The 576,716-nt window shown below is 40.9% G+C and overlaps 6 protein-coding genes, 3 long non-coding RNA genes, 1 other non-coding gene and 2 pseudogenes across 23 annotated transcripts; 4 read left to right on the top strand and 8 right to left on the bottom strand.

Moving 5' to 3' along the window:
- Positions 1–52,099: 52,099 nt before the first annotated feature.
- Positions 52,100–88,837, bottom strand: LOC112678810 (uncharacterized). 2 transcript variants are annotated; one of them, XR_007404924.1, is made up of 3 exons: positions 88,606–88,837; positions 75,518–75,670; positions 52,100–52,465 (listed from the first exon to the last, which is right to left on the bottom strand). It is a non-coding gene; the product is annotated as an uncharacterized LOC112678810 (long non-coding RNA). The 2 variants fall into 2 exon arrangements; XR_007404925.1 differs by lacking the exon at positions 88,606–88,837 and adding an exon at positions 76,153–76,566.
- A 14,540-nt stretch (positions 88,838–103,377) lies between these two features.
- LOC125752138 (uncharacterized) lies at positions 103,378–144,413 on the bottom strand. Of its 2 annotated transcripts, XR_007404923.1 has the most exons (3): positions 144,086–144,413; positions 116,666–116,845; positions 103,378–103,802 (listed from the first exon to the last, which is right to left on the bottom strand). It is a non-coding gene; the product is annotated as an uncharacterized LOC125752138 (long non-coding RNA). The 2 variants fall into 2 exon arrangements; XR_007404922.1 differs by lacking the exons at positions 116,666–116,845; positions 144,086–144,413 and adding an exon at positions 106,167–106,292.
- On the top strand, positions 104,949–109,640 carry LOC112678812 (protocadherin-8). 3 transcript variants are annotated; one of them, XR_007404921.1, is made up of 4 exons: positions 104,949–107,502; positions 107,643–107,793; positions 107,985–108,192; positions 108,674–108,813. XR_007404921.1 is itself a non-coding variant. In XM_025478136.3 (3 exons), exons 1-3 carry the CDS (start codon positions 105,157–105,159, stop codon positions 109,045–109,047), a joined length of 2,928 nt encoding a protein of 975 aa, XP_025333921.3. In that variant the 5' UTR covers positions 104,949–105,156; the 3' UTR covers positions 109,048–109,640. The 3 variants fall into 3 exon arrangements, 2 of the variants coding, with proteins under 2 accessions (XP_025333921.3, XP_025333920.3); XM_025478136.3 differs by lacking the exon at positions 107,643–107,793 and having other exon boundaries at positions 108,674–109,640; XM_025478135.3 differs by having other exon boundaries at positions 104,949–107,793; positions 108,674–109,640.
- A 54,845-nt stretch (positions 144,414–199,258) lies between the features above and the next one.
- On the top strand, positions 199,259–224,984 carry CNMD (chondromodulin). Of its 2 annotated transcripts, none has more exons than XM_025478138.3 (7): positions 199,259–199,436; positions 200,087–200,227; positions 205,193–205,333; positions 211,883–211,996; positions 217,052–217,205; positions 220,854–221,020; positions 224,445–224,984. In XM_025478138.3, exons 1-7 carry the CDS (start codon positions 199,365–199,367, stop codon positions 224,655–224,657), a joined length of 1,002 nt encoding a protein of 333 aa, XP_025333923.1. In that variant the 5' UTR covers positions 199,259–199,364; the 3' UTR covers positions 224,658–224,984. The 2 variants fall into 2 exon arrangements, with proteins under 2 accessions (XP_025333923.1, XP_025333922.1); XM_025478137.3 differs by having other exon boundaries at positions 199,262–199,436; positions 224,442–224,984.
- A 2,479-nt stretch (positions 224,985–227,463) lies between these two features.
- On the bottom strand, positions 227,464–288,736 carry SUGT1 (SGT1 homolog, MIS12 kinetochore complex assembly cochaperone). Of its 2 annotated transcripts, XM_025478139.3 has the most exons (14): positions 288,501–288,736; positions 288,344–288,383; positions 288,199–288,256; positions 279,066–279,156; positions 278,337–278,406; positions 277,394–277,464; positions 274,319–274,372; positions 273,827–273,843; positions 271,462–271,496; positions 269,748–269,844; positions 268,870–268,977; positions 259,418–259,508; positions 255,900–256,081; positions 227,464–248,105 (listed from the first exon to the last, which is right to left on the bottom strand). In XM_025478139.3, the coding sequence occupies exons 2-14, from the start codon at positions 288,379–288,381 to the stop codon at positions 248,004–248,006; spliced, it is 1,014 nt and encodes a 337-aa protein (XP_025333924.1). In that variant the 5' UTR covers positions 288,382–288,383; positions 288,501–288,736; the 3' UTR covers positions 227,464–248,003. The 2 variants fall into 2 exon arrangements, with proteins under 2 accessions (XP_025333924.1, XP_035560245.1); XM_035704352.2 differs by lacking the exons at positions 288,199–288,256; positions 288,344–288,383; positions 288,501–288,736 and adding exons at positions 283,769–283,890; positions 286,197–286,254.
- A 61-nt stretch (positions 288,737–288,797) lies between these two features.
- Positions 288,798–314,863, top strand: LOC112678819 (uncharacterized). 2 transcript variants are annotated; one of them, XR_003147896.3, is made up of 5 exons: positions 288,798–290,061; positions 290,198–290,296; positions 290,855–290,907; positions 302,940–303,101; positions 314,600–314,863. It is a non-coding gene; the product is annotated as an uncharacterized LOC112678819 (long non-coding RNA). The 2 variants fall into 2 exon arrangements; XR_003147895.3 differs by having other exon boundaries at positions 288,798–290,110.
- Positions 298,891–405,152, bottom strand: ELF1 (E74 like ETS transcription factor 1). Of its 6 annotated transcripts, none has more exons than XM_025478142.3 (9): positions 404,997–405,152; positions 346,802–347,105; positions 324,355–324,535; positions 316,097–316,204; positions 314,585–314,752; positions 309,748–309,831; positions 308,848–309,040; positions 307,083–307,532; positions 298,891–300,955 (listed from the first exon to the last, which is right to left on the bottom strand). In XM_025478142.3, exons 2-9 carry the CDS (start codon positions 346,871–346,873, stop codon positions 300,352–300,354), a joined length of 1,860 nt encoding a protein of 619 aa, XP_025333927.1. In that variant the 5' UTR covers positions 346,874–347,105; positions 404,997–405,152; the 3' UTR covers positions 298,891–300,351. The 6 variants fall into 6 exon arrangements, with proteins under 6 accessions (XP_025333927.1, XP_035560242.1, XP_025333926.1 ...); XM_035704349.2 differs by lacking the exon at positions 404,997–405,152 and adding an exon at positions 377,704–377,877 and having other exon boundaries at positions 314,585–314,680; XM_025478141.3 differs by lacking the exon at positions 404,997–405,152 and adding an exon at positions 377,704–377,876.
- On the bottom strand, positions 338,754–340,698 carry LOC112678817 (keratin, type I cytoskeletal 18-like; annotated as a pseudogene).
- Positions 404,895–404,966, bottom strand: TRNAE-UUC (transfer RNA glutamic acid (anticodon UUC)). Its single transcript has one exon. It is a non-coding gene; the product is annotated as a tRNA-Glu (tRNA).
- Positions 405,153–405,684: 532 nt separating the features above from the next.
- Positions 405,685–465,523, top strand: WBP4 (WW domain binding protein 4). Its single transcript, XM_025478145.3, has 10 exons — positions 405,685–405,887; positions 406,956–407,028; positions 409,356–409,418; positions 409,504–409,627; positions 412,749–412,916; positions 416,959–417,005; positions 417,482–417,557; positions 419,468–419,661; positions 428,181–428,338; positions 465,164–465,523. Coding segments are annotated over exons 1-10 (1,116 nt in total). The 5' UTR covers positions 405,685–405,885; the 3' UTR covers positions 465,375–465,523.
- On the bottom strand, positions 436,523–436,626 carry LOC112678955 (U4 spliceosomal RNA; annotated as a pseudogene).
- A 23,628-nt stretch (positions 465,524–489,151) lies between the features above and the next one.
- LOC112678820 (kelch repeat and BTB domain-containing protein 6) lies at positions 489,152–504,481 on the bottom strand. Of its 2 annotated transcripts, XM_049099341.1 has the most exons (2): positions 502,042–504,481; positions 489,152–493,737 (listed from the first exon to the last, which is right to left on the bottom strand). In XM_049099341.1, the coding sequence occupies exons 1-2, from the start codon at positions 503,951–503,953 to the stop codon at positions 493,694–493,696; spliced, it is 1,956 nt and encodes a 651-aa protein (XP_048955298.1). In that variant the 5' UTR covers positions 503,954–504,481; the 3' UTR covers positions 489,152–493,693. The 2 variants fall into 2 exon arrangements, with proteins under 2 accessions (XP_048955298.1, XP_025333931.3); XM_025478146.3 differs by lacking the exon at positions 489,152–493,737 and having other exon boundaries at positions 499,510–504,468.
- Between the last annotated feature and the right edge of the window lie 72,235 nt (positions 504,482–576,716).

Raw genomic sequence — 576,716 nt, 5'->3', positions numbered from 1 at the left:
GAAAGTGTTTGCCCTGGCCTCCCAGGGGGGCTCCACTGATCCTAGTACCTCATTCCCCTCGTGTGCCTTGGCTGAGCCCCAAGGTCTTATCTGGCTCTCCTCCCCTGCCCCACACCCGCCTGCCTGCCAGTTCCTTCCAACTTTCCATACCAACTGAAGGAGAAAGAAGCAGGATGGAGGGAGGAAGGAACAGGAGAGGCCACACATGCCCTGTGGGTCAGGCAGGGCTGGATATGCTCTGAGGGCTTGCAGGGGCTTTCGGAGAAAGCTGGGAACGGGCGCCAGCTAGACTGCCACCGCTCCTTGAGGCTGCACTAATATTATTGCTGCCTGTAATTAAAATACAGTCCTGCTATAAAAAGAACTTTTCATTTAAAGGTTTGATAGAGATGCATTAAAGATCCCTATACATGAATGAATTCATAATGGCCAAATGACATATTTATGCCATGTACTTAGTTATGCCTTAGCTAACTCCATGATTCTAATTTATTTGCTGGTAAAACACCATCCCTGCTGATGTGCTCTGCTGAGTATACTTCTGTCAAATACCTATTCAATAAACAAACAACATGACATATAAATAACAAAACCATTGTGAGGAGTAGCTATGGATTTCACCTTCCCAGTGACAAACCCTGAGCTGCCGGTGCTTGCCCTACCACTTGCTCTGTGGGAGCATCTCCTAGAGAGACAGCAGGCCTCTCCCTTCTCCCATCAATCTCCTAGCAATCTAACTTAACCATTAGGCCACAGTTTTCACTTTTAGGTGACTTTGTGGATCCCTATACCTGACTTCCTTCAGGTTCAAGGACTCCAAGGACGCACTCACCAGTACCACCACTGAACTGCCTGCAAGATTTCCTCATGTTTCTGACCCTACACACCACTGGCAGGCATCTTATCAGTTCTAAACACCTACCAGCAGAGCTAGTGACCATAGCTACTGCTACTGTTCACTGAACACTTACCATGGGTCAGGGGTTTAGGATACCTCACTTCCATGCCTTGGATAAGGCTTTAAATATCAATGACTCTCCTGTGTTGATTAGACAATAGACCATTAAAAAACTAGAATATCTTACCCAAAGTTATGCAGCAGGGTGGTGGCACAAGCAGGACTTGGAACTCAGGTCTGTCTCTAAAGCCCAGTCCCTTTACAATGCATTATGCGTTCCCTAAGAGTAATGCTCAATGGAGAAGGAGGAGGAGGTGGAGGAGGATGAGAAGAAGATTTTATAGAGACTTTCCTGTGTTCTGTGAACCTTTTAAGTGCTTTATGTATGATTACTCACCTAATTAATGAGGTAGGGCTATTATCCCGATACTACAGATGAGATATAGGCAGAGAGCATGAGTAATTTTCTAGCTGAGTCACACAGCTGGTTAATGGTGGTATCAGGATTTGAACCCATGCAGTCTGCTCCAGAGCCTGTACTTTGGATCAAATTTTGCCTACCCTGAAGGCTACTAATCAGACCATGAGTAGGCCTCTCTTGGGAATCCAGTGGCTTCTTCCAGAACTAAGAATTGGGGCCCAGGAGGGGAGTGGAGAGAGCAGAGAGACATGCCCATAGACCTTTGGGAAAGCATGCCCTAGATTTGTGGAAAGAGTAGTCCTGGAAACTTCTTGCAGTTTCTTCTCCCTACTCACTAGCTCTTCTCCACATAATCTCTTGCTTCTTAACCTTTTCTTTTTCCTACTACCTGGTATTGGGCCAGATTTCATAGGTTAAAGGCTCGGTCCTCTGCCCTTACATCAGACACCAGCTAAAGTTCAAGGAGCCACAGGCTAGCCTCACTTCTGACCCACTGGCTACAAAGTCAGGGATTCCTACAACAGGTTCAAATTTTGCTGGAATAACTCATAGAACTCAGGAAAGGGCTGATTATAGTTTTATTATAGCAAAAAGATACAAATCAGAAACAATCAAAGGGAAGGACCTATAGTGTGAGGTCTGAAAGAATCCTAAACACAAAGCTTCCATCCTCCTCAGGGAGTCCCATCTACGTGTGGCAATATGAAAAGAGTATCGCAAACCCAGAAGTTCACCCAAGCTTAGGTATCCAGAGTTTTTATTGGTGCTTCACCATGTAGGCACTGATTAAGTGAATCATTGGCCACTTGACTGAACTCAATCTCCAGTCATTTTTGTCTTCCCAGAGGTTGGGCTGATATCACTGGCCCAGAGCTCCCACCCTCTGATCATAGGGTTGGTCTTGCTGGCATAGTCAGCCCACCACCTGAGTGACCTCATTATCAAAAACCATTAGGTGCGGTTGACAGGGCCCACCATGAGTAACTAAGTAACACTCCTATCACTTGGGAAACTCCAACAGTTTAGACACTACCTCCCAGGAATCAGGTAGAGAGCCAGCCGAATTCTTTATTTCACACCTATAATGCAGACTTGAGGCAATGAACACCTTTCTACAAATCATGTGATCACATGCTGATAACAACAAAACGAGAAGCCAACATAGATTCAATTTAATGATTACTAAAAAGTCAATCCAACTTTTTAGGTTATCTTAACAAAATGAAAAGGCTCATACAGCAATCCAATCAGTTTCTCAGATATTAACTATCAGATGACTGATCCTAATGTGCTTTGATCGAGTTATTTAGAGCACATACACTTTGTTGGGGTGTGAACCCTGGAGAGACTCTGAAAGACTCTAACCATTAATCTTTGCCAGCAGAATCTTCCCAACTTCTCTGGGGAGGAAATGAGATGATAAAGGAGTTGGAAAGAATATGTAAGGTCAAGTAGTCCAATACCCTCATTTTACAGTTGAAGAAAATGAGGACAAATGTCTCAGGGAGTCTAGCCAGCAAACAAATTGTATGATGCTGGGCAGTTCCTCTCCATTTGAGATTTATTCCTCAGAGTTTCCTCTACAGCTCCCATCCTTGAAAAAGCCGATATTCCTCAGAGAGGGAACATATTAAGAAAGGGCAACAAATCAGGCCACCTCTTTGAGCCTCCACTCCCCAATCTTTAAACAGAGGGGACTGACTGGGGGCCCCTTGACTCAGACACACCCACCTTAAGGCAGACAGGGAACATAACTGATTTAAGTAGGCAGTTAGGAAATAATAGACAGTGGTGGGGCTGGGAAGAACTGGAAAGAGGAAAACCTTCACATTTGAGTTTAAGAAATACACCAACGCTTTTGGCACAGGATCTATATAGTCTCTGACCCGGATGACCTCCCCAGGTTCCTCCTGGCTTTCTGATTCTATTATTCCATGTTTTCCTTCGCACAGTGTTTGCCAGATTTATTTCCTTTATGGTAGTCAGTTACGCCCTGAGCATCAAGTAAATGGGGTCAGGGGAGAAGGAAGGGAAAGTTTTAAACTGGAGGAGAGAGGCCCAACTGAGTAGCTATAGAAACATGAGTTGCCCAACAGGAGCAAAGAGGACAGGGAGAGAGGAGAGGAAGACACTGTCTCTAAATTTCACAGTTGGCCCTAGGTCATCCTAAGTGAATCTCCTACACAAAAATAAGGCCGCTATGGGAGAGGCTCGCATGCATGATGGGAATGGCAGCCCTGGAACTATGCAGTGTACAGCCTGCACAATAGTATGCAGCAGCCCCCAGTGGCCTGACCCTTAAATAAAAGTTCTGGAGACCTCCAGACCCCAGAAGAAATGCTCAGCTTCTCTCAGGCCTGATGCAACGATTAACCCAGTTTTCCTGCTTCCCAAACCACTAACTTTTCTTTCTGCTAAACCTCTCTGCCCTACAGGCATTTTGATACGTGGGCTATTTTAGCAAGAAAAGGTTCAAGAGAAAACGAAGGCTCACTGCCTTACACACACACACACACACACACACACTCTCACACGCGCGCACACATACACCCCTGAGCAAGCTTAGCATTGAGGATGAAAGCCAATGTTCCTCCTGAGTAGTTCTCTTTCCCCCTTCCTAAGGTGTCTGGCCCTGGGTATTCTGAGTAGAGAGGCATAGGCAGGAACTGCCCCCTCCTTGAACCCTCCTCAGGTCCCATTTGCATAAATTCCAGTCTCTTGGCCCAGCTTCTGTCCCTTCTCCAAGATCTGCCACCATCCCCGGGAACACTGCGTCCTCAGCAACCTGCTCTGAGGCCCTCCAGCACTGATGGTTTCTCTCCAGAGCAAGGAGAGCTGAGCCTGGGAGGAAAGCAACCTTGCAAGGAGTCGCACCTTCCTCCCTCTGAGAGGGAGCAGGGCTTCTCCCTCCGCAGCTGCCAACACTCCTAATGTTATTGTGCGCGGGAGGCCCCCAAGACAGCTCCAGCAGGAGTGAATTAATAATTGCTGGCAACAGAGCTCCTGCAGCAACCGGCTCCGCCCCCTCGGGGACTGTTTGCCCTTCTTCAGAGAGTCCTCCACAACTGCTTTGCAAACTTACTTCTGTGCAAACAAAAAGCTTGGAAGTTCTGTGTATTCTTAAGAGTCCCCTCATTTTTAGAAAAGCTCAGGGCTGCGTGTCGGAACATGGGCATTCTTGGCTAGCTTAGCCACCGACTGGGAGTTTAACCTTGAGCAGGTCAGAGTCTTTCTGCATCTTGCTTCTTTATGGGTACATGTCTGGGTCGAACAATCCAAGATGTTACAAGCATGACCCTTCACCATGTCCAGATCCATCTTCTGTCGCCGAAATTTCAGCCATCCCCCTGCATCTGGGATCGGTGGCTGGGTCATCACCCCTGGGTTCCTGCAGGCTGCACTACAGCAGCTCCTTCACAGCCAAGCTGACCTGGAGACACACGAACCAACCAACCAACAGCCCCATCTCCACTCTCCCCTCCCTCTCCTTCTTATTTGTCTAGAGCCACAGGGCCTTCGTCTCTATATCCCCCTGGTCACTTCTCTTTGAGGCATATTTGAACTCATGCCAAGCTCTTGCTCCTTTCAGGGCCTTAAGCAAGAAAAAGATCTTGGTGGCCACCCATCTAGTGCCATAAATAATTCAAAATAAATCTGCATTTTGGAAAGCAGCCAACATATATGCTGAAATTCTAATGGCTTTTTTTTTTTCCAAAAGTTTCTGATCACACATGTTTAAAACAATTCATCAAAGTTTTGTTTCTCTTGATCCATCTCACGAAGCCTGTCTGTTGGGTGGTGTCCCATGACCTCATTTGATGAAAGCATGCCTGAGAAGCTTTCTTCTTTGGCCCGCTTGCACCACCGCTTGGACCAAATGCGGACACCTGACCAGCCAAGCCAATCAGAATTTTGACAGAGAAAAAGCCTGAAGTAAAAGACCAAAACCACTACAGGCCAACAGAGCTAGGAGCTTGAGCCATAAGGTCGAGGTCAGAGCACTTGAGGTGGTAATGACAGCCAAGCACAAGCCAAGTTACAAAGGCTTGCGGAGGAAGCCAAGCTAAAGAGCAGATGTGCAGACAAGAGACCATGTGGCTCTGGAAAGAATGGCCGTCAGTGCTGACAGCCTGTGGGTTCCTAATTCTGGAAATTCAGCCACAGTTCCTACTATCAAATGTCCTGAGATTCTCCTGAATACTGACAATTAATCCCCCTCTTGCTAATCTCGCTCCCCAAAGTTTGGCCCCTGAACAGCAGCAACAGCACCTTCTGGAAATTTTTAGAAATGCAGACTCTCTTGCCCAACCCTGAGCTACTATATCTGAGCTACTATATTTGAATATGCATTTGAAAGAGATCCTGGGTGATTCAGTGATTTGTGTACACAGAAGGGCTGCCCTGGTGGGAGTTTTTCTTCCTGTTAAGACACCCTGCTCCCTCTGCGGTCCCCCTTTCCCAGCCAGACCAGGGGCCCCACCCAGAGTCCCTGCTACCCAGCCCCCTGTAGAACCTCTGAGCCCTAGCACCTCCCCTGCCACCCAGCCTGGCACCTGGGCCCTGACACCTGACAAATCCAGCAAGCAGTAAATTAATCATTGCTAGCAATGAAGGCCCTGCAGCCAACCAGCTCCTCCTCTGGGGCGGACAATCTGCCCTTCCTCACAGAGCCTGCCACAGCTGTCTGCCTGCCTGACTCCCTGGTGTTGCCTACTGCTTGCCGCCCCATTTCCAAGTTCCATGCTGCAAGAGAATCTCCAGATACAACCCAGGCGGTGCATCTGGACTGCCCTTGGCTTGCTTGACAACAGCTTTTGTCCCCAGGCCAGTTTCCCCAGCCCCTGTGCCAAAATGTCCCCCTCCTTATCAATCCATAGATCTTGAGACCTGACTGCCAGTGGCCTGCCCCAGTGACAGCTGCAGGAGCAGAGACCTCAGCAAGTAAGGTCTGCAGGCCCCTGACTGGTACCTGAGAAACAGACTCTAAGCTCCAACTTCTCTACCAATATTGATGGGTTCCAAGATTGAGTGTGTAAGGCTCTAGACTGACATGAATCCTCCTATGTGCAGGGGCAGAGGAATACCATGACACAAAGTCATGCCCACATTGGGTAGGCATGAGACAAAATGTTTGGGTAGACCACGGAAGGCCAGGCTGCTCAACAGGTGGGACATGGTGCTGTCTGGGTGGTCAGCAGGGATGGAGATTCCAAAGTCTTGGTGTTCCACCTGGGATCCCTCACCTCGAACTGGCCTATAGACATATGCCCTAAGCATGGTAGGAGTCCTCCTGAAAACCACATAATCATAACTTCTTGCATCTCTTATTGCTTTTAGAGTCTAGAAAGTCTTTCTGTGCCTTTTCTCCTTGACGCCCCATGAGAGTTCAAAGTCACTTTAAAGGTGAGTTGCATGGACATGATCATTCTCCAAATGAGAAAGCAGTGCTTGCAGGGTTAAGTGGACTACCCAAGATCACACCAGTCACAGTGGAGCTCACCCTCAGAGAAAGATTCTCTAATCCTGTTCTAGTGTTCTAGTGACCCAGTCAGCCAAATTTCTTGAAATTGTTGTCTTTTCTTGTGCTGGCTCTAATTCCCACCTCTCAATCCCTTCTCAATATGTTCCATTCATCTTCTTTCATGCTGTCACAAAAATAGTTCTCAAGATTATCATGACCTCTGTTACAGGTTGGATTATATCCCCACAAAAGATGTATTCACCACCAGTGCCTATGAATGTGACCTTATCTGGAAATGGGTTTTTTGCAGATGTAATTAAGTTAAGATGAAGCCATACTGGATTAGGGTGGCCCTATCTCCCTGTGTCCTTATAAAAAGGCACACAGGGGAGAAGGCCTTGTAAAGATGGAGGCAGAGATTGAGGTGATGCATCTACAACCCAAGGAACACCAAGGACAGCTGCCACTGCCAGAAACTAGGAAAAGACAAGGGAGGATCCTCCCCCTAGAGCCTTCAGAGAGAGCCTGGCCTGGCTGATACCTTGATTTCAGACTTTTGCCTCAAGAAATGTGAAACCATCAATTTCTGTTGTTTTAAGCCACCCAGTTTGTGGTCATCTGTTGCGGCAGCCCTAGGAGATGAATACAATCTGCATGTTGTTGAATCTCAAGGACAATTTCTCATATTGTTTGACATCTCAGCCACATACCTTTGATGGCCCCGCATTTCCCACAAACAGATTCTCTCCCAGACACTGTTACCCTCATACTCTCCCAGTTTCTATCCCCTGGTCACTTTCTTCTCAGTCACATTTATAGACTTCCTTCTTCTATCTGGCTCTTGTGCATTGGAGTTCACTAGGGCTAGGTCAGTCCCAGGCCCTCTTGGTTTCTTACTCCATTCTTCCTCCCAAAGCAATTCCACCTACACCACCACTTTATTCTCCACCTATTCACCAACAATTCTGAGAATCAGAGTCCAGCTCTCCCCTTTGAGTGCAAGTTCATGTCCACCTGCCTATTTGGTTCTTTCCAAAGCCCATCACACTTAGGATGCCAAAGGTGGGACTTCTCATCTTCCCCATCCATCCAGTTGGGTCTCACAGAAACCTGAGAGTCATCCTCAGTTGTCTTCCCCCTCGTCCTTGGTCCAATTTCTTATAAACTCTTATTTTACCTCTCTGATCAGTCCTTTACCTCCATCACCACAGCCACCATGACAGTACGAACTCTTGGTATCTCTCATTGGATCAGCAGGACTGCTTCTGTTGGCTGTCCCCTGCGCTTTTTGCTTCTCACCTGCCGTTCCCCACCCAGTAGCCAGAGCAATCTCAAGACACAAATCTTACCATAACTCTGTCCTGTTTAAAATCTTCAGAATTATCCAATAGTTCTTAAGATAAAGAGCAAAATCCCTGAAAAGAACTCTAGGATCCTGAAGAGCAGCGTCCCTTACCAATTTGGAAAAATTAGTTAACTTCTCCATCTCAGTTTCTTCTTCTGTAAAATAGACACAAGAGGAGTACATATCTTGTAGGTTTATCAGAAATAGCAAATGAATTGATCATATGAAGTACTTAGTATCATGCCTGGGACATAGTAAATCTTAAGCAAAAACATCAATTAATATTATTATCAATACTGTTATTATTACACACAATCATTATCAATACTTCTAACCTTACACTGCAACATTCTTCCCCCTTGCTCTCCTTATCCAGACACACTGGCCTTCTTTCCTACCCTTGACCATGCTGTGTCTCTACCTGCCACAGGGTGTTAGCACATACTTAGCATGTACCTATTTTATCTTCTACTTCATTGCCAAGTTACCTCTTACTCAACTTGCAGATTTCATCTGAAGCGTCATGGCTTCAAGAAGGCTTCCTTGACCTTCCAGACCAGAACTAGGCTCTCCATCATTATATGTTCCCCTTTGTTATGTTTACCACTCTTGTCTTTACATTGGTATTTAAGTGACCACCTTATTAACATATGTCTCTTTGACTAAGTTGAAAGCTTTGTGAGTGCAGAGCTCATACTTAGCTTACTTAACCATTTATCCCTAGTGACTAGCACAGTGACCCACATCAATCCCAGCTGGAGGTATTTGCTGCAGGTATAAATGAACACTGGCCATCCAGCTCACTACCTCCAGCAAATCCCCTTCTTTAAGTCCCCCCTCAAGTCCATGGTGCTGAAATTGCCAAAAGGATAAACAGGAAGAACCACTCAGGTGGAGTCTTTGTGAGTGACACTACTCTGTTCCAAGCAATAGGGAAGTAAATGTTTTCTGTTCTGTTCCTTCTCTCTGGGCAACCCATTCTAGAGGCATTAAAACCATCTATCATGCTGTTTATCACAACACATCCAGATGCTCTGAGCAATAAAGCCATTCACAATACACAGTCATCCCATTTCAGGAAGATGCTCCCAGTCAAGCCTTCCCAGGGGATCTTGCAGATGAAGAGAGACACCCATCTGTCTGGGAAGGGGACTGTTGTCTGCAGAGCTGTCTTTCAGCCTGGTGGCATATGTCATGGGACTTGCCTTCAGAGCCTGCAGGTAGCAGACCCTGAAATGGAGCCTTGTCCAATCAAGCTGACAGCAAGTTCTGCATTTGTTCAGGGTATTAGAAAATGCCAAGCTCAAGTTGATTTTTGAGGAGAGCCTCCTGTTCAAAATAAAGAGGGTTTTGTGCGGGTTTCCCTTTCTGCAGCTAAATAAAATCAAACTTTGCAGAAAAAGGTTTCTTCTAAGAACAAAATCAGAATAAGAGAGAGAGAGAGACTTCAGTCTCCTGGATCAATGAGCCAAGTCTAACAAGATGAAGTTTAATAGCAATTAGTTTAAGATTTTCCACTTCGGTCCAGAAAGCCAACTGAAAAACTGAAAGCAGTATAGGATGGTAGGGATGAGCCTTGGCAGCAGCTGGTATGATAAAGATTTTAGGGGTTTTAGTTGACTCTCTGCTCAAGAGAAGTCATCAGAGTGTGATGTGGCTGCCCAAAAGGCTTAACCAGTGTTAATGGAAGGATAGGATCTAGTAAGACAGAAATGACCATCCTACTCCTTCTGTTCTGGTCACAGCACACCTGCAATACAGAGCACAGAACGTAATTTTCATAGAATACGGTCAAGCTAAACAGCATCACCAGGCAGGTAAGGAGGGGTAACTTCCAGGAAGGTCATGTACCAAAAAACAATGTGAAGATGAAGGAACCAGGACCTTTTGGCCTAGAAAGCTAGTGCCTGGAAGGGACAAGCCTAAAAGCATTCAAAAACTTCTGACAAGTGGAGAAAACATTAGTCATTCTATGCAATCCCTTGGAATTCCCTAGGGGGAATTAAAATTACTAAAGGGGGAAATATAGAGTGAAGAAGGTTTGGCTCAGTATCAAGAACATCAGTGTTGGTGTTTCTGTCTTTTTTTCTTAAATTACACAATACATGTACATTGTTGAAGAAAACTTCAAGCAACACAGATACATACATAGAGAATACAAGTTCCCTCCTTAGCTTCCTATATACCCATATTTCACTCTCCCTCCATGAGGAGCCACATGTGATTTTAGTGTATACCCTTTGACCCAGTGCAAAATGCATTTATTCATTCTCTCTCTCTCTCTCTCAGACACACACACACACACACACACACACACACAGAGAGTTTAAGTTTGGAGTCTTTCCCCATCAATGAGACCATACTTTACCCACTGGGGAAAGCTTGCAGAGCATAGAGCTATCCAGGGAGACAATGGGCTGCCTCCAGAGAGAATGAGATCCCCCTCTAGTAGAAATGTTCAGAGAATGGGCAGCTATTAATCAGGATTCTTACAGAGGGAACTTGAGCATTGGAAGATCCTTAGTTTTCACAAACTTTAGCTTGACAAAGAATCACAGAAGGTGATCTTTGAAAATTCAGATTCCCAGTCCCAAAACCAGAGAATCTGACATAGTAAGTCTCAAGGGCCATGAATCTGCATTTCCTCAAGCATCCCAGGTCACTCTAATGCAAATGGTCAATGGATCACTCATTAGAAAACACTGCACACACAGTTCGAACACTTGCCCTTAAGGTTCTTTCTGTCCTTGGCCCTCCACTTGAACTGGAGTAAATTGGAGAGTCCTTCTCCTGAGGAAACCATTTGCAGTAAGGAGACAGCTGTGATGTCCCATAACTAACTGGCTGACTACCTTTACCTGCTTTTCCCAGCTCCCCTGAGCCCAGGGCCCTGACTTTGCCACATTCTGGAAAGCTGATGGATTCCTCCAGTGGGCTCAGCATGGAGTAAACCTCTATCTTAGGAAGCAGAGTGGGGGACACACCAAATCTGTAGTCAACCACCCCCATGCGCACCCCCAGGGGCCAGTTTTGAGAAGGGCCGAGATTTTGTCCTGACCCAGGCTCCTCAAGAACAGCAGAGCAGGCTGGGGCCCAACAGAGGACAAGCTCCCCTGTAGGGCTCCATCCACCCCATGTGTTTTTGGGCTCCCCACAAGCTCTGGAGGACAGGTTGGGAAGGTGTGGAGGATTTGAACAGTCAGGATGATTGGGGGCAATAACATTATTCAGTGAGCGGGGCCACAGATATTAAACACCCTGCAACTTGAGAGAAAAAACCACACAAAGAAAAAGTGTTCCTCCACCCAAGTGCCAAAATTACTTACCCTGCCCTCCGTGCACACCACCAACTATGCCACTAGTGTCAGCATGAGCTGTACTCCTAAATTTTGTCTCCAGCTAATTACATTGACATCTACAACATCCAAAGACAATTGGATCTAGAGGATATTGGGGGAAAGAGCATGGATTTCAGCAGAAACTGAGGCAAAGTGCATGGCCACCAGCAAAGCAAGGTCCCAGGCCATCCCCAGCTAATCCAGCCCCAGACCTGAGAAATCTCTTCTCACCCAGACAAATATTTTCTGCCCACATTTCAGCTCCTAATGAGGGAACTGCCCTCCGAGCAACACAGTGACTGCTTGTTGTGGGGCTTTCTCTCCAGAGGGCTCATGCACAAAGAGACTTTTTCTCACCTCAAGGTGCTCTTGGCTGGTTGGACAGCAGTGCTATGCATAGCAGGACCACGTCCTCAAATGGTCGAGGCTATTTGCTTTGTCAACTGACAAATGTCATTTATCATTTGAGACAGAGATTGGATATTGGGGCCTCTGGCTGGTGAAAGCTGTTGAATATTTTTTTTCAGGATGGCTTAGCAGAAACTTGGCAAACTGAAATGTTTTCTCGCGCTGTGGATTTAAAGATACAGTCTTCCTCTATTGAAAAATGTCAGCCAGACTTTATGAGACGGCTAAACCCTGCAGTTCAGTTCAAAAGCATGGAGCACTTACTCATGCCATGTCTCTTCTTCTGGTGTTTACCAGTATGTCTTCTCCCTGTCCCAGTGTTTTGTAGATTGCATCCTCCTAGGAGATGGAAATCAAGCCTTTCCCTTCTGGTCCGCCCACAGCACTTAGGACAGGGTTGGGATCATCCTGCATTGAAACAGATGTGTCCACTAACTGACTATCGACTGACCACTACCAGACACACATTTGCTGTCTCCTCGTCTGTTTTACTCATTCTGTTCCACTCGTGCAAACTGTCCTCCCCACTCCTCACTTGTATCACAGGACACAATACAACACTTCCCTCAAAATGTTTTTTCTTGAGTAAATTCTGATCTTTCTCCTACTTCGTATTTCCCTGGATATAAACACAGAACAGCTGAAAAGGATGCATTTGCTTACGGGCCGTGTTATATTATCTTTTCAACTAGCCAACTAGCTTCAACTAGCAGCTACTTTCTTCAGGGTGAACATCAAATTTTCTTTTTTTTTTTTTTTCCTTTTTAGATTTATTTATTTATTTATTCATAGGGGACACAGAGGGAGAGGCAGAGATATAGGCAGAGGGAGAAGCAGGCTCCTCACAGGGAGCCCGAAGCAGGACTCGATCTCCAGATCCAGGATCTCACCCTGAGTCGAAGGCAGATGCTCAACTGCTGAGCCACCCAGACATCCCTGGACATTACATTTTCTGCTGCCTCTTTGTCCCCACTTGAAATTTTGCTAAGGTATGTCTTCCCCTAGGCTGACTTCCCCATGATCACATAGCTAACAATCAACAGTGCCAGCACTCAAACTCAGGTGTTCCAAATCCAATCATCTTCCTACATAAACAAACCCTGTTAGTGATCCATGATAATCTGAAAAAAAAGTCTGATTTTGATATTTTCTCTTATAACTAAATTCATGAGGGTCAAAAATACAACCTTAGCTACTTTGTAGACTGTTGTTCCGTTATTAATAATGCTCTGAGTGACTAATTTAGAACTTATTATTTTGAACCATGAACAACAACTGCATATATTTCACTATTGAAGAGAGCGAGTTGTGCTTCTGCCTAATTAGTATTTTAAGATTTGTTTACAACTTTTACAGTAGCAGGCTTTTCAATACTGACTCTTCCCTGGGGCTTTCCAAGTCTTTGCGCATTATGGTTACTCTACTTGCCCCTGAGGATTTTAAAGCTCTCTATGCTTTAATTCATTTCCATAATCTTCCTGGGACAGGAACACAATACAATAATAGCTAACATTTATTGAGCACTTATTGTGTGCCAGGCATTGTGCAAACCACTTTACATACATTATCTTATTTAATTTCCCCAAGAATCTATGTGGAGAATAGCGTTAATATTCCCTTTAAAGAAGAGAAAACCACGTCTCCGGGACGGTAAGTAAAATTCTCAAGGTTATCTAATGCAGTAAACTGAGAACTGAAACTCAAGGTTTGTGGGACTCCAAAGCCCTACTTTATTGAAATGACTACTACTGGAAGCTTAGGGAACTGGATTCTACAGAAGACTGCCAAAACTGTGTGACTTCGGGACATGGAGAAAAATGGCAGTGGAGCTTGAAGGTGAGCAGGCATTTGTAGCAGAGGAAAACACTCTGAGCAGACAGGAGAGCATCTTCAAGGCTTGGAGAGGCATGAAATGTAAAGGTTGGGAAACCACCTCAGGTTGACAAACCACTGAGGCTCTACAAAGATATAACCTTAGGTGGCAATGAGAGCACAATAACATCTATAGGAGACCTTCCCAAAATGTTTTCTGGGTATGCTTGGAAAGCATGCAGAAACCAAGAAGTCAAGGCAAGTCCCCAAGAATGACTGCAATGGACAAACAAAGCCCCAAGGTACCCTGGTAGCACCAGGCTTCAGACATCCCCGAAGCAAAATTGTAACCTGGTGCCTTGAGCTCCATGGGGCAGACAGACGCCAGAAAAGCAAGTCTGTGTAAGTGTCTTACCTGCTTCTGGTAATGACATATCCTCCTTTGTTTGGAGACTCTCTCTCTCCCCTCATGTATTTCTATTTGGTTGCCAATTACAGAAATCCTCCCCCTGCTTACCAGTGTGGCTAAGTGTTCCAAGGAAGGCAACCCCAGCCCCTCTGTAGGGAATCTGAATCTTCAACAAACAGGGGGCCAAGAGGTAGTAGCTATCATCCAGCAATCACATTCGGTTATCGGTCCAACTGCTGAGGCACCCAGAACAGCCCTAGCGTCTGCCCTGCCCGAGGCCTACTGGTTTAGCTACGACTCTTTGCAAGCTATGCTGAAGCCTTCCAATAAAGCATTTTTGCTTAAATTAGCTAAAGTCTGTTGCTGGCAGCCAAATAATTTTAATACTGACTGATAGAGGAAATGGGGGCCTAAGAATGTTCTGTGTGGTCTTTAGCTGGCCCCAGGCCAAACCCAAGATGACTACCATCTGGAAAGTTGTATCTAGGCAGTCTAGTAATCTGCTGGACCCCCAAGAGAACTGGCTTGGAAATACTTCTATATCCAACAAAACCTACCACAACATCTAGGACCACGTACTGTCTTCTCCAGAACATTCCATTCAACATTGGTGAAGTAGAAATGGTGACTTTCACCCTCACACACACTGGCAGTCATCACACACTACAGCATCATCACTCCCTCCCTGCCACACACCATGTAATCTATCCAAATACTACAGCCTAAAGATAAGGGGGTCAAGATATATTTTCCTGAAGGTCATCAGGATTAAAGGAAGTCATCATACATGATGCCAATCCTTACAATCCTTGCAAGGTAGATATAACTGTCACCAGTTGCCTGTGATGAAACTGTGGCATAAAGAAACATTAATCTAGGGAGTAGTTTGCACAGCTGGTAGCTGCCAAGGTCCATCTGGGCTCTTTTGCTACACGTAACAGACACATCTCTGTACCTTTGTACCTCCTCAGCCTCTCTTGTCCCCCAGATCCTCATCTTCTTGCTTCATCTCAGCCTCTGCCTTGACCAACCATTTACCTAAAGCCTGATTGGTTCTTTCACATGAGGCCACCTAGCCACATATACCATGTCAGGGATATCCAAGACTATCCCTTCACCCCTAGGCTGGATAATCTACTAGGACTCACAGGACTCCAGCATGTAGTTATACTTATGGCTATGATTTATTACAGCAAATGATACAGAGCGCAACCAGCAAAGGGAAAAGGTATGTGGAGAGAAGTTGAGGGGAGACCAGGGACAAGCTATCAAGAGACCTCTCCCAGTGGGGTCCCAAGGACTCACTCAATTCCCCTGGCAATGGGTTGTAGCAACACATGTGAAATGTTGTCTACCAGGGAGGTTCATTAGAGACTTAGTGCCTTGTGATTTTTACTGGGGACAAGCCATGGAGGTAACCTCTGCCAATATATACCAAAACCTCAGATTTGCAAAAGGAAAACAAGTGATCAGCACAAACTTGCACAAAAAGGTGTAGGCACAATGATGTGAACCCTTATGAAATCCAAGTTCCCTGATGCCAGTCAAGATCCAACCTTTCCAGCAGGCCTTTTTGCGAATAGCAGTCTCAGGCCTGCACTACATACTCTCTCCCACATAGATGTGTCTTGGATGAAATGTCATATCATAGGGTATGAACTCTGACTTCCTCAGTGGCTTTCAAGAGGGTCAGATAAAACCAACCATAAAAATAAACCATAATAAATACAGGGAAGTTCTCTCCTCATGGGCTTAACTTTGGCCAATGGAAGTAGGAGGACTGTCTGGTCTGGCCAAAGACATCTTGCAAGGCTGAACAGGTGCACCTGCTGAGCAACTGGCTATGATTATTTTGTTTGTTGTCATTGTGTGTATGCGTGCATAGTAACATATCATCTTGTGTTGCTTCCCATTCTTCCTGCCTCTTTTCTCTCTTCCCTCACTTTCCTGGGATATCACTTCCCACATAACACATTAGCACTAAAGCTTTACCCTCAAGCTCTGATTTTTAGGAAACTCTGCCTAAGACACCACACTCTGTTGGGAATATATTGCCACTAGGCCACTTTAGTTTTATCTTACTCTGGGAGGAACCACCCAAATAGGGTGAAATGGTCTGGATGCATGTCTTAAAGAAAGGTGCGCTTTTTCTCTAAAAGAAGTAGATAGCCATTCATTTATACAACAAATTACTTACCAAACACTAAAACAAGACAATGCTCTGCAGTGAGCCTGGGGAAGTAACAGTGAGTTGGTCAGGCATGACCCTTGCCCTTAAAGATCTTACAGACTTGTGGAAGAGATAATTGATTAAATAATTATAAAAACATTGTGATAAGTGCTCTGATGAAGACCAAGGTGCCACAGGAACACGTGATAGGAGACCTAACGCGGCCCAAGGAGATGAATAAGTCTCTACAAGCAAATGGTGTTTAAATGGGAGATGGGAAATGTGTAGGGATTAGCCAAGGCAAGGGCCAGGAAGAGGGGAAATATCTGGGCTAGGGACGTGAATTTAGGAGTCTTCTCCATATATAAGTAACAGGATCCAAGGGAGTGGTTAAAAGGTACAGAGAGAAGTATATCTGGCATAGATAATGCACTTAGCCATCTCCCCCTCCTCTGAACTCCCAAGAAACTTGGAACTGCCAAAGCTTCTCTAAGTCCCTAACATTTATCTGGCACCTCAACTGTGAGTTAATATTTTGCCTGCGTGAGTCTTGTACCTGCAACTAGGTTGTGGCGACCTTGAGAACGAAGGGAGCAAGAGCCCTACCTAGCTCTGGAAACAAGGTAAGTTTGAAGGTTTGGCTGTCTGAGTGCCCTATTGATTGATTAGGATCCTGGAAGGGGAGAAGATCTTGAGAATTTAGCTTTCCAAATTTCCTCATTTTGCCTATTAAAAAAAAAAGGGAAACCAGAGAGTTGAAAATGTCCTAAGATTTATCATCATCACATTTTATTGAAATCATCCAGTAATTGTTCTGCGTCTCACATTAAACTCTAGAAGCCACATGAGGGCAGGGTTAGCATCTACTTTGTTTGCTCTTGTATTCCCACAGCTTCATGTTGTGTCCCCCACAGGAAGCGCCTCAGACCTGTTTCTTGAATGAAAGAATTGATAAAATGCTAGTGGACACAGAGCCCAAGGTAGGAAGCACATCCCCAGATCCTGCCCAGTGTTCTACCCACCAGCACTGAGTCTCCCTTCTCTGTCACCTGCGGAGCCAGACCCAGCTTGGGGAGGTTGAAAATCCTCTTGTTGAAGCCCTAGGCCCAGAGGGTGCCCCCAGACACTGCTCTGAGTATCAGAAGCGTGTTGAGAAACTACTGTAGTTCAAGCACAACATCCAGCTCAGTCCAAAAGCTCCGCCAGCGCTATTGATTTGTGGGGGGTTTTGAAATGGAATGAGTGGCTGATTTTCTCCAAATGGCACATTTCATTCATGATGCATGATTGTAATCATGGCTGCCTGAAGCTTGCAGTCCCCAGCTCCGCAAAAAATAAAAAATAAAAATAAAAATAAAAGAAAAAAAAAGAGAAAAAAGAAAAAAAAAGAAAAAGAAGAAGAAATGGCTATTTTCTGGAGTGAATACACTGAAAGGGCAAGAAATCCATATTCATTTTCTTGCCTCTCGGCTGGACTCTCTATTTCGCAGGCAGGTGGAACAAAAATCTTTAAATATCATGCTGATACAGGAAATGCTCGGCAATATTTAAAGAGCTCTGCGTGCTTGCCTCGTGCCCCTCTGGTTCTCGGCAGGCAGCCCCCACGTCACCAGAGCCGCAGCTCGAGTGAGCACGGCTCCAGACCCCGGGTTCAGATTAACTGGCGTATGACCTTTACAAAGTACTGTAGTTTATAGGAATGTTGAATTTTTCAGCAGCTAGGGAGGACGGGCACTGGTGGGGAGGGAGGGATGGGAAATGACTCCGGGCTATTTAAACCTCCAAGGGGAGGAATGAACTGGGCTTCGACTTTAATTATGTCCACTACCCTCTGAGGCCCATCAGGAGACAATGGGCTGCTACCATTAATAACGATTCTCCTGCCCTCGCCCGCGATAAATAACTTTAAGAAGGTCTTCAGAATATCATTTAGGTCCTTCTCCTCCCTCCTCCAGCACTGACTTCCTTTTTCCTTGGCAGATGGCTGAGATCTCGGGGCTTCCAGTGCCTTGACCTCCTGCAGATGTTGGCCTGTAGATGAAGGGCCGCGGGGGGAAGGAGAAGAAAGGGACTGAACGTGGCGCCAGAGCAGGGCCAGCCGGGGGGGGGGGGGGGGGGGGGGGGGGGGTGGCCCGCTCACTGCTTTTCTATGATTGTCACTTACGGGCTCTGATTGACCCGCCCGTAAAGAATTGTGGCAGCGATTGTTGAGGGCTCAAAGGGAGACTGATGCAAGGAGGGCAGAGTGTTATTGAGAGCCGGGTCAAACGGGCAATGAATGGGCGATTATGGGCAGGGGCAAAGTGCCATCGTTAGGGTGCCGTGACAAACTAGACGTTGATAGATTGTCCTCTCTGAGATCCTCCACCAGGCCTTTATGGCTCCCCTAATGAGATTGTCATGCATGTCTCTTTATGTGGCTATTAAAGTCTTGTCTACATCTGCTGAAGTTTCCTGGGGAGGTGCGAGAGGGGCAATGAGGGGGAAGGCACTCCGGATTTTCCTCTCTTGTGCAGCCGGCCTCGATGCCCCGGAAAAGGCTCAGGTTTGGCCGACAGCGGCAGACAACCCTTCCGAGAGAGGCAAAGGGTGGGAAGTGGCCTTGGTTTGGACGTGGGAGAGGAAGGGTCAGCAGAAGACTTCACAAAGGCCGCTCCTGATCAAAGGGCCTGCTTGGAATGGCCAACAAAGTGCCGCTTGTCCCATCACTTCTCTCTCACCCCAGATGGCAAAATAGCATGCTCTATGATTCTCAGTCACTCAAAACCCCTGGATGTCAATGTGTGGGCGGTGACCCAACCAATTCCATTTAATGCTGCTCAACTCAGGCACGAATACTTCATTTTTTTTTTCTCTATAAGACTGGAGGAGGAAAGATGGCAAAGAAAAAGCCCTGACACCTCTATGACTCACCGCCACAGAGGCTGTGGGTTTGGGACCATTCCAGGGCCTGTGAATGTGTCGGTGGGGGCAGAGGAACACTGCACATGGATCTTGCCCACACTGCCATGCAAAGAAAAGACCTTAAGGAAAGACCTGCCCGCCAGTTCAACATAAACTCATTTCCAAAGAAGGCATGACCAAAGGCCCTGCCTGAGCCTCCCCGCCATGACTAAGCCATTTGGTGCTCCCTAGTTCAGCTCTGAGATGTGTGACATTTGCTGTTGACTTCTCAGGAACAGATCTCGACATGTACAACCGGCTCGGTTTAAAATAAAAAGCACTTGTTTTTATGATTTTTTTTTTCCTAGAACAACCACCACCAAAGAACACATTTAAATGTAACCAGAGTGACTTGGAATTGGTACTAAAACATCTCCAAAGGAGGCTCTGCAATGAATATATCAGATGTCTGGAAATAGCTCCACAAGAGATATGCAAAGGCAGCCCCCTCTGCTCTAATGAGACAATCCACAATGGGTGAATCCATTTGGACACACAATGCTTCAGTGTCTGGTTGGTTTTGGGAAAACAGGAGCCCCTTTCCCCTTTTTCAGGCCAAATGCAACACAATAGAGGAAAGCCACATGAATCTATTATGTCTTATGGGGCTTTTAGCAGGAGTATGACTGTTTAACCAGGCAGTGACACGAGAAGAATTACTATTAGACACTCCAGCTGAAAGTAGAGATTTTATTGATTCCCCACACTGGCCTGCCTTTTTATCTTTGATTGAGTGGCTTTCATGAATCCAAAAAGGTAACACTTTTGCATTGAAAGCAGCAGTAGACAATCCAGCCCAGACTGAAACCATCTGTCACTCTAAAAGAAAGATGAAGGTACTTCCCAAAGTACCACTATCTGGGCCCCTCTACCCACAGGACCATCATCCATCGTCTACCCCAGTGCAGGAGCCGTACCCCAGGGTACGGCTCCTCCAGCCCACTAAATCTTGACAGAGGGCTTCCTGAAGAGATAAGCAAAATACACCTTCATATAATTAGGACACTAATTGCACCCTGAGACAGAGTAATTATGTCCCCCTTTTTAGGAAGGCAGTTAGTTCTGCACATCCCTACTCTCCAGGTTTTTGTGATTATTTTTTATTGTTTCTGAGGTCTCGTTTGGAAAACGATTGGATTTGTCTCTCTGTTTACTAAATATCAGACATGATGTACAAACATCTTTCAATTAGGTGTTCTGTGAGGAGCCTGCTCTCCCCGTCTCTATTTTAAACGGGACTCATTTGCATTCATGGGCAAATTAGGATGCAGAAAAGCGTATAAGCAATGTGCAGGTTTACAGTTCAGTGAATATTCATAAAGTACCGATTCTCCTTGCGACCATTTCCCCGCAAATGGCCCTCCCACTATGTGCGCTGTGTTTGTCATTCAGGGATCTTTTCATTTGTTTTAAAGTGCCAGGTTCGAAGACAACACAAATGTATTCGGGCAGGCCCCGTAAAAGCCAGAGCTGAAAGGAAATGGTGTTTGTGTTTCATACCACAACAGAGCACGCTGGGAATCCTTGCAATTGACGATGCCGTCTCCCCACGCAGGTATAAGGGAAATAATCCAAAGTGACAAACGGATCAGGCCGAGGCTGGAGGAGAGACAAGCCCTTGTTCTGCAATACACAGTCGGTTCTCCAAGCTTCTGCAGGGTAGGGTCCTCGAGCACGGTGCCCTAGGACCAGGGATCTCCTTGCACGCTTCCCTGAGCCCTGCCTCCTCCAAGGTTAGGTCTACATGGATGGCATCATCTGAATAATTCTGATTTTATAAATAAAACACACTCTTGCCTTTATTGTGCTGCTCGGAATGATGTGTGAGGTAATTGCATAATTCACCTCCAAATCAAATAAGCCCCTCGGTGAAATGCACGGAATCAATAGGGAAGGAGAGAATAGGCAAAATTAAAGATAAAGGCTTTATCTGAATCATCTGTACTCTGGGAATGAGACACATTTTAAAACTGGGCTATGCTTCTAATCCCTCCAGTATCTGCACTTGGCATGTGGAGTCAGTCAAGTGGACATCAGGATTGGGGCAGGGCCCAGCCTGTGGGAGAGGGGAAAGGAGGGCCCCATATGGAGGTAGGGCCCTGATTCCTGGGAACAAAGACTGGGGGACCCCTGACCAGATCTTCCTCCTCCCATTTCCTCCCAGAAGGCGAGTGCTGAGTAAAAGTTTCCGCAAGTATGACCATGGCTTTGGAGCTGATGGCTTAGACCCTGTTCAGAAGGAGTTAAAAAATATAAGAGGAGGGACACCTGGGTGGCTCAGTGGTTGAGCACCTGCCTTTGGCTCAGGGCGTGATCCCGGGGTCCTGGGATCGAGTCCTGCATCAGGCTCCCTGGAGGGAGCCAGCTTCTCCCTCTGCCAATGTCTTTGCCTCTCTCTCTCTCTCTCTGTGTGTCTCTCCTGAATAAATAAATAAAATCTTTATATATATATATATATATGAAAAACTATAATATAAATGAAAATCAGAAAGAGAAAGAAACACAAGACCCAAGAGCACAGGGGTGGTGAGATGCCATGGAGCTTCGGCCCTGCTGCCTCTTCGTGCTCTCAGGCATTCGTAATTCTGGATAATGTAACTATGCCCAGCATTCATGATCTGAAGTCAATGACCCAGCTTCCTCCATGGGAGAAATATAAATTTATATGTTTTGTTGATCCATACTGGTCAACCAGCCAACAAGACTTGCATCTTAGAGGCAAGTGTTTGTAGGCTGCTCCCAGACTCCCAAATGCCCCACTATCAGATCCCCAAAGAGGAACCACTTGCCCCAGTGGCTTTTAGCAATAGACAAAGGCCATCTTCCTTCAGACCATGGTGTTGCACCATGAAGGCTTCCTAAACTGGCAACCCCAGGTGTGTGGAGTAGCTCCTGAGTTCCATGGTACCATGCTTAAAGTTGACAAACAATGGAAGAGAAAAAAGGAGAGTAGAACCACAGAGAGACACCCAAGCATAAGCCAACAGAGGGAAACTCCACACTCAAAATCCTCCAGACCTAAAAACAGTTGAGGACACGTGAGTAAAGATGGGGTGAAACTGAACCTCAGAGATCTCAAATGCCATCAGAGAGCAGGGATCCTAGGCTCTTGTGGAAAAAAGGGGCTCACCAACATTTTCCATCTGGCATTGTATTTTCATTCCAAACTAGTCAGGAGGAATGAGATGGGCCTGGTATAGCTGGAGGCTGTTTTGTAAAATGGGTGGGGGAGTGGGACAGGGAGAGAGATTTGCCCAATGTCAGAGAGACCTGTTCTGTGACCTCTCGTGAGCTGTAGTCCTCAACCCATATGGATTTTCCACGTCTCTTCCTCATTCTGACCTCACCCCAGCCTGGAAGCCACTCGGCCATTCTGACAATGTGATTGCTCCCCACCCCCACGCGGCCCCTGCCTTGTCCTTCTGTAGCTCTCCCGCCCAGTCCTAGAACTGTGTCCTTTCCCTGCTCTGCTCCCCTGCTGCTGAGCATGACAAGAAAAGCAAGTTCTTACCAGAGCCCATCAGAATTCAAGCAGGGGGCCTGTGTTTGTTATTCCTTCTTAAAATCCCTGAAGTGGCTGATCCAAATGTCCTGCCTCCTTCCAGTCCCCAAGCCCACTCCCAACACACTTTCTCCTTGAATGTGGCCTTGCTTCATGCTTTATCAAGAGCCCATCTGATTTTTTCTTTTTTTTTTTTTTTTGCAGAAAAATCTCTCTTTTCCTTCCCTCTGTTTCTCCATGCCTCTCCCAAGGAAGAAGTAGATTTTCTCAAAAAGCCTGTTCCTTTCCCCACCTTCCCATACCAGCCCTCACTTGCTTACTCTGCCCATCTCCCAGCTCTCCCAGCTACTCCTGCTCACCTGCAGTCAGGCTGGGTCACCTGCTTCTCTCTCAGGTCCTATTCTTATACTCCTCCTTTTCCCTCTCTTCCAAGTATATTAGAAGAGGCCCCAGTATCTCCACTGCTTCCCCACTCACTCCTCATTGGCCGCTCACCTCCTTCCTCACTTGGCTCAAGGTTCAAGAATGACCTCCCCAACCCCACAGGGAAGACCTCTCCTCTCTCCTCAGCCCCCTGGCCTCCATGCAGCATTGACTCTATTGACACCTCTTCAAAGTCCAGGGGATTTCCTGCTGTTTCACCATCCTGACTGTGCTACTGCCTCTCTGACTATCCTTCTTGGTCGCTTTTCACTGGTGTCTCTCCCCTACTTCCTAAATCTGAGAGCTCCCCAAGGTCCTGCCCTTGGTTCTCTCCTCCAGCCAGGCTCCCTGCTTCACTTCTTCACAGAAAATTCACAATCTGTCTTCACCTGTGACCAGAGCCTCAGATCCATATCTCTAGCTGCCTTGAGGATCATTCCACCTAGAGGGAGGGAGAAGAGGGAAGAAAGGTGGGATAGAAAGAAGGAAGGGAGGGAAGAAGGAAAAGAAAGGCGAGGAGAGGGGAGAGGAGAAGAGAGAATGCAAGGCAGGTGGGAGGAGGGAGAAAAGAAGAAAGGGAGGGAGGTGGTGATTGAGGGAGAGAGCATCAAGGGAAGGAGAGGGAGTATATTTGGTTCACACTGCTGCTCTCACAACCAATCACATATTTGTGGCTTGAACACTAGAGATGTGTTACTTTAAAGTTCTGCACATCAGAAGCCCAAAATGGGTCTGCAGGACTGTGTCGCTTGTGGAGGCTCTTGGGAAAGAACCCGTTTCCTTGCCTTTTCCAGCTTCTAAAGGCTGCCCGCATTCCTTGGTCCATGGCCCCTTCTTCCATCTTCAAAGCCAGCATGCGGTCTCTTCAAAGCTGTGTCCAGCCTTCCTCTTCCAAGGCCCCTCAAGATTACATTTAGGGCTCACCTGGAGAATCTACTTAATCACACCTGCAAAGTTTCTTTTGTCATATGAGATGATACAGTCACAGGATCTGGGGTTAAGAGCTGGACATTTTGGCAGGTGGGGATGTGTAATTATTATTCTGTCTACTACAGGGAAGGAAGGAAGGAAGGAGGAAAGGGAGGAGAGAGGGAAAGAAGAAGAAATTCTACCCAGACTCCAGCGCTCCTCCTCCACGGCACTTGTCCTGATTTGGGATTTTTCAACTGGCCTTTCTCTCTTCCAGCTCTGATCCCCCCAGCTGTCCCTGGCTTCTGCTCTCTTGTGGCTCTTTGGAGGAGCTAGGATGTAAGTTCCTTAAGGCAGAAACAGGCCCTTTCTCCTCAGCTTCCTCTGCAGCCACTCACAGTGCCTCCCTCGTGCAGAGCACGGGCTCAATAATATTTGTGGGACTGGATTGAATTGTTGAAAGCACAGCTTCCCTGCCTGGGCCTGCCCTTGTGGCCTCGGCTGACAGCCTGGAGATTAACTGCCTAATGAATAAAGTTGCTGAGCCTGGCCCAGCTGTGCCTTTCAGAGTGTGTTGGGCTTTGCTTTGCCAAGTGCAGATTATTGCCCCTGTCATTCGTTTCTCAAGCCCCTGAGCTGCTGAGCCGAGGCGGGCAGGACCACCTGATCGCAGCCGCAGCTGCAGAGGCAGCAGGCGAGCAGGGGCTTCGGCTCACCTGCCTTTGAGTGACGTGAAACATAATGCTTGCCTCCAAAGCTGCCAACTGCAAGGATGCAGAGGCCCAAGGCAGAGCTGTCATCACTCACCTGGACGGTTCCAGATGGCCTCTCCCCACCCCAACTCCCACCACCCATGTTTAGCCAGTGCTGGTAGTGTTTTGATAAAGATGTGGCCATGGACCCATGAAGGTTCATCTGCAGGTTTTTCTCTTTCAGGAGTCACGAATGCACATAACTTCAGGAACATTAGATCAAATGTGACGTGAACCTTCAGACAAGGAATCTCGCCCCAGCACGGAGGCCACAGGGTCTGGTTTGGGATGCCCTGGAATGCAGCCCAGAATGAGCCCCAGGGAGGAGCCCCAAGGCTGGCACTGAGGCAGCTGGCCAAGGGGACTTCCAAATTTGGATGCAGCTATCAGGAGAGCCTCACAGGCATCTGGGATGTCCTGAGAAGGCAGCCCAGTGCGGCCCCTCTGGCACAGGGCATAGTTCCCAGAACAGTCACAATCTAGGAATGAGGCCACCCCGCCCCCATTCTGCAGCAATTCTTGTCCACATCGCCTTCTGGCAGCCTCGCCCCTTGTCCCCGCAGAACATGGGACCCTGTCCCCTGGGGCTCCCTGCTTCACCCTTTCTCTTTCTCTCTGAACTGTCACCCCTTCCAAGGATATCATTCTCAGACATTGGTGAGAAACCCAAAGTGAAATGAAGAGAGAGTGAAAAGAGAAACCTGATCTGAGACCAATGAGAGTGGCAAAGCTCTTCTGAAAGCCAAAAAAAAAAAAAGCCCTCTTCTGTTGTGAATTATCCACTCATTCATTCAGCAAGTAGGCATCAAGGGTCTATGACGAGCCAAATACTGTTCTGGGTGCCGGGAAACAGCAGGATACCAAACAGACACCAATCACTGCCCCCATGGAGTAGGAAACAGAAATAAGATTTAAAAAAAAAAAAAAAAAAAAGTAAAATGGATAACATACATGACAGCACTAAGTGCAAAAAAAAAAAAAAAGGTAAACACAGAAGGTAGGTGGGAAGTGTGGAGTAAGCTCCAGCTGGATACCGTCAGGTACAGGTAAGGCCATGCTGACCAGCCTGCAAGAATGATTTCGGAACCAGTATGAGTCCATTTCACCTACCGGATCCCTGAGGTTCCCCGGTCCTGAGATTCTGCTTTTCCTCCCAATTTCATGCCCAGTTTCATGATCGCTCCACTGCAATCCTGCTGCCAGGGAGTCACTCATCTAGATTGCAGTAACCGGAACTACAATCTAGTTCATGTCACATTTGATCTAATGTTCCTGAAACAGCCTGTACTATTTGTAGAAAAGTCCTCCCACTTGGTCTGGGGATGATTCCCAAACCCAGAGAAGCCAGTGAGCAGCTGGCAACCTCCCCTCGAATAACCCACTGCAGGCCCAAAGCAAGGCAACGCTCAACGCCCGAAGATGCTCCTCAAAACCATGAGATACTGGCAGACATCCAATGTCCAGCAACAGGAGCAGGGGATACTTACATAAGCTAGACATCCACCCAAAGAACTATGAAATCACCAATTTGCAGTGTAATGGGGTTTCTCAACCTCAGCGCTGTTGACATTTGGAGCCAGATCATTCCTTGTGGTAGCGGTTGTCCTGTGCACTATAGGATGCTTGGCAACATCCCTGACCTCTACCCACTAGACGCTGGCAGCACTATCCCCCTAGTTGTGACAACCAAAAATGTCTTCAGATATGGCCAAATATCCCCTGTGGAGCAAAATCACCTCCCAGTTCAGAAACATTGCATTGTAAATATGAAAGCTATGTCAAAATATGGGGAAAACGAATAAAAAAAATGGAACAGGGTGATAATTTCCTCTTCGTGCATGAATGCATTCCTACCATCCTACAAAGGTATACAACTAATCACATTTTGTTATACAATTAATGATTTGCTTTTAAAAAATCAGAAATAAATAAGAGTGTTGCAGAAAATCTGGAGCATGCTGTCCCTATAGTAGAGAAACACACACACACACACACACACACACACACAAACACAACGCTAAAAAAGACCTCTAAATTGTACCTTCCCTATGATTATTATGACATAAAAACATGAAAATAGTTTGATTTGCTGGGGTAGCAGGATTGTGGGTAAAATTTTTTTCTGCTTCAATGTTTCAGTGTGGTTATGAAATTATATCGGAAAGTAATTACATTTTTTAAATCTCTCTCTGCAATAAGGCTCTCTCTGATGGCAACAGTGATGGAGAGCCGTGCATTTGGTGGGCATCTATGGGATTTTGTTAATGATGGTGGAATTCAGAGTGGAAAAGTCTGCCCTTGCAGCTGCAGGGTAGCTCATTCCTTCAAAAGAACAATTTGCCAGGCAGTAGGAGATGCAGAATTTCGCCTAGAGAATGAAGGAAATGATACCACTATCATTGACACATAAAAGACAAAACTCCAAACCTCTAGGTGTGAATCTAAAGGTGACTCTTCTAAAGGTAGAGCTTATGGGGACATTGGGATCCTATTTAGAAAATTATACCTCTCTCTGGACTTTCTGGGCATATTTCATGCTTGTTCCAAGGGTGCACTGCAGCTCCCACTTTATAACTGACACCTCTTTTCTTTACAGATGGCAGCTCAGTCAGCTCTGGGTTAGAACAATCAAAAGGCTTTACCAATGACTAGGGGTAAAAAAAAATGGGGGGAAAATACCAAAAATCTAGGTCATTTCTCTCACAAAAAAAGTACTTACTCCTCTTCAGTTAGCAGAGCACCAAAACCCTTACCTCCTTCCTGTCCTTAGCATGACAGCTTCCATCCTCAATATCCAGCGTGCAGGGCTCAGTCCTAGACATGGTCGTTCTTGAGTCTGGACAAAATAGAGGGCTGAGTTCTCTCTCTCCATTGTCACAGGTTAGTTCCTGACTTCAAGAATCTCTTTCCAAATTGAGAGACGTTGGGAACAATTTCACAAGACCATGCCTACCCAGAAGACGACCACCTTAATTTTGTGAGCCCCAGGAGAGTAGCCATGTCAGAAAACCACTTCATACAACCCCAGCATCACTTAAGAGAAGCTCACATGTAATAACAGAGTGTTGCTGCTCTATAGTACCTGGAAAGCAACTCTGCATTATTTCTATATTCATGGTCCATCAATTTCTATCACTTTCTCTGGTACCTTACAGATGCTCGTAACAGTCATCCAAGATAGTACCTGGCAGAGGTAATTTCCTATGGATTGACACTGAATTAGTGCAAAGAGGCTGAACAAAGCAGGGTAGTGCAAGACAAGAGTTCAGTGTGCCTGTTATGGAGACAGATAGAGATGACCCGGGTTCAAATCCCACCATTTGTCCATCTGTCAGTTATCTAACTTGGAAAAAAACTGTTTCACTTTTATATGCATCGGTTCCCTGATTTATAATTTGTGGATTGGAATGGTGATGATGATGTTGATGATGGTGATGCTAGTTATGGTGGAGATGGTAATAATGATGATAATGATGGCAATGGTGGTGATGGTGATGGCTGTGATGATGATGGTGATGATAATATGGTTATAGGGAGTAATTCAAATAAGCCATACAAAGCCCAAGCTTATAGTATGCACTCAAATTCCATCATCATTGGACAACTGCAACTTCAAAGCCAGTTCCTGCCCCTGACTTACTATGTGATCGCATCATACTCACCTGCCTTCTCTGCCCCTAGCTTCCTGGCTGGAAAATGAAGTTATTATCCTTATTGCTTTGAGTTGTCATGAAATAAATAAAACTTTATTATAAAATAATATTGTTTAGCACGGTTTAGACTCTACAGTGAGTTCATAAATTATACCAACCTAACTGTCACTACAAGGACCCCTGTTAGAAAGCCAGCAGTTTGAAAACAATAAATAATAATAATTTTTTTTAAAAAAGAAAGCCAGCAGTCTGGATCAGCAACAGTGCTCCAGTTAGACACACAAAGCTCACCCTAGCAGGAAAAAAAATGCAGAAAAGAATATAAACATTATGTTGCTTTGTCTTCTAAGTGAAAGGATCCTTCTGAAACAACAGAGTCTGAACAACCACCTTACTCAATAGAGGGTCAGTATGTTTTATTGCCATGGTTGACCATGGCCATGCCCACCCATGGTGTCACCATAACTTCACACAGCATGTACCACCCTTGTGACCAAAGGGCCTCTGTACTTTCTTTCTTTCAGAGAGGGACAAGTTCTGTGTCAGGCAGCAAATCCATATCATTACAAAAATAGGAATCACAGTAGGGTTACAATAGTTGTGGGTGAGCATCCAGCATTTCTGCCTCAGATCCTTCCATGGCTTTGGTCTTATAAACAAATCTTAAGTGGTTTTAATCTAAGCTTACCCCTTGATGCACACAAAATCTAAGGTGTGCCACTTCTGTTCCCTGATCCTCGATTCCCTTTATGGCTTTGGATGTACTAAATCCCCTCTGTATCGTGTCACATGACCCTATGAGTGAAGTCAGGTCATGCGACACCTGTCGAGCTTTAGGATGTGGAAAGAGAGGCCATAGAGAAGGTGAAGACCACACTTCAGCAACAGACTTCTCCTCTACTGTGAATAACAGCCAGAAGAATTGGCTCTGGCTTTTCCCAGGCAAATGGAAGCCCTGGATAACACGTAGGGCCAAGAGACAAGATCTCTTATGTTAAAGGTTCTATAATCACAATAATTCCATTGAGAGTTAACAGAGAATTTCCCAGTCCATCATTTCATCTGCTCCTCACAACTTTGGACCTGCCTTCTTCTCCATCAAAATATCTGTATGGATCACCTACCTGTCATCCTTGACCTTTTGCTCTGCTCTACCATTCATCTCCATGGTCACATGGCACTTTGATGCCAATGGAAACTGCTTCACCTTCAAAACCACTGATTCCAGCATCCTACAATTATCATCCAAGATGACAATTTCCTCTCCATCCAACCCACTGTTCATTGATGCCTCCAGGGTCGTTTTCAACTTCATTGTGACCTCCAGTTCATTGCGCCCTATGAGGGCCTTCCTTTCTTCACTTCCTTCCTAATCCACCCAGGAATATGGCCCATCAGGTCAGCAAGACTACAAGACTCCTTAACTCCTTTGACACGCTCTTCTCATCATTCCCAGTTTGCAAAAGCCCCAGTGTCTCTAAATGAAGCATTTTGAGTCACAGTTTAGGTAAGATAGCTCTCTGTCATGCAAGGCAGCTATGCATAGCAAGGTGGTTAGCATCCTAGCACCTGAGTACTAAGTCTCAATAGTATCCCTACTCATCACAACAACCAAAATTCCCCCACAACCCAAAGGCCCCCTGCTTCTAGTCTAGGGCCCTGGGAAATGACAACTCCCCTTCACCCCAATTTCCTGGGACACTGTGGTACAGGAAGAGATGGTTCTATGGGTAGAGGGATACACCAGACAGGATTCCACCAGAGAAACAGAAACAGTAGGAGATATATACTAAGAGACTTATTGCGAGAAATTGGCTTCCATGATTATATGGACTGGCTCGGCAAGTCTGAAATCCACAACGTAAGCTATCAAGAAAGGATAGGCAGGAACTCTCAGGCAGGAGCTGATGCTGCTGTCCACAGGCAGAATTTCTTCTTCAAAGAAACCTGAATTCTGCACCTTAAGGTCTTTCAACTGATTGAATCAGGCCCACCCAGATTATCTGAGATAAACTTTTTTACTTAAGGTAAATTGATTATTGACTTTATTTACATCTACAAAATGCCTTCATAACAACACTTAGATTAGTGTTTGATTAAATAACTGGGGACTTTAGCCTAGCCAAGTCGACACACAAAGCTGATCATCACAGGAGACCGTATACTTTGCCATCTAAAGTGGGCTACTCCTGAAAATGAAACAGAGCTATTCATGATTATGTCAGGACAAGCATAAACTGAGACAGTCACAAGCAAATTGGAACATATGGTCACATATTTATGGGATGCCTAAATCTGCCTTAAAAAGTCCTCTTGTGTCTAGACAAGGCTCAGGAAACAACCAAAGGTTTTCCCACATGGCAGGAAATGTTGAAGCCATTATATATGAGCAGGCCTGGAAGGGTCTCAAGCATGACAAGGGAAGCTGCAGAAGAAAGCAAAAGACCAAAGACCCAGGGAGATTACAGATAATTCAGACAGTACCAGCACCTATGTAGCCTCTCCCCGGTTCATGTACCTAAAGGGCTTTCAACAAAATTAGCAATGGCCTCTACATAACTAGCAGGGAGCAGCATATGGCAGTGGTCAAGGATATGGGACTCTGGAGTCGTAGTCTCTCATTCAAATTACTTACTCTGTGACTTTGGGTAAGTTATATAAGCTCTCTGTGCTTGGTTTCCTTTCCCAGAAAATGGGGATGATGAGTTACCCAGGAATGTTAACTATCACCACCATTACATCTAAAAGACACATTTCATTCTCATCCTATCTCACCTATTAGCAGCATTTGACCCTGTTAACCATACCCTCCTTTTTGAAACACTGTCATTTCCTGGCTTCCAAGAAACAATGCTATCCTGACTTTCTTCCTAACTCTCTGATCATTCCTCTAGCCACACTTTCTTCCCAAGCCATCCCACCTGCACACCTGTGAATTCAGTAACCATCTCTTGACTCTCAAACCCATATCCCCACATAAGACCTCACTTCCAAGCTTCAGACTCACACTCTCACCCATCTACTCAACACTGCTTCCTGGATGCCTCCAAAGTTCTTAAATTCAACATGTCTAAAATCGAATGTATGATCTTCTCCCCTAAAAAATACTGGCTCTCCTCCTTGGTTCTTCCATGCCCCCATCACCCATCCCATCCCACTAATAAGAAACCATGGAAGTGATCCTCTCCATCACCCACTCCATCCAATTAACCTTCCAGTTAAATCAGTTTCACCCCCTAAACGATACATGAGGGATCAAAAGCACACCAAGTCCACAGCTCTCCACTACCACTACCTAACTGAATATTGTTCCATATCCTACCTTTACTATTGTTGTGTCCTGACTGTTCTCTACACATCCACTCTGACTCCCCTCCAATTCAATCTCATTGGTGGGCCTGACCTATATATATATATATATATATATATATATATATATATATACACACACACACACACACAATATACACATACACACACTCACACACACATACACATACAATATATACACACACACTCATGCTCACAGAATTTTAAAATCTTTTATCACTTCCCATTGCTATTGGGATAGGCCCCCGAATCCTTGCTGTAGCCCCCAAAATCCCTGCCTAGTCTGGCTCCCACTTGCTTTTCCAAGCCTCCCTTCATACCACTCTCCCCTCACTCTTAACTGTGGTCACCTTGGCACTTGTTCAGTCCTGTGACTGAAGTGTACTATGCACCTCCCACCCCAGGGGCTTTGTACATGCTATGTCTTCTGTCAGGAACACACTAATCCCACTCTAAACTGTGGTACATTTCTAATCCAAGCTTAAATTTCTTTTCCTCAGGGACTCCTTCCCTAAACCATTTCCCAACTCTAACCTTTCATCTAGGTCATTTCTTTTGCTATATTCTCTCATAGAGCCATGCTCTCAGCTCTCAGGGCATGCATTCAGTTTGGAATTACATATTTATTAATGTGATAACTTGTCATGAGTAGAGAAGACATACAAATGGCCAACAGACACATAAAAGATGCTCAATATCACTAATTATCAGGGAAATGCAAGTCAAAACTACAATAAGATATCACCTGACACCTGTCAGAATGGCTAAAATCAACAACACAAGAAACAACAGGTGTTGATGAGGATGTGGAGAAAGAGGAACCCTCCTGTACCACTGGTAGGAATGAAAACTGGTGTAGTCACTTTGGAAAACAACATGGCAGTTCCTCAAAAAATTAAAAATAGAATTACCCTACAATCGAGCAATCACACTACTAGGTATTTATCCAAAGAACATATGAACACTAGGAGTAGCTCCAAGACGGCAGAGGAGTAAGGGATCCTAGCTTCATCTGGTCCCTGGAAATCAGCTAGATAGTTATCAAACCATTCTGAAAACCTGCAAAATCAACCGGAGATCTAAGAAAAGAATTGCTACAATTCTACAAATAGAAAAGTGACCATTTTTTGCAAAGTAGGAGGTGTGGAGAAGTGAATCCGAGGAAATATGTGGGAAGATTAACCCTGAGGGGAGGGAGCCTCCATCTGCCAGCACCGGAATGTGATAGAGCAATGGAGCACAAAATAAAAACCTTTAGAATTTACCTGAAAGGCGCTCAGAAGGTGAAGCAGGGTGGAATCCCAGGTAGGACAGTGTAGTCTCAGGATCCCCAAGGTCACAGAAAGGCCAGGAATGCCTGACCAACACAGAGTTCCCAGGCTTGCAATCAGAGAGCCCAGGTGCCAGCTGTCTGCTAGGTGCTGCTATAAACCATGAACTGAGGCATGGTCAGGTGACCACTATCCCAGCAGGGGCCCAGCAGGTGACAGAACCAGCAAGAACCCCACCCCGCCCCATCCTCCGCCCCCCCCCCCCCCCGCGAGGAACTGGTGCAAACCTCAGGTGTCTACAAAGTTTGGAGACTCCAAAGGGGTCACATGCTGAGATAAAAATGCTCAGTCACAGGCTGGGGGAGCACAGAGTGCAAATGGAGATCAGGGAGACAGGAGTGATTGGCTGCTTTTCTGTGTGGGCATGCTGAAGAGTAGGGGGCACGAACTTTCAGCTCCCTGGCTGGAGAGCAGGACGCCACCATCTTCATCCTCCCACCAGATGAAGCCACTTACACTGAGCCCCACCCCAGCAAAGGGTATGAACTTCCGGCCAGGAAAGACACCTGAGAATCAGTGCAACAGGTCCCTCCTGGAGAATACCAGTAGGAACTTCCCACTAATACCAAGTTTACTGATCATACGGAACTGTAATACTCCAGCTCTTGGGGGAAGAAGTATATAGTATTCGTGGGGTTTTTCTTGTTATTCTTTAGTCCTTCAGTTTTATATTTTATTATCCTTTTCAGCTATTTTCTTATCAATTATTTTTAAGGGTTTTTTATTTTCTTTAAGTAATTTGTATACATATTTCTTTTTTTAAATTTTTTTTTATTTATTTAGGATAGTCACAGAGAGAGAGAGAGAGGCAGAGACATAGGCAGAGGGAGAAGCAGGCTCCATGCACTGGGAGCCCGATGTGGGATTCGATCCCGGGTCTCCAGAATCGTGCCCTGGGCCAAAGGCAGGCACCAAACCGCTGCACCACCCAGGGATCCCCTGTATGCATATTTCATTTTTAGATTCCTCTCATTGTATTCAACTACATTTTTCTGTGTGTGTGTGTATATATATATATGTAAATATATATACACATATATATTTCTACTTCTTGTTTGATTTTACTCTCATTTTTTTCCTTTTCTTTTACTTTGGTTTCTGTTACTCTTCTCATTTGTGTACTGTATATTTTTCTGGTGTTGCTGTCGCTATATTTGTATTTTCCTTCCTTTTCATCTATTCTTTTCTGGACATAATGACAAGATGGGAGAACTAACCCCAAAAAAGAACAAAAGGCAGAACTCACAGCAAGGGATCTACTAGATATGGATATTAAGTAAAATGTTGGAACTACAATTCAAAACAATGACTATAAAGATACTAGCTGGGTTTGGAAAAAACTGCATAGAAGACACTAGAGAATCCCTTACTGGAAAATGAAAGAACTAAAATCTAATCAGGTCAAAATAAAAAAAACTATTTCTGAGATGCAATCAAAAATGGAGTCTCTAACTCTAGGATAAATGAGGCAGAAGAGAGAGTCAGTGATATAGAAGACAAAATGTCAGTAAATAAGGAAGCTGAGAAAAAGAGAGATAAACAACTACTGGATCATGAGGGGAGGACTCAAGAGATCAGCAATACTATAAAGCAAAACAATTTTAGAATAATTGGGATCCCAAATGAAGAGGAAAGAGGGTGGGCAGCAGAGCAGAAAGATTGTTCGTATAAATTACAGCTGAGAACTTCCCTAACTGGGAGAAGGAAACAGGCATTCAAGTCCAGGAGGCACAGAAAACACCCTTCAAAATCAATACAATAGGTCAACACCCAGACATATATTAGTGAAGCTTGCAAATTTCAGACATAAGGAGAAAATCCTGAAAGCAGGTCAGGACAATAAGTCCTCAACCTATAAGGGTAGAAACATAGGCTGGCAGCAGACCTGTCCACAGACATCTGGCAAGCCAGACAGAACTGACATGATATATTCAAGGTGCTAAACAAGAAAAATATTTAGCCAAGAATACTTTATCCAGCAAGGCTGTCATTCAGAATTGAAGGAGAGATAAAAAGCTTCCAGGACAAACAGAAATTAAAAGAATTTCTGATCACTAAACCATCCTTGCAAGAAATTTTAAAGAATATCTTTTAAGCAAAGACAGGGCCCTAAAGTAACAAAGACCAGGAAGGAACAGAGACAATATACAGAAACAGTGCCTTTACAGGTAATACAATAGCACTAAATTCATACCTTTCAATAATTACTCTGAATGTAAATGGACTAAATGCTCCAATCAAAAGACATAAGGTCTCAGACTGGATTTAAAAAAACAAAAACAAAAACAAAAAATAAACAAGACCCATCAATATGCTGTCTACAAGAGACTCGTTTTACACCCAAAGACACCTCCATATTGAAAGTGAGGGAGTGGAGAACCATATATCATGCTAATGGACCTCAAAAGAAAGCTAGTAGTAATACTTATATCAAACAAATTAGATTTTAAACCAAAGACTGTAAAAAGAGATGAAGAGGGATGCTATATCATACTAAAAGGGTCTATCCAACAAGAAGATCTAACCATTATAAAAATGTATGCCCCTAACTTGGGAGCAGCCAATTATATAAGCCAATTAATAAGAATTAAAGAAACATTTTATAATAAAATAATAATAGTAGAAGATCTTAACACCCCACTCACAGCAATGGATAAATCATCTAAGCAGAAGATTAATAAGGAAACAAAGGCATTGAATGACACACTGGACCAGATGGACTTCACAGATATATTTAGAGCATTTCATCCCAAAGCAACAGAATACACATTCTTCTCAAGTGTAGATGGAACATTCTCCACAACAGATCACATACTGGGTCACAAATCAGGTCTTAACTGGTTTGTGAACTCAATCACAAGAAAAAAATTGGAAGGAACACAAATACATGGAGGTTAAAGAGCATCTTACTAATGAATAAATATGTCAATGAGGAAATTAAAAAAGAATTTTAAAAATTCATGGAAGCAAATGAAATGAAAACACCACAATTCAGAACCTTTGAAATGCAGCAAAGGCAGTCCTAAGAGGGAAGTATATATGTATATATATACAAGCCTTTCTCAAGAAACAAGAAATGTCTCTCTTTTTTTAAGGCTTTATTTATTTATTCATGAGAGAGGCATAGACATAGGCAGAGGGAGAAGCAGACTTCCTTTTCCCCTAATACAGGACTTAATCCCAGGACCCTGGGACCATGACCTGAGCTGAAGGCAGACATTCAACCACTGAGCCACCCAAAAATGTCTCATTTGTGTAGTGTATATGTCTCAAATACACAACCTAACCTTACACTGAAAGGAGCTGGAGAAATGTCTCAGATACACCACCTAATCTTACACCTAAAGGAGCTGAAGAAAGAACAGAAAATAAAGCCTAAGTCCAGCAGGAGAAGAGAAATAATAAAGATTAGAGCCAAAATCAATGAAATAGAAACCAAAAGAACAGTAGAACAAATCAACCAAACAGAGAGCTTGTTCCTTGAAAGAATTAAAAAGATTGATAAAGCCCTAGCCAGACTTGTCAAAAAGAAAAGAAAGGACCCAAATAAATAAAATCATAATTGAAAGAGATCACAACCAACACTGAAAAAATACAAATAATTATAAGAATATGAGTAACTATATGCCAACAAATTATGCAATCTGGAAGAAATGGATGCATTCCTAGAGACATATAAGCTACCAAAACTGAAACAGGAAGAAATATAAAATCTGAACAGACCCATAACTAGCAAAGAAGTCAAGTCAAGAATTTCCCAACAAACAAGAGTCCAGGACTAGATGGTTTATCAGGGTAATTCTACCAACATTTAAAGAAGGATTAATACCTATTCTTCTGAAGCTGCTTCAAAAAATAGAAATAGAAAGAAAACTTCCAAACTCATTCTGTGAGGCCAGCATAACCTTGATCCCAAAACCGAACAAAGACACCACCAAAAAGGAGAACTACAGACCAATATCTCTGATGAACACAGATGCCAAAATTCTCACCAAGATATTATCCAATAGGATCCAACAGTATATTAAAAGGATTAGGGATGCCTGGGTGGCTCAGTGGTTGATTCAACCCAGGGCATGATCCTGGAGACCCAGGATCAAGTCCCACGTCAGACCCTCTGCATGGAGCCTGCTTCCCCCTCTGCCTGCCTCTCTGCCCCCGCCCCTCTCTCTTTCTCTCTCTCTCTCTTTCTCTGTGTGTGTGTGTCTCTCATGAATAAATAAACTCTTAAAAATAAATAAATAAATAAAAGTATTATTCACCACAACCAAGTGGGATTTATTCCTGGCCTCAAGGGTGGTTCAACATCCACCATTAATTAATAAAAGAAAGGACAGGAACCATATGATCCTCTCAAGTGATGCAGAAAAAGCATTTAACAAAATACAGCCCCCTTTCTTGATTAAAACTCTCTGCAGTGTAGATATAGAGAGCACATACCTCTATGTCATAAAAACCATATATGAAAAGCCCACAGCAAATATCATTCTCAGTGAGGAGAAACTGAGCTTTTCCCATAAGGTTAAGAACACAATAGGGATGTCCACAACTACCACTGTTGTTCAACATAGTACTAGAAGTCTTAGCCTCAGCAATCAGACAACAAAAAGAAATACAAGGCATCCAAGTTGGCAAAGAAGAAGTCAAGCTCTCACTCTTTGCAGATGACATGATACTTTATGTGGAAAAACCAAATACTCCATCCCAAAATTGCTAGATCTCATTCAGCAAAGTGTCAGGATATAAAATCAATATACAGAAATAGGTTGCATTTCCATACACTAACAATGAAACAAAAGAAAGAGAAATTAAGGAATCAAACCCACTTATATTTGCACCAGAAATCATAAGATACTTAGGAATAAACCTAACCAAAGAGGTAAAGTATCTTTACTCTGAAAACTATAGAACACTCTTAAAAGAAATTGAAGAAGACACAAAGAAATGGAAAAACAGGGGATCCCTGGGTGGCTCAGCGGTTTGGCACCTGCCTTCGGCCCAGGGTGTAATCCTGGAGTCCCAGGATTGAGTCCCACATCAGGTTCCCTGAATGGAGCCTGCTTCTCCCTCAGCCTGTGTCTCTGCCTCTCTCTCTCTCTCTCTCTCTCTCTCTCTCTCTCTCTCTTTCTGTGTGTGTGTGTGTCTCTCACGAATAAATAAATAAAATCTTAAAAAAAAAAAAAGAAATGGAAAAACATTCCATTCACATGGATTGGAAGAAGAAATATTCTTAAAATGTCTATGCTACCCAGAACAATCTACACATTCAGTGCAATCCCTATCAAAATACCATCAACATTTTTCACAGAGCTGGAACAAATAATCCTAAAACTTGTATGGAATCAGAAAAGACCCCAAATAGCCAGAGGAAAGCTGCAAAAGAAACCAAAGTTGTGGAATCACAATTCCAGACTTCAGACTTATTACAAAGCTGTAATCATCAAGACAGTACAATACTGGCATGAAAACAGGCACATATATCAATGAAAAAGAATAGAGAACTCAGAAATGGACCCTCAACTCTGTGGTCAACTAATCTTCAGCAAAGCAGGAAAGAACATACAATGGAAAAAAGACAGTCTCTTCAACTGTTGGAAAAATTGGACACCCACATGTAGGAGAATGAAACTGGGCCATTTTCTTACACCATACACAAAAATAAACTCAAAATGGATAAAAGATCTAAATGTGAGACAAGAATCCATCAAAATCCTAGAGGAGAACACAGGCAGGAGCCTCTTTGACCTTGGCTGCAGCAACTTCTTGCTAGACCTATCTCCAAAGACAAGGAAAACAAAAACAAAATGAACTATTTGTATTTCATCAAGATAAAAAGCTTTTACACAGCAAAGGAGACAGTAGACAAAACCAAAAGACAATCTACAGAATAGGAGAAGATATTAGCAAATATCTTATCAGATAAACTGTTAGTATAAAAGATCTATAAAGAACTTACCAAACTCAACATCTAAAAAACAAATAATTCAGTTAAGAAATGGACAGAAGACATGAACAGATATTTCTCCAAAGAAGACCAAAAAAATGGTCAACAGACATGTGAAAAAAATGCTCAACATCACTCGGCATCAGGGAAATACAAATCAAAACCACAACGAGATACCACCTCACACCAGTGAGAATGGTTAAAATTAACAAGTCAGGAAACAACAAATGTTGGCAAGGATGCAGAGAAAGGGGAACCCACTTACACTGCTGGTGGGAATGTAAGCTGGTATACCCACTCTGGAAAACAGTACAGAAGTTCCTCAAAAAGTTAAAAATAGAGGCACCTGGATGGCTCAGTCAGTTAAGCATCTTCCTTCAGCTCAAGTCATGATCCTAGGATATCCTAGGATAAAGCCCCTTATCAGGCTCCCTGCTCAGCGAAGAGCCTACTTCTCCCTCTCCCTCTGCCACTCCCCCTGCTTGTGTTCTCTCCCTCTCTCTATCAAATAAATAAGTAAAATAATTTTTAAAAAGTTATAAATAGAGCTACCCTCTGAATCAGCAATTGCATTGCTAGATATTTATCCAAAGGATACAAATATAGTGATCCAAAGGAGGCACTTGCACCCCATTGTTTATAACAGCAATGTCTACAATAGCCAAACTATGGAAAGAGCCCTTTCCTTTGGGTATCAGATATCCACTGATAGATGAATAGATAAAGAAGATGTGGTATATGCACAATGGAATATTAGCCATCAAAAAAATGAAATATTACCATTACCATTCACAACAACATGGATGGAACTGCAGGGTATTAATGCTAAGCAAAATAAGTCAATCAGAGAAGGACAATAATCATATGATTTCAGTCATTTGTGGAATTTAGGAAACATAACAGGATTATAGAAGAAAGGAGGAAAAAACAAAATAAGATGAAATCAGAGAGGAAGACAAACCATAAGACTCTTAACTATAGGGATCCCTGGGTGGCGCAGCGGTTTGGCGCCTGCCTTTGGCCCAGGGTGCGATCCTGGAGACCCGGGATCGAATCCCACGTCGGGCTCCCGGTGCATGGAGCCTGCTTCTCCCTCTGCCTGTGTCTCTGCCTCTCTCTCTCTCTGTGTGACTATCATAAATAAATAAAAATTAAAAAAAAAAAGACTCTTAACTATAGGAAACAGACTGAGGGAAGGTGTATGTGTTGGGCAGGTGGGTAACTGGGTGTTGAGAATTAAAGAGGGCACATGATATAGCAAGCATTGGGTGTTATATGCAACTAATGGTTCACTAAACTCTAATTCTGAAACTAATAATAATTATATGTTAACGAATGGAATTTAAATAAAAATTTTTAAAAGAACACAGAACGCTAATCAAAGGGATACATGCACGCCAATATTTATAGCAGCATTACCTATAATAGCCAATTTATGGAAACAGCACAAGTATCCATGGACTGATAGATAAAGATGTGATATATATATATACACTATATATATATAAACATATATATATCACAATGGAATATTAATCAGCCATCAAAAAGAATGAAATCTCGCCATTTGCAATGATATGGTTGGAGCTAGAGTATTATGCTAAGGAAAATAAGTCAGAAGAAGACAAATACCATATGATTTTACTCATGTGTAGAATTTAAGAAACAAAACAAATGATCAAAGGTGGGGGAAGAAGAGAGATAAAGAGAGAGACAAAGCAAGAATCAAACTCTTTTAACTATAGAGAACAAGCTGATGGTTACTGGGGGGGGGGGGGTGATGGGTGAAATAGGTCATAGGGATTAAGGACTGTGCTTGTTGTGATGAGCACTAGGTGATGTATGGAAGTGTTGAGTCACTATATTGTAACCTGCAATTAATATTATACTGTATGTTAACTAACTGGAATTTAAATAAAAACTTTTAAAATGTGATGACTTGTCTACCTCCCTGGACTCTAAGCTCCATGAGAGCAGGGACCACGCCTCATTTTTCATTCCTAGCACCTAGCACAGTGCATGCCATCAGCAGGTAAATAAATGGATGAATAAAAATGAATGGATGAGAAAAACATGAATGGATGAAGGAACAGCCCTGAGAAACAGGTCCCAACCACTACCATTTTAGACTCAGGAGCCTGAGCTAGATGTGGGGCCAAAGTGACTTACCAAGGATCACACACTAGTAAGTAGCAAAGCCAAGATTGGAACCTTGTTCTTCTGATGATAAATCATATAAAACCTTTGCCACCACAGAGTATTACCTTTTCTGAGAGGTTGGAGGTATATGACTAATAATGGAGAGAAAGAAATTGTGAAAAAGGTTTTTCTCTCTGAGAATAAAATTTCTAGACTTGGACATTGAATTTGTATCAATACACTCAACATAAAAGTATTTCCTTCTAAGAGGCTATAATAAAGGCTCAAAAGGATTCTTTCACTCAACAGTAATGTCTCCTTTCCTAACTTAAAAATAGCCCCTCTCCTTGGCAGGTCGGGGTCTGTTTCTCTGTAGTCCCTCAAAGCCTACCTGAGAGCAGAGCTCCTCCATTGACTTCAAAAGGAACTTTGAGCTTCCATTAGCCACAGGAAGCAGGAACACAATGAGAAATGGGTGGTGGGTCCTGGAAGGAGCATAGACTACCAAAGAGCTGTGTGGGTCGAATAGATGTTAAGCTGCCTTGGGTGCTGCCCTTGGGTGGCTTAGTCAACACTGCCTGGGCCTTTTCAGAGTAGAGAATGACATCAAAGTTATTACATGTCCCATCTAGAAGGCCTTGGGGTGATTTCCCAGCTATCATCTCCTGAAAATGGGTATGGGTGGGACTTATTTATAGAAACAGGAAGTCATCTGGAGGTATAAACAGTTATAAATGTGTAGAGAGAACAAGGGCAAGAAGTCAGGAGATGATTGTTTCAGTCGTGGTTCTACGCCAACCCTCCAAGTGGCTTTAGACAATTCTGTCGTGCACTTAGTATGTTAGTGTTCTCTTTGGTAAAGGAGTTGGGATGAATGGGCTCTAAGACTCCCACTATTATGAGATCTGCTTTCACGTAGTAGGTTAGAAATATCATTTCCTTAGGCTTCAGAGAGGGTGTTGGCATCAAAATGAATTGCCAAATTATTAAGAATTGAATTATTGCTATTGCTGATGGATGAGTTGGAAAATTTCTAAAATAACTACAGATCTTGATTCTTCACATTCGTGGAAAATGAGAAAATATGAAATATATACGTCAAACCCCATTTAGATGTCTCTTCCAATTTTCTTCCCAGAAAAAGAATTTAGAAGAATAAAGATATGGAAAACACAAAGAATCACCTTCCAGGTGGATAGACAACATGAAGAACATGGACACTGATACTGACAGGCCAGTCTTGGACTAGGAAACAACTTGCCTGTGAATAATAAGCCTCTGAGCTTTGCATCCCATTTGCTCACATTTCTGTAAGATGCTCTGCTAGATTTAAAGCTCCTTGACTTTAAGACTATGTCTTATCCCTGAAAGTGGACTGCCTTACAAATGAAGTTGGGGCTCAAAATATTTCTTATACTGTCACCAAAGTAATATTTTTTAACACAAACCTCACCATGGCACTTCTTGGCATAAAATCCCACAGTGGCCCCACACCTCTCTCAGAAATTATGTATTCTCTTTTCTTTTTCTTAAATTTTTTTAAAATTATGTATTTATTTAAAATATAATCTTTTCACCAATGTGGGGCTTGAACTTATGACCTCAAGATCAAGATTCACACATTCTTCCAACTGAGACAGCCAAGCACCCCAGTACTCATTTTACAATTTCCCTAATGAAGAGACTCGCTTGAGGAACTTGTTATTCCCCCCAAAATTACCAGACCCCTGAGTGAGAATCTCCAGAGAAAAGGCCTAGAGATCTGCTTTTGTTTATTGTTTCCTTATTTGTTTTCTTAATAAACCCTCCACTCTTCAACATGGCTCATTTAATCATCAGGAAAAACTGGATACTGCTTCCCCAGAGAAATAAGAGTAAGGATACCAATTGTAATATCATTTTGATGGCTTAAACCTGGAAACAACCAGTATCCCCATCAATAGGGAAAGAGATAAATAAAATGTACTATTCATAAAGTGGAATTCCATGCAACAGTTAAAATGAATGAACTTGATCTATCAACATGGATAGAGTTGAAAAAGTCAAGGGGAGAAAAAAGCAGGACACAGAATAATGTCTTAGAATATAATACTTCTGTGTATAAAATATGCTTTAAATGATGTGAAAGGATAAATACCAGATGAATGACTGTTGCCTTGGGAAGAGATGGAGAGAAAGTAATTAGACAAAAGATGTTGGTTCAAGGGGCTTTAAATGTATCTGTAGTATTTTATTTCTCTTTTGAAAGACTGGAAAAGAACATAGTTAAATGCTAACAGGTTTTTTTTTAAAGATTTTATTTATTTGAGAGAATGGTAATGCATGTATGTACTCTGTGAGGTAGGGGTGGGAGGTGGGAGAGGCAGAGAGAGAGGGAGAGAGAGAATCTTAAGCATGCCCAGCACAAAGGCCAATGTAGGGCTCTATCTCACAACCCCAAGAGCATGCCCTAAGCCAAAGAAATCAAGAGTCGGACGTTTAACCAACTAAGCCCCCCAGGTGCACCTAAACTCTAACAGTTTTTAATCTTGGGTGGTAGGAATATGGATATAGGTGTCTAATGAACATATTCTTTTTTTTTAAGGTTTTATTTATTTATTCATGAGAGACAGAGAGAGAGAGAGAGAGAGAGAGAGAGAGAGAGAGAGAGGCAGAGACACAGGCAGAGGAAGAAACAGGCTCCATGCAGGGAGCCTGATGTGGGACTCAATCCAGGGACTCCAGGATCACGCCCTGGGCCAAGGGCAGGTGTTCAACCACTGAGCCACCCAGGTGTCCCATGAACATATTCTTTATATATTTTTTTTCTAAAAATTCAAAATAGAGTGTGAACTCTTTAACACAAAATAAAAATGGACTGTGGTTTGACACTTGCCCTGAAACACGCCATGCCCTCTGACTGTGGACTATCAATCATACCAAAATACTTTCTCTACCCCGACACAGTAGTGTGGCCAGCTCCCAGGTGTCTGCATACAAGGTTCCCTTTGACTGTCCTGTCCCCGGGGAGCCCCAGTGGCTAGCAAGATTCTTCTTCATGCTTCAATGCCCATTTCTACTGCTACCACCCAGAGGACATGCTCTCCATCTTGTTCTGACAGAGGCAGGCCCTCCCTTTTATACTCTGGCACAGATCTTATTTGAAGGTCCAGCATCCGGCCCAGTGCACAGCATCCGATCTGCACCAAATTAAATCCTTTGGACGAATGAAGGAATGAAATGGAACATTCAACCAGTTTCCCATCAGCAAGATTCATCCATGTGGATACACACTAAATGCCAATTAAAAGAAACAAAGCTATTTCGGGGAGATGAACACCACTCTTCCTTAGTTCTTTGTGCAACAGATAAGCAAAAAGTAATAGGTAGCTGAGGTAGCCATCTTCAAACATATGAAAGGCTTTGAATGGAAAATTGAGAATAACTGCTCCATTTCCGTCAAGCCCTGAGATAATGAACTTAAATTACAACTGGAAACATGTGGATTAGATATTGAAAAGGACTTAACAAGAATGGCATTCTATGGCAGGAGAGAACCATGCCTCAATGGTTTTGGAGGTAGCCCGTCCTGGCACAACTCCCAACTCTTCCACTCGATGGCCATTGAACTTTGGGCACATTATGTCTTCTCTCAGAGCCTCAGTGTCTTCAATTCCAGGATGGACGTAATAATACCCACCTTACCTTAATACTACCTCCTAGTAGTGAACGTTCAAAGGCATAACATGTAAAGCCCCTGGCACATAGGAGTTACTCCCCCTGAATCATCATAGAACTAAAATAGGAAATCCCTCTCTCTTGCTATTTTTGAGGCTCAATCATGCAACAGTTGTTGAGTAGAAATCCTAGCTTGGAGCAGAGGATGGATTCCAGGAGCACCACAGGACCCTTTAATCTGTCCTGTCGATTGTGCTATAGAGCCCCAGGACTACCCAGGGAAAAGCATCTTAAATTCCCTTTTTGGGAGTTAGACTATCCACAACATTGAGGTCACGACTGGAGCCAGCTGATTTTTGAGGGCCAGGTTTTCAGGGATGGTGTTTTTCTTTTATCTCTTTAAAAAGACATGTCACTTATGGTCCTGATAACAGCCTAGGCTAAACTGTTTAGCATTTTCATTTTAAAAGGTGATACTTAAATTGTCTTTTTAAACTTTCATTGTAAAAGGTGATAGTTAAACTGTCTTCTTTCAGCCCTAACATCAACACCTCCCCTGCTCCCGCCCTGATAATAGGCTCTGGGATTGTGCGAGAATTGCATTTCTCCTCTCTTCTTCTCCCAGTTGGGAGCAGAAATGAAGACTTGCTCAAGACTCTGAGATTCTTTTCCATTCCAATTCAGTCAAGCTCAGCCCCTAGAAGAGATGCTGACCTGATTCTAACAGTCTTCGTTTATAATGAGATCAGTTTTTACTGTAGCCTACTCTAAGTGGAGAATCTGTTTCTTGGAAAACAAGATTAAAATTCGCCCCTAACTTGAAAAGCACATGATCCAGGATCAATAGGTCCAGCAGAGCTAGACAGAAAGACTGGATATAAATCCCACAGTGCCACCCCATCCTATTCCATCTCCCCCTGCCCTCCCCTGCTCTTCCCTTCCTTCCTCCCATCTTCCCTCACCTGTCCCTAGGGTAAGACAAAGAGGTATCTTTTCCAGAATGCCCGACAACGTGTTCCATAATAATGCAACCCTTCCCCCACAGAATCATGGCACTCTTTACACATGGCTTCTCAAGGAGCAACAGAGAAGGCACTTACTTCCTTCATAGAATGTGACAGGGTTCAATACATAATGAACAAAATGTCATAATAGCTTGATAAAGGCACTTTGTAAAACACATGGAACAAGTAATTAAAAAAAAAAACCTCTAAATGAAGATTCAATTCCAAAGGGAAGAATGCCGTTGGGTTTTTTGACAAAGCAAAATATTCCAAAATTCAATTGTTTAATAGGGCTTTCCCCGGCAGCACTGGCACATATTAATTCTCATTTCAAGGCAGCATGTTTATTTTAGTTCCAACCTACTTTCAATGGTAGGTAATTAGGGAAACTAAAAGTGCATATCTTATTGCTTAATTTAGAGTCTACCACTGTGTTTCTAGGCCTTTCTTGGGATGTGTTTTAATGATTCAGAACGATGAAAGATTTTTATTCAACTTTAACTGCTTGAGAAAGGCAGTGAATAAAAGTCAGGTTATAGATTCTGATTTTTAAAAGAAACCTCGTCCTCTTATTTTAAACCCCAGCTTTTGCACATGCAAGCGAAGTTCTTGGGTAATAAATTCCACCAGAAGCTCTCAGGGCTCCTGACATCACTGCTCCAGGCATTTCTCTGAGGTCCAGGCACTTACCACAAGATTCCCGCCAGTGTCACCAGGAAAAAATTATCTTGGGTGGCCACCGTGGAAGCCACAGGTGTCTGTGGAGTATTTTTCTACCTAAAGAGAGGTAAGAAGCCACATCAAAAACAAAAACAATTGCATAGCATCAAAACTCCCCTCTGCTGGAGTGGTATTCTCCAAGAGAAATACAGTGTCGGCCCCCATATAATGTAATTCTATATTCTCTAGTAGCCACACTTTATTAAAATAAGCAATATAGTATGATTAAACTACATCATCTTATCTTGGACGTTTGTACTTTTTGGCCAATATCTCCCCGTTTCCCCCAGTCCCCGGAAAACACCATTGAACTGTATCTGTAAGTTCAACTTCTTTTTTACAAGTCCACACATAAGCGAGACCATACAGCACCTGCCTCTCTCTGTCTTGATTATTTCACTTAGCACAATGCCCTCCGGGTCCATTCATGTTGTCACAAACGGCAACATTTCTTTCTGTTTTGTGGCTGAATAATATTCGCTTTTATGTACGTACCACATCTTCTTTGTACACATTCCTGTCCATGCACACCTAGGTTGTTTCCACATTGTAGCTACTATGAATAATACTGTAATGAACACACTAGTGCAGGTACCTCTTCAAGATACTGATTTTGTTTCCTTCAGATATATACCCTTAGCTAAAATTAAAAATTCTGTTTCTCAGTTGCACTAACCACACTTCTAGTCCTCAGTGACCCCAGGTCACTAGCTAGGCTACTATACTGGACAGTGCAACCCTAGAGATCTTTTAATCCAGGGCCATAAGGTGTAGGAATCTTGACCCAGCTGCCACCAGATCCTGAGCCCCACCAACAATGAGACCCCCCTCCTCCTCCCACCAAGTGCTCCAGGCAACTGTCGGTTCAGGTGGTTGGAAAGCCCTCCTTAAAAAGTGTGGAGCTGAAAACTGCTGCCTGTCATTTCTATCTCCAGATCCTACCTCTATTTTCCAGAAAGTCTGTCCCCTCCCTGGGGGGTGATGGGAGCAGCCCACACAGCCCCCAAAAGCCAGACAGGTCCAGCTGGGGTCTCCTGAGGTCTCCTTACTATAGACCCCAATCTGTCTGCCATAGGGCACCACGTCTATTCAAGAGGAGTCAGGCTTTTTGAGAAAGCCTTCTTTCCCACCCCTGGCCCCTTGATCACATAAAGGGGAGGGTGGACAAGAAGAGCAGTTAATAACGGCTATTCCCTGAGGCAAAGCGGCTCTGCTCTTTCCCGGCTCACGCCATAAAACGCCAGCAGCAGAAGAGTGACCCTAAATGCTGCAGGAAAAGAGTCCACATAAAACTGAGCACTTGGTACCTGGCACCGGGAGATTTTTCAGAGAAAGCACTTTTGGAGAAAAAATGAACAGAGTAGAGAAAAGCAGTTAAACTTTAATACATATATAAATATTAGTTTTGCATAAATGGGGTCATATGATTGATGCCATTATCATGAACCCTGTACCCCACCCCGTATCAGTATCAGCAGCTCCCCATTCCCACACCCCCACCCCACAACACATATTAAGAATCCAGCATGTGTCCTAGATTTTTCTCCCAACTTAGAGAATCCAGCACAGCCCTTCATATACTTTTGAGTTGGCTTGTCATGGTGTGTTTTACAAAACCAAGATCTTTTAATACACGCTTTCCTGTACCTTGCTTTTCTCACCGAGCTACCTTTCAGTTATATGGAAAAAAAGAGCCCTCCCTGTGTCTCACACTGAGCCCAGATCTTCCCCCTGCTTGGTGGAATGGCTGGTGTGCACCTCCCAGACACACACACACACACACACACATGCACACTCACACACATACATGCTCTGGGGCTCTGGGGCTGACCCAAAGTAGGACTGGCTCACCTGGCCAGTTGAGACCACAAGGATGCCCCAGACCTCAAGATAGCTGGAGGTGATTCTGCAGGTGTCAGCCTGGCTGCCTGCGCAAACTGGAGAGAAGAAGAAGAAAGTTCTCCCTCCCGCATCTCTGGCAGCCCATACCACCACCTTCAGTGCCCTCGCCTTCAGTGTTCTGTGTTGCCAACATGTACACATCTTCTTTCCACTCTCAAGTTTGGGGAGCACTTAGGAAATTGAAATGCACACCAATAACCAGAAACCCGACAGGTCTGCAGGTGTGAATGGACTTCTTTACACCAGGTGTACCAACTTGAAAGACACAATTTTGCAGTGGATGCAGGGAGGAGCACTCATCTGTCTTGGGAAGCGTTCAATAGCTGCCTTTACTCTGCTCACTTCCCCTCTCCCATCCCTGGCCCCTGCCCTAGACGCAGACAGCGACGATGCTCCCAAAAGGACCCAGATCTGTCCTCTTGCACCACTTGTTCCATGGGGTGGAGTGAGAACTGTGCTCCCCAAAATGCGTCATGTGTCAGTGCCTATAGTACCACCAGAAATCACGGGGCAATGTTTCCTTCATCCATTTTTAATTGCTGCAGATTATAATGACATTCTTTACAAAATAAATACTTAACCACCTTCCCTTAGATTTTTCAGGCCCGAGGAGGACGGAGATGTAAAGCTTTCGGTTAATAGCTTAGTTTATTCTGGTGTCATTCCTTTTATTTCCTTTCAGCTTGTTATTTATGGTTTAAATTTTTTGCACCCTGGTGCTTGGCCTGCTTTCCTCGGGAGGATAATTAAGAAAAAGAATTTAGATGTTCAGGCATTTTTTTTTTTTTTTTTTTTTTTTACCATTGGTCTGGAGACAGTAAAAGAGTATAGCAGGAAAAAAAAAAAAAAGGAAATGCGAGAGAAAGGGGCAAACAGCACTGCTGCAGTCACCACCAAAACCCCAAAATAAAACCAATGACTTCCCTAAAGGGTAGTAAGGTGTTATTCTTGGCATTTGGGATGGCACAACCTATCATTTTAACCCTCAACAGATTCTGTTAGGCAAATGGCTAAATGACAGGACTCGTGTGTGTGTGTGTGTGTGTGTGTGTGTGTGTGTGTGTGCAGACAAATTATCATGGAGCTCATCTGTGACCAAATGGTCCTGTAATTGAAATGGGAGCGAGATTCTCCAAAGTGCATGTGCCCTACAGCTGACCTGATCCCACGTCTGTGGGCCTGTGAGACCAAAAGAATCAAGAACGGAAGCCAAAATCAAAATGGAAAGTATGCTTCTCCCACCACATAAAGAAGCTGGTGTTTAATTAGACAGGGGCCATGAATCTCAGCCTTCAGAATAAAACACAGGGGCAAAAACAATAAAACTTTCTCCATGAGCGACTCCTCCTCCTCTGGAAGACAGTGATAATGAAACCGACAAATATACCTTGGAGGCCGGCTTCAAGAATCCAATCGATTTATTTAATAATTTAGGAATCACTTCCAGCCATCTCTCCCATTAAAATCTGAGGGGCCATTGTGTTCTCTGTTTCCTCGGTTCCTTGCCCTTCCCTTAGCTATGCCTCACTGGCTTTAATAAATAAGTAATACAGGGGGGTTGGGGGGCACTTATCGGGAGTGCCTCGCCTTCGCCTTCACCCTGCAGGGCTCTCTGATTCTTTTCTACCTGGGTATAAATGGAGTCGAGAACAATCTTCTCTCCCGTCAAGGCTGGGCCAGCAGGGTTGGACCTCTCGGGGTGGCCGCGGCAGCCCGGGAGCCCAGGGCGCTGCTCGAGCCCAAAGACGTGCAGAATAAATAACACGTTAAGACAAGCTCGGAGAGGCGGAGGCCGGGCTCACTCCCGAGGCACAGCGTGTGCGCGCAGGCGACTCTCCAGCTAGTAAATGGCAAGAAACCACAGCGGCTAGTAGGGGAATTCCAAGAGCATCAAAGTAAACTGTGATCATTTGTAGTTTATTGCTCAAAAGTGAGAGCTGCTGAACCCAGCCTCGGTTAGTTTCCTCGTGATGCTTTGAAGAAAACAGGGAAGAGACTGCTCCGGTATAGCAGGGCGCACAAAGCAACTGGCCTGAGCGCAGCAACCATTCCTCTTACCCTCCCCGTCGGGCAAGCATGGGTCCCCCATCCTCCACCCCTAGCCCTCCAGCCCCAGGCTCCAGGCCCCCGGCCTCTGGCCCCGGGCTTCAGTGACCCAGGGGTGCCCCGGGACGCGCGGAACCAGGGCGGCCTGGGGGGGAGGGGGCGCGGGAACCAGGGGGTCCTGGGAGGGGCGCGGGGAACCAGGGGGTCCTCAGAGGGGTGCGGGGAACCAGGGGGTCCTCAGAGGGGTGCGGGGAACAGGGGGTCCTCAGAGGGGTGCGGGGAACCAGGGGGTCCTCGGAGGGGCGCGGGAACCAGGGGATCCTGGGAGGGGCGCGGGAACCAGGGGGTCCTGGGGGGGCGCGGGGAACGTGGGCCCTGGGAGGGGCGCGGGGAACCAGGGGGTGCTGGGGGGGCGCGGGGAACCAGTGGGTCCTGGGAGGGGCGCGGGGAACCAGTGGGTCCTCGCAGGGGTGCGGGGAACCAGTGGGTCCTGGGAGGGGCGTGGGAACCAGGAGGTCCTCGCAGGGGTGTGGGGAACCAGTGGGTCCTGGGAGGGGCGCGGGAACCAGGGTGTCCTCGGAGAGGTGCGGGGAACCAGGGGGTCCTCAGAGGGGTGCGGGGAACCAATGGGTCCTGGGAGGGGCGCAGGAGCCAGTGGGCCCTCGGATGGCGAAGACCCCGATGCCTGCAGAGCCACCGGAATGGTGACTCAGAAGTGACAGCTGGCCGCTGGCATGGCTGGCTCCATCTACGACCAACATGGCTAGTCTCCAGGCCAAAACCCAAGCCATTGGCACAACCAGCATCCACTTCCCAGCCTCTGCCCAGCGCCCACAAGCCGCCTCTGAGCGCCCCTCTTCCTAGGCCAGCCACTTCTACTGTTTACAGGTCTCTCTCCAACCCTTTGCAGGCGTACTCCTGATTGGAAAGCCTGCCCCTCTACCCTCCTCCCTGTCTCCAGCTAGACTCACTCATTTTTGCCCTGGAAGACTTGGCTTAGTTAGGCAGGAACCACCAGGACCCAGAACTTCCCAGGCCACTGCCCCACGGCACTGAGAACATGCATGTCTTGCCACTGATCATCTGATAATGTAATTATTTACATTCCGTCGGGGCTGTATCCCCATACTGAACATATGCGAGCGCACACGGGTGGTGCTGAGGCAACCTGCGTCCCTACGTGTTGAGGAAAGCTGAGCTGGCTCGCGGCCAGGAGTCCTTGCCAGTCTGTGTAACTTGCACTTTCCAGATTTTTCCGCTGGGGGAAAGAGGAGGGAAGAGGGGACTGAAGTGCTTTGTCTCCCCTGGAAACCAGCATCCCAGTCTTCACCCAGCAGCCAATGCAAGGGCAATTTATCCCTGCCAGGAAAGCACGGGCAGCAAGCCACAGAGCCGCTTCTCTCCATCCACAAATTAATGATCATTCCCGGTGTTAATTCCATAAATAATTCATGAAGTCAAATATAAGGTATCTCTAAGCCCCCACCAGCCATACTGTGCGGCCTCACTCACAGGAGACATTTAAACACAAACCTGGAAGCCTCTTTGGTTTGCAGGAAGTTCTGATAAGGCTAAACGCACATTAAATTTAGCCAAATGCCCTTTATTCCATAAATATTCATTGAGCACCCTGTCTGTGCCAGGCATGGTGTGGGCTGAGGCTGAATAAAGGGCACACAGTCTCTCCAGTAAAGGACAGAGTCTCTCCCTTATGGTTGACCAGGAGAAACTCAGAAACATCACAGAGTGTTAGCACTGAACAGACAACACAGGGAGGCCGAAGAGTGTAGAGGTTGAGTCTCTGTCCTCTGGAGTCCAGCAGACCTGGCTTCTAACCCCAATTCCTGGCCAAGTGACCTGGAGCCAGTTCATCTCTCCCTAAGCCTCAGTCTCCTCATCTGTTGGGTGGGTATGATGGCAATGATAGTCTCCACCTCATAGGGTTGGCCTACAGAAAGAAAGCAAGTAATGTGAGGCATTAAAATGATTAATATTATGATATAAAACACACTCTGGGGGACGGGGGGAACCAGAGAAGGTCTTTTGGAGAAGCTGAGTCCCAAAGGATGCATGGGAGAGGGTACGGGAGATTTGGAGAAAGAGGAGCTACACAATTTCCAGAGCCCAGGGCAAAATAAAGAGGCAGGTCCCCTTCTTCAAGAAGTATTGAGACTTTCAAGACAGTGACAACAGAGCGTTAAAGCAAGCACAGGGTCGCTATAAGCAGAGATTGTCGTGCCACTACACAGCCGGTGAAGCCAACCCGAGGAGAAGGTATGTTCCCCACAATCAAGCACGAGTCACGTACTAGGACTACAGGGGTGGCGGCTCTGGCTCACTACAGCCTGAGTTTTAAGCCCCAGTATGAATGCAAGATGCTTCTGACTGAACTACATCCGCTCTGGCTGTTGCATCGAGGTTTGTGCATGTGTGTGAATGACATCACTGCACCCCTCACTCCTCTGATGCTGCCTACAAGCGAGAGAAGGCACAGGGCCACTTTTCCAGGTCCCTCACAGGCCTGGGATTCCTGAAAGAAATCACTGGGAATCCTGGGGTTTGAGATCCAGGCATCCTGGGTACCAGCCCCAGGCCTCGCTCAGGGCAAGTCACCTCCATCGCTGGTCACCAGCTCCTCATCTGTGTAGTGCAGCAAGTAGACTCATTAATCTCTAGGATTCCTTTGGATAGAATATTGGACCTTTCTGTGCAATAGCAGCAGGAGGAAGAAAATAAAAGTCTGCAAAGCCAGAGTAAAGTAATAATAATTTTAAAACAAGCTATATACCTGCTGACTTTTTAATATACCATTTCTGGTCTGGGAAAAAACTGTATTATGCAAAATAAAATGCTGTTGAAAATTCCCATAATGTTCCCATATGCATTTCATTTAGCCGGTGTGGTGTATATCATGCCATTAAGCCTCTGTGTAATAGGGGTTCTAGAGCCTAGAATCCCTGGTAACAATCCATTTGGACTGCTCGGCGTGGGGGGCACATGTTTCCTGTACATCACTGACTGGTTTTATTGCTTAGAACATTTGCACAAAGTCAAACAATTACCCCCGAGAGATGGATCATTTGCTCCTGCTTTTCCTCACCTGAAGTTGCCATCCTTTAAACTCCCTTCTTTGGATAATCTCCCTGACTCACAGCTGAAACCATCCATGGAGCCACACGCCCCCAGGAACTTAGATAGACCCCAAAAGGCAGCCAGGACCAGGGTCTTCTCCTCTGAAAACTCTTCTAAGCAATTGGACATCTTAACATTGGTTCTCAAACTGGAACGTACGTGGCAATTTCCTGGATAGCCTGTTAAACGTGATTGCTGGACACAGCTTCCAGAGCTTCTGATTCAGTAGAGCTAACAAATTCTCAGTGATGCTAATGCTGCTGGTCCCAGAACCACACTTGGAGAACCACTCTATTTGAGAGGAAACAGTAGCAAGTTCCTAGTCCACTTGTAAGATGGACAATTTCTAAGATATGATCAGATGAAAGCTCCCCTCTGTGTAATGAATGAAGGGCAAGGCAGTCAGAAATTCTCTGAGGCTGGGTTTACCCTCAAGGGGGCATCAGTGTCTCCCAACTAGGTTTCAACCTCCAAAGAGACAGGTATTCTTCTGGGGGCCATTCATTTCCGGGTATTGGGCTGGTGGGTGGGGGGCCCACGGGGAAGAAAGTGCTCACAGAAGGTGTTCAGTCTGCAATGGGAAGAGGCCCCACTCTCAGCCTCAAGTAGAGACACTCTCCCAAGGCTCTACCCTGCCCTAAATCCTGAGCAAGCAGCATCGGGATCACCTGGCTAGTTAGAAATGCACAATCTCAGGCCCCAACCCAGATCTCCTGAGCCGGATCTGTATGTTCAACGGGATTCCCAGCAATGTGTCTGCACATTATGGTTTGAGAAGCACTTCCCTAGAGAACATGGCAGTGGGGAGAAATGCCTCTGACAAAAGGGGGCAGATTTTCCAAGAGTGCAGTTCCTTCCATGTGAACTTGAGCCTGACCAGAGTCTAGCTTGGAGAGAAGGAGGTGGAAGGGAGAGGACATGCACATAGAGTAGCACTTGTCTCTATCTCCTGGTCCAGACCTAGGGAGGCCTGTGATGTGTGACATGCCGAGGCCTGACGAGGAGTTGCACACTCAAATGCCAGGAGGGTAACATGTGATCAATGCATGAATCAGGTGATGATGCCTTTGACTTACCAGCTAGAGGCTTGCAGCTTTGGAACTTGGAAAACACTGTGCTTGCCAAACAGAAGTGTTAGCCGGCTGGGCTCCATCTGCAGGCTACCAGTTTCTGATCCCTGCCCCACAGTTTTGGCTAAAATACACTGGCAACCTACTATACACCAGGCATGTTATCATTATTTCCATTCTACACTTGAGAAAACTCAGGCAAAGGCAAAGGAAGTAATTTACCCTCCTCCAATTATGCAGCTAATAAGGAGTGGAGCTGGGATTTGCATGGGGCAGTGTGGTCAGAGGGCTAGACAAGAAGGCCTCCTGTATAGAAGGCCACACCTGTGGGTAGAGAGTGGCATCTATCCTGAAGGTAGGCAGAAGCAGATTCTTTTAGAAGAAACCAGCACCTGTCAGGTGGTCTTAGGACAAACCTATCATTTATTATCCAAAATAGGATGTTTGGGAGAATAAAAAAAAATGTTAATTCTTATTAACTATGCTGCACAATAGATGTAAAGGCAGAGAGTCCAATGGAGGGCTGAGGGACTGAGGGACTCAGTCCCCCTCTGATTGGACTGAGGCTTAAACAAAGTCTCTGCCACTCTAACCAGGGAGACAATAGGAATCGAAAGTGAGGATGGGTAACCCATGCCTTGGAACCAGACCATCCAGTTGGTGGTGCTGGGATTTTTCTCAATTTCTGTCTGTTTGTTTTAAGATTTATTTATTTATTTATTTATTTATTTGAGAGAGAGAGCGAGAGCACAAGCCAGGGGACGGATAGAGGGAGAGAGAGAATTTTAAGCAGACTCCACGCTGGGTGTGGAGCCCTACGTGGGGTTCAGTCTCACGACCCTGAGATCATGACCTGAGCCACAAAACCAAGAGTCGGGCGCTTAACCAACAGAACTACCCAGGCACCCCTGCCTGTTTTTCTTTTATTACCCACAAAATCCAGTAAGGGCTTGTGAAATGCATCCCTCCTCTGGAGCCGCCTCCCCCCTAGTTAGATAAACTAAGCAAGGGGACAAAGTAGGGAGTCCAGTCCTCCCCTTCTCCCCACATGGCGACTCCTCCCACTGTTGTCAGCCTTGGAGGGTCTGGTCTTACAGAGGAAATTTTACCTAACATTACAATCTCCCCCCCCCTAAAATCTCTATAGCAAGGCCCTCATCCCGGAATCTGCCTCTAGACTCAAGCAAATAAATACCTTGATCATTTTCAAAGAGCAACCTGTGTCATTGTGCCCTCACCACAATAGGGAGAGAGGTTGTACTACCCCCATTTCATATCAGAGGCTCAGACAAGAGCAGTGAAAGCGACCAATTCTGAAATGGAAGCAATCAGACCTAATGAAAAGCAGGACTGATTGGGCTGGGTCCGTTAACTGAGAATAATTACCGGCTCCTTTTTTTTTTTTTTTTTTTTTTTAAGGAACTCCCACAGTGACCGCTGGGTGGTTCCTCTTGAGTAAATAAAATGAGTGAGGAAGGATTTTTGTTTTGTATGGAACTGGCCTGAGGCAGCAGGTCCACACAAGGGAGCAGTGCCTGGGTCGTGCCTAGCCCTGGTTCATCTTTCTTCTTTATGCAGCTGCCAGCAGATGTCCTTCCCACAGCAGCCCCAGCCATCCAGATGGCACGAGAGTCTAATTGCCATTGTTAGCACGGATGGTGCATTCCAAAAGAGGAGAGAAAATCAGCCAGGAGAGAAAATATCTCTTCTCTCTGAGGAGCCACCTACTGCCTTCGTTTAATACAGATGAGCATCCCGCTATGCCACTCTGCCATCTGTGTCTGAGGGAAAGGACTAGAAGCCCCTTCTTGCTTCGGGAACCATATGGAAGCCATTAAGAAGGATGTCCTTGCCACTCATCGGCCCAGGGCTGATGAAAAGACATTAGTCCCCCAAAACTAAAAAGTCTGACAAGACCAAGTATTGGCGAATATGTGGTGCATCAGTATCTCTCGTACGTCGCTGAGGAGCCTGCAAATCAGAACACCCCCTTTGGAGAATCTGTACACCGTCTAGTAAAGGTGAAAATATCCACTTCCTGTGACTTTTGCAATTACACTCTGAGGTATGGACCCTGTGGAAATGCACGCCTAGGCATGCTGGGATACACAGACTAGAATGTTCATGGTAGTGTCGTGCATGGTTATCACAAACTTGAAACGACCCAAATGTCCATCAGCAGTAGACTAGATGAATAAGTCACAAATCAGTGCCATTGCTATTGTTATTATACAGCAATGAAAATGAGTAAGCATAATCTTGAGAAAAAAAAAAAAGCAAAAGACAGAAGAATGCACACAGTATGATTGCATTTATATAATGTTCCAAATCATCAAAATACCAGAAACATCCAATACTACCCCCTATTGCTTTGGGATGCATTTGTGTGTAGTAAACATTAACATAAAGCAAGGAAAAGTATTACCCCACGTGAGTATAGTGTGTATAATTCTAGGGGAAGGAGGGAATTATGACACGGTGGGAAGGGTTGGGGGATTGTATGTTAGGTACTGGCAGCGTCCTATTTCTTGACCCGAGGAAGGTGGTACCCGGGTGTTTGCTTCTGTAGATGTACGCCTTGTGCATTTTTCTGTTGATATGTGATACTTCATACCCACACACAAAAGAAGTTTCAAAAAGAGAAAAGAAAGAAATCTCCCCAGGCCTGATGGCAGCTGCCCCCTACTGGCACCCAAGGAAAGTGCAAGTTGGGATGGTGTGTCTCTGGAGAGCCCAAGGAGGGGAGAAGGGATGAAAGGCACAGGAGGGGCGCAGCCTCAGGAAAGTCCTCCCGTATCCCTTTTGGAATTTTTTAGAGTTCTATTCATGAGTTGTTAACCATTTTGTTTAGCAAATCGGTTTATCCCAATGACGTCTGTGGAGGTGGCAGATGGTGATAAAGGAACCCCCACCCTCCAAATGCAGCCAGGGCCTGTTTGCTCACCCTCTGCTCTGGCATGGGCCTCAGTTCCCAGGGCTCAAAGAGTCAAAGAATGGGAAAGGGAGGGGAGGGAGCGAGGGGCAAACTGTGTGGGCAGCAGGCGGCGGGGTCTGTGGGGATGGATCGAACAGTGGCCTTTACAACAAACTGCAGCCCCAGAACTGAGCCTCGTCCTTTGCTGTGAGAGCCTTACAGACGCATGCTAATATCAAAGCCTGGGGAACCCAACCCCAGCCACTAAATAGAATCAGTGGGGCAAGAGCCAGAGGTGTCCCGGGCAGGGAAGCATGGAGAGCATGAGTTTGTATGAAAATCCAATGAAGAACTAGATGACAGTACGTATAAGAGCCAAGAGGCTAGAACTCTCTGCTCCCTGTTGTTGTCAATAGCCCCATCTGGTCCCTCCACTGCAGAAGAGTTTGCAAAGCAAGGCCTCTTCTAGGGCCTGACAGTTCCTCTGAAAAGGAAAAGCCAGAGCAGACGTTTTCAGGGGCTTAAGTCCAGAGTGGGACGGGCGGGATGAGACAGTGACAATGAGATGTAGTTCTATTCTTTAACACTGGGGAAATGGCATAATGGGCCTATTCATTAATCAGGTTAAAATGTGGTCTTCCCTCTGCGTCTAATGTTAGTGACAACCCAATTTAATAAAAAAGGAGACTTATACAAGTCCTTGGGTCTGAGCTCTAAAATGACATTTTGCAGCTTGTGCCTTTTGAAATCTGAAGATGTTTGGATTTCCAGATAATCTAACAAAGGCCTCTCCCATTTCCTGAAAGACTACATCAAGGACCTTTGAAGCTGTTTCTAATTTGTTGCCTTGAAAGGGTTGCCCCTAAGTAAGATAACGTTCCCAAGCCCAAGGTTTCAGGAAGATGTTCTGATCCAAGAACAGCTATAAGAAATAGATTAAATATAACTCTCCATTTATTCACCAGATATTTATTAAGTGCTGTCTAGATGCCAGGCCTGGGGCTGGCCACTGTGGCTAATGTTGGATGGAGCTGCTATCTGGTGGGGAAGGAGGATGACACAAGGGTCATACGATGGGATGCTGAGCACTTTGATTCAGGAAGCACGGGGCACTATGGGACCACATGAAAGGGTCTCCTACCAGGCTTTGGGTCTGGGAAGGCTGCTTAGAGAAATGCCATACAAACTGAGCAGTGGAGGGTAAACAGAAGCCAGCCAGGGAAATGGCATGGGAGAGCAGTGTTTGGGGTAGAGGGAACAGCATATGCAAAGGCCAGAAGGTAGGCAACAGATGGTGTGCTCAAGGTACAAAGCCAGAAACTGAGGAGTATAGAGAAATGAGGCCCTAGAAGCAGGAGGCACCAGGTCATCAGAGGCCTCATAGGCCATCTGAAATAGTCAGACTTTGTTCTAAGTGCATGGGGAAATCTCTGCAGGGGTGTGAGCAGATTGCTAGATTAGAAAGATTACGTTGGTGGCTGTATAGAGTGTGGATTCGAGGAAAACAAGACAAGCGTCATGGAGACAAGTTGTGAAGATGTTTCTGTTCCCAGATGTGCAAGGCTGGTAAGCTCAAGCAGGAAGTGAAGGTGGCATGGAGATATGTGAGTGGGCTCAGGGAAGAACTGACGGTTCTTGGTATACGGAAGGGGAAGAACTTAAGGCTGCTTGACTTCACTACTTCGGTGAAAGGAAATGCTTTAGAATACAAAGCATCCATATCTAATACAAGTAATCAATCATTTCCTTTTAAATGTGGTTGTGCACCTACTAGGTTAGGCCTGGACCAATGTTAGTGAACTCAGTGATGCCAATAAGATGCTCAGCAAGCATGCCAATATGGCACCATCCTAGGCTAAAAGACAGGGGCTCTGAGATCAGACTGATCTGGGTTCAAATTCTGATGCCACTTGCTCTCCCTGGGACCAGAGATGAGTTATTTAGTGTCTCTACACTCATCCTCTTATCTGTAAAGTGGGAGAACAGTGCCTGCCTTGTCGGTTTGTTGGGAAAATTAAAGTGGGTAACACCTGTAGAGTCTAGCACAGTACCAGGCACAGAAGGTTTGTCCGTGAATGCCAGCTACTGTTATCACTGGTGGTGATGGTGATGGTGGTGAACTTTTTGGTGTTGCTCCCATAGTTCTAAAGTCAATGAATCCTGTTTTAGCATAGCACGGATAAATCCCATGCAGACGTAAGAAGGTTGCTCCCTGTGGTTGCTAGGCAGGTGAAAGTCAACACTGCCATCCCAAGTGCCCAGCTGACAATGTAACACGTTTCAAAGAGACATTGATTGATCAGACCCTTACAGGCAAGAAGATACGGTGAAATGCCACCAGCATCTGTACAGATGCCTGAACATGATGGTGACAATGACATCTCTGAAATATAGATAACTTTTTCCTCTCAGTTCCCATACCCAAGAAGATACACAAATGGGTCTGAACAGCTTCACTGAGTCAGCATGAGGCTGTGCACCAATAGTAAGAAGACTGAGAACACAGCCTAGATTGCACAGAATGTTCCATGCATGGCGCTTGCAACACTCTATAGTAACACTGAGTACTGAGAGCTGCCCCAAACGCTGTTGCCTAGGCAGCAGAGCATCCAGTGATGGACTGTGGAACAAGGAAATAGGAAAACAGATCAAGAAAAGTGGCATGACCTTTGGGAGACTGAAAAGCAGAATGAGGCCAGAGCTGCATTTAGCTCCACACTAAACCAACACTTTATAGACCAGTAGTTGGGTCCGACTTTCTTCTTGGCTTCACTGTCTGCTGCTTTAATTTTTTTTTTTTTTACTTTGCCAACAACAGGTCAAAACAGATCATCCTCAAATGCTCCAACATTGAAGCAAATCAATCTGCAGCTCAGCCCTGTGGGGCTGAAAATGTATGGAAGAAGTATATAATAATAGCAATGTAGTAGAAAAATAGTTTGAGATTTTAACCAAGGTTCTCATGCTCGCAATACCCTAGTTCCCTCTACCCACCCTTCTCCCCCCAAGCAAACACTTCTGAATCCAGATCTTAGTGCCTGAGGAAAGGGATGGTGCAGCAGAAATGCTGAGAGAAAGAAAAAGTCTATTCTTGATTTGGGAGTTTCAAATTTGAAATTCATAGCTGAGATTAAGACAAAGACTTTTGCATTCCAAAATCTTAGGAGAAAGCTATTGTCCTAAGGGGCTCATACAGAAAATGTGGGCAGACAGAGGGGAACTGAAGGTACCTGACCACACCCCCAGCAAGCACTGGTGGGGAGGGAACAAAAAAGATCCCACAGTGATTCTACAGATTTCAGAGCTTTCCAGGAGAAGCCAACCCACTGGTAAGGCAGTGGCCTGGGATGGTGGGGTGGGACTTATAGGCAGCCGTGCCTGAAAGAGACATCCAAAGCTCCCAGCATGATGTGGGGGGAGAGCCAGATCTTCCATCTGTGCAAGAAAAGAGCAAAAATAACCAAGTAAAAGACAGATCTGGAAAGGCCTTGCAGGTCGGAGGAAAAAATATGGTCTCCATCTTAGCTGATAGAAGCCCAGAAGGCTGATGGGCATATAGAATGGGAAGTGGGCAAGAGATGACCATGACCAGAGACCAGATCTTCTCCCCAAGGATTCGGGTGGGCTGAGACCCTGAAATGATAGAGGTTAAAACTTCCATTATCGGGGCACCTGGGTGGTTCAGTGGTTGAGCATCTGCCTTTGATTCAGGTCATGGTCCCGGGGTCTTTGGATGGAGTCCTGCATTGGGGTTGCTGCAGGGAGCCTGCTTCTTCCTCTGCCCATGTCTCTGCCTCTCTCTCTGTGCCTCTCATGAATAAAAACATAAAATCTTAAAACAAAACAACACAAAACTTCCACTATCTGGCAATTTGAATGAAGGAAAGAAAAAAAAGTGGGAGGGAAAGGGGAGGGTAAGGAAGGAGAGGGAAGGGGAGGAAAGAGGAAGAGATGAGAAGGGAGATATTAAGCTTAGGTATAAAAAAAAAAAATTCCCAAAAATTTAATTTAAATTTTTACACACCTGATTGTGTGGCATCACTGTCATTATTAGTGGGTTAATACTACCCTTTTCTTTGTAAATCACCTACTATGTGCCAGTCACTGAGGGCGGCGCATTGTACCAGGCATTTTCTAGAAATTTCCCTACTTATTCCTCCAAATAAAGCTCTGAGGGGCCTTATTATTCTCTCACTTCTACAAATAAGATAACCAAAGCAGAGATTTGAGTATTTATCCAGAATGTCACAACTATTTAGAGTCAGATCCAGGATTTTATCCAGTTCTCTCTGGCCACTGGGGCACAATCAAGTGGCTTTTGCAGGATAAAGGGACCCGGAACAACCAGGCGCTGCAGGGGTAGGAGACGGAGGGGCAGAAATGTATTATCACACGGGGAGGCATTCCTGGCAAGGCTGTGCATCTTCCCTTCACTCACATAAATGGGCTCACTTCCCTGAGTGGCCAGCACCCGGGGGGGGGGGGGCAGCATCAGTGAAACATAGGGTCTTCCCACACCAGCAGCTAGTTTTCCATAATTTCTAGGGACCACCTGCCCATAAACATTCATACGTGCTAAGCCCATTCTGGGAGAGGTGGGTCCCGCCAGCCTCCTGATGACTTCCCATGAGTGCCCCTGGCGCGGGCACCAGCCAGGACAGACCCAACAGCAGTTCTGTGTGTCTTCAGAGATCTCACAAATCCCTGCTCAATATGCATTTAGGGATGATTTATCACTTGCTCAATGGGCTGATGGTTTCCTGTGCTCTTTGATTTCAGGCCTCTCATCCTGCCTAGTGGAACTGATGATGGCAAGGCAGCCGCGCCCTGACGGAGGAAGGGAAGCAGCTATTTCAAACTTGTGAATAAATAATCTTTTAGGTAACAGATTTGAGCTAAAAGGAGATTGTTGCCCTAAACAGAGTCAATTATATACAGTCAGGGGCTTCTGTAGTGTATGTCTTCTGCACACAATGAGGAGTATTCCAATTAGGAGGCGGTGGTTCTTACGCCAGGATATTTGAGGGCCATCTGAAGGTTGCAATTCAGACTGCGTGTATTCAATGCTTAATTGTCACTATATCTAACAGTAAATCCCTTATCTTCCAAATTAAATCCTCCCTTCTAAATCCTAAAACCAATATCTTAAATCCTTTTTATTTTTTTTTCCATTTGCTACCCCTCAAAATCCATATTATGTTGATTCTTCTTCCTCAGTAATCCCCAGAAGTGTCCCTTCCCTGCTCCCTAGTTAAACCTTGCATTCAAGTGCAAATCTCTCCCTGGAAGAACAAGCAGTCTGGCCCCTTTGGCCTGTCTCTCCCTGGTTTCCTTTTCTGCCTTTGCTTTTCTAGGAGGGCCCGCTTTACCTTCTTTCTCTAGGACTGCCAAAGGCAAGATAAGCAATTCCCAATGGTGACTCACCTTTAGAACTACTGTACCCTCTCCTGCCTGGGACTTGGAGGCACCTGCTGGTAAACAAGATACATTATCCTCCATGATACATAGAGTCCAATAATACCAGAAGCTTTTACTGAGCTCCTATTCTATGCCTCACTGGGCATGAGGCCAGGATTGATGATGGATGGTCTATAACTCTTCATGTTCATCCGCATACAAACACACACCCAGTAAGCCCAGTCAGGAAGGGGGTAGGCCTACAAGCCTCCAGAGAACCCCCTACATGCCTGCCTGAATACAGGTAGTCGGAGTTGCAACCCTCAGATGGCCCTCAAATATCCTCGTGTGAGAAAAACCACCTCCTAATTGGAATACTCGTCTTTGTGAGGAGAGGATGTGCATTACAGAAGATAATAGCAGTTTATAAATGATTCTGTTAAGGGATATAAAAATAATAAAATGCGAGCTCACATTTAATGCCTAGAATATGCGAATGTTCACAACAGCACGTAAATACTAACCCAGCTCTTGGCTCAGGAAGATAATCTTCCTCACCCTCTTTACTTCCATTTTAGCACTTATTCAGGATGAAATGTACTTGAGAGATAACTTACCCAGTTCCCCACTGGACAGTGAGTGAGTTCCTCAAAAGCAGAAACTGTTTAATTCGCTGTAGAGTCCCCAGTAGCCGGCGAAGTGCTGTGTCACCTGCCAAGAAGTATGTGCTCAACAAATACTTCTTGAACAGCTGAATAAACAAGTGGCATGCCAATAGAGCAAATGAGATGGGTGAGGAGGGTCTTCACAAAGCAGAGAAGGCCTGTGCTCTGCAAAGGTTTGCAGCTGTAAAAGTTCACCAGGCATTTGAAAAATGCCCATAACCAATGCAATGGAGCACCAGACTAGTCAGGGGCAGAGAATCAGACTGGACGGGCAGGTGGGGCCAGGTATTGAAGGGCCTCATCCTCTAAGGAGGCTGGATATAATCCTGTCAATGAGAGAGAACCTTAGTGCTCTCTCTTCCTAGAGTCCTCCAACCCCCTTAAACAATCACTCTCCTCTGACAAACATATCAACATGTGACACCATTTCATTAAGGAGAAGAGAGGGGAATGGAAATAAAAGTTCCCAAGGTTGACACTCAACAACAACAAAAAACAAACAACCCAATTTAAAAAGCGGGCAAAGGGGGATCCCTGGGTGGCGCAGCGGTTTGGCGCCTGCCTTTGGCCCAGGGCGCAATCCTGGAGACCCGGGATCGAATCCCACGTCAGGCTCCTGGTGCATGGAGCCTGCTTCTCCCTCTGCCTATGTCTCTGCCTCTCTCTCTCTCTCTCTCTGTGACTATAATTAATAAAAAATAAATAAATAAATAAAAAATAAATAAAAAGTGGGCAAAGGATTCAAACAGCCATTTTTCCAAAAAAGACGAACAAACAGCCAAGGAATGACTCAACATCACAAATCATTAGGGAATTGCGAAGCAAAATCAGAATAACACTTCACACCCATTAAGACGGCCACTATAAAAAAAAAATAATAATAATAACAAATGTTGGTAAGCATGTGAGAGATTGGAACACTTGTACATTGTTGGTGAGAATATAAAACGCTATAGCCATTGTGGAAAACGTTATGGTGGATCCTTCAATATTTCCACATAACATTAACATATGAACCAACAATTCTACGTCTATATACTCAGAAGAATTGAAAGCAGAGACATGAGCAGATATTTGAACCCCCATCCTCTTAGCAGCACTTTTTGCAATAGCAATAAGTGGCAACCTAAATTTCCATCAACAAATGTGCTATATATATACATATATATATATATATATATATATATATATATATGTACAGATACATACACACACACACACACAATAGCATATTATGTACCCTAAAGAGGGAGGAAATTCTGAGACAGGCTTTCAACATAGATGAACCTTGAAATATTATGCTAAGTGAAATAAGCCAGACATAAAAGAAAAACTATTATATGCTTCCACTTACAGGAGGTACCTACAACGGTCAAATTCATACAGACAGGATCTAGAACAGAGGCTATGAGGGGCTAGGGGAAAAAAGGAATGGGGAAGGCTTTTTGGTCTTTTTTTTTTTTTTTTTTTTTTGGTTGGTTGGTTAGGTTTTTTTAGGTAATCTCTACACACAATATGGGGCTCAAATTCACAACCCTGAGATTGAGCCATACACTCTACCAACTGAGCCTGCCAGGCACCCAAAATGAGAAGTTTTCATGGGTACAGAGATTCAGTGTGAGCTAATGAAAAAGTTCTGGAGATGGATAGTGGGTGTGGCTGCACAACAATGTTAATATATTTAAGACTACTGAAATATGCACTTAAAATGGTTAAAGTGATAAATTCTATGACATGTATATTTTGCCATCATAAGAAAATAAAAATTACAGAGTTCCTGAAGACTTGATTTTCTATGACACAGTGAATTCAAGTGACTAGGGACATCCCATGGCTTGCCAAAGTCTCTCATTTCTCCTCCAGTTGTAACACGGGTACCTGCTATTTTGGGTATTCTCTCTCTGTTATCCACTAAATCCCTTCACCCCTTGCAAACTCTTAATGAATGTGTATCTTTCCATGACACATTCTATTCATCTCTCAGCCTTGAAAGGCTTTCCCATAGCTCACCAGGCTCTGAGAGGAAAACATGGCATCTCTCACAGTTAGGTGGGCCAGGTTCCCACTAAAGTTTCTAACTAAATTATGGCATCTGCCTAAGCTGCTAAGTCTTTGACCCTGGGTGTTCGGAATACACAAAAAACTGTCTGGAGCCCATACATAAGAGGTGTGGTTTCCCTGCCTATAGATGGGCAGGGGACTGTTGTGAATCTTTTGAGCAAAGACTTCCACCAATTTGTGAGAGGAAGAAAATGTCTGTCTCTTGCCCTCAGGAAGCATCATGTCTGACCAGTCCTCTGAGAGGTTTCTAAGAATAAGAGCCAAGATGGTGGTAGGGGTAAAGCAGGAAAGCAGAGAGATACCCTCAGGGACTTTGGCACAGCGCTTCCGGTTCTTTATATGACATATAGTCAGTCATAGATAATCATTTGAAACATAAACCGTATTTCCAATAGCCATACTTTCTGTCACCCAAGGCAGATGAGAATTCTATTTTTGCTTCCTTGGGGAAGGCCTGACACAGAAGAAAATGAGAGCAATAGTTTGAGAAAAAAAAGGTTTTAGGTTTCAAAAATCTAGGACTTGAGGCAAAAACAAAAGATCCGGGATAAAATATGCTCAGTCAGAGCCAGTTTCTCCTGTTCTAGAAAGTCAGATGAGGTTTACGCCAGCTGAGGAAAGGGGAAAGAAGGACTGGAAGTTGAGCACCTCTGCATCCCTGAGGACTTTGTCCCCTGGCCCTGCACGAAACAACACATATCCCAAGAGAGCCCAGCACTCTGCCTGCTGCTAGGAGAGACCCAAAGATCTAGGAAGATCATTGAGTCCCCACAGCCTGTAGAAGACAGGAGCAACAGAAGAAACATGCCATGTGGGTGTGAAGGTAGGTCTTGGTCAGCTTTGTGAGTTTCTTTCGCTCCGAAGTAACAGGGGAGCAACATTCACCCTCGAGTATCAGGGTGGGTGGGGAGAAACAGAGAGAATCAGACTGGGAAAGGTTATAGCTGGGACTGAGTCCCCAGGAGTGATCCAGCTGGACAAATGACTGGTCACCACGTTCACCCGAGGACGTCCCATCAACTGTGTGGGGCAGATGACAACCCAGAACCAAGTGCCCCCTCCTACTTCTGTGACGTGACACAAAGCCCCTTTATCTGCCAGCCCAAATTTAGACTCAATCCCAATAAAGGGAAAAAAGACTCTCAACTAATTTAGATTAAGTTTCTATCTCTTGGTTCAATAGGGATTCAAATGAGAAAATCTACAGAGGCACCTGGGAGGCTCGGTTGGTTGAGCATCTGACTCTTACTTTCCACTCAGGTCATAATCTCAATCAGACTCCCGTTCAGCAGGGGGTCTGCCCCTCTCCCCATTCATGCTTGCTCTCTCTCTCTCTCTCTCAAATAAATAAATCTTTAAAAAGGAAGAAAAGAAAGAAAAGAAAAGAAAGAAAGAAAGAAAGAAAGAAAGAAAGAAAGAAAGAAGAAAGAAAGAAAGAAAGAAAGAAAGAAAGAAAGAAAGAAAGAAAGAAAGAAAGAAAAAAGAAAGAAAGAAAGAAAGAAAGAAAGAAAGAAAGAAAGAAAGAAAGAAAGAAAGAAAGAAAGAAAGAAAGAAAGAAAGAAAATCTGCTACTGTAGGGTAAACAAAGTAAGCCACATTTCTTAAAGAGGTGAGTTTGTGGCCTATGATATGAACCCCCCTAGATATTATTATGCATATTGCTTGTCAGTTAATAATTGGTGGAGTCACATTTTACTCAAGGGTTAAGTTTGAAAGTTGGCCTGTGAAGTGAAAACCAAGTATATTCACAACTACTCTTGAAAAATGTCTTGATTTATCCAGAAAATATAGTATTGTGCCACTATTCAATACATTCAAAGGAGCCAGCTTTTCTTCCAGGTTGGAAACAGATTGCTGGTTTGTATTTTCCAATCAAGCACCAAATATAGTACTGGCTTTTGTTTAGAAGTATAGTATGCCAAAAAAAATTACAAATAAGGTTTTTTTTTATTTTCTACTGCTAAAAGCACAAGCATGTTATATTATAATTCAATCACACAAAAGAACTAAGACTTAGGTAGGAAAGCACGGAGCTGAGACTTCCCATTGTCCTTCAGGGCATACTCTCACGAGTGGCATGGAAATAAAATTTCACCCACAGCTTAAGTTGCCATTTTCTGCTTCTCAGACAACCTAACACTGAATTCACATGAGTCCTCTCCACATATGTTTTGTGTGTCTGTCACCTTTGAGCCTGACACTTAGTGGTGGAACCTGCGTGAAACAAACCTTCTGGAAACTCTATGTCAGCTGTAACTTCACACCAACCTTAAGGCGAGACTTAGTTTTTCTTCACATTCACCAAAAGACTCATTCCAAAGCACTAGTCAGGCATGTTTTCCGGAAGGTTCTGCATGTGAATCAGAAGAAGGCTTTACATCACATAGTGCACAGCTTCATGCCAAAAATGTCCACGAGACATCCCTTCTCAGGCCTTCCTCTCCATCTTAGAGCAGCCCGGTCTCCTTTCTCCCACCACCACCACCACCCCCTCTCACATTCAGGCTTTCTGCCTCTCTGCCTACCTGCCTCCTCATCCCTGCTCTTTCCCTTCCCACATTGCATTGTCTCTCCACCTTCCATATACAGTCTTTTTTTTTTTCATATACAGTCTTTTTTTTCCTATTTCATTTTTTAACCCTTTATTTTTTTATTATTTTTTTAAATAATAAATTTATTTTTTATTGGTGTTCAATTTACCAACATACAGAATAACACCCAGTGCTCATCCTGTCAAGTGCCCCCCTCAGTGCCCGTCACCCATTCACCCCCACCCCCCACCCTCCTCCCCTTCCATCAGTCTTTATCGATTCAAATTTATAAATCCATTCAGCCGAAAGGCCCCTCCACCTACCAGAACCCACTCTCTTAAAAGGTAAAGGATTATGTAGAACCATCCTCCCCGGTTCCACGTCTGTTATGTGATGGCTTATTATGAAGACAACCTGGAATAAATTCGCCATCTCAACAACCACCATTTATTAACAAGCTGAATATGCTAAACACTTTATACGTGCTATCCCAATTCCTTCCTAACAATAACTCCAGAGTATTCTCCAATTCACAAACATAGGGACGAAGGGTCAGAGAGGTGAAAGTCATCTGTTTGGTCCCGTAGCTCAACCTAAAGTCTGTAGGTGTATTCCCACAGTACACTGCCTTCAGCCTGGGGAAGAGTAAAATGGCTTCCTTACCCAAACTTCCCTTTCATATCCGATTTGTCCATCAAATTTTGCAGTCAAATGAGGATACAACCTCACTCCCAGGATCATGGTACCCAAGAGAAGAATTGTAGCAAAGGCTGTGAGCTAGCTGACCCAACCTTATCTGTAGACTTTCCAGTTAGGGTTTAACATGTGACACAACTCTGACCAATGAGATATAAATGGAGGCTGTTGGCTTGGGCTTCTGGGAAACCTTCCCAAAAGGAACAGACTGGCTCATTCTTCCCTCTTCTTCCTGCCTGAAACCCAAATGGCATGCTTAGCGGTGCAGCAGCCATCTTGTGATCACAGAAATGATACGATGGAAAGAACTTTGACGATGTGCTTGAGATAAATTTCAGCTGTGGACTACCAACCCTGGTCTGCTTTTCATGGGAGAAAAATAAACTCATTTGCTAATAAAGCTACCAGTAAGGCTTTCTGGAACTTGTGATCTAACGCATTCCTAACTGATCCAACCAGTCTGTGAACACTTTATAGTTAATAATGGGTCTATTTCCTTCCGTAGGACACCCCTCAACAGCCCTCACTAAGCCAAGGACTGACCACTGGGCTGCCCCACTCAAACACACCTTAGGATCTTCTGGCCTCAGATTTACAACAGTCAAAACGGTCCTACCTGGGGTGCGGAGTAAAACTCATTTAGCAAATATTATATCTAAATTAATCAAAATTAGACAGGCTGTGCCCTCGTGGAGTGTATGATTAAAAGGATTAAAATAATGATACGCTCATGGGAAAGTTCTTTTCACATTTCCATAAATTTTGTTTTTAATGGCCAGCTCCCCCTGGGTAGATGGTGTCTCGCCTCGGTCCCAGGAGGGCTCCTGATGCACAATGAGTTCTGAACAGCGGAGTTAAGATCGGAAAGAGAAATTCTGCTGTGTCACTTTCAAACCACTAAATGGGTTCCCTAATGATTCTTGGCCAGCAGTTTTGAACATCTAAAAACCAAAGGAGACACCAAGTCTGCCGAAAAGAAACCAGCAGGTTGGCAGGTTAGCAGCCACTGCTCACCGCGAGTTGAGCATCAGCGATGGTGTTAATAGGAGCCACACCAGCAAGTGGTAGTGTTTGCTACTGAGAAAGGCCTTGAAGGGCACTGAAGAACCCTTGGCCTTTCTGGGCACCCCACCACCCAAACACCAGGCTGAATGTCACGGGACTTGCCGTGCCACATCGAGGCATATACGTATCAAAAATTTAGACATTAACCCCTATTTACAACATTTGTTCACAGCATACGGCCGAGAACCTTTTTAGTAAATCACTTGAGATAAGCTGTCTGGCCCCAAATGAAAGATGTTTGCCAATTTCTTGGTAGGCAGAAGAAGAGCTCTTTATCAAAAGCATATTAGCATATTTTGCCTCATTAATAACTTCACTGCAGCATTAATTTGCCTAATTATCGCATTTGGAATTCAACATGGTATCTAATTAATTCCAAACTTGAAAAACAAATCCAGAATTATAAAGCACACCGACATGCTTCTGCTTTATCATTCCCTCTTTCCTCTCTGTCCGTGTGTTCATGCAAGCGAGGGTACATGTGCCCGCACGTCTACTCAGTGGAATCATATTCTTTATTCTGTCCCATATAATAAGCATTCATTATTTTAATAAAATGTCTTCCTTTTTTTAAAAGATTTTATTTATATATTCATGAGAGACACAGAGAGAGAGGCAGAGACATAGGCAGAGGGAGAAGCAGGCTCCATGCTAGGAGCTCAATGTGGAACTCGATCCCAGGACTCCGGGATCATGACCTGAGCCAAAGGCAGATGCTCAACCACTGAGCCACCCAGGTACCCAAAAAGTCTTCTTCTAATGAGGCAATTCTCTCCTCGACCTAGCAGTTTGGGTTTCTGAGCCAATGTCAGCCCTCTTGCTCCCATTACTTTTGCTCTCTTTCAGGAATATATACTTCAGGAGCAAAAAGAGATTACAATTTTTTAGGCTTAAAGAACTGTGTCATTTTCTTTCTTTACCAGCCAGTGCCTTCAGCGCTAAGTAAACTAACGGTATTTGTCCATATTTTCTCCTCCACGCGAAGCCCTCCTAACCAATTTGCAGGAGCCCAAAGTAAACATTAGTCAACACTATCAAAAATAAAAATCAGAGCATATTGGCCGACCCTTCCTGAAAGGTTTGAGTTTTCTAAAAATAAAACTGCAGGAAACTTTGGTTCAAGGCTCAAAACAACAGCTTTAGACTCAACAATAATATCCTCTCCTTTCACCCGTGGCCTCTAACTTCTCACAAGAATATCTGATTGTAACAATAGGCCATATGCTGCCATTGTGGTGGAAAGATACAGAAAAGACTTAGATCTACATGACATTATAGGCAACACAAAATAGTTGTTTAAGTAAATGGTCTCCTCCGCTATGCTGGCATCAAGGCTATTTTTAAAGCATAGTGAAAGCTGCGGCTAAGAAGTCAGGTCAGGTCAATGTACTAGGGAAATTCAGATTTTAAAAGGTGCTGTTAACTGTCCAATGGGAAATGCAGTTCTGGCAATCTGAGATGTAAAAGTGGAGCCTGCCGTCTTCAGGTAATTCATTCTAACTCAAAGAGCAGATATTTATAGATTATGAGGCATCTCCTGCTATAGGTCAGATCCGCACCAACAACAGTCTACTTCCCTTGGCAGATAATTTCCTACACAAATGCATATTTCAAGTACTCAGAAGCTACATGCGTAGTGTTTTTGTTTCCTCTACACCATGCTTGTGACCAAGAAGAGTCCGATCCAATGGTTCATCCCATGAATAACAACAATGACTATGAAAACAATGGAATTGCTCTGTGAGTTGACTCCTTCTTTGTGGTATATCTAAGGTCAACATGTCCTTGAACCTTCTGAGACCACTTCCAATCTGTCCCAAATGAAGAGCCATAAAACCAGGCTAGCAAACTTGCACCCTGTGTGATCCTGTGTTAGGAGGACCTATTGAGGTCTCGCTGTCTTACTATCTTAGGATCAGGGGTAGATCACAAATTTTTCAGTATTAAATTAGGACGAAGACCTTGGAAAAACACGAGTCAATAACCCTTCAAGAGAAGCATTAATCCATTTCAAGTCAATCTATGAAATAACACCAGAGTCAATCCTTCCTGTCCTGGAGCTAGAAGACTGATCATCTGAATGCTGACCACTGTAGCGCCAGGGCCTGCCCTTTACCAGAGATGGGCTGACCAGGCACAGGCTCTGGCTAAATCACTAGTAAAAGGAGGGAAAATGCATTAAAGGCTCTCTCGTGCTCCTCTGAAAAAACGCATGAATCCACATCATAAAGCTGCCACGCCATCAGGAAAGATTTACTATTTATTCAGGAGACACAGAGGCCCAGAATAACAGGGGTCCAAGGTTAAATAGCACAAGCAAGGAGCTGTGTGAGCCACTGTGGCCACTCCCCGCCTCTGCGTCTTTACTCCTATAAGCCCGGGAGGCAGAGAATGGCTTTTCAAATCTCGAAAATGGTTTAAGAGAAAAAAAAACCAAAAGCATTTTTGTAAGCCTTCATGCTCAATAAAGACTGTGCAGACATAAAATCCCTCATTTAAATGGCTGCAGTTTTAATATAAAATGTATTATACAGGAAAAAGATTTTATTACCACTAAATGCTTGCTGCAATTCAACGACAGAGGAAACTGACCTTGATTCTGAATCTCCTGCCTTTTCCCCCCTTTATTCTCCTTACTGTTACTTACTGAACAGACTTCCATTATTGCCCTTCCTTTCTGGAGAAATAACAATTTTCTCTAGAAGGCAAGTAAATGCACATCGTTTTCTCAAGACAATCCAACAGCCTGTTTTGCAAAGAAATGCTAATAGAAGGATAGAGTAGAGACTTTGGAGACCCAAGAAACTCAATCTTGGAAAATAATCATGGAGACTGGCTTTCCCTGGTCATGCAGACTCAATTTGAGGGGAAAAGAGGAAATTCGAGAGGCAAGTAGAAAGGCAAAAAGAAGGTAAGGAATGAAAAAATAGCCTTTTTGGAAGTTATAAATAGGAAATCCCTAGGCATTAAAAAGAGAAGCCCCAAATCATCTCCCTCTTGGTGAAAAGAGTCACTAATAGATGTAACCAAAACATTAACTCTGACATCACTGAAGGGATGCTTCACTATATCGGTAAAGGTGCCAGAAGGTAGCAAATGACACACTCAGGTTGAGCAATCCACCTGTCCTAACCTCGGTCTAGGGTTAATTGACAAAAGCGTGGGCGGTGTTGAAGAAAGCACAGAGGATAGTGCAGGGGTTATCACCACCCCCCTAAGCTTGAACCGGCAAGGGAGGGGGCAGTTAGTCAAACCCATGAAGGGGAGCTCCATGGAGAGGGCCCCTGAGGCAGTAGCGTTGGCCTTCAGGAGAGAGCCCAACAGAGAGAAAAATGAGGAAATCAATGCCTCAATCTCATTGTTCATCCACCTGTTGTCCAGCACCTTGTCTGTGTCTCGCCTTGGCCAAAGCCACTGTGAGCCAAAGAACAAGGCCACCGCAGAAGGAGCCAAGATAGGTCCATCGGCCAGGTTGCAGGGAATATGCAGAAGGAGGAAGAGTGGGTCTCGAGGAACTCCTGGAAGACATCAGCATGTAACGGCCAAGAGTTTGAACAAACAACCAAGAAGATAGTAAAAACTGGCTCAAATCAGAATGTCATAGCAAGAATGGCAAATTCACGTAAAACTCGGATGTCGGACAGATCTAGATTCAAAACTGTCAGCAGCCACGTGACATCAAGAATCTTACACCCCGAGCCTCAGTTTCTTGCCCTGTAAAATGGGGATAATGTTGTCCCCCTACATGACGAATTGTAATAAGACCGAGGCAAGTGTTTAAAGAATATCAGTGACTACAGGTTCCTCTACCCTCCCCGCTCACCCTCATCTCCTGTCTCCAGACACTGCTCCTTGAACCTGTGTCACAACAAACGAAGAGGAAGTCTGAGTCACATGTCACTATGGGTGAAGAGGCGGGTTCCCCGCGCCCACTGAAGGGAACCGAGGACATTCGCCCTGTTCTTGGTGTCTCTGCAGCCAGAGAATGAGCCTGAGGTAGCTGAACCCAAAGCTTTGGAATATCCTCCCCCCGCATCACACACTCTCAGAGCTCTCCAGGGGCCTCCCCCCCGTGTTCCAGTGGGAGGTGCTGCAATGTCTATCACGTGGTCAGACTACCCTGGCCAGCAGATCTTCTTCATCCTTCTGGACCTTATTTTCCTTTGATTCACCTTGAATCAGAAAAATAACAGAACACTGCAAGCAAGCAGGACCCAGGTTATGCACAAACCCCTCAGAAGAACCTAATGTTAGGCTCTTTTCTTCTTCTTCTTCTTCTTTTTTTTTTTTTTTTTTTTTTTAGAACAATGCCTGTCTGCTACCTTTTGTCTCTGCATCTCATTCCTCAGGGCCATCCCTCAGCACAAAGATCGCTAGCACTCCTGTTTTCGTAAGACATGAGGAAAGAAACTTTACAGCTCTTCTGCACTAAAATGTAATAACTTTCTCCACACGGCTGCACAAAGGATTTCTCTGGGAACAAGGGACCAAGTTTCACAGTTGCATAAATATCAACTAAAGTAGAAATCCATCTTTGAGTCTGCGGGCACAGTCAACACTCCCATTTTTCAAGAGTCTCAAGGTCATTCTTCACTATGTGTTCTTTCGGCTCGGCTTTAAAGTTAAGCTAGTTTAATAATTCATGACATCATACCCATTAAAATATGAGTATTTTCTACCAAAGGAAACAGCCTTTCTTCCCCCTCTCCCCCCGCCCCCAACAGCCCCTTTCACAGTGGAAGAGGCCCAGACGAGTCCCTGCATAGGAAAGCAGTGACGCCCGCAACAGCAACTGATGAAGTTTCAGAGGGAGGCTTGCAATTTCGTCTGCCGCTGCACACAGCCAGTTTTATCATGAAAAGCCAGTGCCATATGCCAGAGGAGACAGGTTAAGCCTCTTAAATGTTCCTGACAACAATGAGCTTTCATTTGTGAAAAGTAAACATCTGCCTCATGGGGAAATAATCCACAAAACAATGGAGATGCTTATTTGTTTGTTTGATTGATTGTGACTGCAGTAGGGCCTGGGGGGTTCCAGACGCCCACCACAGGTCCAAATACAACTAATATCTTAGACATTTTAAAAAATAATTTGCAATCTTCTCCTAAAGATGCCAAAGGGGAGCCCTGGACACTCTAGACTCTTAACAGGGAGGAGTGGGTGATCTCCAAGACTCGGAAAGAGAAGATGAGAAGTGATTCGTGGGCTCTGCCCCCACTAGCTATGAATCTTGAGCCACGCATTTAACATCTCTGGGCTGTATTTTCCACATCTGTAAATGAGGGTCAAAATGAAATCTCCTCTCTCAAGTCAAAGGGTTATTTCGAGACACCAGTGATTTGTGACTTTCTAAAGTACTTTGTAAACTGTACAGCAAAACAAATGTTAAGGTGGTGGTTGGTATTAAACAGACAAATGGGACATTTGCCTCCACACTTTTAAAAGTCAATAAGCAGAAGATTTATTACCTCCATGGCAAAAGAAGTTTCCCCTTACTTGCAGATCTTCCCTGGAAGTGGTTGCAGCCCCCAGCTTATGTTCATAAGGTTGACTGTGCTGGTGAGAATGATCACTTGACTGTCACCTGGAAAAAGTTGGGCCCATCGTTCTCACTGGTGTACCTAGAAAGAAGGAAAGATGACCATTATCATCAACCAGTATGGTTAGCTAATATCCTTCTAGACTTTTTTTTTTTGGCACTTAAAAAATACATAGCCTTGTCTTAAAATGAAAAAAATGGAGATTCAGAGAAAATCCAGGTTATGGATAGGGCACAAGGACAGTATTAAAACCCAGACCCCAGGAGAGAGGAAAAGAGTGATGTCTGTCCCCTGTTGCCTTGTGTCCTTTGTGTGCCCAGACAGACATCTCACATGGCACTTGTGACTCTATCACTCTGTGTGCATGTCTTTCTTTCATTCACTGCCAGGCTGCGGATCCTTAAGGAAGGACCCGGGTCTTGATCACCTTTGAATTCCAACCACTCCTTACCATAAAACTTGGCACACGGTAGCACCTAAAAGGATTTGTTGAATGAGTGAGAAAAGGAAGTGGAAAGTAGGAAAAGAAAATGAGTGGGTTTGTTTTTCCTTTTTTCTTTTACCTTAACTTGTAGAAAAGTCTCTCTACTTCTCCCGAAACTCCTAAGGCTATGGGAACAGTCCCCTCTCTTGAGCTCAATTACAGAGGCCACAGTTAGTTGGAAGGAAGCAGGTGAGAGCAAGCAAGATTCAGGGAGGCTCCAGGCATGTACAGCTGGCCAGGGAGGCGGTGCAGGGAAAGGGGGAGTACAGAAAAATGCCTCCAGAAATTATTCCAGAAACCACTCAGGGAGATGTGTGCCAGAGTCTGACCATACCTGTCCATTATAGTCTAGGCCCGAACCACACAGAGCTTTATGAGCTAACATGAGCTGCCAGCATTGAATCCAGAGTTGGATAAGTGAGTGGCCTATATGCCACAGCCTCTGCTCAGCATGTGCCATATGACCCACATCTTCAAGCAGTTAATCAAATATACCTTGCACTTGATGACACTTCCAAAGGAACAGAATGAGTTAGCTGGAACAAATCATTTTTAAAATCATTTTTGCATAAGAGCCTGTTTTAGACATTAACAAACTGCCACTGCCTCATCCCCATTTCCCCTACCTCAAAAATGGGCAGTCTCCCCATCTTCACCCTGGGACACTCCACCTCCCAGCTTTATAACCCACTCTGTTTTGTTTTGTTTTGTTTATTTTTAATTTGAAGATGTCAAATAGATACAAAAGTAGAAAAAATGCACATAAGACACTCCCATGGACTCATAACCCAACTTCAACAATTGTCATCTATGGTCACTCTCATCTCACCTCTACCCCCACCCTTTCCCCATCTTCATCCCTGTGTTTGATTATTTTGAATCAATCCCAGACGTGATATCATTTCATCCATAAATATTTCAGTATTTACATCCAGAGATAAGAACTCCTTTTTAAAGCATTTCTGGCACCATTTTAAACCCTCGTCTTCATTCCTCATAACCAACTTATCACTAACTCAACAGTAGTTCTTTCTCCAGCATGGTATTTCCCTTTTCTTTGTTTTATTTCCTCAAATCACATCCTGACCTTAGTTCTCAGTTTAAAGATGCCTCCTATTCAGTGCTTTGACTCTTAAATTCTCCCCTCTACAAGCCACCTTTATCACTGCCCATCAACACCCTCTTATTATCCCTTGTTCAAGAACCCACAGTGGGTATTGCTGTCTCCTATAACTAATACTACACTAGTCTTCCTACCAAAACAACTTAAAAGCCAACATATGATGGAACTGTTTTCACAAATCACATACCAAATCATGAAGCAGAAGGAAAATTCACAAGTTGAGCCTCCAGCTCTTACCCAGGTAGCCATTTCCCAGCTGGGTGACAGTAAGTTGGAGACCAAGCTGAGCACGGAAGTCCTGGGAAGCTCAGTAGGCAGAGCTCAAAGTGTGGGGCAACTAGAGTGGATTCTGTGAGGTGGAACACAAACGTTGAAGCTCTATGCAGAGGGAAGAATCTGACGTGGGGATCTCTGCAAGTGCTTAGCCAAGGACTGAACTATACATGTATAGGGAGAGTTTAGACAAAGTGTACCAGAATCTGTCTATTCTGGGGTTGAGATCAGAACAGAAATACTTGAGGTTAAGCAATGTTGGGGGATGTTGTCAGCAAGAATGGAGAGAACTTGATAACACCTGTTTCCCAGGCACCCAGCTGGGACACCAGAAATACTACTCCTCAGGAGTAAGAATCATGCTCCACAGTAAAGTTTACAATAGACCTGCCCTTCCCAAGTCTAAAACCAAGCCTTGATAAGATTGCCGGAAGGAAATGTTAGAGATTGAGTCGCACAAATTAAAGTTATGCTTTGAAAAAAACATTGGAATTTTCAGATACTCCCTAAGAAAACATAAAACCAAGGCTTACACAAGGTGATCTACCATTAATCCCACTACCAATGAAAACAACAAGTGACATAGAAATATCACAAAATTCAATCTCCACGCTGATTCTTCCACAACATCCAGTATACAATCAAAATTACTAGACATGCTCACACACATACACACAATTAAAATGTAATGCATACTCCAAAAAAAAGGGGGGCAGGTGGTAGAAACAAACCCAGGGGTGTTCCATATATGCAATTTATGCGACAACAAAGCTATCATAAATATAGTTAAGGAATTAAAGGATGATATGCCAGATTTTTAAAAGAAAACATGGTGGTATATATATGCAATGGAATATTACTCAGCCATTAGAAATGACGAATACCCACCATTTGCTTCGACGTGGATGGAACTGGAGGGTATTATGCTTGGTGAAGTAAATCAATCGGAGAAGGACAAATATTATATGGTTTCATTCATTCGGGGAATATAAAAGATGGTGAAAGGAATTGGAGGGGAAGGGAGAGAAAATGAATGGGAAATATCAGAGAGGGAGACAGAACATGAGAGACTCCTAACTCTGGGAAATGAACAAGGAGCAGTGAAAGGGGAGGTGGGATGGGGGAATGGGGTGACTGGGTGACTGGCACTGAAGGGGGCACTAGACAGGATGAGCACTGGGTGTTATACTATATGTTGGCATATCGAACTCCAATAAAAAAAACATACAAAAAGAAAACATGGTATATATGCAATGGAATACTACTCAGCCATCAAAAAGAATGAAACCTTGCCATTTGCAACAATGTGGATGGAGCTAGAGTGTATTATGCCAAGCAAAATAGGTCAGTCAGAAAAGGCAAATACTGGGATGCCTGGGTGGCTCAATCAGTTAGGTGTCTGCCTTCAGTTCAGTCTTGATCCCAGGGTTTGGAATCGAGCCCCACATCCCACTCCCTCTGCCTGCCACTCCCCCTGCTTGTGCTCTCTCTCTCTCTCTCTCTCTTTCTCTGTCAAATAAATAAAATAAAATATTTTTAAAAGAAAGAAAAGGAAAATACCATGATTTTACTCATATGTGGAATTTAAGAAGCAAAACAGGTGAACATAGAGGAAGGGGAAAAAAAGAAAGAGAGGGAGGCAAACCATAATAGACTCAACTATAGAGAACAAACTGAGGGTTTATGGAGAGGAGGTGGGTGGAGGATGAGCCAAGTAGGTGATGGGTATTAAAGAGGGCACTTGTATTTTTTTTTGGCACTTGTTGTATTAAGCACTGAGTGTTGTATGTAAGTGGCAAATCACTAAATTCTACTTCTAAAACCAAAAGAAAAAATTAGATTTAAAAAAGAAAAGAAAACATGATTTTAATTAATGAAAAGATATATAATTTCATCAGAGGAAATGAAAACCATTTAAAAATGAAAACCATTTAAAAATGAAAAGTACAATAGCTGAAATGAAAAATTCACTGCACAGTCTTTGAGGGAATTGAACGTGGTAAGAGAAAACTTGATGGACTTGATAAATCAATAGAAATCACACAATCTGAAAAAAGAGAGTAAAAAATGATGGAATACAAATGAACCATGCCTCAAAGATGTAAGAGCACTATTAAGTAGTCTAACATGTATAACTAGAGTTTCTTAAGGAGAAGAAGGTGATAATGGGACAGCAAAATTATTTGAGGAAATGTCAGGAGCTGGGAGCTATCAAGTATCCAAGTAGCAGATTAAAGCAACAAGGCAAAAATGAAAGAGTTAAGCCTTTAATTACTTATTTTGATGATAAAAGCAAAAGGCTAAAACTGGAGACAACACTGACTCTCCTTCGTTTTATTTCCTCATGAAATGGCACACCAGTCATGGGTCAGATGAATCAGAGCAGGCATGGGGATTGTCTCACTGTTGAGAGAGCCCCTAACAAAAGACTCCAGCAGTTTCATGGACCATAGGGTCAGATGGAGGAGAGGATTATAAGTGGAAAAGTAGTAGGCACTGAGTTGGTGGGGGGTGGTGATGGGGAGTGTCTTCAGATTTTCTCCCTCTTTCCTTCTATAAGGAGACCTCAGCAGAGGCACCTAAAAGAGACCTCTGCCAAGGTCTCAGATAAAGAGATCTAGGAATAAAGGTTCTGAGGCTCAGAATGCAAACATGGGAAGAGCCTGACCCACCCAAGTCCTTGACTGCAATTCCCTCCAGACACTGCAATGCACTAACTGTGCACCAAGCTTGGTGTGAAGAGGGCAGCTTCCCACAGTGATATCTGCCAAGGAAACCTTTGCAATTACTTATGGCCAGGCCTGAAAAATCCCACATAGGTTTTTAACCAGAAGCTGGACTCCTCAGAACGAATAGTTGAGAATTTCATATATTTGATGTAGAATTTCAGCTTATAGAACCAAGAATCTGAGTGAACCACAAGCAGGATAAATACAAATAATGTCCCACCTAAGTACTTCATAATCAAACTACTGAAAACCAATGGTGAAGAGAAAATTTTGAAAACATCCAGAGAATCAAAGACCTTATAAACAGGGTAACAATACAAAATTATGGCTGCATTATTATTAGAGAAAAAGAATAAGGAAGAGGAGAGGAAGAAAAAGAAGAATGGAGACCAGAAGACAATGCAATCTCATCTCTAAAATATTGCAACCAAAAAAACCTATCAACTCCAAATTTTGTACCCAGCAAGACTATCCCTCAAAAACCAGTACAAAGGCACCTGGGTGACTCAGTCAGTTAAGCTTCCAACTCTTGGTTTTGGCTCAGATCATAATCTCAGGGTTGTGGGATCAAGCTCTGCATCAAGCTCTTCACTCAATGGGAAGTTTGCTTGAGAGTCTCTCATTCTGTCTCCCTCTGCTCCATGTCCCCTGCTCACACTCTCACTGTCTCTCTTTCTAAAATAAATAAATAAATCTTTAAAACAAAACAAAACAGAGTGCAGAGAGACATGTTCAGACAAAAGAACACTGAGAAAATTTGTAACAGCAGACTTACACTAACAGAAATGCCAGACGATCTTCCCTAGGCCTAGGAAATGAACCAGATAGAAGCTTGGGTCTACAAGAAAGAATGAAGAGCACCAGAATTGGCAAATACGTGGGTAAGCATGAAACACTCCTTTATTTTCTTCTCATAATTTCCTGAACAGAAAATTATTGAAAGCATAGCAGTGCTGTAAGGTGGGATTTATAGTTTATGTACAAGTAAAAGAGGTGACAAAATAGAACAAAGGTTGGGAGAGAGGCAAATGGGATAATACTGTTATAAGATTATTTAATTTAATAAGATTGTTAAATTAAAATATAAAGATTATTAAAGCACGAATCGTCAGATTTGAAACAGGAAATGAGGCCTAAAAAGTGGGAAGTGTGTAGGAGTGGGAAATGGGAAACAGTAAAATGCTGATTCCAACATCTGTAACCAGAGGGCCACCTACTAAACACTGAAGGTGTGACCTCTCTTGAGGATGTTTGGATTTTACTAATGATTCCTAAGAAGACTTGAGACCCAAAAAGACTATCTCATGATTAAATGACAGGCTATGGAATTTGAATTTCGGACTAGAAATCTCTACCACCACCTCCTCAATCACACCTACAGGTGACAGCTTGCTCGGCTGGTGTCCAAGCCTAATTCCAACTTTTAACTTACTATAACCTTCAATTTACCAGACACTCCTTTCATCATACCATCTGAAATAAGTAAGAATCTAGTTTTAAAAAAATATTCTACTGTATATTATCATGTGTTCTTTCTTTTTTTTAAGATTTTATTTATTTATTTGAAAGAGAGAGAACATAAGTGTCAGGGAGGGGACAGACAGGAAGAGGGATAAGCAGAGTACCTGCTGAGAGGGGAGCCCAATGTGGGGCTCGATCCCAGTACCCTGAGATCATGACCTGAGCCGAAGTCCTGAAACATCACATGACATGAGCCACCCAGGCGCCCCTATCATCATGTATCCTACTAGATATTATTTAAAGCTTGAATTATGTTTTATTCTAATGTGTTAAAACTATGCATATGACACAGTTTGTTCTCTTTTCATCTATTCTATATTATTGTGTCGACTGTTGCAAATCACAGCGTTTCCTACCACAGGCCTGGGAAAGCAGGCCTGTAACAGAGAACGAGCAGTGAATGCGGCAGTCCCAAGAGGCAGCAGTAAGAGGGGACACAGAGAATCTTGATTCTCAGAAACGAAGTGTAGCCTGAAGGGAATACCGACCGTTATCATGATTAATAAACATTCACTCAAAACTTGAAGCAAAAAATAAAAGAATGTGCTTATCAAACACATAGAAGCAAAGAGAAGAATGGTGGTTTCCAGGGCCCAGAGGGAGGAGGCTATGAGGACATGAGGATCAAAGGGCACAAAGTTTCAGTCACCCAAGATGAATAGATTCGGGAGACTTACTGTACAACTGAGGCCCTAGGGCAACAATACTGTATTGTACTGAAAAGTTTGCTAAAGGAAAAAATCTTAATATCCCATGCTCTTACTGCTAAAGGAAAACAACAAAACAACAGCAAACCAAAGGGGGTGCCAGGAAATCTTTGCCAGTGACAGATGATTATCATTATAGACTGTAGTGATGGTTTCATGGGTGTAAACTTATCTCCAAATAAATACATCAAGTTGTATACATTAAATATGCCGCTTTTTACATGTCAATCATACCCCAATAAAGAGATTTTTTTAAAAAAAAGAAGTAATGGTAGGAACAAAAGACAAGGAGAATTGGAGGGAAGGAAGGGAGGGAGGGAAGGAGGGAGGGAGGGAGGGAGGAATTGCCATGGCCATCCATGGCCAATGCATCAGATTTGCTCCTCTGTCCACCTGCTTCCTTTTCTCCCCATCAACTTCACGCACCTATTCTCATTCCCTTTCTCCCTCGGTTCTTTCCCTATTTCACTAGTTTCTCTGTCTTGCCATTCTCCTGGGTCCCCAAATTTATTCTCTGAGCTCTATATAAACCTTAACTCCATCCTCCTTCAGGACCAGGCATTTCTCAGAGCATATCAGGCTCATGTTTAAGACGTGACTTCCTCTATAGAGACCATCCCACCCCACACATATAAATCTGCCATTGTGAATTAAAGATCCCCATTTTAATCCTGCCATTTTATTCTATGTTCCTGACTGATTTATAATTTGGGGCTGGTGGATTCTAATAATGGTACACCCTGTGTTTGTTATTCTGGTGGACTAGAAAGCTACAAACATTTTTTTTATTTACTTACTTACTTATTTACTTATTTATTACTATTTTATCAGTATCCCACTCCACTTTGCTAGCTCTTGAATTCCCCCAGATGTCAGGACACCAATTAAAATCATTTCTGTTGGCCTGAACCTATTACCATGTCAGGCCTCAAGCTCAGACCTTGGCAAATCAGCCAGTCAGTAGAGCAAAAAAAGGTTGCTATTCTCACATTTTAAAGCTTCCTTCTGTTAATATTTCCTGGCTGGATTTTTAAATTTTTTAAAAATCATTAATTTTTTTTTTTGCTAGAGAGAATGAGATCAGTGTTGAGACATCTAACAACAGCTTTTCTTCACCCTCCTCAGGTGTCCAGGGAATTGACTGGTCAACTCTGCCTGTATCTGCTCCCTGTCTTCCACCCCCTCCTATCCCTGCCTCTGACTGCTCCTTGTTCCCCACACCAAGAAAGCCTGGGGTGGGGAGTGGGCAGGCAACTACCCTTTCTAATCTATGTTTCTTCTGATTTCTTTTCTGCATGGTGTGTATACACCCACTCCTAACTCATTTTTAGCTTTTGGTCAATAATGCCCTCCAATATTTACAGAGTGCCTTCTATGCATGATCACTGGGCAGCAGCAAATTAGAGCTTATAGTCATATGGGGGCAGACATTAAATGACCAATCATTCGGTTAATGATTTAGAGTTGTGAGAAATGTTAGACAGGCAAGATGCTAGAAGAGAATGGAAGCCATGATGCAACCCTTTTCTAGAATGTCAGTGAAGGCTTCTGTGAAGAAGTGACTTTGAGCTGAGTCAAAATTAGGGAGCAAAGTGGCTATAGGAGGAGGTACAGGGAATCTGAGAGGAGGGCCAACAGGTGGAAAGGAGCATGGCCCTTTGAGGCCCTGAAATGAGGCTCTAGGTGGCTAGGGAGTAGGGAACAAGGGGAGAGGACCACAAGATGCATGCAGTGAAGCAGGCAGGAGCTGGGTTCCATGAGGCTAGAGGGCCATATTAAGGATCTGGGGCTCATCTAGAGTCATGAAATTTCAAACACTCCCAATCATCCATACCATCAATTTCAAAGTCAGTTCTGTCACTGAAGAAAACAAATCCGCAGAAATGGAGACATTTGTCTAGTTCCTAATGCCATTGATGGTTGTAGGGAACTCTAAATCCTCCAGAGCTGCAGCTCTGAAGCTCCGCAGTACTACCCAGAAAGTTCCCAGTTATATTGTATCAAGTGAAACATCATGGTCCACCACAGTCCTGCTAAACAGGTTTAGTCCAGTCCCACCTCAGCCACGGATGAGCCTCTGCCTTCATACCAGCATGCCTCTCCATAATCCCAGACATCTAACGTACAGCATGATGACCACTGTTAATACAGTATTGATACTGGAAATTTGCTTATGGAGGTGGTTTCAGGTGCTCCCACCACACACACACACACACAAATGCTAACTCTATGAGGAGATGGTATGTTCATTAGCTTCACTGTAGTAATCATTTCTCTGGTGTATGCATATCAAATCATCATATTCTACACCTTCAAATATATAATTTTGTTTTTAGAAATTAATTTCATTTTTAAAAAGAGATCTGAGTCCTCCCCCTCCCATTTGCAGGTGCGTCCACGGCTGTTAGTGTTGTCCATTGAAGATGGGCCCATGGAGCGCTGGACAGTCTGGCCATGCAGATGAACGTGGCTCAAAATGGAACACACCCTGGGCAGCAGGCTGACAGCTGACAATGAGTGGTCCCCTCTGGGTTTCAGAGAGACCACCTCAGGCTGCTTGGCTTCTGACTAGCAACCTGCAACAGGCCACCCTGCTCAGGTGGTTTCTCAGTGTCACTTTTCCTTTTCTACTCAGTTCCAAGTCCCCTCTTCTCTCTAGCCCACAGCATCTGTGTCAGATGTGTTCCATTCACTGCCTCAGATCCACTCTCCATCCTACTCCACACAGCTCTGCAACCCATAAGTCTGACCCATGTGAACTACTTCAACAAGCTCCCTTGCTCTGCAGTTGCCAGGTGAAGTCAGCCCATGGGGAGCACCTAAAGAAGAGACAAGAGGGTCTCTTGTGTGGGTTACCATGGACTGACCTCAAACAAAGTTCATGGCTCTTCTAGGTAGACCTCTCCATGGATCTATCCTCACTGGTGCCAGCGACTGCTCCCCCTGCTGCTGTTTCAAGCCTAAGAGTGACATTGTCTCCTGGTATTGCCCTTGGACATAGATAGCAGCATCCCTTCTTGGTCTCCCTACATTCTACCCTCATCTTTGTAATTAGCACCTTTATTAAACTCCCCAAGGCACTGAATTTAAGTGTGCCATCCTCATCCTCATCATCATTATTTTTAAATTGTTATTTAATTAAAAATAATTTATTTTGTTAAAAAATGAAAAATAATTTTATTTTTTTGAGAGACAGAGAATGTGTGTGTGTATTTTTGTGTGTCTGTATGCAAGAGGGAGAGGGAAGGAGAAACAGAAGCAGAGTCTGCCCTGAGCACAGAGCCCAACATAGCGCTCCATCCCATGACCACAAGGTCAAGACCTGAGCCAAAACCAAGATTCTGATGCTCAACCAACTGAGTCACCCAGGCACCCCTCTTTTCTGATACATTTTGATTCAGATTTCCTAGTGACTGCCCTGCAAAAGCCTTCAAACAAGCTGAAGTAATTTAGCAAATGTAGAGAAAAGGGAAACACATGGACAATGCTTTGCTCATCCTCTTCCCTGACAGACCTTACCTGATCCAGCCACACTGGTCTCTTTGCTCCCTAAGCACCTCAGGCACAACCCACCTGCTCCCTCAGTCTGTAATACTCAACAACACCTGCTCCCTCAGTCTGTAATACTCTTCCCCCAGAAACCCACATGGCTCACTCCCACACCAACTTTAGATGTTTTTCTCAAATGCCACCTTTTTAATTAGACATCCCTGGCCTCCCTACCTAATATTATCCCCATCCCTGCAATCCATCTCCTTCCCTCCTTTATGCAACTTCCTGCCACTTGTCACGTTCTTATACACTCTTTAAGTATTTCTTTTGTTTACTGATCACACACACACCCTCGCATGAATGCTCCATGAAATGCTCCACAAAGCCAGGGACTCTTGTCTGTTTTGCTCATGATATCCTCAATAACCAGACCAGAATTTCACATGCTATTTGTTGAATAAGTGAAATCCCAGTTCCAGAAACAGATATGTGGAAAGGACTCCACACTGGTGACCATTTTGGTCCCAAAACTTTTGATTAGCTTCCAGGTGTCATCACTTCCTGCCAACATCCATCTGCAGCAAGTACTCATGCCTCATCCATGACTTTCTGTGAACAGAGGACATAAGCTCTGCTAGGTGCATGTCCAGTCACATTCAGTCAGGCTACATTCATGGGGAGTTGATGCGTTGCTCTTTCCTCTCTCCATTTCAGAAGCTGAATGATGCACCAGAGCAATAAAGCTTCCCTTCACCTGGGAATATAACCCCATTGATCCTGCAGTAAGATAGACACTTTGAGCAGATATATCCATTCATACTCTATTCATTTTGAAAGCTCCTACTACATGCTCGGCTTTTTGCCAGAAGCTGAGAAAGTAAAGATGAATAAAATATGGTCCTTTCCCTCCGGGTGCTCTGACACACCACACTGGACTTCTATGAGGTGAAAAGATGAAAGGCATTCTCTTCTGTAGTGCAGAATCAACCCACTAGATTTTGCCACCCCTGGACAGCGCATTAAACACATGGAGAGACCTCCCATGCCCAGGAGAGCCAGGCCTTGACTCTGAATCTACAGGCTCTGAGAAATCAGAGTCATGATCCATTCTGATATCTGAGACCCAGAGAGAGAAAGCCCAAACCTACAACTAGGACCGACAACTACTGCAAACTCCTGGAGGCAGGGACATAACCAAAATCATTACTCAGGCCCAGAAGCTATGAATAACTGCAAAGAAATATTTGTTGAGTGAGTGAGTGAGTGAGTGAGTGAGTGAGTGAGTGAATGAAGGAAAAATAGAAGAGCTTAAGGTAATAAGGGATTAAAGTCACAGGTGGGTCCACTTATTTGCATATGGCCCATCCCTCCTAAACTGCATTCCCAGGGCCCATGGATCTTCTGGATGTCCACTAAAACTGGGGTAAAGGTCAGAGCCAAAAAAGGGGTTCAATGTGGGGAGAATAGGCTCAATGGTAAAGATTAGAAACAGAGCAAATCGGTAACTTCTGCTTGGGATTAGTATTTGGGCTCTCAGGTGTCAGCTGAACATTGATTATTCATTAGATAATGCAATTGCACTCAACAAAAGGCACAGCAAGATGGTTCTAAATAGCAGAATTGGCTATTTGTTCCCTTCAGGTTTGTGTGCTCCGGGAGAAACTAAATGCCGTTCCTCAGGAATCATGGCCAGCCACAGCTTTTTAGGATAGCTATCGAATTGGACCAAATACATCATTCTTTTCACATGCTTCCCATTAAATTTCAGTAACTGTCTCTAAGAAGTTAGACTGCAAGAGCCAGAGTCAAGCATGCAGGCTCTAGGGCAGCCAAGGGGTGAGAGGCAGGTCACCAGGAAGCCTCAAGCAGTGAATTAATTCTCTGAATGCTGAGCCCTGGGTTGGGGGAGCCCGGGAGAGTGGGATCGGGTTGTAGGAAGGCACTTAGGGCCCCTCACTGGTCACCTCCCAGCTGATGTTTCTGCTGTTCAGATGGGCTGATGAATACTCTTCTTCTCCTACGTCTCAAAGTAGCACCTGGAATGTGGTTATAAAGCAATTTAGTATAGAAATACCATTTTTGCGGGCAAAGCAGATGTGAGTTACTTCTGCCATTTCTCACAAAACTTACAGGGTGTCAAAATCTCCAAACCACTCTTTAAAGCACAGTACCTGTTCTCACTCTGCTCGCATTTCCAAAGTGATGGTTGGCACGGCCTTCATGCAATCGATCCCAGGGAGCTTCTATCAACCCTTTTGCAGAGGCTCTCAGTCCTGAGCATTTCCAGAAAGAACAAGACTTTTCTTTGAATAATCTGCTAGCTGGTCTGACAAAAGCAGGTGCAGATCTTTTTTTTTTTTTTTTTTTTTTAGGTGCAGATCTTTTTAAATGCCATATGTACTCACGTGCTCTCCCAGCTTCCCTGCCTCCCCTACCCCTGGCCCCGCCCTGCCACAATTTTAAGAAGGGGTTGTTTGGATGGTTTTGTGTGTGTGTGTTTTTTTTACACAAATTTTCCCCAAGACTGCTGCGGTCAAAAGCAAGAGTTACAAGAACAATGAGAGGCGTTAATACCAGTGATTTTAACTTTAAAGTGGATTTTCAACAAAATTCGGTCTGAGCATCTGTCTAACGCATGGAGCCCCGCCGAGGCTGTTCTGGAAGAGGAAAGGGGGAAAGACCTTTACCTCTTAGGATGAGTCAGCCAAAAAAACGGCACCGTTCTGTTCCCTTTCTGCGCTCCTCTGCTCTCAGAATAATCCATGAGAGGGGATTTCTGGGTGGCTCAGCAGTTTAGGGCCTGCCTTTGGCCCAGGGCGTGATCCTGGGGTCCCGAGATTGAGTCCCACGTTGGGCTCCCTGCATGGAGCCTGCTTCTCCCTCTGCCTCTCTCTCTCTGTGTCTCTTGTGAATAAATAAATAAAATCTTAAAAAAAAAAAAAAAAAAGGAATAATCGACGAAAGGAACCAGTGGAGTATTTCTTTGTGATCTTGCCGTCACCACCAGTCTGCTCTCACGTTAGATTTTCCCATTTTGTGCCGGAATGGAAATAAAATTGCAAGGCCCTAGCTATCTCTGATACAAGCCTCGAATAGCAACTAGAGGAATGAACAGCTCCCACCTCACTCATTGCTCTTGCAGGTAGAACTCTATTACATGTAAAAGTACCCTTTGAAATTCTGATGAGCCCCAAGCCTTTGAAAGCAGAGAGTTATGCAACAGCCAAAATTCTCTTTCTGTCTGACAGCTCCCCAGCCCTTTGACTCCTGCACCCTCTGGCAGCCTCCGGTCAGCCTCCTGCCTCCACACCAGATGCCTTGGAGCACCCCAAGGTACAAACCCTCCTGATGGACGTCAGAAACCAGGGGGGCATGGGGGAGGCAAAGGGCAGAACCAACCCTGTTAGGGAAATAGGTATGTAAATTGAGAAAACAGAATGCACCCACATATACAGAACCAGAGGGACACAGCCTCCATTCATTTATTCATCCTCCAAAGATTTATTGAGCACCTGCTACATGCCAGGTGCTCAGCTGGCTGCTGAGGATATGATGGTGAGAAAAACAGAGATAACCCCTACCCCCTAGGAACTCACAGTCTGCTGGGGACACCAACCAAAGGATCCCACAAACCACAAACAGCAGCTGCTGAGGCCAGCGTGACAAAGCGAGGTCCATGGGGGCCTGTGAGTGTGTGGGGAGGTCTCCGACCAGCGAAGGCTTCCAGGGGGATTTTTGGCCTGAGATCTAGGAAATGAAGACATGAGGAAGGAAACCAGAAAGGCTTTCACGTGGAAGGGGCCTGGCCCTCAATGCAATCCAACCCACATAGACTCTAGGCGTTGATTTAGCTGTTCCACTTGGATGGAATGTCTGAACTGCACAGGGCCAGCCGGGTCTCGTCTTTCATTTCATATTTTCTGAGGAAAATATGTGCTAGCTCTTTATGAATGTCATCACATCCATTTCTGACAGCATCCCTGGCACGTCAGGGGTATTACAATCTGCCAACCTAAGTTGGAGTTGCCAACCTAAGTGGAGGATTGGCTTTGGCTTATGGTTGGGAGTTGGCAAATCTCTGGCCTCAATTGCATGTGTGTGTGTGGTGGCAGGAGTGAGAGCAGCCATCTTGGGCCATGAGGTGAAAGTATCTACTGAGGATGGCAGAGGAATAGGCTAGAAGGAGCCTGAGTCCCCCTTATCACAGAGTCACCCTGTGAACTAGAGAACTGAGTTGCAGAGAGGCTGAGCAACATTCCCAAAGCCAAGCAGAAAGTGACAGGCTGTGCCAGGGTCGAACCAGGCTCGGTGTGATTCTGAAGTCTGCACACCTCGTCGCACACCGCACCGTCTCAGATCAGGGATTGCTATGTCTGCTTCCCAGTGCGGTGACTAGACGCTCTGAAGGCTGAGATTTTCTTCTTTAGGCCTACTCAAAACCGCTCTTGTTTGAAAGTAGCTCATTCCTCCCCTCTTCCGTAAAACACAGGCAACGACTTGCCCAAAACTGGCTCATTAAACACCACACACACACACACACACACAACCTTTAAGTGCTTGAAGACAAAGCACAGACACATCCCCACTCTGCTCTCTCCTCTAGAGAAACAACCCCATGCCTTCCATAAAGCAGTAGTCTGCACCCAGAAGCAACTGCAGCATTGCTTGGAGCAGAAGAGTGGACCAGGCTCCTAGCAAGGGCTCAACATTCCAGAAGCTGTGGGGAAGGGAACATTCTTGGAGTCAGAGCCAAGTGCCAAGTCCCAAGTCCCAGGGGTTTGCCATTGCTCTTTAGGTTTCTAGCACCCTGTTGTTCTTTCCATTTGTATGAGATTCCCAGATCCTACAAACGGGCCTTTTGGATATCCCCAAAAGATTGGGCAAAGTCAGTCCCTCAGACACCAGAAAGGATTACTAAAGGGCGCCACAGGCTTTTCTTAGAGTAGTCATCCAGGGCAGTTTCCAAATGACAGACAAAATAAGAAATAAAAAATAATGTTAAAAAAACTAAAACTCAGTGCACTTGCATTTGCACCTCGTACATCTCATTAGCGTGTGTCACAGCTGGGTTGCAGTGTGTGGCACTGGCAGAGATGGCCTGCCCCCTGGAAGGGTGCATCTCGCCAACCCCAGGGCCTGCTGGTTATATGGACCACAAGTCAGTTCCATCAGCTCTCTCCACATGCCCCTCACCGCCTTGCGGAGCACACCAAAGATCCATCACGGAGTTTTATTCGTGACCTCGGGTAATCAAAATAGGTGGAAAAAATCCCAGAGGTACACAGGGTACAGGACACACTCTTAGAAAAATGCATACCTCATTCCTAGCTAGAGCTAGGCTTCCATAGTCTCCTACTCTGGTGACTTGGGCTTAACCACACATGAACGGTGTATTAGTCAGGATTAGGCTCATTTGCAACCGACAGTAGCTTAAGCAAGACAGAACTTTATTTCTCTCCCATAAATGAAATCCAGAGGGCTCACGGGGTGGCTCTGTGAAAACTGGGGACTCAGGCTCCTCCTAGCTTATCTTCCTGCTATATCCTTAGTACATAACTCCCACCTCACAGTTCACCTGAGCCACCGTATGCACATCCGAGACCCGGGAGGGGCAAACTACCACCCATAAGCCAAATCCGCTCCTCCACCTGTTTTGCCAAGTAGGCCTTATGGGAATACAGCCATCCTCATTTGTTTATGTATAGTCTACTGCTGCTTTCAAAGTTCAACAGCAGGACTGGGTGGTTGGACAGAGATCATATGGCTCACAGAGCTCAAAATACTATCTGGGGCTTTATAGAAGCAGTTTGTGAACTCTTCTTCTAGACCGAAGAAAGAAAGAAGGACAAATAAGGTCATAGCAATCCAAGCCATTTCCCCAAAATCACACAGGACATTTCTGTTTATAAGCTATTGCAGAATTTAGTCTTAAAGCTCCATCCAGCTACTAGGAAGGTTGGGGGCCTCTCCTGACCAGGGCAGAGCTGGCCCCTGCAAGGGCTTCTTGCCTCCTCTGCTTCGAGCCACTGCTGGTTTCTGCTCGACTTTACAGACAGGCTCCCCTGTGAGGCTGACCACCCAGGCCCACGTTACCACATCAGGCACATGGGAGGAATGATTAAAGACAGAGATGAGTTGAGAGACAGAGACAGAGTGGGAGAGAGTCAGAGATCCAAGTAAGAGGCCTAGAAAAAGCTTGAAGGCAGGTATAAAACTTTGCTTACAAAAGCAGGTGTGAAAAAAACTATTTTTGTTAAATTCAACTTCTTTAAATTCTGCACTAAATTCAACTCTAAAACACTATCCTGCTGAACTGGTCAGAAACTCATTGTAGTCAGCACTGGGGCTCCTCTCCCCAGATTTGAGCAAAGGTCCCAGGGGCTTCTGCAGTGATACCTCCCAATAGTGAGTCACAGTGAGTATACTGGGACACCACAGGGTCCCTTCAGGTGAGCTGAGAGACCCAGAGAGGCAGACTCCCTAGACATGCTACTCCCTCTGAGGCCTGGCCCCCTCCCCAGGGCAGAGCCACCTGCTACTCCAACCACACCCTCATTTGCACCCCCAGAAGCATGTCCCTTCTCTGCTTCCCCTCTGGCTCATGGAGCAGCTTTTATTTTCTGCCAGGTTAAGAATAAAAAATAAAAATAAATAAACTCATAATCAAGGAAATAGCAAGAGTCTGACTAGCTGTTGGAATGGGAAGTGTACGAAAAACAGTAAAACTAAAAAAAAAAAGAAAAAAAAGAGTTAGCACTTAATACTTCATAGACAGATAAATGTGACCAAGTTTAACATCTGTGTTAATATTACCAGGTTTAACATCCGTGCATCTCCTCTACCCTGTAGCCCATTTACAAGTCTCTGTGGATCCTTTAGGCCTTAACCTCAGGCTGGGTTTCCTCCTGTTGGGGGCCCGTGGAGGGGAGCATGAGGGAGTGAAATATTTGGGAAAGAGCTGGACATCTTGAGCGCCCCGGAGGCAAGTCTGCAAATAGCCTGAAATCGGCTCTGATAATAACCACACCTAAATTTAAGCCTATTCTGAAACAATCATTTCTGTTAAGATCCTTGTCAATAGAAATTGATGATTGCTAAGTGGGAAATATCCAGACACCATTGATCAACAGAACTGGATCTCGATCTGTGGAGGGTTCCTGAGTGGGACAAGCTGAGTTAATACCCAGCTCACACACAGCAGGAAAGCAGTGCCACTTGTAAAAATACTAAAATACTGCCACCCTGCTTGGTAAAAATGCACTGCTCTGAGCTCCCAGGTGCCACCTTAGCCGCTGGCCAGCAACCTCCCCAACTTCCTACAATCCAGCAATAATAGAGTCAATGCCTAATCATCCTGGATGAGAATGTTTTGAAAGGGGAGGAACATGAGCAGCAAGGAGACAGCTCCCCTCTGGGGTCACCACGCCCAGTTGTGCAGGCTGTTCACTGCATAAGTTCTCCTGACTGAGGTAGCCACATGGAACTGAATTCCATCCTGTGCTCTGCTTGCCAAGTCAACGTGCCCTGGTACAGGACTGCATCCATCCAGGAAAAAGGGAGCCTTTTTCTAATGCACACAAAGGTGCTATGTGTTCCAGCAGCAGGCTTACTTCAGAAGCTATTTTAATCATCCAGGCCCCAGTGGAAGAAACCTGATGTAGGGTAGGAGTCAGAGCCTGAAAAGTCAGAAGTCAATTTTTCCTTGCCAGTAACCAGCCAGGAGCCCTGCCAGACACTATTTAATTTATCTGAGCCTCAGTTTCTTTAAAAACGGTCATAACACTTACTTTACAGAGCTGTTGAAAAAATTAAATTAAGTGAACTGCCTGACACAACGTGTGGCAAGAATCAAGCGTTCAACACCACTAATCATTACTAGAAATACTGCTGCTATTATTCTCAGCAAAGGGCTATCTTCCAAGCCTTTGAAATACCTAAAGGGCAGGACAGGACATAAGGAGAGCCATCTGGGACATATTAAAAGGATGCGTGATAAGTAACAAACTTCCCAAGAGGTGTCCTAGGACCATGGCCCTTTCTCCTAGATGCAGAATTTAACATGTGAATGCAATTGTGATCAATGACATGTAATATGAGCTTATCTGTGAATGAACTGAAATCACCTCTGAGCTGGGTCTGGCATCAGGAGAGCTGAAGGCAGGGAAAGGGTGATGCCTTAAAGACCCTGATGAAGAAGAAAGAGTCCACGAAGGCCAGGCGCTGATGCTGCCTTGAGCAGCCCAGAGTCAAGCAGAGGTGAAAGCCAACCCTGCTTCAGGAAACTGGGATCAGTCTCCGGGCTCTCGGGGAAGAGGGGCCAAAGGTTTCCAGGAATGGAACCAGGAGCAGACAGGACGGTCTGGAAGGGGGGCATCGCATTTCTGGCATCTTGACTTTCTAGTAGTGCTGACCAAGGTGCGGCCCCCTCCTACCTTGGCTCCATGGGCCTTAGAATGTCTGTGCTGAGCCAAATCTTGGACACTGAGTCTGCCCCAACCACCTGTTCAGACTCATACTTACTAAAATTAACCAGGAGCCTCCTGTATATGTGCAGACATAGAGATCAATATCATGTCCCCGGTACAATTGAAAGAGATACTATTTCATTCATTCATTCATTCATTCATTCCAACACATATTTATTGGGGAGTGCTTTACGCCAGGCACTGAGGATAAAGCACTAAACAACCTCCTCTCTGACTCATGTCCAGCCTCCAGCCACCTCTCCCACTCCAGCTGAGAAGACGTATACCCTTCTTCCCTTTACCATGGCCCCCACCTCTGGGATTACAGGTGCTGAAAACTTTCCGTGGACTTCAGATCTAGTCCTGCTCTTGCGCTTCAGCAGTTGCTGCAAGCTGCTCTCCCTCCTTCCTTATCTCCTGCCCTCTACGCTTGTCACAAACTGGTTGGTGTCCCTTTAGTGCAAGCATGCCCATCAGCCCTAAGGCTTACTGTGCTCACTGTTTTATAGCTCCCAAAGAGCTCCTCTGCACCCTTTGTATCAAGGAACCCTTCCCTCAACTCTGAGACAGGTGAAGGTTAAGAATCATCCACTTCATTCAACAGATTTGGCTGTTGAGGATACCTGCATGGTATCTTGTGTCTCCTCAAGCTTTCTAAATTATTTATTAAAATATTACATTATTGTATGTGTTATTTATACCTTGCCAACTTCAAAAAAAGTAAATATTATATTATATTTCATCTCTAATGGGAGATATTCTAGTCTCCAAGTCTTTTGGATATTGATGGTTATAAATAGAGCCTTGGAAGTACACAGTGGCAATTATCCCTGCCCTACGTTTACTCCCAAGTCCAAGGCTTGGCCTAAAATAGCCCCCCCTCCTTCTCACAAGGAGTTTGCCGAGCCATCTGCCCCCTTCTTAAGTGAGCTCTCCAAAGCTGATCTTCTCTCCCGGGAATTTATCACTAAGTGTATCACTGTTTATCATTATCCACAATACACTGAAGTTGTGTGATGGTGTCGTGCCTTCCCCGGTGACCAAAATGTCCTAGGGAGTCCTAGTGTTTACCCCGATGCCTAGCACTGTAGACAACACACACACTGATGAACTCAATTGTCCTGGTTCAGTTCTTCCTAAATACTGTTCATGATCCCTTCTCTCTTGATTACCCTGCAAAAAAAAATTTCTTCTCCAGGCTTCCCAGATGTCAATATTCATATTCATGTTGTTCTCAGTATTTGTTTAGTTGCCCTTAGTACTTCCATCCACGTGATTATAAACTCCTAAGGGGCCCCTGGATGGTGCAGTTGGGTCTGCCTTTGGCTTGGGTCATGATCCCGGGGTCCTGGGATGGAGACCCATGTGGGGCTCCCTGCTCCTGAAGAGCCTGCTTCCCCCTCCCCTCCTCGCTTGTGCTCTCTCACTCTCTCTCAAATAAATAAATATAACTTTTTTAAAAAGTTTTTTTTTTAAACTCCTAAAAGGCAGAGAGAGAGAATTTAACTCCATTGTAAAGCAATGCATAGTTCCACACTCTGAAAGTTGCTTAGTAAAATGTTTTTGATCCTGGTAGTTGGTTGATGATGGTAAAAGTAAAAGCCATTAGGACTGTGATTAATGAAGATACTTTATGCAAGTTTTCCCCCAAGCACAAGTGAGAGGACATGTAATCCCATTACCAATACTCAATCTTTCACTCTTGGGGGATTTCCTCACTAATTAGTCTGAAGCTGTAATTTAGCCTATACTTTAAGGAATGTGTCACATGAGGACACTTCTAATTTATTTCTGACCTTCCTTGAATTTAGAGGCACATATGCCTTTGACCAGCATTTCCCCAACTGCTATTTTCCTGCTGCAAAGAAAAAAAAAGTAATAATTTATCCAAGACCTGAGAAGGGGAGGCAAGCCCAGAGCACATGCCCTGGCACTCAGCCTAAGGATTTTGTCCAGCTTTGTTCCCGCAAGCCTGCCTTCTAATGATGAAGTAGAAGGAGCTTTGCACTACATTACTAGGACTTTGAAATGGACAAAGAAATGTAAGCAGAAGTGAAGTCTGTCCTATGTGGGTGGAAACTTTTAAGAGCCAATGAGCAATTTGCTACATTCCCTCTTCCTTCGGCCAAAACAAGGAGAAAGTTCTAGATGATGGCTACTCTATCTAGGTCCCCAAGTGAGGACAGCATACAGCATGTCCCCCCAGCCTACCTGTGATGGCCACAGGCAGAGTAAGCAAGAAACACATTTGCTGTTTTAAGTTACTAAGATTTGAGGGTTGTTTGTTACTGAGGCATAACCCGGCCCATCCTGACTGACACAATTATCCTAAGTAAAGGAACTCCTATCCCAGATTTTGATAAGGTATACTTTGCTATCACCCCTGAATTTCTTCCTGGAGGCCTACCTCCACAGATGATCTCCAAGAGCAGCCTTCCTAATTCCCAGAGATTCCATGGCTCCCATATGGAAGCCATATGGAGATTCTCCCTCCAAAATAGTCTACTCACAACAGTCCACTCCTGCTAAAAGCCACTCCACTCCTCCTTTTCCAGAAGTCCAGTGAAAGCCTCCACCGAGGTTTGATGGAAAGGTGTATAATCCACCATACATCCTGTATTGTTCCCTCCTCTCAGCTCCCGGCCCTGAAGGATGCAAGGCTGGCAGGGCCCCCTGGCCACTGAGGGAACAGGAGTCACCCAGTCGCCATGTTCTGACAGCTTGTCACATTATTTTTCCCTGTGGGGGCTCTGATCCCTCCATTTAACCTTCTTCTCAGTCCCCTGAGACCATGGGCCTCTATACAAGGCTCCCCAGGCAAAGCAAAGCAAGATTGATGCCCTACAAACGGCCTGCCATGCCCGAGAGGGCTCTCCGTTCAATGCATGGAGCAGCCCATTCTTCGCCATCTCGGGTTCCCACACTGGACACCAAAGCGGGAGCTTGGAGCCAGGGCAGCAAGAATTCAACCTTTATTCATCCCTGAACACAAATGATCCACCACACTCCCCTAATCTCCTTGGCCCTCTCACCTTACCTACTCAAAATCTTTCCGAAGTGCCCAGGCCTTCCTGGAATAACATGTGATTCACGCTGCCCTTTGGACAGAGGCGCTGGAGCCAGGAGAGGATCAGAAAGTTCGGAGGGAAGATATCCATTTAAATATTGACCATGGAGCATTTCCCCCTTCTATTCCCACCCCCACCGATGTGCCTCCTTCCTCATTTGGCTCTTATTACAGCAAGTAGCACCTTGAGAACAGTAGGCTGGATTGTGCTGCTGAAGAATCATGAATTAGCATTAATACTGATTGTTATTTGCATCCACAGTTCCCTGCACTGCAGGTAAAAGTTTCCTAAGGGTTTGGGCCTAAGAGCAGGGCTTCGGGGACTTCCAGGGGGCTGTCGAGCAATCCATATAAAAATGATTTCATCTCAATTCCCTGAGTGGTTTCATAGACCAAAGCACCTCTGAAGGACAAAAAGACAACTGTAAAATTACCTGAAAATAAATGCCTCCAAAGTGTTCAGAAATAATCCAGGGTGAGGAGAATCGGGAGGCTGATAACTAATCCATCAGCTCCTTTTTTTTTTTTTTTTTTTTATCCTGCATCTAGACTTTTTTCTTCCAAGGCCGCAGCCTGTCACCGTGCAGTTTATCAGCCGTCACTCCATCTCGATTCTGGATGACATGAGATCAATGGCCTAAAACTGCTCTCAGATCTACGGAGAAATTTATAGCACCAGGCTCTGCTGTGCCCTGGCTGGGCCCGGGTCCCAGGGCTCCGAGGGTGAGCTTGCCATGCAGACTTCATTTCCATTTCAAAAGCGGATTGTGACCCACTTGGAGAAGGCGAGTTCAAGCCATCAGATCCAAAGGAAAGCCTGAGTCAGAAGTCTTCAGCACTTACAGAACAATAACTTTGAGGAAAGGGGAAAAAAAAAAAAAAGACCAACCAATGATTAAAATTCTCTTCCCCTTGAAAAGACTCTAGCTTCTTGCCTTAATTTCTTTTGAATCATGTGGGATTTATTAATAACAAAACCCCAAATTTGCAACCGCATGTTTTAGGCTCTGAAAGCAATTAATCCATCCAATTTATTTAACTACAGAACTCCTGAGCATGGTTTGAGCAGAGATTTGTGGCTCTTTGAATCCTCACTGAGGGCTCCTTTGGTTATCTACAACCTCTCTTCTTCCACCATGAACTGTGTAATTTGGTTCTAATTTTGCCTCAGAGTGCCTAGGAACCATAAGCGAGGTCCAGGAGCCCAGGCTACATCCTATATCCTATACTTTTCAAACAAAACACTCCAGGGAAATTCTTAATCGCCCCCACCATTCCTCCCTCCACACACACTAAATCCTTGGATGATAAGGGGAACATTGGCTCTCTGTCCACAACCCCAGGCTACAGGCAGCTTTGGAACACACAGCTCCTCACTGCCCTCACCTCCACCCCTGCCCCCCCTCCCCACTATTTGTCTTGAACAGATACCCAACAGAAGATATACTGTGGGGACTCTGGACCTGCTCCTGGCTGAACCCAGAGAAGCCTCAGCTTTCTGAGCAAAAAGAAAACCCTACTGTCTGCTTGAACTCTCCTTGGAACCAGACATCCAAGAGGAAGTTCCCAAGAGGACCTGCATTCTCCAGAGGATGAATCCTCTGGCTGGGCCCACAGACAGCAAGTGTCATCTCAGTGTACGCCTCTCCGACTTGAGTCTCTTGGGATTCAGCTAGACCACTAACTAGCTAGTCACTGTTCCCAAACCAGTCACTTCAGACAATTGCCCTTCACCTTCCTCCTAGAATAGAGTCTACCTGTTTAGGCTTTGTTCACTTCTCTGCCCTGCCCCTCTTTCGCCCTCTGTTTACCCTGGTGAACCTGTGATTTCAGAATGACCTCCTTCAACCCCATTGCCCAAGGATAGAACTGGAATTCCTCAACGTGGTGTATGAAGCACCAGCCTGCTCACTCTGGCTTTCTTCATCCCAAGGTCCCTCCTCCAGGCCTAGGATCTTCATGCCATTGAGCTGTTCCTTCAGGAGGGAATGCCCTTTTCATCTCCACACCTCCCTCTCTCTCTACCCCCAGATAATGTCTGCTCATCCTTCAAAATTCAGCTCAAATGTTACCTCCTGCAGGAAAATTTCCCTGAGCATCTCTACTCCTTAGCACAATTGGGCCCCCTTCCTCTGGGTTCAAGAAGGCATGCAATGCATACCGGCACCACTGTTCTTGACATGTGACGTGTGTGCAGATATTCCACCCCCCTAAAGACTGTGGGCACCCACCTGGGATGGGCTGCTGGGTAGGCCTTTATCACAGCAATCCTCACACCTGATTGTGGTGTCCTTCCTCTTCTAGTTTTCCTGCCTCAGGACTGGCAAGCAAAGTCACTGATTTCTTCTCCTTCTTTTTCTTCTACTTCTCCTTCTCCTTTCTCCTTCTCCTTCCCCTCCTTCTCCTCCTTTTCTTTTCTTTTAAATAAAGTGAGGAGAGAAGCATAGAACAGATTCTCCCTCACAGCCCTCAGAAGGACCCTGCCGACACCTTGATGTTGGACTTCCAGTCTCCAGAACTGTGAGAATATAAATTTCTGTTGTAAACCAGGCAGTTTGTGGCAGCCCTAATAGACTAAAGTTGAAGAGAAGCACAGAGTCACACACTGGCTCCGTGTAAGTCACAGAAAATCACCTGGTACCCCTGAGCATCCTAAGAGTGAAAGTCTTCTGGAATGTTCTCGCTCCCCCAGAATAGCAAGTTGCTGTCTACTAAATATTTGTCTTGTAGGTGGTTTCAGTCATGATACATGGCTTTTACGGAAATGGGTGGTGAAAAAGTCTACTGGGAACTGCTTTTTGCCATCATCTGATCTCAACCAGAGAGTAAGGTACCAAAAGATTTTGAAATGACATGAAAGCAGAAAAGTTACTTGAACTCTCACATGACCATTTTTTTCCTTCCCTTGTGAATCCATAAACCTACAACTATATCTAATTGTTTCCCGAAGAGTGGGAGGAAAAAAGGGGTAAGTAAGATAGTTGTAATGAAAGCAAAGAAGCAAAAAGGAAACAGGAGAGTTGTTGTTTTGTTTTGTTTTGTTTTGTTTTGTTTTTTGTCTTTCTGATTAAATATGTCACCTGGGAACTAAAAGGTTTAGATGACATGGCTTCTGATGTCTCTTCCTTGCGCTTTAAAAGGAAATGGTAATTAACATGAGCTCAGGGCTTCCTAAGCACCTGACACTGTATTACCTTACACAAGTCAACTTTACAAGGTATTATTATTAATAGCCCCCTTTACAGAGAGATCAAGTAATTTGCCCAGGGTCGCACAGCAATTCAATGGTCAAAGATTTGAACCCAAGCAGCATGATTCAGAGCCTGTAGCCAACAGCCAAGTTTTGTTTCTTATCAGGTGAGGGTGGAATTCCAAAGCATCCTGACACACAGAACACACACAAAAATGAGGAACCCAAGACCTGGACTTGGTCCAGGGTTTGTGAGCATCTAGTACTGGGATCAATCCAAAAATCAATGTTTAAACAACATTTACCTTCACCCCCAAACTGCCTCACTGGCTGCCTGCTGAGTTTGAATCAGGGCTATGGAGGATGCTGTTCTGTGGGTACCAAAGTTTAAAAGTCTCAATGCCAGTACTGACAGCCCAATATAACAGAGAGGGAGATGCATTTTAAAAAAATTATCAAGTTAGCATTTGGAGTGTAGAAAAGAGCTTGGCTGCATTTCTAGAGAGCAAACCCCAGCAAAACCCAGCGACTTAGGAATTCTGAGATTTCTACAAAGTATGCTTTCGTTACAAGGATGAATTGGATGCCTCTGAAGTGCTGCCTGTGTTCTCTGCTTGGAGGAGCCCTTGCTGCAAACCTCCCTGGAAGAAGGTTTATCCGATGCAGTGAGCCTGTTGAAGGGGGGCGGGGGAGGGGGAGATGGGCCCTGGGCTTATAATATTTTTTAAATAGTTAAAAGGTTAAAAAAAATAACCCTTCTCCGCACCCATCCTTAGAATTACACTTTCCAGCGAAGTCTAGTTCCCCTTCCTGATAGATATAATCCTAATTAAAAATAAATTACATGCTGTATAGAACTTTAAATGGAAAAGATAATCCTATTACGTATGAGAATATATCCTGATTCTCTTTCCCGCTAAACTGTGGGAGCTATCAGATCCGCCTGAGCCCCCCATTGTCGCCGCTTTGAAAACTTTTCCTGCAGCCCTAATCCGTCACGTGACACCCGTGTCAATCTCGGAGTCTGCACGCGAGTTTCACAAAGCAGGCATTAGGCTCGGGCCCAGAAACCCAGCTTTGCGGAGCCCGCAACATTTGCATTCCGAGAAAACGCCAGCCATTGTGGGCCTGTGTTTGTTCTCAGGATTGCAAGACAGTTGCGGGCGAAGTTGCTAAAACCTTAGAGAAAGGGGCTCCTTTGAGCCAGCCCCGGGCCTTTGGTATGATAACAAGTCGATCTGAGCTGCTTTTGTAGGGGCTGGATCAGCGCTGGGGGAGGGCGAGTCCCCCTCCCTCCCTCCCTCCCTCCCTCTCCTCCCCCCCCACCTCCCCCATCCCCACAGACCCCACCTCCCAGGACACTTTGCATCCCCCGGGAGATGCTGTAGGCGCTGATGCGCTATTTTAAATCCTATTTCCATAATCTGGAGGCCGCAGGCGGCGGGGCCGGAGCTCCTTCTGCTCGCGTGCCTTCACACCTCTGCAGCCGGCTCGGGAGGCCGTGCTCGCTGCTCTGCTCCTGCGGCTCAGCCCCGGGCTCTTTGCCGCCGCGGCCCGGGTCCCTTCGGAGCGGCCGAGTCTCCCCGCCCGGGATAGAACGCTTTGCACGGCCCACTTAGGCCGCCCCCCCCTCCACCCCTCCACCCCTCCTCCAGCTTGGCTGGCGCCCGCTCCCCCACTCCCCCACCCCAGCACGCCTTCGCGGATTTCAGGAGCGTGATGCCGCGAAGCGCTTGGAGTAGAAATATTAGGTAGTTCTGATTCTCCAGCCGAGCAAAAATAAATTTAAACAGCGCGCGGCTGGGGTCCTTTGGGGTCCAGCCCAGAACGGAGGGGCGCGGGGGCGCAGGGGGCGCAGGCTGGGCCCGGCTTCCAGCCACTTGCGCCCGTGCTCTAGCCAGCTGTCTACTCCCGGGAACAGCTGAAAGCATCCTTTTCTCTGCGACTCCGGTCCCGCTGCCCCCACCCTCCCCAGCTCGCTCCCCACGTCCTCGGCTCCGCAGCGCAGCGCCGAGCAGATCTGACCTCCCGGGGTTACAGCCGCGGCCGCGGGGAGGCCGCTGTCCGACTGCCGGGTTCTGAATCTGTCCGCGTCCGGGCTGCCCCGGGAAGGGCATAATGAGGGGGAGGCCGGGACCCTAAGAGCGCTACCGGTCACCTGCAGGCCCCAGGCCGGGGTGGGAGTGCTGCGAGGCGCGGACAGAAGACAGAAAGTTCTCTCGGCTGTGCATACCCCTGAGAAAGGTCCCTCTGCTGCAGCACAGAGAGAGCAAGCTATTAATTGGCAGCTGGGCGGGGTGGGGGGGAAAGTGGAAGAGAAGGCTGGGAATCGCGCTCCTGTAGGGGGCGTCGCCTTTCCCTAGTGCCTGCGCCGCTGCAGTACCTGGCTTCGCTGCTTTTAGCAATACCAGGGCAGCAAGGTGGAGGAGGCGGGAAAGGAACCCAGAGTCACCCACGCGCTAGGGAAGCCCCCAGCTACCCACAGCCCCGCCCTCTTCCCAATCTCAGAAGAGCTCTTATTTATTGATCGCTGGGGCTGCATTTTTCCCCCCTTTGGCAATTCCAGGGCTCCTACTTCATTCTCCCCCACCCCCGCTGCACGCCCCACCCCGCCTCCCCTGCGTGGTCTCCCTACTTCGGGGGGCGGGCGGGAAAACCTCCCGAAGGTGTTCTGAAAAGACCTCAGGACGCATTCCCTCGGGTTTGAGCAAAAGGAAAACACAGATGGATGCTGACAGTAGGACTAAAATCTGGATTCGGAAGAACGTTCCCCAAATGCAGTCTGCTTATCAAATCCATCGCCTTTTAAAAAAAAAAAATCTTCCAGTGCGTGGCTTTTGTTTTTACCTCTCCTCCGTGTGTATTTGCATAACCTGCTCCATAAAGCTCTTCAATAAGAACTCGTCTTGTCCCTGCTTGGAGCTCCAACTCCTGGGTCTTCTCGGATTCTGAGGGTGGGGGGACTACCTGTGGGGGGCCTCGCCCAGCCTGGCCGGGGGTGGGGGTGGGGCCGGGACCCGCCCAGCCCAGAGTCTGGCAATACCGAAGCTCCACACGTTTGCAGGCAGATGGTTAAGTTCCCCCAGGTTCGTGCCAGGTTTCAACGTCATGCTGTGATTTTGTTCTTCTGGAACGGGATGAGTGTTGCTTCTCGGAGCAGCCCTATTAGGACAGAAAGAAAATCCTCTAAATAAGCGGAACCAGGCATCAGGAGGGAAAGTTCTCTAAATGCACTTTAATACGAGCCGGGTATTGTGTGGAATTCAGCGCCCATCACCGTTTAGCCGGAGAGTTATGGCAGTGATTGGGGATGAATAGAGGAACATAATGGATACATGTGGCGTTTGCTCATTATATTCAAGTTAGCCCAACTCCGCTGTGGAAACTGTTCAACTTTCTCTCCCCTTAGCTTGTCACAGTGAAATAATACAGACATTGGGGCCTCCAATGGGATCGCCTGCCATGCCATTCTATTTCCACTGCTAACGAGGGCTTCATAAGCCTTTGATACAGTCTGATCTTTGAAATCTTTCCAAATCTCCTCAAGCTTATGCTAAATCCTATTTGGAACTTTTTTTTTTTTTTCCTGGCCTGCTAGCGGCCCAGGGCTTAAGAAAGCCATTTGGACAGTGACATGCATACTAACACATCGCAGAGCTCTTTTCTGAAAGGGAAGTGGCAGCCCTGATCGCCGAGGCTCACACGAGCAAATCACAATTTGGCGGACGCAATTTTGAATAGAATCAATTTCCCCTCGTCTTTGGGATTTCCTAAATCGACAAGGTACTGCCGAGCGCCTTGGGAAGCTGGGAGAGAAGGCTGTATAGGAAGACCTCACTGGGCTGAGCAAGTCGGTGGAGAAAAAGGCGAGGATCGTAAACTTCGAAGGTACAAAAGGCAAAAAAAAAAAAAAAAAAAAAAAAGTGGGCGGGGTGGGGGGTGGTCCCGAGCTACTGGGGCGAAACCCCAGCGTGTTTGCTCTCAGCTGGAAAAGTGGGCTCCGGACGGACACAATTAACAAAACCATCCACTGCTTTGACTCTGGGCGACCTGTGCCAACTCCTCTGTATTCAGGGCGTTGACAGGAAAGGAGGAAATTAAAAAAAAAGGCGAAAGGAGTTAAAGAAACAAAGAAAAGATTCCCTAATTTTCCTTTCTTGTTTTCCCCTCTAAGCCTTTCCACATTAAAGGGATTGTCAGAGGCCGGCGTAGGAGCGGCGCGAGGGCGAAGCTGCCATTGGCTGCCCGGCTCTGCCGATTTGCATATCGGCTGCTATAAAAGCGGAGGCGGCGCGCGGCGGCGCAGCTCCAGCCGCGGGAGGGAAGGGAGCGGTGCTCGGCGGGGGCGGGTCGGCGCGTCCCCGGAGCCCGCCGGGACCTCGCGCTGCAGCCCGCAGACCTCCCTCACGGGGCTCGCCGAGAGCGTGCTCCTAGGAGCCTGCGACTCACCCCGGGACCCGCGAACCAGGGAGGAATCATCGCTCAGCGCCTTGGACTAGCACTCGGGGCTGGCGGCATGGGTCCAGCGGGGCGCGGGGGCAGCCCCTGCCTTCTCCCTTTACAGCTCTTCAGCCTCTGCTGGGTGCTCTCGGTGGCCCAGAGCAAGACAGTGCGATACAGCACCTTCGAGGAGGACGCCCCCAGCACGGTCATCGGGACCCTGGCCGAGGACCTGCCTATGAAAGTGTCCGGAGACGCCAGCTTCCGCCTGATGAAGCAGTTCAACAGCTCGCTGCTCCGGGTGCGCGAGGGCGACGGGCAGCTGACCGTCGGGGACGCGGGCCTGGACCGCGAGCGGCTGTGCGGCCAAGCGCCACAGTGCGTGCTGGCCTTCGACGTGGTCAGCTTCTCCCAGGAGCAGTTCCGGCTGGTGCACGTGGAGGTGGAGGTGAGGGACATCAACGACCACGCGCCGCGCTTCCCCCGGGCCCAGATCCCCGTGGAGGTGTCGGAGGGCGCGGCCGTGGGCACGCGCATCCCCCTGGAGGTGCCGGTGGACGAGGACGTGGGGGCCAACGGACTGCAGAGCGTGCGCCTGGCCGAGCCTCACAGCCCCTTCCGCGTGGAACTGCAGACGCGCGCGGACGGCGCCCAGTGCGCGGACCTGGTGCTGCTGCAGGAGCTGGACCGCGAGAGCCAGGCCGCCTACAGCCTGGAGCTGGTGGCCCAGGACGGCGGCCGCCCGCCGCGCTCCGCCACGGCCGCCCTCAGCGTGCGGGTGCTGGACGCCAACGACCACAGCCCGGCCTTCCCGCAGGGCGCCGTGGCCGAAGTGGAGCTGGCGGAGGACGCGCCCGTGGGCTCGCTGCTGCTCGACCTGGACGCGGCGGACCCCGACGAGGGCCCCAACGGCGACGTGGTGTTCGCCTTCGGGGCCCGCACCCCGCCCGAGGCGCGCCGCCTCTTCCGCCTGGACCCGCGCTCCGGCCGCCTCACCCTGGCGGGACCCGTGGACTACGAGCGCCAGGACACCTACGAGCTGGACGTGCGCGCCCAGGACCGCGGCCCCGGGCCCCGGGCCTCCACCTGCAAGGTCATCGTGCGCATCCGCGACGTCAACGACAACGCTCCGGACATCACCATCACCCCGCTGGCCGCCCCGGGCGCACCTGCCGCCTCTCCCTTCGCCGCGGCCGCCGCCGCCGCCGCCGCCGCTCTCGGGGGTGCGGACGCGACCTCGCCCACCGGGCCCGGGACGCCGGAGGCGGGCGCCGTCTCCCTGGTGCCAGAGGGGGCGGCGCGCGAGAGCCTGGTGGCGCTGGTCAGCACCTCGGACAGGGACTCGGGCGCCAACGGGCAGGTGCGCTGCGCCCTCTACGGGCACGAGCACTTCCGGCTGCAGCCGGCCTACGCGGGCAGCTACCTGGTGGTGACCGCGGCGTCGCTGGACCGCGAGCGCATCGCCGAGTACAACCTGACGCTGGTGGCCGAGGACCGCGGCGCGCCCCCGCTACGCACCGTGCGGCCCTACACCGTGCGCGTGAGCGACGAGAACGACAACGCGCCGCTCTTCACGCGGCCAGTCTACGAGGTGTCGGTGCGTGAGAACAACCCGCCCGGCGCCTACCTGGCCACGGTGGCCGCGCGGGACCCGGACCTGGGCCGCAACGGCCAGGTCACCTACCGGCTGCTGGAGGCAGAAGTGGGCCGCGCCGGGGGCTCGGTGTCCACCTACGTGTCGGTGGACCCGGCCACCGGGGCCATCTACGCGCTGCGCAGCTTCGACTATGAGACGCTGCGCCAGCTCGACGTGCGCATCCAGGCGAGCGACGGAGGCTCCCCGCAGCTCTCCAGCAGCGCCCTGGTGCAGGTGCGGGTGCTGGACCAGAACGACCACGCACCGGTCCTGGTGCACCCGGCGCCGGCCAACGGGACCCTGGAAGTGGCGGTCCCCGGGCGCACGGCGAGGGACACGGCCGTGGCGCGCGTGCAGGCTCGGGACGCGGACGACGGTGCCAACGGGGAGCTGGCGTTCGAGCTGCTGCAGCAGGAGCCGCGAGAAGCCTTCGCCATCGGCCGCCGCACGGGGGAGATCGTGCTCACAGGCGACCTCTCGCAGGAGCCGCCGGGCCGCGCGTTCCGGGCGCTGCTGGTCGTGTCCGACGGCGGCCGCCCCCCGCTCTCCACCACCGCCACCGTCAGCTTCGTGGTGACCGCGGGCGGCGGGCGCGGGCCGGGGGCGCCCGCCAGCGCGGGGGGCCCGGAGCGATCTCGCCCGCCTGGCTCGCGGCTCGCGGCGTCGGGGCCGGCGCTGCAGTGGGACACGCCGCTGATCGTCATCATCGTGCTGGCCGGGAGCTGTACGCTGCTGCTGGCCGCCATCATCGCCATCGCCACCACCTGCAACCGCCGCAAGAAGGAGGTGCGCAAAGGGGGGGCCCGCCGGGAAGAGCGGCCCGGGGCGGCGGGCGGCGGAGCCTCGGCTCCCGGCTCCCCGGAGGAGGCTGCCCGGGGAGCCGGGCCCAGGCCCAACATGTTCGACGTGCTCACCTTCCCTGGCAGCGGCAAAGCGCCCTTTGGCAGCCCCGCGGCCGACCCGCCCCCGCCCGCGGTCGCCGCGGCCGAAGTGCCGGGCTCGGAGGGCGGCAGCGCCACCGGGGAAAGCTCCTGTCACTTCGAGGGGCAGCAGCGGCTCCGCGGCGCGCACGCCGAGGTGAGGCCTTCCTTCGGCCGGGCGCCCCCCTCCGCGCTCCGCGGACAGGCTGGGGGACGGGACTGGAGGGGCCTGGGTGTGCCTGCGCCGGAGATGCCTAACCTGTCGCACCTGTCTTGTTTGTTTCTTGTCCAACCCCCACCTCCCCTCCTCTCCCCCTCCCGCTCCGCATCCCCCATCCCTTGCTGCAGCCCTACGGCGCCTCGCCCGGCTTCGGAAAGGAGCCGGCGCCCCCTGTGGCGGTCTGGAAAGGACACTCCTTCAACACCATCTCGGGCCGGGAAGCGGAGAAGTTCAGCGGCAAAGACAGCGGTAAAGGGGACAGCGACTTCAACGACAGCGATTCCGACATCAGCGGGGACGCTCTGAAAAAGGATCTCATCAACCACATGCAGAGCGGTGAGGGCTCTTCTTTCCTGCCAAGTTCAGCTCTCCTCGTCTCCCTCCCTTGCCGCCCTCCTGTCCATCTCCGTTCCCAGCCAACACCCCCCCACCACCACCACCACCCCCCCACTTTTTCCAGTCCCCGAGATCGGCTGATTTCAAAATGCCACATCGAGGCAGCTCCACCACTTGAATAAAGAACACTCCCATCCTGTTTAGGTGCAGGCAGGGGTGATGCTCTAGCTACCTGAGGAGGACAGTTCTGCCCCTCGGGGTTTTCACTTGCTTCCGGCAAAAGGAGCTGAGCCGACTTCACCAGAAGGTGGCTGTATAGGAAGCGGTGTTTCGAATCCTGAATCCCCGCGTTCACCCTCATCCTGCTTGCTTTTCTTTTCAGCCCCGCCCTGACCCTGCCTGACGTTCTGAAGAGGGAGGCGTAGCTGTGTGCCATCTCAGTAATAATCACCAGGCTCTCTCCCTTTCTCTTTTATGCTAGGACTGTGGGCGTGTACCGCGGAGTGTAAGATCCTGGGCCACTCTGACCGCTGCTGGAGCCCGTCATGCGGAGGGCCCAACACGCATCCCCCACCTCACCCGCCAGCCCAGATGTCTACCTTCTGTAAGAGCACGTCCCTGCCTCGGGATCCTCTGCGCAGGGACAATTACTACCAGGCCCAGCTGCCCAAGACGGTGGGGCTGCAGAGCGTCTATGAGAAAGTGCTGCATAGGGACTACGACAGGACAGTCACTCTGCTCTCCCCTCCCCGTCCGGGGAGGCTCCCAGACTTGCAGGAGATCGGGGTACCCCTCTATCAGTCCCCCCCTGGCAGGTACCTGTCCCCAAAGAAGGAAGCCAATGAAAATGTGTAATCCCACGCTGCATGTGTTCACAACATATACAGGTCACTCCGAGAAGCCCCTAAGTTATTGACTGGTTTCAGTGTTGTACATATAAATATGCAAGATGTGCCTTAAAATGAAGCTGTTGGAAGCTATTTCCAATCACATTGGTACTGTTTGGTATTTGCAAACAAAAATGTAGTTAATGTAATTTTTATGAAATGTGTGCAGTATTTAATTTTTATCATGCTATTGACTTTAATTTCACTTGCAGCTTGCCATTTTCTTAGTGTTTTTAACCTGTACATTGTGTAATGTAATGTTTGTATATAATGAAATTTTGTTATATTTTTATATAATAAAAGCTAAAGTGGAAGTTATTGCCAAAGGAACTGTCTGTAAGACAAAAAAAAAAAATGTGGGAATTACTTAAAATGGAAATTTATCTTTCACCTGAAACAACCTAGTGTTTGAGAATTTTTGCCTTGCCAAGTATACCTTGTATATCTTGCGTCTGTGGTAGATTCCAAGTTCAATGTTATTTAATTACTTTTGGTTTTCTGTAAACCAAACCGTGTCACTTATAAGCACAGTAATAAAGGATTTGTCATGTGTTTGAAGAATCTGCTAATTGCTTTCCATGAAGCTGCCTACAGTTAGACATTCACAAATAATCTGAGTGCCAGAATTAAACCTTCTTTCAAGTGCTAATTCTTTGGGCATTATTAATATTCACAGCAATATTAAACTTTCAAGTATTGGAAAGCCTCATCTGAGTATTAAAAATACTTTATTTTGGAAATCATGTGCATTTCTATTTACATCAGGCACTCTATAAAAATTTTTGTTCTCATTTATTCACTCAACGGATATTTATGGAGCATCTACAAAAAGTAGAGGGAGCTGTTTGGGCTGTTCATTCACCAATCAAACGTCTGTTGAGTTTTTACTAACTGCAGTAACTCCCCTAAGAGCTGGGGTTCGAGGTTAAGGAGACATAGTCTCAAGGAGCTCTTAGCATATTAGGATGTTAATAGTAAAAATACGCTCAAATGTATGGGTGAAATGACGTACTTGGGATTTGCTTTAAAATATTCTAGGAGAAAACTCGGGGCTATATGAAGCAAGACTGATAAAATATTGATCCTTGTCAATGCTGGGTACCTGTGGAGGTAGGGGGTTAATTATACCCACCTATTTGTGTGTCTGTGTGAACTTAATGTTTGCTATGGAAGGTTTTTAAGAGACACTCAAAAGACCTATGTCTATGTCTTATACTCCATTCATTTCATTTGAAATTAAAATGATAATAATGAAGGCTAACATTTACTGAGCAAGCTTTAATATGAGCCAAGATCCTCACAAAGCCCTCCGCAGGAATTATCTCATTTAAGCCTCAAACTTCCCCCCATGAGATTTACAAATGAGAAAACTAGGGCACAGCAAGGGTAGGTAAAATGCCCAAAGTCATACAGCTAGTCAATGGCCAGAATGAGGTTCAAACCCAGATTATTCAAGTCAAGAAAATAAAATGAAGCAACAAGAAGGTTTTTGTTTTGTTTTGTTTAACTTGAAAGAAACACAGAGGTGAATAAGTCCCGATGCATTGCCTTTGCTGCCTGATTATTGTTTAGCCCTTTATATTTGTGAAGTGCCTGTGTCCCTTTATTACTAATTATAGAGTGTGAGGCACTGTAGTGAATAGAGGAGCCCTCAAAGCTGCCTGTTGAAGTCATAATTGAAACCAGTGGTGGCTCCAAGCTGAACAGCAGGGTGGGCACACACAAGTGCTTTGCCACCCACGGCCTGCACAGAGTTCAGTGGTTTCTGCAGGGAGCTGAGCTGAGCATGCGCCTGACAAGCTTGGACTCCCCAGACTTTGGGTTCTCAAAAAAAAAAAAAAAATTGTGGATATGACTAGGTTACCAGACAGCTCCAGAGCCATGATGACCAGCCCCCAGCAGAGAGACCCCTAGGGAGAATGCCCATTCTGACATCTAAATCTTTATTCTTGAGCTTGTCCCATCAAATGCAGAGTGAATAACGAAGCAAAATAAAGAATGAATAATCCCACGCTGCAGTCTAAAAGCATCCAATCTCTGAATATGTTTGCCTGCTTATGCCCTTCAAAAGTAAAATAATGTCATTGTCATTACTTTATTTTGCAGCTACAAACTATTTCATTACCCCCAAAAAATCAGTTGTCAAAACCTCTATGATGTCACTGTCATATTTTTCCCTTAGAGTAATGACCATTAGAAACCTTATTTTTGCTTGGAACTTAAAAAAAATCAGATATACAATTCAGTCCTTAAAATTGTTTAAACAAAAAAGGAAGGGAGGGATCCCTGGGTGGTGCAGCGGTTTAGCGCCTGCCTTTGGCCCAGGGCGTGATCCTGGAGACCCGGGATCAAATCCCACGTCGGGCTCCCAGTGCATGGAGCCTGCTTCTCCCTCTGCCTGTGTCTCTGCCTCTCTCTCTCTCTCTCTGTGTGTGTGACTATCATAAATAAATAAAAATTTAAAAAAAAAAAAAGGAAGGGAAGGAGAAGGAGTAGGTCTTTAAGGGCCAACAGCAGGAACTCTCGGAGAAATGGGAGTTGGATAAAAGAAGCTTTATGCTTTTTTCTAGAAATGTTGACTTTCAAGCACAGTCCTAAGAAAATGTGCTGCTTTATTAAATTAAATGAACAGAGTACTTCAGTCAATGCCTAGCCCATGGTAACACTTGCTACATTCCATCTTCCTCTTTCCTTACCTTTTTTGAAAGCCAGTCTCTACCATAACTATCAGTGCAGTCCCACCACTAAGGAAGATGACAGATTCAGGATGTCTGGCCTTGTCCTGCTACTGGTTTGCTTCCTCTACTTCTCCCACTTTCAATGTGTAATCCAGAAGCTCGAGTATACTCGAGAGTATACAAACAAGTACAGCTAAAGTAAACATCACAGGCCAGTTCACAAACCTTAGAGATCTGTGACCGTCCCACCAACACCTGGGTTTTTGGAGGTGGAGGCCAACAACCCTCGGGCACTTTGGCAGTGAGCGCTGGGACATGGGAAAGCCCTTGGGAATGTAGGAGTTCACCTTGAAGGAGAAAGCTTAAGCCAGACTTTACCTATTTCATATTTTTATATCTAGCCCCATTGACTTGAATGTCCTACACTTCCTATAATAAAATATCCATCAAAGAAACCACTTCAGAAAATTAAAATGTAAGTGGTTTCCACATCTATTGAAAAATGCATTCTGAAATAGAGTGAAAACAGGATGCATATCTTCAATACAAATATATATGCACGTGGAGAGAAAAAAATATATATAATCAGGATGAGTTCCAGGCCATAATTAGCTAACTATCTGGCTTATCTCACTTGGCACATATAAGGTTTTATCATCTAAAAATTCCATTTTCGAAAACAAGCATATTCGCTTTAGTATCGAATTCAGTAACAACAGGATAATTGGAATGCTGTAAGTTTTAAGAGCAAACTGAAGCAAGGTAATACAATGCTCGATGGGGCACTGTGCTTTCCAACAACTCAGAAGGGCTTTGAAAATGCTGTCTAGTTTTCAACAGCTATGCAATAACTCAAGAGAGCATCTATTATTCTCTTTCTTCAGAGGAAAATAATCTGCAATGGAATTCACCAACAGGTTCAAAGTCACCTAATAAGAGAACAGCAGGTAGAAAGAGACACTGGGCTGTTTTAAAAGCTATCACTTAAACCACCAGATTAAATGTGCCTTTTCCCCCCGGTGGGCCAAAGTCCTTTTAAAAAAAAAAAAAAGTATTTATTTATTCATGAGAGGCAGAGAGAGAGAGAGAGAGAGAGAGAGAGAGAGAGAGGCAGAGACACAGGCAGAGGGAAAAGCAGGCTCCATGCAGGGATCCGACATGGGACTCGATCCTGGAGACCCAGGATCGGGCCCTGGGCTGAAGGCGGCTCTCAACTGCTGAGCCACCCGGGCTGCCCGCAAAAGTCTTTACTCATTATCAGAGTACAGGATTTGCTCCCACAAAACTTGTAAAAGACATGTCAACATGTCAGAGTGAAACCCACATAGTTTAATGTGAATTAGGGAAATTCCATTTGCCTACCCACTATGGTATGCGGCTATATTGTGGGCACTTTGGGCTCAGTGTGTCCAAATGAAAATCATCCTCCTCCTTTCCCGGCCACCATTACCACCCCCCCCCAAAAAAAAACACACACAGACTACCCCCGTGGCAATTGTTTTAAACTCAATAAATAGGACTGCAGTTTATAGATGAAACCCAAAATACACTTCATTTGAAGACTCTACCCTATTTCTTTCCTCAACTCACCAAGATCTATCGATTCCGTTTTCTATATACCTTCTTCACTGTTCCCTCACTCCACTGCAGCAGATAGGATGCTCTATCCAAGTCCCCACTTTGAATCTACCTGAGCTTCAGAGGACACTTCGGGATACACTGTGATAACCTCTACTGCAAATGTCTGTCTCTGCTGCTTGGGACTTCCTGAGGGCTTGGGACCCCCAACACCAGTGGGGCCACAGAAGCTTATTCAGTCTGTGCACAGAGCTACCTGGAAGTACAGGATATATAAGATCTGTAGAGGCAACCCTCAGCCAATTAGAGATGAGTTTGGTGGCTAAACACCCCCAGCTTTCCAGTCTCTTGGAGTAACAGTTGTGTTAAAAAACAAAAAACAACAACAACAAAAAACAAACAAACAAACAAAAAAAAAACAGAAGATTGTAGGGTGAGAGAGAAGCAGACTCTCCGCTGAGCAGGGAGCCCAATGCAGGGCTCGATCCCAGAACCCCAAGACTATGACCTGAGCTGAAGGCAGACTCTTAACCAACTGAGCCACCCAGGTGCCCCTGAAGGGACAGTTTGTGGAGTTGTGTTCTCCACAGTTCCCCTGAGAGCCTCAAGTGAATCTGCCTTCATCCCTTGTTGGCATTCCTCTCTCCCTACCTCACTTTTCTCAGCCACCTGTGCTTTCTGGGATCACCTCCTGCATAAATTTCCTGCACCCAATTCCCTGCTTCAGTGCCTTCTTTTAGGGCGACTGTCCAGATCAGGATGGCAGCATAAGAACAAGAACAGAGACACCATTTTTTCATGATTACTGTGCTCTATGCACCATACCAAGCACTTTACACTCAATCCTCACAACTTTTCTAGCTAAGTCCCCAAAAAGCCATCTTGCATATGGGGAGAGGTAAGGTGACTTGCCTTAGGTCACACAGCTAATCCCAGGAGGTATTGGGATTAAAACCGACTTCTGTCTAATACAGAACAAGAAATAGCACCTTATTCAAACTTTTATTATGTCATTCCTGGGTTCCAGTACAAATGTATCTGCTCTGCCCATCTCCCTCCACTCCAGCCTCCACGCTGCTTCCGTAAAGGCCTTTTCTAAACATCTGCTCTCTTCACTCTACTGATTAATACCTGCGTGGCTTCCCATCACCTTTAGGATAAAGTTTGCCGTGCTGTCCATGGCATCCCAGGCCCTTGGTGCTCTGGTCCCTTTCCTCTCTCCCTCCCCAGACTGGGTCCCCGCTGATACCCTTCCTCCCCACCAGCTGCCCTGCTATGCACATCTGGTGCTTGCTTCAGCCACAAGGATCTACTTATGTTTCCTCACTCCATCCTGGCCTTTCTGCCACGACTGGCTTTCCATTTCCTCACCCCTCCTCTCCGCCTTCATCTTCTATGGTCCTTTCTTCTGATCCTTCAAGACTGCTCAAGAATCACTTCACCCCTTCTCCCAGCCACCAGCCAGACTGGGCATGGTGCATCTCCTGCGTGCTTCCTTAACACTTACTAAACTGAGGGCAATTGCAGCTCTGCATACCTATCTCCCCAGGTTGGCTCGGGAAATCAAGGACTGGCTGTGTCTTTCATCTCTCTATCTCCAGCACCTGGCTGGCTCATAATCAGGATTCAATAAAAAGCACTTGCTGAATGAAATGATTTACTGAGCCAAGCACAAAAGGTCATGGTTACACACCATAGCCAAGAGACTCTGCATCTACAAGTCAACATACCTCCCCACAAGGGGACTGTGCTAAATATGCCTCCAAATCAGACATGACCAACAAATTCAGCATCTCATCCACCCCAGCAGGCCTAGTGACTGCAGGAGTGCTGGAGGCCACAAAAATAGCACCAGCCATGACCATACACAAGCCTCCTTTCCTAATGAAGATCCAGTCTTCCCCATCACCCAGTATCAATGAAGCAGCATCTCTGAGACCCAACTCAGCCATTCCTAGAAGTGTGTAGGCACCATATATCTGGAGATCTGATGTGGTCTTGTTCCTTTTGGTATCTAAAGCAACATGGCCCAAACACAAACAATTGGCAAATCTACGCTTTGTTCTAGGCAAACACAGCAAACCACACAGTGGACGAAAGCATCTAGGTGTTTTCTATGCTAAATGTTGGATATTACACTCTAATTTTATTGAGACTTTTGTCTAGTTTGCTAATTTTTCTTCCTATCAGTTTTAGGAAAGGAGCTGTCAAGGAGGTGATGGTTTGCTTCTAATGAATGTCACTAGATCATCAGAGGAAGAACTGGGCTGTTGGCAGTAGTAGGTGAGTAGGTGGAGATGGAATCTCAATTTTATTCAGCAACTGACTTTCAGCCATCACTTAACCTCCTCATGATTCATTCGCTTATCAGCCAAAAGCCCTTAATCACCGGCCTCACCGAGGTCTGAGAATGAACTAATGAAGATGCTGAAATGCAGCAAGAATGCTAAGAGCTAGGTCAGCCATCCTCTCACACTAAAGGAATTCAATTTCACCATTCTGTCTCTCGAGTTCCTCCCTATGACTTTGGCGGGGCAATTTCCAGACTATATCTACATACAAAACCTAGGAAAGATCCCATTCTACAAAATTATATAGATTTTTCCAGGTACCCATATGGAACTTTAAATATATGCATAAATCCTTCAATTCCCCATGTAACTTTGGGTGATTGTTCCTGAGAAGCATAGCCTGAGATGGAGATTGTTGTGAAAATCACGTATTGAAAAAGTGCTCTCAGGAGAAGGGAAGAGAAGCCAGCATAAGTGGGTAGGAGAAGAAGGCTCTCCTGAGAAGGGAGCCATCATGAGCCTTTGACTACTCACAGCAGCTGGGAAGGAGTGTACAGGCTCCACGGGTGAGTGCATGTCTGTGGGATACCAACTCTAGTGGTGCTTCTCCAATCGGAATTACCTGGAGGGCTCGTTAAAACACAGAGTGCTGGGCCCCAATCCAGAAGCTTCTGATACAATAGGTTTGGAGTGAGGTCCTATAAACTGCATTTCTGACAAGTTCCCAGGTAATGCTACTGCTGCTGGTCTAAGAACCACCCTCTGAGAACTACTCACTGCACTGTGGAGATTAGTGCAGTGTAGAGCCAAGACATACCTTCTGTGAGTATACCAGGTTTTATCCAGGAGTATTTCGGCTGTAGAATATAACCTTTAACCAGTGTCTCCAGAATACTGAACTCTGTGATTGTCATAGGCACAAAGAGCAAACAGAAATCCTCTGAGTAGAGAGCACGTGAGGTGATGAGCATGAAGCTTGGAGCTCAAAAGGCAGGGCCCATCCCATCTACCAAGACGGCATCAGCACCATGTTACCTACCTTCATCTCTTCCTCCCCATACCTCTCCTCAGTACTCCAGGAAAGAGATGTTGGGAGAGGTTAAAGGGGGCCTGGAAAAGTCTGCTGATGGTCGTTGTATGCTGCTGGTAGATGGTTAGGCTCCCACTGGAGTGCCATGCACAGCTCTGGATGGTACATCTTGTCAGGGACCTGAAACAACTGGGACATGTCCGGAGAGGAAAGATTAGGGGATGAAGGGACTCCGTGCAGTAATGTTTCATGGGAGAGATTTGGTAAACAATTGATAACAATATATGATACTCAAAACTAAGATGGGGTACCTTAAGAGGTGGTAATTCCCTATCACTGGAATCTTTCAAGCAAAGGTATGACAATCAGCTGATGGAATAAGGGATGAAAGGATCTGGTTTGGAGGTCAAATGAGGTAGCCTTTAAGTTTCCTCCCAAGCTTACTTATTAGTTTATACAAATTCCTGGTATGCCTCATCTTCTACTCTCCAGGTATTCTTAGGGTCCTGTCCTGCTCTACCTCATTCTCAAATGGTGGAAAGTTTAGCACTCTAGTTCTTATTCCATTCAGCTTGTAAGAGCCCCTAAATTCCTTCTAGTTTTCTAAGAGCCAGAATAATTCCTGTTTTCCTGGCTGGATGCTTAGCTGATCTGGAAGACTAGGTCTATTATTTTCTCCTTTTATTGCATGAAACCCAACTCTTGTCCCTGTGAAATTGCCTTTGATTTGTTGTAGGGTATTTTTCAAGAGATTTTTAAAAATATACTGCCCACAATGACAGCCCTCTGCCACTGATCATGATGAGTGGCCCCATCTTACAGAAAGAGAAACTGAGAGCAAAAGATTATCAGAAGCAGGTATCCTCCCTGTCCTTTCATTAGCCCTGCCACCTCACCTCTCTCTCCAATGCTTATTAAATGGAGATATTTATTCAACGTAAGTCTTCAGGCTTATGTTCATTTTAAATCATTTAGGAATTGAGTTGCTGGGATTGTGTTTTGGCCAACCTCCTGCATTCACTCATCCCAGACCCATGCTCTAGAATACAAAGGGGCTGTGATTCATTTCTGCTCTTCTGCTTCACTAATCAGAGAAGCCCATTGCTCTTGCCATGCGCTGAGTGATATAACGGAAATTTCTAGTCTGAGGGTATTAGATTCAGATGCAGCTAAAAAAAAAATGTCAGGCAATCTGATTTACTGTAGCTGTGGAGATGTGGGAAGAAAAAAGAGCAAGACTGGGTTGTTTGTGCTCTCTCTTACTCCTAACTAGGACACAGCCTGCCACCAATTTGACCAAGTCATCCATGTGGGCTCACATAACTCTGGCCAGACAGGGAGGAATGGACAGGCCTGAGCAGTGCATGGAGAGCCGTTTATAAGAAGCATCATCAAAACCCCCATGAAATGTAACTAGATACACAACTAGTTTCCAGACTCCTCTGAGAAAGAGAACTGCATGTGGTTGGCATATTGGGATTAGGGAAGGGTGGGGGGTGTTGGAGATCAGCTGCTGACTGGCCTTCTAAGGAACATTTGTCCATTAATGGTGTTGCTTTTATTTTGCTGAATGGGTCAGGGAAGTTTGAAGAAAGCTGAACTGCTGGAAGGATGAGAGGATGATTATCCTCTGCCTTTTCTCACTGCTATTCTTCAAAATAAATGTGCAATGAATATTTAAAGGATATAGGCTTAGGAGACTTAAATCTTGTTTGTAATGTTTTATTTCTTTTATTTAAATAGATCTACAATGAACATGACAAAACATTAACATTTGTCAATTTCCGTTGGTTGGAGACACGAGTGTTTGTTTTGTTGTTATTGGTTTTCGGTTTGTTTTTTTTTTTTTTAACCACAACAAAAGAGTACGGCTTTGAAGGATCACTTCATTTCTTAGCATGCCCAGGGCTTCCACAGGTCTTTAACCCACAATATTATTACTATGCCACCCTCCCCCCATCCTCACTTCTTATCCCCATCTGAATGCTGCTCTGGGCAGGATAAATATCAACATGCCAGTGGTGAACATAATCACAGCCTAAAGACATGAGCATAGAGGTTTCCTGGCCAGAGAGAAGCATATAAGGGTCTGGGATACATGGGTAATGCTTCTGGCAGCCCATCTCTCCTCCAAGGGGCACCTCATTGTCAGTGACACTACTCAGCCAGTTATGTAGAGGGGCGAGAAGAACAACCCTTACAGAGTAGGGTTTATGCATTACAAGGAGCTTGGGACTAGCCCAGGATCTGTGGGGGCTCCAAGACAGCTCTGACAACAGAGCATGAGCCATCTCCTCAGTGCTGTACACAGGCACCTCTTTATAAATATTGACTTTACGATGTTCACACCCAGACTAGCATGGCCATGCTCCTGGGACTGGACGCAGTCCCTTTTTATTTTGAAGGGCCTTATACTTTCAAGCACCAAACATCGAGGAAAGAGACAAAAAAGGGGAATTCAGATTGTGGTCTTCTGGCAGACCAGAGCAGGGCCTATTCAGATTGTGGTCTTCTGGTAGACCAGAGCAGGGCCTGGCTCTCAACCTACTGGGTCTGAAAATAAAGGATTCTGGATGGGCTTGAGGTAACTCTTAGGAGGTAAAGGGTTAAAAGTTGTGATTCTCCAAGTGTGGTCATTGAACCCCTATGGATCCCCTAGAATCTTTTGGAAGGTCCACAAGGGAGTATCTATTTTCATAATAACACTAAGATGTTATTTGCCTTTTTCACTGTGTTGACATTTGCTCTGATGATGCAGTGATGGATAAAAAAGTACTGGTGACTTAGCATGAATCAAGACAGGTGTACCCAGACTACTAATCATCGTATTCCTCACACTTGCAGAAAAAAAAAATGTCCTCAAGAATGATCTTGGTGAAGCACTAATAATTATTAATTAAATTTACTCAATCATTGAGTATGTCTTTTTAATATTCTCTGTGACAAAATGGGAGGTACAAAAGAACACTTTTGCTACAAACAGAAGTACAATGGTTGTCTCCAGGAAAAGCATTAGTGTGACTGAGTCACAAGCTGAACTAGCTGCTTTTTTGTGGAATACCATTTTCACCTGAACGAATGACTGGCAGACAACTATGGTTATTCAGATTTGGGTATTTGGCAGACATCTTGGAGATGAGTAAAGTGAATCTGTCGCTTTGAGGACAGCAATGACAGTGCTTGTTCAATAATAAAATTTAAACTCTTAAGGTAAAATTAGAATTTTGGAAAGCCTATGGGCTTGACAATTATGTAATTCTTAAAGACTTTAAATGAAATTGGCAATTATATTAACAAATATGAATGTTTCAAAATATAGATGATCTGCAGAAATCAATAAGTCAATATTTTCCAAGTGATCAACGCACAATGTTAAAAAGTCACACGTGGGTGAGAGATAAATGAAAATGATTTTGGGTTCTCAATAATTCTTTTTTTTTTAATTTAATTTATTTATTCATGAGAGCCAGAGACACAGGTAGAGGGAGAAGCAGGCTTCTCACTGGGAGCCCGATGCGGGACTCAATCCCAGGACCCCAGGATCATGGCCTGAGCCAAAGGCAGATGCTCAACCACTGAGCCACTGAAGCTTAATAATTCTTAAGAATATTCTCAATAATTCTTAAGATATAAACAAAAATTAAGAATCATTAAATTAGACCATTACATGAAGATTGAGTTAAACCTGGCTTAGGAAAGCACTCAGTTATATTAATAGCCTATCCGTATTTGTTATGTTCGTGCACTGTTATAAGAATTTGTTTAATTCCTACAACACCTGTATGAGATAAGTACCATCATTAGCTTTTACAGATGAGGAAAATGAGGCACACAGAGAGGTTAAGTAACCTACCCAAAGACAGTTAATAGTTCATAGAGCAGAATCTGGGCTCCTGATCCCTATATTACACTGTCAGTACATGTTGGTGCTGATATTGGTAATGGTTGTAACTTAGATTCTATAGTTTCAAGTTACTCACTGTAAGTATTTTCCTCTCATTATCCTCAAGCCTTTTATAGGGTCTTATTTAATATTTCAAACTAGTCTCAAATATGCTATGGGATAATAAGGGACTAGAATTGAGGGATGGGACTAATGGAGAAAGCAGTACCACCTCCCATTTCTGTGGTAGAAACAATATAAATTCACATCAGTGAAGCATCAGTGGGAAAGCCCAGCAGTCCCTCCTCATGTAGAGATTTGCCCCTTTAAAGTCAATCTTAGAGGATTCATCTTGCATTTGTTAAGTAAAATGGCTCTTTCCCTGTATGTGGACCCCAGCACTCAAAGAAGTGACAATCTAATTGAAGGGATACAACAAATATGTGACATACAGCTAGAATAGATGACACTGTCTAATTAAGTGTTAAATTAATATGAGACCACAATGAACCTTTTTTAAAAAAATTCACTCCGATGATTTAGAAAATACTTTAGGGTCTACCGTGCCTCTGGGTCATAATTAAGAACAGTAATTATTGTCGTACTCCTGATGTCACAGGATTCTGAGTTAAATTCTTTCACATCTCAATTTGGCGAGCTTCTTTCCTCCACTGGCAATTCAGGATGATTCTTGGTTCTCTCCTATACCCACAATTAAGAGCTTGTTTCAGGATGAGTTCTGTTGTGTTGCCATCAGCCACTGGCCCTGCACTAAGGGACACTTTGTGCACCATGAGAATGTTGTTGAGGGTTTTCATTACAACACACAGAGCTCTTTTTATGGGCGATGCCTGTCAGGTACTGGCACCGATAGTAAACTGGGCTTCCCTGAGCTACTGGGTTGTGTTGCTTTCATGCATATCATGGATTTTGTGTCTGACCAGGTTTCCCTTTTGCTTTGATGTATCGATGTATCGATGTATAGACATTTTTTAAAGATTTATTTATTTGTTTTAGAGAGAGAGAACGAGCAGAAGGGGCAGAAAGAGCGGGAGAGAGAATCTCAAGCCAACTCTGCACTTCTCATGGAGCCCGATGCAGGGCTCGATCCCATAGCCCTGAGATCGTGACCTGAGCTAGACACTTAATGGACTGTGCCACCCCAGTGCCCCTAGATGTATAGACATTTAGAGCCAAATGTGTGGCTACCCTGTCATGGGGAGCCTTTGTTTGACCTCACTTTTATCTTTAGGTTATTTGCTTTCTTCTTTTGCACCTAATTAATTGTGATTTTGCTATCATACCTAATTAGTTATCCTTGGAAACTGCCTTAAATCCTTACAGGAATAAGGTGGGTTATAAATAACTCTTCTACTCTGCCACCAACCACCAGAATGGCCTTGAGCAAGTCTTTCATCTCTTTGGGCTTCTTATCTGGAAAACGCTCACCTCAGAGGTGACTTCCAAGCCTAACAGTTTATGATTCTTAGTTGCAGATAATGGAGAGTTAGAAATAATGGGATGTCTTAGGGCAAAGTTTACAAACTGAAATACACACTAAGGATACATTTGCTGGAGTCCTTACATGTCATCAATTGATAGATATCTGGAAATAGGCACAAAAAATGCAAAGTGGAAACACTACTGTCACAATGCTTCCCTCTTGTCCCTGAAAATATCTGTGGCAAGGATATTTTCACTACTTATTGAGCACCTACTTTGTCCAAGGCAGATGCTGGAAGCAAGAAGAGAGGATAAAAATAGATAAACTCTGGTCCCTGAATTTCAAAAGCCTAGCAAGGAAAGGAGAGAAACTCTGAGGCAAAGAACACAAGGGAGGGAGGGGTGAGAAATGCAAAGTGAAGAGCTCCTCAGGAGCTTGAGAGGGCCAGGGGGGCCAGGAGCCAAGGAGCACCCCCGTGGCTGCCCTGTGGCAGCAGTGGAAGAGGAGCCCAGAAGGAAGGAGGCAGCTCACCCTGCTGCAGGTGCCAGGGCTCTGTTCATGTGCATCCATAATAATAATAACTTCACACGTGAGTTAACTTCTCTTTCCAGGCTCTGCCAAGTTTATGTGCCAGATGGTACTTGCCTCCCACATCTGATTTACTGTAGGGCCGACCAGCTGTGCCTCAGCCCAGGGCAGGCCCACATCTGGCAGCCAGTTGGTAAAATTCTCTCCATATGACACTCCTGCCCTCATATCAGATTCCCCAGAGCAATTATCTTTCTATCTGTCAAGGTTTTTTTAATACGTTTCTCTCTTCTTGGCTTATTTCTGGGACAATTGTTGAGTATGTATCAGCAACGGATCTGCTTAAGCACCTTTGTATCAGAGAAAAGGCTCTTACCGTGATATATAAATAATGCTACCACCATATTCTGTAGTAAAAATACTCATGGATAAAGCAAAGAGGCAGACACAGCTGACTAATGCCCAAGAGCCATCCCTCCCTTTTTCCTGTGTTTGTAGGACTCCAGTTTTATTTGAGGAGTCAATAAACCAGAAAGGACCTCAATCCCCAGCCCCAAAGGATGTGAATTGATTGCTCCAAGGTGACCTCATTCTTCCTTCTAGGAATTTCATGGGGCATATGAGGGTGACCCAGGACTGGCCAATGATACACAAGTAAAAGTCTGCTGGGAGTACTTCTGGAAATAATTTTACTCTCCCTAAACAAACACACAAAACACAGTAATAATAATAATTTTATATATATAATATTACATTATATGTTATAACATATAGTATACATAATAAAGAAAGAATCCGAGAGAAATTAAAACATGTGTGTACACAAAGGCTTGTACCTCAGTGTCCATTGCAGCTTTACTCAAAATAGTCAAAACCTGAAACAGCCCAACTGTTTGCCATCAGGCAAATGGATAAGCAAATCGTGCTATACTCAAACAATGATGTTAACCAGTAATAAAAAGGAATGAACTACTAATTTCATGCCACAACATGGGTGAATCTCAAAATCATTACACAGACCAGAGTCCAGACCACATGCTCCATTTCTATGAGGATCTAGAAAAGACCAATTTAATCACTAGTGATAGAAAGCAGATCAGTGGTGGCTGAGAGTTGGTGGGAGGACTACCCAGCAAGGGGCTCAAAAGCATTTTCTGGGATAATGAAAATGTTCTGTATCTACCCATTTGTCAGAACTCATCTAGCCATAAACCCCAAATAGGCACATTTCATAATATGAAATTATATCTCAATAAACTTGAAAATGTTTCAAAGGCAGTAACGAAAAAGCCTGTACTTCCTTCCTTCCATGAACATTGCTATGTAGAAAAGTACACTTGAAGCTGAGGCAACTGTTTTGCAATCACAAGAGGATTAAACCCATAGTTCCCAAAATACGTGTGTGCCAAGGCACCCTGGAGTGCCATAGTGAATTCACAAAGGCATTATGGGGTGTAAATTTTCAAGGTAAACTTAAAAAAAAAAAAAAGAGGTTGTGGGGGTGGGGGACACAGAGGAAGAGAGAATCTCAAGCAGATTCCCCACTGAGAGCAGAGCCCAACATGAGGCTCCATCCCAAGACCCCTGATATCATGACTTGAGCCAAAATCAAGAGCTGGAAGCTTAACCAACTAAGCCACCCAGGCACCCCTTAAGGTAAAGTTTTAACAACAATGATATCCAACATCTGTAAGCATGGTGCAAACTACCAGATCAAGACAATTCAGAGTTTCAAGAGAAGATTGCACTACCTTCCTGTTGATGGCATATCTTTAATGAAACTAGGTATTAGGCAGTTGCTGTGACTTAAAAACAAGTACTATGTGAAAATCAACATGAAATGGGAATTGACAGAAGTGGTTTGAGAAGCTGTGCAGTGCCCAACTGCAGAAGCACACATCTCACTAGTATATGTAATTGCAATTATTTACCAGTAAAATAAAAATATTTTTCTTTTGGCATATGTACATTATTTTTTTAAGCAGTGACTAAGTTGTTAGGACATAAATTCTTACTAAATCATTTGGATCCAACTTCCCCATAAACAGAAATGTTGGGTTATTTCTTTCTGTCTAATGGTTCCTGGAAAAAATTTCTGAAACACAAAGAGCCTCATGAACTGAGAAAGTTTGGGAACCCCTGCAATCAATTTAAGAACAAAAAGCCAACATGCTGGGGGATAGCTGAGCAGAGAAAGAGCTAAAGTTCTCAGTATTACTGACTTGTTACCCATACATACCCCAGTCTACCTACCTCCAGACACAATAATGTGAGATGCATAGATGTCTTTATTGTCAGCAGAATCAGACCTATAAATATAGACAACAAATATGGTTGCCAGAGGGAAGGAGGTGAGGGGGAAGGACAAGATGGGTGAAGGGGAATGGGAGATACAGGCTTCCAGTTGTGGAGTGAATAAGTCACAGAAATAAAGGTACAGCATAGGGAATATAGTCAATGATATTGTAATAGTGTTGTATGGTGACAGGTGGTAGCTACACTCCTGGTGAGCACAGCATAATGTAGAAACTTGTCCAATCACTACATCATAAACCTGAAACTAATGTGTAACATTCGTGTATCAACTATACTCAAATTTAAAAATAATTTTTTAAATACACACTACTAAAAAGCTTGTAAGGAAACTAGAATACTAAGATATTGCCAATAGCATTATAAACTGGAAAAATAACGTTGGTGTTTTTAAAAATTATTACAAATTCACATTTAAAAAAAAATAAAAATAAATGTCTTCATTGCCTAAACGGTTATTGTAAGAAAAACAAGTCAAACCAAACTTAGAAAGAATAATCTACATATTCCACATGCTGACTCGTAGAAGTGACGCATATATCTTCTGAGTTCCTTTTCTATGCATTTGTATGCAAATAGTTGTAATTTGTATGTGTGTTTATAACATAAATGTAGCATTTTTATAACTCGATTTTTTCACTTATGTCTTAGAGATTTTTTGAAACTGCTGCTGTGTATTGCATTGTGTGAATGTATTACTCACTACTGATGGATATTCAGAGAATATCCCATTCTTTAAATAAGCATCACTGAGGTAAATATCTGCAAAAATGTCTCTTATGCAAGTGCCAATATTTCTGAAGCATAGATGCCTTGGATTGATGATTCAAAGGACGTACCAATTTTACATTTTGAAAGATATCAATAGGGGCGCGAGGCTGGGCTCAGTCGGTAGAGCATGTGACTCTCTTTTTTTTTTTAATTTTTATTTATTTATGATAGTCACAGAGAGAGAGAGAGAGAGAGAGAGAGGCAGAGACACAGGCAGAGGGAGAAGCAGGCTCCATGCACCGGGAGCCCGATGTGGGATTCGATCCCAGGTCTCCAGGATCGCGCCCTGGGCCAAAGGCAGGCGCCAAACCGCTGCGCCACCCAGGGATCCCAGCATGTGACTCTTAATCTTGGGGTTGTAAGTTTGAGCCTCACACTAGGCACAGAGTTTACATTAAAAATAATAATATAAAAAATAAATAAATAAATAAATACAAATAAAAATAATAATAAATAAATAAAGTAGAAAGGGGAGTTGGTATTTTTTTGAGAAAGCTATCAATAGGCTACATCAATTTATTCTTTCACCAACCATGAGTGTAGCAATTTCCCCAGGCCCTCATTAGAGAGTTAGAGTCAGTTAGAGTCAGAGTAGCTGACTTTCCAGATGATAAGGATAAGGTTAAACCCCTCTTCAGAGATGGCTCCAGGGACAGGCATGGGTCCCAGTTCCAGGCTACTGAAACACAAAGGAAACCTGCCTGAGGGAACTTCCAGAAAAGCTTCCTCCCACCTAAAAGGATCACAAAAAATAGAAGATTCTCTCTTCCTTTGAAACTTATCAGGACTGGATGTGATATCTGAAACCCCTCAACCCTTTTGCTACCATAAGAGGAACAACCTAAGGATAAATTTTGACAGAGCAAAGAGAGAAGGAACCTGAGTCCCCACTGCCATTATAAGCCACTTAATTTACCACATGTGGAGCTGGCTATACCTCTAGACTTTGGTCATTTCTGGAAACAAATCCACTCACTCTGTAAGGTGCCTTAAGTCATGTCCTTCTCTTATTTGCAGCCAAAAGCTCCCAATGTGCCATTATTGAATGGTTTCCTTTTTTTTTTTAATTCCTATCAACCTTATGAATAAAAATTGACAGGATGTTCTTATTTTAGTTTGCATTGCCCTTTTATTAATAATGTTGAGGGGCACCTGAGTGGCTCTGTCAATTAGGCTTCCGATTCTTGATTTCAGCTCAGGTCATTATCTCAAGGTCATGAGTTCAAGCACCCCGTCCCCTACCATCACCACAGTAGGCTGCACACTGAGCATGGAACCTGCTTAAGATTCTCTCTCACCCTCTGCCCCTCCCCCCCATAAAAATGTTGAGTGTAAATTGCCTATTCATATTCTTTGCTCATTTTTCTATGGAATTGTCTGTTGACTTACATTTAAAGTTCTTTATCTTGCCAGCATTTCCTGCCATAGTCAAGCTTGTTTGTTTTTTGTTTTTTTTGTTTTTTTTTCAAGATAGTCAAATCCATCAGTGTTTTCTGACTTTTTGGTCTGTGTATCTGTGACTTTTTAGAAAAGCTATTCATTTAATAAGACTTTCTCCATTTCAAGATAATTTTTTAAATTATATTTTCTTTCAACATTTTCTATTAGATTTCATTAGTTTCTTTAATGCATCATTAATTTGCTTTTGTGATGGTACAAGGCCAAAATCTATTTTCATTTTTCAAAATGAATAGGTAATATTCTCAACACCTTTTATTATTAATTAATCTATTTATTTTTAGCGGGAGAGCAGGGGAAGGGCAGAGGGAGAGGATCTTAAGCAGGCTCTTGGCTGAGTGGGAACCCCAGATAGGGCTCCATTTCACAACCTGAGTTCACCACCCCAGCCAAAATCAAGAGTAGGACTCTTAACTGACTGTACCATGCAGGCGCCCACCCCCTGGATACCTTTTAAACACTGTCTCCCCTCCAACTGAAATTCCCTCTTTATCATAGGTAGACCCATCTGCTCCTAGATCCTGTATTCTGTGTTACTAATCTGTCAGTTTTTGCACCAACACTGCACTTGTAATTATGACAGTTTGGGAACATATTCTGGATGTCTGGCAGGGTAAGCCTTTCCTCTTTTACTTCTTAAAGTGTTTCTTATTCTCATGCTTTTTTCCTCCCAAGTTAATAAGGTTTTTATTTGGATTGCACTTAACTTGTAGGTTGATTGGGGGAGAATCTGTCATCTTTTACAATGTTGAGTTATTGCACTTAGGAAGTGCATCTCCCCTTTTTATTCATGGTCTGTTTTGTTTTACAATGTTCTCAGTATCATTTCAGAAGCTCCTTTTCAGTGTCTTGCCTATTTCTTGTTTGGTTTATTATATCAATATTCTTGGTATTTTGTCGAGTTTGTTGCTACTATAAATGTGATTCAGATTTTAGCTTTTTCATTTTCTAATTGGTTATTATAGGGATTTAGAAAAGCTATTCATTTGTGTAGGTTGATTTTGTATCTGGTCACCTCATTGACCTCCCTATCGGTTCTGTTGATTTGCTTGCACTTCCTGCCTAGAAGGTCATATAAAATATTGCTCTTGATTAAATTTCATTTATTTGTCCTTGAGTCTTGGTTGTTTGGGGTTTTTTTTTATCTGATACTAATATTACTGTATTTGCCCTTTCTTTCAGCCTCTTCCTGGAAAATAGTTTCCCATTCTTTATTTTCAAATTTCATATGTGTGCACATGGTGTGTTTGGATTGTTTGTTTGATTTAGATCTAGGTTTTAAACAGAATTTTTAAAATCAGACCTTAGGGGATGCCTGGGTGCTCAGCAGTTCAGCATCTGCCTTTGGCTCAGATTGTGATCCCGGGGTCCTGGGATTCCAATCCCACATTGGGCTTCCTACGAGAAGCCTATTCTTCCTCTGCCTATGTCCTGCCTCTCTCTTTCTCTCTCTCTCTCTCTCTCTGCATCTCTCATGAATAAATAAATCTTTAAAAATTTTAAAATAAAATAAAATCAGACCTTAGAATATCTATCCATTCATTCATTCAATACATATTTACTGAGGGACTCAGCAGGGAATGATAGTTGGCAACTATTGTGGATACTTTTTGTTATGGATCAGTATTTACTTGGATTATTTATAATTTTTACTGGAAAAAAATGAAAAAAAATTTTACTGAAGATTTTGCTCAATATTATTTTCCATATTCCACCTTCCTACTTCTTGTATCGTTTTTCCTTTTTACCACAATATGTTCCTGATTAATTTTTTTCAGAGACATTTTGTGAATGGAAAACCTCCTGAATCATTACATGTCCTCATAGTAGAATGTTAGTTTGAATTAATAGAAAATTCTAGATTCAAAATTATTTTCTCCCAGGACTTGGAAGATTTTCTGCTGATCTTCAAGCACCTGTTTACTTAGTGAGAAGTCTGATGCTAGTGTTTCATTCCTTCGCAGGTGCATATTACAAAAACCCCACCTCAAACCAACTTCGTCAAAGTAGGGAATTCATCAGCTCATAACCAGGAAGCCCAGAAGTGGAGCTGACCTCAAGCATGGGTGAATCCAATGGTCTAAACAGAGTCATCAAGGTTCTTTTCTACATCTTCTGGCTCTATTTGTCTTTGTTTCTACATGTTAGGTTCATTCTTCCTACTGTGACAAGCTTCCTCTATGCAAGAAAGTAACTACACCCAGCTACAGCCAACATCCCTACAACCACATAACCCAAAAGAGAGAGACCCACTTCTGCATTAACACATGAGAAGACCCTGGAGAGGACTCTGAGTGAGCCCTTTTGAGTCTTCTACCCATCCGGAGCTATTTACACTCTTCTTGGGGCCTGGATTGGACACGGGGGCAATCCTATAATTCACAGTCCCCTCTGACTGGCATGGAGAGAAGAAAAGGCAAACAAGAAAGGCAAAACTATAACTACCATTGTCCACAATAGTAGATAAAATCTCTCCTTTTCTGGAAGCTTTTCAGATTTTCCTTTCATCCTTGGAATCTGCTCATTTCACCAGGATTTCATTTCACCACTGTTCATTTCACCAGTTGTGGGTCTTTTCTCCACAGGCTTTCAGTGAATACTTTAAAACAGACAATTCTTGTCTCTCTTTAGCACAAAGAACTATTTCCTCCATGATTCCCTTCTTTCCTTTGTCCCATGTTCTCTGACTCTGGAATTCCTATCCAGTTGGTATTTGGGGCCTTCCTGGATTGACTCTTTTTGTCCTTTAACTTTTTCCTGTATTTTTCATCTCTGTGTATTTTTGCTCTGAATTCAGATAGACTTCCTGAGCATTATCTTCCAGGTCACTAATATGGACTATTCTATTGCTCAGTCTCTGTATTGAATTTTCCGTTTCATATTTTTAACTTTTTAGAACTATTCCTTGCTGAGTGTTCCTTTTTCAGAGCAGCCTATGTTTTTATTGTTTTAATAAGCACACCTTTACTCCATTTTGTTTTGGTTTTTTTTCAAACTTCTGTTTCCTAAATTGTCCCTTTTTCCTCCAAGATCAGCACCTCTTCTTGTTAATCTCAGTACTTCTCTTTCATGCTGTTGTTTCTCCTCAAGCTTGCCCCTTCATACTGTGATCAGTGTGGATAGCTGGCAAATCTTTCTCTTGCAATTGTGTTGACTGGTTTCCCCAAAAGATAGTTCTCCTGAAAGGGTTCTTTGGGAAGGGGATATCCAAGCAGAGAAGCTAGGGGATGGGGCAGCAGGCATCTGTGGACCCCTCCCTAAGTCCCAAAGTAAAGGGGACTCTACTCTAGCAATGAAGAATTTCTGTGATTTTCCTCCTGGGAAGGTCTCCTTCTTCTCTCCCCTTTGTATCTCTTATGAAGTCTGAAAGTTCCTCAAGGCCACCCTGGTTATTTCACTCCCAGACCCTCTAATCACCCAAGAATCCTTCCCTCATACGTCATCTTCCCCTCCTCTGCTTTTTAGCCACACTTGCTGTTCAGCAAGAGGCCAGTGAGAATCCTAACTAGCCTTTCTAGTCTGAATGCAGTTCTCAATTGAGTTCCTAACAATTATCCCAGGACCCTCTTCCTGTTCCTTAACTTTGCTGAAGCCAAGCTCAGAGTTTCTTTCTTTCTTCTCTAACATTAAAGTTGTTTTCCTCTGGGTGGTTTTTGAACTATGGTTTTCTTGCCAATGTCATCCATTTGAGGAATTACTCTCAATTTCTGGTGCCACTGCATCGAGAAAATTGGAGAGGAAAAAAAGTAGCCGCCTACGTTCTGATTGACCCACTTGCATATGTGTTCCAAAGTATTCATTATACAATGTTTATATCTTGAATGCCCCAAGGAGCACTAAAAAGGAATCAGTTTTCTAGAATTTGATTTATATCCAAGGGAGATATGAACAAACTTTTTTGTTTATAATATGCAGTGTCAGATACTATGCTAGTCACTTAATATGCATTTCCTCATTCAATATACACTAATTCAAACACTAATTCTCATTAAAAAAAATTTCTGTGACTCAGAGACAAAGGCTGAGGTGAGGATGAGGGGATGGGTAATCCCATAACTTACCCAAAGTTATACAGCTAGTAAATCACAAAGACAGGCTCCAAACCCAGATCTCTCCAATCTCAGGACCCAAGAATACCAAATGTATATATAATATCTCCAAGCAAGCAAATGGCCATATTATGTTATGGTAATGTGACTCTTGTCATTTCAAATGTTGACTGAATTAAGTGAGTCCATCTTTAGGCCAATCTAATGGTCAATTAGTCACTTACTGGGAGAATTCAGCATTGGGATCCTGGGACTGTTGATAAATCAGGGAAGAGGCAGATATGCTTGGTGCAGATGTGAGCTAAGAAAAACAGTCAGCCAAGAAAAGAAAAAGTCAATCAAGTTGACAAAGGAAAGCAGAGACCCTGAGGCCCCACAGGGTAGCTGACACAGCTCCTGGTGGCTTTTCAGTTCCTGAACTCAGCTTCCTGGGAGCCCTGTTGCCATCTCTGCTCTTGTATTCTATGAGACAAATTTTCCTTTTTGCCTAAGCCAGTTTGAGCAAATTGTGACCAAATGGCTCCTAATGAAGATAAGTGTAAAACGACTGTTATTCCTCACCTCCTCTGTGTGCATGTGTGTGTACGTGTGTGTTGATGGAGGGGCTATTTAACTTCATTCCAAAGGCCTCCCAATGATCATATGGAGATGATGAAATTCTTTTTTTTTTTTAAGATTGATTGATTGATTGATTTGAGAGAGAGACAGAGAGAGCATGAGTGGGGGAGGAGCAGAAGGTTGGAGAGAGGGACAAGCAGACTCCCCACTGAACAGGGAGCTCAACTTGGGGCTTGGTTCCAGGACCCCAAGATCATGACCTGAGCCAAAGTCAGACACAACCCCCAGGCATCCTAAAAGTCTTTCTTACAATAAGGTCCTGTCATACACAAGCAATGTAAGCTCTACAGTATGATTTACGAGACACCCTAAAGGCTCTTTGCCCTCCCTCAAACCCTTCCTGCTCTTCAAACTGCACCATTACAGGTTTGTGGGTATAAACATTGTCACCCCCAAAACTAGTAGCATATCCACAACAGTGGGCTTCTTATAAGCAGAGACTGACCCCGTTCATAATGGAGTCTTTACCATACATAGGACCATAGAGGAGGAGGAGCTGGCACATATTCCTGTGGAATAAATGAATCAAGTGGAAAAACAAGGACAGAAGTGGAAGGTGAGGACACACACTCCAATGTCTTCAACTTCACCATTTTGAGCTAGGTTGGTTCCAATCACAGGTGAGCCAAAAGATGACAGTTACAAAGAATTGAAAAACCCTGAACTAGATGACAGACTACATCCGTCTCTGCAGTTTCCATTTACCTTTACAAGCATTAATGCCACCTGGCCAGATTCATTTAAACGAAGAGAAGCAGAAAGGTTTACATGTTCTAGGGGATTGAAGGGCATAGAAGGGGGAAAAAAAAAGAAAAAGAAAATTGCCAGTCAGAGCTGTCTGAATCTCTCCCTCCTGCTTTCTCTTTTTCCCCCACACTTGCTCTATTTCATAAGTTTTATTGCCATCCTGACATTATCTAAATTATGATTTGAAATTCATTCAAGCAGACTAACTCATGGTTGCGTTTGTAAAATTTGAAAAAACAAATTTAATTTCTTCCTTTGGAAAAAAAATGGCAATGTTATAAATACAACTAAGGGACTGTTCATGTGCACTCAGTGACTGGAACAAGCAGATGCATGGTTTTAATATCCATTTTCATAAGCCTGGGGGTTAGCCTCCCAACAGTACCCAACAGGATTCCATATGATCTTTTCAAAGCGCTCCACTAATGAGCTGCCATCATCTGTGCAAACAGCCCTTTGAGAAGGGGGGAGTCATAGCTGCCTCATATACAAATGAGAAGACTGAGGTCTAAGCAAGGAATGTGAGTTTTCCCAACTGCACTGCAAACCCACAGGAGGGCTCGAAGCTCTCAGTCCCTTGCACTTGATTCCCTGAGCTATGTTCCTATTTGAGATGAAACTCCCTCCTGCAATTAATTTGTGGATTCTAACATGACCATGGGGTAGAATGGGGGTAGAAATTCCGCCAGTGGAGACAGACTTAGAGCATATGTTATATAGCATCATGTGCATATACAAGTCCAAAAGAAAATTTTCACATGGCTCATGGACAAAATTTTAAGAAGAATCATGGTGGTCTCAGGAAGAGTATTCTTCCTAATAAACATGAGTGGAACACTATTCCACATGGATGTAGGGCCCAAGGAGTATTTCTGTATGCTATTCTTGGTCTCACATAGGATGTGAATCTAATTGGAACTGTTGTGATCCACATCTAGAATTTTCCAATGAACAGCCCATTGCCTAATTGGCCCCTTGAGTTAGCAAATGGTTGCTATTTTGATGACTGAGTTTTCCTATCTGTAACTACTTTTTACTCCATTCAGTTTAGCATACAGTTATTGGGCGAGGAACAATGCTGGAAATTGGACAAAGCAAGGAAGCAGAGAGGAGACAGGAAAGAAAGATAAATAATATGCAATCTGTTGCCTCCAGGAACATAAAGTCCCTTTGCATAAATAACCAAAATAGAAGGCTAATGGCATTCAATACTATGAAAGAGGTAAAGATATCAGAAGGCAGAGGAGGCAAAAATGAATGTTGTAACAGGATATCAAGGGGCAGAGGAGGGAAATTGTAAGGCTCATGGAGGAGGCATATGGGTTAGACTATGAATGAATAAAATGTCAACAGACGAAGAGCAGGAGAACATTCTAGATAATGGAAACAGCATAGCAAACACACAGGTGGAAGTAGAAGGACAAAGAGTGGGTAAGTGGGAAGTGTGAGTTGGGATCAGGTTGTAAAGGACCTTGAAGCTGGTTCTGCAGGCAGTGGGGAGCTACCAATGGTTTTCAAGTAAGTAGTCAAGAGCTCCTTGCCCGCCTGAAATATCTCAGTTACATCTCATGAAGAAATGAACTATGTTATTTAAGTCACTGTATTTGGATGCCCCTTTGTTGCAATACCTCAGTCTTTGTCTAATAAAAACACCTTCAGGGCACCTGAGTGGTGCAGTTGGTTGAGCATCAGACACTTGGTGTCTGCCCAGGTCATGACCTTGGAGTCACGAGATCAAGAGATCAAGCCTTCCATCGAGCCCCACATGGGGCTAACAGGCTCAGTGCTGCTTAAGACTCTCTCTCTCTCTGCCCCTCCCACCACTTCTAAAATAAATAAAAAATACATCTCAAAAGTAAAAAAAATAAAGCCCTCATTTTACAAATGAGATACCTGAGTGCACTGAGTTTGGAGAAGACAAGAGCCTTAAATAGCATCATGTTGCCAATCTGTGGCAGAACCAGGACCAGAAAAGAAAGTTTTCAGCCAGGGGCACCTGGGTGGCTCAGTTGATAAGCCTCCAACTCTTGATTTCAGCTTAGGTCATGATCTCAGGGTCATGAGATCAAGCCTGCAGTGGGCTCTGCACTCGATATGAAGTTCACTTAAGATTATCTCTCTCCAAAAACAAAAAACAAAAAACAAACAAACAAAAGATTATCTCTCTCCCTCTCCCTTTGCCCCTCTGCCTCATTCTCTCTCTTTCTCTCTCTCCTCCCTCTCCCCTCTCTTTCCTCTCTCTCCCTAAAATAAAAAAATATATATTAAAATTAAAAAAAGAAAAGAAAATCTCAGCTGCAATATTCACTGCCTCAAGAAATGTGAATGAAATGACAGTGATGACATTGGTAATGACGCTGATGAACATTATACGTTTTTGATAAGCTGGTCTTCAGAGGTTTTGTTTTCATAGCTCTTATTCTTTACATTTTGTCTATTTTTTAAATGTAAAGTCACACAACAGATCATCCATGTCACCACTTTAATCAATTATCTATGGACGATAACATCCCTGAAACTTAATTAGCAAAGTTGTTTCCTGGACTAACAATATCTTACAGCATAATCTAAAAGTCACCTCAGAAATACAGAACAATTCATTAAAAATCACTAATGTCTGTTGGGTTTAAAGATGCAAAGTGCTCATTTGGAGAATGAGAAACCAACGCACACTGGCTCTTGCTGTCCGAGTTTGTCACGCTCTGTGTACGTGGGATGACTCACGTTCCTGAAGCCTGAGTATAATTAACATGCTTATTCTGTGGTGCTACTTCCATTCTAACAAATTAAATGTTTAAACAGCCAGTGCAAACATTTAGATCTGAGGCAAAATTGTTTGCACTCTGCCAGTTTAGGCATTTAATTTATTATAATCCTTTCCATAATACATGACTTGAAAGTCATTTTTTTTGCACCGAAAAATATTGTTAGTATTTCAACTGACAATATTGAATCTGAGACTCTCAGAATGTGATGGGAGAACTAATTTGGACAGCAATCGAGGGCAATAAATGAGATAATAAATGAATCTTCATCTGTCCTAACTTCCCCAATTGGCCGGGTGATGACAATGACAGGTGCCAACTCTGGGCCTGACTTTTGCCCCATAAATCTCTTCTCTTGTAGAGAGATGCTACAGCAAGATGAAACAAGGATCTTGCAAGGCTCTCCAACATTTCATCTTTAAAAGCCCTTCCCTAGATCCTGAACTCTTCCTCTCTGCAGATATTTTTCCAGAATATAGAATTTTGCTGGCTCTCAACAACTTCCCCTTTCATGAGGCTAAAGAAAGAAAGTAAAAATGCTTTGGAAAGAAAAATGGTAACAGGAGCTCCATGGAAGCAATGCTGCCGGCACTGATAAAGATCTCAGGCCAGCAGCCAAAGCAGCCCTAGATAGACAGGGTCTCCAGAGCCACGACCCTCTGGGGCTGCAGATGACCACAAGGTGGCAGTGAAGGTCTTCTTCCCCCTGGCCATTTGACCCTCTCCCCTCCCACCCTCACACCAATCCCCAACCCCAGATACCCTGCCTCCTCCCCATCATCTCCCAAGGAAACAGACCAATGCACCCAGATCTAAAGAGCCAGCACTTTTACATTTCGAATAGATACCTTTCTGTTTCATTGTGAATAAAATGGAAACTGTAAAATGATTGGAAATTCCCCTTCAATGGCTCTTGCTTAAAGACAATGGAGCATTGTATTGGAACCAAGAGGAAAACATCAAATAGTGATAGACACTTGTGACACAAACTCATTAAATCTTGTTTTCTTCATCTACCGAATGAGGGATGGTCCCCTCTTATTCCTGAGGTTTCTTCCAGTGATCCTTCCAGACAGAGAGTAAAATGACTCCAACTCATCACATGAGGGAGGGGGTGGGTGTCAGGGCACATCAATCAGTGTGTTGGCTGGGTGCGAATTGACGTCACCAGAAACTAAAATCCCGAATTTATTCACTCTCTGGCTCTTCAGGCTTCCACTTCCTGCTCAGAAATCTTTCACGGTCTTTCACAAAACATTCCATATTGTTTTCACCCAGAGATTAAATTCTCTAGAATCAACCCTTGGTCAGATTTCATAATGAGGCTATAGCTACCCAATTGGGTGGTAGAAGAAGGGAGGAAATAGCTGAATTTAGCCCATTTTTTTTTTCTTTTTTAAATAGGCTCCACACCCAGCATGAAGCCCACCTGGGGACTTGAACTCAGGATCCTGAGATTAAGACATGAGCTGAGGTCAAGAGCCAGCTGCTTAACTGACTGAGCCACCCAGGTAACCCAATCTGTTACTTCTAAAAACAATCAACTCCGATTAATCCAGCTTCGTTTGTTTTTCCAAATAGTTTGTGTTGTTTAGACACACTAGGCTTTTCTCCCAAAGCCAGCTCCAGAACTTTCCATTCAAAAGAGCTCTGTGAAATGAGAAAGGATGCCTGTCCCTTCACCATGTTTACTGTTTGTGCTCTCTCTCTCTCTCTATGTCAAATAAATAAATAAAATCTTTTTTTAAAAAAAAGATAAATGACAAGAGAATTAATGGAAAAATAAAAGTCAAAATCCTTTCTCCTTAAATATTTATACTGAGACACTTTCAAATATTTTTTAAAACTTAGCCATAATAGTAACTAGCATTACTTACTATGTTATGTGCCAGGCAGTGTATGTATTGCTTCATCAATTCTCAGTACACCCTTAAAAGGAAGGAACTGACATTTTCCCCATTTTATAGATGCAATAGACACTGAGGTTTAGGGAGATGAGGTCACCTGCCCAAGGTCATGCAGCTAGAAAGCACACGTACATATTTGACTGCAAAGTCCCAGCTCTTCAAGGCAGTTCATCCAGCTCAAATTGTGTTTTTAATTTTCTCATAATCCTCAAGGATGAGCCCTCTTTCTTACTGGGATCTGGAGAATTAAATTTATTTAATATTTGTAAAATGAAACCAACTTGTTCAACTTTGCAGTGGGAAGCCCAGATGTATTATGGTAGAAAGGATTAGAAGGGTCACTTAGGGTAGCTCCTGGCCTCTGTGCCCTTCACATGAGATGGATATTGTTCTGTTCCAGATTGCCCCTGAAGGAGATTCCACACACTTGGAGTTAAGGAACCCACCTGTCTTAGTCCATTCGGACTGCTATCACACAACACCATGGGCTGCTGGCTTACAACCGGCACACATTTATTTACTTCTCACAGTTCTGGAGGCTGGGAAGTTCAAGATCATGGTGCTGGCAGATTTAGTGTCTGGTAAAGGCTCTTTTCCAGGCTGTAGATAGCCAACTCCTCTCTCTCTGTCCTCATGTGGCAGATATGGGGAAAAAGCTCTCTGGGGTCTCTTCTATATGAACAGCATGCATCCCATTCCTGAGGGCTCCACCCTCATGACTAAGGCACCTCCCAGAGGCCTCACCTCCAAACACTAACACAAACATCCAAACCGGAGCACACCGCAGTGGCCTCAGCTACCATCTAAATGCCTTCCCTCTTGTCTTAAAGTTCAATGGACACAGAGAATAGCCAATGACCGCATTTCCTTCTGATACTGAATTTGAGGACTATCAAGAAAACACACAAGTCTTACACCAGACATGATGTCAAAAGGTCCCCCAGTCGTGTCCTCTGCTTCCAGCTAGAGATTGTATAACCAAAAACAATTAATCTTCAGATCACAGAATATTAATGAAAATTACTAACATTTCTGAACACTCAGCACAGTGCAAAGGGCTTTACCTATATTAACTCATTTGGCAGTAGGGGGGACCCTGAGGTATATATAGGAGAGGTGAAGTGACTTTCTCAAAGCCATACAAATAGAAAACTAGCGAGGGCGGAATTTGAACCCACTGTGCTCAGAATTTCATTTGTGAAGTCCCTGCTCTCTCTCCCTAGGCTGGGCTGATGCGGGAAGACCAGGGAGGCACCTGGATTGGCAGACTAGTGGGCAAAGCCTTAAAATGGCAGACAGCGCAGTTCCCTGGGAAAACCAGTAGTGTTTCTTTAGGTGAGTCCCCACCCCACCTGACTGGGCTTAGTTTCCTCATTTTCAAAATTCCTTAAGGGCCCTTTTAAAACCCTGAAATCCTAGGATTGGGGTTCAAGGAGGATAGTTGAGTTGCAAAGGGAAACAGGAAGGTAGCAAGTTGGGAAACCAATGGACCTGCTGGTGGTCATGGCTTTCTGGATCCTTCTGCAGGAATTCTGTACCAGCCAGGAACTTCTTCCATTCTCCACATTATGCATTCAGCATTAGAGTTCTGTTTTATCTTCAACATGTTAGTATTACACATTTATATTTTGCCAGTTATCTCTTCTATTAACCCAGGCACTCCGCAAAATGACTTGTCATTAATAACGTGAACTGGCTTTTTCAGTTTAGACAGAAAGGAAGATATGGAATTGAAGGAACTGTGTTATCTAATGCATTTTCAAAGAGATTTGTTTGGAGAGAGCGCTTGTTAGAAATACCTAAGCAGAGAGCATCAAATCTTTGACAAAATATATATTAGAAAAATTGCTTAGAGGACTTTCAGGGATTAAAGTCTACCAGCATGCATTGCTTCAAATTTTCTGACAAAATTTGAGCAGCAAGCATATTAGAATCTTACAACCACATTCCTAAATGCCAACACCCAAATCACAAATGCCATCTCTACTGGATGTGGATTTGAGGGTATGTTTGTTCAAGGAGGTAACTGGAGCTCTGTAGTTTAGTTTGCTTGCTTACCTTTATAAAGACAAGCACAGAATTTTAGAATGGGGTGGGACCAGATAGATTTTTCCTAACCCCCTTGTTTTAGAGTTGAGGGAAATCAGATCCGCATACAGGGTCTGTTCCCAGGTCATACAACACAAAGCAAAGCCAGGACTCAGAGCATCTGCTTGACCCCGGCCCCTCACTTTATCTACTATGCCAGTTATCATATTCCACAAATGGACAGAACCAGAAAAAAAAAGGCATAAGAAGACAATGTCAGTAGTCAATCATTAGTGAAGTCATCTCTGAGCTTAAAGGTGGAGGTTCCATGATACCCATCAGAGCCCCCCAAAAGGGAAAATAGATCTGGTGTAGGGAATCAGGGAATCAAACCAGAGGGAGCAGCTGCGGAGGGCTGAGCTGGTATCTGACATTCCAGGGGCTGACACCAAGCCAGGTGATTTACCTGGGAGTAGAGATTTATATGGAACTGTCATTTTATTGTGAAGTTGACAGGCCCTCAAAGGACAATGCAGTGGGAAAGGATGAGATGTGGGGTCACAGGAGCCTTGAGTGTGATTCGCTTCTCACTGCTTGTGACCTTGAGCAACTATCTCACTTCATCCCTGGCTCAGCACCCCATCTGCAAACTGAGACATCTTTGTGCACTGTTCAACACTGTGAATGTGTAAATTTTAATATTGCCGCTTACATTTGTAAGGTTTTATAATGCAGTGAGCAACTGACCAATCAGCCATGATTTATTTGCCTTTCCTGCAAGGACACAGGCAGGAAGCTCTGACTCAGAGAAACAGGGCCAGCCTTGGATTCCTACAACCAGAGGTGACCACAAATCATGCAGTGTTGGCCTGGACCCCCAGCCCAACTTTTCCATTCCACCAACCAGCTGCTCTGCTTATGTTTGTTTAATTCAAACGCCATCCAAGCCAGAGAAATACACTACTGCTTTTGTAAGGGAGGCCTGAGACTGGCAGAAAAAATGCACAAAATAGCCCTGATGGGTGGTTATGCTCTGCGTGGAGGGCCGTGTGTGCAGGTACCCGGGTTCGGGGTGGGCAGAAGATGGCCAGCTGTCCTTCTCGAAAGCACACAGCCCTCCAAGACCCTGCCCAAAGGTCAGGTTACCATGAAGGCCCCAAGGGGAGGCCAGGGTCTTTTAAGGACACATACCTATGACTGTGTAATATATAGGATCAGCTACCTAAACCAAAAGACGTCCATTACAAAGCCTCTCGGAAGGCAGGTAATGGGGAGGAAGAAAGGCCGGAGGGAACATAATGCCCATATGAAAGGCTCAGAAACTTCACAAAGTAACCCCAGGTTTGTTTCCACAAGAAGGATCCTTTCTCTGATGGTAGAAAACCTGCAGTCCAGTCACTACAAACCAACCTGCCCATTGGTTTGCCTCCTTGGGCCTCAGTTTACCTCCCCAGCCTCAGTTTACCTCCTCAAGCCCCAGTTTATCTTCCTGGGTCTCAGTTCTTCTCCTACATAAAAGGCAAACCCTCAATTACACAGTCTCTCAGTCATCTTTCAGGTTTCACACCAGAGGTTTCGTTCCAACTTGAAGGAGAGAGGCAGTTCACAGAGGAAGCTGGGCTTTGGGGAAAAAAGTAGAATAAGTGAGAGGAGAATAATCCAGGTGGAGCTTGGTATGCAAAGGCCAGAAACACAACACCAAGCAGGACTCACTTCAGAACTGAGTGAAGAGCTAAGAAGCCGGAGTGTGAGGGAGGAGAGGAAGCACCCTGCATGGCCCCGTCCCTTTCCTACGTCATCCCTGATACTCAACACCTGCCTGTGTTGGATACCAGCTTTCCTCTGACGTCAACAGAATTATAATGAATTCATGAGTGTTGGGGGAAAAAAAGAGAGAGAGACATGTGGCCAAAGACCTTCAGAAAATGCTGCAAGCTAAATTTCTCTTGGAGATTCATTATATACTTTCGTACATTCAAACTCTTTACCAGGGTGCCTGGCTGGCTCCGTCAGTAGAGCATGTTGACTCTTGACTTCGGGGTTGTGAGTTAAGCCCCACGTGGGGTGTGGAGCCTACTCTAAAAAATGAAACCAAACCAAGCCAAAACTCAGTATCATCCCACTGGCAGGAAACCTGCTGAATTCTGTGTTTGCTAAATGTAGGCAGCCGTGGAACCTTTGCATTGAACACTTGTGAAGATGTTTCCGTCACATGCAGTGAATTCGTCAGGGTAATGTCAGCTGCTAAAACAAAGACAGCCCAAAATTCCAGTGACTTTCAAAACGCAGGTCTGACTCTACTCACGTGGTACATGGCAGGTGTTAGCCATCAGTGGGTGCCCTTCCACTTGGAGAGTCAGGGCCCTGATTACTTCCATCTTAAGGCTTTTTTCTGGCCTAAGATTCAGAATCCTGAGAATCCAAGTCAGTAGATGCAGAAGACAAAGGAAAAAGCTGGCTCACCTTTTGACTGCCTAGTCACATGGCCCCATCTAGATACAAAGGAGCTTGGGAAATGTAGTCCCTGGCTGAGCAACTAGTCTGTGGTATTAAGGACAGCATAAACTTTGGTAGGCTCTCTCCATCACTTCCACTGACTAAATACATTCCCTAAACCACCACTTTTTATCATCATGCCTTTACTCATGCCCTTCCTTTGCCTAGAAAGCCCCTCCCCCTCCCACAAATCTCCTTTCTCCAATTGGCAAATACCTACTTACCCCTCCAGCCCGGCTGAAAGGTTGCTTGCACCTGAGCCCTTCCCTGACCTCGACCCCATTTCTCTTCTTTCTGTGCTTGTAAGACTTTGGACAGTAGTCATCAAAAACTTGTGTCTAGGGATCCCTGGGTGGCGCAGCGGTTTAGCGCCTGCCTTTGGCCCAGGGCGCGATCCTGGAGACCCAGTATCGAATCCCACGTCGGGCTCCCGGTGCATGGAGCCTGCTTCCTCCTCTGCCTGTGTCTCTGCCTCTCTCTCTCTCTGTGTGACTATCATAAATAAATAAAAATAAAAAAAAAAAAAAAGAAAAGAAATGTTACTTAAAAAAAAAAAAAAAAAAAAACTTGTGTCTAGGTGCACCTCGGTGGCTCAGCGGTTGAGTATCTGCCTTTGGCTCAGGGCGTGATCCCCGGTCTGGGTCTGGGGGTTGAGTCCCCCATTGAGTCCCGAGTCCTGCATGGGGTGCCCCACAGGGAGCCTGCTTCTCCTGCCTGTGTCTCTGCCTCTCTCTCTGTGTCTCTCATGAATAAATAAATAAAATCTTAAAAAAAAAAAAAACCTTGTGTCTATTTCCAACCAGAAGAGGAGCCCCATATAGGCAGATTTATACCTCAGCTGCTTTCACATCCGTAGTGTCCAGAGCTGTGTTTGATAAGAAGTAGGGGCTCAAAATAGAGGGAAAAAAAGGAGAAAGAGGGAGGAAAAAAGGGAGAAAGAAAGAGGAGCTGTTGCAAATGAAGGAATAGAGTGGGAAGAAGCAGCCTTCTCTAATCTGTGACTCAGTAATTAAAAGGGCAAAAGGGCCTTTAAATAAACATTTTGCTCCACGTAGGAGCCCAGAAGTTAAACATATGCCACCATAGGCAATTTAAGCCTTTATCTTTTTCTCTGAGTGGTTTTGGAGGGGTTTCTTTGTTTGGAACTCTCCTTTTTTTTTTTTTCTCAAATTGAAGTATAATTGAATATAACATTATATTAGCTTCAGGTGTTTAACATAATGACTTGATATTTGTATATACTGCAAAATGATCACCCCAGTAATTCTAGCTAACATCCATCACTACACCTAGCTACAGAATTGTTTTTCTTGTGATGAGAACTTATAAGATCTACTCTCTTAGCACTTCTCAAATATGCAGTACAGTATTATTAAGTGTAATCTCTGAGTATTCTTCATAAATGACTCTTAACAACAGGCAAATTAGCACCCCTTCCCTCTTCGAATCTCAGGCTTGATAGTAACGTAAACAATTATTGAAGTTCCATATCTGGAAGATGTTTGGGTTATTGTTTTGGTCGGATTATAGTCAGCCTGAACTTGATGGAATATAATTTAAAAGAACACAACTAAAATAGGTTTCTTAAAATTTGGACAAAATGTACTACTATAAAAAGAAACTTTCAGGGGTACCTGAGTGGCTCAGTTGGTTAAGCATCTGCCTTCAGTTCAGGTCATAACCTCAGGGTCCTGGGATTGAGCCCCAGGTCAGGCTTCCCATGGAGCTACTTCTCCCTCTGCCCCTCCCCTGCTCCTGCTTGCTCTCTCTCTCAAATAAATAAAATCTTTTTGAAAAAACAACTTTCAAAATGCAGTCTTACAATCTCTCTATTGATATTCTCAGGATAAAATAGGTTGCCCAGAGAGGCATGTCCGCCCACTTCCCAGCAAGAGGCACCTGACTCAGGTGCAGGTACTGGAAAGGCCTATCCTGCCTCAGCCCCGGGGGTGCCAAAGGAGCTAGCTACCCAACCCCACTCATCCCCCAGGAACCTTGTTGCTGATTTTGAGTTTAGTGTGTGCAGTTCAGGCAGGATTCAAAGCCAGGATCACAGAGTGAGCCCTTATTAGGTCTTGTGCTGAGTCAGAAATGAAAAAAAAAAAAAAAAAAGTGCAGGTTCTGAGGTCAGGTAGGGGGACAATGGGATGCCTGAGAGATTATAGTCCAGCTGTTGGGGAGAACAGCCCCTGATGCTAGCTAGTCCTGACTTGTCTCTAAGACACAACATAAACAAGCTAAACTGTCCTCAGCCTTCTTTCCCTCATCTTCAAAAAGGAGCTCACGCTATCAGTTCTTCTGAACCAGATCATGTATTCACATTAGACAGAAGAGACCTGGGGAAAAGAGAAGTATCCAGATGTTCTTGTCACCCTCTGAGCCCCATGTCTTCCAAACGGCGAGTTGATCTACACTTACTCACCCTAGGATGTCCCCTTTGGCATCTCAGTTACTATCCAGCCACATGAAAATGTTCCATTCAAAAGAGCTGCCATGAGTAAGAGCTGGACCCTGAGTGATTAATGTCCCCACAGCCTTGAGGATGGATATGTGTTTAACCAGAGTGTCCTGTGGGGTATTGATGATAGTCATGACCTTAATGCCTGATCCCTCATTTTCACATCTTGACCCAATTTTGAAGAGGGCCATCCCCCTAAGAGTCAGTTTGGCCTGATGCTTGATGCCTTATTTTCAGCAGCTTTCCTTCCCAAGGCACGCTGGCTTCATTGATAAGTGTTGCTAGCTCTTTATCTACATCATTTTAGAATAGGTTGCCAAGGCAACAGGATTCAGAACTGATTCTCATTACTGTACATTCCCTGACAAATGAGTGTCTGCATTTACATGGTCTCAACCAGTATTAGCTATCCTCTCTCTGAGATAGAATCCCAACATGTAGAGTTTGCGCACATAATTCAACATATAATTGTATATTGTCTCCTAATAATCATACATTGTGTTAGTGAACAATACAGCTGTGGGCACCCATGCCAGCCCACATTAACATCGTTCTTCACTGATGGGCCAAGAACATACACTTTTAGATGCCATAAAGAAAAATGAGATATTCCTAAGAGTATATTTATAAAGCAAATCCACACTCTCATTCTTGAGCACTGCCTCAGTTTCCATTATGTGAAATCTCATGATTCTTAGTCCTAGAATGGGCCAAATGGTTATTGTTTGTTTTACCCATGGCTTTCCCTAGGAGGAAATATCATTATTCTCGGTGTAACCAGGATTTGACAAAGACCTAGGAAGCCAATTCAATCTAGGACAGATCTGTACATATTTTCTAAAATTGTGGAATGGAAGTGAAACCACAATGTCAAAATAGCCTCCAACTCCAGTGTGGATGCTTCATTTGGATCATGTGCCTGCTCTGTGCCGAGGACTATGAAATTCACACTGGTCTCTTAGAGATGTCCCATGATTTTTCCTCTTCACCAGATGATAAAGGAAATCCATGAGGACAGTAGAGCTGAAAAGGGAAAATAAAAAATAATTTAAAATATCTATGTGGATTATAACATTAAGTCCTTCCCCACCCCACAATCCTCCTGGCTCCCTCCAAAAAAAAAAAAAAAAAAAGCTGTGAAGGAGATAACTGGACTAAAGAAGGTCTGGGGTTGTGAGCGCTGAGTTGCATTTTAAAAGAATTGGTGGCTCCGGGTCATTTTAATCAAGTTGCATGTCAGCTTGCAAATTTTCCAAATTAGCTGTAGCTGGAGGAGAGCAAGATGTTGTTCTTCTCTCCTAAAGAATAAAAACAGATTGTTGTGACACATTCTCAGTCATAATGACAGATTGGAACCATTGTTTTTGGTACAAGTCAGAAAACATAGCAACTTTTTTCCCCAAAAATTGTGGCACTTGATTGATTTCTGTTGAGATTTGGGCATCTCCCAGTTTGTCAGTAATGTTGATGAAGTTCACAAAAAAATCTTAAAAGCCAAATGCAGACACAAAGACTGATTTAAAATGAGGTTGATTTTCACTGGGAAAGGAAGCTTTTGGGCTTGAGGACAAGCCTTAGAATGCTTAGGTTGGATGCTATTCAAATATTGCTCTTTTGAAAAGTAAAGAGGGTAGTGAAGAAGGGAGAGCTGATACTCTCCTATCCCGGATGTCTCTGCTTCTGAAAGCAGGAACACTTCCAAGAAACAGAAGCTATTTCTACCATCCTGAATAAGGCTGGCTCTGCACATCACTGCCCAGACAGGGGTCTGTGTGTCCCTCCACCAGTCCATTCAAAGGTTGAGCCCGCATCACAGCTAGTCAGAATGGCTGTGGCACAGACAACCGGTTCTCACAAACCAGACAAGAAAGGTTTCAGATCTGTCATTCATCATTAAGTCAACTGGTAAACATCGCAGCCTAAGACTATGGTTCCAGAATCCAACAAAATGAAATGTTTAATCAATATGTGCATGATGTAAGCAAAGAAACAGGAACCCAGGGGATGAATAATTACGGGATACACTGGAGCAAGCCCTTAAGATGCCCTGAAACCCAAAAATAACCAGCTCTTCCTATATTATCAATAACTCAGTTTCCCTTTGCCAACTCATTCTTCTTAAACCCACTTATTGTTCCAGTCCAGCCCGTTTACACACTTACATGCCTATAGTGGATGCAGAAAGCAAAGATCAAGTCTCATGGAGAGTTCACAGATTTCCCTCACATATTTGTATATAGTCACAGGGAATGGTGAACCTGATGTTCTGATTATCTGACCAAATGGCCAACAAATCTTTATTGACATCATACTGGGAGCAAGACATTGTGCTAGGTGCTCTGGGGGACACAAAAGAATGCACGCATGACATGTCATTACGCCCAGGAGCTCCCAGTCTCATCAGGAGGCATGGCTTCCACTTGCCAGACAGTTGTATACGATTAAGTCCATTAGCGGAAGACTTGGAGTGTGAACGCTGTAGGCATTTGAGTGTTAGTGAATTACTAAAGATTTCAAGGAGGGTCTGAAGGGTGAAGGGGGAAATGAGCAGGGTGTCTATAGAACACTTAGCGTGCCTGGAACAGAGTGTTTGAGTGGGTGAGAAAGGGAGATGAGATGGAGAAAACAGGTCAGATTTCAATGCTAAAACTTTCTCCTATAAGAAATGTGAGGATATGAAAGGCACACAAAAGTGAGGCTTAGGGCAGCCCTGGTGGCTAAACGGTTTAGCGCTGCCTTCAGCCCAGGGTGTGGGATTGAGTCCCACATCAGGCTCCCTGCATGGGGCCTGCTTCTCCCTCTGCCTGTGTCTCTGCCTCTTTCTCTGTGTCTCTCATGAATAAATAAATTAAAAATCATTTTTAAAAAAAGTGAGGCTTAAAGATGTGATATGCAGGCTGGATTGAGCAGAAGAACCTGGGAATAAGGAGTTGATTTCAAAGCCAAATGCACTATCCTAGCCTGGAACACCAAGGGCAGGGGTGGTGTTCCAAGGCAGAGGAAAGTGCAGGGCTCAGTAAAAGACGTGTGGGATGGGGTGGAGGAAAGAAGAACATGTCCAAGAGAACACAGAAGTTTTAAGTGTTTGATAAAATTGGCCAGGCATTGTTGTAAAAGATTATGTGTATTTTTTCAACAAAGCCTCACAATGACCATATGAAGTCAGTTTGATTATTATCCCCATTTTACAGATGGGGAAACTGAGACAGAGAGAGGTTCAATAATTTGCCCTCTGTCATACAGTTAGTAAAAGCAAGAAGAGGCATGGGGAGACTTTGAACACAGCCTGGCTTAGGCGCTTGCACCTCTTGTGAGGTGTTAGAAGCCCATCCAGGAGGAAAGATTTGGGGAGTTATTTGAGATACAAGTAGAAAACTTGGAAATTAAGTAGAACCTAGAGACACAGCTCTGAGTACTACCCTCCCATAGGGCTTGGAGACACAAGTTTTCAAGAGAGCTGAAGAGTGAGGGAGTTTTCAGAGGAAGACTAGAAGACAGAAGAATGCTCTATGGAGCCTTGAAGAGGGCGTAGCTCTGGGGTGAACAGTGGAAGAGACGTCAAGGTAGTATGAGACAACACAGGTCAGAAGTGTGAAGAGCTCAGAGTGGATATCATGGGGGCCCACGGAGGAAAGAGTTTCAAAGAAGATGGTTATTAAGGGTGCCCATATCTAAGGGGTGCAGAGTGATGAGCACAGGGCAGCCAGACCCCTGGAGGGGCATCTCTGACTGTCAGGGGGACCATTTGAGTAGAAACCAGGGACAGTAGCCACTGAGGGTCTGAGGGGCCTCAGGAGGGAGAAAGAGCAGTGGTAGATGTGGATGACCTGTTGAGAAGCTCACCAGCGGAAAGAGGGAGACGTTGAGTAGAGTGCATGGCTAAAGCCTAGAAGGGACCAATGGAAAGGGTGATTTTTGCCTACAGATTTCAGCCAAGAGGAAAAAACTGGGTCCAGACCCCAAGGATTGCCCAGAGGCTGGCTCTGTTGGAGGGACTTCTCTGCTCATTTTCTGACACTGAAGAGTTGCAGGGTGGGGGGGGGACGGTGACCAGAGATCACTGCAGTGGGTCACCCTGTTCTCAGGAAACCAAAGGCACGGCCCTCTGCTGGGTTAGGACGAGATGAGGAATACCTAAAGAGAAGGGCGCGTGCCTTCACGCTTGGTTGGAACGGAATGGAAGGTGCTAGAGGAAAGTTTTAGCATCAGAGGCAGATGATGAGAATTGAATAAAGAATCAGAGTGAAGTGAGTGGGAGAAAAAATGCATTTCAAAACCTGGAAAATCAGCAGTGGAAAATATTCCCAGGCACCACCACCCCACACCCCTCCTCACACCACCCTAAAATGAGGCCACAGTCCAATCAGGCCTCCTAATGTTCAATAAGATCAGCAATGCACAGGCCGCTCCTCGGGGCTCAAGTCCTACACTCAAGCCTTAATGAGTCACCTGCTCGATATTTTCCACTTCAGGCCTTTGGCTTTCTGGGACCTCAGTCCACTCAGCTGCAAAATTGACTTACGGGATCATGTCAATCGCCAGATGCTGTAGAGCAGAGCAGGAGAGTCCAGCTTCTGCAGGTAAACGAACTGCCTGAAAGGAAATGAGCAGTGATTTCCCAGGGAGTCTCTCCTGCAATGTCGTTATAATGTCAGCTTTTGACAGCAAAACGATTTCAGTGGAAGACTCTAGAGTAAATCGTGGAAGTGCCTGAGCCTTATTAAAATGATGTCAGTGCATGCTACGTTTCACGTCTCCCGCACATGAAAACCCCACAGCGGGAGAAGTCAGTCGCTCCAACAAACTACCATGATGCCTAGACCCCGGTGCGCATTTGACCCGTGATGCCCCCCGTCCTCCACCCCTTTGGTAATTTCAGGTGGAAGACAATCAATCCTGAGCTCGGTGAGCCAGCCCCCAGGGGCGTGTTGTCCTCTTTAGCTCCAAATGCTAGCATTTGTGTATGTGTGAAGCCCTTCCATTGCCCCCCACCTTCTCTCCAGACCAATGACTGTGGAAAACGTGCCTTGGGGCATGAGACCTTAGACCGTGGGCCTTCTCTGTGACCCCCACTACACGCTTTGCCTACATGATCTCATGTTTCCTTCATGACCTTTCCACAGGTAAGTGTCATCGCTCCCATCTTTACGGATAGGCCAATGGAAGCTCAAGGAGGCAGCCAGTGGGTGAAGAGTCGAACCCATGACCCTGTGGCTCAAAAGTGCCTGTTCATAACCAAGACACTCTAAGATCACCAGAGCATGACAGAGGATGGACTGCACCACATACACACCAAGGAGGTGTGTGCGAGGCTGGCACCGCCTCCTTCCAGAAGCTCCGCAGCCTCATCCTGATGAGGGATGATGGGCGGTAAAGGAAGGTCCTGCATCGTCTCTTGCATTCTAGCCAGGTAGAGGGACAGCCAGCTTGTTGAAATGTCCATCAGCCGGTCACCTCTCACCGAGGCACCGGAGCTGTCCCCACTGGCCCCCAGCATCATCAGCATCAGCCCTAGGAAACTGGTAAGGTAGAGCAGCCTTGTGGTGTGAGCAACAGCAGATGGCTCAGCTGGCCCTGGGGTGTCCTAGCGTCGACATCAGCAGCCCCAGCCAGCAGGACCTGGGTTTGCTGCCCCATTTCCCCAGGGCCCGGGGTTCCCTCTCAATCTGTATTGACAGCACCCCAGGGATGTGGCCCCAGAGCTCAGTACCTATGTTGCCTGTCTTCCACAAAGACAAGGAAGGAGGACAGACCAGAAAACAGCATGCAGTGACCCTTTCCAACAGCATCACATCTAATCTTCATGGCAACGGAGAGGCTATTATCCCCATGGTGATGAGGAGGAAAATGAGACTCAGAGGCAAGATCACTTCCCAAGGTCCCCCACCTAGTCAGCGAGACGGCTAGGATGCAATCCCTCAATTCTCTGGCTCCACAGCCTGGGCTCCCAGGAACCCCTCCTCTTCTGATTGAACCCCAGGGACCTGCCAGAAAGACAACTCCCCTCAGAGATTCTGTGGCCACCTCAGCCCTGACCTTAGGCCTGTAGGAAACAGACCAGCCTGGCATTAGCTAAGTCAATATCTGCATCAACCAGTGTATTTTCAAAGTACCTTCCAGGCTGTGAGGGGAACATAAAGAAATGTGAGTGTAGGAGCACCTGGGTGGCTGAGTTGGTTAAGTGTCCAGACTCTTGATTTTAGCTCAGGTCGTGATCTCACCGTCATGAGATCAAGCCCCAGGTCGGGCTCCAGGCTGAGCGTGGATTCTCTCACTCCCTCTCCCTTGGCCCCTCCCCCTGCTCTCTAAATAAATAAATAAATAAATAAAATCAGGAAGGAAGATAGGAAAGGAGGGAAGGAGGGAGGGAGGAAGGAAGGAAGAAGTGAGCATGTATTTCTTGCCTCTAAGGAGCTTACAACCAGGATGAGAAGAGCTGGCGCACAGAAAAGAAAACAGAGCCAAGCTAGAAGAGGGAGCTGGAGTTGGTGGTGCAGGGCACAGGGTTGAGGACACAAGGAGCTGGGCCTTCAGCTGCCTGTGCCCAGGTGGAGGAGGGAAGGTGGGCAGGGAGTGCCTTTCCTTCTATGGAGCGGATGGCCAGACCCAAGGACAGAGCTGACACCACAGGGAAGGAAGAGGGTCCAAGGGGACAGTGGAGGACACAGTAGTGGAACATAAAAATAAAAGAGGAGGGTGAAGGTCTGCACAAGGAATGGCAGCAAAGGAAAGAGAGGAAAGGGGAGGAGCGAGAGAGGAAAGGCCGCCTGGCAAGAGGCCCGGGGGCACCAGGGAAACTCCTGTTGCCCAGTGTGTGCACTCAGCCCTCTGGTAGAAGCAACCCAGTGGCCCTGCCCACCCCCCTTGTCTCCAGACATGCTGTCCTCTCTGACTCTGAGCTTGGGGGCAAGCAAGCATCACAGGGACATCTGCAATGAGAGATGACAGAGACGAGCATGGCCCTGGGTGACGGACTTCTCAGCAACCAGCTTCTAGGGAGTGCAAGCACCTTTTGGGCTGGGGGTTGGGGTGAATGGGGGTTCTAACAATGACCTAGTCCCTGCTGGGCGAGGGCTGCTCCAGGTTGCTAAAAGGACCCCCAGAGAAGCCTGAAGGGACCCAAATTATGGAATATTTCTTGGTTGGCCTGGAGAGCAGAGGACTTTGAGTAAGGACTGAATCCCACTGTTCCCTTCTTCTCTCCCGGCAGTGAACCTACAGGGCAACCTGAAAATCTCTGCTGTCCTTCCGAAGAACATCACAGGTACAGGAGGGGGCCTCCCAACAAGGGTGTGGGGGACAGCTGTCCCCCCACTTGCTGTCCTGTGTTGGGCATCTTCTCAGCATCTCTTCTCTTGAGCATTTGTATGCAATCAAGATGCTCGAAGACAACCACACCCCAGAGTGCTCATGGTTGCTGGCCTCCGTCTCTTCTGGGGAAATCCCTGACCACAAAAAGATATTCCCTCCATCAAGAATTTCCTCTTCTGGGGACTTGGGGCAGGTGGAAATAATTACCTGAGATGTGAATGGAGGGTAAGGGGTAGATGGCTTCACTTATCTGACAGGATGCAAAACTTCCTTAGCATTATTCCTGGTGTGGACGAAACCTCCAGATTCACCTAAAAAGCAAGGTATAAAAATGTAATTCTTTTGTTTGAGACTAGCCTAAACTTTAATACACACTGTGTAGCTAAAAGGAAAAAAAAAAAAAAAGAGAGGGGAGGCACTTTTTTGCTTCAGGAACGGGTGGCATGGTGGCTCTCCCTTTGCCGCCACCAGAAGGGGCACACATTGAAGCCCCCCAGCTTTGGAGAAGGAAATTACATTTAATAATTAGTGTAGCCTGGACCCTGACCACTCAGAATCTAAACTGGACCTAACAACATGGTCCAGCTAAATGCTAGCCTTGGCTGAATCTTGTTCACACACACACACCTCACTCATGCCTGGGTGCTCCACCTCTCCCCACTAAGTGCAGAGCAACCTGGGCCTGAAAACCAGATGCACTTCCAGCCTCGTTCTTGTGGGGCCTAGCAGTTGTCTTAAATTAATACTTCCAGAGAAGATTTCTCAATCCCATAGCTGCATTTTTTTTAAGACACAACTCCCTGACCTTTTTAGATTCTTACTATACAATTTGCCACTTGTTCAAATAATTTGCAATTACCACACACCAACTGGTTGCTGATAAAGGCTAAATATAAAAGACCAACAGTATCCAACTTCAAAAGGGGGCTTAAAATTGGAGTAGTTGCTAAAAATAAGGGATCAAGGAGATGGAAAGAAAAACCCTGGGTTTAATTATCTATTAGACGGAGCCATCACAGCAATAAGACGAGTGCTCCAGTTCTCAAGAGAATCCAGTACCCACCAGCCCTCTGGATGGAAGCGCAAATCCATTGGGATGCATACACCACTAGTTTTCTTTTAGAACTATGTTGACAATTACTTATTAGACTAATTGGAAATAGCAGAAACTAGGTGACTAACCCATAATGTCTTCTTTCCTCTCCTCCTTCTCCCCCTCCTCTTCCCCTTCCCCCGCCCCTTCTTCTCCTTTTTCTTCTACTTCTTTTTCTTTTACTTTTTCTTCTTCTTCTTCTTCTTCTTCTTCTTCTTCTTCTTCTTCTTCTTCTTCTTCTTCTTCTTCTTCTTCTTCTTCTCCTCCTCCTCCTCCTCCTCTTCTTTCTTTCTTTCTTTCTTTCTTTCTTTCTTTCTTTCTTTCTTTCTCTTTCTTTCTTTCTTTCTTTTCTTCTTCTTCTTCTTCTTCTTCTTCTTCTTCTTCTTCTTCTTCTTCTTCTTCTTCTTTCTTCTCTCTATCTCTATCTTTGTCTCTCTCTCAATATTTTTCACTCATGTTTATACTGGGTCAGATACTATAACAGACACTAGAGACATAAAATTAGAAAGACTGCTCCTGCCCTGAAGGAACCTGTAGGAGCACACAAGAGAGTTGCCCTGGGCTGATGAGAGTGAGGTCCAGCGTGGGCACAAGCAGAGGCCCCTGGAAGAAGTTGCAGCCTGAGCAGGATTCTGGAAGGACAAGCCTGTACTGAGTGCTCTAAGTGCAGGGACCCTGGGGCTATGGAAGACCTGGGAAGCAGGGGTGGGAGGGGCAGGTGCAGCCAGAAAGGTGCTGTTTTTACATTCCAGTTGCCAGGTGCCTCAGCCTGGCAACTGGAGTGAAACAGAAGATGAGCCCAACCTAACGTAGCAGTGCCTGACCCCCTCACCATCTCTGCTGCCTGGTTCCCCCAAGAAAGCTCTTGCTGTCTGAGATGAAAGCCTCATTCCCATGGGAAGAGACAGCGGAGTCTCTACCTCCAGACAGCTCCTCTGTGACCTGAGAGGAGTATCTGCAGTTCCACCATTGGAATTCATTCTTGAGACTCTAGAAGTCTTGCATCCTTAGAAAGTGCCAAGTTTTTGGAAAGCCCTGCCCTCGGGTTCAGAGGAGATCCTCCCCTGAAGAGGTGACTAGCTGATAGCAGCTCCTATGAGATCCCAGGGAAGTCAAAGACGCCTGGGAGGGTCCTTGGATGAGAACAGGAAGAGGGGCACAGTGGACGGAGTGCAGAAATATACCCTTGGAAGCCAAACAAAGCCAAAATTGGGAGGGGGGAAGATTTCTTTTTTTTTTTTTCTCCTATAATTTCAAGAGGAGTGAATGGTGTTTTGAGTTCTCCCCTTATCTCCATCTGAAGCAAATGCAGACACTTTAGCCTCCCTGCTTTGAAGCATTTCATTCTTTCATCCTACAGACTTTATGGAGCCTCCACTGTGTGTTCCAGGCTCTGTGCTGGGGGCTGGTGGCCGGGACAGGAGTTGGGGTGTCTGATGGGATTCTTCCCATACTCCCGACCCTTGGAGAGGTTGGAGCCTCCCTAGGGCCCGAGGATCAAAAGTGCCAGGGCTGTGGACAGTGCCCTGCAGATGGGCTCCCTCCAGCTGACCTCTCCCAAAGACCATGCCGTGAGTGCCCAGCAAAGAGAGCTGGCCAGCCACAGGACGCATCAGCAAATAGCACCTTGTTGAAAGGCTTACCTAAAGCCGGGTGCCTGCAGGTTAGAAAAATAAACCCACAGATGAAATGAACATTATAGTAGCAACCTGCCGAGCCTCTTAATCTGTCACTTAAATCTAGGGCTTTTAGCTATAATTGAACACCCTACTGCGACTATTATGAAGAGGAGGAGGAGGAGGTGTCGAAGTTGTGGTTTAGGAGGGCGGATGAAAATAAATTTCCCTTCAAAACTAGTCAATAACAATGCCTTTGTGTTAAAGGCCTAGAGTGCTGGCCCAGTCACTGTGGAAGAAAACAATACATCCAGGGCAGTCGGCAGGTGGCTGACTCATGGCCCACGCTGCCATTTATTCTGGGAGCATCTGGGGGACCACTGAGAGCCCTTGAGATTGAAAAAGTGCCACCGCATTTTTTTAAAAGTTGAAAAAAGCTGCCTGGTAGGTGACTATATGCATATTCTCCGAACTGCTCAATATTAGTAAAAAGAAAAAAAGGGAGGGGGGGAGGGAGGGAGGGAGGAAGGAAAGATACTCTGCAGCATATGTCATCAGGGAAATGCAAACAGAAATATTGAGAGGGACCCCCGGTTGGCTCAGGCTCAGTCAGTTGAGCGGTTGAGCGTCTGACTCTTGGTTTCAGCTCAGGTGGTGATCTCAGGGTTGTGGGATCAAGCCCCACGTTGGGCTCCATGCTCAGCATGGAGTCTGTTTCAGGATTCTCTCTCCTCCTCCCTCTGCTTCTCCTCTCTCTCTCTCTCTCTCTCATAAATAAATAAAATCTTCAAAAAAGAAAATGAAATAACAAGACACCTCTACACACCTATTACAAGAGCTGAAATCTGGATGGCTGAAAACACCAAATGCTGGCAAAAATGTGGAGTAACAGGAGCACTCAGTCGATGCTGGTGGGCATGCAACATGGTACAGCCTCATTGGAAGACAGTCTGGCAGATTCTTACAAAACTGAACATACTCTTACCATATGATCCAGCAATCATGCTCCTCGAGAGTTACCCAAAGGATCTGAGAACTTATGTCCATCCAGAAACCTGCACATAGATGTTTATAGCAGCTTTATTCATAATTGCCCAAACTTGGAAGCAGCAAGATGTCCCTCGGTAGGTGAATGGATAAACTGTGGTACATCCAGACAGTCCAATTTTATTCAGTGCTAAAAAGAAATGAGCTATCAAGACAGGGAGGAATTTTAAGTGGGTATTGCTAAGTGAAAGAAGCCCATCTGAAAGGGCTACGTAATATGACATTCTGGAAAAGACAAAACTATGGAGGCAATAAAAAGGTCAGAGGCTGGTGGGAAGGGAAGGGATAAGTAGGTGAAACAGATTTTTTCAGGGCAATGAAAACATTCTGTATGATAGTTTAATGATGAATACACGTCCTTATACATTCATCCAAACCCACAGACTGTGCAACACTAACAGTGGACCCTCATGTGAACCATGGACTCTGGGTAATGATGATGTGTCAGTGGAGGTTCATTAGTTATAATAAACGTGCCATCTGGTGGCAGATGTTGATCATGGGGGAGGCTGGGGGGGGGTTGGGGACAGAGAATATGTGGGAAATCTCTCTTACCTTCCTCTCATTTTGCCATGAACCTAAAGCTGCCCTAAAAAAAATAAAGCCTTTAAAAGAAACAGAACATGAGAGACTCCTAATTTTGGGAAACAAACTAGGGGTGGTGGAAGGGAGGTGGGCAGGGGGCAGGGGTGACTGGGTGATGGGCACTGAGGGGGCACTTGATGAGATGAGCACTGGGTGTTATTCTATATGTTGGCAAATTGAACACCAATAAAAAATAAATTTATAAATAAAAAAATGAAAAAGAAGAAGAAGAAGGAAGGAGAGGAGGACGGGGGGAAAGGAAAAGAAAAACTAAATAGAACATGGCTTCAAAAAATCCCCTTTTCAGGGGCGCCTGGGGAGCGTGGTTGTTGAGCGACCAACTCTTGGTTTTGGCTCCCGTCATGATCTCAGGTTCTTGAGATCAAGGCCCTGTGTTGGGCTCCATGCCCAGCAGGGAGTCTGCTTGCCCCTCCCCCCACCCCTCACCCCCACTCAAGCTTGCTCTCTCTTTTTCTCTCTCAAAAATAAATAAATAATCTTTTTTAAAAATTCCATTTACAAGCTTTTAGAAGATCACAGTATATGGAGATGATTTTGTGAAGGTCAGATTCTTTCCAGTCAATCATACTGGGCTTCCTGAGAGTTCAAGAGGGAGCGATGGTGCCTTGCCTTCTGCAATGAGACAGGATTTTCAAAGCATCCCGTCCCTGTGGAAAGGCAGTATGATACAAACGCAGGAGGTGGTTATGGCACCTGTATTACTATTATTATTGGACTGAATTGTCTTTGAGAGATTGCTGTAAGAGGGACATTAGACTGAAGGAGTGGATTGTTTCTTCAAATTTCTTCTTTAGAGAAATCAGGTTCCTGGGGTTTGAAGACACAGGGGGCAGCCCCCTCAGCTGGCAGACTCATCTAATCTTCGCGGAGAACCAACCTGAGCACGGGATATCTGACCTTGTGAGAACTTGGGTGGAACTAAATTTGTTGGAACTCTCTTCAAAAAGGATCAAAATGAATATTGTACTCTTTGCATCAAAGCTTTTTGGAGGAGCACCAAGCAAGAGTCATTTCCCTGCCCACCCAGAGTCACAGCCCTTCGTGTGGTCAGCACAGATTCCTAAATACCCACCTTCAAGAATCACGGTCAGACTCCAGGCACAAGGAGCACTGGCTTCCCTCAAACCTCCTTTGAATATGTGTTAGCTGCTGAGAACACTCCCTTCACCCATCCTGTCACACTACAACTGCATGTGGCTTGCACGCAATTCAAATCCTAATCCTCACCCCTAGAACACCTCATTGACCCTTTCCTTGTCAGGCCATGAGCCGTTCTGGAGGAGTGAATGTGCTGTGTGATTTAAGGTTTACCCCTTCGAGCACTGAATCATAAAAAATAAACAAGGAGACTGTGTATTGCATACTTTCCTGCTGAAATAAAGAAAGCACATTTCATACTTGAAATTTTATGATTCAGGCCATCATCTTGAATGAGAAGTATATTATAGGGTTGTAATTCATATGCGGTAGGTAATAAAAGGTTAAAAGTAGTGGTGATTTCTGCCTCTGTGGCGTATGCCCTTAACAAAACTTGATTTCTGGGGCATTGCACGTTATTAAATTATTTTCTGCATGTCTGCCCCAGGTTTATCAGGGTTCATGGAGAAAGTTAAAGAGACACGACACAGGTAATAAGCTCCATTTCAGAAATTAGAAACTGTGTCACTAATTAGATCCCAGCATAATTCTGACCAAGGAGACTTGAATAAATGTTTTCATATCTATCTATCTATCTATCTATCTATCTATATATATATATATATATAGAGAGAGAGAGAGAGAGAGAGAGAGAGCAATATAAAATGATGGTGGTGGCCATGAGATCGAAAGATGGTATATCAGTTAAGATTCTTTGGTGTAAGCAAGAGAAACCAACTCTGAGTTACTTGAGCCAGAAAAGGGATATATTGGGAGAATTCTAAGTAGGGCCCACTGGTGAAGTTGTTGGTGAACACCTGGACCCCAGGTAAGACTTAATGAAGGCTGCGAGCTCAAGGATTCTGGAGCTCCATGACCTCACTACAGACACTTCTGGTGTCTGTGTGTTTCCACTCAAGAGTCAATTCCTGGGAAAGAGATGATCTCTTTGGCCCATTTTGGGTCATGAGTCTATCCCTGAGTCCATGTGCATACAACCCTGTGACACGGAGCCTCATAAAAATCACAGAGAGTGAAGAAGGGGCATTTCCCCCAAAGAGAGGAATGTTGGGTCAACTAAAACAGAGGTCCGCTAGAGACAGCCTCCCTAACCCCTCCGCACATGGTCATACCCTCTAACTGCTGGTTGTCCCTGGTTTTGTATAAATGTGGCTTCCTGTCCCAAGGATTTTTGCTGGATCTTCCCTGAGAGGCCATGGTGGATAGATTACACCTCCTCCCCAGGGCACTCCATGCCCTACTCCCCTGCGTCCATGAAAGGGGGACTTTACAGATGTGATTAAGGTTATGGACTGTAAATACAGAGATTAGCCTGGCTTATCCAGCCAAGCCTAATGTAATCACATGAGTCAGACGGGTGCAGCCAAAGAGTTAGACACATTTTAAGCATGAGAGGGACCCAGACCCTGTCACTGGAGGAGAGTCACATGGAAAATACAAGGAGGAATTCAGCAGCTTTTAGCAGGATCTCTAGCAAACATAAGCCCCTGGCTGACAGCCAACAAAGGCACAGGGCCCCCAGTCCTGCTATAGCAGGGGACTTAATTTAGCCAACAACCTGAATGAGCCTGTACGGGGGTTCATACTCAGAGCTTCCAGAAAGGAACTCAAACGTGCTGACCCCTTGTTTCAGCTTATGAGACTCTAAGCAGGTGAACTACTCTGTATCCAGAATTCTGATAAACAGAACTTAGTAATAACAAATTTGTATTGTTTTAAGCCACCAAATTTGTGGTGATTTATGACAGTAGTCACAGAAGACCAATACAGAGGTCATACAGATGTCTCACCTACCGTAACTTAATACCAGCATCTTATGATTTTCTTGGTGATTATCTGGGTGGATGAACTCTCTGGGCATAGAGACCTGACCATAATTCTTCTTTTCCATCTTCAGCAATAAAAACAACAACAAAAACAAATAAAAAGTATTCACTGAACAACTACTACATGTTAGGTACATTATAGTCATTATAGTATATAATCCTCACTCTCCTCCAAAAACATATTTTACAGATGAAAAAGCTCTCCATATCATGGCATCCTAGAACATAGGAATAGTAATATTGCCTACTTCCCCAGACTTTTATAAGGATTGAATAAGGTACGACAATGGGGTAAAGGTCACCCAAATTCACAAGCAGTAAGAGATGGAGTTGGGATTAAAACCCCAGTCTGGGGATGCCTGGATGGCTCATTTGTTGAGCATCTGTCTTCGGCTCAGGGAGTGATTCCAGGATCCTGGGATTGGGTCCCTGCATCAGACTCCCCGGGAGCCTGCTTCTCCCTCTGCCTGTGTCTTTGCCTCTCTCTCTGTGTCTCTCATGAATAAACAAATCTTAAAAAAAAACAAAACAAAAAACAAAAAACAAAAAAAAAGAGTCTGTCTGACCCAACACAAGCTCTTTCTACCATGCCTTGCCCCAGTATCACCACTAAGAAGGCACCCAAACAACAGGTAACAAACCAACAATCAGTATCATTTCATGTATCTCACAGCCTCGGGATTCTCCAGTGTATCAGACCTATGGGCCAGTGGGACCAAAGCTGGACCAGGAGTTACTGGCCAGGTCTCCATATCTCTACAAATGAATCAGTGTGGAGGTTAAAAAACACATTGAAAGTTGAAGCCAACTCTCAATTCTCCTTGGCTTTCAGTTTTCACAGAGCTCTCTTGGGTCTGCTCCATGCATGCAGTATCCCAGCTGTCAGGAATATGTGGAGAATGTTTCTCAGCCTCTCTTTAGCACTTTTTGATTTTTTTCAACTTTCCCATTGGATTTAGGGCTCACTTCAACTAAGAGCAAAATCTTGGGCTAGCAAAGTGACGAGGTTATTCTCGTTTGTTCCTACCTGAGTCCCCCAGGGTTAGGCAGCAAAGCCCCTCACAGGTTTACACACACACACACACACACACACACACACACACACACACACACCAGATTGAGTCTGTCGTTTCTGGCCACAAACTTGCTCATTTCCATGTTCAGTCCACACTTTTAAAGCTATAGTTCTAGCCAATTGAAGTGATAGAAGGGCACAAAAGTAGCTCCAGCAAGGAGGCCACAGACGCCTACCCTTCTTACCTGAAGCTCAAGCAGTGTTTCAAGAATAGAAGCTTCTCAGTTTGTTGTCTGCCTTTGGTCAATTTACAGTGCTTTGAAATAGTTGTTCTTGACATTATTTTTTCCAGTGTTATGCTTGCTTTATGGAGGAGTCATGGGCCTCGCATGCTGCTGCGCCTAGAAGCCTCTCCCTCTATCCCTCCCAAGAGGCTGATGTGGAGGCCGCAGGAGACACCAGCCATGGCAAGCTCCCACTATACAGCTGTCCTTGCCCCTGACCACACTAACCCCAAAACTGCTCCTCAGAGGCCCTTCAGAGTCATTTCCCAGAATCTCCTCTCTCTCCCCACATTTCCCAGCTCTGCCCTGGGATAGGCAAAATGGAGGCTTTTGCAGCTTGAATCTATTTCTGTCATCTGCATATTTTCTAATATCAGAAAATATACAAGTCTGGCTGCCTGAGCTCTGGCTTTGACTGTCACTCTGTGTTTTTCACTGCAGTTAATGAACCATAACTGCCTCCAAATACTTTGGCTTTCAGACTATTGGGGCCAACATTCTCAATTGAGTATCAATTTACCATTGCATTTATATGAAAGAACAAGAAAGAGCTTTGTGCGTGTGTGTGTGTTTTTTTCTACTCGAGCCTCATTTCTTGAAGCTGAGAGCTTAGCCAGAATGTTTTAGCCTGCTGCCTCCTCTTTATTCTCACTGCATTACTCCTACATTAATATCTCCTTTTGGAACTCTCAGAAAATAAAGGAAAACAACAGCCCTTCCTGGCAATGGATGTAAACGTCATCTAGCGAGGTGATGGAGTTATTGCAAGGTGATCATGAATCTAAATGCCATCCAATCATGTGTATTCTGAATAAATAATATGGGTACAACTACTTTCAAATGCACACACATCCCTATTGTACAGTGCGAGTATTTTTACAGTCACCAGGATTAGGGTAGATTCTAACGCTGGATATTAAGTTGACAGTGTCTGTATCCTGCTGGAAGCAGGGAAAGCCTACAAAATTTATGGATGTTAGGAAGTATTCCTCATTTTCAAAAAGACTGGGTATTCCTGTTCCAGGGAAACTGGATCTGTAGCAGAACAGCATCTCCTCCCTTTGGCCTAGGGAAGGGGCAGTATCAGAGACAGAGGGTTCCTCCACCACCACTACTGGCTCACATTCATGACATTGGCCAGCTGTTGGGTGCAGTGCCCTTGTAAAATAGACAAGATAATGGTCTAGGAGTCTGAAGACCCCATATGCCATTAGCTTGCTGGAAAATCTTGGAAAAATCTTCATTATCTTGGGCCCCTGCTCCTTCATCTATAAAACAATATCACTAAATGATGTCAAAGACCCTTGCCAGCTTAGCCATTCTTTGACTCAACACATTGCAATAATAGGCACCTAGCACACATCTTCCTGTTCATAAATCCCAGAATGGCCACAGGCCTTTTACAGACAATTGGATTTCCCGGCTAAATGCCAACAGCCTCTCTTGGCTTCTGATCATAAAACAAAATGCAGCTCAGGGTACAAGTGGCCAACATCATCAGGGTTCAGGTGGAGGAACACACATAGCCTCACCAGTCCTAACAACGGCCACCACTTACCCAGCACTTACTATGTGCCAGGCACACTGAGAAGCACTTTTGGGCTCTTAAATCAATTGATGCTCACCACAGTTCTATAAAGTATCCTATTATTCTTCCCCTTTTACAGGCAAGGAAACTCAAACCTTTCTCTGGGCTGATTCTGCATTATCTTTGCATCTTTTAGCTGACCTGCCCCTTGCAGAGAAACACAGAATGTTATAAAAATATATATATATACAAAAAAATTTTTTTAAAGAAACAAGGAATGTTTGTTCTTAGAACATAATTAATAAGCACATAACCCATTATATGGGTTTGTTCTTAGAACATAATTCATAAACACATAAGTCATCATCATATGGGTCATGAAACACAGTAAGATTCAGGGAAGAAAATAAAAGTTTCATTTAGCTATTACCATTTGAGATCGCCTTCCCTGAGACAACTGTCAGATATCAATGTAATTATCCTTAACCCTCCCTGGAAGCAGGGGAGAATTTGGTGATTCAAAGTTTGCCACTCTTTTTTCACCAGTCTTAAAGCAGAACACATCAAACAGTGAGGAGGGCTTACACTGGACAAAGTGCTTGGCAGCTTGATGCCTTCACTCATGAGGGAAATTGTGACTTCTGCGACTGAGTCGATCAGCCCCATCTGTAACCCTTTTGCTAACTCTTTCACCAGTACTCAACCCAAAGAAAACTGGGCTTACCCTATATGCACTAATTAGAACAAATATAAGCAGATGAAAGCACAGGGTTGGTAACATTACCATAAAAAGCCATCTTTCATATAGAAATGTTTATATATATATGACTGTAGATTGGTACAAAGCTTCTGAAAAGCAACATGGCAAAGCCAAACAATAATGCTCAGCAATCCCACTGCTGAATGTCTATCCCTAGAAAACATATCAATAAAAACAAGTCATACATGAAAATACCCATTGCAGCGTTATCTGCAATAGCAAAACATCAGAGTCAACATAAATACACACACACACACACACACACACACACACACACAGCCTTTCAGTATTCATTGAACACCTGTTATGTGCCAGGCACTATGCTAGACCCCAAAATGAATACGAGTCCTCGAGGAGTGTGCTGAATATTAAGGCTATGTTGGTTCAGTTTTGCCTATTTATTTTCAATAATTTGCATACACCACTTTCTGGCTTTCCTGTATGTCATGAGGCTGGAAGATTGGGAACTATATTGGCAACTATATGATCTGCATTCTGCCAACAAGATGTGTTTGTATGAGATTTGGAAAGCAGAAAAAGGAGGCAAGAGGACATATTATTCTTTCTGCAGCACCAATGGTGGACGCAGGGGCCTTATCACACGTGGGTTTCTGCAGAAACCAGCAAAACACTTGCCAACCACCCACCTGGGTATTGCGGGGCAGCTGGGACCATTAGCAGCATTTTCCTGCTTTCTGACCTCTGCTCTGAGTAGTCCTTCCTGATTCTCTGAAAGTCAGCCTTGAACCTGAAGTTGAGGAGACGCCCCCCACCTCCCACCGACCCCTGCTGCTAATTTTCATTCCTCCACCCTTGGTTTTGTAAGCACCTAATTCCCTGTGTTAAATCCCTCTCTGGTTAAAATTCCTGGGGTAATATACATTTTCCTTGATCCCTAACTTATTGCAGTAATATTATCATCTAGAGCAGCACTGTCCAGTAGAAAAATAATACAAGTTGCACCTGTGAGCCACATGCGTAATTTAAATTTTTCGGTAGCCATTTTTTAAAAATAAAAATAATCAGGGGCACCTGGGTGGCTCAATCGGTTAAGCATCTGCCTTCAGCTCAGGCCATGACCCCAGGGTCCTGGGATCAAGCCCCTTCCCACTGCTTCCCTAGTTGGGCAGGGGCGGGGTGTCCCTGCTCAGCAAGGAGTCTTCCTCTCCCTCTTCCTCTGCCTCTGCTTGTGTGCTCTCTCTCTTTTACTTACTCTGTCTCTCAAATAAATAAATTTTAAAAAATATCAAAATATTAAAGCATCTACTTTTTATACTGTCTTCAAGATACAGCGTGTATTTTGCCACTATATCACTTCTCAATTCAGACTAACCACATTTCAAGCACTTAACGGCTACATGTGACTAGTGTCTCCCATAGCCCAAATCTGTACACGAAACTATGGCACAATATGATGGCTGATTACTATGCAGCTATTTAAATGAACTTTGGGGTTTGGCGGGGGACCTGGTTTCCGCTACTGTGGTTGGCACATCTCTCCACCTGGTCCATTGGGTGTCTGTCATGTGAGACCTGGTTGTCACCCAGGGTGGGGATCGAAGGCAGCCTTTCAGACAGGAAAGAACACAAGCTCTGTAAGCACCCTCAAATTATGTAAAATCTCGACAAGGCAAGAAGGGGCCAGGTCCGGGGTGCTGTGCTGGAGTGAACTCAGTTGCAAGGTAGGAATAGGGCAGTTCCTGGCCTTCGAAGCTCTCTGCCTGAGACAGAAGGCACACTGGCATGAGCTCCCAGGTCATGTCCACTGGGAATGGTAGTCTGACAGGGGAGAGTCAGCAGGACTTGTGTGAAGAGGTACTGAGCTGGCCACAGGAGCCTAGAATGAGACCTTGACTTACAGGCGGGTCCAACAAGCATGAGCAACAGAGACACAGCTCAGGAGACTGTATCTTGCCAACAGTGAATTTGCAGCAGGCAAAAAACAGATGTAAGGTTGGATTCTGGAAAGGGCAGCTGTTATGCAGGTCAGGCCAGCCAGGGTGGATGCATGTTGAATGTGGATTCCAAGAACAGGCTGAGAGCACCTGCAAACCCAGTAGCAGGTGGGGGTTAGGGGCCAGGGTGGGGGCAGCGGGGGTTGTTGTGAAAGGGCCTGGGTGTGCCTGCCTAAGGTGAGGAAGGGCCGGGCGGTGGCTGCACCTGTCTAACCCTGCCTGCTGCCTTCCCTACCGGTTTCCTCCTGAGACAGCTGTGCGCCACACATCGGGACAATAACTGATAGCTGAGCTGTGAGTGCTTCCCACAGGGCCGGATCAGTGCCGAGAACTTTGCACACATGATCCCAATCTGATCCTCCCCAAAAGCGCCGTGAGGAAAGGACCGTGATTAGCCCCACTTCACAGATAGGAAAACCAAGGACTCAGAACCCTACCTGAGGATCTATGCTTAGGAAATGTTGAAGCTGCCCTTCAAACTCAGAAATGCTGACCTGGAGCCTCACGCATCACCGCTGGGCAGGGCTGGGCTGCTTCAGGAAAAGTTCTCTGGCTTGACTTGAGCTGGGAAAGGAGAGATGTAAAGGCAGGAGGTAAACTGTCAACACCCAGTTTGGCCAAATTCACAGATAGCGTGTTGAGGTTGGACCTGGGGAGGGGACCGTGGAAGGCGACAGGAGTGACAGTGTCAACTGGGGGCAGCAGTGCCCTCCATGCACGTTCCAGAAATGAGGGCCCCTGTGCACGCAGGGACCCCACCCGCAGAGACCCGGGCTGGGGACGGAGGTTGCAGACTCTCAGCCTCACTTCTAAGAGAAAGGAATCATTCTTAGGTGCAAGGAGGTGCTGTTACCATGGCAACTGCAAAATCTTGGCCCAATCCTAGGGCAGTAGCCTGACTCCTAATTCAGAGAGGCTTGGTTTGCAGAAAGGGGGGGGGGGGAAGAAATCGAATTAAAGAGAATCAGAGCGTCAGTCCACCACAGCAGCCTTGCACAAAGGGACAGTGTCTCTACCCGGCTCCACATCCAAACAGATAAACCGCAACGGGCCCAGAGGCCCATGAAAAGCCCCTGCAGAAGGTGAAGCGCCCTTTCATCGCCAACAGTCCCCCAGCTGGGCCTTGGCGCCAATCGGCCAAGGAACCTGCCAGAACAAACACGAAGCCTTCGGGCCGGGATCCACATTCCAGTTGTGGGCCTCCTGCAGCAGCCTGCAGTCGGCCCCACAAGGCTGACTTTTCTCCCCACCAGTCAAACCTCGTTTATCAGGCCTGCTGGCAGCCCTGGCAGCCCTGGGGGCCCCCTACACAGCCTCTCTCAGCCCAGGTCTGCCTGCAGCTCGGCGTAGCTCCGAAAACCTCCAGTTTCAACAGAGGCTGGACTGTCATTCCTCCCCAGTGATGGCTCACTCGTTCTATAAGGATTCAGGGCCGGCCCGAGGAACCCAGATGTCACCGCCCTGTCCCCAGCCGTGCCTGTCCCCTGTGCCCACCCCCACCGCCAGGCACACATGCAGGTACTATACACACAGGCCTTGCAGGGCACCCCAAGGTGAACGGGAGCCTTCCTTCCCCCTCAGGTGGACCCCACCACCTTACCACCATGCTTATTCCAGGACATGGCACTCCTCGGAAATTATACAAACCAGGTTCCCACTTTTCCATCTTCTATGCCTGCACTGAGGAGCCCACAAATGTACTTAATGCCCAGAATGGAAAAATAACAAAAACAAAAGCAAACAAAAAGTCCTGCCCAAGTCCTAAAGTTTCCCATGCCTCAGAAGGGGTCAAAGATAGTACAGCCAACTAATTAGAACCCCTTGACAACAGGCTCCATATGCTTGCTGTTTACATTTATATTTCAGTCATGCGAGATGTATTGAATCATTAAACAGAATTCTAAATAGGTGCAAGAAAATCTTTATCTCATTTTTGGATCCCAGTGCAGTAAACTGCTTTCATTTGTCTGCATGCAGCTGCTGTTGCCTTTTCATCTTTCCAGAGAACATTTATCATTATATCTCATCTGAAGTTTAAGCACCTGGGAAGAATAGAGCAGGCATTAATAACCCCCATGTCCTAAAAGAAGCCCGGATGACCTCATCAAGGTGAGGGGCTCCGCTGTTCTCTCAAGGTCAAGACCAGAGCACAGCCTTAGCAGGTCTAGATCTAGGGCTCTGTCCAACTTTCCAGAATCTCATATGTACCAGCAGGCTCATGTCCTGGGCTGAACCCAGGCCTGAGGGTATTAGGGAGATAAGTTTTCTTTCATAACCAATAACAATGATTGCCACTAGGAAGGAGAACAAGGTAGCTGAAGCCACAGGTAAGGGGAAGATTTTCCTTTTACTGTATATCCTTCTGTGCCTTTGAATTTTGCCCCATTTACATGACCCAACTATTCAGGAAATAATCAACATTTAATTTTAAATGTTAGTTTAGATGTAATTTAAAATTCAGATGTAATTTTAAATTTCCTTTTATAAATCAACTTTATCAGGGTGCCTGGGTGGCTTAATTGGTTAAGCATCTGCCTTTAGCTCAGGTCATCATCCCAGGACCCTGGGATCACGCCCCACATCGGGATCCCTCCTGAACAGAGAGCCTGCTTCTCCCTCTCCCTGCTGCTCGTGCTCCGTCTCTCGCTATTTTCTCTCTCTCTCTCAAATAAATAAGTAAAATCTTAAATACATAAATAAAATTTATCTTACCCCCAAATTGATGGAGTTGAGACACACATTGTGATTAGTGTGATGCTTAAGTCTCATAAGAGCCATGACTGGATGAGCCCATAGCCAAGTTCACAGGGAACTTAGATAAGAGATGCTGGCCACAGTCACCCCTCTAACACCCAAAGCTGTAGAGTTCAGAGTAAATAAAATAGCCAGTTTGCAATTATCTGTGTTAGTGAAGGAAAGTCAGGGGATAGATACTTTAAAGTGTGAGTAAAGATTAAAAGTTACATCTAATTTATAGTTTAGCATTGGAATGTATTTGCACACTTTGGAATATGGATCTTTTTTATCCCATGAACTTACAACACTGAGAACTAAATAAACCCAAAACACTGAAATATTGGGAAACTGTCCATATTTTTCTCTCTGTATCTGTTAGAATGTTTTTGGCTACAGGAAACAAAAATCCTGGCTGAAGCTCATTTCGACACTAAGGAAATTTACTGTTGCACAAAACTGACAGACCACAGGTCGGGGGTCAGAGTTTGTTGATCTAGCAACTCAGCTATGACATCGAGGTCCCAGGTCCTTCTAACCCTCTGTGCTGCTTCTTCTCAGTACTGGCTTCATCGTCAGGCTCAGAGCAATGTGGCAGCAGGGCTTCCAGACATTGTCTCCAGACACGACAGATTCAAACAAAAAAAAAGGCTGGGGGGCAGGTACTATTTTTTTTCGTAGGACAAGGGAGCCTCTCAGAATTCTCTCATCTCTACCCCACCCCCAGACAGCACTGCATGCCGTACTTCACCACTTGCCATTTCAGAACCAGCCATTAGCTGGGGGTGGGGAGGGACGGGGGAGTGGAGCAGGAGATGCTGGCCAAACACAACATCCACTGTATACACCCAAGAAGCCTGTCCCTGCAGTCACCTGGTGAACAGCATGACAGGAGAATGGACTGAGGGCTTTGACTCATTCTGAGCATGTGTTTACCTAGAGATGACTGACTCCCACCTCTTTCCTTTTGGGTTGACTCCTGCTGAGGAGTGGTGAGAAACTATGTATTTTAGTTTCAAGTTTGTCCTACCTGTGTGCTCTAAGTGGATAGAGATGAGTATAAACAAAGATAATGCTCACATCACTAAAAGACAACTTAGATTGAGTAAGTGGGAGTTCAGCAAGCCGTTTAAAGCAAGATTCACAAGGGAATGCCATAATAATAAGCAGCCAGCCCATGTTCAAGGTAAATATGTCTATTAGCGTGGGAACACAGTTGTTCATTATTGTCCTTTCCAGAAATCCACGTGAGTCAAAGGTATTTTTCAAGGCTAATGATCAAATGAAGTGTGTAGAGTACAGGTGTCAGGGAAGAGTCTCATTGACTCAAAAGTTCCTTGTGCAGAGGTCTCATCCTTGACTACTGCACCTGCCCCAGCAGCTCAGAAGTGGACACTCAGGGAGTGTTCTCATTAAAGGTATACTATCCCGCAGGAGAAAGGATGGATTGATGTCACTAACTTGCTGCGATAATAACCACCCCGGCTGCACAAAGCCCCAGTTGGAGGTTAAGAAGAGAATTGCCTACAAGCAATTTACACAGAGCAGCTAAGAAATAAAACAGTGTCAGATGGGCCACTGAAAACCAGCGTGGGAATCTGTTTCTTTCTTTATTTTTTTTTTCTGGAAGGAAACAGAAGGTACAGCCACTGGCTACATTTATTTTTGGAGCAGGGAGAAGGGAAAAAAAGATAAGTAGATAGAAAAAGATGTAGACATATGGACTGATCTGATTCAGCCCTGCAGAAAAACATCCATCTCAGCATGTCAGGGTTAAGAAGGGCCATACACTTGTGACATTGCCATCAGAAATGCACAGTTTAATGGTATAAAGGGCAAGAATGCCAGCATGGGATCATTCTAGAATCAAAAATTGAAAAAAGCAAATGCCTGCTTCATCTTACACCTTACACAGCCACACTGTGTTCTGGAGCAGTGTTACTCAGGCTTCAGTGAATCACCTGGGGACCTTGTTGAAATCCAGATTCTCACTCAGAAGCTCTAGGGTGAGGACCAAGATTCTGTACTTCTAACAAGCTCCCAGATGATGGTGACACTGCCAACTTGGGGACCACACTTTGAGTAGACAGTTTCTAAGCCATCTATGACTGGTTCAGTCAGAGGAGCGTGCGATTCTTGATCTCAGGGTTGTGGGTTTGAGCCCCACATTGGGAGTACAGGTTATTCAAATAAATAAAACTTTTTAAAAAAAGATACCCCCAAAAAGATGCATAAATGTTAAGGCAGAAAGAAGCCTTAAAAAGATAATAGAGATTAATATCTAGAGCATATAAAGAACTCCTACAACTCAACAACAACAACAAAACAATTTTAACATGGGAAAAACATGAATAGACATTTCTCCAAAGAAGATATACAGATGGCAAATTAGTCTATGAAAAGATAGGCAACATCACCCATCACTAAGGAAATGCATATTAAAACCACAGCAACGGGCAGCCCAGGTGGCTCGGGGGTTCAGCACTGCCTTTGGCCCAGGGCCTGATCCTGGAGACCCAGGATCAAGTCCCACGTTGGGCTTCCTGCGTGGAGCCTGCTTCTCCCTCTGCCTGTGTTTCTGCCTTTCTCTCTCTCCCTCTGTGTGTGTGTGTGTGTGTGTGTGTGTGTGTGTCTCACGAATAAATAAATAAAATATTTTATAAATAAATAAATACCCAAAAGAATTGAAAGCAGGGCCTCAAAGAGATGTTTGTATACCCATAATCAAGGCAGCATTATTCACAGTGGCCAAAACGTGGACACAAACCCAAATATTCCTTGAAAAAATGAGTAGGGGGCACCTGGGTGGCTCAGTGGTTGAGCGTCTGCCTTGGGCTCAAGTCATGATCCCGGGGTCCTGGGATCGAATCCCGCATCGGGCTCCCCACAGGGAGCCTGCTTCTCCCTCTGCCTGTGTCTCTGCCTCTCTCTGTGTGTCTCTCATGAATAAATAAAATCTTAAAAAAGAAAAATGGACAAACAAAATGTGGTATACACATACAATGAAATATGATTCAGCCTTATAAAGGAAGAGAATTCTACAATATGTTACAACATGGATGAACGCTGAGGACATTACATTAAGTGAAATAAGTCAGTCCCCAAAACATGAGAGATACCTAACTCTGGGAAACGAACTAGGGGTGGTAGAAGGGGAGGTGGGCGGGGGGGGTTAGGGTGACTGGGTGACGGGCACTGAAGGGGGCACTTGATGGGATGAGCACTGGGTGTTATGCTGTATGTTGGCAAATTGAACTCCAATAAAAAAATTTACAAAAAAAATAAAATAAGTCAGTCCCGAAAAGACAAAAAACTGCATAATTCCACTCATAACTATGTTGAGTAGTTTAGTTAAATTCATAGAATCAGAAAATAAGATGGCAATTGCCAGAGACTAGGGGAACAGGGGCATGGGGAGTTTCTGTTTTATGGGTGTGGGGTTTTGGTTTGGGAAGATGGGAAGGTTTTGGAGTTGGATGATGACAATGGTCCCACAGCCCTGCGAATGTACTTAATGTCACTGAGGAGTACCACTAAAAGTACTTTAAATGGTATGTTTTCTGTTGGATGTATTTTACCTCCACTTTTTCTTTAAAGTCAGCTAATTTCACCATCTGGTTTCATAGATGAAGAAGGTAAGACAAAGGATAACTGTAAGTGAATAAGCAGAAGGGCACAGCTGGTTGGTGATGGAGACCAGATGGAACCCGGAAAACTGAACCCCCGAGGCCATGATCCGTGACCTTAGAATTCTGACCCTGGGCTAATCTGGAATGAGGTACAGGTGCCAAACTCTGTGGAGAAGAGAGAAGAAGAAACCTAGATTCTAGGCATAAATCTGCCACTTGTGGCTGTGACGGTTTAGATGAATACTTAACTTTCCTAGGATTAGCACTCTTGTCAGTAAAATGCAGAGACTGACAACATTTCTTACCAGTAAAATAAAGAAATTGACTCCCCAAATATTTCATCTGCAATATTAATCTCAAGAGAGCTCTGAGGAAGAGGGACAGAGGATATGGTTTTGTAGGCAATTATTTGGGAAGTGCTGCAGACAGAATGTCCCTCCTCAGTAGTCACAAAGCGCATTAGCATAGTAAAGGCTCTGGAAAGTTCTGTAGTAAAGAAACTTGTTCATTTTTTTGTCTTTACCCAGTTATCTTACTTTGGGCTCCTGAAGCAGAAGCTGAGACAAGGATTGGAGTGCAAGTAATTGATTTGGGAAATGAAGGGAAACACAGCAAGGAAATTGGGAAGCAAGACAGAGCCGGGAAGGCAGCCTTGAAGAATGCATTATTAAGACAGCTGCCAGGGGGTACAGCTGGAACTCGGTCCCACTGGGGAAGCTGCAGGAGCCAGTGCAGAGCACACGTCCCAGTTATCCCACCTGAGGGGCAAGACTGGGACGTTTGTATGCCAACACTCACTGGTCGGGAGTTGAAGGGCTGCTTTGGGTGGGTGTCAAGCCCCTGACACCCATGACCCATTATGTGAGGGCAGATCGGCCTTCCATGGCTTCAGGAAGAGCCTTCAACATACAGACAAGAGTCGCTGGGAGGCAGTGTCTTGGGCTGAAGCGGGGCACCAGCAGCATCTGCTACATTCAGCATTTCTCAATCTTATGCGGCCAGGGAACGCCTCCTCCCTTATTTCTGAACACCTAAAAATATCCTGCAGAACTTTGGGAAACAAGACAATTGCTAAGAACCCTTCTGGTTTTAATGTCCTAATTCACTCTGATTTTAAGTTACTTAAAAATTACTTACGATGTCTTGTCAGGGCTGAATAGCCATTCGATTTCTGAGACTTGACCTTACTCTCACACGCTAGGTAAGGCTGGCCTCCTGCCAAGGCTGGTGGGAAGACAGACTGTCCAGGCGTGGCAGGTGGGAATCCCAAAGACCAGCTCTGTCCTCCCCTGCCATTCCTCATGTCCACAGATATCTGTTTCTTAGGCTTTCTTCCCAAAGTGAATGGAGAGAGCTGGCAATCTCCTCTTTAAATGCACTCGTGCCTTTGAAACACAGAATTCTAGTCTAGGTTCCCAAGATTGCACCTTTGATTTTATTTTTTCCGACAACAAACTGACCACCTAAAATGTTTTCTTGTGTTGGAAAGGAGAAGTCTCATCCGAACCTGTGGAAAATTTGAGGTCAGAGATTAATCACTCAGGTATAATATCCTAATAGTTTGTAGTGAAAAAGAAAAAGAAAGAAGAACAAATCTTTAACAAAAAAACTCGGCCAACCCCTCCAGACAGATGAGATGTTTTTAAAGGAGCGCTCTGCAGAGCTGTCCCCCCAACCCAATGCTGCTGTCAGCGTTCTTTCTCATAGCCAGGCAGTTTGAAGGCTTGCTTTGGGTGGAAAAAATTGCCTTGGCCTTGGTTCAAGTCTCCTCACTCTCTTTAGCTGACAAGTCTTAAAAAGAAATCAAGAACCAGAAAGAACTAGAGTTTTGCCTATTTTTTCCCCTTTTAAGGCTCTATACTGCTTCTAGGATTCACCTTGAAGTTCCATTTTTGATCTTTTTCCCTGCAAAAAACAAATCAATCGTTGTCCAACTGTACACATACCTGAACTATATTTACAATATGTGAGTATTAATTATTGGCAAATGGTATCAACAGTGTGAATAAATATAAGTTTATAAAAATATGTGAAAAAATATATAAATATCATTTCTAACTATGAATATGTGTTCATGTGAAGCAGCAAATCAGCCAACTTCTAAATACCAAATGCCAACATGAAATCAATTCAAGTTGGTCCAGCCTTGAGCCAGGCACCATGCTAGGGACAAAGGAGACCAAACACTGTGGATCTGCCAGTTTCACAGGCAAAATAAGGTCAGATATTGGCATTTGAATATGATTCAACCTCATACAAAAATGAATGACACAAACCCTGGGCTCAAGGGGTTTAGGGCTCAGGAGGACTAAGATGTCAAACAACCAAGATTGAAACAAGGACTTAAAAAGGTACAAGCAGTGAGCTGAGGAGCTGCTGAAGGTAACCAGAGAGATACTCCAAGGAAGTGGAGTTCTAGCTCCTTATAAAAAATAAAATAAAGTAGGGGCGCCTGGGTGGTTCAATCAGGTAAGCGTGATCCTGGGGTCCTGGGGTTGAGCCTCTTGTTGGGCTTCCTGCTCAGTGGGGAGTCTGCTTCTCCTTCTCCTTCTGCTGCTTCTCCACCTCATGCCTTCTCTATCTCTCATAAATAAATAAAATATTTTTAAAAAAATTAATTAAATATTACACAAGTATCAGAAAGATGAAAAAGTCCCTCATAGGCCTATCCGCCAAAGATAATTTATATTATCAACAGTTTAGTGTATTTCTAGACTTTCCCTATGCTTGTGCTTTTATTTCTTCTATTTATTTTTTAAGAAAATTTGTTCATACACCTCATATTGTTTTACAACCTGATTGGGTGGTTGATTTTTTTTTCACTTCACCATATATCTTGAACATCTTTCTGTACTGTATCATTCTCATTCTTTTCAAACTGCTGCATGGTATTCCATTGTGAGACCTAGAATTTATTTCACTCTCCCTCATGAACGGACAGTCAGGTTGCTTCCACTCTTTGACATTTCAAACAGTTGCAGTGAACATCCTTGAACTTCGATCTTTGAATCCTTGAAATCAGTGTTTTCTAGCTTAAAACCCGAAAAGTGGAACCATTAAATCAAAAGATACAAACTTTTATATCTTTTTTTTTTATTTTATTTATTTATGATAGGCACACAGTGAGAGAGAGAGAGACACAGGCAGAGGGAGAAACAGGCTCCATGCACCAGGAGCCCGACGTGGGACTCGATCCCGGGTCTCCAGGATCGCGCCCTGGGCCAAAGGCAGGCGCTAAACCGCTGCGCCACCCAGGGATCCCCCAAAATTTTATATCTAACGAACGTTGTCAGATTGGAGGAAATGAATTGTAAATTGGCCTTGAGGAGCAGGAGGAAGGGGAACCAGGATTTTCAGAAAGAAGTTAGCATGTGAGAAAAGACGCAGAGCTGTAAACATAAGCAGCAAGTTGATTCCTGTAACCTACTATTTAGGGCACTGGCAGATGAGGCCAAGATGTAGTTTGGGGACTGATTATACTTGGAAGGACCAGGCAGCCACAGCGCCTCATTACACCTCTGTTTCCATCCCTGTGATTTTCTTTTTTCTCAAACTCATGCCCATCATTGGTTGTAGGTGACTGAGCCGTGATCACACTGAGACAATGGCTGTGGCTATGGCCCTGTGTGAAGTAGTGTCTCTCTACTTAAGATCAAGTCATGAGGAGGGAGACTTCCCTCATCCCTCCACCCATTTCTGAGCCACCTGAGCACTGGCCTTTGGCTGACCATCTGGAACCAGATGGCCAGGGCTTGAATCCAGCTCCAACACTCACTCCCAGTGTGCCATCAGGCCAGCCTTCTACCTCCCCTGTATCTCAACTGACTAGAGAAGATAATAATAGCCTTATGCTCCATGGTATTGCCATGAGGATAAAATGAGGTTGTACCTACAATGCCATCAGAAGGGGACCTGGCACATACAAGAGCTCCAGGGCTGTCTGTTCATGTGATGATTATTCTTTTGTGGCAGGTCATCTCAGCCTCTCTGCTCTCCAATGACAGTGATCCAACACCTCTCAACCTGTAGGGAAGAGAAGAGCATGGGCTTCAGCATCCAGTGGCCTCAAATGTAAAGGGAGAGAACACTGTCTACTTTCAGGCTTGTTGTGAGGTTCCAGATGAGCTATACGAGGGACCTTGCACCCAGCTGGAAGTCAATAGCTATTAGGTGTTAATATTATTATTGTTGATGTTGTCAGAAATGTCAATACACCAGCATGCACATATCTCCTTTATCCTCAAGGCGCATTAATAATTCCCTGAGGAGCCTCTCTAGGTGGCAGAGAGAACCAAAGTCCATATGTGATACCACTGATCAAGCAATAGAGCAGGACCTTAAGTTAAGGTAGACAAGAGCAGTTTGGAAATCATGGAGGCCATGATAGGAACCAGACGCGATGGGCTGCATTCTGTGATGGTTAATTTTATATGTCAAAAAAAATGTTTATATGTCAACCTGACTGGGCTAAGAGATATCCAGAAGTTGGTAAAACAGATAACTGTTTCTGGGTGTGCCTGCAAGTCTATCTCCAGAAGAGATTAGCATTTGAATTGGTACACTGAGTAAAGAGATCACCTTCTCCAGTGCAGGTGGGTACCAACTAATCCCAGAGCTTGAATAGAACAAAAAAGTGGAAGAAAGGTGAGATTGCTCTCTCTGGTTGAGCTGAGGCATCCATTTTCGCCTGCCTTTGGACACTGGACATTGCCACCTCTGGTTCATCGAAACTTTGGATTCAGGCCAGGATTCTCTGACCATGATTCATGGGCTTGGACTTATACCACCAGCTTTCCTGGTTCTCTAGCTTACAGAGGGCAAATCATGGGACTTCTCAACCTCCATTATCCCATAAGCCTACTTTTACAATAAATATCCTTTTGTATCTGTCTGTTTGTATATCTGTCTACATACTGGTGTTGTTTCTCTGGAGAATCCTAATACAAGAGTAGTAGACAATAAGGATAGAATTAAGAGAGACAGATAGAAGCTTTCTTCCTTTGCTTGGAGGCTGTATAACAGTCTTCCCTTAAATACGAAGGTAGAGAAGATGTTGAGAGAAGAGAATGCTCTCAGCAGCAGAGACTTTAAGAGACAAAGCACATGTAGAGAGCTGCAATCTTCAAAGGAGAGAACCTGAGCCCAGGGATACACAAAGGTTTTCCAACAGATATGTGGGCACAGATGGCTCAGAGGGAATTAAGTTCCACATGCTCCATTTCCACACAAAGTCTCTCCCAGAATTAATATTCCTGAGAACATGTCTGTGGCCAAATGTCCAGGAGATTTTCCTCCCCCACCTTTCCTTTAACAAACGCTCATCCCCAATTTTTAGCTGTTATTTTGTTGTTGTTGTTGTTGTTGTTGTTGTTGTTGACCATTCCCTAAGTGCATAGATTTTCTATATTGGGGCACAATTTTGCCTAGAAGGGAATCTCCTAAGATTCTCGCGGAGTGAGCAAGAAAAGGGTACACTCAATATATGTCAAGAAACTGGGAGAGCTCTCCTAACCTCCTGTGTGTGTTGAAAGATAGCCAGATCAGAGCTCCCGTTACACCCCATCCAATCCGTGTATCACAAGGGACCCTGACACACGATGGGCTGTATTCTGTAATCGATGGGAAATTGTCAAAAACGATTTTTTAAATGAATTGCTTAGTCTACATTGTGCCTTGAGAAAAATGGCCCTGTATTCAGAAAAAAAAATTTCATTTTTTAGAGAGGCAATTGCAGTAGCTAAATATTTGAATGTAGTTAAATATTTATAGATTCACAACGTTAAATATTCAGGTTACCTCTGGTAGGCAGATGCGCCATATCATCAGTCACGGCCTCACAGATGCATGTATCTCTCATTACCTGCTTCTTTAGTTATTCTTTTAAGCCCTTTCAAGTCATCTAATTGCTCCAGCAGTCAGGACATTTTTATCAACTCCTGTTAATTAAAAGGCTTAGCTTCCAGTGCTCCATGCCTAGAGCCAGAATCAGTCTGGAACTACAACCTTCCCTTTAGCTGGGTCCTTGGCCCGCCCCACTCCCTACTTCTACCATCGCCAGCAGGTCCTCCAGCCCCATCCCTCACCTGTCTGTTCCTTGCTCCTTCTAAAGCTCCTTCTGCTCCCACCCCCCACCCCGCATCTGGAAAAGAAAGGGGCAGGCTGTCCCTGTGCATCTGTTTCCTCTGCACGAAGCAAAGGACACAATTAGAGATTGTCCTATAAATCTTACAGCTTGGGTCAAAAGTAATAGGACTGAGCTCTGTCATCTACTTAATCATCTTCTGGGATCATACATGACCCAGATGAAGCCAGCTCTTCATCCTTCCCACTGCCTATCCTCCCACCTCACCTTATCTGTGCTGCCGCAGCGAGCACTCCTCCCACCTTACCTTAAAGTTAACTCCCAGAGAGAAACAAAATGAGATGCAAATAGGGTCTGCACAGCACACAGAGCTGTCGATCCCTGTCCCTGAGGTCCCTGAAACTACCTTGGATACTTCACCTTCCTCATCAGTTCTGCAAACCCATGTCCTTCCAATAAGCCCTCCCCCTTTCTTTTGTCTAAGCTGAATTGCATTGGATTTCTGTTCACACATCTAATCAACAAACATGCGTACAATATAAAAATTTCTAATCCCTTATAATCACATTGGTAGAACACCTAAGGGCCTCGGTTTTATTTTTCCACAAAACACGAAGGCTGCTCTGATGCCCACTAGTTGCCTGGGATGTGCAGACTCATACAATGTCTGTTCACCAGACTCAACAGATGTTTTGAGCTCCTCATATCAGTCACTGCTTTCATGACCTTGCTATCTATACAAAGAGGGTCCTCACCATTAATTTCAACAACTGTCATAAGAAATGTACAGAACCCTTGCCATGATGGTTCAAGATAGGAACAATGACATGCCATGTGGGGACCAGAAAGGCTTTGTGAAGAGGAGTCATTTTCGCTGGGTGCTGAGGGACAGTGAGAGGGCCAGCCAGCGGAGGTTCCCAAAAGAAGTGTTCCAGCCAGAAGACGGTAAGCACAAGCAGAGGAACGACAAAATGCAGGGTGAGTGAATGCAGGCAGGGGAGTTGTGGCCACACTGTGCACGGGCCTGCCTTGCATGAACCCAAAACAGTGTTCTCTTAATTGAATAAACAATGGGAAGAAGTCACAAAATGTTCCTGAGCCAAAGAATGACGCAATCTGAGCTACACTTTAAGAAGATTAATCCAGCAGCCTTATGTGGGATGATTTCAAAGAGAGAACACAGGCAGAGAAATGAGTAGGAAAGCTGAGGAAATCATCTTAGGCAGCAGATAATGAGGGACGGAATTAGGGCAGTGGGAACGGGAAGGAGGGAATTGATGGATGGAAGACATACGGCAGAGGTAGAAAACTGACAGGATTTGACAACTGTTAAGTATGAAATCTTTCACGAAAGTGTGGATCGTTCTTATTTGGTGTTACTTAGGGTAGTCAAGACTGTAGACCATCTGTCACTGATGCTAGAAAGTAAGACAGATTTCATCCCTATCAAAAGCAGGTTGTTGGACACTCAGAGGTCCCGTGCTTACAGGGGTGTGCAGCTGGGCATTTCCAGAGCCAGCCACCTACTAAGTGCAATGCCTGGGATCATATCAGGCTCCTCTACCTCCAACACCCTCCAAAGTGCAACAGCCCAGTAGGTACCTGAACCATCACTGCACTCCTGGAGTTGTCCAGGGGCCCCGGTGGGCTGCATTGCACTGACAGACATGCCTGCTTCCAAGTGTCCCCTGGGAGCAGGTCCAGGGTTCAGGACAGAGACAGAGTATATATGTTTTAGAGGACAGTGAGGGGGTGCTGCTTGCTTCTCAGTGGCACGCCCAGCACCCAGAAGACAGCCAGCATACATATAGATGGACAATGGCTGAATGCATTAGGATTTCTAGAATGTCCAACCAGAGTGTGGAGGCCCCCACACCTGCCATTCCTCTCCTTACACTGGCCTCTGGCAGCCCCTGCTCCTCTTCAAAAGCACCCCCAGAAAAACTGAGCTTCCCGTGGCATCAACCACAGGCTGAGAGGTGACAGTGCATGATCCCAACCACAGGAGAGGCCAGAAGTGGGTAGCAGAAGAGAGGGTTGAAAAAGGATGGGCTTGCAGAGATGGGAATCCAGTGCTCCCAACCCCCACCAACTTGGTAGGCCATGACAATCATTCTCTCAGGAGTAGAAGGAACAACTGAATACATTAAATAATCATTTTTTAATTTGAATCGTAAAGCATTTGGGAATAGCAACAGTGTGAACAACCCTCACAACCAAATAACATTCCAGGCGACCACCACAGTGACTGCTTGTCTCAACACTTGTTCCCCCCTCCTCCCCTTATCTCGCTATTGCTTCAAGCCATGATTTGATGAATCTCTGTGCCAGGAAAAAACAAAACTTATTAAAATTATGCTGTCAAACTGTTGTAATTTTCCTTTATCTTGCTCTCAGCTGTTTAAAAAAAATTTTTTTAATGTTCCCTCCCCAGCCCCGGAGCCCTAAGCTTGGAAACAATACCAGTGTCAGGTCCTTCTGCTTCTCTTTTGCACAAACAGCAGGGTCTCATGTAATAATGGGGGTCTGCAGAGATCCAGAGAGAGAAATCACTTGTCGTTCCCCCTCCATTGACTCAACATGGGTTGTCATTACATACATGTGAAGCATTTTGAAATTGAGAAATGATAGTGATCCAAATTTTTTCTCCCCCTCTCCCTCCACACACACACACATACACACACACACACACACGCAGACACACACGTTCAGGCAAAAAGCCTTGACCTCTACTGGGTTGTGGTCATGTCCATGATCTTGGTCCTTCCTATGAGCTCAATGGAAGCAACTCAGGTACTTCTGAAGCGATCCTACATAATTTTAGACAGTGGAAGGTATGAGGCCTGTCAATCTTCTGCGGGTGACAGAGGGCCTTCATCAAGTATGCCTACCCACCCCTTTAGGGATCACGTGGCCCGGTGAGCATCATACCCAGTGAAATGAAAACCTCAGAGGTGGGCCCTTCCTCAAGAATGAGCTGGTGAAACCCCCTCTGGGAAACGCTTCCAAAACTGCAGGCTGGGAAAGAAACAAGAGGTTGGGGGACCCGGCAAGCCGTAGCAGCCATACTTGTGGGGGCCGAACTTTACTGAGGCTAAGATAAGGAATCAACTCTCTGTGATCACATTCATCTCCTCAACTGTTGCATTTCTGTATTGTTTGCTTTGGATTCACATTCCATGCATTTCTTAATGAGATTCTTTCGGGGATAGTCCAACCTGACTTCAGCTAAACAAAAGGAGGTGTGGACAACTGGACCAACACACACCATGGCAATTTGGCTGCTTGGAGGAGTGGTGGCCCTGGTGGCAGCTGAGGTGGAGGCAGAGCAGGTGGGTAGGAGAGAAAAATGAAATGTGGGGGCTGGAGGTCAGAGACCCCATCCTCCTGCGGACACACCTCTCCACTCCCCTCTTACCTGTTCTGGTCTCTCACCTCCACTGACTGCCCTGGAGAGCACGCCTGGGGACTGGGAAGAGAGAAAGGTATTGAGACCAGGGACTTGCATATGGACAGCATGAGCTCAGCAACTCACCCTGCCAGGCTTGGCTGAGTGACCTTGGACATAATATTGACTCTCCAAGCCTCAATGTTTTCATTTGTTAAAAGGGAATAATATTAGTACCTCAGGGTAGGTTGTTGCTGGAATTAAATGAGATATTCTATGTAAAACTTGAGCAGAATTTCTCTGCCAAGTCAGCCCAGCATGCCCACATCCCTGGGAAAAGCACCCCTCTTCTTTCAGGGAATGTCATTCCCCTACACCTTTGCCCTGGTGGCCACATGGGAGTTGTGCTACCTTTTTACACGACCTTGACCACGGTAATCGATGGAGGGGCAATCACCCCTTTTCAGATATGCCAAGCATAATAGACACCTTACAACTACAGTCATTGGTCCAGAGAGGGTATGTGTCCTTAAACAAGTCACCGGGACTCTTCAAAAGGAGCAAGGAATCCAGATGTTGAGGTCCCTGGCTCTAGTCACTCTGTCCACCTGTAGTTTGGCCAAATGCTAATTCAAATCATGTCACAGGCAACCAAAAGAATCCTATAAAAGCCAGAAGTGGGGCATTTAAAGTGACAGACCCTAAACAGGGCCACTGGCAGAGTTAAGGTCAGGAGGTGGCTTCGACATATGTTTGCAAAATCTGTCCCCTCGCCTTGAAACTGGGCAGGCCTTGGTGACTGCCTCAGTGAACAGAGTGGGGCAGAGATGATATCATTTCTGTGGCTAAGATAGAAAGAACAATGGAGTTTCTACCAGTTGATCTTGGAACACTCATCCTGGGAGCCTTGACTGCCCTATATGGAGTCCAGAGCCCTGAGGCTGCCATATGGAGACACCTCCAGGAGAGAGAGTTGCTTGAGGAGCCCAGCCATTGGAGTTTTCCCAGCCAGGCAACCCTTGTGGGATAAAGAAGGCTTTGAGAGAACCCTACCCCCACCAGCCATCTGAGACCATGACTGAGAACTACCTGGCTGAGCCCAGTTGACCTCTAGAACCATGAGCAAAATAAAGGATGGTCGTTGTTTTCACCACTGAAAACTGAGGCAGTTGGTTGTGCAGCCGTGGATAACCAGAATAGCAAATGGAAGGCAGTCAGGATCCCCTCACTCTGACAGAGATCTTCATTCAGTAAGAGTCAGGTAAGCTGTTGGTTACATGATTATCTGTCATGTCTGGGGATTCAGTCCACTGAGACCAGAGCTCTAGGGGCTTGGGTAAGTTGGGAAAGAGGAACTGTTCATACTGCCTTTAAGTTTCAGAATCATAAGCAGCTACATCTAGGGCACCTGGTTGGCTCAGTCATTTGAGTATATGACTCTTGATTTCAGCTCAGGTCATGATCTCAGGGTCCTGAGATCAAGACCCACCTGGGACTCCCTGCTCAGTGGGGAGTCTGCTTGTGTCTCTTTCCCTCTGCCCCTCCTCTGGCTCATGCTCGCCTTTTTTCTCCATCTCTCTAAAATAAATAAATCAATCTTAAAAAAAAAAAAAGCTACATCTAGAACTAATAAAAATGAATGATGTATAGAAGTAGACAGGACTTTGGAACATTTCAGAATGCTGAGGAAATAAGCAAGTCTGTGATTTTGCACAGGTGGATGTATTTTGTGGTTTTGCACAGATGGTACACATGCACACCCAGATACTGAATAGCCAAGGGCATATAATACCTCACTTCACTATCATGATTAATCAGGAGGTAAAAACCTGGCCCAGGCTAGCCACCCCAAGGCCTTCCCCAGCATTGTTCATATTTGAGAAGGTGTGAGACTAGTGGGGCTGAAGGAAAGACCCTTCCTCTCTAGACCTGAATTGGTAAAGATGGAAGATCAAATCTGACAGTGGAAATGGTACTAGCCTCAAGAAAAGTGGAGCTAGCACACAGAGAAAAGAATTGGTGCAAGATTGGGGAAGCCCATATGGTGTTTAGGTACCTGCTTTTTCCATCATTATTTATATTGGCCAAAAATTCACTGCCAAAGCTGTTGAATTTAGTCATCTGCAACCAAAAGAATCTTTAACACAATTCCAGGGACATTGAAAGCATCCAATACATGCTCTTCACACTTAGCTGCTGCCCACTGCTGTGCTTCTAGCAAGGAGAGAAGTCAACTGTGCATAAGGAAAGTATTCAAAGCCACATCCCATTGGGGCTCAGTGGGCCATGAAGTTAGCTCACCCCATCACCCTACTGGGAGCCCCCAAAATATAGGAATGCCCAGATCCCACCTGATGCCCTCTAATGAGATTCTTTAAGGATGGAGCCTGGGTGTCTATATATTGTTAAAATTCCACTGGATACCTGATTAAATAAACACAGTTGTTTATCTCTCTTTCCTCCCAAAACCTGATAAAATGACAGCAAAAGAATTAAAGAGCTAAAAATATACAAACAAACAACAAACAGAAGACTAAACAGATGAGAAATGTCAGTAACATTTTGTAAATGGAAACTGTATGGGAAAAAGGCAACAAAGAAAGCTGAATCCAAGTGCCTGCAGGGGAAGGCAACCAGAGGCAAACCTATGTATAGCCCAGGACCCCAAAAGGCTCAGGAATTAATAATACTAGGTTCTCCTGAAAGCAGAGGCACAAAGCAGGGCTGAAAAGAGGAGGGCTAACAGAAGGTCCATGTGAGGAGGTCTGCGTCCCAGGTGCCTGCCCCATCGACCTTACCCTGCCAGGTAGGATATGAGGTTCACTTGGAGAGGATCAGTAAGCCAGGTGCTGGAGTCTGGGGCTTAGGCACAGGTGAGGGCAAGATGAGCTGCATCCAAGAAAAGAAGAATTAAAGAAAATCCTGCACAGACTCATAGATACAGAGAACAAATTGGTGGTTGCCAGAGGGGAAGGGTCAGGATCCCTTCACTCTCTTAGAGATCTTCAGTAAGGGGAGGGGCAAAGAAGGTAAAAGGAATTAAGAGGTACAATCTTCCAGTTGTAATATCAATAAGACGTGGGGATATTATGCACAACACAGGAGATATAGTCAGTAATACTGTAAAAACTGTCTGGTGACCGGTGTCAACTAGACTTACCATAGTGATCATTTCTATGTTGTACACCTGAAACTAAAATAATATTGTATGTCAATTATGCTGCAATAAATATTAAAATAGGATGCCCGGGTGGCTCGGTCAGCTGAGCATTCCACTCTTGGTTTCCTCTTGATCTCAGGGTGGTGGAATTGAGCCTTGACTCCGCTCTATACTCGGCATTGAATCTGCTTGAGATTCTCTCTCCCTCTTCCTCTGCCCCCGCCTCAGCTTCAAGCTCATGTGCATGTTCTCTCTCTCTCTCAAAAAAATTTTAAATTTAAATTTAAAATAAAAATAAAATACTACAAGCTGAATGGAGAATCTTCTGTCCCCTTCTCTTCTTGCTCCTAGAACTTAATTGAAACTCTGAATATAAGAGTAGATAGAGGGTTCCTTCTGAGAAAACTACTAGGACCTAAGGAAGGACCTACGGAAAAAAATATTTGTACGTATCCAACAAAAAGGCAAGTCCCCACCTGTTGACCATACCAGTTCTCAGTCATTCCCATGCACACAGAGCTTCCATTTAGCTTTTCAGGGTCTCACACTTAGATATCAATGATGGCCAAGGATCTTAGACAAGTGAGGAAAACCACTACAAGGAAAGAGAACCAGAAGCCATACATAGGACAAAGAAACCTGGAAGAAATAGACAATGCAGGGAATAGAAGAAAGCTTCTTTAAAAACTGTAGTTAATATCCCTAAAGATAGAAGGGAAGGTATCATATCAATGAAACTAGGAAAAATGCTATTTTTAAAAATATTTATTTATTTTATCTTGAGAGAGAGAGCATGCACAAGAGTAGGGGGAGGGGGAGAGGGAGAGAGAGAATCTTAGGCAGACTCTCCACTGAGTTCAGAGCTCAAGGCAGAGCGCCCCCCCCCCCCCCGCCCAGGGCTTGATCCCACAACCAAGAATTCAAGGCCCAAGCAGAAAGCCACAAGTTGATCACTCAGCCAACTGAGCCACCCAGACACCTATTTTTAAAAACCATTTGAGAACGAGAAATAGGACAGCAGAGCAAAAGCAGTAGAACATAAAGTTGTGAAAACCTCACAGAAACTAAAATCTTTTCATGGAAAATAAAATCTGAAAGATAAATGGCCATTCAAAAGATATTCTAAAAGGTGAAAGCAGAGAGATAGTGATGCCCAAAAAAATACAAGAAAAATGTTTAGAACTGAAGGACACACATTTTCCTTCTATGACAGTAGATGGAGGAAACCCCAATCTCAAAGCTCTCCCAAAAAACAATGGATGACTATTCATTTTGTCTTTATAGTACTTATATTCACAGGAAATACATGAGAATTATAAAAGAGCTAGTACTTACTGAGGGCTTGCTCTACACAAGGGATTTGCTGTATTTTATATCCTTATATTTCACTTAATCTTCATGGCTACCCCCATGAAGTAGGTACTATTGTTTTTCCCACTTGCAGATGAAAAAAAACTAAGACTCGAAGAAGTTAAGCCATTTGAGGGATTATGATTCAACCCAAGACTGCCTGGCCTTCTAACCATCATGCTGCTCTGCCTCTCGTCTATCAATACCAACAGCATTTTATGTGCACACACGCGTACACACATGCACACACACGCACACACATGCACACACATAGATATTTACCTGGGCCATCCCTTCCTCTCACTTCTTGGGTAGCTAACAAGCTTTACTGTATGCTTTCTTTGAGTAATTATTTTACTTTTCAGAAAGACTTAGTTCTTTCTACCAATTCACATTCTCAATTTTCAATTAAATTGGCCATTTTCTGCTTTCCATTTGGGAGTTTTGCACACAGAAATGTGAAAAATAGGTCAGTCCTTGAGTCGGCCATACCAGCTCATATGGCCCTTTAACCTCCCATCATTCTTTGGAAGTCAAAATCCCCCGGAAAAGAAATCTTTTGTCCCCGTTTGACTAGGGAAGGACCTGCTCAGGAGGGCTCTGCAGGGACGCTGACAAGCGTACCTCACATCCTCTCAGAAACGCAAAGACCAGCTTGGGAGCCAATATTGATAGATCTTGGGATAGGAACAAGACTGCCTTTCACCAAGGAATGTTTTATTTGAAATTGCAAAAGATAATGTCAACAGTGCCTGTCTTTGGGCTTTTTTCTTGAGAAACAGTATATATTCAGCTGGCTGAACCAACCGTCTTCGAATAAAGGCAATGACAGAAACTTTCAAGAAACATTTGCTCTTAGGCGAACAGTGCCTATCACACAACAGTACTGAAAAGCCTCAGAAAGCACTCAATACAATGCCTCAAAGGCTACAGTGTTGCTGCACAGTGAGAAGAGAATTTTCTTCAAAGATGCAGATTTATATAATTTCTTAAATTTTATCTCTCCTTCTACATGTTCTCAACACCTCAGTTTCCAACCAGAGTGCCTCTGAGGCTCCCTTCCTGCTCTGCAAAAGTCCTGTATAACCAAGGCCTAACTTCTAGCAGAGATCACCTCTTCCAAATGCACAATGAGGGAATTAGGGTCGGCTCCAGGTGCTGAAGCAGACAATAGAGAGATTAGGAAACAGGGGGAGGGGGGGACATACCTCCCCAAAGGGGAAAGAGGCAGCTGTCCTGGGAATAGTTGGAAACAACTCCATGGTAACAGGAGAACATTATTTTCTTAAGCCACCAAATGGCATTCATGCTGTAAACCACCTTGGAGATTATTAGAATATTGGAAACCACCTGTAGATCGAACAAAAACAAATGGCAACATTCAACAAGCAATAGAAATCATTAAATCAGGGGCACCTGGGTGGCTCAGTGTTTGGGCATCTGCCTTCAGCTCAGGTTGTGATCCCAAGTCCCGCATTGGACTCCCCACTAGGAACCTGCTTCTCCCTCTGTCTTTGTGTCTACCTCCCTCTCTGTGTCTTTCATGAATAAATTAATTAAATCTTTAAAAAAAAAAAGAAATCATTAAATAATCCCAAAGTGGATAACACTAAAGGCATTTCACTTGAATATCTTAAAATTAATTTTTCTGAGTTGCTGAAATAACAGTCTTTTGCCATATGCTGAGGTTTTGTTTTTTTTTCCACATTGTTTCAGTTTGAGCTTTACAATAAATAATACCTTTAGAGAGTGAATAAGCCTGCCATTACCCCAGTTTAAGAAGGAAAGAGGGAAACTAAGAAGGAAGAAGGAAAGAAGGAAGGAAAAGAAGGAAAGAAGGAAATTAAGGCTCAGGAAAGCTAAGAGATTTGTCCAAGGTCCCACAATTAGCAGAAACAACGGCTGACTCAGTTCCCTACTTTAGAAGATACAAGGCACCTTTGCAAACAACAGACCCCATGGAAGCCTCCTAACAGTCCTGTGAGAATAATGCTACTACGGGGCTCATTTCTCAAGCAATCTGAGGCTCTGAGAGGTGAGAAAGCTTTCATGGGTGCTGACATGATCCATACAAGACCCAGATCCCAATCTCACCCTCTTCCCAACTTGAACTCAACCCAGGTCTATTGACCACAAAGCAATTGTGTTTTCTGGCAAATAATCTGCCCTTAAAGAAGATAAAGAAATAAATCCTCCTCCTTCTCCTTGACTGGCAATTGCTGAGCCAGATACTTTAAAAGCCTTAGCGACCTTGGGCCCCTATGCTGATTCTTTCAGGAACAGTCTACCCGACAGTCATTATAAACTGGTTTACAAATACAGGATTCCTGAGAACCTGCAGAAGTCTTACCATGTCCATGGATAGCACGATATTTGGCATGGTAGACCTACCCAAGAAAGGCCGTGGCTTTGGAAGAGCTAAGTGTGTCTTGGCGTGCCACCGTCAAGGCCTGAACCAAGCCAACGTACCTGGAAAAATATAGGTGAAGTAATAGCAAACAACAAGACACTAAGTGGCCACCTACAAAATGTCCAGGTGTCTGTGTGCCCCAGACACCACCTCCTTTCACGGTAATCTAAATCAGGTGCCGCAGAGGAGATCAGAGTGCATCTACTAACAAAGCCCAGAAGTTATTAGTCTTAACTTGGCAATTGGTTCCTTTTCTTATTTTTTCATTCAAAGCTAACCTTAATGTGGCACTGATTTTGGTGTCTAGCGTATTTTCATTTCTCAAGCAAAATTTAAAGACTGCCGTTTCTTGCACCCCTTGCACGCAGTGAGAAACAGCGCTGGTGACAACTTTTTGATGACAGTTTCCTCAGAACTAAACAGTAAAAAAAAAAAAAAAAAAAAAAGAACCAAACAGTAGTGCTTCATTCATCTGAGTTGAAAGACAAGGGTGCCAGAAAAATCCGTAAGCCGTTTCCACACAAACCCCTAAGCGATGTGAATAGTATGTCTGTCCGGCTGCAGCTCCAGCACTGAACTTGGCTTAGTGGCTTTCATAAAACCAGTCTTCAGATGCCATAAACGCCCAGTGGGTTTTGTGTTGACTCTGAAAATACCGTGCACTGTGTTTAATCTTTCCACGCAACATGCTCATTAGTTTAGTTTCCACATTCCTGAAATATTAGAAGTTTCTTGTGCGTCCAGGCTATACTTTTGAGAAATCAAAATGGTTCAGTGCTTTTTAAGTTTTGCATAAATACTAAGTACTACTTCTCCTTTTGATATTTTTACTTTCCTAAACAAAGTAAAGGCAGGAAGAAAGAAAGAAAGAAAGAAAGAAAGAAGAAAGAAAGAAAGAAAGAAAGAAAGAAAGAAAGAAAGAAAGAAAGAAAGAAAGAAAGAAAGAAAGAAAGAGAAAGAAAACTTAATACTGGTTTGCAAGAGTCCAAGATTTTTCTGTTTTAGTTATCAAATTCTGATGCAACTAGCAAAATAGTCTTTGAATTAATACTGAGTCTCAATGTCAGTGAAAATCTTGGTCCCAAGAGAATTGCTGGGGCTTTAAAACAGAAAATAGTTCACATGATACATGTAGCTGGCATAAATCCGAGAAGCCAGCTTATTAGGGAAGCTGCTCTTTGAATTGCAGCATGAAAGGCTGATCTAGTTAAGAAAGAGATCTCGACTTAAGAGAGAGAAGGTAGAGAGGTGCCTATGGTGATTTTCAGATTATGCATTTGATTTTTTTTTTTTTTTTTTGGCAATTAAATCAAAATGTAGGAGCCTCTTGATTGCTCACGTTTGCTTCTGTTACAGCTGCTCCCTGGAGAAACGGTATTTTCGCCATCTGTAAATTGGCAGTAACTCCCAGCTTTTCTTTGCGCTGCAGCATATGTTATCAGCAGTTTTCGGTTTCTCATGCTCTGGATCTGCTCCTTTAAATCCCTACTTAAAACTCACTTTCCGTGTGCTTCCGTGTGTGTGAAAGTCCACCAGCTTGCTCCGGTCTGTTACCATCAATCGTGTGTCCCCAGTTCCTTCCCCTTTAATTCAGCACCTACTACCTGCCCGCTCATCTCCCGGCTCTCAGCAACCTTTGGGGACAGGTTCTGATGTCCCAATTTTACAGATGACTAAACTGAGGTCCAAAGAGAGAACAAGTACCCCACCTACAGATACGGAGCTTATCAGTGGGAAACATGGGATTTGACCCCCAGGGCTACTGACTGCAGAGCCTGGCCTACCCACTCCAAGGTGCCCTATTTTATTTATTTTTTTAAGATTTTATTTATTTATTCCTGAGAGACACAGAAACACAGGCAGAGGGAGAAGCAGGCTTCCTGCAGGGAGCCCCATGTGGGACTCGATCCCTGGACTCCAGAATCACACCCTGGGCCAAAGGGAGGTGCTCAACTGCTGAGAGCCACCCAGGGATCCCCAGGGTGCCCTATTCTAAATGATGTGCTGCATCATCCCCAGAGCAGGAAACAGCATGTGAACATCCGAGAGCCTCGACGATGTGTCTATAAAAGTCACACCGATTGTGGGTGACACTCATAGCTTCAACAGGTCTTTGAGATCATCTGGTTCAAACTTCTGCCCTAATCAGCAATTCCCTCTGCAGCTTGCTGTCCAGGTAAACGGTTTCCCAGCCTGGGCTTGCATTGTTTTTAAACGAGAAAAAAAAAAAAAGTGGTGAATCGCTGTGGAGGTGATGGCATTTATGTATCAATATTCATCCGGCGGTTGAGTTTCCGCAGGGACACTGTGTTTGGGACCATTTGTGCAAAGAGCCGTGCTCAGGTTGGATCAGAGCGTTCCCACCAGCAGAACCAGGCCCCCAGGAAAGACCCTGCAGGGAGGGACTGCAGGCCTTGTCGCTCTTGATGCGCCTTCCCGGGACCCACACTCTCGAAGGTGGTCCCAGAAAGGGCCAAACGACATCCTTCCAAAACTGCACAAACGACATGAAAAACACCAATTGCAAAAGATGAGGAATCCCTCACGATCCCACCAGACGAACTAATCTGTTTTCATTCTTCCCGCTTCCTGCTAGTCCTTGCCCACATGTAAACATGATTTTTAGAGCTGTAATCAAGTATACGTGCAATTTGCTCTTCTGCTTTACGCGCTTAACATTATATCATAGGCATTTGCTGTTGCTGCGCTGTCTGCATAATTATAATTTTTAGCGACTGTACGATAGCCCATCAAATTGACACAACATAATTTACTTGACTACTCTTGTTTCTAGTTTTTCTGCATTATAAATTACTCCACAATGATCATCTTGATTTTTATTGACTTGCCCCCCTTCCTTTGGATTATTTCCTTGGAGTCAAAAATTAGCACACTCAAAAAAAAAATTAGCACACTCTTTAAAAAATAAAGTCGGTGCAAGTGGCCTCTGTTTTGACTTTTATGACATGCAAAAGATCTACATCCTTAGGAGAACTGACATCAGGTGTGGCTGTTCCTTCATGTGTTAATGTATTAAAGGTGTCCAACAACTTTGTGTCATAAATAGATAAAATTCTGCACTCAATGAGCATACTTTCTAAAAGAAAATAGAGAATTTTTTTAAGAAGACTAAAATAATTTTCAAGTCCTCCCCCCAAATAAAGGTTTCTTAAAAATGTTTTCATTGTCCTTCCCTTGTTAAACCTGCGACATACACCTCCTACATACACTGTCTGAACATAGGTTTTTAAGCAGGAGGCTGGGGTCACTGGATTTGTTATTCAGGAAGATCACTTCGTCCTCAACATGGGAAGTGGCCTGGACAGAGTAGAGACATACCAGGGGTCTGGCTGGGAGACTCCAGCAATAGGCCAGGCAGGACGGCATGAGGCTCCAAAGTATGCATGGCAGGTGGAGTGGGGATGGCCGGAAAGGAGCAAATGCAGGTGACCCTTCTCAGATGGTCAGGGCATGAAGGTCAGTGAGATGTGTGGATTAGACAGGTGCACCTGTCGGCCAGCTCTTTGGAGATTTTCAGAAGAATGATTCTGCCCCAGGCTCAGGGGTAGGAAAGATAGATACCTGCTAACTTGGAGTCAGTTGAAGTGCTCCAGGATCTCTGAGCTCACCTGCCCAAAATGCCTCCAGAGAGAGTCCTTCACTGAAGCTGACATCCTGCCTCTCCATCAGCCTTCCCGGCACAAGGCAACCTGCTCCTGAATGAATGACGCACTGTGACATTTTCCATAATGTGGCGCTGAGGACAGAGCGCTGGGCTAGGGGGTCAGAGGACGGAGTGCCAGTCCTTGCTGTGTGGTTGTGGTAAGTCACTTGATCTTGCCAAGCCTCACTTCACTTAGCTCTAAAGTGGGGGTAATAAGGACCGTCCTACCTGCTTCTCAAGTTGCTTTTGAGTATTAGGTAAAGTCACATATGTGAATTTCTTTGTAAACTCTACTACACAGATGTTGGGTGGTTTGGGGAGCAGAAGCCTGGGGGTAGGAAGTTAATCACATCACCAGCTGTTGCTGATTGGTAGAAAGCAAAGCCTTAAATGAATGGGACATGGGACAAGTAAATTTTAAGGAGTGTGCTTGAAGAACTGTCTTAGTCTACTTGGGCTGCCATAACAAAACACCAAAGACGAGGTGGGTTAAACAGCAGACATTTATCTCAGAAAGCTCTAGAGGCTGGAGAAGTCAAGATCAAGTTGCTGGCAGATTCAGTTCCTGGTAAGGCCCCTATCTCTTCCTTGCAGACAGCCAGCCACCTCTTGCCGTGTCTTCATAAAGTGAAGAGTGTGAGCTTTGGTGTCTCTTCCTCTTCTTACAGGGCACTAATCCCATCATGAGAGCCCTACCTGCATGACTTTATCCAAGCCTAATTACCTCCCAAAGCCCCTACTTCCAAATGCCATCACACTGGGGGGGTGGGGCTTCAACATCTGAATGTGAGGGGGACACAACGTTCAGTCCATAACAACGGAGAACAGACCAGTGACAGGAACAGACATAAACTGGAGGTTGATAGAACTTGGAGCGCTCAGAACCAGAGGATGCCTGAGGACGGTGAACAAGGGTAATGAGCCCTGGCTCTGCCACTTTCTAAAGCTCCACGACATGAACAGGTTACTATTAAGTGTGTCACACCTCAATTGCCTCGTCTAAAATGAAGACTCATTAGGTCACCAAAGATTTTATTGAGTAGCTACAAGATGCCAGAAACTGTTCGAGGTGCTAAAGATTAAAAGGTGAACAAGACAGGCCAAGGCCCTGCCCTTGTGAAGCATCCATCACCATGGGATGGGAAGAGGGTCCTGTGGGGGGGGGGGGCTCTGAGGAGTGCATGGTGAACCTACATGGCATGGTGGTTGCGCAGAATAAGTGCTCCAGAACCATTAGCTTTCCTGGGGCTGGTCCTGGTAAGGTAACTATATGAATAGAACAAATGAATAGAAATCAAGGGCATTAACCCAGAGGTCCATTCATACATCCCCTCTGTTTGTATTCGCTGCTTCGGATAGAACCTGCAGGGTCACCCCCCACACACACACTGCCCATTCCACTGGGTAGTCAATATCTGTGCTGCTTAACCATCCATTCTCTGGGCTTCCTTCTCCAGTGAGTCCAGAAGGGCATTGCTTATTTAGGAAATGACATGTTCCGAGTTATTAATACGTCCCAAATATTAAAATTTCAGTTGAAGCACTGGGAAAATCATGGCAGGATCATAATTTAGGAAGGCCAGGTGGCTAATGAATGCTTGGTGCCCAGGAATATCTTGATTCCTCTGCCCCTCTCTCCCAATTAACAAAGGCACTGATGATCTCGGGGCTGCTTCTGGCCAGCTGGGATAAATCAGCCCGCTGGCAGCTGCCCAAATGATGTATTTTAAGGGCACGGGCCATGTGGCTCTCTATTGCAAAGCAATTGGGGTCACTGTGTTTGCATATGGATTAACTTGCTGTGCCGGGATCCTACCCACTTACTGTGCCCACTGTGGGTTGACGCGCAATAGCTATTCAGCAATGATAAAGAGGAGGCCGACCTAATGCCCCTTCAGAATGCCCCCATCTTCAATTCTCTCCATTCCTATTTTTATGACTTTCAGTGAAAAGAATGCACTGGCTTTCCCTATTTTCTCAGCCCCTATTCTTAGAAAGAATTTCCCACAAGTGATAGAAAAGGGTATCTGGACAGAAAAAAAAAAAAAACAAAACCATAAAGATCCATACAGATGGGACTTGAAAATTATCAACTTGGCCCATTTTCCTTAGTGATTCCAAGGCAAAATACCTTAAAGTTATAGTCATGTTGGATAAATTGTTAATTGGATGAACTGTTCTCTTGGGGAGCATAGGGATGGTCAGGTAAATCCCAGTGCATTCAAGTGGTTCAAGTGTTCTGTTGTGCACAATCTAGAAGTTCCTGAATATTTTGTCTCCATTCCCCTGAGCAATCATGTGTCACGCAGAGGAGATGACCTAGTCCTTATTTAGCCATTCAATAAACCTTTCTCAGTGACCTACTGTGTCCAACACACCGTACCAAACATTAGAAGGGTCCAAAGATGTATAACTCAGAGCAAAGCAAGGCAGAAACTTGCTGCCTTAGAAGAGGGATTAGGAATTCACAAAATAACCGCCACACAAGGTCTTACGGCTCAGGTGCCAACTTTTCTGTGATTCTTGGGATCTGTGATCATAGGTCCCCAATTTTCTGAGCCAGTTCTGATAGTTCATGTTCTAGGTCATCACCCACCACCACCCCCCAAATCTCTGAGGTACTCCAAAACTCAGAACCCAAGCTACATTTCTCAGACTACCTTTTCTCTCTGGGAGCAAGGCAAAAATCCTCTGATTTTTTTCCCAAAAAAACGATGGCCACCAAACACATGAGTAGCTTATACCATAAGGTGACTGACCATTCGTAATCCTGCAACAAGCAATTAATGAGGAGCACGAGCCTTTTCAGCAAGGTCTTCTGCCCCATGCCCTGGCAAATGTTTCGATGGCCCTTGCACCGCTTTTCCTTTCATTCATTCATTAACGATGCATCTGTCAAATGAACAATGGTGAGTAAGACATGGTCCTGATCTCTCAGAAGCTTACAGTCTAGCAGAGAAAACAGACCCCAAATATAGGCAACGATGCCCCCCGGAGAGGGGGGAGGCAAAAGGCCAGAGCATCACATATGCGATACCAGAGTTTTGACTTTGCTGGCACCGCCTGCCACTGTGGGGTCCTCCTCAGCAGAGGTTCGAAGGGGGATGAGTCACACTTGAGAAGGGCTGATCTCGAGATGGTCCAAAAGGGCAGGGTCAGAGGGAGGCAGGTGGATAGGGAGGACGTTCTCACATCCTCCCGGGGAGGACTGCCACATAAAGCTCCACGGAGATGGATTTCAGTCCATGAGGACAGAAGGCCGAGGTGGAGTCAACAAGCCAGGACGTGGCCACTTGGCAGGAGGCAGGAGCAGGACCTGCATCCCCACGCCCTGTGCACTTTCTCTCCACTTTGCCATTTAACTGAGGAGAAGGAGGCAGCGCAGGCATGAGCAGGTAAGGATAACTGGAAAATTAGCCTATCTGTGTGGACTGACACACATTTGAACGGCTCAAAACTGCCTCAGCTAAAAGGAAGGAACCTCACTTTGATAATCCCCAAAGGCAGATAATGACTTAATCCCTAGTGTTTAGCACTGGAAGAGGATGGGTTGTTTTTCTTCTGCAGGGCATCTACCATCGACGCAAGGATTTTTGCTACACCGATATGAAAATATTTGCTCTGTTAACTCCGGACTGGCTGGATGGCAGAAAGCGGGAAAAGAGAAACAAATAGGACCCATGAGCCAGTCGGTTGAGGAGCAAGGGACGTAGGGACTGGAATAATGCACAAGTCAACTGTTCATGCCATGATAGCTTTACATCGATGTCCTCTTCGTCTCCTCAAGTTGGGGAGCGTCCCATCAGAAAATTCTAGAGGGACTCCTGCTGCCTGTGCGGAGTACTTCTGTGTTAGTGGCTCTGTGGGATCCTCTCTTTTATCTCTGACTACTTGTCCCTAAGCTGCCCGCCTTCTCCTCCAAAATCCCAGAGTGAACAGAAAGAAGTGACAGAAAGCTGCGTGTAAAAGCAGCTACAATAGCAGTCCTGATCCTGGAGCTCTGGGCCACTCTCCGTCCCTCTCCTGGGCTTCCATTCCCCGCACACAAGAGGGGTTTCTGGTTCTTCACTGCCCCTTCCAGGACTTTCTCTCACCATGTTCTTGGAACAGTCTTTTCTTCTGAGGTTCACACATCCATTCATACCACCTTTGTCACTCCCTCAGCCCTGGCTAGGGAGCTCCGTGTGGAACATTCTCCTGTTCCTCAACCACCCCTGCAGAGCCCTCACCGTTTTCCTTTGCCACATCCCTACCAGGCCTACTGGCTACTTCAAAACCTGCCCTGATGCTGATGCTCCGACCTCAACAGCCTCAAATTCTGGAAGCCATCACCCCCACCCAGCCTCGTCACTAGCCTGACACTCTAGATCGTGTCCCCGCCTGGAACCAGTCTACACTCTGGAAGCTTCTCCCTCTCTGGTTCTCTCTTCCTATTTCTGGAGCTCCTCCTCCTCCTGCCCCTCAGGCTAGCACCATCATGGAGGCTCTCCTCTCTCCTCTGAGGTCACCAGCCCTTCCCTACTTCTCAGACCTCCCCTCCCAGCCCACACCCTACGATGGCCTGGCCCCTGCCCCTCTGCCCTGCCTAGGGCCATCTTTAACACCTAATGTGATGGTTAACTTTTTTCCAGCTTTACTGAGGTATAGTTGACACATAAAACCATAGAATATTTAAAATTTCCTTTGTGAAAAACAAATAAATAAAAAATAAAGTCTACATTGTGGTGATTTGATACACATACACGCTGTGAAAGGATCCCCCCCCCCCCCCCCCGCCACCACCACTACTCTATCTAGTTCATCAGCACGTTGTGATGGATAATTTTATGCGTCAACTTGACTGAGTTTAGGGATGCCCAAGTGGCTGGGAAGCATTCCTGCGTGTGCCTGTGAGGGCATTTACATAAGAGATCAGCATTTGAATGGGGAGACTGAGTAAAGAGCCACCCTCACCAACGTGGGTGGGTGGGTGGGTGTCGTCCAATCTGTTGAGGCCAAAATAGAACAAACAGGTGGATGGAACTTGAACTGAGACACCCATCTTCTGCCCACCCTTGGACATCTGCGCTCAGGGTTCTCCAGCCTTCGGGACTCCAAATGGGATTTATACCACCTGCTTCTCTGGGCCCCCAATTTGTAGACAGAAGATAAAGGCACTTCTCAGCCTCCATGATTGTGCAAACCAATCTCAAGATGGTCCAAATAATGATCCCTTTTTATATACCTATAGGTATCTGATTGGTTCTGTTTCTCTGGAGAACTCTCGCTAATCCACCCAATTTCTCCCAACATCGTCTATCATCCTCTCTTCTGCTCTGAGTTTGGTCACTGCCAGGGAAGAGCCTTGTTATCCAGCCCCAAAGGATCATTGCTTTTGTAAATTCAGTATTGCATTTCTTGTACAAAAGCTATCATATTTCCCCCCTCCTTTACAAGCCCTGCTCGGGCCCCCCGCCTGTCCACCTCAGCACATGGCTCTCTCTGCCTCTCTACTGACGCTAAGTACAACATGTCCCCTTGAGTTTTCATAGCTCTCAAACTTAATGGGACCTAAACTCAGCCAATGCTGCCTACAGCTATTTAGTTTTTTGTGCTGGAAATGTGAGGGTCAACTTGACACCTCTCTCTCTCCTGCACTTCAAACTCCTCAACCTCCAGAGTTGCTTGATTCTACCTGTGAAACAAATCTCAAGTCTATTCCTTCCTTCCCTCCCAGTTCCATCATTTATGGCTGTTTTAGTTTCGGACCACCAATGTCTCACTCGGATGCCCAAACATTGTTTTTAAAATGCAAATCCTTGAGGCACCTGGGTGGTGCAGTTGGTAGAGCGTCTGACTCTTGGTTTCAGCTCAGGTCATGATCTCAGGATCCTGAGATTGAGCCCCACATCCAGCTCCACACTCAGCACTGAGTCTGCTTAAGACTCTCTCTCTCCAAATAAGTAAATAAATGTTTAATAAAATTCTTTCCCAATACTAAGAGGAAAACATTCAAAATCCTTAACAGGCCCTAGCAGACCTCATTGGCTGCCTTTCTTTCTCTCATTCTCTGCAATCCACACTTTTCCTTTCATAAGGCAAACTCTTCGCCACCTCACGGTGACACGCTGTCTCTCCACAGTTCCCACACCCCTACCCTCATCTCCACCTGGAAAATTCCTATTTGTCTTTCAGTTCTCAGTTTAAAAGCCGCCTTCCTCACCCAGCATAGATTAGATGCTGTTTGGTCTTAGGTACCCTGTGCTTTTCGCTCATATTGTTTATCACGAATGCAATTAAACCATTATTTTGTGATTACCTGCTTAATGATTGTCTTTTCCCCTCCGCTATAAGCAACTCAAGAGCTCAGGTCCTGTCTCACTGGCTCATGGTCGTGTCCCCAGACCTGGCACAGGACAGAGTGGGGTTCTAACCTGAACGGGCCTATGTTCAGGTCCATCAGGAGAGGGGCAGAGGGAAGCAGATCCATGAAATGGGCACCCCTTTGATCCCCTTCTCCATAGCCCTCCTGGTGTGCTGCTCCTTCTCCCATCTCCTTATCACTGTTGACCACCTTCATGTAAACATATTACTTTAAAATTGTTGAAAATATGCCACTTTAACAGCAGGTGCTCCGAGGATGCCACTGGGCTCCCCGCCCACCACCCACCCCCCTTTGTGGCCCGAATGAGATAGAAACCTGCATTTCCCCCCAACTCCTCACTCATCCCTCAGGGTGCCTCCCCTCAGAGCCCAGATGTCCCCAGAGCATCCCTATGGTCGCTTACTCCTATGGGTCCCTTCGTCTTCTTGCTTGCCCTGGCTCCACCGGCTCCTCCCCCATCTTCCCAGGGCCTCTTTCCCTGTGGCCTTCAAAGGTCTCTCCAGTCCTAGAGGGATTGGTGGGAGGTGGTGAGGTAGCAGGGAGAACTTCCTTGATCCTCGGACTCCCTTGATCTAGCCTCCTACTTTCTTTTTCCTCTCAAGACCAAAGTTCTTGAAAGAATTATCTCCATGTGTTGCATGCGCTTCCTCCCCACCTCATCATTATATTTTATTCACTAATGTTTAAAGAGTCAATAAGCGCTCACAATACAGAATTCAAAACTTTCCAGAAGGCACACGGTGAAGTCTCTTCCTTCCGTGGTGTCTCCAAGCCACACAGCTCTCCTCAGAGGCAACCCCCGCTGTCCGCATCTCACGTATCTTTCCAGAGAGCATATGTGTACGCAGATTCTTGTTTGCATTTTTTTATACAAATGAAGGCACTTATGCACATTTTCCATTCTTTGCTTTATTTTTTCACGTAAAATGTGTTTGGATTTCTACATCAGGAAATCCAAAGCTGCTCCCTTCCTTTAAATAGCTGCCAAGAGCCCTCTGTGAGGATGTACCATCAGTTCTCTGCTGTGCACACCCAAGATGCTTCTGGTCCTTTGTTCTAATGAACACGCTGCGATGAGCATCCTCGCATATATAGGATTTTTCCACCCCTGTGAGTGCGTCTGTGGGATAAATCCACAGAAATGCAATCGTATGTTGCATTTTGGAACTAACTTACTTTCCATAAGGGTCCTAACCAGGTCCCCTACCCACAGCAAAAAAATGGGAGGCCCTGTGTCTCCCCAGCCCAGCAGCTGCCAAGTCCTACAGATTCTTCTGTGGGCGCTTGTTCCGTTCCCGCCTCCTAGGCCGCACTGCCCCATGTTCATCACCCAGCCTCCCTGTCTGGCACCCCATTCTGGAACACTTCCTCCTGCTCAGGAAACCTGGGTTCCCCCCAGGCACCCTCACATGCAGGCTGACTCCCCCACAGAAGCCTCTGCACAAAGCTGGAACTCCGTATGAAGTAATGAAGCCTGGCTCCAGAAGAGGTACTGTGTCCTCCCGGTGCTGACAGATGGCATTTCCAAAAGTGAATAAATACTCTCTGCATTCTGCTCTTTTAAAAAATGTATATATGTTTTAGTTATTTCTTTGGATATAACATCTTTGAAGAGCGTGTGTGCTGCCCTTGATTTGTTTGACTTACACCGCTGGCCACGCACTGCATTCTTATATTGGTCTCCCCAACTCCTTCCCTCCTGCCCCTTCTGCTTGGCTTTGCCTTTTGCTACCCCTGTGCCCTCCTCCTAGATCTTGTGGAGTCAGGGGTGGCAAGGGCCACCTCGTTGGCCCTGCTCCATGCTCTAGACCCCGGGCCCCCCAAGCAATGCCAGACCTGCCCTCCACTCTGTCCCCTTCCACCACCGGCTCCCAATGCACAGACAGAGGCAGGAAGTGGGTCCCCAGCCAGGTGTCACAGCAGAGTGCTCTGAGAGAGCCTTGGATGATAGGAAGAGTCCTGGCATTTTCACATTTGGGGGTCCCAGGACTCAGCATCCTCCGTGGACCGGGACCCACTCGGGGTGCTCTGGGGTGGGGGTGAGGGGCAGGAGGCCGGGAGGGCGGGAAGAGGGAGCGTGGGGAATGCAGGACGAGCTCCCGGGCCGCTGGGGGGGAGGAGGGAGGAGAGGTGAGGTGAGGCGCGGGAAGGGGTGGGCCGGCTGGGCTGGCCCTGCGCGGCGCTGAGAGCCCGGGCCGTCGGGGCCGCAGGACAGAGCCGGGGCGCGCCGAGCCTCCCGCTGCCTCGCTCCTCCCGCCGCGGCCATGACCGAAAACTGCGACAAAGTTCCCATCGCCCTCGTGGGGCCCGACGACGTCGAGTTTTGCAGCCCCCCGGTGAGTCGGGCTGGGGATCCCCGGCCCCGCTGCCCGCTCCGGCCACACAAGGGGCCCGGCCTCGGCGTCTGGGTCCCTGCGGGGGTCGGGATTTGCACCTCGGAAGGTGGGAGGTGGGCGCCCCGACCTGCGCGTGTGGGGGATGGGGTGGGGGCTCGGGACCTGCAGACGGGTGGGGCCCGGACTCAGGAGGGGGCGCCTGGGTCCCTGCCGGGGTCGGGATTTGCACCTCGGAAGGTGGGAGGCGGGCGCCCCGACCTGCGCGTGTGGGGGATGGGGTGGGGGGCTCGGACCCGCAGACGGGTGGGGCCCGGACTGAGGAGGGGGCGTCTGGGTCCTGTGCCCCGGGTCAGGATTTGCACCTCGGAAGGTGGGAGGCGGGCGCCCCCACCTGCGCGTGTGCAGGGGTGAGGGTGCGGGGCTCGGGACCCGCAGACCCCTCTCCCTTCCCCTTCCCTTCTGCTCCGCCAGAAGAGTGCGCATCACCCAGCCGCGCCCGAGGACTGGGGCCCCGCGGGAGGGAGCGCGGCGAGAGGGGCCGCGCCGCTCCCCATCCCCATCCCCATCCCCATCCCCCCCCCCAGGCCGGTTGCGGGGCGCAGACCTGACGGTCCCCCCTGCCCATCCCCCCGCCCCCGCCCGGCCCGCAGGCCTACGCCACGGTGACCGTGAAGCCCTCCAGCCCCGCGCGGCTGCTCAAGGTGGGAGCCGTGGTCCTCATCTCGGGGGCGGTGCTGCTGCTCTTCGGGGCCATCGGGGCCTTCTACTTCTGGAAGGGGAGCGACAATCACGTGAGTCCAGAGGGCGGGGTGCGGCCCCCAGGCGGGGTGCGCAGGCCGGGGAGGTCCCCCCCGGGCGGGGGGGGGAGCCAGGGCGCTGGTGCCCCGGGGTGGGGGGTCCCCTCGGGGTGGGGGGTCCCCTCTCGCCCCGCAGACTCTCCCCCCCGCCCCGGGGCACCTCCTCCCCCCCCCTCCATCCAGCACCACCGCGCGCCTTTCTGCTCTTGGCAACTTCGTGGGAAAGCAAGTCAGGGTTTGCAGGGAGAGTCCCCCCCCCGCCTAGAGGAGCGGGAAGAGGCAGCTCGGGCGCTCGAGGGAGGTTCCTCCCTGGGGCTCCCGGCCCCGCGCTTGCGTGGGGAGCTAAAGCTACGATCGATACAGGGGGACCAGGGGGACCGTCGAGGGGCTGCGGGTGAGGCCTCTCCTCTCCGGCCTCATCCCGGGGGAAGAAAGGGGACTGGGTGATGGCTGAGGCCTTTCCCTTCTCTCCGGCCCCAAGGCAAAGAAATAGTCTGACTTCCTTAAAGGTGGCAAATCTCTTTTTAAAAAAAATCAATGCTGGCCTAGTCACGTGTGATTTAATGGTAACTGTTTCACTAACTGCTGTCCTACTTTCCTTGTGTGTGACTATTCGTTGTAAAGCAACCCCAGCTCTCAAGGAGTGTAAAAAGCGCTTCTGACTTGACTGGGTGGATTTCCAGGGCGTTCTCTGAGCACTCTGGATTTGGTTCACCCAGGTAAAGAGGTGGGGCATTTTTATCTTGATGACCATTGCCAGGCCTGGTGTAAGCTGCTTTGGGCTAATGGAAAAGAATTCCATCTCCTGGATACACACAAAGGGCTTTTTCTTAATCACTACCCTCAGAGGATCTGCGACTGCTGTTTGTCACTCCCCCTCTCTCCCACCATGAAATTCAAAGCATGAACGAATTCCAGTACTTAGAGAAAATGGTGCTGAAAGCAATTCAACCATTTTACACATCACATCTTCTGCAGTCACTGCATAATTTGTATTTTTAACTCAAATGCCTACTGTAGATAATCATGCCATTTAGCACTGAGTCTGTTTTAGAGACTATATCAAATTTACCAGCATCGATTTGTAAGATCAGAACTGCACAGTATTTTGTGTATATTTGAAAAGTGCCTTAATGTATTTGTATTTTAAATATAGAAGTTAGGCCAGATGCTCATGTTTGAAAGCAGCAGATCTGAGCAGAAGAACAATTTCAAGATCTACATCTCCATTAATAGCAGGGTTGAGATTGTCATCCTTGGGAAATTGTCTGGTATTCGAATGTAAATGCTTTCTTTTAGATGACAAAACCTCAGGGGTACAGGTCATTTGGAGATAAAAATAGCTTTGCTTTTTTTTGGGGGGGACGGTAGGGATTTTAGACATGATGTATATTAAAATGAATACCATTTGATATTTAATTATTCCACAACTAACGGGCAAGCTTCTAAAAAGAGAGAGACTGAATGATCCTGCTGACAAAGTGGGGTTCCCTCTTTGCACCTTGTACTTTGCCACAAGGGTCTGGTTCAAGAGAGCAGCAGTATTAAATCCTAAGACTCCAGAGGAATATTGAATTGTTTGCCAAGAATCAAAGTTATTTCTATTTCCCGGACAGGCAGGAGAATGAAGAAAATCATGGTTATCTTTTTTTTTTTTTTTTACTCCCAAAATATTTGGTGCTGCTCTAGATTACTTAAGTCAGAAAAACAAATCACTAAAATACTAAACAGGGTACATGTGGCACCATCTCAGCATTGCACATGCACAGGTGTACTATTTACACTTGTCTTCAGGGATAGCAATCCACGTAAGTCTCTGTCGAACAAAAAGATGTCTCCCACCAAATGGACTCCCCACTCTTTGGGGGTATCCATTCCTCTGTTCTTCTGTATTTGTTTATAGAGGGGAATGGGCTGTCAATCACCTCCTCTCCCTTTCACAAGGGTAAATCCCCTCAGGACAGGCTGGAGGACTAGGGAGCATCAGAGTGCTGATAATTGGGGGGACAAGTGATGGGGCTGAAATATTGAGGCCATGTCCCACCTGCGTGATTGTAAATGGGACAGGTTTCGAACTATGGGGAAGGTCCCACCAATGAGAAGTGGCGGACAGCCCTGCCCTGTGGGATGAGGGGATGAGGTCAGTGCTCGGGGCCTTTATTCTCAGACTGATTTTTCGAAATATAGTCCCAAGCATTATGTCATTAATCTTACAGAACCCAGGCTTCATTAGAAACTCATTAGCAAATATTCCTGGCTGTAAAAGGCACCACACTGAGCAGAATTTTGGCAAATAATAAACTCCGTAGTACTTAGAATATCGCCTTGGGTGCCAACAGCTCCATTGGCCCAGAGCAGGCAATGTGATCACTGCTCCACCTGGCCCGCCTCCTGAGCTCAGGGCCCAGTACCTTGGAAGTCACTTTGGTTTGCTCTCCCACCATTCACACCAGGAGGGCACAGACCTCTCACCGCTGGGCCTTGCAGTGTGCTCCTTCTGTGGGATGGGCTAAAGCTACATCACAAAGGACCCGATAGCCATGCCCAGTCCAGGAGCTTCTGCTGGTGCAGAAGTGGCAAGGGGGCGGTGGTGGAGGAAAGTAACATTAAGACCACAAGCCGCTCTGCTGGTGTTATAATTTTGTCTCCCTAAGACCTGCAAAGAATTTGGAAACGATTCATTCCTGAAATTTTGCATTGCCTTCCTAGTAAAAGCTTACGTGCAGTGGTTTCTCTCTCACACACACAGCCTCCTATTGCACGAGTGAAGGATGCTTGTGCCAGCAGGAACTCACGCAGACGTGGTCTGCTGTGTTCCCACTGCCGGTCATACCCAGCTCTTGCAAACAGTGGCTGCCCAGAGAGCACGGGGACAGAACAGAGCCCGCTTTCTCAGCCTTACCTGCAGAAGGCACTGGCTCAGCCAAAGAAAACAGGTTTCCCCAACTGGGCTGATCTGATCATGAGGACCACCTGGGATGCAAAGTCAAAACAGACTGGTGGGCCGTGCTCCAGCCTCCAGCTCAATCCGAACCCCTAAAAGGGGTTCTTCTGATCAGGCAAGCCTGGGGGGGGGGGGCAAAATACTGCAGGAACCCACATTTGGGAGGGAAGGCAGGGCACTGAGATATGTTGGGCTGAAATAGTGTGCCAGTGTCTTCTGTTCCGCTGAGCAAAGGCTGTTTGCGGCCCGAAAAGGGACTGGCCCGCAAAGCCATTTCTATGTCTCTGCTGGTAAAGCAAAATTGTGCTCCGAGGGTCTGGTGACAATGAGTTTTCCTCAAGCAATGACCCAGTAATGAGATACTTCTTCCCGTGTTTGTCCATGTAGCGGCCTTTCTTCATAATGAGGGAGAAAAATCAGACTTGAATGGAACCTGAGCTATTTGCAGTTCTGACTTATATATATTTTATATATAAGATATGTATATGTTATATAAGCTATAAGAACACACACACACACACACACACACACACACACATACATATATGCTTCTAAGTCAGAAAAAGAAAGAGAAGGGAAGACCCACCTACTACCCTACAATACAGAGAAAGTTCGAGCAGGGCAACAGCACCCTAGGCAGGAGCAGTGTGTGATTTTTTTAGTTAGTGCACTAACAAGATGTCTACAGTAAGATAGCCCTTTGGACGATCTAATTTAGTGGTAAACTAAAAACCATATAGTTCACAAAGTTCCTCTTAAGATTTTACTCAGAAGGGACACCTGGGTGGCTCAGTGGTTGAGCATCTGCCTTCAGCTCAGGGTGTGATCCCAGGGTCCTGGGATCGGGCTCCCCCCAGGGAGCCTGCTTCTCCCTCTGCCTGGGTCTCTGCCTCTCTCTCTCTCTCTCTCTCTCTCTCTGTGTGTGTGTGTGTGTGTGTGTGTGTGTGTGTCTCGTAAATAAATAAAATCTTTAAAAAGGAAAAGAGTGCTCGCTTCAGTAGCACATATACTAAAAAGAGAGAGATTTTATTCAGAAATCCAACACATAAAACAGATAAACAAGCAGAGCCACTCTGGTCAAACTGTAGGTGGACGGGAAAGAAAGGGTGATGTCACAGTCCCACCTGCCCTGTCACCCTCCCCTCTGGGCCACCTCTGAAACCTCAGAGCTCTAAGAACATAAATGAAAACCATCTCTGAGGGCGAGCTTCTTCATTTTACACCCAAGACAACTCTCAAGACCCGGGGCTAAGTGGTGTGACCACTCGTTTTTCTGATTCTTGGGCCAATGCTCTCCTCGGATGCCAAGTCTCCCTCCCTTCTTCCCCTACATGGCTCATAACAATATGCCCTACACCACCATATGCCTGTCCACACAATCATTAAAATGACTAACTCCCACACTGAAGCAAAACAGATGTGCACATTGACCTTGCTCTCTACAAAGACTGCTCTACATCAGGCATATCCCAGCCCCGTCTGTAGTCCTGACTATATACTCTACCCCAGGCCCAACCTTAACCAGCGGGGTTTTTAAAAACCTCTCAAATCGAGGTGCCACTGCAGACTTGTTAAGTTCACAGCCTGGTTAACCGTTCATCCATCAATGGCTCTCAACTCTGACCGCCAAGTCAGAGTCAGTAGAACTGACCTAGGAAGAGAAAGATCTGTGTCCAAGCCCCATCCCCACAGGTTCTGATTTGGTTCATCCAGGCGGGTCACGCATGCCTTGGATCTAGAGCTTCTACTCACATACTTGTATGCACAGCCAGGATGGCAAATCCCTGAGCTACTTGAATAAGTATCAGAGATCACCAAAGCTTTTGCTTTTAAGGTATTTTTAAAGAACTCATTGTACTAAGTGACTGGTGTATGGATGAAGTCCTCATATACAAATATATTACTATGAACGATGATTTGGTGTGTCTCTAACAAATGTGTCTACTGCAGGTCTAAAGATAAGCCCTGCATCGCTCTCAAAGGAAAGCCTCACTGACTCCTATGTTCCCTTCCAGATTTACAACGTCCATTATACCATGAGTATCAATGGGAAATTACAAGATGGGTCAATGGAAATAGATACTGGGAACAACCTGGAGACCTTTAAAATGGGAAGTGGAGCTGAAGAAGCAATTGAAGTTAATGATTTCCAGAACGTAAGTATATTTCATGCATTTAGAGGGCTTAGCCAGGCAAGCCTGGAAGACTTTCCTAATCCAGGGAGAAGCAACATGTCTCACACACAACCAAGTGGTAACTGTTCTTTATGGCCGTCATGGTGCCTCTAGTTCAACATACATTATGCAGCATATTCTCTCTCTGAGAAAGGACCACGGTTTGTCCTTTCCATTTCCAGAATGGAAAAAAAAAAAAAAAAAAAAAACACCTTGGCACTGAAAAGAACAGGTACTTGGAACTATATAAAGTCTTGGCAGAAGGACTCCAGAGCGCTATTTCTTTCCAAGCAGCTTTCTGTAACACGGTGAATAAAATGCTCAAAACATCCCCAAATGTTCCGAGGTCCAAAATGTGAACTTGCAGAGGGGAGGGGAAATTGTATGATCTAACAAGCTTGTCAACAACAGGTGGGACCTGTTTATGCACTTTTCTCAATTCTTCAGATTTCCCATTGATTCCGGAAAATGAGCTTGAAGAAATTCCCCTATCTTAATCCTAGGTTTCCTGACTGTGGCCAATTACAGATAAAATATTCGAGTCTCCTTTGAAAAGGGTGAACACGTCTGTTTTCAAAAGTTCAATTTACAGGCAACTCTGAGACCTCAAGCTACGCATCTGTGCTTCGGGGTACCTCTGCAAGACAGTGGCACTCCGGGCCCTCTTTCCGGTTGGCCACATACATATCTTATTCTCCTCATGTTCTAAGATGAGGAAAAGGCATCCCTGTTTGTGTTCTCCTGTTAAATCTGTAGATGGAGTAGGTGAGACTTGATAATGAAAAAAGGCACTTGAAAATAATGTCTCTTCTGATAGTTTATTGGCCTACAAACATCTCATCGACCCGCCTTGCTCCGATTGATGGGGAAAAGTGGAGATGCTTTTCATTTGAATGAAAGAGCTCCCCTTGCTGATGCCAAAACGCATTTCACAAGTCCTATTGAATACCAAACGGATGCTAACCTTCCAGAGAGCCTTGGTGATGTTAGGTCTTCCTTGCTGATGACAAGGACGGGCTGTGTTCAGAATGGGCTCTCCCAAGGGCGGGTGGGGTGGGGGCAGGCCCTGCAGCCCTGCATGTGACCAGCTGCACTCCGTTTAATCGGAGCTTTGCAAACGGTTCTGGTCAGTGCACAAAGATCATTTCTCTGGACCTATTAAAGGCTTTTACTGCCAGACCCAGGACAAAGTAAAAGCATTTTTTCTTTGTACCGTTCAATGTAAGACGACAAAACATGACCCCCCGCACCCCCCCCACACACATATCATTCAATCTAGAACAGAATTGAACACCTATGATGTGTCACGATATCAAGATATGCAAAGGTAGCTACACAGGTGAAGATCCATCTCTCTCAAATGTGCATGAATCAGGAATATACTTTTAAAATACTTTAATCCCAAACCTATATTTCTGTTTTATAATCCTTCGGTTAATAATGGTATTGATTGTGTTTTGTTCTCATAGGCCAACAGGGCCACAAATATTTTACAAACTGATCAATTCTCTTTGATAGCTTCCACATTTCTCTAAGTCAGAATTGGTGAGTAGGACATTTTTTTGATGGATAGAACCTGTTACGAGTTTAAACAAGCCTCGACTTTTGAAAACACATGCATCAGCCATTGTGGTCCCCACGCTATTACTTTCTCCTGTGTTTTACACCATCGGTCAAATTCAAGAGGTGGGTGTCAGGACCTACTGTGTGCAAGGGAGAGTGCTAAGCATGGAGGATGCAAAGATTAACTGACACCTGTTCCCTCCCTCGGGAGGCAGACATTCCACGCAGGGTCAGCCCGGAAGCATGCTGCAACAGAGCTAGGAACAGAGTGCTGTGGAACCCAGAGGGGCAGTTGCTGACAATTTGGAGATTGGAGCAGGTTTTACAGAGGTGGTGACCGTTGAGTCGGGTCCTGAAGAATGATTAGGGTTTCAACTCGCAGAGACATAGAGGCAGGGCTTTCCAGACCCAGAGAAGAAAACTGAATACAAATGCACAGGGCCTGCTGAGTTCTGAGTAGCCCAGTGTGGTGGAAGGTGGAGAAGGGGAGGGAGAGTGGGGCCAGGTTAGGAAAGGCTCTGAATAGTGAACGGCGAACAGTCTCCCCTATTAACCTAGGACCCCATCAAGATTTTAGTAGAGCCAATGGGGGAAAAAACCCTCCTGAGAGGGAAGAGCATTGAACAAAAGGCTCTAGGCCCTCTACCATAAAAGAAAAGATTATTCAGGCCACTTGGTAAAGAAGAGACAGCAGACCCTATCCAAGGTGGGGGGGGGGGCTACTAGAGTGGGGTTTTACAGTAGGGGAGAGAGATTGAGTTCAACTCTGAATTCGATCAGGAGAAGTGGGGATTTATAGCTAAGGAGCAGGGTTGGGGTATTGGTGCATAGAAAATGGCTAAGAGAGAGAGTAGTGCTTTACTAAACTGAACCAACGGGATTTTTGCTCAAGGCAAGCTTGAGTGGTCAGACATAGAGGATGGGCAGACCAAGGCAGACTCAGCAGGATTCTTGCTGAAACTGGAATAAATTGGCCAAAGTAGAGCCCATGGTTGGGGCCCAGTCAAAAGGAGGATTTAGAGGAGCCTGGCTAGAGGTGGGTCAAGGAAGGTCTTTTGTCGGGACCCCAAGGAATACAAAAAGGGGTTTGTTCAGAGTTACGTTCTAGAAAGCATCAGTGCTATTGGGTTAAGCCAACCCTCTCTGGCCTAATAACTCATTTAAATAACATAAAGCCTGGTTAGAAATTAAGATAGAATAACGTGGTGGGTATGTACAAGTGTTCACTACACAATTCTTTTAACTTTGTGTATATATGCACATTTTAATTTAAAAAGCTAGAGAAAAAAATAGTGTGACCTACCTGGTACATAAGTTAGTGACTTCAAAAATCAATATAACCCTTCCTCCAAAAATGAAAAATAAAAAAAAAAAAATAGAGGGGCACCTGAGTGGCTCAGTCGGTTAAACATCTGCCTTTGGCTCAGGTCATGATCTTGGGGTCCTGGGATCCAGCCCTACATCGGGCTCCCTGCTCAGTGGGGAGTCTGCTTCTCCCTCTCCCTATCCCTCTGTGTTCTCTCTCTCTCTCTCTCTCTCTCTCTCTCTCTTTCTCTCTCAAATAAATAATAAAATCTTAAAAAGAGAAAATAAGAATGTCATCGTGCATTGAAGCTATGCCAGAAGTCACTTTACGTTGATACGTAAGCGGGTGTTAGATGCTAGGCAGATACAACCCAGTTTTCCAGCCAGGCCCCAGGGACCAGGACCTCCCCAGGCTCTCCGGAGCCCCGCACCCTTGGGCCCTGCTCACGGAAGGCCAGGAGAGCCCTAGTCTTTGTGACAACCAAACACTCCTTGAAAGATTTCTAAAGTGCCCTCTTGGGGGAAGGACCCCTTGTTGGAAACTTCTGGTCTAAAGCCACAGAAATCCTGGCAGCCCGGGTGGCTCAGTGGTTTAGCGTCGCCTTCAGCCCAGGGCCTGATCCTGGAGACCCAGGATCGAGTCCCACATCAGGCTCCCTGCATGGAGCCTGCTTCTCCCTCTGCCTGTGTCTCTGCCTCTCTCTATCTCATGAATAAATATAAAATCTTAAAAAAAACCCAAAAACATAAAGCCACAGAAATCCATGAGATCCTCTAGACAGAAAAAACGTGTAGCTAAAATGAAATCACCTGATTCCTATTTTAAAACATGCTAGAGCCTTGGACCCTGCGCTCATTATCTCTGGTAGCAGATTTCTTCATTATCACCAGCTCCTAAGGCCTTGTTTGTTTGCAAAAACAGGAGGTTTGCGTGGCTTTCCTGTGCTTTTCCATTCCCTCCACTTAATCTCTTAATATGTCTGGCTGCTTGATATGGATTTGTAGCCAGACAAGGTGGTTAATATGTGTGAATTCCTTCCCACGGGACCCATTCCTGTGGGGGTTTCAGTTCTCTTCGCAGCGTGTAGACTGTCAGAGCTAACTCAATACTAGACTCACATTCGGGGCTGCGAATCTTTCAATAGAATCAGCTCTGTCCTTTGGGGAAACAGTAATGGTTATAGGGTGTTATAGGGTGTTTCCTCCCTTGCAACTCACATTTACAGGATATGAGGGTTCCAAGTGAAGAGAACATACCGCTTGGGGTGGCAGTCATCTCCCCTTGCCGCCCGGCCCCCACTGCCTTCTGGTTTTCAAACCGTGAGGCCTAGATTTACATGCGGAACAAGAGCAGCTGGCCTTCCGGAGAGAGCAGGGAGCAGTGGTTCTCAAACTGTGTTCCCTGGGCCACCAGCGGCAGCAGCACCTAAGAGCTTGTGGGAAATGCAAAGTGGAGCCCCCACTCCAGACCCACCGCGTCAGAAACTCCGGAGGTGGCACCCAACAGCCTTTAAGTTTATCGAGTCCTCCAGGTGATTTTGATGCAAGTGAGAATTTGTGAGCTGCTGCTGGTGCAGAAGAGACTGGGACTCGAAAGCTGCGTGTCTTAGCCCACGCAAGGTGCTGTAACAGATTCCCAGCGACGGGGTGGTTATTCTTTAACACCAGAAACCTCTCGCAGGGCTGGAGGCTGGGCAGTCCAAGGTCGAGGCACCTGCAGATGAGCGTCTATTGAGGGCCTGCTTCCGGGTCCTAGTGGGCCCGTCTTCGCACTCTGTCCTCACGAGGCAGAAGGGGCGAGGGAGCTCTCTGTGGTCCCTTCGAGGAGGGCACTAATCCCATTCTCGAGGGCTCTTGCCTTCATGACCCCATCACCTCCCAAAAGCCCTACCTCTAGCTACCATCCCATTGGGGGTGTAGGTTTCAACACAGGAGTTTGGGTGACGTGAACAATACCATTCAATCTGTGGCAGCCTATTTCAGTCATCTAAACACTGTCACCCTGAATAAGGTCTTTTGTCCCTGCATGGCTGGTCCTCCACCCTGGCTTTGAAGCATGCCCGTGTCTGGGCACTGCCCCCAGGCCAATTAGTTGGGGATCCCCAGGCATCTATGGCTTCAAAATCTCTCTGGCTGGTTTTGGTGCCTAGTGAGTCCTTCCCCCTGGAGAAAGCGAGTATATTGCTACCAACCTCTCTCTGGGTGAGAGGTGATGCCAGGACACCTGTGTCACGCGTGTGCACACGGCCAGCTAGGCCACCAGGCAGAGCCAGAGGAGCTTCAGGAAGAGGGAGCCTTGCCTTCTCCGCACTCCCCCCACCCCCACCCCAGCTGTTGTAGGGCTGCTGGCTCTCAGGCTACAGATGGTCCAACCTGCCCCGAGTGTCCTCGGCTCTTTACTGAAGGGGGCCGAGTCCTGAGCCAGGACCCGGAGGTTTCTGAATGCTTTTCTCTGCCCTCCCACCACGGCTGTGCGGCAGTGATCCTAGAACCAGCCCCGTGTCCCCCTGGCATTTGTCTCAGCTGAGCAGAGGATGCACACGCTGAGGTGTTTGGGTTTCTGTTGGTGCGTGTTGTCATGGCGTACAGTCTGGAGGCCTTTTCATACCGTTTTTGGCCCCTCGCTCATCAGGAAATACACCAGCAGGGGGAAAGGAAACACTCCCGGGACAGAAAGGACTGTCATGCCCGATGCACCTGCCGCAGCACTGGGGCCGAGCCGTCCACCGTGCCTGGAGCCCTGAGGCTGACGGTTCCCTCGAGGCTGGTCCCTGGGCTGACGGAGGAGACACTGTTTGTGTCTCATAGGTGACAAAAACAAAGCATCCAAGTCCTCGGGTAAGGCCTGGGAACAAAGGTCCGCTCCTGGTGTTGTAGGAAGCTTTACAGTTTCCCCTGCTTGGTGACTTAGGTAAAATCTGAATTCATGGAATTAATGAATGGGGCCTGCATCTTTTTTTTTTTTTTTTAAGGATCTTATCTATTCATTCAATGGAGGTGGGGGGACACAAGTGGGGGAGCGGCAGGCAGAGGGAGAGGGAGAAGCAGGCTCCCCGCTGTGCCGGGAGCCCCGATGCCGACTCAATCCCAGGACCCTGGCATTAGGACCTGAGCCGAAGGCAGACGCTTATCTGACCGAGCCACCCAGGCGCCCCTGGGCCCACCCACAGGTTTTGAGAACCTTTGTGGGATGACCCTAAAAGCAAAAGATTCAGGTACCGATGTCAAGAGGCCTATAACTGAGTAGGGACAGAACCTTGCCGAGGAGCAGGCACACGGGGACAGAAGGCTAAGTGTCCGATGAGGGAATGACACTAAGGGGGATGCTGGGTGGGGGCTTCCAGAGGGAGGAGGAGGCCGCTTGGCCCAGGAGGGTCAGGGAAGGCTGCGCGGACAAGACAGCATCGCTCCCGGGCCTGCCGGCAGGGGGTCCCCAGCCACCACCCTCTGGCCCTCCTGCCCCGGGCACTGCTTTGGCTTCTCGCTAGCGCTTGGCGGGCCCTGACCTCGCCTCCGAGTTCTCTTTCTGGGAAATGCAGCTCCGCGGTCCGCTCCCCACGGGCAGCCGCCCGTCCGTGCGGCTCTTCCCAGGCCGGCCCGTGCCCGCGGGCGCTGAACCAACGGCCAGGCGGACAGACGGGCGGATACACTTTTCTCTCCCAGGGCATCACCGGGATCCGTTTTGCCGGAGGAGCAAAGTGCTACATCAAGGCGCAGGTGAAGGCGCGCGTTCCTGAGGTGGGCACGGCGACCAAGCAGAGCATCTCCTCCGAACTGGTGGGTACCTCGGGCCTGCGGGCAGCGACCCGGCTGGGGGACAGCACCTGACTGGGGGACAGCACCTGGCTGGGGGGACAGCGCCTGGCTGGGGGACAGCACCCGGCTGGGGGGACAGCGCCCGGCTTGGGGGACAGCCGCTTGGGACAGCGCCTGGCTGGGGGGACAGCGCCCGGCTTGGGGGACAGCACCCAGTTGGGGGACAGCACCCGACTGGGGGACAGCGACCGGCTAGGGGGACAGCACCCGGTTGGGGGACAGCACCCGACTGGGGGACAGCAACCAGCTGGGGGGACAGCGCCTGGCTCCGGGGACAGCACCCGGCTCCAGGACAGCGCCCAACTGGGGGACTGCGCCCAGCTGGGGGACAGCACCCGGCTGGGGGACAGATCCCGGCTGGGGGACAGTGCCCGGCTCGGGGACAGCAGACTGGGGGACAGCACCCAGCTGGGGGACAGCACCTGGCTCGGGGGACAGCACCCGGCTCCGGGACAGCGCCCGGCTGGGTGATAGAGCCCAGCTGGGGGACAGAGCCCGGCTGGGGGACAGCACCCGGCTGGGGACAGCGCCCACCCCTTGGCCCTCGCCGGCTCCAGTGCCCACATGGGTCCGCGGCCGGAACCTGGGTTCCCTTCCTTTTCTGCCAAAGGAATGGAAACTGTTTGGGTCCTACTGGTCGGTCCACAGAGATCTGCACGCGGGATGCCTTACAGTGTCGGGCAACCTGTAGAAGTGCACAGAGGGGCTCGGTCTTCACATGGCTCTTGCTCCCCTAACATTGAAGGAGCTGGTTAGTGATGAGAACACTGTAAAGGACATCTCGTGACAAAATCTTCATTAAAAGCCCCCCCATCCCCCCGCCAGGAGCTTTCTTGCCTCAGTTCCACTCAGTACGGGAGGGAATTCTCCTGAAAATCACCCAACCGCTGATCACCCCCCACCCCCGCCCCTTGTAGAAAAGTAGTGACGGGGCGTTCCCCTCCTGGGCAATAGCACAAGCCCCTGTGCCCCACTCTGGGCCCTACGCTTTCTTCCCCTTGGCTCCAGCTCAGCTCAGGGCAGCTGCTTTACATGTATTCATTCCTGTTCTACGTGTCAAGACTTGCGAGTTTGGTTTGTTGTTGTTTTTTTTTAAAAGCCTACTTCTTCCATTTATTAGTCACAACTTACCTTTGAGCTTGATTTTTATAAAAATTCACTTTAAGAATTGCACAGAGTTCTCGAGACACATCTAATAGCTTACACTCACGTGATGCTCTAGGCCTTACGAAGTGGTCACATGCATTGTCGTCTTCCCTTTGAGCTGTGGCAGGGGCAGCAGGAGGAAGATAGACTTTGCAGTTAGGAAAACGCGGGGTTCATGGGACGCCTGGGTGCTCAGCGGTTGAGCACCTGCCTTTGGCTCAGGGCGTGATCCTGGGGTCCCAGGATCGAGTCCCGTGTCGGGCTCCCTGCATGGAGCCTGCTTCTCCCTCTGCCTATGTCTCTGCCTCTCTCTCTCCCTCTATCTTTCATGAATAAATAAATAAAAATCTTAAAAAAAAAAAAAAAGGAAAACGTGGGGTTCAAATCCCAGCTCTGCCACTTGCTATGGACGTGGTTTCGATTCTTCCAACCTGAGTTTTGTCACCTGCACACTGGGGGTCTGCATCCTGTCCCCGAGGCCCTGGGACCTACTAGATAATGACTACCTGGCTGCTGCTATAAACGACTAATTCCATTATGATCAGCTTAGGGCCCTTCCTGTATCCCCGAGAGGGAGGTAAAGCAGGCCTCAGCTCCCTTAAGGACGGAGGAAAGGAGGAAAAATAAGGGGAAGCAAAGGTGCTGGCCTGGAAACTGCCTAATTGTTTGCTGTCATAGGAGCAGCAGCAGCCGCAGGTGTCTCAAAACAAAGCAAAACAAAAGCTAAAAGATTAACCTGTGAGTGTTTGAAGCTGGCTGCCCTGTCCCCAGCTTTCTTCTCTGCTCCCAGGTCTCCCCAAACTGTTCCTCCGGGGGACATGGTTTCCAGACCTTCCTTGCTCCACCATGTGACAGTCTGTTCTCCTGAGCTGTGCCACTCGGGCTCCCAGTGTGACCCCACCCGTAGGGACCCTCAAGATGAGCCCAAGACCTTCGTTCTGAGCCTTGAGCTTCTCTTACTGCGTTTCCATTTTGTTCCTGTCCTAGCGCTCAATTTCTGCAAAGCAGAATCCTTTAGGTTTTCCTCTGTTAAATGCACGAAGAAACCAGCTCTCCCCTCCTGCCTTCCAGGAGGGCCAGCTCTCCACCCGGAGCTGACCGAGACCTCATCATAAGTTTGTAGAACATTTCCAGGGTTTTTAGAAAACAAGTTTTTTTTTCTTCTTCTGCTGCTGCTGCTCCTTCTGCTTTTCAAAACCAATACTTGGTCATTATAGGAAATTTGGAAACTACATAAAAAAGAACAGAGAAGAAAATCCCCCACAATCGCTTAACCCACAGATGTTAACGTTAACGTTAATGTCTTGGTGAATTATTTTCATGTGCGGGTGTGTGCGATATTCTTTTCAAAATTTCAAAATATTCTTATCTTCACTTTAGTTCTTCTCAAGTGTAGACTGTAATGGATATATTATATGTCATCAGACGGTTACAATTTTAAAAGTCTTTTGTTCTCGAATGCTTCAGCCGTCTTCAGTTTTTCACTATTTCAAATAACGATTCAACATAATTATTGGAATATAGAAATAACTCACCGTGATGAACAGCTTAGCATTTTGGAGCTTTGTCTGCGTCTGGTTCTTTTCTTAGACCATAGAGGCGAATTATTTGCCCTGTTTTCGTTAGTTGGGTTGTGCTTGGTGGATCCTCTGGTGGACAAAGCCAGATTCAGGCAATGTGTCTGCATAAATCGAGAATGTGCAGAAAACTACACTCTGAGTGACTTAACCCAGCAGGCTTTGTTTTTCTCCATAGTAGGCCATGTGGAGGGAGGGGGCTGCAGCGCTGATTTTTTTTTAATTTTTTTTTATTATTTTTTATTTTTGATTCTTCCTTCCAGCTCCAAACATCACCCGTAAGTAAGGGAGTCAGGAGGAGGTTGAGCAGTGCCTTCCAACTGTGACTTCCCTTTAATTGGGAGAAGTTGAAGTCCTCCCAGCCACCTGACCTGGTTCAGGGCTCACCGCATAGTCTAGAACTGGTCGCACGGGCACCCCTGGCTGCTGGAGAGTCTGAGAGCTCGGGTCCTGGGGGCAGGGACACTGCAGCCTCACACAGGAGCAGGACCTCGTGGCAGGGGCAGGGGAGGCGAATTGGGGCGGGGCGGGTGGGGATCTCACGTTCCTAGTTTGTAGGATGCGATGTTTGCATTCTCCACTCTTCCCCCTGATGACTGCCCACTTCAGATTTTTTTTTTTTAAAGATTTTATTTATTCATGAGAGACACAGATAGAGAGAGAGGCAGAGACACAGGCAGAGGGAGAAGCAGGCTCCATGCAGGGAGCCCGATGTGGGACTCAATCCGGGGACTCCAGGATCACGCTCTGGGCAGAAGGCAGGGGCCAAACCGCTGAGCCACCCAGGGATCCCCCCCACTTCAGATTATGATGGAGTAGATTGATGCACCACTTGTTCTTATCAATTTTTCATCAGTTTTGTGTAACTTTAAAAAGCTGCTGTACCCAAAGAGCATTCATTTCCTGGATGGAGCCATTTAATTTAAGGTAAATAACTGGATTACCTGAGTGGTAGCTTCCTCCAATACCTTGGAGTTGTTTTAATGCAGCCATAAACCTGGGGGAGAAAGTATAACTGAAGGGCTGCTTTTAGCTAAAAACATGGAGAAAACATTTTAATTTCTCCAACCTATTGCAAACTAATAAATATATGAAAGGAACAACCTGGCAAAATAAATTTGTCTCCTGGGCCATCAGACAGTTCTCAGCATCTTGCTGTAGAAGAAAATCCGGGGTTTAGCTTTGAAATCTCAGTGGTGTGCTTGATGCGAGGAACATCTGAAATGTGTTTTGTTATAGCTGGGAAATGTAGAAATGGTTTATGTTAAATAATACTTTGAACTGAAGACATTAAAGAACCAATCACTTGCTTTTTTCCATTGTTGTTTGGAAGCTGCAGAACAAAACCCCAAAGGATTTTTCACTTCAAATGAAGGGCTCCTCTCTCCTTTATAGGATTTCAGAGTCCATTCAATTGCTTTTCCTCAAAAAAATCTTTGATCAAAAACATCAGATTAACCTAAGTCTGAAAGTTGGTTATCAAGTAATTTTCACTTCCACTCAGGACATTCAGTATTCACACGTTTCAGTTATCCAAAGGCAGGGCGACAAAAGGGGCCAAGACAATATTGTGAAGAGAGCTACAAAGACACACACCCTGCCACACACTACCCCCCCCCAACACTACACACCACTACATGCCCCACAACCCCACACATGCCCCCCTACACACCCCACACACACACCCTACATACCCCACACACATACCCCACGCACCCCAAATCCCCACATGCACCACACTACACACACCCATATACACACTCAACCTCACATACCCCCTACACATACACCCCCACACCCACCCCACACCCTACATACCCTCCCCACACCACACCACATCCCACAACCTCACATACCCCCTACACATACACCCCCACACCCAACCCACACGCTACATACCTTCCCCATGCCACACCACATACACATCCCACAACCTCACATACCCCCCTACACCTACACACCCCTCCACGCACCCCACACCCTACATACCCTCCCCACACCACACACACATCCCACTACCTTACATACTCCTCTACACATACACACCCCCACGCCCACCTCCCACACCCCCACACCCACCCTGCACACCACACACTACACACACCACACACACACATCCCACAACCCCACATCCCCCACATACACACCCCCACCCCGCACATTCCCCCCAACACCCACACACAATTCTCATTAAGTTTTTATTAGGCGGAATCATCTTGTACCAGCACTTTGAATACGCAGCATATGTCACTGTCTCCTTTGCTCAGTGCATTTCATTTTTACTTATTTGCAGGAAGGCAAGATCATGCCAGTTAAATACGAAGAAAATTCTCTCATCTGGGTGGCTGTAGACCAGCCTGTGAAGGACAACAGCTTCTTGAGTTCTAGGATCTTAGAACTCTGTGGCGACCTTCCTATTTTCTGGCTGAAGCCAACGTATCCAAGAGGTGACATTTTAAATTCTCTTACTGCTGCTGGGGAGGCTCCCCGTTTGCGTGAGCTTCTGGGAGCCCCTCCACAGTGGGAGCCCATCAGGGTGGGCACCCCTGCATCCTGCCTTCCCTGCCGTTTTTATTTAGGACACTTCCCCTTCTTTCTGCTTTCATCCATTTGCACTTTCCAATTTTACATTTTTTTTTTCATTCCTACGGCACAGAATCGAGGGACTAAGACGGTGTCGTACTGCTGGATCTTTGTGATGCTCACACCTAGAATTATGGGACAGCCAAAAGCCGCTGTGGTCATAGGTTGAGATTCTTCAAGTTTGAGGCTCGAGCATCAGCTTCCAAGCCCCGTGAAAAGAAATGAAGGGCCCCTGGGGTTCAGGGCTAGGTTGGAGCACACCTGGGAGCTGGCTGTGGACCCAAGGGCCAACCCCTTTCCCAGAGTTACTCTGTCCCCAGGGGTCCTTTCACTCCTCACCACGGTCACCCCACCCCCCAGTGGCCTACTCTGTGGCTCTGGCTCAAGTGTGGAAGGAAGGCCTTTCTCCCAGCACGGCTCAGCTAGAAATGTATGTTTTCTGGAAGATTTTATTGGACAGTGAGTGAGGAGCATGGAAATAAAATACCAGCATTAAAACCCCCAGGCTTGGGAGGGGGCAACGGGCAGTGATTACAGAAAGGGTGCAGTTAGTTTTGCAAGATGAAAGAAGCTGTGGAGCTAGACACTTGCACAGCCATGTGAATGCACGCAATGCCACTCAACTGTACAGTCAAAAATGGTGACGGTGCTAAATTTTATGTATATTTTAGCACAATTAAAAACAAAACAAAAACAAAAATAACTCAGCGGGCTTAGAAAGTCCAGGCTTCTGTTTCTGTCACTACTAATTCATTCCAGCGGGTCACAAGTCTCATTATGTCCCAGAGCCTGGATGAGGTGGTTACTTTCTGACTCAGGCAAAGCAAGTGAGATCCAACTTATAGGCCACCGGCAGTGGCTTTCTGGAAGAGCTGAGAAGGATCCTGAGGCCACAAGCCGGCCTAGGAAGGAGGAGTAGCATGAGCAGTGTCTGTCTCCACTTTTGGGGCCTGGGGGGCGGGGGTGCTGCCGAAAGGACTGTCCCTCTTGCCATCCATGCTCTTGCTCCAGTGGGTGCTGGCAACTCAGTTCTGTGGCCTTCTGTCAAGTGCTGGCTTTTGATCCCTCACCTGCCTCCACGTGGAATGGGGCCTTCTTGCTTTCCAGCCCCCAGGAACTACTTCTCCAATACCTGTCACCTTGTGCAGTCAAGGACAAAAAGCCTCTGACTCTGCCACCATGTAGAGCGCTCTCTCCTCGCCTTCTGTTTGAGGACAAGCCTCTTACCCAGAGAGTTCATTTATTCGGCAGACGTTCTTGAAGGCTTATTATGCACCACTTACCTGTTCTAGGTAGTCGGGGTGCATTGGTGCAGAACAGAGGAGAGAACCCCTGCCCTCGGGGAGTTTACACTGGAGCAAGGGGGAGGCAGTTAATAAACACTAAATTAAGATGAGAAAATCGTATGGTAGGATAGCAGACGCTACGGACAACAGAGCAGGGCCAAGAGGGCGGGGTGGGGAGGGAAGCCGGTGCTCGTCTGACAGTGAGTGCCTCCACCCTTTGGGAAAGGGTGTGCTCCCTACATCCGGGGTGCAGCTTGGCCCCTCAGCGCCCACAGCGTGACCGCATCTTAACTATTCAGTCATCACAACACCCACCCCAGGATGACCCGTGACATCCGGCACCAGAGAAGTGGAAACCACCCAGATGCCCCCGGGGCCAAAGAGGGTTCAGTAACCATGGGGCTGGGCGCAGAGTGGAAGAGGACACACCTTAAACATGAGGCGTTTTTGCTCAGTCTCTCGTAAATGCAGTTGCATTTGATAAAGATCAAGAAAATAAACCCCCCTTTGAGGATGCTCGGTCCCCCCCACCCCGTTCTCCTAGAAGCCCCCCAACTCCAGGCTCCAGCAGCCTCTGGCTCGGGTCCTTGGGCTGGCAGGTCCTGCACGTTCCGTGTGTGTCGGGCGCAGGGCGAGAGCAGGGCCGGGCTGGTGGCCACGGAGCTGTGCGTGCCACCCGCCGGCCACTGTGCCAGAGCCCCGCGGCCGGCCCCAGCCACTCCTTAGCACCCGTCCACGCGTCGGCCGTGAACTAACCCCGTTTTGTAGATGAAGAAACCAAGGCTCACCGGGATTGAAGAACTTGCCAGAGGTCACTCGGTTAGTTAAAAGAAGGGGTGCTGAGATTTGAATCCAGGGCTCTGATGCCTCTCCAGCCAACAGCTCAGAAACCTAAAAAATGATCCGTGGAAGCTCTCCGTGGCCGTAGAGCACATCCAGGGCCTCAGAAATAGCCTGGGATGACGCAGTCCTCGCCACCCAACACGAGCGATCAGAGGCCAAATGCTGTGCCAAAACCCTCAGACACAACACTGGGCTCCATCACTCCTCTGCCAATTGGATACATCATCCCCATTTGACAGATGAAGAAAATGAGCCTGAGACACTGAAGCCCACGCACCGTGTGGCCCTTCCCATGTTCGTCATTCGGCAGCCACGGGTGGCGGCGGTGTGATGAACCAGAGCACTGGCCGGGAGCCAGACAGGGCCTGCTCGGCTCCTGACTCTGCCACCCAACCTGTGATCTTGGCCAAGTCTCTTGGCCCTACTGAGCCGTGATGCCCTCATGCATACAAGCATCTGCTTGCTCTATTCCACCATACGATTTTTAATCCCCTGAAAATTATAAGGCTTTAGACATCTATGGTCAATCCATACGGAATGCACAGGGCTGAGGCCTCACTGGCTCAGCTGGCGGAGCACGTGACTTGATCTCAGGGTTGTGAGTTCAAGCCCCCTGTTGGGTGTGGAGCTTACTGAAAAAACAAGAGATGTTCAGGCCGGCAAGTAACCATACCTGACCGTCAGGGGTTTCAATAAATACAGGCTGGTTTTTATTCATATGGTCACACATCTGGAGGTAGGTTTCTGGCATTGTCAACTACTCAGCCGTATCAGCAAGGCTCTTTCTCGTTGTCCGTTTTGCTACCTACAGCATGCTAGTTTATCATCTTTGTGCCTATCCCTTCTGGTCACAAATTGGCTCTCGTAACCGAGATTTATCTATGTTCAAGAAAAGAAGACAAGACAGAAAAAAAGCTGTATTGGTCTTCTCTCCCCAAGAAAGCAAAAGCTTTCTCAGAAACTGCACCAATATATTCTGCTTACATCGCACTGGCCAGAAATATTCCATCTGGTCTCTCTTAATTGCAAGGGAGGCTAGGCAAGCAAGTGGTATTTTACTTTCTCAGCCCCTACAGTAGAGGCTGGTAGAGAAACAGAGGATTGAGAATGGGTTTTTGTCAGCTATCTCACAGTATCTGTCTGTTAGGACTTATAAAACCAAATAAGTTTTATATTTATATGGTTTTCTGTATGTTTATCTACTAACCCAAGACTTTCACTGAAACATGCTTTATTATTTAAAAAAAATCATCAATACAAATTTCAGTATTTGGGTAAGAATGTGTTTTGACACCCTTTTATGCTCTTACCCTGATAAACACAGTACTTCCTTAATTATCCAAACAAATGAATGTACAGCAATTGTTTTTTTTTTTTTTTCAGAAATCCAGAGAGAAAGAAGAGAATTGGCAAGAAAAATCGTTACAACTACTACAAGACGACCACGCAGTGGACCACGGGGCAACCCAGGCCCTGGAGGACCAAATAATGAAACCAGACCCAGTGTTCAAGAGGATTCAGAACCCTTCAATCCAGACAACCCTTACCACGTACGTACCAATGTTGTCACGACTGCTGATGAATCCCTTGAACCTAACATTGAAGTGGTGGTTATTTCTACTTGAAGTTTCAAATGAGCACTTAGTATTCAACTTAGATTTTTACTCAGTTACTTTAAAAGTACATCTTGATTTGTCACAAAGTTTATAAAATGAGGGTGACACTTAAGCATGGTCTCTGTAGTGTGAAATCCGTATTGGCTGTAACCCTTACACAAAGTTGTTTTCTGTGCTCTCCTTTTTTTGAGGCACGGGCAAATCCATAAAGACAAATCCACATGAGGAATTGGATTATTCAAAAAAAATGTTTCCAAGAACATGTCCAGGGGACAGCACACAGAATTGAAAGTATTCTCTTTACTCCCTCTATAACCACTTCATTCATTCATTCAACAGACATTTGTTGAGGACCTGCTCTCTTCCACGCCCTGTGCATCGAACACAGGCAGGAGTTAACTTCTGCCCTCAGGGGCTCTCAGTCCAGGTGGGAGACAGACTTACACAGATAAAACACTTTGGACTGAAACACTGGGAACTGGGTGTTTATAAGGATGGCACTAACGTTCTAAAAACGTCTCAAATCTTCAACAAAATATTATTTACTATTACTAGAAGTGCAGGGAACAAAAGAATAAATTTTTGCAACTAGTGTTTTAAATGAAAAAATAATACATGCATATATATATATATATATATTTAAATCTAGAAGGGTGTACAATGAGGTGTGTTTCTCTTTCACCTCAGACACCTTCCCCAGAGCAACGTATTAACAGTAGATATTTGCCCAGTTTTCTTTGCACAAGAAAGTGTACCACATGAACATACACGTTTTTAACACGAGAGCATACACCAGTTCTGTATCTTGCTTTCTTTCCAGTTACAACCTCTTGGAGATTGTTCTGGATCTCCTACATAGATCACCTCATTCACTTTAATGGCCACATCATATTCCATTGTGGGGGTAGATGTGCAGAAATTTAACTAGTTCCACTTTGATGGACATGTAGATTATTGCCCTTTTGTTCTTTTAGTAAGATACTGTTAATAGTATATAACCTCATACATGCCCCAGAGGGAAGGAGTAAATGAGGTAATGCCGGCAAAGCTCTTAGCACAGTGCTTGGCACACAGTAGGCATTACCTTATTCAGAGTTATTAGTCTTATACTTTTTGTACACATGTGGGAATATATTTTTAGCATAAATACAGATGTATGGGTCTACTGGGTCAAAGGAGATGGGAATTTTACATTATTTAATGGAGGATGCCAAATGGTCTCCTCCCAAGGAATTACACCAACTCATTATCAAACTTTACAAAAATCTCTACCAGTTTCCTGGTCGTAAAAGTGTATCTTCTCATCGTTTCATCTTGCTGGTCTTTAATTATGTGTAAGCTTGAGCATCTTTTCATAGACAGGCAATTCATTTGCATATTTTTCCTATGTAGCCCATTCAGTCCTATACTGTTTCACATGTTGCAAATTTGTCTTCTAGTTTATGATTTTAGACTAACATATTTTAGAAAGATTTAGAGATGTATTTTTTTAAATGACCAGAGGCTTACTGGAAAATTCAGGGCACCACAGTACTTCTTCATTCCCTAAAGCTCAAATAATAAATAAAATCTGAATAGGCAAACAGAAAAATTTAATATAGTTTATTCCCCCGGTAACTGGGTTAACTAAATCTGGTTCAAGGGAGAGGGCAAAAGCCCTTCACAGAAGGGCAGGATGTGACTTTATCTGCCTAGCTTCCAGACTTGAGTGACCCGTTTTCCTTGAAAAACTCCAGTTTTATTAGGTTTTCCTTTATTTCATGCTCAGCTTTAAGAAAAAACATCTCCCATGATCTCAGTCCTTTCACACGTTCCTTTAAGGAACTATCCTAGGGCAACAACCTGAGATTTCCTCCCAACTTTCAGATCTTAACCAACCTTTTTTGAACCCTCAAATGAGGAAATGCCTAAACCGACAGGCTTTTGACTCTTTCTGCCCCAGACAAGTCAGCTACAATTTAAAAAGTGGTTTTCTTTTTGCTGTCCCAGATGAACCAAGTTCAAGAGATAAGGGAACACAAACAGAAAGAGTCTGAAGAATAAAAAAAAAGAATGGTTTAGGAGAGTAAGGCAAATATTCTGACGATAAAATTTGAACATAAACTATCAGATGGTGTTAAGGAATTGTTAATTTTGTTAGGTATGGTAATGGCATCATAGTTGTGTAGGCAAAACATTGTTTTAGAGGTGCACTCTAACGTATTTATGGTTGAAATGTCACAATACCTCCAGTTCTCTTTAAAGTCGCCTCAAAATTTAAAATTTTTCCAGAAAGGAAAAAGTCAAGCAAATCTGACAAAAGGTTAGCAACTGTCAAAACTAGATGACGTTCAGTACACAATTGTCTCCCCTTTCCAGTATTTTTGATATCCCCCCCAAAAAAAACACAAAACCCTGCCCTCCCCCCAAAAAAGTTAAGGTTTTGTATTCCACAAAAGATGATAGGGTTGTGAGGTTCACTTTGCTCAAGCCTAACCTATGTTTGGTGTTTCACCTCCCCAGGCTCAACTTCCCCAAGGAAAGAGACTGAAGTGAATAAAGAATACACATCAAGGGCTTCTTGGCAGCGTAATTCAGTAGCATATTAGAATACAGAATCTATACCCCCCCTAGAAATCTATGAAAAGGAAAACCAGATACATACATTTAGCAGAGGGCAAGTTCCTTCCAGTATTGGGGTATCTCCAGCAGTGAAAATGGGGGTTGTGTAGGTGATTTTTACTACATCTATGACTATGTAATTATAATAATGGCACATAGAAAGTACAAAGCAAAATTTAAGGTCTTGAATTTTGAGACATTATATGGTACCTTCTCCTGAGCGTTACAGACCCCTCAAGATTGAAACGGAGGCAGATAATCTAAATGATGTTTTCAGCCAGTGCAACTGTTGTAACAATCTGTTTGCTTAGATCAATGAGTTTCAAAGGGTGCACCAAGAGCCCGGGAGGCCGTTAGTATAAAATGGCACCAGTGTTCCACAGACTTAAGTTAGCAGTGGCAAAAATGCTACTTTTGAATCAGGTTTCCTCTTGTTTGCCTATTTAAAACAAGTTGAGTCAGTACTGAGTGGGAACCATGGCTCATTAAAGGCATGGAGAAACCACGGAACATTAAAAAAAAAACAAAAAAAAAACAAAAAACAAAAGACCTTCCTGCCCATGACAGGTGGAAGGTTCCTTGATGTTTTAGAAGGAATTCTGAATTACTAGGTTCTACGATTGAAAACCTCTTAGAGAAAAATATGCTGATTTCCTGTGCCAGTGAAATATTCAGGTTCTTATTTTAAAATAATGTGCATGCTACAGAATTCTCATTATGAAGAAAACACAAATAATTACCTTTTATTTCACAGCAGCAGGAAGGGGAAAGCATGACATTTGACCCTAGACTGGATCACGAAGGAATCTGCTGTATAGAATGCAGACGGAGCTACACTCATTGCCAGAAGATCTGTGAACCCCTGGGGGGCTACTATCCATGGCCTTATAATTATCAAGGTTGCCGATCAGCCTGCAGAGTTGTCATGCCTTGTAGCTGGTGGGTGGCCCGCATCTTGGGTATGGTGTGAAAGCTCAGTTCGTATACCCGGTGCTTGTATCATAAAAACTCAAGAGACAACCAGAGTATGAGGCATCTTGATGCTGAAGGGACCACAAAGTATTTTATACTCAATTTCAGCGATGCTATTCAAGATACTTTTAACAGCTCTCAATTGCTTTACAGAACTTCATCCAGAATGTGCAAATGTACTGAAAGGGTAGTTTAAGTCTAAAATGCCCTAACAATCCCTTTATTACTGGCTATTTTTAATTTGCTTTGCTTTGCCAATAAGGCCTACTTACAAGACTAACTTTCCAAGCTACTTTGAAATAAACATGAAAAAATCACAATGTCAGAGATCTCAATTGTACACTTGAGTTCTTTTTAATCAAGTCACTGAAGTAATTAAGGTGTTTCTGGTTATTTGTACAGAATTCTTCCATTGTTCTTAACCTTCATTGTTCTTCTCAGTCTTGCAAATGTGTCCCCAGGTTCCCAGATAAAAACACAAAAAAGTACAATGGGACATATGATGGGATTTACCTGAGAGCAAGCATTATAAACTTCAAGGTGGTAGCTCACAGGAAATTTATTATAGTCTGTGCTGGCATGTGACTAATAGGTGGCTGCCCTATGTCAGGAGTCACATCACGGAAAAGAGCATTAGGATAAAGAGGTGAAAATGAAGTCCAAGATGAGTCGGGCTTGTGGGAAAGGAGGACTTTCATTGACATTCTGAAAAGCAGGTCTTCACACCCTTTTCAATCTGTCTTCAGTAAGTGGTCATCGGGTATGAAGCAGCAGAGTGAGATCTACCTTTGTAGTACAAATCAGGCTGTTGATGTCGTCCAATTACCAGTAAGTTACTCTCATAGTAATAGGACTGACGGTGATGCCTGGCAGATCTGGCTGAGAGGAATGGCTTATTTATTTCGAATGACATAAAATCTCTTAGGAACAAGGACTGTCGTTAGAAACTGAAATATCAGGAAAAGGAGCAGGTATTTCGTACTGACATTTTAGTTTTGAGAGACCAAGAACTTTCTTAAGGAAAATAAAAGTTTTCCAAAACAATGCAATGATTCGGAGAGATTACAGAACAGTTTTGATACCATGATCTCACTACAGTCCCCTAAATAAACCTTATTACTGTACATCTAGTATTTGCCAATTTAAATTGGTAAAGTCTTACACAGTTACTTAAACCTGGTTATCTGATGAACATTTGTATGTCTGCATTTAATAGAATATACAGGGAGTTAGGTCTCTGCATGAAAATGAAGGAAAGACACATGCAGAATTATACATTTAATGGTCACACTGTTCTCAGGCACAGATAGAATTTTACATGTTTAGTCTTTAAAACAGTTGTTACTCTATTAACTAAGCAAATATGTGTCAATGGTTCTGGCCTACCATCTCCAACTGCACTCTCCAGCAACCTGTACACTTGATTCTAGAACCAAATAAAAAGGAAGAAAAATCCCATCAAAAAGCCTCAGTGATCCCAGCCCAGAAGAGCTTGTGGTCTCAGAGAGACGCAGATAAGCAGGACTCAGTACACAAAAAGCCTTGACAAAGATGAGAGCTTTGGGCTTCTTGAAAGCAGAGAATGCCTTTGCTAGGTTTTCAAGGATAAACAGGAGTTAGCCGGGAAAAGGTGACAGAGGAAGGACATTCCAGGCAGAGGGAGGACTTCCGTAAAGGTGTGAAAATGCGTGGTATCATCAGGCAAACGAAGCATTCAGGTCGAGGTAGAACATATTAAAATGGAAATGCAGATAAAAGAAATCTTATATTGCAGGTTAACTTTGAACTTACTTGGTGGATAAGGGATAGGAAACCATGAAAAGTTGCTGGCATGGAGGGAGGTGTTCTCCATTTTTAGATGGATCACCCTTGGTAGCTTGCTTGAGAGAACTGAGCAGGTGCCAGACTTAGTAAGGAGCAAAAGATGTCTTGGGGAGGAGGCGGTCTCTTGAAAAGGTGCTCCCTTCTCTAAGTGCCATAATTAAACAGAAATATAGGAAGTGAATAGTCTAAACAGAGTTATGTTGTGTTATGTCAAGAAATACCCAAGGAAGTCAACTCAACAGAAAAAATACTGCTGTTTTAAGGGCACAGGGGAGAGTCAAGGTTGGATTAAAGGTAGAAATGACCAACTCAAATTATGTTCAATGGAGAAAACTAGAAGCTTACTGTGAAAGAGAACAATCCAGTGTACAAAGGAAGACGATTTAGTGAAAGAAGACACTGCAGAATATAAACTATTCACAAATTGGTACTAATCCCCAGATTATCTTTAATCAGGCCAATCTAAAAGCTGTAAATGTAGCCCAGTCTGCTGTTCTGAATCTTGACTCTGTGTGTACATTGTGTATGTATACATTATATATATGTGACATTTTATTATTTTATGGTTAACTCATTAATTCTCAGCTGTAAACTAATCCTATGGACATCACATGTCAATTTTCAAGCTCCTCATCTGACCCAGATAGCCTTATTTTATGGTTAACTCATTAATTCTCAGCTGTAAACTAATCCTATGGACATCACATGTCAATTTTCAAGCTCCTCATCTGACCCAGATAGCCTTAAATGTGATAGTTGCTGCTGCATAAGCACAAAGAAAATGAAGAAATGGTCTCATGCTGGGTTCCAATAGTTTCTATGTTACATTAACATATCTCACTAAAATAGGCCAACATAAGTCCACTGCAATTTTAAAAATTTGTTAAAACCTCATCCTTATACCTTCTCCACCACCACCTCAAATAATTGACACTAGAAAAGTTAATACATTCAGAAGAATCACTTAACCCATTCAACAGTTTATTTCTTACACCATATTTTATTGCACTCTGAAATACAAGCTACATTCTTACAAAATAGAAATTCCTTGTGTGGGGAGGAAAATTAATTTCTGTATAAGCTGAATATGCTGATGTTTTATGAACATTTTATAGAAAGGATTACAATATTTGTTAGAGTTAACTGCCTACTGAGGGGGGAAAAGGGAGTTGGCAAAAGTCTACATGCATAGATAGTCCTAAGTAGCATATCTCAAACATGAAGGTGTAAATTTGAGTCAATGATGCAAACGTTAGCAAAAACATTTTACAGGCACAGTTGAGTTTTGGTGTTTATAAAAGGAAGGTGAACTCCTTCTGAAGGGCTTTTGTACATATATGCATGCTCATATCTCATATGCATATACAGGTTACACCTTGAAAAAGCCCTGTATAGTATTCAGAATCAAATTTACAAACAGGTTAAAAGTTAGTGTTGCCTGACTTTTAACAATAAAAGGACTCACTACAGATTTTTTAAACTGTTTACATTCAAAAGTGATCAATTACCATAGTTTTTAGGTACTTACCTCATAAAAGTAAGTACATCTATATATACATTTATTGCATGGATAACCTAAACCTGGCAAGCAGCTGAGTTTTTAGGCTTACTGAATCTTTTCCATGTCTTAATAGTTTTAAAAATCAAATAAATAGGAGTCAATCATTATTAGGGTATATGAGTGATAAAACTCAGTAATGGGACTGGAAATAGTATACCCACTTAAGCTATAACTAAGTCCTTAGATTAAAACACCAAATCATTAAAAACCATTTGTTTTAAGAGATATACCCTGCTACGTTCCTTATATAAGCTTAGTAGTAACTTTACACATGTTCTGTCATAGACTCGTTCTCTCTGTGCCTGCTCCTTTCCAATAATTCTCTTCACATCAAATTCCTACAACTGAATTAGAACTCCAGAAAATTCAACCTCTTTTTTCTCAGATGGCTAAAAAATCTGAATTACAATGAGATAGCTTGAAAAAAAAAAAATCTCTACATATTTTTAAAACTCAGACTGTATTTGTAAATTTACTTGGAATTGACTTAAAAAAAAACAAAACAAAAAGCCCCCAAACATGGTTTTGGTGGCTTCTTGTCCTTCAGACTTCCAAGGTTTGGATTACTTCATTGCAAAAAAATTCTCTTTTCAATAGTTATATTCCATTAGCCTAGACTATTATCCATTTTTATATTAATGAATTTGCTTCATACTGACATAGCCAAAGACCTGGAATAAACTAGTCAAGCATGAACTTTCCTTTAGCAGAACATAATGCTTTTAAAGTGGTTTTTCAATTAAAACCATATTCCTACCTGTTAGTTACCGAGTTAGCTATACAACTACACAGTAAAAAAGATCTTCAAAGGACATATTGATACTCAACCTAACATGCATTATACTCAACCAGCCCCGTAATTTTTAATATTCACTTAGCACCTATGCATAATCAGACAGGTAGCATCTGAGAACACTCCAGTTGCTAAAGAAGAAATAGTGCCTCATTAAATACCAGTACTATGCCATGGCTCTCCATGAATACTGAATTTTCTAATATTCTTTGCTCAACTTTAATACTATCTCAGCACTGATAAGCTAGTATATCTTGTCCAAATATTCTCAATTTGTTTCACTCTGAAACAGATTTCCTTTCATCATGTGCAATACCACAGTTATATAGATTCAATGAGTTTATCATAATGACCCTAAGGTTCTAATGACAGAGGAACAAAAGCAATCAATGAACGCCATTCCTCTGCTTTTATATCCATTTAAGAAGGAAATTCTTCTCTTCAAAGGAACAAACACCTAAGCAGCTTTTTAGTCTTTGCTGAAATTTATAGGAAATAAGGCATTGGAGAACAGTAAGTGCTAACATCACTTCTTTACCCCTTGAAACTAGTATTTTTTTTTTTTTTTTTTTAAGGGCAGTGACCTTCACATTTCAAAATCATGTCATTAAAAACATGGATTTTCCCAGCCCTATTCCAAATCTACAGATTCAAAATCTCAGGAGGGAAGTCGAGAAAGCCTACATATTAAAAAATAAGCTTCCCAAATAAGGCTTATTCACCACTGAGAACCACTATGCTATATATTATACAGAATATCTGACTAACGCTGTAATTTTCAGTTGCCTGATATTTTGGGCAACTGTCAGAATGTCAGTACATGTTAGGGGAAATAAAGTTTTAGGTGAGTTAGATTCTGATTCTATCACCAATTATGTGTGTGAACTATAGTAACGAATTGTTATGAAAAAAAACAAAAAACAAAAAACAGTATTATGCACTCCACAAAAAATGCACCTGTAAAATCAAAGGTTTGGACCAAACAGTATTTAAGATTTCTTCCAGCTCCAAAATTCTGATTTCATTTTTCTTTGTTTTCTCTCTTTCATATTGACAGGGGATGAAATGCAAATACATGTTTAAGGGAGTAATAGGTACCAAAGCTATTTCTAGTGTTGGCAGGCCATAAAAACATGCCCTGCTGATCTGATTTTTACAATTCTATTAAAACATAAAACCCCATATCTTACATCCCTGTTCACAACCATTCTATTTAATTCAATTTTGACTCTTTATCTATTCTGCTATAAACTATACTTCTATTCCAGACAAGAAATAGCTTTGCTAAGCAAAGATTACACTAAAATGCAATATTACTATAATTTACCATGTGACGAGGAAAGGGCAGAGATGTGTACTGAGACTGAGGGCTTCTCATAAACCCATTAAGTCATATACCATAACTGAAATTCATTCACATCAATACTTCCAGATATTCGGAGTAAAACTCCACAACAATCCCTATTGGATTTATAAAATAAATATGACTTGATTCTATGCACATCTGATAAAAGAAAGAAAATTTTCAAGAAGAATGACAGGCAGTAGAATTTTGAGTGAGGACAGAGGATTTTATATTCAGCTAGAACAAGCTCTGACCTGGCAACCATCATCTTATCTGTATTCCCCTGCAAGGTCCTGCACGATCCAGACCCCCCCCTCCCCCATCAGGAATCTCAACCCCTTATTCACTCCTGCATCAGGGCCTTCCCATCTGCTAGTCCTTCTGTGGAGAGTACACTTTATCAAGTATCTGCACAGTTTCCTCCTTTGCTTCCTTCAAGTCTGTGTGCAAACATCACCTGCTGAGTTCTTACTTGATCTTCTCTCTCAAATTTATCTTCTTCCAAACATTTAGTTTTCTTTCTTAGAACTATTATCATTTAAAATACATTTTGATTATCTCTCTCATGAGCAAAAGATACATGAAGGCAGGGAATCTGGGGTTCCTCCTATGGTATCACTAGAGCTTACAACAGTCTCTGGCACATACTTGGCATTCAATGAATTAACGAATGGGTGTATCTTAAATTATGCATTTTTCACTTACCCATTTTTTCCAATACCTATGTTAAAGTGAAAACCCACTTTAAAAGAATAGCTTTTGCCAGAAAGACCTTAAGGGTGTTCACACTGTTAAAAAATAAAATATGCAACCCCCACCAAAGAGGGTCACATGGTATTTATTCAGTATCTCCAAATTCCTTTGGAGGTTTTCCAGAAAAAAAAATGGACTAGTATTTCAGATTTTTGTATCCAGAAATTGGTATTGTTTATAAATGAAATTGCTCAACTCACCCTTGGTTTCCAGACCATTCCATATGCCCAAACAAATTCCATACCTGGCTTTATAAATCACTGGCCTCTCTGCCTCTTTAACTCTACTCAAATTCTCTGGGCTCAAGATTCTTCTGGAAGAATGACTAAACCAGCTAGAAAGTAAACCTCAGTCCCTTCTTTAAGAAAACATACATATTTTGGTTTTAAAAAAATCAGGACAAAGGAAAGAAATCTGAAAATTAAATAGCAAAACAAAAAACACATGGATGTCACCTTAGTTTTATTTATGTAATAACTGCTGTTCCCTCTAGTAATGTAGATAAATTAAGAAGTTAGATTTAGCTCTCACAGCTATGTGCTAAAAACCTGAAAAATTATTATTCCATCTATATTGATGAATTAATGATCAATTTCAAGGGCATGATACAAAAAACAAAGTAAATTTAAAAAAACAATTTAGTTGGGGAAAAGTAACAGTTCTAATACTTGATTATCTATTATGTGAAAGGCAAGGAGCTCTGCATCAATGATCCAAAGCCACAGAAACAACACTGTAACTGAAAAGGACACACAGCTAAAAAAGATAACTGCAGCTAACCCTAAAACCAGTGACTGTGAGAGGTGCCTTAAGAGGCACAACTGAGCACTTCCACATCACAGCCAGAGTGGCAAAGAATTCCTGGAGAGGGCACGGAATGGGGGATTTCATAAAAGTACTGACATTTTCACTGGGGACACTTAAAGAAAGATGGAAGAAAATAAGGCCATTCTATGCAGCACTAAGACCATAAGCAAATGCATCCATCATCAATCAAATTCTGAGGGCCTATTCCCTACGCACCACATACTGCAGATATAAAGTTGGAAGCCCCACCTCTAGCCCCTGGCCCAAGCAACTGTTACATGGGGGAAGAAATGAGTCATTTATAGTGACTTCATAACAAACAGATCTGACTCAAACATACTTGAGAGACAGACAAATGGACTAATAAGATTCAAGCCTATACACTGAAGTCCAATAAACCCATGTGTGATTATGACAGCCAGCTCCAAATTGTTTTTGAAGAAAATTTCAGTCTTCCTTTAAGTTGTTGAATCCACTTGGTAGCCTGTTCATTAATGGGATGAACCAGGACCTTACACTTCTAGTTAAAAGGACCAGGATAGAATGAGAAACTATGTCCACTCCAGGTTCAGTTAATTTAGCAAGCCAGCTCACTTGCACCTAAATGATTCAACTAAAAAGAAGACCACTAAAATCCTCAACGTTCAGCTCCAACAACTGAAGGCCCCTAAATAAAGACACAACTCTCCTGGTCTCTGCCATTATTGTAAAGGCCAGGACACTGAAAGAAAGACTGTTGCCAGCTTAAGTGCTCCAGGCATTTTCAGCCCTCTGGCCAGCTTTGCCAGTGCCCAGCTAATCCCCAATGTTAGAACTCCAAGGAGCTACAGGGGCTTTTCCCAATCCTTCCCCTTAATTATCTTAAAGAAACCACTCTCTGGACTAGGAATAAATGTCTCTATGTCCTTACTGACACTGAAGCTATACTGGGTGCTCAACCCCTGTTATTAAGTAGCACCTGCCCTGGAATATAAAAACGGTTCATATAGTCTCCAATAAAACTCAACAGGTTCCTATCGCTAAACCTATTCCCTTTTGTGTAGGCCAACAGATATCCACCCTTCTCTCCTTAGTTCTTCTGCCTCTATTGATTGGGCTGATATTTCTAAGAAAAATATGCTGGAATTTCTCCTGAAAGGGGGAAGTATTCTAGAATTTGAAAGCAGCAACCAACAGCCAAAGCCAATGATCTTTCAATACGTTTTATTTGTTCCATCTCTAAAGGCACTAGAGCTAATTACAAGGACACTGATCATCTGTCCCTACTGAACCAACTACTACTCTCCTTATGGGCAAAACTCTCAACTCTTATTGGCATAGTGCCACGGTGCACCTATTAATATCTAAATACGTCTCTCAAAGCCTCTCCTTAGAATTAAGCAATACTCTATAAAGAGGTTCTTTAGGCCCACAATGGAAGACTATAAAGCCTTAGCCCCTGTAGTAGTCCTTGCAATAGCCCTATTTTATGTTTTTGTTTTTTTGTTTTTTTTTTGTTTTTTTTTTTTAAAGAATGGTTACAGGATGGAAATTTGTATAGGACCTCCAAGCCATAAGAGTATTGTCATCCCTTACATCCAGTTGTTCCCAATCTCCATACTTTATTGGGCTCTAACCCTGCTGAAAGCAAATTTTTCACCATGGCTGTCTTCTTTAGCATCTTGGTGGATAATGCCAGACACCATCTCTTTGCTTTTACTTGGGAAGGACAATACACCTGGACGGTACTGCCTCAAAGTTGTACTGAAAGTCCTTTGTACCTCTCACAAACCTTAAAACCTGATATAGATCATATAAGATTCCTAGAAGCTCTACCCTATTACAATATGTAGATGCCTTGCTTCTCCGTTTTCCCAAGCCTCTTCACAGGATAACAGCATCCAACTATTAAAACTTACAGCCTTAAAGGGACATGAAATCTCCAAGGAACAACTGCAGTTCACTCAAACTCAAGTTTGATATTTAGAGCACCGAAATTCTGGAACAGGGGCTTACAATTAGATCCAAATAGGTGTCATGGCATTCTGAACTTCTCAAAAACCAAAACTAAGCACCAATTAAAAGGTTGCCTCTTGGCCACTGTCAAAATTAAATGGCCCAACCCCTACCGGTGACTAAAAAACAACAAACTTGACCCTATTATTTGGTTAAAAGCAAGATAAAGTCTTAAATGAATGCCTAATAAATCCCCCTGCCCTTGGACATATCAATGATCAACTTCATATTTTTTCTTCTTCTATAATGAGAGAGAAATGCCCTTGGGTTACTCATCCCAAAACAGAGGAAACATCACTGACCCATAGATTATTATAGCCAACATCTAGACGCTGTGGCACAAGAGCACACCCCACCCTACGCCTCTGAGCCATTCCTACCACTGTTCTTCTAGTCAAGGTCCTTGAATAATCATAGGATCCCTCCTAACTAGTCTTGTACCCTAATTCAATAGAAGCCCTTCTAAATTCTTGTCAGTTAGATGCCTCACCTCCTATGAAATCCTCTTGCTAACTAACTCCTCATACAGCAGTACCCCTCACCTGTGGTTTCAATTCCCAGAGGAGTTGAAGAAGTTAAGAAAACTATGATAGTATCCAAAGCAAGTCTGCAACTGCAATGAAACGGCTCTTCTGAAAGGTGGCCAACAGAACTTACATTAATAAAAATGCAAGAGACACTACAGCTTAAAATATGGAAGGACAGATGAACTCTTATACTATGTGACAATGCTGCAGGGCATATGATAAAGTCAGCTGTAGTCTACAGAGGAAAGAACCCATGTGCTTGCAAAACCAAAAAGTTCTCTGCCTGTGTTCTGGTAACATCATCAGAAAGCATGGGTAGGTGATCGGCCATCTTGTTTATAGGATGATTCCAATGCTTCATTTTAGAAGTGAAAAAATACTCAAAAGAGGGAGAGCTGGAATTTAAAGTCCTATTAATCCTAGACAATGCATCTGGCTATCCTGAATCTGTTTGCTATGTAAATATAAATGCTGAGGTTTGTACTCTTACCTCCAAATATAACCTCAGCACTTCAGCCCCTGGACCAGGACATCATTAGGTTTTTCAAGGCCACACACACCTGCTTTGTATTTGATTGCCTTCCATCAGCAACTGATGCAGCAGACCCTAATCTGGACATAATGCAATGCTGGAAATCATTCACTACTGCTGATATAATAACATTCATAAAAGCTGCAAAGAATGAATTAAAACCAGAAGCTGTACATGACTGCTGGAAGAACTTATGAAGTCATGAGGGATTTTAAAGGCTTCCCAGGCATTACTATTAACAAAATCCTTCTCATAGCAGGATAAATTAGTGGATTAGGACTAGCCAACCTATTTGATGAGTAATTTGAAGAACATATGAGGAACACAAAGAAGTGTTAAGAAGTGAAGTGAAAGAAGTGTTAAATCATTTACAAAAGAAGATGATGAAGAAACTGAAGCAGAAAATAAAGCAGAACCAGTAATGTGGACATTAGCAAAATACGCTTAACTGTTTTGAATTGCACAGACAATAAATGACAAAATTATAGAATATGATCCTCAAACACAGGATTAAAATCAACTGGATGATCCCCAAAGGATTAGTTTCTGCAGCAACACTCTGATAGTTAAAAAGAGACAACAAATTCCAATTACAATGTTCTTCCTACAGTTTTAGGCAAAAAAACTTTTCAACTTTGAAGTATCCTCAATCATTGACATTATCATGGTTTGATGATCCAGGATCAGCTGACGCAGATGCAGATGATTATCCCCCTGGATTTATTTATTTATTATTTATTTATTTATTATTTTTATCCCCACTGTTAGGTCAACAGTGCCTACCACTATGTCACAATGCCTATGTCACTCATCTCATTTCATCTCATCATGTAGACATATCATCACACATCATCACAAGTACAATAAGATATTTTGAGAGGGAAAAAAACATTACAGTATATTGTTATAACTGTTCTAATTTTGTGATTACCATTAACCTCATATATTTTATTATTATTTTTTAAGATTTACTTATTTGAGAGAGAAGGTGCATGGAGGGTAGGGATGGCACGGAGAGGCAGAGAGCATGTGAAGTAGATTTCAATGCTGAGAGCCCAATTTGGGGCTCAATCTCGCGACTCTGAGCCAAAACCAAGAATTACGTGCTTAACCAACTGCACCACCCAGGTGCTCCAATCTCATGTATTTTAAACTTTATCACAGGTGTGTACACAAAGAAAAAACACATAACGTATACAAGGTTCTGTACTATCTGCTATTTCAGGGGACCACTGGTGGTCCTGGGAAAGCATCCCATGTAGATAAGGGATCAGGGGGTGAAGGAAACTACTGCGTAAATCTTCCTTGCTGTAACAACCTTCATCCTACCCTTCTCCTCCCCTCCACTGATAAAACTTTTCATGACTGCTTATTATGAATGGACTCCCTCCATGATGACTTACAGGAAACTCCTTTGGATAACCCTAACTTCATTGTTTATTGATAGTGCTTATTTAAAAGGTGTAAATAGTAATACTATGCTGGCTATGCATTTCCAACTCCCTTTGAAACTACTGGCCTGGCCTTAACCCGACAGGCTGAACTGTAACGGTCTTATTCAGGCCTGTACTGTAGCTGAGGGCAACTCAGCTAAATATGCAAATATAGGCATACCTTGTTTTACTGTACTTCACAGATATTGTTTTCTTAAAAATTGAAGGTCTGTGGCAATCTTGCATCCAGGCATACTAGTTGCATACTAGTATACTAGTTGCATACTAGTTCCACTTTTCCAATAGCATTTGCTCACTTTGTGTCTCTATGTCACATTTTGGAAATTCTCACAGTATTTCAAACTTTTGCATTGCCATTGTTTTTGTTACGGTGATCTGTGACCAGTGTTTGTTTGTTTATTTATTTATTATTTTATTTAATTTATTTATTTATGAGAGCATGTGCATGTGAACAGGAGGAAGGGAAGTGGGGACAGAAGGAAAGGGAAAGAATCTGAAGCAGGGTCCACACTCAGCAGAGCCCAACACAGGGCTTGATCTCAAGACCGAGATCCTAGGGTTGCCTGTGTGGCTCAGTGGTTGAGCGTTTGCCTTTGGCTCAGTTCGTGATCCCAGGGTCCTGAGACTGAGTCCCAGATCAGGCTCCCCGCTAGGAACCTGCTTCTCCCTCTGCCTATGTCTCTGCCTCTGTGTCTCTCATGAATAAATAAAATCTTAAAAAAAAAAAAAAAAAAAGACCCTGAGATCATGATCAGTTATCTTTGATATTATAATAGTTTTAGAGTGCCACAGACCACACCCAGTTAAGGCAGTGAACTGGTAACTGTGCATGTTCTAACTGCCCAACAACCAGCCATTCACCCATCTCTTTTTCTTTAGTCTTTTCCCTGTTCTCTGAGACACACAAGATTGAAATTAGATCAATAGTCCTACAATGGCTTCTAAGTGTTCAAGTAAAGAGTCACATGTCTTACTTTAAATGAAAAACTAGAAATAATAAACATTTCCTTAGTGAGGAAGGCATGCTGAAAGCTGAGGCAGGTTGAAAGAAGGAAGGACTCCTGTGCCAGTCAGCCAAGTTGTGAATGCAAAGGAAAAGTTCTTGAAGGAAATTAACAAATCATGAGAAAGCAAAATAGCCTTATTGATGATGTGAAGAAAAGTTTTAGTGCTACAGACAGAAGATCAAACCAGCCACACATTCCCTTAAGCCAAAGCCTAATCAAGACCAAGATCCCAAAACTCTCTTCACTTCTATGAATGCTGAGGGTGAGGAAGATGCAGAAAAGTTTGAAGTTAGCAGGTTGGTTCAGATTTAAGGAAACAAGTAATCCCCATAACATGCGAGTGCAAAGTGAAGCACCATGTGTGGATGTAGAAGTTGGATCAAGTTATCTAGAAGATGTAGCTAAGATAATGAATGAAGGTGGCTATACCAAACAAAACATTTTCAACGTACACTTGGCCCTTTATCAACACAGGCCTGAACTATGTGGGCCCACTCACACACACATTTTTTTCAACAAATATACTGGGAAAATTGGGGAGGGGAGGGGGATTTGTAACAATTTGAAAAAACAACAAACTGCATAGCCTAAAAATACTGAAAAAATTAAGAACAAAGTATGTATTGTGAATGCATAAAATATAGTTACTAATCTATTTTATCATTTACTATCATAAAATATACACATAACTATTATAAAAAGTTGAAACTTACAAATGTACATAGCACACATTAAACAGCATGCTACTAAGCAATGAAGGGATCAACCAAGAAACCAAAGATGAAATTAAAAAATCCATGAAGATAAATGAAAATAAAAACACAAGTCCAAACTCTCTAGGACACAGGGAAAGCAGTTCTAAAGGAAAAGTTATGGCAACGCAGGCCTCCTTCACTAAAAAAAAAAAAATCTCAACAATCTAACTTTACACCTAAAGAAACTAGAAAAAGGCTAAACAAAGCTCAAAGTTAGTGTAAGGAGATAAATGATCAAGATAAGAGCAGAAACAAATGAGAGATTTAAAAAAACCAACAAAAAAGATAATTAAACTAAGAACCAGTTCTTTGAGAAGATAAAATTGGTAAACCTTTAGCTAGACTGATCAAGAATGACAGAGGACCCAAATAAACAATCAAAAATGAAACAGGAAAGATAACACCACCACAGGAATACAAAGAACTATAAAATACTAAGAAAAAATTGTATGTCAACAAATTGGATGACCTAGAAAAAAATGGATAAATTCCTAGAAACATACAACCTTCCAAAATTGAATCAAGAAGCAGAAAAACTGAACAGACTATGAACAGACTAATTAGTTACAAAATAGAAGTGATAACCAATAACTCTCAAGAAATAAAAGTCCAGAACCAGAGAGATTCACAGGTGAATTCTACCAAATATTTAAAGTTAATACCTAACTCTCCTCAAGCTATTCCAAAAATAGGAAACTTCCAAATTCACCTTGTAAGGATAACGTTAGCCTAATACCACAACCAAACTACAAAAAAACTACAGGCCAATACAGGCTAATAATAACTGTGATGAACACAGATGCAAATATCCTCAACCATGCAAGCTGCATTCAACAATACACTAAAAAGATCATGTACCACATCAAGGAGGATTTATTCTAGGGATGAAAGGGTGGTTCAATATTCTCAAATCAATCAACAGGATGCATAACATTAAGAAAATGAAAAATAAAAATCATACGATCATTTCAACAGATGCAGGAAAACCATCTGCCAAAATTCAACATCCTTTCATGATAAAAATTCTCAACAAAACGGGTTTAAAGGAAACATATCTCAACATAATAAAAGCCATATATGAAAAACCCACAGCTAATATCATACTCAATGGTGAAAAACTGAGTGCTTTTCCTCCAAGACAGTGACATCAACCCTTAACACTTTTATTCAACATGGTACTGGAAGTCCCAGCCACAGCAATCAGGCATGGAAAAAAAAAAAATTGGTAAGAAGTTGTGAAACTGACACTATTTGCAGATGACATATTACACATAGAAGACTCTAAGACTCCACTCAAAAACTACTAGAATAATAAATTCAGTAAGGTTGCAGAATACAAAATCAATACCCAGAAACTGGTTGTATTTCTATACATTAAAAATCAAGCAGCAGAAAGAAAAATTAAGAAAGCAAAGTCCATTTAACTATACCAAAAAAGAGTAAAATCCTTAGGAATAAACCTCACCAAGGAGGTGATGGACCTATACTCTGAAAACTATGAAACCTTGATCAGTCAGCCACCTAGGCACCCTGCTCCTACATACTTTTAACTTGCCCAATGGACAATTCAAAGTTTGGCAAGGGGACCTGTCAACCTCTCCCCTGCCTCCATCTCATATGTTTTAGTCATGGTTTGTACGTTTTCTCACTGGACTAAAGCTTTCCCTTGTTAGGCAGGCAAATGCCTTTCCTATGGCTAAAATACTATTAGGAAAGATTGTCTTGGGGTACCTGGGTGGCTCAGTAGGTTAAGTGTCTGACTCTTGATTTTGGCTTAGGTCATGATCTCAGGGCCCTGAGGTTGAGCCCTGCATCAGGCTCCATGCTTAGTGAGGAGTCTGCTTGAGATTTTCTTTTTCCCTCTGTCCTTAGCAACTCACATGCGTGTGCTCCTTCAAATAAATTTTTTTTAAAAAAGGATAGTCTCTACGTGGGGAACTCCCTTAGAACTCCTTAGTGGCCAGGGAACGCAATTTAATGGTCAAGGACTTTAAAGGCCTGTGCTCATTAGCCACTCTACTGCGCTTATCACCCTCAATCCTCAGCTAGTCAAATGCACTAATGGCATCATTAAGGCTCAACTGGCAAAATTTATAGACACTTTTATTTAAAAATTCTGTTTATTTGACAGAGTGAGTGCATACAATCAGAGAGAGAGGGAAAAGCAGGCTCTCCGCTGAGCAGGAAGCTTGATGTGAGGCTCAGTCCCAGGACCCCAGGATCATGACCTGAGCTGAAAGCAGATGCTTAACCAACTAAGCCCCCCAGGAACCCCTACAGAAACTCTTTTCATTAAATACTCAGGCCAAAAACACTGCCATTAGTCCTTCAAAATCTCGGGAACACATCTCTTTTGGAATCTGGAAACTCTCACCCTTTGAGATAATCTCAGAGCACCCAATGCACATGCTCCTGCTTCTTTGACTCACAGCTAAGAAAAATATACTTTAATATCATAAAGGTCTATTTTCTAATGAAAATAACCAGCCCTAGAACAATCTTTCCACAGCACACTCCACAGAGACAAAGATCTCAAGCATCACTCCTTAGAATTCAGAAATACAATCTATTGCAAATGACACCTCGAGAAGACGCTCTTCAACCCTGTTTGAAAGGCCCAATACTTACTACCACCAAACTCCAGGGAACAGACTTTTGGATTCATGTCACATCTAAAGAAAGCATACAACCCCAACTGGACCTGTGTACCAACTGGTGACCTGAAAGTAAAGATTTCCACGAGTTGAAGCAGATGACAGCTTTCCTTATATGAGACTGTACCAGGCCTGTAAACCTGCTTGTTCTGTTTTCTTCTCCCTTTCTTTCATGGAAGGACATTTCCCAATACCTTGAAAGAGGGATAAGCCACTCAATTACTGGATTTGTCATCAGAAACCACTATCTGTCCATGATAGCAGTGACCCCTTAGTTTACTCTATAAACTTGCTGGAATCCCAGACACCACCATAAACCTGAATTGTCCACAGGTTCCTTTTAATATTCCCACAGGAATACTAAATCTACATTATCACCATTCCTTGCCTCAATTTAACCAAACCCTGGGATGGGAGAATGTGTTCCATCATATATAGGAAAGATAGTAAAGAACAGTGTAAATTAGACCATTTGCAGGTTTGCTGTCAAACCCATGTATCTCCATTCGTCTTTCAATATATAATGCAGCATTTGTGTCTTGGCTGCATGATGCAAACACTTCTATATTGACCAGTGGGTCCATAAATACTAATACTTATGAGAAGTCCTACATATAAAGCCCAGCTACCTCTTTACATGTAGAGGTTTTGGTGAATCGCCCCTATGCTTGACAGCCAGACAATGAAAGGACAATGTGCTCTTATTGTACTTACTGTTTTATTTTCTCTTCCTAACAAATGAGAAATCTTCTACTAATCCACCCCAATAAGCCTCCATGGGCACCTTAAATGGGAACTTCTAGGAAGCAAATAGGATTCCCAATTTGCCTACATAGAGAGCAAGTCTTTCTCACTTAGGTCAGAGGAAGTGCCACTGATCACATAATCAGCAACCTCTCCAACATGAGCACTAGCCGATTGTGCTGCCAAGGCAAGAGCAGCTCACCAACAATCACTTGACTCATTGGCTAGAGCAGTTTTGGCTAATCGTACAGCCCCTTGACTGTGTACTTGCTGAACGAGGTGTTTGTGAGACTGCCAATACCACATGTTGCAACAGATAAATTCCTCTATGGTTACAAATCCAACTGCATAAAAATAGAGAAATAAGCACACCAGCTACAATAAATCCCACTCAACAACCCTTTGATCTCTCTTCAGCTGATTCCCTTCATGTTTGGGCTCCTGGTTTTACAACCACTGAACAAACCAGATTTGTTATTACTTTTAATTCTGATTTGTAGAATTCTTATTAAGCTTTATACCTGTTGCCATCAGCCCTTTGTAAAAATGACAGGCCCACTAAGGTGATTCTAGCTCAACATTTTGAGATGGTCTGCCATGCTTACAATATGTATTAAGATATAGACTTTAAGAGGGAAATGCCGGAGTTCTCCCTCCTTTTTACTCAAATGTGGCCTAAATGGTTTCCCACCTGTGCACTTTCTCTCCACTGTGGGACAGGTCTACCAAAAAAGGTCCTTCCTGGCACAAAATCATTAAATGCAGAAAACCTGACCTGGTCAGCCAAAGAGAAGTTGCCACAACCCCAACTTTTTTTTTTTTTTTTTAAGATTTTATTTATTTATTCATGAGAGACACAGAGAAAGCAGAGACACAAGCAGAGGGAGAAGCAGCTCCATGCAGGGAGCCTGCCGTGGGACTCAATCTGGGTCTCCAGGATCACGCCCTGGGCTGAAGGCGGCGCTAAACCACTGAGGCCCACCCGGGTGGGGCAACCCCCACCCGGGCTGCCCTCTCCCCCTCTTCCAACAAACTTTCACTTAAACTCCCTCCCCCAACTTCTTCCTTTCCTCTATAAAAAGCAAGTCTTTCCTCTTCATTCCTGGACTCGTGTATGATCTACCATAGTTTGCATGTTCCAAATTCTATTTCTTCGGCTATTCCTGAGTAAACTCATTTTGCTACTAAAATAACTGGCTATTTTATTTTTAAGGTTGACACTCCCCATTCTTTGGTGTGAAAACAGAATTGATGATCTAACTATGCACTAATGGAAATAAAAGGGCAGAATTCATGGTTTACAAGTAGTGTGATACTAACTAGTTTTGCTGTTTTGACATTTAAATTAAAATGGAATTATAACCAAAGACTTTCTAAAAAGTCCCTTAATATCCTACAGTGTGTATCTTCTGCCACCAGTACACCTCATTATTTTCAAAATACTGCTAATACTTACATATTTAAGCTCTGCTGAATTAAAATAACTACTCATTTAAAGACTTCTATGAACTCATGCTTTCAAAGTATAAAATTTAAAAATTAAACTAAAAATTTTTAACTGTTATTTTCCTCAACCAGAATCTTGAATCGTATAGGATTTAACTTATAACAAAAAGGCTTAGTATAGGATTTAAGCCTCTCAGCCTAAATGAATGTAAAATAATCTGACGGGTACGCCTGGGTGGCTCAGTCGATCAAACAGCCAACTCTTGATTTCAGCTCCGGTCATGATCTCAGGGTTGTGAGATCATCGAGCTCCATGCTCAGCATGGAGTCTGCTTGAGATCTCTCTAAATAAATAAATAAAAATAATCTTAAAAAAAAAAAGAAAATGTGACATTATCAATAACATTAAGCACTGCTTTTCGCACTTTAAATATACAGGTACAAAATTCCTTCAAAACCCTTGGAGTCAAAGGTGCCCCTACGGTTCACAATTTTGGATTTTAGAATACAATACAGATATATCATTTATTTAACATCAGCAGGATCTCTGCTAGTATTCTATAATTAAACATATATTTCTGCAGCAAAATATGACTTCATGCTGTAAGTTCACACATAAATTTAGTTTTTAGAGCCTTCTGGACTAAAAGAAACAATTCGTTTAACTCCTAATAGCTCATGAGGCAGGTATTATTATCCCAAGACTGTAATCAGCATGATGTGTCAGTCTTCTTATACCTGCAATAGTTGTTAAAGATATCTTGCTTCTCTGTAATTACCTGGGTTTAAAAAGAACACAGAACCTTCAAATACAAACCAAGATAACCTGCTTATATTACCTTCTATAAGAGGAGGTTTTGATTCCTACTAAGTTTTCTTACTTAAGAAACTGAGGAGAATATTCTGACATTTAAGAATATACCTTTCTAGGGGTACCCAGGTGGCTCAGTTGGCTGAAAACATGACTCTTGATTTTGGCGGAGATCATGATCTCATGATCATGGAACTCAGCCCTGCATCAGGCTCTGCACTGGGCATGGAGTCAGTTTGGGATGCTCTCTCTCCCTCTGCTCCCTCCACTCACACTTGCTTTCTCTCACAAAAGAAAATACCTTCCTAGCCCACATACAAGCAGAATTAAACAATTCAACTTGCAGATTTTTTCCATTATTGTCATATAGGTGACTAATAAATCACCCATTATACACCCAACTCATAAACTTGAAGGAGTTACAGCATGACATTGTAGTCTGACAGATCCAGGTTCAAATCCCTACTGCATCACTTATTACTGGAGTAAATTTGGGCAAAGAACTTAACTTTGGCCTCATTTTTCTGATCTGTAATAAGATGGTATCACTACTTTACACGGCTGTTATATATGAGGTAGTGTATATATAGCACTTAGTGACACCTGGCCCATAAAATGTACTAGTACAGAATAGCTACCCTTTTATTGCCCTAATGGATTAGCAATGTATAGGATTTTAGCTTGATTTGAATGAGGGCAAGTTTACTGAGGTAGAAAGAGAGGCTAAGAGTCAATTTCAGAAGCAAGTCACGAGGATGACCCAAATAGTAACATTTGTGAGTAAATCAGTTATTTCCAATTTGGCAACAAGTTCCCAGATTATTTCCTAAATCAAATCTCCTGATGTAAAATGAACCTATAATAGAATATGCGGGGTTGGACACAAAGGAAACAAGATCAATGTTGATGATCTCTCATTTAGAACTACTTATAACTCTTTCTGGCACAGGCACCATTATTTTGTCTTTTTAAGCTTTTATTACCTTTTTATTTATTACCTCTCCTTGGTTCCTCCCAGCCACAGATAACATAAATCCATATTCTTATGAGACTACAAGATAGCAGGTATGAATGTATAAAGGTAAACTTATTTAGAGCTGGTTAAAAAGAAAAGTAACTCTCATAACAAACCACCTACTCAGAAATTTTCTGAGTATTTCTGGAAATGTCGGTAATAGCTGTAAGTCAGAGGGGTACACACTAATCTGGACAAGGAAGATCCCAATACAATTAAAGTGCATTAGGCAGACTGGTAAACTAATAGGCAATACTGCTCTGAATCAGTGGATCTCAGAGATCAATGACCTACTCTGTTATGTAGATAACAGAGCAAGGAGAACAGGAAAAGTAAAATGGGTAAGGACAGCCAAACAGTATTTAAGTAATAAACTAAATTTAAACTTCTGGGTTTAAAACTGGGTTAAATTAAAACTTCTACCTATTTATATTAATGCACTGACATACTCCCATTTTAAATATTTGAAATATATAAGATTTATAGATATATATTTATAAGACAGCCCAATATTCTCCCTTGTTCTATATAGTTAGCCTAGGGAGACAAGAATCATTCAATATTCTAAAGTTCGTGAATATCACAAATCTAAGAGATTACAATGCTTTTAAAAATGCAGTTATGAATGCAAACCATCCTTTCTCTCCATTCCGTATAAAGACAGAGAAAATCGGTTATTTTTTTAAAGTGGCCTGTAATTGCCAATGCTAAAGACTGGACTTTGTTATAGGTGGCAACCAACTCTAAATGGGTTAAAACATATGATAGAAAATTATCAAAACTGACCCTGATGTTTAAACATGTGGCACAGCCATCTGAAAAATTACTTGATAGAAGAGTTCAAAGAAGTAGACCATCCATTCAAAATTCTTTGAAGACTGAAAATTCTGGGAAGTCATCAAGGTGCTTAACAAGGTGATTACAAAAATCAGGAGAACAGATGAAGAATGTAAGATTAAGAAAGATTATTCTAGGACTAAACCTTAAAAAGGAAAATAAGAAAAACTAAGAAAAAAATGTACCTTATGAAGAAACAAAAGGTTAACCAGAACACAGGAAAACCAAAATTTAAGAATTGAAAATGGAAATCTAAAAGAGAGACCAATTAATAGCTGAGAATATAGAAAATAAGGATAAAGAGGGCTCTTAATCAAAATGATGGTTTGCTGTTTTATTTATTTTTTAACTTTCTGGAAGCTTATAAATCCTCATTATCTAGAAGAGTGAAAGAGAAGCAGTACTTCAGAGTGTTACTTTAAGGCAACAGTCTAACCTACTTCTCATAAGTCCTCCCTTCTTTACCCATAATCTATTGTACTTGGACCAGGTCCATTTATAGTCATGTATATTAGAACTTCATTTGGCTCAGGGAAAACCTGAATCCCAAACATTAAGCAAATCTAGCCAACAGATAAGCATACTTTACATATAATGTATCCTTTTAAAGTACAAGCAAAACTAGTAAAAAATTTTTTAAGCAACTTCTATTACAATAGTGTCATTCCTAAGAAAGAAGTTACTTTTAAGCCACAGAAATGTATCTTATTTAGAATCATACTTTTAATTTTAACTCTAAGATTCTAAAGATTATTTACAAATAAAGGAATTAAGACGTAGAAAGACTAACCCTGAAGATTATTAGTGGCAGATATTTGCTGGAGCTAGGATTCTTGTCTCTGGTGTGGTGCTTGCTATATGCCCAACTTACTGTATCTGTAGCAACAGCCTCCCTTACCACCCCTCAGGACTAATGGTACTAAGAAACTGTGACATACAAAATACTAAAACTACTATCTAGTTTCCTTAAAGAGAAAATTTGAGAAATTCATACAAGCAAGAACTTAATTTTGCCTTTTCCTTCAGTGCTGAAGAACCAAAAAGGTAGTCTGTAGCTCTAAGTGGGCAAAAGGACAAGTGAAAACTCCCAGGTGCTCAACAAGCTGTAAAAGGTTTGGGCAAGGTCAGATACCACCCCACCATCATTTTCTTCATGAACTTTGCTACATTTCAAGTCAAACGACTAGATGGAAGGGATTGAATTCTCACTCTTTGTAAAGATGAACCAATGGCTGATTCACCTTTGGTTCACCCTATCCTCAGCTATGAGGATGTAAGAATGCCTTGCCACACTGTGAGACCTAATAGACACCAACCTCAACAATTTAGCAATTACAGTCAAAAAGCAAAGTCAGACCCTACAGGTCATCAATGGCCTATATTTCATAAAAGCTTAGACTGCAAAGAATTTTAATCATAAAACACTATTTTTCTGTCTCAAAACAGTATTTATAATTTCAGTAGTCATTCCATAATCCTTTCATGAATGTTAATTTCTCTGTTGATTATAAGCTCTTTGAAGTTAATGATGTCTTTACTTTTTGTATTCCTATGGTATCTACTTACTCTAGAAACAGAATATATACTAAATATATACCTATTAATTTACTCTCTCAGCAGCTACCCTAAACCACTAAAACCAAAGTAATCATGGGGATGTGAGAAGAAATACTCTAATAAAGGAGGAAAAAATAAAAAAGGCAACAAAATCCCAACACAAAACAAGCCACTGGTAATTTCAGGTCTCCTGATGTGGCAAACAAACAAAACCCAGCAAGAAGTAGAGTTGGGCTTTCCTAAATCACTCTTTGGCCCAATTTCACAGATTATCCTTCAGTATAGATAAATTTGCAGCATGTTAAACTCAGGTGTCTTATGTTTTATACAGGAATTTAGAAGGTAAGGACCAAAATCTCAGTGTAATTACAAATATTTCTCATAAAAATAACCAAATAGGAATTCCGAGTGATAATTTCTCAAAGTTCTCATTACAAAACTTAAGAAAAAGGTAAATAAACCAAACTTCTTCATAGAAAAATTGTATTTACAACTCCATCCAAAAGCAGTTTTTAAAAGCAAACAATGTAACACGAAAGTTGAAAAAATCTATGCTCACCCAAAATTGCCAAATCTAATAAATTATTAACAGAATACTCCATCAAAAATAAGGCAATAACCCAAGATATCCCAGTAATGATTTCTCCACTTTCATAACTAGGTAGAACTAATCTATCTAGTAGCAAATGATACTTCATTCCATTTCAGCATGTCTGAAATCCTTAAGGACAAAAGTGTTAAAATATCATCTTCATTCTTCATTAGACTCTTAGAACACTTGAAGGAAAATAATTTCTAAAGCACAAAGAGGTAAAGAGGTATAACCTTTCAAAAAAATACTCAGAGTTCAAAATTCAAGAATGCGATATTAATACACAATGGGCATTAGGTGAATATATGTAATACAGTGATAGCAAATTAATTTATTTAGTACTTTTTCCATTCCATATCATCAGGAGGGTTGATTTCAACTTTCCTTTTACCTACATCAGACCAGTTGGTACTCAAAACTGTACCACCAGACTCCATCTGCAATAAGAAATAAAAATAGATTAATCTCTGGGCCATATAGTCAAAACAGAGTATTTTTCTAAAAATGTTTCAAACGTAGTGTTCCAAATATAAGCTATGTTTGGCTCAATACAAACACAAGACAGTACCACGATTTAATCTCAGGCTTATCAGAGAAGTTACCAAGCTCTATAAAATTTGAAAAGGAAACTCTAGACTAGTTAGGTAGAAGTATTATGTTCATACAGTGTCAAACAAAGCACATCTCCCTCAGCTAATCAGCATTGAGGTAAACGTGGAAAATCTACCTTTTGACAAAAATAAAACTGGCTCCCCAAGAAAATGATTAATCTCTTTTGTTAAGGACAATAAAGAGCAGGCAAAGTATACTCTTTCTAAACTAGTTGTATAGAACTTTAAAGATCCTCTTATTCATGCTCTGTGACAAATATATAAGGGAATGCTGGAATTTTTTCAAATTAACGTGCATATATCTAAGAACATAAAATCCGTATCTCAGTAAAGAACTGATTATCTATTTACCATCTGTAGAATATACCACCTACCCACAACCCTAGCATATTCATACAGACATTTAAAGAAACTGTGGACATTTGTTATATTAATGCAATAAAAATTAACTGACTTGGATCACAGCAAAACACAGTGTGAATTATTCAAATTAAACATTTTTACAAAATCAGCTGTGCTGCTGGCATATGTATATGGTTACAAACCCTATTACTCTGGAACTTCAATATAACCTCATGCCCAACACTGTCAAGCTCCCTTACATGGATTGCTTTGCATGGGATATTCTTCTCCACCCATTTTCTTTTTGCCCCATTCTTTAGCTATCCTGTAAACATATCATTTCTCTGTGGCCTCCTTTGACCCTAATCAGGACTTTACCTTTATAGAATTTGTATTCTGTATGAGCATAATTACCATTAATATAATATGTATCACACTACACTGTTAGAATTTTAAGGGTCTGCTTTCTTTTATCTGTTTCCTACCCTTAGTTCCAACTAAAGCTGAGAGCTCCTACCAGGCAAGGAACATATTTTACTAACAATTATATCCTAGATCTAAGCACAGTGGCTGGGCATACAGTGACTTCAAATAAAATATTGATATATATATGTTTGTAAATATGTGTTGAAGGATGTGGGAATAGACCTATTCTTACCTGAATGAAACTATAGTGTATGTTTTAAGTAACACCCTTCTTTCATTAAGATAGAAGTGTATATAAACACGTTAGCAGTGAATAGCAAGAGCCCTGTGCTTACCTCACTGAACACACTGTGTATAAAGTTGTATAATAGTTGTATAAACATCTTCTCCCATTAATATAAACCCACTAACACCCTAACCCCTAACCTTAACCTGGACCTGGACCCTAATCCTAACCTTAAACTGAGCCCTCTGGAGAGTTCTCTAAATTGCAGATACCAGGCATATATCCTCATCCTGGCCCTAACTCTAACCCTGCCCATAAACCCTAACTTAGCCCTAACCCTACATCAGAAAAGAAAAAAAAAAAAAAAAGAAAAGAAATGGTTTACATATACAATGGAATACTACTCAGCCACAGAAAAAGGGGATGAGGGATCCCTGGGTGGCTCAGCAGCTTGGCGCCTGCCTTCAGCCCAGGCCGTGATCCTGGAGACCCGGGATCAAGTCCCACGTCAGGGTCCTTGCGTGGAGCCTGCTTCTCCCTCTGCCTGTGTCCCTGCCTCTCTCTCTCTCTCTCTCTCTCTCTCTCTCATGAATAAATGAATAAAATTGTAATAAAAAAAGGGGGGGATGAAATCTTACCATCAGCAATGGCGTGAATAGAGCTAGAGAGTGTTATGCTAACTGAAATAAGTCAGAGACAAATACCATGTGATGTGATTTCACTCATGTGAATTTAAAAGAGCAAAGGCCAAAAAAAAAAGGGGGGGGGGGAGCAAACCAAGAAATGAACCCTTAACTATAGAAAACAAACTGATGGGTTACCAGAATGGAGGTTGGTGGGACCATGGGTTAAACAGGGTATAAAGATTAAGGAGATTAAGATTAAGGATTAAATAGCAAGTATTTGTCATGATGAGCACAGGGTGATGATACACGGTACTGCTGAATCACTATTTTGTATATTTAAAACTAGTATTACAAGAATGGTAACTAACAAATTTAAATGAAAACTTTTAAAAATCTTAAAAGGGATAAACTCTACATAATAAACTACTCCTATAAAGATTGTAGGAAGGAGATTTAGTTTGTGATTTGGTGTTTACTGATGACATTTATTTCCCCCTCTTTCCTTATGGATTGCAGTGTAATTTAGCATTTCCCTCTGATTATTTCGTACATGTCGGTCTTTCTGTCCCAAATTAGACTGGAAGACCATAGATGACAGAGTCTATTTTGTTTTCCCATAAGCACTTGGTATGTTCCAGGTGGCTTGTTTCAGGAGTATATATGGTTCAATCACTATTAACAAAGCCTCTGTATGAAAATGGATGCAAATTCTATAATCCATCTTTGAAATTTCACACACTGCCATTCTGGCTAGTACACTCTTAAAAAAGGTCAATATTAAAAAAAAAAAGTCAATATTGAAATTGACTTCCCTTCCTGGGGATATAGAGTAGGTGTACTTTATCCTATTCTTCCCACTAAGTACTACTAAAAACTTTAGACATTATACATATGTAAACAAACATAAAAAGACGCTAAAAGATGAAGGGAAGAAGACAGATCAGCTAGGGATCTTGGGAGCCAAGGAGCAACATAACATGGTGGTGAGTCCCCTGGGTTTTCTTTTTTGCCTCATGGCTTAGAGCTGCTGCTGAAGCTGGAAACCCTAAAAGGTGCGCGTGTGTGTACACGCGCGCACGCACGCACACACACACAAAACTCGAACAGATACCTGGTTTCTCTCTCTAAAGGATGAGGAAAGATAAAAAGACAGCTTAGGAAGACAAACGTTTTAGGCTATAATCATTCCATTGCAGCTAGACACCACAGGGAAAAAAACAAAAAACAAAACAAAACTGTGGCTCCATCCTCACGCAAGGCCAGTAAACACCGAGTGAGGAGCGTAGACTTCCATCCATGCTAGGCTATCATGAACCATCTCCTCTGCCACCCATGGTGTCAGTGAAAACAACACAGATATGATGGTACCTATCCCAGTCCCAATATTAACAAGAAGATGCCCTGGGATGTCTAAGGAGGCTGACTAGGGTGCCTTGATTTCTACCTCCACCTAGCAATAATGAGGCAGTGCCTTCCCTTCCTTTGCCAGAGTGGCTGGCAGAGAAAGCCAAATAAGGTGGATGGAGGGTTTAAATAAGATCCAGTCTCACAGCAGAACATGAAAACATCCAGGTTTCAACTGAAAATCACTTGTTGCTGAAACATCAAGAACCAGGAGAATTTCCATTTCAATTTTTTAAAAAAGAAGACAATCAATAGATGATGAGATGAGAGAAATGTTAAAATTATCTGATAAAGATTTTAAAGTAGTCATAGTAAAAATGCTTTAACTAGAAATCATGAACTGGCTTGAACCAAATGAAAAAAAAAAAAAATTCAGCAGAGAAAAAAAGATATAAAGAGCCATCAAATGTTTTAGAATTAAAAAGTACAATTGACATGAAAAGGTAAATGGATAATCTAAACAGAAGGGATATAAAAAAGAATCAGTGAACCTGAAAAACAGGTATAATAAATATAGCTAGTATATAGAGCAACCACTAAAAATGCTATACAAAGAAGAAACACTAAAAATATTAAAAATAAAAATGGAACTAAAAAATATTTAGATGCACTCACAAGAAGGCAGGAAAAACAAACACAGAATAAAACAAAACGTAGACTTAAAGTCCTAATATATCAATAATTTCATTCAATGTAAATGATCTGGATACATCAATTAAAAGACAGAGATCGGCAGAAGAGATTTAAAAACATAACCCAACTATATGCTGTCCCCAAGAAACTCACCTTAAAACAGTAAAAATCTATTTAAATATGATACAGACAGGATGGAAATAAAAGAGTGGAACAAGAGATGTCATGCAAAGATTAATCAAAAGATGAAGGCTTGGCTATATTAATATCAAAGAAAATTGCCAGAGCTTGAGAATAACATATATGTATGATAAAAAGGCCAATCCACCATGAATATACAGCAATCCTAAATGCATATGCACTTAACAGAGCTGCAAAATATGTGAAGGAAAAATTGACAGAACAATAAGACAATATCAGCAAGGATACAGATGAATTCAACAAGAATATCAACAAGATCTAACTGACATTTATAGAAAACTCCTTCCAGCAACAGAATACACTTTCTTTTCAATCTAAAAATAAACTTGAGATAGACCAAAAGCTGGGCTATAAAAAAAAAAGAATGTAGATCACATGGTACAGTCTCAAATCACAATGGAATAAAATTAGAAACCAATAATAACAAGGTAACAGGAAAATCTCCAAACGTTTGGAAGCTGAACAACATACTTCTGAACAATCCATGTGATGAAGTTTCAACTGAAATCAAAATACATATTAAACGAATGAAAATATAATATTAGAATTTGTGAGAGACAGTTAAATCCCTGCTAAGAGGGAAATTTACAGCATAAACACACACAATAGAAAACAGAAAGTCAAATCAAAAATCTAATTCACATCTGAGCAACCTAAAAAAAACAGCAAAATAAACCCAAAGCAAGCAGACAGAACAAGTAACAGATATGAATGAAATTTATAATAAAAAATTGAAAAAATATATCAAGTCAACAAACAGCTAATTTTTCGAAAAAAAAAAATAAATGTCAGTTAACACTGACAAACCTCTGTATCATGAATAAAGACAAGAAATTATCACCATAGGAATGAAATGGAAAATTATTACGGACCCTGTAAATATCAAAACAAAAACAGTAAGAAAATACTACCAACACTGACAACTTAGACAAACTAAATAGAATAAGATGCTCAAAAACACCAACTGCCACAAATTACTCAATATAAAATAGATAATCTGACCAGTCCTATCAGCTATTAAAATAATTAGGTTTGTAATTTAAAATCTTGCTCCTCCCCCAAAAAATATCCAGGACCACATGATTTTCACTAGTTTAAAGAATATTTAAAGAAAAATTAACACAAATTCTACACAATCTCTTTCAAAAGAGAATATAGAGCACTTCCCAATTCATTTTATGAATTTAGTATTACAGATACCAAAACCAAAGATAGCACAAAAAAAAATTACAGACCAATATCCATCATGAAGAATATAGACACAAAAATCCTTCCAGTATCTGAAAATAGAATTGAGTAATATATAAAAGGAATTATATATTCTATGGCCAAGTGAGGCTTATCCCAAGGATGCAAGGCTGGTGGTTCTAGTAGAAATACCGTGTCATCATATAAAATCATCACTGTTACAGGTTAAAGAAGAAAAATCACCATCACTTTGATCCATGCAGGAAAAACATTCAAATTCAAACAGTAAACAGCTAGCTGTGCAGCGTTGGTGGTATAGTGGTAAGCCTAAGAGCTACCTTCTGAAAAGTTAACCCTTCATGATAAAAATCTCACACAAGGGGTAGAGCAGAACTTCAACCTGATAGCATCTGCAAAAAACGTACAGTAACACTTTACTTAATGATGATAGACTTGGTTTTCCCTGAAATGTCCACTCTCACCACTCTTAATCAACATAGTACTGGAAGTTCTAGCCACTGCAATACAGCAAGAAAAGGAGATAAAAATCAGAAATATGAGAAATTAAAGGTCCCTATTTGAAGATATGACTGTCTACATAGAAAATCACATATTAATTTACCAAAAACTTTCCTAGAGTAAGTGACTTTATTAGCAAGGTCACAGAATATAAAATAAACAAAAAAACCAACAGTATTTCTAAATACTAGCACATGGACACCACAAAGTTAAATATACAATACAACTTAGAATCACTCAAAAAAAAGAATACTTAGGTATATCCTGCAAAACATGTTTAGGATTTAAATGTGGAAAACTGCATAATGCTCATGAAAGAAATCAAAGATCTAAATAAATGAACTGGCAGATTCAACACAGTAAAAATGCCAATCTCTCCAAATTGATATACAGTTCAGTGCAATTCCTAACAGAATATTTTGAGACATATAGACAAAATATTCTGAAGTTTATGTAGAAAGGCAAAGGAACTAGAATACCTAAAAAAAAAAAAAAAAAAAGAACTAGAATACCTAAAACAATTTTAAAAATGAACAAAGTAAAAGGAATGACTCTTCTTCCTGAATTCAAAACTTACACAGCTAAAATAATCAAGACTGTAGTATTAACAGAGGAACAAACATATAGATTTATGAAACAAAAAACCCAGAAATAGACTGAGACAAATATGCTCAAGTGATTTTTGAGAAATGCAAGAACAACTGAATGGAACATAGACAATTTTTCAGCAAATGGTTCTGGAGCAAAAGAACATGCACAGGCCAAAAACAAAACACGCAAAAAACCAACCTATATCTAAACTTTATAGAAAAATTAACTCAAAATGGATCATGGACTTTAATGTAATATGTAAAACCATAAAACTTCTATTGAAAGAAAAATCAAAGGAGAAAATCTTTCAGATCTAAAACTAAGAAGACTTCTTACACTTATTACTAAAAGCATGATCCATAAAAGGAAAAACTGATAAATAAGACATCATCAAAATTAAATACTTTACACCTCTGCAAAAGACCGTTAAGAAAATGCAAACTACAGACTGAGAGAAAGTATGTGCGAACTATGTATCTAACAAAGACTTGCCAGATTCGTGGTTCCAAGAGTTAAGGAGGGATGGAGTGGGAGGAAGTGGGTATCACTACAAGGGGAGTCCCCTGTGGCAGTGGAAATGTTCCATTATCTTATGTCAAGATCATGGTTGTGACACTGTAATTCTGCAAGATAATTCCACTAAGGGAAACTGTGTAAAGGATACTAGGGATCTCTCTGCATTATTTCTTACTACTGCATGTAAATCTCAAAATAAAAAATTTAATTAAAAAAAAAATTTTAAGTCAAAAGTGAAAAGCTCAATCATGGGCAGTTATGACATGGTAACTTATGTGGACTATGAGCCTCAAAGACACTAACTAAATACTAATTTGAATATAAATGCCTTAAAAGAAGAGAGTGACATTTCCAAAGCTACTGATAAAAGATGATTACAACTAAAGCAAAATAACCTAGTTCTACAGTGATATCTTGCCATTAAAATCTCAGACCTTGAGGCCTAATTCAGGTGGTATTTACGTTTGTCCTAGCACAAAGCCTTATTCCCTTAATCAACAAACAAAATTATTAACAAACCAACGAGTAATTAATGTGCAATTTCTACTTTCCAAACACTGTTCTGTCAGTTTCCTAACTATATTCTTCTTTTCTGACACTGAGGCTATCTATGGTTTAATGGAAGCTCCTTCAGCCATTGTGATAAAGCCGACTAAAGTAATCAGAGTATTTCTTAAGCCTTCCAAGTTCTAACTCAATGACTAAAAAATATTTATTTGGAAAAAATAAAGCAAGCAATAGCTTGCTTCTCAACTCCCCCACAAGTTTCCAACTTCCTCAATAATTACTCTAAGTTTAGAGCAGGAAGAAATGTTCAGATGAAGCCTATTCAAAAAAAGCCTCCCAACTACAGTATATGCAATTTGGTTTCAAATTGACTACTTAATCTTTCTTTTAAAATTTCTGAAATTTGCTACCACAATATTTTTTTCAAGTTTATGTTCTTACAAATGATTTGTTCATGGCACGTTTCACTTCATCAGAACCATCTGAATAGATCTGCTGAAATAATTTGTTTAAAGCTGCATCTCCCTCCAACTTCTCATTTTTTTCTTCTTCTTTGATCTCACCAACCAATTTATCCCAATTTCTTGTATAATGAGATGACGATGGATATAAGTTCTTTACATCTGTGGAGTAAAAAAGAAGTGATTAATCAACATGTGATGATTATGTCAAGAATATGTAAACTTTGTGACCATGATATACAGAACATCTCAGCAAATAGTTTAGGTCACTGAATTTCATATTTATAATAAATGTCTTTGTGATATATACATCAATAATCAGATCTACACTTCTAAAAATTCAATCAGCATAATATAAAATCTGGGAATTTTTTTGAACAAAATAATCTAATAAAGGGTACATTTTTGGTACATTATGCAAAATTAGATTAAAAACATTCTTTGTGCTAATGAGGGGACTGAACAAGAAGTATACTGGAACTTTTATATTTACAGAAAATAGCAAAGATAGTACAAACAATTCTAAAAACGGTGCTTTTTTTTTAAATGATGCTCCATTAAGAAATTTCTCTTATAAACAAGATTTTAACAAGTATTAAAAATGTGGCTTCTTTTGAGGTGCTTCTCTATCTTTCAGAGTAGAAATAAACTGAAAATGTAAGTAATTATCCATGCCATTAGACAGTTAAAACTCCATCCTCTCCCCAAATTAAATATTAGACTGCCTCAATAGGAGATAATAAGGAATTCTTGAATGTTGAAAAATACACCATGTGATCATCTAGAGTCCAATGCCCACTCACACACACATAGAAAATAAGTGTACTTGTAGGGCACACTGGGGTAAATGAAGCCTACTTGCAGCCAGAGAGACTAATGACTGGCCTAGGGGCTCAGGGCACCGCCAAGGCTACCTTAAAGACTAAAGGAATCAAGATCATGGAATCCAAATAATTAAAATAATCTATGTAGTAGCTGTAGAGCAGTTCTATTCACTCTCCAATGGAAACAATGCAGGACACAAATGTGAACCATGTACATAATTTAAAATTTTCTAATAGCCATGTTACTAAAAAGAATCAGGCGAAATGCATTTTAATAATATATTTTATTTAACCTAATATATTCAAAACAATATCACTTCAACATGAATCCATATAAATACATGAAGACATTTTATGTTCTTTCCTTCATACAGTTTTCAAAATCTGGTATTTTATACTGCTAGCACAACTCAATCCAGACTAGTCATTTTCAAAGGCTCAGTAGGTCTATGTGGCAACTATACTGGACAATGTAGCTATACAACTTTAAATAACACCTGATTCAAAGTTTTCCTATGAATACATCAGGACAAATTAAATGTCCTTCCTTCCATTACTGCCTCTCTATATCCCTTTCCTCAAAACATTTCAGAAATAAGAAACTATTAACTGTTCATTGTTGTTCCATCCCTTCTCTTCACCTGTAAACCAACTTTCTCCTTGCCTATCTCCCCCAGCAAAACAAAACCAAACAGCACCCTACAGTTTTTTTTAAGAGTAAGCATAGTTTTCCGATCTATCCTTCCTCTACCAGGAATCCCTGCTCTTATCATTTACGTGCATTTTCACTAGTAACCAAAGAAAAAAAAAAAATGTGTGTCATGGTAAATTGAGCCTAAAAAACATTGGTTTAATTAATCCTTATGCTGACTCCCCAGAAGAATGAGAACACAGGTTCTAACCTCCAATTTACAGATAAGAAAACTGGCCCAGACAGGTTAAGCAACTTACCCTTATCTGCAAGTTTCTAGCTTGCAGGACAGAGCAATCTGACAAGCAAAGTAATTCCATACAAAAATATAACAGAACAGGAGGAATAGCATCTGAAATATCTAAGGCACTGAGTTTAGAAAAACTCTGCTCAGTAACACTAAAGAAATCTTTATATTTAATCTCAGAAAAACTATAACACCCAAAGATGGTGGAAAAACTACTGAGGGATGGATGGGTAACCTAACTTCTTTGTTCATGCATTATAAAAGCAAATAACTGCAAAATACTCCTGTCAACAGATAATCTTTTCCCCCATTGTCAGAAGATGTAGCAACAACCAATATCACATACAAAGTTTAGGTAAGAACCAGATCCAGACCCCGAAGACGAGGGTTAGGCTTAAGACCATAAAAACTGCTGGGTGATCCTAAGCAAGTTGCTTACTTATAGAAACTGTAAAATAGGGCTGCCTATTCTAGAGAGCTGCTGTTAGTATTCAGTGAGATACTACATTTAAAGAGTTTCTTTAAAAAATTGCTTTAAGCTATAGATAAACCTCAGCCCCCAAATCTCTGGGAGTCAGACCCAAAAGAAGCACGTAACGTCTTTCCTATGTCTTTCAAATAAACTGCGAAGCGGAAGCTTAGGAGCTTAAATACCAATTTTAAATATTTCAACCCTTAAAAATTATCTGTTGATGTCAATTTCTTCGTTTTGCTAATTATACTACACTAGTTGTGATGTTATTATGCAGGGAAGCTAGGTGAAAGGTATATGAGAACCTGTATTATTTCTGTAACTTCTGGGGCACCTAAAATTATTTCAAAATAAAAATAAAATGAATAGTTTGTTGGCTAACTCAGTGTTTTCTATAAGATGCCACAAGGAAATCTGTTTTCTGTTACAAAAAGTAGTGAAAAATCTAAAAGTAGCTGAAATACAATGTTAACTCATTTTAGTGATCAAATCCGAATATTTAACCAAAAAGAAATTTCTCTCCTTCATCAATGAGGTCACTGCTATAAAATACACTCTTAGGTGTAGTTCTAGGAGTATCTAACAGGTTAATTATCCCATTAGAAAAACACCTGTCTATTGCATATGCTTAAAACTGAACATAAAGTAGTCTGTTCCTTACATGATAAAAACAGCCAACCCTAGCTTTCCACTCTTCTCTGAGGCTTTTCTTAGGTTTTCACGACCTGTTTGTAAGCACTTCTTTAAGAGTAATATAGAAATAGATTAAGTATTTTACTCTTTAAGAGCAATATAACAAAATGGGTTAGATATTTCAGCAATATAGTGAAATGGGTTAGAAGCCCCAAAATACTAGGAAATGACCTGACAATATCAATAGAACAGAAAGGAATAAATAAAAGGGAGAGAGAAGAGGAAAATATTTCAGCAGAATAAACCTCTAATTCATTTACAACTCAGAAACAATAGGCAAGGGCAACACACAAAAACAACCCCCAACTAATGTCATACACTGAGGAGGTAAAACAATATAATCCCAACCCCCTCAGAGTTTCTGCTTCCATTCATTTGTATTCTGAGTTTAAGAAGTTAGAATCTTCACATGAAAGGCTAATTTGTATTCATTACAGAGCAATCTTATTGCACTCAATGTACCTTTTCTGGGGAACATAAATAATGAAAGTAGAAAGAATGCTCATTACTATTTAACTTCAACTATATAAAACATTGCGAATTTAAAGCTCATCAAGGCCAGAAAACAAACCTGCTATGAACTGTTTTGGTTTAGGCACATCTCCTTGCCCCTCTAGCTTTTCCCATCTCACAGCCTCTGTCTTTTTCATTTTAATTTCAATCTGGAGGAAACACCAAATAAAATTTATTATTCAATGTAAAATATACAGAACAGTAAAAACAAATGCAATTTCCTTAAGTCATAAAATTTTATAAAAATTAATAGTGCCCTTGAGATAACTTTAAATTATACATAAGGTTAAATGCGAAGAACTTTGAAACATGTTGTTCCTACTTAAAAGCCACCCTTCAAAAACAACATATACATACTATAAGCTATAGGTAAAAGTCTTGAAATCCATATGCTTTTTTCTTCCAGTACACTGTTCTCAACCAGGGGTGATTTGGCAATGTTTATGGATATCGTTGCTCATCACACCTGGGAGGGAGTTAAGGATACTACTAAACATCCAATAACATAAAAAGAATTTTCCACAAAAAAGAATTTTCCAGCCCAAAATGTCAACAGTGCCCCCTACTGAGAAACCCTGATGTAAAGGAATTACTTCAGGGATGCCTGTGTGGCTCAGTGGGTTAGGCCTCTGACTCTTCATCTCAGCTCTGGTTGTTGAGATCAAGCCCCTAGCCAGGCTCTGCACTCAACAGGGAGTCTGCTTCTCTTTGTTTCTCTCCCTCTCTCTCTGCCCCTCCCCCTGCTCACACTCTCTAAAATAAATTTTAAAATATCAAAAAAATATATAGAAGAATTACTACATTTGCATGTGTATTAACCTATTTGAGAGTGGACAGATTTGTATCATTGTGTAAAAATAATACAACAAATGCTAAAATTTTTATAATTATTCACTCTATAATTATTAAATACCCAGTATGAGCAAGTTGTAATCATCAGGGATGTGGTGGATTTTTTTAAATATTAAAGAAACATGTTCTTGACCATCTGGAAGTAGGTGAAATACTAGAAGAAAGTTGATCAAGAGTCAAATAAATGTTCTAAAAGTTTAGCAGAGATCACATCTAGGTGTGAAAAGAAAAAGTTTCAGCACACCTTGAAGAGCTTTGAGGGGCAGAAGCATTTGCAACGGTGGAAGGGAGAGGTCTTCAGCCTCAGTATGAACAGCCTAAAACTGGAGCCCTAAGGTTTCAAAGGACACAGTACATCAGGGAGTACAGACAGACAAGACCAATTTGTCTCAAGTCGTCTAGGATTTATGTTAGAACAGTAAAAAATACAGATTAAAAAGGTGTAAGGCAAACTATGAAGAGCTTCTGAATGCTAAACTAGCTTCACTTATTAAAATGAAATATTAAGAGCATCTTCAACTCTCTAATCAAGGCTGGTCCCCTAGAGTCTACCCTTAACTCTAACACTCACAGAGCACCTTCATCTACCTTTAGTTTTCCTTATTCAAATAATACTCTCCCATTTTTAGCCTAGCAAAATCAGCATTTATAGTTTTTTTTTTTTTTTTAAGATTTTATTTGAGAGAGAGCGTGCACGTGCACAAGTGGGGGACAGAGGCAGAGAAAGAGAGAGAAGCAGACTCCTCACTGATCATGAAGCCTGACTCGGGGTTACAATCCCAAGACCCCGAGATCATGGCCTGAGCCGAAGGCAGATGCTTAACTGAGCCACCCAGGTGCTCTAGCACTTACAGTTTACTAAACATAATTATTATGCAACAGTTGAAGAGCCAAAATAGAATTTTTTTTTAAAAGATCTTATTTAGAGACAGAAGAAGTGTGAGCGGAGGGAGGGGCTTCGGAAGATGCAGAGAGAAAATCCCAAGCAGGCTCCACACCCAGCACAGAGTGTGAGCTGAAATCAAAGTTGAAATGCTCAACCAACTCAGCCACCCAGGTGCCCCTCAAAATAGAATATTCTTTTTTTTTTTTTAATAGAATATTCTATTTTTTTTCTAAGAAAAGGATTTACTTTTGTAAATAGGAAAAAAAAAATCAAAAGACAAATGTAACTAAAAGACAAGCCTATTCACGCTGGTTCTTTGAGACTCCTTTAAATCAGATAAATCACTCCAACTAGCAATTACTGGTAATCTACCACTTGCATTTAGTGATAGAATCCTTAAAATTTGCATTTTAAAATACCTTAACAAAAGACTAACAGAGAAATCTGCCAATACTTTTAACCAGACATGAAGTGATGGTATAGAAGGGGTGTGATCTCTGAGTATATGTATTTTCTTTAGCACAGAAATGTAACAAGAAACTGTTTTCATAATGAAAAACACCATGAAACAAATGTCACTGGGAAAGAGGCCAAAAGTACAGTATTTTTAACGTAATTTGTGTTTAAATTCTAAATAAAAGAATTCTCTAAAATGATGACTAATTTTTATAAAATAAAATACTACCAATATTTTCTCATACATAGTATTAAGTGATAGTAATTCAGTAATTTGAACTTGTCACTGCTGGAATATTTGTCAAAAGGGCAAAAATCTAATAGCTGGCAATGACACAGCAAGCAGTTACTGAAAAGGGATATTATCACCCTAAAATTTAAAACTGCATCTTGCTCCTTTTTCAACTCATCTGGAAATGAAGACTTGGCAAGCAGTGTGTACATCAACACTATCCTTAACTAACCTCTGCTTCAGGGCACCCTATATTCATACCTCATGTTCCTATACTTACAATGTCTATAAAAAGTTCCTTGTTTCACCTAAAGAGCAGCAGACACTAACATTCACATCTCCTCAAAGCCACTATAACCTGAGTAATTGTGCAGCACGAACAAAGAAGCCTTTGTAAGGCCAAAGTCAAAGCTTAGTAAAAACCCTGAATCAAGTGAGACAAGTTGACCTGAACTTAAAATTATATTTAATCCATTCATTAAAATAGCTGCACATAATAAACCACACTTAATTAGCTTTTTAAAAAAAATAAAAGTGGGGGAACTAATTTCCTGTGACTTTCTTTTTACACCTATTTCACTTTCAGTGCTTATATATGCTTTTAAAAATGAGGTTTTAAGTTTTCATGACTTTGGCAGGTACCTCTAAAGTTACAAGCCCAATTTCAGATATTTTTATTCCAACAATTAATAAGCTTTTCTATTTGCATTTAACTCAAAACTCATTTAAAAGTTAACTTAAAACTTTGGTTTGAATGTTCCACTCATATGCACGAGGAAGGCTTTCAATAATATCCCAAAGCAGTACACAGATTACTAGTAAGAATCCCTGCTCTTCCAGATTATTATTGTTCAATGTTTTGCATACTACCATCCACCTCTAAATTCTTTACACAAATACTTTTTATATTTAATATATACTTCAAACTTCAGATTTAAAAGGAAGCCATTACTCCAAAAGGGACAATGGCATCCAGACACCACATTCTTAGGAGAGGGGTTAAGCTCCCACTTATTGCCAGATTGACAGTGAATTCATCTTTCTCAGAGACTAGAGAGCTGTGGCAGTTTACTGCTAAACTTCTTTTTCTTCTGGCAAAGTTTTGACAACCATCTCTTTCAAGGCTATAGTCATTAAGTAATTGTTTCTGACCTTTAGGATGTAATTTTCCCAATGTTCTCTTACTCAGCTCTTTGCACACTTAATGGCTGTATCTAACTGCTTCATCTGAAAAGAGTAAACTCGGTCTTCCTAAAGCCATACTGCACATCCACCATTTTTATTTTTATGCTCAAATCATTTTAGTCATTTTTTAAAATGCAGAAGACAGTAATTAATGAGAAAAAGCTGAAAACTCACCCAAATTCTAATATCACAATTCAAATATTTACTGAGAGCCTACTCTGGACCAGGCACTGTGATAATACATATAAGAATACAAACACTGTTCTCTCTCTTTTTTTTTTAAGATTTTACTTATTTATTCATTAGAGACACAGAGAAAGAGACAGAGACACAGAGAGAGATGTAGGCTTTCAGCAGGGAGCCCAATGTTGGACTCAATCCCAGAACTCTAAGATCACACCCTGAGCTGAAGGCACTCAACCACTCAGCCACCTAGGTGTCCCAGACTCTCTTCTTCTTAAAGAAAGTAATGAGAAGAGATATTCCCATAAACAAAAAATTGCAGTATGTATCACCTGTAGTGAAAGATCTCAATATATAGGAAAACAGTCTAGCTTCCTGGAACTAGGCCATATGTCATTAGTAGTGAGAATGAATGATTATTTTCTCAGCTCTTTTGTATTTTTCCAAATTTTCTATGATATTCATTCATTGGATTTATAACCAGAATAAAAATCTAAGTAACCAGGATAAAATAATAATAGCAGTAATATTTATTGAGCACTATTATATACCTTGCATGCATCATGTACATCACCTCACTTAATAGAACAATTCTATTAAAAAAAAGGAGATTACCATCCATATTTTATAGATGAGACAGATAAGATATGCAACTTGCTGGAAGTATTTTACTGCCAGATGTTTTACTTATTTCCTGAGAAATAAGCAGAGGTTGAAAACAAGACAAAAACTATCAATTGTGTAATTTCAGTGAAGAGTCATAAATAGGTGCTACTTATTGGAAATATGACCACGAACAAGTAACTAATCTCACTGAGCCTCTATTTCTCCCGTAAAAAGTGATTAATAGGTTCTACTTCATTTAGGGTTCTTATGAGGGTTAAACGAGTGCTCGCTTCAGTAGCACATACACTTACAAGAGTTAAATGAAACCATCTATGAAAAGAACAGAGCACTGTGTCTGGCAAATAACTGACTGCAATTACCATTATCTTCATCATTATAATTAGCTAAAAAATCTGGACAAATTATTTAACATCTCTGGGTTCAGTTTATACCTGTAAATAGATGATAAAAATACCTACACATCAGGCAGTATTTGTGAGGATTACATGGGCTAATATACAGCAGTCAAAACAGTTACCTACTACAATTCTGCACAGGTCAAACAGTATGGGTCTGGCTAAATAAAATGCAGACAGTGAAATATTTGTTGTAGAATACTTAACGGCATGAAACAAATTATCCAAAATGTGGGCCACCTGGATGGCTCAGTGGTTGGGCATCTGCCTTTGACTCAGGGCGTAATCCTGGGGTTCGGATCGAGTCCCACACTGGGCTCCTGCGGAGAGCCTGCTTCTCCCTCTGCCTATGTCTCTGCCATTCTCTCTCTCTGTCTCTGATAAATAAATAAGTAAAATCTTAAAAAAAAGATTATCCAAAACGTACAGCTAAATTTAAAAAGAAAGCTATAAGGGTGCCTGGGAGGCTCAGTCAGCTAACTGCTGGGATCCCAGCGTCCTGGGATCGAGCCCTGCATTGGGCTCTCTGCTCAGAAGCCTGCTTCTCTCTCTGCCACTCCTCCTGCTTGTGCAGGGATGCTTGCTCTGTATCAAATAAACAAAATCTTTAAAAACTAAAATAAAAAGACAGCCATAGACATTGTATTTACAGTAAAATCCTTTTCTTTTGAAAATATATAAATATGCATTAGTAGAGAAGGTAGCAAGAATATACTTCAAAAACAATTTGTAGATTATTGGGAACTAATTACTTATCAAAAAAAAAAAGCCTATTACCTTCACCACTGTATCAAGAAGACATAAAACATGGGGCACCAGAGTGGCTCAATCAGTTAAGCATCTGACTCCTGATTTTCAGCTTCGATCATGATCTCAGGTTCACACAACTGAGCCCTGAGTTAGGCTCTGCACTTAGTGTGGAGTCCACTAGGGATTCTTTCTCCCTCCCTCCAGGCCTCTCCCCCCTGCTCACATGTGTTCCCTCTAAAATAAAGAAAATCAAAAAAAAAAAAAAAAAAAAAAAAGATACAAAGCAATCCCAAAACCCCTACATCTGTTTAAAAAAGCAGTAGTATCCTGCCCAGATTCCCCAACTCTATCACATCATCATAATCAGGATTTTTCTATGAATATTAAGAAAAGGAATTCACTCTAAAACTTCTCAAATTTTATTTAGTTAAGAGGGGAGAAGGGAGCTATTGTCTCCAAGAAAAGACACACATTTTACTTCCCACAATTCCAGTTAAAAGCCTTTGTGTTTTATATAGATATAATACAAAAAAAATTACTTTGACTAAAACTAGGAATAGAAGATCATTTCTTTTTTTATTTTATTTTTAAATAATTTCTACACCCATGTGGGACTTGAACCCACAATCCTGAGACTGAGAGTCACACAATCCACCAACTGATCCAGCCAGATGCCCCGAAGACCATTTCTACAAGGGTGAATTTACTCCAAAGGATTTTGAAAATTCTAATTTTTGAGGAGTAAATATTCTTTAAAATGAATTATTTCATAGCATCGCCATCACTGAAGTTATAATCCTGGGATTGTGAGTATAGTGTCATGAAATTAACAAGACAGAACAAAAGAAACACTACAGTTTCTTAATAAAGAAAATGAATTAGGGATCCCTGGGTGGCGCAGCAGTTTAGCGCCTGCCTTTGGCCCAGGGCGCGATCCTGGAGACCCGGGATCGAATCCCACATCGGGCTCCCGGTGCATGGCGCCTGCTTCTCTCTCTGCCTGTGTCTCCGCCTCTCTCTCTCTCTCAATGTGTGACTATCATAAATAAATTAAAAAAAAAATTAAAAAAAAAAAAAAAAGAAAAAAAGAAAATGAATTAAGGGCAGCCCGGGTGGCTCAGCAGTTTAGCGCCGCCTTCAGCCCAGGGCCTGATCCTGGAGACCCAGGATCCAGTCCCACGTCAGGCACCCTGGTGAAGCCTGCTTCTCCCTCTGCCTGTGTCTCTGCCTCTCTCTCTGTGTCTCTCATGAATAAAATCTTTAAAAAAAATGAAGTAAGAGGCAGATATTAAAGCTGGTATTCAATAAAAAGGTAGAAATAACTATCAGAGGTACTGAAAAAAATATGAATTCTGACTTGGAAAAACATATATATGACATTGTGAAATATTTGATTAAGATATGCTATTTCATTAAGAGTCCTACATCTTTTATTTTCATTGCACATTATATTTCACTTAAATTAATAACACTTAACTAATGATTATACATGAATATGCAACATTTATTCAACCTTGAATATGGAAAAGAAAAAAATGGATTCTCAGAGCAAATAAATAGCCACTTTAAAAAGCATAGATTTTACAGAATCTCTAATTTAAGCAGACTTTTCTAAGCAGAATCATCCTCTTCTCACATAAAGGAGTCAAGACATGAATACACATGACGAGTAAATTACTTTTTCTCTTAGCATCATCACTAAGTAAGCCTCAGTAACCCACAAAATATTTTATTTTCAGTATTATAACAATCTAAGCTGTATGAAAAAAGGTTCAAAACTTTCATTCCTTTTAAGATAAAATTAAGTACAATTATTTCAACTGTACAATGCCCAGGGCTAGACATATTTAGCAAATGCAACACTTTTTTTTTTTTAAGATTTATTTGTTTGAGAGAGAAAGAGAATGTGGTGGGGGCAGGGAGCGGGAGAAACAGCCTCTCCACTAAGCAAGGAGCCCAATGTGGAGCTTGATCCCAGGACCCCAGGATCATGACCTGAGCTGAAGGCAGACACTTAACACCAAGTGAGCTACGTAGGTGCCCATGGAACATACTTATACTAAAAAATTACTCATTGTTTGTAGAGTTAACTGGAGCATTCTCTTTTGGAGCATATAAACACACAAATATGATATGCTTCTTATCCTCACAGACTAAATGCAAGAGAAATAAAATGTTTACATAAACTATACAAAAAAGTAAAGTAGTTATTATGTAGCACTTAAAGAAGAAAGGGACAAAACAGCAACTGGGAATACAGCAGAGGGGCAGAATGATTTGAATCAACAAGCACTCAAGAGTCAAAGGAGAATAAAGAATGAGAGATAACAGGGCTTTGTTAACATCCAAAATTCTAGCCACAAAGACTTGTGCATTTATCACCACATTCTATTTGTCCATAAATTAGATGAGTAACACACACGTTTTTTTTTTTTTTAACACACACGTTTTTAAGTCATTTACAATCTAGTCACATTAATCAGTTTCCATTTAAACTACTTCAAAAGAACATGCATTAACAACCTGTTGATAAAAATATGTATAAAAATGCCAAACTCATAATTTTCTGACCTCTCAAATCTAGCTAGAGTTTTGTGGTTGATTATTTACACTTCTTTTATTAAACAAATTCTACACTATGTGGATGGGGTCAGTAAGACTAAAATCTGGCTTAAGATTTTATCCCTTTTTCTCACTTTCTATCATCCAAACAACAGTTTCTTCTCTCCACTCATAATTTAACAGCGCTGTACTTTATAATCTTCAAATCAGTAGTAAGTGGCCAAATCACTTCTAACTAGATGCAAAAAACTACCACTTCTTAACTTTGCACTTGTGCTCAAATGCTCTGCAGGTATCGTCTTCTTTCTGTAGGCCCAGTTATGAAATTCTCCCGTACACGGGCCAATCCTGAATCTATTCTAGGATAGGAAAATTCACACATCCTTAGAACTAAAACTCAATAGTTACTAACATAGAATGTTGTAAGACGTGTATAAAGAAGGTGTAGTGATGGAAAAAGTCCACTCATATCATCTGTTGTCATTAATTCATTATACACCTTTATACAATTTTATGGATGAAAAATTTCAGAGCTCACTTAGTCCGTATCTCTCATTTTTAAAGAGTGAAATTTAGTCCTATAATAATTTTGTAACTAGTCTAAATTTATAAGGCAAGCAAAGAGCCAGAGTCAGATTTTTTTATTTTTCAACTGAGTACTTGTCCAACTTAATTATACTCTCTGCATCTTTTGATCAGTATTTAAAACGTTACATGAATTTTAATTCTATTGCATATTTTACTTCTTTTTGAAAATATAAAGAAATCTAAAAGTTATATAATTACTCAAAATGTAATTTAAATTATATTCATTATTTTATCATAACAAAGTATTCTAAAATTCAGCTTAGTTAAAAAACAAAGAGCAGATTCCTCTTCATAGTTCATATTTTTGTGTGAAGGCAGGGTGACAAAGTATTTGTACGTACAAACAGACAAGTTCAAGAGAAGAACATTGTTGGTATCAAATCTTAAAAAGAGGCTTTCATCTTTTTTGAAAACCTCTTTAATAAATATTATTCCAATCTAAGTATACAAACACTATTGAGGTTAAATTGATTTTTATATTCCATTGCCCTAAAATATAGGGAGGGGAAAACGGTTACTCAAAATTTATGGTCCTTATTTACCTGTCCCTTTGAATTTGAAGATATGTGCTTAAAAGGATCTATAGGCTTATAATCACATGGGTGATTAGTTGACCAATATTTCTATATATTTAAAGTATTACTACTGACAACTCTTTTACTCATTTACTTTTAAGTAATCTCTATACCCGATGGGGGGTTTGAACTTATGACCCCAAGATCAAGAGTTTATGCTCTTAAAACAGAGCCAGCCAGATCCCCTCGCTACTGACGACTCTTTAAAAATTGTCTTACCTTTGTCGAAAGTACTTTAAATGTGCTCTGTTCTGGTATTATAGGATGAAGAAGTCTCAGTTTCAAATTGTAATCCTCTCCAGAAGGAAGTTTCACCAAAGCAGACAACTAATAAATACAAAATTAGCAGCACAGTTCATAAATTTATATAATGAAACATAAAATACTTACACTGAACATAATTACAGAATTTCAATACCACTGCAGATTACTTTAAACACTTTATACCGAATATCAGATTTAAAAAATGCAAAACCATCCTTTCTACCTGATAACCTTTACATGGATTCTCACAGACATAATTAAATAAGCAGAAAATAGTATGTTTCAAACATGTATATAACATTTAGTCTCTACAAAACTTAAGATATAAGAGCAAAACAATACAATTTATAACAAAAGAAAATATTCATATGCAAAACACTTCTACCACTAAAGTATCATTAAAGTTTTCTACTAAATGCTAAAAAAAACAAGTTATTAAAGTCACACTAATTTAATGTGGTTAAGTAAATTCTAAGACCTATAAATCATACAACAAATAAGACCTTTTTCATAAAGTATACCACACAAATGTAGCCAAATCATATATCTTACTGTTTTTTATATTTATCAAATTCTCCTTTGAATTTTAAATCTAAAGAAAAAGAAACATCTAGCTATAATCTACAGTATACTTTAGTCTCAAAATGTAAAATCATTCAGGCTGAAAAGCAATGCTTCAGATCTTCATCAGCATTCTCTATGTCTCAGGAAGAAATGATATATCTGATATATCATTATATATATAGATTATTGCTATAGATTATTCTCCAATATACTATATTTGCAAATAATTTAATCTCAAAACAAAAAAATGGTTCAAAGATTATAATAACCTCTTTTTCTGAAAATTCCACATTTACATTATTCTTCTGAACATTCTTGATCATAAGTGTAATGATTACTTGAGATTCTGTTTGATACCAGTCATACCTATTAAAAAAGAAAAAAAAAACACCTCAGAACATCTAATTTTCTTAAAGCTGCTGCTTTACATTTTGACAAGATTAAAAACTACAGTCTGATAAACAACAAGAGCTCCACCTTGAGGAACAAATTAGCAAAGCAGATAGTGAGTCACAGAAACAGTTTTATATAACTAATTTTCTTTGATCTGTACTAATGAAAAAGAACAGTAGGGTATGATGCCTCAAACCTTTCCAGGAGACTTAAATACATACATGATTTTCTGGGTTCTGATTTATATCTCTAATATTGTGCTTAAGCTAATGCTGAAGATGAAATTTACTCTTAACAGCTAACCGTTATATCATTAATAGCATTACACTTTCATTTCAACCTAATACTAAGAAAAAGCACTTCTATCCCTTTTTTACAGATGAAATGCCCAGAAGGGCAAAGCAATCCATCAATCAGCAGCAGGTGTTACACCGGAACCAGGTCAGCTGGACTCCACACATCAAAAATCTCTTAACTGAAACTAGCTAGGGCCAACAGCCCTGAACACGGGGAACAGAAGCAAATGAGCTAAAATTAAAATAACTTAAAATTTAACTCATTCTGGCCAGGCAAAACATTAAATACAGTATCTTCTTTCGGTCTCAAGGTACATGGGAAAACTAATGTGCCTAGAGATTCTAATTATGTGTATCTTTCCCACAGAAGGCTCTAAAAATGTACGGATCCTCACTTTCAAATGTGACTATATTAGATTATAAATGTCATGAGGCAAAGCCACTTATCTATCCTGCCCACTATTACATTTCTAGGACTAACCACAATGCCTGGTACACAATAACAGTATTAAATCAATTTTGGATAATTTTATGCTCCAAACACCGTAATTATTACTTGATGTTTGTGTTCTATACCTGCTCCTGCCACCAAGCTAGTCAAAGTTCCTTGTCTACTTGGTACTTGGAAAGTCACCCTAAATCTCCCCAGAAAGAGCACGAATAGGTTGTTCTAACATTTCCAAGCCATTTTAGGTAATTAAAATGCACCTTGATTAAAGAAATTAACTTTAAGAATCTGTTTCCCTCTGAAATTCAGTAAGGATGTAAAGCTCCAGATCAATGCCTTGTCTTTTTTTCTGTTACAGTCCTAAGAATACAAGTTGTACACGTGACTAAGGAATAATTAAAAATAAATTCAAATATTTGCTAGATGCTAAATTCATTACCCTAACTGTTGCCTTGAGCAACAGTCACTATCAACTCATGTAGAATTACTATTAAAAATTTACTCTAAAATATAAAAGGTAGTTACAATTTGACAATCCTACTACTAATTTACCCGTGTAATAATAAGTGGAAGAGGTTCTTGCCATACATGGAAAGGTGACATAATATGGAACCAGATGAAGAAACTTTAAAATGGAGAAGTGATTTGAATTTAACCTTAATATAAACACAATATCAATCAGTAAACATCCTTAGAATTAGTTTTTCCAAGCTAAACACAATTTCTAAAAAAACTAAAAACCACTGAAAATCACAGGATAAGGACTTGCTTATTATTATTAAAGAACAGGATTTTTCCCTTTGGGCATATTTATTATACATTATTTTATGAAGAAGAAACACTTACTTGATTTTTGACTGATGAGTCCTTTGAGAATCAGACTGATTTTGGTAAGTTGAAAGAAATTTTTACAAATTAGCAACTGTGTATTAAAATGCACGTATTAAAAAAAATAAAATAAAATAAAATGCACGTATTGTTAATTTACTCAGTGCTATGGTTACTTTGATATGGAGTAATTACATGAAAATATTCCTCAAAAACAAAGCATGGTATCCATTAATTGCTAAATAATACTAGCCTTCACAAAATATTAGAATGTTCAACATTTTTTATAATTTTAGGAATTAAAACTTCAAAAAAGATTTTTCTTCTAAGATAAAAGCAAATAGGGAAGTAAAAATAAGATGAAAACAGAGGAAAACAAACCATATAGACTCTTAACTATAGGAAACAAACTGAGGGATGCTAGAGGGGAGGTGGATGGGGGATGGAGCACTGGGTGCTGGGCATTAACTAGGGCACTTGATGGAATGAGCACTGGGTGTTATACGCAGCTGATGAATCACTAAATTCTACCTCTGAAACTAACAATACACTATATGTTGACTAAATTGAAGTAAAAAAATAAAATAACATAAAAATAAATAAAACCCAAAAAACTTTCTAAGGGGAAGACTGGAAAAGGCTACATTTAAAAGTCGAGTTCCAAGTCTCTCTACACCAAAAATAACAATGACATTTAAAAAAAAAAATTTTTTTTTAGAAACAGTATATAACCTTCAGACTTAACAGTGGCATCAAACGCTACTCTGGAACGTATGAAGGAACATTTCCATGGTGCCTTCCAGGTAACACCTTACTCCATTTATGGTCTCTCGGCAACATTCTACATCATCCATCAAGTAACAGCTCTTGGTCAATACCTACTTTCCTAAACTACACATGTACCAGTTAAGACTTATTAAAGAACTTGCCCTGAGTCGTAAATGACCTCTAAGTTGTCCCTAAATGATAGGAAAGAGATGAAATTTAGAAGAAGATAATAAAACCCATCTACCCATTTGAGTCTAACTCAGAATTACTCTCCAGTGTTAACCACTGAGAAACACCTGAATCCAGGTGAGCAAGTAGAGATAATGACTAGAACAGACTATTCCAGTTCACCTTGGTACAAAGATTAAACTAGTGTGAACCACAGCAATAACAAAATTCACTGTGGCTAAACAGCTGTTTGTGTTACTAGACAAAGTACCATTCAAATGCTATTCTGTTGTTTTCAGAAATAGTTCCAATCCCAAATATAATAGTATTTAAGAAAAAAAAAAAAACCTGCAGGCAAAGGAAGCCAACTTTTATTTACGTACTTAAAGATTTTATTTATTTATTGGGGGGGGGGGGGTAGGCGGGACAGTAAGACTCTGCACTAAGCATGGATCCTGACACGGAGCTGGATTTCATGACCCTGAGATCATGACCTGAGCCTACATCAGGAGTTGGACACTTAACCAATTGAGCCACCCAGGTACTCCAAAGGAAGCCAACTTTTAAATACTTCCCTCATCCATCATCCTTAGGACTATGGACAAGCCTTTAAGGTACAGGGATAAGAGGCAGGGTTCACTTTTGGTGATGTTCAAAACTCCAGTCACTATATATAAACATTTCTGGCCTGATGCTCACAACAACCTGCCTGAAGTAGATTAGCTCTATTGGGCCAGTTTATAAACGAAGCAAGTGCAAATAAAATAGTTTCTCAGTGTCACAATGTAATTCTGGAAGACAAAGATGTCAATCATCTTCAGACACAAAGAGATCCAAATGGGTTAAGTAACCACTCATAAAGACTACACACATTATCTCCTGACTGAATTTCACATGATCATTGCTAAAAACCACTAGCCATAATGTAACTATGTGTGTTATATATAAACCTAATCGGTTAAAAAAAAAAAAATCAACTTTCAACTCCACCGTAGTTTATAATAACTGAAAAGACTTGGAAATCTTCATGTCCAAAATAACAAATGTGAAACTGAATTGGACAGTGATAAACATTTCCAAATTTTACTTTACTTTTGTGTTCTTAGTACACCATGATAAATCCTGAAAGTGCTTCCAAAGCAGACATTAAACCTAAATGTGAGGACTTTTCAGCAAGGAAAAGATAAAAAGTAACCACCCTGACCATACTAAAATATGCCAAATCAACTTGAATCACACATTAAACAAGCCCAGTAATTTTTATGACTATAAACCTGTATATTTATTTCACCAAAAATGGTATTATTTCACTTACTAAAGGAAAAAATATTTACACGGAATTGCTTACGATCTAAGCAAAAGAAAGATCATTCAGAGGCCTGTCTCAAGTAAATATGGCAAAATTATATATAAGTGAGAACATGAAGGATAAAAATTTTGTACTTACCACCTCAGACTGTGATCCTATTAAAAACATAAAAGGAAAACATTTCCAGTTAACAGCAGATTTATAGGCAAAGTTACATACATGACTTCTGTAGCACAAACATACTTATTGATTACATAAACCTATTTTCCATACATTCCAAATAAAAGAAAGTAGTTTAATTTTGCATCCTGGAGTCATTGAAGACTCTTCAGTAACTTCTTACTGGTAATACAACTGTGAAACAAATCCAGATTTTTTTAATTTATTCATGATTTTTTTTATTTTATTTTTTTTTAAAGATTTTATTTATTTATTCATGAGAGAGACAGAGAGAAAGAGGCAGAGGGAGAAGCAGGCTCCATGCAGGGTCTCCAGGATCACACCCCAGGACCAAAGGCGGAGCTAAACCTCTGAGCCACCCGGGCTGCCCTAGAACAATCTGTTTAAATCCAAAATGTCAAATATTTACTTCTTTGAAAATTGAAAGACATGGAAAACCTATATATTTACCATTCTGAGCCTCTTGACACTTTTTGATCCAGACAGTGAAATCAGGATCTGCACCTAGAAAAAACATAGTGTATCATCAATCATCTGCACCACCCAATACAGTCATTCGACAAATACTTCTTGAATATATACATGTTCCAAACAGTGCTTCAGGCACTGGGAATTCAGCAGAAAATTAGACAAAAATACTTATCCTAACAGAGTTTATAGCAACCATAATATTACAATTATAAACATACTAACACGTTTAACATTTAAGTATTCAGCTTGAAGAATTTCAGTTAAAAAAAAAATTGGTTTTAACCACAGTCAACCTTACTGGTTCCCAAATACAAATAATCTACATTTTCCCCCACTCTTTGTCTGTTAAAGAAGCTTCCTCTCACACAACAGAATCAGACCTGAATTAGAATCCCAGGGCAGCCCCGGTGGCGCAGCGGTTTAGCGCCGCCTGCAGCCCAGGGCATGATCCTGGAGACCCGGGATCGAGTCCCGCATCGGGCTCTCTGCATGGAGCCTGCTTCTCCCTCTGCCTGTGTCTCTGCCTCTCTCTCTCTCTGCATCTCTATGAATAAATAAGTAAATAAAAATCTTAAAAAAAAAAAAAAAATCCCAATACACCGGGCAGCCGCGGTGACGCAGCGGTTTAGCGCCGCCTGCAGCCCAGGGTGTGATCCTGGCGACCCAGGATAGAGTCCCACATCGGAGTCCCTGCATGGAGCCTGCTTCTCCCTCTGCCTGTGTCTCTGCTTCTCTCTCTCTCTGTGTGTCTCTCACGAATAAATAAATAAAATCTTTAAATTAAAAAAAAAAAAAAAAAAAAGAATCCCAATACACCATCAGTGTTTTGGGATGGAAGTCTGGTACCGAACAGCTGGACCAAGGTCTAGAAGCCTCTCCTGACCCCCAGGTTTGTTCTCTAAATGCAGCTACCTACTTATTCTACTATTCTCTCAATAGCCTTTCCGTTACCATGCCATTTCTACCAAGACCAAAAAACCTTTGCACTTTGTGCAGTTCTGTCCTATCTCCCGATTCCATTGCAATCAAGACACTACAGATGGTGAACTATACATTTAGACACAGCAATGTAAACATAAACGTAAACAAATTATTAATCTTTAAAGACGCAGAACAATAAATCTATCTAAACAGCACAGGGTCTAATCCAATATGATGTTAAAAATTATTAGAAGTACTCTAAACAAAAGTTTGTAAATTCAAACAAATTGCAGGCAAGATTACTGAAAAATAAAAATTTCTTAAAATGAAATTTTCTAGTATTTTATAAGTGAAAATCAACTATATAGGCCTTAAGTAATAACCTACACACACACACACATTCATTCTATTGGGGGGAGCAATTATATCAAAATCCTAGATTTGGGGCCACCTTGATGACTCAGTGGTTGAGCATCTGCCTTTGGCTCAGGTCATGATCCCAGGGTCCTGGGATCGAGGCCTACATTGGGCTCCCTGCATGGAGCCTGCTTCTCCCTCTGCCTATGTCTCTGCCTCTCTGTGTCCCAATTGAATAAATCTTTAAAAAAAATTATAGATTTGAATAATGTATTATACAAATTAGTAAATAAAACCAAACTTCCTATTATACCAAACAGAATAAAAGATAAGTTATAAATGGTTTACCCCAGTAATATGAGAACCCTAACAGTTTAACATACATTTTCCTTAAAATTAAAGAACAAATTTGCCTTTAAATTAAAATATTCATAAAAGCAATTTTACTGAAAAACAGGCACCTCTATTTGAGGCAGACTCAAATAATTCTAGGATAAAAGTCAATGGCAGTAAGACACTAATAAAGGAAAAAAATTCAGGTGAGGAACTTTCTATTGCTATGAAAAAAATAAGGAACAGGGCTTAGAAATCTACAAGATGGAATGATTTATGTCTCTTGAAGGCTTTCCAATGTATATCAAGGTGCAGGATAACTGGATTCTTTAGAATTTGCTTAAAGTGAAGATATGCTGGCTTGCTAACTGAATAGCCAACTTATTTATGTATCACTACTCCCTCCTAATTTGGAGATTCCAATTGCAAAGCTGGGTCCACTGTCCTCTCTCAAGCAGGTAGAGAGCAGAAAAGCAAATACTCAAAGCATTACAACAGAAAATTTTTAAAAATATAAAAACATACTCATGCAATACTTTAGAGGAGAGTTTCCCAACTCCAGCACTACTGCTATTTTGGACCAGCTACTTCTCTGTTGTGGGGGACAATCCTGTGCCATGTAGGATGTTTACCAGCATCCCAGGCCTCTACTCACTAGGTATCAACAGCACATCTCCCATCCACCAGTCATGAAAATCAAAAAATCTCTTCAGACATTGCTAAATGTCTTCCAGAGAGCAAAATCATCCCTACTTAGGAAGCACTGCTCTAGAGAACTGTGATAAGACTCAATCATTAGAGGAAGATAAACAATGGTACACAATTTCAATTATGTAGTCTATATCTATGAGATTACTTACATCTTGTCAGTATTTTGTAGACTCTTGATTTTTGGCTCCTCTAAAATTTCTACACGTGTGCACAGACATCCATACTACTAATTTTCATATACTTTTCTGAAGTAGACATTAAAAACTCCTAATACTCTCAAAGCTCCAAGTTTCTTCCTATCACAACTTACCCAAGCTGACACTTCACTTAATAAAAAAATCTGTTGTAAAACTTCCTATCTCAGCCATCTGAATAGTAACTTAAACTGAACAGACTTCTGAAAATCAAATTAAACTTTCACTTGTCAATTAGAAAAATTTAAAGCCAGACTAAGTAGAGGAAGCACACTGGAGGTTTATATAGTTTTTAACCTCTAACGGTAAAGTTCATCTGTGATTTAAATGCTAAAGAAAAAAAAAAAGAAAAAAATGCTGAAGAGAGACCAATTTAATCAGTTTTAAGTAAACTCAAATTTTGCAATCAACAGAAAACCTAAGAAGAAAGGTATTGGCTTTCTACGATGAACTTGAGATTACACTAACACAATTCAGCCATGGTATTTAATACACAGAAATAATGGATTCTTTATTAACATAGAATTCCAATACTTACTATCTAATTTCTGTCCTTCTATAAAAGTTTCTAAAGCAGCAGCATAGTTTTTTTCATGGTATTCACATATCCTGCATGAGCACATTAAAAACAAATACCACACACACGTGAGATCACGCAAAAAGGCTTTCTGAATTAAATATACTTGTACTCTCAATTGGTAAAAGAAATAATTTAAGTATATTTTAATAAGCCAAGAGGTTTTCTAATATACTGTAACATTAAATATAACTTCCATTAAAATGTAATTTTGGAACTCATTTCAGAAGGAATTTCTTGTTTTTAATTGTATACACTTGCTTATTCCAAAATATAGTTACGCTAAGAAACTAAAGAAGTTTCTTAATAAAGTTATAATTAGCAACAGCAACAAGCTGAGATATAAAGAACACAGACGGTTTTCACAACATTAAATGTAGCCTGTCCAGCCTAGCTGACAAATAAGATGTTCTCTAGTCAGTTAAATACAGTAAAGTCCAAACAATAAACAAAAAAGAGATTTGAAATCCATCAGTTTCATCATTTCTTGTAATTATTTCAATCGCCACTATTTTAAAACACACTATGTATCTCTTATTACCTACTATAATTAACAGAAGTATAAAGTTATATTTAAAATTGAGGGGATCTCCGGGTGGCTCAGCGGTTTAGCGTGAGCTCAGGGTGTGATCCTGGAGTCCTGGGATCAAGTCCCGCGTCAGGCTCCCGGCATGGAGTCTGCTTCTCCCTCTGCCTGTGTCTCTGCCCACCAATCTCTATGTCTATAATGAATAAATAAATAAAATCTTTAAAAAATAAAAAAATAAAAATTAAATTGGATCCTATCTCAGCTATAAAATGTATACAGAATTTACTATTTACGTAAAACTTAAAATGCATTCATTTAACAAAGTAAACACCTACTATCTACAGTTCAGACCCAATTAGAGTAGATAATGCATACCCTTTTCTCAGCATAGCAATGGAATTATTTGGATTAAGTTCAAGAGACTTCTTTGCATCAGCAACAGCATCTATGTACAAAAACAAAACGGGAGGGGGTATTTAGTAATTTATGGACCTAACAAATTACACACAAAATTTGAATCAGCCCTACATTTTCCAGTATTCAAGTTGGTGTGATGGACAAATGCTTTTAAGTTAGGAAAAACTAATCCAAGATATAATCCAAAAAATATTACTCACATCTTATTAGGCTAATATTTAGCTTCCTTTTTAAAGCTATTCAGTCAACATATAAAGCTTTGTCACAAAACTCATCTAATTTCTCATGAACATCATTTATGTAATTTGACTCAAGGTATTTACTTTTCCCTACCCAGATTCTCTATTCAGAACAATTAAAAGTTACACAAGTAACATAAAGGCATTCTTTTTTACATAAGTTACAAATAAGAGCATTTCATTTATAGTCTGTAAAACAATAAATGTGATGCTATTTTTAGTATATCCAAGAACTACAAATGAAATCTATATAAATTCACCCACTGAAGGAAGAGACACCCAGAACATTTGTATAGGTATTGCTCAACATGTTTGTCATGTTTCAGCCACTTCACACATTGTATGGAAGATCAATTTAAAAATCCTCAAGGATAATCTCTATTCCATTTGACTCACTGCATCTTGGGCAAAATTTATAAAGAAGAAATAATATATTCAGTAAAGTTACCACAGTAATTCCCAAGAAGAATGTGACAATAAGCTCTTTGACAATAATATTGCGCATCATCTGGTTTCTGTTCCAAAGCCTTAGTCAGCTCCTAGAAATACAAACATGTTGTGTCAATAAATGTTTTTTAAAAGCAACTGAATTCTAATTAAACATGATTTTTAATCAAATAACCTAATATCATAAGCTATTTGGAGGAAAGATAACAATGAAATAAGCTTGGTGCTTTTCTTTGCAAGAGGATCAATATCTCCTCTTCTCCATTCTCCTCACCCCAAACCCACAATCTAATGTAGTATCTTAGCACAATTCCTGGACTATAGTAGGAACTCAATAAATGGTAATTACTATCACTTCATTTATTCTGAAGAATTGAGACGATATATATTGAACGTCACAGATTTTCTCCCTCTAATTAGGAAAAGACTCAAAGATCATGTAGAATTTGAGATGCCTAGTAAATGTAAAACTGTCCAATAAAAACAAACAAACAAACCTAGAAGTTAAATCTAGAGCTCAGGGAGGTTAACAGAATCAATAAAGACACAATGAAGCTTATCTGGCCCTCTCCCATCCTCTGTCAATAGCAGACAACCCTAAGAAATTACAGCACAAAAGCCCAGATACAGTACCTCACAGATAGCTATCAACTGATCAAGATTTATTAGATTAAAACTTTGTCACCCCCTGGGGAGTCACAGCATATAAGTGGTAGCTGGAACAACAATGATGCAAGAAGAGATAGCATGGGGGGGGGCGGGTCACCCGGGTAGCTCAGCTGGTTAAGCGTCTGCCTTTGTCTCAGGTCAGGATCTCAGCATCCTAGGATCAAGCCTCGCATCAGGCTCCCTATTCAGCGAGGAGCCTACTTCTAACCTCTCCCTCTGCCTGCCACTCCCCCACTTGTGCTCATGCTCTAAATAAATAAAATATTTTTAAAAAGAAGAGACAGCATGATCAGTGAGGCCAAGGACAAAATGTTGGCAAGTGAGAATGTTTTGATTCTCTACCCAGTGCTCACACATCCTACGGATTTGCTAGTTTTCTTAAAAGATAAAATTACTTCAATAACGACATGACAGGGCAGTCCCGGTGGCTCACTGGTTTAGTGCCACCTTCAGCCTGGGGCGGGATCCAGGAAACCCGGGACTGAGTCCCACCTCGGGCTCCCTGCATGGAGCCTGCTTCTCCCTCTGCCTGTGTCTCTGCCTCTCTCTATCTCTGTCTCTCGTGAATAGAATCCTTAAAAAAATAAAAATAAACAAATAACGACATGACATTGATTTTGCTTATTAGTAGCAGGATTCCCCAAAAGCAATGTATGCCATACTTGGTAACCATTTATCTAAAACACAATATACCTAAAATCCAAACCATTTTCTATGTTCTTCACCTCTATTATCCTGATCCGAGCAATAATGAAAATCAGATCTTGTTTATGTCAATAAACATTAAACTCTCCAGTGTCTTTTCAGCTGACTCAGAGCAAAAGCCCAAGTTCTTCCAGTGACCTCCAAGGCCCTCCTTGATAGGACCTTCTACTAGCTCTCTTATCTCATCTTTTATTACTCATCCGCTTGCTCCCCTACTCTAGCCACAATGGCTTCTTTGCTGTTCTTCAAACACCTCAGGGCTCTACATCAGCTGTTCCCTCTCACTAGAAAGATCTTCCCCAAGTGTGCAGAGAAAATCCATTCCCTTTCTTTTTTAAGGATTTATTTATTCATGAGAGAGAGACAGAGAGAGAGGGGCAGAGACACAGGCAGAGACAGAAGCAGGCTCCATGCAGGGAGCCCGACGTGGGACTCCATCCTGGGACTCCAGGATCACACCCTGGGCTGAAGGCAATGCTAAACTGCTGAGTCACCCAGGCTGCCCCATTCCCTCACTTTCTAGTCCGTGACAAGACTGTGTCAAATCCAGTCTGTCTGACTCCAAATTTGGTTTTAAAAACCAAACCACACAGTCTCCTGATAACGTCTCTTTATTCCAAGTATCTTTTACACGCCAATAATATTTGTATTAATGTTTCCCAATATTTACCTAAGTTAAATACCATCTTGCACTTAAATTTTCAACAATTTTGAAAACAGCTGATAAGCTCTTACCTATCTACTCAAGTATATCTGCAAACCAAATTTCTAAGCCTCTCCTCAGCAAGAGAACAGGCTTATTAAGGGTGAAAAAAGCTATTATAAATTATACTAGTACCTAGATCATCAAATTATATGTATTTTTTAACATGTTACGTTAACAAAGGTCAGACACTGGAGGCACAAAGACAAATAAAATGGAGTCAAGTAAAACAAAAATTTTAAAAAAATTAAAAAATAAAAATAAATTTTAAAAAATGGAGTCAAGTAAAAACTTCTGAATTTCAAACAACCAACTTGCAAATGACCTTTAAAAACACAAACCAATTGTTGGTTAAGGAGAATCAGTTATGTAATTCAGTTAAATAAACTAAGCAATTTACTTATTAGAATGCTGTTATTTTGAAAAATTACCAAAAAACAGAATACAAACCGAACACGACACACAAACATGTCACATTATGATGTAATATCACGTCATCAATATCACAATAACCAGTTTATTTTTTATAAATATACAGTATAACAAAGCCAGAAGTGGTGAAATTAAAACAATGATTTGTGGTTGTATTAAATACATCAGACTTGTGGCATGTTTTGAGAGTTCTACTATTTCTGTGACAACAGGTGCTTGCTGCTTGAGTACAAAGGGACTAAAATGAGGTACCTCAAAGGCAAGGACTTCAGTGCCAACATTTGAATCATAGTGGCAAAAGCCCATTATTTATGTAGATCAATGGAAAACATACTGTAAACATGCCCCAAAATATATTTACATAAAAGGAGTTATAGTCAAGCAATTTAGAGTTCTCAAAAATAAACTCCATTAACTATAAACATAATTACACTGAAATCTTTACCAAGATAATGGTGAAGAACCCTAGTAATCCAAAACAATAGGGGGATAAACTTTTTTAAGGCATTAAAATTGTTTAAAACTTAGATCTTATAAAATGAATTTCTGTGGGATGCCTGAGTGGTTCAGCAGTTGAGCATCTGCCTGTGGCTCAGAGTGTGATCCCAGGATCCAGGATTGAGTCCCACATCAGGCTCCCTGCATGGAGCCTGCTTCTCCCTCTGCCTGTGTGTCTATGCCTTTCTGGGTCTCATGAAAGAAGAGGAGGAAAGGGGAGAGGGGAGAGGGGGGAGGGGGGGAGAGGGGAGGAAAAGGGAAGGGAAGGGAAGGGAAGGGAAGGGAAGGGAAGGGAAGGGAGAAAGAAAAGAAAGAAAAGAAAAGAAAAGAGAAAAAAAAGAAAAGAAAAAAAGAAAGAAAGGAAGGAAAAGAAAGAGGAAAGAAAGAAAAGAAAAGAAAAGAAAAGAAAAAGAAAAAAAGAAAATTTCTAAATCTTAAAAGTTAGTAAGTTTCAGGCTTTTTAAAAATGCTAGTCAACTAGGTAACTTGTTAAGATTGAAAGTAAAGCAGACTGCTCACACTGACCCAACTGCTGAAGGGTATCTTATTTTGATTTCACTTCCCATTTTCTTCTAGCCACAGCCAATCCCCAATCAGAGATGACAAACAAGAGTACCAACCCTTCTCCCTTCCTAAACTACTGAGGACTGCTCAAGAAAAACCACAGAACCATGCAGAACTGGTAACACTGCATTTATGCCTGTTAGCTCTGTGCTTAGTGCTCTCAACAAAGCGATCAAGGGTCAACTACCTCAAAGTCAGCTACCAAACCTTTAACTCTATTATAGGTCCCTAAATCTACCCCCTCCTCTAGACCTTGATGCCTTGAACCCAGAGACTTGTCACTTCTCTACTATATAACCCTGAGCAATTTAATCTGTTTGGTCTCAGCTTCCTTGTGAGTGAGTAGAATGCAAATACCCACCCTCAGTTGTTACAAAAATTATGGTAGGAGTCATTTAACATGTCACATTTGAGTGCCTACCACTACACGGAAAATGTGGTAAAAAAAGACACACAAAATCCCTGCTACCTTGGAGCTTACAATGGGGCCCAATTTAGATAGGGTGGTCTGAGAGGGAAAAAACCTTCTCTGAAGTGACATTTCAGCTGAAATCTCATCACCAAGCAAAATGAACCCAAGTCCATAGGCCCTCCGCAAGGACTGAGCTTGATACATTCAAGTGAATAGAAAAAGAGAGTGTAGCAGGAACCTAGAGCAAAGAAGCTACAAGATGCCTACCTCAAAGGCCTTATCTTGTACCTTACATTACATATCTTCATTATAGCCCTGTGAAATAGGTCCTATTTAGTCCCACTTCACAGAAAGGAAATCTGATCCAAAGTGACAACGGGAATTTTCCTAAAGTTAGAGTTATTATGAAGCCAGGGTTTTGATCCAAGCACTCTGATTCCAGAGCTTGTGTTTTTAAAGTAAACTACCCACAATACAGGGCTCACACCCACGACCCCAAGATCAAGAGTCTCATGTTCTACCAACTGAGCCAGCCAGGTGCCCCCAGAAACCTATGCTCTTAACCACTATTCATACTGGGCCTCAAAAAAGTCTCATAATTCACAAATCTTCTCTCCCTAGTGATTCGAGACACTGTATAGTTTTCCTGACTACCCTGGTTGGCCTCCAGTCTGCTTATGTTCTTAGTATATTTCGTACACCACCCCATTATAATATTTACCTTATATTTTAATAATCTGTCGACTTGTCTTTCTCTCCATTGGACTGCAAACTTCCTCAATGCAGTCTTTTCATCTTTAGATCCTTGGCTCCCAGTACAGAATTCACCACTAACATATATATCTTATGTTGAATCAATGAAAAATGTGAATCAGCTTGATACAAACATTTCCCTTTTAACCCTAACTGGATGGTCTTACATAAGAACATAACATTTTAACTAATGTATTATCAATTATTTTAACTAATGTATTATCAATTTCAAAATAACCAGATGACTCCTGAACAATGAGGTGTGTTAAGGGCACTAGCCCTCACAGCCGAAAATCCACTCTGAGTATAACTTCTGACTCCCCAGTAACTTAAAAGCCTCCTACTGACCAGAAAGAAGCCTTACCAATAACACAATTAACACGTATTTTATGTATTATAAACTATATTCTTACAATAAAGTAAGCTAGAGGGAAAAAATTATGAAAACTGTAAGAAAAACACATTTACAGTACTGCAGGCATCGGGAAAAAAAATCCGTATTAAATAGGCCAATGCAGTTCAAATCCTATGTAAGTAGGCCCACGATGTTCAAGGTCGACTGTGAAAAGGTCACTTCAAGCTTTTTTTTAAGTATATTTATTCATGAGACACAGAGAGAGATGCAGAGACATAGACAGAGGGAGCAGGCTCCCCATGGGGAGCCTGATGTGGGACATGGGGAGCCTGATGTGGGACTCGGGGAGCCTGATGTGGGACTCAATCCCAGGACCTTGGTTTCATGACCTGAGCTGAGCTGAGAGCAAGATGCTCAACCACTGAGTCATCCAGGTGCCCCCACCCCAAGCTTTAAAAATAACTTTTTCAGGTGCCTAGGTAGCTCAGTCCATTAAGCATCTAACTCTTGATTTCTGCTCATTTCATGTTCTTGGGGGTTGTGGGATCCAGCCCTACATTGGGTTCTGTGCTGAGTGTGGAGCCTGCTTAAAATTCTCTCCCGCTCCATCTGCTTCTCCCCTCCATCTTTTCTCTCAAATAAATAAATAATAAAAGGAACACTTTCTCTTACAATCATTCTCCCCATTCCCAGTTTCTGATTCAGGTTGGTGTGGGTCCTCAGAATTTGCATTTCTAATAAGTTCTCAGGTGATGCTGCTGCAGCTGGTCTGAGAATGATGCTTTTGAGAATTACTTTTCCACAGCACTAGACTAAGAGTCTGGAAACTTATATCCCAGGGGTCCCATTCTGCCTCTACTTGGCTATATACATCTCTATGACAGATCATTTGGATTTCTTTGGGTCTCAGTTTTCTTTTTTTTTAATTTTTTTTTTATTTATTTATGATAGTCACACAGGGAGAGAGAGAGGCAGAGACATAGGCAGAGGGAGAAGCAGGCTCCAAGCACTGGGAGCCTGACATGGGATTCGATCCTGGGTCTCCAGGATTGCGCCCTGGGCCAAAGGCAGGCACCAAACCGCTGCGCCACCCAGGGATCCCGGGTCTCAGTTTTCTTCTGTAAAATGGATGGGTACGTACTAGACCACATGAGCTGTAAGGACTCTGAATAACCTCAGATGGAGTCCAAGAATCTGCATTTCTAATAAATTCCCAGGTGACGTTAATGCTGCTGGTTCAAAAAGCCACACTTTAAGAATCTAGGTACTATAGTAGCTAAGCACATGCCTATTCTATGTAATTTCATTCCTAGCTCTATATATATATATATCCCTCCCCAAAAAAGTGTGCTCACCAAAATACCCGTATAAGTAAATTCAAAGCGGTTTTATTCATACTAGCTAATAACTGGAGGTAAGTCAAATGTCCATTGTTAGAGTTGTGCTATACTTTTACACAATGAAATACTACACAGCAATGAAAAAAACCACTTCACACAACATGGACAGATCTTACATGAGAGCACCAGACTAGTGTGCGTTACTGTTTATGGGAAGTACAAGAACAAGAAAAACTAATGGTGATGGAGATCAGAATGGGAGTCGGCTGGTAGGTAAGGGGAATTATTGGCTGAGAAGCAGCAGGAGGAGGGAGTTAGGATGGAAGTGCTCTCCACCTTGAGCTGCGAGATATATACATATATGGCAGCCTCAGTAGTTGCACACTCAAGATCTGTGTTATTTATACGTTAGCATACATCAAAAAAAGTTTCTTTAAATGAGGAAGATAAGTGACAAAATTCATTACAGGAATTCCCTTTAAAAGCAACCCACATGGGGATCCCTGGGTGGCTCAGTGGTTTAGCACCTGCCTTCAGCCCAGGGTGTGATCCTGGAGTCCCGGGATCCAGCCCCACATCAGGCTCCCTGCATGGAGCCTGTTTCTCCCTCTGCCTGTGTCTCTGCCTCTCTGTGTGTGTGTGTGTGTGTCTCTCTCTCATGAATAAATAAAGTCTTTTAAAAAAAAATAAAAGCAACTCACATAAATTGGATTTCCAAAGACGACACTGGGGTAAGAAGATCATAACAAATGCAGATTCTGAAATACAGCTGTCTAGATGACATAACGAATTGTGAAGAAAGATGTTCACAGTGCCTCCTCTAATACTACTCTATTACCGATCCCAGAAGCCTCACTAGGAAATATCGTAGCACAACTCATGAACCAACCATTTTATTTCAGGGCCTTCATATCTAGATCCAAAGAAACACTCCGACTTATAAAGCCCTCTAGAACCTTAGCCCTGGTTTACTCCCTACCTCATCGCTGACTCCTGTGTCATCCCACTCTTCTTAAACGGGTCTTTTTGCTACTCCTTGTACAAGCCAACGTCATTCCAACATGGGGATCTTTGCCCTGGCTCTTTTTCTGCCTGGAATGCCCTTTAACCAGCGCTCACTCCCCAAGCTTCTGCTCAAATATCATCTCTTCTGAAAGACTCTACTACCCACGTGGCAAATTTCCCTTAAAAGTCCCAGCTGGGGGGGGGGGGGGGGGAGGGAACCTTTCTTGCTTCAAATTGCTAAGCTTACCTACATTGGATTATAACAAGCGAACAGGTTTGCTTTCCTTTCTCCCTCCTGCTTCAAACCAAGAAACCTCTGCCTAAATTCTACAACCAACTCCATCATGTATCCTTAGCTTAGCCTCTCTTTATTATTCGTAATTACTTAAATCTTGCTCTTTTGACTTTTTTTTTTTTAAGATTTCATTTATTCATGAGAGACACAGAGAGAGAGGCAGAGACACAGGCAAAAGAAGAAGCAGGCTCCATGCAGGGAACCCGATGTGGGACTCAATTCTGGGTCTCCAGGATCACATCCTGAGCCAAAGGCAGACGGTCAACCACTGAGCCACCCAGGTGTCCATTTTTTTTAAAAGATTTTATTTATTCATGAGACACACAGAGAGACAGAGAGAGAGAGAGAGAGAGGCAGAGACACAGGCAGAGACAGAAGCACGCTTCATGCAGGGAGCCCAACATGGAACTCAATCCTGGGACTCCAGGATCACAATCACACCCTGAGCTGAGGGCAGGTGCTAAACCGCTGAACCCCGCCCCCCCCCCCCCCCCCCGGGGCTGCCCTCTTTTGACTTTTCTTTATGGCTTTCCAATCTCTCACTTCACACAGCCTTTAAGCCCGTGAAATACATAAACAAGACTTTAGGCCTTAGCAGTCAAGTGTCTTGCACAAGGCACCCCCCCCAAAATAAATAAATAAATAAATAAGCAAAATGAAATAAAATAAAAAATAAAAACCCTGCTTTGATAAATGAGTGAATAATGAGCAGTAACGGGACATCTGGAAATACCCAGAGACCTACGGGAAAAGAACACCTGGAATGTAAGAACGACAGGGACGATTATAAAATGAAAAAAACAAAACAAAACAAAAAAGCAAAGAAAAAAAAAACAAAAAACAATAACAAATCTCATCAAGCCTAGATTTTCACTTTTTCCACTTCTAGTCACAAATGCCACTTAACAAAAACAAAAAAAACAAAAAACAAAATCGGGGAACCTCGGGGGGGGGGGGCGGGGAGGGCTCAGTGGTGGAGCGTCTTGCCTTTGGCTCAGGTCGTGACCCCGGGGTCCCGGGATCGAGTCCCTGCGTGAGGCTCCCCTGCACGGGGCCTGCTTCTCCCCCTGCCTGCGTCTCTGCCTCTCTTAAATAAAACCTTAAAAAAAAAAAAAAAAAAAGGAAATCCCTCCAGGACAACTGTGAGTGCCGACTACGCCCCCCGCCAGGGAAGAGAGCAGGTAACTGCCAAGGAAGGAAGCGGAGGCGAGGAGGCGAGGATGCAGGCCGGTCGGGGAGCGGGCGGGGGCGGGGGCGGGGGCCCGGGGCCGGCACCCAGGGCACACCGCAACCGCGGCCCCAGAGGGCGGCGCGGGGAAGAGGCGGGTCCGCCCGAACCCCCGACCCCGAGGCGGCCGCGTTCCCCCGGGCAGAGCGGAGGAGGCCGCGGCTGGTTCTCTCACCTCTAAGGCCGCCCGGGGGTCCTCCTCCATCAGGGCGTCAGAGAAGCTCCGGGAGAACCTGCCAGGGAAGCAACGACACGCTCACTGACCCGGGGGCGGGGGGCGGGGGGGAGACACAAACAGCAAGGACGAGGAGAACACGCACTTGGGGGCCGTGGCAGGTCCTGCTGCAGCCGCCGCCATCCCTAAAAAAAAAAAAAAAAAAAAAAATCGCTGTTGCTGTGAGAGCCGCTACCACCGAGCTTAGGAGCTGCGCCGCCGCCGCCGCCGCCCAAGGGGGAAGCTTCTAGAGAAGCACCGACCGAGCTTCCGTCCCGAGGAGCCAACGAGCAGCCACGCAGCGCGTCGCAGGAGGGAGCGGAGACGGAAAGTGGGCGCAGGGCCCGCTGGGACGGTGGAGGACTCAGCCTCCGGGCCCGGGCCCGGTCATGTGACCAAGCGCTCTCAGTTACCGCCCCCCCTCCCCGCCCTGCGCAGCCATGGTTACGGAGGCGCCGGCTCTTCACGCCTGCCGGGCCTTCCCCGGACGCCTCTGCGCCCCGGAAGAGCCTTTCAGGGGCAGTAGCCCAAAAGCGCTTCTGCAGCGGACTGTTATTCCGCAGGGGCGCGTGGCGTTTGGGAGAGGTTGGACGTGTATTAGTAACGGGGCGCATCTGGCTTCATTTTCATCACAGTTCACCATAGTTTTCATCATGGCTGCCGGAGGGGGTGGGGCGGGGCGTGACGTCATCCGCCCGTCCGCGTTCGTTTCCGGGGAGCGTAGTTCCGGCTTGCGCGTAGGTCCCGTGATCTCGGCGCTGGGAATCCAAACGGACGAGGACTGGCCGGAAGCCGTTCTGCGCTCGCAGATGCTGCCCTGAAGGAAGCGCTTTGGTTCCGGGGCGGGGGTGCTAGTCCATTTACGCAGAACTCTCTGCAGTTGGCTGCCCGGGTTGAGGAGAGAGCTTGACGTTCTCCTCGTTCGAGGCACCGGGTGGGGGGACGCAGGGGACCGGAGCTTGTGTCAGTACCGGGGCGTGACCCTGGGGGCCCGGGTTCGAGTCCCGCGTCGGGCTCCCTGCATGGAGCCTGCTTCTCCCTCTGCCTGTGTCTCTGCCCCTCTCTCTGTGTCTCTCATGAATAAATAAATAAAATTCAAAAAAAGAAAAAATCTAAAGGGACTGGGCGTCAGGTTATGTGAATGTGCCCCCGCCCCGAGATGTAAACCTCTTGTTTTGAATGCTAAAGTCCAAGAAGGGAAGTGACCCAATGACCCAGCCTCAGCCTCTAAAGCTACGTTAGAATCAAGAGGATGGAGGAAAGGGAGAACAACTGGGACAGATGAGGATGTGTACGAGGAAAAAAAATACTGTCAGAAAAAAACGATCATGTGAGGGCAGGTGATGCCGTGACGTCACGAGCACCCGGTGTCCTAATAGGACTGAAGAATCCCTGGCCTCTAGCTTTGAAACCAGTATGATATGTTAAATGTGAATTAATGGAGTTGAATTTTTTTTTTTTTTTTTTTTTTTTTAAGGAAAGAAGTAATCCGGGGCAGCCTGGGTGGCTCAGCGGTTTAGCGCCTGCCTTCATCCCAGGGCGTGACCCTGGAGACCCCGGATCGAGTCCCACGTCGGGCTCCTGCATGGAGCCTGCTTCTCCCTCCGCCTGTGTCTCTGCCTCTCTGTCTCCTCTCTGTGTATTCTCATGAATAAATAATAAAATATTAGAAAGAAAGAAAAGAAAGAAAGAAAGAAGAAAAGAAAAGAAAGAAGAAAAGAAAAAAAAGAAAAAAGAAGAAAAGAAAAAAGAAAAGAAAAGAAAAAGAGAAAGAGAAAGAGAAAGGGAAAGAGCCGAAGTTCAAGCTGCAAGCGCCCTGGAGAGGTCGGTGAAATGCCAGGTCACAAAGGGCAGGCCTGTGGTCTTGGCAGAGGTGCGGATGCGAGTCTCCTAAGGATGCTAACCTGCTCTAGAATTTGGGACTTGGAAAGCCAATAAAAGGCACATTTGCGTTTTACAGGTATCATCCTGTGTCTGTGCGGTGGATGCGTGACCAAGAGGGGAAAAAGAACAGGTGAGAGGAGATGACCGCCGTGTTAGGAGCCAGAGTGAGTCTCAGGTAGGTCTGTGATTGCGGGGATGAGCAGAAGTAGGTGAGGTGACGCGGGCTGCGCTTGCTGATCTTTATGTTCAGTGCTTTTTGCGCCCTGTTTAATAAGGCTTCACCTACTCCAAGGCCATGAAGATGCTCTGTGTGTTTTCTTCTGGATGCTTTATTAACTTAACTTCGACATCTAGGTCTATGATTTATCGCATTGATTTTGAGAGAAAGGTAGGAGCCTGGGATCAAGGTTTCATTCCTCCCCATATGGATATCCAGTTGACCCAGACCTGTTTATTAAAAAGACTGTCTCCATGCGATTCCCTTCTGTTGCCAAATCACAGGGCGGCGCAAAAAAAAAAAAAAAAAAAAAAGTGTCCTCTGGGACGCCTAGATGGCTCAGCAGTTGAGCACCTGCCTTCCGCCCAGGTCATGACCCTGAGGTCCCCAGATCGAGTCCCGCATTCGGCTCCCTGCATGGAGCCTGCTTCTCCCTCTGCCTGTGTCTCTGCCCCCTCTCTCTCTCTCTCTCTCTCTCTCATGAATAAATAAGTAAATCTTTTTTTTTTTTTAAAGGATTGTCATCTGTCATTTTCCCTATTCAATTCTTCGGGCACCTCTGTTGTAAAGTAAGTGACCGTATCTATATATATGATTTTATATATATATATATGATTTTATATATATATGATTTTTTATATATATGATTTTATATATATGATTGATTATATGATTTGATTTTATATATATGATTTTATATATATATATAATGATTATGCCTGTTTCCAGGATCTCATTCCTTTTGATCTGTTTGTCTAACCTTGTACCAGTACCACCCTGGCATAATTAGAGTAGCTTTGTCCTAGAACTCTCCAAGGTTGCCTTGGCTATTCCAAGGCCTTTGTAATTTCCATTATTTTAGACGTCTTATGAAATTTATTTGCATTTATTGATAATTCTTTTTTTTTTTTTAGAATGAACTTGTCAACTCTAAACACACACACACACACACACACACACACACACACATACATACACGCTGCTGGAATTTTAATTGGACTTGCATTGGCCCTGTGGATCTGTTTGGGGAAAACTGACATCTTAATATTGAGTTCTCTAACCCATGAGTGTCGTTCATACACCCTCCATTTATTTAAGTGGTCTTTAATTTCCTTCAGCAGCGTTTTGTAAATTGCAGTGTAGAGGTCTCACATATCTTTCATTAGATTTGTACTTGAATATTTGGCTTTTTAATACTATTTTAAATGACAGTTAAAAAGCCTTATATTCTACTTCTTTGTTGCCAGTATATAGAAACAGTGTTGATTTTTACATATTGACCTCATATTCAGCCTTCTTATCAAGTTCTCTTATTATTTCTAATAGCTTGTAGTTTCTTTTAGAATCTCTATGATTATAATTTTGTCATTTTATAATAAAGATGGCTTAATGTCCTGTGCAATGATTATACCTTTTATTTCTTTTGGTCTTTCACTGGCTGGTATGTCTCATTTAGTGTTGACTAGAATAACGATAATGGGCTTCTTCTCTTGGCTGTAACATCAGAGGGGAGAGCATTCTATAGCAAATGCTTTTTCTGCCTTTATTGAAATGTTCGTATCTATTTTTTCTTAATATGTTTTTTTTAAGATTTTATTTATTTATTTATTCATGAAAGACTGAGAGACAGAGAGAGCCAGAAACAAAGGCAGAGGGAGAAGCAGGCTCCATGCACCGGGAGCCCAATGTGGGATTCGATCCCGGGTCTCCAGGATCGCGCCCTGGGCCAAAGGCAGGCGCCAAACCGCTGCGCCACCCAGGGATCCCTTTTTTTTCTTAATATGTTAAGTGAATTACTTTGGTTGATTTTCAAATGCTCTTTAAATGGCCAATATGCATATGAAAAGAAGTTCTACATCAATAGCTATATTAGGGACATTAAAATCATGCTTCAGTAGTAAACACTCACAAGAATTGTTTAAAAGGAATTCCAAGGGATGCCTGGGTGGCTCAGGGGTTGAGCGTCTGCCTTTGGCTCGGGGTGTGATCCTGGGATCCGGGATTGAGTCCCACATCAGGCTCCTGCAGGAAGTCTGCTTCCACCTCTGTGTGTGTGTGTGTGCCTCTCATGAATAAATAAATAAATAATCTTAAAAAAGGAAAAGAAAAGAAATTCCAATACCAAGCCTTGGTATTGGAATATGGAGCACCTATAATTTGTGTATATTGCTAGTGGGAGTATAAATTGGAATTACCTTAGAAAGCTTTAAGATATTTTTTTAAGTAATCTCTTCAGCCAACGTGGGGCTTGAACTCAACAACCCCAAGATCGAGAGTCTTATGCCTCACTGACTGAACCAGCCAGGCATCCCTAGAAAAATTTGTGACACTATCTACTGAAGCTAGTCCTGTGTATGCCCTATTACCCAATAATTCTATCACTGGGTGTATCCCCAAGAGAAAAGAGTACTTATGTTTGTGGACAAGAATATTGGTTACAAGGTTATTCACAGCAGGAAAAGCTGGAAATAAAGGTCCTTTGATAGGAGAAAAATACTACAGAGCAATGATTAAGAATGAACTACCTATACACACAACAATATGTATGAACTTCACATACATAATGTTAAGGAAGCTAGGCAGGGTACATCCTGATTGATTCCATTTATATGAAGATAACTATTGTGAGGGATCACCAGAAGGTAATCTAGCTGGGAAAAGCCATGAGGGAAACTTCTTGGATGCAGGAAATGTTATATTATCTTGATTTGGGTGGCAAGCACATCAATGTATTCAGATGTAGAATTTTATTGAGTTGTACACATAAGATTTGTGCCTTTCATGCTTCTGATAAATGGGGAGAAAGATTTAAAACAAAATCAACAGAATTTGAAATTTATGACATTTACAATAGCATCAAAAATACCAAATACTAAAAAATAAATCTGACAAGGGATGTCTAAAAAGTATACAATGAGAATTATAAAATATTGCTGAGAGAAATTAAAGAACACCTAAACAAATGGAGAGGCATCTATGGAGACTCAGTATTGTTAAAATGTCAGTTCTTCCCAAATTGATCTATAGATTTAACATGATGCCAACCAAAATCCCAAAGGCTTTTTCTGTTTCAGAAGTTGACAAACCAATTCTGCCAATTCAAATGGAAATGTAAAGTTAGAATACTCAAGTCGACTTTGAAAAATAAAAAGGTAGAGAGCTAACACTACCTGATTTCAACACATCAACTTTGTGTATTGGCACAAGGACAGACAATAGAACAAAACAGTCCATAAATGGACAACTAATTTTCAGCAAAAGTCCAAAGGTAATTCAGCATAGATAGTTGAAAAGGATAGTCCTAAGATGCCTGGGTGGCTCAGTCTGTTAAGCATATGCTTTGGGCTCAGGTCATGATCCTAGAGTCGTAGGACAGAGCCCCAAGTCAGGCTCCCTGCTCAGTGGGGAGTCTGTTTCTCCTTTTATCTCTGCCCCTCCCTCCACTCATGCATGCACATTCACATGCTCTTTCTCAAATAAAATCTCTTAAAAACAATAAATTCAAAATGGATCATGGACTTAAATTTAAAACTTAAATATTTCTAGGGGTGCCTGGGTGGCTCAGTTGGTAGAGTTACGGTTTCTTTCTGCAGGTCAAGATCTCAGAGTTGTGAGATCTAGCCCCACATCACACTCTGTACTCAGTGGGGAGTCTGCTTCAGCTCTCTCCCTCTTCCTCTGCCTCTACCCCTACTTGCACATGTGCTCTCTCTCTCTCTCTCTAAAATAAATCTTAAAAAAACTTTAAAACTTCTAGAAGGAAGAAAATCTTAGTGACCTTGGATTAGGCAAAGATTTAAACATGACACCAAAAGCACATTCCTTAAGAGGAAATTGATAAATTAGACTTTACCAAAATTAAAAGATTTCTGCACTCTAAAAATATTTGTGAATCACATAGTTGATAAAGAGTTTGCATCCAGAAAAATAAAGAGTTCTCAAAACTCAGTAATAAGAAAACAGAATTTTTGACAGGCAAAAAATTTTAAAAATCATTTCATCAAAGAAGATACATGGATGTCACATAAAAACATCAAAAGATGCTCAAATCAGTGTCCTTAGATGTAAATTAAACCACAAAGAGATATGACAACACACCCATTAAAATGGCTAAAATGTTGGAGAGGATGTAGAACAACTGGAAAACCCATACTCTGCTGGTGGGAATGTAAAATGGTACAACTGTCATATAACCCAGCCAGACCACTCCTAGGTATTTATCCAAGAGATAAGAAAATACATGTCCATATAAAGATTTATACAGGCATATTCATAGCAGCTTTAATGGTAATAGCTGAAAACTAGGAACAACCCAAATGCCATCCACAGGTGAATGGATAAACAAACTGTAGTATATCCATGTGATGAAATACAAGTAATAAAAGGAATGATAAACTGGGGCCCCTGGGTGGTGCAATTGGTTGAGCGTCTGACTCTTGGTTTCCACTCAGGTCGTGATCTCAGGGTCATGAGATCCAGCCCCATGTCAGGCTCTGCGCTCAGTATGGAGTCTGCGTGAGATTCTCTCTCCTCCTACTCATGTCCTCTCTCTCAGATAAGTGAATACTTAAAAAAAAAAAAAAGGAATGATAAATTGATACACACCACAGCATGGATGAATCTCAAAATAATTACACTAAGTGAAAGCAGCCACACAAAAAATAGTATACACTCTATGATACCATTTACATAAAATCCTAGAAAATGCAAACTAATGTATAGTGATAGCAGATCTGTGGTCAGCTAAGGGGGTAGAATGAGCCAAGAAGAGCAAGAAGCAACAGCAAGAATGGAGTAGTCACAAAGAGGCAAAAGGTAAGTTTTAGGGTAACGTTCACCAAATGTGGGTAGTCACTACTTGATTATTGTGATGATTTCATGAGTTCAGACTCTTTAAACACAAGTTTATTGTATGTCGGTTACAGCTCTATAAAGCTATTTTTAAGGCAAGCTTGGCACCATAGATAAGATTTGGGAGTTATCAGCATACAGATGGTAGTTAGCAACATAAGAAAATGAATCTGAAAACTGGCAAAGAGAACATGTAGTTTAGTCACATATTTAATAAATATTTAATATCTACAGGGTGTAGCTATATTACACTAGGAACTGAGAGTACTAAAATGAGTACAAGTTTGGCTCTTAGTGTTGGAATCTCACCTCTCAGCCGGCAACTATTAGAGTGTCGTATGTGCCCAAGTGGGAGAAATTAAAAGGATCTAGGACAGCAGTGGGAAGCTTCCAAGAGCTTGAAGAAAGCTCTCGAGAGGAAGTAATGTCTGCACTGAGGTCCGAAGAGCAGATTGAAATTAGCCAACCAGAATGAGATAAACTGGGGGCACCTGGCTGACTCAGCCAGAAGAACATGTGCCTCTTGATCTCTGGATCATGAGTTTGAGCCCCACATCAAGTATAGAGATCACTTAAAATAAATACAATTAAAAAAAAAAAAAGAATGAGATGAACTGTGCAAAACAGAGAGACAGCAAATGCAGGGGTTTTGTTTTTCCTAAATCCCCTCCACCCACCCAACCACCAAATTGTATGAATTCAAGCTCCACAGAGTCTGGATTTTCCCTAACAGAAGACATAGGTCATTCTTTTGGGCAGCACAGAATCTAAGTCCCCTTTTATGTGGAATGTGGCAGGGAGGGGATTCCTTGAGTCCTCATTCCCACGGAGGCAGTCTCCTCTATAGAAGCTGAAAATGCCAAAGTAGTTGAGAAGCTGAACTTGCTTTCTCTCAACTTCTCTTGGAGTTCAAGTCCCTGCTGGACCCTTGACCTAGACTCTGCCCGTCACATAAATATTGGTAGCTAGTTGACACAATCAAGTAAGTACCTTGGCTAATTCTCTCTAGGTGCAGTAGCACTCCTATCAAGATCAAATTCCTAAGGCGGTATAGACAGTAACACAAAGCTCAGTGTTCAGTGCTTGGCCACAGTAACTACAATTTCCCTGCTAGACTAGTTGTGCAGTTTGTTCCTAGCTATGTGACTCAGATTGACCCTGATTCTCTAGTCCTTTTGTCAATTCTATGAGCTATAGAATATTATTCTAGAAAAATTTCTTTTATGCTAAAACCCAGAACCCATCTCTGTTGCTAATGACAAAGAGCTAACTGACAGTTTGGTATTTGGAAGTGGAATGCTCCCAAACTGACCCTGGTATGCATCTAAGAGGCAGGATGGAAGGCAATGAGGACACAGCTCTTCTGGACGGGAATACAGTGATCCCAGGACAGGGCATCAAACTTAAACCATCAAGAAATGTATTCTAAAGCTGAGAAACCCTGGAAAAAAAAATCTTTTTCTGAGTACTCATGCTAGATGTGGCTGAGGACAAGAAATCAGGAAGCTACAGCTGATCTGAAAAAGAGGACTACACGTCATCCCATTCTGGTCATGAAACTGGATCAAGTAACTGGATGAGACTTTCGCTGATCTCTCTTTGGGAAAGAAATATGTTTTATGGAGGCACGAACACTTTCGAATGTGTAAAGGAGAAGGATGTGTATGGGTGACAGTAGACTGCATCATTCCTCGCTTAGTTTTTGCTATGGAGCCTCATTTTTTTTGGCTGTCCATCTCCCCAACACACGACTAAGTCATTTACGGTAAATCCTACTTCCTTGGCCAGGAATTGATTTAGGAGGGGGTCTGTGATCGACCTAGCCAATGAGGTCTTAAGCAACGGCTGCTCAGGGTGTTCTGGGAAAGGTCTTCTTTTTTTTTTTTTAGATTTGTTTGTTTGTTTGTTTGTTTATGATAGAGACAGAGAGAGAGAGAGAGAGGCAGAGACACAGGAGGAGGGAGAAGCAGGCTCCATGCCGGGAGCCCGACGTGGGACTCGATCCTGGGACTCCAGGATTGCGCCCTGGGCCAAAGGCAGGTGCTAAACCGCTGAGCCACCCAGGGATCCCCATGGGAAAGGTCTTCTTGCTGATAAACAGAAATATAGCAGGAACTACTGCAGGTGTCTTGCAACTGCAGCAGAAGCCATCCTGGAAATGAAACCAGATCCTCAGGATGGGAAAGCAAAGAGGGAAGAAATCTAGTTGCTCAACAATCACCCCTGAGTTCCTCAATTAACTGACCTGGAAACCTAACTCCAGACTTCTTCTTCTTTTTTTTTTTTTATATAAAGGCAGGAGGAAAAGAGAAACAAGCTGGGCACAAAAGTGAAGGTAATAGAGAATTTAAAGAGTGGGTTATAAAAAGTTAAATACTGGGAAGGTCAAGGAAGATAAGGACAGAAATTTGGCCATATGGAAACTAATCAGTAGCTAGTGACCTTTGCAACAGTAATTTTCAGGGTAATAGTGAAGGCAAATGCAATACTAGAAAGGGTTAAAGAATTAAGGAAAAATGAGGAAAGCCATCAAGTTTTTATGTTAAGGACAGGGACAGTAACCTCACAGGGCCTTTCTTAACAAATACATGTCGAATCAGTAATTTGATTATATGGGCATAGTTCATGGTGCCCCAAAACAATTACAATAGTAACTACAAAGGTCCCTGATCACAGATCACCATAACAAATAAGATAATAATGGAAAAGTTTGAAATATTGTGAGAATTACCAAAATGTTACAAAGAGGGAAAGTGAGCAAATGCTGCTGGAAAAAAAATGGTGCCAATAGATTTGCTCCATGCAGGATTGCTACAAAAATCAGTAAAAAGTGCAATAACCTAGGAAGCACAATAAAGTGAAGCACAATAGCCTGGTAAGCACAAGGCCAGGTACCCAGTGAGCACTGTTCTCCTTCCTGTTCAGGAGTTTGATACAATGTCAGGGGGTACAGGGCTAGAGGGAGTTCTAGGGAAGGCAGAACTTTTCCATGACCCTCTTAGGGTCCTTAGCCAAACCTAAAAATCAAACTGACAAAGACAGATGTTTTAATGTTTTACATGACATGGGAGGCTTCAGATGGAAATGAAGACTCAAGGACATGCTTAAGCCTAAGTGTTTTTATACTAGGTTTGATAAAGAGTGCAAAGTTGTGAAAAATGACAGGAAAAAAGGGTATTTGAGGTTAAGGTAGTAAGCTGGGGGATATTTAGCAAGACCTATTCATTCAGATTCTTCCCTGCTTCCCTCTGATTTCAGAGATAAAAATGCTCCTTCTAAAATCATGTTTTAGAAGAGTATTAACTGACATGAGAAAATGCATAGTTTCCACTGGGTAGAGGGGTACTGCACTGAGATTTTTAGTTGTTTTTTTTTTTTCTATTTTTGCTTCCATATTTCCCAAGTTTAACAATTAATTGATCTAATTTCTAATTAGAAAACTTGTTTTTTTAAGGTATGTTGAGTATTATTGTTGAGAACATTTTATTGTATTCTAACCTTTGGAGCTAGGTGATCCATTATGTGCTCCCTGGAAGCCACTCTTTGGCACAGCAGCAACAAAAAATGAGAAAATGACAATTCTGCAATTTTTATCTGACCAATGGAGCTTGTGATACAAACAAGCAATGTTTTACAACACTATAAATACTAGCAACATTTTCTGTTTACTTGTTCTTTAGAGACAGTTCCTTGAAAACACATTGAGAATTTTTACATGATTTATTTAATAATAAACCAATTAAAGATACAAAAATGTTTAGAGGATTCCAAAATTTAAATTTTTGTTTAAATACAAATTCACTCTGTAATATGAAAACATATAACATTAGACCTCTAAACATGATTTTTTTTCATCTACAAAATTTCTCCTTTGCTGTACTAGAAAATTTGCAGAAAACAATTTTTATTGTGAAATTAAATGTACATTATTTACAGTTGAAAAAGTAATCTAAAAACTATTTCATTTCAGAGACTTAAGATATATATGTATATTATCTTTGTATGCAACCCCCCCACTCCCAATAAAAAATGATCCAAAATATAAAGCAATTATGCTTTTATAGCAACTGACTACTCAGCCAGATTAGCCCAAGGCTTGGTTGCTTTCTGGGCCCTTAAGAAAGAGCCTTGACTCTTTCAGAATGGCAGTATATCATTTAACACTCAGCAATGTAAGTTTATTAGTGGACCACAGTGCACAGTGGCCTAACGAGTTAATAACATATTTAGGAAACATTCAGATTCATAGCAGATCTTACAGATAACAGAAGAATGAGTTTTGTAGGGCCACTTATTTTTCTGCAATGTGTTAGCTGTATTTACATTAAAAAATAAGTGATAATGTTTTAGTTGATTTAACTTTAAAATTATAGGAGCTAGGAACCTCAAATTTTGAACCAGAAAGCAAAATGGAGAAATGGAGATCAAGTCTAATCCAATGCATCCTTTTTTTTTTTTTCTTTTTTTTTTTTTTTTGAGAGAACTGAGGCCCAAAAAGATCCAGTGGCTTTGCCCAAGGTTACACAACTAGTTAGGCAGAGAGCCACTCTTAGGCTGATGCTTTTGTACTATCCCGCTTCTGAAATAAGGTTCAGCCCTGTCACGAACATTTTCGAATTTTTCATGTTATTTTTTACACAGTCATAATTCCTTATAGAGTGCGACCAACTAAAGTCAATCTAAGTGAAATCATAATTTCATCAAAGTATAAAATAGATGTCTTGATTTCAAAGAGTCAAGACTTTAACTTACACAAGTGGAATGAAAATGATTCCTATATAAATTTCCTGATGCCTTATATTGAAGTACATTGTATTTACAAAAGAATCAGAAAAGCTAATACCATGTAAAATTAAAAAAGAAACTTGAAAAATGCTTATGATATAGGAACTGAAAAAAATTCTGAAAAGAATGTCTTCATAGTATAAAACGCCTATTCCTTCACAACTGAATTCTGAAACATTTGGAGAACAAAGAGAAGCACTTGGGTTCCCTCCCTCATCTAACAAAGCCAACATTAACTCTAAATTAATATTTTTAACCATTAACTACAAAATTAGGAATATTTGTAGAATTTCTCTTAGAATCATCAGATAGTTTGTAGACAACTGAAAAACGTTCAGTTAAAAAAACAATCATCCATAATTCCTTTGGTGCATTACTTAAAAGGAGTTGGGTTCCAGCAATTCATTTTGTTTCCTAGCTACCTGAGAGGAAAATCCATTGGAATTGGATACCACCATCACATAAGGCTGTGGCTGTGGCTCAGTTTTATCAACGTCTTCATTCAAATTATCTTCAGTTTCCTTTTTCTCTACTTCCTGTATAAGAGTTTTTGTTTCTTGAGCTTTGATAACTGAAGTGATTACAGTGCCAGGTGGGTGAGCCACAAGCTGTGAACTCCGAGGAGAAAAGGTCACCACGGGAGTAGTAGCACTGAAGGATGGAGACGAAGCCACAGTGACGGTGCCATTGCAAATGGACTGAACGTTGCTGGTAAGAACCTGCTGCACGTGCGCAGGGCTCAAGACAATCGAAGGAGGAGAGCCCGGTTTCTGTGACTGCAGCATGACGTTTTCTTTCAGTACTGTCATGGGCTGTGAGGACGGAATGGCTTGTAAAATAAATTTCTGTGATCCAGCACCTGAAGATGGATCTGTGCTGGCTATAACTGTTGTGATTGGCACTGTCTGGAGTGTTACTGTATGCAAATGCTGACTCCCAGGAGACACAACCACTGGAACTTGGGTTGGAGCCTGTATCGTCCTATTGAGATTATGAAATAAAAGACAGTCAGAACATTCTACATCATTTAAAAACTTTAACATTTGACAAGTCATCAAGATAGGAGTCAGATATTTGAAATGCTACTTTCCGAATCTTTGACAAAACATTTGGCAAAAACATCGTACCAGACCCTGTATTATATGGGACACCCAACACAGAACTCTCTAACTATAATACTATCTGATGGAAGGGGAAAAAAGTCTGTACAGAGTGCCACATTAATACAAATGAGGAAGCAATTTTGTTGGGGAAGGAGGAGGATATCAAAATGCTCGGCAAAGAAGTTTTATATGAGCTGCTTGTAAGAAAATTGGGAATTTTAAAACAAATATATTGGATTCTCTCTATTTTTAGTATTTGAGGCATAATGTCATCAACATGCTAGCCCACAATTGCCAAACTTCCTATGATAATTGCTTTCAACCTGTCTTCCTGTATATACAGGAAAAATGCTTAATTCACTAAAAAACACCTCAGTCTTAAATTTATATGTGACAGAATTATCAGAAGAAATTTGTTTTCCTCAGAAGAAATTTAGTAGTTCATAGTTCATATCATATTACATAAAATAAGTCACAGACATAATGAACTCATGAGGGTTCTTTAGGCTGGCAGAGAGCACAAAAAAGAAGGGCAAGCTTTGGCAAAAAAAAAAAAAAAAAGACACATTTTAGTTTTCTCAGCTTAAATAATCTTCACAAATTTTAGCCATAAAGCTAAAATTTAACATAAAATCCTTTAATGTAACCCAGTTTATGTAAAGTTGTTAATGCTTACTGAAGAGCTATATAAATGATATTATGAGCCAATCCAATTTTAAAAATTTGCTGCTGTGAACATTATAGTTTGGCCATTGTTAATATAAAACAAATGCAGTTGAAAAAAAGAATCTGGATCTCAACTGTGATTCCTCTGAATTCTGTAAAGCTATTCTACAAAAAACAGATGATTAACAGCTAGATTGGTCCCCATAATCCAAAGGCTAATCATTACACAGAGATTATAGGCAAATTTTGGTAAATTACAGGTATGTGGCTTGTCCCATACTTGAGAAGTGAAACTCTGGAGAAAACAGGCTAGGTGGAAATATGAAGAGAAAACGCAGTACAACGTAAGAGAATTTTGAAGCAAGTGGAAAGACACAGGTTGACTACAGCCTACCCACTATGAGAAGATTCTGATTTTCAACATCAGATTCCAACAAAGTTGTCATTGTGAGGATCAGTCTAGAGTAGGATGTGAGCAGCTCTTCTGAAGGACAGAGCTAGAAGAGAGTGTGAGTCTAATGAAGATTTAATAGGTGGGCAGGGTATGACGAGAAATAAAGAACAGATATACTGATAATATATCCCATGACTAGAGTTCATGTACATGTATATAAAGATAAAACAGTACACATGGTATATAGTAGGTACACAGATTGTATCTAGAGATATGTATAGTCTTGCCTCCCGGTAAGTACTATTATCCCCATTTTACATATAAAAAATTAATGGACAAAGGGAGTGAACAGCTGGCATAAGGTGACCAGTTAGATACGAAAAAGAGGTCATCTGACTGCAAGGCCTCTGCGATTAACCGTTCCAATACACTGCCACTTCTTCAGTCATAAGTAACTTCAGTTAAAGATGAAGATTGTCTATTATATCCTTAAACTGTAGGCAATTTCACACTTTTTAAAAAAAGATTTTATTTATTTATTCATGAGAGACAGAGAGAGAGAGAGAGAGAGAGAGAGAGAGGGAGAGGCAGAGACACAGGCAGAGGGAGAAGCAGGCTCCATGCAGGGAGCCTGATATGGGACTTGATCCTGGGACTCCAGGATCACGCCCTGGGCCGAAGGCAGGTGCTAAACCACTGAGCCACCCAGGGATCCCCCCCGCCCACCCTTTTTTAAAGATTTTATTTAATTTAAATTTCACACCTTTAATACACAACCCTTTCTTTCTCTTTCTTCCCTCAGGTATGCCACAAGCAATAATATACTTGGACATTTTCCACATTGCTAATCAGAGCTACCACTAGATTTTCAATGCTTTTGTTCAAACTAGAAGAAGACATCTTTTTCTCAAAATACCTGCCATCTGTCAGAAAATATATATACTCATCTATAATAACCTACAATGTAAATATACTGGCTTATTTGAACAAATTCTAAAATAACCAATTTTTGGTAATAAAAAATTCACAGATTAAAGGTAAAATATTATGCAGCCTTTTAGCAAACACAGAAGATTTTTTTCTTAGTTAATGATTAAACAGTCAGTTGTATCTGGTGATGTTATATTATATAACAAAGGTTATATTATACTTAACTACTTTATAAAAATTTCCTAAGCTGCTTTAACCACTGGTACAATATTGGAGATTTAAAATACCTCAAACTTTCTGAGACTAAGAAAGATATGCGATATAACATTTAGATTTTACTGCATATCTGCTCAGATGTCAGGAATGTCATTTAATTGTTAGAATCACCTGTAGAGTTACATGTTACCTTTATTTTACAGATAAGGAAACAGAATAGTTAGTTATTCCGACTCAATGTCACATCTAATAATTGACAAGGTTGGAGGGCTGGAAAGTTATATACATTCTTCTTACTCCATGACTTTGTTTTTTTTTTTTTTTTTTTCCATGACTTTGTTTTTAAGATAACCTACACATTATACATTTTTAGAGGTTAATTTATTTAAAAGACCCTAAGACAACCTATTAGTACTTGAATAAATATTACAGAGAAAGAAGTTATGCTAGGTAGATATATAGACTTGCAAGTTTACCAAAGGACAATTTTAGGAAAATATTTGGCCAGAGGTTTGCTTTTATTGTAGTTGTTTGTTTAAATAACACGAAGCCAGAGTCAAAATCAAAATTTGTAAAAACTGAGCACATATACTATATATCAATTAAGAAAAGCATAATAGATTTCCACACAGATACATGCAATTATGTGCAATAAAAAGACATGAGCATAGGAAAAATTGAGAAAAAACAGGTTGCTACTTCACTGTAAATAACTGGTAATTCATGAGAGTTATGTGAATCAGCAGGCAGGGTGGCAAATCATTAAGCTCACTGCTTTGGACTAAACTGCTGGCATTAAAACACTGTCTCCACCACTTACTAGATGTGACCAGGCTCCTTGGCCTCTCCTTGCCTTGGTTTCCTCATCTGTAAAATAGGAATAATATTACCTATATCTCATTGATCAGTGAGGATATTAGACATTAATATATGGAAAGTGTATGAAATACAAAGAGTGCTTTGAAAGTGTCAGTTCCTGTTGTTACATTAATTTAAAAATCTATTTTTAAGATATAATTCTATATATATTCCATCTTTTCTTAGCTACCGAAAAAAAATCTTTAAATGGTCTTTGATTTTATTAATAAGTAGTTTAAAATTAGGAAAAATATAGCCAAAGTACTGTTATTTTTATTAGGAGTGATAATATGGTTGCTTAGGATAATTTCTCTATTATTAAGAGCTGTATGTTAAAATGTTTAGGAGTGAAATGCATTAATAATGTGAACTTACTTGACAAATAGCCAAACAGAAAAAAGGATATCAATATATATAGAGGGAAAACAAATACGGCAAAACACTATCAACTGTGAACCTAGAGGGGTGTAAATAGGTGTTCATTGTACCATTTTAATCTGTCAAAATTTTTAAATTTTCCATAATGAAAAGTTGGGGTAATTATAAAAAATACAAATGAAAAATAAATAAACTGCTAAGCAAGGAATTAATCTAATGAAAAATGATTCTAGTAATACATTAGTATTTCAGAGTAATATGTATAATTTGCTTGAAATTTACATAACACTTTTATAATGGAAAGGAACAACAGCAAAACTTGAGGAATTATATTCAGCAGCTGTCAGTCTTCAAAGAATATTTTTATTCATTAACTTTTGCCTTTCTACATCTAGTAATCTCAGGGAATAAAATGCAGTCTGTAAAAGGTTTTGCTTTAAAATAAGCAGGATTTGGGGGAGATACAAATAAAAGATACAAACAAAAGAATATTTTTTTAATCAAAGGAATGATTAAGAATGTGTGAATATAGAAACCCATAAATATAAAATTCTTCAACAAGGAAGTATGTTTTAACATTTGAAAAGTTAAATTTTGTTACTTCATTATATAACCAGTCCTCTTAGGAGAACTCATTACTCTGAGAGGAGATAAAGAATGAATATATACACTACTTCAAAGTAAGTTCTATAAATCCGAAGGGATGTTAATGTGCCAGACACTATGTTAAATGGTAGGAGAAGGACAATGAATAAAATGTGGCTCCTACAGATTTAAATATATAGGAGGAGATGAGCATTAAAGTCAACTGCAACACCTGGTTCATTTACCAGACTGAGTTGCACCCACGTGGTCAGCTTTAGCTAGAAGGCAAGCAAGGAATCATAAGCAGAGAGAGAGAGCTGGTAGCTGAAGCTCCAGAAATTTGACTGCACTCCATGTGCAACACAGAGCTAACAAAGCTGCAAGAAGGTTACAGACCAAAGCTATGACCAGGAGTCTTATATGGGTTGGACTGAAGAGAAAAAATTTGAGAGGCAGGAAGCAGGCAGGGAGTCGACAGAATAATCAGGGACCTTGGAAATGAAAATTCTGAAAAGTACACCAAAAGTCAGTTTGCAAATCATGGATGGGGGGTATATTAGAGTGTTTTAATATCTGGCACTATTAGTCAGAAATGACATTTAAATTAATACTGCATCCAATACAAACATCAGTATTTAATACCTTTCAGAGCTAGAGGTATGCAGGGTTTTTTACTGGGGAAGAAGGGGATTTGTTTTTGTCTTCAAGGTATAAAAACCAAACTGATTACAGACGCTAAAAAAAATAACTCAATCACTCCAAGAGGATCCTAGTGATTAGCAGTTGGCCATGCACTGTTCCTATCAACACAAATACACATAATGGTAAGATGATAAATAGCCTAGAAACCAACAGGAGGAATCACATCCAATTAGATACTCAGTCATCACACATAACCAATAGGACCTAGAGGAAAATGAATTATTAAAGGGCAAATAGAGATAAATAAGTACTCCTTTAATACAGTTAAAGATTTATCATTCCTGTCCAGTTAAAATGGGAAAAATGTAATCTTTATACTCCTTACAAGTTGATTTTCATGATGCCAAAAGTTTAAATGGACCATACAAGGAAGACTGGATCATTTAACTTTGTCTTGATTCTGGGTAACGTTCATTACTTCAAGATCAACTGAACAAAAACTCGGCATTTATATTCTGGAATATACAAATGTAAGACTGAAGTTAGCTAATAACAGTAATCAAACAATCATTTTATTGGATTTGGGAGGGCTCCTATATTTTATTATAATTCATATTCTGGAAACTCACAATAGTAGAAAAAGAAAAATAGAATACTGCAAACACTCATCTAATTTTCTGCCTTGCTTCCTTTTCTCCATTCTGTATCAGTGAGACCAGCCCCAACTTCTGCAGAAAACCAGTCTAAAGCTGATAAGGTTGCCTTGGTCAATTTGTTGTTTCCTATCTTTCCTAGGGCCATGAGGCAATTTGATTTGACTGCTAAAAAACTCTAAAAGCCTGAAAAAGTGGACCTGAGGTTCATGGCCTCCCTACCTATTTCAACTTTAGAACTGTTCCATGATAGGATCTTCCCAAAGAATAATGCTATTTCTTGGAACTCACTACAGAAGGCCATGATATGTCAATCCATGTACACTTTTCACAGTTCCTGACTTTGAAAAAAAGATCTGAAACCATTTTCTGGATTTTTTTTCTAATATGTGGATCCCTTCTTGTCTGGATCAATCCAATTATACAAGGGTATAGTGGGCTAGATTTAAACTGATAGAATAACATCAAGTAATGACAAGGTTTAAAAATAAGGAATTTCCCATACAATCAGAGGACTGATATAATATACACTGATGCTGAAAACAATCTGTTGAACAAGATTTCTAGCTTTAAGATCAATATAATTTTTATTTTCACTTCTGAATCCTGACCCATTTAACTTATGACAACTCTGGTCAGAAACATGACATAATGATATGCATCAATAACTTTAGTTATCTCACCTAATACTTTGAACAGAAGAATTTAATGTTTCATCCTGCATGCTATTGGTTACGGTTGCTTCTCCTTCTGGGACAGCTTGTACTGGCTGTACTACATGAATAGTCCGGAAGAGCTGGGTAGGATATGGAGACTGTGTAGGCTGCATTGTCCTCAGGACTTCTGATGGCTGTGCAACTTCCACAGGATCTTTGGGTTTTGTAGCTTTAGAATTCCCTGGTTTTAGAACTGTAGTGGCTCCTCCTTTTATCCCTGGACTTGAAGATACTCTTGATCTGCTTGCTTGGTTCCTACTTGAAGTGGTTGTTGAAGACAGTGATGGATCTGAAGACTCTATGCTGGAACCTGGGTCCTCATCATCTATATAAATAAGATCTTTTGGCATTTCCTTAAACTGATATACCAAGCGCTGACCTTCTACTTTTGCCAGAATACCCCTTTGGTAATAGTACCTATTCAAAGCAGATAATTTTATCAATAGTTTGTTCAATTAAACAAATTAAAATTATATTAAATTCTTAATCATAAACAAAAATTTTAAAGTTGGACACAAGCGGGAAAAGAAATTCAAAATTAAGGGCCAGTTATTTTATATAAGATAGTATAATTAGACACATTCTTTTTTAAATATATGTAAAACATGCATACTTATTCACAGATAAAGAAAAATCCTCACTAACAACTAAACCTAACACCAATTCTGATGAGGATTGGTAAAATATATGGATTATCCTAGTCATTCACTTTTCTTTGTCTCCCCTTCTTCCAACTTGTTGGAATAATCAAATCTACTACAAACTTCAAGAATTTATTTCCCTTCCATAGTTTATTATAATGTCCCACCAGTTTAAATTTGATTCAGTAAATCTGATTGAGTTTTCTATATAAAATTTAATATAAGTGATTCAAATTTTGTCACTGATTTTAATTCAATCAAGAATCTAGCAAGTGTGAGTTTTAAAAAAACCAAACACAACAGTAACTAAATAGTTCTGGTTTAAGAAGCTTATTACATTATCAGATGATTGCTACTTCTAGTAAATCTTTCTCAAATAGATGCATATCTTGAAGAATAGATTAACATGATCACAGAAAAACAAACTAAAAATGAGTTTAGGAATAAAATGATAACCTACCTAGATCAAAATGTTCACAATGTCTAATATTATTCTTGAAGCGTTTATTCCAACATAATACAGATTATACCTGAGATTTACATTTAAAAATGCACCCTCTTATTATCTATATTACCATTACTTGTTAATTTTGTGCTGATTTCAAGTTTAATGGCTCAAAACATATGAGCCCTGTAGTCAATTTATAATTCTTAATGACAGTTTACATTTTCTAATCCCTTTATAAGTAAAATATCTGTTGTTTCCATGAGGACTTTTAAAAGATTTTATTTATTTATGGAGACAGAGAAAGAGGCAGAGACACAGGCAGAGGGAGAAGCAGGCTCCATGCAGGGAGCCCGATGTAGGGACTCCATCCTGAGACTCCAGGATCATGCCCTGGGCTGAAGGCAGGCGTTCAACTGCCGAGCCACCCTGGCGTCCTGAGGATTATTTTTGAAGAAAAACATTTTCCCAGATCAGAATAAGATTTCAATTTAAATATGTACTGATTTCTATAAGTAGTGTGGTTTTAGCACTTCAATTATAAAATTCACCATTTTTTAATCCTCTACCTTTTTAGAAATTATCTTCTTTTTAGTATATAGGAAACAATATTCTTAACAGAATGAATTACAAAAACTTTATGTACCTGAGAGCTCTTCCCATGGTCTCGTAATTCATGTCAGGTTTGTTTTTGTGCTTTCCCCACAACCTGGATACTGCTTTAGAATCTACCAGTTTAAAAATGCCTTTTTCTCGCTGGGTCCATTTGATATATTTAGGACAAGTAGCTTTGTCCTGGAGCAGTGCCAGCAAAAACTCCCAGAGATAAATTGTGTTTCCTGAAACAAAAGCAATTTAACTGACCAAAATTTCATTGGAAAGAGCAAAATTAAACACAATGAAAAGTCTTCTAAGTTCCCTCTCTAACTATACAAAAATAATACACAATTTAGCTAGCACTGGTGAAAATTTGTAGAGTCAAATATAGGTCTTTTTATTAGGCTTGTATAAGATGTCTGGACAGAGCAATCTTGGCAATTAGATCTGTGATGATTTAAGAAGAAAGCACTTTGAGATGACTTTTCCCCCACTTCTTTAAGATCCACTACATAAAGGAATCAGTGAAAAAGCATTGCACAAAACCTTTCAATAGCTGCTTTATTTCAGAGCCAGTGGATTGGCCCTAACAATTTTCTTCAAATTTGGGCAGCAGTTATGAAAATAATAGAACTCCAAAACAATGTAATAAGGTGTCTACGAACTGAAAAGCTAACTTGGCTGAATTCTTCCAGAAGACTCATTATTAAAGGATGGATTATTTTGACAGGTACATTAAAAAAAATCTCTTAAATGGATTTCTTGGGCTACATTATTACCAGTCTCCTTACAGAGAGTGCCAACTGTACCTTATAAGCAGGTGGCAGCCAGAAGATCCATTTCACTACATCAAGAAAACTGGTAGATTTTACATAACAATTTATAGAAATTTAAAGCAATCTAAATGTTCTTTGACCTTTAAGTATTATACGAAAATTACTGTACTTACCCTTACCATCTTTGTTTTTCTTCTTCACGGATATGTTTGGCGTAGTGGCTGGGGAATCTGGTCGTGGAGGTTTTGTTTTTCTCCCTGAAAACAGAACAGCTCTGCCTAAGTATTTGCCCTCAAAAGTGAGAGAATGGACAATTTAGCTGTTTATAAATACTATTTGGTCATTTATCCTAAATTTCAAATACCAAATACTTTATACATGGGTCATATGTATTGCTTTCCTAAAATGTTATTTACTCAAAAAAAAAAAGTTACTTAAAAGGAAAAGAACTTCGCTGAAAATTTATCATTAGTGTAGGTTAGTTCACAAACACTTTAATGTAGGAAATGATATACTGGCTCATTTATAAATATGAGGTTAGTTGAAAACACCTTGAGATAACCAAACTGACAGTGCTTTCTTAAAATGCGGAGGAATATTCTTGATGTTGGATTTGAGTTATGTTACTCAAGATTCACCATGTGAAGTTTATGTCATTTTGGAAAACTCCTTGGAATACCACCTCCTCCTTGCTCTACATATTCCCTCTTTCTGGGGTTTTGATCAAACACGTAGACTTTTTCATTCAATCCTTTTATCTCAAACTCTTTCATATTTTTATTCCATGTCAGGTCTATATTGGAGCTAATTCTCTTTTAAACTAGTGACTAATCAGCTGTTCAACTCAATTATAATGTATTCTATTTGGTTCCTTATCACATCAGTCTTCCAATATTAATTAGGATGTTAGTCCTTCATTTTAAAATCAGCTTTACTGAAGTATGACAGACATACAATGCACTTGATCTTAGCCAAAAGGCCGAGAAGTGATTGTGACATACAATGAAACTGCATATGTTTAAAATCTATAATTTGGTATCTTCAAAATAAGTATTGACCTGTGAAACCATCACTATGTCCAAAACAGTGAACATATTCTTCATCCCCAAAAGTACTTTGTACCCCTCTGTACTCCTTACACCTTTCCCACTCTGCCCAATCCAAAGGTAGCCAACTATTCACACATTTTCTGTCATTATAGGTCAGTTTGCAGTTCCCACAATTTTATATAAAGAGAAACATATATTTACACATCTATATGTAAGTCTGGCATCCTTCCTTTAGCATAATTATGTTGAGATTCATCCATTTTTATCAATAGCACATTCTATTTTATTGCTGAGTGGTATTTCATTGTATAGATATACCACAAAGTTGTTTATCCTATCAGCAGCTGATAGACATGTGAGTTGTTTCAAGTTTGGGACTACTGTAAATAAAACTACTAAGAACATTTATTTATGCCTATGTTTTTCTTTAAATGCATGGCTTCATCTCTCTTCTTTTGTTAAGATTTTATTTATTTGAGAGAGAGTGAGCAAGAGACAGAGACAGCAGAGCTGGGCGGGGGGCGGGGAGTTGGCGGGAAGAGCAGGAGGAGAGGTAGAAGCAGGCTCCCCACTGAGCAGGGAGACAGACCTGGGGCTGGATCCCAGGACTCCCAGATCATGACCTGAGCCAAAGGCAGACGTTTAACCGCCTAAGCCACCCATGCTCCCTTTATGGCTTCATCTCTTTTCAGTAAATAGTGAGTAGAAGAATGGCTGGGTCATGTTAAATATGCATTAAAGGTTTTAAGAAACTGCCAAACTATTTAAAAAAAAATAGGGGGCACCTGAGTGGCTTAGCTGGTTAGGTGTCTGCCTTTGGCTCAGGTCATGGTCACAGGGTCCTGGGATCAAGCCCCATATCGGGCTCCCTGCTCAGCAAGGAGTCTGCTTCTCCCTCACCCTATGCAACACACGCTCTCTTTCTCTCAAATAAACAAAATCTTAAAATAATATTTCGTCATGCAGTAAGGTGGGATCATCAAAGAAATATTTCTTCATGCAGTAAGGTGGGGTCATCTCATTTGTTTCCCGTTTCTCAGGGATCACCTGCCTTTGTTGACTAATGTTCTATTTCTTTAGCAGCACTGTTTCATACATTGCCTGTATTTTAACAGGAGGGTAAATCCAGGTTTGGGGGAGGGTTAAAATCTTTTTCCAGCATTATTGAGATATAACGACATATAACTGTGTAGGTTTAAGGTGTACACAATGTGATGATTTGATACTCTGTGTAGTAAAATGATTACCACAGTAGGGTTAGCTAACATACCATCACCTCACATAATAATTACTTGGTTTTTGGATGTGAACATTTAAGATCTATTCTTTTTTTTTTTTTTAAAGATTTTATTTATTTATTCATGAGACACACACACACACACACACACACACACACACAGAGGGAGAGAGAGAGAGGCAGAGACACAGGCAGAGGGAGAAGCAGGCTCCATGCAGGGAGCCTGACGTGGGACTCGATTCCAGGTCTCCAGGATCATGCCCTGGGCTGAAGGCGGCGCTAAACCACGGAGCCACCCAGGCTGCCTTAGATCTATTCTTTTAGCAACTTTCAAGTATGTAATATGGTCTTGTTAACCAAAGTCAGCATGCTGTATGTTAGATCCCCAGAACTCACTCATTTTATAACTGGAAGTTTGTACCCTTTGATGGGACATTTCCCCATTTCTTCCACCAGCCAGCAACCACAATTTCTCACTCTGCCTCTACAAGTGGCTATTTCAGATTCTACATAAAAGTGATAGCACACAGTATATTTGTCTTTCTCTTATTTCACTTAGCATAATGCCCCTCAAGGTCTCCCTATATTTTTCAATCCTGCAAAGAACATGAGAGTCCAGGTATCACTTTGATATCTCATTTTCATTTCTTTTTGAAATATATCCAAAAGTAAGACTGCTAGACCATAGGGTATTTGTAGATTTAACATTCTGAAGAAACTCCATACTGTTTTCCATAGTGACTGTACCAATTTACATTCCCACTAACAATGCACAAGGGTTTTTTTCTCCACATCCTTGCCAACACTTGTTATCGCTTGCTTTTTTGATGATCTCCATTGTGACAGGTGTGAGGTGATAGCATATTGCGGTTTTGATTTGCATTTCCCTGACGATTAATGTTGAGGCTCTTTTCATGTACCTATTGGCCATCTGTAGGTCTTTAGAAAAATGTCTATTCACATTCTCCGTCCATTTTTTAATCTGATTGTCTTCTTTGCTATTGAGTTGTATGAGTTCCTTATATATTTTGGATATTAATTCTTCATATGGCTTACAAATATTTTTTCCTATTCTGTAGGTGGCTTTTTCATTATATATATATATATTTTTTTTTTGCTGTGCAGAAGCTTTTTAGTTTAATGTAGTCCCACTTACTAATTTTTGTTTTTGTTGTCATATCCCATAATCAATGCCAAATCAGGTTCTGTTATTCCATCTTGTCTCGGAGAGAAGTTCCACCTGGTATTTCCTAATACTCATTCTTTGACCTTGTTTTTCATTCTTTTGTCTTATTAGTTGTAGTCCTATTCACTCAAAGTTTCTATTTCCTAATTCTATTATCTAAAGTTCTTAGAGAACTAATCCTAGAATCTTCTATGTCTTCTGCTTCACATTCAGGGATTATCTTCCTTATGTATTCTGTAATACTGCAATGTGAGCTCGCCTTCAACAGGGCTTTATTTGAGGAAATTCTGTGCAGCCTGGGTTTAAATGTATGACTTGCCAGAGCAGTGTTATATAAGAGCCCAGAGTTATTGCCAGTCTGGGCCACTTTTTATGTTAATTACTTGGCTGGGAATTTCTAAGTCAGTGATAGTTTAAAATCTAATCATAAACCTAGGTTAAAGTAAGCCTATGAGTATAAATTCTCACAGAAAGAATTTCTCCTCTCAGAGCCCCACCTGAGAAATACAAACTTCCTTGACACCTATCCTGTGCCAATGGGTACAGAATTTTTCCCAGGAGGAGAGAGACTTTCAAGGATCCCAATGACATGCTGGGATCTCTAATACCTCTTCTTGCACTGGCCCAAAACGTAGGCATCTGCTTCTGTAGGGACAATCAAACTGACATACCCATCTAAGCCCTTCAGAGATGCTGCAGCCTCAGCTAACCCTTAGTGTTTTTATTTTCCTCTTCACTCTTGGCTCCTGGACTTTCTTACTTTCATGTGAAATCAGGTTACTAGGTGGCTAGTGATTAATCAACATATTAAACTCAAAATATTACACAAGCTGGAGGAGAATCAAAAGGCAATGAAGGGATCCCTAGGTGGTGCAGCGGGGTTTAGCGCCTGCCTTTGGCCCAGGGCGTGATCCTGGAGACCCGGGATCGAATCCCACATCGGGCTCCCTGCATGGAGCCTGCTTCTCCCTCTGCCTGTGTCTCTGCCTCTCTCTCTCTCTCTCTCTCTCTCTCTCTGTGTGACTATCATGAATAAATAAATAAAATCTTAAAAAAAAAAAAAGGCAATGAAATGGAAAGAGTGTCAGACTTTAGTATGCAGATATGGTCCTAATGTGTGAAAAGTGACAAATTTCCTTTGAAATTTAAATCTAATTTACTTACCTGCTGATTTACAACTCATTATTTTTCCTACTGGTTCCTTATGTTGGAATCTATGCCCGTGGTTTTCAAACTATGTGGAAGGAAGCTAGAAGCTAACTGCCCTTGCTCCAGGCTCTTTCTGATTTTGAATAAAAGAGTTTAGATAAAAGACTGAAGTTTTAAAAAGTTGGAAAACCCCATTTCTGAGAGACACACCAAATAATCTAATTTTTTCACGAATCTAATATGAAGACATATACTTTTTAGTGTATGCTTTGTATCCTCATTTTTTCTTATGTAAGTTTTAATTGGTGTAGAAATATCCTTGAAGAAAAATTATATTTAGATTCCACATCAGAACTTGACTATTTGCTCTCAACAAATTAACCACCCACCTTTCTTTCTCTTAGGTTGTTCTGGTGATGATGCACCTGGTGAGTGTGCATATGTCTCCTGAACCTGCTGAGTCTCCATCACTTCAGGAATCCCATCTAATGTGACGGATACATGGGTGATTGGGGCAACAACAATGTCATCTTCAGATGAACTAAATATATTATTATCTAATGGAAATAAAATCAACTAATTATCAACTTTGTATTATAAATTAAAATAATTTCATCAGATAATTTCCTGTTTCTATAAAGATTAAAGTAGAAATAAAAATCTTAAAATCCAGTCCCTTTTTATTCCCTCTGTCCTAAATCAGGCACCCTAAGTCAGACGAGGCTCAACAGGACTAATTCAATGTCCTCCTTACTTGACTTCCTATTATCAATCCATCTTGTTTTTCTTCTCCATTCTTCTCTCATTGCTGCTAAAGTTATTCTCTGAAACCCAAGTCTGATTTGACCATATAATTCTTCTCTATAAAACTTTACACCCTGAAAATTATTAGAAAAATAAAATAGACTTTTTGCATAGTTTACGGGGGAAAAAATGATAACCACCCAACTCCACATCATGACATCTGAACTTTGCACAATCTAGATCAAAGCTACCTTTCCACTCGCATCTCCCACCTACCACAAAGCTTATACTTTACCTATACCAAAGCATTTTTATCTCAAACATTTCACTTTTTTACAGGTCTGTTTCCTTGGCTCAACCCATTCTCTCTCTTAAATGCCCACCTCTATCTCCTCTATTCACTAAAAGCTTATTTGTCTTTTATAGCCCAAGTTAAAACATTCCTTCCATAAAGCTGGTCTCTGATAATCTTAGCCAGAAAACTCTTTTCTTCCAGAACACTTTGCCATCTCTCCCATGGCCTTTGTTTTTGGCTTTTACAGTTATTTACATAAACAACTATCTTCAAAATTAATTTGTAAACTTGAGGAAAAAAAGTTATCTGTTCATTTGTATATCACATTACTGCATAATGCACTGCTATGCATACAGAAGATATTCAACAACTTAAATACATTTAGTGTTAATTTTATGAGTTTGACACTCTGTCAGAAAAGCTTACAGAAGAACATGGATTTAAAAGCAGATCAATAATGTGGCAGTGAATTTTCTGCCACGAAGTGAATTTTTGCCTATTTCACTGATGAATACCCATAGAAATCATTAAATTAGAATAGTTTGGGCCATAAATACCCTACTGAGTACACCAATGAGGTTACCAGAATAAATTCTCCTTAATCTGCTATTTTTTTTTCTTAATCTGCTATTTGACAACTAAATAAATTACTTTTTATTCCTAAAGGTCTCACTCCCCAATTTTAAAACTGAAAAAGTCTTGTTTAACTGAATACTTTAGCAAAGCTGTCTCAACTACTACTGTACTTTAAAATGAGTCTGGGACACAAAACATATGAAACATGATCTTTCGTCTCTTGATGTTTGCCATCTAACCTTTCAAAGTATATTAATACAAACAATCATAGCACATGACCACTCACTTATTCGTTTTTCATCCAGCATAGGGCCAGGAGAATCCATATTGAGGAGTGCCTCAGCAGCCTCGATAGTTTCAATTGTTTCATCCCCATTAGGACAGGATGCTTCAACTATATGAAGAAAACATGAGTTAGCTACAAGACCTCTGTTGCTCAAAAACACACAGATTTTGATCTCTTGAACTAGGATACATCACTTAATACTTGGGTTTACATACATACTTTGTATCAACAGATAAAATCTATACGGAATATGACTATTAATTTTTTTTTTTTAGGTAGATTCCACACCAGCAGAGAGTCCAGTGTGGGACTTGAACTCACAACCCTGAGATCAAGACTGGGACAGTTACCCAAATGAGCTACCCAGGCTTCTTTCCCTCTACCCCTCCCCCCTGCTCATGATCTCTCTAGCATAAATAAATTATTATAAATAATAATTATATGCCACTCGGGGGGGGGCACCTGTGTGGCAGTCGGTTAAGCATCCAACTCTTGGTTTTGGCTCAGGTCATGATCTCAGAGTCTCGAGATCGAGAGCTCTGCATCAGGCTCAGAGCTCAGTGTGGGGGTGGGGGGGATGTCCTGCTTTTTTCTTTCTCCCCCTGCCCCTCCCAACTCTTGCACATGCACTCTCTTTCACATAAATAAATCTTAAAAAAAAAAACAAAAAACAAAACTTAGGCCTCTGGGGTGCATGGCTGGCTCGGCTGGTATAGCATGTTAACTTTTGACCTCAGGGTTGTGTGTTCAAATCCCATGGTGGGTGTAGAACTTACTTAAAAAAATGAAAATTACAAAAATTTTAAAAATAAAAACTTAAGCCTGTTATTAAAATCTTGTTAATTTAAGGCTTAGTAAAAAGCATATTCCTCCTATGTCAAGGCTTTGAAATTCTCTGAATTGAGGAATACTACTAAAAGTAAATTTCTAAAAAATCAAATAAGGCATAGATAACTCAATAATTATCATCTTTTAAATATTTATATATTTATTTACATAAGCAAGTTTTACAAAACATTTCAAAGTCTGCTGGGTAGACGAAAATGATAAAATTAGTTTATATAATAATTTAGTTGCCTACTGCTTAAGAAAAAAAACGAATTTCAAACCACTTATTTGTCAAGCTTTTCCTTTTTTTTTTTTTTAAGATTTTATTTATTTATTCACGAGAGACACATAGAGAAAGGCAGAGACATAGGCAGAGGGAGAAGCAGGCTCCTCGTAGGGAGCCCGATGTGGGACTCCATCCCAGGACGTGGGGATCATGCCCTGCGCCAAAGGCAGATGCTCAACTGCTGAGCCACCCAGGCATTCCTGTCAAGGTTTTCCTAATAAAAAAAATTAAAAATATACACATATTTTCAGAATAATAAGTGGGCTTTTCTGGCATCTTCCATAAGTGACATTCAGTTATTTTTTTAGTATAATTTTAAATACATAGGTTTTAACATAATTGATGTTCTTCAGTCCTTTGCAGTTGTAATTCTTAATGATCCTCTAAATGTCCCATCTACAGCCACTGGGAACTAAAGCTGGGGCCTGGGTCTTTTAGACATGACTTGAATAATTTTTGATAGCTTCATGCCTCCTGGGATGATAAGATGTTGCAGGCTATTCTTGTACATTTCCTGCCCCAAACTTAACGAAACGAATAGTTTCTCCTAGCTACCCTGGGATCCTTAGTGGAAAATACAGTTAGAGACAATGACCTGTACACTACTTTGAGGAGTTTTAAATATACTCATTATTTTGAAGAATTTTAAACATTTTCAAACATAAACAGAATAATACACTGAACTACAGTGTATTTATCACCCAGCTTTAAGAATTATTGACTCATGGCCTATCCCATTTTATCTATATGCACACCTCTTCCTCAATATTTTATTATAAATTCTAAACATCCTAATATTTAAGTAGTAAAACTTTTACAATGTCTCTCTAAAAGCTAAGGGCTCTGTTTTGAAAACATAAACATGGGATGCCTGTGTAGCTCAGAGGTTGAGGGTCTGCCTTTGGCTCAGGGCGTGATCCTGAATTCCCAGGATTGAGTCCCACATCAGGCTCCTTGCATGGAGCCTGCTTCTCCTCCCTCTGCCTGTGTCTCTGCCTTTCTTTATGTCTCAAATAAATAAATAAATAAATAAATAAATAAATAAATAATCTTAAAAAAAAAAAGAAACAAACATAAACATAATACTACCATCAAGCATTTAAAAACATCAGTATTTCCTTAATATCAAATAGCATACAAATGTCCAACTGTCCGAAATATAAATGGCAGGTGGCAGGGGGAGGGTTGATAGTTTTTGTTTGAATCAAGTTTCAAACAAGGTGCAAATGAATGACACATTTCTTAAGTTTCTTTTCATTTCTATGTCCCCCCTCCATCTTTTTTCCTTGCAATCAATGAAGAAGTTATTAGGCTGCTTGTCTTGTAGATTCCCCACAATCTAGATTTTGCTGATTCTCCTCCCTTTGTATAGTTTAAATGTTTTTCTGTATCTTCTTTAAATTGGTAGTCAGTTCTGAAGGCTCAAACAAATTCCACTGAAATTTTAGGGGGAAGGCTATTTTTAATATGTGATGATTAGCTGGAATAACATTATAAAGAGAATAATAATCTAGTTATTTAATAATCTCATTTAATAATCTAGTTACTCAGTGATATAATTCAAATAGGAAAAGGAAAATAAATGTTTGCTTCTTAATCATATTTGTTAGTTTTCAAAAATAGTTATTAACATCATTTATTGGTGACCATTTTTATGTGCGTATATCATTATGAGATCACTGGGTGGTACAGTCAGTTCAACATTTGACTCTTGGATTCAGCTCAGGTCAAGATCTTGGGATCATGGGATCAAACCCTGAGTCAGGCTCCTCGCTTGGCGCAGAGTCAGCCTGGGTTTCTCTCTCCCTTTCCCTCTATCACTCTCTCTGCTCTCTCTCTCTCTCTCTAAAATAAATGAATTTTATAAATAAAAAATAAACAGATCTACTTTAATCCATTAGTTACTGTCCTCATTAATGTTTAAGTTGTCCCATGTTTGACTAAAAAATATTTTGTCTTTGTCCTTTTAAAGAAAACAGATCATGAGTTCATACTAATATTTGCAATTCAAATTTAGCACTATAAAATTTATTTCTAGAATTATATATTTATACCATGTAATTATGTAGACTCTATAGGATTATAGAATTTTTATTTAACGTTGTAATTTAACATTTGTATATCTAGTTTTACTCTATAAATCTTGGCTTCTTAGGACATTAACATCATTATTTGTTTCATTTTACCCTAACATCTCTCTCATATGTACACACTCACACAAGTTGTAATTACTGGAAACAATTTAAGATTTCTTAGCAGCTTTATTTTTATTTTTTGCCTTTTAGGCTATTTCCTGTTAGGAAATGCATAGCCTTAAAAATAACTTTAGAGGCGCCAGGATGGCTCAGTCAGTTAAGTGTCCAACTCTTAATTTCAGCTCAGATCATGATCTCAGGGTTGTGAGACTGAGCCCCAAGTCAGAATCCATGCTGGGTGTGAAACCTGCTTAAGATTCTCAATCCTCTCCTTTTGCCCCTCCCCCGCTCATTTTCATATAAATAAATAAATAAATAAATAAATAAATAAATAAATAAATATTTTTAAAAGATCACTTTAAGTAATTCTTCTTTTTATGGTTATGCCACTCCTCAATTACAATAATGTAATTAGGCTCATTTGTTTTAGTGTGCTTCAATTTTTAGAGATTGCTAATTTTTCCTCTTTTGGACCTAGTGTTGTTTTATCATTATGTTAAATGTTTACTAGGTTCCAAAGTTAAAATGACATAACAAAGTGTATTTAGAAAATCTACCTTTCATCCCTGTCCCTTCCTTTTCCCTGTAAAAAACCATTTTTATTAGTTTTGTGATTTATCTTCTATATTTATAAAAGAGATATATCTTTTATATTTATCTTTATATTTTTAAAATATAAGCAAAGACACATTATTTATATCTTTTCTATCTTAAATAAAAGTAATATACTATTTATGCTACCTGACCTTTGCCTTTTTTAACTTATTATACAGTAGAAATCATTTCACAGCCATATATACAGAAATCATGTCACCTTTTGTATTTAAAAAATATGAGGCAAGTTAAATATGTTTAGTATCATTGTTAGTTTGTAAAATTTTATTTCATTCAGCTTCATTTGCTTAAATTGAGAAAAGCAAAATAAATGGGTAAGTCCTACATAAAACAGGAAAGAAAACCAAAAAAATACATCTGCCTTTTAAAGACATAAAGAAAATGTTAGCCTTTCATTAAATGGATGCCAAAAATTTCTTTTGGCAATAGTAAACCCACAAGCTTTTAATATGTGCATTTTAAAACTTCTTTGTAAAAAAGAAAAAAACATTAAAGAAATTTTTTTAATTAAAAAAACATTAGCTGTGACCTAGCAACTAGTTAAAATCTATTTACACCAAGGACAGAAAGCATAGATACTATAATAATTTAGGGAATAATTAATTAAATATATTTTATATTATTATAAATTACTAAAAATTGCATTTGATCTTATAAAAACAGACAAGAATACATATGAAAGAGACCTAATAGTATTATTTAAAAGATAATATTTAATAATGAGGGGCATCTGGGTGGTTCAATCGGTTAAGTGTCTGCCTTCAACTCAGGTCATGATCCCAGGGTCCTGGGATGGAGCCCCTGCATCAGGCTCTCTGCTCAGCAAGGAGTCTACTTCTCCCTCTTCCTCTGCCCCTGCCTCTGCTCCTCCTCTCTCTCTCAACACACAAGCTCTCTCTAACAAATAAAATCTTTAAAAAAACACTATTAGGGATCCCTGGGTGGCTCAGCGGTTTAGCGCCTGCCTTTGGCCCAGGGTGTGATCCTGGAGTCCTGGAATCAAGTCCCACGTCAGGCTCCTGGCATGGAGCCTGCTTCTCTCCCTCTGCCTGTGTCTCTGCCTCTCTCTCTCTTTCTCTCTAGGTCTATCATGAATAAATAAATAAAATCTTAAAAAAAAAACACTATTAAACAAGACTTACTAATGAATACAGTCATTATGGTTACCTTCTATTTGAGAAAATATAATTTGCACCACCTCCGTTAATTTTACTTTTAGATCTTCAAAGATTGGCAATGGAAGAAGAATCTCCACATACAAAGAACTCGTGGTCAAATCATTTTAAAAAATTGTTAACACCATAACCTTTTTCAAAATGAAACCTTATGTGGAACTCCAACATATAGATAAAAGTGGTATTTTACCATTATACAGGTTCAAATATACATCAAACTTGATATGAGATCAACCGATGATAAAAATGAAAGTGTTTTGATGAACATGAAAATCTGAAATCAGGGCATACAGATGACACAGTCTAACAGAAGCCTCAAATCCATAAAAATAATTCAATCTTTCTATCACTGAAGATTTCAAACAAAATAAAAATTATGGAACATAGTATAAGGAATTCTTACACATCCATTCTCAGCATTAACCATTATCAACACATGGTTAATCTTCTTTCATTTATACTCCAGTTACTGCCCCAAGGTCCCCTTGCACACACCCCACACCCACTCCCCAGATTATTTTGAAGGAATCTAAGACATCATATTTTATCTAAATATTTTAGCGTATGTATGGCATGTTATTGTCATACCTAAAAATACTAATAATAATTCCTTAATATCGGGATGCCTGGGTGGCTCAGCAGGTTGAGCATCTGCCTTTCACTCAGGGCGTGGTCCTGGAGTCCTGGGATCGAGTCCCACATCCAGCTCCCTGCATGGAGCCTGCTTCTCCCTCTGCCTCTCTCTCTGTGTCTCTCAGGAATAAATAAATAAAATCTTTTTAAAAAATTCCTTAATATAAAAAAAAAATTCCTTAATATCATCTGAAGTGCAACCTAGGACTCACATGTACAGTTTATAAACTCTTCTTTCCCTATCTCTTTCTTCCCCAGTAGTTTCTGAGAAACACAACATTCTTCCTTCTCTCACTCTGAACTTAGGAGGGCTACAAGGTTCTTCACTTTCTTATGACATTGCTCAAACAAGGATGAAAGAGTTAAAGGCTCAGGTTGGGAAATAAGAAAGGGGAGGGAGAATATGCAAATAGCAAATCTGGTTTTCAAGATACAGCTTGTTGTCCAGACCCGTTCAATACCAGTTCTACTTTCCAGGAAGGAAGGGGCCTGTTTGTATCTTGCCATCAGTTATCTTTAAGTCCAAGCCCAAGAGAATGAAACACTGAAAGAAGCAATTCTTTCTCCTAAAGATCTAAGATCTGCTTTCCTAAGTCTCAATTCCTTCTCTGAGGACCACGCTGATGACTAAAACCAGGAATAAACACGCCTTTAGGGGAGACTCTCATTCCCAACCTACAGAGACAGCATAGCCTTACATTAAGGCATCAAGAAGTTGTGACAAAATATACTGCAAAAAACCCACTAGCGGGGATCCCTGGGTGGCTCAGCGGTTTGGCGCCTGCCTTTGGCCCAGGGCGCGATCCTGGAGTCCCGGGATCGAGTCCCACGTCGGGCTCCCAGTATGGAGCCTGCTTCTCCCTCTGCCTTCCTCTGTCTCTCTGCCTCTCTCTATATATATATCATAAATAAATAAATCTTTAAAAAAAAACAACAACCTACTAGCTACACAAAGGATATATGCACAGTGATGATCATTCTGTTATACAAAACACACGATCTGCCACCAGTAATGAATGGAAACGTCTCATCGATCAATCTAATTCCCTAATTGATAAGGAAAAATCTGCTAAGTCTAGATTTATCAAAATACTTTCATTTGGGTTCCTCTAAACAAAAAATGTGAATACAGGAGAACAGGCTTTGTAAAAAACAGAGGACAATACAAAAACTAAGTGTTGTTTGTCAACGTTATCAGTGGGGACTCAGTCACATGATACGTGATCTTACGCAAGTCATTTCATTTAACCTCTCTTCTTTTTCTGTTCTGAGAATTAAATGAGATAATGAACTTTTAGAAATCTACTATGTTAATATGATGCGCTTAGAAGGAGACAGTGCCGTTTTGTGGTATTCTTGCTCAAAAGGCATTATTTCAGTCCACTCATGAGTGAATATCACACAAATAAAATTAAGGGACATAATATAATGTACTCCTCGAAAGTGTCAATGTGCCTGAGGGACAAAGAGAGCCAGAGGAACTGTTATAGACTGGAAGAGACTAAGAAGAAATAACTAAATATAGAGTAAGACGGTAGATAGGATACTGAAACAGAAAAAGGACATTAGTTTGAAATGGTTGGCATACAAATAAAGTGTAGATTTAGTTAATAACATTATGGCTATGTTAATTTCCTATTCTTCTTAAATTTAAGAATAAATATTCAAATAACCTTTGCTTCTCAATAAGTAATTTTCTCAAATACCTCCAACACCTCTGGCCAAGATAAATGAATGTAAATGTATAAAAATTCAAATCCAGGGGATCCCCGGGTGGCTCAGTTGTTCAGCGCCTGCCTTTAGCCCAGGACCTGGTCCTGGAGTCCCGGGATCAAGTCCCATGTCGGGCTCCTGGCATGGAGCCTGCTTCTCCCTCTGCCTGTGTCTGTCTCTGCCCCTCTCTCTCTCTCAATCTCTCTCTTTCTCTCTATGTCTGTCATGAATAAATAAAATCTTTAAAAAAAATTCAAATCCATGTACCAATTCCTAAAACTGATGAAAAAGCATTACCACTATCTCACACTTACACAGTGAACTCTTCACGTTTCAAATATGTTACTAGTTCTGACTGAACCAGAAGAGAAATCTTCTTTAAACCCTAGTACCTTATCCTACATTTGGGTCATGGCCTCCTATTTTGCCTCCTGTGACAGCAGTAAAGAAGAACATTCCTATGTTGTTCCCTACAAACAACTTTTCATTGTTAACAAGAATACAGAGTGTGGCATATAAAAAGTGCTCAGTGAATACCTGACGAATTCAGTTGGTCTGGTTCTTCTTACATATCTATTTTGTCACATTCAACTCAGTACATTTAGGAAAGAGGGAAGGGAGGTGAGAAAGCACTATGAAACACAGGTGGATGAGAGAAAATATAATTTCCTTCTCCCTGAAGGGCTCTAGCCTCTGTAGATGATGGAGTCACTTGAAACCCAGTTAGGGACTTCTTATGTCCCCAAAATCACAGGGCAAGGATACTGCCCAAAATTGTGCTGAGGTAAGGTGCTGCTGGAGGCGCACACACACCTGTAAGCGTGATGTCGTCGTCATCATCATCTATGATCTCTTCTTCAGCGACATCCAGGGAGCTCTCAGTAATCATGTCATTGGGCTCTTCCACACAGGCTAGACCTGCGTAACTATTGAGAATGTCAGCACCAGGAACATGTTCCACAATTACAGCAGGAAAAATAGCTGGGTCACCAAGCTGTGGGAGGTGAGTGGAAAAAAGGATTAACAAAATGTTTGCTTTTGTTAAATACAACCAAAAAATATTTTATACTGGACATCAGTTTAGTTTTTATATCATTGGCTAGTTAAATCTTGACAATCTTTCTGAGCTGCAAATAATACATATCTATTAAGACAAAATAAAATTTTATTATCAATATTGGGTCTTGACTATAGGATTTCCACTGGAAAATCCTATAAAAGCATATTTTTAAACCACATTAAATTTTAAAAACCCCTAATATCACTAATTCATATAAAGTGGCACACGGATGAAATATACAATTAAATAAAATCTCAACGAAAGTTTGACAGGAACCACATAAGTTTAATAAGTGTTACATTGTCACTGGCACACAGGCTGGGTTCAACAATAGCTTTTGACTCAAATGGAAAAATTATCTTTCATTTTCTATCTCTTAATATGATCATGAAATGTTTGATATCTATCACTATCTTTCTATATTATTATTTTTATTTCTTCTGATTTGACAGTGGTAGACACTCCTCCTTTAACCCTAAATGATCCAGTGTATATTTCCTAACATGTTTGTAGCACTGTACAATGTTAAATGGTTAACATAACCATTAAACCTTTTAAAAGGTTAAATGTTACTTCTTTCATAAGGATTTAACTACTTCAATTAAACGTTAAGATATGGGGATCCCTGGGTGGCGCAGCGGTTTGGCGCCTGCCTTTGGCCCAGGGCGCGATCCTGGAGACCCGGGATCGAATCCCACATCGGGCTCCCGGTGCATGGAGCCTGCTTCTCCCTCTGCCTGTGTCTCTGCCTCTCTCTCTCTCTCTCTCTCTGTGACTGTCATAAATAAATAAAAATAAAAAAAACATTAAGATATGGGTGCTAAACATACTATCTGTGTTTTCAAGAATCCTATGCTCTGAAATTTATGATTAAGAACCCTAGAATAGGGACGCCCAAGTGGCTTAGTGGTTGAGTGCCTGCCTTTGGCTGGGGGTGTGATCCCGGATTCCTGGGTTCGAGTCCCACATCAGGCTTCCTGCATGGAGCCTGCTTCTCCCTCAGCCTGTGTCTCTGCCTCTTTCTCTGTCTCTCATGAATAAATAAATAAAATCTTAAAAAAAAAAGAGAACCCTAGAACATATTTTGATCATTTTATTTCAAAATGTTTCTTCCTAATTCAGAAAAGAGGAAGTTAGAAGTAAGTGTCTCTCCAAATCCTAAGTTTTAAAACAGAAAATAGGAGGTTCACACACTGCACTGTAAAACACACACACAAGAGAAAGTACATAAAATGGCAAAGTATAGTCATTTGGCTTTCCTTTTCTCTTTTTTAAGAAGCGAATGCTGCACATGCAATCCATCCTAGAAGGAACATGCGCTTGTTGAAACACTTCTTTCTTAAGAGCTCAAGGTTAAGCTCCTAATCTTCTAATGAGGCCGAGCCCAGAACTGAGTTAATTTTTACGTGATTTCATTTTATGTGCAACAACTCTATGTACCAGGTAAGAACAGGGCTTATCACCTCCATCCATTGGCAGATGAAGAATCAGATTAAGAAATTTACCTAAGGTCGCCCACGAAGTCAGAGACAAAGGCATGTCAAAGCAATTCCCAGGAGCAGTCCTCAACCCAGATGAAACCAAAGTTTTACTTCCTAACCAAATCTATGTGGCTCCTGAAATTTGGGGTAGCTGAGTGTTAAGGTTTTGAGTATTACAAGGGATATCTCCAAAATTTTATCTAAATCTACGTAGTTGTCGAGTTTCAAATAACTACAGATATTTGTTACTACTTTCTTCCTTGTTGTATTCTACTTACCAGTTAGTGAATTGGAGAAATGATGACTCTATTTCCTAGAATGTATAGGTCTCAAGAACATGGTTTTGTAGAACACTAATCCATGCTACTTGTACATCAGTGTCCCTCCCCAGAGGCATCCCCTGCTACCAGTTTCTTTGTTCCATAACAGACAGTCTATGTATAACCAAGTCTATTTCAATTTACTTTAATTACTTTTAATTTCACTTCAAAGATTGATAACTTTTATTCAGTTTATTAAGGAAAATGTTAGGCACAACAGTAGAGCAAGACCATTAGTTTCCTTTGAAGCGAAAAGCTTAATAATTAAGAATGAAAAGGAAGGGGGGGGGAGAAAAAAAGGGAAACAAAAAGAATGAAAAGGGACACACGGTTCTGCGGTTTAGAAGGCAGCAACACGTAAACTCAAAAGATTGTGAACCATGACAGCTTGGGCATTCTCCAATCCTACTGTCATTTTCCTCACTTTAAATCAAAGAAGAGGGGATCCCTGGGTGGCTCAGCGGTTTGGCGCCTGCCTTCAGCCCAGGGAGCCCAGGGCGTGATCCTGGAGTTCTGGGATCAAGTCCCACGTCAGGCTCCCTGCGTGGAGCCTGCTTCTCCCTCTGCGTGGAGCCTGCTTCTCCCTCTGCCTGTGTCTCTGCCTCCCTCTCTCTCTGTTTCTCTCATGAATAAATAATAAAATAAAATCTTTCAAAATAAATAAATCAAAGAAGAGCATGAGCTGATCCTAAGGGCACTTCCAGGTTTTGTTTTCTTAAGATATTTTAGGCATATATTAAGGCATGGATGCCAAAACTAAGTATATAATGTTACGATAGAAGAGATGCATCCTTTAAAAAAAAAAAGATTTTATTTATTTATTCTTAAGAGAGAGAGAGAGAGGCAGAGGGAGAAGCAGGCTCCCCATGGAGCAGGGAGTCTGATGTAGGGCTCCACCTCAGGACCCTGGGATCATGACCAGAGCCAAAGGTAGACACCTAGCCACTTAGCCACCCAGGCACCCCTAGAAGACATTCATTCATTTGGACTAAATGGCTGGGGTGGGGGGTGGTTACCATGCACAACAGCCACCTGCTTGTTGCCTCTGCTAGCACTATTAACTCCCTTCATTGGCACTTAACATGCACCAGGTACTCTGCTCACTGCTTTTTATGAATTACCACCTTATTTAATCATCTCAAAAGCCTATGAGAGAGATACATTGGATTATCTGTTTTCTACATGGGAAAACACTAGCTCGAGGGGAAGGGAAATAATTTACCACAAAGCATTCAGCTAGTAGGTGGTAGGACCTTAAATGAAACAGACTCCAAGGTCTCTGCTCTTTCTCCGTACACTATTATAGCCTTAAACATGGAGCCCTTTTGTTTTACTGGCATATTTATTTGGCTGTGCGAAACGAAACCAAACCAAACCAAAACAACACAACACACAAAAACCAGAAAAAGTAAGGAGCTGTGCTGTGTTTCAGGTATGACTTTCTATATCATCGTTTGCAGGGATTCTCCAATCTGAGTCTATTATGAACTTCATCATGGGCACAGACAGGGACTTCCCAGGATTACTCCTGACTTAGCCATACTGTCTTTCTCTAGGGTACTCGCTCCTTTCATGAAAAGCATGGGCCACTCTTTTCTGAATATCCCATGAAATGCAGATGTATATACAAAGTTGTTTCTCTCTAATTTCTCTAGGGTGCTACTAAATCATATACAGCAAACAGACCAACACTAAATGTCAGGTAACAGGCCTGAATCTATATATATAAAATGCATCCAGGAAACCCCGTGGGTGACTGAAAAGAATCTCCCCCTATGTTACCATAAATGGACGGAATATACTCCAGAAACTCTAGTTCCTGGTCTGGGCTCATGATAAATTCCAGCCTTTTATACGGATTGACTAGCAACTAACTGGCTCAAGTCTGAGTTACCAGGAACCTAAAAATTTTATAGCCACACATTCTAAGATTCCTGATAGAGAAATGGTTCCCAACCTCTTAAATGAAGGTATGGCAAAATTTCAAATATTAAATGTTTCCTATATTTAATTTTAAAAATGAATAAAATACTGAGACTTGTATTAGTTCGCTAGGGCTGGTGTAACAAAGCATCACAGACTGCGCAGCTTTAATAACAGAAATTTGTTGTCTCAGAATTCTGGAAGCTGGAAATCTGAAATCGAGGTGTTGGCAAGGTCACTCCTTCTGAGGGCTATCAGGGAGGGATCTGTTCCTGACTCTCTCCTTGGCTTGTAGACAACTGTCTTTATGTTCACATGGTATTCTTCCCTGTGTCTGCGTCCAAATTTTCTCTTCTTGTAAGGACACTGATCATATTGAATCAGAGATCAGATCCCTCCCCGAGGGAGTAATTCAACTCATAATAGGATCCAATTTAATTTAGTTTTAAGCCTATCATTTGATGGTTGGCTCCATCTACCCAAAACAATGGCAATTAAGATGATATATTCTTGTTACTTATTTCTAAATTGGGGTTAGTCATTATTCTTCAAATGTTTCTTTGCTGAAGACCACCAAATCTTTTCCACCTGTTTTCCCCACATCATTTCACCCAGAACCTTTCCCAAGTTTTATTTAAGAGATGAACTTCAGGAGCACCTTGGTGGCTCAATAGGTTCAGGGTCTGTCTTCATCTCAGTTCATGATCCCAGAGTCCTGGGATGGAGCCCCACACATCAGGTTTCCTACTTGGCAGGGAAGCCTGTTTCTTTCTCTCCCTTTGCCCCTCCCCCCACCCTGCTCAAGCTCACACCGTCTCTCAAATAATTAAAAAAAAAAAAAAAAAAGATGAACTTTAGGAAGATCACAGCTATTCACAAAATGGCCATATTCCTCATAGCCAGCAATAAGAGCTGTTATCTCCTTTTAAGAAATGAAGGGGTCAACACTTTGTTAATGTGCTAACAAAAATACTGTTTCATTTGGTTGGCTATGTTAAAAAAAAAAAACCTCCAAATATCTCTAAAACCTTTGTTTATTTAAATAATCATCTTCTCCTCACTTTTAGCTGAATCAGAGAATCCCAGTTTACCAATGATTGTCAACAGTGATCCTATGCTGGGAAACACCTAAAAATATCAATACTTGACCCTACATGGAAGCAAACGATCAGAACATCTGGGGACGTGACCAGGGCATGTTTATTAAAGTTCCTTGGGTGGTTCTAACGCGCATGCAGGGTTTAGAACCACTACTCTAAAGAATTACAAAATTCAAAACTGCAGTCCTTGAACTGAGTTAACCTGATTCACATCAATGTCTGAAATATTAGTAATCCAAAAAAAACCAAAGCTATATTACTTTTATTATTACATCTTTTGGCACTTGCAGACTATTTTCCCATTTGTTTTTGTAACAGAACCAAAATAAATCACAAAATGATGGGTAGGAAAAGAATGGAAGACTTCTTGGGATTACAATCTGTCAAAGATCAGAGTTTTCAAAGCCTCACTTTTTATAAGCAAATTAAGCAGTAGTGATTAGCTTTCAACTGATGTATAACTTTACTGAGGGTCTTAATGACTCGAGAGAGAAAAATATATACCAGCTTTCCTTTCTATTAATTTCAGATAAATTTAACACACGTATTGAAAGCAAAACTTAACAATTTTTTTTTTTTTAGCAGATATAAAAAAAATCAAACCAAATTCTGGCATGAAAGAGAGTTCCCAAATTTCAACACTTTCTACTACACAGTTGCCATTTGTTGTGGTTGGTGACATATGTGGCAATACCATAAAATTAAAAAGAGAAGGAAAGTGGCCTATCTGTAAACAGCAATGTATGTTGCTACACTCACTAGGGTATACCTCAATCTCACTATATGAGTATACCACAACCCAAGGTCCTAAGACGGTATTTAAGGAAGTATGGACCATTATTCCAACTATATGGTAAGTTTATTCAACAGGTCTTTGGTTATAAAAAAAAAAAAAACAAAAGAACTTGCAAATAACTTGTTTACCAAGTTTGCCTGACAGCATAGCTCAATCTAGTAACATGGTTGTGAAACATTCTGCCAAGATCCTCTATGAAATAGTTGAAAATGAAATATGTATCAAATGTTTTCCTGAAAGAAAGGCAAGTTAAAAACAGTCTTTAAAAACTTCCCAATGCAGACATTCATTTTTTAAGATAGATGCAAAATGAGCACATTTTTAAGTATTTACACTATCACTTTGTCACAAGACAAGGCAAAACCAAGAGTGGGCGGGGTGGGGCGTCCCTTTTCCCATAATCTTCAGTAGCATCCCCACCCAAAGGCCACTCCAAGAAACTTAACACGCTAAACATAGTTCACTTGCTAAGAAAATGAGTCTTTGAAACCAATTCCCATGTCTTTTTTTTCTGATCAGAATACTGCCCCCAAAGCCTCATCCTACAAAGGCACTGCTGTGAAACTATTTCTTTCACCTTTGACTTAAAAAAACAAAACACAAAACCAAAAACCCAACAACACCTCAGTCTATCAAGGACACGATCAGATATTTCCTATGCAGCAAATGCACTAAAAATACCCCTGGTGAAAATAGGATGTAATAGTAAGTGCTTGAGCTCTAGAATTAGAATGACCCTGATTACGGTCAGACTGCACCATGCCCTGGGTGTCTGAACTCCAACAAAATTTTCAGCCTCTCTAGGCTTCCATGTTTGTGTCTACCTAAAATGAGAATAACTTCCAGAATTGTTGTAAGAATTCAATGACATGCAAATAGATCACCTGTTCTGCATGGCATATAGTAACCATTCAATAAAACAATTTGGTGATATAGTGCCTCAATATTTGACTTAGATAGAAATAAACACTCTTAAAATTTGGCTTACTACTTATATACATATACCAGATCATCACATTGTACACTTAAATAATGTTATATATAAGTTACATCTCAATAAAACTGGGGGGGGGGGGACTTCTAATCTTACATTTGACAGACATGTTTTTTTGGTTGTTGTTGTTGTTTTTAATTAAGAATAGTCCTTCCAGAAAAGCAGTGAACACAACTCAACCATCTAGTCTCAGCAACAACTGTTTAACAGCTTCCAGAAAAAGCAAAACCTGAAACATAATCAATTTTGTGACAATTCATCAAGCTGTACACTTATGACTTGTGCATATTTTATATTTATGCAATATTTCAATAAAAAAGTCTAAAAGTAGAGGTAAATCTGATGGGAGATACAGAACTTAAAAAGGAGACTATTACGGTATAAGCCATAATAAAATTAAAGGGAACATCTAGGTGGATTTACACACATAAACTTAAGGTGACGAGTGAACAAAATGAATTAAAATTCCTAAAAAAAAAAAAAATAAATAAATAAATAAAAAATAATAATATTCCTTTAAACAAGCTCCCATGGTGCATTTTTGAAAAACTGTTTAGGGGAATAGATTAATACACACATACATTTGTATGCCAAGAGTATTAAATATTATTGTCCCTTTTCCATTTAGTTCCCTTCCCTAATAACTACCACTGTTTCCAGTTTTCAAAATACATTTTGAATGATCTCAGGAATTGATGTATTACATAAAATAAGCCGGATTGTGCAATAAATCTCTGAGGCTCAGAACAAAGTTTTTTGTGAAGGCTTCTTCACAACCAAATTCTCCTCATACTTTAAAAAACCTGTCATTAAAACAGCTTCATTATCTGCAAATGAGAATACTTCTGTTGACCAATTCAAGCTCTCTTTACATGAGCTTATCCATCTTTAGTCTAAAAGAAAATGAAAGAGAGCTTCAGCAAACAAGCAGAAAAGGCTATGGAGCTGTAGTACATACTGCCTAGCACGTTTGTCTAACTTCTGAAAAATAGCTTTCCGGACTAAAAATGTAGTACGTGAATCTAGTTTTTAAAAATTTTAATATGTAAATGTATTTGGGAGAAAGTGAGAATCCTACTTATGTATAACTGCTATAAAAGACGATTTACTTAATATTCTTCTAGATTCTCTTTTTCCTTCGAGGTTCTTTTTCCTCTTTTATGTCTTTCCCAGCATAATGGATAAGAGCTTGGGCTTTCTCAAATCCTCAACTCAACCCCAGTGCAGGTGCTGTTGCATTCTACAGTAGTGTTTCTGGGCAACATTCATCTCCTCATTCAACCTCCCCGAGATTTCTCCTTACAAAGGCTCTCCTTATTCATAAGATGAGGATAACAATAGTGGCCACACAGTACAGGGTTATGGCGAGGATTGAAAGAAAATATGCGAGAGCACTCTCTTTGTGAAGACTGTGTATCCTCGGCAGCTGTCCTAACTTGGGCTCGAATAATAAATACTCTCCTCCTTTCTTCTAGAAATTCTAAAAGGTCTGTTTCATTTTGTGTTGACACATCTCTAGAGAAAATATTCTGCACTCGTAAGAATAACTAAAAATAAAATAATCAGAAAGAAACAGAAGGAGTAAAACATTTTTAAGTCAACTGTATCCAGGTGTGCCACACTCAACCAAAACCAGTTGAAAACCAGGTCACTTAAAATAGACTCTTTAAAAGTTGAAGGAACAAAAATGTGTACTTTAAAAAGAAAATCTAGAGAAACAGAGGTATTGAGGTTGACTTTCTAGTCTGTAGAATCACCTGTCCTTCCTCTATAAATTACAGGTAAAATGCTTTAGCTCATGCTCAGAGTCTCATTGTAAAAATCTCATATGGCTTTCTAGACACCATTGTGGGGCCTGCCTCCTCCCCCCAAGTATGTAAAGAAAAGTTAATTATCAAGTCAGAGAAAAGAAGGAATCTCACAACTAGAGATAGTTTTCCTCTTTTGAGGAGTAGCCTTTGGATAAACTTCTATGAATTATTTTTTTTAAAACCAACATCATATAATTTAATAAAATCAAAATTTTTTAAAAAGAAAAAATGCATATTGCCCACAGGACCTGGCAAAGGTAAGAGACAATAAATATCGCTCTTATATTTAAACAAACTACCCATTTGGGGATTAACCTATCGTTCATGTGTCCACACATACTTTGCCAGGTTTTGGTATCAGTGTTATGTTGGTTTTGTAAAAACGAATTAGGAAACTTCTCTCTCTGAACTGAAACTATTTAAACTATTCATTAAAGTTTAAAATAACATCCATGAAACTCTTTGGACCTACCAGTTTTATGCATGTGAGGATTATTCCTGGCAATCTCTTTGGATTTTTTTTTGTTACTAGTGCATTTTCATTTTAAACAAAACACCAAATATTCATTACTGCCATTCTAAAAACTTTGAAATACTTCAATGCACTACCTCAAGTGATATATCAAATCCCCATAGACTTGTGCAATTATCTCTTAACAGAAATATAAACAAAGTACTGTCAAAATTAATTTGTAAAGATGGACTCCCGGGTGGCTCAGTGGTTTAAGCACGTCTGCCTTCGGCTCAGGGTGTGATTCCAGTGTTCTGGGATCAAGTCCCACATCGGGCTCCCTGCATGGAGCCTGCTTCTCCCTTTGCTTCTCTCTTTCTATGTCTCTCTCATGAATAAATAAATAAAATATTTAAAAAAATAATTTGTAAAGAAACGAACAGCTAATAAGACCAACTATCCACTGATACTCTAAAACAATGTTATTAAATCAGAATTGGGACCCAAATATCCTTAGTAAATAGGATAGGTTATTTTGAACAGTACCCTGGGTGCCTTTGCAACTCTGCCCTAGGAATCTATTACAAGATTCTAAAATAGTTATTCTAGTTATAATATTCTTCAATAGGAAAAGGAAATAGTATCTCTATAACAGAATGATTTGTAGGAATTAAAGTGTATGTGGAAAAAATACTATCAACCATAAAGGGTTCTACGAAATGTTAGGAAATATTTTTACACTTGACTCAAGACTAAAGAAGGCAATGTATTACAAGGCAGCATTTAGACACAAAACTAAAATATATGCTTCGACCAGCCTCTTCACTTTCCAATGGCTCTCCTTCAATATCCTAGGTTTTTAAAAAAAGATTTTATTTATTTGAGAGAGAGAGAGCACACATGAGCAGGGGGAGGGGTAGAGGAAGAGGAGAAAACCAGACTCCCCGCTGAGCAAGGGAGCACAACATGGGGATCTACCCCAGGATCCCAGGATTATGACCTTGGCTGAAGGCAGATGCCTAACCAACTGAGCTACCCAAATGCCCCCAATATCATAAGTTTTTAATGGATTGTGTATTTTTTATAAACATCATGGTGTAGATAAATATTACGTTATGGCCATGGGCTTTGTATAAGAGAAAAACGATTCAAATTTCTGGAAATTGGGATGCCTGGGTGGCTCAGTGGTTGGGCACCTGCCCTTAGCTCAGGTCGTGATCCTGGGATCCAGCATCGAGTCCCACATCGGTCTCCCTGCGAGGAGCCTGCTTCTCCCTCTGCCTGTGTCTCTGCCTCTCTCTCTCTCTCTCTCAGTCTGTGTCTCTCATGAATTAAAAAAAAAGTTCTGGACATTAATATAGCTTGCAAAATACTTTAATTGGATTAAAATACACCACGGTGCTGTACAAAGTGTTATCCTCCAGTCTCTTTGAGTCTTCAATAAAATGATCAATAAAATTAAAATAATGTGGTATTCTTAATGTGGTGGTGGTGATGGTGAAGCAGCTACTATGTTAAGTACTTCATACGGCTTATCCCAGTCAATCCCTACAGCCCTGTGCTATTTTATTGACACTGGTCAACCAGCTAGGAAGAGGCTGAGGTGAAACATGAACCCAGGCCATCGGGTTCCCCAAGTCCACAAGATCAATCACTAAGATAGACAACAAGAGTACAGGATCCTATAGATAAATTATTGTCATAATAAAAATTTTACCTCAGTTATAAAGTTTGGAGATACATATATAAGAAGTTTGTTTTATTCTGTTGACCACAACAGAGAGGAGTGTTCCAGAGGAAGCCTAGCTTCTCTTGCATAGCAGCACCATGAAACATAGAAAGGTGTAAGTAAAATGGTCTTTTCTCCAGAATTCTCCCAGATCATTAAAATTCCACTGTAAATTCCTAGGGAATTGATTTGGCTAAATCTAATTCCAGTTTAGGTCTTTCATGACTGTTGGCCGCCTTTAGTCTTTGCCCAGATTTTTCTTTTTTCAGCCAGGATAAATTACAACTTGGCCATGCATCTCAAAAAGTAGAACAGTCACTGAAAACAATCTTGGTTTTCTTATTAGAGTGCTCATTTAAAAAGTTTAATACACTGGTGAATTAAGGGTGTGTGTGTATGTGTGTGTGTGTGTCCCCCCAAGTCTGACACAATTAGTTATAAGGTTAAAAAAAAAAAGTAGCTATTGGGAGGTATAGTAAATCTTAACTAGGTTTAAATGTTCAGTTACAAATCAACTAGATAATATCACATCAGTCACTATCAGATTGATGTTTTAAACATGCAGATTCTATATAACTCATAAAATTTAAGCAAAATCATAACTAAAGAGGCAATTCCTACTTTTAAATAATGGACTTTGACAAGAATCTTATACAAATATGTATGAATCATAGAATAAAATGAGGCAGACATTGCTGAATACAGGCATTTTAACTACAGCAAAGCCTTTACCAGAATGTTAAAATTGTAATAGCCAACTAGACAATGACAGAAATTGGAGTCCTTCTAAAAAACGGAACAACTCCAGATCAAAATATGTCAGAACAAACTTAGCATTTAAAATATTAAAGGAGAATGCTTCCCCACAGAATTAATCTGCTGGATTTTCAAACTCCTGATTGACAAGCTGATTGGCTTATTCTAGAACCAAGCCAGCAAAGAAAAAATAAGAAAACATTAAAAAAAAAAAAAAAAGCTGAATAACATTTGTCTAACTGGTGTTCAAATTATAAAAATTAACTTCATTACCAAACAACTGAGCAGTACTGAGTACATAGTGGTACACAACAAATAACCGAATGCTCATAACCTTGGAAATTAATTCATTTTTGGTGAAGGAAATAAAAGCTCAGTGAAATTTAAAAACTTGTCTGAGGTCACACATTTAGAAAGTGGTGGCTCCTCGTTCCCAGGCTGATATTCTTTAATGTCATATGTCACAGACTTTTAATTGACAAGAAACATCAATTTCCAGAATTTAGTATTATGCTGAAATTGTAGCAGTTGATATGAATGCACACAAATCAATCACTTTTTAGAAAATCATTTCCCAGGTAAATCTTCAATCCCAAATTATTTCTGAATGTGCTTCCATGTCAGGGCAGGGAATACGGGGAGGAGCTACTAGTTACTTGAGCTTCCCTTTAGTTGCTTTCCTAAAGTAAATGCAAGGTTTTCCTAAATACTCAATTTTGTTTTTTCCCATACCAGGAAATAAAGTGGAATTGACAGAAGTGCAGAGTCATACAAAACTACAAACTATAATAAATCTTTAAATTGTTACCTAAAGTTCCACCTTAGGAGAGAAAAATTCTCCTTCCCTCACTCCAGGCCCTATCCCACAATTCAGGGTGACTGGACTTCCTGATCCAGCATCCTCGCATGTTCAGAGCTCTTTCTCTCAACATCTCATTAGGTGGGAACAGATGAAACAGCTAAGTCCATGGATATATTGCCAATCATTACATTATAATTCTTTCCAAAAAAAAAAAAAAAAAGAGAACTGCCTAATATTTAGAATTTTGGTTACTGTGTCAAGAAAGAAAGAAAGAAAGAAAGAAAGAAAGAAAGAAAGAAAGAAAGAAAGAAAGAAAGAAGAAAGAAAGAAGAAAGAAAGAAAGAAAGAAAGAAGAAAGAAGAAAGAAAGAAAAGAAAGAAAGAAAAAAAAGAAAAAAAAAGAAAAGAAAAGAAAAGAAAAACTCTGTCTATATTCTAATTTACTTAATATTAGGCATATCAAATCTATGAACATTATTTGGGGACATCACTTTGTTAAATTCACACTCTGACAAACGAGTTAATAACCAGTTTTCTTTCTACTTTAGTAAATCAAAGGATATTACCTTCACCATTATTCTCAAAAGAGGGTTGAGGGTGACTCTGGCTTAAGAAAAAAAAAAGGCCAAGGATCCCTGGGTGGCTCAGCGGTTTGGCGCCTGCCTTTGGCCCAGGGCCTGATCCTGGAGACCCGGGATCGAATCCCACGTCGGGCTCCCGGTGCGTGGAGCCTGCTTCTCCCTCTGCCTGTGTTTCTGCCTCTCTCTCTCTCTCTCTCTGTGTCTATCATAAATAAATAAATAAATCCTTAAAAAAAAAAAAGAAAAAAAAGGCCAATAATCCAGTAACACTATCTGTTCATATAATGACTTATTATCCTTTGTGTGTTATGTGTTAAGTAAAACAGAAAGGAGGCAAAAATTCTCAAGATCAGTAGCTAAACTGAGCTACATCAAAGAGGTACTATTTCCTTATTCATCCAGCGAGGCTGCTCTGGGTGACTGAGTACTTCTGGGAGAACAAAAATCACCAATTTCATCCCTGACACAAAACTGACCAACAGGAACTTCATTAAAAAAAAAAATGCTATTCTTGGGGCACCTGGGTGGCTCAGTTGTTTAACTGGTGCCTCTGCCTTTGGCTCAGGTCATGATCCCAGGGTCCTGGGATCCCGCATCAGGCTCCCTGCTCAGTGGGAAACCTGCTTCTCCCTCTCCCTCTGCCTGCTGCTCCCCCTGCTTGTGCTCACACAGTCTGTCAAATAAATAAATAAAATCTTTTAAAAATTACTATTCTTTTGAAAAACACACAGAATGGATATATACAATGTAGTATACCCAGACAATGAAATATTATTCAGCAACAAAAAGAACAAAGTTCTGATACATGCTACAACATGGATGAACCTTGAAAACAGTTATACTAAAATAAAAAAGAAGTCAGCCACATACTGCATGATTCAATGTATACAAAATGTTCCAGAATAGGTAAATACACAGGGACAATAATAGACTAGTGGTTGTCAAGGTATAGGGATTGGGCAGAAATAGGGCATGACTGCTATTGGGTACAGGTTTCTTTCTGGGGTAACAAAAATGTTCCAATATTGATTATGGTGATGGATACACAACTCTATTTATATACTAAAAATCACTGAACTGCGGTCTAAATAGTTGAATTTATGGTGTGTATATATATATATATATATATATATATATATATATATCCATCCCAATAAAGCTGGTTTTCTTTTTCAAGTGTACACAGGTTATTAAGGCACAAAAACTGTCAACTTGCAATTATGTTAACAAATTAACTAGCATAACATTTTGTTTTTGCTAAAATCATATATGCAAGGATAATAATTCTTCCAAATTTAAAACCACTCTTTTACCACTTGCAAGCCTTGGTAACTGACATTATTCAAATACAGTTGAAGGCACAAGCTGGGTGACAGTTCAGTTTTATCACTTGCAAGCCAGCTGCCTTCCTTCTCTAAGCCTCACTTGACTCTTCCATAAAGTAGGAATTAAACTACCTACTTTATAAAATTGTTTTAAGAATTAAATAGGGTAATCCTCGTAAAGCACATGGCACAGTGCACAGAATAAGATGCTCAGTAAACTCTAGTTACTAAAATATACCACTGAATGTTTCTGGAGCTCCTCTAAGTCTATGTCCTCCTACCCTATGCAATGATCTCATCCATAGTCATTTTTTCATTTTTTACCTCTCAACTTTTAATTCGCCTTCTGCTCCTCAAGGGGTACCTTGCTTCTCTCCTGCCTCAATCCCTCAGAAATGTGGTGTCACTGGTCTCAGATACCACTTTGTTGTCCATAATCCAGTGGGTTGTGGTCTTTTGGACAATTTGCAAAGGGTTGCTGCTGTTCAGGGCATCACCAAGACTGAAATCCTCTCTATCTTCCACCAGGTGACAGGTGGAGAGCTCAGTCTCCAACTTAACCTTGACATTAAGCAAGGCCTCATATTCCTACATCTAGAGCTGCCTCTCTGCCCAGGTCTGGGACAGCTCTGGCTCCAGGTACAGCAGGACCCCATTGAACTACTCCATCTGCATTGTGTTATGGGCCTCCACCTCCCTCAGTCTGATCTCTAAGGACTGGGCCATACATCTCAGCTCTGTGAGGGTCATCTCAGCTACTCCTACCTCAGCAGTTGGCGAGGTAATCACTGTGGTGCTTTCCTCAATCTGCTGAGACCAATACTTGTTCAGCTCCCCTCAGTTCTGAGCCAGCTTATCATACTGGGCCCAGATGTCTGCCATGATCTTGCTGAGGTCCTGAGATTTAGAGGCATCCAACTTCATGGTCAACACAGAGTTGGCAATTTGGTTTTATAGACCTTTACTCCCTCCTCATGGTTCTTCATGAAGAGCAGCTCTCCGAGAACCTAGATCTCTGTCTCGAGCTGCAGCCGAATGACAATGGTGTCATTAATGACCTTTTGGAGCCTGTGGATAGCACTCTCCACAGAGTGGCACAGGGCCAGCTCCATCTCATTCTCGATTCTAAAGTTATCAGAAGCAAGATGGGCATTGTCAATCTGCAGAACGATGTAGGCATTGTCCACAGATTTTGCAAAGATCTGAGCCCTCAGCTTCTTGATGGGTCTTGAAGTAATGCCCCAGTCTCTGATCTAGGGTCCCTTCCTCTCCAGGTATTCCCAGCTTTTTATCTCCAGTCTCTGATTATCAGCCTGCAGGCTCCTTACTCTCTCCATGTAGGAGGCCAGGTGTTAATTCAGGTCTTGCATGGTCTCCTGCTCCATCCTGTATGCCCCCTCTGTCTGTCAGGACCCTAGCCATCCTGGTGACCTGGCTTCTGGAACCCTATTTATCCCATTAGCTGGTGGAGAGACCCAGGAGCCTGAGCCCCCAGGCACCTGCACAGATGCTGGTGGCTACACTGTTGACCAGAGGGATGCGGTGGTTGGGCGATTACACAGAGCTCAGAGACTAATAGGTGGAGAAGATGGAGTGGGTGGTGAAGTTCATGCTGTTTGGGGAGGAAGACCAGGGGCCAGGACTCAGATTGGGCCACTCATCTATATTCATTTTAAACACATTGTCACAGGGCCTGGTGCGGGACACTTAGACTGTAAAGAAGACAACAGTAAGTTCTTCCTCCTCCTTCATAATAACCATTAGCTTCCTCACCACAAATAGTGGGCAGGGAGATAAGCCATGCCAAACACTAGGTCATAGGCAGGGTTGTCTCTTCACATAACCTGAAGAGGGCTCAGGCCTATTCAAAGTCAGACTTTTTCCAGGGCACCTGCATGGCTCAATTAAGCATCCAACTCTTGATTTCAGCTCAGATCAAGACCTTGGGGTTTTGAGATCGAGCCCCACATCAGGCTCCATGCTAGGCATGCAGCCTGCTTAAGATTCTTTCTCTCTCCCTTTCATCCTCTGCCCCTGACCCACTCACCAGGTCTTTCAACAAAACAAAACAAAACAAACATCCAAAATAACCAGAGTCTGACTTTTCCCAAATATAAGCAGGCTTATACTATGGGCTCTATGGCATAACCCCTTTGATGAAGGTTCCAAATGTGAACAAAAGAAACAAGCAACCTCTGTATGTTAATTTTCCAGGAGGCCAAACTTTTAATGGATCTGATAAATCTAATCTGTCAAGACTAAAAAAGAAGGCAACAGGAACAGGTAGATTGGTCCATGTAAGCTGGAATTGTGTGTACGTAACAGAATTCTCTGTGTCCATGTACAGGTTAGTATCACTATTCCAACTTCCTGCCCTCCACAATACTAGTACTGAATAAGTTACACACAAAACATTTCAATTCATTCCTTCTATTCTATTTTTAAGGTACAATTAATCCCTGACCTAACAGAATTGCTAAAAAAAAAAAAAAAAAAAAAAGGCCAGTTGCCATGATCTATATTCTTACGAGTATTTTCCCAATCTACAAAATTTAACCCCATTCTCAAGATATAACCATGTCAAAAACTCCCTCTGCAGCTTGAAGGAGTCTCCCAAGAAACAGAAAAACTCTATATGGGTATTTACTTACTTATAATTTCAATGATAATTTTTGAAAGTTATCTGAGGTGGTACAATAGAACAGTTCTACGTACATAACAGAAAAAACACTCCATGAAAATTTCTTTCTGGTCTTGGAATTGTGGTGATATGGCCACACTGCCAATGCACTAAATGAGAATGTGGACAAATAGGTTCCAGAAAAATATATACTGTAGTTGAGAAAGTTTGGGGGAGAACATTACCTCTCATTCTAAAAGTCCTCTGATGTGATAACGGCTATAACTAAGCATATACTTATCCCACATCATTTTACCAACAGGATTAAGAAGAGGAAAAAAATCTTTAAGGACTCAACAGATAAAGGTATTTTGAACGATGTTAAACACTTTGGAAGATACTAAGGGGGAGGGGGAAGTAATCCCTTTCTTTAAGTGATTAGCACTTATCTGAGAAAATCGTAATGTATATATGAAAATTTAACATGGCAAATGTGTGACAATAAGTGATATAGAAATAACAGGATAAACTTTGTTAATTCTTGAAAATATTGATTTTAGGATAAATTCCCGGAACAAGTAGGTTTTGTCTAAAATCTTAAAAGAGATTAGAACTTAAATAGTCAACAGGTATGAATATGGGAGATCAAGCAAGAAGGGACTTGGGGAAATTACACAGTAGGCTGGCAAAATCAATGTAGTACAAGAAAGGAAAGAGCATGAAAAACACTATGAAAACCTCTAACCTTAAGTTAAGGTGGTTAGATTGACTATATAGTCAAAAATCCATCAAAAGTTTTGGTACATTCTACTGTTCCAGAACACTTCTGCTCCTTCAATCTGTTGGATAAACTGGGCCTTCCTGCAAAATGCAGTTCTAATGTAACTTCTACTAGAGTGAAACTTTCCCAAAGTTGCAATGCAGTGATTCTCAATCACTGCGTGAGTTATCAGGTCTCTCATTAGACAACAAGGCACTGTTTTCCTCTTTAGTCTAAGGATCAACAGAGCAAACCAGTTTTATCCTAAGAAGGAATGTCATAAGACCACCTTCTTATATTGGTTTGTTTTTTTTAAAGATTACATTTATTTATGAGACACACCAAGAGAGAGGCAGAGACATAGGCAGAGGGAGAAACAGGCTCTTCTCAGGGAGCCTAATGCGGGAATCAATCCCCAGACCCTGGATCATGACATGAGCCAAAGGCAGATTCAACCACTGAGCCGCCCAGACATTCCCACCTTCTTATATTGTGATAGGATTCTAGAAAAGTATTTGTTTCACTTTCCCATGCTTGTCATCAAGCTACTACTCCCTAGTGAACCAAGTGTGTTAAGCATAAATAACTATGATTTGCTGGGTTCTACTTTTAGGACCAACAACTGAAAAGACATATATTGTAATGATATGTGAAAATTACAAAATGCATTAAACTACCAGCTGTTTTTCATTAACTTCTAGACTATATGAGCATACAATCAAGTTTCCTTCTCTTTAAAAACTTGTATCCACAGCCTTCAGACTTCTTCTTATTCTCATTCATTCCCCCAGGCAAACACACCTGCTTAAGAAGGTCAAACCAAGGCACCTTCAAATAAAAGTACATACTGCAATCCAATACTGATGGTGGTGCCGTCCAGCACAGAAGTGCTTCATTCTCAGCAACAAATATTCCCAGTTTTGAACAGACATCAAGAGGAGACTTAAAAGGGGCTTGTCAGCACCAATAATGTTGGTATTTCCTTTCCAACACTACCATCCCTCCACACCCATCCCTGGCCAAAGGACTTCTTCCACGCAATTTTGAAGAGCACAAATTAGGAGCCTGGGTGGCTCAGTTGGTTAAATATCTGCCTTCAGCTCAGGTCATGATCCCAGGGTCCCAAGACTGAGGCCCACATCAGGCTCTCTGCTCAGTAGAGAGTCTGCTTCTTCCTCTCCCCCTACTCTCTTTTTCTCTAATAAATAAAAATCATTTTTAAAAAGAGTACAGATTGATACAAGGAAAATGATCAGAGTGGTGGCAACTAGACATTAATGGTGTCAGCTTCTTTAGATGACATTTATAACCACAGATCATAACTCAAAACAGGAAATATATTCTAATCTGGTGCCTTCAACAGTGATTTTGTAAAGAACCAACCAGACCAATACAGGATCATAAAACAGAATTATTTTTTACAAGATTTATTTATTTATTGAGAGAGAGGGAGAAAGAGTACATGCCTAAGTGATGGGAGTGACAGAGGGACAGGGAGAGAGAAAATCCTCAAGCAGACTCCCCATTAAGTGTAGAGGCTGATGTGGGGGCAGATCCCAAGACTGTGATCATGACTTAAGTCAAAATTAAGAGTTGCTTCTCTTGGGCAGCCCGGGTAGCTTAGCGGTTTAGCGTCGCCTTTGGCCCAGGGCATGATCCTGGAGACCCGGGATCGAGTCCCATGTTGGGCTCCCTGTATCGAGCCTGCTTCTCCCTCTGCCTGTGTCTCTGCCTCTCTCTCTCTTTCTCTCTGTGTCTCTCACACAAAAAAATAAAATCTTAAAAAAAAAAAAAAAGAGTCGCTTGCTCAACTGACTGAGCCACCCAGATGCCTCCAAAATAAGTATTTTAAAAGACACAAATACTTTTTAAATTTGAAAATTTAAAATCCCAACAGAGTTTTATGTAACTTAAGAAGCTAACTCTAAAATTCATTCAAAATTGTATACTAGAGCTGAAGGCAGAAGCTTAACCAACTGAACCATCCAGGTGCCCCTACTTTTAGAAATATTACAGAAATAATCATTATGCATATACAAACATACACACATGAGCATGCACGATTATGGTTCTAAGAAGAACCGGGCATGGTTCTAAGAGCTTTATATAGAATAACCCATTTCACTTTCACAACAACCCTATAATACAGGGTTTAGTACTATCATCCTCATTTGCAGATAAGGAAACCAAGGCAGAGAATGGCTAAGTAGTCTATTCAAAGTCACAGAAGTAATAAGCAGTGGAGTGAGGAGGATTCAAACCCAAGTGTTCTGACTCCAATATCTGAGCTCTTAATTACTATAGGTCTACTGCTTCCCAAATGAAAATGTTCACTGCAATATTGTTTATAACAGCAAAATACTGGTAATAATTGTCCATGATCAAATACTGGTAAAATAAATTATGATCCATCCATCATGTGAAAAAAATAAACGATGTAGAGCCAGCATACATACATACATATTTACAATACATTAAGTGAAAACCATTCACAGAAAAGGTTTAGCATACTTTTATTTGCATTTTAAAAACAATCTATGTAGGTTTATATGTACATATGTTGCTCTTTGGTTCAGGTCTTTCTCTAAAATATTAACATCAAATAGTTAATAATAGTGTCTTCTGGGGACAAATGGATTAGGTGGAAAGGGTAAAGAACTCTTTTATGTATTTTCATGTTAGGTGCCTTCTTTCATAATTGGGATGTTATTACTTTTAAATCAAAAACAAATCTAACAAGCAAACAACAAAGGAAGTAGAACCACAGATAAGATGCTAATAATAAGACTGACACTACTGGATCTACCCCTGAGTCAGTTAAGTTTGCTATGCTCACAGCCATAGACTGGAAAACTCTAGGCCTGCCAATTTTTGACACTGATTATAATACAGTAATACTGGCATACTTCAATGCAAGGGTATCCAACATCATTAGTGACAGTCAAACTGCTTGCATTCAAACTGCAATTCCACTATTGACTAGCTGTAGGATTTCAAATAAATCACTTAACCTCTGTCTCATTTTCCTCATTGTAAAATGGGGATAATAGTATTTGCCTCACATGTTAAATATTTGTAAAGTCCTTATAATAACACCTGCACAAAACTAATATATATACACCTGTATATATATATATATACCCATTTTAATAAAAATAAGAAAAAACATGTATGTGCATTATGATAATAAGCTAAGAGATCATCATCTATTCAAAGGCATCAAATGACCTCTCCAAGATAAACTAAGCACACCACACCTATCAAGGGCAAGTGCAAAACTATTTTTAAGGCTAAATATACACATGTACAAATACTATACCATAATGTAAAATGTATTTCTCACAGTCAGAAGAGTGCCAAAGCCACCATACTAGAGCACACCAGTGAATGGCTTAGAGCTCTGTCTTGTGTGGCCACACAGAGAACAAACCTCACCACATAAAGCCTGGAATCTTTCATCTAAGAGGGCTGCACAGTAATACAGTTTTCAAACCTTAACGTACAGAGAAATATCCTGTTTTGAAACAAATTCAAAATACTTTCTTAAAATATCTTTTCTGTTGTTTCTAGGTTAAATCCTATTAATATATTTTTATTTTGGACCAAGCAACCCTCTCCCTTAAACTTTTTTCCTTCCCATCTAAAGCTCATCTTGATTTTAAGGTACCTCAATGCAAATGCTCATCTTTTGTAGATTTACTTATAAATTTTTAACCCTGTCACCAATACAAACAGCAAAGAAATTATAATGCCCTGCCAAAAGTATCAATTTTATTATCTGTTGTAACTATGTTTCTAGAATAAAAGTTGATACATTGTAATTGGCCTATTAATGTTAGATATTTGGAATTAGGCTTATTTCAGTATCTAAATCAATTCATTAGGCATACTTTAAACCTCCAGGTCCTCAAAATATTTTTGTCAGGACACTGTGTCTAAGAACATTTTTCCCATATTACGTCTTACATTGCCACATAACCTGTTTAAAATGAAGTGAATTATAAAGTCCCAAGAACCCCTTGTATCTCTCCCCTGAAGTGGAGACAGAGCAGAGGGGCAAAGAGACCAGGATTAACTTAGATCCTTCTTTCAATGTCTCCTGGATCTTCTTCCCATTCTAGAAACAGTAAATGGAACATCACTGAACATAAACTCAGTGAAAGCCAATTTAGAAATTCTTCAGTTCAGTCCCCATTCAACAGATGATGCAATCTAGACCTAGAGAAGTTAAATGACTTCCTCAGAATCACATGCTTAGGACTGAAGCGATGCATGATTATGGGACTAACATCTTTCCATCCACTTGAAAAAACAGCCCAGGATTATAAATACTAATAACAACATACATTTACACTGTAGAAATTGCAAGCAACTAATACAACCCCCGTCCTGTATTACAAAAAAAAAGAAAGAAAAAAATTACATGTCTTGTTGGTATGTCCTCTAGATCTTTTCAAAATACTCAAGTACTCTGGTATTTTATTTAGTGTTGAGTCTCATTTTACAAAAACACAAGCTTAACCTTGAAATTATTACCTCCTTGTTCCACATCAAAGCTAAGGATTAAATTCTTTCTTAACAAATTAATGAGTACTTAAAACAGATGATCACAATTACCATCAAATTTTTAATATCTACATTTTTACATTAATAGTTTCCCCTACTATATTTTAAAGTAAATAATTTTCTGTTGCAAATGGAAGAATCATCATAGCAAATGTATTAAAAACCAATTTTCTCTGGGTTTCATACCTGTTGTTCATCCTCCATGACGTTACTAGCAAATTCAAATACTAGGTCGTTCTGTTGGACAACAGCAGCCATAATAAAGCATTCCCCTTAGATCCACATGAGAAAAATTCCAAGCAGATTCAAGTATGAGGCAGCAGAATCCAGTGACCAATTTGGGTAAAAAAAAACCCCTCAGCTAAGTCTGTGAAGTTACTGTATACCAGGTTTTCTTTAGGGATGATGCTTCAAATTTTCTTGGTTCACTGATAGTCTACTCAAACATAGGCAATTTTTCTGAAATTTTTCTTCTCTAGAACTTCTTGGCCTGAAAAACAGAAGCTTAAGTTAGGAAGGAAAAAGCAATCATGCTCATTTAGAATATAAAAATAAATACCGAGGGCAGGGTCTCCAATACATTTTTTGTTAATTTTTTAAACAAAATCAACATGACTGATGAAACAGGTTTTTTTTAAGTTACATATATATTTTCTTTGAAGATATCATTCCTCCTGAGATAAAATCACTTCTCGTTTCTGAAACTGAAGCCATTTGCCCTTCCTCCCCGCCACCCAGTTAAACTACAGTTAAAGTACCAAATACTTTAAAAAAAAAAAACAGCCATAACTAGGTTTGTAATTGCAATAAAGGACATATAAACAATTTCCTTCTTGCCAGTAATCCAGCAAACCACATGAGTAATTTCATCTGTATATTTTTGCCTTAGGAGAAACATTCATACAGTATCCTTGTTAGGCCTAATATATATAAGAATTTAAATCTGTCTAGTACATTTAAAGCTTAGTACTATCTTAAGAGCATTAAAAAATAAGCAGAAATTAAAGTCCATTCTTTCTGTTCTTTAAAAAGCTTTCTGATAAGTAGAATGTTTTACCATGCTTAAGCCTGTCTTCAGTGGCTTCTTTTTTAATGCACTGAAATGTATCCTTATCTCTAGCACAGGCTTGTAAGCAACAGGAAGGAAATGGTACTTGACCACGTCATGGCAAATTAAAACATGCAAAGAACTGCACTTTACAATAGTAGAAAAACAGAAACGCAAGTTAAGAGTGAAAACAATTTCATAGTGGAAGGAGAAATGCTTAAAAACTGCCTGCCAAAGATGTTTGCCTATTTAAAAAAAAAAAATTACCATACTAACAAAAGTAGAAGGAAAAAATTTTTAGTTTATCACAATGTTATGACATACTGAACCATACTCATGTTTATGGCTATAAATATGGTATGAAAAGACAAGGATTATAAAAATAACCACATTAAATAATGTCTAGTTCTTTGAAAAAGCATTTACAATTTTAGTTTTAAAGAGAAAGTTAGGGAATGAAGCTGACTGAGCTGGTCAATTAGTTTCCCTGAAAACTTAAATTAAGCTAGCATGTGCCAGTGGAATTAAATATTCAATTTCCTAAATTTGGTAAAGTTGATTCCCTATATACTCTGAACTCTAGGGGTCATCATGGATAGCTGTAATTTTCCTAACTGGGAATCAAAATAAAATAAGGGTTAAGAATTCAATTTGTGTGGTATTTCTACTGACTAAACTGAATTCTAACCCAGCAGTCCCCCACACCTACTCTACCCCACCTCTTTCAATAATGAGTTCAACTCCAACACTAGAAAAGCATTTTTATTTTTAGCACATTCAGGTAGTTTTTGAGCAATGCACTGTACCTGGAGGAAGAGAGAGAATACATGCAGGGAGGAAGGACAGAGAGAGAGAGAGAAGCAGACACCCCCCCAACTGAGCAAAGAGCCGGATGAGGGCAAGACCCTGGCAATGACCTCCTGGAATCATGACCTGAGCACAAGGCAGACACTAAGTCACTCAGGTGCCCCCTTCTTATGCTCCTTCATACAAATTACATTCATTCTTGACTCTCTTCTTAAATTCTTATTCTCCATTTTCAGAATAACTCTCCCCTTAGCACTCATTCACATTTTTCTTGGTCAATACTCAAGTCCCATTTCTTTTGTAAACTTCCCAATATCCCTACACCTCCATCTATCTGGGTCACTCCCTTCAGAAATACAGCACTTACTGTCCACTAAGTTAGCAGTAACTGTACATTGTCTTACATTTGAAAATTATGCCCCCCTAATTCAAATGAATAAATGTTAAATGCCTGTTATTTCGAAAGTAATATGCCAGGAAGCAAGATAGATAGAGCAAAACCTCTCTGGGTAAGTAACCATTGTCTAAAATTCCTTCTGTACCTACCAAACTTGTGTGTTCAAAGCAATAGTAAAAAGGATTATACTGGGGCACCAGCGGGGCTTAGAGTTAAGCATCCAGCCCTGTGTCTGGCTCCCTGCTCACTGGGGAGTCTGCTTCTCCCCTTCTGCCTCTCCCACACTCATGTATGGTCTCACTCTCTCTCTCTCAAATAAAATCTTTAATAAAATGGATTACGTTAATGACAGATATTGCTTAAAAATCTATCATTAGTTAAGCTATTTCTACATACATACTTTATCAAGAATAACTCGAATACTTTTGATTAAAGAGGAAACCATTATTCCCAAACTTGAAAAATCAAGTAAGAAAGTATAACCAGAATTAATGGATGTTTCCTGGTAACAAAAGTTTCTCTGTAAAGGTTAGATTCCAAAAGGCCTATTTCAAATCCATTTATTTGTAAATACAAAGTGACAGTCTACCAGTGACCAAAGTGAACATGTCTATGTAAAGTTAAGTTTCACTTTCTTTTCCACTGCAGTCCTGTACCTTTTCTTACTAGTGTTTCCACACTTATACATTAAATGTTTTTCAAAAATCTCAAAGTACAAGCAATCAACATGCCCACACCTTCCAATACACACTAACAATCAAGAGTAATAAACCAAAACTGAAATGACTGTCCATGATCACTAAGCCACACTTTTAGGATTGAAACAGACACCTTCACTCTAGTGGGTAGCTTATGATCATTTCCATATAGAAGTTTATATACTGAAAATGTGAAAGAAAAGCTTCAGAATTATTTTGCTGGCCTAATTAGGCCTCTGATCCTCTGTCTTCTCTCTTTCCCATTCCTTCTCTCTCTCCATAGTTACATAGCCTATAGCATCAAGATGGGTCTTGGAAAGAAATTTTCTGATTCCGGATCTAAAGGTATCACCCATACATATTAGGGATACTTAAATAACAAAGCCCCATTGCACGAAAATCTTTTCAGTAATAGAGGAGACTGAACATATAGATCAATGATTTGGTTTTTCATGAGTAAACGGAGTCCCTGTGCCCAAGGTCTCACAATCTAAAAGTTTAACACAACCGCAACGAGATCCCTCACCTCCTAAATCAGGACTCTGTCCAGGGCAACAGTACACAGCCTTGCCTCTACCCAAATCTGCTGTGCTTTAATAGTTTGAAACAGATTTCTTATTTATTTATTTATTTATTTATTTATTTATTTATTTATTCGTTCATTCATTCATTCGTGAGAGACAGAGAGAGAGGTAGAGACATAGGCAGAGGGAAAAGCAGGCTTCCCTGTGTGTGAGGGGGGAAGCCCGATGTGGGACTGATTTCACAACCATAGGATCATGACCTGCTCAGGTCATGCTATACAGCACCCAGGTGGGGATGGAGATAGATAGATTAGATAGATAGATAGATAGATAGATAGATAGATAGATAGATAGATTTCCATCTTGAGTTCAGCTCCTGATCTTCCAAATCCATTCACTGAACTATTAGATAAGTCCACACCAGTGCCCCTCAAAGTCACTATATTATGTCTAAAACATGTCCCAAACTGAACTTATTTTATTCCTCAAAGTTGCTCTAGTATGAAAAAGATAGGGTACTCAGATTGAAAAGAAAAAAGGTGGGTTTTTTTTTGTGTTTTTTTTTTTGCTTTACCCTAAAACAAACTAGAAGGTCTTCATTAACTATGTGTATTATAACCATTAACTATATGTATTATATTCAGGAACACTCTGCTTCATTAGAAATTCTCAAACCTATTGCATTTTCAAAATATCATTTACTCTTTATGAAATAAGAAAAAATATAAGTGAAAATTGTTTATCCAGCATAGACATAAACAGTTAACATATTTGCACCACTTTGAGATGCATCTAGTTGAGCATCCACCAAAGAGTAGAAACTCCCCAAGCTGGCTCTCATGTCTTTTAACTGTGTCAGGATCACATTCTTATTCTTTAAGGAGACATGCCACAGGAGGGTCTTAACAATAAGGTTGCTAATCTGTTATTACTAATAAGCTGCAGATGTAAGGTCAAATAATAAAGGAACAAAAACAGTTAAAAGAACACAAGCTCTGGAGTCAGACCACCTAGGTTTGAATCTTCAGCACTGTGACCTTGGACAAGTTACTTAGTGTTGCTCTCTCCTTTCTCTAAAACAGGTACAATATATAACACCAAAATCTATAGATGCTGGGAAGATGGGATGCAAAATCCATGTACAGAATGTCTGGCACATAACTTTTGTTCCATAAACATTAGCTTCATTATAGTCTCAGTACAATGCAAGAGAATCATAACAGGTGTGAGCCATATAACTGATTACTCCTTAAATGTCATTTCCATCCTCTCTGGAAGTCTCTAACTACAGTTATTTGCTCCAACAAAGAATACTAGATAGCCCATTATCAACAAAAGTATAATTCTATTCCAGGGCCTGAAAATTTGGCACCTACTTGATAAATCCAGCTGCTTCTAAGCTAGGATCTCACACTGTCTGGCAAGCTTCCCTTAACACAGAGTTCCATTATGCCCCTGTTCCAAACAAAATGAATTTACTGATTGTAAACACAAAGCCCTCAGCCACATTGATGGCTACTACAACCAACTCAGTTCATTTTTGTTTAATTTATTATAAAATATTACGAGTATCATAAAAACATGACAATTAAAATCAGTTTTTAGTACTTCTCCTATCTGCTTTCCTGATCCCTGATTGAACACAAATTTAAGTTTTCTTCAAGAGGGCTTTAAACACAGGGGCCTAAAAATCTATTAATTCATAATGATATTTAAAAACAAATCCCCACTACCCTTTGGATGTTACCAGGCTACCATTTACTATACTTAAAATGAAAATTAGTAAATAAAAGATATGACAAAAATGTTTTAGATTAAACAATTCTAGCCCAAAAGAGGTAAAATACACCAGCTTAGAGCAACGTGGTGCTTGAAAGATTACCTTTAATAAAGTATTCAGACAGTGCTTATGTTTATGTATATATACATGTTTATAAAGCTGAAAGTATCTAAAGATGGGAACCCTGTAGTAACCCCAGATGCCAAGTATCTGAACGGTAAGTATTATTATATGAAGTGGGAACCTAATAAAAAGGTCCTTTTCAACATATAGACATACTAATCATAGGAAAAGCAAGCATATTTAGAAAAAACATTACCTTAGACGAATACAATACAAATTAAAGGAAACCGAGTAAGAAAAGAAACCGTAAATAACAGAAGCTATGCAAATATGATGAGAAGCAAGCAATAAACCCATAAACTGTAATGACTGGGATTCTTGTGCAATATACTATAGTCAGGCCTCGTCATTTGTTTTCTAATATAGTAGAACGCTTTACACGTGAACTTCCAGAAGAAATGAAAATAATAAATCAGCAGTACCAAGATAAATTCTGTACAATTATCCCAGGGCCAGCTGGTTCTCAATCTAAAAAGCGTGGAGTCACACAATTTAGAACTGAAAAAATCTAAGGATTACCTAAAACAACACATTCATTAACCAGCTACAGAATCTGGGCCGAGCATAATCTGACTTATCCAAAGTCACAACGACCATAGCAAAGAAAGCAAAAGAGGCCAAATTCCCAGCTCTGTTTTCTACTCATGTCCCTATATCTACATTAATAGAATGTCATCAGTATTGTTCTTTAGCAGGGTATCTGGAAAAGAAGAAATCTCTTGTAGAAGGATCTGCAGCAAAGGTCTCTACACTGTTCCATGTATCCTTTGATACATGCTAAGTCATTTTCAATCATATTTTTACCCGGAACAACTTTAAGTAGAGGGGTTTATAGGTTTTTCTATAATTGTTCTAAATCTTAAAGTTTTACTATTATTGTTCTTTTCCAAACTCTATCATATCATACCATTTGCTTTACCTTCACTCAGCCTAGAAACTGAAAACATTAATAAGCCTTTTTATAAAAAGCTCCCACAACCTAATAATTCATGAAAATACTTTTTTTAAAAAGATTTTATTTATTTATTCATGAGAGACACAGAGAGAGAGAGAGAGTGCGGGGGAGGGGGAGGGGTGTATGTGTAGAGACACAGGCAGAGGGAGAAGCAGGCTCCATGCAGGGAGCCTGACATGGGACTCCAGGATCATGCCCAGGGCCCAAGGCGGCACTAAACCGCTGAGCCACCCAGGCTGCCCATGAAAATACGTTAAAATAAATTTTAACTAATACTATTCTTGCTACTTCTTTGAATATAGTATTTTTATCACTTACATTTTAAAAAATGTGAATATGGGAAAAATGATTTAAAAGACACACCAAAATGTAGTTACAGTTAAGTAACCAGATTTGAACTTCCTCAGACAAGGGTAGTTTCTCAGTTCCTACTGAGATAGATAGATAGATAGATAGATAGATAGATAGATAGATGAAAGAAAGAAAGAAAGAAAGAAAGAAAGAAAGAAAGAAAGAAAGAAAGAAAGAAAAAGAAGAAAAGAAAAAGAAAAGAAAAAGAAAAAGAAAAAGAAAAAAGAAAAAAGAAAAAAGAAAAAAGAAAAAGAAAAAAAAAGAAAAAGAAAAAGAAAAAGAGATGGATGGAGGGGAAGGGGGAGGGGAGAGGAGGGGAGGGAAAAAAAGCAGGAGTCAGGTACCAATTGTAAAATAAATCTCACCCTATAGCCCTAATTCATGTACTTTGTATACAACACAGAAGTTAAAAAAACACAAGTTAATGTCACAAGAGGAATAAATCATTCCCACTGCATTCAGGGTTCCCACAATTTAATTCAAAAAGAAGATGTTTTAAAAAAGAAAAGTAAAAGAAAGAAAAAAAAGTTTCCATTTCCCTACCATTTATTTCAAATATTCAAGGAATTTAAGAAAATTTAGGAGAAATTTTAAAATATGTCCTTGAAATCCGACAAGTACCACATGTATATTACCACCAGTATCTTCTAAATAGCTATCCTGCCCTAAGCATCTTTCATTGCAATTTGAGGGGGTCCAGGGAAGACAGGGGAACTGAAGTACCCAGAACTTTTTTCAAAAGTACAATTTTATTTTTGTGTGAATCATGCCCAAATTGATGTTTTTTGTATAGAAAACTTCAGTCAGGCTTCTAGTGATATATGCAAAGCAGGCCTTGGAGACCTGAATAAGTTCACCTTACCTCAACTATGTTAGGGTAAAAACACACACACAGTCAGTATGATCAAGCCAAGCAAGCTGACTTCTCTAAGCTTTCGTCTTTTTGCTGACTCCCAGATGTTCAGTTCCAGGACTCAGAGGGCAGGCTGCAATTACTCACTGCCTGGACCTGAAATTCCGGTTCTTTCACATTGTTCTCCACTTTCCATCCTTGGCCACTTGGGCCTACCTGGTGTCAGGTTACATTCAGGCAGCATTTATAGCACCTTGCAAAACAGCGTACCTAGACCTGTCAATACCTGTGGCTTTAAGATTAACCCTTTTGTTGAGTGTATTCTGAAAACGAGAGAATGTAAAACCAAAGAGAAATATCCAACAGTAATTAGATATTGTTTTAACTTTGGCCCTAAAAAAATTTAATTCCTTTCCCTTTTCAAAATGGTTAAAAGTGATAACTATCAAAATGTCATTAATTGGTGCTTTTTATTATACAGATAAACTAAAGGAACTTTCTTCCTTCCAGCACCCAAAACCTGAAACAAAAACATACCTATCCAGGGAACACAAACGTGTAAATGTGCTTATCAGCAAAACCAGTTGGCAGTTTGAAAATGTTCTCTTTATAACAAACAAGAATCTACTTGCAGGGAAATTCTGTTTCATTTCTGTAGTTGTTTATTCCCCTAGTTAATATATTCATCCTCTTAGAAGATGCACTCTAGAGCAGTGGTTCTCCCATCTGAGCACACAACAGGTTTTCCATCGGGAAGTGTTTCAATCTAGCCCAGACTGTAGGAGAAAAGCCAGGAATAGATAAAGGTCCCCCAGGAGATTCTGCTCCATGACAAACCTACCCTCCAACTCTCACAAAACACTCTTCTAGAAGAAACTGTATCATCATAAGAAGTTTCACTCTTAAGGATAGACACACTGTCCCTCCAAGCTTACCCACTTTTATCCTAACTTCCCCCAGGGGTTCTTCATCCAGCAAACAGGAGCACTTAAGCAAAAATATCAGCAACCTACTTCTTTACTCAAAACTAATCAGAGGCCTCCACTATCTATAGGAAAAACGTCAAATCCATTAGTGGGGATCTTCCTTTGTTGCAAAAGGAATGAGAAAAATCAGAGCGGTCAGATTTGTAAAACAGAATTATCTGAACAGAGTAAGGACTGAAAGAGTGAATGGGAATATTCCACGGATCAAATTTAAGAGTACCTCTGCCACAATTTTACTACTCTTTACTCTCATCTCAGAGAAAGGTATTCCAGCATTTCTGCGTTTTATAGTCTTCATGGTCTCCCCAACCATATCCCAGTATTAAAGAAGCCAAAATTATCCCTGCTCCCATCCTCCCTCACCCTAATCCTTTATACGCCACCCTTTTCCAGTCTTCTCTCTGTGCTCACTGACATGATCAATCCTGATCTTTCTTACATGATCACAATCTTTTATAGCTGTGGCATTTTAGGGTCCTCTTCAAAATCACAGTGGGAATAGACTTAAAAGAATATAGACTCCAGAGGTGTCTGAGTGGCTCAGTCAGTTAAGCATCTAGATTAGGTCATGATCCCAGGATTCTGGGATCCAGCCCCATACTGGGCTTCTTGCTCAGAGGGAAACCTGCTTTTCCCTCTCCCCTTGCCTGCTGCTCCCCCTGCTTGTGTGCACACTCTCATTCTCTCTGTGTCAAATAAATAAAATCTTTACAGAAAAATTAAAAGAGTATAAACTCCAGAGAAGCAAAACATTTTCACCTTTCCCAAGTTACTAATTTGATGGATTTTAAGATTCCTTGTGCACAAAACTTCCTGCTCCCCACATGTGACAAGACCTCTAATAACCTAATGATCTACTGTTTTTCATAGCATTATCTCTTTTCTTCTTTAAAAAATAGAAAATTATCTTAAATAAGTCTGAATTTAATCAAATAATTCCAGTGTTCTATATCAAGATCCTTAAAATGGGATTCTTTCTATGATCATCCTCTCAGCTATCTGGCAATCACCTAAGATTCTAAATTCAATAGCACCAAAAAACTACACACAACAAAATCACAAGATGAGAGATAAGAAAGTAGAAGGACAGGAGCTTAGTACTGTAACATACACACTTAAATATAGATATGCAATATTTATAAATTCCACATGTAGCCTTTTATCTTCCTACTGTACATATCTTAGAAGCAAACTTTAAATATTCCTAAGAAATGTGAAGATTTATAATACAGAAAAATTAAAATTTTAGGCCCTTCTATATTTCATTATATAATTGCTCACTCAATTTTTAAAGTCATATGAATCCATTTCAGTTACTGTTAATTGAAATGCATCAACATCTTGCATTAGGTGAGAGGAAACAGTTTCGTTATGCTTACCTGATATATAACCAGACCTAATCAGAAGATCCTTCAACATCCATTTTCTAAAGAAACTATACTTCTACTGATTGACTTACTGGTAAAAAGTTGATGAATATTTACTGAATTCCCTAAACTCAGTACCCTTGGTAAATACAAAAAGATAACACAGGGCCTTGTTCCCATGAATTATATAATCTAGTTCAGGAAACAAGACCAAAAGAGACAGTAACTGAACTTGAAAAGCTAGTATGCAATTAAATGCTCTTAAAGCTGGTTAGTACTACAGCCATTTCAGAAGAGGTGATGGATAAACATTCATAGACAATGAAGGACCTAAAGTCAATCTTAAAGGGAGGTAGTAGGATGTGAAAACACTAAGGAAAAGGAAAAAGTAGAGTCTAGCATGCGTGAGCAAGTGTATGTGCACTTGTCTGAATGCCGAGACACAGAAGAATGCAGAGAATCAAAACTGACCAAAGTAAATTTGAAGACAATTAACAGCTTGACAGGAGCTAAGAGGTGTCAATGGGAAATGGTAGAAAATGTATTTAAATAAGCAAAGTAATGGTTTTGCTTAACCAAATTATGGAGTCTCGAAAGTCAGAGAGTAGTATTTACCCTTGATTTGGGAAGAGGTAGAAAGTTCCCGGAGGTTTTCAAATCAAGTTGCAACAACAGAGTATGGTCCCTATGATTATAAAGCCCAATGTAAGTAACATACGTGGGATCTGGTAACTACCATCAAAAAATGATGAGAACAGCTTAAACAAACATTCCATTGTTCGACTGCTACACAGACAACTTCCAGGCACCAGTGTGTAAACTGCCCTCCTTAAATTCTTCATTAATTACTTATAATAGAGATTCTTGACAATGGTTTTTAAACTGCCTACAGTGCTGCAAAATTGCTTAAAACAAAATTCACTTAACTAATTTACTTCAAGTTTTTATTCTTCGTCTAAGGATTGGAAGAGGGAGGAAATAGGAAAAAAAGATTTTCAAAAGGATACTGACACTACCACATAACCTTTCTTACAAGTTATTCAACCGAACATCAAAACTGCCCTACATCCATCTGAATACAAGTGAAACTTTGAAATATGTGAACTAGTTGAGTCTACAGATGATTGTATCTTGTCATTTAGTTATTACTATTGAATAAGATTTTAAACAGATGATGCTGATTTCGTTACTCAATGAATAAAGACAGGATACTCATGACAAATGCACATTTCTTAGTCACTTAATAGAGACTGCTATCACCAACATCCAAGGAATCTGGAATTTCTTCCAGAGATATCCAAAAGATAGGTGCTCCTGTGAAAACACGGAGTTGACTAAGTGACAGTGTATTAAACCTGGCTCTTTAATAAAGGTATTTTCTACTTCATGGCTTTGTGTTACTCTTGCAAAGTTCAAGAATTCAAAGTCACCTTCATAGATGTAATAGGCACTTATTAGATTTTTTAAAAGATTTAATTTTTAAGTAATCTCTACATCCAACATGGGGCTCAACCCCACAGCCCTGAGATTAAAAGTTGCACACTCTGCTGACTGAGCCAGCCAGCGCCCATACACTTATTAGATTTTTAAATCTACTTCTGCATAAAGACACATCCAGAAATTATAAAACAGCATAACAAGGTTTATTTATGTTATAATTTGTTAGTAATATGTCATACCTAAAAAGTGTTTTACCATTAACATACGTACTACTTTACTTAATTCTTAAACATTTATAACAACCATTGATGATTTTATTTTTATTTTTTTTAACTTTTTATTTATTTACGATAGTCACACAGAGAGAGAGAGAGAGAGAGAGAGAGAGAGAGAGAGAGAGGCAGAGACATAGGCAGAGGGAGAAGCAGGCTCCATGCACCGGGCCCGACATGGGACTCAATCCCGGGTCTCCAGGATCACGCCCTGAGCCAAAGGCAGGTGCTAAACCACTGCGCCACCCAGGGATCCCTGATTTTATTTTTTTTAAAAGATTTTATCTACTTATTTGAGAGAGAGAGAAAACAAACAGGGGGCAGGGGCACAGGGACAGGGAGAAGCAGATGACACCCCCTACAGCCCCCGACTGAGCAGGGAGCTCACGCTGGATCCCAGGATCATGACCTGAGTCAAAGGCAGATGCTTAACCAATCAAGCTACCCAGGCACCCCAACCACTTATATTTTTAACAAGACATAAGAAACCATGACACTTATCCTCAAGGAGCTTAAGAAATGATTAACAAATTACAAAACAATATATGGAAGAAAGTAATTGCTACCATTTGTGTGTGCCAGGCCCTCTGCTAAGTACTTCACTATCTGTTATTTAATCTTCCTACCAGTAATATCTACCTCACTTTATTTACACAAGGATACAAGGATTGGGGGAGTCAAACACGTAAGGGCAGGGACCTGATCACAGTCACTACTATAACTCCCCTACCCTATACAGATGGTTCATGATAAATATCTGCCAAATGAATGCTCAAGGTGTTTGGAGAGTCTAAGCACATGTCTGACTTCAGTTCATGCTATTCACCTTCTCATGCATTTAACAAATATCCACTGAGCACCTACAATATGTCAAGACTCTGTTCTAGATGCTACAAATATAGTGGTGAACAAAATAGACCAAAACTTCTGCCTTTGTGAGGCTTCTAATCTAGCTATCTTTTTTTTCCTTCCTATTTCACCCATCATCCCACCCATCTCTCTTCTGGTAACCACATTCAGTTTGTTCCCCACAGAGTCTGTTTTGTGGTTTATCTCGTTCTTTTTTTCCTTTGTTTGCTGTTGTTTCTTAAATTCCACATGAGTGAAACCATATGGTGTTTGTCTTTCTCTAATTTATTTCATTTAGCATTATAGCCTCTAGTTCCATTCATGTTGTTGGAAATGGCACGATTTTATTCTTTTTTATGGCTGAGTAATATTCCAGGGTATATGTGTGTGTGTGTGTGCACGCACACGCGAGTGTGTGTGTATGTATCACCTCTTCTTTATCCATTCATCTACTGATGAGCACTTGGGCTACTTCCACAATTTGACTATTGTAAATAATGCTGTGATAAACACAGGGAAGCAATGTCTCTCTGAATTACTCTGAATTAGTGTTTTGTATTTTGGGGGTAAATACCCAGTAGTGTGATTACTGGATCATAGGTCAGTTCTAGTTTTAACTTTTTGAGGAAGCTCCATACTGTTCTCCACAGTAGCTGTAGCAGTTTGCATTCCCACCAACAGTGCACAAGGGTTCCTTTTTCTCCACATACTCATTAATACTTGTTGTCTCTTGATCCAATCTGGTGATCTTAATGGGAACAGTGTTTCCCCTAAAAAATATTCTGCTTTAAAAATGTGAGGTCGTCAGTCAATACAGGTTGTTACCTTACACCCAGATAGAAACTTCTGGCCACTCTCCTTCCATGTCTATGTCCCACTATCTCCTAACCCCCAACAACTGGGCAGAAAATATAAGATTGTGAGTTGTGGGAGAAATGCTGCATCTTTAAGACAAATTTAAGTACACAGGAAGAGGGTAAGCGAAGACCTGGGGTGGGCGTGGAGATGGGGGGAGAACTATAGCTAAACCCAAAGGCAGGTTTCTTCAAGGCAAAGCTGATGAACCTAGATGGAGATAACCCGAGGGCCTCTATTTCACTTTAATTTTTATTTTGACTTTGAATGGGCTGAAATTTAACAATAATAGAGTATACTGGGATTTTTAAAAGCATTCTCTTGGGATCCCTGGGTGGTGCAGCGGTTTAGCGCCTGCCTTTGGCCCAGGGCGCAATCCTGGAGTCCCAGGATCGAGTCCCACATCGGGCTCCCGGTGCATGGAGCCTGCTTCTCCCTCTGCCTGTGTCTCTGCCTCTCTCTCTCTCTCTCTCTCTGTGTGACTATCATAAATAAATAAAAAAAATTTAAAAAAAAAAGAAAAATTTAAAAAAAAAATAAATAAATAAAAGCATTCTCTTTACAAATATAAACACTTCAAGGAAGAGGAGGAAAATTTTCCCTGTATTGTCTTCCTATATACTAGATGAACTTCAGAAATCGTATCTGCACTATCGATATTCTTTTATTTATTTAACAAGCACTCACAGAGACCAATCTGCCAGATTCCGGTGGGTTAAGGGAGGAGGACAGGGAAAAAGCAGTGGCTAAGACGCAGTCTTGCCCTATGAGCCATCACAGTCTACCACCTAAGACAAATGCTGATCGCAATAATATAAATAACATAGCAGGTGCAGAAACAAAGCTTATTCTCCTATGTTATTCCACAATTATTTACTATGTCCCCATCTCTTAAGGTTACAAACAACCTGAGAATAAGACTTACATCAACTTTTTCTATATGTTCTTTATTAACATAATTTAAAAGCATATTACAAGTACGTTGTGTTGAAAGTCAAATTAGGCCACAAGATCAAAGGACACTATATTTTGTTAATAAAAAATATTTACTTACTGTAATTCTCCATTAAAACAATAAAGAATTAGTGTGTTCGTAGGTCTGCTTTAGCATTTCGCAGATTTTTACATGATGTACTCACCTGCTAGAACAAACTGGTGCTGCACTAGGCTTTACTGACTATGGTCAAAGCGACATATATACATGTATTTTCTGACTCAAACACAGAAAAACACAAACACAAAAATACTGCAAACAAATGGGGCAAAAATGGGAAGCCCCACATGTAAAAGAACACTCAACAAGCCTATGAACTATTTTCCACATGTCTAGCCCAAGTCAGTTTTTTTTAAAGGTAGGTTTTAATAAACACAAGAACAACTTCATTGGTTCTTTTGAAACCCCTTAACAAGTGAAATTCATATAAGTTTTTAATTTTTCCTTTAGTCTTCAAACAGCAGATCTGAATCCTTAGATTTGACTGTATTTTTTATTTGATCATTTAAATTGATTTTTAGGGCAGCCCAGGTGGCTCAGCGGTTTAGTGCCAAACTTCAGCCCAGGGCCTGATCCTGGAGGCCTGGGATGGAGTCCTACATCAGGCTCCCTGCATGGGGCCTGATTCTCCCTCTGCCTGCGTCTCTGCCTCTCTCTCTGCCTCTCTCTTTCTCTGTGTCTCTCATGAATAAATAAATTAAAATCATAAATAAATAAATAAATAAATTTGATTTTTTAAAATAATATAGTAATCTACATTAATTTAATTTTTAAAAATAAGATAGTGATCTACATTAATTTTCAGCTGGAAAAAAACTGTTAATACATGAACTTTTAAAAGATATTTTAAAACAGGTCTAAACTAAAATCCTACTTCTAAGAATACTGCTTTGTTGACAATAAGACTAACTTAGAATTCTAGCCCCAAATCACTGAAGTAACAAGACTTAGAACAAGAACAGAGAAAACGGAGAAGCAAGAAGTAGTTAAGGGAATTATTCCTTTTATTCAGTGGAGAAATTAGGAAAATTGTAATGAAGAGCTAGACATTTTCTCCGGATTAATCTAAAGACAAAAGTATAAGATTTCTGATGGTTAGCAATCAGTGATAACGAAGGTATTCTCAGATATATTTTTCAGTGAAACAATATATAATCATCATTTTCACCTATGCTGAAAACACTAATAATTTCATTAAGATACTTTATTTCTATAAACAGCAAAAATAAACAGGGGGAAGGCAGAAGCATGAAAGAAAACTTACAATGAAACTGTTTCTTACAAATAAACCATAAAGAAACACTGTAGTTCTTAATCAGCTTTTTGTTTCTAGAATGAAGAGAACACTTATCAAGCATGTATTTATTCCTCTAAGAAGTATTTATAAGATCTATTATATGCTAGATACTAGGTACACAAAAAATGAAGTAGTTCATCAACTAAAGCAAGAAAAAAAAGTATATAAACAGATAACTACAGAACAATGTAAATAATTAAGTCAACCAAGTGTTAAGGGAATAGCGAGAAAGAGATAAATACCTGTGAGAACCTGAAAAACTTCACAAGGAAGTGACATGTGGGCCATTTCTTTAGGCATAAGCAGCATCTCTTTTTTTCAAAGTAGAGATAATGTGACGGGGAAGCGGGGGGGTGTGGGGGGGAGGGATATTCCAGGTAGACTAGGCAAAGGTAAACTTCAAAGTCTGAATCACTGAATAATAAGTGAAATAGCAATTTAATGAAAACAAACTTCCCTAAAAGGCCAGAGGACCTTATCAGAAGACACGTATTCAAATCCTAGTTCTTCGATCTACTATATTTTCTTGAGTTTAAGTCAAGCTCTGTGATCTTCCTTTTGTCATCTTAAAGTTGTACCATAAAATGCTTAAAATGTTTTAAAGAATTTGTATATGCCAAAACAAAAATAAATTAATGCTTAAATACTAAAATAAAAAACTAAAATTTTGAGATCAAAATACTAGCTTATTTCACTTCACAGTGAATGTACATCATACATACAAATTTGAAAGCCAATCCTTTATGACCTATAAAAATTTCACAAAACTAAACACATTTTAATTATGTAAAATTTATATTTTCTATGTCAAACATCTAATTGTAATCTTACAATCCACATAATACAAAACAAACCTACAACATACCTAGAATCAACGAGTGACAAAAGTTTAATGAAACAAACTTTATGTTTAACAGGTCTCCCTAATGGGAAATTAAAGTAGCAATTGTACATCTGTGTCTCTGTTCCTCTCATCGTGGTTTAACTGACAGGAAGCAGAAAACAAGATATGGCATACAAATGTCAAGTATTTCCTGCCTTCCCTGCTACATCTTTATGTCTTGTTTTATAAATAGTCCAATAGTTTATGAGAAAATGTATAAAAGTATGGTCAACTATAACATAGGAATGTGAAGAGTGTTTATGAAAACAGCAAATAAGGCTATTTTGAGGTTGGGATCTAAGTTCATTATGCATACAAAAACTCATTATAGTTTTCTGTAAAAGTATTCTTAGAGGAGTAAACATCTTACAAATTCAGACTTAAAAACCACAATGACTGAGTAGAAAAATCAAGTGTCTGAGCAACAGAATAAGCCCTCAAACTGGTTAGATAAATAACATTTGACCACCTGGATAACTGAAAGATAAGTACCACCTTAAAAAAAAATAAAATCAATCTTCAAGCAATCAACTCAAAACAAAGCAGGACAGATAACTTGCCTCTTTGATCTTTGGTCACCATGGTTTGCCAGTACTCTTCCCAGATTATAATTTGTGTCCCCTCTGCCCCTAAACAGTCTCTACTCCTTGCCCACTTCCCTATATATCCAGAACTTGGCTAACATTATTTACTCATTTATGTTCAACTCTCAACTATATACAAACTAAATGAAAGTCTGTTCTCAAAAGGTGAATTCTTACTGCTGTCACTTTAAGCAAACTCCCAATTAACTATAACTAATACGTAGAGATGCTTACTTTCATCATATCTAGCTGCCTTCCAAACTAATAATGCTTAAGTATCGCCTCAATTCATCATTCATATGCCTCATATTCTATAAAATCTTGGGCACAATGCAACCATCTTCTCCATTCATCTTGGTCTATTTTTACTATCTACTACCACAACTACAATTTCACCAGGTTTTAGTGCTATTCCTCTCTAGGTCAATGTTCAATATTTTACTACACATAAGCCCATGTTGAGCTTCCTGTGACCTGTTTCCTAAACAGAACTTAGTATGCACTTAATAGTCAACTTTAAGCATGGTACCATGCTCCTAAAATGAGTAATCTCAAAAATCAAATGTGCTAACAATGATTTGCAACTGTTTGCCCTTGATTCTACCAAGGGCAGGTGTATATTATACTTCCTTTCAGCTTATTCCTGAGACTAACAGGTTATGAATTACAATAATACATAAATTTGTCTCTGATTCACAGATCAAAGGATCAAACAAAACATCTACATTTATAAAATAAATCATCCATTTTTAAATGAAAGTGTTTCAAACAGTTTCTGAAATTAAAACACACATAACATTGCAGCACCTGAGTGACTCAGTTAAACATCTGACTCTTGATTTCAGCTCGGGTCATGATCTCGGGGTCATGATATGGAGCCCCTTGTGGGGCTCCACATTCAGCAGGGAGTCTGCTTGAGATTCTCTCTCCCTTTTCCTCTCTTCCTCTCTAGACTAAATCTTTCAAAAAAATAAAGGCTTTAAAACACACACACATAACATCAATTACTCTAACTTAAGTCTAAAATCTTCCCGTTATTTTTCCTTAGGCTCTAGTATGTATGTAGTATATATGTGTTTTGTGTAGTAGTATTTTAAACTTTACATAAATAGAATCATACCATATATATTATCCCACCATACTTTAACAAGACACAAATTTTTGAATAAACACAAAGATTGGGATGCCTGGGTAGCTCAGTTGTTGAGCGTCTACCTTCGGCTCAGGGTGTGATCCAAGGGTGCTGGGATCGAGTCCTGCACTGGGCTCCCCACAGGAAGCCTGCTACTCCCTCTGCCTCTCTCTCTGTGTCTCTCATGAATAAAGAAAATCACTTAAAAAAAAAACCCACCTAGATTATTTGAAAAGGAATTTTAAACATTAAACATTCTCTAGAATTTAGTGCTCAGAAAAGCATTATTACTGAAGACTAGTTATGGTTATTAGGCTTCCATTATATTAGAAATATCTAAGATCTAGACAGCAGCCTATGTTCAATGATGCCTCTCACGGAAAGTGTTCTTTCTGCAGAACATACATGATTCCTCTTAAGAACACCATGCGTAGAGATCTTAACAAGAAGCCTGGAGGTTTAACCCAAACAGTCTCTTTCTGACTTACCTAAAAGGTGCCACTGACACAGTGATGGTTCCCTTAGCATGATGTTCTAAACTGCAATGAGAAAATCTCTATGTTTGTTTTAGAAACTTTATTTCTTTAATTCACTCTGAAGCTAAGTAATATACAGCAACTCAAAGTTCTCCCAATTAAGAACACAGTAAAAAAAAATGTAAGTCAGAAAATGCCAAATGAGGAAGTGAATCTACAGGAAGAATTGAATTTGAAGGGCTATTTCATCTATTTCTATAAAGCATTTAAAAATGATTGATACCACTGCCAATTCCTTTTTACATTGAAAATTAAACTCAAAGTTACTACATAGAAATCCTTCAGACTGGAAAAGAAGCCAACAACTGCCTTCCTGCCTTTTAATTTTCCTTTCCTTAATCACAAAACCATCAACTAAATGGAAAATGTTGAGTGTTAGAACCAGCACCTTCACTTTCTTCGAGAAACACTTATTTCCTCATTAGAGAGGCACCCAATACAGAAAAATACTGTATAATAAGCTTATATTTAACATAAACTTTCACAAATTTATATTTCTATCATATAATTGTGTAGAAGTACCATCACTTATTTGACCAAGCCCCATTTTTGGACATTTGGACTATTTCTAATGTTATCATATTACAATGATCCTCAAAATGTAATCCTCAGACCCACAGAGGATCCAGAAACCCTTTCAGAGAATTCATGAGGTCAAAACTATTTTCATAAATACTAGGGTACTATTTGCCTTTTCTCACGATGTTCATATTTGTACTAATAGTGCAAAAGCAAAAGTGGATGTGTAAGTTAGTTCCTTAGCATGAATCAGGGCTATGTCACCAAACCATCCTAGTCATTGTATTCTTTACCACTAGGCACTCATATTTAAAAGAAGGCAGTTTCACTTAAGAAGATCCTTGATGAAGAGTAAAACTATTTATTTTCTTAAATTTCAACCATTAAATACATGCCTTTTTAACACTATGAATGATAAAATGGGAAGTACATAAAACATACTTCCGTGGAATTCTAAAAAAGAATAGTTGTCTTGACAAAAACCACTAGTTATTTGTTTTGTTTTTTTTTTTTTAAAGTAGGCTCCATGCCCGATGTGGGGCTTGAACTCATGATCCTGAGATTGAGAGTCATGTGCTCTACCAGCTGAGCCATCCAGGCACCCCACTAATTACTTGTGAGCTAAATTAGCTTTTTTCATTTTCAAAAACACCATTTTTACTTCAAAGAACTACCTATTATTCATAACTGGATATTTGGCAGACATGTTCCTAAAAATGAATAAAATGACCCTGTCACTTCAAGGAAAAACAACTAACAGCATTTGTCACCAATGATAAAATGTGAGCTTTCAACTGAAAATCACAATTTTAGAAAACTTACGTGCACTACTTTGGGCTTATTAGCTTTCTAATACTTAAAAGACTTTTTGATAAGACTGATATAATACTAAAAAATGTGATTTTTAAAAATATTATATCAACATTTGGAATACTCAGATGACCAATGAGTGATGTTACAAAATCTTGCTCAGGAAAACATTAATTCATCAAAGTATAAGACAGATGAATGGATTTTAGCATTACTGAGGACAAAAAGTTCATTGATAGAGTTTCAGAATCCCTTTGCACTAACCTTTAAGAAACCAGAATTTGGGGTGCTGGGTAGCTCAGTTGGTTGAGTGTCCACCTTTGGTGTGGGTCATGATCTGGGAGTGCTGGGATGGAGTCTCACATTGTGCTCCCTGCTCAGTGTGGAGTCTGCTTCTCCCTCTGCCCCCCGCCCCCGCTTGTATTCTCTCTCTCTATCATAAATAAATAAAAATCTTAAAAAAAAAAAAAAGAAATTAGCATTTGTTGAGTTTTGGTGTATAGTATCAAAGAAAAAAAAATCCACAATTATCTAAAGTGGCTATTAAAATACATCTCCCTTTTCCAACTAGACACCTGTATTAGGCTAAATTTTCTTCATATTCTTCAACCAAAGCAACACATTGCAACAGATTGAATGCAGAAGCAGATATGAAAATCTAGCTATCTTCCTTTATACCAAAGATTAAGTAAAGATTTGCACTCCTTTTGATACAGTTTTTGAAAACAGTTGTCAGGGTTCCTGGGTGACTCAGTTGGTTAAGTGCCTTCGACTCAGGTCATGATGCCCAGGATCCTGGGATCGAACATCACACTGGGCTCCCTGCTCAGCACGGAGCCTGCTTCTTCCTCTCCCTCTGCCTCTCCACCTCCCTCATACCTTCTCTCATGCTCTTGCTCTCTTATGCGCTCCTGCTCAAATAAGTAAAAAAAATCTTTTTAAAAAAAGAAAAGAAAGTTATACTGATAACTGTAACTCATATAAAAGCTCTTTGTGATCCTCAATCATTTTGAAGAGTATAAAGAAAAATTTTGAGAAGACAGTATAAAAAAAGTTTGTAAACTGCTGTTGCTATTAAGACCAGTGGTTCAAATATCTTCATAGCTTAATCTTTGTTCCCATCCTTAAATTTTCTTTAAAATAGAATCCTACAACAGAGATTATTATTTCAAAAGAGAGGTACACTTTCAAAGCTTTGATATAAGTCAAGTGCTATCCAGAAGGCTTTTCGGTTAATACTGATATCAAAAGAATACATGCAGGCACATTTAATGGTCTTTTCACCATCACACAGTACTTTAATTTTTGTCACTATGACAGGCAAAAAATGTAACTTCATTTAATTTGCATTCCTTTACTAGCAAGCTTAATATTTTAATATTAAATATAATTACTTAAACATAATTATACTAAGTATATATTACATATTTATATAATCACTAATTAATTTTATAATGTACTAAATATAAATATAATAACAATACTCTCCAATTTTTTTTAAAGATTTTATTTATTTGAGAGAGCAAGCAAGAGAGAGCACAAGCAGGGGGAGGGGCAGAGGCAGAGGGAGAAGCAGGCTTCCTGCCAAGCAGAGAGCCCAAAGTGGGGCTTGATCCCAGGATCCTGGAATCGTAACCACTGAAGGCAGATGCCTAACTGATTGAGCCACCCAGGTACCCCAACACTCTCCCCAGTTTTAGTGACTTTTGCTGTTATTTGTGGAAGGAACTTGGAGGGGCACAAATAAATTTATGGTAAAAGTCATCAACTATCTTCATTATTGGGAAAAAAACCTCCAAACTAGTGCTTTTATCTAGTTCTGGTTTAGAACACTCATGTTTTTCAAACTCTGATTTAATTTATGTAAAACTCTGCTTTAGTAGCAACAGGAGAAAAGACTGAATCAAATGCTGTAAGTACCAGTGATCTATTAAATTACCCAATCTTAGGCAAGTTACTTATCATAGTTTCATAAATAAAAATTAAGAATGGAAAAAAAATATGTAAGAATGATATTTAAAATGCTGGTTGCAATCATGCGACATTCTTTTGGTGTCAAGATCCATTTATACTCTTAAAAATTATTGAGGACCACAAAGAGCTTTTGTTTCCATGGGTTATATTTGTCAATATATAAATTCTTTAGAAGGATGGGCTATTACTATTTATTAAATGCCCTTTACAGGAATCTTTTTTCAGAGGAACAGTTTATTGAGAACTCTCCAGGATACATTTTTTTCCTTAGTAAAATAAAGCTGTTAAAAATACAAGTTCTAGTATGCTTTCTTCATCTCAGTATATCACCAGTACTTTGAAGACCACTAATATAATGTATCTGTAACTTTCTCTAATCCTTGTGTATATTAGAACATATTTTAAATGGAATAAGTAAAGCATATGTATATAATTTATAAAGTTTCTATGTTTTGTTCACTGATATATTCTCCAGCATCAAGAATAATGCCTAACAGATAATAAATAATTGTTGAATGAATCAGTAAATTACATAGGCTGAAAAGGAATTTAATTTAATTTATTTATTTATTTATTTTATTTATTTTATTTTATTTTTAGGAATTTAATTTAAAAAGTTCAGGAGACCTCTGAACTCCATGACTTATGAGAATCCTTCTAAGTAAAATTCTAGGATTTCTACTTCCATTTGTTCTTCTCTGTCCCTGCCATCCCTGCCACTATACACACACACACACACACACACACACACACACACACACACTGTGGGGAAAATCCTAGAACTAAGAGAGCCAAGAGGTCATTATGAAAGCAAAAACCTGGATTAAGATCTATGTTTTCACTTTTTAAAAAAGACTTTATTTATTTATGTAACAGAGAGAGAATACACACACGGGGAGTGGGAGAGGGAGAAGTAGGCTCCCCATTGAGCAAGGAGCCTAATGTCAGCTGGATCCCAGGATCCCAGATCATGACCTGAGCCTAAGGCAGATGTTTAACTAATTGTTTTAATAGCAATTCCCACAATTATATTACTAAATTTTGGAAATCTTACATAGGGATTCCACATGAAGTTTGTAACAAAAAAAAAAATCACTAAAGATATAAGGATTGCTACCATTATAGTAAGAATTTTAAGGAAGCAAGATGAAAACCATTTATGTCAATAAATCTGGTTAGATGCAAAAGTCTAATTTGGGGTATTAGCTTATCAGAGTTTATCAGTAGTGTCAATTAATACTCTATCAATTGTGTTTTATGAATCTTTCTGTTCAGAAATGTGTGGGGTTTTTTAAAGATTTTTATTTGATAGTGTGCATGTGCACACAGTGCGGGAAGGGGGGGTGCAGAGGGAGGAGAAGACTCCTTACTGAGCACAGAGCCAGATGTAGGGCTTGATTCCCAGTCCAGGGATTATAACCTGAGCTGAAGGGAGCTGCCTAACTAACTAAACCACTCAGGCGCCCCAGAAATGTGTTTTTGAGTAGTATCTGAACATGGGAGGAGTCTAAATACTAAAATATTTCTTACAAACTATAGCTCCAACTTGTTAACGGATCTCAACTGGAAGTTACCCGTCAGAAGTATATCTAGAGCCATCTTATTAGTTATATAGGACAGACACACAGCCATACAACTTAGCTCTCAATCAAGCTAACCTTTCACTGAAACAGGCAGTTGACATTTTTTATGTAGAGTTTACTTATCATTTTTAAAAGTCAACTTCTGCTCCTCATCAAATTAATGTTATTTCTCAGTTATGTATAAATGTTAGGACAAAAATAAACTCCTTACACAGCAAAATTTGTTAGGAAGTAATTCAACCAAAGTGAAAGAAGACATTTACATCATCCAGATTTACACTAATATTTTACCATAATTTGATCCAGATTCTTAAGAAAAAAAGTCACATATAGCTAAAGCCTCCTATATATACCTCTCTAATGTCATTTTACCCCTCCCAACTATTTTAAATTTGATGTTGCCCCCATATTTTTATACCTTTAATATATATGTATCAATAATCATATTGTTTTTATGTACATAACTGGAACTATATTGTATTTATTCTATTAAAAATTTAATCCAAAATTGTTTGAAATAACTCTAGTTAATAAATGACAGACATGGTAAACTATCTAACGGTCAAAATTTTTTTTTAAAGATTTTATTTTTTTATTCACAAGAGACACAGAAAGAGAGAGAGAGAGAAAGGCAGAGGCACAGGTAGAGGGAAAAGCAGGCTCCATGCAGGGAGCCCGACATGGGACTCAATCCCAGGTCTCTAGGATCATGCCCTGGGCTGGAGGCGGTGCTAAACCGCTGAGCCACCTGGGCTGCCCTAATGGTCAAATATTTTATATCTGCAACTTACTCTGAAGTGCATCAATTGCCCATCTGTTTAGGGTCCTTACGAATTTTACCCCCTAGGACAATACACCATAGTAAGATGCTGAATGGGTAAGAAGGCATCAATGGCAGTCATCTGTTCCCAGGAAAGATATTGAAGAACTCTAAATTATCTTAAACTATCCATTCTGTCCACGCTCTTGGTAAACAACTCTCATACCTCAGTGTGATGATACTGCCGCCTTAGAGAACTCTTGCACATATGTTCCATGAACCATATGCAAGAATGTGCCCAGAGTGGAAACAATCTAATGTCATCAACAAGAGAGAGTAAATACATTCTGGTCTAGACAGACAGTGGAATACAATGCAACAATTAAAATTAATTAAGGCAAATCTCAGAGGGTTAAATGAAACAAGTCACTATAGAGTATACATGGTGCTGATTCCATTCACATCAAGTTGAAAGGGGTATAAATTTAAGGAAAAGGTTATCACAAAAGTTGGATAGTAATTATTTTTAAGGAGAAACAAACAGGGGGACTTCTAACATAATGAGCCTACTTCTTAACCTAAGTTGTTGTGTAATAGGTAAACACTCTGTAATCATATTTAAGCTGTATATGTTTTATATATTCTCCTACATGCACATTTCAGCTTTAAAACAAAAAAAAAGAGAATGAATTGACCTCATTACATTACTAAGCTTCCATTTAGTATTTTGATATAAAAAAAGATGCATGTAAACAGTTATTAATTCAACACCTCATATTTATAGTTTTAGTTCCATTGTTCATAGGACTGTTTTCTAAAACTTAAAAAATAACCAATTTTCCTTCATTTAGATTTTTTTAATTACACCATACAACTCTGCACACACATGAACCACTATAAAACCAGGCATCCATCCATCATACAGATAATGAACTTCACTTGACTTTTTAATAAGTCATACTAGCTCTGGCTACCTTGAAGAACTTTTACGATATAGGGCAAAAGATTAGACAAGGATAGAGCCAAGAAAACAAATTTTAAAAACACCACCACCAAAACCCAAAAAAACTTCTCTAAGAAATAGTTGCCTCTGGACAGCAGGTGAGGGGAAAAGGAGGGAGGCTGCTTTTCATCCTTCTAGTCTTTCAGATTTTAAACATAATGTGCATATATCACTTTGTTACCTTTTTAATATAAAAATTCTTAAATAAGTCTCCAAACTCTAGAAGGCATTCATATTGCTTACAGTTGCCTTATTATTTTTTTTAATACTAGCTGTTAATCTCAGGCTGTAAAATATGGAGACAAAAGAGAGCTGACACCTACTACTCAGCAATTACAAGGCAAATGAAAGAGAAGTTCCGAATTTCTACAGGAGTAAGAGAATGAACCTGAAAAGAGACGTTTAGGAAAAGTTTTCTAACTCATAATATTTATAACTGGCAGAGAAGAAATCAAAATGCTTTTGTTTTTTTATTTTATTTATTCATGATAGGCACACAGTGAGAGAGAGAGAGAGAGGTAGAGACATAGGCAGAGGGAGAAGCAGGCTCCATGCACCGGGAGCCCGACGTGGGATTCGATCCCGGGTCTCCAGGATCGCGCCCTGGGCCAAAGGCAGACGCTGCGCCACCCAGGGATCCCTCAAAATGCTTTTGCATAGAAATTTGTACAACCAAAGCTCAGGTGCATAATTTTTTCCTCTCTGCCAACAAAACAAATAGCACACGGGTTATTTTCTTATAAACGGTGAAATACCTCAACAGTTGTAGCACAGATCAAGAGCTACTTTTACTCTAGTATACATACACCATCTGACAAGACACAAGATAGAGGTGACACAAAAAACTTTCTTTTAGTAGGCTCTCATACTAATGGGAAAAAGATTGCTCCAATAGTCGAAAACTGCCCTAATCACTTCAGCTGACTCAGTGATATTACTAATTCAATTTCTACCATCTATATGAAGCAGCTCCTAAGCAGAGGAACAAAATATTCTGACTAAATGATGGAAGCAATAATTATTTTCAGACTATTCAAGTGATGGGACTGTTCTTCTCACCCCTACAAAAGTCTGTGAACACTTATGTTCCATTAGATGGGATGTAATATGAGGTAAAGCCTACAAATATGCAATCAGTGGAGTTAAAGTCCAAAGAAACCTCAAAAAGCATATCCAAGCATCACATGGTATTTAAAAACAAAACAAAACAGGGGCACCTGGGTGGCTCAGTTGGGTAAGCATCTGCCTTTGGCTCAGGTCATGATTCCAGAGTCCCCCAATGGAGCCTACATTCCCACTGGGCTTCCCGCTCAGCGAGGAGCCTGCTTCTCCCTCCCCCTTTGTCCCTCCCCCTGCGCCTTCTCTCCCTTTCACTCACTCTCTCCCAAATAAATTAAATCTTAAAAAAAAAAAAAAAAATTAAAACAGGGGATCCCTGGGTGGCTCAGTGGTTTAACATCTGCCTTTGGCCCAGGGCATGATCCCTCTCTCTCTCTCTCACTCTCTCATGAATAAATAAAATCTTTAAAAAATTTTAAAACAAAACAAAACAAAAAAATGCCTCCTTTCCAGGTTCAAAACAATTGCAAGTAGTAACGGTGTGTTTCCCAGGAGAGGATTTTCAAAGGCTATAAATGCTACCTTAAATCAGGAAAGGGATGTCTTGCCTAGAACCCCAAGGACAAAGGAATGAAGAAAGAAAGGAATGAAGTACCAGCTAGTACTAAAAAAACTAACATTGGGAAAGTGATGGCTCACTGAGATAAGGAAGAGGCTAATTTCACTTGGGAAAAAAATAATTAGCTTAATTATTTACTGTGGTCAAGAGAGTGGTGGGTCTGTGAGTGAGAGGGAAAAAAGCAGAATTAGAGAAGCAGAAAAAAGGAGAGCCACAAAGTTGAAAGACACAGAGCAGCAAAAAGTGTATTAAAGAAAAGAATAACTGGGGTAGGTAGAGAAAGTAAGTTCTAATATTGATAATAAACTACTCCAGTCACTTTCTTTACTTACCAGAGGCTGCAGGCTTTAAAATATCCCTGGTTGCTTAAAAGTCCAAACATTAAACTGCTAAGTAACTGACTGACTGCTCTTCTTAAACCTATACTCTTTTTCTTAAAGTGTGGCCTACAAGCGCTTGCACCACAATCACCTAGGGTAATTATTAAAAATGCTGACTGATAACCCAAACTCTGTGCCTAATGAATCAGAATCTTGGGGTGGGAGCCAGGTGATTCTCCATTACACCAAGGGTTGAAAATTACTGCTTTAAAATATACTACCAGGCAAGTATTCATTTTTTCTTTGAATGGTTATGATGTGCAGATACCAGACAGAGGAAGCTAAGGGCCACATGCCTTTTAAAGACTTGCCACCCCAGGATGCCTGGGTGACTTAGTGGTTGAGCGTCTGCCTTTGGCTCAGGGTATGATCCTGGGATCAAGTCCCACATCGTGCTCCCTGCATGGACATGCCTGCTTCTCCTTCTGCCTATGTCCCTGCCCCACCCCCCACTCTGTGTCTCTCATGAATAAATAAAATCTTAAAAAAAAAAAAAGAAAGAAAGAAAGAAAGACTTGCTACCCCTAACTTTAGCAGAACTTCCCCAACTGAGTAACCAAGGGTTTGATGCAGCAAATCATAACTGTCTGTTCATATGTGCTCAGTATTTTGTCAAAGTTTCAACGAGACAGAAAAATACAACAAAACCTCTCTGATCTCAAAGAGCTTACATTCTTATTGGTGAAGACACTCTTCTTAACACTAAGCAAATGATATTCTTTCTTCAATACTAATAATTTCTCAAAAAAAAAATAGTTTCTCAAGATCCATAGTCTTCCCTATTTTAAGTTTGGGTCATGTTTCACCTCTAGGCAAATAGTCTGAATCTGAATATAACTTCTCATTGGTTTGGTTCCATTCTTATTTCACCCCCATGCTATCTTGCCCTGTTTTCCCGGTAAGAATCTAGGTTTATGAGGAGAGAGCCTGTGTTTTCTAGCTGTTTCTGTGCTGTCATTTGCTTAGGATAATGATGACCACATTGTGGGAGGTCTGATATTGAACTGGGTTAGGGGATTTGGAGATGTAAGAGATTCAACAGTTACAAGCAAAGTACTTTTAAAAAACCAAGTTTCAGACTTAAAGGCAGATCTGAAGTAAATTTTGGCCACTCCAATAAAATACATCAAAAAGTTAACAAAGATTTTGCATGCTCAGAAGATTCAAAAGTGCCTAGTATGTATAGTAAACTCTCAAAGGAGGAGAGAGAAGACACAACAAACAAATGGAATAAGATTACTAATTCTGGAAAGTTTCAGTTCAAGATGGAGTATAGAGTTTAGAAACTTCTAGATTTTGTAAACTCATATGCAAAGTTTAACACACACACTTTAATAGAACAAGGTATCATATTAAACAGTATTTGTCTTCCTAGAAGGACAGGAGATAAAAAGCAGAAATGAATCTGTCTTTGTATCTACAAGGTCAAAGCAAATTCCCAACTCCTTATATTTCCAACTCCCCTAGACCCGTCTTAAACCAGCAACGTCATAAACTATGAAAATGTTCCAATAATGAAAACAAGCAGTGGTGGAAATGAAACAAATGCAACATCTCCTCTCTGATGAATAAAGGAAACTAGTTTGAACACATTTTCAGAATCACTGGTTAATTCATTTGGTTGCATCTTACTACCAAGCAACTTAATTAAGGTTTTTTTTATTCTTAAAGAAACAGAGCCCATTTCAAACAAAGCATCACTTGTTAGTGTGGACTAGCAGGAGCAACTCCAGGGTGGAAGCCCTGCCACTAAGCACTGAGCGACCTTGAGGGAGTCACAAGACCTCTTCGGGCCACTATAGTGTCTTCATCCATACGTCCATACTGTTCATACGAGTGAGGCAGCTGGACGACCTCCAGTCTTTTTCAGTGCTCAAGTTTTTTAAATGGGTAATTCTCAGTTTAATTCTGATGACTCGATCTAAGTTTATATTCCACCTTATGAAAGGAAAAGGAGTGGGAAGACTACTGAGTAAGTTTCTCTGGCCTTCCCTTGCTTCCATGCTTTTTTTCCACCCTTCCCTTCTCCTTTGAAGTTCCACTTCAGTCTCTGTCACATAGGTAAGAGCCTGAAATATATGACCGGTACCTATTTGACTTAAACTAGATCATCCCCTTAATTTTTAAGAAACTAAATTATCCTACTTCTCTTTAATAAATAAAATCTTATTTAGTTATTTGTATGCCCCTAGATTTTTCTCTTATGGGTCACCAGCTATTGAAAACTTAAAGAGAAAAAAAGAAAAAAGGTTTCAATTAGATTTTTCACACAGGCCAGAGGAGAAGTAAACACAGCCTCTACTTACTCAAAGGCTGACTAAACCAGCAAGATGCAGAGACAAAGATGAGAGCAGGCAGCTCAGAGCTGAACTAGTAAAATGTCTGCTATGCCTTTCCTGCAAAACCATAGAAGTGAGACCTGTTCATAGAATAATCCTTTCCCAGAGTCAGAAGTAATAACTGCCTCTATATCCTTCCCTAAAAAAACACTTAGAAAATTAGCAACAGCAAATTCCCTTAAAAAACAGCAAAATATTATATAGTCAATAATACATGACTTTTTGGTTTCCAAAAATTTTATTCATAATCACTGCATGTTCAAATTTTACTTGCATTCAAATTTTAATTTCATAAATAGCTTTCAGAAGTAAAGTACTACTGCACCCAGCTTCTCAGAGGACCTAGAATTTCAAGGCACATCAGAATATACGCTGGCCAGAACTTCATCATTTCAACAATGATAAATATTCCAGGAAGAGACTCCGCAATATTTTCTTTTACACAAAAGGTACTACTTTTTTTTTTCCTTTAAAACAAGCAAATTTTAAGAACAGTGATACAGGAGGAAGGCCAGTACTCTTTTACTTTTTCTTTATACACAAATTGAAATACTTCATGTTCTTTCAGAAGCTAGTCATGCATCTAAGGTTGCTCTTCACAGTAAGTTTCCAGTGTGAATTATACAACTTTATTATTATTTTTCTAATAGTAGATGAACTGTTCTAGTCTTTCTTGTGCTTTAATAACCCCTTTAACTTGTTACCTAAATGATTGCCCATTTTCCTTAAACTTCTATCTCGTTTTCAAAAATGAATGTTTAGTATAATTTCATTAACTTAAGAAAAAAGAAAAGGACAGAACAGTCAATGAGTAACACCTATGAGTGAGTTATCCCCAAACGTCCCTTTAGCCAAAATGCCAAAACAAAACTTGTGTCTCTGAAATTTTTTTCTTAATGCCCGTATCACACACGAATAGTACGGTTTGCTTAACTGTAGCTTTCTGGCTATCCCCACAAGTACAATTCGATTTTTTTAAAACGAAAATTTGACCGAAGTTTGTTTTGTGGTATGAAAAAGAAAGAAAGAAAAATCTCCTTTATTCTCAAGTCACACAGGGAAAGAAAGAAAAAAAAAAAATCATACAAAACATTAAAAAATGCTTTTCCAGGAAGATCTAAAACTTTCCAGAATTTGAATGCTTTGTTTCCCCCCTAGCAGCTAAGCGCAATCAGGCATGTGACTGACTACACACATTTTTTCAGAGTTAAAGAACACATTCAGCCATGTTCTGCGACAGGTAAGAACCACCCTCCGTTTATCAGCTCAGGAAACAGCCAGAAGCAAACACACAAAATCCTAACAAGTTACCTTCAAATATTCTCGTTCTCTTTTTGTCCTTTGGGCTTGAAAATAAAAAGCAATCCGGCAAGTTTTATGCTGTTAAAATGGCTCCTGTAGATTGGGGAAGTGGTGTCTGTGCTTCAGCCTATGAGTCATACATGAAACTAAGTGTTTCTAAGGGAGGCACGCCCATGTTGCTGTGGACCCAATTATCCTGCTGGGTCAAACATGCAAATCTACAGGTAAAAAAAAAAGAGGAGAGGTATAGAAAAAGGAGGGGCATAGAGCCAAGGAGCAAGATCTACCTTGATTAAACCATTATTCAGCTCATGCTAATTACCATAATTTAAAATTAACAACAGAAAAATAGAAATCAGGATCTACAAGGAAACAAAATTAACACCGTATGTTGTTTTAAAAAAATTAAATCTCAACTTTAAAAATTATCTTAATATATCAAGTAAGTAAAACTATGAAAAGAAAAACAGTGTGGGAGGGAATGGAAGAGAGACAGCAAATTTTCTGGCTTTTAATTTAACAATGGACTGGTGAGTCTAACCAGGCTACTCATTAACCCTTACAATGAAAGGGGTATATTGCTGGAAAATGTAATCTAGAAAAGCTAGCAAACTACAGTATCAGATGAGATTTACAAGTTCACTAAATATAAAATCTACTTCCTAATTTTCTAATTCAAAGTTCAGTGGAAAAATAAGTATGAATTAATCTGATTTGTAAAATTTAAACAAATCCAGAGTTAGTAAGGAACCAAAGTATAATACAGCAAAATGATTTTAAACTGCAAGCTTGATAAAGCTCTATTTTAAACAAATTACCAATGCAATCATGGTTCATGATTCTACTACTTAGAAGTGACAGCCACAGTTTTAACTTTCAAACAAAATTATCCACAAATAAAAGCCTACCATGGGCCAGGCACCCTGCTGCACCATACATGGTGATCCTAAGGCTGCCAACGAAAGACATGGACAGTGAAGTTTTGCTCTCCAAGTCCTCATACACCCGACAAGGTGCCCAAGCAGCTGAAATGTTAGTACAACTACTTAAGCCCTGTCCCCTGGGTGAATATTAATTAATTTATTCTAAGTAAGGGCTTAAATTGGTCAAAATGGCTTGAAAGCATTAAGCGCTTTCAAAAGTGCTTTACATGATAAAATGCTACTCACTAGCTAGCCTTCATCTTAATATTTTACAAAAAGTAAATAGGATTTGGCAAGGTTTTCTCCCTTTAATTAATTACTTGGAAGTAATTACTCTGCCTTACTAGAGGCACAGCTGAGAGGACAAGCTGTCACTGACTCAGACGGGGAACTTTACAAACGGCTACAAAACGTAATGATTGTGAACCGACTTTCTGCCCATTAAGTGCCTATTTATTCCATTCTGCTGAACACTGTTTGATTTACCTTTTCACTAAGATAATCCCCATGGTTTAACAAATTATTAATAAAAAATTATGCTAAAAAGAAAAACACATCACTTTTTCTACTGTCAAACGTCATATTCAGTTAGCTTACTTTAGAGCTCATTTATTTAGAATGACTGCTTGGATCCCAAACAAGAAGGTCCTCTGAGCAGTCATAGGAGATGTTCACTGGAAAATTCCCAAGTCGTTTCCCAGTGCTGACATTTATTTTAGACCATATTCATGTAAGCCCAATAATTTAATTATCTTTTAGCTAATTAGAAATAGAAGTTATAAGAGTGAATGAAAGAGGGAATAGTGAAAGGATGATGTCAGAATGAACAAATGAGTAGATAAGAGAAGACTAAAAAAAAAAAAAAAAAACAACCTGTAAAACTCCAAATAAATATAACTTTAAAAGTCCTGGGACCTGGAGCCATCTTATAAGGTCAAAAAGTTCTACATGCTCCCTACATATATTGTCAAACAGTAAATGCCTTGAAGTCAGCATTACTATGATAAAGGTCTTTGAAATACAAAGTGAATAAGTATGTCAAATCTTTTAGGAAGTATGGATACATAAAAGGAGAAGCTTCTGCTATTGAGAAAATCCATAAATAAAGTACCTCAATTACCTGATAATGGCAGATATTTGGAAAATAACTTAAGAGAAGTACTTTTGACCACCAGTATGTAGAAGTGAAGTAAGAGACATAAATTGAAAATAGTCACCCTCTTTCAACAGCAACAAATATCTTAGCTGTTCCTAGGGAGATGATTCCAGAGTTGCTATTACAAGAAAGTTCCCCTTTGCTCAGGGGTGTCCCTATAAGCATTGTTTTACTACCCACAGAAATTGGATCCTAGTTATAGTCACAGCCCCAAGAAATCAATTTCCATTAAAAAAAAAAAAAAAAAAAAAAAAAAAAAGGTTGGCAAGCAGTTCAGCAGAGGTTCTAGAGCCAATCTGCTTGGGTGTAAATCCCAGCTCTACAACCTGTTAGCTGTGTGTTCCTGGGCTATATTTAACAATCCTGCAGCCTAACTTTTTTATCTGTGATTTAGGCTAATAGTACCCACCCTCCTCAAAAGAGTATTATGAGCATTAAAACCAGTGTATGTACTACTATGCTTAATAAAGAACTTTCATAACTCAAAAATAAGAAAACAAACTAGTTTTTAAAAGTCAAACGATCTGAATAGACACTTCACCAAAAAGAGATACAGATGGCAAATACGCACAGAAAAAAATCTCAACATCCTTACTCAACAGAAAAATGCAAATTAAAGTCACAATACCACTAGGATAACAAAAACAAACAAACCTGACAATACCACGTGTTGGAGAGGATATAGAGCAACTATAAATCTCATACACTGCTGGTGAGAATGCAAACTGGTACAGCCTATTTGGAAAACATTTTTTTTTTTTTTTGTAAAACTAAACATATACTTAGACGATCTGACAGTCTGAATCCTAGATATATGCCCAAGAGAAATGAAAATATAGGTCTACAAAAAAAGTTCTACCCAAGTATTTATGGCAGTTTTAGTCAGAATCACCAAATACAGGATACCCCAATGTCCATAAACTGGAGAATGGTTAAACACATTGTGGTATATCCATACAACGGAATGCTATTAACAATACAAAGGTATGAACTTCTGAAATATAGCTACCACTCCGCATTAGGGAGTGAAAGGAGTCAGACTCAAAATCTGTACTGGAACACTCTGGGAAAAGGCAAAATAAAAAGAATTCCTATCAGTGGTTCCCAGGGCTTAGGGATGAGGGGAGGAAACTGAATACAAAGCGGAACAAGGAAACTGTTTGGGGTGATGGACGTCCCTGTTTGGGGTGATGGGCATATTCTGAATAGTGATTGTGCTATTGGTTCTATAACCTATATATGTTGTCAAAAAACCTACAACTATACATCAAAATAGGACAAACTGTACTGTATATAAACACTTATCTCAATAAAGACCTGACTTTAAAAAGAAATCTAGTTCATGTGTAATACAGTTACTAATATTATACTGGGCACTAAGTTAGCACTTTATATATATTAACTATTATTATGCTTCACAGTAGAAGCACAGAAACAGTAACAGATGGTTCAGGATGAGAAAGTTAAGTCAATCTCTAAACTGTTACATAAATAAAATGTGGCATCTTCAGCTTGTTGATGTATATAATGTACCTATACATATTGTAAATACATTTATTTGTAAAATCAGGAATATACCAAGTCAGGATATACCTTAATATGAAGTACTCATGGCTGCCTGGAGGAATTTTCAGCATTTATATTTGAGCTGACCTAATCCTTTAGGTCAATTGAGTGAAATGAATGCCAACTAAAGCTAAAACACTGTTTATTTCTTTCTTTAAAACAGAACTTATGAAAAGAATTTACTGAGTAAGCGAGGACTCTCTTCTTCCCTTTTATTGTGACTGCTTCTCTTTTAACTCAAATTTGAAAACTTCTAGTGCCTAAGAACATAGAACAGTCTAATGCTTGTATCTAGGAAAGCTGGGCTTAAAAAAAAAAGCATTGCTTTGAATCTGTCCCATCATTCAGGAGCCAACATGCTATTATTACAGGAGATGGAAGAAGCAAAGATCAAACCATTAAAATGATAAATGACCAAAATCACTATTATCTACTACTTAAACATAAAAATACAATTTAAAAGACTGAGATTCAGTGTTATAAATATTTTAGTTGCAAACAATTTTATTGATGTTAACACCTCTCAAAGTATCATCCCAGGTTCTGAAAAACATGCATTTCCAAGTGCGAGCTTAATTGTCAGACAATAGTGAATTCTCTATTACCTATCACTAGAATTTGGTTAAACCAAGGCCTTCCCTCCTTCCTTCCTTCCTTTCTGCACAGATTACTAGGACCTATCTATAAGTAATATTTCCTGGACAAGTGTCGATGTGTTTTAAGAGGCATACCAAAGTTAAAAGGGGCCAGGGCTTTGGATAGTTTTGCTTACTAATGTATTCTTTTCATTTAGACAGGGCCCAGAACACAGCAGAAACTGAGAGACACAAACAATTAACTTTTCTAAAACAGTTTATTGAAGGAAAATTATAGCATATCAGGATTTTACCACACTCTGAAATATTATTTAAAGATGTGATCTGGCCTGTGATTTGATATTGCAGAATTCATGTACCTACCTGTGTTACAAGGTTCAATTGTAGGTATGATTTTGGGTGTTAGACTTTCCTTGATTGTCAAAAATAACCAAGAATTGATTGTACAATTATATTCTTTATGATGCTCCCAGGTAATATGTTGACTGCAATCTCAAATCTCATATAGACATGATATTATATCTACAGTTAAATTTTAAATCAGTATTAAAGACAATGTATCTTTTACTTCAGTGGATTGTGAGAGATGTAGCTACCTCTGAATTACCTAAAGGAGCTTTCATGCCTACTCCAGGAACAGATTCAATAATATGGGTAGCACCCAGGCATAGGAGAACCACTGCTCTGCTGCTCTGTAGCCTAGAATCTAATGGAGTTGGTGGGGTGTCTGGGTGGCTCAGTCGGTTAAGCAGGTGCCTTTGGCTCAGGTCATGATTTTGGGATCCTGGGATGGAGCTCCACATCAGGCTCCCTGTTCAGTGGGAAGTCTGCTTCTCCGTCTCCCTTGTTCCACAGCTCATTCCCTGTCTTTTTCAAATAAATAAATAAAATCTTAAAAAAAAAAAAAGTAGTTAGTGGTGGTCTTCACACAGCAGCTGCTCAAGAGGACACTTGTTATCTTAATCTCTAAATATTGTGGAGAGGAAACCTTCTATTTTTTATATTGAGTTTAGAGTGAAACTTGAAGTCCTCCTTTGCTACTACATCACGCTGTAGAAAAATAGTATCATGACAACATCTTAACTGTCCCTTTCCCTACCTCTGTCTACCTACTTCCAATTCACCTTTCACTCTATCAGAGAAATCTCTCTTAGTAAAAGAACTACCTGAACTCATGTAATTATCACTTGTGTCTGAAAAAGAAACAAACTTTGTTTCCCTAGAAACAAAATAAAAATCTGGACTACCTACCATGGTTTTCAAACTTTCCTGTTAATCAGCCGAATTCTCATAAAAATTTTCAAGGAACTGCAATACAACATATGTTTAAGTCTTGGTTGTTTTAAGAAAGCCTAAACCTATGGATCCAATCCAAACTCATTCTAAAAATAGGGAAAGGAGATCTACAGAGAGAAGGGACTTCCCAATGTCAAGGTAATGACTGACCTGAGGTACTTCTAGGTATCCATTCATTTAACAAATATTTACTGAACACCTACTATGTGTCAGGCACTGTTCTAGTTCCTTGCTATACAGGAGATACACTGTTGATAAATGATCCCTACCGATGTGGTGCTTATATTCTAGCAAGGGAAAATGATAAACATGAACTAAATACAGTGCATGATAATTATAAATAAAAGATATAAATATACAGTATACTAATGATAAGGACAGAGAAGGAAAACACAAGACAGCAAAGACAAAACATATGACATTTTGGACAGACTAACTAGGGAGGATTTACTTTTGCCGTGTCACTTTTGAGTGAAGACCTCTAGTCATGGAGACCTATATTAAGGAAGAACATTTTAGACAGAGAAAGTTTGTACAGAGACTCTAACAGGGAGTTTGCCTGAAATGTTCAAGGAAAGCAAGGAGGGCAATGTGGATCAAGTAGGGAAAGGAGAAGAGTAAGGAAGAAGAATACTAGAAGCTACCAGGGAGCCTCACTGTTTAGAGTTTTCATCATATGAGTCACAAGCTTTGACTGCTGTGTCGAAAAAAGACTGCAATGGGGCAAGGACGGAAGGAGGAGAAGTTAATGCAATAACCCAAAGAAGACGATAATGACTCAGACAAAGGCGGCAGCATAGAAGGAAGATGTGATCAAATTATGGATGTGTTTTTGAGGACTATCCAACAAGATTTCTGAATGAACAGAAAGTAGTTGGTAGAGGAAGAAAGGCTTCAAAACTCCATTTTTTGGTAAGTGCAAGACTATGGTTGCCCAAACTGAGACTGTAAAGATGATGATAGTCTGGGGTGTGGAAATATCAGGAGTTCAGATTTTGTTTTGTTTCCTTTAAGGTTTATTTATTTAGGGGTGCCTGAGTGGCTCAGTCGGTGAAGCATCTGCCTTTGGCTCAGGTCTTGATCCTGGAGTTCTGGGATCGAGCCCCATGTCAGGCTGAGCAGAGAGCCTGTTTTTCCCTTTGCCTCTGCCACTACTGCTTGTGCTCTGTGTCCAATAAGTAAAATATTAAAAAAAAAAAAAGATCTATTTATTTGAGAGAAAGAATGTGTGTGTGTGTGTGTGTGTGTGTGTATGCTAGCAGGAAGAAACGGAGGGAGAGGAACAGAGGGAGAATCTCAAGTGAGCTCCACTGAGCAGGGAACCCAACTCTGAGATCCATCCCACAAGCCTGAGATCATGACCTCAGCAGAAATCAAGAGTGAGACACTGAACCAACTAAGCCACAAAAGAGCCCTAGGAACTCAGTTAATTTGAGATGTTCATTAGCATTCTGAGTGGAGATGTCAAATTGGATATATTGTCCTGGAGTTGCAGATACAGTCCTAAAACCCAGGGCAGGGGTATGGGCTGGATATATAAATTAGAGTCATTAACATATATATAATATTAATGTGTATATGATATTAAAGCTACAGGTAGAAAACTAACAATGACAGACCCCTGGGACCATTCAATATTTAGAGGTGGGGGGAGATGAGGTAAAGCTAGCAGAGAAGGCTGAGAATGAGTACTCAAAAATGTCACAGGAAAACAAGACAAATATGGTATTACCCTGGAATTTGAGTAAAAGTGTTTCCAAAAGAAGGGATTGAGCAATTGTGCCAAATGCTGAGGGCAGATCAAATAAAATGAGGTCTGAGGGAAAACAAAAAAACAAAAAAGCAACGGCAGATGAATTTAGCAACATGAACATCACTGTGAGTTTTGAAAGAAGAGTTTTCATGTTTATGGTAAAGTTAAAAAAGACAAAAACATCTGAAAGGTGAGAAACTAAACAAAGTAACTGTACTGAAGGAGTCAAGAAAAGATATAGGGGGGAGGGACTTGTTTAAGAAAAGCAGTGCCTTTTCTACTGCCAAGAACATTCCACCTTATATTGCAGTTAATTTTCTACAAGTCCATCTCCACACTGATAAACTGGCGACCCGTTTGAGGGCAGGAGCTACACCATGCACCTGGTTTGACCAATGGTGACTGTGGACATACTACTTCACACATCTGCTGAGGACTCCATTTCCTTTTTTATCAAATACTGGAAGAACCTAAAAATCTTATCATGTTGAAGATTCATTTCAGTTCTGATGTTTTATGATTTTGTAGCCTCCCCAAGTTCTCTGAATAGTGTTTGAGGAACAGAGAACAAAAATCACACTAAGGCTATATTTAAGAAAGAAGTCTCCTCATCAAAATTTTAGCTTATTGAAAGTAACACATAAAATCACCAGATATGCAGAATAACTGGAAATTGTAGAAGTTTCCCCAAAATCCAATTATACTAATTTCAGTTCACTAATAAACTATTTTTAAAAACACAAGAAACCCTATACTAATATTCTGGTAACTTTTTTAGCCTATGACAGGAGGACATTTAAGTAAATAGGGTTTTAGCACAAGTTCAAAAACTCATCTCAAATACCCTAAACCACCAAGCTCTTAAAAAAAAAAAAGAAAAGAAAGAAAAAAGAAAGAAAGAAAAAACTTTGGTCATTAGTAAAATTTAAGACTATGATAGAAGGCAAACCTCATATTTTATTTTATTTTATTTTTTTTTTCAAACCTCATATTTTAAACCAGCCTGATTTAGACTATTTAGACTATGTCTATTTTATACAATATTTATTATTTATCTAAAATACAAATTAAAGATACTGTTTATAAGGAGATTAAGAAAAAACTTAATATTATGGCTTTAATTCTCATAAACAGTTGCACTCAATGTTAATTCATAATTGCTTGTGGACTGATGATTTACTTGGCTTGACTTGTGCTTTAGAACTGAGTCACAGAATGCTTAGCCCTAAAGAGTAACCCAGCAACATGAAAGAAAAATTGCATTCTATTATTTTTGCTCTTTAATAAAAAGAACTAAATATAAATGAAAAAAGAAGGAACTTTAGGATATGTTAAAGAAACAAGAACTTCAATTCTTCTTAAATTGCTGGTCAAAACAGAGTAATGAAAAAACTGACCTTAGGAACTCCCCATGTACTCCAAAAGCATGGGCTTTAGAGTTAGGTGACCCAGGTTTGGGTCTCAGCTCCACTATTAACTAGTTGTGTGACCCAGGGCTACTAAACTCTTATGCCTAAGTTTTCATTTCTATAAAGGGAGAAATGATAATCCCCGTTTCACAAAAAATTCACTTAAACTGCTTATTTTTTAGAGGGAGAAGCAGGCTCCACGCAGGGAGCCCGATGTGGGACTCGATCCTGGGACTCCAGGATCACACCCTGGGCCAAAGGCGGCGCTAAACCACTGAGCCACCCAGGCTGTCCCTAAACTGATTATTATAGTGCTAGGAGGAACACATATTTCCTCAAATACATATCAAAAAGAGGGGGAGGGAAAGAGATAAACATTCTAGTAGTACCTTCAGACTCAGCAATTAAATGGAATGAATTATCGATAAATACAACTTAGATGACTCTCAAAAGCATTATGATGAGTCAAAGAAGCCAGTGTCAAAGATTATATATATTCTATGATTCCAATTATATGACATTCTCCAAGACACCAACCTATAACAATGGAGAACTGATCAGGGGTTACAGGGGTACGGATTAGGGGCCAGGGTGTGATCTATAACTAAAGAACATGAGGGAGTTTGGAGGGGTGATGTAATTATTCTGTATCTTGATTATGGTGGTGGCTACACAAATTTATATATTTGTTAGAATCCATAGAACTATGTGCTGCAAAAAAGGCAAGTTTATTTTATAATTTTAAAAATGAAAATGAGAAAAAAAAAAATGAAAATGAGGGGTACCTGGGTAGCTCAGTTGGTTAAGTATCTGACTCTTGGTTTTGGCTTAGGTCATGATCTCAAGTTTCTGGGATTGAATTCCATGTCAGATTCCCTGCTCAGTCTCCTCACAAGCACCCCCCCCCCCATTCTCTCTCCCTCTCTCTCAAATAAATAATTCTTAAAATTTTTTTAAATAAAAATGAAAATGAAACAATTTTTTTAAACCCCCAAGCTCAAAAAGTCATTACTTCAGTCCACAATCATGAGAAAATATAAGACAAAATCAAATTGGGGGACATTCTACAAAATACCTGACCAGTACTCTGAAAGTGTCAAAGTCAAAAAAGACATGAAACCATCAGAGATTTAAGATTCTCTTTTCCTCTACTCCTTCTCCCTGTCCACTTGCATGCACACTCTCTCATAAATAAGTAAATAAAATCTTTAAGATAAAAATAAGGTTTGCAATAATTTCACAAAGCAAAAAATATGTTGTTTCTTTTCTCTTCCAAAACCTAACAAATGCCATCCTGCATATTTTGATTACTTTAGGGCTTGAGCTCACAACCCTGAGATCAAGACCTGACCTGAAGGTGAGATCAAGAGTTGGATGCTTAATCAACTGAGCCACCTAGGTGCCCCCTAATACAAGATACTTTTTCATCTTGACTTTGGTCTACCCTTTAGTAGCCTCTCTTGTGGCCTTTCCACCTCCCAACATACACCCCACAATCCAGCTTTGCTAAACTTATTTAGAGCATATCATGCTTTCTAACTCCACATTTGCTGGCCTTCCCTACCCAGTGAATCTCCTGCAAAGTCCCTCTCTCCATCATTACAAGGAAGAACTGGTCACTTTCTCCTTTGTACCTCCCTCTGTATTTTGTAAAGTAAGAGATGCATGAATCACATTGTTTATGCATTCTCATTACACTTATGCTTTGTCAAAATGTGCAAAGCACCCTGGTAGGTTTTGGGGACCTAAAGGTGAATTGATTTCCTCCATAACTCCTCCTGCCTATTCTGCCAAAATATCTGGTGAAGAACACAGTGTTGTTGCTATTTTTCAATCATTTGTTTACATGTCTCACTGGTCATTTATCTTAGCCTGATAGCATTCCTGACCCATAATAGTTCTGTAATAAATATTTGCTGAAAGAAAACATTTGGAAGTTCAACTAAATATTGGCTCAATGATAAATCTGTTTTTTTCTCTTCCACACAAGCCAAACCATTCTCAGGGCATTTCTGTATATGTCTAAATTACACAAAAAGCACGGTCCCTTCTTCACTTTCCTGAATAGTCCAGTACCTATTAGGTCGGTTGGTTAAGGCTCAGTCTGGCAGCCCTGTCTAGGGATTAAGGCCGGAGCAAGAAGCTTTACATTTAAGAGAGAACAGTTTCTGGGTTAGTCTTCCAGCTTACACCTGAACATCTCATTATGTTAATAGACAATGACCAAGATTAAAGGGAAAGAGACAGACTTGGAGACAAAAGGAGTGAACAAAAAAGAAAAACTCTCAAAAGGGAAGGACTGATTATCCGAATGTGGCCCCTTCCCTCCACTTTTGGTCTTCTGCCCCTTTTGGGCTTTTACTTATATAGCCTTCTGTCAATAAACTGCCCTAATTAGAAACAAACTGGTAAGTGTTTCAGTAAAAAGGAATATTCAAATAAGGTATTTAACCTACAGGCTTTCATGTTTCATAATAAGGTACAGATGGAACAATTAAGGACTTCTTTAAACTCATACTTTACAATCATCACAAAGGATACATTTTAGCTATAGCTAATACTCTTCTGCTCTTCTGCCCTACTTGAAACCTTATCAAGGGTACAAATGAAACTTTAAAACTTGAAAGTATTTTAAATTTACAGTCATTTAAGGAAACACTTCTTAGACAAATGCTCCTAATATTTTAATGTTCTCCAGATTTTTTCTTTTTTTTTCTTTTTTTTCTTTAGGTATGTTTCACACCAAGCTTGGACAATACGAAGCCTGAACTCACAACCCTGAGACCAAGAACTGAGCCGAGACCAAGAGTCAGACACTTAATCACTCAAGTGTCTCACCTCAGTACCCCAATGTTCCCGAATTCCTATCTCCAGATGTTGCTCCTGAACTTCAGACTCTTCTATCCAACTTGACACCTCCATTCAAACGTCTAATAGTCTTCTCAAACTTAATATATCCAAACCTGAATTCCTGATCTTCTCTCCAAAACCTACTCTACCCAGTTTTCTCCAGTTGTCTTGGTGGACAGTGAATACTTCTAGCTGCACACACCAAAAACCTTGGCTATTGCCTCTTCTTTGTGTCCTATAGTCATTTCCAATCTGTCAAAAAATCCTGTTGGCTCAATCTTCAAAACACACATAGAACTCTAGAATCACTCCACTTCATTGTTACTATCATGCTGCAAGCCTCTGTCAGGTCTTATCTGCATCACTGAAGTTGTCCAAGGAGCCTTCCTACTTGTGTTCTTCTTTCTCTAAAATCTAGTCTCAAAACAGCAGCCAGAAATACTCTTACTTAAAAACACAAGTCAGATTATATCACTCTCCTGTTTTAAAATCTTCCTGTAGCTCTTCTTTCCACACAAAAAAATAAGTCTTCATAATAGCTTACAAGGACAAGATCCTACCCTAGCCCCAACCTCTATGATTTTATTTCTTACTACTTCCTGCTTGCTCCCTCTTTTCTAGTCCCACTGACCTCTCCTTGCTATCCTAGGAATATATCAAGCATTCTTCCCCTCTAGGTCTGTGCACAGCCTGTTCTCACTGCCAGGGAGGCTTTTTTGTTAAGATATCCAGGTAGCTAGCTCCTTTACTTCCTGTGGTAAACCACTGTAGTAATAGCTAGCTACTAAGTTGTCCAGACTTCTCAGTTTGAAATATGACTCTGCCTCTCCTCCCATCAAGAGGCAGAGTCTACTTCTCCATCCCTTAAATATGGGATTGGCCAAGTGATCTGCTTTAGCCAATGGAATAACAACAAAACACAAGCACAGTCCTAAAAAGTATAAAGACACAGGGGCTTATCCTCTCATGCTGCTGGGAATGCCTTCTGACACCAATAACATGAGAGCTACATAGAGAGGCCCCCAGCCATGCGAATGAATCCACCCAAGATTATGTATCTTGCTCCAGCTGAGTCGCCTCTGATCTGAACAATCACTCAATCATATAAAATAATAATATAAGGGATATATAGTTGCTCAAAAATCATGACTTGCTCATTTAAAGCCAGGATTAAAAACCATTCTCACTATAGAATCCTATGCCATTTTCGGTAACATCCCAAACTTTTAAAAACCTCAAATATTTTGAACTTTAGAAATAGTTTGAACCACCTTAATAGACATTTCCCAAATTTAAGGATACTAAAATAAACATGTATCATCTGCTTTACAGATTAAGAATTCAGCTGATTACAAGTTAGCGAATTAAATCCCCAAAACTTACCAACCTCTCTCTGCCTTGACTCTTGCTACTCTTTCCCCACTACCCTTTCTCCTCATTCTTCAAGACTCTGCTAAAGTTCAGCTGAAAGAAACAATATATATACAAAACCTTAAAAAAAAAAAGTGAAAAAGGATGTCTTACAGAGCAATTAATTATCTCAAATATCTAAATGTAGGAATAGACAGATTAAATGGAATAGGATATTTTAAAAAAAGACATCTGATACTCTGGGGGCTCCTGGGTGGCTCAGTCAGTTTGGCATTTGACTCTTGATCTCAGCCCAGGTCTTGATCTCAGGGTCATGAGTTCTAAGTCCAGCATGGAGCCCAATTAAAAGAAAAAAAAAAAAAAAAGACATCTGATACTCTTAAAAACATCAGATACTGTATACAAACACAGATTATTAAAAATGGCATCAAGGACACCTTGATGGTTTAGTCAGTGGAGCATATGACTCTTGATCTTGGGGCTGTGATTTTGAGCCCCATGTTGGGTATAGAGATTATTTAAAAATAAAATCTTTATTAAAAAATGGCATCAACAAAAACATTAAACTCTATTTTGTTGCAGAAAAAGACATACTGAAGGGAAGACTGTTCATTAGACTGTATTTGCTAATGATCTCAAACTACCCCTAATCTTGAAAAAAAAAATCCCTGTATCACATTATTCCAATTAAATATTCAAATACAAAAAGAAAAAGGAAAGCACAAGAAAATATAAACGTCTGTATACTATTTGGTAAGAAATGTCTTCCTATGTCTGACACAAATAGCAGTAAAAAGATAAGGAAAGAATGACATCTGACTACACAGAAATTTAAAACCACTATGACCAAAGCCAAGGAAAAGGAAAAACATGAGGGAAATGTGACTAAAAGTTCTATAAAAACAAAACAAAACAAAAGGTAGTCTTGGGTTTGGCTTCAACAGCAAATACATACATTGAAACTCAGTAAGTACTTTACAAAAAATAAAGTTCACGCTCCACTTACAAAATCACAACTAAAACTGTTAGGTAACATTTTGCCTGTGCGTAAGACTCTGTGATGTGGAGCTGCCACAATTCAAGTATTTAGATGGAAATGTACTAATGCGTACAGTTTACTTTAGATAAAAGGATGTGTGATAAAGCAAGTATCATAAAATGTTAATGGTAAAATCTAGGTGGCAGATAGATACATGAGCAAAATTTCAACTTTGTTTTATGTTTAAAAACATATGTAGTAAAATGTGAGAGAGAGAAAAAAAACTACTATTATTGAATCTAACAGAGAAAAATTGGGCACTGGACATGAATATGCACTTCACAAAAGAAATGTGGCCAAATACAATAGAAAATGTTCAAAAATACTCCTTGAACCTTAGAGCAGGAAAACAATACTGTTTTCACCTATTAAAATAGCAAAGAATAAATTGAATAAAAAGGGTGCAGAGGATATAAATGGTCTCATACACTTTCCATGAGAGTAAAAGTATATCATTCCAGCAGGCAATTTCACAATCAAAAAGCTTTAATGTATAGATCCTCTCATCCAGCAGTTTCATTCCTAACCATTCAAACAAAATTTAAAAATACACAAAGATGTAGATAGAGATAAAGCACTATTGTTCAAAATTATAAAAAACTAGGAACAAACTGTCATGTAAGTCAGATGTTATAGAGATTATATCATCATATTGAACATACCATATTATTCAGCTGTTAAAAGAGGATTATCTGTATAAAATGATGCAGATATGAAAAAGTCCCCAGAATACATGTGAGTGAAATATGCAAGTTACAAACAGTACATGTCACCATACAATCAATATTTATGTATGCATGGTTCACATTTCAATATCTGAAATAGTCAACTAAAAGTTAACACTATTTGTACTGTTAGGATTTTTTTGATCTTGGGGCACCTGGGTGGCTCAGTTAGTTAAGCAGCTGCCTTTGGCTCAGGTCATGATCCCAGGGTTCTGGGACTAAGACCAGGGTTGGGCTCTTTGCTCAGCAGGGAGCTTGCTTCTCCCTCACCCTCTGCCCCTCCCTCCTGCTCATGCTCTAATAAATAAATAAAATCTTTAAAAAAAAGATTTTTATGATCTTTATTGTTTGTTATTTGGTATTTAAGTAGGTTCTATGTGCCTGGCACTGTTCTGTAGACTCAGGATACAGTTTACTAATAGATTCATGTGAACAAACTCAGGCACAGTCCCTGCCGACATATGAAGAAATCAACAAAGTGACATAAAGAGTGACCAAGAAAACCTACTTGAAATAGAGACAGCCTCCCTGAAAATGTGACAGCTGCTTTAAGACTTGAAATGACAAGGAGCCAGTCATGTGCAGCAGAGGCTGGGGAGGAATACTAATAGTAAAGGAAGTTATAGGAGCAAACAAAGGCAATCCAGTAGGAGTAAGCACGACACTTCTTAGAGTGCAAGGAGGGAAGAAACAGAAGTGCTTACACTGAACATGTATCACGTTTACAGTAAGGAAGAAGGATCAAGTTAGTTTCATCCTAAAAAAACTAAAAACTTTTAGCATTACCCAAATCATACTAGAAGACAACATTTTCAAAATCCTTCATTCCTAAGTGCTTGCTATCATTGAAGTCAGGCTAGAGTGATTAAAAAGCATTCAAAAAATTTCAAAGTAGAGCATTCTTGGGGCAAGAGTTCTCCAAGGCCAGTCCACAGAACAGATGCATGAGAATCTTCTGAAAACATGTGCACAGTGCAAACGTATATTCGAGTCCTACTCCCAAAGTTCAAATTTATTAAGTGGGACTCAGGATTCTCCAGAAGTTAGTGCAGTGACAAAGAGACCTCCATACCTCAACAGGCCTGACCTGTTGTATATGCAGTGTATATACCTGTGTACATGCATATACCTGTGTATATGCAGTCCCAGTATATACCTGTGTATATGTATATACCTGTGTATATGCAGTCCCAGAATACCATATCTAAGTTAAGTCCGTGGAAAGGTCATATTTGCATTCAGTAGACTATATATAGGAAATAAGCAAGGCACGTAATATGTTTTTCAACATTTTATAAACCTCAAAAAAGATATTCTTTAAATCAAACTTTTCCTTAAAAACTCCAATCATTTGGGGCACCTGGGTGGCTCAGTGGTTGTGCATCTGCCTTCGGCTCAGGTCATGACCCCAGGGTCCCCGAAAGGAGCCTGCTTCTCCCTCTGCCTATGTCTCTGCCTCTCTCTGTCTCTCATGAATAAATAAAATCTTTAAAAAGCAACAACAAAAACTTCAACCATTTGACAACCCTAAATCCATCTACCATTCTTTCTTACTCTCTTCACAGTCAAACTTCCTGAAAGATTTTTCTATATTCCATTTCTTCATTTCCCACTCATCCTTTGACTCATTCTAATCTAATCTAATCCTACCTCTATTAAACCACTAAATCTGTTAAGTCAATGACCGCACAGGGCTAAACCCAATTAATGCTTTGGAACTTGTTTCGTTAGACCTAATAAATGCTCTCTCCAGGTTTTCCCACAATTCTGGGCTACTTTTTCCTTGATCTTCTCTGCCCCACCTCCACTACCTCACCACAGAACACAAGAGGTTCTACAGATTCTACTGAAAGGCCTGGTCTCTCTCCAGACTCTTCTTGGGCAAATCCATTCATTTTTAGGGCTTCAATTGCCAAGTCAGAGAGTAAAGGTGAAAATCACCTCTGCTCAATTGCCCTTGACAATCCCTCTAAATTCACTGTTGAAGTACACTTTACTTCATCAACAAGTCACACTAGCAACCAATATACAACCTGAATAAATATGTAAGTGAACCATTTTTCCTCTGGCATTCAAGCACCAGATTAAGTAGGTAATTCATATTTAAAAGCCACATCATATGAAAAGATACAGGATTTTTCTCTTCTGCACTCCATCTTCCTACTCCCTCCTTTAAAACCCATCAATGTTGGGGCACTTGGGTGGCTCAGTGGTCTGCCTTTGGCTCAGGCTGTGATTCCAGGGTCCTCTCCCTCGGGGAGCCTGCTTCTCCCTCTACCTTTGTCTCTGCGCTGTGTGTCTCTCATGAATAAGTAAATAAATGGTCTTAAAAAAAAAAAAAAAAACATCAGTCTGCCATCTCTGCTTAAGATAATATTCAAATACTTAGGGAGGCCTACATTGCCTTATAAGATCTGATACATGCCCTGGTCATCCCCCTGCACTTTCCACACACCACAGCCCTCAGGGCCTTCTTTCATCTCCCAATGGATATATACTTTCTTTATCTGCTTTGAGGCTTTTGCAAAATGTTACTCCCTGAAGCCTTCCCTCCTTTTCTGCTCCCCTCTTCCTCCCAGCCACTGCTTACTCATCCTTCAGGTCTCTACTTAAATGTCATCTTCTTGGAGAAATCTTTTCAGTGTAGCCTTTTCACCTACTACTCTGCTAGGGATCTCCCTAGTAGGCGTGTAACATGCAAGCACACTTTTTAACTTGTTCCATCAATATGTTTCCTAAACTGTAAGCTTCATGAGGATCTTGTCTGATTTCTCATAGTTCTATCCCTACCACCTAACACCTGAGTATCCACCAAATTAGTAACTTCAATCTTCAATTAGCAATAGAAGTTCTTATAATCTTACCATTTGCATTTCCAAATATAAATTCAAATTTGCTTTTAAAAAAACTACAGTAAAATATAAAGTTTACCATCTTAACCATTTTTAAGTGTATGGTTTAGTGGCAATAAGTATATTCATACTGTTATGCAATTTCCAGGACTCTTTTCATCTTGCAAAACTGAAACTCAATACCCACTAAACAAATCCCATTTCCCCCTCCCCCCAACCCCCAGCAGTCATCATCACTGATTTCTGTCTATGATTTTTGTCTACACTTGGTACCACAAGTGGAATCATGCAGTATTTGTCTTTTTGTGATTGTGATTAGTTTATTTCACTCAGCATGATGTCCTCCAAGTTTATCCATATTGTAGCAAATGGCAAAATATCCTTCCCTTTTAAGACTAAAAAGTATTCCACTACATGTATACACATTGTTTATCCATTAATCCACTCCAGAACACTTGGGTTATTTCCACCTCTTGGCTACTGTGAATAATTTTGCTGTGAACATGGATATACAGAGTCTCTGAGACTCTTATTTCTTTGGGGTATATAGCCAGAAATGGGATTGCAAGATCATATAGTAATTCTATTTCAAATTTTTTGAGGAACCACCCTAATGCTTTCCATAGTGGCTGCGATGTTTTTACATTCCCATGAATAGTACACAAGGGTTCCAATTTCTCCACATTCTCTCCAACACTTGTTATTTCCTGTCTTGTTTTATAGCAGCCATTCTAATGAGTGTGAGGTTCTGCTTTTATATAAACTTTATGTGCTTTCTTTCTCCTACAAAGCTGTGATAAAAAAAAAGCTCCCTTAAAACACATACCATAAACTAACCCAAGAACATTCTAGAAGGTATTAAAAATGGAAAAGAGGGATCCCTGGGAGGCGCAGCGGTTTAGCGCCTGCCTTTGGCCCAGGGCGCGATCCTGGAGATCCGGGATCGAATCCCAGGTCAGGCTCCCGGTGCATGGAGCCTGCTTCTTCCTCTGCCTGTGTCTCTGCCTCTCTCTCTCTCTCTGTGTGACTATCATAAATAAATAAAAATTTTTAAAAAATGGAAAAGAGACAGTCTTTGAAAGCAGGATTTTAGGGAATAATAAAATTGTGGTTCATGTGCAGTGGCAAAAAAAAAAAAAAAAAAGACAAGGGAAAACAAATAAATAGCATTCCTACTCACATCTAAATTCCCTGATGCCAACTACCTGGTTGGAATTCCTTAAGCCTATGTTCTGCCTTCCATCACAATACTTCCCCTCACTCTTACCCCTACCTGTGTACCTTCCCAGAGTATTAGAACTCTGCTCTGTCTGCAATCAATCTCTTCTCATACGCTTCCTTACTACTTCAGCTCTTACAGTTGGGTCAGTGCCTGGCCCTACTCAGTGGGTGACTGAGTGACGGCCCTAACCTTTCCAGTTAATAGGGTCATTTGTGTCCCTTGGCATAAGGGAGTATCAGTGATAACTACAGATGTCAGGAAAGCTAGGGTAAAACAAATCCCATTACAACCTTGAAAGTTTGAATAAAATGTTTAAGTCTGGAAACACATAAAAAGCTACACACAAACCAATATATCAACACATCCTCAACCAGAAATGTATCCTGGTCTTGAGATTTTAAATCCAAAAGAAAGCCTAAATTAAAAGAATAAACTACAAATGAAGATTTAAGACTGTCTAGAAGGACTGTCCGGACGCAGAAGTCACTAGCTAAGTACCTCCCAGAGATCTAAAATAAAGCAAAAACAAAAACAAAAACAAACACTTTTAAATCACAGTTATTTAATACCAAATAGTCTGCATTCAAAAATAAAATTTTAGGGATGCCTGGGTGGCTCAGTGGTTTAGCGCCTGCCTTCAGCCCAGGGCGTGATCCTGGGGTCCCGGGATCAGGTCCCACGTCAGGCTCCCTGCATGGAGCCTGCTTCTCCCTCTGCCTGTGTCTCTGCCTCTCTCTCTCACTGTGTTTCTCATGAATAAATAAATATTTTTTAAAAATAAAAATAAAATAAAATTTTAAATTTGCACACATAGGCCCATGCACGAAAATTATGAAACAGCTGTTATTCTTTTACCAAAATTCAAGTCATCTATACTGGAATTACTTTTCAGAGAACAAAATGTTTTATATTTACATTAGTGAAAATAAACCCAGGTATGAAAAATAAAAGGAAACGCTAACCACTATTAATCCTAAAATAGTCAACATTCCAGCATGAAAAGGCACATACTATGCAATAACAAGGTGTAGGCTAAATATCAAACTAAAAATCTTTATGTAAGTTCAATGTCATTTACAGTTTTAAAAATGATAGGATAATGAAATTACTAATGATAAAAAAACATAAATGCATCTTTAACTTAACTGGCTCTATCCCAATACTAAGGAAAGAAACAAATGAACCATGAAGTATTTTGACACTATCCTTACCTTGAACAACATCTAAATAATACTGTTTTTTTATACAGCAACATACCTCATAAACCTAGATAAACATTTGCATTTTCATGATTCATAGTCTACTTCATGGAAATTAGAGTATACATCAATTGTAGAAACTAAGATAAAATGTTGCAAAATAAATTTATGAAAGTCACAGCCAGTCCCATTTATTCACTTTGAAAAGGTTAAATAAAATGAAACCATTTAAAGTGTATCATCATATGTGTCATGCCACACTGACAAAAACTCAGAGAAGTACTAATTATTTAAAATTATTAACATTCTATTTGAAAATCATTTCATTACCAAAACGTAAGGTCCCTAAGGTGAAGTATCAGATAACGTAAGGGACGAGGGGCCCAGCTGATACTTCATCCATTCTCTTCCTCAGCCTGGATATCACATTCAGAAAGAATGCACAATTGCTGACCTCAGAATGCTGCTTCAGCCCACTTCTGCTTTACTGTTAACACAAATTTCAAGTGCTAAATGGCTGGCTACTCCACCCCTCCTGACACCTCAGGGAATACAAGCTATTTACAACATTAGGCTGTAAACAGCTCTTCTGCTGGGAAAGTTTTATTTTGTCCAGTTCTAAATGGAACCATTTCCTGAGTTGCAGGGAGCAAATAAGTCTTTCACAATCACAATTTCATTATGATTCAAGCAAGTTTACCAGTTTAATTTGTGAGCAGACTACCCTTCTAAATAAGTAACATAGAATAAACTCCAAATTGTTTACATAAATACAATTAATTTATCAAAGCCTGGAGAAGGTCTCACAATAAAATCCAACGCTACAAAAAATGCGAAGGGAAGGTCACTTTCGCTTAGTCAAAGCAAAGGGGGAGGGTGGGAAGTTTTCACATATTTCTCAAGAACTACAACTTCCGAAAACAGTACCATTACGTATTATAACATAGAATGAAAAAATTAGTACAATAAAAGGAAAAAAAGACTTTTACAACATGCCACAATGTTTTAAAAAACACACTCTTTGACAGGAAATTTCTGGAGCAAAGAAGTATCTAAAAAGAATGAAGTTTCTTCACAATTCTTTAAAGTGATTGTACTCTAAATTCCCTTTATTTAAAAGCCACAGAAAAAGTTCAGAAAACTAATTTCAACTTTTCATTTAATTAACATAACCCACATATACCGATATAGAATCATAATCAGTTCTAAAATAGTGAATTTCAAATGAATGAAGTTTTATTAGAATTCTTGATGATATCAAGTCTGAGTTATACTGTCCACAGGGTGGCAGTCTCACAGCCTTAAATTTGTCTCTGGATTTAATGTACAATTTTAGTATTCAAGAAGCCACACACACATACACATACAGGTGAGCAATAGCAGTTTACTGTCTGACCAACCCTAGGAGCAAAAGCTGCCTGTCCTCTCCAAAAAGAAAAACAAAAAAAACATTATGCTTTCTTTTTAGGAGTATTTACTTCCTGACATCTTCAATTTCTTCCTTTTTTAACTGACCCTTTGTATTCTGCTGCAACTACCCTATTTAAGGAGAGAATAGGGACAAGGAGAGCTATTAGATTACTTCTGTACTTTGGGAGAAACCCCACCCTGCTTAAGGCTGAACCCAATGGGAGAGTGGGAACAGGAATAGAAATGGGAAGATGAGAGTGGACACTATAGACACAATCATTCCATCCTTCAGTTCATCCTGCACACTACCACCAAATTAATTTCATCAAAACATTTATTTTGGGGCACCTGGGTGGTTCAGTGGTTGAGCGTCTGCCTTCAGCTCAGGTCGTGATCCCAGGGTCCTGGGATTCCAGTCCCACATTGGGCTCCCTGCAAGGAGTCTGTTTCTCCCTCTTCCTATGTCTCTGCCTCTCTCTGTGTGTGTCTCTCATGAATAAATAAATAAAATCTTAAAGAAAAAAAAAAAAAAAACACTTTACCAAAAATCCCTTCTCCCACTAAGTAAATTCCTTATCTCAAAATTCAAAGACCTTCACATTCAGAACCTTCCAAAATGTCCTATCTTCAATGCTCTGGAAGAGTTAAGGAGATCTGTAAAAATAAATTTCACTTTGAATAAACCTCCAACTTCCTGGTTTTCATCCATTCATTCAAATAGGTTTTGAATGCTGAATGCTGAGCGCTGCTCCAGGTACTGATGATACAGAAGGGAACAAGTCAAAGTCCCTGCTTCAAAGTTATTCTCTTCACTGGACAGTCCTAAAGTTGAGAGTTGTCAGGAGTAAGGGGACAAACCCCCCAAGCACTTACAGCTCTCTTCGAGTAGAAAAGCATCACTGGAAGCATACTAGTGGTTGGAGGGGGGATGATAAAGACATGAGAGATCTGCCAGCACTGACATTGTCTGCTGCAGGCCCTAATCTATTTTTGCAGCCTATTTCCAATTCCTATCCTACGTGTACCCTCAGTTCAGCCAAAACGTGCTAGCAACTGTTAATAATGTGCCTCTGCTCCTGTCTGCTTCCTTCCTAAGGCCTCACTTTCCACCACATCATCTCCACCAGCAAAAGCCTAACCAGACTTTAAATCCCATCTCAAATGTTGCCTCCTACAGGACGCCTTTCCCCATTCACTTCACAGGAATCCAGATGTGGTATTTTGGAGACCTTCAAAGCCATATAATCTTGGCTTAGTCCTCTCTGAGCATTTATCTCACTATACATTGTATCATAATTATCTGTATAGGTTAACCTCCTCCATCAGCTATTTACTGAACACTTGCTACATTCCTGGACCATCTAGGAGATAGAATTGCAGTGTTAAATTATCCCACCAATATTTTTAAACACTTACTGTCCAAATGATAAATATAAAAGGTAAAGAAAAGGGGCACCTGGGTGGGTCAGTCGGTTAAGCACCTGCCTTCAGCTCAGGTCATAATCCTAGGGTCCTGGCATCATGCCCCGCATGAGGCTCCCTGCTCATCAAGGAGTCTGCTTCTCTCTCTCCCTTTCTCCCTCTGCCCCTTCCCCTCTGCTCATGCTCTATCTCTTGCTTTCTCTCTCAAAATCTTTCAAAAAAAAATGCAAAGACAAATATTATATACGCTTTTTATTACTTCAACATTTTTAAAAGTTTTCTTGATATAATTTATATGTTATCCCATAGTTCACCCATTCAAAAAGTAGAATTCAACATCCGGTTTACTGAGTTATGCAACCATTATAATTATTAGATTATTTTAGGACATTTCAATCACTTTAAAAAGAAACCTTATAGCTCCATTAGCAGTCACTCTGAGCCATGCCCCTGTTACCAACCACTGCCCCCTTAGCTCCCAATCCTAGGCAACCATAATCTATCCTCTTTCTTTTATAGATTTTCCTATTATGGACAGTTCATATAAATGGAATTGTATAAAATGTGGTCTTTTGAGCTGGCTTCTTCCATTTAACATAGCAGTCTTGAGACTGATCCATACTGTGATATGTATCAGTAATTCATTCCCTTCTGTTGACAAATAATATTTGATTGTATAAATACATCTCACTCATCCATCCATTCAGCTGATAGACATTTGTATTCTCACCTTCTGCTCATGAAAGTGAAAAGGCTATAAACGTGTACAAGCTTTTGTGCAGACATGTTTTAATTTCTCTCGGTATGTATCTATGAATGGAAAGGCTGGGTCATATGGTAACTCTATATTTAACTATTTTGAGGGAAGTGCCAGCCCATTTTCTAAAGAGACTGCACATCATTCTATAGGACTACCAGCACTGCATGAAGGTTCCAACTTCTTCACTATTGTTTGAATCTTAAAGAGCAAAAATGATCTCACTATATAGTATCCTTACCCTCATGGAGCTTATACTCTAACGGAAAAGGATAAGAAATGAACAGAAACAAATGAGTTAATTTCAGATACTAAGAAAAAAGAGAAAACAAAAGAATAAAGTAACTAAAAGAAAAAGGTGATCAAGAAAGACCTCACTGAGGAGGTAATGTTGACCTGAAATATGAAGAGCTGGAGGAGGAATATTCCAGGCACTGGGAACACCAAAAAATAAAACTGAGAAAAGAACAAGTTTGGCATATTCAAGGAACAAAAAGGAAGCCAGTGTGGCTAATATATAATGAAGAGGCAGGTAGGAGGTGAATTGGGAGAGATAAGCAGAGGCCAGATAATATTCCACCATGGTAAAGTCACTGGATTTTAAAAGCCATCGTTTTTTTAAACTCTTATATTTCTTTAAATAGAGGTGTTCATCTGTAAAAACATTTATTTAAAGGTCAATATCTTCCGATTGCACCTAACAGTAACAAATATTAAAGAGACTACTTGGGTAAGTTATGTACCACGCAGTATTACTTTATTCTGTGGCCCAAGAGAGGACATCTAAAACCTGACTACCAATGGCCTTTTTGGTAACCAGGCACAAGCATACGAATGAAGCCTAACAAACTTATCCCCTAGCCTTTACCAATTTAAGGTGTATGCCTTACTGACAGTAACTAGCAGTTCAGTCTTAGAATATTAAGGTCATTTTCAATAAAGCAAACTAGTAAGAACATAGTTGCAGGTAATTCTCAAGATTTAGACCTACATTTCATTCTTTTGAATTGAATTCTCGCTAACTGATCGCTTTTCTCATTCTATCAATTAAAAATTAATATTCAACTGGTAAACATAAACCATGGGCACAAGTCTCTATATTGCTTAAAAATTTTTTAAATAGTAAGTCACCACAACTCTAGTAACATAAATGCCATTCCTCTGACCAAAGAGCCTGTTTACCTAGTCAAAATTTATTAAGGTGAAATTCTCTTCTACCATCCTAGCTTGATCTCTCAGGCCTCTCCCTCCGGGCACTGTGTTCAGACGATTTGCCAGCTTCATACTTGCTGATCCCACCTCTCCAACCCAGCCCCTCCACCTATTCATGCATCCTCCACTCCCCTCAGCTTCAAGATAGACAGACATTCCCCACCAGGAGAAATCCAACCAGTTCTCCCAGGTTCAGGGCACACCCTCTCCCTCTACCTCTCTTTGCCAGTCCTCTTTCCTGAAGTAGAACTGATGTCGCACCTCCGCGTTCCTGTAGCACTGACTTTTGTAACTCAAATACTGCCCTACTCTGACCTGGTACAGAATCATAGAGGAGTTTGAGAAATACTGTCACCAAACAAGTCCCCTCAGCACACCCTCAAATATAGAGAGTAAAGCTATTTGCAATTCCTGGGGTGCTCAGTTGAAAATCACAACCATTTTAGCACTGTTTGGTACATATATGATACCAAGTCATCACAAAATGTAAGGTTCAAGAGTCAAGCCCTCTCCGGAGACCAGCAGAGGGTCTTTCCTTCCCTTCCAAATTCCGACTGAATTCTTTAGTAAATGGTTTCTTGGTAGCGACGCAATCCCATTCTTCATTTAAATGAAACTTCTATATAAATAAAACTTTTCCACTTGCCTCACTTCTTCAGGAATTGCCTAACAGTTCTTGCAACTCTGACGTTTCTGAATGATATGTATCATCAAGAATTTATGGCTGTAAATCCAGAGTACAGAGAAGATGGAAGATTTACACAAGGTCAATCGCTAATCACAGGAGTGAAGGAAAAGAAGATTCCATTTAGTTCTGTATTTACAACCAACTAACACGAACCCGAACATCAGGGACATTCAAAAGCGTGTGTCATGGTTGCTTGTTGTTAAGGATTCAAATATTTGAGTTCATGAAAACATAAAACATTTTTGGCTACGGGAAGTTTACCTACAACGTAAAAGCGATTAATCCTTCATCGTGTGAATCACATTAACAGATTATTTCAAAGCTCACTGTGTGCAGTTAAAATATAAAAGTCTGGGAATGCGCACACCGGCCCCCCAATCTTCTGCTCTCCTTGGTGGCACTGACCATAAACCCAACCCAACCCACCAGACCCCCTCTCTCCGGTTTGTTCCCAGAGGCCCAACGGACTAAAAACACTATACAGCTCGCCCCATCTTCTAATTTCAGCTTGCATTTAAGATAACGCTTTTGTTTCATTTACAGCTCACATGCTGCTGACACAGCTGCCCCTTCTTTGTAATAAACACAGGGCTTCTATATTTAAAAATACAGTGAAACTTTGTTGTGACATCCCCTCCCCAGTCTCCAGCCAATTTTCTCTCTTCCAAGCCCCACCTCCACCCCAAGATTTTCTCTGTCGGCGGACCTCAAAACCTTACACGACACCCCACTCCCACCCCCGCCCCACTTTGGAAAGTTAAATTTCTTCTTTAAAGACGTCTCATCATAGAGGTGGGTTTTTTTGGTTTTGTTTTTTCCCCTCCTCCGCAGCCTGTGTGCGCGCGTCTGGGTGCGCGCTTTAAAGCGGGGCGGGTGGCTTCAGCCTGGCGCCGCCTGCAGCCTGGGGCGGGACCCTGGGGACCCGGGATCGAGTCCGGCGACGGGCTCCCTGCGTGGAGCCTGCCTCTCCCTCTGCCTGTGTCTCTGCCTCTCTCTCTCTCCCTCATGAATAAATAAATAAATTTTTAAAAATCTAATTTAAAAAAATTTAAAAATAAAAAATTTTAAAAAAAGTCTGGAAGGGCGGGGGGGGGGGGGGGATTCCCTTCCCCAGAGGCCTCCCCAGGCGGCCGCACTCTAGTCTGCGACACCTTTTTTTTTTTTTCTTGGTGCAGCCAGCGCCCCTCAGGTCGGGCTCGGCCGCCGCGGGACAGCCGGGCGCACACGCGGCCGCTCGGGGGTGACCCGGGGCACCGGGACTCTCCGGGCCGCCACGCCGCCGCGCGCCCCGCCACAGGCGGCTTTGTGCCGGGCGGGGTGACCGCGGGGGGGGGTCCTCCTCCGTAAACAGCCGCTGAAGGAGAACCAGCACTCCGAACGGGGCGCGGGGCGCACACCCCCCCCCCCCCCGGCGTCCCTCGGGCGGGTCTGGAAGCCGCGGAGGGTGTGGGCCCCGGGAGGGGGGGCGCCGGGAGGAGATAAGGCGCGGCCAGAGTTAATCATCACCTCGCGAGCGTCTGGAAAAGGGCGACTCGGGGCGGAGGAGCAGCAGCCCCTGGAAAGTGAAACTCCTTCCCCGAGGCTCAGCGCCGCCCGCCCGGCCGGCACGGGTCGTCGAGTCCCTCCCTACCACACGAAGGTTTCTTTCTTCTTTTTTTTTTTGTTTTTTCACCCACTCCTCACAAGAGCCCAAACTATTGGAAATAAAATTAGTGAATCTTCCCACTCCGTTAAAAAAAAAAAAAATTACAACGTTCCCATACCGGGAGTCGAACCCGGGCCGCCTGGGTGAAAACCAGGAATCCTAACCGCTAGACCATATGGGAAGTGCTGGTAGGGACGCGGCCGCGACTCACCTGACAAGCGCACGCGCCCCCGCAGCCTGGGCTCCGCCGCCCCGCGCGCCGCCGCTGCGCCCCTCAGCCGCCGCCGCCGCCGCCGCCCACGCGCTCCGCCAGCGAAGGAACCAGCCCGGCCCGTGCGCGCGGGCGTCGCGGGGGGGGCGGGGCCGCTCCACCGCCTCCGGAAAGTTCTGAGGCGAAGCCCGGCCACTCGCGGCCCCGAAAGCAGCTGCTTCACCTCTCGGTTCCCAGCTCCGCCGACGGCCCCCCGCCCCGCCCCCGCCCCCGCCCCCGCCCCGGGGCGCCCCGCCGCGCCCCGCCTACAGGTCCGGGCCGCTTCGCCGGCCAAAGTGCGTGCGGACTAGTTGGCAAAAGTTGAGGGCGGCGACGTCTCGGGGAACAGCTGTTTGCGTTCGGGGCGGAGGCGGCGCGCGAGCTCCCTGGCCGCGGGCCAGCGAGCCTAGAAGAACGTGTAGGTTCTGGATCCCGGAGGGAGAGACAGAGAGAGACGGGGCGCGGGGAGGGAAGATGCGGGGACTCGCGGCGGGACGCCCCCCTCCTCCGGCTCAGGTCCCGTCGCGCGTTCGCCCCTGGCCGGTGACCTCAACCCCTTTATACCGCCCCCACCTCCCGGGCGCCCGCAGCCCCGCCCCGTAGGGGGAGGGGCAGGGGACGGGAGGAGATGCCGAACGCGGATTGAGTCTCCGGGGCACCCGTAGTTGGGAACCGGGGAACCCTGGTCCCGGGCCGCGGAGGGAGGCGTCCGGGCTTGGGCGGCGCGGGTGGGCCTCGCGGCGCGCCGGGCTCCGGGCGGCCCCGCGTGGGGGACACGAGCCGGAGCCGGACCCCCCCGCCGTCCCCCCGGGGAAGGGGCGGCGACGCGCGGGGCGACCGAGCCACGGTCATGTGAGTCGGGTGTCGGGCTCTGAACAACGAGGCGTTGTTGCTCTGGGCGGCCCTTTCTCCGCCGGGTCTCGCCCCATCCATCCCTCCTCCTCCTCCTCCTCCTCCTCCTCCTCCTCCTCCTCCTCCTCCGGGCTGGAGGCGTGACGGAGGTGCTCTTAACTCGCTCGGGACCGGCCGCAGACCGGCAGGGCCGGTTCTCTGGGCGGGTGGACGTGCTGCCCCGCGGAGCGCCCCGGGGGCCTGGAGCGCGCGCGGGCTTGCAGGGGGAGGCGGGCGGTGCGGGCGGAGGGGCCGGACCCCCCCCCCCGGGCTCCCCCGCTTGCACAGGCGGGGGTCGCAAGCACCCCGTTCCTTGCCGTAGCGCTTGAACCCTGGGGAATTGCGAAACTTTAGGGTCGGAACGCCGCCTTCTCCGCCGGGTAGAAACGGGCGGTCTCGGTTACTTAGCATAGTGCCCCCCCCCCCCCCCCCCCGGGTTCTTGCTGGCTGAGAGGTCCCTAGGCTCTTCCAACTCTCCTGCCCTGAGGCCCAAGAACAAATTGCATTAACTGATGGTCTCGGAGGAACCGGTCTGCCCCCAGAGGAGTCTTGTTCTTTGTTCTTTGGGTGGAAATAACTCGGCTGAAAGCAAACTTTTTGCGTTTTTCTTCGGGCCTCCCGGTACGGCAAACCTCCCCCCCAAAATGCCAGAAAGGCATAGAGGAGTCTTTTGCAAGATGTTTTCTTGTTTCTTCACACTGATGACAGTGGCCACTGAGAAAAAAAAACAAAAACAAAAACAAAACAAAGAAACCACTTTTTTTTAAACCATTTTATTTAAGGGAGTTTTATTTTTGTTTTATTTTTTAAAGGGAGTTTTAAATCCCGTGCAGACTTTTTTTTTTCTTTTATAGTGGCAACAGTTTCAGCTTAACTGCTGCAGTGAGATAAATACAACAGGGTAATGTGTGTGATGAGAGGAGAACCAGTAGCAGAGGCTTATGTTCTAGACTCCAAGAGGAGGTGAAAAACACGCCCAGTTTCACCTTCTTAAATTGTGAACTTAAGACCTGTTTTTCCCTTTTTCAGGGCAGACTACTGGAAGTCGCAGCCAAAGAAGTTCTGTGATTACTGCAAGTGTTGGATAGCGGACAATAGGCCTGTATGATAATTCCACTGTTAAAAATACCGTTTTCCTGTGTTTTGTTTTTGTTGTTGTTGTTTTTTGTTTTTTTATCTAAACTCAGTATTTACGAAGCACCTTCATAGACCTTGCTCCTGATTTTTCAAAACATTGAAAGATGTCTCTTTTCATTTCTTGTAGGAAAGCTGTGGGCCTTCTTCCTTTTCATCCTTAAACTAGATTATGATATTAAGACAAATTATTTCTCTGTAGTCCATTAGTCACATTCAGAAAATGGACATTGGGGCAGACTGGGTAGCTCAGTGGTTTAGCACCGCCTTCAGCCCCGGGGGTATGATCCCGGGTCCCGGGATAGTCCCGCTCAGGCTCCCTGCATGTAGCCTGTTTCTCCCTCTGCCTGTGTCTCTGCCTCTCTGTGTGTGTGTCTCTATGAATAAGTAAATAAAATGTTTAAAAAATAAAAGAAAAAGAAAATGGACATTGAGTGGATAATCTCATCCATATTTATCCATAATGATGATGTGTTGTTTGTAAAAGGACCATATACAGAGAAACAAAAGGGCAAAGCCCTTACTATGTAAAAGGAAACATTAGCGTAGTTTATTTTGTATCTTTTCTACCTCAGAGATAATTAAATATATTTGCAGAGCTTTATAGCTATAAATGGTTAAATTTAATAAATAAATGGTTAAATTTTAAAGAACATCTATTTTCCTAGAATATGAAAATAGCAGCTCTGTTACACACCTTATTACTGTATCTCTTAATCTTGATTAAGCTTTTAAGACTTAAAAAGCACCACTAATTTTTTTTTTGCCCCTTTAGGTGCCTGTCATTATAATGTATACATAGTACATAAACGCTAGGGTATTTTTTAAAGGTATATTCACATCTTTTTTACTTGATAGAAATTCACGCAGAACAGAACAGTAGCTGTGTTTTTAACAATGTCATGTTTCTTTGGTAGAGTAGACATTCATTTACTACTGCCTACAAGAAGTTTAGGGATATTTTTTCCAGGTTTTATTATGGTTTTGGATCTTTTAAATAGTTGCTAAAGTTCTCAGCCGTCTTGTTTAACTTAGGCCATCCTTACACATAAATGCCACAAATCTTGAAATCTATACAAATCGCCGATAATTTCTCTTTCTTTGAGGTACCCTAGCAGCTCAATGAATATTAGGAATCATGAAGAGTACATAATCCCTTTTAGGATAATCTTCTCCTTGGATTGCTAATATACATCAATTTAACCTTTAATTAGAAACAAAGTTTGTTTTCAAATGTGCCCTCAATATCCTTTGTGTGGTGTAATTAACTTTAAGAAACCTGATACATGAGAAATAGATGATCCTTTGTTTTACAATGTCTCACTTTAAAGAGGAGTTCATGGTAGTACCTTAGGATAGATTAGCTAAGATTTGATTGACAAAATTTATATTCCAAAGTTTACCAGAAATTTCTTATTGCATACAACCAGACATTTGTAATTTAGGGAGCATTCTTTGCTGTTTTAAATAAGTAATAACATTTACTCACTCCTTTGTCCCATCCAATCACCATCATTCTTTGTAGGTTACTGCTTTTTTCATTTTGTTGTGCATTCTTCATTGTTTTTGATGCATATACAGTTATTATTCCAACATACATAAAATGGTAGGATATCATACACACCACCCTTTACCGTAGTTTGGTGTGTGTTTGTTTTTCTAATTGAACAGTAAGTCTTGGAGCGCTTTCCACATGAGTATATAGGGAGCTTTGTTCTCTATTCCAGCAGCCAAATTTTGGTAGATAGTGCCAGATTTTCCTCCATAGGAGATGTACATTTTGTACCATTACTACATTGTATAAAAAATATTTGTTTACAATTTAGAAGGAATTCCTTACTGTCTTTTCTCCCAATTTGGAGGAGTAAAGTTCTAAGCATTATTGTTTATTCTCTATGTCTCTAGAGCATTGCAAATTCTAGGGGCTTACTGGTTTTGACATTTTTTATTGAGAAGTATTTCTTGAGGTGGTTATTTTTTTCCACTCCTCATTTGGTTTCATGTCTTGTTTGAGTCCTGCTTACAATCATATTCACTAGATAAGTCATCAAGGGTACCTTGGGTTTTTCTCCATTTATGTGGTCATCATAGTTTATTTTAAGCACCTGAGGGTATAATAATAAATAACTTGGTTCGGCTCCCTGGCATCATTTAATAAAAAGAACCAATTTGCACTAAAATTATTTTTGTCAGTCGTTTTAATTTCAGTTTTGGTATGTTCTATCCCCATATTTACTTTACTGTGAACATTATGATGTTTATGATGCTTTCCTTGCATTTTCTCTTTTATTCAAGAGCGTTGAATTTCACGAAAGAGGAAAAAATCATAAGGAAAATGTGGCAAAGAGGATTAGTGAGGTAATTTTATTTCTTTCTTTGCCAGTTTTTCTATGTAAATATCAGTCCTTTATCTGACTTTCACTTTTATATGTGTCTTCCATAGATTAAACAGAAAAGTCTGGATAAGGCAAAGGAAGAAGAAAAGGCATCAAAGGAGTTTGCCGCAATGGAGGCAGCTGCCCTGAAAGCATACCAAGAGGATTTGAAAAGGCTTGGCTTGGAGTCAGGTAAAAAAGCAGCCAGCATGTTTTAAAACTAACATCAGAGGTCATGCTCAGTGAGCTTTTATTGTTTCCATAAAGAGGTTATACACTCAGGGTAAACTCTTAGTCCTTTTCCTATGCATCATAGCTGTATTTAGACTGTGGGACTTGGGTCATGCACTTTTATTTTACTTTTAAACTTCATCTTTTTACACCTCCATTCACAACCATACTACCTTGGTGGTTAGCTAGTCCTGATTCTGTCTTAGGTCAGTGTTCATTTCAGACACAGTTGAGTTTTTTAGGTATTTGGCTAAAAGGAGCTATTCATTAAAAAATAGGCCTTGCATTATAACCATGGTTTGCTTTATCCATATGGTTAAAACTATGAATTACGTTTGTTTGTATGATTGAGTTATAGTGAATTAGCCTTTTGTGGACAAATTTACTGATTTCACCGCTGGAAGGTAGATAACTTTTATAATTGGATAAATTCATAGAACAATATGAGTTTAGGATATACAAGTGTTACTTTGATACATTTATGTATTGTAATATGAATGCTACTGTAGCAATATTTACCACTTTACCTAATTACCATATTACTGTCTGTATTACTTATACTGTGCATTAAATCTCTATGGTTTATGTACTAATTGGAAGTTTATACCCTTAAACAGTATCAGCCTTAACTCCTAAGCCCCTGTCCCCTGGAAAAAGTTTTACTTTCTGGTTTTATGAGTTTGACTTTTTTAGATTCCACATACAAGTGACATACTATGCTTGTCTTCTCTTGGTCTGACTTATCTCATTTATAATAATGTTCAGGTTCCATCCACATTGTTGCAAATGGCAAGATATCCTCCTTTCTCATGACTGAATAGTATCCCATTATGTATACGTACTACATCTTTTTTATCCATTCATCTGGTTGATAGGAATTAAGGTTATTTCCATTTCTTGGCTGTTATGAGTAATGCTGTAGTAAGTATGGGAGTACAAATTTCTCTTTGAAATCCTGCTTATATAGGCTATGAGTATATACCCAGAAGTGAAATTGTTGGGTCGTATGGTGGATCTATTTTTAATTTTTTGAGGAATCTTCATATGTTCTCCATAGTGGTTGGGCCAGTTTCCATACACTAACAGTATAAATGGATTCCCTTTTTACCACATGATCACCAGCAAGAAGGTAAATAATTTGAGGGTTTGAAGGTAACTCAGTTCCAGATAAAAGGTACTTATTTAAGTAGATTGTATCTATATCTTTGATGAATTTAGGCTTTAACTCAGAACTTTTCTGTCAGCATTTCTTCCATGACAAATCCATTGTCCTTAAACCAAGCATATAGCAGTCCCAGTTGACCTTGCATAATAGTTGAGATAGTCAACAAGGAATGATATCCTTTACTCTCTAAAAATTTCTTCCGAGTTTTAAGTAGAATAACAAGCTAATTGGCATTGGCCTCATCAAATAAGAACAGTTGTAACCAGACTTTAAAAATATTATTCTGAACATTGTTAGTTAAAAGGAAGCGGTGGGTGCTGTATTTCCATGAGGATAAAGCTATATGTTTAAAGGAGAAAAATGATATAGGTGTTCCTGCAGAATTAAAGAGGAGTAGTTGAAAATTCATCTCATCAATTTTATGGATTGGGAAGTTTCCTTATGTTGCCTTTTAAGCAAATAGATCTTAGCATTTTGTATTTAAATAGGACTTTTATTATTTTTCATAGCCTTCTTTTTTTTTTTGCCTTGTTTTCTTAAATAGGATATACATTCCCCTAAGAAGTATAATAATGCATTATAAAGAAAAGACTTTTAGAAACTAACTGCTTTTAAGATTATCCCAGACATCTTTAGAATTTTCTTTTTAAGTTATATAATTCCACGTTATAGTCTATTTGGAGGTGGTTTTATTTTTTCCCTCAATAACATGTCAAATACTTTCTTTAATAATTAAGAATGTATATCATGTTTAGTGGCTAGGAGCACAGACTTTGGAATCCACCAGAATTACCACATGCTAGCTACACAGCCTTCAATTTTCACAAGTACTGAGTAATGTAATGGTGTAAACTGTTTATTATAGTGACCACTAGTAATAAGTATTTAATAAAGTTTAATAAAGGGTATAAAATACCATAACAAAATGCCATAAAAGTGCTATAACTTAATTAACTAATCCCTTCCGGACTAACATTTAGATCGCTTTAGAATATTCACTATTAGAAAGAATACTTCAGCAAGCACCCTTATGCAGGCATGTTTTCACATTTTTCTCTGTAAATTTAATCTGTAGACATGAGATTGCAGAATCAAACTATGAGTATATTTTTTATATTGATAGCTAATACCAAGCTGTCCTGTCGTTGTACTTTTTGTCCATCTTCCAATAGAATAATAGAATGTTGGATTTCTTTGTAAAGAATCTTTGTTATGAGCATTAGCCATGAGCCGTATTTGTTGTAAATATTCATTGTCTTTTTTTTTTTTTTTTTGGTTTTGATTCCATTTCAATTAACATAGTGTTATATTGTTTTATTTTTTGTTTTTATTTTTGCTATACAAAATGTTTGGATTTGTATGTAGTTTTTTCTTTTTTTTTGGATTTGTATGTAGTTTAATGTTATTTTCCTGTGTAATTTTTTTTCATATATATTTTTGATCTGCGTTTATATTGATGTCTGAATATGGGAGGGGCCATGGAGTGGGGAATAGCCTTACTTTTTTCCAAATAATTAACCAGTTTATCCAACATCATTTGTTAAATGATCTTCTTTCTAATGAGAAACACCAGGAATCTGCATTTGGATATATTTTCTCTACTCTTTGTTCTGTTTCAGTCATATGTTTGCCTATGCCTGGATCAGTTTTAGTTTTTTTTGTTTTGTTTTGTTTTGTTTTTTGGTACTAGTTGTTGCAGAATAAGTTAACATCTGATAGAACTAGGTTCCCTTTATCACTTCTGTTTTATGATTCTGGATATTTGCATATTTGGTTTTCTAGATGAGCTTTATTATAGTCTGTCAAATTCCCAAAAGAATCATCTTGTCAAGCTTTTGATTGGAATAATATTATTAATTCTTTATACCAGGAGAAAAAGTTATTGGCACTTTACCTTTCTTATAACTTTTTCTCTAGAAATTTCAGAGCCAAGCATATCACCAGTAACAAGCACTGTCCCACCCACCTCTGCATCAAATCAGCCGAAGGAAAAGAAGAAAAAGAAAAAAGACCCTTCAAAAGGCAGATGGGTAGAAGGCATAACCTCCGAGGGTTACCACTACTATTATGATCTTATCACAGGAGGTAGGTCATTTAGGCATAGAACTAGTAAAAGTGATAACTGTTTATTTTGTTTTAGTTAATATCAGGACATTTAAGCAATGAAAAACTGACTGTATATCTTTGACACAATTGTAAAAAAGTTAGGTGCCCTTTAAAAGATCTTGGGGAACCCTGGGTGGCTCAATGGTTTAGCGCCTGCCTTTGGCCCAGGGCACGATCCTGGAGTCCCGGGATCGAGTCCCGCATCGGGCTCCCAGCATGGAGCCTGCTTATCCCTCTGCCTGTGTCTGTCTGTCTGTCTCTCTATATATATCATAAATAAATTAAAAAAATAAAAGTAAATAAAAGGTCTCTTCTTAAAATGACTCAGGTCATACTTAGTTAAAGCATTAAGAATGGGTTCCTTATGGGGTGCCTGGATGGCTCAGTCAGTTAAGCCTTCGGCTTGGGTCATGATCCTGGGATTGAGCCCCACAGTTCCGCATCAGGCTCCCTGCTTAATGGGGAGTCTGCTTCTCCTTCTTGCTCTGCCTCCACCCACCCTGCTCATGCTCTCTGTCTCTCTCAGAAATAAAAAATTCTTAAAAAAAAAAAATAGGTTCCTTACAAATAAGTTAAAGCTTTATATTTTCTCAATAAAATCTTCTAAAAGTATGAGCTATGGAACAGAAAAATAAGGCATTTCAGATCTATTTTATAAATTGCAGCGGGTTATTAAAAGAAAATATTATGTTGGAGAGATTTTCTATCCAAAAGCAAATTGGGAACCAGAACCATTTTCTTTTTTGTGTAGCTATCTTATAGTAAAGAACCCCCTGACTCCTATTTATGTTTTGGATATCACTTTCTAATAAAATACACAATGATGTTTTCCAGTAGGAATAGCAAAAGCATCTTTTTGTTTTCCTTTAAAACTAAATGTATCAGGGATTTTTTCATGTAAATTCTGAGATTAGTAAATACATTATTCATTTATGTAGCATCTTGCTTTCCAGAAATAGAAAATTTAAGGTCAGAAGTAAGCATGATACAAAGAGGAACTTTAAAGTGCTATAACAGAGATGTAAGTAAGATTGTTTAGGAACTTAGAATGGTCAGTTATTAATTGTAAATATGTGGGTCTGAGAGATTATCACAGTAATTACTTTTGAACTAATCAATACATTAAGAGGAGAGCATAAAGAATGATGCCATCTTATTCACCATTTGTATCCCTAGCACCAAACACAGTGCCTGGACATTTCATAGATACTTAATTGAAAAAAATTATAGCAGGTTGTTATGAGGGTAAAGCAAGCATTCCAAACAGGTGGAACAATATGAAGCCTTAAAAAGTTTGAATGCTTAGAAAATAGTCATCTGATGGAGGTAAAATACATAGTTCTTTGAAGATGTCATAGCAGAAGGAAGAGGCTGGAAAAATAGATTGGGGCTTTGTCAAAGAGGGTTAGGAGGACGATAGTGCCATTTACTGAGGTATGGAATACAGAGATAGAGTAAATTAAAGTGGGACAATAATGAAATCAGGTTTTGGTATGTTGAAGTTGAGGTACTTCTAGAACATTCATGTGGAAGTTTTCAGTAGCTGATTAGAGCCTGGAATTAGGGAAATAAGTTGAGTCTAGAAATGTAAAATCTTAACTTTTAGGAGTATATGAGAACACAAGGAGAAAGAAGACAACAAGTATAAAGGGTAGGTAGTACATATATTGAACAAATAGAAGAAAAGCCAGAAAAAAAGTTAAGAATGATCAGAATGATAGGAAATGAGATCAAAGTTAATAATGAAGAAAACCATGGGCTATAAATATTACTATAACTGTTAGGATTTTTAGAATCACAGTCAGTTTTGGACTACAGAGAAATAGTAATCACTCAGTTTGCACTGAGCCTTAAGGGGAGTGCATGTTAGTTTAGCAGTGAATCACAAATGATTATATGCTAAGGATCATAAGTCTCTTTCTCAAATTTGCATAGAAACTATTTATTAATGGGGCACCTGGAAGACTCAGTCAGTTAAGCATCCAATTCTTGATTTCGGCTCAGGTCATGATCTCGGGGTCATAGGATGGAGCCCCACGTTGGGCTCCTGGCTCAGCGTGGAGTCCGCTTGAGATTCTCTTTTTCCCATTCCCTCTGTCCCCTCTCCCACCCTCTCCCAGGCACTCTCTCTTCTTCCCTCTTTCTAAAATAAAAAAAATATTTCTTAAAAAAGATTTTTAAAAGCTCTTAATATGTATTTCTCTCCTCTAATTCCTATTACTTGCTTCCTTTGTTCACTATCCTACTGCATATACCCTTGCTTTCAACAAAACCCTTGGACAGCACAGATGTTAGAGGCACTGACCCTTCCTTACCCCATGCAGTCAAAAATCTGCTTATAGCTTTTTAAAAAAATATAGTTGACATACAGTGTTATAGTAGTTTCAGGTGTACAATACAGTGATGTGACAATTCTGTACATTAATCCCTGCTCACAGATGTAATCACCATACAGTGTTATTGCAGTTGTATTGACTTTACTGTCCTTTTCTTTATCTCCATGGCTTATTTATTTTATAACTAGAAGTTTGAAACTGTTTATCCCCTTCACCTATTTCACCTGTCCCCCTATCCACCTCCCTTCTGGCAACTACCAGTTCTTAATATTTAAGAGTCTGGTTTTTTTGTTTTGTTTTTTAGACTATACATGTAAGTGAAATCATTTGGCATTTGTCTTTCTCTGTTTGATCTTATCACTTAGCATTGAATCTCTAGGTTCATTCATGCTGTCAGAAATGGCAAGATTTTCTTTTTCATGGCTGAGTAATTGTGTGTGTGAGAGAGAGAGATTGGGGGAGAGAGAGAGAGAGAGAGAAATATATGTATCTCACATTTTTATCCATCTATCAATGAGCACTTGGGTTGCTTCTGTATTATATATTATAAATTATGCTGCAATAAACAGGGGTGAATTTATCTTTTTCAAGTTAGTGTTTTCATTTTCTTTGAGTATATGCCCATAGCAAAATTAGATCATATGGTACTTTATATCTTGACTCCCTAAAAACTTAACTACTAATAGCCTACTGTTGATTGGAAGTCTTACAGATAACATAAACAGTTGTTTGACACATATTTTGTGTGTTGCATGTATTATATTACTATATTTTCATAGTAATACCTTTTTCTTAATTTCTTGGATATTTCTAGACCACATGGTTCTGTGAGTTTGAAAAAACTCACAGATCTCTAAAAAAAATTTCCAATAGATCTATTGAAAAAAATCTGCTTATAGGTGGACTTACACAGTCCAAACCCATGTTGTTCAAGGATCAGCCGTCCTTGTTTTTAATTCTTGGATCCTTTATCTTCTCTTGAGTCATTCATTCTATTTCTCACTCTCCCCTCCCCAAGATGTCAAGTAGTCATTTCATTCCTTCAAAACTTATCAAGCCTGAGGTACCAGGCTAGCTCAGTCGTAAAAGCACATGCCTCTTAGTCTTGGGGTCATGAGTTTGAACCCCATGTTGGGTGTAGAGATTACCAAAAAATAAATAAGTAAATAACTTTTAAAAACTTTTCAAGCCTGGGGAGCACATGGATGGCTCAGTCAGTTGAGTATTGGATTCTTGGTTTTGGCAAAGGTCATCATCCCATGAGTCATGGGATCAGGATCAAGCCCCATGCCGGGCTACACTCTCCCTGGTATGTCTGCTTAGGGTTCTCTCCCTATGCCTTGACCCTGGGATATATATTGTTTCTTTTTTTTTATTTTTTCTTTTTTATTCATGAGAGAGAGAGAGAGGGGCAGAGACACAGGCAGAGGGAGAAGCAGGCTCTCTGCAGGGGCCCAATGCGGGACTCAGTCCTAGGACCTTGAGGATGACAACCTGATCCAAAGGCAGATGCTCAACCACTGAGCCAGTGCGGCGCCCTTTTTTCCAATTACATGTTTAACTTACAGGCCTGTGGTGTTTTGTACACATTGAATGTCTAGTAAATTTTTGCCAAGTTAAAGTTTTTGAGAAGTTTTTCTTTTTAAGTGAAAAAATTGTATTAATGCAATAAACTTTGTTTTAAGCATCCCAGTGGGAGAGACCTGAAGGATTTCAAGGAAACTTAAAAAAGGTAACTGAGGCACATTGATAGTGTCTTTGGTTTAAGTTGATTGGTTTCTGGGATTTTTATAAAAGAGTTTTGATAAGCAGATTTATTTCCAAATAAGCCTCCCTGCAGGCACTTTATTCCTTTCTTCCTAGAATTCTTTTGTGAGAAGGCTATGTGGAGGTGTAAAAGTGATGTCTACCTAAAAACTCCATGCAGGACAAATACTATCCGTTGATTTATAGTCATTTGCCATTCAGATGTCCCTGTCCATCTGCAAAGCATTGTTCCTGTCTTTCCGAGATGAGACATTTCCTCTCTGAAAGTTGGTTGTCTCATGATTAACCCAAACCAGGCTTCCTGGCCATAATCAGTACTGCCACCCCTAACTCCCAGGTGTAAAGAGGAAAGGAAAGGTAGCTGACTCTCTGCCTTAGTTACTTAATATAGAGTAACTACATCATTATCTTCAGTTTATGCTGGTTTTTTCCTCCCATTAGACAGCAGCAAAGACTGTTTGGGTAGAAGGTGTAAGCGAAGATGGTTATACCTACTATTATAATACAGAAACAGGAGGTAAGTATTATCTTTGAGTTTCCTAACTATATAAAATTGTACCTGGAACTGCTAATTAGCCTACTGATGAAGGGGACTTAAGAATTTTTATCATAGTGATCAACATAATATCTATAGCATGTGTGTATTAATTTGTCATTTAAAAACAATACAATGAAAAGGGAAGATTTTCATATAGAGTTAATGTGCTGCTCATTCTCAATTGATACTTCACAAATATTAAAAATCATTTTTACTTTTTCTACCATTATTACTTTTATCATGATTATTGTAGAAATATAATCACTACCTTGAAAGATGTCTTAGAAATCACCTAACTCAACTTGCCTTTTCATTTTCTAAAATAAAACAAGTTATTTTAGCCACTAAAACAAAACTGAAGTTATTTTAGCAGGGGCTAAGATTGTCAAATTTTCACATTTATTAATCTAATAATGTTTTAGTTATATGTCAACATAAAACATGCCTAACTATTGTTACTTTATTATCAAAGTTTTTCAAATTTAGTTTTATAAAATGGGTTAGCAAGTAATTGTATTAGTTTCTACTACAATTAAATTTACCAAAATACATATTGTATCAATATAACTTTGGGAAGCTTTATTTATTTATTAAATTTCTACTATCTAAACCCATAGCATTAAATCTTTTAGGAGGAAAAGGTCCTCTTACCTAGACCTCTACTAGGTATCCAAATAGATACCTAGCCTGCCCAACGATAGTAATGGTTCTAGCTAAGTAAAATTGAGGTACTGAATCTTTTTAAAGATAAAATAATACAGTGATATAATATTAGGTGGAGAGTGGGATCTGAGCTCAATGCATAGCAGCATCTTCCCTTACTAGCTCTATGAAGGTGGGCAAGTCACTGAACTTATAGTTGCTCTTAGGCAATTGAGATGATCCAATTGGGTCATGAAGGTCAGGTGTCTCTAAAGCTCCAGAACAGTACTGGATATGTAGTGGGTGCTTAATAAATTTTTTCCTGAAAGTTTTTGTTGCTTATGTGAAATAATGTTGGAAAGCACCTTCTTACCTTTTTTTTAAGATTTTATTTTTTAAATAATCTCTACACCCAGTATGGGGCTCAAACTTACAATACTGGGACCAAGAGTCGCATGTTCCACTGATTGAGCCAGCCAGGTGCCCTGGAAAGCATCCTCTTTTAATAAGAAACCATACGGTGCTCGCTTAGGCAGCACATATACTAAAATTGGAATAAGAAACCATACGAATTGATTTGCTCTCAGTTTCAGTTCATCAGTAGACAAGTGTAATTATTAATTAAGTCTTTCACTCTTAAGACTCTCTGAGTTGGACAGTAAAGCTTAGAATCCCTCTCCCTTTTATTACACTAAAAATAGAGAATAACTGCAAGAGAATTAGAAATGCTCTCATTTCACTAAAAGCCCAGTAAACCACTGGATGGCAGTAGAGTTCAATGGAGGTTATTTTTTTTCCTAGCATCAAAATGACAGTCTCTATTCATTCAGGTGATTCACAGTATAATCTCACTCTTTGAGGATCCCAGGAAATCTCTGTGATAAGTAAATTCCCGGATCTGTTTCATTAGCATGTTTCCTGATTTTGGTGTCAGATAAAGTGTGAGAGTCATTTGACGGTATTGCCCAGTTTTTAGGTCTCTTTCCATTGGGGCTGTAGTTTAATCATCTGGAATCCAGATTGAAATCAACCTCTAAAAGATAAAAGAGCAAGAGCTTTGGGAACTCTTATTTATCATCTTCTTGGTCAAGTGATAGTGTGAAATAGATATAGTATCATTGCTTAATATATTGGGGAGGGAGTTTAAAAAATAATACATTTGTAAGTGACAGGGAGTGTTCTATTGAGAATTACTTCTAAATAGAATTGGTAACTAAATAACATGACTATTAAAATGTGTTGAATAGAATCCAGATGGGAAAAACCTGATGATTTCATTCCACACTCTGGCGATCTGCTTTCTAGTAAGGTCAATGAAAAGTCAGTTGGTACCCTAGAAGAGTCTAAATCATCAGATTCTCATAGTGATTCTGATGGGGAAGAGGAAGCAGAAAAAGGAGAGGCCTCTACAGAAACACAAAAGCCAAAAATAAAGTTTAAGGTAAGTTCTTGGTTTACTCTTTACAGAACTTTACCAATTTATAGGAAACTCAACAGAATTACTCAGTTTTCTGGTGGAAGATAGAAATAAAGCCAAGATACTTCTATAACATCTAGGGAGTTATCTGAACATGCAAGTCTGAGTATCTGGGCTAGAACTACTAATTTGAGTATCATCAGCATACTGGTAGTAATTTAAATCTCAGAATAGGTGAGATAATCTAGGGAAGTGACTTTGGGCAACATTAAACATTTAAGTGACAGGCAGGGAAAGAGGAGCCCATAATGAAAAGAGTGGCTAGAAAGCTATGCAGAGAGGCAGAAGAATTTAAGACCCAAGAAACCAAAGGAATAGAGAGTGTCAAGGATTTATTAGGCCTGGAACAAGAAAAATGTCTGTTGAATTTTACAGTTAAGAAGTCCTTTAAGCCCTTCTAGTCGCTTCACTGGGGTTTGGTTTGGCAGAACTCAGATTATGTTGTACACCTGAGCTAACATTAGATTCTATCTTAACTAATTGGAAATTTTTTTGTGCCCTTTTTTTTTTTTTTTTGTAAAGATTTTATTTATTCATGAGAGACACAGAGAAAGAGAGACAGAGACACAGGCAGAGGGAGAAGCAGGCTCCATGCAGGGAGCCCTATATGGGACTCGATCCCAGGACTCCAGGATCACATCCTGGGCCGAAGGCTGATGCTAAACCACTGAGCCACCCAGGCGTCCCATCTAATTGGAATTTGAATAAAAACTTTAAAAAATAAATAAGGAACTCCGATTATAATAGGAATGAAAAGTGGTTCGTGGTATGTATGTGGTTTGGATATGAAGTGAAAACTAGAAATTAGTTGGCAGGCTGGTGGCTGCACATTGACTTTTTTTTTTTTATGGTGAAAAAATTTATATTTAGATTTATAGCCAGCTGGACTGTTTAGATGATCCCAATTTTGTTGGCAACATCCAAAGCAATAGTCAGAAGCCAGTCGAACATACACTTTCTTCTCTCCATCAGGCCTGATCAAGGTGTTGACCTTGGCCACATCAATGTCATAGAGCTTCATCACAGCCTGTTTGATCTGGTGCTTATTGGCCTTGACATCCACAATGAACACAAGTGTGTTGTTGTCTTCTATTTTCTTCATGGCTGACTCAGTAGTCGGGGGAACTTAATGATGGCATAGTGATCAAGCTTGTTTCTCCTGGGTGCACTCTTCTGTTTCAATCCATTAATGTTGTCAAGCTCCTCAAAGCTCCTGACTCTCAGCAAGCAATCTTGATTTCTTAATAAATGAGGCTAAAAGGGAGAAACTCTTTTAATTTCCTCCCTGATACCAACTCATCCATAGTCTTCCCCTCTTACAGAAAAGAAAAACCATACTTTACCTTCTTACTGGAAATGAGTTTATTCTTTGTTCAAGACCAACCTATCCACCCACCCTTGTTGGTATTCCCTTTGTACCTCCTTTGGAGTCCCTTTTAATGAAAACATCACCACCATAAATCTCTCATGATTAAGAGTCAATGTGTAGCCCTTTCATGAAGATGGCACCAAAGCTGAAGAAGGAAGCCCCTGCCCCTCCCAAAGCCGAAGCCAAAGCAAAGGCTTTGAAAGCTAAGAAAGCGGTGCTGAAAGGCATGTACAGTCACAAAAAAAGAGAAGATCCATGTGTCACCTACATTCCGACAACCCAAGACCCTGCGTCTCTGAAGGCATTAATGGATTGAAACAGTCACTGAACTGGGGTGGGAGAGGAAATGTACCAAGTAAAAGAATTGACAGGAGTTGCTGGTAGCCATGGTAGGAAAAAATTAGACCTTTCTATACTATTGCTAGTCCTGCTTTGTGATCTTTCCAGGAACAGTGAGGAGCCCAGGTGGCAAAGCAAAAAGATACATCACATTGATCTTGGGTGACATTACTGGCCTGAGAAGTGAAGGAAATTCAAAGATGCTAGAGAGAGGGTACTTCCAGGCCACACCTAGGATTTTGTCCTTGCCTGGAGTTTTTCTGCTTACCCCATAATTCTTGGTGGAACTTAGGTTGAGGGATGTATCCAGTTTGTAGAGAAGCAGCAACAAAGCGCCTATAGTAGCCATCTCACAATGTTTATATTCTTTTGTTCTTTTTTTATTTTCTTTTTTAGGATTTTTTTTTTAAGTAATATCTTTTTTTTTTTTTTTTTTTTTTTTTTTAAGTACACCCAACACGGGGCTTGGACTCATAACCCTGAGCTCAAGAGTCACATGCTCTACCAACTAACTGAGCCAGCCAAGCACCCCCATCTCACAATGTTTATACCCAGCATCCAATCTGGACAGATATTACTAAATTTCAACCAAATAAAATATTACAAAATACAGGTAAACAAAGACAAACTACCTATAACCCTGCCACTTCCCAGAAAAATCACTGTAACATCTTGGTATTTTCTTGGTCTATAATTTTTTTAATTCAGACTTACATACATTATTTTAAAATACAGAGTCATACTGGGGGTGTCTAGGTGCCTCAGTCAGTTGGGTTTCTGCCTTCTGCTCAGTCATGATCCCAGGCCCCTGGGATCAAGCCCTGCATCAGGTTCCCTGCTCATCAGAGAGTTTCCTTCTTCCTCTGCCTCTGGCTCAGCCTCCCACTTGTTCTCTCAGGCTCTCTCATGTGCATGTGGGTGCTCTCTTTTTCTCTATCTCAATATATAAAATCTTTTTAAAAAATTAAAATATGGAGTCCTACTGTAATGTCTTAATTGCTTTGGAGTTTAATCTGTCACAAAGACACCAATAAATCTTCATCTACCAAAATAATGGATGAATAGTTTCTATGGTATAAATATTTACTCAGCTGTATATAGCTGAATATTCCTTTTTTAATAAGCACTGGGGACTAGTGGAAGAAATACCCATTACTAAAGTATCAAAGTCTCTGCTGACACTAAATATCATAAATTTTGAAGTCTTAACAGTTTGTATGTTTGTGTGATTTTTTTAATTCCAGTAAACATACAGTGTAGTATTAGTTTCAGGTGTATAGTGTAGCAACTCAACAATTCTGTACATCACCCAATGCTTATCACAACACAGGCACTCCTTAAACCCCATCACCTATTTCACCCATTCTCCCACCTACCTCCCCTCTGGTAACCATCAGTTTGTTTTCTGTAGTTAAGGGTCTGTTTCTTGGTTTATCTCTCCCTCCCTCTCTTTTTCTCCTTTGCTTGTTTATTTTGTTTCTTAAATTCCACACAGGTGAGATCATATGGTATTTATCGTTCTCTGACTTAATTCACTTAACATTATATTCTCTAGCTCCATCCATGTCGTTGCAGATGACAGGCTTTCATTCCTCTTTTATGGTAATATTCCATTGTAGATACCTATACCATTTCTGTATTCATCTCTCAATAGGCACTTGGGTCACTTACATAGTTTGGGTTTTGTAAATAATGTTGCAATGAACATAAGGGTACATGTATTCCTCCGAGTTGATGTTTTTGTATTTTTTGGGCAAATATCCAGCAGTATAATTATTGTATTCTAGGGCAGTTGTATTTTTAATTTTGTGAGGAACCTCCATACTGTTTTCCACAGTGACTATACCAGTTTGCATTCCCACTAACAGTGCACAAGGGTCCCTTTTTCTCTATGTCCTTGCCAGTACCTGTCATTTCTTGTGTTTTTGATTTTAGCCATTCTGACAGATGTGAGGTGATTGTATCCTTGTAGTTTTGATTTGCATTTCCCTGATGATCAGTGGTGCTGAGCATCTTTTTTTTTCATCTAAATACAAGTTTATGTATTTATTATTTTTATTTCTTTATTTAAATTCAATTAATTACCATATAATATATTGTTCATTTCAGAGGTAGAAGTCAGTGATTTGTCAGTTTTATTTTTTTTTAAGGATTTATTTATTCATGAGACACAGAGAGAGAAGCAGGCTCCCTGTGAGGAGCCTGATGTGGGACTTGATCCCAGAACCCCGGGATCACGCCCCGAGCCAAAGGCAGACGCTCAACCACTGAACCACCCAGGCATCCCTGTCAGTCTTATATAATACCTAATGCTCATTACATCACATGTGTTCCTTAATGTCTATCACCCAGTTACGCCATCCCACTACCTCCTCCCCTCCAGCAACTCTCAATCTCTTTCCTATGGTTAAGAGTCTCTCATGGTTTAGCTCCCTCTTTGATTTCATCTTATTTTATTTTATCCTGTCTTCCCTTATGATCCTCTGTTATGTTTCTTAAATTCACATGAGTGAGATCATATGATAATTATCTTTTTCTGATGGACTTATTTTACTTAGCATAATACACTCTAGTTCCATCCATATCATTGCAAATGGCAAGATTTCAATTTTTGGATGGCTGAGTAGTAATTCCAGTGTGTGTGTGTATTACACACCACATCTTTATTCATTTATCTCTTGATGGACATCTGGGCTCTTCACATAGTTTGGCTACTATAGACATTGCTACTATAAGCATTGGAGTGCTGGTGCCCCCTTTGAATCACTATATTTCTGTCTTTGGGGTAAATACCTAGTAGTGCAATTGCTCGGTCATGAGGTAGCTCTATTTCAACATTTTGAGGAACCTCCAACACCAACATTGTAGAGGGTTTCTGTCTCTCTGCATCCTCACCAACATCTGTCATTTCCTGACTTGTTAATTTTAGCCATTCTGACTGGTGTGAGGTGGTATCTCACTGTGGTTTTGATTTGTATTTCCTTGATGCCAGGTGATGTTGAACATTTTTTCATGTATCTGTTGGCCATTGTATGGCTTTGGAGAAATGTCTGTTTGTGTCTTCTGCCCATTACATGACTGGATTGTTTTTTGGGTGTTGAATTTGATAAGTTCTTTATAGATTTTGGACACTAGCCTTTTTATCTGATAAGACATTTGCAAATATCTTCTCCCATTTTGTTGGTTGTCTTTTGGTTTTGTCAACTGTTTTCCTTTGCTGTGCAAAAAGCTTTTTATCTTGATGAAGTTCATTTTTGCCTTTGTTTCCCTGACCTTTGAAGATGTGTCTAGCAAGAAGTTGCTGTGGCTAAGGTCACAGAGATTGCTGCCTGTGTTCTTCTCTGGGATTTTGATGGATTCCTGTCTTACATTTAGGTCATTCATCCATTTTGAGTCTACTTTTGTGTATGGTGTAAGAAAATGGCCCAGTTTTGTTCTGCATGTGGTGATGCTTAGCATCTTTTCAAGTGTTGGCCATCTCTGTGTCTTCTTCAGAGAAATGTCTGTTCATGTCTTCTGCCCATTTTTAATTTGATTATTTATTTTTGGGTGTTGGCTTGTATAAGTTCTTTATATATTTTAGATACTTTTTATTGTTTATGTCATTTGCAGAATTTCCTCCCCTATTCAGTAGGTTGTCTTTTGTTGATTGCTTCTTTTGCTTTGCAGAAACTTTTTATTTTGATGTAGCCCCATTAGTTTATTTTTGCTTTTAAGTTTCTTCCCTCAGGAGACATCTAGAAAAATGTTGCTACCTATGGCCAGTGTTAGAGACCTTACTGTCTATGCTGTCTTCTAAGATTTATGGTTTCAGGTCTCACATTTAGGTCTTTAATGTATTTTGAATTTATTTGTGTGTATGGTATAAGAAAGTGGCCTGGTATCATTCTTTTGCATATACCTGACTAGTTTTCCCAGCACCATTTTTTGAGGAGATGGTCTTTTTCCTATTGTATATTGTTTTCTACTTTGTCAAGGATTAATTGACCATATAATTGTTTGTTCATTTCTAAATTACTGTTAGTGTGCCATGGATTTATGTGCCTATTTTGTGCCTATACCATACTGTCTTGATTACTAAAGCTTTATTATAGAACCCAAAGTCTGTGTGATTTTTTTCCCCCTCCCCATGTAACACTTAACAGACCAATGATTGGGTAAGTCTGTGTTGGAGGTTTTTAGGTTCCATGCAATAGACAAACATAAGGACAAAGATATTTAAGGGTACCAGCAAAAAAAAAAAAAAAAAGAAAAAGAAAAAGAAAAATTATAAAATGATTCTCTGTGGATGGGGAGCTCTTTAATGAAGGATATAAAATCTATATTCAGCATTGCTGATCATCAGGGAAATGCAAATCAAAACTACAAGGAAATAATCATCTCATACCTGTCAAAATGACTAAAATCAAAAAAACAAAAGAAACAACAGGTGTTGGCAAGGATGTGGAGAAAAAGAACCCTTGGGTACTGTTGGTGGGAATGCAAACTGGTACAACCACTGTTGAATACAGTATGGAGGCTCCTCACAAAATATAAAATAGAACTGCTTTAGGATCCAACACTACTGGATGTTTACTCCAGAAATACAAAAACACTAACTCAGAGGAATACACGCACTCCTATATTTATTTACTGCAGCATATTTACAATAGTGAAACTCTGGAAGCTGCCCAAATGCTCACTAACAGATGAATAAAGGAGATGTGATATATGTATGTATAATGAAATTATATTCAGCCACTAAAAAGGAATGAAATCTTGCCACTTGGAATGATAGAGATGGAGCTAGAGAGTATGGTGCTAAGTGAAATAAGTCAGAGAAAGATAAATACCATATGATCTCACTTGTGTGAAATTTAAGAAACGAAACAAAACAAGCAAAGGGATGAAAAAAGAAAAAGAGGGAGAGATATACCAAGAAACAGACTCTTAGCTATAGAGAACAAACCAATAGTTACCGGACAGAAGGTGGGTACACTGATCATGTTGATAAAAAAGGATAAAAAAAAATTTAAATGATTCCCTATGGATGTGAAGCTCTGTAATGATGTAAAATCTAGACTTGGTCAACAAACTCAGAACATAAGGAGAAGTTAAAGCATTAGAGATAGTAACAAGGTTGGACAGAAAGTGTATGGGAAGTAAGGAAGCCAGAAGAAAAACACTGTGGTTAAAGGGGGTGTGCTTTTGGAGTTTAAAACTTCACAGGCGGGATCCCTGGGTGGCGCAGCGGTTTGGCGCCTGCCTTTGGCCCGGGGCACGATCCTGGAGACCCGGGATCGAACCCCACGTCGGGCTCCCTGCATGGAGCCTGCTTCTCCCTCTGCCTCTGTCTCTCTCTCTGTGTGACTATCATGAATAAATAAATAAAATCTTTAAAAAAATAAAATAAAATAAAACTTCACAGGCATTTTTGAGTGATGACATAAATTAAGTGGTACATTGATGCAAGGATTTAATATTTGAATACTACCTATGTATCAGGTGTTATATACAAAGAAAAATAATCTTAATAACATTAGGTGGCTGGAGTATAGTTGAAGGCCAAAGTCATTGATTGTGAAACTCACAGAACAGGCTAGGGAATTTTTAAGGTCCAGTATGATTAATTTGAAAAGAAAGAATATGGTTAAAGTCATCAGTGAATATGGAGTAGTGGCCAAAGGTCATTGGATCATGTAAGGAAGCATGGAACAGAACTGTATAGAAGGTAGTATGAACCTCAGAGGAGGAGGCATTTATTATATTGCATTAGAATCAAAGCATAAATTAGGATCTCAATAAAAGTCACAGCCTGGAGGGACAACTGGGTGGCTCAGCGGTTGAGCGTGAGCCTTCGGCCCAGGGCATTATCCCAGTCCCAGGATCGAGTCCCATGTCAGGCTCCCTGCACGGAGCCTGCTTCTCCCTCTGCCTGTGTCTCTGCCTCTCTCTGTGTGTCTTTCACGAATAAATAAAATCTTAAAAAAAAAAAAAAAAGTCATAGCCTGGAAATAGTCAAGAATGCTAAGTAAGAGAGAGTCGATGTTGCCTCATAGGTCTATGATGGAACAGCATGGGGGAATGAGTTACTATCCATTCAGAGAATTATAGACAGAACAGTGTCCTCGGACTGCCACCCACAGTTATGCATTTTGGAAAGAGACTGAATTCTCTGGGTAGAATCCATTTGCTAAACGGGATCATAGAGCTTTGTTTTCCCAGATGAAGGGATGCTATAAAAATACTAGCCCAGCAAGATCCCATGGGACCTGCTTCTACATCAAGAGTGTGTCTTTTTCTCATTTCACATACTTAGCAGTTATATTTCATTAAGGCTTTGGCAGTCATCTGAATGTGAAGACAGATTTCAGTTAAGACTGATAAATTGAGGGAGTTCTTTAAGTAGATAACGAGTGTAGTAGAACCTAAGGATATGGCATTAAATTCAGAAAAGGCACCACATAAGGGAAGATCACTATTGGGTATGTAAGTAAGGAGAGAAAGCAGGAGAGTATAAAAAAGGCCAGTGTATATATCTTTAATTGTGGAACATTAATAGGATCATATAAATTATTTTAAAAACCAGCCTTGACCATGGTATCTTAACATTTTAGAGTAAAAAACCTAATAGAGCATTAAAATTCTTTTATGTGTATTTTTTGTGTTTTGTGCAAATTAAAAATATTAAGTGACTTAATGTATTATTATTTATAAATCAATAAGATTACGGTAAAGAAATGGTGTCCCTGTAGTTTTACTTAAAGTATGTTATTTCTTGACATTGACATTTCAGGAAAAAAGTAAAAATAAAGAAACTGAACCAGAAACACAGAAAGAAAAAAATGTCCAAGAGCAAAATTCATCAGGTCCAAATGAAGAAAAATCCAAAGCTCACAAAAAATCAAACCCATATGGAGAGTGGCAAGAAATTAAACAACAAGTTGAGTCTCAGTAAGTACCTGAAACTTAATCCCACTGTTAATACAAATTGTATTTTCTGTCTCAGTACTTCCATACATTACAATAACTAATTTCAAGGATAAATTTCAACTAATTTCAGTAATGTGGCTCATTGATTTCTAGAGTGGTTTTATCTCTTCTAATTACGTATATTTTTAAATATTTTGAGGTGTAAACTAGTGCTTATTTTAAAAAGTAAGCTAACTTTGTAGGAGAGATGCTCACGTTATTTATTTATTAGTTATTTATTTAAATTCTGGTATAGTTAACATATAGTGATTCAACAATATATATTACTCCAACCTCTAATGATTTTTTTAATTCCTACCCACCTACCCAATTTATTTATTTTTTTCCACCTACCCAATTTATTTTGACCACACACTCACGCACTAACTCATACCGTGTACACATGTGCATTCTCACATTCACCATCATTGTTCTACTAGACAAATGTCCACATATTCAATAAAGGCTCTTAGGGTATGTCTAAAGACAAGGGAAAAAAGCTTTTATTTTGTTACTGTCTTAAAAATGGCTTACGACACTTCACCAAGGTTTTAAAGCCTGTATTCAAGAAACAGAACAATTTTATCAATTAAATAAGACCATGGTAAGAGATGTTACCTGGTTTATATTATTAACTTACATATTTAAATTAGTAATTGTCTTGGGAGCATTTATACAATAAAAGGAAGATGTCAGTCGCAGGTCCACAAATTAGTGTTTCTTAAATGCTTAAATACATCTTCAGGTGGGTGGGGGGGGTAGGTACATGAGCTAGCAGTTTTTCTCCAAAAACATTAATGCTTTGAATAGGTAATATAAGATAACTACTCTGGATACTTTTATAGTGAAATTACTTATTATTAAAACTGTACTTTAATGAAATCATATTTTGGGGGCACCTGAATGGCTGTCAGCTAACCATCTGCATTTGGCTAGGGTCATAATCCCGGGGTACTGGAATCAAGCCCCACTTCGGACTCCCTGCTCAGAGGTTGAGCCTCTGCCTTCGGCTCTGGTCATGGTCTGGGGGGGGTGGGTTCCTGGGATTGAGCCCCTAGTGCGGAGCCCTGCATCAGGCTTCCTGCTCCTTGGGAAGCCTGTTTCTCCTTTTCCCTCTGTCTACAGTTCCCCCTGTTTGTGCTTTCTGTCTCTGTCAAATGAAAAAAATATAATCTTTAAAAAAGATTGTATTTTTTCATGTTAAAACTGTATTTTTTTTTTTAAGATAGAGTAATGTAAGTTTTGGCTATCTTTATACTGACAGTCCCCAACCTGTGATGGTTTGACAGGATTTTTTTGACTTTAAGATGATGCAAAAATGACATGCATTCAGTATAAACTGCACTTCAAATTTTGATCTTTTCCCCCTGCCTAGTGATATACACTATACAGTTCTACAGTTCTCTCTCTCTCTCTCTCTCTCTCTCTCTCTCTCTCTCGTATACGCCCACGCAGCCAAGCAATCATGAGGGTAAACAGCCAGTATACTTAAAACTATTCTGTTTTTCACTGTCAGTATGGTATTCAATAAATTACATGAAATACTCAATATTTTATATAAAATTGGCTTTGTATTGGATGATTTTGCCCAATTTAGGTTTAATGTATGTGTTCTCAGCTTATTTAAGGTAAGGCTAGGCTAAGCTATGATGTTAAGTAGATTAGGTGTACTAAATACATTTTCAACTTAAGATACTTTCAATATACAATGGGTTTACCAGGCTATAACCCTATCATAAGTGAGGGAATATCTATATGATGTTCTATTGAGAATTCTCCAAGGATAACATACTATAGTGTAGATTTAAACTGCCATCAAAATGTTACTATTATAATGATACTTTAGGTTGTATTTGATAGTTAATGTAATATTAGAAAAAACACATTTAATGCAGCATACTGCCAGGCATCATGATAAGCATACTGTGTATACTGAAATTGCAGAAATAATAGGCTGCATTACTTCAGCCCCTAAGTGATTTTTTAAGTAACTTACAATAGGAAGATGGTCCTACTATTCCAACATCTCCTATGCTTTAAAGTTAAGATTTCTTAAAATTCAAGTATTTTGTTTTCCATGTGATAAATACATTGTAAAACCATTCTTGTTAAAATTTTACCTAGTCAGCCAGTTTCACATGTGATGGATTATGTCTTACTTCCTAAGTAGATAAGTCTAATTTTTAAGAGGTTCCCCCTAAAAATAACCAATATATTCTTGTTCCAGAAAATTTTTGGAATTGAAGAAAAGCGTAAGAAAGTTACCAAGAGGGGGATCCCTGAGTGGCTCAGTGGTTTAGCCTCTGCCTATGTCTCTGCCTGTCTGTGTGTCTCTCGTGAATAAATAAAATCCTTAAAAAAAAAAAAAAAAAGAAAGAAAGAAAGAAAGAAAGTTACCAAGAGATAATAGTAACATTTTGAAGTATTTTCCCCAGTTTTTTTTTTTTTTTTTTTTTTTTTTTAAGATTTTATTTATTCACAAGAGATGCAGAGAGAGAAGCAGGTTCCATGCAGGGAGCCCGATGTGAGACTCATTCCTGGGTCTCCAGAATCCTGCCCTGGGCCGAACGCAGGCGCTCAACTGCTGAGCCACCCAGGCGTCCTGTTTTCCCCAGTATTTATATTTTTCTCTATTTAGCATTATACAAATATTTTTGTACTTTGTTAAAATTCTAGAAATGTTATTTTTAATTGTTATATAATATTCAATCACTTAGATGTACTTTGATTTTACTCAGGCATTCCCTTTCTATTGGGTAGTTAGGTTATTTCTGCACTTCTTGGTTTTATAATATTTTGACTATATATGGATGTATCACTCTGTACATATTTCTTACTATTTCTAGAAACAAAATACATGTTTAATGGTTATGAAGATGTTGAAAATCTTAATACACAGTGCCCAATTGTGTTCCAGAAAGAGCATACCAATCTATACTCCGTTAGCAGCTTCTGAAAGTTTCTGTCCCATTGGACCTTCTCAGCATTAATTATTCCTGAGCTTTTAAATATTTTTAAATAAAATATTTAAATTCAATTTAATTAACATATAGCATATTATTAGTTTCAGAAGTAGAACTTAGTAATTCATTAGTTGTATATAATTAAATATGTTCTAATTTAGCAAAAGATATTTTTGTTTTCTTTGATTTACTGGTATGAATTTTTTTCTTATATCTTATCAGTTTTGCATTTACTCTTTTGTAAACTGTCAATGGTTTTTGCACATTTTTCCATTGAATTATTAGTCTTTCCTTATTTCTATAAGCTCCTTTTGTAGTACAGATGCTAATCATTGATTAGTTGTAGTTATAGTGGATTTTCCACATTTGTAGTTTGATTTTTAACTATGCTTATAATGCTTTTTTGATGTACACAATTTTGTCAGGTTTAACTAGTCCAGCTTTTTTGTCTTTTGTGATCTATTATTTCATTTATATAATTTCCATCCAAAAGTCAAATATATACTTGTATTTCCTTCTGGTTTGTGTGCTCTTTCCTCTTTTCCACATAATGTTTAATCCATCCCTAATTATTTTAATGCATCATATGAGATGAGATTCTAATTTTTTATGCTACCTAGTTTAACCAGTTTTGCCAGTACTGTTCTGCCCCAGTTTTATGTACCATCTTTTCCCCTTTTTTAAGTAACACAGTTTTTAAATTTTTGTGTTTTACTTCTTGAGTTTGCCAGTTTGTTTCTGGCTATCTATTCTGTTCCATTAGCCTATCAGTTTTTTGTGACAGTACTGTAAAGATTTAATTAATTCTATACCTTTATATAATAATGTTCTGCTATCTGATGGTATATCATATTTTTTTTCCAAAATTTTTTTTCCAAAAAGACAAAAAAGCTTCCTGTTTTGTTATTCATTTTTTTCCCAGGTAAATTAAATCACTTTTCAGGTGTTCAACAACTATAATATAATTTTAGTCAAAATGATTGAAATTCTGCTTTAGTTGTTGAATTTGATAAAAATTGACATTTTCAGTATTTCCTATTTTCATCCAAAAAATGTCATATAGCTCTCTTTATTCAAAGTATGATTGTCTATACAACTTTTGTAGCTCCTCTCTGTCAGTCTCACACTTGCATTTCTTATATGTAATCAGCTTAGTCTAGTTGGTTCACTTCTGTACCCCAAAATTGAAAACAGTGCCTGGGACATAAGTGCTTAGTAAAAGTTAATTATGTGAATTTTTACGTATTTTTCTTCTTTTAAATTGTGAATTCAGTCCATGTTTTCTATTTCTTTAACCAGCAATTACAGTCTGAAAAAGTTTGAATCCAGTTGTATTGCTAAGTTATTGTATTTATAAGATTTTTTGAGTCTTGGATTTTTCATGCAGAGATGTGTCCCCAAATATTTTGTGATCTTTTTTTCTGCTGATTTTACTTCCTGTTTATTTCAGGTTCTATTTAGTCTAGTTAGATCTTCATACCCAGTAGTATAGTGATAAAAGTGGACATTAATGTTTTGCTTCTGATTTCAGTGCAAATGTCTCTAAAATTTATATTAAGGATTAGATTGACTATTGGCTTGAGATAGATAATCTTTATTATGTTGAGGAAGCATGCTTTATCTGTAGATTTTTCAAGGATCATTATCAAAAAGATTTTGGTAAATTCCAATAGTGATAGCTTTGATGTAGAAAACAGATTAGGAAATGGTGGTCTATAGTTTTGTTTTTATTTGTTAATGTGTGATATCTTTAGCAGATTTTGGTATCCAGCTTATGCTAAATAAAATGAATTAGGTAGTTTTCCGTTTCTTTTCATGCATTCCCCTCCCCCCCCCCACACACACAGAGGAGCTTTCCAGTAACTTCTTTTTCCAGGAATTTTCCATTCTTTAATGTTCTAGAATACTTAATGGTTTCTCTGGGATTAAAAAGTTTTTTGGAGGGCAGGGATTAGAAAGTTCAAAAGAAAGTACTAGTACAATCTTCTGGTCCTGGAATTCTGGGCAAGTTAATTTTTGATAACTTTTTAGATTCATGCCTACTATCTATGTGACTGTGAGCAAATTGTCCAATCTTACCTGAGCCTCAATTTCTTCATCTGTAAAGTGGCATGATAAATAGTTCCAATTTCTGATTTATTGTGAGGAATAAATTAGAAAAGACACATTAACACAGCACCATGTATGCAGTTGCTATCTAGAACACCTAAGCACCCAGTAACTTACATGGTGCAGCTGTTATTCTTGGGTAGTGGAGGGGGTAGTAGCTTCAGCTATTTATTCTTGAGTGCTAGTCAGTTTGGGTAATTTATATTTTTCCCTAAAATCTTGTATTTCATTAAAGGCTTAAATTTTAAAACACATGGTAACACATTGAACTTTCTGTATAATTAAAGTTTTTCAGATATTAATGCCTCCTTTAAAAATTTTTTTTTGCAATGATGTTTGCTAAAGAACTTTTTTCTAGCTTTTTTTTTTTTTTTAAAGGTTTTATTTATTTACTCATGAGAGACAGAGAGAGACAGATGCAGAGACACAGGCAGAGGGAGAAGCAGCCTCCATGCAGGGAGCCCGACATGGGACTCAATCCCGCGTCTCCAGGACCAGGCTCTGGACCAAAGGCGGCGCTAAACCACTGAACCACCAGGGCTGCCCCCTTTTTCTAGCTTTATTGAGATATAACTGATATATAACACTGTATAAGTTTAAGGTATACAGTTGTATTGATTTGATACACTATGTATTGTAAAATGATTACAATAGTATTAGCTAAGATCTCCATCATGTCACATAATTACCAGTTTTTTAATGGTGAGAAAATTTAAGATCTAATCACTTAACAATTTTAAAGTATATACAGTTCTGTTAACTATAATCACCATGGTATACATTAGATACCCAGAATTGTTCATCATCTCATTGGAAGTTTATACCCTTTGACCAATCTCCCCATTTCCCCAACCCCACCCTAATTACCACAAGTACTCAGTTTCTGTGACTTTGAATGTTTTAGACTTCACATAAAATTGAAACCATATTTGCCTTCTTTATCTAACTTACTTCAGTTGGCATAAGGGCCTCAAGGTCCAACCATGTTGTCACAAATGGTAGGTGACCTTCTTTATCATGGCTAAATAATATTCCACAGGTTTTGTTCACTATCCAAAAATAAAGCATTCCTGTGAAATCTTCTACAAGCCCAAATAGCATAAAGTGAAAAAGCAGTTACCGTTAATTTATATGAAAGATTTTGGTATCCAACTTATGCTAAATAAAATGAATTAGGTAGTTCTGTTTCTTTTTATGCATCCTCCCCCCCCCCCCCCCCCCAACACACACACACACACACAGGAGCTTTCCAGTAACTTCTTTTTCCAGGAATTTTCCATTCTTTATGGAAATGGAAAATTTCCATTGGGTCTTTATAATCCAAGACCCAATCAGTGACCTCTTCTAGGCTTTTCTGATACCTTAGAACACACAGGTCTTGCTAAGAGGGATGCACAAAATAAATCGAGGTTAAAGCACAAATGCTCACAAGCATAGTTCACAACTATGGCAGGCAGCTTGATGATGAGATGCCAAGTATAGTTCTCAGGGGAGCTTGGCAGTGCCACTCTTGCTGCTTGGGTTGCATGTTGCCTCTATGAGGGCTTACTGTGAAATAAATGCTGAATACTATTTTTGCTTTTTGCCTTTTCTTGTAAAAGCAAAAATCCTTCAGATTTATTTTGGTTAACAAAAACAAGTACTAATGTAGATCTTTCATTTAAGCGAAGTATCATAATGTGAAATTTCAAAAAGCATATTTAGGCATATGTATGAAACATCTTCATCAATTCATATTTGGACAATTAGGTTGTTCTGTATCTTGGCTATTAGGAATAATGCTGCAATGATTGTGAGAATGCAGGTATCCCTTTAAGATCCTGTTTTCATATCATTTGGATATATACCCAGAAATGGAATGTTTTGATTACTGTAGTTTTATACTTTAGTATGAAATCAGTAAATGAGATACTTCCAGCTTTATTCTTCCTTTTCAGGATTGCTTTGGCTATTCAGGGTCTTTTGTGGCTCCATACAAATTAAGCATTTTTTTTTCTATTTCTTTGAAAAATGCCATTGGGATTGTAATAGGATAGCCAATGAATCTATAAATGGTTTTGAGCAGTACGGACATTTTCGTCATCTGATCCACAAACGTGGTATCTTTCCATTTGTGTCTTCAGTTTCTTTTATCAATGTACTTTTCAGTGTATAGATCTTTTACCTCCTCAGTTAAATTTATCACCAAGTATTATTTATGAAGCCATTGTAAATGGGATTTTTTAAGATGTTTTATTGCTAATGTATACAAACAACTGATTTCAGAGTGTTGGTTTTGTATCATTCAGCTTTACTGAATTCATTGATAAGTCCTAACAGTTTTTTGGTAGAGTATTTGGGATTTTTTATGTCTTAAGATCTTATCATCTGCAAACAGAAAATTGTACTTTTTCTCTTCTAGTTTGGATGCCTTTTATTAATGTATTTCTTCTTGCTTGATTGCTCTGGCTAGGACTTCTTATACTGTGTTGAATAGGAGTGATAAGAGTGGGTATCCTTGTCTTGTTCTTGATCTTAGAGAAAAGGCTTTCAGTCTTTCACCATTTAGTATGATGTTGGCTCTGAATTTGTCATATATGCCTTTTGATTTTGAAATACATTTATATTCAGTTAATTGAATGTTTTTATCACAAAAAGATGTATTTTATCCTGCCTTTTGAAATGATCATACGATTTTTGTCTTTCACTCTGTTAACATGGTGTATCATAATTAATTTGGATATTGAACCATCCTTGCCCTTGTATCCTAGGGATAAGTCCCACTTGGTCATGGTATATGAATCTTTTCACATACTGTTGAATTCAGTTTGCACATACATTGTTGAAAATTTTTGCATGTATATTCATCCAGGGATATTGGTCTGTAATTTTCTTATAGTGTCCTGCTCTGGCACTGTACCTTGGTATCAGGGTAATGCATGCCTTCTGTAATGAGTTTGGGAATGTTCCCTTCTCTTCAATATTTTGGAAGCCTTTGAGGGGGATGGATGTTAATTATTCTTTAAATGTTTGGTAGAATTCACCACTGAATCTGGTCTTGGGCTCTTTCTGTCAGCGAGTTTTTGATTACTGGTTTAATATCCTTACTTATTGGTCTGTTTAGATTTTGAATCATGATGAAATTGGTAGGTTTTCAATTAGCAATAATCGCGCCTTGGATAAACCTCATTGGCTACAATACTGCCACTGCGCAAAGCTTAAAATTGGTGGGTGATATGTTTCTAGAAATGTATCCATTTTTTCTAGGTAGGTATACAATTGTTCATAGTCTCTTATGATCATCTGTAGTTCTGTAGTGTCAGTTGTAATGTCTCCTCTTTCATTTCTGGTTTATGGGAGTCTTCTCTCTTTTTTAGTCTAGCCAAAGGTTAATTCTTTTCAATGAACTATCTCTTAGGTTTCTTAATCTTTTGTATTCTTCTGGTCTCTATTTCTTCTGTGATCTCTGTTATTTCCTTCTTTTCACTAACTTTGGACTTTCTTTTTCTAGTTCCTTGAATGTAAAGTTAAGTTGAGATATTTCTTTTTTCTTACTGTAGGCCTTTACTGTATAAACTTCCCTGTTAGATCTACTTTTGCAGCATCCTGTAGGTTTTGATATACTGAGTTTCCATTTTTGTTTCAGCATTTTTTTTAAATTTCCCTTTTCTTCTTTGACATGTTAGCTGTTACAGAGTTTATTTCCACATTTGTGAATTTTCTAGCTTTCCTGCTGTCAATTTCTAGTTTCTTACTATTTGGTCAGAGAAGACACTTCATGACTTCAGTCTTCTTAAATTTCCTAAGATTTGTTTATGACCTATCATATGATCTGTCTTATAAAATGTTCCGTGTTTGAGAAGAATGTGTTCTGCTACTGTTGTATAGAATATTCTATATATGATGCTAGATCCTTTTGGTCTATAAAGTATGCTTTAATGTTTCCTTGCTGATTTTCTATCTCCATGATCTATCCATTGCTGTAAGTATTATATTGTACTACTCTATTATACTGTCTTGGAGTTGATTTTTCCCTTCAGATCTATTAGTATTTGCTTGATTTATTTAGGTGCTCCAGTTTGGGGTATATACATATTTACAACTGTTATATCTTCTTGATTATGACTTTTTCATTATATAATTACTTTTTTCTTGTCTCTTCTTTATTCATTTTTTGGCTTACAGACTATTTTGTCTGATATAACTACAGTTATCCTTCCTTTCTTTGGTTTCCACTCTCATGGAGTATATTTTTTTCTATCCCTTCATGTTGATCCTGTGTGTGTCCTTAAATCAGATGCAGATCCCTTATAGGCAGCATATGGTTGGTTCTTGCTTTTTGTTTTGTTGTTTGTTTCTTTAATGATTTTATTTATTTTTTCATGAGAGATGCACAGAGAGAGGCAGAGACACAGGCAGAGGGAGAAGCAGGCTCCATGCAGGGAGCCCAATGTGGGACTTGATCCCGGGACTCCTGGATCATGCCCTGAGCCAAAGGCAGACACTCAACCGCTGAGCCACCCAGGCATCTGATTGTTGTTTGTTTTTTAATCCATCTAAGCATTCTGTGTCATTTGATTGGAGAATTCAAAATATAATTGTTTTTTTGGCTATTTTATTATTCACTTTTTCCTTTTGTTTTTCCTCTCTTGCTGCTTTCCTTTGTGAATTGTTGGTTTTCCATCGTAATATGCTTTGATTCCCTTCTCTTTATCTTTTGTGAATCTACTTTAAGTTTTGGCTTTGTGATTACCAGGATGCTTATATAAAAGATTTTATACATACTGTAGTCTATACTTCACTCACATACAAGAAGTATCCTTTTATTCACCCCTCCTTTTATGGTTTTTGATGTCCTGATTTACATTTTTATGTATTGTGTATCCATTAACAAATTGTTTTCACGATAGCTGTTTTTTAATACATTTGCTTCCTAACCCTTATACTAGAGTTAAGTTTAACACAGCACCATATTATGGTATTAGAGTATTCTAAATGTAACTGTATGCTTACCTTTACCATTGTCTTATATATTTTCATATATTTTCACGTTAATAATTAACAACCTTTCGTTTCAGCTTAACTACTTACAGCATTTCTTGTAAGGCAATTTAATGGTGATAAATATTCTAAGCTTTTTATTATTATTATTAAGAAAAGTATTTATCTCACCTTCATTTCTGAAGGAGAGTTTAGTTGTGTAAAGTATTCTTGTTTTCTAATTTCTTTCTTTCAGCACTTTGAATATATCATTTCTTTCTCTCCTGGCTTACAAAGTTTCTGCTGAGATCTGATAGCCTTATGGAATTCCCTTGTATGAGAGAAATTATTTTTCTCTTGCTGTTTTTAAAATTCTCTCTTCATTTTTGAGTTTACACTGTTCTCTTAAAATATGTCTTGGAGAAGATCTTTTTGGATTGAAATTTTTAGTTGACCTGTTAGCTTCAACTTGGATGTACAGATCTTTCACTACATTTGGAAAGTTTTCACCCATAATTTCTGCATATGTTTATTACTAATAATATCCCTTCACTTTTTAAAAATCCCAGTGTAAAAAATAAATAAATAATAAAAATAAAAAAATAAAAATCCCAGTGTAGTTACATAAATTGTTACATTAGTTTCAGGTTTACAATATGGTGATTCAGTAATTCTGTACATTACTCAATGCTCTTCATGGTAAGTGTGTACTTAATCCCCTTTACCTATTTCACCCATCCCCTCACCCATCTTCCCTCTGGTAGCCATCAATTTGTTCTCTATAGAGTCTGTTTTTTGCTTGGTCTCTTATTCTTTGTTCATTTGCTTTGTTTCTTAAAATCCACTTGTGAGTGAAATCATAGGTATTTGTCTTTCTCTGACTGATGTAATTCATAATTTTTTTCTCCCCCTCACATTGAAGATATATGCTGTCACACTTTACACTTTTATTTTGTAAATTCCTTGCCTGCTTTATATAGACATACTTAATTTTACTGCATTTTATGCATTCTGCTTTTCTCCTACTTATGGTCTTTCTTTTCCTTTTTCTTGTTTTTTTTTTTTTTTTTTTTTTTTTTTTTTAAGATTTTATTTATTTATTCAGGGCAGCCCCGGTGGCTTACCAGTTTAATGCCGCCGTCAGCCTGGGGTGTGATTCTAGAGACCCAGGATCGAGTCCCACATCGAGCTCCCTGCATGGAGCCTGCCTCTCCCTCTGCCTGTGTCTCTGCCTCTCTCTCTCTCTGTGTCTCACATGAATAAGTAAAATCTTAAAAAAAGATTTTATTTATTCATGAGCGAGAAACAGGCAGAGGGAGGGAGATGTAGGCTCCCTGCAAGGAGCTCGATATGGGACTCAGTCCCAGCTCTCAGGATCAGGACCTGAGCCAAAGGCAGATACTCAATCACTGAGGCACCCAGGTGTCCCTGTGGTCTTTGTTTCCACTCAAAAAGTCCCCTTAACATTTTTTTAAGTAGTCCCTACATCTAATGTGAGGCTTGAATTCATGATCCCAAAATCAAGATTCCATGCTTTGCCAACTGAGCCAGCCAGGCACATGCCCCTCCTCCCTTAACCTTTCTTGTAGGGATAGTTCAATGGTGATGAATTCCTTTTTAACTTGTTTGTCTGGGAAGCTCTTTATTCTAAAAGGTAGCCTTTCTGAGAGTTTTGATTGCAGAATTTTTTCTTTCAGCACTTTGAATATATGGTGCCACTGCTTTCTGGCCTGCAGAGTTTCTGTGGTAAAATCCACTGATAGCCTTATAGGATTCTCCTTTTATGTAGCTGTTCTTTTCTCTTGCAACTTTCAAAATTCTACTTTTTGCCATTTTAATTACCGTGTCTTGGTGTGGACCTCCTTGGGTTGATTTTGTTGGGGGCTCTTTACATCTCTTGGATCTGGATTTCTCTTTGCTTTCCCAGATTCAGGAAGTTATCAGCTATTATTTCTTTAAATAAATTTTCTGCCTCTTTCTCTCTCCTCTCCTTCTGAGGTCCCTATAATGTGAATGTTATTATGCTGATGGTGTCGCCAAGTTCCCTAAGTCTATTTACATTTCTTTCTCTCTCTCTCTCCCTCTCCCTCCCTCCTTCCTGTTCAGCTTGATTGCTTTTCATTATCAGTTCTTCAGGACGGTGATCCTTTCATCTGCTTCTTCTAGTCTACTATTTACTCCAATTAGTGTATTTTTAGTTTCATTTATTGAGTTCTTCATTTTTGTTTGGTTCTTTTTTGTGTTTTTGGTCTCTTTGTTGAGGGTCTCACTGAGGTCCTCCACTCTTTTCTCAAGTTCCGTGGATATCTTTATGATGGCTTTAAGTTTTCTGTCAGGTATGTTATCTGTTTTGTTTGGCTCTCTTGCTGTGATTTTGTCCCGTTCTTTCATTTGGGACATAATCATCTCATTTGCTCTAACTCTGTGTCTGTTTGTTTTTTTTCTCCCCTCCATGTTTGTTTCTGTGTGTTAGGAAAGTCAGGTACATCTCCTCTTGAAACTAGTGGACTTATAAAGAAGTTCTGTAGTGCCCTGCTATGCAGTGTCCACCTCTTCACCTGGCATTTCAGGGTTGTCTCTTATGTGTTTTGTGTGCATCCTATCAATGTGGCTAAGCAATGTTTGCCTTCAGACCAGTCGTCTACAATGACTCCCTTTGCGTTTTGGGGGAGGGTTTTGTTCATGTGTTAATAATGGACCAGTCTGGGGTCTCTTTGGGCTTGATATGAGTCAGACCAGGTGTTTGCCAGAGATGCAGTAGCAGCAAAACGTACTTTCTCTGTTTTATCACCTGAGAAGCTTTCATTGATGAATAGGGCCTGTAGTCAGACCCAGTGTCTGCCCCAGTACACTGCTGGGCCTGCAGTAGGACTGGTGTGTCTGATTATCTTCCCCTCACTCCAGGACAGAAGTCACCTCATGAGTGGTACTGGTCCCTCTTAGGCTGCTTGCACACTGCCAGGCTAATGGCATCATTTCAGATTGGTTCTGGCCAAGGGCATATTGGAGGGGCCTCAGTGTTCAAGAGAATAAAGGGGCAGGGGTATGATGTTAGCAAGATTTGTGTAGGTCTGTTGTGAGAAGGGACATGGAGTCACTTTAGAAAACTACCACAGGGCTGGAAGAGATCAGTCCTTAGGAGAAAGGTGGTGGGGCACAGTGCCAGCTAGGTCTGCACTACTCTAACCTGCCGGGTGGAAGGGGACAGTTCTACAAAAAGCTAATGGAAAGTATTAGCACTGTACTGATTCCCACAAGTGTCCATGTGTCTAGGTTAGGGGCCTTAGGAGAGGTAAAGTCACTTGCCACCACGTTTGTTTCTGGAAAAGTCTCCTAAAGATTCCTGCCCCTCCACCATGTACTCGGAGATTAGTAAATATATCTTTCCTCTATCCGCTAGGCATTTTTCTAGCTGCTGCTTCTGTCCTTTTTCTCTGCGCAGGGCTGTTTGTTGTGCTGTCTCTTTAAGGGTAGGGACTCAGTTTCCTATTGACCTCTAGCCTTCCCACAGCCAAGCCCCCTGATTTTTTTTTAAAGTTCCAGATGTTAATCCCACTGACCTAAAAACTTGCATAATTAGGCCCCTCTGGTTTTCAAGTGAAAGTGTTAACAGGGATTCATCTTCCCAGTGCAGGTTCCCTGGGCCTGGAGTGAGTGAGTGTCTCTCTCCCTTCTCTGCGCCCACAGTATCCCTCCCTTCCACAGAGTTTTGTGCCTCTGACTGAATCCCCACCCTTCCTACCCTCTTTGATGTGGCCTCTTCTCTACATTTACCTGTGGACAGTCTGTTCTTCCAGTCTTTGGGTTGTTTTCTGGGTAATTTACACTGATATGGGTATTATCTAGTATGCATGGAATAAGATGAGCTTAGGATCCTCCCATTCTACCATTTTCCTGGAAGTCAAGCCATTCTTTCTTTAAATAAGCTTTCCACTCCTTTCTCCCTCCCTTTTCCTTCTAAGACTATAATGATGCATACGTTGCTTTGGACAAATCTTAGTTCTCAATTATTTTGGCCAGTTACTGAAAGTTTACTGTATTTCTTTGGGGAGACATTGTTCCTGATTCTTGGTGATCCCTGTAGACCTTCTGAACTGACTTTGGGAAGGGAAGACTTATCTGTGGGTGGAGGAACAACAGAACATACTGGGATTCCATGTCTAATGGAACAGGGCACCAAACTCGGGCATGTAGCCACACTGGGTCCTGGGAGCATATTTTCTCTTTGGCTCAGGGTTTTAGGATCCAACAACTGTGCACTTCTTTGAAGCATCGTGGGTATTTCACAGTGGCTATAAGGGCTGTTGGGCTCTTCAGCAGTGCTTCTAAGTTTAGCAGATAGGGACTAGGGTAGACAGTGGTGGTAGCTGGATCTGGTGATGTGCACACAGCTGCCTGTGTAGTAGCCAACAGACATAGTGGTGGTGGCCAGATAGGCAGCAAGGGCTGGAGCCAAGTACAGCCTCATTGGTAGCTTTTGGGAGCTTGGCTGTCAAAATACTCCTGTGGCTATACAGTCTCCCTCTGTGAGGATCTACTGCAATGGAGGGTGGTGTCAGGGTTTGGACTAGGGGCATATAGGTAAACAGCTTGGGGAGGTAGCTGTAGGTGAACATGATCATGCAGACCAGTGCCAGAGATACGGCCTGATTCAGATCCAGACTTGTACCCCAGCAGCAGGGTGGCTGTTAGCATGATTTCCTATGTGGCATTATCTACACCCATCCTCAATGTGCACACTGCAATAGAGGCTGGTAATGAGCATCAGGGTGGTGGCATTTAAATGCACAGCTAGTCCTAAGCGTACAAATTAACAGTGGGGGATGACCCACAGACCTTGCTGCCAGGCTCTGGCAGAGACAGAGATGAAGGGACTCAGGCATTTGGAATCAGGAAAAGCTAATACCTGTTGGGCAGAATACCTGGTGAAATCTGCAGGAAGTCTGGAATAGTTGTGCTGTCTGTTGGTTCCTTTTTCAGTGGCAAAAGCTGCTGAGTTTCTAGAGTACATCACTATGAACCACAGTCACTCCTGCTGCGTGACTGCCCTTAAGAGATCCTACTTTTCTTCCTTGTTCCTAGTGATCTCTGTACATCTCAGCTTGCCAGTATTAAAGCAAAACTGAAATGGGACTTTCTTACAGTGCCCCCAAAGGCTAGTTAAGCTAGTCACTCACTCTACTTGTCTTATCCTGGTGAAGGGGGAACTCTTTCTTTCTATCTGGGAAGTTTCCTTTTGGCTCTGGGCAGTGTTGCCTTGGTAGATGAGGTGATGCAGATGAAATGAAGTTGTCTTTCTTCTCTTTTGTAGTTCGCAGGGTTTTTTATGTTGCTGAAATATCTTAGGATTCCAGAGCTCTCCCAGGACTGTTTTTCTTCACATATAACTCTCTAATTGTTGATCATTTTGTGGGGTATGGAGGCTTGGGTTTCTACTAAAGGATTTTTTTAAATTTGTTTTTACTTAATCAGCTCGATTTTGTCTGTTTTATTACACTTCCATTTATTAATGGGTTTTCTGCTTATCCATTTCTCTTTATTTTCATAATTTTGTTACCCTGACTTTTCTTAAGTTCCTTTATTTTTGTTCTTTCTTCAGATGAACACTTCGACTGTTGAGAGGACACGAGGAAGTGATGTTGTTGTTTCTTAACAAACATAATTAAAGTAGTTTGGTCTCTGAATATAGTTCTGGCTGTATATCACATAAACTCTGAATGAAAGTTCCTTGATTTCATTGTTTTTATTTTTTTATTTTTATTTTTTAAAGATTTTATCTATTCATAGAGACAGAGAGAGGCAGAGACACAGGCAGGAGAAGCAGGCTCCATGCAGGGAGCCAGACGTGGGACTCGATCCCAGGTCTACAGGATCAGGCCTGGGCCGAAAGCGGCGCTAAACCGCTGAGCCACCCGGGCTGCCCGATTTCATTGTTTTTAGAACAATTTAGCATTGTATTTTCGCTTACTTTTTCATTTGATGGTTTTTATTAACCTTAAAAATAAAACTGCCAGGGGCACCTGGGTGGCTCAATCAGCTAAACACAGACTCTTGATTTTGGTCATGATCTCAGATTTGTGAGATTGAGCCCCACATCAGACTCTGCACTGAAGAATGAAGCCTACTTAAGATTCTCTCTCTCCCTCTTCCATGCTCCCTCCTGCCTATAAGTGCATGCTCTCAATCAGTCAGTAAGTCTGCCAGTTCTTTTACCAGCAAAAACGGGTTTATTCAGGAATAGCAGAGAACTGCAATCCAGGACAAGCAAACTATGGCAAAACTATAGGCAAATCCGGGTCACCCAGGTGGCTTAGCGGTTAAGCATCTGCCTTCAGCTCAGGGTGTGATCCTGGAGTCCCAGGATCTAGTTCAACATTGGGGTCCCCACAGGGAGCCTGCTTCTCCCTCTGCCTGTGTCACTGCCTCTCTCTCTCTCTCTCTTTCTGTGTGTGTCTCTCATGACTAAATAAAATTTTTAAAAAATAGACTAATCCACAGAACAAAAGAGAGAAACACTCTTTTATAGAGGAAAGGGGGATATAGGGAAGGCTATTATAAACAAAATAGGTCCATTGGAATAAACTGGGAACATGAAGTGTAGTGGCTTTTAATTGCCTGCATTGTGATGGTCTCTTATTGGCTGGGCTGTTTGCAGGGGCAGGAGTGAAGAAGAGCCTTCTTCCTGCTGGGATACTAAGGTGGGTCCTTGGTCTCTTCCTGTTGGGTTTGCAACTGAGGAATGGTAGGGTGTGAAAGCTCCCCCTGCTGGCCTCCTGACTCCATTCTAAATGAGGTTTCTGTTTATGACAATTTTCACATCCCCACCCCGGTTTTTTTTTCCCCCAACTCAAGACAGAAATGTATTTCCTCTTATATAATATGCAAAGATAGAAGGTGATTCAGAGCAGGTCTGTATCTGTATTCCATAAAGTCATTCAGTGATGCAGTTTCTTTCCATCTTGTTGCTCTGCCATTCTCCACAATGTTGTCTGTTGAATTGTCAAAGCTGGGTCACTGCCATATCCATGTTTCTACCCTCAGAAAGGAAAAAGAATGCTGGAAGACATAGCCAGTGTTTTAGGGCCAACATTCAGAAGACCCATTACTTGAACTTAGTTTACATGACTGCCCATACCTAACTGCAGGAGAGATTCCAAAAGGTAGTCTTGAGAAACCATGTGTCCAGCCATTGCCCTAATACTAGGGAAGAAAGGGAGAATGGATTTAAGGGATTAACACCAGTCTGCCACAAGATAACTAACCAACTGACTCTCGTTAGAAAGTTCAGGGATGTAGAGCTTCTGAATATTGAAGGGACAGTGAAGGAACCTGCAAAGGACAATGGTTGTTATAGAGGCTTCTGTTGTGGGAACAGTGAGGGGTCCAGGGCTCCTTGTAACATTGGTACTCCAATAAGTGATTCTAGTAAGCACTTCTAAAAGTAGAGGAGCAGTTGTACTCAGTGTAGGTTATCCAATTTGTAAATGAGCCAGGCTTCTGAAGCCTTTCTTCCTTAATGTTCACCACACAGCCTTGGATGAAGACTGTATCTGTGAGGCCTGAGCTCTCTTTTTGGGTTTTATTATTTTTTGTGTGTGTGCTTATTTCCTTTTCTGTTCCCCACCCCCTTTTCTCTTTTTTCATCATTGTAGGTATGCTCTTTATTCCCCAAACCCTGTTTTACCCATCACCTCATCCATCACCCCATACACCTGCCTTCTGGTAACCATCACTTTGTTTTCTATAGTTAAGATTCTTTTTCTTGATTTGTTTCTGTCTCTGTCTCTCCTTTTCTCCTTTTGCTCATTTGTTTTGTTTCTTAAATTCCACATGAGTGAAATCATGAGGTTTGTCTTTCTCTGACTGACTTATTTCACTTAGCATGATACTGTCTAGCTCCATCCATATTGTTGCAAGTGACAATATTTCAGTCTTTTTTATTGTCAAATAATATTCCAATGTGTGTGTATCATATTGTCTTTATCCATTAATCTATCACTCAGCACTGGGCTGCTTCCATAATTTGGCTATTGTAAATAATGCTGTAATAAACATAGAAGTGCATGTATCCCTTTGGGTTAGTGTTTTTGAATTTTTTTGGTAAATACCCAGTAGTGTGATTGATTACTGCAACCTAGGGAAGTTCTGTTTTTAATTTTGTGAGGAACTTCTGCACTGGTTTCCACAGTGGCTGAACCAATTTGCATTCCCATCAGCAGTGTACAAGGGTTCCTTTTTCTCCACATCTCACCAATACCTGTTCATTTCTTGTGTTTTTTATTTTAGCCATTCTGACAGGTATGTGGTAATACCTCTTAGGTGTTTCCTTCTTTTTTTTTTTTTAGATTTATTTATTTAATTAATTTTTTTGTTTATTATTCTTCTAAGATTTTATTTATTTGAGCACAAGCAGGAGGAGAGGCAGAAGGAGAAAAAAAGGGAGAAGCAGACTGTCTGCTGAACAGGGAACTTAGGTGGGGTTCGATCCCAGGCCCCTGGGATCACCCAAGCTGAAGCCAGACACTTAACCAACTGAGCCACCCAGCTGCCCCTTAAGATAGATTTATTTTAGAGAGAGTGTGTGCATCCCAGACTCTCTGATGAGCAATGAGCCCTAGTCCCAGGACCCTGAGATTATTACCTAAGTTGAAATCAAGAGCTGGCTGCTTAACCAACTGAGCCATTTTTAGGTGCTCCACTCTCCTTGTAGTTTTGATTTGCATTTCCATGATGATGTGATGTTGAGCATCTGTTCATATGCCATGTGTATGTCTTCTTTAGAGAAATATCTATTCATGTCTTCTGCTCATTTTAATTGGATTGTTTTTTGGATATTGAGTTTTATAAGTTCTTTTGCTTTTATTTCCCTTGCCTTAGGAGATGTATCTAGAAGTTGCTTTGGCTGATGTTGGAGAAATTACCATTTGTGCTCTCTTCTAGGATGATTATAATCTCAGGCCTCATATTTAGGTCTTTAATCCATTTAGGGGTTTAGTGGTGGTGGGTTTTTTGTTGATTGATTGATTGATGCATTTATGCCCACTGTGGAGCCCAGTGCACAGCTTGAACTCAAGACCCTATTTAGGTCTTTAATCCACTCTGGGTTTTTTTGTTATTGCTGCTGCTTATATTTGTTTTATAAGGAGGCTTTATGCCCAGCATGGACCCCAGTGCAGGGGCTTGAATTCATGACCCTGAGATGAAGACCTGAGCTGAGATCAAGACTTGGACACTTAACCAACCAAACCATCCAGGCACCCCATTTAATCCATCTTGAATTTATTTTTCTGTATGGTGTAAGAAAGTGATCCAGGTTTTTTGCACATAGCTGTCCAGTTTTCCCAATACCATTTGTGGAAAAGACTATCTTTTTCCCATTGTATATTCATTCTTAATTAATCAAAGATTTGGGATCCCTGGGTGGTGCAGCGGTTTAGCGCCTGCCTTTGGCCCAGGGCGCGATCCTGGAGACCCGGGATCGAATCCCACATCGGGCTCCCAGTGCATGGAGCCTGCTTCTCCCTCTGCCTATGTCTCTGCCTCTCTCTCTCTGTGTGTGACTATTATAAATAAATAAAAATTAAAAAAAAAAAGATTACTTGACCATATAATTGTGGGTTCATTTCTGGGTTTTCTATCCCATTCTATTGATCTCTGTATCTATTGCCAGTATCATACTGTTTTAATTACTACTGCTTTATAATGTAACTTGAAATCTAGAATTACATCTCCAGTTCTTTCTTTTTCAAGACTGCTTCGACTATTTGAGGTCTTTTTTGGTTCCGTACAATTTTAAGATTGTTCATTCTAGTTCTGTAGAAAATGCTATTGGTATTTGATCTGTAGATTACTTGGAGTGATACATTTTTTTAAATTTTATTTATTTATTCATGATAGAGAGAGAGGCAGAGGCAGAGACACAGGCAGAGGGAGAAGCAGGCTCCATGGAGGGAGCCTGACGTGGGACTCGATCCCGGGTCTCCAGGATCACTCCCTGGGCTGAAGGCGGCGCTAAACCTCTGAGCCACCCGGGCTGCCCTGATACAGACATTTTAACAGTATTTGTTCCTCCAACCCATTAGCATGGAATGTTTTTCCATTTCTTTGTGTTGTCTTGAATTTCTTTCATCAGTGTTTTATAATTTTCAGAGTACAGGTCTTTCATCTCTTTAAGCTTATTTCTAGATATCTTATTGTTTTGGGTGCAATTGTAATTGGAATTTTTTCTTCATTTCACTTTCTGCTGCTTCATTATTAGTGTATAGGAATGCAGCAGATTTCTGTACAATAATTTTGTATCCTGTGACTTTACTGACTTCATTTATCAGTTCTAGCAGTTTTTTGGTGGAATCTTTATGGATGCACGTGTGTGTGTGTGTGTGTGTGTGTGTGTGTGTTATATTATTTGCAAACACTGAGAGTTCTACTTCTTCCTTCCCAATTTAGATGCCTTTTATTTCTTTATGTTGTCTCATTGCTGTGGCTAGGATATGCTGAATAAAAGTGGTGAGATGGACATCCTTGTCACTTTGTTGACCTTTGGGGAAAAGCTCTCAGTTTTTCACTATTATTGTGATGTTGACTGTGGATTTTTCATGGAAGACTTTATTACCTTGAGTTATATTCCCTCTAGACTTACATTGAGGAGAGTTTTTATACATGAGTGAATGTTGTAAACTTTGTCAAATGCTTTTTCTACATCTACTGAAATGATTATATGCTTTTTATCCTTTGTCTTATTGATGTAATATATCGTGTTGATTGTTTTGTTTTGCAAATATTGAACGACTCTTTCATTCCAAGAATAAATCCCACTTGATCGTGGTATATTTTTTTTATGTATTGTTGGAATCAGTTTTCTAATATTTTTCTGAGAACTTTTATATTTATATTCATGAAAGATACTGGTCTGTAGTTTTCTTTTTTTGTGTTGTCTGTATCTGGGTTTTGGTACTAGTGATACTGGCCTCATAGAATGAATTTGGAAGTTTTCTTTCCTCTTGCATTTTTTGGAATCGTTTGAAAAGAACAGGTAGTAACTGTTTTACTACCTACGTATTTAGTAGAATTTGCCTATTAAGCTCTCTGGTCCTGGACTTAGGTTTTTTGGGAGTTTTTTTATTAATGATTCAATTTTATTGTTTATGATCAGTCTTTTCAAATTTTCTATTCTTTCTCCTTCCTATCTCCTGGTAGGTTGTATGTTTCTGTGAATTTATCCATTTCTTCTAAGTTGTCCAGTTTGTTGGCATGTAAGTTTTTATGATATTCTGTTACAGCTGTTTTTATTTCAGTGGTGTTGGTTTTTTCTGTTTAATTATTGATTTTGTTTATTTGGGTCCTCTCCCCGTCTCTCGCTCTTTTTTTTTTTTTCCTGATGTGTTTGGCTAGAGGTTTATCAATTTTCTTGACCTTTGTCTAAGAACCAGTTCCTGATTTCATTGACTTTTTTTTTTTTTTTTTTTTTTTAGTTTCTATATAATTTATTTCTGTTTTCTTTATTATTTCCTTATTTGCTAGTTTGGGGTTTTGGTTCTTTTTCTAGTTCCTTTAGGTATATGATTAGGTTGTTTGAGATTTTTCTGACTTTTTGAAGTAGGCCTGTATTTGCTATAAACTTCCCTCTTAGAATAGCTTTTGCTGCATCCCAAAGATTTTGGACCATTGTGTTTTCATTTTCATTTGTTTCTTTGTAATTTTTTATGTCATCTTGATGTCTTAGTTGACCCATTCATTGTTTAGTAGTATATTTAACCTCCATATATCTGTCCTCTTTGCAGATTTTTTTTGCTTGTGGTTGATTTCTGGTTTCATAGTGTTGTATTCAGAAAAGAAGCATAGTGTGACTTCAATCTTTTTCAATTTGTTGAGACTTGTTTTGTTGCCTAATATATTATCTCTTCTAAACAAAACAAAATATAAAGCCACTATTTCCTTGTTAATTTTCTATTTGGATGATCTATCCATTGACACAAGTGGTGTGTTCAAGTGCCCTACTTAAGGAGCATCTGGGTGGCTCAGTTGGTAAAGTGTCTGCCTTCAGTTCAGGTCACAGTTTCAGGGTCCTGGATTGAGCCCTTGTCGGGCTCTCTGCTCATGGGGAGGTCAGCTGTTCCCTCTCCCTCTGTGCTCACTCAATCTTGTTCTCTCTCAAGTAAATAAAATCTTTAAAATAAAGTGCCCTACTTAATGTATTACCTTCAGTTATTTACTTTTTTTATTAACTATTTTATGTTTTAGGTGTATAAATATTTACAGTTGTTATATCTTGTTGATTGTTCCTTTATTATTATATAGCATCCTTCTTTGTCTGCTGTTACACTCTTTGTATTAAAGTCGATTTTGTCTTACACAAGTATTGCTACCCTGACTCGCTTTTGACATCCATTTGCATGAAAGATGGTTCTCTATTCCCTTACATTCATTTTGCAGATATCTTGGGCTTTTAAAATGAGTCTCCTGTAGGCAACCTATAGATAGGGTTTGTTTTTTTATTCACTCTGTCACCCTATGTCTTTTGATGGGAGCATTTAGTCCATTTACATTCAAAGTAATTATTTATTGATAGGTATGTATTTACTGCCATTTTGTTACTTGTTCTGTGGGTTTTTTTATAGATTTAGTCTGTTTTTTTTGCTCTCTGTCATGGCTTACTTATATTGGCTTTCTTTAGTAATATACTGAGATTCTTTTCTCTTTATTCTTTGCATATCACTGGTTTTTGATATATGCTTATCATTAGGTTTTTTTTTTTTTTTTATCATTAGGTTTGTATATAACATCTGCATATATAGGCTGTATCAGTTCATGGTCATTTAAATTTGAACCCATTTCTTACCTGTCTCTCCCCACATTTAAGTATATGGTGTCATATTCATCTTTTTATTTTGTGAATCCTTTGGCTGATTTTTACAGAAATATTTACTTTTATACTCTCACTTGTGGTCTTTCCTTTCCAGTTAGAGAGGCTCCTTTATTACTTCTTGTAGGGTTGGTTTGGTGGCCATGAACTTTTTTGTTTTTGTTTGTCTGAAAATTCTGTCTCTCCTTCTCATCTAAATGGTAGCCTTGTTGGATAGCATATTCTTGACTGCCTGCAGATTTTTCCCTTCTAACACTTTGAATATATCATATCACTCCCTTCAGACCTGGAAAGTTTCTGTTGAAAATCCACTGATAGCCTTATGAGGTTTCCCTTGTATGTAACTGTTTTCTTTTCTCTTGCTGCTGTTTTTCCTTTAATGATACTTTCTGCCATTTTAATTACTATGAGTCTTGGTGTGTGGACCTCCTTGAGTTGAATTTTTGGGGAGCTCTCTGTGCTTCCTGGATCTGGATATCAGTTTCCTTCCCCAGATTAGGGAACTTTTCAGCTGTTATTTTTTCAAATAAATTTTCTGCCCCTCTTCTCTTTTTCTTCTGAGTTACATATAATGCAAATATTATTACACTTGATGGAATCACTGAGTTCCCTAAGACTGTTCTTAATTTGAATAGTTTTTTTTCTTCTCCTTTTCTCAGATTACCTTCCATTACTCTCTTTTTTTGGGTCAGTTATTTCTTCCTCTACTTCATCTAGCCTGCTATTTATTCATCAGGTGTATTTTTAATTGCATATATTGTGTCCTTGATCTCTGGTTATTTTTAATCTCTGTGTTAGGGTCTCATTGATATTTTCCACTCTTCTCAAGTCCATTGAGTATCTTTATGATAATTAAATTCTCTATCAGGCATATTCTGTCCATTTTGTTTAGCTCTCTCATTGTGGTTTGGGTCTGTTCTTTCATGTGCAAAGTGTTTCTGTTCTCATTTTCTCTGAATTTCTGTGTGTGTTAGGAAGGTCAGCTACTTCCTGCTTTTTTTTTTTAAGATTTTATTTACTTATTCATGAGAGACATAGGCAGAGGGAAAAGCAGGCTCCCTGGGAAGAGCCTGATGTGGGTACTCAATCCTGGGATCATGCCCTGAACCAAAGGCAGATGCTTACCTACTGAGCCACCCAGGTGTCCCTACTTCTTGCTCTCAACACTAATAGTCTTATGAAGAAAAGTCCTATAGTGCTCTGCAATGCAGTGTTCCTATTCCCCAGGGCCTGGAGCATTGGGAAGTGTCTCTGTGTGTTCTCTGCTGTTGAGTCTTGACCTCTTTTGCCTTCAGTCCAACTGCAGAGGTTCTCTTTGGCTATTGTGGGCAGTGTTTGGTCTGCAGTAGGGGTGGGGTGCATTTTAACAAAGTGTGCGATAGCCTGCTTGCAAAATGAGACCTGCCTCCTGAAGGAACTGAGGTTTCACAAAACATGTGTTGAGAGATGTAGTGTTGGCAGGGTTTGTGCCAGACTTCTCAGGGATGGGACCTCCTTCTCTTGTACAGAGTTAAGTGTTACTGGGAAGGGAGATCCACTGAAGCATGGGGTTAGGGGGTGGGCAGCAGGGCTTGGTGTAAGCAAGTTAGGTAATGAGTGTTGGCTTCACTGGTTCCCATAGGTGGCCATTGTTTATATGGAGGGGAGGACAGAGCAGGGAAGGGAAATGGCACCTGCCAGCTCCTTTATTCCTGGAGGAGCCCTGTGAGCCCTGTGTCTCTAGGCCACACTGAAAAGAGCACATCACTCTCCCTTCTGTTTGCTCTCCGTGTTTTTCAAACTGCTGATTCGGTGCTCTATCTGCTTATGCTGTTTGTTGTGCTGTCTCGGTAAGGGTATGGACTGAGCTTCCTAACACCCTCTGCACTACCCAGAGCTGAGTCCTGCTTGGAACCAACTGTTAGATATCACTTGTCAGTTTTTCCAAATTATATTTGGGAGAACATCCTTTTGGACCTTGACAGAGGTTTGGCTGTTGATCTCCTGAGTGCAGCATTTTTGGCAGAAGAAATATCAGGTGGTTCCCTTTGGCCTCCAGGGAGTTAAGTCTGGAATGCCTAGGAACCTTAATAATAGCTAGAGCCACTGGCAAAACTATGACATCTAATACATTTTGGACACACAAGTCATTTTTAGTCTCATTGGAAGTAAGGACACCTTATGTTTTCATAATATTCCAAAGTCATGAGCTCTCCCCCAAGGTATACCAAGTGTCAGTATAAATGTTTGTACCTTTACCTTTGACTAAGGTACAAGCTCTAGTAAGGATGTATAATTCAGCCTCTTGGGCTAAAGTAGTCAAAGGTTAAAGGTGCCATCTCGATGACTTCAAAAGGAGTATCCAATAACATGCTAAGAACAGTATTTACCATTTTTATCCTTTAAATAAGAACTATCAATAAACCATGAAAAATATGCATTGGTTAAAGGAGTTTCCTATAAATTGTCACAGGGAGTCAAAAGGTGAGCTGTCAACATTAAGTAGTCCTAAGGGGTTTCATCCGTGAAGCAGGGGAGAATAGCAGGGTTAAGGTTATTGCAATGAGAAAGTTATATGAGGAGCAGTTAGCATGAGGATTTCATGAGGTCAGCAAGAGTGATGAGAATTCAGGATGGCTTCTGCTGTGTGTGGCACAAGGATTCTTAAAGGAAACCCACTATTTCTTCAATGGCCTTAACTAAAAAGGCAGTGGCAGTAAAGGCTCTGAGACAAAAAGGCATATCCCCGTGCTCAGGGTCTAGTTGTTGGCTCTTAATAGCCTATGCGTCCATGAGAGTCTTCATATTCTAGGGTCAGTACTCCAACGGCAGTCTCTTCCTTCTTACATACAAAGGAAAAAAGGGAAGTTGATTATCAGGATGTCTGAGAGCAAGGGGCTTTATTTTTTATTAGGCTTTCAGTTCTCAAAGGCTGTATTATCCTTATCTTTTCAAATAATAGGGTTATGTTTGTCATTTTTTAATAAGGCCTATGAAGGTTGAGCCATAGTAAAGAAGTTTGGGATTCAATTTTGACAGTAGCCAGCCAGTCTAAGAAAGCTTTGTCACTGGTGCTTACTTTTAGGTTTGGGGAAATTCAGGATGCCTTGACGTCTACCTGGATCCAAATGTAATCCACCTTCTGGGATCAGGTGCCCTAACCTGAGTTTGAGCAAAACTGCAGTTTTTCTTTGGAAATTTTATGTCCCTTTAAGGCCAAAAGTTTTAATAAGTAAGTGCTGTCCTCTTGTGAAGAGGTTTAAAAAGGGGAGAAGTATATCTTCTACATTTTATAAATTAGAACCTATAGAAAACCTGATATCCAAATCAGCTTTTCTGTGAAAAGGAAGGACTATTTGAAACCTTTGGGGAATTCTGTCCAAGTGTAAAGCAAAAAGATACTGGCTCTTGCTATCAACTAGAATACTAAAATGCACTGCATAGATCAATTACAATGAAAAATTTTCTTTCAGTGGTAATGGATGTCAGTTGCACATGAGGGTTAGGAACAACAAGGTGTGCCAAGAGAGGGATAGCAATGTTATTTATTGCTCAGAGATCCTGGAAAAGCTTCCAGCCTCAGCCACTGGGTTTCCTCCGGTAAAATACGTATTACATGAGGCCTTGGGCCTTGTAATCTTGTGTTACGCATTTGACACCTGAAAGGGCTTCTTTACTTCTTAATTATGAGATAAGGTTTTGAGGATTCTATTTGAATTTTAGTGGGAGGTGCACTTGGATTCTGCCAAAATCATTTGGGGATTTTGCCCCTAAAGAGGATGGTAGGTGATTCAATAGGAACAGATAAAACATGCCAAAGGTCATCTAATTCCCCTGTTGGCTATTCAAATTCTAGAATTATTTCCCTCTTTGGGGAGAAAGAAATTCTGGCGTAAGATGCTTTTCTAAGAAATTTAGGCCCAATAAATGAATAAGGGTGCAATAACTAAGGAAAAAAGAGCCTAGACAAAAGGGAATAGATTCAGAGACAGGAACTTGTTGCGGTTTATTAGAGATCTCCACTATTTGAACCATTTTACTACTATTATGAGGCAGGGATAGTGTGGTAGCAGTGGGCTGGATGACAAAGTGTAGCTCTGATGTCAATTTGGAGAGAGATTTGTTCCAATCTTGAGTGATTTCTCCAAGCTGATTAAGAGGAAAGAGCCCCTGCAGTTCCTTAGAGCCCCGTCATTGGGAAATTAAGAGGTCATTAAAAAGACTGACTAGAGGGCTGAAAGTGCCTGGAGAGCTTAAATTTATAACCTTTTTGTTCTTTTCAGCTGCCTTGGCTCTTTGCAATAATAGCAGAAACTAGGTTTTTTGGTTTTGTGTTTAAGGGCCTTCATTTGCTGGAGTTGAAAATTGATAATCTTAGCAGGCTTTTAGGTGACTCACCTAGGATGTGAGCAAGCTGGTTTGCTATATTCACTAAATCTGGAGTGGCAATTTACCATTTCATCCTGATCTAAAGGAGAAATTCCCAAATTGGAACATTAATAAACATAGAGTTAAATGCTACCTGGGTGGACTCAACATCTAAAGAAAAGATCAGAATTTTCTTTAAGGACAGTTGGTGTCAATTGTAATCGTCATGAATGGGTTCGTCAAGCATTTGTGTGCAAGCCTGAGTTTTATTTCAGACAGTGAGCTTAGGAAATGCTACTGTAATTGCTTGGTGGAGATTTCCAACAAGTGTTCTATCATCTTACCAAAGGTTAGAGGTTTGTTTTTCAGGATGTTCTCTAGCTAGTTTCATCCAGTGTTTGGCCTGGTTCTCACCAACAAGCCCATGGGATAATTGATATTCAAACTTACCATCTTGGTTTCTCATGCTATATTTTTATAACTATGCTGTATTTTTCAGCAAACTTATTGGGACCCTCAGTCACTTTAGGAAACTCATTAACCATGGCTTACAATTGAGCCTTAGTCCACAGACCGTAGGGTTTATTTAGGTCTTCAGAAAACTTAACTTTAAAGAAGCAGGTTTTAATAGGTTCAGGAGAGGAAGGAGCAGAGAGATGAGTAGGAAAAGGCAAGTTCAGCAGAGAGAATAGACAAAAATGGTATCAGAGGTGGGGCCTGAGTACAAAATGGGTGCAGATGGAGGGAGGGAGAAAAGAGCCTCAGAAGCCATTTTGATGTCTTTCAGTTGTTTGCCTCAGTTGATTCAGAAATAGCTTTTTTTTTTGGGGGGGGGGGGGGGACACACCTCAATCCTGAAAACATCTGGAAGCCCCAAGGTACTATTTAAAATAGGCATCCCAGGGGCACCTGGGTGGCTCAGTGGTTGAGCCTCTACAGGTCAGGTCATGATCCCGAGGTCCTGGGATTGAGTCCTGCATCGGGCTCCCTGCTCAGCAGAGGCCTGCTTCTCCCTCTTCCTAGGTCTCTGCCTCTCTCTGTGTATCTCTCATGAATAAATAAATAAAATCTTTTAAAATAAAATAAGCATCCCAGAGATGAAGAATTTGCCCAACAAAGTTAAAGGAATTCATGACCACTAAACTAACCCTACAAGAAATTTTAAAGGGGACTTTTTTTTAGTGGAAAGACCATAAGTAGGAGTAAGAAAAGTAGGAAACAAACGATATTTTATATCTATAAAATCAGTCAAGGGATTCACAAAATAAAAGAATGTAAATTATGAAAGCATATACCTCAAATGTAGGGGGGGAGAAGGTTAAAGAATAGGTTCAAACTTAAACGACCATCAACTAAATATAGATTGCTGTATGCAGAAGATGTTATATTTAATGGTAACCACAATTCAAAAACCAGTAAAAGATATATAAAGAATAAAGAGAAAGGAACCCAAGTATATCACTTAGGCCACTAATCAGAGAAGGAAAAAGAGAAAGGAACAGAAAAGAACTACAAAAACAACCATAAGACAAGTAACAAAATGGCAATAAATACCTATCAATAATAACTTTGAATGGCAATGGACTGAACACTCCAATCAAAAGACAGTATTGGAATGGATAAAAAGCAAGACTTATCTATATGCTGCCTACAAGAGACTCATTTCAGACCTAAAAACACCTTCCAAATGAACACAAGGGAATGAAGAAACATCTCTCATGAAAATGGATATCAAAAGAAAGCCCAAGTGGCAAAATACCCTTTTCTTTAAGACAAAATAGACTTTAAAACAAAGATTATAACAAGATACAAAAAAGGACATTATATAATAATAAAGGGGACAATAAGATATAGGTTGTAAATATTTGTGCATCCAACATAGGAGTACCCAAATACATAAAACATTAAATAACCAACATAAAGGAACTGATCAACAGTAATACAATAATAGTAAAGGACTTTAACACCCCACTCAGAGTGATGGACACATCATACAAACAAAAAATCAACAAGGACATTGGCTTTGAATGACACATTGGACCAGATGGATCTAACATAACATTCAGAACATTCCATCCTAAAACAGCAAAATATACATTCTTTTCAAGTGCACATAGCTCTCCAGAACAGATCATGTATTAGGCCACAAAACCAGTCTCAATGAATTGAAAAAAATTGAAGTCCTACCATTCATCTTTTTTTGAACACAATAATATAAAACTAAAAATCAACCTTAAGAAAAAAGTCTAGAAAGAAGACATTTACATGGAGGCTAAATAACATGCTACTAAACAATGAGTGGATCAACCAAGAAATCAAAAAGGACATTAAAAATTACATGGAAACAAAGGAAATGAAAACACAATGGTCCAAAATCTTTGGAATACAGCAAAAGCTATTCTAAGAGGGAAGTTTATTGCAATACAGGCCTACCTCAAGAAGCAAAAAAGTCTCAACTTAACATTATACCTAAAGGAACTAGAAAAAGAAGCACAAACAAAACCCAAACCAGCAGAAGGAAGAAATTATAAGTATTAGAGCAGAAATAAATGAAATAGTAACTAAAAATACAGAACAATGACCTAGAGCTGGTTCTTTGAAAAGATCAACAAAATTAATAAGCATTGACCCAGATTTGACAAAAAGAGAGAGGACTCAATCAGGAATGAGGAAAAATAACCAACACTACAGAAATATACAGGATTTTAAGAGAATATTATGAAAAATTATATGCCAACAAATTGGACATCCTAGAAGAAACACACAAATTTCTATAAACATTTACCTTCCAAAAACTATCAGGAAGAAATAGTAAATTTGAACAGACCAATTACAAGGAATGACATTGAACCAATAATCAAAATACTCCTCACAAACAAAAGTCCAGAACCAGATGCCTTCAGAGGTGAATTCTACCAAACATTTAAAGAATTAACTCCTTATCAGTCTTCTCAAACTATTCAAAAAATTAGTAGTTGGAGAAAAAGGTTCTATAGTCTTTCTATGAGGCCAGAATTTCCTGGACTCCAAAACCAGATAAAGACACTATAGAAAAAGAAAAAAAAAAAAATTATAGGCCAGGATCTCTGACAAACAAAAATTCAAAAATGCTCAACAAAATATTAGCAAACTGAATCCAACAATATATTTTAAAAAGCATTCACAATCAAACGGGATTTATTCTAGGGATGCAAGAGTGGTTCAGTATTCCCAAATCAGTCAACATGATACATCACATCAACAAGGGAAAGGATGAAAAGCATATGATCATTTCAATAGATACAGAAAAAGCATTTGACAAAGTACATCATTCATTCACAATAAAAACCCTCAACAAAGCATAAGGTTTAGAGGGACATACTTCAACATGATAAAGGCCATATACGAAAAACCCACAGCAAACATTGTACTTAATGGTGAAAAACTAAGCTTTTCCCCTAAGATCAGGAACATGACAAGGATGTCCACTCTCACCACTTTTAGTCAACATAGTATTGGTCCTAGCCACAGCAACCAGACAACAAAAACAAAAAACATCCAAATTGGTAAAGAAGTAAAACATTCACCTATTTACAGATGAGTTGATACTGTATGTAGAAAACCCTAAAGACTCTGCCAAAAAAGTACTAGAATTGATAAATGAATTCAGTAAGGTTGTAGAATACAAAATCAGTATACAGAAAATCAAGGCACCTCGCTAGCTTAGTCAATGAAGTATGTGACTCGATCTCAGGGTTGTGAGGTCAAGCTCCATGTTGGGTGTGGAGCCTACTTTAAAATTTTTTTTCTCGTTTCAGAAGTCTGTTGTATTTTTTTTAAAACTTTTTACAAATTTTATTTATGTGACAGAGCACAAGCAGGGGAAACAGAAGGCAGAGGGAGTAGCAGACAGAGGGAGAGGCAGGCTCCCCCTGAGCAAGGAACCCAATGCGAGACTCAATCCCAGGAACCTAGGATCATGACCTGAGTCAAAGGCAGACACTTAACTGACTAAGCCACTCAGTCACTTCATCCATTGCATGAGAAATTAAGGGGGGAAAGCCTTTTACAGTTGCACCAAAAATAGTAAAAACCTAACTAACTGGATGCAGGAGGTGAAAGACCTAAACTCTGAAAACTAAGAAACACTGATGAAAGAAACAAGACAATACAAATGGAAACATACTCCATTCTCATGGATTTGAAAAATACTGTTAAAATGTCCATACAACAAAAGAAACCTAGATATAATGCAATCTCTATCAAAATACCAACAGCATTTTTCAAAAAACTAGAACAAATAATACTACAATATGTATGGAATCAGTTAAAGACCTCAAATAGCCAAAGCATCTTGAAAAAGAACAAAACTAGAAGTATCACAACCACAGATTTCAAGTTACACTGCAAAACTATAGTAATCAAAACAGTATGGCACAAATATAAACAGGTGGATCAATAGAACAGAATAGAGAACCCAGAAATAAATCCATGATTATGTGGTTAATTAATCTTCGAGAAAGGAGGCAAGAATGTGCAATGGGAAAAAGTCTCTTCAACAAATGGTGTTGGGAACACTGGACAGCTACATATAAAAGAATGATACTGGACTACTTTTTTACACCATACACAAAAATTAAACTCACAAAGGACTAAAGACCTAAATGTGAGACCTGAAACTATAAAAATCCTTGAGGAGAGCACAAGCAGTAATTTCCCTGACATCAGCTATAGCAGTATCTTTCTAGGTATGTCTTCTGAGACAAATGAAACAAAAAACTTTGGGACTGCACCAAAATACAAAGTTTCTGCAGGGACACCTGGGTGGCTTACTAGTTGAGCGTCTACCTTTGGCTCAGGTCATGATCCTGAGGTCCTGGGATCGAGTCCCACATTGGGCTCCCCACAAAAAGGCTGCTTCTCCCTCTGCCTATGTCTCTGCCTCTCTCTGTCTCTCATGAATAAATATTTTTTTAAAATTAAAAATAAAATACATTTCTGCACAGCAAAGGAAGCAGCCAAGAAAAGGAAAAGTCAGCATACTGAATGGGAGAAGATATTTGCAAATGACACATCTGATAAAAAGTTAGTGTCCAAGTATACAAAGAACTTATACAACTCAACAAAACAAATATTCTGATTAAAAAAATGGGCTTAAGACAGGAACAGACATTTCTCCCAAGAAGACATACAAACACTAACAGACACATGGAAAGATGCTCAACATCACTTATCAGAGTATTGCAAATCAAAACCGCAGTATCTCACACCTGTCAGAATGGCTAAAAACAAAAACACAAATATAGTAAGTGTTAATGTGGATATGGAGAAAAAGGAATCCCCCTTGCGCTGTTGGTGGGAATGCAAACTGGTGCAGCCACTGTGGAAAACAGTATGGAGGTTCCTCAAAAAATTAAAAATAGGGGGATCCCTGGGTGGCTAAGCGGTTTGGCACCTGCCTTTGGCCCAGGGCGTGATCCTGGAGTGCCAGGAATGAGTCCCACATCGGGCTAAGCATGGAGCCTGCTTCTCCCTCTGCCTGTCTCTGCCTCTATCTCTGTGTGTGTCTCTCATGAATAAATAAATAAAATCTTTAAAAAATTAAAAACGGAACTACCATATGATCCACTGATTCCACTACTGGATATACACCAAAGAATACAAAACCACTAATTCAAAAAGATGTATGCACCCCTATGCTTATTGCAGCATTATTTATAATAGCCAAACTATGGAAGCAGTGCAAGTGTCCATCAGGTGAATGGATAAAGAAAAGGTTATATATACATACAATGGAATATTAGCCATAAAAAAATGAGATCCTACCATTTGCAACAATGTGGGTGGATCTACAGGGTATACAATGCTAAGTGAAATAAGTCAGAGAAAGGACACATATACAATTTCACTCATATTTGGAATTTAAATGAATGAGGAAAAAAGAAACAAACAAAAAAACAGACTCTGAACTATAGAGAGCAAACTAATAGTTACCAGAAGGGATATGGGGGGAGGAGGGAAGACAAATGTATTAAATAGGTAAAGGGGCTTAAGGGTACATGTGTCTGATGGGCACTGTGTAATGTACAGAACTGTTGAATCACTATATTATACACCTGAAACTAATAGAACACTGTATGTTAACTGTATTGGAAGTAAAGTTTTTTAAAAACTTTTCAATAAAAAATAAAATAGAATAAAATAAAATAGGCATCCTAATCCATTGTTTGTGCTTTGTTTTTCTACCAGTCACAGCCTTCTAATTTAATTTTGAGTAAAACAAGTTTGGGAATTTCAAAGTTCCCCATAATGCCATTGAAGTTCAAAATTACTTTTGGTTAAGTTGAGCCACTTAGTTATAAAATGTGCATGCATAGGGATAATAGATTTTAAACATAAAACAAGCTAGAAAAAAAAAAAAAAAAAAAAAGCTAGAGTCCCAGATAGGTGGGAGGGGATGGGGGGGGGCACCTTCAAGTATTTTTATGACAGGGCTCCCATTTCTTAGAGACTTTTCCCTAGAGCAGAGAAAATTTCCAAACAGCACAGTTTCAACAGGAACAGTCTGGTTCCAAAAAGGCATCAGATGGAAGGCTAGAACAGTTTCAGTAGGCACAATCTGGTTCTAGACTAGAGTTTTGCCAAAGACCCACACAATTTTATCAGGAACAGTCCAAGTCCTAAAAGGAGTTAGACAAAGGCCAAATAATCTCTGAGATTAAAACAAAACAAAACACCAAACAAAAAAACTGAAGACCTTAAAACAGAATTCCAAATGAAACCTGGGGAACTTGAACACATTAGCATGGAGCTCAAAATCCAGGAGAAAACTCACCTTCAAATTCTAGGGTTGGTGAGAAAGCACAAAACCAGTTGGCTCTGTAGGTACTATCATCTCTTTGCTTATTAGCCACAGTTGCTGAGGGTCTTCACTGGATCCCATTTCTTCTAAGTGTTAACCGTAAAAATAAAACTGCCTCTTATTTTACCTGCAAAAACACATTTCTTCAGGAATAGCAGAGAATTGCAGCCCAGGACAAACAAGATAGGGTGAAGCCATAGGCAAGTCTAAAGGAGGAAGAAGAGGAATGCCCTTTATAGAGAGAGGAAAAGTGGGGTGTTGGGAAGGTTGTTACAAACAAAAAAGTTCATTGGAGGAAACTGGAAGTACAGTGGCTTTTCATTGGCTAAGATCTGACTGTCTCTCATTAGCTGGATTGTTCCTGGGGGAGGAGGAAAGCCTTTCTTCTTCCTGCTGGGATAGCAAAGTAGTATCCATGTACAAGGTCCCTCTCCTGTTGGGTCTGGAATTGAGGAGTGATAGGATGTTGAGAGCTTGCCCTGCTGGCCTGGCTCCATTCTGAATGAGGTTTCATTTATTGATTTTCACATTTTTAATTCTACACGTGGGTGGGGAGGGTTTTTTAAAATTTTTCTACCTTTGTTACATTGTTTTTGGGTATTATAACCTTTACAGTTCTTACATTTTGAATTTGGAAATGATTATGGTTTTGTGAAAGTACTTGTATAATTATTTTTTATAACTTGTTCCAAAGTTATTTGAAAAGGCATTTCTCTGTAAGATATTTACTTGCAGGCTCTTGCCTTTTCTTTCAAATACAAACTTCTGTTAAATATGTTGGCAGATTGAACACCAATAAAAAATAAATTTATATTTAAATAAATAAGTCATATCCTACTTAACTGCCACTTTTGTTAACTTCCACCTAGAAGTTCCTAGAACCATCATTTCAAAGATAGAACCCGTCTCTATTTTATCTTTCCTATATTCCCACTTAAGAAGCAATACTACAGCTTGATCACGCTATCAGCATAAAGCACCAAGATTCAAGTGAAATACATTAAGTCTCACATCAAATTTTCTTGGATACAAGTTCATTTTTTCAGTGACCAAACCCTACTGCTCTTCATTCCTCAAATGTTTCTCTCCTTGATTAATAAAATTTCTTACTTTCACTTGGAAGCAGAGTGGTCTACAAGAAAGAATAGAAGTTTTAGGTCAGATAGACCTGGATTTTAATCCAAGCTCCACCACTTATGTAACAGTTTGGTTGACCAAGTTATTTAACCTATTTAAACCTCAGTTTCCTCTCCTATAATAAAAGAATAAAAAGCCAAGAATTAATACTCCCATCAGTTGCAGGGGCTACTAGCCTTCTTAGGAAAAGCAGTCAGAGAAAATAGGAAGGTAGGAAAAGAAGACAAAAACAGCATTTAACTAGGAGTTTTAATACAGTAAATAAAAGTTTTAGAAGACATGTTTTCAAAAGAAATCAGATTTAAGAACTGTTCCAGTGAGAATTCCTATTTCCTGCATCCCCTCATCAGATTTTTGAGGAAATGTTTATTGCATTATGACCTTAGATAAATCAAGTGTTTTATGATGCAGAAGTTTTTAGTTTCAGCTGCCTGTTACTAGTTTGAAATGTTATCTTTGTGCTTACATTCTCTGTTTTTGTTGCAATTCTAGCAAATTCCCAAAATGTATTTACATTAAAAAAAAAAAAATAGGGGCACGCCCGGCTGCTGTAGTTGGTGGAGCATGTGACTCATGATCTCGGGGTTGTGAGTTCAATCCACACGTTAGGTTTAGAGGTAATTTTTTTTTAAGTTTTTATTTTTAAGTAATTACTATGCCTAGAAACCTACTTTTTAAAACGTGTTTTTATCCATGTATATGTAGGATGGGAATAAAAGATCTTGCAGTACTCTTGCTATAGATCTTTCTACATTGAGAGGGAAACAAGTTTGTTACCATGTACTTTTAAGATAATTGAACTGAATAGGCATATGTTAAGTGTTAAGTCTTAACCAACACAAACAAATGGAACGATATTCTATGCTCATGGGTTGGGAGAATTAATATTGTTAAAATGTCCATACTAGGGATGCCTGGGTGGCTCGGGTTGAGCGTCTGCCTTCAGCTCAGGGCGTGATCCTGGGGTCCTGGGATCCAGTCCCGCATCAGGCTCCTATGGGGAGCCTGCTTCTCCCTCTGCCTATGTCTTTGCCACCCTACCCCCCACCTCTGCCGTGTCTCTCATTAATAAATAAGATCTAAAAAAAAAAAAAAAGTCCATACTACCCAAAGCAATCTACAGATACAGTGCAACCCCTATCAAAATACCAACAGCATTTTATATAGAACTAAAACAAATAATACTATAATTTGTATGGAACTGAATAGCCAAAGTAGTCTTGAAAAAGAAGAACAAAGCTGGAGATCTCACAACCCCAGATTTCAAGACTTCTGCAAAGCTGTAGTGATCAAAACACTATGGTACTGGCACAAAAATAGACACACAGATCAATGGAACAGAGTAGAGAACCCAGAAATAAACCCATGTTTATATGGTCAGTTAATCTACAGCGATCCTGACTAGGTAAGCTTTTGGTTTAAGTGATAGACGCTTTAAAAAAAAGGTTATTAATTCAAAGATTCCCAGGAAGGTTTTACCTGCCAAGCTGTGGGAAGGGCAAGAGGGCCTTTGGTGGACTCCGAGGTTATGTAAAAGTTTGTCTTTTATGTCTGTCAAATAATAATTGTACTTGCACTTTCTCTTTCAGTGAGGAGGTAGATTTGGAACTTCCAAGCACTGAAAATGAATATGTATCAACTTCAGAACCTGATATTGGTGGGCAACCCAAAGTGGTATTTAAAGAAAAAACAGTTACTTCTCTTGGAGTCATCGCAGATGGAGTAGCCCCAGTCTTTAAAAAGAGAAGAATTGAAAATGGGAAGTCTCGAAATTTAAGGCAACGAGGTGATGATCAGTAATTGTAAAAAGAGCTTTTTGTACCTGCTTTGTGGACAGCTTGGAGATTATACATCTTGAAGCTCCTCTGTGTTTAAATGCTAAATATTTAGATTTATTCTAAATGTATTTTATGTGAATCTAAAATAAATCTTTTTTCATGTGAAACTTATTTTTGCTCCTAAAATGGAAGCCTACCACATTTCATTGTAATACAGTGTATTATGTTCAGTGTCTAAAAGTTGCTAATTACGTCATAATATAAGATGCTATGTATCTGTTATTTACAACATGGAAAAGCAAGGCCTTTATTCCATTCTTACTCAAAAGCACATTCTTATCCTGCACTGAAAACGCATTACTTTTGCACACTGATAGTAACTTATCCAAGAAATAAGAATCAGACCACATAAGAGATGATTCACAGGCCCATGATGATTCAGTTCTGAGGATCCTGTCAGAAGGCTGATGGACAAAGTGTACGTACATGTACATGTGTTAGCTTACCATACTGAATTTAAGGTCAAGGGCCAAAGACCAGGACTGCTACTCAGGTACTTCAAATGCAGTGCTTAATATGAAATGAAAATTGGACCAAAGGTAGAAATGCGTATTTTCCCAGTTCAGTTCAAAGCAACAAGCTTTGCTTAAACATTATTACTTTGAGCCAGGCATTAGGCTAGGAGCTGAGGATCTGAAGATGAACAAGACCTATCCCTGCTCTTCATGACTTCCCACGCCCGCATAGTCGTTTCCTCAGTCGCACTCTGTTTAGCAGCCATACATGTACTGGCAAATAATTTTTAAGGCTAACTTAAAGCTATGTAGATGAAACTTTGAACAAAATTAGTATGGTCTCTGGCTTCAGTAAAGTTTTTAGTGTTCCCTTAGACAAATGAGAAATGTCTTATTTTCTAGTTAAATTTCTTTAAAAAGTAGAATTTTCTTATTTTATCCATTTGAAGTAGGTTTCTCCCCTTTATTACTCCAAATTCTTAAAATTATATTTTTTATAAATTGTACAGTATTTAACATTTGGTAGTAAATATTTGTCTTTTTAAGTTTACTAGTGTACATGTGAGAAAATGAAAGTTTATTAAAAACTTTATGAAAAATAATACTGGGTTTTTTTTCCTTCTAAAAACAGAGTCAGTGTAGCATTGGTGAAGCAGCGTTTGGAGCTTTGTCTTTATATTTGTTCAGTCTACTTATTTCATGAATATATAGCATTATGAAGATATTAGATTCTTGGTAGCCCGTTTGTCATCTCCCTGAGCAGTGCATTTTGGTTCTTGACTGTCCTCAACTGGAGAATGTAATAAAAACATAGATGGAATGCTGCTTTATTTTACCCCCTTTTAGCTCATACAAAACATGCAAAAAGCACACCTTATCAGGAGCTCAGGATGGTGAAGTAGGAGGCTCCTGAGCTCACCCTATTCCATGTTTACAACTAGGTATCTTCCACGACCAAGTCAATAACAGGGAGCACAGTCCAAAGATTGGCAAAACAAACTGTGCAACTAAATAAAGAGAAGGGACTGCATCTGCAAGGTTAGGAAGGTGCGAGAGCAGAGGGAGGTTGCCCTGGGAGGGAGGGAGGGAGGGAGGGAGGGAGGGAGGGAGGGAGGGAGGGAGGGAGGGGGCTGTGCATGTGAAGAGCGCCCGGGCATCAGGGAGCTCACCTGGAGTAGAGTAATCCCCATAAGGCTTGGCTTTAAAAGTGAGAGGGGCTGAACTCTGTAAAACTGGTGGGACTTGGAACCTGAAGCTTTAGGTCGGCTGACTCAGCCCTGGGTGAGCGGGCCCCTAAAAACAGCCAGCCTGCTTGGAGAGGCAACACAGAAACAGTTTACACAGTGCCAATTACAGAGGATGCTAGGGGACTGCAGAAATGAGGGAGCCGGCAGGTGCCATTTCTCTACCTCCCCAACCCCCCACCCCCACCACTGCATAAATACACAACCACCTGTGGAGGTGGTGCTGCGCGGACACTGGCTACCTAACATGCTGCCCGAAAACCCTGCCTACGATTTCTCCAGAGCACTTGCCAATTCCCAAGCCTGCTACTCTCCTCCCTGGGCTCAGCACAAATTTTGTTTTTAGAGGTTTTATTTTTTACAGTAATCTCTACACCCAATGTGGGGCTCAAACTCATGACCCTGAGACCAAGTCGCATGCTCTCCTGAGAGCTCACCAAGTGCCCCCTCGGGGCTAATTTTGATAACACCCTACTGAGCCACTAGGCATACACCTGTCACTAGTGAACTGCTCAGCTGCCACCCCATGCCCAACCTCGCATCCCCCTTGACCCCAGCACATAACCCCCAGATGCCACAGCACTTTGGGGGACCAGCATAGGACTAGAGCCCCAACACAAATTTTGCCAACACTGCCCTACTGCCAAGTTCCCCAGCATGTGTACCCCAGCTGGCCTGCCTGGGTCCCACAAACACCACAGAGAACAAGCACTGCCCACTACAGCAGAGAGTCAGTGCAGATGACTACACTAAAAGGAAAAGGGACTCAAACACAACAAGAGGGCATTAGCAACACGCACAGGATACTCTTCCTAAAGTGCCAAGTCCTGATAAACAGGGGACGCACACTGCAGGGCACTCCAGGACCTCCTCTTCATGAAATCACTACTTTCAGAGCAGCAGAAGACCATGGCACCTGGGTGGCTGAGGCAGTTAAGTGTCTGACTTGATCTCAGCTCAGGTCTTGATCTCAGGGTTGTGGGTTCAAGCCCCACATTGGGCTCCATGGTCAGTGTAGAGCCTAATTTAAAAAAAAAAAAAAAGAGGACATAGCTGACTTTATTAACCCAGAGAAACAGACCCAGAGAAGCAGACAAAATGAGATAGGAAAAAAAAAAAAAAATGAGGTAGAAACTTATCCCAAGTCAAAGAACAAGACAAGTCCATGGCCAGAGATTTAAGCAAAACAGATATAACTAACATGACTAATAGAGAATTTAAAGCAATGATCCCAAGGATACTCAGTGGACTTGAGAAAAGAGTAGAAGACATGAGTGAGACATTTACACAGAGATAAGGAATATCAAAGCGATAAAAAGCTCAATAAATGAAATAAGAAACACATTTGATGGAATGAATAGTGGGATGGAAGAAACAGAGGAATGAATTAGTGACCCAGAAGACAGAGTAATGGAACATAATCAAGCTGAACAAAAGAGAAAAAAAAGTTACACAAAACAAGAACAGACAGGGAATTAAGTGACTCCATCGAATGTAATAATACTTGCATTATAGGAATCCCAGAAGAGAGAAAAGGGGACAGAAAATTTATTTGAAGAAATGATAACTGATAACTTTCCTAATCTGGGGAAGGAAAACTATCCAGAGGCAGAGGCACTGAGAACTCCCACCAAAATTGACAAAAGCAGACCCACACCAAGACATACTGTAATTACATTGGAAAAATATGGTGGTAAAGAAAAAAATCTTAAAAGTGGTAAAACAGAAGTCAGTATCTTACAAGGGAAAACCCATAAGGCTAGTAGATTTTTCAACAGAACTTTGAAAGCCAGAAGGGAGTGGTGTGAATTGGAAAAATCTGCAGCCAAGAATACTTTATCCAGCAAGGCTATCATTCTGAATAGACAGATTAAGGCTTTCCCAGACAAAAACTAAAGGAGTTTGTGACCACTAAACCAGTCCTGCAAGATGCGTAAAAGGGGAATCTTTGAGTAGAAAGGAAATACTAGGGGTACCTGGCTGGCTCAATCATTATAGCATGTGACTCTTGATCTTGGGGTCAGGAGTTCAAGCCCCACATTGGATGCAGAGATTACGTAAGTAAATAAATTAATTAATTTAAAAAAAAGAGGAAAGAAAGAAAAAGAAAGAAAAGACCAAAAGTGACTATATAAAAGTAGGAAATACAAAAGTAGTAAAAATGAATATTTCTGTGTAAAATTGGTTAAGGAACTCACACACACACACACACACAAAGGCTATAATAATATATATCTAAAATGTACACAGGAGAGGAGAAAAGAATGGGTTCAAACTTAAATGATCATCAATTTAATATAGACTGCTATTGAAGACTTTACATACAAACCTAATGGTAACGGTAACAGGGGCACCTGGGTGGCTTAGACAGGTGTCCAACTCGCTTTCAGCACAAATCATGATCTCAGGGTTGTGAGACTGAGCCCTGTATTGAGCTCTGCGCTCAGTGCAGAGTTTTCTTGTGGTTCTCTTCCCCCCCACAACCTGCCCCATGCTCGCTCGCTCGCTCGCTCTCTGTCTCTCTCAAATAATATGTACGTTTTTTAAAGACCACTAGTAAACATGTGAAGAATAAAAAGAAATCCAAATATAGAGAAAAAAGAAAATCAACAAAACGTGAAAGAGAATAACAAGAAAGAATCAGAGAAAATCTTCAGAAATAACCACAAAATAAGTAACAAAATGGAATAAATATGTATTGATGATTATTTTGAATGTAAAGGGACAAAATGGTCTAATCAAAAGACATAAGGTGACAGAATGGAAAAAAAAAAAAGTAAGACCCATCTACATGCTGCCTACAAGAGATCTATTTTAGACCTAAAGACACCTGCAGATTGAAAGTGAGGGATTGGAGAAACATCTATCATGCAAATAGTTGTCAAAAGAAAGCTGAGGGGCACGTGGGTGGCTCAGTCAGTTAAGTGTCCAACTCTTGGTTTTGGCTCAGGGTTGTGAGATCGAGCCCCAAGTTGGGCCTCACGCTGAGCACAGAGTTTGCTAAGCTTTCTTTCTCCTGCTCTCTGACCCTCCCTGCAAGAAATATTAAAGGGGGATCCCTTGCTATCTCTGTCTCAAATAAATAAATCTTTAAAAAAAATGAAAGAAAGCTGAAGTAACAATACTTATATCAGACAAAATAGAATTTAAAACAAAAAACTGTAATAAGAAACAAAGAAGGACACATAACAAGAAAGGGGAAAACCCAGCAAGATATAGCAATTATAAACATTTATGCCTAACATAGGAACACCCAAATACATAAAATGGTTAGTAACAAACATAAAGGAACTGACAGTAATGCAATACTAGTAGCATACTTTAATGCCCCATTTACCTGGATGGACAGATCATCCAAACAGAAAATCAACAAGAAAACATAACTTTCTTTAAAAAGATATATTTATTTGAGAGAGAGAGAGCACAAGTTGGGGAGGGGGCAGAAGGAGAGAATATCCAAGCAGGATAAAAATCGATAAACCTCTAGCCAGACTTATGAAGAAAAAAGAGAAAGGACTCAAATAAAATCATGAATGAGAGAAGAGAAATAACAACCAATACCACAGAAATACAAACAATCATTATATTATGAAAAACTATACCAACAACTTGGACACCTTAGAAGAAATGGATTAATTTCTAAAACATATAAACTACAAAAACTGGAAGAGGAAGAAGTAGAAAATTTTGAACAGACTGATAACCTGCAAAAAAATGGAGTCAGTAACCCAAAAACTCCCAACAAACAAAAATCCAGGGCCAGATGGCTTCACAGGAAAATTCTACTAAAGATTTAAAGAAGAGTTATTACCTATTCTTTTCAAGCTATTCTAAAAATTAGAAAAGAAAGAAAAATTTCCAAATTAATTCTATGAAGCCAACATTATCCTGATACCAAAACTGGATAATGACACCACTAAAAAAGAGAACTAGAAGCCAATATTTCTGATGAACATAGATGCAAAAATTCTCAATAATAACCAAATAATAACCAAAGTGAATTCAATAATACATTAAAAAATCATCTCACCATCATGTGGGATTTATTCCTGGGGTCAAAGGGTAGTTCAATATTTGCAAATCAAACAACATGATACATCACATCAGTAAGAGAAAGGATAAGAACCAAATGATCATTTCAATAGATGCAGAAAAAGCATCTGAACAACTACAATATCCATTCATGATAAAAACCCTCAACAAGGTAGGTTTAGCAGGAACATACCTCAACATAATAAAGGCCACATAATAAAAACCTACAGCTAACATCCTTAATGGGGAAAAGCTCTTAGGAACAAGACAAGGATGTCCACTCTTAAAATTTTTATTCAACATAGTACTGGAAGTCGTAGCCACAGCTGTCAAAGGAGAAAAAGAAATAAAAGTCATCCACATGGGTAAGGAAGAAGTAAAACTTTCACTATTTGCAGATGACATGATACCATAAGTAGAAAACCCAAAAGGCTCCACAAAAAGAACTGCTGGAACTGACAAATTCAGTAAAGTCGCAGTTTACAAAATCAATGTACAGAAAGCTGATGCATTTCTATACACCAATAATGAAGCAGCAGAAAGTAAAATTAAGAAAACAATCCCATTTAGGGCACTTGGGTGGCACAGTCAGTCATGCATCCAACTTTCAGTGTCAGCTCAGATCATAATCTCGGGTCCTGAGATCAAGCCCCATGTTGCACTCTGTGCTCTGCAGAGTCTGCTTCAGTTTCTCTCTCCAACTTCCACTGTCCTTCCCCACCACGTGCCCACTCTTTCTCAAAAATAAAAATAAACAAAAAAATTTTTAAATTCCCATTTGCAATTATACCAAAAATAAGAAACCTAAGAATAAATCTAACCTAAGAGATGAAAGACTTGTATTTGGAAAACTATAAAACACCAATCAAAGAAATTGAAGAAGACACAAAGAAATAGCAAGACATTCCATGCTCATGGATTGGAAGAATAAATATTGTTAAAATATTAATATTAGGGATCCCTGGGTGGCACAGCGGTTTAGTGCCTGCCTTTGGCCCAGGGCGCGATCCTGGAGACCCAGGATCGAATCCCACGTCAGGCTCCCAGTGCATGGAGCCTGCTTCTCCCTCTGCCTGTGTCTCTGCCTCTCTCTCTCTCTCTCTCTCTGTGTGACTATCATAAATAAAAAAATATATTAATATTACCCAAAGCACTCTATACATTTATCACAATCCTTATCAGAATACCAATAGTATTTTTCACAGAACTAAAACAAACAATCCTAAAATATGTATGGAACCACAAGAGACCCTGAATGGCCAAAGCACTCTTGAAACAGCAAAGCACAGGGCATCACAATTCTGGACTTCAAGTTATATTATAAGCTATAGTCATCAAAACAGTATGGTAGTGGCACAAAAAACAGACACATAGACCAACAGAAGAGAATAAAAAAATGTACAGTAAGCCCATAATTGTATGGTCAATTAATCTTTGACAAAGCAGGAAGGAATATCCAATGGGAAAAAGACAGGTCTTCAATAAATGGTGTTGGGAAAACTGGTCAGAAATGAGCAAAAAAAAAAAAAAAATGAAATTGGACCACTTTCTTATACCATACAGAAAAATAAATTCAAAATGGATTAAAGACCTAAATGTGAGGCCTGAAACCATAAAAATCCTTGAAGAGAGCACAGTCAGTAACTTCTTTTGATATTGGCTATAGCAACCTCTTTCTAGATGTGTGTCCTAAGGCAGGGGAAAACAAAAGCATAAACTATTGGGATTACATCAAAGTAAAAAAGTTTCTGCACAGCAAAGGAAACAATCAACAAAACTAAAAGGCAACCTATGGAATGGGAGAAGATATTTGCAAATGACATATCGATAAAGGATCAGTATCCAAAATACAAAAATAACTTATAAAACTCAATACCCAAAAAACAAATAATCCAATTATAAAATGGGCGAAGACATGAACAGACATTTCTCCAAAGAAGACATCCAGATGGCCAACAGACTCATGAAAAGATGCTCAGTATCACTGATCAACAGGGAAATGCCAATCAAAAGGGGAATAAGATATTATCTGCCACCTGTCAGAATGTCTAAAATCAAAAACACAAGGAACACCAGACGTTGGCAATGGTGAGGATGTAGAGAAAAAGGAACTTGTGCACTGCTGGTGGGAATGCAAACTGGTGCAGCCACTGTGGAACACAGGATGGAGGTTCCTCAAAAAGTTAAAAAGATAGAGGTGGCTGGCTCAGGTAGACTCTTGATCTCAGGATGTGGAGTTCAAGCACCATGTTGAACATAGACCTTACTTAAAAAAAAAAAAAGAAAGAAAAGAAAAGAACTATCTTATGATCCAGCAATGACACCATGAGGTATTTACTCAAAGAATACAAGAACATTAATTCAAAGGGACACATGCACCCTTATGTTTACTGTAGTAGCCTTCACAGCGCCCAACATATGGAGGCAACCCAAGTGACTGCTGATTAACGAATGGATAAAGATGATGTATATAAATACAATGGAATATTGTTCAGTCATAAAGAATGAAATTTTACCATTTACGACAACATGGATGGAGCTAGAGAATATAATGCTGTGAGATAAGTCAGTCAGAGACAAATACAAATACCATACGATTTCACTCATATGTGAAATTTAAGAAACAAAACAAAGTGAAGGAAAAAAATAAAAGAGAAAGAAATCCTTTCTTGATTAGAAAGGGACTTTTGGGGTGCCTAGATGACTCAGTTGGTTGAGTGTCCAATTCCTGATTTCAGCTCAGGTCATGATCTCAGGGTTCTGGGATCGAGCCCCATGTCAGGCTCCCCGCTGAGGGGGAGTCTGCTTGAGGATTCTCTCTCTCTTTCTCAAATAAATAAAAATTTTAAAATATATATATTATTTATGATCTCCTATGTATATATGTGTGCATATATGTGTATATATGTAATATGAAACAATAGGCATGGTAACAATACTGGAATTAAAGTTAAAAATGGTAACAATACTGCATGGTAACAATACTGGAATTAAAATTAAAAATTAATATAATAAAAATAAAACCATATTTCATCATATAGTGTTTCTCTTTGATGCATTCTTTAAACTATCTCCCTTACCTTTATAATAAGATAGCATTCACTAAGTGCGGGGTTGGCTTAGTTGGTAGAACATGTGACTGTTAATCTTGGGGTCATGGGTTCAAACCTCATGTTGGGCCTTAAAAAAAAAAAAAGACTTTACTCTCAGGAGTTTGGAAGTAAATTTCCTTAAACTGAACTAGTTTAGGGGCACCTGGGTGGCTCAGTGGTTGGGCATCCACCTTTGGCTCAGATTGTGATCCCAGGGTTCTGGGATCAAGTCCTGCATCAGGCTCCTGTGGGGAGCCTGTTTCTCCCTCTGCCTATACCTCTGCCTCTGTGTCTCTCATGAATAAATAATAACATCTTAAAAAAAAACTGAACTAGTTTTAAGGATTGCTCAGAAAAAACTCTTGACAAAAATTTTAGTAAATCAAATCAGGAAAAATAGTACTTTTCTATTTGGCTTTGAAAGCTTTAACTTACCTGGATTTTTTGAAAGAAGTGAAATATCATTTCTATCATAAATAGTATCTTTTTACTGTAAATATAAAACATTACCAGGTTTTTAGATACTTGAAAACGAATAATTAAAATAGTATGGTCCTTGCTTGTATACAGGCACATCATATATAAACCAGTGTTTGTTTCTGGTTGTCTGTTATCGGGCCATTATCATACTGATTTTATTGTCCTTTTTTTAAAGATTTTATTTATTTATTCATGAGAGACACAGGCAGATGTGGGACTCAATCCCAGGACCTCAGGATCACGACTCAACCACTGAGCCACCCGGATGCCCTATTGCTATGCTTTATAGTATCTGGTAAAGCAGATAATATATCCTCATACTATTTTTCAAGATGTCCCTATCCATTCATTATTTCAAGTAACACTTTGTCAGTTTGCCATCTCTGCCACCCCCAAAAATGTTGTACCACACCTACCACGTTGGTAATAATCACTATATTTCTGACATTGATTCTTCTTATCCATCAACATTGTCCTTCATCATTTAGCTCTTCCCTTATATCTCTCTCAAGTTCTGTGGCTTCCTCCCTATGGGCCTTTTACAGTTTCTTAAGTGTGAGCTTTCTGAGGGCCAGGGTTTTATCTATTTTCTTCACACATGTAAGTACATTGGGAGCATTTAATATTTGTTATTTGGTAAATTAAATGAGAGAAATAATCAAAGAGAAATAAGCAACAAAGGAAATACAGATCATACTACAACTGTGGGAAAATATGTGATCTCATATACTGCTAGTTAAAGTATATGCATTAATTTTTTTCTATGATTTATGGATGTTTTGACATCTTAAAAAGCTTACTGGCCCCACCCAAGGCTAGCCCTTTCTTGGAAATAGCAAAGGGCTTGCCCTGGAGAACATATTTCACATACAAACTAACCAATCCCAACTCCACCCTCCAGCCACCTCTTTGTCTAATCCTTACTCATTGAATCCGTATTTTCTCTGCTCTGGAACTCCGCACTTGGCACCAGCCCGGGCCCTCTGTGCCTGTCCAACTTCTCAGCACCTCACAGGTTTACCAGTGAGTTCTCCTGATATCTGGACCTCCTCAATTTGAGGAGATGGTCCCAACTTACTCAAGCTGTTCAGGGTTATCGGTAATGTTTTTTAGGTGGGAATAACCTAGAGGGGTCAGAGTTGATGGGGTGGTTGTTTTAATTTGGTACTATACTAAGTGATGTTATTTATATAAGGCTTGAGTGAATTTTCTGACTAGAAATAGGAGACTGAATGATTCAGCTCCAAGAGAAGGGACACTTGCTCCTTCTGGCTGTACAGTGCTCTCAGGTGACTAAAGCCCAGTGGAAGTGTCTAAAGATTTCCTCGGGTCGCAATCCCATAGGAACTTCCCATCTCGTATCATCATTAATGATTGTCTGGTCCAGGGACACACACATGAGAACTCATCATCCCAGTGCTGGGAGCCTTATTAATGGCCTTAGATCTCCCTGAGAGAAACCAAGTCACACCAGAGAGGGTATCATAGCTGTTTGGAAGTGACACTCACAATCAGCACCTTCTCTATCCATTATACTTACTATCCTTCGATTTTGCTCAAACCTTATTCCAAAACTGAAACTAAAATGAATGGAAGAGCACTGAGCTTTAAAAGTTGAACAGCTCCCAGAAAACCAACAACATTCACAGGAGCTCCAGCAGGCTCTATATACAACATTCACGGAGCCTCTACTTGAAAGCACTTACTTAAAGAGGAAAATATAACTAAGGATAACCTGAGTCTCAGATGGCCCAAATGGGGTTCTTTTGACATGTCTAAATTAGTCTTCTTACACACGGAATTAGAGAAAATCAAGACCAAGCAGCCAGAAAGTAGGAGGCCACTTGGTTCAGTCAGTGAAGCCCCTGGCTTCTGGAAGGAAAAAATGCTCACAGAGGCACCTGGGCTCCATTTGGTTTATTTGTTGTTGAAGATTTTGGCACCTTTGGACAAAACTGGCCATGTTAGAGAACGGAAAAAGACTAATTAATGGATCCATAAATTATAATGCTATCTTTTTTTTAAGATTTTATTTATTTATTCATGAGAGACACAGAGAGAGAGGCAGAGACACAGGCAGAGGGAGAAGCAGGCTCCATGCAGGGAGCCTGATGTGGGACTTGATCCTGGGACTCAGGGATCACGCCCTGGGCCAAAGGCAGGCGCTAAACTGCTGAGCCACCCAGGGATCCCCTATAATGCTATCTTGGAATTAGATTTGCTTTAATAAAAGAGAGATACATAATTGAATATTATTCAACCATTAAAATGAATAAAATTGGTGGCTCAGTCGGTTAAGTGTCTGCCTTCAGCTCAAGTCATGGTCCCAGGGTCCTGGTATTGAGACCCATATTGGACTCCCAGCTCAGTGGGAATCTACTTCTCCCCCCTCCCAACCCCCTGCTTGTGCTCTCTCAAATAAGTAAGTAAACAAATAAATGAAATGAAATCTTGTCATTTGCAATAAACTCGATAGAGATAGAGAGTATAATGCTAAGAGAAATAAGTCAGTCAGAGAAAGACAAATACCATACGATTTCACTCATATGTGGAATTTAAGAAACAAGCAAATAAAAAAAGAGAGAGAGACAAAACAAGAAAAAAGACTCTTAACTATAGAGAGTGAACTGATGGCTGCCAGCAGGGAGGTGGTAGAGGGATGGATGAAATAGGTGAAGGGGATTAAGAGTACACTTACCGTGATGAGCACGAGTAATGTGTAGAACTGTTGAATCACTATATTGTAAACCTGAAACTAATACTGTATGGTACAATACTGGAATTAAAATTAAAAACTTAATTGAAAAAATTTCTAGGGGGGAATGTAGGGGGTTCAGGTCATGATCCTGGAGTCCCTGGATCAAGCCCTACATTGCACTTCCTGCTCAATGGGGAGTCAGCTTCTCCCTCTGACCATCCCCTATCTTGTGCTCGCTCTCTCTCAAATAAATAAATAAATAAATAAATAAATAAATAAATAAATAAAATCTTTTAAAAAAATTCTGTGGTGCCTGGCTGGTTCAAGTCTGTGGAGTATATGACTTTTGATGTCAGGGTTGTGAGTTCAAGCCCTACGTTGGGTATAGGCTTGTTGGGTATAGCCCTATGTTGGTTAAGTTACTTAAACTTTTTAAACTTTTTTCTGAAAAAAAAAATGTGGAAACTATGTTTAATTTGCAAGAGCAACAATTTTGGTGACATACTTACTGATGTGGGAAAAAATGGTATTCTCACCAAAAATAATGGAGAATGGGAGATTTTTAATAATGGAAATGGGAGATTTTTAAATAAAAATTTTTTAAAAATCTGTTTTTTAAAAAAATAAATAAAAATAAATAAAATCTGGTTTTTTTATTCTTCGAAAGAAAAAGAAAGAAAGAAAAAAGATTTGAATGTGCTTTTAATGTCCTCTCAACAAATATTAATGAAAAAAAGACTAGATTTTGTTTGCACTTTGTGTATATATGTTTATATGTGTTACAAATGTAAGATATTTTTTCTACGTCCAGATGGTATTGCTAAAATTAACTTGTAATAGAGCTCTATTTAATTGTTTTAAAGGCAAGTGTTAAAGGAATTGTACAGAGATGCCTGGGTGGCTCAGTGGTTGAGCATCTGCCTTTGGCTCAGGTCATGATTCTGAGATCCTGGGATCGACTCCCATATTGGGCTCCCTGCAGGGAGCCTACTTTTTTTCTCTATTTGTGTCTCTGCCTCTCTCTATGGGTCTCTCATGAATAAATAAATAAAATCTTTTTTAAAAATAAATAAGTAAAGGAGTTATGCATCCTAAAATGCACTTAGACTAAATGTCTCTCAGAAACTAACCCAAATGTTTTTTGAGTTCATATGATCTAGGAAAATATTCAATAATTAAAATTAATTTAAGTTTGTTGTTTAATTAAACATGTCTATAGATTTATCAGCATTAAATATAAAACTATTATTCTACCAAAGTTTACCAAAAATCAAATGAGCTTGTATTATCTCTATTCCAAATTGTCAGCAAAAAAAGACTTAAAATGATGGCTGATTTTGTCTGTTTTATGAAGTTGTCATGTGTCATCGTTATGAGCAAATCGGTCAAATAAATAAAAAGTGTTATGGCTTTCAAAATCTTTGGTAACCCAGAACTCTGATGTTTTGCTAAGTTAAATGATGCCTTGGGCTGAATCCATTGGATATCTAAGTCTTTTCCAACCAAGAATACCAAAGCACTGATGACTGAACATGTTTGTCCGCTTTGGTTTCTTATTGTAGAAAGATTGGAGGATACTTGGGTCTGTTGGTAACCGTGCTTTGTGCTTCCCTGAAAGATTGTATTATGAAAAAAACATGTTTTTAGAAATTAAAAACTTTTCACAAATTTCTGATCTAACGAATTCTGGTGTAACAGATAATGTACAATTGATTACTACTTAGTTTTCCCTGGAGACTAAGATTTCTAAAAATTAAAAATCTGTTAAATGGGGCTGCCTGGGTGGTTCAGCAGTTGAGGGTCTGCCGTAGACTCAGGGCGTGACCCTGGGGTCCCCGGATCGAGTCCCACATTGGGCTCCCTGTGAGGAGCCTGCTTCTCCCTCACCCTCTCCCTCTTATGAATAAATAAATACAATATTTTTTAAAATCTGGTAAATGTAATTAAGACTGATGAAAATGATTTGGGAAGCAACTCTGTCCGTGTGGAAGGTAAGATGTGTTTTTTGATAAGAAAAAAGGCAAGAGGAATGGGAATACATTTTTGTTGAGGGAAAAGAAAGCAAGTTTGTCTTAAAATGAGACTGGTTATTTAGGGAAAGAAGGCTGAGGACAAAATCTGAATGAAAAAGAAAGTCATAGGGAAATCTTTGGAGAAGAATTTTATGTGTGGTCAGGACTAAAAAAGATTGGAATGAATGCATTTTAAATGTACATTGATAGGGATCCCTGGGTGGCGCAGTGGTTTGGCGACTGCCTTTGGCCCAGGGCGCGATCCTGGAGACCCGGGATCGAATCCCACGTCGGGCTCCCGGTGCATGGAGCCTGCTTCTCCCTCTGCCTGTGTCTCTGCCTCTCTCTCTCTCTCTCTGTGACTATCATAAATAAACATTAAAAAAATACTTTAAATGTACATTGATATAAGACTGAGCCTTTCTCACTGTTAAAAAGACAAAGTTTTCTTAGATTGCTGTGTGTTCTTGATAAGAAATTATAAATAAACTTTTGCCTTATCTGCCTTCCCCACCAAAAACCCCATGAGGTTTCTATGGTTTGTCTTTATCAGGTCTTTGATTATTTAAGGAAGTTAAAACTCCCTATTAAAAGGATCTAAGCTTTGCTAACAAGAAGGTAACCTTTATTATTTGCCTTTGGAATTCTTTTTTTTTTTTTTTTTAAAGATTTTATTTATTTATTCATCATAGTCACAGAGAGAGAGAGAGAGAGGCAGAGACACAGGCAGAGGGAGAAGCAGGCTCCATGCACCGGGAGCCCGATGTGGGACTCGATTCCGGGTCTCCAGGATCGCGCCCTGGGCCAAAGGCAGGCGCCAAACCGCTGCACCGCCCAGGGATCCCTGCCTTTGGAATTCTTATTTCCACCTTGATTAAATAGATAATTAAATATTAAGTTTTATAATGATCTGTATTCCTATTTAGGCATGTGCTTTAAAGATTTATTTCAGAGTTCAGAGAGAGAGAGCACAAGTGGGGGAAAGCAGAGGGAGAGGGAGAAGCAGACTCAGACTCCCCATTGAGCAGGGAGCCAATGCTAGGCTTGATGCCAGGACCGTGAGGTCACGACCTGAGCAGAAGGAAGATGCCTAACCGACTGAGCCACCCAGCCACTGGCTTCCCTCTCCTGAGATTTTTAACAAAACTTCCCAACATTGGAATTCCAAATGGCATCATTTTGACTTTTAGGCTTGTTTATTTAGTATTGTTACAAGAGAAGCATTGTCAAACAAAATAATAAACCTTCTTAGGTTATACTTTAGAGATAAATGCTATAACTTTTTAGAAATTATATGAAATTCCTGAAGTTTTAATATGTTCTGGTATAAGGTCATCCCTTGACATTCTAAAGTTATTAAACTGTGTGTCACAGAGATAACTGAATTTTCTTGTCAACTGTGTTCTAATGAGCTCTCATTGGATCTTTACCTATGGCTATTTCTGAGTCTTTTGTCATTTACAGTGATTGGTCTGATGCTCTTGCAAAATGTGTTTCATCTTCAAGCAGATTCATGAAAAGCATTTTTTTCCCCTAACACAGGTTTCTAATATATTTAAAGTAATAAAACTAAGCTGAGTTAGAATTTGCAGAATTAAAGGAAAAGCCACATTCAAACAGAACAAGAATTAGTAACATGAGACCAAATGAATTAAAAAAGATTATGGTTTTGACGACTTTCATCTGAAACATGGCTGGTCCTCTACCGTCTGCTCTTCTAGATTTAAGGAAACTTTTTCCCTACAGAAGTATGATAAAGTATTCCTTTGTGAACACATCAAAACATTTACCTTTTCTTCCTACTCAAACCTTCTAGAATTCAGACACTCAGTATTCTTTCTTTCATGGCAATGATACTTATTTTCATAAGTTCAACAGGAATCTGTTCTCCTTGTAACAGGACACCACTAGAAACTGGTTATTTTACCAAGGCTTTGACTGGAATGTCATAGCTGAGTCTATGCAGACAGCTTTAAGGAACTTAAGATTGACTTTATGGAGACAACAAAGCCCCTTGGAAGTATCAGCCCAATACCTTGTTTACAGAGTTCTCAGAAGCCTCACCAGGTGAGTAAAGAATGTCACCTCCTAGCAGGTGCAGAAACCTCAGGGTATTTTACAGACCTCAAAAAGAAAAATTCACCCAAAGCTACAAGTTCTGCAGAGAAATCTGACAGCAAGAATTCAGCTTGGATTCTGGTCATGACAGGCTATTGAAAGTTCAATCTAAAATTCCTTATGAAAGGTTTCAGCAAAGAAGATTTTTAAAGAACTTATTTCAAAAATAAATAAATAAATAAAAATAAAAGAACTTATTTCAAAGAACTTACATGATCATGCCCTGAGCCAAAGGCAGATGCTTAACCAACTGAGCCACCAGGCACCCCTAATGTTCCAATTTTAAAAGAAGAGTAGAAATACAGGCCTGGTCTCAAATCTTAAGAAATGCCATTACTTCTCATTCTGGTTTGTGGCTCAAATGTCTGATGATCTTCGAGTGGCCCACTGACCAATAAGCACAAAGATTGACAATGCATGAGCTATTGCAGTGATTTCTTTACATCAAACCGTGCTTATGTAAATAATTAGGCCAACTTTGTTAGGACTGGACTTGTTTTACAAACAAATTAGTCTTCATTTGGCCATTTCGAGTAAAAATGAGGGTGATTTAGAAAGAAAATAGTAAATAGTTCAATAACACATCTTTGTAGACACTAGATTCTAATACTATTTTCCCTGAAGCCCTGCAGATTGAAAATATGAACAGCTTGATGTAAAAAAATATATCTGGGTCCTGGGATCGAACCTCACATTCAGAGCAGGGAGCCTGCCTCTCCTCCCTCTGCCTTTCCTCTGGCTTGTGCTCTCTGGCTCCATCTCTCTCAAATAAGTAAATAATATCTTTAAAGAAATAAAACAAAATTATAATATTAGAAGATAGTAAGCTTCTTATTTGCTTTCACTTCCCCCTTTATTACATTCTGAAAAAATATTATGGTTATCCACTGATTAACTAATATAATACTTAAGTAATATAATACTCCCCTCACGCTTTGATAACTTATGTAAAATTTTTATGACCTCTTGGACATACTCAAATGTTCCTTTAGCTTCTGGCGCTTATATATTTCTTAGGAAAGACCTTTCAAGAACTATCACCTAACTCAAATTTAATCTATGTTGTATACAACACTCAATGGAATGATCATCGTATCTCTATAAACTTGGGTGATAATTCATTAAGAAAGATGCCCAGGTACAACAATGTGAGAAACTTAGCAGCAGCTTGTCCAACATACCAAAATATCCAATGTGCTCACATACCAAGTTTTGTGGATGGAATAGCCTAAGACAAAATAAGAGAAAGCAATGGTTATCTATCAAAGATGCTGCTTTAGGAATGACTTGATGGATTCAGCTACCTCTGAAATCTAACTGCCATATAACCCAGAAAGTTCTGAGGTAACTATGGGTCGGTGACCTTCTTCATTAACTGCAGAAACTCAAAATATACAGCTCTCCTAATCTGTGGAAAATCATTAAAGACTCCTGTAACTTCTATAAATGTTCAGTTATTGTCTTAATACCCAAAGTTATGGCCAACCAGACTTCTCTCAACATCATAATAGGAAAAGAAATTATTGTAAATACCACCAGAGTTCTTTCTATTGGAGAAAGATGGGCCTTATTAGCCAATGATTCTTAGTGGATTCCAAGATCTAAGGACATCTGTGAATTCAGCAAAATATATGATTATGCTCTGAACTACAGTGGAATCTTGAATTCACTCCAACTTGGCCTATAACAGTTATGCTTATACAAAGTAACAACAAAAAAATAACATACAGCTTATAGGAAAAAGGAAGATTTTGTTGGGAAGGTTTACGAAACACCTCTGTAATATTCCTTGACTTATTTTGTAACCAGAATACTTTTCACTATAATGCTACTGCTGTATGATATAATATTGGCTTTGTACCTCAAATAGAAATGCCTGATTCTAACAAAAATTATACTAATATTGATATTAATGACCAAATGTTTTGGGAGATAGAATTACAACTACCACAAAATGTAATACCTATGGAAACTAATTGGACAGAGAAATTGATACATGTAATAACAGAAAATTTCATGACCATTTTAAACCAATCAGATCAAACGTATCACAAAGTACAAATAACTATAGATAAAAAAGGTAAACAGAAACTCTAATTAATTTAAAATTATCAAAATACTTGTAATGGGGACGCCTGCATGGCTCAGTGGTTTAGCGCCTGCCTTCGGCCCAGGGCGTGATCCTGGAGTCCTGGGATCGAGTCCCACGTCGGGCTCCCCGCAGGGAGCCTGCTTCTCCTTCTGCCTGTGTCTCTGCCTCTGTCTCTCTGTGTGTCTCTCCTGAATAAACAAATACAATCTAAAAAAAAAACTTAAAAAAACCAAAATACTTGTAATGGATTTTTTTCGATTCTTCTCTTGTCATTATATTTCTGTACCTACACTCTCCATTAGTTATGTGGAATATTATTAATTGGAGTTTTATTTTTCCTAAGATTTTATTTATTTGAGAGAGAAAGCACAAGAGAGAACATAAGTGGAAGGGAGGGGTAGAGGGAGAAACACACTCCCCAGTGAGCAGGGAGCCCTACACAAGGCCTAATCCCAGAACTCTGGGATCATGACCTGAGCTGAAGGCAGATGCTTAACTGACTGAGCCACCCAGGTAGCCCTGGAGTTTTATTATTATCTCCGTATTAATGCTATAAACGTTACCAAAAAATGTAAAAGCAAAACTCACTACAAAGTAGACATATAATGTTTGCATAATTCCCTCTCATTGAAAAAAAATCAATTATAATATTCTCTATCAAGACCCATACTGCTGACACCCCCACCACCACCCCCATGGAGACTCCTAGGTGACCTATATGGGGCCCAGCACCGAGGGACATGATGGACCCATGGCAGATAAGCAATCACCCTAGTATTGAGGGACAACATAATGATACCAGTGCTGTCAAAAGAGTATTGATCAGAAGTAGGACATGATGAGAGAAAAATTCTCCAAAGGTGCAATACTCTAGGGGAGCCATTTTAGATTTCTTTCTAAGTCAACAGGACCTTATGTTAACTTTGATCAAACCAAAAGCCTGATTTATGGCCTGCCAGGCATGCACTGTCCATCTGCTTTGTGAATGAAGAGCCTGAAGGAAAAATCATCTTGTCCTTGAGATATTGATCAAGGCTCCTCCTCCCTGCATTCCCTTATGATAAAACTTGTGATTCTTGCCTCTATCTGTAATCTTTTGAGCTTTTATAATATGTTAAAAAAAAAAGTACATGATTCTGTAAAAACTGTTAGTTTTCTGGAGCACTTTCTTCCCTGTGAAGAGCATGTGTCTTGGGTAGCTGTCCTAACTTGGGCTCAAATAAAACTCTTTCTTTTAGAGATTCTAAAAGATCTGTTTTGGGACCCCTGGGTGGCTCCACTGGGTAAGCAGCTGCCTTCAGCTCAGACCATGATCTCAAGTTTCTGGGATCAAGTCCCACATCCAGCTCCTGGCCTAGCAGGGAGCCTGCTTGTGCTCTCTCTCACTGGCTCTCTGATTGATTGATTGATTGATTGATTGATAGATAAATACCTTATAAATAACTAATTAATTAATTAATACCTTTAAAAATAATAAATAAAAGATCGGTTCATTTTGCTCCGACAGCAGTGACACATGTAAGACTAATGTAGCATTATTTCTAAATCAGATTAGAAGCAACTTGGGGGCTCAGCAATACAAACTGATTAAATTAAAAAGACCGCTCTATGTGCTTTATGAATTGATCTGCAAGATACATTTTTCTGGAAAAGAAGATTCAGAAAAGGAAGAAAAGTGCACTAGTTAGACATAAATGTTCCAGCACCAGACTGACTCTTGGCCAATCCCTATTTTGTACCTGGTAGACCTTGGTAAATTTTAGGCAAGCCATTTAATCTCTCTGCCTCTATCTTCTTATCTGTAAAAATGGAGATATTTTTTAAGAGAGGTTTTAGGATCACAATGAAATTGAAAGGAAGGTACAGGGATGCTTGGCTGGCTCAGTCAGTAGAGCATGATGAGACTCTTGATCTTTCCAGTTGTGAGTGTGAGCCCCACAGTGGGTGTAGAGAGCACTTTAAAAACAAAACTTTAAAAAAAAAATTTAAAAAAGACAATAAGGTATAAAGTTCCTGCATCCCCTTGGCCCCACACATGCACACCCTCCACTATCAGTGTCCCTCAACAGCATGGTACGTTGTTTACAAGTGATGAACCTACATTGACACACAATCCCCCAGAGTTTTCATTACAGCTTATGCTTAGCGTTTGTACACTTCTTGAATATTCTGTTCCACTGTCATTGTTTTGACTCTTCTATTCCTTTGCATTTCACGTTGGGGGACTTCTATGGACACACCTGTAAGCTGACTAACTGCTAACTTGTCCATGTCCCGTCTACTAATGAGCCCATCAAAGACATTCTTCATTTTTACAACATTTCTTATTTCTAGAATTTCCTTTTGAGTTTCGAGGTTCTCTCTCTCGATTGTTTCTATCTCTTCGCATGTTACTCTTCTATTCTTGTATGTTGGCCACTTTTTCCAGGAGAGCCATTAGCATTTGTTTTCTTTTCTTTTTTTTAAAGATTGCATTTATTTATTTGAGAAAGAGAGAGAAGCGTGAGCGGGGAGAGAGGACAGAGGGAGGAGATGTAAGCTCACCGCTGAGCAGGGAGCTGGAGGCGGACTCGATCCCAGGACCCCAGGATCCTGACCTGAGCTGAAAACAGACGCTTAATCAACTGAGCCACCCAGGCACCCCGAGCCATTAGCATTTTAATCAGTTACCTTCAGCTTCTGACCATTCCAAAAGCTTGCCATATTTGTGTCTGTTTCTGGTACTTGCTTTGTCTCTTCAGACTGTGGTTTTTCTCTCTTAGCCTGCCTTGTGATGTTGTTGTTGTTGAAAGCCATTCCTGATGTATTGGAGAAAAGGAACTGAGGTAAATCCACCTTTACTGTGAGATTTTTACATTTGTTTTCCTTGGAGGTAGGCCATGTTTAAAGTTTCCTGTGGCTGCAGGTGGCAGAGGTTTCCATTTGATCCAATGTCCCCTGTGCGTCTCTCCTCCCAGGTCCTTTGTCATACAGCAAACACTCCTCTGTCATCTTGGCCTAGAAATTCCTCCTGAATGACAGCCTGAGCCCCATTCATTCTTGCAGCTATGAGCCATGGTCCCGGTGGGATTGTGCAGCCAAAGGGCCACATTCTAGAATGTGGTAATGGAATCTCTGCGCTGTGACTTCACAAGCTCATGAGCTTCTCTCCTTCCCCACTTAGGATCCTGGGAGACCAGAACGTCCTAGTGTTGGAGATTCCCTCGCCCCACCTTAGTAAAAGGCTCTGATAAAGTGGTTTCCTTTGATGGTGGGCTTTTGTCATGAAAACCAGAATGCACTTGGGGGGGGCAGGGTTGTGTTTCAAAGGAAACTCCCCTTAGGCCTATTTCAAATGGTTAATTTTCCCCTTCCCCTGGGACAGAGGAAACTTTTCTGAGGTCTGTAAGAATGGGTGGTGGTGCTCTTGGAGTCCAGAAACGGGGTACCCCCACCCCTGCCCCTTAGATTGGGCTCTCAGGAATTGTTAACTTAGCAGAATCTGCACTCAGCCTGGTTGGGGAGTGGGGGGTTGTCAGTTCTCTTGTAAGTCTTCCTACCAGGACCTGCTGCTGGGCTTTTACTTCAGGTAAGCTCATCAATGTCCTCTGTATTTACCAGTCTTTCTATTTTTTTTAATGTCATAACACAGATTTTTTATTAAAAATAAACATTTTTATTAAAAATATTTATAATTTTTTTAAATAATAAATTTATTTTTTATTGATGTTCAATTTGCCAACATACAGAATAACACCCAGTGCTCATCCCGTCAAGTGCCCCCCCTCAGTGCCCGTCACCCAGTCACCCCCACCCCCCGCCCTCCTCCCCTTCCACTCCCCTAGTTCGTTTCCCAGAGTTAGGAGTCTTCATGTTCTGTTTACCAGTCTTTCTAGTTTGGGGGATGGTGGTTTGTCCTGTGACCCCAGTTTAATGGTGGTTCTAAGAAAATTTATTGATTTTAATCTTGATCAACTTTTTTTTTTCCTGGGGAGGGCTGGAATGCTGACTTTCAAGCTCTATACATTAGTGCCATGACTCTCAATTTTTAAAAAATCGACTTTAAATCTCTCTATATTTTTTTTAAAAGATTTTATTTATTTATTCATGAGAGACACAGAGAGAGGCAGAGACACAGACAGGCCTCCCTCAAGGAGCCCAATGTGGGACTCGATCCCAGGACCCCGGGATCATGCCCTTGAGCCAAAGACAGACACTCAATCGCTGAGCCACCCAGGTGTCCCTCCAAATCTATATTTAAAAAATCTATTTCCTTTTGCCCAGCCTCATATTTTCGCATAACAGGGTCTCTTTGGTTAAGATACACCTTCAGGAAGGCAAACTTGTCTACATTTACCTATAGATGTTCTACAAAAGGGAATGAATCTTGAACCATTGCTGTACTTCTTTTCCCTTTGATTGTACTTGGCAACAGTCAACTTAACACTTGTGCCACAAGAAGCAGGTATGCGATCTTGTGTGAGCAGTTCTGAGTGACTTGTGTTGTAGAATTGCTTCCGAGCGGTAGAGGGAAGTATTGGCCTGGGTATTTCTAGAAAAGGTAATGCACAGACCTGAAGTAAACTTCTGGCACCAGGGCAAATGGGGAATGCCTTTTTCCCCCCTCCTAGTCAGTTCAGACAAGTTCCTGGGTTCTTTAACTTGCATTGGAAATCTAGCTTTCAGGATCCTGCCTTGAAAGTAAACAGGGACCACTCTAAGTGCTTAGAGATGCACCAGTGGCTAGAGTTCTTTCCCCAGGTGGAATCTCCCCTCCCCAGGTACGTTTCTTGCTAGGTATTCACTTCCCCCTCCTTGTTGCCCCTGTTATTTTGTTCTCCACATCTTTGACCAAAAAAATGAAAGTAATTATACAAAGGACCACCCAGGTCCTAGTCATACAGCAAACACTTGCTGTGGACTCAGGACATGGGACCAAAGAGAGATTTTCTCCAATGTCTTGAGACCAGAACATCATCCTGTCTTCTCATTTTACAAGTTCAGATTTAAGTTTGAGCCGTAGGGTCTAGGTCATCAACCAAGTCTTTGTCTGCACTTGATTAATAGCGGGAATCCAGCTTCTCCCTTCCTCTTGGCATTAGGATCTTGGCGAAGTCGACAGAGAGAGCTTGGAAACTGTTAGCTGCAATAACAAATGAGCTGGTCCTCCAGGGCCGAGGAGCTAAACATGAGTTCTTTAATAAACCACTATGTGATGCAGAAGAAATTCAATTACATCGCTTAAATAATTGGCAAAGCTATTAGCAAGCTGTTCCTAAAGCCCAAAGTAGCCAAACATTGTAAATTGTGGCACCACATGCTGGCTTGAGAAGTTTTTTGTTTTCATTTTTCTTACTATAAGCTTCATTATATCATTATTTCTGCAGCAGTAATCAGGCATCTGGCCTGTAGACTTCCCTGTCATCACGGTGCCTTCTTGGGCATTAATTATTTTGGTTTGGAGATCGGAAGGTAATTTTGGCTTTAGCTCGCTGGACTCAGAGCGGAATAAAGAAGACACGTCCTCATGTTTCCTAAGTATTTATTACCCATACTAATAACAATTTCAGTATTTATCCAGAGAGAGAGGAAATAATGAGCCGAGCAGATCTGTGCCGTGCTCATATTTCTGCAGCGGCTGTAGAAATCATACTCACGCATCATACTCAGCTCTGTTCCCAAAATACTTTTTTTTTTCAACAGAAGACAAAAATTTGATCAGCACACTGCGTGACAATGGGACTCTTCTCTCTATAAGGGTTTGATTAAATGCCTTTGACCCTTGTCATTGACGACAGAAAGGAGAAAAAGAACAAATTCTGTGACTTGAAAGTATACTACAGAAAGTGGGCTTCTCTGGGAATCTGGCACGTTCAGCTACTGGATCTGCGTGTCTTTGCTTTGCCCTGTCCCCAGATAAAAGGGCTTCGTGGAACAAGGCCCAACGGAAAGAGAAGTGCCACCCTCCCCACTCTGGCCTGGGGTGCAAATGGAAGAAAATTAATATGAGATGAAAACACAAAAGGCTATGCAGTAATTGGTAAAATCTGTGACCCGAACCATGTGAATAGGACAAGGGCATGTCACATCATCTTCTACCCACAGGAACTGAGTATCTTTTGCAGCCAACTTTCAAATTCACACAGACCATAAAAACGTTCACTGGTTCATGAAATGTCTGTTGACTGCACCTCCACATAATAATGCCATTTCCTGTCTTCTGCTATTCCTGAGTCCTCTGACCCAAACTATTAGGTCCAAGACACTACAGGTGTCTATTGACTTTTGAGGAATATTCCCATGCAACTACTATCACTGTGACTGTCCCATAAAAACTGAGCCAAATAGGAAAGAAAAAGATGGATACACTGTGATCTCCTCCTACTTCTCACCCCAGTCCCGGATCTCAGAGAGAACAGATTGCTAGCTGGATCTGCTTGGCACCTTGATCTTGGACTTCTAGCCTCCAGAACTGTGAGAAAATATATTCTGCTGTTTGAACATATTAATGGGATAATGGGGATGCAAACAATCAAGTCCAGGATGTAGGGGTGACTTGCTTTTTTTCCAACAAATAGCAAGAAGAAAGACAACAGATTACTGGAGACTTGAGATACACATATCAAGCAAATGTAATGCATAGATGGTGTTTATATCCTGATTCAGAACAATGTAAAACGATGCTGCTGTAAAAAGAAAATTAACAGTGACTAGATATTAGTAATGATTGTTGGGGAATCTAGCTGGCTCAGTTGGTAAAGCATACAGCTCTTGATCTCAAGGTTACGAGTTCAAGCCCCACATTGAGCATAGAGATTACTTCAAAAAATTTTTTTGAAGGTAACAACTGTTAAAAAAATTTTTTTGTAAAGATTTTATTTATTTATTCATGAGAGACAGAGAGAGAGGTAGAGACACAGACAGAGGGAGAAGCAGGCTCCATGTTGGGAGCCTGATGCAGGTGGGACTTGACTCCGGGACAGCAGGATCATGCCCTGAGCCAAAGGAAGATGCTCAACCACTGAGCCACTCAGGAGTACCCCCGACCCCAATTTTTTTTAAAGTAATGATTGTTACTTGAAGCCTCCCAGTCTGTGGTGTTCTGTTAGGGCAGCCTGAGCAAACTGATATGGCACTGCAGATTTAAGAATTTGAGGAGTTTTTAAGGTCCTATGTTTTTTCTTAATTTAAAACTTTAAAAAGTATAATATACTCATCATAAAAATTTCCAGTGATATTCAAGTATATGAAGGGAAAAGTTAAAATGTCCCCCTAACCTTGTGAGCCCCTCATCCAGAGGCAACCAGCCACTGTCTAGTTTGTGTCCTTCCAGAATTTTCTCTAAACGATATGTATATAGCTTTTGATTTCCTTTTTTTATTTTTTTATTTTTTTTAATTTTTATTTATTTATGTCACAGAGAGAGAGAGAGAGAGAGAGAGGCAGAGACACAGGCAGACGGAGAAGCAGGCTCCATGCACCGGGAGCCCGACGTGGGATTCGATCCTGGGTCTCCAGGATCGCGCCCAGGGCCAAAGGCAGGCGCCAAACCGCTGCGCCACCCAGGGATCCCTGATTTCCTTTTTTAAAAATTTTTATTTATTTATTCATGAGAGACACACAGAGAGAGGCAGAGACACAGGCAGACGGAGAAGCAGGCTCCCTGTGGGGAACTGAATGTGGAACTTGATCCCAGGACTTCGGGATCATGACCTGAGCCAAAGGCAGATGTTCAACTGCTGAGCCACCCAGGTGCCCCTGTTTTGATTTCTTTTGGTTTTATAAAAATAAGAATCACTGTATGCCTATTATTCCTCAATTTGATTTTACTTTCAAAGATAGATCATAGATTATAGATGTCTAGGTCTAGGTTCTTGGTTGCAAATAACAGAAACTTCCTCTGATTAAGCAAAAACAAAAGCAATGTGTTGGAAACACAGAGTACTAGCTCAGAAAACATGAAGAAACAAGTTTGTTTTTCTTTTCTTTTCTTTCTTTTTTTTTTTTTTTTCTTAAGTAGATTCCATGCCCGGTGTGGAGCCAGATGTGTGGGGCTCAAACTCATGACCTTGAGGTCATGACCTGTGCTAAGATCAAGAGTCAGACACTTAATTGACCAAGTCACCTGAGTGCCCCCAAGAAACAACAAAAAACATTTTTTAAAGACTTTATTTATTTGAGAGAGAGAGTGAGTGAGAGCACCCAAGATGGGGCAGGGTCAGAGGGAGAAGCAGACTCCCCATTGAGCAGGGAGCCAATGCAGGACTTGATCCTGGGACCTTAGGATCATGACCTGACCCGAAGGCAGACGCTCAACTGACTGAGCCAGCCAGGTGCCTCCAAAATTTCTCAAACAGCCAGAAATAAAGTCAAAATCAAGTCAGAGCAAAGATCAATAATCTAGTCCCACATTTGGGGGGAGGATGTGGGGAAATGGCACCACTACTCACTGCTGGTAGGAGCATAAATTGCCATAAACTTTCCAGAGGGCAATTTGGTAATACCTCATTAAAATTCCAAAGGTACATGCCCTTTGAGAAGTTTGCCCTACAGAAACTTTGGCAAAGATATGAAACCACGAATACAAGGGTATTCATGGCACCATTGTTGGTAATAGCAAAGGACTATACATCCCCTAAATGTCCATCCATAGGAACTGATATATTTACACAATGCCTACTCTAACTATCAAAGAATGAACACGTCCTGGACACACTGATATAGAATGTGCTCCGGGATCAGAAGCAGTTTATAGGGACACCTGGGTGGCTCAGCCTTTGGCCCAGGGCGTGATCCTGGAGTCCTGGGATAGAGTCCCACATCAGGCTCCCTGCATGGAGACTGCTTCTCCCTCTGCTGGTGTCTCTGCCTCTGTGTGTATGTGTGTGTATGTGTGTGTGTGTGTGTGTGTGTCATGAATAAAAAAATAAAATCCTTTTAAAAAGCAGTTTATATAACATGCTACAGTTTTAGTCATGAATGAATTAATGAATTAATGAAAAAAAGAGAAAGATCTGCATATGGTCATATGTATCCAGAAAATAGCCCTAAAAGGAAGGATATACCCCAAATTAGTAACATCAGAAAACTAGGTGTCAGGACAAGGATAAGATGGACAGGAGAAAGGAGAGGGAACTTCTCATTATGTATAGCTTTTGTCCTCTTTGCATTTTGAATTAATTGAATGTAATACCAATTTTAAAAGGAAGTGAAAAGTCACATCAAAAAGTCTTATTAATATGCTGCTACTCTGCTGCTCCCAAAAAGTCGCTGTTCTTTCTGCTGCTACTGCTGCTTCCCCAGAATGAATTCTAAAAGCTCTGCTTCTTTATGCCACTTCTGGAGATTGGAAGTCCTGGAAACGACCATGCGAGCTCATGTTTTTCCCCCACATGCTCTCTGCCAGGAGTCTGGGACAGGACCTGCCTGTGAAGTTTTCGGCATCCATAGAGAAGCCCTGGTCCCCAGGAGAGTCACACAACATTAGGTCATGCAGACATAGGAAAGGGTTTCAGATGTCACACAGTCCCAACAACAAGTTCTATGGCAAACATCTTCCCATCTCAATGCACACAGATCCACCTTGTTTTTTTTCACAGGCCGCATATGGTTCTTTAGTAGAAATGTTTGCCGAATATTTGGGTATATGCTTAGGCTGTGAATATTTGTTGGTGGGTGAACTTTAGTGACTGTTTAACGTTGCTAATGTAACACTGCAAAGAACATCCTCCTGTGTACAGCCTCTTCATATTAGTGTGCGCACATGCGCATGTAGATAAGGGAACCTTTTTCCCCTATAGAGAGGACTTGTGAAATGAGAAAGTGTGAGAAAATCACATAAAATCACAATAAATCTGTAGTATGACCTGGTAAGAAAACTTGTTTTCAAAAAAAAAAAAAAAAAAAGCTTGGAGGAAGTATGACAAAATGAAAAGGGTACTGTAATCCTACCCGGAGCATGAGAGGAACATGGAAGTGTAAATCCATAAAATCTTGAGCTGTTCCAGTTATCAGATGAGGGTCAGGAGGGTTCTTGGTTAAGCGTTGACACGTACTATGAGTCCAAAAGAAAATGATCTTCAAATCCAGAGAGTGAGCAAGGGAGAGAAGCAGCAAGAATAGCCTAAAACAAAGCATGAATAACAGGCTTTGAGCATCTCCTTAATATACATAAAAATAATTATAATTGTACCTAACATTTATTTTTTTTAATAAAGATTATATTTATTTTTTCATGAGAAACACACAAAGAGAGGCAGGGACATAGGCAGAGGGAGAAGCAGGTTCCCCCGGGGAGCCCGATGCAAAACTCAATCCCAGGACCCTGGGATCACTACGTGAGCCGAAGGCAGATGCTCAACCACCCAGGTGCCCCTATATTTAGGTAATGTTAGCATTTCAAGGTATATTTATAACTCATTATTCCAAACGGAATCTGTATTATCTATTTCTTTTTTTAAAAGATTTTTTATTTATTCATTTATGATAGACATAGAGAGAGAGAGAGGCAGAGACACAGGCAGAGGGAGAAGCAGGCTCCATGCCGGGAGCCCGACGTGGGACTCGACCTCAGGACTCCAGGATCGTGCCCTGGGCCAAAGGCAGGCGCCAAACCGCTGAGCTACCCAGGCATCCCCTGTATTATCTATTTCTAAGCCCAGAAAACTCCCACAAGACCTCCTCATCCTCCTGAACAAGACCCAACTTTCCTCAAGTACAAAATTAAAAAAAGAACTTAGAATTATTATGTAATAATCTTAATTTTTCTTTTTTTATTCCCTTTTTTAGAGTATTTATTTATTCCTGAGAGGCACAGAGAGAGAGGCAGAGACACAGGGAGAGGGAGAAGCAGGCTCCCTGCGGGGAGCCCAATGTGGGACTCCATCCAGGACCCCGGGATCATGACCTGAACCAAAGGCAGACGCTCAACTGCTGAGCCACCCAGGGGCCCCATACTCTTAATTTTTCTAATTTGTTTTGATAAACCAGTATTTGTTTCATTGGAAAGTACATTGCTTTTGCTTCCTCATGGGCTCCTGTGCTTCGCATGGGCCCTAACCTCAATGCTGAATTGTCACAAATAGCCTACTGCTATTATCATGTACTTGTTTGCATTCTGGCTCATAAATTGTTCTGCCATTTGAAGTAAAGACAGGAAGTCTTCAGATCAAAAAAGCAGCATCAGATGCAATGGTTTCATGAAAGCCTTGCTGGACTTATTTTCACAGTAGGCCCAAGAGCTGATATCTGTGCAGATAACCTTGACAGGATCCCTCACTTTTAAAACAAATGAGGAGGAGAGGTAACTGGGTTGGCGCATCGTTTGAAATCCCATAAGCAAAAAAGAATTTGCTGATCCTTTCTTCCTCTTCATCTAGCCAGCTGCTGAACCCCTCTGTTCAAAAGTGAAACCAAATCAAGATACCATTTAGCATGAATCCCTTTACAATTGGTGCTAATTGGCAGTTGTGGGTGGTTAGGGCTTTTATGTCAAAACCGGGAGGTAAGTTAATTGCAATGTGATTTCATTTAGATAAGGTTAGGGGACCGCTTACTGGTGGGTATTACAACCTTATTTATAATAAGAAAAGCATTCAGAACAGCACAGAGGAAGGGTGAAGTAATTATCGCAGGCTACACCTTGGAACTGGGTGGCGCCTGCCTGTCCCTAGAACAGGGGGAGGCAAACCTACAGAAGAGAAAACGCAGCCTCGCGTCTTTGTAAGACCCCCCTGGGCGCATCCACCACTGGCCTCTCTGCCTTGGAAAAACTGGCCGGCTGCAGGGCCCTGGAAACCCTGTCACATCCAACCGATCCTGAAGAGTTTTCTGTGATTGCTAACTCAGTTTAAGAAAACCCTTGTCCGGGCCCTGCCACCCTAAAGCATGAGCCGAAGGAAGAAGGGGGGCAGGGGAAGGGGAAGAAAGAGAAGGAGGAGGAGAGCACCCGCTTCTGGACCTTTTCAGGGCAAATCTCAATTTTTTTGGTGAAAACCCTCCTCCTTTGCTCATGTTACGTGAAATTTAAGAAACGGGCAAGGGGGAGAGAAAAAAAAAAAAAAAGAAAGAAAGAAAGAAAATGAAGCCAAGCCTCAGAGCTCTTTAGAGGCTTGGAGCAATGAATTGCTGAAACTTCCTGGGCACCTTGGCCAGAAAGCCCCACTGAGTGCACAGGTGCTGGTGGAAAGGTGGAGCCCTCGGGAGAGGCTAGGTCAGGCGTGGAGGGTAGAGACCTAGGTTAGGGTGCTCGAGTTCCTCCTCACCTTTGCGTCGGAAGGGGCCTGTTTGCTGGCGAGCTCCCCGCTCTCACTATCCAAGACACCGAGACACATGCAGGGTGAGGACTGTGATTTGGAACAGCGGCATGATTCCATAATCGCAAACGCCGTGCGCTCAGTTGTCTGGTGGAACATGCCCATCAGAAATAACCTGTAGCTCTGGAGGCCAGTGGGTTGCTATGACAACCAGACAAAAGAGTTTAATAATAGCTCTCCCTCAAAGCTGGAAAATTGACAAAAAGATGAGATTTCTAAATGCAAGGGTTTCTCATATAAATGCAAACAAGCGCCAGATACGCCGATTTCTTTGTTCGACAAATATTCAGTGGGTGCTGCGCCTGCCTGATGTCGGGGGGCTGAGGCCAAGGCAAAGGGTCCCCTCCATGGTGGAGCTCACATGCTGGTGCAGGAGGCAACAGAGCAACAAGCCGGCCGATTCCTGCCACCACCACCACCCCCCTCCCAGAAGGTCCTGCAGGAAAGAGAGTCTTGGGGCTGCGATCCCACACAAAGGGGGTGCCCAGGGCAGAGAACGCAGGGGAGCCCTGGCCGGGCACAGCTCACCAGCAGTGTCTGGGGGGCTTGCAGGAGATTCAGAAATGAAGCAGAAAATGGAGTCTCACAGTCTTGGTTAATGTGGGGACAGACACCCAGCTGCTAGCCGGAGTGTCCCCTGCGCCTGCGGCTGGAGGTGAGGGCTCCGCCTGCCACACAAGGGCGGGTGTGTGCCTTAAAGACAAAATCTGGGGACCTGGAATACAGATGATGGTGATAAAAGCTGTAGCCCACACTTGACAGGAGCCACTATTCACAAGGTTCTCCGGCAGCTGGGTTTTTTTTTTCTTTCGTTTCTTGTTTTGTTTTTGAAGTTTGCACAGATCACAGAGTGACCCTCTCTGCGTATATTGAATAAACTATGATGAACTGGAAGTCAGGACAAGAATCCAGCAAGAAGCAAAGTTCTGAATAGACTATTGTGGCTGAGGGTCTGGGCTTCAACAGAGGGGGAGACGAGGAGATTGACATGCACACAGCACTCGCAGAGACCATCCAGGCACAGAAAATGCTAGAATGCTGCTAAATGGCTGAGCTCGCTCTAAGAAACTTCCCAGTTTTCATCATTACTCTGTAATTCTGATAGCTTTGTTTGGTTCTGGGTTGTTTTGTTTTGTTGTTGTGGTTGTTTTAAACAGAAGTAACATTTGCTGTTTAAGATAATTAATACTGCCATTGATTACACAGAGCCATTTGTCAGTGCTCTTTTCTTTCTTTTCAGGAAGTGGAAACATTCCATGATATAATGCCAAGACTAGACTTTGGCTCATGATCTAGGGTTCCAGTACACATTTAGTCTACGAAGCTTTATTTAATCAAAACAAGATGAAGTGCCTTTCCTTGCCTTTTCTGTACAGAGCAGCAGCAAGAGCCCGGGGAGCTCCCCAAGGCCTTCTGGGGGGTGGTGGTGGGGGGAAGGCCTAGCCCGTGTTGTGCAGATTGCAGGAACCCCCAGGATGGTGTTAGCACTTTGGCTGCCATGTGATGACATCTGGCCTAACAGATGGTGCGGGAGAGATTGCTATTTAACCTAACAGCCTTTCTCCCCCATCCTATACGAAGGAACTCCTGGATGTTAACTCAACACATCTTGTTCTAGAATAAAGACTACCTCTTCTGGGCATTCTTGAAGTCAGGTGTCGCTACTCGTGAAGTTCTGGCCAACGTCATATGACTGGAAGTGATGTACACCACCTCTCTTACAGGGGAGGGTCCTGCTCTCTCCCCCCTCTTTCTTTCTTCTGGATGATTGGAATATAGACACCAGAAAAAAAAAAAAAAGGAATATAGACACCAGGACTAACCACTTTGGACTGTATGGACCAGGACAACACCCCCAGGATGGCAGAATGGGAAAATAGAAAAGCCTGAGTCTCAGGGGACTTTCTAGAGACTTAACAAATTGGACTTTTATACGAGAAACTGCTTTTTTAAATAACCACTAGGTCTCTACTACTTAAAACCAGAACTATATTCCAGCCAATAGACACAGTGAGAGAAAACGTTAGCTCTTGAGGTCTTCTGAAGACACAGACTCCAGATCAGGCTGTGCCTGAAGTAAGTCCTATTGCTGAATTTTTCCATTATAATAGGCAAACAAAACAAAACAAAAACAAAAACACAAAACCAAACAACAACAAAACACAACCCCACGAAACCCTCCAAAATACCTACTTGATTTTCTTAAGATGATCTAAGGTGATATTGCTTACAATTCAGAGTCCAGGCTCTTCTCTTTAAGACACACAGTTCTGTTTGGAATACTTTTCCTGACATTACTGTTAAGTGCGGTTAGGTCGTTTTCCTAGAATCAACTTTGCCCCCGCCCAAAAAAAATATTTGATTGAGATACGGTGTTTCTAAGCAATTTTTAACTTTGGAGGTGAGGGTGCAAAAGGCTGACTCCATGAGGTGACTCCCAGACAAGGTTGTTTTAGGAGGAAACAGGTCTCACATCTAGATGGAATGTTATTACAATGTCCACTCCCTACTCTGTGCCTTGCTCGGACCACACTGAATCCTCACGGGTACTCGCGTGAGAAATGAAAGTTTGACGAAACAGATCCAGGTGACAAATGGCTCAGAGTCAAGGAGGAGGTCCTTCCTGTTTTGCACAAAACCTATTGCCCCCACGGTACTCTGAGCCACAGCAGCCTCCACGAACAGTTTTTTTTTTTTTTAAGTTTAATTTAAAAAAAAAATCAACGGGTTTATATATATATTGAACACTCTTGTTGGTTTTAAAAATAACATTGTCTTACGTTTCTACCGATAGTCACATTTTCTCTAGGTGATTTTGCTTTCTAATGCTTCCTGGCTTTATCCTATTTGCTATAATGGATATTCCTATAGAGTGATAAAAGGGTCTTGCAGTTTCTAAGCTATGGGAAGGAGACTGTCAAATGTACTCTTACCTTAGGTCTCATGTCTTATCATCCTTGACATAAGAAAAAGACAAATTTGTTGTAATTTTATAAAGAATGGATCAAAAGGGGCACTTAAGTAAGGGCTTTGCCTCCGGCTCAGGTCATGATCTCAGGGTCCTGGGGTAGAGCCCCGCCTCAGGCTCCCTGCTCAGCAGGGAGTCCACTTCTCCCTCTGCCTCTGCCACCATCACCACCCCTGCCCACCCCCACCCCTGCTTGTGCTCTCTCAAGTAAAGAAAATCTTTTTTTTTTTTTAAAGAGTGAATTAAAAGCTTTCCCTAGATTCTTTACTATAGACAAGCCAATTGTAGAATTAATTTCTAGTTTATCCCTTTGGCAGCCCTAATGACACTTATCGTTTGAACTTAGAAGAACTTGCAAAAATCTGGGTTACGCTTTTCAGACTACAGGAACAGATACAAAAGATAATTAAGGTCATTCTAAACCTTACAAAGAGTAGTCTTGCAAACAGTGTTATAGCGAGCATTCACCAAAAGATGTGCTGATTAATTGGAAAAATGAGACAAAAGGTGCTTTCCCGTCAAGAAGGCATTTCAATACCGCTAGTCCTGCCACTCACTGCACAAGCAAGGGTTTATACGTTTGGCACAAACACTGAATTAAAAAGCCAGGAAGTTTAGGTTCTAATACCAGTTTTATTTGCAACTAATCACATACAAATCACTTATCTATAAAATAATGATTAACATCGATTCTCTAAATTCACAAATATATCACAAAACCAAAATTCTTCCCAAGAAAACTTCTTTGTAAACCAAGATATTACTGCTACTTAGCTGTTACCTAACTCCAAGGTTGAGAATGACAAATTAGAGGATTTGTCATTTATCGGTCGTTTGCATACCTTAATTCTGCAGAGAGACAATCTGGTGAAGATCAGCACTGTCCTATTTCAACCTTACAAAACAGAAAGCTATCCGTAAGAAGTTACTGGTGAAGAAAAAATTGGCCAAATACACTACTGAGACACAGCTTTGTGTTAAGTACAGTGCTTATAACAACCCTGCTGTTAAAGAGAACAAAATGTAGCCTTAAACAACTAAAAGCATGTTTGCCCTTTTGAAGGAACACATACTGTTAGGACAAGCATCTCAGTTCACTAAAAATGTTAACCAGGAATGTTTTGTAGGATCTTCAGATGGCCAATCAAAACGGCTAAGACAACCTTTTTTTTCTTTTCTCTCTTCCTTATTACCCTTTTGTGTCTCCCTCTCTCCATTTTCACCCTATGGTATTTCATTTAAAAAATCCAGTTTCCCCACCTGAGAACACCAATCAATCCTCTGTACTCAGCCACGGTGTAAGAAATGTTAGCATTCTATCACTAGAGCATAAACATAGAAGAGGAATTAGCATGTTACTGAATGAAGATTCAGGAAGAAAATTCTAACTGGGTCTAGAAAAAACGGATACACCATAAGCATCTGGTCATTTTTCACGGGTATGTAGCGTGACAACCATAGCTAATAAACCCTCAAGAGGTAAGCACTTGTATTTAGCAATGTCAGTTTTGTACGATGTAGTCTCTGTTTCTGAACTTTCCCTTACATAGTGTGACAGAAACAAAGACCGGAGCATGGTTCACAGAGAAACACGGAACAAATACAAATACCCTAATAAAATAACCATGTATACCACTGCTTAGGGAAATAGTTTAGACGAAATATACTTTCACTACTGGCCCCAAATGCCATCATTCACTTATGTTATTTAACTGTAAACTTTTAATACAAAAATACCTTTAAGCTGATAATAACATTTAGTGACTTACAAAACTGACAATATTTCAATGCTACACAAAACAGTTCTATACACAACTTAAAGTTTTAAAGTTCTTTGCTGGCACTTGATTTCATAGTTGATAGACACAATATCTACTGATCTCAATAAAATACTGTTCTTAGCTTACACATATTTTCAAAACGAATATTATTTCATTAAACAGCAAAGAATAATCACATTTTGCTGACAAATCTAAGATGAACACCAAAACTGTACAGCCAAAGTATTTTAAGAATCACATAAACTTTTTAAGACAATGGATACAAATTTACACAATCGTGTCCAGTGAAAAAGAGGATGATTCCTCTGATTCTGTGAAGCATATATCAAGTATAGATCAAAAATGTGAACCTACAAAGCAAGTTAGTTTAGTTTTTCTTTTTTTTAAGGTTTTTCCATGACTGGTGACACTACCAGAACAGATGGAAAATTGGTCACTGTTTGCAAATACACATTTTACATTACAAATTTAAAACAAATTTCTTTTTAAACAGTTGAATCTTGTGTGTGTCTGTTTTTACTTTTAGTGAGCTTACGGCCATCCTGTACATCATTACAAATGAAATCACCAGTCACATTAAACATCTGCCTTTTTTTTTTTCTTCTTCACAAAAGGGGAGGTAAGTAAACTAAAATCTGGAAAACTATATTTAAATTAGAACACATTTTGTAATAATCCACTAGTTTAAAGTTTTGGGAACCTACTACCCTGTTCTGAAGGGAAAGATACACTTTCAAAACCCTACCTGGTGATTCCTACCCAATCGGTTTTCTATTTTAAAAATCAAAATTCAAGTCACAGTACTTGTGGCACAAAACAGAAGATTTAATAACAAAAGACTAAATTAGTATAATCAAACATAAACATACCCAACAATCAAATCAATACTGGACTTTTAGAACAGTAAATTATTAAATAGGTTGATTTCTTTGTGTATAAATTCCCTAACATTAAATTATGTTAGTATTTCAAACAATACCCTTTCTAAACCAAACCTGAAATCAATCAACCTGTGTTGTTGTTGTTTTTTTCCCAGCAAAGAGAAAGGGCATCTCTTTAAGACACTTTCCAAAGCAGTAAAAACACCTTAGTGTTTCAACCTATCTACAACAAACTCTGCTGATCCTGTGCATTTCACTGAGGTGCTACCTGAACCCACAAATCATCATCAGATAAAGAACTTGAACTTCCTGACTCAGAGTCCAGCTCACTGAATCCACCTAAATCCCATTCGGTGCTAGATTCACTCGGCACGTCTTCTTCCTCAGTGAGGAAACTGTGGCCAGGTTCAAGGCAGGAAGGATAAACACGAGCTGAGAGGCAAAAGAAGTTGGAATCAAACTGGAAGAGGCCTAAGGTGGTACCTATGTTGATCCACTGGTCTCCCCTAGTGTCATATTCATACACGGTCACCCGGTTCTTCTTCCACTGTGGGGTGCGAGAGGTGATCAGCAACAGTTTTTGGCCGTGATTGATTATCCGGTAGTTGTTGGTCTCCGACACCAGGGGAATATTGTTAATCTGCCTCCATTCCCCCCTGACTGGGTTGTAGACCTTCATGACGGGGATGTCGCAGATACAGTAGATCTCATCATTGAAGACACAGGCTTCCTGAAAGTCATTGCGCTTGAGGGAAACACACTTGAGCCACATATTGTGGCTCGGATCATAGCAGAACATGCGCTTACTGTTGAGGGCGTAAAGATAGTTCTGGATGACCATTAGATCAAAGGATATAAAGGAATGGGGTAGCGGAGCCACCAGTGCCCACTGGTTTCTCTGGACACTGTAGCACTCCACCTCCTTTAACTTAACACCGGTAATGGGGTCTCGCCCACCCAAAATGTAGATGTAGCCATTGAGGTAGGCCACATCCATGCCCTCCCGGCACAGCAGGCGGTCGGCCAGCTGCTGCCAACTATTCTGGGCTGGCTTGTACACCCAGAGGTCCTTCCTGGGCTGCGCGGCCAGGTAGATGTCGTGGTCTGGAGAGACGCAGACAGCTAAGGTGGTGACAGTCCTGGTGTGAGCAAGGCAGGTCAGAGGCGAGGGCACTTTGTAAATATCGCCGGTGTATGGGTCACAGCACAGAAAGGGATCTCTAGGATGTCCAAAGAAGATCACCATCTTCTTAGCACACACGCCCAGCCTCTGGGGTGGGTTTTCAGCTATGGGTACAACAGAGGAGCTGCTGCTGCTGCTGCTGCTGGTGCCGCTGCCAACCCCACTGCCCCCACTACCACCGCTGCCGCCGCTGCCGCCGCTGCCGCTGCCGCCGCCACTGCCACCGCTGCTGCTGCTGCCGCCGCCACAGCTGCCACTGCTGGTCTCTGGCTTGGGCGCCAGAGCCTTGCACAGCTTGTCACCATAGCGCATCTGCAGGGCCCCCTCGATAAGGTCCAGACAGTACTTTTTCACAATGGTGTTGGTCAGCAGCCCCTCCAGGTAATCTTTATTTTCATCAGTGAAGTGTGTCCAGCGGACACACTTGAAGACTTCCGCAGCGCTGGGTCCGCGCTCCTTGGGAGCCGCCTCCAGCCACTGCACGGCCACATGACACACGGTCTGCTCCAGCTCTATGTTCAGACTATCCAGGCGCAGGATGGACAGCAGCTGGGCGAGGGTCAGATCCGCCAGAGTCTCTTCCCGAATCGAACCCATCTGGCTGAGCTGCTTGAAATTGTGGGCTATGAAGGACTGGGCCTGGGATCGCAGCTTGCGGTGGCCGAAGGCGTCGGCGAACTTGAAGATGGCGGTGCAGTTGGCCAGGTCGAGGCGGCGGGCCAGGAAGGAGGCGCAGGCCTCCCGCACGTACTCGAGCTGCAGCATGTCGGAGGCCGCGTAGAGGCGCTCCACGTTGGCCTCGCTCAGCGACACGCGGCCCGTGTAGCAGTAGTCGACCAGCACCTCGAAGGACTCGGCGTCCACGTCGTGCATGGTCACGTTCGCCTGGTGGCTCTCGTACATGCCGCCCGTGAACATGCTCTTGAAGTAGGGACACGCGGCCGCCAGCACGTTCCGGTTGCAGGGGAAGAGGCGGCCGGTGCCGGGCCCGCTGCCGGGCGTCACCACCTCGATGGTCACGTCGCACAGCAGCCGCGCGTCGTAGAAGGACTTGAGCTGCGCCAGGAGGGCTGCGGAGTGAGCCGCGTCCTTCAGCTCCTCCGGGCCCGTGAAGAAAGCCGAGACCGTGGGCTTGTGGATCCTCTTGGGCCGCTTGCCGCCGCGGGGACTGGCCAGGCGGCGAGAACGCGGAGCCTCTTCCCGGGACTGCATGGTGGAGATGGCGGCGGGGTACGAGGGCGAGAACGGGTGCACGGACCGGGCGCGGGCTCCTCCTCGCCCTCTTCGCGCGGGCGCTAGATCGCGGCGTCTCCGGAGAGACTGCAGCACGGGTCCATTTACCTAATCCAGCCGTATGCCGCAGTGCCGCCTCCCTTTATCACGTAGCCAGCGCCTGACTCACCCGCTTCCAGTTCCGCGCCCTTTTCTCCGCCTCAGCTCGCCTTACAGAACCCGGCTGGACGGAACCGAGAGAGCCGCCACTGCCGCGCTGGCAATACCGGTAGGCGTCCAGCGGAACTACGGCTCCCAGGCTGCCTTTCGCGCCCCGAGGCATGCCGGGGCCCCTCCAGACTCCAGGGGATAGGCGGATGGCCCGGAGCCGCTGTGCACGCTGGGAGTGGTAGTTTCCATAGGCATCGCGAGATTTATCGGCCGTTCATTGTTTTCGGCCGACGGAATTAGAAATCGCTAATTTTCGGCCGTTCGCTTTTATGCTTTAGAACTTTGAGCCTGGAATCCGGGTTAGCCCTCCTGGTTTTCGTATCTGCCACCTTGTTGGGCTCCGCGCTCGGGACGGTTTTTTTTTTTTTTTTTTTAATGTGAATAACGACGGTGTGTCCCAGCGCCGTGTGACGACGACGACGTGAATTGCGTAGGTTAAATAAGGATGCTCGGACTGCACAGTCGCGGGTTAGGCTGATAAAGACTCTCGCGGCGCCCGTGAGGTGGAGGTCGGGTGCCCTTTAGCTTCTCTTTGCTCGTTTAGGAGATCATCGAGCGCTCCCTCTTGAGATGTAGGAGCCCGTGGGGGGGAAAAAAATCGAGAGCCCTGCAGGTTTTCCTCAGAGATGCCGCCCCTTCCGCGCCCCCGCCTTTTTGTAATACATTCTTTTTTTCTTTCTTCCTTTCCCCAAAGATTAGTTTTAGGTGTATGATTTCAGTGATTCTGTGGGTTGCTCGGTGTTCATCAGGATAAGGGTCCTCTCTATCGCCTTTCGCCCATCCCCCCCCTTCTTCCCTGGCAACCACCGTTGTGTCTTCTGGATTTAAAGTCGGGGGTGTTTTTGTTTGTTGTTGTTGTTTCTTTTCTTTTTTAGCGATTGAGTTGGGTTTGTTTTTTGGGTTTTTTTTTTTTTTGAGTTGGTTTTTAAGAGCAGTTTCCGGTGCCCCAAGATCGAGCTGGGTTTCACGGGGAGCCGCCACCCCCCGCACCCCCTGACGGTCCCCCCTCTGGCCGACACCTCGCCTCCGGGGGTGCGCGCCACCGGGTCATCGTGGGTTACAGCGGGCTGTTGAGATTGGGTTCCGCTCCTGGGTGCAGTTGCGAGGGTCCTGCAGAAGGTGTAAGGTCACGGGCCCACCATTACAGTGACCTACAGAACAGCCCCCACGGCCATAAAAATTCCCTGTGTTCCATCCCTGTATGCTTCCTTCTCCCTGCCCTCCCACCCACCCGCGCCCGCCCAGAAACCACTGATTTTCCTTGCTGTCTCGTTTTAACTTTTTCCCCAGGATGTCGTATAGTTGAAACTGGACAATGTGTAGCCTATTATTATTATTATTATTATTATTATTATTATTATTTACAATGTGTAGCCTTTTAAAAACATCTTCTTTCACTTAGCAATAGTCATTTCAGGTGGCTCCATGTCTTTCTTTTTTCCAGCTTAAAAGCTCATTTCTCTTATCACTGAATGATATTCTGTTGTATGTATAGATTTGCCGCAGTTCACTTACCCATCATCATCCACTCTAGGACATTCCGTTTGGTTTGGGTTTTTTACAGTTGTGGCTAAAACTGCTGTGAACACTCGTGTGCTGGTTTTTGCGTGGACATAAGGCTTTTTTCGGGTCATTTCGGTAAATGCCAAGGAGAGTGATCTTGCTGGGTCCTCGGGCTAGATCATGTTTAGCTTTGTAAGGAATCGCCAAAATGTTTTCCAAAGTGGTGGCTATACAGTTTCTGCATTCCCGCCGGCAATTAATGCGCGTTCCTGTTGTTCCACATTCTTCCCAGCGTTTGGTGTTTCAGGGTTTTGAGTTTTTGACCTTACAGATTTTAAAGTCACCTCTGGAAAAATGCTGAAGTACATGGTAGTAGTTTAAACATTCAGCAGTATCTGCAAGGGCTGTTAAATTTCAATCTCAGAGAGCAATATATATGGATTAGGTCAAATTATGTAAAGCAGGCATATAAATTAGATGATTGAGTGGTCTCACAAAGTCCATCTTTCACGTTCAGGAAGCGGTGCACAAAGTATTTCCATTAACCTCTTAATGTGAATGTTTAAAACCAGTCCAATATACCTCCTTACACGCCCATCTCCAGATCAATGGAAGCATCTAGAATTCCAGTTGAGGATAATTTTAAATAAAAATATTTCAACAAGGAGATCTTGTTCTACTCAGGATCCTTAAAGCTCAGTGTCGTACATACTCAAATACCCTTTGAATTAATCTAGTCCATGCTTTATAAAAATGTTGTATATTTGTGTTTATCCACATTGTTTCAGCATAAACCCTCAAGTTGTGCTCAGTCACTGAGTTTTAACTTCTTCATGTATGCCTTTAACAGCATTACTTGCTTTCCATTGCTTTTCAGAGAAATGCAAAATATTAAACACTGCTCTCAGGCCTACAGTAGTATTGTTCAATAGAATTTTCTACAATGGTGAAAATGTTCTGTTATCTATAAAACCAAAGAGAAGCCAAAACTGATCTTTCCCACACAGCCTTCAGACAACCCTGCTGATGTCCTGATCTTGGACTTAAAAAGTGTAAGATGATAAATTTCTTTGGTTTAAGCCACCCAGTCCATGCCACAAACAAAGTACCATGTCAGCCCTAGAAAACTAACACCAAAATCTTTTATTTTCCTCACCAACTTCCCTTGGACTACATAAGCAATATCTGCAGTGGGACTTGATCTACCACTTACTTGCCTTTGTCTACATCTTTTTCTGTCTCACTAGTACCTCTCACTACACAGCATGGCTTAGTGCTTAGTTCCACTGGCTCCCTAATCTTCACTAGGAATATCAGAACTTTCTGCTCCCCCAAATGCTTTAGCCTTGAAGTCCCTGTCTCTGTACCCATGCACCTTTCTTTGCCTTTTTATGACTCCTTGATCATCAGATTTTTGTTGTTGTTGTTGTTGTTCCTATAAACCCCCCCAAATATTTAAGTATACATTATGTTAATTATAATACCTGACTCCCTTGGTAGGGAGTCAGAGGTGGCTCACTCCTAATGACACAGGCTAAGCTTGGGAGGCCAAATCCCTGGAAGTAGCAGCACAGCCTTCCATGCCACTCCTAAGATGACCAGGACATACTGAAAACTAGAAGCTCTCCAGAATTTCCACCCTATGATTCAAGGCTTTATTGACACATCTTGTAAGAATCCAATCCCCCCAGTAAAGAATCCTACTGGCGAGGGATAAGGACTAATTGAATACTTGTGAGCCATGAACTAACTAAACCCAGGTTTCTCTAGTTCCTAACCCCAATGCTATCTGGTCTCTATGCGATCCAACACCACTCACTTCAGTTTCAGCTCATGTTCTGCTTCCCCCCCACCCCAGTATACCCCTTCACCCTGATTCAAATATCTTTTTGGCCATCACATGGAAAAAATTAACAATATGCATGGACTGCCACGCCTCAGGGGTTTCTCGAAGCCAGTAATTATTTCTCTAGGACTCTCTGCAAACCTGAGAAATTTAACCTTTCCCTGTAATTCTCTCCTTATCCGTCATGCAGATGACTGTCTTCTCTGCTCACCTGATTTTAACAGCTTGTTTATTACAAGCTTTTTTGCCCACAACGGACAGGTTTCTAAAAACACAACGCAATCATTCAGCCATCTCGAGAGCATCAGCTAGGGCATGCTATCTCCTGTGAAGGGACAACTCTCTGTCCCCTGAATGCAATAACACCATCATTAATTCCCCTTTCCCTGAGACCAAAAAGCAACTCTGAGGATTTCTAGGATTAGTTGTTTAATTGCTAGAACCAGACCCAGAGCCTTTTGGCTATTGCCTCTCCCTTGTAATGCCATGACTAAGAAAACAACACCATTCTCCCTAATTGGGACTCTCCTTCCACGTCTGCATTTCAAAACCTGAAAACCTGCTTATCTGTTTCTTCCACTTTTAGACTCTCCAATTGCTCATTACCCTTTTCCCTTCCTTTACAACAAAAGAAGGACATTCGTGTCCTTGTTTTTAGGCTGGTTAGAAGCCTTTCCGTGCAAATGGGCTCTGGCCACAACTGTAGGGAAGCTGCTACCAGAAAGCATTTTCCCCACTCTGGAACCCCTTTGTTCCTCTCTAGCAGAGAAATTCACTCCAGTGGTAAGGTTATTCAGGATGTTCAACAAGTACCCACACTGCTACTAAAATTTCTCTGTTCTCTACCTCCCTCAGTCCTCGGGGGGAGGGGGGAGCAAAACAAACACAATGATACTCTTAAGTTCAAAACAGCCAAACTCTATGAGAAACTCAAGCAGCCACAGTTCTTGCACCTAGCTATGATGATCCTTAACCCCTCGTCCTGCAGGCAACATTGATCATTCTCTGATGAAATGATGAGGATTATTATTAATCCTCATTAATAGGCCATGAGGATTCCTCACCTCTTCTGGTCTTAGGCACCCTTAGTTTGACCAATCCAACACCCACCCTTCAATACCGCTAACGTCTTGTCAAATACACTCATTTATCATCAACAGGTCGGGTTTCCTTTACCACCACACCCCTCCAAATTGGAGACTTAACCTTCTGCAAAAGCATCACCAAAAGACCAATCTTGAGTCCGAGTGGAAAGGGTCTTACACTGCATCCTATATGCCAATACTGCTACAAAACTACAAGGGGTATGACACATACTTTATATCTTACAATTGAAAAATGCAAGACAAGTCTAATTTCACATATAAGGAGCTTGGAATTCATCACTCTAACAAGTAAAAAGCTGCACAGCCTGACAACCAGTGGGTCTTCTTGGATTCTTAAGAGAGGAAAATACAGAGCCAAAGGTTGCTCAAGACTGAAGAGACAGGGGAATATGGGGAGTCGTGGCTTACCGGAACAGACACCCAGGAGTGGAAACTGCAGCCAGGACTGGTGCCACGGTGGAAAAACCTGAAACATGAGGAATTGCTGAGGGCTTGGTGTGGGCAATGCCAGAGTGAACAACTCCAGAGGACCTGGTCATGGGCAGGGATCAGGTGGTGGGCACAATACTGTGGGATCTACCTCCAGGACCTTGACTAGTCTTCACAGCAAACACAGAGAAAGAGCCCTTCATACTTCCGAAGGGAGAGAGGAAAAGCAACCATTTTTTAAAATACATCAGAGCCCTCTGTTCTTAACAAGGATTGTTTTCAGGAGAAACGAGTTAATCAGAGCCTCACCTGCTAGGATCTTATCAGAGCCCAACTGACCTAAATGAAGAGAAATACCCAACGCCTGCCCACTCTGTTCAAATTCTACCTGGCCTGAGGGGAAAGAAAATAAACACAAGAACTTTTAAAGCTCACAGTCCAGAGGTAAAAGCTCACTAAAAGACTGAAACTGAATCATAGAATGATTGCAGAACATGTCCCCTCCACCCACACCTCACCACCGCATTACTGCAGGCCTCTTTAGGACCATTTATTTTATCCTGCACATCACCTCTGGCTGTGAAGAAAGAAAGGTAAAATTTGAAGAAAAAGCAAGTGTGTTTTTTTATGTTGAATATCTTTTTTTTCTTTTTTCTTTTCTTTGCATTTAAGTGCAGTTTACACACAAGGTTACATTTTTTTTTTTAATTGAACTACAGTTGGCCCATAATGTTAGTTTCAGGTGTCTAGAGGAGCCAGTGTATTTAAGAAGACAATTTGAAGAGACGGCGCAAGCACCGGAACCAGACGTGGCAGGAATGTTAGAATGATCAGACTAGGGATTCTTGAAAACAACTATGAATAATATGCTAAGTGCTCTAAGGAGTAAAGTCCTGTTGGTGGGACCCTGCAACTTTTTGATCTGAAGACCCAAATAGAAATTATCTTGAAATTTTCAGTGATGCAGGGCATTGGACTCCTTGTGCAAAAAAAAAAATAATAAAAAAAATTGGGGGAACCCAAGACCTCTATTTGATTTTTAAGTAAAGCTTCATTGAGGTTAATTAACATGCTGTAAAACTGCACATATTTAAAGTTGTATACAAAACTGTAGATGGTAAATCTATATAAACTCCTTTTCCTTGTGCCCTTTAAAAAAACTTCTCCCACACAGTAAATTATTTTGTATTAAAAAAAACAAAACAAAAACATGCAGCATGCAAAACGAACTGGGCAATGTCAACAGAGAAATGGAAATCCTAAGGGAAAAAAAAAACAAAAGAAGCGATAAGAGGTTATAATTTCAAGATGATGATATTGGGAGATTCTGAACTCACCTTCTCCCCCCCGGAAAGACTGAATTTAGAGCTATATATGGAATGATTTCCTGGGGGGGGGGGGCGGTAGGGAATCGAGAACTGATGGACTGACCCCCTCCCCACGGGGCAGATGAGAGCGAAACCACAAGGAACTGGGTACGGAAGGCTGAGAACAATGTTGCCGCAAACCTCACCCCTAGTGGGAGACCACGCACCCAGAGCTTCCCCATGCGGAGAAGGGCTCATACCCCACGCTGGGCAACCCACTTCTTAACACTACCAACTGGGAGGTAAGCCCCAAACCATCCGGGCTCCCATCCACAAGCCCCAAGGGCTGGAGGAACCGAGGAATGGTTCGTAAAGGGCGCGCGTGCAGACTCACCCTTCTCGGGGCCCAGCGCAGGAGCAGCCCTTTGGGAAGCACCTGGGCTTTACCCAAAAGGGACTCGGTTGCTAATTTTAAAAGCCCTGATCAGAGGGGCAGGGGCTGGATGGGATATTCTCCAGGGATGGAGATGCTCTCCCTCCGCCCTGCTAGAGCCAGCAGGCCCCTGCCCCCCACTTCCCTCCTTTCCAGTAGGTGCCATCTTTAGGCTCCACTAGGTGGACACTGTGAAAATTAATAAAAGGAAGACTTGTTTGGAACAGAGTCAGGAGGCCAGCGGAAGAGCGCTCAGCCCTACTGCCCCGGGTCAATCCCACTACTTTATTTCTCCTACCCCACCCCTGACAGCAGGAGGAAGGAAGGTTTTTTGGGAGAGGAGATGGGAGGGATGGATGGGGGAAGGAGGGGGGATGGGTGGGGGAAAGAGGGTAGGGATGGAGGGGGGAAAGAGGGGGGGATGGATGGGGAAGGAGTGGGGAGATGGATGAGGGAAGGGGGATGGATGGGGGAAGGAGCGGGGGATGGATGGGGAGGAGGGGGGATGGGTGGGGGAAAGAGGGTGGGGATGGATGGGGGAAGGAGGGGGGAGATAGATGGAGGAAGGAAGGGGGGAGATGGATGAGGGAAAGGGGGATGGATGGGGGAGAGGGCCTTCAACAATGGGGGCAATGAGAGGCCGGCACAATTTAGCCAATGAAAAGCCACGATACTTCCAGCTCTCAGTTTAGGCCAATGGGGCTCTTTGTTTGTAGGAGCCCCGCCCCACTCTTTCTGCTATAAAAGAGCTTCCCCACCGTATATTCTCCAGATTTGCCTCGAGCTTTGGCGGGTGCGGCTCGGGCCACCTTGCAGTTCTCTGCTCTTCTGGGGAGGGGGGGGAAAAGGGAAAGCAAGCTAACTTTTGCTGTTAACATAACTGGCAGTTATTTTCAAGGTTAATAGCACCGTCTTCAGTGTTCTCACTCTGCCTTGCTAAAGCCAGCGGATGCGATTCTTTTTTTTTTTTTTTCCCTTTTCTTGTTTTGGTCAGGGTGCCGCTTGATCCCTTGGCTGTGGAGGCTGGAGAGACTTGCATCCCTGGGTCCCAAAGGACTGTGACAGTCAGACAGTCGTTGGCCCTCCCAGGGCACCACGCACATGCCCAGGCTTCCTGAGAAGGAGGCCTGTTGACTCTGGGAGCTGTGAACTGACCTTGCTCCCCAAGCGGGCTTCTGGCCTGACACACTGGGGGGTAGGGGAGTACCCCCCAGGGGACAGAGGCCAGTGGCTGCAGTCTCTGTGCTCTCCCTCTGCCTCCCTCCAGCTCAACTGGTATCTTCCAGAAAGGGCCTTCAATATCTGGTGTCTGGTGCCCTGAGTTTCGCAGCTGCAGCCCGGGAACACCCTACATCGCCTGGCTCTAGGGGCCAGCAGGGCTTAAGCTTGCGGGTCCCAGGGTCTGTAACCAACCGAGAAGGAGTGTGCAAACAGCTAGGCCCCCCAGCAACAGGCCGCAGACTCAGGGGCTCTGTCTTTCGATGAAAGAGGCCTTGTCATAGCACTGGCCTGAGGGCCAGGCTTCTAATTAAATGTATATCTGGGAGTTGACTGTGACCCTTTCCTGAGACTACAGAAAGCAGCCACTGCCTTTGCACACTCCCCCTGTCCCGCTCCAGGGTGCCAGCACTGCAGGGAGGTCTTACATGTTTCTGGCGTCCAGCTTTGACTTCAGGTCTGGCTTTGGAGGCCAGGAGGCCTTGCGGTCCTGGTTTCCATGGCACTGTAAATGTTGGAGAGAGATGACTTTTTAGCAATCTGTTACCCTCAGGGCACTGCACACACAGCAGACTGAAACACTGAGAAGAAAATTAGAAGTAAAATTAAGGGGGCATCTGGCTGGCTCAGTGGGTAAAGCACGCGTCTCTTGATCTCAGGGTGGTGAGTTCGAGCCCCACGTTGGGTGTGGGGCCTACTCAAAACAAAACTTGAATTGCTATGCCAAGAGAGACGAGTATATAAAATTATATAAAATTCACTTCAACACCTATCAGTAATTGACAGGTGCAGCAGGCAGAAAATCAGCGAGGATATATAGTAGTACTCCCTTACGCACGGTTTTGTTTTCCCTGGTTTCAGTTACCTGCGGCCAACTGTGGTCTGGAAGCTGATGAGCCTCCTGCGGACTTAACCTCAGAAGGTCGGTAGTAGCCTAAAGTGACAACACGATGCCTATGTTATTCATCTCACCTTGTCTCATCACATAGACGTTTTATCATCTCACATCTCGAGAGGCAGGATGAGCACAGTACAGTAAGATGTTCTGAGAGAAGGCAGCCCAGGTGGCCCAGCTGCCTTCCCCCCAGGGCCTGCTCCTGGAGACCCGGGATCGAGTCCCACGTCAGGCTCCCTGCATGGAGCCTGCTTCTCCCTCTCCCTGGGTCTCTGCCTCTGCCTGTGTGTGTGTGTCTCATGAATAAATAAATAAAATATTTAAAAAAAAGATGTTTTGAGAGAGCACATTCATGTAGCTATCACTACAGGATATTGTTATAATTATTCTAGTTTATTATGGGTGTGATTCATCTCTTACTGTGCCTAACTTACATATTCAACTTTGTCCTAGGTGTGTGTGTGTGTGTGTGTGTGTGTGTGTGTGTGTACAGGAAAAAAAAAACAGCATATATAGGCCTTGGTAGTATCTGTTTGTTCAGGCAGGCATCCGCTAGAGATCTTGGAATTTATCCACCATGGATAAGGGAGGGCTACTTTAGTTGAACTGAACAGCACCATCGATCGGCTTGATCTAAATTGACATCTGGGGCAGCCCTGGTGTCACCACCTTCAGCCCGGGGTGTGATCCTGGAGACCCCGGGATCGTGTCCCATGTCGGATTCCCTGCCTGGAGCCTGCTTCTGCCTCTGCCTGTGTCTCTGCCTCTCTCTCTCTGTGTCTGTCATGAATAAATAAATAAAATCTTAAAAAAAAAAATTGACATCTGACATTTGAGGAATGCTTCATTTGCAACAGCAGAATATACATTCCTCTTAAATTCACGGGGAACATTTACCAAGATAGACCACATTCCAGGCTGTAAAACACAACTTAGCACGTGTCAAAGACTAGAAATCACATAAAGTATATTCTCGGACCACGTGGAATTACACTAGAGATCAGTAAGGGAAAAATAACTGGAGAACCCCAGTACGTATGAGTAAGGGTTAAATAGCACACTTCTTTCCTCAAACCCCTCAGCTTTACTGGAGTGTGATTGACAAATAAAAATTACATATATTAAGGTTGTAAACATGATTTTTTAAAGGTATATAACATGATGGTTTAGGATATTTTGTGTAATGAATACCACAATTAAGTTAGTTAATACATCCATCACTTTACATAGTTACCTTAAAAAAATTTTTTTTTCATCATGAGGACATGTAAGATTTACTCTTAGCAGAGTTCAAGTATACAATATAGTATTATTAACTGTAGTCACCATGCTATACATTAGACACCTGGGACTTATTTATCTTACAACTGAAATTTCCAACCCTTTGAGCAACCTCTCCCCATTTCCTCACCCCTAGTCACTGACAACCTCCATATATTCTCTGTTTTTATGAGTTTTTTTACATTCCACATATAAGTGGTCATAAAGGATTTGACTCTGTGCCTGACTTATTTCACTTAGTGTAATACCCTCCAGTTTCATCCATGTTGTTGCAAGTGGTAGGATTTCCTTCTTTTAATGGCTGAGAAATATTCCATTATATATGTGTATTACATTTTCTTTTTTCATTCAGCAATGGTTACTTAGGCTGTAGCTATATCTTGGCTTTTGTGAATAATGCTGTAATGAATATGGGAGTATGGATATCTCTTCAAGATACTTATTTCATTTTCTTTAGATATACACCCAGAAGTGGGATTACTGGATTATACAGTAGTTCTATTTTTAATTTCTTGAGGAATCTCCACATAGTTTTACATATGGCTACATCAATTTAAATTCCCACCAATAGTGCTGAAAGTTTCTCTTTCTCCACATTCTTGTTATCACCCACATTTGTTATCTCGTCTTTTCTTTCATGACTTACTTATTTATTTTAGAGAGAGAGAAAGAGGGCGCCCAGGTGAGTCAGGGGAGGGGCAGAGGGAGAGAATCTTCAAGCTGACTCCCTGCTGGGCACAGAGTCCAGCTGGGTTGCAATCTCATGACCCATGAGATGGTGACCTGAGCAGAAATCAAGCATCAGATGCTCAACTGACTAAGCCACCCAGGCACCTCTATCTCTTGTCTTTTTGATACTATCATCCTAACAGGTGTGAGGAGATATCTCATTGTGGTTTTGATTTCTTTTTTCCTGATCATTAAGTTAATTATGTTGGCTAGAAATGATAAGTGTGGAAATTCTTGTTCTTAATCTTAAAAAAGTCTTCCAACTTTGAACCATTAAATGTGATGTTAGATGTGGACTTGTCATATACAGCTTTTATTATGCTGAGGAGCCTTTCTTCTATGCTGAATTTGCTGAAAGCTTTTATCATGAAAGGATCTTTAATTTTGTCAAATGTTTTTAGCATTGAGATGATCATGTGATTTTAATCCTTCATTTTGTTAATGTGATGTATTGCATTTATTGATTTGCTTATGCTAAGCCAATCTTTCATCACAGGTATAAATCCCTCCTGCTTCTGTGGTGTTTTTCTAGTCTCTTTTACTTATTTCTGTTACAATCTTTCTTCTCCTATCTTTAGATTTAGTTTACTCTTTTTTTTTTAATTCTTTGAGACGTTGTTTATTTGAGACTTTTTTTTTTCTAAATTTAGACACGTATTGCTCTAAACTTCCCTATTAGAATGGCTTTTGCTGCATCTCACAAATTTTAGTATGTTGTCATTTTTTGGGTTTTCCTTTGATTTCTTCTTTGACCCATTAGTGGTTCAGAAGTGTGTTATTTAATTTTCACATATTTGTGAATTTTCCAAATTAACTTCCTGTTACTGGAGTTAATTTCTAGTTGTCATACTATTCTATTCTGGAGAGAATTGTATGTGCACTTGAGAAAAATGTGTATTTTGCTGGTATTAGATGAAACGTTTTTTGTCTGTAAGGTCCATTTGGTATAGTGTTGTTTACATTTGATATTTTATTTATTTTCTGTCTGGGTAATCTACCCATTGCTGATAGTGGAGTATTAAAATCCTGTATAATTACTTTATTGCTGTGCATTTGTCTTTTCAGCTGTGTTAGTATTTGCTTGATATATTTAGGTGCTCCTATATTGGGTATATAAATATTTATGATTGTTATATCCTCTTGATGAATTGATCCTTTTATCATTGTGTAATAACCTTATTTGTCTCTTTTTACCTTCTTTTACATTAAGTCTGTTTTGTCTGATATAAGTGTACTTATCCCTGCTCATAATGCTGCCATTATCTTGGATTACCTTTCTCCATACCATCAGTTTCCCCCTAAAAGCTAAAGCTAAGTTTTCCCCTTAAAAGCTAAAGTGAGTCTCTTGTAGGTAGCATATCACTGGAATTTGTTTTTACTGATTCAGTCTTTCTATATTATTTGTTTGGAGCATTTATGTTTAACTAATTTTTAAAGAAGATTTATTTATTTATTTTAGAGAGAGAGAAATGTGCACAGTTGTGGGCCAGTTGGGGGGAGGGGGAGAGGGAAAGAGAGAGAGAGGATCACAAGCAGACTCCCCACCCAGCATAGAGCCTAATATGGGGCTCAATCCTACAACTCGAAAATCATCACCTGAGCCGAAATCAAAAGTCCAACTGTTAACCAGCTGAGCCACCCAGGCATCCCTGTTCAAGTAATCTTTTATATGTAAAGATCTAGTATTGCTGTTGTATTGTTTTCTGACTTGTATTTCCTTTATTCTTTACTTCCTCTCTTGCTGTTTTTCTTTTGTGATGTGGTGACTTTTTTCTTAATCTTTTGTGTATCTACTACATATTTTTCCTTTGTAGTTATCTATGAGCTTACATAAAGTATTTTATAGTTATAACATCCTATTTTAAGCTGATAAAGACTTCAATTGCATACAAAACTTTGCACTTTTACTCATACACCCATTTTAGGTTATTGATATTACAATATACATTTTTAAAATACTGTGTATAGTTAGTTTTAATACATTAATTTTTAAAACTTTTAAACTAGAGTTGATAGTAGTTTATCCACCACTCATACAACATTAGAAAATTCTGACTTGGACTATTTATCCTTACTGTTGAGTTTTATATATTTAGATGTTTTTCATTGTTAATTTCATTTTTATTTCACTATGAAGAACTTCCTTTACCATTTCTTGTAAGGCAGGTCTGGTGGTGATAAAGTCCCTCAGCTTTTTCTTGTTTGGGAGTTTTCTGTTTCTCAGGACAGTTTTTCTGGGTATAGTATTCTTGTTTAGCAGTTATTTTGCTTCAATATTGAATATATCCTCAGACACTCTCATGGCCTGCAAGATTTTTATTGAGAAATCTGCTAATATTTATGGGGCTTCTTGTATATAATGAATCTGTTTCTGCTTTCAAAAATCTCTCCTATCTTAGACTTTTGACAAGTTAATTATGTATCTTGGTGACCTTTTCAGGGTCATGCTATTTAAGGACATTTGGGACTCATGAACCCAGATGTCCATTTCTCACCCTGAATTTGGGGAGTTTGCAGCCATTATTTTTAAAACTTTTTATTAACATATTTCTGCTAATTTCTTTGTATTCTTTCCCTGCAAGACTTGGTGTTGGTGGCACTGTTGTAGTCTAACTTCAATCCCAAATTCCATGAAATAGAAATCAGAAGTAAAGATTTGGAGGGAAGGAAGGAAGTCAGGTCAAGGAGTAAAAAGAGTTTGACTAGGAAAAAAGAAGAGGGTAGGTGTGGTAGGCATTCCCAGACAAGGCCATTCCATGAAAGGGGGTTGGCAGGCAGCTTGTCTTATGCAGGGGAGAGAGGAAAGATCCCCTTACTAGAGCTTCCTGTCCCTAGGGGAAAGCTATTAACAGGAATCAGCCAAACCTCAATCAGGGATCTCCACCCTCCTCCTCTCACCCTGGTTTGACTCCCACCTCTACTCTGCCTGGAAAGTGTGTGAGAGATTGGCTTTCCTTTGATCCCTCTTTCTGTTTAAGATTCTGATGTGATGGGGGAAGGGATATAACCCACTTAGAGACTACTAAACTTGTCACAACTTCTGTGTCTCTGTGAGTTCCTGTTATCTAGGCTGGTTGTGTTTCCCAGAAATGCATCCCCCCATCCCCATGCCACAGTTGCCAGAGTTTTGGGGAGTGGGGTCCTTACTCAAGTGCCTCTAACCCTCTGTTGTAAAAATATCTCCTTTAGGCCCCTTAGAAATCTAATCAAATGTCAGACGTGAGTCGAGGCCAATCACATAAACTTTAGGGGGAGAAAGGGGGACAGGAGAGGCCTGTGGGTAGATGTGACTACATTGGACATTTTCTTTCCTTTACACATTGCTTTTGTTGCCAGCCATTATTTTTTTAAATAGACTTTCTGTCCTTTGTCTCTCTCTCTCTTCTCTTTCCAGGATCCTTATAATGTATATAAAGCTTCCTTTGATGGTGTCCTATCTGCTTTCTTCATTGTTTTTCTTACTTTTTTTCTTTTTGATTCTCTGATTGGAAAATTTCAAAGAACCTATCTTCAAGTTCAATAATTTATCCATCTGACTGTTGGTATGCTGATGAAGCTCTTTATTGAATATTTCAGTTCAGACATTGTATTCTTTGGTTCTAGAATTTGTTTGCTTTATAATGTTTTTTATTTCTTTGCTGAAACTCTCATTTTGTTCATGTATTGTTTTCCTAATTTCATTTAATTATCTATATATGTTTTCATCTAGTTCACTGAACTTTAAGAGATTTATTTTTGATTCTTTGTCACTCAGTTTATAAATCTCATTTTTTAAGATTACTGAGGCTTTATTAGTTTCCTTTGATGGTGTCATGTTTATCTGATTTCTCATGATTCTTGAATCCTTACATCGGTATCTGCATATTTGAGGGAGAGTTCTCCTCTTCCAGTGTTTACGGTTCACTTTAACCATGAAAGATCTTCTACAGTCAGCCTAGCCTGGGGCTCTGGATGTCTCAGCTAGAGGCATCGACAGGAAGTCAGTGATTGCTTTGCGTCTCTAGTTGTGCAGGGCTGTTGTTTGTACTCTAATGTTGAGAGAGGCTCTGCTCTGCAGTCGGGCAAACTAACTGTCTAGGCTCCCTGAAGGGGTGAGTCTGTAGGCTATGCTCCTCAATTGGGCAAGGTCACTGGCTAGGCTGTCTGTTAAGGTGGGGTTGCAGGCTGTGCCCAGCAAATAGGCAGGACCATAGAATGAACTCTGCATGCAGGTGGGGCTGAAAACTAATCCCTACAGATGGAGAGGGTTGCTGTCCAGGCTCTTTGCACAGTTAGGTTTTCTGGGTAGGCTCCTGGTTGTGTGGGGCTGAAGGCCATGCTCTGTAATTGGGTGAGGTTGCTGGCTTGGCTTTCTGTTCAGTTGGAGCGGTAGAATGGGCTCCATGGCTGGGCTGAACTGTTGGCTTGGGACCAAAACTGGGCAGAACTGCCAACTGTGTTCCCTGGCCAGCTGGAGCAACTGGCTCAGATCCATGAGTGAATGCAGCCACGAGCTGAGCTTTCTGATTGGGTGCTACCACCAGTAGGAATGCAGTGCTACAGCATGATCGTTGCACTGGTTGCTATGAGTTCTTCCCTTCTTTGTTTCTAGTTGACCCTGTTTTGTGTAGCCCTGCCAATTCCCCCAGTGTTCCATGTGAGGTGAGATATAGAAGTAAGGCTCTAGGAAGCATGATGGCATGCTGGATAAGCTAGATATCAACCGCAGGCTCTCTTTTCTCCACTGGAGAAAACGTGGGCCCAGGAAACCCTGTCAGTGTGGCACTGTGTCAGCCTGAGGGACGGGCAAATTGGTCAAAGTGAAACTACTCCTCCTAGCCTTCTAATATGATTTTTCTCAGTTTTTGTTATTCAAAGGTGCTTCATCCACACCCCTGGATTCTAGGATTTTCTTTTCTTCTCTTTTTCTTTCTTTCTTTCTTTCTTTCTTTCTTTCTTTCTTTCTTTCTTTCTTTCTTTCTTTCTCTTTCTTCCTTCCTTTCCTTCCTTTCCTTTCTTTCCTTTCTTTCCTTTCTTCCTGATTTTGTTTATTCATGAGAGACACAGAGAAAGAGGCAGAGACTTAGGGAGAGGGAGAAGGAGGCTCTCCATGGGGAGCCTGATCTGGGACTTGATCCCAGGACCCCAGGATCACGACCTGGGCCAAAGGGGGATGTTTAACCACTGAGCCACCCAGGTGCCCTAGGATTTTGACATTGATGTTGTTTTCTGTGACTAGTTGCTTGTCAGTCTTTTTGTAAGAGGGACTAAAACCCAGGACTTCCTTTTCAGCTGTCTTGTTTTCAAAGTGAAAGTATGGGCATTGATTCAAATAAAATTGAATTATCTTTCAATTGAGAAAAAAATGAGAAAAAAATAAATAAATACTTTCTTTACAAAAGAATATCAACTAATAAACATAGATTGAGTTAGAAAGTCACCATTTACGATTTCAACATAAGAGTTGAATTAGGCAATGATTGTTAACAGATGCTAAAATCATGAGAAAAATTTTGGGGTAATTATTGTTGGAAAACAAGTTGCACTCAAATTCAGCATCTTTAAAATAAGTAACATTTATTATCCCACAGTTTCTGCAAATCAAAAATCCACGAGGGATTTAGCTGAGTTTTCCTGGCTCAACTTTATTCATGACCTATTGGCCAGGACTGCAGTCATCTCAAAACTCTACTTGTGCTGTAAGATCTGCTTCATTATCAGTCTTCAGTTCCTTAAGAATTGTTGGAATGAGGGCCTCAGGTTCTCCCCATGCCACACTACCCCAGCATGAGTGATGAGACAGAGAGATAAGGAGAGAGGTGGAAGATACTTCAGGTTTTTTTCATAACCCAATCTCAGAAGAGACACCCCCATCACTACTGTCATATCTTGCTAGCAGAGAAGATATAAATTCAGTCCACACTCAAGAGGAGGAGTTCACACAAGTACACAACATTAGCCAAGATCATTGGGGTAATCTCAGAAGCTGCCTATCACATCATGGAACCGAATGTTTATATGATGCCACAGATTGCATACTAATTATTGATGGAAAAAATGAACCATTAGGGGCTCCTAGGTGGCTCAGTTGGTTAAACATCTGCCTTTGGCTCAGGTCATGATCCCAGGAGCCCTGCTTTGGGCTCCCTGTGCAGCAGGGAGCCTACTTCTCCCTCTCTGTCTGCCTGCGCTCCTCCTGCTTATGCGCTCTCTCTCTCTCTCTCTCTCTCGCTCTCTCTCTCTGTCAAATATATAAACAAAATCTTAAAAAGAAAAAAAAAAGAAAATGAACCATTACAATAAAGAGACATGACAGTTATCTTAGTGATCAACCTTAGCAGCACTAACAGTGAGACTTCCTGGATTATGTTCTTACAGATGTGATATAAAATGAACTTCATAACATCATCTACAAAAATCTTGTCAAATGCTTTTAACCTGAATCATTAATAATTAACCCTAATTTAATTTATAATGCATCAAGAGGATAGATGAAATTTACTGGATTATTTAGGGTATGCCAGAGAAAACAATAGGATATATATATTTTTTTTCCATATATATATATTCGTATATATATTCATATATATATGAAGAGATTTATTAATGAGGAACTAGCTCATGCAAATATGGGGGCTAATAATCTCAGGATCTGCTCTCTACAAAGCTGAAACCTAGGAAAGCTGATGGTATAGTTCTAGTTGGAGTCTGAAGGTATGAGATCGACCAAGAGCACTGTTGGTATGAGTCTCATAAAGGGGACAGAAGACCAATGTCCCAGTTCAGTTAGAACAGAGTGAACTCTCTCTTCCTGTGACTTTTTATTCTATTCAGGCCCTCAATGGATTGGATAATTCTGACCCACATTGGAAAGGCAATCTGCTTTACTCAGTCTACCAATTCAAATGCTAATCTCCTCTGGAAACACAGTCACAGACATACCCAGAAATAATGTTTAGCCAAATATCCAGGCACCTTGTGATCCACTCAAGTTGACATATAAAATTAAACATCACAATTACCAACACCTAAAGAAGCAGTCCGACAAATCCAGAATATAGGCCATTCTATAAACCATATTGCTAGATTGTTAAAAAAGTCAATGTCATATAGAAATCAAGTTAGAGGAATTAATCTAGAAAATAAAAGCATGTAACCAAATGCAGTGCATGAGTCCTAATTAGATTCTGGAATGAATATATATATATTTCCTTTGAACAATCAGGGCTTAGGGTCCTGACTGTCCACACAGTTGAAAATCCACATATATAAAAAAAAAGAAAGAAAATCCACATATAACTTTGATTCCCATCCCCCCCCAAAACATAGGTGCTAATAGCCTACACTAATCAGAAGCCTTATCAATAACATGGACAGCCAGTTAACACATATTTTTTATGTTATAAGTATTATATACTGTATTATTACAATAAAGTAAGCTACAGAAAAGTAAGTGTTAAGAAAATCATAAGGAAAATACATTTACAAAGTACTGCGCTGTTAAAAATACAGGCATAAGTGAACCTGTGCGGTTCAACCTGTGTTGTTCAAAGGTCAACTGTGCACACACAGACACACACACACACACACACACACACACACACATGAGAAGGAAGGAAAGACATGGGGAAAGAAGAAAAGCAACTGTGAAAAAATATTTAACAGTCATTAACTCTATGTGTGGCATATGTGATGTTCATTGAAGTATTCTTTAAACTTTTCTGTATGCTTCAAATTTTTCAAAATAAAAATGTGGTGAAAATATCTCTCATCCAAATAATTCTACTGGGCTTAAAACAGTTTCAGCTAGTCTTTTCTGGCATATATTTCCTCTTTGGGGAATGTCTAAAATAATAGTTTCTCTTATTTGCTCTAAATTATTCCTCAGAACAATTACATACATCATGACACATTGTTGTGCAGTTATTTTTATAAGAACTGAATTAGAAGATCCTGAAGGAAAGGACTGTGTTTTATTTATCACTGCCATTTCTATAAACCTATATAGTAGACTACTCTTATTAGACCATCTGTTGATGCTCATTCAGTAAAGTCAAAAAACAAGAATTAGAAGCTAAGCACAGAAGTAGAGATAAGCCAACACTTTAAATATGGTTTATATGTTACAGAACTCATTCAACTCTCAGAGAACTTTGTGATCTGTGTGTTGGAGTTGCTTGTTATTATTGAGTGACTCAGATTCTTCATAATTTGTAAATACTCTTTTAAAATAAGAGTAGCACTCTTCTTCCCAACATGATCTATTGATTCAAGGAATTCCAACCAATTGGTCAGCAAGTTATTTTGTGAATAATGACAAACTGATTATATGAGGAGTGAAGCTAGCATCATACCAGTGTAAGACATCCATCTTTTTGTTTCCCTTTTAAACAACTGAAGAGACATCCATCCATACCCAAAAATGCCTCTGTGGGAGGCACTCTGGGATCCAGCACCATATGCCAAGGGATCTTGGGAGTACTCTTGCCTACTTGTGCATGCAGTAATATCCAGATAGCCCTCAAAATGGGCTACAGAAACAGTAAAACCTGTCTCAGTGACTCCAGGGTGCAGTTGGGAAAAACCCAGAGAGTGCTGACTTGGGCAGAAACCCGCAGATAACACAGACTTTGTAGAAGTCCAGCCTTCCCAAGGGGAAATTTGAACACACTGTTGGGAGTATGTATGTATGAGTGAATGAATGAATGAATGAATGAAATGAATAAATAAATTTATGAGTTCGAACACATCTGAGAAAATAAGAACTTTTCCAGTACCACCAGTCCTCCAGGGTAACACTGCATGGGGTGGGACTAATTGGCAGCGACCACTCCATGAGAAAAGAGAGAGCAGTGATTATTCACTGCCAGACTTCTCTTGCTGTGAGGTATACTGCTGGAGAAACCTGTTTCTCTCCAGCAGCACCCAGACAACTGAGGCAGGACCTCCATGACTCCGGGGAGGGAGACTGGAAAAGATTCAGATAAGAATATTTAAGGGCATTAAAGGAACACAGTTCTTGCCTACTGCACTCAGGATTTTAGCAGGAATTCCACCCTCAAGATTCTGGAAGAACTTCACCATGAGATCCCCTACTGGGATGACAGTCACCACCAATGCCCTGTGTGCTAAACCTACGCTTGCCCCAAATTTGCAGCTGGCTCCTTATGGTGCTTCTGAGCGGGATGGTGAGAATGAGCTCTCCAATAGACTAAGTGCTCTCAGAAAAATAGGCTAGAGTCTGTGGGCAAGAAAAAAAGCACAATCTTGAGCTGGATCTCTGCCCTCTAGAAAATAAAAGAGGGACACTGGGTGGCTTAGCAGTTGAGGGTCTGCCTTCAGCTTAGGGCATAATTGTAGAGTTCTGGGATCGAGCCCCACATTGGGTTCCCTGCATGGAGTCTGCTTCTCCCTCTGCCTGTCTCTGCCTCTCTGTCTGTCTGTCTGTCTCTCATGAATAAATAAATAAAATCTTTAAAAAAAAAAAGGTTTCTAGAAACTATCTTGGTAAGTCTTAAGAACCAGAGAAGACATAAAGTGTAAGAAATATATCATAAGAGGAAGCAAGAAGTGTGGAGCAGTTGTATCCATACAAGGTCTGAGAAAAACCCAGATATGACAGGACCAGCGACCAGCAAATAGCCTATCCCACCTGAAGGCAAGTCATAAAGACTTGAGAATTCTTCTGCTACTTCAACTATGAAAACAGCAGTGCCAAACTACAAGGAAGATAAAGAATCAAACAAACAAACAAACAAACAAAAAAAAAAAAAAAGAATCAAACAAACATATCATCAAAATCAAACAAACAGGCCTCCAATAACCGAACTCCAAGACACAGAATTTTGTGATTTTTTTTTTTTAGAATTTTGTGATTTAACTGATAAAGAATTCAAAATAGCTCTTTTGAGGAAACTTCAATGAGCTATAAGAAAACACAGAAACAAAATTCAATAAAATGAGTCAAATAATACATGAAAAGAATGATATATTTAACAAAGGTAAAAATACTTAACAAAAGAACCAGGGGGATCTCTGGGTGGCTCAGGGATTTGGCACCTGCCTTTGGCCTGAGGCGTGATCTTGGAGTCCCGGGATCGAGTCCCACATCGGGCTCCTTGCATGGAGCCTGCTTCTCCCTCTGCCTGTGTCTCTGCCTCTCTCTCTCTCTGTGTCTCTCATGAATAAATGAATAAAATCTTTTAAAAAATAAAAATAAAAATACAAAAGAACCAAACAGACATTTTGGAGCTGAAAATAAGTTAGCGAATAAAATGAAAAAAGCAATAGAGAGTATCTATTGCAGAGTAGACCAAATGGAAGAGGGAATAAATGATGTAGAGAAAAGAACTTTGAAACAATCTCATCAATGGAAAACAAAGAATAAACAACAAAAGAAATGGAGAAAGCCTATGTGGTAAATAAGACTCCATCAAACATAGAAATAGTAGGATAATCAAGAGTTCCAGGAGGGAAAAAAAAAAAAAAAAGAGTTCCAGGAGGAGAATAGTGGGACAAAAGGTGGGAAAGAGGACTTCAATTGCCTCCAGTTGATCTCAGTCTGTACTTTTTAATTAAGTTCTTTCCAGCTTATCTTTTAACTCAGGCAAAAGACCTGGCAGCCAAAGCATCCCGTGACAAGAACCACAACTACCCCCTCAAGGAATAAAGACCCCACATGATTGACCCCAAGACAATGATCAACCTGACCTTTACTGCCCAGCTGCACGTCCCCATCAAACTTTACCTCATATTTTCCTTATATAAACCTGAAGGTATTTCCAGCACGTCGGAAACAGCCTTTGAGATGCTAGTCTGCTGTTTTCTCAGCAAAATAAATTCCTTTCTTATTTTACCACCACTCGTCTTTCTGCCTTTGAATTTGTCGGTAGTGAACCTAGTCTGTGGGAACCCCCAGAGCCAGGTGCTCTTGCACCCTTGGGCCCTGGTTACAGGGACAAAAAATTGATTTAAAGAAATAATAGCCGAGAACTTTCCAATTCTAGGGAGAGAATTAGACATCCAAGTACATGATGATAACAGATCACCCTATTATCTCAATGCAAAACAAACTATCCAAGACACACTATGATAAAATTGTCAAAAATGGAAGATAGGAGGAGCTTGGGAAGACAGCTTAGGAGGTTCCTAAGCTCATCTTGTCCCGCAGATATGTCTAGATAATTAGTCACATCAGTGCAACTAACCCAAACAACAATCCGAAACCTGCAGAACAGACTCTTTACAGTTAACTGTAAAGAAAAGGCCACATCAAAAAGAGTAAGAGGGGTGGAAGTAGGGATGAACCAAACCCTCTGTGAGACTAACCACACATAGGAGAGACACCACAAGCATAGAGAAGGGAGAGAAATAGACCCTACATCAGGCACCCCAGTAACAGGAGATCTACATTGGGAAGATGAGTTCCAAGAACATTTGATTTGAAAACCGGGAGGGCTTAGTGTCAAGAGTTTGTACAACCAGTGAGGCTTAACTCCGGGTACTTTAAAAATGAACAGGCTCTGTTCTGGGAGAGCCAGGTGATAAGAAACTGAGTTCCTGTCCTTAAGGAGACAACATAAGAAACCACCCTCCCGAGATACAACATAGAAACAGCAGTTTGAAAAGGGTCTGGGGTATACAGGAAGGAGATTAATTTACTAATCTCAGAACATGCGCAGGACATTCAGAGACCTTTAGGAGACTTCACCAAGAATGAAACAGTTGATGGGTGTCATTTCTTCCCCACTCCCACCGCCTAGCCTAGAGAGCCAGACACCTGCAGGAATCAGCTTGAACACTCTCCACCTAGCTTTCTAATACCACATGCTCCACTCCCATGTTCTCCTGTAGATCTGCCCACTTAGCAGGAGTTCCTCCCAAGTGCTCCTGATGTGTCTCATTCTGCAAGCAGTCCTGACACCGAATAGCACTGCTCCAAAGTGACTCTTGCCCTAGGAAGAGGGGAAGATAGCCACACGCACCAGTTCAGCTGCAGCTCCAGCAGTGGGCTGGGGCAGACATCTAATCTTACTGCCAGCACTGTCTACCATCAGAACCCTCACAGGAGACAGCACAAGGAGAGAGCCTTATAGTTTGAGATCATTGCAACCCCAACAGATGTGATTGGGGGCAGACATTTGGTTTGACTGCAGCCTCCACTTGTGGATGAATGCCTCTCAGGGGACCACACAGGGAGAGTGTCATGTAGTTCAGTGGAACTATAGCCCTGGCACATGGGCTGAGGGCAAGCATCTGGTCTGACCCAACTACAAACACAAGTTAGCCCCAGACTAGCCTCTTAGCAGCACAGGGGACAAACCTTGCTCACAGTAAGCAAAGTGGGCCACTGCAGCCAACTGTACTGAAGGCAAACCTGGCTCAGTCGCAACAGTAGGACACACAAAAAACACATAGGAGATACCCCTGAAGTGCCTGGCTCTGCTGAGCAGGGAACATTGTACTGTAGGGCTCTAGAGGGCCTCTTCTTCACAAGGCCACTACTTTCAAGAGCAGGAGATGTAGCTGACTTCCTAATACATGGAAATAAACACAGAGAGTTAAATAAAATGAGACAGAACAGGACTAAGTCATAGCCCTAAATGAAAGAACAGGACAAAATCATAGCAAAAGAGCTAAATGAAGCAGAGATAAACAATATGTGTAATAGATAATTTAAAGTAATGGTCATAAAGATACTCACTGGATTTGAGAAAAGAGTGGAGGACCTCAGTGAGACCTTCAACAGAAAAAATATAAAAAAGAATCAAACATGAAAAACGCAATAGCTGAAATTTAAAATACACTGGAGGGAATCAATAATAGATAACAGAAAGAAGAGAACCAAATCAGGGGCAGCCCGGGTGGCTCAGCAGTTTAGCACCACCTTCAGCCCAGGGACTGATCCTGGAGACCTGGGATTGAGTCCCACGTGGGGCTCCCAGCATGGAACCTGCTTCTCCCTCTGCCTGTGTCTCTGCCTCTCTCTCTCTCTCTCTGTGTGTCTCTCACGCATAAATAAATAAAATCTTTAGAAAAAAAAAGAATACCCATCAAAGCTATCATTAAGAATAGAGGAGAGATGAGCAGTTTCCCAGACAAAAGTTAAAAGAATTCATCACCACCGAACGAGCCTCAAAAGAAATGTTAAAGGAGATTCCTTAAGTGGAAAGAAAAGGCCATAATCAAGAGTAAGGAAACTAGAAAAGGAAAATTCACAGGTAAATACAAACATAATAAAAGTAGTAGGCTAATCACTTATAAAACTTATAATCTCTTCTAAAATGGAGGTTAATGTGCACACAAGCAGTAAAATCAATTACATCTATAAAAATCTGTCAAGGTATTCTGTCAGATGGGTGATTCAGCATCTGACTCTTGATTTCAGCTCAGGTCTTGATCTCAGGGTCATGAGTTCGAACCCCACATTGGGTTCCACACTAGGCATGGAGCCCATGTTAAAAAAAATCTGTCAAGATATTCACACACACACACACACACACACACACACACACACCAATATAAAGTATGATATTACATATATAAAATATAGGGGGAGGAGTAGCAATTTAATGCTTTTAGAATGGGTTCAAACTTAAGTAACCATTAACTTAATATAGACCCCTATATATGTAAGATGTAAGATGTAAGATGTTATGTAAGCTTAATGGTAACAAGTGAAAAATCTGTGATATATATGCAAAAAATAAAAGAAAAGGAATCTAAGCATATCACTAAAGAAAGCCATCAAACAACAATGGGAGAGAGCAAAAGAAGAAAGGAACACAGAAGAACTACAAAAAAATAAAACCCCATAAAACAAGTAATGAAATGCCAGTAAGTGCATAGTTATCAATAATTACTTTGAATGCAAATTATTGGACTACATGCTTCAATCAAAAGATATAGGGTGACTGAATGGATAAAAAAGAAAGATCCAGGGTGCCTGGGTGGCTCAGTTAGTAAGCATCTGCCTTTGGCTCCAGTCATGATCCCAGGGTCCTGGGATCAAGGGCTTCAGGATTGGTGGGGAGCCTGCTTCTCCCTCTCCCTCTGCCCTTCCTAATGCCGCCTGCCCCTGTTTGTGCTTGCTCTCTCTTGTGCACTCTCTGCCTCTCTCTCTCTCAAATAAGTAATTACAATCTTAAAAAAAAAAAAAAAGCAAGACCCATCCATATACTGCCTTCAAAAAACTAACTTCAGACTTAAAGACATCCAGATAGAAAGTAAAAGGATGGAAAAATATTTATCACGCAAATGAAACTGAAAAGAAAGCTGGGGTAGCATTACTCTTAACTATAGGAAACAAACTGTGGGTTGCTGGAGGGGAGGTGGGTGGGGGGATGGGGTAACTGGGTGATGGGTATTAAGGAAGCCACTTGATGTAATGAGCACTGGGTGTTATATGCAGCTGATGAATCACTAAGTTCTATCCCTGAAACTCATAATATGGTATATGTTAATTAAAATGAATTTAAATTTTAAATTTTTAAAGTAATGGAAGCAGGAAAAAGAAAAAATGGACTTTTAAACAAAGACTGTAACAAGTGACAAAGAAGGGACACTGCCTAATAATAAAAGGAACAATCAACCAAAAGATGTAACAAATGTAAATATTTACCACCCAAAATGGGAGCACCCGAATATGTAAAGCAGCTAATAACAAACATAAAGTTAGTAACTGATAGCAAAACAATAATAGTGGGGACTTTAATATCCCACTTACATCAATGAATAGATCATCCAAACAGAAAATCAACAAGGAAGTAGTGGCTTTGAATGACACATTGAACCAGATAGTTCTAACAGATATATTCAAACACTCCATCCTAAAACAGTAAAATACCCATTCTTTTCAACAGCACATGGAACATTCTCCAGAATAGATCACAGTTTATGCCACAAAACAATTCTCAACAAATGTAAAAAGATTGAAATCATATCATGCATTTTTCCAACCACAATGGTATGAAACTCAAAATCAATCATAAGAAAAAATCTGGAAAGAATACAAATATAGGCAGGTTAAATACCATGATACTAAACAATGAATAAGACAACCATGAAATCAAACAAAAATTTAAAAACATACAAGGAGATAAATGAAAATAAAAACAAAATGGTCCAAAATCTTTGGGATACAGCAAAAGCTGTTCTGGAAGGGAAGATTATAGCAATACAGATTAACCTCAAGATGCAAGAAAAATAAATAAACCTAATCTTACACCTAAAGGAACTGGAAAAAGGGAAGAAACAAAGCCCAAAGCCTGTAGAAAGAAGGAAATAATGAAGATTAGAGTGGAAATAAATGAAATAGAAACTAAAAAGACAATAGAATAGATCAATGAAATGGAAGCTCGTTCTTTGAAAGATCAACAAAATTGATAAATCTTTAGCTAGATCATCAAAAAGAATAGGGGGTGAAGAGGAAGAGGAGAGAGAGAGAGAATCCAAAATCAGAAAGAAGGAGGAAGGGTCACCTGAGTGGCACAGTCTGTTAAGTATCTGACTCTTGGTTTCAGCTCAGGTTGTGATCTTAGGGTCACATGAAGCTCCATGCTTATAATGGAGTCTGCTTCAGATTCTCTCTCCCTCTGTCCCTCCTGCTCATGCTCTCTCTCTAAAATAAATAAATAAATCTTAAAAACAAAAGAAATGAAGGAGGAGAAATAGCAGCCAACACTACAGAAATATAGAGGATTATAAGAGGATATTATGAAAAATTATTTGTCAACAAATTGGACAACCTAGAAGAAATGGGTAAATTCCTGGAAATATATAACCTACCAAAACTGAATCAGGAAGAAATAGAAAATTTGAATGGACTGATTACTAGCAATTAAATTGAATACATAATCAAAAAACTCCTAACCAACAAAAGTCCAGGACCGGATGGCTTTGCAGGTGAATTTTACCAAACATTTAAAGAAGACTGAGTACCGATTCCTATTCTTCTCAAGCTATCCTAAAAATAGAAGAGAAAGGAAAGATTCCAAATTCATTCTGTGAGGCAAGCATTTATTCTGTGATAAAGACACTACAAAAAAAGGGAGGGCACTTGGGTGGCTTAGTTGGTTAAGCATCCAACTCTTGATTTTGGCTTAGGTCATGATCTGTGGGTCTAGGATTGAACCCTGGATCAGGCTCTGTACTCAGTGAGGCGTCTATTTGAAGTTCTCTCCTTTCCTCTCCCTCTACCCCTCCCTTCACTTGTGCATTCTATCTCTCTCAAATAAATAGATGAATCTTTTTTAAAAATGGGATTTATTCCAGTGATGCAAGATGGTTCAATATTCATAAATGAATTGACAGGATACATCACCCTAACAAGAGAAAGGATAAAAATCATGTGATCATTTCAATAGTAACAGAGTTGCAGAAAGCATTTGACAAAGTATAACATCTATTCATGATGAAAACTCAACAAAGTAGATTTAGAGGGGATATATCTCAACATAATAAAGGACATACAAGTACACCCACAGCTAAAATTATGCTCAATGGTAAAAAATACTGAGAGCTTCTCTTCTAAGGTCAGGAATGTAACAAGGATGTTCGCTCTCACTACTTTTATTCAACATAGTACTGGAAGTCCTAGCCACAGCAATCAGACAATAAAAGGAAGTAAAAGGCATCCAAATTTATGAGGAAGAAATAAAACTGCCACTATTTGCAGATGACATGATACTATTTATAGAAATCCCTAAAGACTCCACAAAAAACACTACTTAGAACTAGTAAATAAATTCAGTAAAGTTTGAGGATACAAAATTAATATGCAGAAACGTGTTGCATTTCTATACACTAAAAATAAAGTGCCAGAAAGAGAAATTGAGAGAACCATCCCATTTACAATTGCACCAAAAATAATAAAATACATAGGAATAAACTTAATCAAGGAGGTAAAAGACCTGTACTCCAAAAACTATAAAATATTGATGAAAAAAATTGAAGATGACACAAATAGTAAGATATTCTAATGCTCATGGATTGTGAGACCCAATATTGTTAAAATATCCATACTACTCAAAGCAATCTAGAGATTTAATGCAACTCCTATTAAAACACCAACAGCATTTTTCAGAGTACTAGAACAAATAATCTTAAAATTTGTATGGAACCACAAAACACTGTGAATAGCCACAGCAATATGAAAAAAGAACAAAACAGAAGGTACCACAATCCCATATTTCAAGGTATACTAAAAAGCTGTAGTAATCAAAACAGTATGGAACTGACACAAAAATAGACACATAGATCAACAGAAAACTGAGTAGAGAGTCGAGAAATAAACCCATACTTTTATGACCAATTAATCTATGGCAAAGGAAGCAAGAATATACAATGGGAAAAATATAGTTTCTTCAACAAATGTTGAGAAAACTGAACAAGTACATACAAAAAAAGATGAAACTGGACACCATATACCATATTCCATTCTTACACCATACCAAAACAAACAAACAAACAAACAAAAAAACCCAAAACCAAAAACAAAAAAACCTCAAAATAGATTGAAGATCTAAATGTGAGACCTGAAATCATAAAATTCCTAGAAGAATCCATAGGCAGTAATTTATTTGACATTACCTATAGAAACATTTTTCTAAATGTGTCTCCACTGCCAAAGGAAACATAAACTATTGGGACTACATCAAAAAGAAAAAGCAAAGCTTTTTCACAGCAAAGGAAACCATCGATAAAACAAAACAAAACAAACAAACAAACAAACAAAAAAACCAACCTACTGAATGGGAGAATATAATTGCAAATGATATATCTGGGGCACCAGAGCGGTCATGGTCCAGGGGGTCCTGGGATCAAGCCCCACATTGGACTCTCTGCTTTGCCCCCTGCTTATTCCTCTGCTCCCCCTCCTGCTCATGCTCCCTTTTTCCCTCAAAATAAATAAATAAAATATTTTTTTAAAGCAAATGATATATGTGATAAGGGGTTAATATCCAAAATACATAAAGAATGTACACAATACAACACCAAAAAACCCAATCCTATTTAAAAAATGGGCAGAGGACATGAATAGATATTTTCCCAGAGAAGACAAACAGGTGATCAGACATATGAAAGGGTATCATTAATATCAAGAAAATGCAAATCAAAACAATAATGAGATATTACCTCATACCTGTCAGAATGGCTAAGATAAAAAACACAAGAAACAAGTGTTGGGAGGATGTAGAGAAAAAGGATCCCTCATGCATTGTTGGTGGGAATACAAAGTGCAGCAACTGTGGAAAACAGTACGGAGCAGGGGGGTAATCAAAAGTTAAAAATAGAAATACCAAATGATCCAGTAATGCCAGTACTGGGTATTTATCCAAAGAAAACAAAAGCACTAATTTAATCCCTATGTTGTTTATTGTAGCAATATTTATAGTAGCCAAGATATGGGAGCAACTCATGTGTCCATCAATAGATGAATGGATAAAAAAAGAGGTGGTATCTGTATATACAATGGAAGAGTATTTAGTTATAAAAAAGAATGAAGGCAACTAAAAAGATGTTATTAATAAGTCCCTACATACCAATAATTAAATATTAAATGGACTGTTCACTAATCAAAAGGCATAGAATGAACAGAGCTGGGGCATCACAATGCCAGATTTCAGGTTGTACTACAAAGCTGTTCTCATCAAGACAGTGTGGTACTGGCACAAAAACAGACACATAGATCAATGGAACATAATAGAAAATCCAGAAGTGGACCCTCAACTCAATGGTCAACTAATATTGGACAAAGCAGGAAAGACTATCCACTGGAAAAGACAGCCTCTTCAATAAATGGTGCTGGGAAAATTGGACAGCCACATGAAGAAGAATGAAACTAGACCATTCTCTTACACCTTACACAAAAATAAACTCAAAATGGATGAAAGATCTAAATGTGAGACAAGAATCCATCAAAATCCTAGAGGAGAACACAGGCAACACCCTTTTTGAACTTGGCCACAGCAACTTCTTGCAAGATACATCTATGAAGGCAAGGGAAACAAAAGCAAAAAATGAATTATTGGGACTTAATCAAGATAAAAAGCTGCACAGCAAAAAAAGAGCATAGAATGATTGGGTGGGTTAATGAAAAAAAAAAAAAAAGCCATCTATCTGCCACCTCCAAAGACTCAATTCAGATTTAAGAACATCCATAAGCTCACAATGAAGAGATGGGGGAATAAAGTGGAACCCAAAACACCGATCAGGGATCATTATACTTACTTTAGAGAAAATAGACTTTAAGCCAAAAATGGTAACAAGAGACAATGGAGATATTTATATAATGATATAGGAGCCTATTCATCAAGAACATGTAATGATTGTAAATATGCACACCAAGAATAGGAACATCTAAATGTATTAAGCAAATACTATAAGATCTAAGGGAAAACCTAAATACAATAATAGTAGAGGACTACAATACTATGCTTTCAGCAATCGACAGATAATTCAGACAGAAAATCAACAAGAGAATATTGGACTTGAACCACTTTAGACCAAATGGATCCAACACGTTTATAGAACATTCCATCCAGGAAGCAGAAGACACATTCTTCTCAAGTACACATGGAACATTCTCCAGGACAAATCACATCAATAGGCTACAAAATAATATTAGCAAATTTAAGAAGATTGAAATCACACCAAATATCTTTTTTTTTTTTTTACAACAATGGTATGAAACTAGAAATCAGCAACAAAAGGAAAACTGGATATTTTCAAGCAAGTGGAAACTTGGTAACACACTCCTGAACAGTGAATGGGTCAAAGAAAAAATAAATAAATAAATAAAAACATTTCTCAAAACAAATGAACCTAGAAACACAACACAGCATGTGGGACATTGTAAGAACAGTTCTAACATGGATATTTACAGCATTAAATGCATATTTTAAGAAAATAGCAAGATCTCAAATACTACCTAACTTCACGACTCTATGAACTAAAAAAAGAGGAACAAACTAAACCTAAAATTAGAAGAAGGAAGGAAATAACAATGGTATTAGTGGAAACAAATGAAATAGAGATCGGAAAAACAATAGAAAAAATCAATGAAACTAAGAGTTGCTTTTTCAAACTTATAGAATTCAAAATGATAAATAAATGATGAGCATAACAAAACTTTAGCTAGTTTAATTAAGAAAAAAGCAGAATACTCAAACAAATAAAATGGAAAGAGGAGACATTACCACTGATATTAAGAAAGAGGAAAAAAATTCATAGGATTATTAAGAGACCACTATGAACAATTATATGTCAACAATGGAATCATCTAGAAGAATTGGATAAATTCCTAAAAACACAACCCACCAAGACTGAATCAGGAAGCAGTACAAAATCTGAACAGACCAATACCAAGTAATGAGATCAAGTCTGTAATCAGAAACATTCCAATACAGAAAGCTCAGGACTAAATGGCTTTACCGGTGAATTCTATCAAACATTTAAAGAACAATTAATTCTATTCCTTCTCAAAGTTCCACAAAATTGAAGAAAAAGGAATACTTCCAAACTCATTTATGAGAACAGTATTATCCTAATATCAAAGCCAGATAAGTACACGACAACAAAAGAGAACTGCAGACCAATATTCCCAATGAATAAAGATGCTCAACAAAATATTAGCAAACTGAATTCAACAGCACATTAAAAGAATCATACACCAAGAGTAACTGGAATTTATCCCTAAAAGCAAGGGATGGTTCAACATTTGCAAATCAGTAAATGTGATACACTACATTAATAGATTGAAGGATGCAAATTGTATGATCATATCAACAGATGCAGAAAATGCATTTGACAAAATATAACATCCTTTCATGATAAAAATGTTTAACAAATTGGGTGTAGAAGAAATGTATCTCAACATAATAAATGTCATATATGACAAATTCACAGCTAACACCAGACTCAACAGTGAAAGATCGAAAGCTTTACCTCTAAGATCAGGAACAACACAAGAATGCCCACTCTGAGAGGCTTTTATTCAGCCCAATACTAGAAGTTGTAGAGCAGTTAAAGGAAACAAAGAAATAAAAGCATTCAATAATGTAACTGTATGGGTCATAAAATACTCCGTGGTCAACAATGGATACATCATCCAGACAGAAAATAAATAAGGAATCAGCAAAGTTGAACAATACCATTAACCAAATAGATGTAACAGACATGTACAAACATCCTATCCAGTAGCAGCAGAAGGAACATTCTTCTCATATCTCCAGGATAGGTAGGATGTTAAAATATAAAACAAGAAATCGGTAATAGAACAATAATTTGTGAGTTCTCAAATATAAACAATACACTTCTGAACAGCTAATAGGTCAAAGAATCAATCAAAAGAGGAATCCAAAAATAGTTTGAGACCCACAAAAAATGAAAACACAACACCAAAATTTATGGGATACAGGACAAGAAGTTCTTACAGGGAAATTTATACAAATAAATGCCTACATTAAGAAAAAAGAAAGATCTCACATAAACAACCTAAATTTACATCTCAGGAACTAGGTAAAAACCAAACTAACCCCAAGACAGCCAAGTAAGGAAACAACAGTGATCAGAGCAGAAATAAATGAAATGGAGTTGAGAAAAACAATAGAAAGGATCAACAAAATTAAGAGCTGGGCTTTTAAAAGAAACAGAATGCTAGGCATCTGATAGCTCAGTTAAACATCTGCCTTAGGCTCTGGAATTGAGTCCTGGGATCGAGATCTACATTAGGCTCCCTGCTCAATGGGGAGTCTGCTTCTCTCTCTGCCCCTCACCCCACTTGTGCTCTTTCTTTTGCTCTCTCTCAATAAAATCCTTAAAAAAAGAAAAAGAAAAAGAAACAACTGATGACTCTTTAGCTAGACTACTAGGATAAAAAAGAGAGAAGACTCAGGTAAATAAAATCAGAAATGAAAAAGGAGATAATGCAGCTAATAATACAGAAAAACTAAGGATCATCAGAAACTACTGCGAACAATTATAAGTCAGCAAATTAGATAACCTAGAAGAAATGGACACATTCCTAGAACATAAGACCTGTGACTGAACCTATGACATAGAGCTTATGACTGAATCAGGAAGAAAAATAAAATCTGAACAGAATAATAACAGTTAAGGAGACTGAAGCGGTAATCAAAAACCTTCCAATGAAGAAAACCCACATCCAGATGGCTTCATCGGTAAATTCTACAAAACATTAAAAGAATTGATGCCAATTTTTCATAAACTCTTTCAAGCATTGAAGAGGAGAGAATATTCCCAAACTCATTTTATGAGGTCATCTTTACTCTCATACCAAAGCCAGATAAGGATACTATAAGAAAGGAAAATTACAGACCAATATCTCTGATGAACATAGGTTCAAAAACCCTCAACAAAATGATGGCACACCACAGCATAACGTACTGAGTTGTGAAAGCACTATGTTGTATGCCTAAGACAAATGTAACATTGTGTCAACTATACTTAAAAAAATACTAGCACACTGTATTCAAAGCACATTAAATAGATGATACATTATAATTAACTGGGAATTATCAATAAAAATGATGTGATGCATTAACAAAATGAAGGATTAAAATTATATGATCATCTCAATATTAAAAATTTTTAATAGAATCCAATATCCTTTCATGATAAATTTTTTTTTCAACAGATTTAGTATAGAAGGAATGCTCCTGAACATAATAAAAGCCACATATGATGAGCCCACAGCTGAAAAGCTGAATGCTTTTTACGTGAGATCAGGAACAAAACAGAGTGCCTACACTTATCACTTCTGTTCAACATAATACTGGAAGTTCTAGCCAGAGCAATTAGCCATTCACATTGGCTTAGTAAAAGGCATCCACATCAGAAGGGAAGATGTAAAATTGCTTGTGTTTTCAGATGACATGATCCTACATATAGAAAACCCTAAAGACTCCACCTAAAACTGTTAGAACTAACCACCAAATTCGATTAAGTTTCAAGATTCAAAATCAACATACAAAAGTCAGTTGTAAAAAAACAGTTGTGAGGTGCCTGGGTGGCTCAGTTGGTTAAGTGTCTGCTTTGGCTCAGGTCATGATCCCAGGGTTTGGGGTCAGGCCCTGCATTGGGCTCCTTGCTTAGCAGAGAGTCTGCTACTCCCCTTCCTCCCTCTCCCTACTCACGCTCTCTCTCTCTCTCTCTCCCGCTCTCAAATAAATAAAATCTTTTTTAAAAAGTTAAAAAAAATAAGTCACAATTGTATGTCTATATACTAACAACAAGCTATTTAAAAATGCAATTAAGGAAACAGTCTCATTCAAAATAGCATCAAAAACAATAAAATACTTAGGAAGAGATTTAAACAGGAAGGTAAAAGATCTGTACATGGAAAGGTATAAGACATGGATCAAAAAAATTAGAGTAGGCACAAATAAATGGAAAAATATTCTACGTTCAGGAATTAGAAGCATTAATATTGTTAAAATGTGTATACTACCCAAAGCAATCTATATGTTCAAAGCAATCTCTATCAAAATTCCAATGACATTTTTCACAGAAATAGAAAAAAACAATCATAAAATTTGCATGGGACCACAAAAGACCCCAAATAGAGCGATCTTGAAAAAGAAGAAAACAGTCGCAGGCATCACATTTCCTGAATTTAAACACAGTTGGCCCTTGAACAACACAGAGGTTAGGGGTGCCGTCGCCTGGTGCAGTCAAAATCCAAGTATAACTTTTGCATCTCCCAAAACTTAACGACTAATAGCCTACTGTTGACTGGAAGCCATACCCATAACATAAACGGGCACTTAACACACATTTTGTATGTTATGTATATTATTTACTGTATCCTTACAATAAAGTAAGCTAGAGAAAGGAAAATGTTATTTAAAAAAATCACAAGGATAAGAAAATGTATTTACAATATTGTATTTATTTTAAAAATTCTGGGTATAAGTGGACCTGTGCATCTCAGACCTGTTATTCAAGGGTCAGTTGTGTATCACAACGCTATGGTGCTGGCATAAAGACAGATAAGTTACTGGAACAGAATCGAGAGCCCAGACATGAACCCCTGCATATATGGCCAACTAATCTTTGATAAAGGCCGAATCCATATCTCTTCAGTAATTGGTGTTGGAAAATACATAACCACACATAAAAGAATGAAGTTGGATCCATACATGATTAACTGGAAAAGGATTACAAAGCATAACAAAGGATTAAATCCATTACGTGTACATTACGCCTTTTGTAGTTGTCCCATAGTTCTTGGAGATTCTTTCTTTTTTTTTTTTTTTTTAAGATTTTATTTATTTATTCATGAGAGACACACAGAAAGAGGCAGAGACATAGGCAGAGGGAGAAGCAGGCTCCCTGCAGGGAGCCTATTCCTGGATTCCATCCCAGGACCCTGGGATCACGCCCTGAGCCAAAGGCAGATGCTCAACCACTGAGTCACCCAGGTGCTCCTCTTTGGGATTTTTCAATATTCAATCATTTAATACGCAAAAAGTTAGTTTATTTATTCTTTCTAATTTGGATGCCTTTCCTCCTGCCTAACAGCGCTAACTACAACTCCCAGTACAATGTTGAATTTTTAGTGGTAAAGGAGGGCATCTTTGCCTTGTTCCTGATTTTTAGGGGGAAAGCTTTTGGTTTTTCACCAATGACTGTGATTTATAGCTGTATTAGTTTGCTTGACTGCTATAACAAAATACCATAGACTGGGTGATTTAAACAGCAGACATTTATTTCTCACAGTTCTAGAAGCTTAGAAGTCCAAGATCAAGGTGCCAGCTCAGTCAGAGAGCCCTCTTGTTTGTCAGGGCCATATCTGTGTCCTAACATTGCTCACTCACTGTTTTTGTTTTGTTTTGTTTTTTCTGTTTCTATTAAAATGATAGTGCGGGTTTTTTCTCCCCTTTGTTCTAATAATGTGATGCATTATACTGACTTTCCTAGAATAATCACCCTTGCATTCCTGAGATAAATCCCACTTGGTCATGGTGTATAATCCTTTTAACATGCTGTTTGATTTGATTTATTAGTATGTTTTCTGAGGCTTTTCCCATCTATACCCATAAGAGAAATGTTCTTTAGTTTTCTCTTCTTGTGGTGTCTTTGGCTACAATATTTGAGTAATGCCTGCCTCATGGAATGAATTGGAAAGTGTTTCCATCTCTTCTATTATTTGAAAGAATTTGAGAAGGATTGGTGTCAATTCTTTTTTTTTTTTTTAATTTTTATTTATTTATGATAGTCACAGAGAGAGAGAGAGAGAGAGAGAGGCAGAGACTCAGGCAGAGGGAGAAGCAGGCTCCATGCACCGGAAGCCCGATGTGGGATTCGATCCCGGGTCTCCAGGATCGCGCCCTGGGCCAAAGGCAGGCGCCAAACCGCTGCGCCACCCAGGGATCCCGGATTGGTGTCAATTCTTAAATGTTGGTAGAATTTGCCAGTGAAGCCATCTGGTTTTACATCTTTCTTTTTGGATGATTTTTGAAAATTACAGATTCAATCCCATTAGTTGTTATAGATCTGTTCAAGCTTTCTCTTTCTTCTTGGGTCAGTTTGGTCATTTGTCCATTTCATCTAGATTATCTAATATCTTGGTGTGTGATTGTTCATATTATTCTTTTATAATCCTTTTCAATTCTGTAAATCAGTAGTGATGTTCTCATTTTTATTTCTAGTTTTAGTTATTTGTGTCATTTCCCTTTTTGCTTAGTCAGTCTACCTAAAAGGTTGTCAATTTTCCTGACCTTTTCAAGAACCAACTTTGTGTTTTTTTTAATATTCTCTATTGTTTTTCTGCTCTCTATTTCATGTATCTTCACTCTAATCTTTTTTTGTTTCTTCATTACTTAATATTTTCTGTTTACTTTCCAATTCTCTAAATTGTAGAGTTAGTTTTCTGATTTGTGATCTTTCTTATTTTTTAATGTAGACAATTATAACTATAAATGTCACTCTGAGCACTGCTTTTGCATATCCCATGTGTTTTAGTTTTAACTCATGTGCAAGTATCTTCATATTAACCTTGTCAATTTCTTCTCTGGCCCATTGATTATTTTAAAAAGTGTTGTTTAATTTCCACACATTTGTGAATTTTCCAGTTTTACTTCTGTATTTGATGCCTAGCTTCATTCCATGGTGTTCAGACAAAATGCTTTGTATAACTTGTGTCCTAAAATATCTATTCTGGAGAATGTTCCATGTATATTTGATAACAATGTATATTCTGCTATGGTGAGTGTAGTGTTTCATATGTATGTTAGGTTTAATTGATTTTTAGTGTTGTTTGAGACCTCTACTTATTTATTAAAGATTTCTTTATCTTAAGAGAGAGAGAAGGAGAGAGATTTTCAAGCAGACCCCCTGCTGAGCATGGAGCCCAGCCTGGGGCTCGATCCCACGACCATGAGATCATGACTTGCGCCAAAAATCAAGGATCTGATGCTTAACCAATTGAGCAACCCAGGTGCTCCAAAACCTTTATTTATTTCTAGACCTTTTATCTAGATGCTTTATCCATTATTAAAACTGAATTATTGAAGTCTCAAGTGATTATGTAGAATTGATTATTTCTCCCTTTAAATCTCCCTTTTATTATTTTTTTGTTTTTGTTTTTTCCTTTAAATCTCCCTTTTAATGTTTGCTTCATAAATGATGAGGCTCTGCTACTGGTGCATATTTTTTAAATTGTATCTTCCTAATGAATTAACCCCTTCTGCAATATATAATATTCTTCTTTTTCTCCTGTATTAATTTTAAAAAATGAATTAATTTATTTATTCATGAGATACACAGAGAAAGAGGCAGAGACATAGGCAGAGGGAGAAGGAGGCTCCATGCAGGGAGTCCAATGGGGGACTCGATCCCAGAACCCTAGGATCACGACCTGAGCCAAAGGCAGGCACTCAACTGTTGAGCCACCCAGGTACCCCTCCTGTAGTAATTTTTTACTTAAAATATATTTTGTTTTCTATTAGTATTGCCACTCCTGCTCGACTTTGGTTATTATTTGCATGGAATACTTTTTTCCCACTCTTTAACTTTTAATGTATTTGTCTTTGTATCCAAAATGAGTTTCTTGTAGACATTATATAATTTAATTATTAATTTTTTAATCTATTCTGTCAATCTGTCTTCTAATGCTGAGTTCAGTCTCTTTACATTTAAAGTACTAATAAGGTAGCATTTCCTTCTGCTATTTTGCTATTTTCTATGAGCTTTTTTTATTGTTCACTTTGTGAGCCTTAAATACAGCCTTCTTTTGTGTTTGTTTTTTAATATAAAATTTTTATTTCTCCCTCAATTTCTTTTTTGTTTATTTTGTAGTTATTTTCCATCTATTTATCCTAGTGATTACATTTTTAAAAAGATTTTATTTTTTTATTTGACACAGAAAGGGAGAGAGAGAGAACACAAGCAGGGGGAGTGGCAGGCAGAGGAAAAGGATGCTCCCCACTGAGCAGGAAGCCCTATGCCTTTGGATCTCAGGACCCCGGGGTCAGAACCTGAGCTGAGGCAGATGTTCAACTGACTGAGCCACTCATACACCCCTTCTGGTAATTACAATTACTGTGCTAAATTTATAACAATCAAGTTTGAATTGATACCAATTTGGTTTCAAAAGCATACAGAAACTCTGTTCCTATACAGCTCTGTCCTCTGTGTTGTTATAGTCCCAAATTGCATCTTTACATATTGCATGTCTATCAGCATAGATTTATAATTATTGGTTTTTGCATATGCTTTAAATAATATAGGAGGAAAGAAGGTGTTACAAACCATTAACAGAATACAATAATACTGGTTTTTTATTTACCTCTGTAACTGTCTTTACCAGAGTTCTTTATTTTTTGGTATGACTTCAAGTTACCATCTAGTGTCCTTTCAGTTCAGCCATAAAGATTCCCTTTAGCATCTCGTGTAGGGTAGGTGTACTAGCAACTAATGCCTTCAGCTTTTGTTTATCTGTGAATGTCTTAATTTCTCTCACATTTTTGAAAAGATTTATTGATTTATTTGAAAGAGAGAGAGAGGGAGAGTGGGGAGCATGGGGCAGTGGGAGAGACAAACCCTAAGAACACTCCACACTGAGTGTGGAACTGGACATGGAGCTTGATCCCACCACCCGGAGATCCCAGCCCAGCAAAATCAAGAGTCAGTCACTTAACTGCTCCACCCAGGTGCTCCTCTCTTTCGTTTTTGAAAGCAAGTTTTTCAAGGTAGAGAATTATCAGGTGACAATTATTTCCCCCTTTCAGATTGAAAATATGTTATCCTGCTGCCTTCTGGGCTCCATGGTTTCTGATAACAAATTGCCTATTAATTGTATTGAGAATCCCTTGTATGTGACAAGTTGCTTCTCTGTTGCTACTTTCAAATTTCTCTTTGTCTTTGTCTTTCAAAGTTTTGACTGTGAATCTCAGTGTCAATTTCTTTGAGTTAATCCTATGTGAAGTCCATTAAGTTTCTTGGATGTGTAGATTTGGTCTTTCATCAAAGTTGGAAACTTTTTGGCCATTTTTTCCTCAAGTATTTTTCTGTCCCCTTTTCTCTCCCTCTCTCAACTCTGTCTGGAACTCCCAGAGAATATTGGTATTTTTTTTTAAAGATTTTATATATTTATTCATGAGAGACACAGAGAGAGAGAGAGGCAGAGACACAGGCAGAGGGAGAAGCAGGCTTCATGCAGGGAGCCTGATGTGGGACTCGATCCCGGGACTCCAGGATCACGCCTTGGGCAGAAGGCAGGTGCTAAACCGCTGAGCCACCCAGGGATCCCCCGAATATTGGTATTCTTTATGATGTTGCAAAGATCATTTGGGTTATGTTAATTTTTATTCCTTTTTCTTCTCTTCAGAATATGTTATTTCAATAGTCTTCTCTTCAAGTTTACTGGTTCTTTTTTTCTGCCTTCTCAAATCTGCTGTTAAAATCTTATAGTGACTTTTTCATTTGAATTATTTTACTTGTCAGCTCCAGAATTTCTATTTGGTTTTATCTTATAATCTCTATACCTTTATTGATATTTTCATTTTATTCACATTTGTTTTCCAGGTTTCATTTAAATCTTTGTCTATGGTTTCTTTCTGTGAACACACTTAAGATAGTTGTCTTAAAGTCTTTGTCCAGTGTCTCGGTTTCCTCAGGGATAGTTTATGTCAATTTTTTTCATGCAAATGGACCTGTTTGTATTCTTTTTGTGCCTTGTAATTTTTTGTTGAAAACCAAACATTTTGAAAATTATAATGTGGTAATTCTCAAAATCAGAATCTCCTTTTTCCCATGGTCTTCTGTTGTTGATTGTTGAGATGAGCAGTTGTCTTTCTTGTTTAGTGATTTTTTCCAAACCATCTTTGCAAAGGCTGTGTTTGGTGTCATGTGTGGTCTCTGAAGTCTCAGTCAGCCAGGAAGGCTGACATATTTCCTCAAATACCTGATTCCAAAGGAAAAAGAAAAACCATACTCAACTGATCTTTCTGGATTGAATCTAAGCTAGTGTACTCCTTCAATCCACACCAACTTGCCTTAGCCTTTACCTCCTTTTGTATGGAGCTCCAAAATCAATCAGCCAGAGGTGCAAGCCAATGGTTATCTCAAATCTTTTCTGACTAAACAGCTGTCCCTGGGCATGTGTGTTGAACTTTGTATTCCGTGGTATATACAATAGCCCTTCAAAACCCTTAATCCCTCAAGAATCTTCCTCCACAGCCTCTTCCTTTTCAAGCTCTGCATCTTCCCAAGCTTTCTACTTCTGCTGTCTTTTGGCTCAGGTCGCTATGAGTGGCATATACCTTTAAATGTTTTTGTCATGTCTCTTGGATATTTGCTCCAGTTAAGTGGGGGTAAAATAAAGGTTAGCCTCTATGATGATCACCAGGCAGACCAAACTGCATTACTACAAGTTTTTCAGAACAAGGTCCATATTGCCCCCATCACACCAGCAAGGTGCACCTGGATTTCAAGCTGTCATTTCCATAGTCACCACTTAGATGAGGAATGGGGATGATAGGTGGGTAAACAAGAACATAATAATTTCTTTTTTTTTTTAACATAATAATTTCTTGCTGAAGTTTATCAGTCTTTTTCTTCACTAAGTACTTTCCTGGTTGTTGTAAGATTTTGCTAAGATCCCAGAGTTCCAAAGAGGTTGATTCTGTCAGTTTTTGTCAGCTTATGTTTCATTCGAAAGATGGTATTTTAAAGCTCAGTTGTTTGGTGTATACACATTTAAGATCATTATGTCTTCCTAGTTTGTAGATATTTTTATTATGTAATATTTCCTTTTATCATTTCATTCTACCTTAGTAATTTTCTTTGCACTACCATCTACTATTTCAGATATTAATATAGTCACATATGCCTTTTTAAAAATTAGTATTTATGTAGTATATGTATTTATATGCTTTTATATTAACCTATCTATGTCTTTGAATTTGAAATGAGTTTCTTACTGTGACATATCATAGTGAAACTTGCAAAATACATAGATAATGAGAGAGTTCTGAAAGAAGCTAGGGACAAAATGCCTTTAACCCAAAAGGGTAGACACATAAGGTTAGCAGCATACCTGTCCATTTAAACCTGGCAGGCGAGAAAGGAGTAGAAGGAAATATTTAACATACTAAATGGGAAAATATGCAGCCAAGAATACTTTACCCAGGAAGTCTGTCATTTAGAACAGGAGAGATAAAGCGTTTCTCAGACAAACAAAACTAAGAGTTCGTGAACACTAAATCAGCTCGCAAGAAATATTTAAGGGGACACTTTGAGTGGGAAAGAAAGACTAAAAGTATCAAATACTAGAAAGAAACAGAAACAATCTATAGGAACAGTGACTTTATAGGTAATACAATGGCACTAAATTCATATCTTTCAATAATGACTCTGAATGTAAATTGAATATGTAAATGTACTATCCAAATATAAGTGGATTAAATGCTCCAATCAAAAGACACTGGGTATAGGAATGGATAAAAAACAAGACGTGTTTACATGCTGCTTATAAGAGATTCATTTTAGACCCAAAGAAACCTCCAGGTTGATGGTGAGAAAGAACCTTCACTTTCCCTCACAAGTGAAGGAGAATGCTGTAGAGCCATTTATCATGCTAATGGACATCAAAAGAAAGCTCTAGTAGCCATACTTATACTAAACAAACTAGATTTTAAACCAAAGATTGTAATAAGAGATGAAGAAGAACACTATATCAATAAAGGGGCCTACCCAACAAAAGATCTAACAATTATAAATATTTATGCCCCCAACTTGGGACCACCCAAATATATAAATCAATAAATATCAAACATAAACAAACTCCTTGATAATAACAACAATTATAGTAGGGCACTTTAGCACTCCACTCACAGCACTGGACAGATCATCTAAGCAGAAGATCAACAAGGAAACAAGGGCTTTGAATGACACACTGGACCAGATGGGCTTAACAGATATATTCAGAACATTCCATCCTAAAGCAGCAGAATACACATTCTTTACGAGTGCACATGTAACATTCTCCAGAATAGGTGGCATACAGGGTCACAAATCAGCCCTCAACAAGTACAAAGAGACTGAGATCATACCATGCATAGTTTCGACCACAATGCTATGAAACCTGAAGTCAACCACAAGAAAAAACTTGGAGACCACAAATACATGTAGGTGAAAGAACATCTTACTAAGGAATGAATGGGTTAGCCAGGAAATTAAGGAAGAAATAAAAGAATACATGGAAGCAAATGAAAATGAAAACATGACACTCCAAACCTTCTAGATGCAGCAAAAGTGGTTCTAAGAGGGAAGTATATAGCAATACAAGCCTACCTCAAGAAGCAAGAAAGTCTCAAATATACAACTTAACCCTATGCATTAAGAAGCTAGAAAAGGAACAGCAAAGAAAACCTAAAGCCAGCAGAAGAAGGGGAATAATAAAGATTAGAGCAGAAATAAATGACAATAGCAAGGCAAATCCAGCTTTAAAATGCAGAAGATTGGACTCAATCAGTTAAGCATCTGCTTTCAGTTCAGGTCATGATCCCAGGGTGCTGAGATTGAGCCTGGCAATGGGCTCCCTGCTCAGCAGAGAGCCTTATCCTCCCTATCCCTCTGCTCCTCCCCCCGCACCCCAGCTTGTGCTCCCTCTGTGACTCTGCTCTCTCTCTCAAATAAATAAATAAAATCCATTTTAAAAAATAGACATGTCTCAGGATGTGAGGGCGATCTGGCTGCGACATCTGTCACCCCATTGATCACCAGGGTTGATTCGGCTGATCTGGCTGGCTAGGCGGGTGTCCCCTTCCTCCCTCACCGCTCCATGTGCGTCCCTCCCGAAGCTGCGCACTCGGTCCAAGAGGACGACCATATCGGATATCCTATATCGGAGGACCGTTCTTCGGTCAAGGGTATACGAGTAGCTGCACTCCCCTGCTAGAACCTCCAAACAAGCTCTCAAAAATAGACATGTCTCCAAAGAAGACATAAAGATGGCTGACACATGAAAAGATACTCAACTCAAAGTTGAGTACTCAAAGATACTCAAAAGTACTCAAAGATATTAAATAAAAAAATAAAATCCATTTTTAAAAATAGACATATCTCCAAGAAGACATAAAAAAAAGACATAAAAAAATATGTCTCCAAAGAAGACATAAAGATGGCTGACACATGAAAAGATACTCAACATTACTCATCATTGGGAAATTCAAATCAAAACCAAAATAAGATATCACCTCACGCCTGTCAGAATGGCTAAAGTCAAAAACACTGGAAATAACAAGTCTTGGCAAGGATGTGGAGAAAAAGGAACCCACATGCACTGTTGGTAAGAATGTAAATTGGTGCAGCCACTCTTGAAAATAGTACAAAGGTTCCTCAGGAAATGAAAAATAATATGCCATATGATCCAGCAGTTCCACTACTGGATATTTACCCAAAGAATATGAAAACATTATTTGAAAAGATAGATGCATCCCTATGTTTATAGCAGCATTATTTACAATAGCCAAATTACAGAAACAACTCAATTGTCCATCAATAAATGAATAAATAAAGAAGTAAAGAAGAGGTGGGATATATATATATATATATATATATATATATATGTATATATATTTGTATATATATATTGGAATATATATATAATAGAATATTACGTAGCCATAAAGAATGAAATCTTGCCATTTTCAACAACTTGGATAGGCCTAGAGGGTATAGTGTTAAGTGAAATAAGACAGAGAAAGATGAATACCAAATGACTTCACTCATATGTAAAATTTAAGAAACAGAACAGATGAACATGTGTGGGGGAAGAGACAAACCAAAAAATAGACTCTTACCTATAGAAAACAAACAGATGGATAAGAAGGGAGGTGGATAGAGGATGGGTGAAGTAGGTGAAGGGGATTAAGAGTACATATATCATGACATGATGAACACTGAGTAATGTAAAGCATTATTGAATCACTATATTGTACACCTGAAACTAATACAACATTGTGTGTTGGTCATACAGAATTAAAATTTAATAAATAAATAAATAAATAAGAGTTTTATGGTATTGGAATTTATCTCTCAATAAAGCTATAATTTTTAAAAGCTACTTCACTTCCTTTTTTTTGCTGAATAATATTTCATAGAACGTATGTGCCACAATTTGTTTAACTGTTCACCCACTGAAGGACACATTTAGATTTGTTGATAGCTTTTGCCTATTACTAATAAAGGAATGATTGCTTGATATGAAGAAAATACCTATTTTTGAAATACACAACTCTTATTCTCATGTTGAATCCACCTAATTTGAGGAGATTTTGAGCTACAATAATAATAATGCTTCAGTTAGCAGTTTTGTTTCTTACATAGTTTTTATAAATAGACTGTCAGAATCTATTCTCTATTTCTTCACTTTACTAAAGCTAATATACACTTAAAGTTACTATTTATGATATATCCATATTCTATATAGGAATATAGAGAAAACAGCAGTTCTCTGCTTTCTCCAATATCAGGATCCATTGTTTTATTTCCTATAAGGCTTTTCTCACATGCTGGAAATATTTAATATATATATATATTCTATACTATATATATTTAGTATATATACTATATATATATTCTTTATTTTTGTCTCTTCCACCAAAATATGCACTCCACCAAAAGCAGAGCCATGTCTATTTTTTTCACTTGTTTCTAGCATTGCATCATACATGGAGTTGGTGCTCATTATTGAAGAAATAAATGAATGCATTTGGTGCTTGTTTGCATTTATATAACAAACATCTGCATTTACAGATCTCATCTTTTAGTAAATTACCTATCTTTGAGGGAGAGAGCTATTATTGCACCATTTTTTCTGGTTGTTATAGCAACACACTGACCTCCAAAGCTACAAGTTAATTCTGATATATTTATTTTCCCAGAAGACCAAACAGCATTTTCAGTTTTGAAATAATGATGCTGTTATAAATCACATTTGTCACACTATAAAGAGGCATTGAGAGGTTTTTCTCTTTATCTCTTATGAGATGGCAGAGAACTAGAAAGAAAAAATATCTAATATATGCTAGGAAAAAAACAAATGGCAGTATGACCCTCATCTCCATTCCTAACCTTTTCATATTTCCTCCAAGTTCTCCACCTTTCCACTAGTATCTGTGAATTTCTTTTTTTTAATCCAAATTGTTAAAGTTTTGGCAAAATTTATCTTCACATATCTTATTAAACGAAATAATGGAGGCACCTGGGTGGCTCAACCAACTGAGCACCCTGGGATCAAGCTCCACGTTGGGGCCCCTGCTCAGTGGGGAGTCTGCTTCTCTCTCCCTCTGCCCTTCCCCACACCACTCCTGCTCTCTTTCAAATAAATAAAATCTTTTAAAAAATATTTTATTTATTTATTTATTTATTTATTTATTTATTATTTATTTATTTATTCATGAGAGACACAGGCAGAGGGAGAAGCAGGCTCCATGCAGGGAGCCCCATGTGGGATTCGATCCAGGGTCTCCAGGATCACACCCTGGGTCGAAGGCGGCGATAAATCGCTGAGCCACCTGGGCTGCCCATCAAATAAATAAAACCTTAAAAAACCCTTTTAAATTAAATGATATATGTAGTGTATAATACAATATTTAAGTATGAAGTATATTATCAATGAATATTAATGCCTAATAATATTGTAGACAAACAGGTATCAATCATACCAAGAACCAAAACATCACAACTGGAATAAGATAATCAACTAAAGTCAAAATACATGTATCATAAGTTGAAATTAAATTGCTTCTGTAAGTCATTATAAAGTCTCTTAAAATGACTGGGAAAAAAATAGCAAATCTTAGAAAAGTGATTGAAGTTATTAGAAAAAAAACAAGTGGAGATTATAAAATTGAAAAATAAAATAACAGAAATAAAACAACTATTCTACTGGTTGGGCCCAAAAGTATAGTAGATATAACAGAAGATATAATCAGTGTCCATCAGGAAAGATCAATAGAATTCACCCAATCTGAAAAACAGGAAAATAACTGGAGAAAAAATGAACAGAGCCTCAGGGACCTGTGGGGCAATAACAAAATAGCCAATATTTATATCATTAAATCCCATGAGGGGAGGAAGAGACTCGAACCAAAAAAAGTTTTGAAGAAATAATTGCTGATAATTTCCCATATTTATACACAAAGTTACACACTCAAGAAGCTGAGCAAACCCCAAAAGGGAAAAACCTAAAGAAATCCATTCTATGACACACCATAGTTAAAATTCTTGAAACCAGGGGTGCCTGGGTGGTTTAGTCATTTGAACATCCAATTCTTGATTTTGGCTCAGGTCATGATCTCATGGGTCATGAGATTGAGCCCAGCTTGGGCTCCAAACTCAAAAAGGTGTCTGCTTAAGATTCTCTACCTCTGCCTTTCCCCCAATTCACACACACACACACACACACACACACACACACACACACATACTCTCTCTCTGTCTCTCTCTCTAAAATAACATAGATAAATCTTTTTTTAGAAAAAAATTCTTGAAACTGAAGACAGTAACTCTTGAAAGAAGCCAGAAAGAAATGACAGATTGCCTATAGGACAATATCAATCCGTCAGTGGATTTCTCTCTCATCTGAAATAATGGAGAATGCAGGGAAGTGGCACAGCACTTTGTAAATATAAAAGAACTATCAACAGCAAAGCCCACAACCAGCAAAATAAAGAAATAAAATAAAGAAAAGTAAAAGAATTTGCTGCTACTAGCAGATTTATTCTTAAAGACTAGAAAGGAAATGATAAAAGAAAGTGTCTTTTAGTATTAGGAAGTAAGATGGAACAACAGAAAGACCAGAAATATGAATACATACAAAAGTATGTTATTAATTATACAATGCTATATTTTATAAGCCATAGTGTTTGTAAGTCATATTTGATGATTGAAAAATTTGTACTACCATCTGATATTGAAAATAATGATGATTAAAAGTAGGGGAGGTAAAGGGACTTAAGTGGAAGTAAGGTTTTCACACTTTGCTCAAAGGGCAAAATGTTGATTGTAGCAGATTGTGATAAGTCACCTACGTATATTTTAATACCGAAGCAACCACTAAAAAACATAAATATATGCACTCAAAAATACTACAAATAAATACAGATGAATCCCCAAAAATGTTCAGGTAACTCACAAGAAGGCAAGAAAAGAGAAAGAGAGGAACAAAAATGAGAGAAAACAAAGAGGAAAAATAATAATAAAATGGGAGGCTAAAATGCTAGCATATCAATAATCACCTTAAATGCAAATGGTCTTAATATACCAATCAAAAGAGAAGGATAAGCAGAGTGGACTAAAAAAAAACATGACCTAACCATGTATTGTTTATAAGAAACTCATTTCATTTTTTCCTCTTTTTTTTTTTAGATTTTATTTAAATTTAAGTAGGTTAACATATAGTGTATCATTAGTTTCAGAGGTAGAATTTAGTGATTCATTGCTTGCATATAACACCCGGTGCTCATCACAATCCTCCCTATCGCCATCACACATTTTTCTCTTCCCCCTCCCACCTTCCCTCCAGCAAACCTCAGTTCATTCCCTAAAGTTAAGAGACTCTTATGGTTTATCTCCCTCTCTGATTTTATCTTATTTTACCTTCCTCTCCCCTATGTTCATCTGTTTTGTTTCTTAAATTCCACATATGAGTGAAATCATGTGGTATTTTTCTTTCTCTGACTTATTTTGCTTAGGATAATACACTCTAGTTCCATCCACGTCATTGCAAATGGCAAGATTTCATTCTTTTTGATGCTGCCTAGTATTCCATTGTATAGACATACTACATCTTCTTCATCCATTCATCATTTGAAGACATCTGGGCTATTTCCATATTTTGGCTATTACGGACATTGCTGCTAAAAACAATTGGCTGCATTTGCCCCCATGAATCACTATTTTTGTATCCTTTGGGTAAATACCTAGTAGTGCAATTGCTGGGTCATAGGATAATTCTATTTTAGCTTTCTGAAGAACCTCCATACTGTTTTGCAGGGTCACTACTCCAGTTTGCATTCCCACTAACAGTATAAGAAGGTTTCTCTTTCTCCACATCCTCACCAATGTCTGTTGTTTCCTGAGTTGTTAACTTTGGCCATTCTGACAGGTGTGAGGTGGTATCTCATTGTGGTTTTGATTTGTATTTCCCTGATGCTGAGTAATGTTGAGCATTTTTCATGTGTCCGTTAGCCATTTGTATGTCTTCTTTGGAGGAATGTCTGTTCATGTCTTCTCCCCATTTCTTGACTGGAGGTTGTTTTGGGGGGTGTGGTTTGATAAGTTCTTTATAGATTTTTTGATACTAGCCTCCCCCTTTTTTTTTCAGAAGGAAGACTGTTAAATGCAGATAAGATATAGCAGATAAATTGAGGGAGAGCAGGTCATCACTGAGTAAAATGTTAGGTGAAAGGACATTTGAAAGCACCTAGCGAGTTGGATACTAGCCCTTTATCCGATATGTCATTTGCAAATATCTCTAGGTTGCCTTTTAGTTTTGTTGATTGTTTCCTTCGCTGTGCAGAAGCTTTTTATCTTGATGAAGTCCCAATATTTCAGTTTTGCTTTTGTTTCCCTTGCCTCTGAAGATGCGTCTAGTAAGAAGTCGCTGTGGCTGAGGTCAAAGAGGTTGCTGCCTGTGTTCTCCTCTAGGATTTTGATGGGTTCCTGTCTCACATTTTGGTCATTCATTCATTTTTAATTTATTTTTGTGTATGGTGTAAGAAAGTGGTCCAGTTTCATTCTTCTTCACGTGGCTGTCCAATATTACCAACACCATTTATTAAAGACACTTTTTTGCCATTGGATAGTCTTTCCTGCTTTGTCGAAGATAAGTTGACTATAGAATTGAGGGTCTATTTCTGGATTCTCTATTCTGTTCATTGATCTATGTGTCTATTTTTGTGGCAAGACCATACTGTCTTGATGATCATGACTTTGTAATATAGCCTGAAATCTGAAATTGTGCAGTCTCCAGCTTTAGTTTTCTTTTTTCATTACTTTGGCTATTTGGAGTCTTTTCTGGTTCCATACAAATTTTAGAATAGTTTATTACAGCTCTGTTTTAAAAAATGCTGGTGTTATTTTGATAGAGATTGCATTGAATGTGTAGATTGCTTTGGGTAATATATACATTTTAATAATATTTGTTCTTCCAAACCGTAAGCACGGAATGTTTTTCCATTTCTTTGTGTCTTCCTCAGTTTCTTTCATGAGTGTTCTATAGTTTTCAGAATACAGATATTTTACCTCTTTGGTTAGGTTTAATCCTAGATATCTTATGGTTTTTGGTGCAATTGTAATTGGGATCAATTCCCTGCTTTTGCTGCATCAAGAAGGTTTGGAATGTCATGTTTTCATTTTCATTTGCTTCCATGTATTCTTTTATTTCTTCCTTAATTTCCTGGCTAACCCATTCATTCCTTAGTAAGATGTTCTTTCACCTACATGTATTTGTGGTCTCTCCAAGTTTTTTCTTGTGGTTGACTTCAGGTTTCATAGCATTGTGGTCGAAACTATGCATGGTATGATCTCAGTCTCTTTGTACTTGTTGAGGGCTGATTTGTGACCCTGTATGCCACCTATTCTGGAGAATGTTACATGTGCACTCGTAAAGAATGTGTATTCTGCTGCTTTAGGATGGAATGTTCTGAATATATCTGTTAAGCCCATCTGGTCCAGTGTGTCATTCAAAGCCCTTGTTTCCTTGTTGATCTTCTGCTTAGATGATCTGTCCAGTGCTGTGAGTGGAGTGCTAAAGTGCCCTACTATAATTGTTGTTATTATCAAGGAGTTTGTTTATGTTTGATATTTATTGATTTATATATTTGGGTGGTCCCAAGTTGGGGGCATAAATATTTATAATTGTTAGATCTTTTGTTGGGTAGGCCCCTTTATTGATATAGTGTCCTTCTTTATCTCATTACAGTCTTTGGTTCAAACTTTAGTTTGCACTCTAGCTTTCTTTTGATGTCCAATAGCATGATAAGTGGTTCTCCATCCCCTCACTTTCAATATACAGGTGTTCTTAGGTCTAAGATGAGCCTCTTGTAGACAGCATATAGATGGGTCTTGTTGTTGTTGTTGTTGTTGTTTTAATCTATCCCTATACCCTATGTCCTTTGATTGGAGCATTTAGTCCATTTACATTCAGAGTGATTATGGATAGATATGAGTTTAGTGCCATTGTGTTACTTGTAAAATTCCTGTGCCTGTAGATTGTTTCTGTTCCTTTCTAGTCTTTGCGACTTTTCATCTTTCTTTCCCACTCAAAGACTCCCCTTGAATATTTCTTGCAGGGCTGGTTTAGTGGTCGTGAACTCCTTTAGTTTTTGTTTGTCTGGGAAACTCTTTGTCTCTCCTTCTGTTTTGAATGACAACTTTGCTGGATAAACTATTTTTGGCTGGAAAATCTTCCTATTCAGTACATTGAATATATCATACCACTTTCTTCTGGACTGCCAAATTTCTGTGCAGAGGTCTACTGCTAACCTTATTTGTTCTCCCTTGTAAATTAGAGATTTATTTTCCTTTGCTGCTTCCAGTATCTTTTCCTTATCTCTGTATTTTGGAAATTTTATTATGATATGTCTTCGTGTTGGCCTGCTTTTGTTGAATTTAATGGCAGTTTTTCATGTCTCCTGGATTTGGGTGTCTGTTTCTTTCTCCAGATTAGGGAAGTTTTCAGTATAATTCACTCAAATAAAACTTTTCTTCCCTTTTCTGTCTCTTCTTCTTTGGGGACACCTATGATATGAATGTTATTATACTTTATGAAGTCACTGAGTCCCTTAAGTCTACCTTCGTGACCCAATATTTTTCTTTTCCTCTTCCTTTCAGCTTCATTTCCCGCCACAATTTTATCTTGTATATTGCTTATTCATTCCATTCCTTCTTCCTTCCTTATGGTCATTACATCCAGTTGGTTTCACATCTTGATTATAGCATTTTATATTTCAGCCTGACTAGGTTTTAGGTCTTTTATCTCTACAGTAAGTGACTACCTGGTGTCTTCTATGCCTTTCTCAAGCCCAGCTTGTATATATATGATAGTTGTTTTAAATTTTGATTCAGGCATATTACTCATATCTGTTTTGATTAGATCCCTGGCCATGACCTTTTCTTGTTCTTTCTTTTGGGATAAATTCCTCCATCTTGGCATTTTGTTAGGTCCCTGTCTTCTGTGCATAAGGAAAGCCTGCTATGTTTCCTGTTCCTGAGAGTAATGGGTATATTAAGAAGAGGTCATATATTGTCCAGGACCTGGCACTTCAGGAAATGTTTTTGGTATATGCTGTTTATACTCTGTCGTGTTTTAGCTGCTCTTCTCCTCAGGTCAGTCCTCTGCACAGCTTCTCCTGGCCTGCAGTGGGGAATGTTTGACCTTGTTCAGTGCATGGTGAATTTTAACTAGGTATTTTGGTCTGCTTGTTAAAAGAGGCTAGATCTTTTTTTTTCTTCAAGATTTTATTTATTTATTCATGAGAGACACACACACACACACAGAGACAGAGAGAGACAGAGAGAGAGGCAGAGACACAGGCAGAGACACAGGCAGAGGGAGAAGCAGGCTCCATGCAGGGAGCCTGATGTGGGACTCAATCCCCAGGACTCCAGGATCACGCCCTGGGCCGAAGGCAGGTGCTAAACTGCTGAGCCACCCAGGGATACCCAAAAGAGGCTAGATCTATTTCCACTAGAGCTGAAGCATTACAGAACTCTTTAATTAGTAGACTTGGTGCATGTGGGAGGAGTTTAAGCTTGTCATTTTGGGAAGGGGCCCATTGCTGCTCTGGCTCTCAGGCACACTTGCTATAGAAAAAAAAAAAGCACCTGCAGAGCATAGGGGGCAGAACTTGGTGTAAGCGGCTTGAGCCTCCACTGAGAGTCCTGTGCTGTTCACCAAAGTCCCTCTGTGCTGCTGGGCAGGGGGAAAATGGCATCAGGCACGTCTCTCATCCTGGAGATCTCATCCTGGAGAGGGGAGTTTGTGCCTTCCACTGTACAGGAAGCCCACAGAAGAATGAACAATCTCCCATGCATCCCTCAGATCTTTGCCTTCGCCCTATCTGGGTCTGAGCTGTCTGCCCACTTGGAGGCGCAGTGCTTCTGTGTTTTACCTCAGGCACACACGCTGAGTTTCAAAACTCCAAATTTTAGGCACACAGGCTGAGTTTCAAAACTCCAAACTTTAGGCACCCTGCTTGGCCCAGACCTATGCTGATCCTCTGGAGGGGGGTCCCCCTGCACTGTGGTGGGTGGTGATTTGTCCCAGAGGGCAGTTGTATGAACTCACAGGGGCTTGGAGTTTATGGTAAAGTGCAGCCAAAAGCTGGCATCCAGGTTAGTGGCCCTCAGCAAGTGTCTCTGCTCATATGCTAATGAATGAGGCAGTGCAATGACACCTACTGGCTCTTTTGTCCCGTGAGAGGACCTCTGCCAAATGCACTCCCAGAAGGGGAACTGTCTTTCCCAGTGTGACTGAGGGGATCCTCAGACCACACTGTCCATGCCTGAGCCTCTCCCCTCCTTCTCCACAGAAGGATTGCTATGACAAGGCGATGACATGAACTTCTAAAATTTCAGTCTTTGACTTCACTGCTTGTAAAACTTGGCGATAATCAGCCCTTCTCGTTTTCCCCATCAGCGGTTCTGGGGAAGTGTTTTTCTTGTGCAATCCCTGGCACACTGCGCCACTCTCTCATCTCTCTGAGACCAGGATTCCCTCTCCACCGCGGCACCTGTGATTCTTTTCTTCCCCCAATTGTGTCTCTGCACCTCCTGCCTTCCACAATGTGGCCTCTTTTCTCCCTCTAGTTGTGCAGTTTGTTTTCTCAGTCCTCAGATCGATTTCTTGGGTGTTCAGAATGATTTGATATTTATCTAGAGGTGTTTGAGGGACAAGGCAAGCCTAGTGTTCTCCTTCTACTCCACTGTCTTAACTCTCAGAGAAATTACTTCCTGTGCTCTTTTCTAAGATTTTTGTGGTTTCAGGTCTCACATTTAGGTCTTTAATCTATTTTGAGTTTATGTTGTGTGTAGTGTAAGAAAATGGTTCAGTTTCATTCTTTCGCATATAGCTGTCCAGTTTTTCCACCCCATTCATTGAAGAGACTTTTTCCAGTTGCAATATTTTTGCCTCTTCAGTGAAATATTAATTGACCGTAAATGTGTAGATTTATTTCTGAGTTCTCTATTCTGTTCCATTGATCTATGTCTATTTGTATGCCAGTACATACTGTTTTGATTACTTCAGCTTTGTAGTATATCTTAAATATGGGATTGTGATACTTTCATTTTTGTTCTTCTTTCAGATTGCTTTGGCTAGTCAGGGTCTTTTGTGGTTGGAAACGAATCTTAAGATTATTTGTTCTAGTTCTGTGAAAAAATGCTCTTGGTATTTTGATAGCAATTGGATTAAATATGTAGATTGATTTGTGTAAAATGGACATTATATTTTTTAGAAAGTTTTTATTTATTTTTTAAAAGATTTTATTTTTTTTAAATATTTATTTATTTATTTAGACATAGAGAAAGAGAGGCAGAGACACAGGAGGAGGGAGAAGCAGGCTCCACGCCGGGAGCCCCACGCAGGACTTGATCCCGGGACTCCAGGATCGTGCCCTGGGCCAAAGGCAGGCGCTAAACCGCTGAGCCACCCAGGGATCCCCTTTAAAATATTTTAATTAATTCGTTAGTTATTTAATTAATTTATGAGAGATAGGTAGAGCCAGGGAGCACAAGCAGGGGTAATGGCAGAGGAAGAAGGAGAAGCAGGCTCCCTGCTGAGCAGGGAGTCTGATGTGAGGCTTGATCTCAGGACTCTGGGATCATGACCCAAGCTGAGGGCAGAAGCTCAACCAATTGAGCCACCCAGGTGCCCCTAGAATGGACATTTTAATGATATTTTTTCTCCTTATCCATGCACATGGAATATCTTTCCATTTGTTAGTGTCATCTTCAATTTCTTTCATCAGTGTTTTATAGTTTTCAGAGCACAAGTTTTTCACTTCATGGCTAAGTTTATTCCTTATGTATCTTATTATTTTTGGTACAATTGTAAATAAGGTTGTTCTCTTAATTTCTCTTTCTGCTACTTCATTATTAGTGTATACAAATGCAATGGATTTGTATATTGATTTTGTATCCTGAGGCCTTATTGAATTAATTTATCGGTTCTAGAGGTGTTTTGGTGTAGTTTTTAGGGTTTTTCTCTATATAGTATCTTCTCATCTGCAAATAGTGAAAGTTTTATTTTTCCTTACCAATTTGCTGTCTGATTACTATGTCTAGGACTTCCAGTACTATGTTGAATAAAAGTGGTGAGAGTAGTCATATTCCTTTTTTTTTTTTAAGATTTTATTTATTTATTCATGAGAGACACAGAGAGAAAGAGAGGCAGAGACACAGGCAAAGGGAGAAGCAGGCTCCATGCAGGGAGCCCAAGGCAGGACTCGATCCTGGACTCCAGGACCACACCCTGAGCTGAAGGTAGCGCTAAACCGCTGGGCCACTGGGGCTACCCAGTAGTCATATTCCTAATCATAGGGGAAAAGCTTGTCATATTCCTAAAAATCATAGGGGAAAAGCTTGTCATATTCCTAATCATAGGGGAAAAACTCTCAGATTTTCACCATTGACTATGATGTTTTCTGTGGGTTTGTCATACATACATTGTCTTTATTAGGTTGCAGTATGTTCCCTCTAAACCTACTTTGTTGAGGGTTTTTATCATAAATGGATGTTGTTCTTTGTCAGATAGTATTCTATATCTATTGAAATGATCATATGGCTTTTATTTCTCTTTTTGATGAGATACACCACGTTGACTGATTTGTGAATACTGAACCACAGGTGAATCTGGGAAATAAATCCCACATGATTGTGGTGAATGATTTTTTAAATGACCTGTTGGATTCATTTTGTTAATGTATCTTTATTTATTTATTTATTTTTATAAATTTATTTTTTATTGGTGTTCATTTTGCCGACATATAGAATAACACCCAGTGCTCATCCCATCAAGTGCCCACCTCAGTGCCCACCACCCAGTCACCCCCACCCCCCGCCCACCTCCCCTTCCACCACCCCTAGTTCGTTTCCCAAAGTTAGGAGTCTTTCATGTTCTGTCTCCCTTTCTGATATTTCCCACTCATTTTTTCTCTCCTTTTTAAAGATTTTATTTATTTATTTGAGAGAGAGCAAGAGAAAGTAAGAGCAGTAGGGAGGAGCAGAGGGAGAAGGAAGTTCTGCACTAAATGTGGAGCCTGATGCAGGGTCTGATCCCAGCACCCTGAGATCATGACCCAAACCAAAGGCAGATACTCAGTGGGACAGAGCTACCCAGGTGCCCCATTTTGCTAATATATTGATGAAGATTTTCACATCTGTGTTCATGTTCATCAGAGATATTGGCCTTTGGTACCTATAGTTTTCTCTCTGTCTCTCTGTTTCTCTTTTTCTAGCATCTTTATCTGGTTTTGGTATGAGGGTAATGCTGGCCTCAAAAAATCAATTTGGAAACTTTCTTTCCCCTTCTATTTTGGGAATAGTTTGGGAATAGGTATTAACTCTTCTTTAAATGTTTGGTAGAATTCACCTGTGAAGGCATCTGGCCCTAGACTTTTGTTTATTGGGAATTTTTTGATTACTGATTCAATTTAATTGCTGGAAATCAGTCTTTTCAGATTTTCTATTTTTTTCCTGATACAATTTTGAGAGGTTACATGTTTCTAGGAATTTATCCATTTCATCCAATTTGTTGGCATGTAGTTTATTATAATTACCTCTTATAGTCCTTTATATTTCTTTAGTGTCCATTGTCATTTCTCCTCATTCATTTCTGATTTTGAGTCTTCTATTTTAAAAAATTAATTTTTATTTATTTTAATTTTAATTTTTTTTTTTTAGAGAGAGAGAGAGCATAATCCAGGGGTGGGGGGTACAGAGGGAAAGAATAAATCTCTATGCCCAATGCAGAGCCTGACATAAGGCTCGACCTCATGACTGAGATCATGACCTGAGCCAAAATGAAGAGTCAGTACTTAACCTACTGAGCCACCCAGGTGCTCCCACCTTCTCTTTTTTTAATGAGTCTGGCTAAATATTTATCAATTTTGTTAATCTTTCCGGAGAACCAGCTTCTGGTTTCATTGATCTGTTTTATTATTTATTTTAGTTTCTATTTCATTTCTCCAATCTTTATTATTTCCTTCCTTCTACTGATTTTGGGTTTTATTTGTTCTTCTTTTTCGAGCTCATGTAGATATAAGGTTGGTTTGTTCAGTTAGATTTTTCTTGCTTCTTGACTGGCCTGTATTGCTATAAACTTCTTTCTTAGGACAGCTTTTGCTGTATCCCAAAGATTCTGGGCCATTGTGTTTTCATTTTCATTTGCTTTTATGTATTTATAATTCTGTTTATGATTTTTTTTGTTGACTCATTCATCTTTTAGGAGCATGTTATTTAACCTCTATATATTTGTGTTCCTTCAAGAGTTTTTCCCGTGTTTGATTTCTAGTTTCATAGTGTCATTGGAAAAAAATGCATAGTATGACTTCAATTTTTTTCATTTGTTGAGACTTGTTTTGTGGCCTAATATGTGATCAGGTCTGGAGAATATTCCATGTACACTTGAAAAAAATGGGTGTTCTGCTGTTTTAGGATGGAATGTTCTGAATATCTCTGTTAGATCCATGTGGTCCAATGTGTCATTCAAAGTCACTGCTTTTCTTTTTCATTTTCTGTCTGGATTATCTATCCATTGATGTAAGTGGGGTGTTAAAGTCTCCTACTAATATGGTATTACTCTAAGCGACTTTATGTTTGTTTTTAGCTGTTTTAAGTATTTGGGTGTTCTCATTTTGGGTGCATAAATATTTACAATTGTTACATCTTCTTGTTGGATTCTTCCCTTTATAATTACATAGTATTTTTCTTTGTCTTGTTACAGGCTTTGTCTTACTTTCTGTTTTGTTGATATATGTATTACTATCTTGGCTTTCTTTTCACTTCCATTTGCATGATAAATGCTTTTCCATCTGTTCACTTTTTTAAAAGATTTTATTTATTTATTTATTTACTTACTGATTATTTATTTATTTATTTATGAGAGAGAGAGAGAACGTGAGCAGGGAGGAACAGAAGAAGAGGGACAAGGAGACTCTCTGATGAGCATGGAGCCTGATATGGGGCTCAATCCCATGACCCTGAGATCATGACCTGAGCTGAAATCAAGAGTTGGACGCTTAACTGACTGAGCCACCCAGGCTGAAGTGAATCTCTTGTAGGCAGCATGTGGGTCTTCATTTTTCATCCCTTCCATCACTCTGTCTTTTTGATTGGAGTATTTAGACCATTTACATTCAAAGTAATTATTGATAGGTATGTATTTATTGGCATTTTGTTATTTGTTTTTGTAGATCTTTTTCTTCTATCATGGTTTGCAGGCTTTCTTTAGTCATAAACTTGGATTCCCTTCTCTTTATATTTTGCAAATCTATTCTAGATTTTTGACTTTTGATTACCATTAGGTTTATATACAGCATCTTATAAACATAGCAGTCTATGTTAAGTTGATGGTAGCTTAAGTTTGAGCCCATTATAATAAAAGCACTAAATTTTTATTCCTTAACCTCCACATTTTAGGTACTTGGTATTATACTTTACATCTTTATTTTGTGAAACTTTGACTAATTTTTATAGATATACTTATTTTTACAGCTTTGTGCTTTCTATTTTTCTTACTCTTGCTTATGATCTTTCTTGTCCACTCAAAGAGTCTCCTTTAACAATGTTTATAGGCTGGTTTAGCGGTCATGAATTCCATTAACTTTTGTTTGTCTGGGAAACTCTTTAGTTCTCCTCTATTCTGAATGATAGCCTTGCTAGATAAGAGTATTCTTGGTTGCAGGTTTTGTGTTTGTTTTCTCTTAGCACTTTGAACATATCATGCTACATTTTTTCTGGCATGCAATGTTTCTACTGATAAATCAGCTGTTAGCTTTATGGGATTTCCCTTGTATGTAACTATTTTCTTTTTTCTTGCTAGTTTTAAAATTCTCTATCACTACTTTTTGCCATTTTAATTATTATGTGTCTTTTTTTAAAAAAAAGATTTTATTTATTTATTCATGAGAGACACACACACACACAGAGAGGCAGAGACACAGGCAGAGGGAGAAGCAGGCTCACTGTGAGGAGCCTGATGTGGGACTCGATCCCAGGACTCTTTTTTCCCTGAGCCAAAGGCAGACACTCAACCACTAAGCTTCCAGGTGCCCCTACTCTGGGTTGATTTTTGTTGGGTGTTACAGCTTCTGGATCTGGAAGTTTTTTTCCTTCTCCAGATTCAGCAAGTTTTCAGCTATTATTTCTTCAAATACATTTTCTGCCCCCTCTTCTCTAGTTTCTTCTTCTGGGATCCCTATAATGTGAATCTTATTATGCTTGATGGTGTCACTGAGTTCTTTCAATCTATTTTCATCTTTTATTATTACTTCTTTCTTTCTTCTGTTCAGTTTGATTGCTTTCCATAATGTATTTTAAACTTTAGTTATTGAGTTCTTCATCTCTGGTTCTTTATTATGTTTTCTATGTCTTTGTGGAGGACCTCACTGAGGTCTTCCACTCTTTTCTCAAGTCCAGTAAGTACATTTATGACCATTACTTTAAATTTTCTATCAGGAAAAGTATTTCTCTACCAGGCATATTATTTATCTGTTTCATTTAACTCTCTTGTGATTTTGTCCTGTTCATTAATTTGGGACATACTCTTCATTTCATCAAATTCTCTGTATCTGTTTCTATGTGTTAGGAATGTCAGCTATGTCTCCTCCTCTTGCAAGTAGTGACTTTATGAAAAAGAGATCCAGTAGTGACCTGAGTACAATGTCCTCTGTTCACCAGAACCTGGTGTTTCAGGGAATTTCTCCTATGTGTGTTGCATGCATAATACTGTTGTGGTTGAGCAGCCTTCAGGCTAGTCATTTGTAATGGTTTTATTTGCCTTTTGTGGGCAAGATTTCATCCTTGTGTTGTTAGTGGGCCACTATGGTGTTGCCTTAGCCTTCTGTTGAGTCAGACAAGATGTTTGCCAAAGCTGCAGTAGCATTGAACTGCAGGGTACTCTCCCTGTGTTGTGCTCTGAGAAGCTTTTGTTGGTGTGTGTAGCCTGCAGTCAGACCAGATATCTGCCCCCAGCCCACTAGTGGGGCCTCAGTTAGACTGGTATATGTAGTTATATTCTCCCCTTTCCCTGAGGTAGGAGTCACTTTGGAATGGTGATGGCCCCTGAAGGGGCTGTTTGCACAGTGCCAAACTTGTGGCATTGCTTTGGATTGACTCCTGCCAAGGACAAGTTGGAGGGGGCAGGTCTGCAGGAGAACATAGGGTCAAGGCATGTAATTAGCATGGTCAGTGCTGAAATTTTGAGGGTATGGCCTTGAAGCCACCCTCTTGCCAAGACTAGGATGGAGGGTGAGGGTCTGTAGGAGAACATGGGTAGTGGCAGGGCATACCATTACAAAGCTCAGTGAAGAAATTTGGTGCTGTGCTGGCTCCCATAGGTGTCTGTGTATTTAGACTACGAGAGAACAGGAAAAGGAATGGCATGGGGATTTGTCTTTCTAGTATGGGCCCCCCCATGCCCAGGGTGCCTAGTAGGGGTCTGCTCCTTCCCCCTCATTCACCCAGTGGCATCCCTCCCCCTCAGGGACTGTGGCTCCTGGCCACATCTCTTCCTTTCCTACTCTCTTCAGTGTGGTCTTTTCTCTACTGTGGAGAGACTGCTCTGCCAGTCTGACAGTTTTTGGGTAATTTTCTGGTTTATTTTTATACTGATGGGGGTGTTTTCTAGGTGTATTCATGATGAGGGGAGTTCTAGGACCCTCCATTCTACCATCCTCCTCAAAAGTCTCTATGAAACTCATCCCTTTAAAGTTTGCAATTTACTCATTTTTACTATTTTCACTAATTCACCCATGGTATAAAAACTAGATATCTAGAAGTCCCTGGGTGGCTTAGTTGGTTAAGCTCAGGTCTTAATCTCAGGGTCATGAGTTCAATCCCCACGTTGGGCTCTATGCTGGCCATGGGGCCTACTTAAAACAAAAACAAAAACAACTAGATATCTAAACTATTTAGATATTGTACAATAATCACCATGCATTTCAAAATATTTTCATTGTCCCCCCAAAACTCCATATCTATTAACAGTGAATATTCATTTCCTCCCGACCCTCCATATGCCCAGCCCCCAAGTCCTCAGTAACCACCAATCTCCTTTATGTCTCCATAGTTTTGTCTATTCTGGATATTTCATTTAAAGCATACATTATGTGTCCTCTGTGCTTGGCTTCTTTTGCTTAACATAATGTTTTCAAGGTTCATCCACGTCATAACATGGATCAGAACTCTATTCCTACTTATGGCCAAATAATATTCCATGGTGTTGATTCTGGCATTATTTTCATCCACTTATCACTTAATGAGCATTTTTTTCTACTTTTTGTTAGTTTTGGGTAATGCTTCTATGAATATTTGTGTACCAGTTTTTTTTTCTGGATATTTTTTCAATTCTCTTGGGTATATACCTGAAAGTAATATTGTTTGATCATATGGTAACTGTGTTTAATTTTTTTGAGGAACTCCAAATGGTTTTCCAAAGCAACTGCACTATTTTAACTTTTTAAAAAGATTTTATTTATTTTTGAAAGAGAGCGAGAGAGAGCATGAGCAGGTAGAGGGACAGAGGGAGAAGGAGAGAATCTCAGGCAGACTCCATGATGAGCCTGATGTGGGGCTTGATCTCAAGATCCTGAGATCATGACTTCGGCCAGAATCAGGAGTTGGATGCTAAACTGACTGAGCCACCCAGGTACCCCAGCAACTGCACCATATTAGAAACAGCAGCTTATAAGGATTTAATTTTTTTCCATATCCTTCCCAGCTCTTGTTATTTTCCAGTTTTTTGTTGCTATTTATTTCATTTTGTTCTTTTTTTTAAAGATCTTATTTTTAAGTAATCTTCACACCCAAAGTGGGGCTCAAACCTACAATCTGAGATCAAGTCACATGCTCCACTGAGTCAGCCACTAGCAATCCATTTGGGTGTGAAGTGGTTTTGATTTGCATTTCTTTTAATGACTATTGACATCAACCATCTTTTCACGTGCTTTTTGGTCACTTATATAGCTTCTCTTGAGAAATGTCTATACAAGTCCTTTCTCCATTTTTAATTGGATTGTTTGTATTTTTATTATTAAATTCTATGAGTTCTTTACATATAGTAGAGACACAAGTCTCTTATCATATATATAATTTGCCAATATTTTCTCTTTCCATTGTCTTTGCATTTTATTGATGGTATCATATGAAGCACAAAAGTTTAACTAAAGCCAATTTATCATTTTTTTCTTTAGTCGTGTCACTGATCTCTTCTTTCTTTCTTCTTTCTTTCTTTCTTCTTTCTTTCTTTCTTCTTTCTTCTTTCTTTCTTTCTTTCTTTCTTTCTTTCTTTCTTTCTTCCTTCCTTCCTTCCTTCCTTCCTTCCTTCCTTCCTTCCTTTCTTCTTTCTTTCTTTCTTTCTTTCTTTCTTTCTTTCTTTCTTTCTTTCTTTCTTTCTCTTTCTCTCTTTCTTTCTTCTTTCTCAAAAGCCTTGTATGTCAAGCTATTTTCACAAAGTGTACTCTGAAATAGGTCAAATAAAGACAAGTCCTGATAATGGAGCTTTTAGGTGAGCCACAGGAGAAGCAATCTCTGGGGATAGGGCTTTTAGGGATCTCCAAATCCATTATGTCTCCTCCAGTGGCTGCTAAACTGCTATTTTTTTTATAGGCACTGTAGTTGTGAAGCTGTTGAATTTTAAGGCTCCCATAAAGCTAAGGAGAGAAGGATGAGATTAGGGCATATTAAAATGTCACAAGGCTTACTGCTTTTATCAAGATTCACTTATTTTTCTTGAATGAACACTTCTCAGAATGTAGTGGGCCTTTAGCTATTTTCCATAGTTCTAATAAGTTTATTTTAAGAGTTTTTGCTAGTGTTTTAATAGCTTTTATGGAGGGGATGATTTTGAGGAGGATTGTTACTATACCATTTGGAATGTCTACGTCTAGAAGTGAATTACTAATGCACAGAAAACTTGGATAAATCTCAAGAGAAATATACTGAATGAAAAAATCTCAAAGGTGGGCAGCCTGGGTGGCTCAGCGGTTTAGCGCCACCTTCAGGTCAGGGCCTGATCCTGGAGACCTGGGATCGAGTCCCACATCGGCTCCCTGCATGGAGCCTGCTTCTCCCTCTGCCTGTGTCCCTGCTTCTCTCTCATGAATAAATAAAATCTTTTTAAAAATCTCAAAGGTTACATACCATATGATGACATTTTTATAACATTCTTTTTTTAAGATTGAATGATTGATTAGAGAGAGAGAGAGAGAGAGCGGCAGAGACACGGGAGAAGGGAGAAGCAGGCTCCACGCTGGGAGCCCAACGCGGGACTCGATCCCAGGACCCCAGGATCGCGCCCTGGGCCAAAGGCAGGCACTAAACTGCTGAGCCACCCAGGGATCCCTATAACATTCTTTAAATTAAAAAAAAATACAGATATGGATTACAGACTAGGTTTGGCAAGTGAGGAGGTTAGGGAAGTGAGGAGGGAAAAGACTGGTTATAAAAGCATAGCAGTTATGAATGTCCTAGATGGCATCTTCTTCCAATTGAAGGCTTTTTAATCTACACTGAAAAATATATTGTTTAGTGTAGCCACCTTCATTATTAAGTTAGCCGGATCTGGAAAACTTGCTGCAACTTCTACATCAGCACTTGCTGCTTTATCTTGGACTTTCATGTTATGGATATGTCTTCTTTCCTTAAACCTCATGAACCAACTTCTGCTAGCTTCCAACTTTTTGCAGCTTCCTCACTTCTCTCAGCCTACCTAGAATTACAAAGAGTTAGGGTCCTTACTCTGGATTAGGCTTTGGCTTAAGGGAATGTTGTGGCTGGTGTGATCCTTATCCAAACCACTCAGACTTTCTCCATCTCAGCAATAAGGCTGTTTCACTTTCTTATCATTTGTGTGTTCACTGGAGTAGCGCTTTTCATTTCCTTCAGGAACTTTTTTTGCATTCAAAACTTGACTGTTTGGTGCAAGATGCCTAGTTTTTGGTCTCTTTTGGCTCTTGACATGCCCTCCTCACTGCATTTAATGATAATGAGTTCCAGCTTTTCATTTTTTTTAAAGATTTTATTTATTTATTCATGAGAGACACACACACACACACACACACACACACAGGCAGAGGGAGAAGCAGGCTCCATGCAGGAAGCCCAACGCGGGACTCTATCCTGGGTCTCCAAGATCATGCCCTGGGCCCAAGGCAGACGTTCAACCACTGAGCCACCCAGGGATCCCCTAGCTTTTCATTTAAAGTGAAAGACATGTAACCCTTCCTTTCACTTGAACACTTAAGGGCCACTTGTAGGGCTATTCAATGGCCTAATTTCAATATTTCTGTATCTCAGTGAATAGGGAGACCCAAGGAGAGGAAGAGAGACAGGGAAAATCAGATCTGTGGAGCAGGACATATAAAACATTTATCCATTAAGTTTGCTATCTTCTTTTTTTCTTTTTGAGAAAGATGGAGGGGGGGAAGTGGCAAAGGGAGAAGGAGAGAGAGAATCTTAAGCAGGCTCCATGCCCAGCGCAGAGCCCTACACAGGGTTGATCTCACAATGCTGAGATCATGACCTAAGTCAAAATCAAGAGTTGGTGCCTAACTGACCCAGAACAATTACTAAAGTAACATTAAAGTTCCCTAATTATAGACCACCATAACAGTTATAGTCATGAAAATTTGGGAATATTGGAAGAATCACCAAAATGTGACACAGAAACACAAAGTAAACAGATGCTGTTGGAAAAATGATGCCAATAGATTGGCTCAATGTAGGAGTGCCGCAAACTTCCAGTTTGTAAAAAAAACCACAATATCTGTGAAGTGCAATAAAACAAAGCACAATAAATCAAAATGTGCCTGTATCACAAAACTATAATTATAACAGTATAGCACTGGCATAAATAGAGACTCATAGATCAATAGAACATAATAGAGGGCTCAGAAATTACTACTACATATAAGGTCAATCGATATTTGACAAGGGAGCCAAGAAACAGCCAATGAGGAAAGCATAGTCTAACAAATGGTGCTGAAAAAAACTGGACAACCACACAGAGAAAAAGGAATAGGACTCTTAGCTTATGGAGATCTTATTTTAAACAGTTGGTTGGGCCTCACCTTCCTCCAAATGTTCTGAGTCTCCTGACAAGCAATTGAGTTGGCTAATTCCAGCTCTCCATCCCATCTCTTCTCCTGAACATTCAAAAAACAGCCAGCAGACAGACAACATGGCAAAAAGAAAGGACCTGAGTTCCAAAAAATTAAAAATCGACTATATTGAGAGTTCACATTTCAGAGACCTTAAACATTAAATCGTATGGTTATTTTATTTTTATTCCAGTTGTAATCCTAGCTTCAATGAGAAATGTGTATAGACTTTTTGATAAATTTATGGTGCATTTTGAAATAAAGTGACATACATCATTAAATCTGAACCTCACTACTGTGCAAATTGATTAAAATTAAGACTGTTTTTATTGCTCCTCACTCATGTATTCAAGTGGTATTCAGTGAGTACACAGAGATACTATTTGATAAAGTATACTTTATTATTACCTTGACATATTTAATATCATAACCATGAATTTAAATATAAGAAAAGTTTGAAATGTATTAAGTTAGTTCAATGCTCTGATTTGAGATTATTGAAGTGTATCAGAACCAAAATGGTCAAAATATAATACCACAAATATGAATAGTATAACTACCAAATGCAATATTAAAAATAAAGGCATAATATAACACTAAAAATAATACTGTGTGTTTTAATATATAAAATCATTCCATTTGATCACTGGAAAAATGGATCATTCCATTTTTCCTTGGGTTTTATTCTGAACTAAAACCAAATTTTTAAAAAATTTTATTTATTTATTCATAGAGACAGAGAGAGAGAGAGAGAGGCAGAGGGAGAAGCAGGCTCCCTGCAGGGAGCTCGATGTGGGACTCAATCCTGGGACTCTGGGATCACACCCTGAGCCAAAGGCAAATGCTTAACTGCTCAGCCACCCAGGCATCCCCTAAGACCAAATTTTAATTTTCTTCCTCAGTTGTGCTGAGATTGTGCTCAATTTTGCTTTAAGTCTGGACATCTCTTTATTCAGAGTTCCTAGGATTGGGGTGCATAAATTATAGATTCAGTGCTCTATGGTGCCTAAGGACTAGGTGGGAGGATGAAATACAGCTCATGTGGAACAACTGAGACTTTACTTTCCCAATCTTATATTTGAGGTGGTGTACACACTGAAAAAATGATGTAGTTTTCACCATAAATGATTTTTGGGACGCAAGAGGTGCACTGGTGTCCTGTGCACAAAGTGCCCTGATTAAAATATAGGAAACCAGTTCTAATTCCAGTATTACTGATAACTAGCAGTATGATCCATGGTATATTATTTAAAGTTCTTTAGGTCTAAATAAGAAATGTGGGCTCTACAGTGTTCGTAACAGCAGTGTCCACAATAGCCAAACTGTGGAAGGAGCCACGATGTCCTCTGACAGATGAATGGATAAAGAAGATGTGGTCTGTATATACATGATGGAATATTAGCCATCAGAAAGGACGAAGACTCACCATTTGCTTTGACATGGATGGAACTGAAGGGTATTATACTGAGTGAAATAAGTCAATTGGAGAAAGACAATTATCATCATATGGTTTCATTCATAGGCGGAACATAAGAAATAGTGAAAGGGACCATAAGGGAAAGGAGGGAAACTGAATGGGAAAAATTAGAGAGGAAGATAAACCATGAGACACTCCTAACTCTGTGAAACAAAGAGTTGTAGAACGGGAGGTGGGTGAGCGGATAGGGTAAGTGGGTGAGGCATCAAGGAGGGCATGTGCTGTGATGGGCACTGGGGATTATATTATATGTTGACAAGTTGAATTTAAATAAAATTTAAGGGACACCTGGGTTGCTCAGTGGTTGAGCATCTGGCTTCTGCTCAGGGCATGATCCCCAGGTCCCAGGATAGAGTCCCACATCAGGCTCCCCACAGGGATCCTGCTTCTCCCTCTGCCTATGTCTCTGCCTCTCTCTGTCTCTCATAAATAAATAAAATCTTTAAAATAAATAAATAAATAAATAAATAAATAAATATTACAGATATTTTAAAAATAACAAAAAGTTTTCAGAAAATGGTAAAAAAAAAAAAAAAGCGGGCTCTAGTATTCCATGATTCTAACCAAAAAAATCAAGAATCCCCCTAGTTAGTGATTAAGAACAATATACAGAAATTCGAGTTATTGAAGGATTATTCTTAAAATAGAAGTTTTAAAAAATATTTTATTTATTCATGTGACACACACACACACAGACAGAGACATAGGCAGAGGGAGAAGTAGGCTCTCTGCAGGGAGCCTGATGCTGGACTGGATCCCAGGTCTCCAGGATCACACCCTGAGCCGAAGATAGATGCTCAATCACTGAGCCACCCAGGCATCCCTAAAATAGAAGTTTAGTAATATATCTTAAGATTTTATTCATTTATTTGAGAGAAAGAGTGAGCAAGAGAGAGAGCGAGCGAGTGAGCACAAGCAGGGGCAGAGGCAGAGGGGGAAGCAGACTCTCCACTGACAGGGAGTCCAACATGGGCTGGATCCCAGGGTCCTCGGATCATGACCTGAGCCAAAGGCAAACTCTTAACCAACTAAGCCACCCAGGTACTTCTAGTAATACATCTTATATTGTTAAGATCTAGGATATATGCTGTCCTATTTTACAGTAACACCTCTAGTCTTAAATGTTTTTTTTTTCAACTCTGTTCAAAGCACTTTGGTTGATGTTACAAGAAATATAAAGATGAAGTAGACCTTATCTCCAGCTCTCATGAAGCTTACCAGTGAGCCGGTAAGAGAGCTCCTGCCCTCTCCTCCAAGCTGCTCCCATTCTTGCAGTGGAAAACCCAGCATCCTAATTCAAAGAAAGAATTAAGAAATTCATCTCTCTCTGTAGGAGCCTCCCTTTCTTCCTCTAGGTTTGGAAGAAGAAGGGTGGAGGCTTCTGTTCCAGTATGATCCTGACCCTTGGGCTTTGGTCCATCTCCTTCCTTCCCCTGAGCTTCTCAGCCCAGGCTCCTCCTTTTTCTCTCAATGGATTTTTGTCTGAGCCTAGTAAAGGGTTTAAGACTCAAAGCAACCAAAAACACAACCTGAGGTATTCTCTCCTTCACAAAGTACTGTCTCTTCTCTTCCAAAGAGTAGCCCATGCCTGCTCTTCCACTTCCTCACGTCTTACCTTGTGAGGGAAGATAGATTGCTGTGGACATTTTGTTAATTGTCCTGCTGGATATCCCACATGCTGGATTTGGCTGATTGCTTCTTCTTCTTTTTTAAAAGATTTTATTTGAGAGAGAGAAGAGAGAGAGAGAGAACACAAGCACAGGGAGGGGCATAGGGAGAGGGAGAAGCTGACTCCCCTCTGAGCAGAGAGCCTGATGCAGGACTCGATCCCAGAACCTTGAGATCATGACCTGAGCCAAAGGCAGATGCTTAACGGACTGAGCCACCCAGGTGCCCTGATTGCTTCTTCATAGTGGTATTACTTCGTCCTTTTGGCGGGTCTCTCCTGTAAACTGGAAGTTGGTTCTAATGGCTTAATTAACATTAGGGCTGAATATTTTTGGCAGCAAATTTTTTACAAAAATATGGATTTTTTTTGTTGTCATGTTACAGGGTGAGCTGTGAGGCTTGAACTTGCCTGTGCCCTTCAGTGGCTAGGTAAACCCGTATCCGGTGTGTGGCTAATTAAAGCTTCATCTCACCCATTCTAATCCATTCTTTCTAGGCTTCTGCCCCCAAGTAAATCTGCAGGTGGAAACTTCTTTGCAAAATACTACCAATGACCGTCTAAGGGCCCAATCAGTTCTGTGATGTGACCCGGTTGGTCGTACTCTGAAAGTGACATGGGGAAGATGTGTTACTGGATTGACTACTGTAGTGGGAGATTGGGGTTCAATCCAGCAAGGGACCCTCTGAGGATCCATCTAGAATGCATTTCAGAGCTGTCTTTTTCTTAAAGTTGGGATTGTGAAGCATCTACCAATTCCCATCCTCCCGTTGCTTAAGGACTGCCTCGGGGCCATTAACTTCCCCTTGAACTTCTGTACTGTTGCAAGAGCATTGCACAAGAGAATGATCTTTCAGAGAAAGCCCCAAGCGAGGAAAGCTAAGTAAAATGGCCTGTTATCATGGTCTGGGAGTGTGTGTTATAGCTGGAGATGAAATCAGAAGTTGGTGTGACATGGGACACCATATGCATCCACTACTGTCTCCAAACCTGATCTGACACCTAGATTCTCAAATGTGTTGACTGTGACAGAGTCAGCTTATCGCCCCTCTTCATTCTCTTTTTTTCTTTTAGTAATAGTGAGAGCTGTTGGGGTTTGGGATGAGTGAGTCTAAGCAGTAGGTTCCCAGAGAAGAGGGGAGTGGGAAAGAGCTGAGGCATTCAGGGAGAGAACCCTGACACCCTGATGGCTTAATTTCTGCAATTTCTAGGAATACTTGGGCTGAGATGGAACTGAATGACAAAGATGTGAGAAGCATGTGAGTGTGTGTGTGTGTGTGTGTGTGTTAAAGGCATCTCGGGCACGTTTGATTGTGGAAAAATCATTATTTAGAATTACGTGGAATTTAACTTTTAGGTGTGAATTTATTGTGGAAGGGGGAGTAGAGAGATTTGAAATGATCGCCATGGCAATATAGCCTCCATGGTGTTGTGAATTGTCTGCATTCGAATACAGGAAGCCTGGACATGTCTATATTAAGATATATTAGTTTATTAGTCTATTTAGCAATTAGAACACCGAGCTGTAGCTGGGCACAGAACTACCTGTCTAGTGACATTTCCAAGGCCACCTTGCAGCTGGATACGGTGATATAATTAAATTCTCCCCAGTGGAAAAATGGCAAAATTGTGTAAAAGTCCATTAAAAAATGAATTTTTTGTATTTCCTCCTTTTGCCCTTGCCTGCAGGCTGCAACACAGATGTAATTCTGGTGAGTATGCTTTGCCTATGAGGATGAGGATGACTCACTAGTTGCTGGGGGAAGAATGATACAGGAGCCTGAGCTCATGAAGAATCTCACTGTGAGCATGTGATTGCTCACTTCTGGACTCAATGCAGGGACAGAAACAAGCTTCCATCTTTTATCTTAGGGCCCCTTTGGCACAGAAGTTTGGCTTACACACTAACACAATATCCAAGCAAGATTCTTGGGAAATAGCCTATAGTCCTTCCTTTCTCACATACCCTACACCTTCCTCATCCCCATACAATTATGGTATCCAGCTCAATCTCTTCAACTCTCATGCCTGCTCCTTCCTCATCAAGCCCACAACGACTGCCCCTACTGAGGACTGTATCATCTCCTTGGACTACAACAGCATTCCTTTATAACCGTTCTCATCCCTACAGTCTTGTGCTGTCAATTCCGAAGAGGAGTCTCAAGAGGACAAATTCAATTGTGTTGAGTCCCTGCCTAAAAAATCTCAGTGAATTCACCCTGTACACAAAAACAGTCAACTCCTTGGCACAGCATACAAAGTTTCCAAGGTCTGATGCTAACCAACATGGCCAGCTTGTTCCCATTCCAAACTTCCCCTCATAGTCTAGGATCAAGTCAAAACAAAATACATGCTGTAACCTGTACATTCCCATCATTGGAACTCTTATTGTCTTTGAAGGAACTGTAACCCTTTATTGAGGTTATTTCCTTATTGGTCTTCCTTAACATTCCCATCCCCCAACTTCATCTGTTTACAAGTTATTGTCTATTACAAGAGGCTATCTAGAGTCCCAGGTCCTCCAGGAATTATCTGCCAGAGACATCAGAATATATTGCCTTTTTTCACTGGGGTTTCCTGTCTGGTAGGATGCAGGTCTTGAACATCCTGGTAACCATTTTGGCTGCCATGTCATAAAATCTAGCCTGACCCAATGGTATAGTAGAGATTGCTATTTATATAGTATCTTTCCTCAGCATTCTATAGGAAGGAATATGTAAAGTGTAACTCAATACATGTAGACCCAGAGTAAAGACTACCTCTCCCAGGCACTCTTGCAGTTAGGTGTGGCTATGTGGTGAAGACCTGGCCAGTGTCATGTGACTGGAAGTGATGTACACAATTTCCCTAACAGGGAAGGGGTGTGTCCTTCCCTTCCCCTCTTCCTTATAGCTGGCATATGGACACGAGCGTGAAACAGTCTGGGCCATTGGACCAGGACAAAACTCTAGGGATAGAAGAATGGGAAAACAGCCTGCTCTCAGGTGACTTTCTAGATGAGGGACAACATAACAGATTGGACTTATATGGAGAATCTTCTATCTTAATGAAACTGTAGGGTCTCCACATACATACAACCACACACAGATCATAATTAATGTACAAACTGAGAGGAAAACATCACCTTATGATATATTCTCTATACAAAGAAAGCCATAAGGACATGGAGACTCTGACCAGACTGTGTCTTGAAGTGAGTCATTGCTATTTGCTGGTTACTCTAGAATTAGGGTCTCTCCCCTGCCTCCCTTCTATATTCCTAAGATATGGTGGTATCAAGCAGCTAAAATTGCTTTGGAGGTGACTGTAAATGGTTGATTCCATTGAAGAGGTGACTGTCCGGAGTAGGAACGGTTACTGAGAAAATATGTTAAAACAGAGGAAATGGTATGCAACAATGTCTGTTCTTTACACTCCCTGTATCTTAGACCATGGTTAGTCCATAGGTTAAAGAAACAAGGAATTGGCAGCTGATGGAATAGACATCGGTGACAGAATGGCCGAGATAAGGAAAGGGCGTGAAACCTATTGCCTATCTGGTACTGTAAGACTTGGCAGCTTCTGTGAACACTATCTTCTCATTACAAAAAAAAAAAAAAAAAAAAAAAAAACCCAAACCAAAAAACGACAACTGGTTTGTACATATTTAACCATCTTGAAGATTCTAAAAATGGCTTATCAAGTCTCTTAGGATCGCTAGTCTCATTTTCTAGGAATAATTTTGCCTGATACTTTCCCGCTTTGTCATATTTGCTATAATGAATATTCTCTTATTTTTTTAAAGATTTATTTACTTAGAGAGAGAGAAAGAGAGAGAGAGAGAGGTAGAAACACAGGCAGAGGGAGAAGCAGGCTCCATGCAGGGAGCCCGACGTGGGACTCGATCCTGGGACTCCAGGATCGCGCCCTGGGCCAAAGGCAGGCGCTAAACCGCTGAGCCACCCAGGGATTATTTAAGAATATTCTCTTAAAGTTAGTTGTAATGATAAAAGGTGTTGAAGTTAAGATGTGGACAAGATCTGATGAGAGGAAAGAGGCAAAGTAAAACACCTAAGAAGCATGCAAATGGTATCATAAAATGATTCCAACGATTCAAATGTAAGCAGACTAGAGACATCTACATTCTGGTTACCACACTTTGGGATTTCAAAGACCAACTTTCTTTTAAAGTTTAGTGGACTGATATAGAGCTGCAAACTTCTTATATTTCCAACTTACGAACATCAAGACAAATTCAATTAAATAATTTTAGTTTATGACTCATTTGTCATATTTCATATATTTTCCTTATCTCAGCACAAATTGACAAAAATGATGGCAGGCAAAGCACTGGTTCCTAGTTTAATGAGCAGTGAGTAGCAAATTGATTATATTTTAAATAGGTTCCTTATTGGTTAAATGCCCTTTTCCAGCCACCTGTTAACCTGGTCATTATAAGATAAAAAACTCTTGCTACTTAGGTGTATGTATGTCTAATAAACAGCTGCAATATTGGCAGTTTGAAACATCTGGAACCTATATTTTGCTTTGAATTCTCATTATAGTCTTCTTAGACAGTCATCATAGGCATAACATATACACATAACTTCTCAAGTTTCAAAGCTTTCAAACAGATTAGCCCATTTGATTAAATTTTTTAATTAATTTCTTCAAATCACATTTAGTTACTTCTTGGGTTAATCATCACGGAGAAACTTGAACTGCAGAAATGTCAACTTTGTCTCTGAGGTACCCATTAATATTCACATCCCTTTCAGATGGTAAATATATATTATGTCTTTAGCTCTATTATAGGAATGACATAATAA

This window comes from Canis lupus, chromosome 22, assembly GCF_003254725.2.
Source record: "Canis lupus dingo isolate Sandy chromosome 22, ASM325472v2, whole genome shotgun sequence".
Taxonomy (NCBI): Eukaryota; Metazoa; Chordata; class Mammalia; order Carnivora; family Canidae; genus Canis; species Canis lupus.
Note: the sequence above shows the minus strand (reverse complement) of the source record. Positions and strands in the feature narration are given on the sequence as shown.

What these genes read in the sequence shown, in the direction of transcription:
- LOC112678812 (XM_025478135.3), top strand. Translation starts at nt 105,157, where the DNA reads ATGGGTCCAGCGGGGCGCGGGGGCAGCCCCTGCCTTCTCCCTTTACAG. An exon ending in TCCGCGGCGCGCACGCCGAG is followed by an intron (nt 107,794 to 107,984) that starts GTGAGGCCTTCC and finishes CCCTTGCTGCAG; the next exon opens with CCCTACGGCGCCTCGCCCGG. An exon ending in CATCAACCACATGCAGAGCG is followed by an intron (nt 108,193 to 108,673) that starts GTGAGGGCTCTT and finishes CTTTTATGCTAG; the next exon opens with GACTGTGGGCGTGTACCGCG.
- CNMD (XM_025478137.3), top strand. Translation starts at nt 199,365, where the DNA reads ATGACCGAAAACTGCGACAAAGTTCCCATCGCCCTCGTGGGGCCCGAC. An exon ending in AAGTTAATGATTTCCAGAAC is followed by an intron (nt 205,334 to 211,882) that starts GTAAGTATATTT and finishes TTTCTCTCCCAG; the next exon opens with GGCATCACCGGGATCCGTTT. An exon ending in GAAGCCAACGTATCCAAGAG is followed by an intron (nt 217,206 to 220,853) that starts GTGACATTTTAA and finishes TTTTTTTTTCAG; the next exon opens with AAATCCAGAGAGAAAGAAGA.
- SUGT1 (XM_035704352.2), bottom strand. Translation starts at nt 286,239, where the DNA reads ATGATCTTCTTACCCCAGTGTCGTCTTTGGAAATCCAATTTAT. An exon ending in TCTTTGGAAATCCAATTTAT is followed by an intron (nt 283,891 to 286,196) that starts GTGAGTTGCTTT and finishes ATTCAACATAAG; the next exon opens with ATATATATGTTAGTGGTGAA. An exon ending in GTGCCATGAACAAATCATTT is followed by an intron (nt 248,106 to 255,899) that starts GTAAGAACATAA and finishes TTCTTATTGCAG; the next exon opens with ATGGAGTCTGGTGGTACAGT.
- ELF1 (XM_025478142.3), bottom strand. Translation starts at nt 346,873, where the DNA reads ATGGCTGCTGTTGTCCAACAGAACGACCTAGTATTTGAATTTGCTAGT. An exon ending in CGACGACATCACGCTTACAG is followed by an intron (nt 316,205 to 324,354) that starts GTGTGTGTGCGC and finishes TTCTTCATATAG; the next exon opens with TTGAAGCATCCTGTCCTAAT. An exon ending in TCTTCTGTTCAAAGTATTAG is followed by an intron (nt 300,956 to 307,082) that starts GTGAGATAACTA and finishes TAATCTCAATAG; the next exon opens with GACGATACAGGCTCCAACCC.
- WBP4 (XM_025478145.3), top strand. An exon ending in GGATAGCGGACAATAGGCCT is followed by an intron (nt 407,029 to 409,355) that starts GTATGATAATTC and finishes CTTTTATTCAAG; the next exon opens with AGCGTTGAATTTCACGAAAG. An exon ending in TGGCAAAGAGGATTAGTGAG is followed by an intron (nt 409,419 to 409,503) that starts GTAATTTTATTT and finishes TGTCTTCCATAG; the next exon opens with ATTAAACAGAAAAGTCTGGA.
- LOC112678820 (XM_025478146.3), bottom strand. Translation starts at nt 503,953, where the DNA reads ATGCAGTCCCGGGAAGAGGCTCCGCGTTCTCGCCGCCTGGCCAGTCCC.